Here is a 576,716-nt window from a genome sequence, read left to right on the forward strand (position 1 = left end):
ATAGTATAGGAGACACATAGAGGAGGAGAGATACAGAAGCTAGAAGAGAAGGAAGGCTCCTCCTCTAGAGACTTCATTACAGCATTAGAGAATTCATTACAGCAGTCACAAGAAACTAACACACTCCCTTTCCCAGCTTCCCTTGCAGCTAGGGCACAGGCACATGACTTGGCTCTACCAATCAGGTACACTTTCCCAGATTAAATGAGACACTAATTGTGGAGAAAATAGAAACCATACTCCTCAGTGCCTACTGGGAGTAGTGGCATCCCAGCGGCTACATGGCATTTTCAGAGATGTCAGTGGCTCCAGTTTTAGTGGCACTGGCCAGTGTCCAGAATTGTTGGCTATAAGGGAGGATATAATTGTATCTATGACAGAGGGGACAGTGGTACACCATCTTCACTTATTGAACGACTTCTGGGGCGATTTGGGAGTTACTCCTGAATGCACAAACTCCAAATTCAATTTGCCTGCTGGAAATTCTGCAAGCTACCCCATATCCTTTGGGTATATATTTTTTTCTTGAAAAAATTAGTCAACGTTGGTATCTGTTGTCTTCAGGGGCAGGTTGGAGTGACCTCCTACCAGCTCAGGAGGTGGTTTGCACCCCTTCCCAATTTATTTTTCAGTGACATCATGTTGGTCACTTAAAATCGGCCATGATGGGTGTATTTTCACCATGGAAATTGGCAACTGCTACAAATCAGGGCTTTTTTCTTTTTGAAGAGCCTTTTAATCAGTGTACCATGGATTATTTACAACTCAAAAATATCTCATTTCCAGCTGATAAGAAAGATTTTATAATCACCTTTCTACAGATGAGGAAACTAAAAGAGATGAAGTGATTGTTCAAAGTCGTAAACCTACAAGGTAATAAATCAGGGAATGGAACTTCACATACTCTAAATCAAAAATAAGACTAACGACTACTTTTAGTTTTATTTGAAAGTGAAGATTTAAAGACAGATTGCACCAAAACAAACAAACAAAACCCACACAAACTTTCACAACAGCCAGGGGCCACTGTCCGGCCTAATCCCATTCAAATCACCCAGTGTCATTTGCAGAAAATTGGCAGATCAGAGCTTCAGGATGAGGCATTTAGATGGGATTTGAAGCACAGTCTGTTTTACAGTTAAAACTCCCTTGTGCTTCCAAAGAAGAAAGAGGCAGCCTTCCGCATTTGGAAGAGAATATATCACAGCTACCATTAACAGGCTGGAGGGGGGCAGGCAGTCTCACCTTGATGCTCTAAGAGTCCAAGGCTTGCTCTGTGGGCACTGGCAGATTTACCATTAGTAGGACACGTCAAGAGCCTCTGCACCTCATCTCGGGGAGAGAGATTTATAATGCCTCCACAGCTGTTTAAGCACAGCTCCAGCTAGATCCGTCCCATGTTCTGGGCAGCGAGGCTTCCCGTATGAAGACACATTCTCTTTCCTGCCTACTCAGCCTGGTAGCCTGGACCTTGGGAATAACAGAAGGAATCCTATGGGTGTTCCTCTGCTAGAATTGCACGGCTCTGACTCCTTCCTTTCTCTGGGATATGCAGGTGCTCTCTGGCAGGAGATGCGATTTCCTAGCCACTGCCCAGAAAGCAAGCAGGTGCCCAGCACTGGCAGCACGCATCCATCCATCCTCACCCTCCCAGGAGGTGCAGGGGGCCCTGGGATGTGTCTGGGGTGGAAATATCTTGGAGGTAGAGCCTTGCACCAGCTGCAGGCATTTGAGAAGCCAGCGGGCATTTGAGAATCTCAGCTCACTCCAACTTCCACCTCCTGGGTTCCAGCAATTCCCCTGCCTTAGCCTCCCAAGTAGCTGGGATTACAGGCGTTCACCATAATGCCCAGCTAATTTTTGTATTTTTAGCAGAGACAGGGTTTCACCATGTTGGCCAGGCTGGTCTTGAGCTCCTGACCTTATGATCCACCCACCTCAGCCTTCCAAAGTGCTGGGATTACAGGCATGAGCCACCACCGCACCCGGCCGCACGTCCATGTTTCTAAATGCAGTTCTCTTTCCAGGACACCCTCCCAATGGGCAACTCAGCAACATTTTTCTTCTTCTTTTGTTTTGTTTCTGGGATTAGAAAGCCCGCCACTGTCGCCCTGTGTCTCTGAGGACCACCACAGCAGGTCCCTCAAGACACTGTGGGTGGGTCCACTCTCCCTGGAGGCCAGGCTGCCAGGGACGCTCCCTAGAGGAACACACCACCCTCTGCTTGTTGCCTACAGGCATCTCCTGGGAGCCTGGTAATCAGAAGACACTTGCATCCTTCTGTTCCCACTAAACAGGGGTCCTGTTTCATTCCCCTTGGAGTTCCTAGGATCTGGCACATACTAGGTTCTTTGTAAATATTTCAGCTTGAATAAATGTCCCGTTTCACTGTCAAGAATCATTTGGATGGTCTCAAACCGGTTCGCTCACAGATTGAATCGATTAAACCAACAGAGTCACTATTTTAAGCCTCCTACTGTGTGCCTGTATCTGATATATGCCATCCAAGAGAGTCTGTTCCAGGAAAGGAATCCCCATCCAGACTCCAAGGGAGGGTTCTTGGATCTTGTTCAAAAAAGAATTCAGGGCGAATTCATAGGGTAAAATGAAAGCAAGTTTGTTAAGAAAGTAAGAGAATAAAACAATGGCTACTCCATACACAGAGCAGCCCAAGAGTTGCTGGCTATCTGTTCTTACGGTTATTTCTTTTTTTTCCTTTTCTTTTTTTTTTTTTTTTTGAGATAGAGTCTTGCTCTGTCACCCAGGCTGGAGTGCAGTGGGACGATCTCAGCTCACTGTAATCTCTGCCTCTTAGGTTCAAGCAATTCTCCTGCCTCAGCCTCCTGAGTAGCTGGGATCACAGGCACACACCACCATGCCCTGCTAATTTTTGTATTTTCACTAGAGACAGGGTTTCACCATGTTGCCCAGGCTGGTCTTGAACTCCTGATTTCAGGTAGTCCACTTACGTGGGCCACCCAAAATGCTAGGATTACAGGCCTGACCCACCTAGCCGGGACTTATTTCTTGATTATTGCTAAACAAGGGGCGGATTATTCATGTCTCCCCTTTTCAGACCATATTAGGTAACTTCCTGGCATTACTAAGGCATTTGTAAACTGTCTTGGAGGTGGTGAGGGTGTAGCAGTGAAGAAGACCAGAGGTCACTCTCATCACCATCTTGGTTTTGGTAGGTTTGGCTTCTTTATTGCAGCCTGTTTTATCAGCAAGGTCTTGATGACCTGTTTTTTGTGCCGACCTCCTATCTCATCCTGCGACTTAGAATGCCCATCCATTAGGGAACGCAGCCCAGCAGGTCTCAGTCTTATATTACCCAGCTCCTATTCAAGATGGAGTTGCCCTGGTTCAGGTGCCTCTGACAAGGCTATTACTGTGGCCATTTTACAAACAAGGTGACTGAGGCTCAGGAAGGTGGCATTGTTCACTCACACCCGCAGAGCTAAGACAGAGCAGACGGGGGATTCAAACCCAGGTCTGCGGGATTTGGAGGTTCCCTCCAAACCCATCCTCTTTCCAGAACACCTACTCCCTTCGAACAATCATCCATGTGGGTGCTACGAACACATATCCTTAGTCCACATCTTTCACACAGTAAATCCAAAAACGTTCCATCGTCTCCTTTTTTTTCTTTTCCTTTTTGTTTTAGAGACAGAGTCTCGCTCTGTCTCCAGAGCAGTGGCACAATCTCTGCTCATGAAACCTTTGTCTCTCAGGTTCAAGCAATTCTCCCGCCTCAGCCTCCCGAGGCTGGACTACAGGTGCCCGCCACCATCCCTGGCTAATTGTTTGTTTGTTTGTTTGTTTGTTTGTTTGTTTGTTTGTTTTTGAGACTGTGTTGCTCTGTCACCCAGGCTGGAGTGAAGTGGAGCGATCTCGGCTCACTACAACCTCCACCTCCCGGGTTCAAGCGATTCTCCTGCCTCTGCCTCCCGGGTAGCTGGGACTACAGGTGTGTGCCACCACACCTGGCTAACTTTTTGTATTTTTAGTAGAGATGGGGTTTCACCATGTTAGCCAGGATGGTCTCAATTTCCTGACCTCATGATCCTCCTGCCTTGGCCTCCCAAAGTGCTGGGATTACAGGCATGAACCACCGCGCCTGGCCTAATTTTTGTGTTTTTAGTAGAGACAGGGTTTCACCATATTGGCCAGGCTGGTCTCGAATTCCTGACCTTGTGATCTGCCTGCCTCGGCCTCCCAAAGTGCTGGGATTACAGGCGTGAGCCACCGCTCCCGGCCTTGATTTCCTTTTTTTTTTTAACTTCAATACAGGGTCTTGCTATGTTGCACAGGCTGGTTTTGAACTCCTGGACTGAAAGGATCCTCCCACCTTGGCCTCCCAAGTAGCTGGGACTATAGACGTGCACCATGCACCCCTGGCCCGACGTCAAGCATTCTTGATGGTGGGTTTCTCAGAACCTCTCCAGCCCACTTCACTGAGGGTCCTCAGGAAGCCGGGGGACGGTGACCTGCTACCAGAAATCTCGTCATTGCTTTTGCAGAGTTGACATCATCCACCAGCACCACTGCCCTGGAGGGGCTGGGAGTGTATGGTAAGTTTTTTTTTTTTTTTGAGACAGAGTCTCACTCTGTCACCCAGCCCGGAGTGCAGTGGCGTGATCTTGGCTCACTGCAACCTCTGACTCTTGTTTTCAAGTGATTCTCGTGCCTCAGCCTCCCAAGTAGCTGGGACTACAGGCACGGGCCACCATGCCCAGCTAATTTTTGTATTTTCAGTAGAGTAGGGGTTTTGCCATGTTAACCAGGCTGGCCTTGAACTCCTGGTCTCAAGTGATCCTCCTGCCTTCGCCTCCCATCGTGCCCGCCTGGAGTGAGTTTTCTTAGCCCCCTCAGATCCTGGAACTCTGGAATTCTCAGGACCTCCTTTGCTAAGGAAGTGGCTTTTTCTTTTCTTTTCTTTCTTTTTTTTTTTTTTTGAGATGGAGTATCATTCTTGTTACCTAGGCTGGAGTACAATGGTGCGATCTCAGCTCACCACCACCTCTGCCTCCCGGGTTCAAGTGATTCTCCTGCCTCAGCCTCCCAAGTAGCTGGGATTACAGGCATGCACCAACACGCCCAGACAATTTCTGTATTTTTAGTAGAGACAGGGTTTCTCCATGTTGGTCTCGAACTCTCAACCTGAGGTGATTCGCCCGCCTCAGCCTCGCGAAGTGCTGGGATTACACCGTGCCCGGCCAGAAGTGTTTTTTTCATGAGTTGATGATGATATTGATGATGACGATGATGCTAATAAAGATGCTATAATTCTAGCGGTTTACTACTCCTGAGTGTGAACCTATGCTGTGCTAAACTTCCACGTCAATTTAGCTCTCGGACAATCAGCCCTATGGAGGAGGATACTATCCTCATTTTACAGATGGGGAAACTGAGGTCATGGATAAGCTGCCTCTTATTCCATGACACTCCACTACCTCCAGTCAGAGCTGACCACAGAAGGATCTTTGGAATCTATGCCTTTCGCGCCCGCCCACCGAGGACGGACAGCCTCAGCCTGCAGGGTTACAGCCTGGAGACAGCCACAAGAGACTCAATTTCCTTCTGCATAGAAACCAGCAGGATCTCCCTGTGCCATGGCCCCCAGGTAAGGGGGACCCAGCATGGAGCTGAGGTTTCTGTGACCCCTGGGGTCACCTTGGTGGGAAGGCCACAGCCTCCCTTTGACCTGTCAGCAGAATTCCTTTAAGTCACCCCAGTTTTCCTGTGTCTGAAAGGAGACTAATCACAGTGAAGCAGCTTGAAGTCCTGGTCTGAAAAGCATCATTATTACTTGCTCAAGGGTTTTGGCATCTTGGGGCTTCAAGGGGGGGAAAAAAAGAAACCCACATTGATTTCTAATGCAAATTGGGTTTGAAGAGGATCCCTGGGCTCTCAGAGTTCCCAGTCACCCACAGTGGAGGGCACACGCCAGGGGGGACTGTTGCCTTGGGCAAAAAATTTCCTCTCATCAAGACAAAACCCAGAGAGGGTCATTCCTCTTTCAGACCCCACCGCGTTGCTGCCCCTAGCATCCAGCCAAATGGGCAGCCACAGCTGGAGTCACAGTGGAATTCCCAGATCAATGGCCCAGGAGGCTTTCAGCTCCCTGCTCCTCCCAGCTCCTCATCCGTGATACACAGACATGCGCACACACACACACTCACACATGCCCCTCATTCACACACCCCAGTCTCCCAGACACACTCATACACACACAATCACACACACGACACTCATTCATTCACACATGCACACTCACTCAGACATGTCCACATACAACACTCACACTCTCCCAGACACAGACACATGACACACACAAAATCACACACATGCACAACACTCATGCGCACATGCACACATACAGACATGTGCACACAACACACACTCTCCTAGACACACTCATACAGGCACACACAGTAACACACAGGACACACATTCATACATGCACACACACTCAGAGACAAGTCCACACACAACACACACTCTCCCAGAGACACACAGACACACACACAATCACACACATGAAGTCACACATACATGACACTTGTTCAAACATGCATACATACTCATAGACATGTGCATACACACACACTCTCCCAGACACACTAATACAAACATACACAATCACACAAGCACCCCCACACACACACTCACATGCCCTCATTCAGACATGTTCACACACAGAGGCTCACACTCATTGTCACAGAGACACATTCACAAGTGTTTCCAGACATTTACACATGGACGTGTGTTCACACACACACGTCTCACAGGTACACACAACACACACACACAGACGCACACTCTCAAAACACATTCACACATTAGACTCATTCACATACATTTTTTAGTCTCTTACACTCACAGACACATGTGCATGCACAATACACACATTCATACACACGCAATTCTTAAATGTACACAAAATGCACATTTACAGACACTTACTCATACATGGACACGCACACATTCACAGACGCATGCACACATGCACACACTCACTCATTCACACAGACACACACTCATTCACACGTAGATGCATGCACTCACTCATTCACATGTAGACACATGCATGCATGCACACACCCTCTCACTCATTCACACATGGATGCACACACGCACACACACACATATACACTCACTCATTCACATGTGGACGCATGCACGCACACACTCATTCACACGTGGACGTACGCATGCATACACAGAAACACACGTGGATGCACGCACACACACTCATTCACATGGATGCACACATGCATGCACACACTCTCAGATACTCATTCACACATGGACGCATGCACACACACTCACTCATTCACACATGGACACATTCACACACACTCTCAAACACTCATTCACACGTGGACACACGCACACACACTCACTGGCCCTTCCCTGTTCATCTGAATTTCTCTCTGGCAATTTCTCTCTGGCACCGTTTCCCTTGATGTCTCCTTGGTGTCTTTCTCTCCTCCTCAGCCCTTTTCTCCAGACCTGGGGCTACTCAGCCAAGATGCAGAAATCCCTGATGTGCTTCCAGTCTCACAGAGACCGAGCAAATACTCCTCAGGTTTTGTTTTGTTTTGTTTTGTTTTGAGACAGAGTCTTGCATGTTGCTCTGTTGTCAGCTAGAGTGCAGAGGCTCGATCTCGGCTCCCTGCAACCTCTGCCTCCTGGGTTCAAGTGGGAGCCTCAGCCTCCTGAGTAGTTGGGACTACACGCACTCACCACCACGCTGCTAGTTTTTTTTGTATTTTAGGCCACTGAATTGTATGTTTTAAAATGGTTAATGTTATGTAAATTTCACCTTAATTTAAACAAAATGAAACAAAACAATACCAGTAAGCCCTGGGCTTCCCCTTCCAGCTTCCCCTGGAGACCCTGGAGATGAATACCCCCCAACACAACTCCAAACCCCAGGTTTCTCTTTCTGTTTCCATTTCCTTCCTCTGGAGCCCTCCTCCTTCCCTCCTCCCAGGTCTGGTCTGTTTCTTCTCTCGTCCTGTTACTGGCATGATAGAAAGCCCCTTAATCCAGGAATCCTTGCTGCTCTTCCCACGTGCCTCAGGCCATAGACCAGATACTGCACACTGCTGACCCTGGGGCCAAGTCTCACCCACTGACATATTTTCCTTGGCCCATACAGTGTTCTCAAGAATTTCCAAGAGTTGCCAACATTTCAAAACAGATTTCACATGGAACACACACACACACACACACACACACACACACACACACACACGACTTCCAGCTTCTCTGGGGAAATTCAGAGTCACCAATCACTCTGGGCCCTCATTCCCTCATGGCTGTAGGAACCAGGCTGCTGCGGACCCATTAGAGAAACCCTTGTCTCCAGTTTACCGCAGTCCCCACCACTCCTTAGAATCTTAGACAGCATCGGTTTTCCCTGTCTGGCCCCTATGGCTTTGGAGTTTGTCACACAGCCATAGACAAATGACTGAACCTCTTCAGGCCTCATCATCAAAATGAAGAGGATGGATCAGGTGATCTTTAAGGGTCTTTTCAGCTGACAGTCAATGACAGCTGCAAACTTGACTTTATTTATTTATTTATTTAAGCCAGGTTCTTGCTCTGTTACCTAGGCTGGAATGCAGTGGCATGATCATAGCTATGGCAACCTCAAATTCCTGGATTCAAGACATCCTCCTGCCTCCGCCACCTGAGTAGCTAGGACCACAGGCACAAGCCACTGTATCTGGCAAAAGTTTTATTTATACATTTATATATATATTTTTAGATGAAGTTTCTCTCTTGTTGCCCAAGCTGGAGTGCAATGGTGTGATCTTGGCTCACTGCAGCCTCCGTCTCCCGGGTTCAAGTGATTCTCCTGCCTCAGCCTCCCGAGTAGTTGGGATTACAAGCACGCGCCACCACACCTGGTTAATTTATTGTATTTTTTAGTAGAAACAGGGTTTCACATGTTAGCCAGGGTGGTCTTGAACTCCTGAATTCAGGTGATCCACCTGCCTCAGCCTCCCAAAGTGCTGGGATTACAGGTGTGAGTCACCACGCCTGGCTCTGGTAAAGTTTTTTCATTTTTTTACAGCCTTGATTTGGTGCCCAGGCTGCTCTCAAACTCCTGGGCTCAAGTGATCCTCCCGCCTCAGCCTCTCAAAAGTGCTGGGATTACTGGCACGAGTTACTATGTCTGGCCAAACTTGATTTTTCTATCTGCAGTGTCTCCGGGCCTGGGGGCCTATCTGATGTGAAGGGTTGGGGATGGAGAAGGAGAAATTGTTCAAAGATGCACTTGGCGCCTTGATGCCCTGCCTCTGTGAGTCTTGGCCTGCTAACAGCTTAGAGTTGTGCCTTTTCCTAGAGGGCTGTCCTCGGTCAAGTGGGAGCAGTCTCACCTGGTCTGCCTCCACCCCCAGAGCAGCCCACAGCCAATGACTGATTCACAAGGGCGTAAAGGGCCCACCCCTTACCTCAGTGAAGGAAATAATTAATAACTAACTGTGAGGCCTGGTGCAGTGACTCACGCCTGTAATCCCAGCAGTTTGGGAGGCAGAAGTGGGCGGATTGCCTGAGGTCAGGGGTTCGAGACCAGTCTGGCCAACATGGTGAAACCCCACCTCTACCAAAAATACAAAAAACTTAGCCAGGCGTGTGGCACACGCCTGTAGTCCCAGCTACTCAGGAGGCTGAGGCAGGGGAATTGCTTGAACCAGGGAGGTGAAGGTTGCAGCGAGCCGAGATCACACCACTGCACTCCAGTCTGGGTGACAGAGTGAGATTCCATCTCAAAAAAACAAAACAAAATGAAACAAAAACAAACCAACTGTGAACTGTGTATACAGAGCTCCCTGCGGGACCAGGCTGAGCCTCCTCCAGAGTCACCACCGTTAGCGACTCTCCTGCCCTGTGCTACCTCCTCTCTCCTTTCTCCTGAGAACATGTCACTCAAAAAAACACATCCCCCAATAAATGAATCCCCTCCTGTGTATGAAACATGGCTCTTGATCAATCTAGGAAGCATATGCAACAGAATTAGAGGCATGGGGCGGGTTAGATGTCTCTTACTTGAGTTCATCTTAGCCATGGCACAGAACACACCACGTGATGATGCTTCCTTCTTTTGTGGTTTCCTACAAAATCATGCTTTTCTTAAGGACAAAAACTGTGCCTCGTTTATTTCTGCATCCCCAGCACCTAGCACAGTGCCTGTCTCATCTTAAACAGCAGAAAGTGGCTTGTTGCATTGAGCTGAATGAACGTGTGTGTGTGTGTGTGTGCACGTGCACACACATTGTAGACACAAAAAGCCTCTTGGAGACTGGGCGAGGTGGCTCACACCTGTAATCCCAGCACTTGGTAGGCCAAGGCAGATCATCTGAGGTCAGGAGTTCGAGATCAGCCTGGCCGATATGGCAAAACCCCGTCTATACTTAAAATAGAAAAATTAACTGGGCGTGGTGGCACCCACCTGTAACCCCAGCTACTCAGGAGGCTGAGGCAGGAGAATCACTCGAACCCAAGAGGTAGAGGTTGCAGTGAGCTGAGATCACATCATTGTACTCCAGCCTGGGCGACAGAGTGAGACTCTGCTCAAAAAAAAAACAAAAGATGGAAAGAAGGAAAGAAAGAGAGAAAGAAAGAAAGAAGAAAGAAAGAAAGAAAAAAGAAAGAGAAAGAAAGGAAAGAAAGAAAAAGAAAGAAGCCTCTCAGAGCATATGAACTCTGGGCATTTGAGGCCTCAGTCCAGCTCCAACAGGACTGCAGAAAGGCCTCGTCGCTATAACAAAGTACCATAAACTGGGTTGCTTAAGAACAACAGAAATTTATTGCTCACAGGTCTGGAGGCTGGAATTTTGAGATCAGAGTGCCAGTATGTCCAGGTTCTGGTGGGGGCCCTCTTCCTGGATACAGATGGCTGACTTCTCATTGTATCCTCACACAGTGGACAGAGAGCGAGAGAACTCTCTGGGGTCCCTTACATAAGGGCACTATCTCCATTCATGAATAATCGGATTCCATGGCAAAGGCCTCGCCTCCTCACACCATCACTTTCATGGTTAAGATTTCAACATAAGGATTTGGGGGTGACATGAACATTCAGTCCAACAGCCTCTGCCCCACTGGAGAGGTCTTCTCTCTGTAGCATTCATGCAGAATGCCCTTGTGACCACAGCTTGCTGCCCCTGCCTCTCTCTGTTACACATGTGAGAATCCATCTCTCTCTGCATTAGTATAAATTCCTATAAATAATAATGGCAACTACTATGACCTTTACAATGAGCATCAGATTATGTGCTCTGTCCTATTCACCAATTATTTCTAACCGTGTGACAACTCTCCCTAAGAGATGGATTCACATTTGCCCAGAACACTGGGGCCCAGCAATGGGAAGCCACTTGCTCAAGGTCACACGGCCAGTGGGATGCCACGCCAGGACTCCAAACCAGATCCTTCTCTTTTTTTTTCGCTCAGTCGCCCAGGCTGGAGTGCAGTAGCATGATCTTGGCTCACTGCAACCTCCGCCTCCCAGGTTCAAGCGATTCTCCTGCCTCAGCCTCCCAAGTAGCTGGGATCACAGGTGCAAGCCACCACACCTGGCTAGTTTTTGTATTTTTAGTAGAGATGGGGTTTCACCGTGTTGGCCAGGCTGGTCTCAAACTCCTAACCTCAAGTGATCTGCTCACCTCAGCCTCCCAAAGTGCTACAGTTACAGGCATGAGTTACAGCATAGCTCATTTAATTTTACCAGTCACCAGGTAGCTCATTTTCATGTTTCCTGACTTGGCAAGAAATGAACAAAATAAATATTCTCTTACACGCTGTAGTTGCCCTCCCAAGAATTTATCCTAAGGTACCATTCCAAATGTACACAGGCCAGGTGCGGCGGCTCACACCTGTAATGCCAGCACTTTGGGAGGCCAAGGTAGAAGGATCACTTGAGGCCAGAAGTTTGAGACCCGCCTAGGCAACATAGTGAGACCCCATCTCTACAAAAATTTTAAAAATTAGCCAAGTGTGAGACTACACACCTGTAGTCTCAGCTACTCAGGAGGCCGAAGTAGGGGGATTGCTTGAGCCCAGGAGCTTGAGGCTGCAGTAAAGCATGATGGCGCCATCGCATGCCAGCCTGGGCGACAGAGTGAGACACCATCTCAAAAAAGAAGAACAAAGAAAAAGAAAAGAATGTACACAAGACTTAACCACAAGGCTCTTGACCTCTTTCACAGCAAAAAGCAAAAATTCCCTAACCGTGCAACAAAGTGATACAGGGGCTCCTATTGTTGTTCCCATTTTACCGATGGGAAGACCGTGGAAGAGAAGTTAAGCAACCTAGGAGTGGAACTCAGGAGGTCTGGCATCAGAGTTTGCAGACCGAACCTCCGCATCACATGCTTTGGGATTCTAGAAAAGCCTGAAAGGCTGAGGGTAACAGCAATGCTCTCTCAGTAGCTTGACTATGGGTAGTTTTTATTTTATTGTATTTAGAGACAGGGTCTTGCTCTGTTGACAGGCTGGAGTGCAGTGGCACAATCATAGCTCACTGCAGCCTCGACCTACCAGGTTCAAGTGATCCTCTAGGCGCAGCCTCTCAAGTAGCTGGGACCATAGGTGTGCACCACCACATCCGGCTAATTTTTTTGTTTTTTGTAGAGATGAAGTCTCCCTATATTGCCCAGTCTGGTCTCAAACCTCTGGACTCAAGCAATCCTCCCACTTCGGCCTCCCAAAATCTCAGGATCACAGGCGTGAGCCATCATGCCCAACAGGTAGTTTTTATTTTTTCCTTTTGGCCTATGCATATTCTGTATTTTCTACTGAGACCATCCATTATTAGTATACTTTGCCTGAAAAGAAAAAGAAATACCATGTATTTAAATCAGTCAATCAACCAACAACCAACCAATCAATCAGCTGCGCTATTTTTACATGTCTTCTGTTGTAAATGAGCCACCTCATGTCACAGCCAAAGTCACTGTTCCCAGTCATTGCAGCCAGAGGGACCTTGCCCTGTGGTGTCAGCCAGGACGTGCATCTCAGTCTGCTTCTGCTGACAGCGCCATGTAGGGCTTGTGAAATCAAGGCAGATTGCATAAGAGCGTCCCTGGGGACCTGGGACTGTTTATCACCCCTGAGTTATTTTTATTGACTGTAACTGAGCTCTTCTCTTTGGAAGCTTCCTGGGACTGTAGAGAATCCCAGCCTCTGCAGCGAGAGGACAATGTTGGCCAGGGCTGGGAGGCCCTTGGCCTGGGACTTTGCAGGGGCCTTTTTGCCCAGAATCAGAAAAGGGTGAGGAGGTGCAGTGGCTTACGCCTGTAATACCACCAGCACTTCGGGAGGCCAAGTGGATCACCTGGGGTCAGGAGTTCGAGACCAGCCTGGCCAACATGGTGAAACCCCTTCTCTACTGAAGAAACAAAAATTAGCTGGGCGTGGTGGTGTGCGCTTGTAATCCCAGCTACTTGGGAGACGGAGGCAGGAGAATCGCTTGAACCTGGAATGAGGAGATTGCAGTGAGCCGAGATCGTACCACTGCACTCCAGCCTGGTCAACAGAGCAAGACTCTGTCTCAAAAAAAAAAAAAAGGAAAAGAAAAAGAAAAGGGAGTCACAAAGAGATTAACCCCTGGCCTGGCATCCGGGGTGTTTGCCCCACTTGTCTGGTGGAGAACATGATGTTGATGATGATGATGATACAAATAATACAGCCAATCTCACTTAGCACATTCGTGTGGACTGTAAGAATGGCCGTGCAAACTGAAATCACACAAAACGGTCTCAATCACCAACAGGATAAAATAAGATGATTCTGTGACCTTTAACAAGCTTCTGTCAAAACACTAAAACTCTCTTACTGTCAGTCATAAATGTTTAAGGAAATGAAAAAATAGGTAAAACTAACATTTCTTTCTTTCTTTTTTTTTTTTTTGAGATGGAGTTTCGCTCTTGTTACCCAGGCTGGAGTGCAATGGTGCGATCTCGGCTCACCGCAACCTCCGCCTCCTGGGTTCAGGCAATTCTCCTGCCTCAGCCTCCTGAGTAGCTGGGATTACAGGCATGCGCCACCATGCCCAGCTAATTTTTTGTATTTTTAGTAGAGACGGGGTTTCACCATGTTGACCAGGATGGTCTCGATCTCTTGACCTCGTGATCCACCCGCCTCGGCCTCCCAAAGTGCTGGGATTACAGGCGTGAGCCACTGCGCCCGGCACATTTCTTTCTTATACTTGAATTTAGAACATCAGAAACACTGAAAATATAACTGTAGGTTGGGAGCAGTGGCTCATGCCTGTAATCCCAACACTTTGGGAGGCCAAGAAGGAAGAATCACTTGAACTCAGGAGCTTGAGACCAGCCTGAGCAGCATAGTAAAACCCTGTCTCTACAAAAAACTAGCCAGGCATGGCGGTGCATGCCTGTAGTCCCAGCCACCAAGGAGGCTGAAATGGGAAGATCATTTGAGCCCAGGAGGTTGAGGCTGCAGTGAGCTATGATCATGCCACTACATTCCAGCCTAGGCGGTGGGAGTGAGACCCTAAGAAAAAATATATGTGTGTGTTGTATTTCTGTGTGTAAAAACTATCAAAAGGCCAGGAGTGGTGGCTCATGCCTGTAATTGCAGCACTTTGGGAGGCCGAGGCGGGCGGATCACCTGAGGTTGGAAGTTTGAGACCAGCCTGACCAACATGGAGAAACCCCAACTCTACTAAAAATACAAAAATTAGCTGGGCGTGGTGGCGCATGCCTGTAATCCGAGCTACTTGTCAGGCTGAGGCAGAAGAATCGCTTGAACCTGGGAGGCAGAGGTTGCAGTGAGCCGAGATTGGACCACTGCACTCCAGCCTGGGCAACAAGAGTAAAACTCCATCTCAAAAAAAAAAAAAAAAAAAAAAAAAAGAACTATCAAGAATAGCCTGAACCATGCTTGCCAGCTTCTTGTTTAACTAATGATACAGAGGAAGCATCTTGTTCTATGTCTTGATGAATCGTCGTATTCCTTTCTAAGACTGGATCAGTTTCCAAAATTGTATCCTTTGAACTTTCCATGTTGTGAAATGTCCGCTAGAGTTCCTGCTAGCCTCAATTCCTCTAGATGGGCTTCATCCTTATCCTTACGATGACTTCTGTCATCGTAAGGAAATGACTCATCTATTTCTTCTATAACTCTGGGATGGTGAATTTTATGTGTGAACTTGGGCAGGGCCGTGGTATGCAGATCATTGGTTAAACATTATTCTGGATGTCTCCTGTGAAGGTATTTTTTGGATAAGATGAACACTTAAATTGGTAGACTCTGAGTAAAGCAGATGGTCCTCTATTATGTGGTGGGTCTTAGTCAATCAGTTAAAGGGTTGTTTTTTTTTTATTTGAGACAGAGTCTTGTTCTGTTGCCCAGGCTGGAGTGCAGTGGTGCGATCGCAGCTCACTGCAACCTCTGCATCCCAGGTTCAAGTGATTCTCCTTGAATCACTTGATTCAAGTGATTAGCTGGGAATTCGCCCAGCTAATTTTTGTATTTTTAGTAGAGACAGGGTTTCACCAGGTTGACCAGGCTGGTCTTGAACTCCTGACCTTGGTGATCCACCTGCCTCTGCCTCCCAAAGTGCTGGGATTACAGGCGTGAGCCACTGCACCTCGCAGTTGAAGGTCTTAATGGGTAAAGACTGACCTGCCCAAAGAAGAAGGAATTCTGCCTCCAGATAACCACAATAGCAATTCTTCCTTGGGTCCCCAACCTGCCAAGCTACCTTGCAGATTTTGTGAGCCAATCAGTATAGCTATCTATGGGTTTTGTTTGTTTGTTTGTTTGCTTGCTTGTTTTTTGAAACAGAGTCTCACTCTCATCCAGGCTGGAGTGCAGTGGCATGATCTCAGCTCACTACAATCTCCACCTCCCAGATTCATGCAGGTTCTCCTGCCTCAAGTTCCCAAGTAGCTGGGATTACAGGTGCCGGCCACCATGCCCGGCTAATTTTTATATTTTTAGTAGAGATAGGGTTTCAGCATGTTGGCCAGGTGGGTCTGAAACTCCTGACCTCAACTGCTCTGTCCATCTCAGCCTCCCAAAGTGCCGAGATCACAGGCGTGAGCCACCACGCCCCAGCCTGCACTTCCAACTTTGTTAGTTAATTCCTTCGTTTTACTATCCATTTATGAAAAATGTCAAGTGAGTTATTACCCAGAGAGAAGGAGGCAACACAGCTGCACACTTAGCTGTGTGTGAACTGAATAACAGACGCACTGTGACCAGACACCAGCAGGCTTTGAAAGAAGTAACATGATTGTTGCTGATCATGATACGCATCTGTTATTTACATAGTGATTTGTGGACTGACCAGCTAACAGCAAAGTTTGCACTTGATGCAATTATTCACACTTGATATACTGTGGAAAGCGAAATATGAACCACATTTTAGGGGACTTGTGTTATTTCTTAAATGTGGTAATTGAAATTCATGCACAACCATACCAGGCAAAAGCAAGGACTGCTATAATTGTAAATAATAGCTAATATCTGAGTCCCTGACTTTGCATCAGGCATACACCCAAACCCAAATCTAATTCTAATCCTAAACCTAACTTTAGGATCCACAATTTTTTTTTTGTTTGAGACAGAGTCTCACTCTGTTGGAGTGCGGTGGTGTGATCTTGGCTCACTGCAACCTCTGCCTCCCAGGTTCAAGCGATTCTCCTGCCTCAGCCTCCCAAGTAGCTGGGATCACAGGTGTGTGCCACGACACCCACCTAATTTTTGTATTTTTAGTAGAGACAGTGCTTTGCCCTGTTGACTAGGCTGGTCTCGAACTCCTGGCCTCAAGTGATCTGCTGACCTTGGCCTCCCAAAGTGCTGGGATTACAGGCATGAGCCACTGCGCCCAGTCAAGATAGACAAATATTAAGTCATCTATAAATGTCAAATGCTTAAAACCGATCACATGTGAGGCTAGAACTTCTGAGTCAGCTTCTTGCTCACTCCTGGTGACTTTGCTTTCTGGCATGGGTTACCTGCCAGGGGCTCACAGTTCAAGGATTTTATGTTTCATCTATTCTGACTTCTATATGATTTCTCAAACCCTCAAGGTTTGGAGCTTGTGGTACCTCTGCCTGCTAGTGAAGTCTCCTCCTTCCTTGATTGGAAACCCAGACTTATCACCCATTCAGAGCCTTCCAGAGCCTCAGTTTCCCCATCTATAAAATGGAGGATCAAATCTTACCTCAGAAGGATCAAATGAGGTGATAATACCTATAAAGCGCTTCATAACTGGCACGTGGTAAGTACTCAACACATGTTAACTATCATTATTACCAAGCAGACGTTTCGGTACTCACACAGAATGGGAATGGTTCACACTTCTGCTTTCCCAGTAGACTGGGAGCTACTTAAAGAAAATGAACTTTTCAATCTCTGGCCTCAGCTCCCAGTGCAGCACCTGGCACAGAGTAGGTGCTCATTAAATGCTTGTTAAATGAGTGAATTACAGCCAAGAAGAGCTCTGCTCCCAGCCTGCCCATGTTGAATGTAGCTGCAGATAATAGCCAACAACATTTATTGAGAACTTGCCTGTGCCAGGAACTAATGGTGCCAGGCTCTTTATGTGCATGATCTAGTTCACTATCCAAGCAACCCTGTAAGGTGGTTGTTATTATTATCCATGTATTTCAGTTACAGAGGGGCAAGGCTGGAATGTCAACGCAGCCTGCTGGAGCGTTCATCGGATAACCTCTGGCCAGCAGAGTCCCACGTGCCAGTGGGCAGAAGGGAGACCCGATGGGGTGAGGGAGGCAGTGTGTTTGTCCACTCTTGCATTGTTATAAAGAACTACCTGAGACTGGGTTGGCTATTTATTTATTTATTGAGTCAGAGTTTCCCTCTTGTTGCCCAGGCTGGAGTGCAATGGCACGATCTCGGCTCATTGCAACCTCCACCTCCCAGGTTCAAGCAATTCTCCTGCCTCAGCCTCCTGAGTAGCTGGGATTACAGGCGCCTGCCACCATGCCCACCTAATTTTGTATTTTTAGTAGAGACGGGGCTTCTCCATGTTGGTCAGGCTGGTTTTGAACTCTCGACCTCAGGTGATCCGCCAGCCTTGGCCTCCCAAAGTGCTGGGATTATAAGCATGAGCCACCACACCCAGTCTGGAGACTGCGTAATTTATAAAAAAAAGAGGTTTAATTGACTCACAGTTCCCGAAGTTGTACGGAAGGCAAGGCTGATGAGGCCTTGGGAAACTTACAGTCGTGGTGGAAGGGGAAGGGGAAGCAGGCACGTCTTGCATGGCCAGAGAAGGAGGAAGAGAGTGAAGGGGAAGGTGCTGCACACTTTTAAACAACCAGATCTGGTGAGAACTCACTCGTGAGAGCAGCAAGGAAGAAATCCACCCCCATGATTCAGTCATGCCCCACCAGGCCCCTCCTCCAACACTGGGGATTAAATTCAACAGATTTGCCAGGTGCGGTGGTTCACGCCTGTAATCCCAGCACTTTGGGAGGCAGAGGTGGGCAAACCACAAGGTCAGGAGATCAAGACTATCCTGGCCAATAGGATGAAACCCCATCCCTACTAAAATACAAAAAAATTAGCCAGGAGTGGTGGTGCACACCTGTAGTCCCAGCTACTTGGGAGGCTGAGGCACAGGAATCGCTTGAATCCGGGAGGCAGAGGAGGCAGTGAGCTGAGATTGTGCCATTGCACTCCAGCCTGGTGACAGAGCAAGATTCTGTCTCAAAAAAAAAAAAAAAAAAAAAAAATCGACAGATTTGGGTGGAGACACAAATCCAAACCATTTCAGACAGGGATGGGGAGCCCTTTACCAAGGGTGAGTTGTCATCTGCAGAGTGCAGCCCTGCAGTGGCTGTGGATAAACACCAGGCTTTGGCATTGCCCTTCCTTCAGAGGCTGGTTGCTGTGATACTACACCTAACCCACCCTCACCACCTCCTACTGAGGCCCTTCCTGAGTGTCTTCTCTCTGTCAAAACTTGTCCAACCCAGGTTTCATCGCTCCGGGCTCCTGCGCTCTGTTGCTGATCATGGGTGGGGCTGGGTTACTCAGCTCAGCACTTCCTGGCTCTCTCTTGACCACCCAAGTCACTGCCGAAGTCATTAATTAGGGAACCAGATGCAGCCATGGGACAGCTCTTCTGTTGCTCTATTGAGCCATTATTTAATTTCTTATCAGTCTTCAAGTTTTCACACGTGGGATGTTTTGTAAGCTCCTCTTACGCTGCCTGAAGCTACCTTCCTCCTCCCGACTCCAGGCTGAAAGCACAATAGATACTCAAGAAATTCTTGCTCAGTTTTACTGTTGTATTATCTCCTCTGAAATATCAAATACTTTTACCTCTAAAGGCAGAAGAAAGAGGAGATCCAGCCAAAGTGTGTCAGGGAGCCCAAGGCCTAGTGCCACACACACTATCGTCTCCCACCTCTCAGCACCCAGGAGACCTCAGGGAAATATCAGAGAACCAGGTTTGAAAGCCCTTGACCATTTCTTGATTGGCTGACTTGTCTGTTTCCTGTAAACCCTGAGAGCAGCTGAGATGAACAAGAAAACACCAAGAACTTGGAGTTTTCAGATTTGCTTTCTAGCCCTGCCAGTTATCTGCTTGGTCTCCCAATAAGTCCGTTAACCTCTCTGGGCCTGTGTTTCTTCCTCTGCAAAATAGGAGTCATCATAAATGCCTGCCTCATAGCATTGTTGCAATGATGAAATTAGCTGTATAAAAGCATCATGTAAAGTATAAGAAAAATGTTTATCGATCTTTCCCCTACAGTGGATTACATACAATAGGCTCTGAACAACTGTGGTTGAGTTTAAGTTGACAAATCACATTTCCCAGGGACCTCTAGGAGCAGAAGGAATAGTGGAAATCCCAGGCACAATGAAAGACCTAAGGGTGTGATATGACTCTGTGTCCCCACCCAAATCTCATGTTGAATTGTAATTCCCATGTGTTAGAGGAGGGGCCTGGTGAGAGGTGATTGGATCATGGGGGTGGACTTCCCCCTTATTGTCTTGTAATAGTGAATGAATTATCATGAGACCTGATTGTACATTAAAAGTGTACAGCACTTCCCCCTTCATTCTCTTTCTCCTGCCACCATATGAAGATATGCCTGCTTCCCCTTCGCCCTTCCCCCACGATTATAAGTTTCCTGAGGCCTCCAAGCCATGCTTCCTGTATAGCCTGCAGAACTGTGAGTCAGTTAAACCTCTTTTCTTCATAAATCACTCAGTCTCGGGTAGTTCTTTATAGCAGTGTGAGAATAGACTAATACAGGGTGAGTTTTGGGGGTAGGTGGATATTCTGTGTGCCCCTCAAATTATCTCAAGTGCATGATTACTACTCTGTTTAATATCAGTCTAGTTCTGTTTCCCAATAACTCTTTGGGTCTGGGCAGCAGTACTTCTCTAAGAAAGAAAAGAGAAACTATTGACTTCTTAGACAGCATCACCCACCTTCCTTCCCAGGCCCCCCTCCCCAAGCTTCTTCATCTGTCTGGCATGCACTGGGTAAAACCAGCTTTCTGAGGCCCCAGGAAAAGAAAATCAGGCTCCAGTGTGCACAATGTTAACTGCATAGGAGTCACCAACTTACATTTAGCTGATCTTTCCAAACATGCTTCTTGTGAAAAGTATTAACTGAGCATTTACTGTGTGTTAAGAATTTTATGTGTTCATTCATCTATAAGGCAATCCCACAAGATAAGGACCAATGCTTTTTTGTTTTTGTTTCTTGAGACAGAGTCTCGCTCTGTCACCCAGGCTGGAGTGCCGTGGTACCATCTCTGCTCACTGTGACCTCTGCCTCCCAGGTTCAAGCCATTCTCCTGCCTCAGTCTCCTGAGTAGCTGGGACTATAGGTGCCCACCACCACACCCAGCTGATTTTTGTATTTTCAGTAGAGACAGGGTTCCACAGTGTTGGCCAGGCTGGTCTCAAACTCCTGACCTCAAGTGATCCACCCACCTTGGCCTCCCAAAGCCCTGGAATTACAGGCATGACCAACCATGCCCAGCTGATGGGACCCATCGCTAACTCCATTCTACTCCATTCTACAGATAGAAAATAGGTTCAACAATGAAAGGGAACCAGGAAGGACTCAGTCAGGATCTTGGGTCAAGTCTGATGGGCTCCAATGCCCTTGTGCCACCCCTAGCCACCACCCTGCACTGTCTCTAATGCCTAAGCCTCCCTTGAGACCCAGCACACACTCATGGTGTCACTGTCATGGCCTGGAACCATGCTCTTACTTTCCAGTAAAAGGTTTTTATAAAAAGAGATAAAATGGATATTACAGCTCCAGCCTCTGACCTTGTTCCTGAGGATCTTCAAGTCTTGGTTATGGTGTATTCCAGCTGGGTTTCCCCTGATCTTATGAGGAGTATTGGGTCCCACTCATCAGTTTAGCATTCAATAAATAATGATGGGTCACCCAGGCTGTGCTGTACACTGGACAGGCACTGGGAGCACACACATGGCTCCTGCCTTCAAGAACTCAACATCAGGGAGACAGAAAAGGAAAACAGATGATGATCTTTGGAACCTAGGTCCTCTGCTGTCTCATGGGGTGAGAGACTCACTAATTATCAATTAAAGTAGACCAATAGAATTCCAAAGGTTGGCAACCTATCCTTCCCTTCTGTATTAGTTATATGTTACTGAATATATTCCCACAAGCTTCAAGGCTTAAAACAACACATACATATTATTTCACAGTTTCTGTGAATCAGGAGTTCAGGCATGGTTTATCTTGGTTCTCTGCTAAAGGTTTCTAATGAGGTTGCAATTAAGAAGCCAACTGGGGCTGTGGTCTCATCTGAAGCTTGACTGAGAAAAGATCTGCAGGTGCAGAAGGAGAGGGGCAGAGATGCCCATTAGAGTCTGGCCTTAGAGGAAACAAATAAAAGATATATATTTTTTAAACCAAGAATACAACTTCTACTCTCATTCTACTCCTTAGAGGAAGTAGGAAATTAACAGCCTAGATATAAGGACATCTTTGTGCAGTAAGGAGCTGACCACTAAGCAAATCAAGCAGAGGATTTAGTGACCATGCACAACAAAGAATACAGATTTTACATAATTAGTCCAGGAAAGTCACTAAATAAACAAACAGCAACAACAAACAACTAAAACAAAAGCCCTGGAGAGACGGGAAATGTGATTTTCAGCATTGACACATAATATTACTAAAAATGTCCAGTTTTCAATTTTAAAAATAAAACATGCAAACAATATATGAATTTAGGATCCATTCACAGGAACCTGTCTTTTAGGAGACCACAATGTTAAACTTGCTAAAGATTTTAAATCAGCTCTTTTAAATATGTTCAAAAATTAAGGGGATCTATGTCTAAAAACTAAGAAAACCATGAAAATAATGTGTCACTAAAGATATCAATAAAGAAATGGAAATTATAGAAAAGAAAGAAATAGAAATTTTGAAGTTGAAAAGTACAATAACTGGAATTTTTAAAAAACATGCTAGAGGGGTTCAACAGCAGATTTAAGCTGGCAGAAAGAATTAGCAAACTTTTAAACAGGTCAATGGAGAATATCCAGCTGGAACAACAGAAAGAAAAAAGAATAAAGAAAAGTGAACGGGACCTCAGGGATCCATCAAGAATATAAACATATGTATAAAAGGAATCCCAAAAGGAAATGAGAGGACGACAGGGACAGGAGAAATATTTGAGGAGTAGTTTTTGAAAATATGCCAGTTTTGATGGAAAAGATTAATCTCTACATCCAAGAAGCTCAATGAACTCCACATAGGATAAATTCACAGAGATCCACAGTTAGGTGTGTTATAGTTAAACTGCTGATAGCAGAAGACCAAGAAAGAATCTTGAAAGCAAAGGAAACCAACTCATCATTTTAATAGGATTAACACCAGATTTCTCATCAGAAACCATGGTATCCAAAAGCAGTGGGATTATATAGTCAAGGAGCTGAAAGAAGATGATTGTCAACCAAGAATTCTATGTTTCGTAAAGCTATACTTCCGAAATCCACAAATCAAGACACACAGAGATAAACAAAAAATAAAAGAATTTGTTTCTAGGCGACCTGCCCTGTAAGAAATATTAAAGGGGGTCCTTCAGGTGAAATGAAAGGACACTAGGCAGTAACCTGAATCTACACAAAGAAATAAAGAATACAAGTAAAGGTAACAACATCAGTAAGTATAAAATATTATTTTTTTTCATTCTTTCTGATTTAAAAGACAACTGCTTAAAGGAAAAAGCACAAACTTGTGTTGATGGACTTATAATGTGAAAGATGTAATCTTTGTGACAACCATAGCACAAAGAAAGGCATAGGGAAAAGACCTATATTGAAGCAAAGCTTCTGCATACTGTCGAAATTAAGTTGGTGTTAATCTAAACTAGGTTGTTTTGGATTAAGATGTTACTTGCAATCTGTAAGACAGCCACTAAGAAAATAAATCCAAATATATATATAGCTAAAGAAACAACAAGAGATTTAAAGTGGTACACTAGGAAATATCTATTTAATACAAAAGGAGACTATGAGGAAGATAAAGAGGTTTAAAAAAAAAGATACAGACATATAGAAAACAATTAGAAAAATTAGATACATGGCTGGACATGGTAACTCATACCTGTAATCCCAGCACTTTGGGAAGCTGAGACGAGTGAATCACTTGAGCCAAGAGTTTGAGATGAGCCTGAGCCACATGGCAAAACCCCATCCCTACAAAAAATACAAAAATTAGCCAGGTGTGGTGGTGTGCACCTGTAGTCCCAGCTACTCAGGAGGCTGAGAAGGAAAGACCACCTGAGCCCAGGAGGTAGAGAATACAGTAAGCCATGATTATGCCACTGCACTTCTGCCTGAGTGACAGAATGAGATCCTGTCTAAAAAAAGAAAGAAAGAAAGAAAGGAAAGAAGGAAGGAAGGACGGAATAAGGAAGGAAAGAAAAATAAGGAAAGAAAAAGAAGGAAAGAAGAAAGAAAGAAAGAATGAATGAAAGAAAGGAAGGAAGGAAGGAAGGAAGGAAGAAAAGAAAGAAAAGTTAGATACTTCATCAGTAATTACATTACCACCCCCTCAAATCAATGAATACACTAAATATAAGAGGATTAAACACTCTAATAAAATGCAGGAATAGGTAGGAGTATACATACACACTCTTACAACTCAATAATAAAAAGAAAAATAACCTAACTTTTTAAATGGGCAAAAAATTTGAATAGATAATTTTCCAAAGAAAATACACAAATGACCAATAAGCACATGGAAAGATGCTCCACGTCATTCACCATCAGAAAAATGAAGCTCAAAACCTCAGTAAGACACCACTTGACACCCTCTAGAAGGGCTAAAATCAGAAAGCTGGACAATGGTAAGCATTGGCAAGGATGGAAAAACATTGGAACCCTTATACATAGCTGTTGGGAAAGCAGAATGCCGCAGTTACTTAGGAAAACAGTGTAGCAGTTCCTCCAAAAATTAGACACACAGCCGAATGCAGTGGCTCACGCCTCTAATTTTAGCGGTTTGGGAGGCTGAGGCAGGCAGATTGCTTGAGCCCAGGAGTTCAAGACAATCTTGGGCCACATGGTAAAATCCTGTCTCTACAAAAAATACAAAATACTAGCCAGGTGTGGTGCTGCATGCCTGTAGTCTCAGCTACTTGGGAGGCTGATATGGGAGGATCTCCTGGGCCCTGAGAGGTCGAGGCTGCAGTAAGCCATGATTGTACCACTGCACTCCAGCCTGGGCAACAGAGCAGGACATCGTCTCAAACAAAACAAAACAAACAAACAAAAAATAGACACAGTTAACACACGACCCAGCAATGTTACTGCTAAGTATATACCCAAAAGAATTGAAACATTTGTTCATACAAAAACTAGTACATGAATGTTCTTATAAGCATTTTTCATAGTAGCCAAAAAAGTGAAAACAATCCAAATGTCCATCAATTGATGAATGATCAAAATGTGGCGTATCTATACGATGGAATGTTATTCAGTTACAAAAAGGAATAACGCACTCATACATGCTATGCCACGAATGAATCCTGAAAACATTAGGCCACATTTTAAAAATCAGGCCCCCAAAGATCGTACATTATATGATTTCATTTTTTTGTTTGTTTGTTTTTTTTGAGACAGAGTCTCACTCTGTTGCCAGGCGCCAGGCTGGTGTGCAGTGGTGTAATCTTGACTCACTGAAACCTCTACCTCCTGGGTTCAAGCAGTTCTCCTACCTCAGCCTCCAGAGTAGCTGGGACTACAGGCGCACGCCACCATGCCCAGCTAATTTTTGTATTTTAGTGGAGACGGTGTTTCACTATGTTGGCCAGGATCGTCTCGATCTCTTGACCTCATGATCCACCCACCTCGGCCTCCCAAAGTGCTGGGATTACAGGCGTGAGCCACTGTGCCCTGCTGTATGATTTCATTTATGTGCAATCTCCAGAATTTGCAGATCCAGAGTCAAAAGGTAGGTTCGTGGTTGCCAGAGACTCAGGGGAGGAGCAATTGCTAATAGATATGGGCTTTTTGGAGGAGTGATGAAAATGTTTTGGAAAATGTTTTGATGGTTGTACAACTCTGTGAAATAGCAAAAGCTACTGAATTGTATACTTTTAAAGGATGGATTTTATGATATATGAATTCTGTCACTATAAAGCTATTTATTTTTAAAAGACTAAATATAATGCTTCCATTTATAAAAACTTTTTTAAAGGACACACAAACTATAAATTATTTAAAGACACATACATATGTAGTGAAAGTATAATTACAATCATGAGAATGAAGCACCATGTTCAGCCTTGTGGTTATCTCTAAGGAGAGAAGGAAGAGAAGAAATGCATCTGTAATGCTTTATATCCTTTTTTTTTTCGAGACAGAGATCAAAGAAATAATGGAAAATGTTAACGTCTGTTAAATGTAGGTTCTGAGTAAATGAATGTGTGTATTTTTTTTATGCTTGAAATCATTAATGATTATAAGTTTTGAGGAGCAATCAACCTCTATATTCCTTAGCTTAGGTGGGTTGAAGGGTGGCCTCCAAAAGCTATGTCCACAGGGACTGTACCTGATACCCTCAGCATTTTGGGAGGCTGAGGCGAGCAGCTCACCTGAGGTCAGGAGTTCGAGACCAGCCTGGCGAACATGGTGAAACCCCATCTCTACTAAAAATACAAAAATTAGCTGGGCATGGTGGCACACACTTGTAGTCCAGCTACTCAGGAGGCTGAGGTAGGAGAATTGCTTGAATCTGGGAGGAGGAGGTTGCTGTGAACCAAGGTCACGCCACTGCACCCCAGCCTCAGTGACAGAGCAAGACTGCATCTCAAAAAAAAAAAAAAAAGTCTTTGGAAACTTTTTTTCCAATATGACCTTGAAATCATAGTTAATGATCTCAAGGTGAGATTAACTTAGACTAAGGAGGGTTCTAAATTCAATGACAAATGTCTTTTCATTCTCTTCTTTTCATTTTTTCTTTTTGACCTTTCAGATGGGGTCTTACTATATTGCCCAGGCTGGTCTCAAACTCCTAGCCTCAAGAGCTCCTCCCAACTCAGCCTCTGCGGTAGCTGGGATTACAGGGAATGGACCACTGTGCCTGGCTGGACAAATATCCTCCTAAGAGAAGAGAAGGAGTGGAGACAATTTCAGAAGGCCACATGAAGACAGACGCAGAGATGGGAGGGATGCGGTCACAAGCCAAGGAATTCCCACAGCCACCAGAAGCTGAAAGAGAGAAGGGAAGATTCTCTCCTAGAGCCTCCAGAGACTGTGGCCCTGCCAACACCTTGATCTCAGATTTCTGGCCTCCAGAATTGTGAGAGAAAAAATTTCTGTTTTTGTAAGGCCAATTGCCTCGCCGGGAGCTCGGATGCACACCCCCACCCCCTTTTTTCCTCCAAAAGCTCGGACAAGTTTGGGCATGTTTCCTTCTCCCTTTCTCGCACAGCCTGGCTTTCCCTTAAAGAACCCAGTATGCAAGCAGGGTCTTGTGATTCTAGCCAATAGCAGCTGCGTCTTTCTAGCCAATAGCAGCCGAGTAATTCTAACCAATAGCAGCCAAGTCCTGTATGCAAACAAAGGCTTGTAACCTTACCCAATAGTAGTCCTGCTCTCCCACAACCAATCGAGCTCTTTCAATCCCTATAAAACCCCACGTCTGAGAGGAGTCCATGCGACTTCTCCTGCCCCTCCTGTCGGACCGCAGAACCTCGCCTGGGAGCCTGAATAAATTATTTCACATTGGATCCTCTTGTGTTGGCCTCAGTTTCTTCTCTTTAAACTCAGCAAGAACCCAAGAACAAACCTTACAGTTTTTATCTCCAAGCTTGTGACAATTTGTGACAGCAGCCACAAGAAGCAAACACACTGCCTTTCTGCTTTTACCTATTCACCTATTTACCTATTTACCTTTTACCTATTTCCTTCTGCCAGGCACTGCCTGACCATCCCAGAAGTCCACAGCCTCCCACCCTCCTCGCTCAGCAGAATCATTTTCCCTCTGCAAGAAGAAAGCAGAGTGCCTTGGTAGCTGTATCTAGTGGAGGCAACTTCAGGGGTCCATTTTCACTTTTTTCTTTTCTTTTCTTTTCTTTTTTTTTTTTTTTTTTTGAGACAGTCTTGCTGTGTCGCTCAGGCTGGAGTGCAGTGGGGCAATCTCAGCTCACTGCAACCTCCAGGGATCAAGAGATTCTCATGCCTCAGCCTCCTGGGATTGCAGATGTGCCCCACCACACCTAGCTAATTTTTGTAGTTTTAGTAGAGAGAGGGTGTCACCATGTTGGCCAGGCTGGTCTCAAACTCCTGACCTCAAATGATCCATCTGCCTCAGCCTCCCAAAGTGCTGGGATTACAGGCACGAGCCACCACCCCGGCCCCATTTTCACAATTTTTGCTTATGGATTTAGAGATCTCATGGCCAATCCCATGAGGCCCCCCACTTAGCTCTTCTCTGGAGGCTTACTTACCTCCTGCCCCTGCCAGTGCGCTCAGCCCCCATTTGCCACCGGGCTGCTTCCTGGCCGCGTTTCCCCAGTCTCTCGCCCACCCAGACACGGGCTGCAGGGTTCTGCTTCCACCTGCCAGCAGCATGAATAATGCATTACACATAAAACAATGCACACATGCAATGAGGGAAAAAGAACATTCTCAGTACTTTTGCATATATCATCTTCACAAAATAGGTACTGTTACTATTCTTGTCTTCAGATGAGGAAACTGATGCTCAGAGAAGCTAAATACCTTGCCCAAGGTCATAGAGCTGGACGAGCTGGGCTTCGAACTGAGACCTGCTTAATTTCAGACATGCTGGATTAGAATCCAGACTCAGCCACTTGCTAACTCTGTGAAACTGAACTTGTTTCTTTAAAAAAAAAAAATGTTTTTAATGTAATCATTTTTTTTTTTTTTTTAGAGACAGGGTCTAGCTCTGTCGCACAGGCTGGATGCAGTGATGCAATCATAACTCAATGCAGCCTCGAACTCCTAGGCTCAAGGGATCCTCCTGCCTCAGCCTCCCAAGTTAGCTGGGACTAATGAACTTGTTTCTTTTTTTGAAATAGAGTTTTGCTCTGTTGCCCAGACTGGAGTGCAGTGGCTCAATCTCAGCTCACTGCAGCCTCTACCTCCTGGGTTCAAGCGATTCTCTTGCCTCAGCCTCCCTAGTATCTGGGACTACGGGCATGCACCACCACAGCCAGCTAATTTTTGTATTTTAGTAGAGACGAAGTTTCACCATGTTGACCAGGCTGGTCTCAAACTCTTGACCTGAAGTGATCCGCCCACTTCAGCCTCCCAAAGTGCTGGGATTATAGCCCACTGTGCAGAACCCTGAACCTGTTTCTTAAGCTCTCTTGACCTCCATTTCTGCATCTATGAAAGAGAAAGAATAAATGCCAGTCTCAGAAGGTTATTGTTATAAGTATTCCATGGGGTTCCTGTATAAAGCCATCGCCTGGCACATAGTAAGTGCTCAATAAATGTCTGACAGTATTGTCAATGTCAGTGCTGGTTACAGCAAATTTTCTTTCTTTTTTTTTTTTTTTTTTGAGATGAAATCTTGCTCTGTCGCCCAAGCTGGAGTGCAATGGCATGATCTCTGCTCACCACAACCTCTGCCTCCTGGGTTCAAGCAATTCTCTTGCCTCAGCCTCCAGAGTAGCTGGGATTACAGGCTCGCACCACCACACCCAGCTAATTTTTCTGTTTTTTAATTTTTGCTAGAGACGGGGTTTCACCACGTTGGCCATGCTGGTCTCAAACTCCTGACTTCGTGATCCACCCGCCTCAGCCTCCCGAAGTGCTGGGAATTACAGGTGTGAGCCACCGCACCTGGCCAGTTATAGCCAATTTTTATTCAGAGTACATCACACTCAGTTCAGCACTCCACAGGGAGAGGGGTTTGTTTGGTTGGTTAGTCTTTTAAAACAATTGCTCATTTTTATTTTATTTTGAGCCAGCATTCTCTCTCTGAGTGGACCTAGACATGCGTTCCAGGGCTGCTTCCATTTGCAGTCTAAAGTCAGGCCTGGGACTTGTGGCTGGTTTTGCCATCTGGTCTGGGGCCAAAGGGCAAATCTACAAAGTCTCTCTGTTGTGGCCAGCAAGGGAGTCCCGTCCCCACGAAGCCTGTCTTTTGCAGCAAGTTTGTTTCTTTGAAAAGTTGAAGATCTCCAGGCTCTGAAGCCTCAGTCACAGAAAAAATGCCTTCTCTGGCTTATTTGCTCAGGGTTTAAAAGGTATTTCTGGGCTTTGGCTAAGAGGAAATTTAGCTTTCGAACAAATCCTTGTGCACTGGTTTTCTGTAAACATCTAAATGTGGTGTGTGCAGCTCGGAGCCCACTCTGCCTGGCTTTTCCCGGATTTTACAGCCAGTTGGGATGATATGAAGTCAGCGTGATATTTGTAGAGTGGCATCTGTTTGACAGGCAGGTTCCTGATGTTACTGCAAGGGCTGTCCTTCCAGAACCATACTGGGGACGTGCAAGGTGAGCTGGAATGAGTTGGGAGAGAATGAAGGACTGAGTCACATGACTAAGACCTTCTTCCCATCATCATCCAGGAAGCATCCTTGTGGGCCAAGGACCTCTGAGGTAGCAGGTTCATTCAGTCACTTCCACAAATATTTACTACAGTGTGCCAGGCCCTGCACCCAAAGCAGAGGATAGTCCTTCATGAAGCTTGAGTTCTGGTGGAGGGAAGCTCTTTCCCAAAGCAACTCTAGACCAAAACATTATCACGTAAAAAAAAAAAAAAAAAAAAAAAACACTTTTTATAGCTGGCACCTGTAGTCCCAGCTACTCAGGAGGCTGAGATAGGAGGCTTACTTGAACCTGGGAGTTCAAGGCTGCAGTGAGCTAGGATTGCACCACTATACTTCTTAAAACATCTGTATGAGTGAAGGTAGCTAACTGGTATAAAAACAACCCCATCTCAGTGGGTACCCAGTAAAGGTTGAGGTCCAAGCCACAGTCCAATACAGCTCAATTGGGAGGTTGGGAAGAGCTTTGCTCCATGCAGTCACTCAGGGATCCAGGCATCCTCCATTTGATAGTTTCATTGTCCTCCAAGGTCTCAGAATCTTCCAAGGGACTTTCTGCTATGTCTGGCCAGCAGATATAGGATTACAGGATTTTGTTTTTTTAAGGCTCAGCCTTGAGGTGATCTTCATCACTTACTCCCACATTCCATTAGTCAGAGCTCAGAAATTGCCGGGGTCCATTTGTGTGTCTCAGAGCATGAAGACATAAGATTTGGTGAGCACATAGCATTATCTAGTCACAGGATCTATTGCCTGGGACCATGTGTATGCCTTAGATGGAGTGACCATGGTGCTGATGGTGAGTGTGGCTAACAAAAATGGCGTACCCACATCCTAAGTCCCAGGCTCTCTGCTCACGATGAAGACAGAGTGTCCTCTGAGCCCAGACTCCTGTCCCTCCACCTAGCTCCACTGTGCAGAATTCAGACTCCTTGGGCAACTTTCCTCGCTTTTCCAAACCTCAGTTTGCTCAGCTGGGAAACAGAGATGCTAATCACAGTACCTACGTCATAGGTGCTTTGTGTGACAAGTAAGACAGGAGAGGAGACGCAAGTTCTAAGTCCAATGCCTGCCACGCGATCAATACCTTATAAATATGGGTCATGATACAATGTTTTCAAGTCCCAACTCGGGGCTGGCTTCCCTCCGACACTCACACACTATGTAATGACTTGTGGCCAGGTCACCTTGACCTCCCTAGCTTCAATCTCTGAATCTCTAAAATAAAGTACTCATTATCCCCGCCCTGAAGAGCAGTGTTAGAATCAGACAGTAAATAAAGCAGGTAAAAGGCTCACCATGCAGCTTGACATATAATACGTGCTCAATCAGGATGAGCTATTATTATTATTATATAAACATTTTAACATATTACCTCATTTAATTCTCGCATCTACTCTCTGAGACAGAAAACAACAGGTAAGTTTGCCCACGTGTGTGTTACAGAAACGATCGCGTATTCTGGGAATGAATGAATGCAGGGAGGAATGAATGAATCACCACGATAATTTGTGTCTTCTGCGACAGTAGGTGCATAGTCTCTATTTCTCGGAGCAATGGTGATGTCTGCCAAAATAAATTAACTTTCCCACATCAGTGACTCATTTGGCAGGAATAACAGCCTTGCAAACTGAATAGAGAATGAAGAAGGAGGAAGCCTCAGGCAGGGGGAGAGAGAGGAGTTTGTAATGACTCAAGATATAAGAACCAGCTTCTTATTCATGTTCTTTCTCTCCCTAACCAAAAATGTAGGCCCTTCTATATACATACAGTTTTTGAGACAGGGGCTCGCTGTCACCCAGGCTGGAGTGCAGTGGTGCGCCATCTTGGCTCACTGTAACCTCTGCCTCCCCGGCTCAAGTGATCCTCCCACCTCATCCTCCCCAGTAGCTGGGACTACAGATGTGAGCCATGGAGCCCAGCCAGCCTGATATAAGTATTTAACCTTCTGAAGTGGAGAAGTGGAAGCTCCACACTATTTAAGTGGCTTTGGATATCAGAACCATAAAAGAAAGTTTAGAGACAGCATCATCTGACCTTTGCTGGGTGGATGGGGGTCCAGGGCTCACGCCGTGTGTGGCAGGGCCAGAGCTGCCCCAGGACACCTAACTTCCATCCAGTGCTCCTTCCTTGTCCCATTGTTTCTGGATTGATGCGGGGTCTTCTCTGACACTTACCGCCACCTGGCCGTTCTCACACTCAAGACTCCTTCCACGGCTGGGGAAGCTTCAGAACAGAGCAAAGAAAGATCAAAGACTGAGACCACAGGTCCTCACCAGGAAGAATAAAGGAGTTGGGAGGACATGGCTGAGATGGACTTAATTACCTACTTCTGGTGTGCATGAGGGTTTTATGAGCAGGCCTCCAGGAGCGTTCTGCCAGTCTCCTAGAAACCAGACAAGAGGCAGCCAGCCTGGCATGACAGAGATTGATGTTAGACATGAAAAGGAACTTCCCAACCTCTAAAATGATGATGCTCCTCCCAAAACATGGTTCGGATGGGCTTATTCTCCCACTCAAACTTTCTATAGCTCCCCATTGCCTACAAGATACAGATCATTTTAGAGTTATGGTTAATAGCATGGGCTTTAGGATTAGAGAGAGCTGAGTTGAAGTCATTGCTGGGTGACTTGGGAAACATCCTTACCTCTGCTTCCTGGGTTCAAGTGATTCTCCTGCCTCAGCCTCCCGAGTAGCTGAGAGTACAGGAATGCACCACCACGCCTGGCTAAATTTTTTGTTATTTTTAGTAGAAACGGGGTTTCTCCATGTTGGCCAGGCTTGTCTCGAACTCCTGACCTCAGGTGATCTGCCCGCCTCGGCCTCCCAAAGTGCTGGGATTACAGGTGTGAGCTACCGCACCTGGCCTCCCTTAGCATTTCCAAGCTGTTACTCTGTAAAATGGTGTCTTTGTTTGCTAGGGCTGCTATAACAAAGTACTACAAACTGAATGGCTTAAACAGCAGAAATGTGTTGTCTAATAGTTCTGGAAGCTGGAAGTATGAAATGAAGGTGATGGTAGAGTTGATTCCTTCTGAGGGCTGTGAAGAAAAGATCTGTTCTAGGCCTCTCTCTTTGGCTTGTAGATAATCATCTTCTTCCTAGATTTCTTCATGTCATCCTCCCTTCATGCATCTGTGTCCACATTTCCTCTTTTTGGCAGGACGTGGTAGCTCACAACTGTCATTCTAGCCCTCTGGGAGGCCAAGATAGGTGGATCGCTTGAGCTCAGGAGTTTGAGAACAGCCTGGGCAACACAGCAAAAATCTCATCTCTGCAAAAATTATAAAAATTATCCAGGTGTGGTAATGTATGCCTGTAGTCCTAGCTACTCGGGAGGCTGAGATGGGAGGATCGCTTGAGCCTGGGAAGTTGAGGCTGCAGTGAGCCGTAATCACGCCACCACACTCTAGCCTGGGTGACAGAACGAGACCCTGTCTCAACACACGCACACAAGCACACGCGCGCGCGCACACACACACACACACATTCTCTCTCTCTCTCTCTCTCTATCTCTCTCTCCCCCCCCCTTTTTATTCATTTATTTTTGGGATGGAGTCTCTCTTTATAGCCCAGATTGGAATGCAGTGGCATGATCTTGGCTCACTGCAACCTCTACCACCTGAATTCAAGTGATTCTCCTGCTTCAGCCTGCAGAGTAGATGGGACTATAGGCGTCTGCCACCATGTCAGGCTACTTTTTTTGTATTTTTAGTAGAGATGGGGTTTTGCCATGTTGGCCAGACTAGTCTCAAACTCCTGACTTCAAGTGATCCGCCTGTCTCGACCTCCCAAAGTGCTGGGATTACAGGCGTGAGCCACTGCACCCGGCCTATTTCCCCTTTTTATAAAGACATCGGTCATATTGGATTGGGGGTCCACCCTAATGGTCTCTTCTTAACTAATCACGTCTGCAGTTACCTTATTTCCAAAGGTCACATTCTGAGGTACTGGGAGTTAAGACTTCAGTCTATGAATTTGGAGGAGGGAAGGACAGAAGGCAACCCTTAACAAATGGGTCTGTTGTAGAATCTGTCTTCATGGATAACTGTGAAGACTGAATGAGATGATGCATGTGAACTGCTTAGTCCAGGGCTGGGGAGGTATTAAGAGTCCAGTAAATGTGACCTACGATAATCATCATGATGAGGGCAGACACTTTTGGTCATCCATCCAATACCCATGATCCCTTCTTCCAGGATAAATTCCCCTGATACTGTTCAGGACGACAGTCTGTCCAGGCCCAGCAAATGGATCATAGCTAAGTTTAAAAACAAAAACGGCAATGTCATCTCCCTTTGCCAGTAATTGGTCTAGGGATGAGCCTGTGACCTCGTTCCTGTTAATGAAATATAAAGGGATGTGTGCCAGGGAGTCTCGGAAAGATTTTCTTTCCCAAGGGAAAAAGGATTGCATGAGAATAGCTCCTCCCACCCCTGCTTCTTCTCTCATCCTGTATTTGACACTGTTATGTGGATGTGATGCCTGGTGCTGTGGCAGCTTTCTTGCAACCATGAGAACAAACATCAATACCCTGAAGTTGGCAGAGAAAAAAGGTAAAAATAGGCTATGGTCCTTAATGACATTGTGAGCCCTGACAGTATTGAAATCACATGCCCCTTGACCCTTTGTTAAATAAATAGCAAAGGTTTGCTGGGCACGGTGGCTCACGCCTATAATCCCAGCACTTTGGGCGGTCGAGGCAGGTGGATCACCTGAGGTTGGGAGTTCAAGATCAGCCTGAGCAACAGGGAGAAACTCTATCTCTACTAAATATACAAAATTAGCTGAGCATGGTGGCACATACCTATAATCCTAGCTACTCAGGAGGCTGAGGCAGGAGAATCGCTTGAACCTGAGAGGTGGAGGTTGCAATGAGCCGAGATTGTGCCGTTATACTCCAGCCTGGGCAACAAGAGCGAAACTCCATCTCAAAAAAAAAAAGATAGACAAATGAGTTAAAGATACACAAACTGGACCAGGCATAGTGGCTAATGCCTGTAATCCCAGCACTTTGGGAGGCCGAGGCAGGAGGATAGCTTCAGTCCAGGAGTTCAAGACCAGTCTGGCCAACATGGTGAAATCCCATCTCTACTGAAAATACACAAATTAGCTGGATGTGGTGGTGAGAACCTGTAATCCCAGCTACTCGGGAGGCTGAGGCAGGAGAATCTCTTGAACCTGGGAGGCAGAGGTTGCAGTGAACTGAGACTGCACCATTGCACTCCTGGGCAGCAGAGTGACTCTGTCTCAAAAAAAAAAAAAAAAAGAAGAGAAGAGAAAAGAGGAGAGGAGAGGAGGGGAGGGGCAGGGAGGAGGGGGAAGGGAGGGGAAGGGAGAGGAAGGTAGGGGAGGGGAGAGGAGGGAAGGGGGCGAGGGGAGGGGAGGAGAGAAGAGAAGAGAAGAGAGAAGAGAAGAGAGAAGAGAAGAGAAAGAAGAGAAGAGAAGAGGAGTAGCTGGGATCACAGGCACCCGCCAACATGCCCAGCTAATTTTGATATTTTTGGAAGAGATGGGATTACACCACGTTGGCCAGGCCGGTCTCGAACTCCTGCCCTCAGGTGATCTCCCATCCTCGGGCTCCCAAAGTGCTGGGATTACAGGCACGAGCCACCGTACCCGGCCAGTAAGCAATAAACTTCTGTTGTTCCTCCTAGTCCATGGTACTTTGTTACAGCAGCCCAAATGAAGGAAGACAGTCTCTTACACTGCAACTGAAGGAGTTTGCAGTCAACATCAAGATGGGGATAGGCGTTTTCTACCTGCTCTGTTTCTAAAAGGTTGCACCATTTACCCCGAATGAAAAACATTCTGCTCACCAAATTCTCATTAGCCTTGAATATGACTGGGCGTTTTTGTCGTGGTGGTGGTGGTGGGTTTTTTTTTTTTGGCCCTCTAATTCACTGGTTCAAAAACTTGTAAAAATTCTTTCTTTCAGCTGGGCGTGGTGGCTCACACCTGTAATCCCAGCACTTTGAGGGGCCAAGGCAGGCAGATCAGGAGGTCAGGAGTTTGAGACCAGCCTGGCCAACATAGTGAAACCCCATCTCTACTAAAAATACAAAAAATTAGCCAGGTATGGTGGCAGGTGCCTGTTATCCCAGGTACTCAGGAGGCTGAGGCAGGAGAGTCACTTGAACCCGGGAAGTGGAGGTTATGGTGAGCCAAGATTGCGCCATTGCACTCCAGCTCGGGAGACAGTGCAAGACTCCATCTCAAAAAAAATTTTTTTTCTTTCCTTCCTTATTCTTCTTATTTTTCTTAAGACAAGGTCTAACTCTGTCACCCAGGCTGGAATGCAGTGACATGATAACGGCTTACTGCAGCTTCAACTTCCTGGGCTCAAGTGATTCTTCTGACTCAGGCTCTCAAGTAGCTGGGACTACAGGTGTGCACCACCACACCCAATGATAAAATTATTTCTAAGTGTTGTTTTAGTTTGCACCTCTCAAGCAAAGGCTGTTGAATAATCCTCCATATCTGTTTAATAATTGCATTTCCTCTCTAACTTCTTCAACCATTTAGTATATGCTTTGCTTTTAGACCCTAACAGAACTGGAAAATTCCCAGGAGCAAGGATTGCGTCCCTCCAGGGTGCCCAGGCCAAGTTCTCTGCCCTCTTAAACACTGCACAAATGACATTTACCAACTGATGAGTTTTAGGCTGTTCTGATATTTGCTGAGCTCACAATTCACTCACAAGAGGGACTTTGAATCTACTCAAAAATACTTGTGGAACTGAAAGAAGCAACAGCTTAACGCTAGGTCCACATGGTTCAGGAAGAACCGCAGCTCAGGTGTGGGATGAATAAGGTTAATTTAACACCACACTTCAGCCTTTTGAAAAGAGTGGCTCCATTTGTGGGGGAGGTAGGGATGTTGTTTCATTCTTGGGATAAATGAAAGATTAATTTTAAAGTCTTATTTAAATAACTCTCAAAGAGGCGCTAGAGATGAAATTACTCTTAATTGGCCAACTTAGCACTAGCTCTTGAATGCTCAAGTGAGTGGAATGAGATTTCGGTCTGTTTAAAACTTCAACTTGGCATCATTTTGTCTCACTCTCCCTCCTTTCCAGGCCAGGGATTTACTCCTCTTCTATAGGAATCAACTCCGACAACCTTCTGCTTCTACCAGTCAGACACAAGACAGCATCTAGGGTGGGAGTAGGTTGGAGAGGAGTGAGCTTCTGTTTTTTTTCCTTCCTCAGCAATCGTGAAGATATATCCACACGGTAGAAATGACATGACCTGGAATCAAATTCTGGCTCTACCACTTTCTAGCCATTGACCTTGGGCAAATCACTTAGCATTCCTAAGCCTCAGTTGCTTCATCTGTTAAAAGGGCTTGTAGGCGGGGCGAGGTGACTCGCGTCTGTAATCCCAGCACTTTGAGAGGCCAAGGCGGGTGGATCACGAGGTCAGGAGATCAAGACCATCCTGGTCAACACGGTGAAACTCTGTCTCTAACCAAAATACAAAAATTAGCTGGGTGTGGTGTGTGCCTGCAGTCCCAGCCACTCAGGAAGCTGAGGCAGGAGAATTGCTTGAACCCAGGAGGCAGAGGTTGCAGTGAGCAGAGATCACACCACTGCATTCCAGCCTGGCGACAGAATGAAACTCCTTCTCAAAAAAAAGGGGAGGTGCTTATAATACCTACCACAGATGTTGTGATTAGTGGTGCTGGTCAATATTTAATAACTAGTTGTCTGGAGGAAAACCCTGGTGTATAGCATTTGCCCATTTCCGTGGTGTAAATACTCCCACCAAAGTGAATCTGAAACTCCCAAGTTAAGGTCACTGAACACAGAGTTGGAAAGACAGGCACAGGAGCAGACACCATACAGAATTTTCACCAAACAGATATAATAATCTCAAGAGCATAGGTAGTGGGAGAGCACAGTAAATTAATTAGGGAGTGAGCAATTTTTAGTGTTATTACTTTTGTCTTTCAATGTAATTTATTTAAATTACATTTCCTTTTTTTTTTTGAGACAGTCTCACTCTGTCACCCAGGCTGGAGGGCAGTGACACCATCTCACTCACTGCAACCTCTGCCTTTAAGGTTCAAGCAATTCTTCTGCCTCAGCCTGCCGAGTAGCTGGAGTTACAGACACTCACCATCACACCGAGCTAATTTTTGTATTTTTTGTAGAGACGGAGTTTCACCATGTTGGCCGGGCTGATCTCCAACTCCTTACCTCCAGTGATCTGCCCACCTCAGCCTCTCAAAGTGCTGGGATTACAGGCTGAGTCGCTGTGCCCAGCCTATACAATTTCTTTTCTTTTTTTTTTTTTTGAGACAGCATCTTGCTGTGTCAGCCAGGCTAGAGTGCAGTGGTGTGATCATGGCTCACTGCAACCCCAACCTCTCAGGTTCAAGTGATCCTCCTACCTCAGCCTCCTGAGGAGCTGGGACTACAGGAGTGTGCTACCACGCCTGGCTATTTTAAAATTTCTTTTGTAGAGACAGTGTCTCGCTATATTGCCCAGGCTGGTCTTGAACTCCTAGGCTGAAGTGATCCTCCCACCTTGACCTCCCAAAGTGCTGGGATTATAGGCATGAGCCACCACACACCACCAGTTTGTATAATTTCTTTAAAATAATAGTTGTGTCTCCCTGTTCTCAAAAATCGAATGCCTTAGGGGACATGGGAGCCACGGTTTAGTGGTAGAGGGGACGAGGTTGCAGGTAACTAAAGAGCAGTGTAGTTGATTGGGAAGTTCAGGGCCGGCAGAGTGAAGCAGAACAGACCGCTACTCACGCCCTGCTTCCCCAAATGGGTGACCTTGGTCAAGCAGCTCCCATTTCTCTGCTTCAGTGTGCTTATTCATAAAATCATCTCGGCTCGTCGGGTTAATGCCAGGTCTAAATGAGATGATGTGGGGAAAACTTTTAGCACAGAGCCTGGCATATAGTAACAGCTCAATAAATGGTAGCAGCCCTCATTAGTGATGTGATAATTGTGCTAATGGGGAAGCGTACACACTGCATCTGTATTGGGAGCCTGGCCAAGCTACGGATAAAGGTGCTGGGTTCAGGCCAAGCTCGAGGAAGCAAACCAGGGCTGCGGTTTATGCTGGAAAATCAGGTGCGTGTTGCTTTGGGCAGGTGGCAACCCAGCCCTTAAAAAAAAAAAAAAAAAGGACCACAAATAGGAACATTGGCTGCATGCCTCTCTCTCTAGGATGGGAACAAGGGACAGTAGAGCAAATTGTTGGGCTTAGAAAGTGAAAGCAGGTCAAGTGGGCCATTGTGGTGGCTCACACCTGTAATCCCAGTTTTTTGGGGGGCTGAGGTGGGTGGATCACCTGAGGTCAGGAGTTCGAGACCAACCTGACCAACATGGTGAAACCCTGTCTCTACTAAAGATTAGTGGTGCTGGTCAATATTTAATAACTAGTTGGTCGGCATGGTGGTGCATGCCTGTAATTGCAGCTACTTGGGAGGCTGAGTCAGGACAATCGCCTGAACCCAGGAGGCAGAGCCTGCAGTGAGCCAAGACTGTGCCACTGCACTCCAACCTGGACAACAGAGTGAGACTCCATCTCAAAAAATAAAATAAGACTAGGCACTATGGCTCATGCCTGTAATCCCAGCTCTTTCAGAGGCTGAGGTGGGTGGATCATCTGAGGTCAGGAGTTTGAGACCAGCCTGGCTAACATGGTGTAACCCTATCTCTACTAAAAATACAAAAATTAGACGGGCATGGTGGCACGCACCTGTATTCCCAGCTACTCAGGAGACCGAGGCATGATAATCACTTCAACTCCAGAGGAGGAGGTTGCAGTGAGCTGAGATTGGGCCACTGTACTCCAGCCTTGGCAATACAGCAAGACTCTGTCTCAAAAATGAATAAATAAAATAAAAACAGGTCAACTGCTGCAAGGAACTGTCTGCCTTCACCCATCAGCATTCGTGGAGGCCGGCGAACCACGTGCCATTGTTGGCCTGGAGAACTGTGAACTGATGTTGATGGGAGTATGAACCACTTCATGGGCAGCAGATCTGACCAGAGCTGAAGTTTAGAAAAGATCTGTTGCTTGGATAAGGAACAGATTCCGTTGCTCAACCCAACCTGCCCTTATCACCATTGACCCAGCTCAACATCCTCTCTGGTTTAGATGAAAACAAACAGAACATGAGGAGGTCGCCAGCTCAGATGGCCAGAGGTGGATCTAGAGGAGCCAGGACACTCTCTCTGGTGCTCCTCCCCTGGGAGATGTCCAGGGTGGTGCGTAAAGGAATGTGATGCCGTCACACCTGGGGAAGAGCCTAGCAAGTGAGGCTCCCTGCAGCTGTGTGTGTCCCCTGCAGCCTCATGTCTTGGCCTTGCCCTCCCAGGATGAGCCTGGAATTTTCTTAAGCAAGAAATTTCCAGTGTTGGCTAGGTGTGGTCCCAGCACTTTTGGAGGTTGAGGCAAGTGGGTCACATGAGGTCAGGAGTTCGAGACCAGCCTGGCCAGCAAGGTGAAATCCTGTCTCTACTAAAAAAATACGAAGATCCAAGATGGCTGATCACTAGCAGCTCGGGCTCCTAGCTCCCAGTGAAAGCGCAGAGAACGAGAGGACGCCACACTTTCAGACGAATATTTGTTGCTCACGGACCAGGAGATTCCCAGCAGAGGAGCCCCACGTGTTGCCAGGGCGACTCTTGTGGCTGGTGCGGCGGTTTTGCTGGTGCCTTAGCGCGCCGGTTTTTGGTGCAGAGTCCGGAGATTCCCGGGCAGAAAAGCACCATCAATCTTAACACCGGTGTTTTGGCCGGCGCAGTGGACTGCTCAGATTTCGGCGCTGGGAATCAACAAGTTCGACGTCTCCTCAGAGACCTAGTTAGAAAGTCGGTAATTACAAAGACAACAGACGGATAAATATATAATGAAGGGAAGAAATCAGCGTAAAAAGGCAGAGAATACTCAAAATCAGAATGCCTCTCCCTCTACAGGGGATCGCAATTCCTCATCAGTAACGGAACAAGGCTTAATAGATTACGAGTGTGTTCCAATAACAGAAGCAGGCTTCAAAACGTGGGTGATAAGAAACTTCTGTGAATTAAAAGAACTTGTTCTAACCCAATGCAAAGAAACTAAGAACCTTGAAAAAATGTTTGACGAAATGTTAACGAGAATGGACAATTTAGAGAGGAATATAAGTGAATTGATGGAGCTGAAAAACACAACACGAGAACTTCGCGAAGTATGCACAAGTTTAAACAGTCGAATTGATCAAGTAGAAGATAGGACATCAGAAGTCGAGAACCAGCTCAGTGAAATGAAACGAGAAGACAAGATTGGAGAAAAAAGGATGAAAAGGAATGAGCAAAGTCTCCAGGAAATATGGGACTATGTGAAAAGACCTAATTTACGTTTGATAGGTGTACCTGAATGTGATGAAGAGAATGAATCCAAGTTGGAAAATACTCTTCAGGATATCATTCAGGAAAACTTTCCCAACCTGGCAAGGCAGGGTAATATTCAACTCCAGGTAATACAGAGAACACCACAAAGATATTCTTCAAGAAGACCAACCCCAAGGCACATAATCGCCAGATTTATTAGGGTTGAAATGAAGGAGAAAATACTAAGGGCAGCCAGAGAGAAAGGTCAGGTTACCCATAAAGGGAAACCTATCAGACTTACAGCAGATCTCTCAGCAGAAACCCTACAAGCCAGAAAAGAGTGGGGACCAATATTTAACATCCTTAAAGAAAAGAACTTTCAACCCAGAATTTCCTATCCAGCCAAACTAAGCTTTATAATCGAAGGAAAATTTAAATCCTTTGCGAACAAACAAGTACTTAGAGAGTTCACCACCACCAGGCCTGCTTTACAAGAGCTTCTGAAAGAAGCACTATACATATAAAGGAACAACCAATATCAGCCTTTCCAAAAATATATCAAAAAGAAAAGAACATTAACACAACGAAAAATTTACACTAACTAATGGGCAAAACAGCCAGCTAGCATCAAATGCTAGTATTAAAGTTATATATATTCTAATTGGATAAAAAGCCAAAACCCATTGCTATGCTGCATCCAGACCATCTCACATGCAACGATACACAAAGACTCAAAACAAAGAGAAGGAGGAAGATTTATTAACCAATCAGAGAGTAAAAATAAACAAATAAAAAGCAGGAGATGCAATTCTCACCTCTGATAAAGTAGACTTTAAAGTAACAAAGAGCAAAAGAGGCAAAGAAGGACATTACATAATGGCAAAAGGATCAATGTAACAAGAAGAGCTAACGATTTTATAGATCAACGAGACAGAAAATTAACAAGGACATCCAGGACTTGAACTCAGACCTGGAACAAGTAAACTTAATAAACATTTATAGAACTCTCCACTTCAAATACATAAAACATACATTACCACCTCACACCTATTCCACAAGTGACTACATAATTGGAAGTAAATCACTCCTCAGTAATCGCATAGCATTTCATAGGTTTAAATGAAATATTGGTTGGCTGCTCGTTTGTTATTTTCTTCCCTTATTCCTTCCTGTTTACATCAAGTATAATTATTGGTATAAAAGAGGTTTTCAATACCCATTACTAAACTGCATTCTAGCCTGGGCAAGAAAGCAATACTCCCATTCTCTCTCTCTCTTTCTCTTCCTTTTTCCTCCTCTTCTTTATTCTTTTTCTTTCTTTCTTTCAAAAAAAAAAAAAAATACAAAAAATTAGCCAGGCGTGGTGGCATGTGCCTGTAGTCCCAGCTATTTAGGAGACTGAGGCAGGAGAATCTCTTGAACCCGGGAGGTGGAGGTTGCAGTGAACTGAGATCGTGCCACTGCACTGCAGCCTGGGCAACAGAGTGAGACTCTGTCTCAAAAAAAAAAAAAGAGGCTGGGCGCGGTGGCTCACGCCTATAATCCCAGCACTTTGGGAGGCTGAGATGGGTGGATCACGAGGTAAAGAGATCGAGACCATCCTGGTCAACATGGTGAAACCCCGTCTCTACTAAAAATACAAAAATTAGCTGGGCATGGTGGCGCACGCCTGTAGTCCCAGCTACTAGGGAGGCTGAGGCAGGAGAATTGCTTGAACTCAGGAGACGGAGGTTGCGGTGAGCCGAGATCGCGCCATTGCACTCCAGCCTGGGTAACAAGAGCGAAACTCTGTCTAATAAAAAAAAAAAAAAAAGAAAGAAAGAAAGAAAGAAAGAAAAGAAAAGAACGAAATTACCAGTGTTGTTAAGTCTGATACACCAAACCGGCTACTCAACTTAACTGGCCACCTTTGATCAGCTCCCAGATGCTGCCATTACTCACTTTGCAACCCACGAACTTCCTCTAAGCTGCCAAATAATAATAATAATAATGAGCTAACATTGCTGGGTGGCAGGCATTTTATGTGCATACCCTCATTTAATCCCACATCCACCTATGAGGTCATTTTTATTCTCTAATCCACATTTTATAGATGAGAAAACTGAACTCGAGTAAAAGAACAAACCCACTCATGGTCACCCAACTACTAAGCGGCTGACGTCAGGATTCGAGCCGAGGTCTGTGTGATGCTGCACCTACCAGCTGCCATTGGGTCCCAAACACCCTCTGTTCCTCTGATAAATTACCCCTGAGGTGGGGCCAGGCGAGCCAGGTGCAATTTTTAAGGAGACGCTCATTCGCAGGTTCACGCAAGTCACAACCCTGAACATCATGCACGGCCATGAGAACGAGTGCCTCCTTAAATTTTGCTCCCTAGCTGGTAGCCCCAGCCCTGCCTCTAGGTAAATACTCACCCTCCCGGAGGAACCAGAGGACCAGTATAGTAACTCACTGCCTACTGCAAGATCAGGGCAACTCCAGGACAGGAAGAATGTTCTGGTCAGCTGTGACCACAGGTCTTTTGCTTCTTTGTCTCACAACCACCCCGTGGCTCTCCAGATTGAGGAGTGAAGGAGGGGTTGGGAACAACTCCAGTGGAATTCTCAGCGACCCTCTCCCAATGTGGACTCTAAGCCTAGGAGAGGATGCCTGAGACAGTGGGTCCTATCTCCCAGACCCCACGCCACAGTTTCCTTGCCCATCTGTTTGCCGCCTTCCGAGGAAGCCAACACTTGCCTTTATTCCTTTCTTTCACCACGGTCTCCCCTGCAAAAATGCCCCTTCTCTGTGAACTCAGTAGTCCAGGGTCCAGATGCTGGAATCACACAGACCTGGGCTGGAATCCTGCCTTCCCTTCCAACCAACTGTGGCGATTTTTAGACAAAGGATTTTCCCTCACTGTGCCTCGATTTTCCTATCTGTAAAATGGAATCACTATAAGGGTTTTTCCCTCACTGTGTCTCAACTTTCCTATCTGTAAAATGGGATGCTTTGCAAGGTGTATTAGTTTCTTATGGCTACTCTAACAAATTACCACAAACTGCATGGCTGAAAACAGCAGAAATGTGTTACTCTCCCAGTTCTGGAGGCCAGAAGTCCAAAATCAAAGTGTCACTTCCAGTATCCTTCCAGCTTCTGGCAGCTCCTGGAGTTCTTTAGCCTGTGGCTGTATCACTCCAATGTCGCTAGATCCTTCTCTAGCTTTCTTTAGGACACTCACATTGGATTTAAGTTTTGCCTTGGACCAGGCATGGTGGCTCACGCCTGTAATCCCAGCACTTTGGGAGGCTGAGGCCGGAGGATTGTTCGAGACCAGGAGTTCAAGAACAGCCTGGCCAACATGGTGAAACCCCATCTCTACTAAAAATACAAAGATTCACTGGGCGTGGTGGTGCACGCCTGTAGTCCTAGCTACTCGGGAGGCTGAGGCAGGAGAATCGCTGAACCCGGAAGATGGAGGTTGCAGTGAGCCGAGATCATGCCATTGCGCTCCAGCCTAGGTGACAAAGTGAGACTCTGTCTAAAAAAAAGAAAGAAAGAAAGAAAAGGCTCACCTTAACCCAGTATGATGTCATCTTCATTCTTACCTGAATCAAAGACCCTGTTTTCAAAAAAGGTCACATTCTGAGTTTCCGTTGGACATGAACAGGAGATGCCATTCAACCCGCTGCACAGAAACGAGGCTGGCCTGTGGCCGGCGGCAGCCTTTCCCTCTGCCCTCTTCTACACCCCTCTTGGAGGCTTTTTTCCCAGGGGAAAGAGGTTGCTTCAGAGAACAGTGTACTTGGAGCAATGGCAAACTTCCAGCGCTTGTGAGCCAGTTCCCCTCCATCCAGAAGGCCCTTCCCTGGTTTCTGACTAAGTGCTAGGGAGGGAGGATGAATCGAGGCCAGATCCTCCACTCATCTGAACTATACTTTCCACGGAAATAAACTTTCCCAAGGAGGCTGGCTACCCACTGCTATTCTTAGTCCAGAGCCTGAATCGACAGCAACGTTAATCATACAGGAAAACCACTGTCACAGGCCCCTGGTGTGTGCTAAGCTGTGGCTGCACCTTTGCACACGCAGGGTCTCATCTGATGGTCACAGGTCAGTTTGCAGGTGAAGTGTCCATCAAGGAGCCCAAGGGACACGTGGCTTTCTTTCTTTTTTTTTTTTTTTTTTGAGACAGAGTCTCACTCTGTTGCCTGGGCTGGACTGCAGTGGTGCAATCTCAGCTCACTGCAGCCTCAGCCTCCAGGTTCCAGCCATTCTCCTGCCTCAGCCTCCTGAGTAGCTGGGAACTATAGGTACCCGCCACTACGCCCAGCTAATTTTTTGTACTTTTAGTAGAGACGAGGTTTCACCATGTTGGCCAGGCTGGTCTCGAACTCCTGACCTTGTGATTCGCCCACCTCAGCCTCCCAATGTGCTGGGATTATAGGCATGAGCCACTGTGCCTGGCTGGGACACATGGTTTTCAAGGGTGGCCAGTGCTTGAAGGCTACATCAGGTGCACTGCACCCCAGCACCCAGCACAGACCATCGAGGTAACACAGGCTTTGTGCCTGCCTGGCTGGGCTGGGTGCTCTTCCCACTCAATCCCACGGCTACCTTGCCCGGCTGTCATCCCTGTCTGCAAATAAAGCTCAGAGAGGCGGGAAGAAAGGAAGTCCTGACTCCAGGATCCTGCAGCTGTCTGAGCCAGAATCAAGCCCGAGGCTACCCACACCCAAAGCCTGCACTTTTCCGCTGCCCAGCCCCATCTCTGATCTCACTGTTCCCATCGTTCTGATCCTTCCCTATATGGGGGGCAGGTGCAGGGAGGAAGTATTCCCAGGAGGAGGGGGCAGGGCGGGTGGGGTTTCTCCTTCATCTGGTCTTCATTCTGCAGAGAATGAGAAAGAGACTGGCTCTGGGGGGTTTTGAAGTGTATGAATGTGTGTGACTGTGTGTGTGATCATGTGTTTATGCATATGTGACTGTGGTGAGCATGAGTGTGTTTGTATGTCTGTACGTATGAGTTCAAGAAAGTGTGTGTGTGGCTGTGTGTATGAACAAGGAGGCGTGTGGATGTGTGTGTATGGCTGTGGGTAAGTATGCGAATGTCTGTAAGTGTGTAAGCATGTGAGTGTGTAAGCTAATGTGAGTATGTGCATGTGTGAGAGAGAGAGAGAGAGTGTGTGTGTGTGGTTTTACAGGGGGGCAGGAAAGGGGCAGGGGTGGGAGCAACATTCCTTGGAGGTTGAGCCAGAGATGGTGGAGGGACCCTCTCCTCCTCCCCTCCTCCCTCCTCCCTCCTCCGTCCTCCTCCTTCTCCACCCCTCGCCCCTTCCCAGTGGATTCTATTAAGCAACCCAGGACAAATGAAAGGAGTGAAACTGGGCAGGCGCCTGGCAGGGGGGTCACAGGGGCTAAGCGGTCAGGGCACTCGTCCCTGCCTTCCCAGGTTCCTGAACGCTGAGGATTACAGCTTTGACTCTGCTGTTTAATCAGCTGGTAGCAATTTAACCATTACACCCCAGTGAGAGAATCCAAGACATTTCCTACAGGAGGGGGACGGGAAGACTAAGATGCAAGGAATGCAGAAGGGGGGGGTGTGGAGACACAAAACAGCTTTATTAAAAAGAAGAAGGAGAGAGCAAAAGGAACATGATCTGTCATTGTATCTCAGTTTGAAATAAAGTTCCCAGGGCTGGGAGGGAGAACGCAGACCACTGGAGATGCTGGGGAGAGGGGAGACATGGGGGGCTGAAATAGGGAAGGTGGGTGCGGGTTGGGTGGGGGGGAGGGGACATCGGAGGAGCCTGGATGTGGGATGTGGGAAGGAGTTTTGTCTCCTGCAATGAGGGGCGGTCCCAAGACCTAGAGAAGGCCCTGCCCATCGGAGCATCACCCGAACTGGCCCCTCGGAAACTGAAAACAGCGGAACAGTACAGCGAGGAGAGACTCACTTAGCCACCACTGGTTTATTTGAAGTGCATGGAAAATGAGATCGGTAGGGGAAGTGAGGTTCTTTATCCAATGCACTTCCAGTCTCCCAAAAATGAAAACAAACAAATAAACAAAACTTCCCCAGCCAACTTTCTTTTCTCTGGTCCCACAGTGACTTAGTGCCTGTACTTGAAGTCTCCAGCCAGCTACTGCCCTGAGCCCCCAAAGCCAAGCAAGAGCCACCTTTGGGGTGGAATGCTGAGCACCAGGAACCTCCATGGAAGGGAGCCCCGGGAGAAGCAAGGATGGAGTTTGGGGCGTGGAAAGAGTACCTGCTAGGCCGGGCGAGGTGGCTCACCCCTGTAATCCCAGCACTTTGGGAGGCTGAGGCGGGCAGATCATGAGGTCAGGAATTTGAGACCAGCCTGACCAACATGGTAAAACCCCATCTCTACTAAAAATACAAAAATTAGCTGGGCATGGTGGCATATGCCTGTAATTCCAGCTACTCAGGAGGCTGAGGCAGGAAAATCACTTGAACCCAGGAGACGGAGGTTGCAGTGAGCCAAGATCGCACCACTGCACTCCAGCCTGGGCGACAGAGCGAGACTCCGTCTCAAAAAAAAAAAAATAGTACCTGCCTTAAAGTCTGGGGTTTCAGATTTGATCCCCAGGCTGTCCTTGGTTTACTGAGAAAACTAGAACAAGTTGCTAAGCTTCTCTGAACCTCCGCTCCTCATCTTGATCTACAGGAGTTGGTACACTTTATCTGCAAAGGGCCAAACAGAGTTTCACTCTGTTGCCCAGGTTGGAGTGCAGTGGTGTGATCTTGGCTCACTGCAACCTCTGCCTCCTGGGTTCAAGTGATTCTCCTGCCTCAGCCTCCTGAGTAGCTGGGACTACAGGCACATGCCACCACGCCCTGCTAATTTTTTATCTTTGCGAGGCACTGTATAGTCTCTGAGCAACTATTCAACTTTGCTGCTGTAGTGTGGAAGTAGCCATGGATTTATATAAATGAATGCCCATGGCTGTGTCCAATAAAACTTTATTGACAAAAACAGCTGGCCCATGGGCTGTCATTTTCTTTTTCTTGGAGTTTCACTCTGTCGCCCAGGCTGGAGTGCAGTGATGTGATCTTGGCTCACTGCAACCTCTGCCTCCTGGGTTCAAGTGATTCTCGTACCTCGGCCTCCCGAGTAGCTGGGATTACAGGCACCAGCCACCATGCCAGACTAATTTTTGTATTATTAGTAGAGGCAGAGTTTCACCATGTTGGCCAGGCTTGTCTCGAACTCCTGATCTCAAGAGATCCACCCACCTCAGCCTCCCAAAGTGCTGGGATTACAGGTGTGAGCCACAGTGCCCAGTCAGAAAAAAAGCGTAATTTTCTTTCTTTTAAATTTTTTTTCCTATTTTTAAATTTTTGATTCTGAAAACACATGGTTTTTAAAAAGTGTAATTTTCTTAGCTCTAGAAATAGGAATGATGGTTTCCACCTCCCGGGGCCCACTGAGAATGAAACACAGTGGTGTGTCGAAGCACATCTCCAGGGTCCAAAACATAATGGCCCATTGCCATCCAGGGTACATGAGTGAGACAGCTGGGGCTTTTCTGACCAACAAACTTTCCACCGACTTTCTGTCATTTTCTGTCGGAGACAGGGAAGACCCAATGACTGAATCAGCAAATAAGCCATCAGCGAGAATCTAAGAGGATATCGTCTTGGACACAGAGGAGCTGGGTGACGAGGAGGTTCTCAAAGAGAGGGTATGGGGATTAAAATGAGAGAAATGACATTTCCGCTTAAGGCACAGAAAAGGCAGGAGGGCCCAGATGAGGAAGGAGACAGGCAGGTATCAATGATGGGGTGCCGCCCCATTTGCTACCGTGGGCTGGGAACAGAAAGGGACGTTCCAGACAAGATGGCTGCAGGATGTCGTGGTAAACGTTGGCGTCACCGATGTCACATGCCTGCTTGACCGCTTGCTTGTTATGTGGTCTTCAAGAAATGTCATCAAGCCAGGCGCAGTGGCTCATGGCTATAACCCCAGCATTTTGGGAGGCCAAGGTGCGCAGATCCCTTGAGGTCAGGAGTTTGAGACCAGCCTGGCCAACATGGCAAAACCCCGCCTCTACTAAAAATACAAAAATCACCCAGGCATGGTGGTGGGCTCCTGTAATCCCAGCGACTCGAGAGACTGAGGCAGGAGAATGACTTGAACCTGGAGGCGGAGGTTGCAGTGAGCTGAGATTGCACCATTGCACTCCAGCCTGGGCAGCAGTGGAGACACCATATCAAAAAACAAACAAACAAAAAGTATTCACCTCTCTGAATATCCACCTCCTCTACAAAACAGGTGTTTTCCTCTCACCTAGTCCCATGTGTCCTGTGGGAGGGATCAAATGGGAAGTAAAGGGTAATGCTTAACCCAGGGCTTGCCTGGCACACTGTAAGCTCTCTGGAAACAGAAGCTATTATTATTACGACCACTATTATTATTACTATTATTCCTCTTGTGCTCCTCTGCCTCCATTGCTGAAGGGTGTAAATGGGCTAAGGGGATTCCTTGGTGCTTAAGTCTGGAATGTCTAGGTGGTGGCCTCTGCCCTTCACTTTGCCTTGAGATGTGGACTTTGAGCACTTCGAAAGTATCTGGTCTAGGGACCAGGCAAAGTGACTCATGCCTGTAATTCCAGTATTTTGAGAGGCTGAGGCAGGAGGATCACTTGAGACCAGGAGTTCGCAACCAGCCTAGGCAACAGAGTGAGACCCTGTCTGTCTCAAAAAAATGTTTTTTTTAATTAGCTGATGCTTCAACCCAGGAGTTCGAGGCTGCACTGAACTATGATTGTGTCACTGCACTCTAGCCTGGGCAACAGAGCGAGACCCTGTCTGTAAAAAAATAAAAGGATCCAGGCCGGGCGCAGTGGCTCACGCCTGTAATCCCAGCACTTTGGGAGGCCGAGGCGGGCGGATCACGAGGTCAAGAGATGGAGACCATCCTGGCCAACATGGTGATATCCCATCTCTACTAAAATATAAAAAATTAGCCAGGCATGGTGGCATGTACCTTTAGTCCCAGCTACTTGGGAGGCTGATGCAGGTGAATCACTTGAACCTGGGAGGCGGAGGTTGCAGTGAGCCGAGATCACGCCGCTGCACTCCAACCTGGCAACAGAGCAAGACTTCATCTCAAAATAAATAAATAAATAAAGGATCCAGTCTGCCTCCTTCATTATTAGGTAGGAGAACAGGGAATGGGAATGCCTGAGAAGGGGAATGATCAGGCCAAGACCCCACAGCTGAGAGGCAGCAAAGCGCCGCCACCTCTCAACCACTCCCTAAGTGCCAGGCAGAGAACATGCGCCCCTCCCTCTGTCCCCGATGGCAGTTCTGCCAGAGATGCTTTCCCAGCCCATTTTCCAGATGAGGAAACTGAGGCTTAGAGGGGGTTGAAGTGACTCCATTGGATTCAAATGACTATGACAGTATTGGCAAAGCTTGGGCTTGAAACTAAGAGTAGGAGACTCCAAACCTCAGGCCCTTTCTTTAGTAAATTGAGACAAACACCTTCTACCTCTTTTTAAAAATTATTTTTATTTTTTATTTTTTTGAGACGGGGTTTCTCCCTGTTGGTCAGGCTGGTCTCAAACTCCCGACCTCGGGTGATCCACCGACCTTGGCCTCCCAAAGTGCTGGGATTACAGGCATGAGCCACCGCACTGGCCCTTTTTAGTATTTTTTTTAATTTTTTTTTTTTGGACACCTCCTACCTCTTAAGCGGCAGCCTAACCAAATATCAAAATCAAACCTATCATCTTGGTAGAGTGACCAACAATCCTGATTTGTCCAGAGCTGAGCGGGTTCTGAGAAGCTGGACTTTCAGGGTTAAAACTAGGCTAAAGCCCTGGGCAAACCTTGGGTTACTCTACCTCTTGGTGTTACAAACACCGGGCCCTATGCCGCCGGCCTTCCCAGACTGTCCCTCGTTCCCATCTCCACATCTGCGTCGTGCTGGGTGTGGGTAGAGCCTTCAATTGCCATTGCTGTGAATCCCCATCGATTTTCCAAAGTAAGCCTTGTGAAGTCACCTTGGGGCACAACGTACTAAAATTAAAGCATTAGTTAAAATACATAAAACATGAAACAACGAAAGCAATGGAAACAGCTGAAATAGTATAATAAAACATGTCATTACAGCAGATTAGGATGAAAAATAGTTCTTGCATTATGCCCCGAAGGTTGGCAAACTGGGGCTTCGTAAACATGTCAAGAAATGTACACACAAACGCACACGCATAGATATTTATATACGAAATCTCAGAAGCAGTGGAACCAGCTGAAACGGTAGAATTATGTGCATTTCGCAAATGAAGTATGCATTATTGCCCTGGTTTCTATAACGTGCTCAGATGTAGGTGGAGGAGGGGACAGAAATTCCAGAATCTGCAGAATGTCACAGAGCCCTGCCAGAGTTCCCTGGGAAGGTAAAGTGATCTGTGCAAGATCAGCTCCCGGACCCTCGAGCACTCGCCTATCAGAAGTCTCTGACCTTTTTCCCTCGTTTTGTGCGGCTCCCACTCAGGCCCCACGCAACATCACGTTCCTGTTGCTAACAAGTTCACAGTGTGTTTTGCCATATGGGAGGACGTAGAATTTCTTTTTTCTTTTGAGACAGCGTCTCGCTCTGTCACCCAGGCTAGAGTGCTGTGGCATGATCACAGCTCACTGCTGTGACCTCCTGGGCAGAAGCAATCCTCCCACCTCAACTTACGAGTAGGTGGGACTACAGGCGCGCACCACCACGCCCAGCTAATTTTTGTATTTTAAGTAGAGACTGGGTTTCAGCATGTTGGCCAGGCTGCTCTCAAACTCAAGCGATCTTCCCACCTTGGCTTCCCAAACTGCTGGGATTACAGGCATGAGCCAATGTGCCCAACCTAGAATTTCTTAAAGGCAACTACAAGCCAACTCTTACCCACTATTACTTCTGGCTGGGATTGCCCGACACTTGTACTTGGGGCCATGGGGAAGACGGGAATAGGTAGGGTGACCAAACATCCCACTTGCCCGGGACTGTTCCAGTCCTAGCACAGAGAGTCCTGTATTCCAGAAAACCCCCTAGTCTGGGGCCAGCTGGGATGGTTGGTCCCCTCCAAGTCCCTACCCCATGGCCCTTTGCCAACAGCGTTCAATTTCTTTCTAATTACATTTTTAAGTTAAAGGGGGACAAAGTTAGTGAAATTGCCTCAACCCACTTCTGAGTCATTCTTTCCCCCGCTGGTTGCAAAAGGAAACATTTGACTCAGATTATGAGAACTGGCAGAAAGATATGAATTGTTTGTATGTCACCAAAGCCCTTGAGCAACGGCTGTCCACCCATGATCAGCAAATTAGCAAATTGCTTCTGGGTTGATGTCCCTGGTGGGGCTTGGGGTCTGTTTTATTTAACTGACAGGCACCTGTCTCCAATAGTAGGGCCCTCAGAGTGATAAATCGCATCCATATTCACTCTTGTTCCCAAAGCTAATTGTTGGGGGTGAGGGTTGTGTTTGAAATACCTTTTTGATGTGCTAAGAGCTCCCTACGAGGTAAATAAACAGACTGTTAGGCTTAGCCAGAGGTGTCTGCAGCAGCACAATATCCTAATTCCCGGTAGTTAATGGACATTAACCTCTCCAGCTTTCCCTCTTTCAGCTCACACCCCCATCCTATAATCATTGTCATTACTTATAATAACATTTTACACTTGGAGGTCAGCTTTTCTTCCTAAGTGCTCTAGTCTTGCCTAATGAGTAGCTTTCGAATCTAAATAATGAAGCATTTGCCCTTCTCAGGTTCCCATATCTAGTGGGGAGAATGCTCTTCCCCTGACCTTTAGGTCTGAGTGTATACACATGCATGCACACACATGCATACTCAAACACACACATGCATACTCGCACACATGCACGCGCACACACATGCATGCATACTAACACATACATGCATACTCAGACATATGCATATGCTCACACACATGCATACACACACATGCATACTCATGCACGCACATACATGCATACTCACACACATGCATACTCACACATACATGCATACTCAGACACATGCATACACACACACCTGCATATGCTCACATACATGCATACTCACACACACATGCCTACTCACGCATGCATATGCTCACACACATACACACACATGCATACTCACACGCATGCATATGCTCACACACATGCATAATCACATGCACGCACATACATACTCAGACACATGCATACGCTCACATACATGCATACTCACACACACACGCATATTCACACACACATTCACACACACATGCCTACTCACACATGCATATGCTCACACACATACACACACATATGCATACTCACACATGCATAATCACATGCACACATACATACACATACATACATACTCAGACACATGCATATGCTCACACACATGCATATGCTCACACACATGCATATTCACACACACATTCACACACACATGCCTACTCACACATGGATATGCTCACACACATGCATACTCACACACACATGCATACTCACACGCACACACACATGCATACTCACGCATACATGCATATGCTCACACACCTGCATATGCTCACACACATGCATACTCTCACACACACGCATACTCACACGCGCACACACATGCATACTCACACACAAGCATACTCACACACACATACATATGCACCGACAGGCACAACCATGTATATTCACGCACATGCACACACATTCATACACACATACACACATGCACAAACACATACACATATGCACACACACACACATACCTGCTCTAAGGTATGAATGGAAACTAATAATGCATTTCTTTCTCTTCAGGACCCAAATAATTGAAATAGCTTCCTTTGTTGTTGTTTTCTTTTCTTTTCTTTTTTAGAGATAGGGTCTGGCTCTGTCACCCAGGCTGGAGTGCAGTGGCACAATCGTGGCTCGCTGCAGCCTGGAACTCCTGTGTTCAAGCAATCCTCCCACCTCCGCCTCCCAAGTAGCTGGGACTACAGGCACATGACCATGACCAGCTCTGTGTGTGTGTGTGTGTGTGTATGTGTGTGTGTGTGTGTGTGTGTGTGTGTGTTGTGGAGACAGGGGTCTCATTATGTTACCCAAGTTGGTCTCAAACTCCTGGACTCAAGCGATCCTCTCTTCTCAGCCTCCCAAGTGCTGGGATTATAAGTGTGAGCCACAGCTCCCATTGACTCTCATTTTTTGAGTGCCTAAAATCTGCTCGGTTACTGGGCTACAGGCACTCAGCCTGCATTTATTTCATTTGCACAACAAACTCTGTGATCCTAAGGGGGCAATCAGCCCATTCTACAGAGGGGGAAACTGAGGGTCTGAGAGGTGTGATAACTGTCTCAGAGTTACAAAGCATGGCTAATCAGTTACAAAGCACCCATGACTGTCACCAGAGCCCACCCCTTAGCCATCACAAAGCCAGATGACCCCAGCCGACTCAGGCCCTCTGAATGCCCTCACCGCTGTCCTTGGGCAAACCTCAGGGAGAGAAGACAGTCAAGAACTCCCTCCCAGTGGGTAGCATTTTGCAGCTACAGAGCCCTGGAGACGAGTCACTCCATTACAGAAGCAGGGAGTGTCACTGTCCCCGTTGTGCCTGGCGTGGTTCTGGGCAGTCTGGACCTGGAGCAGTTGTCTTTCGGAGAGGGTGGCCGGGCTGCCCGCACCCTAGCTATACTGGCTCAGTCTGCTTCTCCTGACCCCCCGCCCCTTTCCAGAGGTTTACAGCACTTTCTCTCTTTCCAGCCAGAAAGGGGAAGAATGTCACTCTGGCCTGTGTCACAGCTGCCACTACAGGGACAGGAGCCCGGTTTCTCCAACCCTCAGAATTCTAGACTGGCAAAGAGAGGAAGCGACAGTCCCCTTCACCTCCTTTCTGCTGGCAGCTTGAAGCTATTTGAGGTGTCGAAGTCCCCCGTTTGGTTTGGAGGCAAACGCCACTTGGCGGGGAAGGGGCCTTGTCCTCAGCAAGTGTTTCAGCAGAATGCTAGAGACCAAAATTACATGCCTTCCCCTCACAGCTTAAAAAGCAGCCTTCAAGGGGGTTTTGCCCATGTATAATTCAAGAAGCGCCGAAGCTGGAAACTGCAAACTCTGTTGGATTTCGCTTCCTCGGGAGGATCTTTGTCTCAAGCCACAGTTGTTTAAAATTGCAGTGCTGCACGCATAGAACAGAATGGCTTTGACCTCTTGTTCAGGTGACACTTGTCAGACCTGTCTCATGGAGGAGCCTGCGAGGGGACACAGAGTTAAAACCCGAGCGGCTTTGGTCTGCGTCCAAAGTTCTTTATCTCTCTTTCGCTTTGTCCTTTTCAAGAACACAGAAGCATGAAACAAACATCAACCTGCTCTGTTGGAGTCTGAGACTTGGAGGACGGCGCTCGGTGTCTCAGAGGCTCTGAGGACATCTCACCGTCTGGGTCCGGCAGCTGAAACACCTAGAGACTCTTTAAAAACCAGTCTGAGTGTGTGGTGAAGCCCCCATGAGCCCAGGTGACCACAAGGTCAGGTCACTGGGGTCTTCCTGCACACCACTGGCATCTTACAGGCCTCACAGGAACCAGCCCTGAACATAATCACAACTTCCATTACCAAGGTACACGATGGATCACTCGGGTTGGCAGCTCTTCAGATTATCTCACGTCCTGGGCTGCTGCTGTAGAGTGGGGGCCGGGAAAGGGCAGACTCCAGAATCAGACCTGGGTTCAAATATCTGCCTCGCTATTCACTGGCTGTGTGACCTTCGGCAAGTTGCCCAATGTCTCTGGGTCATTTATAAAAATGAGCTAATGGTGCCTGCCTGAGGCATTGTGAAAATTAAAGGATTATGTATATAAGTGCCTGCCTCTGGTGCAGCAGGACCGGCCTCTCCATTCGGCATAGCAGCCATGCTGCCTGTGGACATGAGCTTTGCTAGAGGCCCTGAAAATATTTTACTGCTCAAAATAAAGCAAGGTGCATACCTTGATGGTGCTGACGCAGAGGTGGATATAATTGAGTCTGGCTTACATGCATCTTTATAACCATGCAGCCATAAAACATAATTTTGAGTATTTACTTAGGGATCTGCAAAGACAAAAGCATCTCAGGACCTCAAACATCATTATGTGGCCTGGCTAATCCTTGCTTCTGCAGCAGCCGTTGGAATCCTTTTTTCCTGTTTTTTTTTTTTTTTTTTTTTTTTTGGAGACAGAATCTTGCTCTGTTGCCCAGGCTGGAGCACAGTGATACGATCTCAGCTCACTGCAACCTCCGCTTCCCAGGTTCAATTGACTCTCCTGCCTCAGCCTCCCATGTAGCTGGGATTACAGGCACATGCCACCACGCCCAGCTAATTTTTTAGTAGAGACGGGGTTTCACCATGTTGGCCAGGCTGGTCTTGAACTCCTGACCTCAGGTGATCCACTTGGCCTCCCAAAGTGCTGGGATTATAGGCGTAAGCCCCCACACCGGGCCGGGATCCCCCACACCGGGCCGGGATCCCCATTTTAGAGAAGAAGAGTGGTTCAGTGACTGTTCAGGCCGCGCTTCTGACAAGGCTGGTGCTCTTTTCATGACACGTGCTGGGTATCTGCTTTAAGTCAGAAATTGCTGATGGACAGTGAAGAACACAAGAGAAGGTAACCCAGCCCTGCCTTCGGTGGGCTCACAGGCATCCCTCCACATCCATACCCCACCTGTGCTATTGATTACTTAGTATTTTTCTTTAAGTAAACACAGTTCTTTTTTATTGAGATTAATGTAAGCCTTTTTTTTTTTCTTTTTGAGACGGAGTCTTGCGCTGTCACCCAGGCTGGAGTACAGTGGTGCGATCTCAGCTCATTGAAACCTCCACCTCTCAGGTTCAAGCAATTCTCCTGCCTCAGCCTCTGGAGTAGCTGGGATTACAGGCACCTGCCACAATGCCCAGCTTATTTTTGTATTTTTAGTAGAGATGGGGTTTCACCATGTTGGCCAGGATGGTCTCAATCTTTTGACCTCGTGATCTGCCCACCTCAGCCTCTTAAAGTGTTGGGATTACAGGTGTGAGCCACCGTGCCCAGCCTTTTTTTCCCCTTAAACAGAAGGTCTCTCTCTGTCCCCCAGGCTGGAGTGCAGAGGCACAATCATAGCTCACTTCAGCCTTGAACTCCATCTCAAGCAATCTTCCCACCTCGGCCTCTGTAGCTGGGACTACAGGTGCACACCAACAGGGCTGGCTACTTTTTTAGTTTTTGTTTGTTTGCTTGAGATGGAGTTTTGTTCTTGTTGCCCAGGCTGGAGTGCAGTGATCGCAGCTCACTGCAACCTCTGCCTCCTGGGTTCAAGTGATTCTCCTGTCTCAGCCTCCCAAGTAACTGGGATTACAGGCACTCGCCACCACGCCTAGGAAATTTTTTGTATTTTTAGTAGAGATGAGGTTTCACCATGTTGGGCAGGCTGATGGGCCTCCCAAAGTGCTGGGATTACAGGTGTGAGCCACTGCGCCTGGCCAATTTTTTCTTTTTTTTGTAGAGGTGGAGTCTTGCTGTGTCGCCTGGTCTGGTCTCAAACTCCTGACCTCAAGCAATTCTCCTGTCTTGACCTCCGAAAGCACAAAATTATAGGCGTAAGCCACTGTACCCAGCCAGAAATTAATTTTTTAAAAGAAAAATGTTATATCTTAACATTGAATTCCCTACTGGAATCACTTGTCCATAATTAAAAAAAAAAAAAACTTAATTATTAAAATAAAAAATGTTCCCAGGTGGACCACCACCTAAAATCACTTTGTATCAGGGCTGGGACTGTGCTGAGGCCACTGATCGTCAGGGTTTCAAAAGTAAAAGTTAAGGTCACGAGAGTGAGGGTCAAGGTCATGTGAGTAAAGGTCAGAGTTGAACAACTGAAAAGAAGATCTTGTCTATATTGTACATTTTGCTATCTTGTTCATCATGGGTATTTTTCATGGATCTTAATTTTTTTTTTAATATTGCATGAAATATTTTATCTCGACAGCAGAGGTGTTTTTGGGGACTGAGACAGCGCGTCCCTTGCCTCACCCTGTTGCCTGCCCTGTGCTGCAGACAGAGGACTGTGTTGTCCAGGCTCAGATCACTGACACCCTGGCCCGGCGTCTGTGTAAGTCGGACCAAGCAAATGACCAGTAAACGTGAACTGAAGTGCGGCTGGCGGGACAAGATCCGTGTGTCGGCAAATGGATTTTGAGAACTATTTTCAAGGCCGAATTAACTTCCAGGCCTGGAGGGACCATTAACTTCTGCTCTTGGACTCCCCTTAATGGACTGAACACTCGCTCCCCATCCAAGGTAAACCGTTTACCTCCGCCTCCCTCGCTAGCCGAAGGCCTGGTGTTTATAAAGCCATTTGCACTCCCCAGAGAAAGGAGAATGTCTGGTGATTGTTTCATCGTTAAATTAACTCTAGGACAACCCAGAGGCAGCACAGGGGCGACCCCGTTCCTGTCCCCCACTGACCCACGAGTGCCCACTGTTTGTAAATACCGCATAATGCCATGAGCAGGCGTGGGATCTGGTGGAGTGAGCTGGGGCTGGGGCCGGAATGCAGAATTGTACCTTGAGTCTAGAAGGTTCTCAGACCATAGAGTTCCAGACATTTCACAGGCCCCTTCCAGCAAAGCTAATTAACTTCCCACTCCCTCAGGCACCAGTAGAGCAAGTCGTAGGAATTATTGATGTGACTGAGTTTCCTAACGGCTGGTGGGTCAGGGCAGCTTTCTTGCGTGGGTCTGAGGGATCACTAGGACCTCAAAGCATATACATGCACATGAGCACAGACACATAGGCCTGGAACTCCACCATTCGATGCCATAAAGTTTTGAGGACCCCTCTGAAATGTGCACTTTAAATGCAGCTCTTGGCCGGGTGCAGGGGTTTATGCCTATAATCCCAGCATTTTGGGAGGCTGAGGCGGGGGGATCACTTGAGGTGAGGAGTTCGAGACCAGCTTGAGCAACATGGTGAAACCCTGTCTTTACTAAAAATACAAAAAATTAGCCAGGCGTGGCAGTACACGCCTGTAGTCCCAGCCACTCAGGAGGCTGAGGCAGGAGGATCACTTGAACCCCGGAGGTGGAGATTGCAGTGAGCTGGGATTGCACCACTGCACTCCAGCCTGGGCAACAGAGCAAGACTCCATCTTAAAAAAAATTTTTTAAATTGCCGAGCATGGTGGCTCATGCCTGTAATCCCAGCACTTTGGGAGGCCAAGGCGGGCAGATCATGAAGTCAGGAGATCGAGACCATCCTGGCCAATATGGTAAAACCCCGTGTCTGTTAAAAAAACAAAAATTAGCCAGGCCTCGCGGCACATGCCTAGAGTGCCAGCTACTCAGGAGACTGAGACGAGAATCGCTAGTCTCAGCTACTTGGGAGGCTGAGGCAGGAGAATCGCTTGAACCTGGGAGGCAAAGGTTATAGTGAACTGAGATCGCACTGCTGCACTCCAGCCTGGCAACAGACCAAGACTCCATCTCAAAATAAAGTAATTAATTAAAATTAAAATTTTAAAAAATGCCATTCTCCTGGAAGTAGACCCTCGAGCTTTCGTGAGTCAGTGACCTCACAGGGTTAGGATGCGTTCTCAGAAATCGGGCTTGGAACGAATGCGACGCCAAGGGGAAGACAGGAAGGCCAGGCATGAGGAATGCTCAAAAACCACACAAGGAATGTAGCAAGACTGTAGGAAGCAGTGTGCTGACACGTGCATCTATTGTTCAGCCAATATTTAAAGAGTACCTGCCATGTGCTAAATACTAGGCTAGAGTCTAGGGACCCAGTGGTGAATAAGACAGACTAGGTCCCTGCCCTCATGGAGCTCACAGTTTAATTAGGAGACAAACCATAAGCAATGAACCAACTCCTTATCTCAGTCTCTAAGGCCTCATGTGATCTGGCCTCTGGCCTTGTCTCAACTCCTGCCACCCTCCCCCAGGCCATCAAGTCCAGTCACTTGTCTTTCTTTCTGTCTTTTGAACACACAAAATTCATTTGCACCCCAGAGCCTTTGCACAGGCTGCTCCATCTGCCTGGAGCACATTTTCTCTGGATTTTCTTTCTTTCTTTTTCTTTTTTTTTTTCTTTTTTGAGACACAGTTTCATTCTCATGTCCAGGCTGGAGTGCAGTGGTGCAATCTTGGCTTGCGGCAACTCCCACCTGCCAGGTTCAAGCGATTCTCCGGCCTCTGCCACCCGAGTAGCTGGGATTACAGGCGCCTGCCACCACACCTGGCTAATTTTTTTTTTTTTTTTTTGACACAGAGTCTTGCTCTGTTGCCAGGTGCCAGCCTGGAGGTGCAGTGGCACAATCTCGACTCACTGTAACCTCCACCTCCTGGGTTCAAGCAATTCTCCTGCCTCAGCCCCCTGAGTAGCTGGGACTACAGGCGTGTGCCACCACGCCCAGCTAATTTATATATGTTTTAGTAGAGAAAGCGTTTCACCATGTTGGCCAGGATGGTCTTAATCTCTCGACCTCGTGATCTGCCCGCCTCGGCCTCCCAAAGTGTTGGGATTACAGGCGTGAGCACCGTGCCTGGCCTAATTTTTGTATTTTTTAGTAGACATGGGGTTTCACCATGTTGGCCAGGCTGGTCTGAAACTCCTGATCTCAAGTGATCAGCCCTCCTCGCCTCCTAGAGTGCTGGGATTACAGCGTGAACTATCACGCCCAGCCATTTCCCTGGATTTTCAAACAACTTTCTCCTTCTCACCTCTCAGATCTCATCAAAAACATCACCTTCTAGAGAAGCCTGTCTTGATCATCCCATCTACATTCTGCTTCCCCTTGTCACTTTCTCTCTTGTTCTCTTGTTTTATTTTCTTCTCACCACTTACCAGCATCCTAGAGAATTATTTGTTTCTGGGTTCAGTGCCTTTCTTCTCCATTTGAATGTGAGCTCCTTGAAAGTAAAGTCTTTGTCTAGATAAAACAAGCAAACACAAAGTTAATAAGTGATTGTGACTCCTGACGCAGTGAACCACTCAAAGAGCCAGAATTACACTGGTAGGTGCGGCGGGGGGAGGAGGGGTTAGGGAAGGTCTCCCCAAAGGGCGATGTTTAAACAGAGACCAGCAGGGTGAGAAGAAGTGAGCCTGGGAAGCACTTAGAGGGTGCAGAGGAAATTTCAGGCAGAGGCACAACAGAGGCAGGAGAAAGTCCTGAGATGGGCAAGCATTGGTATTGTTCAAAAAACTAAAAAGATACTCCCAGGGACAGTGAGGCCTGAGTTTGAACTTTGGCTCTGCTGCCGCCTCCCAGCAATGCGACCCTCTCACAAATGACTTCTGCTCCTGGGCCTCAGTCTCCTCCTCTATAAAGTGGGGATAAAATGTCTTCCTTAAACTATTTTATAAAAATTAAGAGAATATATAGACAGACTTTGGCTTGTAATAGGAGCTTAATAGATGTTTATTTCTCTCTCCCCTTCACAAAGTTGTCAGGAGCAACCTCAGGCTGCCAGAACTGGTCCTCCTTTTAGAGAGGACCCTTTGGGGTCAGGCGTGGTGGCTCATACCTGTAATCCCAGCACTTTGGGAGGCTGAGGTAGGCAGATCACTTGAGGTCAGGAGTTCGAGATCAGCCTAGCCAACACGGTGAAACCCCATCTCTACTAAAAATACAAAATTAGCCAGATGTGGTGGCGGGCACCTGTAGTCCCAGCTACTGGGGAGGCTGAGGCAGGAGAATCGCTTGAACCTGGAAAGTGGAGGTTGCAGTGAGCCAAGATTGTAACACCATACTCCAGCCTGGGCAACAGAGCAAGACTCCATCTCAAAAATAAAAATAAAAGAGAGAGAGAGAGAGGAGAGAGAACCCTTCAGCTGGGTGTAGTGGCTTACTCCTGTAATCCCAATATTTTGGGAGCCTGAGGTGGGAGGATCACTTGAGCCCAGGAGTTCAAGACCAGCCGGGACAACATAGTGAAACCTTGTCTCTACAAAAAATTTAAAAAATAAAAAAATTAGCTGGACTTTCACTTGCGTTTAGGAGCTTGAGACTACAGTGAGCTGCGATGGTGCCACTGTACTCCAGCCTGGGCCCTAGAGCAGGACCCTGTCTCTAAAAGACGGTGTGTCCCATCCCCAGCTCCCATGCCACTACCTCTGCCCTTCTGCTAGTATCTGAATCTCGAGTCCCCAGTTGCTCAGCTTCTCTCATTTGCACAGCCTTCCTGACCTCAGGGGACTTTGTCCCATGTCCTTTTACTCACAGCTCCAAGGGACGGTCCCACATCAGCAACCTAAGCTAGAACCAGACCCCAGAATGCCTCAATTCAAGACCGATGTTCCTTCCATTATCTCAGACCGAAGTTTTGAGCCAGTACCCTGCGATTTTTCAATGTCAAGGCTGTTCCTCACCCTTCACAGTCAACCCAGGAAGCAAGAGCACTGACCTGCCCACACTTGAGAGCCAAGACGTCACTAGCAAAGTGGTAGTTACAACCAGTTACCAAGCATAGTCAGGGAGCTAGGAGCCCTGTTAAGTCCTTTGCAGACATGGTCTGATTTTGCCTTCTTTGTAACCCCTGGATGTATTATATTCCCATTTTATAGATGAGTACATCAAAACTAAGAGGTGAAGTGGTTTGCCGTGATCACGTAATTGCTAAGACACAGAGTTTATAATCCAGGCTGGGATAATATTAAAAATCTTTAATAACCAGCACAGCATGGCCACTGGCCAATCAGAATAGATGCTAGCTGTGAACACCCAGCATGGCGTACGGATGCCTACCAGTCAAATAATGGCCCAGACAAGACTGACTCCGGTCCTTTCTGCTGCGGGTCCCCCTGGGAAAGCCACTGCACTTGCAGCACAAATGAGGAAGCTCCCTGCTGGACCTGACAGCTTGGGAGTAAACAGGAGAGCTGGCATTGGTGCCAGCATAGGCGGAATACAGCATGCAGCCAACAGGCCACCTCTACAAAGCCAGTTAGCACATCATAAAGGGGGAGGGGCGTGGGGGCAAATTCCAGGAGAATGGCCCAGAGTCCAGACTGTGGTCACGGTGTGACACACAGCACAATAGCACACACACAATTGCAGTCACATTGGTGCGATCGCACTGGTGTACCATTGATGTGGCACACCCAAGTAGATGAGCTGAAGTTGGCGTTTGGAGACCCACAGGGCCCTGAGGACACCAGGCAAGTGAGATTGGGACATCCAAGCCAAGGTTCACAGGTCTGAACCCAGTTCAAATTCCTTCCCATTATTCAGCCGCAATTCCTTGACTTCCACTTAAGTCAGTGGCCCTTCGGTCAAATTGCCTGGACTGGAGGCCCACATTCACTACTCATTTGTTGTAGTTGTTTTGTTATGTTTTCGAAACAGTCTCTCTCTGTTGCCCAGGCTGGAGTGCAGTAGTACGATCTCGGCTCACTGCAACCTCTCCCTTGCAGGTTCAAGCGATTCTTCCACCTTAGCCTCCCGAGTAGCTGAGACTACCATTGTGTGCCACCACGCCAGGCTAATTTTTGTATTTTTAGTAAAGACAGGGTTTCACCATGTTGGCCAGACTGGTCTCAAACTCCTGACCTCAAGTGATCCACCTGCTTCAGCCTCTCAAAGTGCTGTGACTATAGGCGTAAGCCACCGCTCCTGGCCACATTCTCTACTTGTTAGCTTTGAGACCTTAATCAAATTGCTTAACTTCTGTCTCAGTTTCCTTATCTATAAACTGTGAATGCAGTAGTGATTACATACCACTTTATAATATATAAAGTATTATAAAATGTATATTATAAATACTTTATAATATAAAGTAGTATATTATGCGTTATACGCCCTGCAAGCAGTATTCAATAAGTAAATAATAAACAAACACTTTTCCTATAATACCAGTCACATCAAACCATTCACTTCTTTTTTGACACTGGCACACTTTAGTCTCAGTTAGGAATTGTGCTTGACTTCTAGTAACAGGGAACTGAAATAACAGTGGTTTAAACAAGGTAAAGATTCCTTTTCTTAAAAAAGAAAAACTTAAAAAGAAAAAAACAAAAGAAACCCAGGTGGACATGTCCCCAGATCATCAATCGCCCACGTTCATTCTGTCTTTCTGTTCTGTTTCCTTAGAACATGGTTTCAACCATCAAGGTCACACAATTACTACAGCAGTTCCAGCCATCAAGTCTTCATTCCAGGCACAAAGAAGGAGGAAGAGGAAAGGGCAAAAGGGTATCTCAGCTGAGTCAGCCCCATTCTTTAAAGTGCTTTCCTGGAAACTCCACCCAACTACTTCCCACTTACTTTTTTTAAAAAAAATCTCACTCTGTCGCCCAGACTGGAGTGCACTGACGCCCTCTCGGCTCACTTCAGCCTCCACCTCCTGGGTTCAAGCAATTCTCCTGCCTCAGCCTCCCAAGTAGCTGGAATTACAGGAGCCTGCCGCCACCACGCCTGGCTGATTTTTGTATTTTTACTCAAGACGGGGTTTCACCATGTTGGCCAGGCTGCTTTAGAACTCCTGACCTCAAGTGATCTTCCTGCCTTGGCTTCCCACAGTGCTGGGATTACAGGCGTGAGCCACTGCGCCCAGCCTTCCCACTGACTGTTAATAAGAGATGGCTTGGGAACACATCTGCAAAGGAATCTCACAAATGTAGTCTTTCTTTCTTTCTTTTCTTTTTTTTTAATTTGGTCTATTGCTACTCCTAACAAAAATCTACATTGAGTCACTGAGGAAAAGGGGGTATAGATACTGGGTAGGCAACTGCAGAATTTGCCTCATTTTGTCCCTGATGTTTTGACATGTATTTTCTCCCCACTAAGTATCAGTCCCTACAGTCCCGCCTAGAAACCTCTACTTCACACGTATCCTTTCTACCCACCCTGCTTAACACAATGGCCAGATGTGGCTATCGGCACTGAAATGTGGCAAGTGTGACCGCGTAACGGAATTTTTAATTTTATTTACCTTTTTTTCTCTTTGAGATGGAGTCTTGCTCTGTCACCCAGGCTGGAGTGCAGTGGTGCAATCTCAGCTCATTGCAACCCCCGCCTCTTGGGTTCAAGTTATTCTCCTGCCTCAGCCTCCTGAGTAGCTGGGATTACAGGTGCCCGCCACCACACCTAGCTAATTTTTGCATTTTCAGTAGAGGTGGGGTTTCACCATGTTAGTCAGGCTAGTCTCAAACTCCTGACCTCATGATCCGCATGCCTCGGCCTCCCAAAGTGCTGGAATTACAGGTGTGAGCCACTGTGCCCAGCCTCTAATTTTATTTACTTTTAAATTTAAGCTAAAAAACTAATACTGCATTCAATTATTGGAAAACTTTGCTTGGAGCACCTTGGGTATGCAAATCCTACTCGAACTTTTTCAATCATAAATTTTATGAGATCTAAATACAGATCAAGTATTTTTGATAAAAGTTTAGCACCCGAATTGGGATGCTCTATGCTTACACAGAGATTTCAAAGACTATGTCCAAAAAAAAGAACGTAAAATGTCTCATTGATGATAACTTTTTTTTGGCCAGGCACGGTGGCTCATGCCTGTAATCCCAGCACTTTGGGAGGCCGAGGCGGGCTGATCACCTGAGGTCAGGAGTTTGACCAGCCAGGCTAATATGGTGAAACCCTGTTTCTACTAAAAATACAGTAAGTTAGCCAGGTGTGGTGGCAGACACCTGTAATCCAAGCTACTCGGGAGGCTGAGGCAGGAGAATCACTTGAACTCAGGTGGTAGAGGTTGCAGTAAACCAAGATTGTGCCATTGCACTCCGGCTTGGGCAACAGAGACTCTGTCTCAAAAAATAATACGATTAATACTTTTTTTTTGGCCAGACACAGTGGCTCACATCTACAATCCCAGCACTTTGAGAGGCCAAGGCAGGCAGATCACCTGAGGTCAGGAGTTCGAGACCAGCCTGGCCAACATGATGAAACCTCATCTCTACTAAAACTACAAAAATTAGCCAGACATGGTGGTGCACGCCTGTAATCCCAGCTACTGGGGAGGCTAAGGCAGGAGAATCACTTGAACTTAAGAGATGGAGGTTGCAGTGGGCCAAGATCAAGGTCACGCCACTGCACTCCAGCCTAGGCGACAGAGTGAGACTCTGTCTAAAAAAAAAAAAAAAGAAAGAAAGAAAAATGAAAAAAAAAAAACAGAAAAAATCGTTTTAATGCAAAGTGTGGTGACTCACACCTGTACCCTCAGCACTTTGGGAGGCCGACGCAGGCAGATCACTTAAGCCCCGTAGTTCGAGACCAGCCTGGGCAACATGGCAAAATCCTGTCTCTACAAAAGACACAGAAATTAGCTGAGCATGGTAACACATTCTTGTAGTCCCAGCTACTCAGGAGGCTGAGGTGGGAGGATGGCTTGTGCCCAGAAGGTCAAGGCTGCAGTGAGCTGTGATTACACCACTGCACTCCAGCCTGGGTGACGAAATGAGACCCTGTCTCAATAATAATAATAGTTTTATATTGATTACATGTTAGCATTATAACATTTGAGGCATATTGGGCAAAATAAAATATCTTATGAAATTAATTTCACCTGTTTCTTTTTAATGTGGCTACTAGAACATGTTCCATTACATATGTGGCTCTCGGTCTACGTCTATTGCACAGCCCTGCTTTCCGCTTGCTTCTGTTTTTGAGTCAGTTGTTAATATATCTATCTGCCTTTCTTCTCTACATATCGTGGCTATGTGAGAGCTGCAATTCAAGTAGGATTCCTATCTACTATTTATTGCCACTTACTATGTACTAGGCACTATGTTTTGTTTTGTTTTTGAGTTGAGGCCTAACTCTGTCACCCAGGTTGGAGTCCAGTGGCTCAATTATAGCTCATTGCAGCCTCGAACTCCCGGGCTCAAGCAGTCTCACAACCTCAGCCTCCCAAATGGCTGAGATTACAGGCATGAGCCACCCCAGCCAGCTATGCACTACGTTTTTAAATGCAACAGCATTTCACAACATAATCCCTATTGTAACAGGCAGCATGTTAAAGAATATGAGCTTTGAAGAAACACACATGGCCAGGCACAGTGGCTCACGCCTAATCCCAGCTTTTTAGGAGGCCGAGCTGGAATGATTGCTTGAGGCCAAGAGTTTGAGGCCAGCTTGGGCGACCTAGCAAGACCCCATCTCCAAAAATTTAAAAATCAAACGAGTGTAGTGGCACGCACCTGTAGTTCCAGGTACTCAGGAGGCTAAGGCAGGACAATCACTTGAACCTAGGAGTTTGAGGTTGCAGTGAGCGGAGATCACACCACTGCACTCCACCCTGGGCAACAGAGAAGACAGAAGGAGAGGAGGGGAGGGGAGGGGAGGGGAGGGGAGGGGAGGGGAGGGGAGGGGAGGGGGGAGGGGGAAGGGGGGAGGGGGAGGGGGGAGGGGGAGGGGAAGGGGGAGGGGAGGGGGGAGGAGGGAGGGGAGAGAAGAGGAGAGAAGAGGGGAGAGAAGAGGAGAGAAAAGGAGAGGGAAAAGGAAAAAGAAAAAGAAAGGAGAGGAGAGAAGAGAAAAGACAAGACACACACAGTGTTTGTATCTTAACTCCACTACCTTCGCCAGGCAATGCTCTCGGTCTGAGCCTGTATAAAACGGGTGTGTTTAGTACACCTCTCAGGCTTTGTGTGGCTGAAACAAGCATATGCAATGTCCACACTGGGCACACAGCATGGCACAAAGTATGCAACTTGCTAACTCGGGTTTCTGCCCTTGCATCCCCGTGGTGCCTAGCACAGTCCTTGGGACACGAAAGGCGTTGGATCAACGTTTGCTCCAGGAAGGAAGCTGGGGGTGGGAGGTGGGACAGGCAGAGACTGGAGCCCAGCTGGGTTTCAGAACAGGTGGGTGAGCTCACAGACGCTGCACACAGCCAGAATCTGGCCTAGAATAGAGGCTGCCTGCTCTGGCTGGATTGGAGCCCCTTCTCAGAGTGACGGGTGGCAGGTGCATGCCGTTTGCTCGGCAGGTGCTTGTGGCTGGCAGTGACAACAGAGGCCCAGAGTTGTTGGTTACAAGCCCCAGGGAAAGTTCTGAAAACCTTCCCTTCCCCTCATCCCTACATTATGCCGGAGGCCTGGAGAAGATCCCATCTAGGACTATCTAATAACCACTTTTTCTTGAGCACTTATTAGACACCAGTTACTACATCCCACCTGCAGACAACCCCCAGAGGGAGGGACTGCCTCTCTTCCCATGTTACAGATGGGAGCACTGAGGCTCAGAAAGGGATATTTGTTGCCCAGTCCTATCTGACCCCAGTCTCTTTAGGTTGCTCCCTGGGCTGTACTCCACAGTGACTCGGCTCCCCTGTCTATCACCCACATGCTGTCACATGGACTCTTTCCCTCCCCCACAACTATTAGAGAACCAGAAGAAACCACACAAGGAGGGGCCCAGGGGATGTTGGATATGCTAGTCAGAACTCTTTTACTGACTTTACAGAAACTCAGCTCGATCCAACTTATATCAAAATGCACATGTATTGGCTACATTAACAAAAATGTACAGGAGTCATGGTTTCAGGTCCAACTGGATCCAGGTGCTCAAATAAGATCATAAGAAACCAGTCTCTCTCTAGCTAGGGTGTGGCGGCTTACATCTGCAATCCCAGCACTTTGGGAGGCCAATGTGAGTGGATCACCTGAAGTCAGGAGTTTGAGACCAGCCTGGCCAACATGGTGAAACCCCATCTCTACTAAAAATATAAAAATTAGCCAGGCATGGTAGTGGGTACCTATAATCCCAGCAACCTGGGAGACTGGAGTCTGGAGAATGGCTTGAACCCTGGGAGGTGGAGGTTGTGCCACTGCACTCCAGCCTGGGTGACAAAGCAAGACACCCCCCCCCCAAAAAAAAAGGAAAGGAAAGAAAGAAAGGAGGGAGGGAGGAAAAAAGAGAGGGAGAGGGAGGGAGAGAGAAGCATGGAGGGAGGGAGAGAGAAGCATGGAGGGTGGGAGAGAGGAAGGAAGGAAGGAAGGAAGGAAGGAAGGAATTGGGAATTTTCCTATCCCCCAGCACATTGAGGGTGGGAGATTGTCAGAAGTTTACAAATCAGAGGACTTGATTCTGTCTTTGCCTTGAACCTGGCAAAGTGATGTAGGGAAAAATCAGAGCGGCCCCTCAGCCTACATATCTTGATGTCTGTGGTCAAGATCACAGCCAAGACTCACATCAGCTGAATCACAAAGCTTGGATCAGCCTGGGGCTTCCTGGAAACCACTAAGCTGAAGAGGTTCTTGAGGTCCCCACAGTTCATTTAGAATTCACAACCTGCCCCCTAAGACATTTTGTTTCTAACATAGATCTTACCTAAGGAAAGGGATAGAGCTGCCACAGAGAACAAAATGCTCTTCGGCCCTGAGTTCATCAGTTCTTGCTATACAGAAGCACCTTTTTCCCCTTCTAACACAGGAAATGCAGGAAACCAGCACCAGCTGATTTAAAAAAAAAAAAAAAAAAAAAAAAAAAAAGACACACGCACACACCCACACACACAAGCTTTTCAACTTGTCCAGAAACTTGCCCACAGCACTTCTGGCCACGCTGGGCTGGGCCATTGTGATGTCAGGCCGGCAGTCAGCCAATGAATGAATGGTTCTGACTTTCTCATCTGCATATTGCAGTCGCATTGGTTCAAATTTCAGGGCCATTTGTATTGTGGTGGTTTCTTTATGTTCAAGGTTATCCACACCGGGCAGAGGACGAACTCCACTCCTGGCCTTCCTGCCCTGCTAGATTTAAGGATTGTAGCAGGACAGTGAGTCCCTTCTGGGAAAGGGGCCTCGTGGAGGTTATGAAATCCACCAGGGCATGAAAGAAGAAAGAGCTGGCAATCCAGACGGGATGGAGGCAGGAGTTGGCTCAGTAACCCCATCTTTCCTATCCACCAGCACTCCCCTGCACTTCCCAAGTGATTTAATTATCCATTCTTTAACTCCAACTCGGTTAGCCCTGAAATTTGGGCGAGGGGAAATCAGACACAGGTTACTGGAATTACGATGAGTGATTTTATCTTGTAGACAGATAACTCATCATGTGAATTGAACATGCAAATGCGTGCAAAACAACATGCATAATTTAAGGTTCTCAAATTAACAGAGGAGAAACAATTGAGTAACCTCACTGCTTTCTCTGAAACACAGTTTTCTAAGAATATTGTAACCATTTTTTTTTTTTAGCTGTCTGCCAGAAGGGCTTTGAAAATAGAATTTAAAGCAAAAGGGTAGATGTAGCTATTAGTGGCAAGAAAAATGTAGAGAGATTGCCATATTAAAATCTAGTCAAATTTCACTTACTTGGGTATCATTGAGTTTGGATTTGGTGTAAATCACTTCAAACTTCCCTTTACTTTAATGTTGACCATAAATATGGCATTGGTGGGTATTAGAGCTCTGGTTCTCACCCCCAAGGTTTGATTAACAGAAGTCTACGCAGAAATAAAGAAATTATAACAGGTGTCCCAAATATTTCTGCCAATAGGGGACTACCGCTGAGAAACTCTGCCTTGATTTTCCCAGCCACTTTTAACTTTAAATGTTTATTTCCCCCGTGGTCTTCACAAACCACTGAAATATCTCAGCGACTGGAAAGTCCAGCATGCAAACTTGATCTCTTCGATTGCCTACCACACCCAAAAGCTGTGCAGAAAGTCCTTGTCTAGCATGTACACTGATTTGGACCAGAAACTGGAGCCACCAGCACTGTGAAGAGACATGGAGTGACCAGACTACCATGTGTGATGATTAATTTCATGTGTCTACTGGACTGAGTTAAGAGATGCCCGGATGGCTGGTAAAACATTATTTCTGGGTATGTTCGTGAGGGTATTTCCAGAAGAGATCAGCATGTGAATCAGTAGACTGAAAAAAGTTTGTCTTCACCAAAGCAGGTAAGCATTAGCTCATCCATTGAGAGCCCAAATAGAGCAAAAAGGTGGAGGAAGCGTGAATTCACGCTCTCTGCTTGAGCTGGGGCATCATCTTCTCTTGCCCTCAGACATCAGCACTCCTGGTTTTGGGGACTTAGGACTCAGACTGGGACCTATGCCATTGGTTTTCCTGGTTCTCAGGCCTCTAGGCTTGGCTGGACTGGAACTGTATCACTGGTTTTCCTGGGTCTTCAGCTTGTAGATGGCAGACTGTAGGACTTCTCAGTCTTCATAATTGTGTGAGCCAATCCCCCAAAATAAATCTCTTTCTCTATATCTACATATATCCTATTGGCTCTGTTTCTCTGGAGAACCCTGAGTAATTCAGCCTGTAATTGACCAAGGGCTCCAGACACTGGCTCTGCTATCCCAGTTCTGCAGCAATCAGCAAGCAACTGAGTACATCAGAGACACTAAGGCACCCTGTTCATGGGAGAGGAAGGGCTCCTCCGATGGTGACTTGAGCATAAGCATTCTCCAAGGGCCTTCCCAAACCTTCCTTAGACTCCACGGTAGTTCAGGACGCTCCCACCCAAATTTCTTCTTCTTTTTTTAAATTTTTTTTTAACCCATCATAAACTAGATCTCACCCAACTTCTTTCTTTCCTTTCTTCCTTCCTTTTCTCTCTTTCTCTCTCTTGTTCTCTTTCTTCTTTCCTTCCTTCCTTTCTTTCTTTCTTTCTTTCTTTCTTTCTTTCTTTCTTTCTTTCTTTCACAGTCTCACTCTGACACCTAGGCTGGAGTGCAGTGGCATGACCTCAGCTCACTGCAACTTCTACCTCCCAGGTTCAAGAAATTCTCCTGCCTCAGCGTCCCAAGTAGCTGGGATCACAGACATGTGCCATCACACCTGGCTGATTTTTGTATTTTTAGTAGAGACCAGGTTTCTCCATGTTGGCCAGGCTGGTCTCGAACTCCTAGCCTCAAGTGATCCACTCATCTCGGCCTCCCAAAGTGCTGAGATTACAGGTGTGAGCCACTGCTCCAAGCCCCCACCCAACTTCCTTTCCTCTCCACTTCACTTGGGGTCATGTGGCCCTCCTCACTTTCTCTCTCTCCCTGCTTCTCCCACAGACCTTTCTTCTAATAAATCCTTTCTGCTTTAAATTTCTTTTTAGTCTCTGCTTCTAGGAGAACCATGACTAACACAAAAGGTTTTGACAAAGAAATAAACAGCATACCATGTAACATAGAGATCACATTTTTGGACCTTTATTTATTTATTTATTTGGAGACAGAGTCTCACTCTGTTGCCCAGGCTGGAGTCCAGTGACACAATCACAACTCACTGCAGCCTCCACCTCCTGGGTTCAATCAATCCTCCCACCTCAGCCTCCCAAGTAGTTGAAACATCAGGCATGTAACACCACACCCGGCTCATTTTTGTATTTGTTGTAGAGACAGGGTTTTACCATGTTGCCAGGCTGGTCTAAAACTCCTTAGCTCAAGCAATCAGCCTTCCTTGGCCTCCCAAGGTGCTAGGATTACAGGCCTGAGCCACCGTGGCCAGCCTTGGACCTTCCTTGATTGATAAGCCCATCTCTTGCCCTGTCCAGCTTGCATTCTGAGGAAATGCCACCTCCAGAAAGCAGAGCATATGGTACGGGGAGCCCATCCAGATGGGAAGAGGAAGGAAAAGCACTTTCTTGAGGACTTTAGACATCATTTGTGTAAAATGATTATGTTTTCTTCTCCAGTAAGTCTCATCTATTCATGAAAATAGACCCCTCCACCACTTCCTGACACTGCTTCCTTTGCTATTATACTTTTGTCCAAGTAATTAAATAATTAATTGCTTAGACAATTAATTCATTTAGTAATTAAATAATTCTTTCTAAATAAATTATTCTTCTTCTTTTTTTTTTTTTTTTTTTTGAGATGGAGCCTTGCTCTGTCACCTAGGCTGGAGTGCAGTAGCACGATCTTGGCTCACTGCAATCTCCACCTCCCAGGATCAAGTGATTCTCCTGCTTCAGTCTCCCAAGTAGCTGGCATTACAGGTGCCCACCACCATACCTGGCTAATTTTGTATTTTTAGGATAGACAGGGTTTCACCATGTTGGCCAGGCTGGTCTCGAGCTCCCAACCTCAGGTGATCCGCCCACCACAGCCTCCCAAAGTGCTGGGATGGCAGGTGTGAGCCATCGCACCCGGCCCAAATAAATTCTTTAATTTTTTTTTTTTTTTTTTTTTTTTAGTATATGTACTAGCTCTGAATAAATAAATTCTGTCATTTGAGCAGAATGACAAAGTCTTTCAGATTTTCTCTTCTCCCACAGTTCAAACGGGTGAGGTCATATTTCTGGGTATATCATACCCTGAGTGTGAGTTGTGAATAGTCATGTGGGTGGAGAAGGGAACGAACCCTCATGTTGCTTCGTGTAACCTGCTTCCCTCTTGACTCTGACGCTGCCTTGCTCCAGGACTTCTGCGCTATCTGTGTCTTGATTTTTCACCTTATCTCATGGAGATGACAGCTTCCTTCTAATTTTTTCTTAGAATCAGGGAGTTCTTTGGAAGTCCTTTCCACATTATCTTGGGCAAGACTTTGCAGTCATGGCGTGTTCAGTAATTCCTCTAACTCTCCTGTGGGGTAGGAGCAGCACATTCACTTTGGAGCGATCCTTCTCCTTTTGGGTGGTGAGGCTTATTAAGGTCTTCCTTAACTGCGAAGAGTGCCTGGCGAGCCCTCCATAGTTGATTATCAGCTCCGCTCATGTGGCACTTGTGGTTGATAAAGACAGGGGAAGACTCAGGCTATCAGTGCCTCTTCCCCCACAGCCCCCCACCAACCCCTACCCCCCACCCAGAGAAGGAAGTGGGTCTGGTTTCCCAAGAGGAAACTCAGGGACAGCAATTCCCTGGGCCTTCTATTCAGAAACCATTTGGTATCTGGCATCAATTTCATCTTCCTTATTCCGTTTCTAACCTTGCCTTGCTGGGAGGTGCTGTGCTGATTCATAGAGCTCGGCTACTTCTGTTCTGGCTTTAGCTTGCTGCATTGCACTTGCTGTTTACATGTGTGTCTTTCCCATGGAGCTCAGTGTAATGACTGTTGATATTCAGGTCACCATTCAATCCCTAGTGCCCAGCACAGCGCTGGACACGCAGTCAGTATTTAATCAATGCTTGATGAATGACAGTTGCCAAGAGAGATCAGGGAAACCTGGTATTAAGGTTCTAAGCCAATTCAGCGGTATGAACATCCTGCTCTGTTTCCTGAGGCCAGATAGATAGGAGAAAGAAGACTACAAGATGCCGTGGGTAGAGGGTCCTGGATTTGGTCAATGTTAATCAAAAGCAGCTATAGGTGAGGTACCCAAAGAAATTGGCGTGAACCATCATGGAGGAGCAAAGGCAGAGCCCAGTGACATGATTGTGGGTTAGGAATTGAGGCGTGACCCATTGTCCAGGAGGGAACCATGATATCACAGCCAGTGGTGTGGAATCATAAATTGATCTGGGGGTTAATACGGGGGTGGGAGCCAAGATACCTAGAAGATAGTGGGAACAAAAGCCAAGCTAGCTACATCAAGGTGAATGGTTGAGAACAAAGACTATGAATGAGTTGAGTGTCAGTGGTCCGTTTGTACTGAATGTTGGCTGTGCAGCCGGGGTGAGACCTGCCAGCATAAAGACGCATGGCCAGGCCAGGCCCCATCAACATCTAAACATTGGAACAAGACCAGGAACCAGGCATCCTAGGCCCTGGCGCATAGGGCCAAAAATCTCCAACCAGATAGGGAGCTTGGGATCCTTTCCAGGGCAAAGTAGAGCCCATTAATCAAGGTCCAGGTGAACCTCAGACCCAACCCAAACAGAAGGTTCAGTCGGTGAAGATCCAGGTAGGTGGATGGGTCAAGGGTCAATTAACAGCAATCATTTCTAAAGAACTGAGATTCGAGACTGGGAACTGTTGTATAAAGAGGTCATCCACCCATCCATACACCCACCTGTCCACCCATCCGTCCACTCACCCATCCACGCATCCATCCACCCATCCGTCCACCCATCCATCCACCCATCCATCCACCCACCCGTCCACCCGTCCGTCCACTCACCCATCCACCCATTCATCCACTCACCCATCCACCCATCCATCCACCCATCCATCCACCCACCCGTCCACCCGTCCGTCCACTCACCCATCCACCCATTCATCCACTCACCCATCCACTCATCCATTCACCCATCCATCCAACCATTCATTCATTCTTTTATGTACTGGGCAAGTGGAGGGAGAATGCAGTATCCCTGTACCCAGGATACCCACCTGGGAACCTATTTGCTAGCATTGAGGTCCTGAAGTCTGAGCAAGGCCAGGTGTAAATCTAATTCATTGCTGGGCCTTTGAAGCCATGGACTACCATGTCGCTCTCAGAACAGTGGAAGGATAGGCCAGAAAGCCTAAGCCAAGAACAAGCTGGTAGTCAAGGTTTTTATTGGACCCAGTTTCCACAGATTGGCTAACACAGAAGCAAGACACCAGGCCCACACATACACATACACACCACCCCTGCTTCAAATATCAGTCTAGTTGACCTTCCCAATATAGACAACTCTTGACTGCCAATGTATGGATTAGCCACCTAATGATCCCAATACCTAGCAAACCTCCCCCCACCATCACTCAATCTGTGCAAATTAAGTTCTGTGTTAGTCAAAGAAGAACATAATTAGGAAGGTAAATTTGCAGAATTCAAATTACATAATGCATTCCAAAGTCAAATAGAAATTATTATGGATTAGCACAGATAGTGAGAGGGTGGAATCTGCAGGATATGCTCGTCCATGCATTCAGTCACCCGCTCAGCAAATGTTTATGCGCGGAGGGGGTGGGCAGGGGGAAGGGGCTCCAGCCCCTTGGCGTTGTAAGCCCTATCAGCTTTCTACCTTATTCTGAGCCACAAGTGGATAAAGGGAGAAGGTTGTAAAAATAAGGCCTCATGAGAAAGAATCAGAGGAATAAGACGCTGCAACGTGTTGAGGAAACAAGAGGACAGAACATGCGGTGGAGTGCAAACCCCAGCTCCAGCTGGGTGTCCGGGAGACTGAGCCCTTCTTGTCCCTGCTGGAGACCCATTCCTCTGTCCACACCATGCCCCAGCCCATCAGGTTGAATAGAGGCACGTCCTCCTCCTCCAAACTCATCTACCGTGTTGCTGGCTGAGCAAAGGGGCTCAGCACCCCTGTGTTCCAGTCCTTGCCTCACTGCAAGGACTTGGGTTCTAAGTTACTGACCTGCCTGGTAACCTGACTCTAGACCTCACATACCCATGACTTGGTGTATTGTTTGGTGCTCTTGGCTCTGAACTCTCTTGATCAACGCTGCTCAACAGTCAGGATTACATTTGACTGCCTATAACCAAAACCATTACAGCAGCTAAACACCAAAGGCTCTATCTTCTCTCTAAACAGAAATTCTGGTATTGGTTGAGTGGCCTAGTCATGTCAGAACCACCATCTCAGATTTGACCATTTGCTCATGATCACAAAGTAGCTGCCACAGCTCCAGTCATCACTTTCCCAACTCAAGGCAGGAAGAGGGTGGCAGAGACAATGTCAGCTGTAAACCCATTTGTCAAAAAAGCAGAAGCTTTCTGCATAGATCTCATTGGCCAAAACTGGGTCATGTGGCCAGACTGCTTAAATCCATCTTGGCCCAACCTCCAAGGCGGGCGCATTGCTACTCCAAGCAAAATTGCATTCTGTTAGCAAAGCCAAATGAGGGAATGAATATTGGGTTAGTAACTAACAGGACTTATACAACTGTCAAAGCAGCTAAAAGGCAGGCATCAGCTTCTTCTCCAAAGACATTAATTAATAAATCAGTGGTGCTATAGATGAAACAAATAACTTTTTTTTTTTAGGAACCGTGTAGCATCCATCTCACCTTCTTTTGCCTGTGGGTGGGGAGTAGGCAGTAGGTGGCGAGTTGGCAAGGAGAAACATACATGGCAATATCCAGCTTTTACTGCCTCCAAATGCTTTCGGTACGTTGTTTCATTTTATTCTGTGAACACCCCTGTGGAGCTGTCTTTATTATCTCCATTTTTCAGATGTAGAAACTGAAGCACAGGCTGCTTCATTGAATCCACATTCCGTGCAGCCGAGGCACAAAACCTCCACGATGTAGACATGGTGGGTTTATGAAAAAAGTTGGGAGCCCAGCAAGCCTTTTAAATTATGGTTAAGAACAAGCTTCTGGTATAACAGCACGTTCAAAACACTTCCAGGAACATCTGTGCTATTCCCTTGTACTGGGATATGACTGCCGGAGCCCCTCTCAGCATCTGGGCCACTCCCATTTATCCTGCAAGCAAGCTCAAGCTGTTCTTCCAGGAAACAACAGGAGCTGTATGTTTTGCCTGGACTGATTCATCTTTCCTGCAAGCTCCCTGCATCTTGGGCCTGGTTCCCCTTCTAAACCTTTTCTCTTTCTTTCTTTCTTCCTTCTTTCTCCCTTCCTTCCTTCCTTTCCTTCCTTCCTTCTTTCCTTCTTTCCTTCTTTCTTTCTCTCTTTCTTTTTTTCTTTCTCTTTCTTTCTTTCCGAGATGCAGTCTCACTCGGTCACCCAGGCTGGAGTGCAGTGACGTGATCTCAGCTCACTGCAACCTCTACCTCTCAGGTTCAAGCGATCCACAAGTAGCTGGGAGAACAGGTGCCCACCAGCACGTCTAGCTAATTTTTATATTTTTAGAAGAGACAGGATTTTGCCATGTTAGCCAGGCTGGTCTTGGACTCCTGACCTCAGGTGATCTGCTAATTTTTGTATTTTTAGTAGAGGCGGAGTTTCACCATGTTGGCCAAGCTGGTCTTGGACTCCTGTCCTCAGGTGATCTGCCTGCCTCAGCCTCCCAAAGTGCTGGGATTACAGGCGTGGGCTGCCATGCCCAGCCTCTCCCTCTAAATTTGATTATGCTCCCTGAGGACAGGAACCATGTTACTCTTGTTCTCTGCTTAATCCCACTGTCTAGAACAGTCCTTGGAGCTTAGTAGATGTTCAGTTACATGGTTTCAGTAAGTCTGTTTTTCTAAATTGCTTTAAAATCTCAATGCCTCCAATGCCTACAGCAGTGTCCAAATTACTTAATTGATACAGAAGCTCCCGTATCACATTATTTTATTTTATTTATTTATTTTTAGAGTCAGGCTTTGGCTTGGTCACCCAGGCTGAAGTGCAATGGCATCATCGCAGCTCACTGCAACCTCGAACTTCTGATCTCAGCTGATCCTCCGGCCTCGCCTCAGCCTCCTGAGTTGCTGGAGCCACTGCACCCAGCCCCCTCACTGTGGCATGAATGGATGAATGAGTTGATTATAAACCATTTTGGTAAGGCAAGATGATCATTGCATTTTGGGCAACAACATTTGGCCTGTAGATAGTCTGCACTCCCGGGAATTATGACATGCCTGCAAATACTTGGCATTGCTATTTAGGACACCTATTGACAGGATACTAACAGTTATTGACCAAGCACCCACCTTGGGTCAGGCACCGAGCTGGATCCTTTGCGTACTTTACCTTGTTTAATGCTCCAACAACCCTATGATCAAGGAAGACATTTTGCCTTCTGGTGATCTGACGCAACAGAGTGACGTGGAAGAACTGAGGCCCATGAAAGACTTAGACTAGAGAGGAGAGGGAGGGAAAAGAAAAACGTGTTCAAAGATGAGGGTGGGGACTGGGCATGGTGGCTCATGCCTGTGATCCCAGAGCTTTTCGAGGCCCTGGCAGAAGGATTACTGGAGACCAGGAATTCAAGATCGGCCTGGGCAACATGGTGAGACCTCATCTCTACATTTTTTTTCTTTTTGAGACAGTCCTGCTCTGTCACCCAGGATGGAGTGTAGTGGTGTGCTCTCAGCTCACTGGAACCTCCACCTCCCAGGTTCAAGTGATTCTCCTACCTCAGCCTCCCGAGTAGCTGGCACTACAGGCAACCACCACCACGCCCGGCTAATTTGTGTATTTTTAGTAGAGACGGGGTTTCACCATGTTGGCTGGGCTCGTCTCGAACTCCTGAGTTCAGGTGATCTGTCCTCATCCTCCCAAAGTGCTGGGATTACAGGCATGAGCCAAGGCGCCCGGCCTACAGTTTTTTTTTTTTTTTTTTTTTTTAATTAGCTGGGTGCAGTGATACATGCCTGTAAGTCCCAGCTATTTGGGAGGCTGAGGTGGGAGAATTGCCTGAGCCCAGGAGGTCGAGGCTGCAGTGAACTATGATTGAGCCACTGCACTCCAGCCTGGGTGACAAAACCAGGCCCTGTCTCAAAAAAAAATAAAAAATAAAAAAAAAAATAAAGTGAGCCAGGGCGAATGAGGAAAGCTGGAAGACGGGTGGTGGGGGGGTTGCTACTCCGAAGGAACAGGTGGGTGAAACAGGAGCTCTGAGGGTGGAGATTCTCAAGAACACTTCAGTGAGTGCCACCGAGGCAGAGCCCAGCTGGCTTTCATTGAGTCAGGGGCTTTCGGTCACAGATGAGGCATCTGTTGTTCAATATTTGTTTTTTTTCCCCACATGGTTAATTATTGTAGCCGGTGTCTGATAAGGCAGTGGCCCTCCTGCCCAGAGAGCCCGGGTTATCTGCAGTTTTACAGCCCTGTCACACAGTAATGAAGCATTAGGATAAACTCCTAGGTGGTGGCTGCTTGGATAGTAATTAAAAACTCTGCTGAAGAAATATGATCAAGAAGTGGGGAATATCTATGGCAGAGAGAGATCAAAGAGAGAGAGGAACAGAACTGGTGATCTGAGTTGGTTCAATGGCCCCTGTGCTTCCAGAACAGGCTGCCTGGGTGGTAGAGGGGCGCCTCTGCTCCTGGAAACATCCGCCCTGCAAAGGTCAGCTTCTGCGCATGTGCTCAGCCCACATTCCCTCCAAGCAACCCCAAGGAGTGGGTATTCACCTATCCTGCCTTGGAGAAACTGCCTCAAAGAGGCCAGCTGACTCCTGTGTAAGCTTCAATTGATTGCAAGTCAGGTTCTGTGTTAAGTATTTCCCACGGGAAATAGGGGCTATCTGTAATTTGAATTTTGTGTCATTTTCATCTATCACAAAATATCATTCTTCTTTTGATTTTTCCCTACCATTTAGAAGCTTAAAAATCATTCTTAACTAGTGGGTATAGGAAAACATGCGAGCAGTCTGGGTGTGGTGGCTCGCGCCTGTAATGCCAATTCTTTGGGAGGTGGAGGTAAAAGGATTGCTTCCAGGAGTTCAAGAACAGCCTGGGCAACATAACGAGATCCTGTCCCTATAAAAAATTTTAAAACTTAGGCCAGATATGGTGGCTCGCACCTGCAATTCCAGCACTTTTTCAGGCTGAAGTGGGAGGATGATGGACTCAGAAGTTCAAGAACAGCCTAGCAACATAGTGAGACCCCCAACTGTACAAAAATTTCTAAAAATTAGCCAAGGGTAGTGGCACATGCCTATAGTCCCAGCTACTTGGGAGGCTGAGGTGGGAGGAGTTCTGGAGCCCAGGAGGTGGAGGCTGCAATGAGCTGTGTTCTCACCACGTCGCTCCAGCCTGGGTAACAGATGCACTGCCTTTTTGTAATACATGAAAATGACACAAATTCAAATTTCTATATCCACGAATAAAGTTTTAAACAGTCTTATAGAGGTATAATCTATATACCATAAGGTTCTCTCAAAAAGATCCAATTCAATTATTTTTTAGTATATTTAAGGGAGTGCCAAAGGCTCAGTGTCAAGATAAGTAGTATTTTATTACAATTTTTTTTTTTTTGAAACGGAGGTTCGCTCTTGTTACCCAGGCTGGAGTGCAACGGCGCGATCTCGGCTCACCGCAACCTCCGCCTCCTGGGTTCAGGCAATTCTCCTGCCTCAGCCTCCTGAGTAGCTGGGATTACAGGCATGCGCCACCATGCCCAGCTAATTTTTTGTATTAGTAGAGACGGGGTTTCACCATGTTGACCAGGATGGTCTCGATCTCTTGACCTCGTGATCCACCCGCCTCAGCCTCCCAAAGTGCTGGGATTACAGGCTTGAGCCACTGCGCCCGGCCTACAATTTTTTAAAAATAAAAATTAACACCAAAAATGTATGGTGAACAAACCATCAGTGTCTTAAACAGAGAGAGGCTCAGTGACACTGCTGTGCCGAGGCATCCTGGAGACAGGGGGAGAAGGAGAAATCCATAATACTATCCTTTCTTTATTAAAAATGTTAATATTTTCTTCATCATGGATTTTCCCATTCATTCTGATTTTTTAAAAATATGCCGTTAAAATGTTTATCTTGATTGCTGAGATTTTTGGCATCACCTTAAATTTTGCACCCAAGGCGAGTTCTGGGCCTGTGTCTGACAGCCAGAGGCTGGAGGCAGTGGTATTTTAGGTGAAGACAGTGAAAAGACAGGGGAGAGCATAGCAAATTCCTAGAGCCTTGGCTTCCTTGCCAATGACAAATTTTTAAGTTTTCAGGAAAGCTTTTTTAACGCAAAAAGTAAGAGGTCACTTGAGAAAAATATAAACTATCAAATAGTAAAAAGAAAATTCACCCCAAATCCCACTACCCAGAGATAGTGACTGCAAACACGTTTGGTATTTGCCCTTCCAGACTGTCCTCTATGTCTACACACAGAAACGGATCGGTATTCAATTTATATAAATGAGAACACGCTGAGCATGCTGTTCTGTAATGTTTCTTTTCATTTGACAGTATGTCATCAGCTTCTTTCTATCTCAGTAAATGCAAACCCAAAGCATTATTTTTAATGGCTGCATAGTACTCCATCATAAGGATGCCACATTTAGAAAATAAACTCCCTACCCATGAGCATCTGGGCTGTTTCTGATAAGAAGGGATTTTAAGAATAATAACTTACTTCAGTCACTCCCAAACAACATATTTCATCTTCGCCTTCTCTTCCTGCATACACAGGATATCTTTTTAAGTGGTTGATATCATAGTAAAATTCTGTTTTACATTTCACAATATTTAATGTATGGTAAACATTTTCCTATGTTGTTCTATAATCTTTATCCAAAATTTTTTTTATTCTAGAGGTCAGCTAACTTTACATTTTTTTGTTGTTCATGTTAATATTCTTTTAAAAAAGGCTTTAAAGAAAAAACATTCTTAGCTGGCTGGCCATACAAAAACAGGCCTCTGGCAGAATTTGGCCCATGAGTTTGCTAGCCTACGTATGAGTCATTTTGACACCCTTCTTTCTATGAGGCAGTGAAGGTCTCTGTGTACACAGCTCTCCCTTCTTTTGAATCATTTCTTTTGGATAACTTCCCAGGAATGAGATTACAGAATCAATGGACAGCATCGTTTCAAATGAGCCTTGATATATATTGCTGTATTATAAAATTGTGCCACCCAGCAACTTGTGGACATACAGGTTTCTTTCAACCTCACCAGCATTTGGTAGTTAAAAAAAATGTTTTTAACTTATCAGTTTAAATTTTATGTTAATTTGGCAGGTATAAAATAATATCTTACTTTCACTGCTATCTCTGATTATTCTTAAAGTAGGGGATGTTTTCATGTGTTTGATTGCTCTTTGTTGAGAAGCAGCTGAAAAGAAGTGATCCTGAACCCCCATTTCAAAGATGAGACCCTCCTTCGGCTCTAACACGAGCTTGCATGTAACCCCGCTGCTGCATTCAAATGCCAGAGAGAAGCCCAGTGCAGCCTTATCGCTCTGTGGCAGGGAAAAAAAAAACTGGAAAGTAGGTCGAGGAATTAATCCTGCTGGTTCCAGTAATTAGAGTAGACAATGGGGTCGAAAGTTCAGACTGAGCCTGGAATGCTGCCTGAGTGTCTCTTGCAAGACCTGGACACATTGCCCCCTGCTCTCTTCCCTATCGTCGGCAGTCCCTAAGTGCATTTTCTTTTTCCCCTCTTCTACTTTAGGGAGACATTTCCGGCTTTTCCTCCTATGTGAAGTCAGATGGACCAGAGGTGGAAATGATTCCAGTGAGAAGCCTCTGCTTCTAAAGGGGAACTCTCAAAGTTCTTCTCCTGCTTGCCTTCGGCAACAGTTCCTAATCCTTAGACGTGTCCGACACAACAGGAGATGCTGCCTTTACTTCCAACGCGGGTTTGCACATCACTCTTTATTTAGCACATCAGATGCATCGAAATGATAGGGTCTAGTAAGGCTCATAGGGTGGGACTGGTAGAAGTGTAGGATTTCAAATGTAAGAAGATAAGGGTTAAACTTAATGATAGGGCCTTTCTAACCCTGTCCTAAAAAGCCTCTAACCAGGCTTTTTACATAAAGCACAGATGGCAAACTCAACTGGCTACAGAACTAGATCACTAGAATGCGACTAAGTGAAGGAGGCCATTGGGAGGACAATAGGGAGTGGTGGGGACTATGGCGAATGGAAAAGTGCATTCTTGTCCTCAAAGCATTTACCCTCAATGTTTTTTAAAGACACGGTTTCAGCCCAACAGAAAATGTTTGCAAGTCTGAACTGGGTCCCCAAGGACCCCAGCTTGTGAATTCTGGAAGAGCATCAGCCTCTTCCATCTTTTTCACAGTGTCCAACTCTTCGTTTCTATCTCTCTGCTTTCCCACCCTTTCTCAGCTTCTCTCTGCTAGATTCGTCTTCACTCCGTTGTAAGAAGAGCCAAACCTTCTGTTCTTTTTACCAAGAGGGTTGGAGTTGGTGGGCATCACTTCTCCAAATAATCATGTTATGGTCTCCACCAGATGACAGCCGTGTGCAAAATGGGGGACAGGTGGGCTCGTCTGAACATCTTGAGTTGTAAGGAATAGAGATCCAATCAGGCTCACCTGAGCAAGACAGAATTTATTTAAAAGACACAACTTTCTCAGAAACAAGGGCAAGAAATAAATAACTGAGGGGTCTCCTGAGAAACTGGGTGACTGGGATGGGAGAAGGGGGAGGCATTGCAGGGCTGTGACAGAGGCAAGATCTTAGGAGTGGAACCCAAGGGCAGGGAGGTACTAAAATGAGTCTGTTTCACAGCGTTTGGGAGCAAGTATATCATTCATTTCATATGCATGAGATTTTGACTGATTTAGGCTGAGTATCCCAGGAGTGCCCACCAGGAATACAACCTACCCCTGAAACCTACACATTTACTCACCTGTTTTCTCAACCTGCATGTAGAATTCAACTCTCCACCAAGGCACCAGAGATGAGTTGATAATGCCTCATTAATTAAGTTTAACAAGCTGTGTGGCCACCAATTAAGAAATGTGGATGGCTTTCTGCTGCCCTAGTGCTGAATGGGAATACCACATAACAAGCCTGGGGAGTCAAATGAAACCACCCCCTTGTCTCATGCCTGGCCTTGTGTTTCCAGGTTGGGTTCTGGCTGGACCCAGTTCCTGGGTTCAGGGCTGGGATGGGCAACCCCAAATAGTGAAGAGTGGAATGAGCTAGAGATGAGAGCAAGCTGAGTCCTCAGAGGGACGGATGAGCAGGGACAGCGGAGCTGAGCTGGAACAGCAAGTCCAGGGAGAAGAGAGTAGCACTAGAAACAGAAGGCCAAGCTAAAAGAGCTGAAAACAGGAAGAATCAGAACAGAGTAACGTCATGCTGACATTCTTCCTGTTTCTTAAAAATGCCAAGCACGGCCAGGTGCAATGGCTCACACCTGTACACCCAGCACTCTGGAAGGCCATGGTGGGGGAGTGCTTGAACCCAGGAGTTTGAGACCAGCTTTGGCAACATAGCAAGACTGTGTCTTTACTAAAAATAAATCATGAGCCAGGTGTGGTGGCATGTAACTGTAGTTCCAGCTACTCAGGAGACTGAGGAAGAAGGATCACTTGAGCCCAGAAGGTCAAAGCTGCAGTGAACCATGATCACGCCATTGCATTCCAGCCAAGGTGACAAAGTAACACCCTGTCTTTAAAAAAAAAAAAAAGCCAAGCACTTTCCTGGTTCAAATCTTTGAGTATGTGATTCCCTGACCTAGAATACATTTCACCTGATTATCTGCATGGCTGATTACTTTGCATGCTTGAGACCCTAGCTTTATTATCATGTTCTCAGTAAGGCCTTTAATATTGGATGCCATTTATTTTGCATGCCTAACATTCGTACTAGTTTTGGAGGTAACAGCATCATTTTCAGTGTATTGGTCAGCTTTGTTGCAGTAACAAACAACCCCAAGGTTAGTGGCTTCCAACAAGAAACATTTATTTCATGTTTGTTACATTTCAGCTGCTACATCTCCATACATCTCTCATTCTGGGACACAGGCAAAAGGAACAGCCCCTATTTAGGACAAGCTGTCCTTATGGCAGATGGAAAACAGCAGGTGACAGAACTGAATCACACAATCTCTCTTAAAGCTTCTGGTCGGACTTGGCATTGGTCATATCTGCTCACAGTTCTTTGATCAAAATAAGTTGTGACTGGGCACAGTGGCTCACGCCTGTGATCCCAGCATTTTGGGAGGCCAAGGCCAAATCTTGATCACCTGAGGTCAGGAGTTCAAGACCAGCCTGGCCAATATGGTCAAATCCCGTTTCTACTAAAAAACACAAAAATTAGCCGGGTGCAGTGGCTCATGCCTGTGATCCTAGCACTTTGGGAGGCCAAGGTGGGTGAATCACTTGAGGTCATGAGTTTGAGACCAGCTTGGCCAACATGGTGAAACCCCATCTCTACCAAAAAGTATTAAAAATCACCAGGCTTGGTGGTGTATGCCTGTAGTCCCCGCTTCTCAGGAGGCTGAAGTGGGAGAATCACTTGAACCTGGGAGGTGGAGGTTGCTGTGAGCCGAGATCACACTGCTGCACTCCAGCCTGGGTGACAGAGTGAGAACCTGTCTCAAAAAGCAAGCAAACAAACAAAAAAACCAAGTTGTGTCCAAGTCTGTCAGGGGTAAGGAAGGATATACACCCCTGGGAGGCACTGAAATTTATATGGCAATGGACAGGGATGTATAATCCCATTACAGGAAGGGGAGCAAACAGGAACAATAATATAATCGACCGCAATTACCTAAAAATATGTTTGGCTGCAAGTAACAGAAGACCACCTGATAAACAATGGCTTTAAAAAACAGGGATTTATTATGCCGGGCGCAGTGGCTCACGCCTGTATTCCAGCACTTTGGGAGGCCGAGGCTGGCAGATCACCTGAGGTCAGGAGTTCGAGACCAGCCTAACCAACATGGAGAAACCCCATCTCTACTAAAAATACAAAATTATCTGGGCTTGGTGGCAGGTGCCTGTAATCCCAGCTACTTGGGAAGCTGAGGCAGAAGAATCACTTGAACCCAGGAGGCGGAGGTTGTGGTGAGCCAAGATCATGCTGTTGCACTCCAGCCTGGGCAACAAGAGCAAAACTCCTTCTCAGAAAAAAAAAAAAAATAGTGATTTATTTTTCTTACAAGAGATCTAGCTCAGGTAATTCCAGAGTTGGTTCAACACTGCAGTATCAAAGTCTGTGTCTCTGTGAGTCTCTTGCGTTTTCTACCATGGTTACAAGAAAGCTGATTGTAAGGTTTGTTCTTGGGTTCTTGCCGAGTTTAAAAAGAAGAAACTGAGGCCAACACAAGAAGATCCAATATGAAGGAATTTATTCAGGCTCTCAGGCGAGGTTCTACGGTCCGACAGGAGGGGCTGGAGAAGTCACACAGACTCCTCTCAGACGTGGAGTTTTATAGGGAGTGAAGGAGCTCGATTGGTTGTGGGAGAGCAGGACTACTATTGGATAAGGTTACAAGCCTTTGTTTGCATACAGGACTTGGCTGCTATTGGTTAGAATTACTCGGCTGCTATTGGCTAGAAAGACTCGGCTATTATTGGCTAGAAAGACTTGGCTACTATTGGTTAGAATCACAAGACCCCACTTGCATACTGGGTTCTTTAAGGGAAAGCCAGGCTGTGCGAGAAAGGGAGAAGGAAACATGCCCGAGTATGTCCGAGCTTTCAGAAAAAAGAGGGGGTGGTGTGCATCCGAGCTCCCGGCGAGGCAACCAGCCTTACACTGATGGCTTTCATTCCAAGGTTCCTGTCCGCGTTCAGAATAAGAAGAAGCGGGAAGTGGTGGTACTGGCAACATCTATCCCTTTTATTGAAAAGCAAAGGTTTTTCCAGAACACCTTCCTCCATGCACAGCAACTTGTCTCATCTGCCAGACCTGTGCAATGCAGCCATCCTTTGCTGCAAGGGAGGCTAGCAAGGCAAAGATTTCACTTTTTCTAGTCTTGACAATGGAAGCTGGCAGAGGGAATGAGATAGAAATGCATGTTGGTTTGGCCAGCCAGTGGGGTCCACCAGAGAACCCCTATTTTCCTCCTGCATTTGACATGGCCTTGGAGCAACTGTCAATCAAGGTTTCCTGACCTTCCCTTCCCTCCAAGCCAAATGAATGAGCCCTTGACCCAAATGAATGATAGACAGAAAACAGCCAACATTGACATGTCATGTTTGTGAGACACTTAAGAGACACTCCATTCATTCTTGCTCCCTAGATCCCTGGAAATGGCCTGGTTCTGGTCCTTCCTTCACCAGATCCAGTGTTTCCATTGCTTCTGCGAGTCTCCCACATCTTTTCAGTACATTTCCAGCATCATTTTCAGTTGCTTACAATCACAGAACCGTGGCTCATACATCTTGTGCTATAGTTTGGATGTCTGTCCCCCGAAACTTCATGTTGAAATTTGATTCCAATGTTGGAGGTGGGGCCTAATGGCACAGATTAATGTACAGATTAATGCCCTCCCTGGTGGCGAGTCCTCACTCTATTAGTTCCCTTGTGAGTCTGGTACATCTCTGCTCTCTCTTTTTTCCTCTCCTGCCATACAATCTCTGCGCACACCAGTTCCCATTTATCTTCTGTTGAGTGGAAGCAGCATGAGGCCTTCATTAGAAGCAGATGACGGCACCATGCTTTTTGCACAGCCTGTGGACGCGTGCACCAAAAACACTTCTTTACAAATAACCTAGCCTCAGGTATTCCTTTATAGCAATATAAAATGGATGAAGACACCTTCCCTGACCACTGTGTTTAAATAGGGGCTCCAATACCATTCTCTACCTCAATACTGTTTGTTTTAGAAACAAAGTTTTGCTCTGTTGCTCAGGCTGGAGTGCAGTATCACGATCTTGGCTCACTGCAACCTCTGCCTCCCAGGTTCAAAGTGATTCTCACGCCTCAGCCTCCTGAGTACTTAGGATTACAGGCATGCACCACCTAGCTTGGCTAATTATTTGTACTTTTAATAGAGACAGGGTTTTGCCATGTTGTTCAGGCTGGTCTCGAACTTCTGACCTCAAATGATCCCCCACCCCTCAGCCTCCCAAAGTGCTGGGATTATAGGCATGAACCTCTGCACCCAGCCTCTACCTCCATACTTTATTTTTTTAAGCACATGAAATTTTATAATTGCTTCGTTTATTTACATAGTGTTTTTCCGATACCAGACCATAAGTTCCATGCAGACAGGGAATGCAACAGTCTTGATGACCACTGCATGCCCCAGATCTAATATTTGCCTGAATATATTTGAGTATTCATGAATATTTATTAACTGAATGAAGGACGGCTTAGGTATTTAGAGGTCAGAACTGGAATCTTAACGTTATTTATGATATCAGTTGTTTAAAGGATGCTTTACAGGTAACTTATTGTGGTCTAAAGGTGTAAGTTGGGAATGACCTTAAGAGCAGCTGGAAATGTCAAGAATATCGAGATGGGGGACCAAAGCACCCCAGAGAGTAGATTTCTGAATTTCCAGATCCCAAAACAGTGGCTCTCAAATGCTTTTGATCTTTGGCTCACTTAGGCGAGGCCAAAGACCCTGTCTTCAGTGTACACCTACCAGTCCCTGGTTTGTGACTCGTCCAGTAGGAGTTTTGCAGTATTGAAAAACATCATGCAGGAGCCAGGCTTCAAGAAGAACCCTGCGGCTGAGTTCTCGGTAATTCCCAGTAACACTCTAATTTTAGTTATGACAAGTCAATTGTAGTAACTCACTTAGTAGGTTCCTAGAAAGTGGCACTTAGTCATGCATCAAGCTGGAAATGGATGGATATATGTGTCACTTGTTCTTAAGAACCAGGGGAAGAATGTGACCTTTTGGGATCAGTTGATGGTCTGTGAAAAGGAGCTTAGACCCACTCAGTGGGCTGCAGGCCACATACCAAGAACTGCACCACTGGAACCCAAGGGCTGCAGAGGTGTTGGGGGTTGGGCTCCAGAGTCATACGGCAAGAGTCTGCATACCCAAAGTGCAGATGGAATGGCCATAGAATGAATGAACAATACCTCCCACATACAGACATATGAATAGTTTTACAGCGCTAGTGCAATTTTAAAAATTCTATAAAAGTATATACTAATTCATAGTGGCTTTTTGTTGTTATGCCTTTTCTCATAACTTATGGGAAAACACACATGTGCAGGTTGTGAGAGTTTTGAAGGTTTTGGAAAGGGCATCCTGGCCGGGTACAGTGGCTCATACCTATAATCCCAGCACTTTGGGAGGCTAAGGCAGGAAGATCGCTTTAGCTCAAGAGTTCAAGACCGGCCTGGACAACACAGTGAGACCACGTTTCTACAAAATATTAAAAAATTAGCTGGACGTGCTGGTGTGCTGTGCCTGTAGTCTCAGCTACTCAGAAGCAGAGGTGGGAGGATCACTTGAGCCCAGCAATTGGAGGCTGCAGTGAGCCATGATTATGCCATTGCACTCCAGTCTGGGCAACAGAGAAAGACCCTGTCTCTAAATAAATAAACAAATGATAAAAAAGACATCCTAGTACTAAGCATTGGGATGAAGTTGAGAACTACTGGTTTTGTGCCTCCCTCAGCTACAGAAGCCAGGGAAGGAGTTCAGTCCTTCACACACATTTGGGTTAGGACTCAGGCCTCCTCCCTGGCCCTTTGGTTTCAGAGGATTATATTCACTTCCTCATTACCAAGGCGAGCGTGCAGAGTTGAATTTGCATGAGTTAAACGCATGTCTGGTACAACCCCCATGGTAATAAGGTTTCAGTGTTATTTTTAAAGTTGCATTACAGGCCGGGAGCAGTGGCTCTCACCTGTAATCCCAGCATTCTGGGAGGCCGAGACAGGCAGATCACCTGAAGTCAGGAATTTGAGACCAGCCTGCCCAACATGAAGAAACCCCGTCTCTACTAAAAATACAAAAATTAGCTGGGCGTGGTGGCGCACACCTGTAATCCCAGCTACTCAGGAGGCTGAGGAAGGAGAATCTCTTGAACCCGGGCAGCGGATGTTGCAGTGAGTTAAGATCACGCGACTGCATTCCAACCTAGACGACAGAGAGAGATTTGGAAAAAAAAAAAGTTGCATTACAAAAAAAAAGAAAAGTCACCAGGAGTCCCTCCCTGTCCACCTCTCTGCTCGCCTTCTTTGGACTGCCTTTGTTTGCAGGCCTCCCACAGATGGCTGCTAGCAGCTCTAGGCTCACATTCTACCAGTTTAGTAACCCTACCGAGAAAAGAAAGCCTCTCTCCCCATGGTTTCCGTGAAAAAATAGCTGCCATTCATTGAGTGCTTCTTCAGAGCCAAACCCACCTCCCGGGCACGTTTCTCAATCCTCTCAATTATTACAATGGCTCTCAGATATTGTGGCTATTATTATCCCACTTTAAAGTGAGGAGACTGAGGTTACATAAACTTACCCAAGGTCACAGGGCTACTAAATGACAGAGCTAGAGCTGATGCTCTTAATTGTCACACTATACTGCCCACCGTGACCACGGGCTTGCCTGCAGTTACTCCCCAAATCTCTAGGATTGGGCAGGGCTCATATTTAACAAAAGACACTGAGTAGCAGCTCTGTTCCAGCTGCTTTATGGGTATTATCTCACTTTTATCCCCATTTCACAGGTAAGAAAACTGAGGCTCAGAGAGGTTAATTAACTTTCCCAAGCTCACAACAGACAGAAGGTAGAGAATTAGGGCCAGGGGCAGTGGCTCATGCCTGTAATCCCAGCACTTTGGGAGGCAGAGGCAGGAGGATCACTTGAGGCTAGGAGTTCGAGACCAACCTAGCCAACATGGTGAAATCCCATCTCTACTAAAAATGCAAATAATAACCTGGGCATCATAGTGGGCACCTGTAATCCCAGCTACTCAGGAGGCTGAGGCAGGAGAATTGCTTGAACCCAGGAGGCAGAGGTTGCGGTGAGCCGAGATCTTGCCATTGCACTCCAGCCTGGGCAACACAGTGAGACCCTGTGTCAAAAAAAAAAAAAAAAAAAAAAAAGACAGAAAAGGGCACATCCGGGGAAGGGAAAGAAGCCAAGGAGGAGTGTGAGCAAAGAAGCAGAGAAGGACAGTGTCACACCACGGGGAGCCTCCAGAGCTGAGGATACTACACTTCACTTCTCAATTCAGGTGGTTCAGGCAGACAGTGTCAATCCGTATTGAGGGAACCTCTCTTTTCCATTTCTTCAGGAACCTGCCTTCCCCCTGCTAGAATTACATTTTAGAATTACAATTAGAATTCCCCCAGCTAGAATCCACATTCTAGGCAAGCTCCCAAAGGAATGGGGATACTGCTACCAGAAGCGGGAGGCGCACTGGACAGAGAAAGAAGAAAGAGGTCGGCTCTGATCACATCCATCGGCTCATTCATTCAACAACAAATACGTATTGACTATCAACAGTGCGCCAAGCCTGTGCTTGACATAGAGCCATGAACTCTTGGACTCTTCCCTTCAATTTCCTCCTTTCCTCTACTGGATTCAGCTACCCCCTGCTTACCTTCAATTGTTTCCATTCTTCAAGTTTAAATTTCTGAAAGAGGCCGGGGGTGGTGGCTCCCGCCTGTAATCCCAGCACTTTGGGAGGCTGAGGCTAAGGCAGGCAGATCACTTGAGGCCAGGAATTCAAGATCAGCCCGGGTAACATGTTGAAACTCCATCTCTACAAAAAATACAAAAATTAGCCAGGCGTAGTGGTGCATGCCTGTAGTCCCAGCTACTCGAAAGGCTAAGGTGGGAAGACCAATTGAGCCCAGGAAGTTGAGGCTTCATTGAGCCCTGACCATGCGACTGCACTCTAGCCTGATTGAGAGAGCAAGACTCTGTCTCTAAAGTAAATGAATAAATAATACATTTCTGAGAGAGGTCTGATTCTCTTGTGTTTTGAGTCTGACTACATGGTAGGTCATGAGCCCAGTCCAATTAGACAGAAAACAGCTGACCGTGGCTCCTCAAAGCAGAGCACGGAAGGCAAGGTAGTTTCCATACAAAGGGAAGTTGGGCGTGATGGGCTCCATGTCAACGTAACCACCTACAGTCACAAGCAAGGGTCATTGCAGTAGATCAGCCACGTCATCATCCTTCACTGCAGCCAACGCATCACTCCCACTAGCAACAGGTTCATACCCAGAGTTACCTTGCTGCTCTCTACAGTCCTATACTCAGGACATTGATTCAGTCACAAAGGTTGGGGGAAAATGATTATAAACTCTCCTAATGCAGACGGTGATGATGGTTGGGATGCAAATTATCACTGAGCAATTTTTTTTTAACCACTGCATTTGCATTAAACCATTTGAATACTACTGAATGATTTATATGTTGAAAGGGATTTTATTCCCCATTGCAAGAGATGAGAGGCACAATTAGCTCATGATTAGTCATCTCTGAAGAAGAAGCATAATGGGACAGAGTGGGAAAGTAGAAATTCACAGGTTCACCAGGCACGGTGGCACACGCCTAGCGTCCCAGCTACTGGAGAGGCTGAGACGAGAGGATATCCTGAGATGGGAGTTCAAAGCCAACTTGGGCAATATAGTGAGACTGTCTCAAGAAAGAGAATGGAAGGAAGGGAGGGAGGGAGGGAGGGAGAGATGGAGGGACCTTAGGATTGCACATTGGGTCTGCCTTTCTTTCTTTTTTTTTTTTCCTGAGCCGGAGTCTTGCTCTCCACCTGTCTCCAGACTGCAGTGCAGTGGCGCAATCTCAGCTCACGGCAACTCTGCCTTTCTGGGTTCAAGCGACTCTCCTGCCTCAACCTCCTGAGTAGCTGGGACTACAGGCATACACTATTTGTATTTTTAATAGAGACAGTGTTTCACCATGTTGGCCAGGATGGTCTCGATCCCTTGACTTCATGATCTGCCTGCCTCAGCCTCCCAAAATGCTGGGATTACAGGCGTGAGCCACCGGGCTGAGCAGAGTCTGCCTTTCTAAAGAATAATTTGGCAATAGCTATTAAACACTAAAAATACAAAATCCTTTTGATCCAGTAATTCTAGGAATTTGTCCTAAGGACATAATCAGAGTTGTATGGGAAAATATTTCTCCAAGGTAGTTCATTGCAGCATTAATAAAATACTAAAAAAATTAGGCCAGGTGCAGTGGCTCACGCCTGTAATTCCATCACTTTGGGAGGCCGAGGCAGGTGGATCACTTGAGGTCAGGAGTTGGAGACCAGCCTGGCCAACATGGTGAAACCCCATCTCTACCAAAAAAAGCAAACATTAGCCCAGTGTGGTGGCACATGCCTGTAGTTCCAGCTACTTGGGAGGCTGAGGCACGAGAGTCGCTTGAACCTGGGAGGCAGAGGTTGCAGTGAGCCGAGACCGTTCCACTGCTCTCCAGCCTGGGCAACCAAGTGAGACTCTGTCTTAAAAAAAAAAAAAAAAAAGCTATGAAACATTATGAACAATACACCATTTCTGTAAGTTTAGTTTTGGAACTCTTTATGCAACAGGATAGAGTGGAGAAATAATGTAATGATTAAGGCCAAGGCTTTGTGCTCAGACAGAGAAGAGTTGATTTCGCTCCACTACTTACCAGTTTGAATACTGTAAGCCTCAGCTTCCCCATCTGTGATATGGGGCTACGACAGTGACTACCTAACACCTAAGGCGTGACACGTATTAAATAGATCTTCCTAACTAGAGTGGAGGGCGATGAACTGTGTGTGTGTGCGTGTGTGTGTGAGCTCACTGTGAGTGTTTTCTTGATGCATTCAATTCTTTCTAAATTGGGCAGGTATTGCTATTGTAATAGCAAATGAACAAAGTCATTAACAGAAAAAAATAAAAGGCATAATAGTTTAGAGAGGAAACCCAAGAATATTATTCAACATCAGAAATGTCATCAGGACAGAAGGAAGGTCAACTGCGTGTTAATTTGCCATGCAAATTTTGCCCTCAGAGTAGTATTTCAAATCATGTTGTGGCATTTCTGTTGCTCTTTTTCTTAAAGATTTGTTCCAAGAATGTTTTTTTAAAAAATTTTTTTCCTTAATGAAAGAAAAAAGGAAAACTCTGAAACTTCAAGCATGTGGGTGAGTGCAATTTGCAGAAAATATTTCCAAAACGTTGTAGCCAATATAGGCCATGTTTTAAACCTCAGATATCTAAGCAAATATCTAAGTGTTGCTTGTAAACCATACGAAGTTCCTCTGTTTGGTAATATCTTGCTTGCTGGAAATTATTTAGAGGGAAGGTTTCAGGGACATTCATTTGTTTTGCCTGCCCAGTCTCCTACCGCCCTCACCTCCCACTCCAGTCATCTGGCATCTGAACCTGGATATTTATCTGGGAGACTGCCTCCTTCCATCTAGAACCCTGTGATTCATTGGGGCCCACCCATGTCTTGGTTTGACTCAGTTCTGACCAATAAGACTATTACTTTGTTCTGGCCACCAGGATTGGCTCAAGGATGGGCATGTGACTCAAGCTAAGCCAATCAGAGTCAAGGAATCTTAGTGCTGGGATTTTTGCTAGAATTATTGACAAGTAGATGCTCTCTTTCCACTGGGGTGCTAGGTGATGCGTATGAGGCTGAAGCTGCCAGAAATAGCTTTAACAGCACTTAGAGAAAGTCTGCTTAAGAATGGAACAACCACAAAGGAAGAAAAGCCCTGAAATGGACACAGTCGGATTCCTGATGATCTTCTTTAAGCACAGGAATTCAGCCATGCCTGATGCTCGTGAACACTCCTCTCTGTGTAAGCCAATTTGAATTGGCTTTCTGTTGCTTACAACTGAAAAAGTCCTGACTATTATAGAATATCAGTCTGAAGTGGCAAAAACATTAATTCTATTATATGTTCCAAGAGCCAACAGTGTGTATAGTATTTCAGGTGCTAATGACTCATTCAGTGTCTCTTAAGTGGAGCTCCTCCAGGACTGGCTTCAGAGGACACCTAAGAGCCCTTTGTACTTAGCTCATTAAAGGAACTCTGGCAAAGTGGTTGTCAACTTGCTTGAAAGCAGTTGTCTTGGCCAGGCGCGGTGGCTCACGCACGTGAGCAAGCACTTTGGGAGGCCGAGGCGGGCAGATCACCTGAGGCCAGGAGTTCAAGACCGGCCTGTCCAACATGGTGAAACTCCATCTCTACAATAAATTATTTAAAAAAAAAAAAATAGCTGGCTTGTCTTCAGTAGGAAGGAGAAAAAAAATTAGCTGGGTGACGCATGCCTGTAGTCCCAACTACTCAGGAGGCTGAGGCAGGAGAATTGCTTGAACCCAGGAGGCGGAGGTTGCAGTGAGCTGAGATTGCGCCACTGCACTCCAGCCTGGGTGACAGCGCAAGACTCCATCTCAAAAAGAAAAAATAAAAATAAAAAAAGTCGTCTTGTCCTCTGCTACCTCGAATACATGATTGGGCTTTGCTAAGCATTTTTCAGCGTTAGGACAAATATAGGCCCGCATTCAACCTCTGGCCCAATTAGTAGAATTCTCACTAAAATGTTTAACCCTTTATTTGTAATCCTTTTACCCGGACATAAACAGTAAAAAACCAAAACATTGCAAAGAGGTTGTATTTTAGAGAGAATGAGAGAGACCAGCTACTATTTTGCTTCATAATGGGTACTATGGATAATGGTGAAGCTATTTATATTTCATTTTATTACCCTGTTTCCAGTCCTTTGGCTGTGTTTAAGAAGTTATAGATTGCCTCTAAATGCTGAGTTCCTGCGCAGTTCTTTTTCCTTTGTCAAAATGTTTTAAAGGATAGTCAACAATCGAAGAAGTCAATTCAAGTTGAGACGAGCCTTTATTGAATTCCCAGTGATCATAGGACAGGGCCAAACCTGGGGAAGATGAAAAGATGAGGAACCCTAATTCGAGTTTCCTGGAGATCACAGTCTGGTTGGGGAGACAGGAATGTGATTTAGTGTGGTGGGCCTCGTCTATCTGCATTCAAATCATGGTTCTGTCACTCTAGCCAGGTCCTTGGGCAAGTTCCTGAATCTCTCTGTGGCTCAGTTGCTTCACCTGTGAAATGGGAAGGATAATGACAGCACCTACCTAATAGGCATGTTCTGATGATGAAATGAGTTCATATACATGGACTTCACAGAACAATGTGTAGCACTCAAAAAAAATGTCGAAGTTGTCTTTCTTTCTTATTTTAATTTGTGTCTGGTTTTGATGTTTCCCCAACCTTGGGATAAAAAATCAGCCTGGTGATTTTTGGCGATGGTCACTGTGATGGTTAATATTAGTTATCAACTTGATTGGATTGAAGGATGCAAAGTATTGTTCCAGGATCTGACTGGGAGAGGCAGACCCACCCTCAGACTGGGTGGGCACCATCTAATCAGCTGCCAGCATGGCTAGGATAAAAGCAGGCAGAAGAACACGGAAAGAGGCTAGGCTGGCTAAGTCTTCCAGCCTCCCTGTTTCTCCCGTGCTGGATGCTCCTGCCCTTGAACATCGGACTCCAAGTTCTTCAGCTTTTGGACTTTGGACTTATACCAGTGGTTTGCCAGGAGCTCTCGGGCCTTCAACCACAGACTGAAGGCTGCACTTCTGTCTTCCCGACTTTTGAGGTTTTGGGACTCAGACTGGCTTCTTGGCTCCTCAGCTTGCAGATGGCCTATTGTGGGACCTCACCTTGTGATTGTGTGAGTCAGTAGTCCTTAATAAACTCCCCTTTAGACACACGTCTATCCCATTAGTTCTGTCCCTCTAGAGAACCCTGACGAATACAGTCACATATATCCCCAGATTCCCTCACAAATCCCAGCCACACTGGCCATCCACAGATCATCTCTCAATACAGTAAGTCCTGTCTGGCCAGTTGATCCAGGTTATTATTTGGTTGAGAACCAGATGAAGTAGTTTCCTTGTATTTGGAGGTCAAATTGTGGGAAAAATGTTAATCTTTCAGTATTGTTAAAACACTGGACTCCTACTCAGGGCAGCGAAGGGCCACATAGGAAAAGAAGCTGGTGATTCCGGAGACTGCAGCTGCCCTGCTAACCTCAGCCTGGACACGCTCCCATTCCTCAGCCCTCAGAAGCAAACTGCTTGTACCTATTACATTATTCTTGCTTTCTCTTCACAAGCATGCATGACTGAGTCCATGTACATTAAAGGCCTATCGGATGCAATTTTCTGTATTTATTTATTTTTCTTTGTTTGGAGACAGAGTCTCACTCTGTCCCCCAGGCTGGAGTGCAGTTATGCTATCTTGGCTCACTGCAACCTCCACCTCTCGAGTTCAAGCAATTCTCGTACCTCAGCCTCCCAAGTAGCTGGGATTACAAGCATGCACCACCACACCCAGCTAATTTTTTGTATTTTGGTAGAAACGGGGTTCCACGATGTTGCCCATGCTGGTCTCAAACTCCTGAGCTCAGGCAATCCACCCACCTGCCCTCCCAAAGTACTAGGATTACAGGCGTGAGCCACCACACCCAATTCTCTATATTTAATTCTGCTTAATATTAAGACAGTTTGAAAATGGTAGGCATCAGGCCACATTTGGCATCTGGGGTTCCCAACCCACTTTTACCTGGTAAAAATGTTAAAATGTATGACAGCTAGAGTTCAAAGCATGAGACTTGAGTCCAAAGCCTGCACTACAGCTTACCAGGGAGTGACCTAGAGCTGGCACTTCATCTCCTTCAGCATTAATCTCTTCCTATGAAAAACAAGATCTTGGCTGGACATAGTGGCTCATGCCTATAATCCCAGCACTTTGGGAGGCCGAGGTGGGCGTATGACGTGAGATTGGGAGTTCAAAACCAGCCTGGCCAACATGGAAAAACCCCGTCTCCACCAAAAATACAAAAATTAGCTGAGCATGGTGGCGCATGCCTGTAATCCCAGCTACTCAGGAGGCTAAGGCAGGAGAGTCGCTTGAACTTGGGGGGTGAAGGTTGCTGTGAACTGAGATCATGCCATTGCACTCAAGCCTGGGTAACAATAGTGAAACTCCATCTCAAAAAAAAAAAAGAAAGAAAAATAAAGAGGATCTTGAAAATATTCACCACTGACGGTTGCAGAGAGATGAAGATTAAGTGGCACATAATAGTCAGATTTTAAGCGCATTCACATCCAGGTGCGGCAAAATCCCAGCACTTTGGGAGGCTGAGGTGTGAGGATTCTTGAGGTCAGGAGTTCGAGACTAGCCTGGGCAACATAGCAAGACCCCCCATCTCTACAAAAAATCAATTAAAAAACAACTAGAAAGTGTGTTCATGTATTATTTACTATCTCAACAAATTTAGCATGGTACCAAGGTCTAAGTGAGTCTAAGAGACTAAGTCTACGTGTTTAAGTCAGTCTCTGGCCTCGAGAAGCACCCAGCTATGTGGAGAAGATGTGGTAACAAATGTGTAATGCCACTACAGTGTGGCAAGCATGATCACCATTATTTTAGAGAACCTGCCAATACTCCAGTCTTTTTGTAGCTTCAAATGAAATATCTGTTTTGTTTTGACAGTTAATACATGTTTGGACAGCTTCTGTTATATATTTTGGAAGAGAAACACAATTTGGGTTACATATACATTCTGAATATCCATATCCTTCCTAGCCATAATATTAGGAGGATTGACCAGTACAATTAGTCTTTTAAAAATATTTATTTATTTTTAACATTTATTTTAGGTTTAGGGGTACATGTGAGGGTTGCTGTATAGGTACATTGCATGTCATGGAGGTTGGGCATACAGATTATTTCATCACCCAGGTAATAGCATAGTACCCAAAAGGTAGTTTTCCTATCCTCTCCCTTCTCCCACCCTCCACCTACAAGTAAACCCTGGTGTCTGTTGTTCCCTTCTTTGTGTCCATGGGTGCTCAATGTTTAGCTCCTATTTATAAGTGAGAACATGCGGTATTTGGTTTTCTGTTCCTATGTTAGTTCATTTCGGATCATGGCCTCCAGCTTCATCCATGTTGCTGCAAAGGACATGATCTCATTCTTTTTCATGGCTGAGTAGTATTCTATGGTATATATGTACCACATTTTCTTTATTCAATCTACCATTGATGGGAATTTAGGTTGATTCCATGACTTTGCAATTATGAATAGTGCTGTGATGAATATATACATGCATATGTCTTTATGATAGAACAGTTTATATTCCTTTGGGTATATACCCACTAATGGGATTGCATGGTAATTCTGCTTTAATTTCTTTGAGAAATCGCCATACTACTTTCCACAATGGCTGAACTAATTTACATTCCTACCAGCAGTGTATATACAAGTGTTCTCTTTTCTCTACAACCTTGCCAGCATCTGTTACTTTTTGAGTTATTAATAATAGGCATTTTGACTGGTGTAGATGTTATCTCACTGTGGTCTGGATTTGCATTTTGCTAATGATTAGTGATGTTGAGCATTTTTCCATATGCTTTGTTGGCCAAGTATATGTCTTCTTTTGAAAAGTGTCTGTTCATGTCCTTTGCCCACTTTTTTAATGAAGCTGTTTCTTGTTTTGTTAATTTAAGCCTCTTGTAGATTCTGGATATTAGACATTTGTCAGTTTGCGTAGCTTGCAAATATCTTCTCCCATTCTGTAGGTTGTCTGTTTACTCTGGTTGATAGTTTCTTTTGCTGTGCAGAAGCTCTTTAGTTTAATTAGGTCCCATTTGTCAATTTTTGTTTTTGTTGTAATTGCTTTTGACATCTTCATCATGAAATCTTTGCCAGGGTCCATGTCCAGAATGATATTTCCTAGGTTATCTTCCAGGGTTTTTATAAGTTTGAGGCTTTACATTTAAGTCTTTAATCCATCTTGAATTGATTTTCGTATTTGGAGTAAGGAAGGGGTCCAGCTTCAATCTCTTCTGCATATAACTAGCCAGGTATTCCAGCGCCATTTATTGAACAGGGAATCCTTTCCTCATTGCTTGTTTTTGTCAAGTTTTTCAAAGATCAGACAGTTGTTAAGTATGTGGTTTTATTACTGGGCTCTCTATTCTGCCCCATTGGTCTGTTTTTGTACCAGTACCATGCTGTTTTGGTTACTGTAACCTTATAGGATAATTTGAAGTCAGGTAATGTGATGCCTCCAGCTTTGTTCTTCTTGCTTAGGATTGCCTTGCTATTTGGGCTTTTTTTTTTCTTTTGGTTCCATATGAACTTTAGAATAGTTTTCCCTAATTCTGTGAAAAATGTCATTAGTAGTTTGATAGGGAAGACCATGAGTCTGTAGGTTGCTCTGGGCGCAGTATGACCATTTTAACAATATTGATTATTCTTGAGCATGAAATATTTTTTCATTTGTTTGTGTCATCTCTGATTTCTTCAAGCAGTGTTTTATAATTTTCATTCTAGAGATCTTTTACCTCCCTGGTTAGCTGTATTCCTAAATATTTTATTCTTTTCGTGGCTATTGTGAATGGGATTGTGTTCACAATTTGGCTCTCAGCTTAGACGTTGTTGGTGTACAGAAATGCTACTGATGTTTGCACATTGATTTCGTATCCTGAAACTTTGTTCCATCAGTCTTTTTTGGTTCAGGAAAATAATTTTGAATGACTGTTCATGATTAAATCAAACAGATTTGTTTTCCACTAGCAAATAGTAGTTCATCATTACTGAGTACATGCTGTGCGTATTTTCTATTGGAAAGCAGTCCAGCTTGGCATCAAATGGGCTCCAACATTTATTAGCCTCAGGGTCTCCTCTGAAAAATGGGCAGGAATAGCACCTACCTGATAGTGTCAATGTGAGGATTCAGTAGGGTGGCTCGGCACCACAGGAAGTATTCAATAGTGGCAGCAATCACCATTGTCCTTGCAGAAGAAGCCTGGACATGAGAGAGGTTTTTTTGTTTTGCAAAGATCTTTGTGACTGCTGAAAGCTTTTCAGGAAGAGGGAGACCAGTGGTGTTCAATTTAAAAGAGAGGTTATAGCCAGGTGCGGTGGCTCACACCTATAATCCTAGCACTTTGGGAGGCTGAGTCGGGCAGATCACGTGAAATCAGGAGTTCAAGACTAGCGTGACCAACATGGCGAAAACCCATCTCTACTAAAAATACAAAAATTAGCCAGGTGTGGTGGTGTATGTCTCTAATCCCAGCAACTTGGGAGGCTCAGGCATGAGAGTTGCTTGACCCTGGGAAGCAGAGGTTGCAGTGAGCTAAGATTGTGCCATTACATCCAGCCTGGGCAACAGAGTGAGACTCCATCTCAAACACACACACACACACACACACACACACACACACACACCCCAGTAAAAGAGAGGTTAGATTCTCATGTCAGCATGTAAGGCAAAAATGAATGGGGTCAAATTACCCTTGAAAATTATCTTCCCATAAAATAGGGTATATATGATGTTGTTTCTAGAACATTCAGGTTAGAGAACCACTGAGACAGACCACAGAAGGGAGTGAAAGATATGTTTACCTACAGCTGCCTGGGCATTGCGACCATTCTGTCTCTAAAGAAGTGAGTCTCAAGTAGGCGCAATTTTTGTGCCCCGGAAGACATCTGCAATGTCTCGAGACGTTTTTGATCATCATTACTAGAGCAAGGTATACTGTTGGCATCTAGCAGGCAGAGGCCAGGGATGCTCCTGAACATCCTGCAGTGTACAGGACAGTCCCCAAGAACAAGGAATATCCAACCTGAAATGCCAGTAGTGCTAAGGTTGAAAAACTCTGCTCTACCATCAATCCACGCTTAGGAACGAGGGATGGGTAGAGTCTGCTAGGATGTTTCTGCTTGTCCCAGGGTTTAATTAGATGCCGTATAAAAGAGCCCTTAGCCTAGGGCCTGGCACACAGTAGGTGCTTAATAAACATTTGCTGGGTTTGAGGATAAAGCTTGCTTGATGGGGGCTACCATATACACTCTGTTTTTAAAATGTGGTGGAGAAGAACTCACCACCTGCTTCCTGTCTTTCCAAGCAAGCACTTTCTGTTTCACCCTCTTCGTCAGTGATCATTCTCATGGTGGCATCTTATAGGAGAGGTTCTGAAGCCAGAACCAAAATCAGGTATGATTCCACTGTATCACTAGTACCAAAACTTTCTTTCTTTTCTTTTTTTTTTTTTTAGAGAAGGATCTCACTCTGTCGTCCAGGCTGGAGTGCAGTGGTGTGATACCATGGCTCAGTGCAGTCTCAAACGCCTGAGCTCAAGACATTCTCCTGCCTTAGCCTCCCGAGTAGCTGGGACTACAGGTACATGCCCCTACACCCCATTAATTTTTTTTTTACTTTTTCTAAAGATAGGTCTTGCTTTGTTGCCCAGGCTGTTCTCCAACTCCTGGCTTCAAGTGATCCTCTCACCTTGGCTTCCCAAAGTGCTGGGATTACAGGTGTGAGCCACCAGGCCCAGCCCTAGTACAGAAACTTTCTAATTTGGATTCAAAACTAAGAACTGTTGAGTTCTCCATGGACAATCTTCTCTTGCACCACATGATTTCTGCAAAAGGAACTGTCACAAACACAAACTCTCCTTCCCTCTAACAGGATGGATCTGAAATTGGAGTTCGTGAATCCAAGGCAAGGGGGTTGGAGGGTAGTTGGCCTGCACAGCCTAGAAAACTCTCAAGGCCCACAAAAGCAAGAAAATTGCTTTTAAATGAAAGAAATATTTTCATTTCACTTCAACCCCTAATGCATCACATAACTCTAACATCATTTCTGGTCCAACTGAAATATTTGAATCCAAATAATCCTTAAGTCATTTGGACCCTGTTCAAATGTGAATTCATCTCTTTAATCATTCTTCCTCTTAGTTTTGAAATAAAGACTAATATTGAAAGTTAAGAGTCTATTTGTTAATTTTTTTAATTAAGATTTTTTAATATAGGTTTGGTCACCATTGCCTTCTTCCCCATCATTACTCTCTCATCATCGTCTGGAAGTTCCTAACCTTGTCTTTTTCTATCTTTTAAATTTCCCTTCATTTAAGTATTGTGGATAGCAGGCAGACTGAATAATGACTGATATGATTAATATTCAGACTTACTAAGTCTTATGAAAAGACCTTTTTATTCCAAGGGAAGGGATGTGATGTTTTGGCAGCATATGGTGTCACAGTGACTGAGTGAAATGTAGAGTAACCCAATAGAGGGACACAGCATGTCTTAGCCATACTTACCCTGAGAGGGAGTCACACACATAACAGTCTATTTAGATATATCCAGAGAAGGAAAGGGATTTTGGCATCTTTTTGTTTCACATCTGTCTTGGGAGCTTTTGTGAATTGAAATGCGGACTTGGTGTATCTGTATGAAATGGAGTAAGACACGTTAATGCTCAGAAGTGCAGCACCTTCTCCTTGAAATTCTCATCTACTAGAACAGCTATGATAGAAGAGAAGACTATACTGGGATCCAAAAATGGCAAATACACAGCCCATCCACCACTCTCCATGGCCCTGCTCATGGCAGACATTATTAGTCGATCACAGCACCTTTTCCCCTCCCCACATAGAGAACCCAGACTTGCCGAGTCACAATATTTGTCCCAAACCATTCAGGCAGTCACTGCCAAGTGATGTCAGGGTAGGCATGCAAAATAGAAATAATTTTTAATCTCTACTTGGTAAAGAAGGATATACTTAGAAGAGCATGGAAAGGTCATCACCACCATATTCTTTTCCAGAAACCTCTTCAGTGCTCCAAATCTCACTCAACTGCCCTGAATAATTGAGAGCTCGGCCAGCCCATTTGCCCAAAGGTTTGGAAGAGAAGAGGGAGAAGCTGGCTTTGCTTTCTACATGGCAATTTGGTTTGAAAACTTGCTTCAGAGTTACTGAGTGCGTGGAAACATACAAATTGAGTGAATTACCTTTTGCTTTATTTTGTTTTGTTTTTTTGAGATGGGGGATATCTCTCACTCTGCTGCCCAGGCTGGAGTGCAATGGCACAATCTTGGCTCACTGTACCTCCGCCTCCCAGGTTCAAATGATCTTCCCACCTAAGTCTCCCAAGTAGCTGGGATTACAGGCGCACACCACCACACCTAGCTAATTTTTGCATTTTTTGTAGGGACAGGGTTTTGCTATGTTGCCCAGGCTGGTCTCAAATTCCTGAGCTCAAGTCATCTGCTCACTTTGGCCCCGCAAAGTGCTTGGATTACCAGTGTGAGCCACCGTGCTCAGCTTGACGTTATTTTTAAATACAGCCTGAATCCATAGCTTTAAGCAAAATGCAGATTTTATTTTTATTTATTTGTAGTTTTCCTCTTGAAATCATATAAGATACACTCCCTACGTAAAATAAAACAAAAACGACTACTGTTTTTCCTCCTTGAACTTCCAGTGTTATTACTATAGGGATTTTTTTTCCCAAATAAGTCCCTAGTACCACTTTAGCCATGAGGCCTCAGTCTGAGGTGGAGCTTTAAAAACAATCTAGAACAAAAATCAATTCTACCATTTTATAATTTGCTCAGTAAGATGGGGAAAAAAGTATACGATTTTCAAGTACTTTCTACATTCTTGACTAAAAACGGCAGGTTTTTTTTCTTTTCTTTTCTTTAAGCAAATGCAAATCTCTGGGTACTTAGTGTAAGAGGATTTTAGTCATTGGAGACATTTAAAAAAAGATCTCAAGCGAGAATTTTTCTTCACATTTTTTTCGAAGGGCTATTTACCCTAGAAAATGCTACATTTAGAAAAATTGTGCCTTAGATGACAACAAGCCCACTAAGTTTTGCTGATTTGAGGTTGGCGGCGGGAGAGTGGGGTGGAGGAGGTTGGAGGCTGTGTGAAGAGAATTCTATTTACCCATGAGCCAAGCATGATTTTGGAGTTCATTTTCATTCATTTATTTTCATTTATTCATTCATTCATTCAATCAATCAACAAACACATACTGAGGGTCTGCCATATGCAGAGCGCTGTGCTAGGCAATAGAATTATAGCCCTGAACGATACACTGTCTTCAGCTTTCCAACCCCTCTCAAGCGGGTACTGCCAGAGAATGACACTCTAATGTCCCAAGACGACACTTCTCAATAGGGGACAACATTGCCCCCGGGGAACTTGGACGTCAGGAAACATTTTTTGATTGTCACAACTTGGGGATGGTGCTGCTGGCATTTAGTTGGTAGAGACCAGGGATGCTACTAAACATCCTACAATACACAGGACAGCCCCCACAATAAAAAATTTCTCCAGCCCTGGCCGGGCGAGGTGGCTCACACCTGTAATTCCAGCACTTTGGGAGGCCGAGGCGGGTGGATCACAAGGTCAGGAGTTCGAGTCCAGGTTTAGTAGAAACCCCATCTCTACTAAAAATACAAAAATTAGCTGGGCATGGCGGTGCATGCCTGTAATCCCAGCTACTCAGGAGGCTGAGGCAAAATAATCGCTTAAACCCGTGAGGTGGAGGTTGCGGTAAGCTGAGACCACACCACTGCACTCCAGCCTGGGTGAAAAAGAATTCTGCAGCCCAAATGTCAGTAGTGTAGACCCTGCCCAGGCCAGGAGACTTTGGGTGGCTGAGGCAGGATGATCGCTTGAGGCTAGAAGTTCAAGACCAGCCTGGAAAACATAGCAAGACCCCCATCTCTACCAAAAATAAAAAATTAGCCAGGCGTGGTGAGGTACACAGGTAGTCCCAGGTACTTGGGAGGTTGAGGTGGGAGGACTGCTTGAGCCAGGAGTTGGAGGCCGTTAGGGAGCTATGATCACACCACTACACTCCAGCTCCAGCCTGGGAGACAGAGTAAAAACACAACAAAAACCTACCCTAAGGCCTCTAAGGTATGTAATGAATTAACTTCTAGCTAATGGCTCTAGTTAAGCGCCATCCTTAGGTGAACCGAGACAGTAGTAACTCAATTCATTTTCAGTTAGGATTTCTTTTATCGTGGAACTCTGATTGAGACAGTAACATGGCTACTCAGCGCGTGGTCCACGGGACCGGGATCTGCTGGGAACTTGTTAGAAATGCAGAGTTGGTCTGGTGCAGTGGCTCACGCCTATAATCCCAGCACTTTGGGAGGTCAAGGCGGGTGGATCACTTGACGTCAGGAGTTTGAGACCAGGCTGGCCAACATGATGAAACCACGTCTCTACTAAAAATACAAAAAAAAAAAAAAAAAAAAAAAAAAAGCGGGCATGGTGGCAAGCACTTGTAGTCCCAGCTACTCGGGAGGCTGAGGCACAAGAATCGCTTCAGACTGGGAAGCAGAGGTTGCAGTGAGCCAAGACTATACCACTGCACTCCAGCCTGGGCAACTGATCGAGACTCTGTCTAAAAAAAAAAAAGAAGATGCTTTGTGTCTGGAGTCCAGCGAGTGAAAAGTGATGGAGCTGAGAATGGCGAGGCCAGCAGGACATGAGGGACTTTATTCTAGGAGCAAGTGAGAATGGTTCTGCCAGTCTTGATCCCCAACCCCTTATCTGGCGTGGCACAGGCAGGGGTGCCATTTGCGACCCTGGAACAGGGTGAGGCTGTTCTAAGCAGCTGAGAGAACTGGTCAGACCAGGGTTGGAATCCCATGAATGATAATTGTCCCAAGTGACCCAAGTCTGCTGTGAGACAGAGCGAGAACAATGCTGATGGGGCCACATGGCTCCCCTACCCCGCTGACTTAAGGCTACAGAGTCATTATGTCAATATATTTTTGTACAGATTTTGTAGTTTATGACACATTCTGGCAACGTTTAGATGCAATTTCAATGAGCCAGAATGTAGTACTGTAAACCCAAAACTGGATATCCCTTAAAGCTGTTAGAATCTGGCAGGAGACCTGCTCCCAATTACAAGCACAGTTTCCAACTTCACTGTTCCCATCCTCAAAGCACTGAAAACAAAATCCATTTTTAATGAGGGACTACCAAACATTTTGCATTCTATTAATGTCCCCTGTAGGCTTCCAAGCACCAGTATACCTTACACTCAAGAGTGACCCCCGCTACCCGATTACCAGGGCAAGGGATCGTCTGCAGGTTTCCCTCGCCAGCGTAAGTATGACAACCAAATGAATGGCCATTCATTCTGTTGTCATCCTCCTCGATGTCTATCAGCACGTGGATGGCCTATGGGGCTGGGTGGGGATTCAGGTTCAAAAGAAGTCATTTGCTCACACAGAAAGGATACATTCGGCCGCCTGTCTCCCTAGCATACGACTCATCTTACAAACCATCCATTATCCGATAGGCAACTGGCAAATGTGAACTTGGCCGACGTTGAAGCAGAACGATGAGATTCAAGTTAGAAGAAGTGGGAGAAAGAGAGAAAGTACAAAGAGGAAGCAGACGGTTTTCCAACCTGTAAGAACATGTTGTATTTACCAGGCCCCGGTACAAAAGCCAAACTCTGTTCCCGTTGTTTGTCTTCTGCTCGGGGCCTGGGTTATGTTTGGTGCAAATAGGACAGTGCACCCCCTCACTTCCATCTGATGATTGGCGTATTGTTTAGAGACGATGAGGGGTAATCTTGTGCTCTGGAGGAAGTTGGCAAGAAAGTTTAATTCTATAAAAAGAAACGCGCGGTCAGGATTCGGTTTCCTATTCTGAGTCAAGGCAGAGAAGAGAGTCAGAAATTCCAACCCAGAGGGTCAGGACGGGCTCCAGGACCTCCTGAATCACATCTGAAACATGTTCCCCATGCTCCTTTCTCCTCCCTGTTCTTACAACTGGCCAACTGGGATTACACAACTCGCACTAATTTTATCCCACACGCGGCTGTTTCTTATTAGGAGTCGGTACTTTTTTTTTTTTTTTACTGTGCCATGTCATCTCTCTTGAATCAGGTGAGTAATTCCACTTATTAACAGGGAGATTCTGTTCATTCTCTTGGCTGGACTCAAGAAACGTGCACTTAACTTTTTCTTAAAGCGTGAACCTTCATGTTTCTAACCCTGTCATCTGCCTTCTCTCTCCTAGTCTCGTCTTCCCCCTTCTGAGGAGCTCTGCTCCGCCACAACCAACAGAAAACTGAACATTGTAGTCAATCAACAGAACGTTTTTGGTCACCCAATACCCGACAACTGTTTCTAGAGGGTTTTGTTTTCTCCCCCACCAAACTGGTGCTTTTTTTTTTTTTTTAACTGAATTCACCAGATGTTTTGGCAGTGCATAAAACCTGGCTTTCCTGCCTTCCAAGAGGATGAAATTGGATCCAAATCACAGCACGTTGCCTCGGCTTCACCAACCAAGTGCTTAATGGTTCTTGAGAATAATGCAAAGATTGAGATCAGTTTTTCTTTAGGCGTTGGGACTATCAAATCCAGGTGTTAGCATTTTCTGGCCTTCAGCTCCTTGCTGTGTTTCTAGGGAAACCCCAGATCCATGAGTGTGAGTGGGTTTCCCTACTGTTACCTTTCTTCATCGTTTCGAGTTTGCTGGCTGTGTATCAGAAACTGCAAAACCACACCCCGAAACCCCTCTGCGGAGGGCGAAATGCAACAGTGGTACACGCACGATTCAGTCACATCTGGGGGAAGACTGCTATGCAATTCCAATTCAGTCTTTGCAATTCCAGGCCTCCCTGAGCCAGAGGGAGACGCAGGACTCCTTCATCGGCCTCCAGTCCCCTCTCCCCCATGCCCTGTTTGGCTTAGCACAAACCCGAGCGTGCCATGCCACCTCGCCAGACCTTGCCAAAATCCATGAATGGCACAGAACGCACATTAAACAGATGGAATGCAACATACATGTAAAGAAATAAGAGCTTTGCCAGGAAAGTTGGCAGCGGCTCCAGAATGCTTTAAACAGTGTGGGGAGGCGGGGTAGGGAGAGGCAGCCCAGAGTCGGCGAGGCTGCCTCCTTCTCCAGAGCTGTTTCTTTTACAGCCATGACCTGTTTTGCCAGTCAAGATAAATACAGTGTTAAATGCCCCCTTTTACTGGCTCCTGGTACCTTGGCAATGCAGTTTGAAATATGACCTGCTCTCATTGGAATAATGTCCTTTTAAGTGAGTGGAAAGGAGGTACTCCTTCTAGCCAGTAAGTAGGAAGGTGGTAGATGGCAGAGTCTGCTGAACACAGACACACTCAGGAAATAGAAGGAGCCACCGTGGAGTCAATACTGATCGTTTATAAGCCATTGCCTTTATTTTATTTATTTATTTATTTATTTATTTTGAGACGGAGTTTCTCTCTTGTTATCCAGGCTGGAGTGCAATGGCACGATCTCGGCTCACCGCAACCTCCACCTCCTGGGTTCAGGCAATTCTCCTGCCTCAACCTCCTGAGTAGCTGGGATTACAGGCACACGCCACCACGCCCAGCTAATTTTTTGTATTTTTAGTAGAGACGGGGTTTCACCATGTTGACCAGGATGGTCTCGATCTCTTGACCTCGTGATCCACCCGCCTCGGCCTCCCAAAGTGCTGGGATTACAGGCGTGAGCCACCGCGCCCAGCCCGCCACTGCCTTTAGAAAGTTCGTTGCAGACACAGAGCCATGACTTGGGAGCATGGAGCTCAATGTCAAGGCTTCTCTGTCACCTTTGGCTTCAGCAAGAAATCATTGTTGGTTCCTTGGGCAGCCCAGGCCGGCGTGGTGGCTCATGCCTGTAATCCCAGCACTTCTGGAGCCCGAGGTGGGAAGATCACGAGATCAAGGGATCGAAACCATCCTGGCCAGCATGGTGAAACCCCATCTCTACTAAAAATATAAAAATTAGCTGGGCGTGGTGGCATGCCCCTGTAGTCCTAGCTACTTGGGAGGCTGAGGTAGGAGAATTACTTGAACCTGAAAGGCGGAGGTTGCAGTGAGCCGAGATGGCACCACTGCACTCCAGCCTGGCGACAGAACAAGACCCCATCGCAAAAAAAAAAAGAAAGAAAGAAAGAAACACCAGCCCGGGATGGCTGGCTATTTCACAAGGCATCTCGGGACAGTCAGGCCTTTCCTTCAGAAGAAGGAAAAGAACAGTGCTAACCAGGTGTGGCCACAGGTTCAACCCACTCGGGTCATTTAGTTTTGCTGGTCCCCACAGCCACAGGACAGTTGGTAAACACAGCAGCTACTTGTTGCACGCATGAGAAGCTAGATGGATCTACCCAAAAGGTTTGCCATCACAGCAGACGTTCATGAAGCAGGTTCTGTATGCCAGGCACACACCAGGCATAGCTAATGAATCGTCCCCCAGCTCCCGAGGTGGGCAAAGCACTACCTCTGTTTCCCATATTAAGAACCTGAGGCTCAGAGAGGTTGAGTAACTTGTCCAAGATTTCATAGCTGTTCAAGGGGAAGCTGGAATTTGAATACAAGTCTGTCTGGTTGGCTGGGCACAGTGGCTCACGCCTACAATCCCAGCACTTTGGGAGGCAAAGTCAGGCGGAACACTTGAGATCGGGAGTTCAAGACCAGCCTGGCCGACATAGTAAAACCCCGTCTCTACTAAAAATACAAAAATTAGCTGCATGTGAGGGAGTGCACCTGTAATCCCAGCTACTCAGGAGGCTAAGCAGGAGAATCACTTGAACCTGGGAGGTGGAGGTTGCAGGGAGCTGAGATTGAGCCACTGCACTCCAGCCTGAGCAACAGAGTGAGACTGTATCTCAAAAAAAAGAGTCTGTCTACTCTTAAGGATTAGGCTGTAAGGGCTCCATGCCATCTTCCACCAAAATGCTCAAGGCACACATCTTACAGAATTATATTCTTCATCCTTAGAACTGCCCAGTATAGGCAAGTGGTTGCATTCCCCATTAAAGATGCTCTAGGATGTATCTGTTTTCTGGGGCTGCTATCACAAATTATCATGAACTAGGTGGCTTAAAACAACAGACATTTGGCCGGACACAGTGGCTCATGCCTGTTATCCCAGCACTTTGGGAGACTATGGTGGGTAGATCACAAGGTCTGGAGTTCAAGACCAGCTTGGTCAACATGGTGAAACCCTGTCTCTACTAAAAATACAAAAATTAGCTGGGCATGGTGGCACATGCCTGTAATCCCAGCTACTCGGGAGGCTGAAGCAGGAGCATTGCTTGAACCAGGACCCGGGAGGCGAAGGTTGCAGTGAGCTAAGATCACACCACTTCATTGTAGTCTGGGCTGCAGAGCAAGACTCTGTCTCAAAAAAAAAAAAAAAAAAAAAACCCAAGCCAAAAAACAACAACAACAACAAAAAAAAACACAGACATTTAATCTCTCACAGCTCTGGAGGCCGGAAGTCTAAAATCAAGGCAGCAGCATGGCCGTTCTTTCTCCGAAGGGTCTAGGAGAAGCCTTCCTTGCCTCCTCCAGCTTTGGTGATTGCTGGCTTCTTTGACTTGTGGCTGCATCACTCTCATCTCTGCCTCCGTGGCCTTCTCCTATGTGTGTCTTCCCCCCTTATAGTCCCTTATAAAGGCATCTCTATTGGATTTAAGGCTCATCTTAATCCAAGATGATCTCATCTCAAGCTCCTTAATTATTTATACCTGCAAATATCATTTTCCTTTCCTTTTCTTTTCTTTTAGAGATGGAGTCTTGATCTGTCACCCAGGCCAGTGCAGTGGTGCCATCAAGGCTCATTGCAGCCTCAACCTCCCAGGATCAAGCTATCCTCCTGCTTCAGCCTCCTGAGTAGCCAGGTCCACAGGCATGCACCACCATGCCCAGCTAACCTTTTTATTTTTTGTAGGGATGGGTTCTCCTTGTGTTCCCCAGGCTCCTGGCCTCAAGTGATCCTCCTGCCTCATCTCCCAAAGTGCTGGGATTACAGGTGTGAGCCACCATACTTGGCCTCTTTTTTCTAAATAAGCTCCCATCCCCAGCTTCTAGGAATTTGAACTTGGATCTTTTGGGAGGCCATTTTTCAGCCTACCATGCAGAAAGATGCCAGTGGCAAATGAGGTGATTCATTCAATAAGAGTCTTTCCAATTTTGCAGATCTGCAGGGATCATTATAGAATTTAAAACATTTTTCCCCCATTCCATATCCTTTTTTGAAACCAATAAGTATCATAACCAATATTTAAGAAACTCTCACCAAATCCTGCCACTAACTAAGTGTCATGTGGTCCTCACAGGTACCCTGCGACAGAGATACTGTTCTTCCTTACGGGACAGAGGAAGAAAATCAAACTATGAGGAGTTAAGGGTCTTGTCTAAGATCTCACAGCCAGGAATGGGTAAAGGTGGGATTGAACTTTCAATCTTTCAGGCTCTGGAGTCTTGAGTTTTTATGCAGAATACTAAAATGCCTTTTCTTGGAAATGTAGGACTTGGTTAAGAAGCTGTGGTTTGGAAGGAAGTGGAGGTGTGGGGTGATGGGACAATTTATACTATGTTTAGCAAAGAATTATTCTGGCACAGAATTTCCAGATAGGCTGAAAGCAGGCTTTTGATTGGGAAGGTTATCCACAAGTTGGTTCACTTGATGAAGCTGAGGACCACTCCCCACTCGGCGCTCACGTGCTCTCTTTCTCTCTCTCTCTCTATCTCTCTGTCTCTCTCTCTCTCTCTCTCTCTCTGTCTCTCTCGGCTGAAACTGAGACACCAGGAAGTTGGAGGCAAATGAGAAAAAAGCCATTTTCATTATCTCACAGATTTCAGTTCAGTAGCATCTGCCAATCATATATTCTTATCGCAGGAATATTTCATTTTTTGCTGTGCAATCATCTGATTCAAGAGACTGGGTAGATGGAGGTAAAACCAGAGATGCTTACTTGAGGATGGCTGCAAATGGCAGGTGACTTCTCCTGGCATCTGACAACCATATCCACTGATTCAGGCTCCATGGTGAACAAGATCCAATTTCTCTTATAGTCAGAGCTGCTGAGGGCTAAGTGCTTAGAGTTTCTCAGCAGCCCTGTGAAGTCAGATCAATAATGACCTGATCTGGTACTCAGGGAGGCCAAGTCATCCACTCAGAACTGGAGACCGGCAAGGGCTAGGATCCCTCCAGGTAGCCTGAGTTCAGAGTCTGAGATCTTAGTTGCTGCAATACTCTCTCTCCAAGTCCATGTCTCAAGAATTGCCACTGCTTCAATGAAAGGAAATACAGGTAAAGCAAAGAAGAAATTCACTCACTCACTCACTCACTCACTCACTCACTCACTCATTCACTCATTCATTCATTCAACTGTCCCTATAGTGTCTGCACTATGTGCCAGGAAACCCAACAGGAAAATCTCTTCATCCATGTGTGTGCCCCTGAGTCTGTGTGGGACAGGAACCTTGCCCGACTCAGGGATTATGAAGTCATGGTCCCTACCCTCCAGAGATTAAGATTGGAATATATATCAATTAATCCAGGACAGTATGGCAAATGCAGAGAGACCAAGAGAGAGACAGGATCAGCAGGGATTCCTGGAGGAGACACTTGAGTTGAGATTTGAAGGAGGAGGAAGATGTCAGCCAGAGAAGGAAGGGCTGGCCCACATTTTATTTATTTAATCTCTGGAGGGTAGGGACCATGACTTCATAATCCCTGAATCGGGCAAGGTTCCTGTTGCCCAGGACGGAATGCAGTGGCATGATCTCGGCTCACTGCAACCTCTACCTCCTGGGTTCAAGTGATCCTCCCACCTCAGCCTCTCAAGTGGCTGGGACTGCAGGCGTGCACCACCACACTCAGATAATTTTTGTGTTTTTAGTAGAGACGAGGTTTCATCATGTTGGCCAGGCTGGAACTCCTGACCTCAAGTGATCTGCCCACCTTGGCCTCCCAAAGTGCTGGGATTACAGGCATGAGCCACCGCGCCCGGCCTAGCCCACATTTTAGGTGGTAGGTTGATGTTCAGATGTTCAGCAGGCACACACCAATGTGACTGTGCCAGGTTAAACATTTAATTACCTCCACATTGACTGGCAGACAGTGAGGGCCCAGAGCCCACCAAGTGGCCCCCTCCCCACCTCCTGTCTCTTGGATCTCTGTCCACTTCCCCATGATGCCAACACTAAAGTGTTAACTTCCGGCACAGCAAGAAGCTCTGGGACTCTGCCCCATTCCTGCTCTTTAGTCCCTTCCAGTTGGTGCTGGTGCCCTACTGGGTGACATGTATTTTGATTTTTTTAATTTCTGGGCTAAGGAGCAGTTGAGTAAGATGGCACGTAGGCCTGAGACATGCTGGCGGTCACCATGGCTGGAAAACAGGAAGCCACAGACGTGCTGGAGATGAGGCTGCAAGACTCAGAATGAGCCCCTGGGGAAGGACCTTGTGTGACATACGTGAGAGAAGAGACTTTACCTTGAGGAGAACCTGGAGACACTGGGGTTTTTGTAAGCATGCTATTTTTTATTGATGTGTAATTGTACATAGTATAACGGACTCTCCTTAAGTCTACAGTTTGATGAGTTGACAGGTGTATAGCCCCATGTGGCCGTCACCCCTCCACAGCTATAGACATAGAACATTTCCGTTCCTCCAGAAACTTCGCTCTGCCCCTTCCATGTGAGATTTTAAGCAGGGGGTGGCATGGCTGGACTTTGTGTTTTCCAAGTTTGTATTTGGAAAGTTGTTTTGCCCACTTCTTGAGCCCCTCTTGCGTGCTGCACACTGTTCTGGCCGTAGAGAAGAGAGATGGGCAGATTCTGGTGGCGGAGCTCCCTTTTGGGGGAAAGGACAAAGGCAGTCAATGGTGTGCAGAACAAGCTTGATGGGCACGCACCCCGTGCCCATCAGGGGACCCCGGGCTTGGTTTAATGCTCTGCCATCACCATGTTTAAATACTTAACAGTTTTTGGATGCGGGGCTCTGTGTTTTTATTTGGTGATGGGCCTCATGAACAAAGCAACTGGGTCTGATGTTCCAAAGGAAATTAACAGGAGCTGAGAGAAAGAGAGAATATAGAGGGTCTTAAAGAGAAGACCCTCTAGGGAGGAGTGAGGAAAGAAGTCAGCCAGGTTACGAGTGAAGGTTGCAAGAAGGATTCGCTTCCCTCAAATTCTCCGTTTAGTGACAAGCATAAGATAGTGGAGACATTTCATATCTGCCGCTGTTCTTACAACTCTACCCACAGCCCCAGTAAATGTATATGGGCTCAATTAATTACAATGACTAGCACATCTGACAAGCCAAATATTAGCTCGCGAGAACTGAGTACACTTATAAGTATTAAGTACAGATACAAATAATTAACGATAAGCTCGCTGGCGTTATTATCTTCTAATTAACTATAGAAAAAAATTCAAACCTTAGTCCAGAGCAAAATGAAAACAAAAGCAAAGCAAGACCTCTGTCAGCTTCAGAAACGGAGGCGATATAAGGAACAGAGATAGGGCTCGGTGGATTTTCATCTGCGCTGATGATGAATTTCATCAGCTTCCTTTGCTGACGTCAAAGCCAAAATAAGTGCCTTGGTGCCTGTTTCTCCCTGCTGGGGCCAGATGTCCAATGGGAAGAGTTTGGCAGAAGATAAACTGGAGGTCTGATTACTAGAGGCAGGAGGAGCAAGGTTGGCATTGCCCTGGAGAAATCCATCTCTATCATCCTCAGACAGACCGTTTGTCGCTGGAATTTGGAACAAAGAGAAGTTGCGTTGAAAGGAATCCAATCGTCTCTTGGCAATTGGGTCTTCTTCCTGAAAGGAATCCTGAAGTTAGGCAGTTCAACTAAAAACCCAAAACTAAACACCTGAGCTGCTATGATATTATTGCCAGTAAATATTTCTAAATCCAGGGGTTCTAGAAACAGTTTTCCTGACTGATGTTCTTCCATATACTATTAGGCTAATACAAAAGCGATTGCAGTTTTGCCATTACTTCCAATGCGAGAAAGAAGTGTCTGTAATTATCTGAAAACCTTGGTTCTAAAGTCTCGAGTTTGGTTTAAATGATGTGGCTTTGCTGCTTTGGGCTCCCTAGTTCTCTGGATACTGCGGAAGCCCTTGTCTGCATTGTGTTAACGCCTTGTTACCTTTGGTGGCCTTTGTAACTCACTGCAAATCACATGGGAACCTTAATAGCTTCTCCCTTGCTCAGCTTCTTTTTAGCTCCTGATCAGCTCCTGCAGGGGAACACACTATCCCCACCTTGATCATAATTGTGGCTGCCATTATTCTGTATTAACTACATGCAGGCTCTGTGCTCAGAGCTCTGCCCGCGTTATCTTATTTAATCTTCCCAATAGGAAACTGTGTTGGCTGTACCTGCAAAGTGTATTCAAAACCCGACCATGTCTCACCACCTCTGCACCACCTTGCTGGTCCAAGCTCCCGTTTCTCTCACCTGGATTATTGCAGGAGGCTCCTCACTGGCCTCCCTGCTGCTGCCCTTGTCTGTCTGTGGTCTATTTTTCAACACAGCAGACTGAATGATGCATTTGAAATACAAGTCAGCTCAGGTCATAAACCTCCAAGGACTCCCCATCTGGCTCAAAGTTGAATCCAAAATTCCTCCTCTCGCCCAGGCGCACACTGGTCCAGGCACTCCGGTCTCTGCGTTTTCATAAATGGGGCCAAACAATCCTGCCTGAAAGCCTGTGTACTCCCTGTTCCTTAGCCGCAAGATACCCACGTGACTCATCCCCTCTCTTCTTCCAGGCTTTGTTCAAATGCCATCTTCTTAGCGGAGCCTGTCGTGACCATGCTATTCAAAATTCAGTCTTTAGGCCAGGCGCGATGATTCACACCCGTCACCCCAGCACTCTGGGAGGCCAAGGCAGGGGGATCACTTGAACCCCCAGGAGTTCAAGACCGGCTTGGGCAACATGGCGAAACCCCATCTCTACCATAAATAAATAGATAGCTGGGCATGGTGGCAAACACCAAGATCCCATCTCTACAATAAATAAATAAATAAATAGCTGGGTATGGTGGCACATGCCAAGACCCCATCTCTACCATAAATAAATAAATAGCTGGGTATGGTGGCACATGCCAAGACCCCATCTCTACCATAAATAAATAAATAGCTGGGCATGGTGGCACACACCAAGACCCCATCTCTAAAATAAATAAATAAATATCTGAGCATGGTGGCACACACCTGTAGTCCCAGCTACTCAGGAGGCTACAGTCAGGGGGATCCCTTGAGCCCAGCAATTCATGCAGTAAGCCATGATCGTGCTACTGCACTCCAGCCTGGGTGACGGAGCAAGGCCCTGTCTCTAAAAAATAAATAAATAAGAAAATCCAGCCTTTCCCTCAGCCCTCCTGTTCCATCTTCTCTCATGAAACGTATCACCATCTATTTTACAATTACTTACTATGTTTACTGTTGTTTTAGTAACCACTAAGAACAGCATGGCCATAGGTGTACAATAAATATTTACTGAATGAATGAGTGAATGACTGAATAAAAGAATGATCCATGAAGTATGTCCTATAATCAGTTCCACATTACAGAGGAAGAAACTGAGGGCTCATAAGCATTTACCTAACCCTTTACCTTTCCCAAGATAAGTTAGTTACTGGCAGAGCTGGGACTTCAGCACAGGTCCTATATCCAAGGTAACTTTCCTTCTATGTTTGCAGTAATTATAAGTTAAGCCCATTCTTTACCATAGGCTACTGTTCAGTAAAAGCCCCTTTCAAGACCCTGCTTACCTTGCAAGACCTGGTCTGACATTTGACCAATTCAGCATTAATGCCATTGTGTTAGGAATCATCAGAATTGTTGATTTTCCACAAGTGCAATACAGGATTTTTACATGAGAAATTCTGGATTAATCATTTAATTAATGTATTTTGTTTATTGATTTATTTTGTTTGAGACAGGGTCTCACTGTGTCATTCAGGCTGGAGTACAGTTGTGCAATCATGGCTCACTGCAGCCTCAACTTCCCAGGCTCAGGTGATCCTCCTACCTTAGCCTCCTGAGGAGCTGGGACTACAGGCATGCACCATCATGCCCAGCTAATTTTTGTACTTTTTGTAGAGAGGGGATCTTGCCACATTGCCCAGGCTGGTCTCAAACTCCTGGACTCAAGTGATCTGCCCACCTTAGTCTCCCAAAGTGCTGGGATTATAGGCATGAGACAGACAGTACACCCAGCCCTAATTAATGTATTTTGAATAACAGTTTCCCCAAATTCACATGTAATAGAAATATTTGTTGCTCTGGGACAAATAGGTGACAGAGGGAAAAAAGAGAGATATTTGGAATAGTCTAAAATTAGAAGTGGAATGTCAGCAGATATTTTTTAAGTATAGATAAAACAATTACATAGTAATTACCTTCATCTATGTACTTAACTACCTAGACTCAGGGGACATAATTGAGAAACTCAGGGGAAGTTTTTCCCACTCACTGAATGTCCTCTATGATCAGGAGACTAGGTTTCTGCAACTTTAAAGGAAAATCTTGACAAATTACACATAAAATTACCATAGGACCTCACAGTTCCACTCCTAGATATACACCCCAAAGAACTGAAAACAGGTTTTCAAACAAAAACTCTTACAGGAATGTTCATAGCAGAATTACTCATGGTAACTAAAAGATACAAATATCCAAAATGTCCAACACCTGATGAATGGATCAACAAATTGTGGTCTATCCATACAATGGAATATTATTCAGCCATAAAAAGGGGCATGGTGCGATGGCTCATGCCTGTAATCCCAACACTTTGGGAGCCCAAGGTGGGAGATCGCCTGAGATCAGGAGTTCAAGACCAGCCTGGATAACATAGTGAAAAACCCATTTCTACAAAAAATACAAAAAATTAGCCAGGCATGGTGGCAGGCACCTGTAATCCCCTGCTACTTGGGAGTCTGAGGCAGGAGAATTGCTTGAACCTTGGAGGCAGAGGTTGAAGTGAGCTGAGAACACACCACTGCACTCTAGCTTGGGCAACAAGAGCGAAACTCCATCTCAAAAAAAAAAAAAAGAGGCATGAACCACAGATACGTGCTACAACATGGATGAGGCTTGAAAACATGGTGCAGAGTGAAAGAAGCCAGACACAAAAGGCCACATGTTATATGATTTCATTTATATAAAATGTCCATGACAGGCCAAACCATTGAGGCAGAAAGCAGATTAGTGATTTTCAGTGGCTGCGGTAGGGAAAGATTGGGGAGTGACTGCTTAATGGACATAAGGTTTCTGTTTGGGGTGATGAGAATGTTCTGGAACGAGATAGTGCTGATGATTGCGCAACATTACCAATGTACTGAATACCAATAAATCATATAATTTAAAGTGGTACATTTTATGTTATGTGCATTTTCCCAGTTTTTTTTTTATTTTGAGATGGTCTCTCTTGTTGCCTTGGCTAAGAGTGCAGTGGCACAATCTCAGCTCACTGCAACCTCCGCCTCCCACGTTCAAGCGATTCTTCTTCCTCAGCCTCCTAAGTAGCTGGGACTACAGGCACACACCACCACGCCCAGCTAATTTTTTGTATTTTTAGTAGAGACAGGGTTTCACCATATTGGCCAGGCTGGTATCAAACTCCTGACCTTATGATCCTCCCGCCTCAGCCTCCCAAAGTGCTGGGATTACAGGCATGAGCCACTATGACCAGCCCCAATTTTTTACAAAAGTAAATTTTTAAATTCTGGCCTTGGCCCCAGGATGTTTTAACTTGGTTCTGATTTGGTAAGCAGGTAGCTAAGGATTAGGTCCCTTTGTGGCAATTATTAACTAGGAAGAGCTATGATGTATCAGACTAGGCTGTGTAACAGACTTGCGTGTGTGGCTGGATTATATTGCCAGTCCTGTGGAGTCAAGACCTGATCTTCCTTTTCTTCAGAAATGGTGACATATCTAGTACAATGCTATTCTGACAAGCTGAAAAGCCTATTTCTTTCTTTCTTTCTTTCTTTTTTTATTACCAAAGCCATATGCTCTGTTGTAAAACATCTAAACAACATAGAAGAGGCATCTCTCATCTTACCATTTTTATCCTTGGGTTTAACTGCCACCATCGACAACCTGGTGTATATCCTTTCAGACCTTTCTCCACTCATGTACGAAGATCTACACATAAATGTACATATCATTGTTGAAGTTTTTGTTTTTTTTTACAAAAATGAACTCATACTATATATATGAGTTGCAACTATATATACTATACATATTATATATATAGTGTGCATATATATACACACATATATGCCTGCAACTTGCTTTTTTTGAACTCAATATCATATTAGAAAAACCTTTCCACAGGAATACGTATAGATTACCTCTTTCTTCTTAATGGCTACAGAGCATGACTATATGACAATTTATTTAACCAGTCCACTCTTGTCAGATAATTATCTTGCTTCCAATTTTTCACCATTGCAAACCAGGCTGTGAGGAACACCCTGTTCATATATTCTTGCATACTGGTGGGAGTTTTCCTGTGGGAGTGATTCCTAGAAGTGAAATCGCTGGGCTGAAGTAAAATTCTTTCTTTTCTTTGACTTTTTAACAGCACATCAGTTCGGGACACAAATGTATATTGTCTCTGGCCTCAGAACAAAAAAGCTAGAACTTTGAGCTTGAGATCGGGCTTTGCTTAACTCAGCATTCACCCTGCATCCTGCAACCATAGCTATTTTCATTCATTTTATAAGCTCACTGTCTCCGGATTGACTCCAGCAGAGGGAAAAGAAATCAGGTCCTTCTGTGCCATTCTTCAAACATTTAGAGGAAATTGATTTTCCACATGGGCTGTAGCCAAGCGAGGGATGCGCCGGCACAGGAGTCCCCGTGACAGGCTATTACTACTAACACTTGCAACAATTAGGCTCAACCCAACTTGAGATATTTTATTAGCAAGTGTAATTCCTCATCAGGCTAATATTGCAAATTGCCAAAATCAGCAGCAATTCTAAAATAGGATTTCCTTCATAATCCCTTTTAAAGGGAACTTGAGGAGCCTTGAAGTGCTTGGAAAAAGAAAGCTTTTATTCTCCAAGCAAGGACAAAAGGCTGCTGGTCCAAGAAGCTGAGAGTTTGCCTTACCTTTCTGCCCTTACCTTTCTCACGTGCTTTCTCATAGCATCCAAGCGGATGCTTTCATCTGCAAATAGCAGAACTGCAGTCTCAAACTGGCTTCAATAATACAGTAATGTCATATGCCCCTTTAACCTGGAAGTCTAAAGGTGAGGTGGGTTTAGGGTTGGTTGACTCGATGTCTTAACAATGACACTGGAGATGGGGTTTTTTCCCAAAGTGATTAAGAGCACTAGTTCCAGAGCCAGTTTGATATTGAATAGCTACCCTCTTGATAGCTATGTGACTTTGAACAAATTACATAACCTCTCTGAGCCTCAGCTTTCTCATTTGTGAACAACAGGATAATAATAACACAATAACTTATAGGGTTCTTGTGAGTATGTTCAAGGCTCGCTACAGCCTTGAACTCCTGGGCTCACATGATCCTCCTGCCTCAGCCTCCAGAGTAGCTGGGACAACAGGCATGTACCACTACGCTCAGCTGATTTTTTATTTTTATATAGAGACCAGGTCTCACTATGTTGCCCAGGCTGGTCTGGTACTCTTGGGCTCAAGCAATCCTCTCGCCTTGGACTCCCAAAGTTGCTGGGATTACAGGCAAGAGCCACCACCATGCCTAGCCTGATTTTCATTTAACCATTTAAAAAAATGCAAAAATATTTCATGGGCCATGAAAACAGGCAGGGCCATCCCCCTGAACTAAAGGAAATCAGACATTTAGAATACTATCTGGCAAGTTCTAAATGCTCAATAAACATTTGTGGCTGTTATTACTACCATCATCATTATCGGCTCTCTGCACTTTCACTCTCCATGTTGGCTTCATTGCCAGTCTGGTAGCAAGACAGCTGCAGCATTTTAAGGAGTGGCATCCAGAGAAAGGAGAAAAAATATCTCGGCCAGGCGCAGCGGCTCATACCTATTATCCCAGCACTTTGAGAGGCCAAAGCGGGTGGATCACTTAAGGTCAGGAGTGCGAGACCAGCCTGGCCAATATGGTGAAACCCCGTCTCTACTAAAAATACAAAAATTAGCTGGGTATGGTGGCGCATGCTTGTAATCGCAGCCACTCGGGAGGCTGAGGCAGAAGAATCCCCTGAACCTGGGAGGCAGAGGCTGCAGTGAGCCGAGATTGTGCCACTGCCCTCCAGCCTGGGCAAAAGAGCAAGACTTCATCTCAGATAGATAGATAGATAGATAGATAGATAGATAGATAGATAGACAGACGATAGGTAGATAGATACCTATAGATATATCTTCCAGGGATACTTTATTAGGAGCCAGATATTTTCCTGTCTGACTTACATCTCCCACCAACCCAGTGACCAGAATGGGTCACATGACCTCTACCAGAACCAATCACTAACAAGGAGAGGGATTATTTTTGACCAATGAGGCCCACTCCTGGAGCTGAGGGCGGAGTCGGTTTGCCCTGAGTCCCCATTCTGAATGGAGACTGAGTGAATGCCTGACCCAAACAAGGGTTTTGTTTGGTTGGTTGGTTGGTTTTTAATTTTTAGGATCTTGCCCTACCCAGGCTGGAGTGCAGTGGTGTGATCATGGCTTACTGCAGCCTCAACTTCCTGGGCTCCATTGATCCTCCCACTTTGGCCTCCCAAAGTGCTGGGATTAAAGGCATGAACCGAAGTGTCTGGCTCTAAACAGGGTTTCTGTTAGGACAGGGGGTGGTAAGGCATGGATGCTGGAGGGGAAGCCAGCAAGCCAGCTACACCCACTCTCTCAAATCCCCAAGGATTTATTGCAAGCAGAGGACCCACTAATCCAGTTTATATATATCATCTCATAACAAGAACAAACCTTTTGAGGATTTGGGCCGGAGAACATTGGCTCTGCTGACCTTTAAGTCTTCTTAAATAACCACTGTGGTCATAACTCATTGGATTGTAGGAATTCCAAACAATTTTATAGCGCTTTTGAGTTTACTACACTCTCTCCCCATCTGATCCTTCATTTGACTTTCACTGTTCTCGGAGGCAAGGACTATCATCTTCTTTCTGCAGAGAAGATGAGACATGATTTGTCTAAGGGCACATAGTTAAGTCTTTGAACCTTGATTTCTGACCTCCAGATTCTGGGCCTTTTTCCACCCTACTTCCTGGTTGCAATGGAAGAGACAGTGGCAGCAGTTGCATCCTGGGAAGAGTTAGTGGCCGAGAAGGTAGGTGACAAGGCAACCAAACGGATTTTACAGAGAGTCAGCATAGCCTTAAAAACTGTGCTTGGGCCAGGCACAGTGGCTCACACTTGTAATTCCAGCACTTTGGAAGGTGAGGTGACCATACCACTTGAGGTCAGGAGTTTGAGATCAGCCTGGAAAACATGGTGAAACCTCATCACTACTGAAAATACAAAAATTGGCCAGGCCTGGTGGTGCACGCCTGTAATCTCAGCTAATTGGGAGGCTGAGGCACAAGAATCACTTGAACCCACCAGGCAAAGGTTGCAGTGAGCAGAGATCGCACCACTGCACTCCAGCCTGGGCAACAGAGCAAGACTCCATCTCCAAAAAATGAAAACTATTTGGCCAGGTGCAGTGGCTCACACCTGTAATACCAGCACTTTAGAAGGCCAAGGCAGGAGGAGCCCTTGAAGCCAGGAGTTAGAGGCCAGCCTAGACAACATAGTGAGACCCCTACTTCTAAAAAAAATAGGAAGGAAGCCAGGTGCGGTGGCTCACACCTGTAATCCCTGCACTTTGGCAGACTGAGGCGGGCAGATCAACCTGAGGTCAAGAGTTTGAGGCCAGCCTGGCCAACATGGCAAAACCTTGTCTCTACTAAAAATACAAAAATTAGGCTGGGCACTGTGGCTCACACCTGTAATCCCAACACTTTGGGAGGCCAAGGCAGGCAGATCACCTGAGGTCAGGAGTTTGAGACCAGCCTGGACAACATGGCAAAATCCGTCTCTACTAAAAAATTAACAGGGCATGGTGGTGAATGGCTGTAATCCCAGCTACTTGGGAGGCTGAGGCAGGGGAATCACTTGAACCCAGGAGGTGGAGGTTGCAGTGAGCCAAGATCACACCATTACACTCCAGCCTGGGTTACAGAGTGAGACTCTGTCTCAAAAAGACAAAAACAAAAACAAAAACAAAAATTAGCTGGGCATGGTGGCGCATGCCTGTAATCCCAGCTACTCGGGAGGCTGAGGCAAGAGAATCACTCGCACCCAGGAGGCAGAGGCTGCAGTAGCTGAGAGGGCGCCACTGCACTCCAGCCTGGGTGACTGAGTGAGACTCCATCTTAAAAAAAGAGAAACCACAATGCTAATGGAATTGCTTCTGTGTAGTGAGGTCGTGAGTGGTTTTTCCCCAGCTTCTTTATCTTTTTTCTCTACTTTCCATTCTTTCTATAATACTCATTTTATAATCAAAGAAAAATATATGGTCAAAGCCAGAAGGGAATTGGGTAATTTTGCAAGCTAAGGTTTCTTATTATATAGACAGATTCTGGCAATAAAGGACTAAGTGAGGCATAGCACGGCTGTTTGCAGAGGGAGGGAAGGAAAATCACATCCTGAAGGATCTTCCTTCTCTCAAGGTGGCTGTGCAGCCTCATCATAGCTGACAAGGAGCAAATAGTTGAGTCCTACAGGTATATAGTGGGAAACTCACAAGCTACGTGGCTTTGAGCAAATTAACCACTCTGATCTTCAATTTCTTCATCTGTTACATGAGGATAATAATGCTTCATAACACCTCATATTTAATTTTTAATTTTATTTAATTTGATTGATTTCAATGCCTCATAACATAGAATTTGAATTCTTTCAATTATATGACAAATTGACTAGGAGCCGAAAATACAATAGTGACCTAAGAGACAAGGTCCCTGATCTTTGACATATTTCATTCTAGTAGAGGGTTAGAGTGGGGAGTTGAGTTGCTAATTGGAGGAACAGCAAGTGCAAAGGCCCTGGAGCAGACAAAAGCTTAGGGCTTTACACCAGAGAAGAGTCTTACGTGCCTGGAGCTTGGTGAGTAGGTGGAGAATGGGAGCATTTGTAGGTAGGGTCAGGCCTTGCAGGCCTGGGCAAAGAACTTGGATTTTATTCTAAGTACAATGTGAAGTCACTTAAGGGGTTTCAGCAGCGGACTAGCATGATCTGATTTAGGGTTTATGTCTCAAAAAGGCCACTCAAGCTGCTATGCAGAGAATGGATTGTAGGAGTATGTGAGACGATCAATACGCAAAAGCACTTAACGTTGGGTCTGGCACAAAGTAAGTGTCTTAATAAGTGGTAACTGTTTTTCATTATTATCCTTATTATCCTTATGATTAGTACTACTCTTTTGTCTGCCTAGAGCTGCTTTGGGGTTCTTGGACATTTGGCTTCATATGATATTGACAAAGCATTCAGACGAACCAGTGAATTTTTCAGATTTCCTTTTCAGGTGTTTTTATGTCCTCAGAGAGGTTAAAAGCAAAAAAAAACCCAATATCTGCAGCCAAAAAGAACAGTAGACAAATTCCTGAATCTAATACAGTTTCATCCTTCAGGGGTTAGCACTGGTTATCTGACAGCTCAAAGAGGACTCTGGCTCTTGATTACGAGTTTCAATCTCTGCCTAAGTCCTGGCTGAGCACGGACCCTGTTGTGAAATCCAACATATTTGGACATATTTAAAAATACCTCCCTTCCTCTCCTACCAACTCCTCCTTCCTGCAGACTCAGATCAGAGATGACTGTCTCTGGGAAGCCTCCTGTGATCCCAGGCCACACTCCACACCACAGCTGTGATCTTCTGTGTCCTTGGGGCTTGGACAGGGCCACATAGCGTAACACTGACTACCTTCGTGAAGGTGAATTTCCTCCACTAGACTCTTTCTGAGTTCCTAGAACTAGGCTGTTCGATATGCTGGCGTTAGCCATGGGTGGCTATTTAACTGTATGTTGAAATTAGTGCAAATTACACGAAATTTCAAATTCAGTTTCTCTATCACACTAGCCACATTTCAAGTCCTCAGCAGCTACCAACAGTGGGTACCATATTGGACAGTGCAGATATGGAATATTTCTATAATTGCAGAAAGTTGCAGTGGACAGTGGTGCCCTAGGGGGCAGGAATCATGTTTTATTTATTAGTTTTGGACTAGCAAGATGCTTACCACATAGACCTGGACAGTAGGCACACCTGGGTTTAAATCCCAGCTCCTAATCTTACTAGCTGTGTGACATGTACCTACCTCACCATGTGGTCATACAACTTATATAAATTAAGACATATTGGCCGGGGTGGGGGAGGGAGGGGAAAAAAAGACATATGGAGGATTTAAAACAGAGACAAACAGGGACCAAGGGTGGAGGCTCATCCCAGCACTTTCAGAGGATTGTTTGAGCTCAGGAGTTTGAGACCAGCCTGGGCAATATAGTGAGACCTCACCTCTACAAAAAATCAGAGAAGATTAGCCAAGCATGCTGGCGTGTGCCTGTAGTCCAGAGGCTGAGGTGGGAGGATTGCTTGAGCCTGGGATGTTGAGGCTGCAATGAGCTGTGATTGCATCCCTATACTCCAGCCTGGGTGACAGAGTGAGACTCTGTATCAAAAAACAAAAATAAAACAGAGCCTAACACCTAGCAAGCAAGTGTTAGCTACTATTATTATCATCTTCATTCAAGTCACCAACACATAGTAGGGCCTGATAAATGTTTATGATTGCCTGAACAAATGAATGAAAAAACGACTGAATGAATGGCCTTTATTTTTGGCTTTAATGAAAGCAGATTATCTCTTTTGAAACCAGATATGATTGCTATTAATAGTAGCTTCTACTTATTCAGCACTTACTGTATACCACGCCCTGTGCTGACTGCTTTCTACACATTTCTCCCAACAACCCGATGAAGGAGGAAGGCGGTTCTGTTGTTAACCACCCCTTTTCACAGATGAGGAAACTGACGCTCAGAGAAATGAAGCAATTGCCCTCCCCGGGGAGAAGCCCAGAATTTGCAGCTATGCCTCTCTGACTTGGCGGAGTTACTATTGCATCTAGATTACTGGCGGCCAGGATTGCTTCTAGAAGTGATCTTGCCTTCCTGGCTCTCTCTAGTTCTTCAGTCTCCAAGGAGTGGGAGGACCGGGAGTGAATACAGGCAGCGTCTGCGATGCACTCCTTCCTCCCTGACCTTTGGGAAGGGCCTGTGGCTCCCCCATTGTGAGCACACACCTGCAAGGAGGAAGGCAGGCTGCTCAGTTTTCTTTCCTGTTCACAGAAAGACTTTTGACCCTGGTTTCTCGGATTCTTTTCTTCCCCTATCCATCCCCAGGGCGCCAGCCCCTCTCCCCGTGCCCACCCCTCTCCACCTCCCCACGCGCACCACGGAGCAATGGCGGAGCTGCAGACAAGGGCGCCTTTCTTCAAAGTGGTTCGCCTTCATCTCATAAATTCTCAGCCCCGGCTTGATTGGCTGCACGCAAGGGAGCTAGGCCCCCACTCCGCTCCTCAGATACAAAGTGAGTTGTGTGCAGTCTGCCCACGTGAGGTCAATCACAGGGGCCCGCGCCTCTCAGAAATCCCGAAGGACAAAACACCAAAGAGGCCGGTCACAGGATCAAAATTATCTATGGCAAGACAAAGGAAAGCAGATAGCTGGGAAAATCAAGACAATGAAGAGGCAATGTGAACGAGATCTCTCGCTCATTTCTAACCTGAGGACTTGAAAGATGCTTAACCCTTTCCCCCACCTAACCTTTAGCTTCCAGCCCCATAGAATCTACCCACAGACGAAGACTGAGCCCAGACCTTGAGAGAATGGTCCCAAATGCACCCATTCCTGGCGTTTCCTTTTGCCACTTTCAAGAACTTGCATTTCCCATAGAGCATGATTCCAATGTTTCCAATTTTTAGGCACTAAAATTAGTCCAACTGTGTCTTCTAATTCTGTAGACACAACCCAGCTTGTGCAAATGTCCCTCTCTTCCATTTCTGGGTGGATTTTTGCATATTACAGGCTGCCAATTTTGTCGAGTGTTCTTGGGGGAAGAGAGAAGTTTAAAATCATCTAGCTGCTTACCGTGAATCAAATACTGTGGTGCCCAAAGTTCTGGTTTAGAGAGAATGCTGCACATAGCACCATCACGAAAAAGAAAAACACAGACAAATGTCCTACATACATCACCACTGCACATGCGGTAAGAATATGAACTGTAATTTATTGAACACTTACTATAGACCTAAGTCTTTCCCAGGCTTTTCTTTATTTGGCAGAATTTTATTTGATCCTCACAGCAATCCTCCCTCTGAGGTAGATAATATTTTTATCCATTTTATAGAAAAACTCAGGCTCCTCTAAGTTAAGTCATTTGCCCAAAGACACAATGAAAAATGAATCCTACTGAGATTTGAACCCAGATCCCTCTGACTACAAAGCCTATGAATTAAGCACTGAACTTCAGTGTGTAATAAGTACTAGTTGTTATTATTATCATAAACTACATTATCTGTAAATATGCAAAGGTATAAATTCAGGCAACAAAATTGCATGTAATCTGTGATACTTTTTAAAAAAGGATAAGAAGGCCAGGCACAGTGGTTCACACCTGTAATCTCAGCACTTTGGGAGGCTGAGGTGGGCTGATCACTTGAGGTCAGGAGTTTGAGACTAGCCTGGCTGACATGGTGAAACCCTGTCTCTACCAAAAATACAAAAATTAGCTGGGCGTGTTGTCGCATGTCTGTAGTCCCATCTACTCAGGAGGCTGAGGCAGGAGAATCACTTGAACCCCGAAGGTGGAGGTTGCAGTGAGCCAAGATCACACCACTGCACTCCAGCCTGGGCAACAGTGCGAGACTCTGTCTCAATAATAATAATAATTAAGAAGGATAGGTAGATGATAGACGGATAGGAGGAAAAATATTAGAACAATTTTTGCCAAAATGTTGAGTGGTTTCTCTTGTGATTTTTTTGCTTTCCAGCTCCTTGCCGCCCCCCACTTGGTGCTTTCCTTTGCTTTCCAAGTATTCTCCATGAACCATGTATAACTTGTACCACTAGGAAAGAAATTGTGTGTGTGTGTGGGTGTGCGTATGCATGTGTGTTCACACTCAATGCATGTGTGCTTTAAAAGCAAGAGGAAGTAGAGAAAATGGCAAAACTAGGCCAAAGAAAGCTGGAATCTCAGTTATTTAAATCCTGCCCCAAATGGCAATTTGGGGGAATTCAGTCATCCCAAGCCCTGATGAATCAAAAGTCCTAAGCCATCTGCCTCCTAGACCAAGCGCAGCTGGGGGCCGGCAATGTGAGAAAACCCTTTAAACAATCCTCTAGACAGTGTGCATTTCCCTAGAGGGGGAAAACAGAGAATGACAGAGCTCACCTAAGCAAAGATACAGGTTTCCTTCCTAACAGACCGTCCCAGGCTATTGCGTTTGCTGCTCAGATTCAGGCAGCCCCAGCTTTATCAAGAAACACCAGAGCAGTCAGAGAAGGGGCAGAAAACCTTCAGCCTGGCCCCCAAGACAAACCCCTAAAAGTCTGGCAGGAGGCAGCCTCTCTGATTCCAAGCCTATATTTTTCATTTCTTGTTTTAACAGTCATAAACGCCTTCCGATGCCAAAGCAGAACATGACTTTAATCCAGATAAAATAAAATTCCTAAACCCTGAAAACTATACGGAGATTTACAGGCCAATTTTAAAAAGCAAGAGCCTCGGTCGCTTCCAAGAGCGGCACATTCCACATAGCCGGCACGGGGTACAGCCCTGTGGCCCTGCCTCCTGGGGACGAGGTCCCAGGACACACAGCTCAGCCCCGAAATCCACAATCCCTTGGCAGAGAGACAGCAAGCAAATGCTGTTGTGTGTGTGGACTCTTCTCAGATTCCCGGGCTCTGGGGTCTCTTGGCGTTCAGGAGTCCTAATATGTTCCAGCTCCCCTCTCTCTGCCTCCCCTCACCCCCAGCTGTTGCAGAAAACCACAGTCAACCTCTTCTGGCTCTAAGCAGCCAAGTTTTCTCTAAGTAAACACGGAATGTAGGAGAAGATCAGCTCTGTTCCATTCCCAGCACTGTGGGTTGGGTCGAGGCTGGCCTGGCAGCCACCCTGAGAATCTAGCTAGAGTTGGTTCATGGATAACCATGGGCTGCTGCCACTTAGAGGAGCCTCACTATGTGCTAAATGCTTTATTAACATAATCTCGTTGATTGATTTCTCAGGAGTTACTGTTAATCCCATGAGACTGGACCTTTACCTATTGGATTTCATCTTTTTGCCCCCTAGGTCCATTCATCCTTTCGTCCTCCTGCTCTGAGCCTTTGGGGCTGAGCTGTTCCAGTGGGCTCCCATGCCCTCTGGCCCCTAGTTGGGTTTATTTAAGGGGAAAAGAGGCACTGGCAGGAGATGGGTGGAAGGAAGACAATGAGTTTGGGACACTTGTCCCCCACGCTTCTCCTTTCTATGTTGCCGTGGGCTGGCTGTGCCTCTTCCAAATGCCACATCTCCTGTCCATACGGCTCCCCTTTCCAGGTGCGGCAATTGACCCTTCTAGTCCTGCCAAGTCAAGGGCTGGTAACAGCGCCTCCCTTTGCCAGCCCAGGTATTGCACTCTACCTAAATTCTGCCCACACCTGTGCAAATAATCTCTATGTTAAACTCTCAAATCCCCCAGTTGAGTGCGCCCTCTGCTTCCTTCCAGGATCCTAACCAATGCATGTGTATCGTCTCCAGGTTATAGAGGAGGAGGTGAAACTCAGATATTTTACGTCACCTGCTCAAAGTCGATTATCTGGGATTTAAACTTGAGTTGGCCTGACTCCAGAGTCCCAGCTCTTAATCTCTTAACTACTGTATAAAAAAAATAAAATAAACTACTATTCAGTGCCTACTATATGCCACATAGTTTGCTAAGCACTCTGTACCTCCCCATTTTACGGATGAGAAAACTGAGGCTCAGAAAGAGGGCTTTACCTGCCAAGTCCACAAAGTTCAAAAGGAGCAGAGTCAGGCCAAGCACAATGGCTCATGCCTATAATCCCCACACTTTGGGAGGCCGAAGTAGAAGGATCACTTGAACCCAGGAGTCTGAGACCAGTCTGGGCAACATAGCGAGACCCATCTCTATTAAAAATAAAAAAAATTAGCTGGGCATGGTGGCACACGCCTGTGGCCCCAGCTACTCAGGAGGCTGGGGTGGGAGGATCGCTTGAGTCCAGGAGGTCAAGGCTGCAGTGAGCCATGATCATGCCACTACACTCCCTCCTGGGTGACAGAGTGAGACCCTGTCTCAAAAAACAAACAAACAGAAAGGAGCAGAGCTAATACATGAACCCAGGGCTGTCTCAGCCTTTTAACCACTTCAGGCTCTCCGTTGAAGAGGGGTCAAAAACAGACCTATGCTGCAGATGGGGAATTAGTATGGGGTCGGACTCAGGTCTTATCCTTGCCCATCTCCTCAACCCTAGCAACCCTCTTATCAGGGCTGCCCTCTAAAAACACCCCTCCGCACTGTGGTGCAGAGATCCACAGTATACTCTCTGCCTCTCTCCCCAGACCCCAACACAGCTGTTTCTAAATCACTCGGCCGGGTCTCCTTTCTTCTCTCATTCACCTTAAAAGGCCACCCCATCTGTTTGTCTATCACATCTACTTTATAGCTTTATTAGGGTATAATCGACATGCAACAGTCTGCACATGTTTAAAATGTACAATTTGATAATTTTAACTTCTGTGGACCCCTGTGAAACTATCGCCACACTCAAGATCATGAATATATGATCACTCCCAAAAATGTCCTCGTGCCTCTTTGTCATCCCTCCTTCCTGTCCCAAATCCCAGTACTCTGGCAACTACTGATCTGCTTTCTTTCCAGAATTTTATGTAAACAGAAACATACAGAAGTTTATTTCATTCGTGTAATTAATTTTAGATTCATCCATGTTTTGTGTATCAACATTTCATTCATTTTTGTGAATGAGTAGTTTTGTATTGTATGGATATACCACAGTTTATTCTTTCTCCTTCCTTCCTTCTTTCCTTTTTTCCTTCCTTCCTTCCATCTTTCCTTCTTTCTTCTCCTTTCTTTATTTCCCTATCTTCATTGATCTACCTTTCACTTTTTAGAAGTAAGCCTTTTTGGAAAGATGTCCATCACGGCATCTATATTTAATAGCAAAAATAGATCTAATGGCCTACATCTCAGCCTAAAAGTAAAGGACTAAATAAAGTTTGTTTACACCCACAAAATGGAAAACTATACTGCCATCAAAAAGGATGGGATAGTTTTATATGATATCACACTACAATGAGCCAAATTGTGACCAGTCTCAACATAGTGTCACATACCAAAGAATCACTGGTCCTGAATCCACAAAGTATTGGGAAATAATTGGCATCTGAATTGAAGTCTCTTTGAGCAATCTGTATGATCCTCAAGTCTCCCTCATAATAACAGCTACTTCCTTAAATGCTTCTCCTCATTTTCTCCCAATCTCAACCTGGGCTATTATATTCTTTTCTTCAGGGATTCCTTCCTTCTTGATTCATCCACTCCTCTTCACTTTTTTTTCTTTAAATTGTAAGAGGCAGGATCTTGTTGTATGGCCCAGCCTGGAGTGCAGTGGTGCTATCATAGCTCACTGCAACATGGAAGTCCTGGGCTCGAAAGATCCTCTCACCTCAGCCTCCTGAGTAGCTAGGACCACAAGGAGGTGCCACTATGCCTAATTAAAAAAAAAAACATTGTAGCGATGAGGGTCTCGCTCTGTTGTCCAGGCTGGAGTGCAGTGGTACCATCATAGCTCACTGCAAGCTCAAACTCCTGGGCTCAAGTGATCCTCCTGCCTCAGCCTCCCAAAGAGTTGAGATTACAGGCATGAGCCACCGTCCCTAGCCTTACTCCCTTTTTGATCTACTCTGTTCTACCCCAGGTGGCTTCAGGTCTTTCCTTGTGCAAATCACAAGTCAGCGTACTCACCTCTTGGCTTCCCCATTCCTTGATGGGTCTAACAAAGGTCTAGGGATTAGGCAGGCAAAGGCAGAATCTTCTTTAGAAGAAAGAATAGGTGAAAGGCTGATTCTGGGTGCGGTGGCTCATGCCTGTAATCCCAGCATTCTGGGAGGCTGAGGCAGGTGGCTCAGAAGGTCAAGGGATCGAGACCATCCTGGCCAACATGGTGAAACCCCATCTCTACGAAAAATACAAAAATTAGCTGGGTGTGGTGGCATGCACCTGTAGTCCCAGCTACCCGGGAGGCAGAGGCAGGAGAATGGCTTGAATCTGGAGGTGGAGGTTGCAGTGAGCCAAGATCATGCCACTGTACTCTAGCCTGGTGACAGAGCCAGACTCTGTCTCAAAAAAAAGAGAAAGGCTGATAAACAGTAATATTTTCATCCCTGATATATACATATGCACACATACACACACACAGAGAGAGAGAGAGAGAGAGAGAGAAAGATGCTTATGACGCATTGTTGAGTGTAAAAACAAGTTACAACACATTCATCACATTTACAATACTTCATTTGTTTCCTTCAGAAGGTTATGAAGTCCCGAAGGACAAAGATTGTCCCCTGTAACTCCAGTGCCTGGAGCATGGTAGAGCTTTAAATATATTGTTTTTATTGCTTAATTAGATATTTCTCAACATGTTAGCAGTGCATATCACTGAATGATGGAATTATAGGTCATTTTTACTTGCTCATTAATATTCTTCAATATTGTTTGAATATTTAATGGAGAGCTTGCGTTTCTTTTTCTTTTGCTGTCTCGTTTTGTCTTATTTACTTTTTAATGTTATTTTTATAATCTGATAAAGCAAAAAGGCTTTTTAATTAAAAAAATGTGAATGGAATGGTGAGAATTTAAGGCATTTCCTTCTAGTAGGGAAGGGAGATTCGGAGACTTTTGGCACCCATTAAATTACATCCATTAAATAATACTGTGGGCAGGAAAACAAAAGTCAAGCATTACAGAATCAAACCAATTCTTCAAGTTAGCAGAACCTCTGTGTTTGCTTGGTGAGTGCAGCTGCCCCACCAACCCTTTCTCCAGCTTCCCTAACAGACTGGGATCCAGTCTGCTTCAGCTCCTCCTGTTGGTTTCCTACAGCCTCTGGACCTCAGCAGACGAGCACTAGATAGAGTCCACTGCGATCGACAGGAGGGCTGTGCCATTCTTGTTTCATAGATAACTAACGTGCCTTGCCACTGTCCTAGATTAAATGAAAAACTGAAGAAATGGAGAGAAAAATAACTCACTGACACCTGGACAGCATGTTTAAAGTTTCTTTGCTTTGAATACTTCGGTCTGCCCATCCATCCATCCATCCATCCATCATTCAACTACCCATTTATTCATCCATCCATCCATCCTCCGTCATCCATCCATCTACTCATCCTTTGTCCTCCACCCATCCATCCATCATCCATCCTCCGTCTTCCATCCATCTACCCATCCATCCATTTTCCATTGCGCATTCATCCAACCACCATCATCCATCCCTCATCACCTACTACCTATCTACTCTTCCATCCAACTGTCCATCATCTATGATCAATTTCTTTATACATATGTCCCTCCTTTTCCTTTGACAATCATCATTTACCTGGCCATTGATGCCAATGAGGCCAATGGATGTTAATGTTCTGGTATAGCCGGAAAAAGATACAGATTAATAGTAAGTATAATTCTCTGCTAAGAATCTGTTGGTAACCAGGCACCAGGCACAATGTAAAGAAATCAGAAAGTGCTAAGCTCATGGCCTGACATATACAAGTGGGAAAAAACATTCCTTTGAGTTCACTCCCTTGTTAGTGGTTGTAATTACAGATCTTTGCTACTGCTTCAATGAAACCTCATGCGTTCGTAGCAACTGGTGTGAAGGGCAGGTTAAGAGGTCTTTCTGTATTAAAGGGACTGTTTAGAATCCTTAAACAAAATGAACCTTTATTCCTTTTGAGTACAGAGGAGACCCTGACAAAGAAAGCGTTTCCCAGTAGTGGTACTTTTCTTCTGCTCTAATCAACATTTAAAACTCATGTGGATTTGGCAGGAATTTATTTGGGTTAAGAGTGAGGTGCTAAAAGCCTTACGACAATTTACTCTTTTAAAGACATGCAGCATGCCCTGCGCAATCTTCTTGACACGGTTACTCTGGTAAACTTTTCTTCACAGGTAGACTAAAGGTAAGCTGCGGCTCAGGCCAGGTTGAATTATAACAAATGCCATTATTAGCACAGTTCAAATTAATGAGATTTTCCTTTACTTTAGTTTCAAAAGAGGCTAAAAGCCACTTAGTAACTCGATACTTCTTGTGAATCTCATTACTACAACAGTTTTAAAAACACAGTTTGGTCTTTGGTTACCATAGGAAATTGAAAAGGTCCAACGACTATGTTCCATTTCGGATCCAAGTTTTATGTCCAGGAATTCATTTAAGCTTTGATGATTTTTTAATTTAAAAAATCCCCCACCAATGCTGGGAAAAAAATCTATTAACACACGGTGAACACATGAAAAGGATACTGACCAGTCAAGTCTGTATAAGCCAAAGAGGGGATAGTGACCAGTTTATTGTCTGAGTTCTATGCAAAACCAAAGATGAAAATTAAACAAAACTTTCAAACTTTATTGTGTTTCTCTCCAAGCTCCTACTGGTCACAGAGGCAAAAGTTTTTCCTTGTGTTTTATGTCTGGCAACCTCTTAAATTAAGTTGGATTTGTCCCAAGAACCAAATAACCAAATTAATTCATGAACTAGGGCCCTCCAGAATGTCTTTTCCTTTCATTTTGTTTAGTTACTTTTATAGTCCTTTCTTTCTTGGAAGTAATTTGGATTTGATTGCTTCTTCGTGAAATTCTAATGTCAAGACTGTGTCTAATTTCTGTTTTATGAAGAAATCTGGAAACTATACAAAGGAATGAATTGAGATGCAGAGTCAAATAAAATCTGTAATGTGATAACTCTATCAACTCTGCCTGGAAAGATACTGTATTTCAATTAGATCTTGAGACATGTTCTTACATAAACTGACAGCATCTGATTGACAGTGTTCATCTTCCTGGAAAACACAATTTACAAGGACAAGGTGGTGAGCTTGGTTCCGTATTCCAAAGGTACATTGGGTTCCTTGCCTCACCTAAGCCAGAATTGAAGTATGATGTAACAGACAGGCTTGCTCGTACATTAAATAAGGATTGCAACCTTATTAAAAATCCCCACCGAAAAAAAAAAGGTATTTAAAATTTAAACTAATAATAATGATACTTAGCATTTAAACAGTACTTTACATCTTCAAAGCACTCCATAAACATCGGTTCCAATTCTCCAGGCGGGCGAGTGGTCTTTGATGTGGAGAAGAGCTCCACGCACAGTGGGGGAGATAGAGCTATATCCAGAAGAACTGGGCCCAATTAGCTAATTGTAACACTTTCATTTCTTCCCCCGTTCAGTTTCATTTTTTTTCCAACTACCTTTTGTTCTCATTTAGAGCCCTCACAGGGTCACCTATGCAGGCCTGCTGGTGGTAACTAGGCTTCCATCCAAGCCCCTTGCCGCATTCTTTCCCCCAATTCACGGTGAAATAATAATAATAAAATCATAGTAACAAACCAAAGTTCAAATGTATTACGATTCGATTTCTTTTATTCTCAGAGTTTGCCTTTCCAATTTTTCGATGGAGTAAAATGTCCTTTTACTCACAAGATGAGAGGAGGTACTGTGTTTTGTAGATAGGAGATTTGATTTTATTTTGATTTTGGATTCTTTCTTTCTTTTTTTTTGAGACGGAATCTCGCTCTGTTGTCAGGGTGGACTGCAGTGGTGCGATCTCGGCTCACTGCAACCTCCACCTCTCGGTTCTAGTGATTGTCCCGTCTGAGCCTCCCACCACACCCGGCTCATTTTTTGTATTTTTGGTAGAGACGGGATTTTACCGTGTTAGCCAGGATGGTCTCGATCTCCTGACTTCGTGATCTGCCCCACTTGGCCTCCCAAAGTTCTGGGATTACAGGCATGAGCCACCACACCCGACCTTGATTTTTGATTCTTTCTTAGCAAAACAAGAAGTTGTCAATCCTATGTCAGTTTCCACAATTCTCTCAGGAGATTGGACGCCTGTAAGAAATCCGGTAACTAGAGAGGCGCTAGTCTTGCTGATTCTGAGCCCCTCAGCAGTGTGGATTTGATATTCGTCCCCATCGGTAATACTCAGTGCAAGCAAGGCTGCGGTGAAGCAGGGACTCTTCTGAAGCAGGTAACCTCCCCCACTCTTGATGGAAGTATAAATCGGTATCACCTTTTGCAAAAACCTACCAAAGTTGCAATCTTTCATGCCTTTTGACCCACAATTCTACTACTTCTGGAAGTTTGTTTTATTGAAAAACTCATGCAAGTTTGCAAATAAATATGCAAGCTCATGGATGCAGCCTTGTTTGTAGTAGAGAAAGACAGAGGAGCACCAAGGACCCACCAATAAGGGAATGGTAAAGTGAGACATACCCAACAGTGAAATAAACAATGCTGTCACTTGCAGGTTAATGACATGTATCTACTTGCCCTCACGTGGAAGAAGGTCCATGGGGCTCATTCATCCAACACACATTTCTTGTCTTTGTTTCCCTTTTTTTTTTTCCTTTGAGACAGAGTCTTGCTCTGTCCCCCAGGCTGGAGTGCAGTGGTGCGATCTCGGTTCACTGCCCAACCTCCACCTCCCGGGTTCAAATGATTCTTGTGCCTCAGCCTCCCAAGTAGCTGGGATTACAGGTATGTGCCACCATGCCTGGCTAATTTTTGAATTTTTTTTTTTTTATTAGAGATGAGGTTTCGCCCTGTTAGCCAGGCTGACCTCAGGCAATCTGCCTGTCTCGGCCTCCAAAAGTGCTGGGATTACAGAAATGAGCCACCATGCTGGACCCCCAACACACATAGTATGTGCAGGGCACTATTCTAGGTAAAAAAGATGCAATGGTGAACAAGGAGATCATGTCCTTACATTCTGGTGGGAAAGATTTCATAAGCAAATAAGCACATTTTGTTAGGCAATATATATTTCTTAGGTTAGAAAATAAAAAGCAAGAGGCATGGAAAAAACACTTTGGAAAAACAGTTTGGTACTTTCTTACAAAATATATACTTATGGCTAGGCATGGTCACTCATGCCTGTAATCCCAGCACTTTGGGAGGCCGAGGCGGGCAGATCACCTGAGGTTACGAGTTCAAGACCAGCCTAACCAACATGGAGAAACCCCATCTCTACTAAAAACACAAAATTAGCTACTCGGGAGGCTGGCTGAGGCAGGAGAATCGCTTGAACCCAGGAGGCGGAGTTTGCAGTGAGCCGAGATTGTACCACTGCACTCCAGCCTGGGCAACAAGAGCGAAACACCATCTCAAAATATGTATATATACTTACTATGTGACCCAGCAATCTCAGTTCTGGGTATTTAGCCAAGAGAAATGACAAAAAGATATTTAAAATATAAAGTAATAATAATGACACTCAGCATTTAAACAGTAAAACTAAACTAACACTAGAACTTGTATGCGGATGTTCATAGTAGCTTTATCTGTAATCATCCCAAAACTAGAAACAACCCTAATGTCCTTCAGTTGGTCAATGGATAAACAAACTATGATGCATCCATACAATGAAACATTATACAGCAATAAAAAGGAATGAACCACTGATCCATGCAACAACATGGATGGACCTCACATGCATTATGTGAAAGAAACCAGATACAAAACAGCTGCGTGCCTTATGCTTTCATTTATATCACATTATGGAAAAGAAACACTGAACATAAAATAGAGTAATCATTGCCAGGAGCTAAGGATGAGGAAAGTGATTGATTACAAAGAAGCAGGAGGGAATTTGGGGTGGGGAAGGTGTTAACAGAACGGTTCTAAACTTTGATTATGGTCATGCTTATATGACTGTAGATATTTTGTCAAAACTCATAGAACTAAACTAAAAATGTGGGTTTTACTACATGTAAATTACATCTCAATAAACCTGATTAAGGAAAAACAAGGTGCAAAAGGAATATAAAAGGTGATTCCATTTTTGCAAGTAATAATAGTAATAATACATGTTAGAATATGCTTAGGAAAAAAATCCAGATGAATATGCAGCATGCCAAATTGTTAATAGTAGCTATCTGGGTTGGGAAAAGGGGTGTTTCGTTTTCTAAATTACGTATTTCTTTGATGTTTGAATTTTTTATGGAGCATGTGTTACTTTCAAAATTAGAAAGAAAATTAGATTATTATACAAAATTTAATTCCCAGTGGTAGCCAGGTTGCTGTGGAGAGGGCACAGAACTTACTAGAGATTCTTAGACTATGATTTGACCCTAATTCTGGCTCTGGAAGCGGTTGTCTGCTCGAGGTGCTGAAGATGCAATTTGACCCCTGCAGCTCCTCAAGAAACCTAGGCAACTCCCTCCTCTGTAGTCTGCTGACCCCCAACCTCACCCCAGGCCAAGCGACAAAGTGCCACTGTCCCCTCTCAGTTGCTACCAGGAGGAACTGGCCCTCCAGCTCCCATGGAAGTGAGTTTTTCTGGACAGAGGTGGAGTGAGGCTTGGAGTTCACAGGGCTCTCATCCTCCTGCCAAGGAGAAGAGCTGCCCGTGGCCCAAGGTGATTTAACGACTCTGATGATAACAGCTTAGCATTTATTGACACTTACTTTATGCCAAGCACTGGTGGGGGCTTACCATATAGTATTGGATTATTGTGTATTCCTTCCTTCAGCAAATATTTGTTAAATGCCAACAACGTTACAGGCGTTATGGATATGGCAGTAAACAAACAGGGGGAAAACCCCCCAAGACCCTGCCCTCATGGGGTTTACATTCTAATAGATGGAGGGGAAGACAGGCAAAAATACATTAAAATAAATGTATGATATGTTAGGTGACTTTAATAGTCTCTCCATTATTTAAAATTTTTATTTTTTATTTTTGAGACAGTCTCTGTCGCCTAGGCTGGAGTGCAGTGGTGCAATCTCTGCTCACTGCAACCTCCACCTCTTGGGTTCAAGTGATTCTCCTGCCTCAGCCTCCCGAGTAGCTGGGATTGCAGGCACCTGCCACCATACCTGGCTAATTTTTGTATTTTTAGTACAGACAGCATTTTACCATGTTGGTCAGGCTGGTCTCAAACTCCTGAGCTCAAGTGATCAGTCCACCTTGGCTTTCCAAAGTGCTGGGATTATAAGTGTAAGCCACTGAACCTGGCCTTTTTAAATTTTTTTCTTTTTGAAATGGAGTTTTGCTCTTGTTTCCCAGGCTGGAGTGCAATGGCTCAATCTCAGCTTACCACAGTCTCTGCCTTCCGGGTTCAAGCAATTCTCCTGCTTCAGCCTCCTGAGTAGCTGGGATTACAGGCATGTGCCACCACGCCAGGCTAATTTTGTATTTTTAGTAGAGATGGGGTTTCTCCATGTTGGTCAGGCTGATCTTAAACGCCTGACCTCAGGTGATCTGCCCCTCTTGGCCTCCCAAAGTGCTGGGATTACAGTCGTGAGCCACTGCCCCTGGCCTAAATTTTTTTTAGTTTTTCGAGACACAGTCCCACTCTGTCACCCAGGTTGGAGTGCACTGGCGTGATCACTGCTCACTGCAGCCTCAACTGCCCAGGCGCAAGTGAGCCTCCCACTTCAGCCTCCTGAATAGCTGGCACCACCAGCATGCACCACCAAGCCTGGCTTTTTTTAATTTTAATTTTTCTGTCACATATAAAGACCCACTAACTTTTCTGTATTTTTTGTAGAGACAGGGTCTCACTATGTTGCCCAGTCTGGTCTCGAACACCTGGCATCAAGCTATCTTCCCACCTCGGCCTCCCAAATTACTAGGATTACAGGTGTGAGCCACCGTGCCCAGCCAGTCAGGTGACTCTAGACGCTAAGAGGAAACTAAACAGAGTGAGGAGTGTGAGATGGAAGAGCATAATATTTTCAGTGCAGTGGTCTAAGAGGGCTTCTGATATGGGGACATCTGACCCAACAGAAGCAAGAAAGGGAGCTGTATGAATGCCCTGGGGAAAACAGCTCTCCAAGGGCCTGGGACCTGAGGACGAGGGTGTGAAACAGCCGCAGGGCAGTCGGCATGCCTGTAGCAGCGTGTGCATGGAAGTTCGGAAAAAATGAGATCTGAAGTCCAGAGCACAAAGCCTGTTTCCACAGGACCCTGCAGGGCATGGCAAAGTGTCTGAGTGAGATGGGAGCCATGGAAGAGTTGAGAGCAGAGGAGTGACATGATTGGACTTAGGTTTGAACAGGATCCCTTTGGCTGCCATGTGGAGAAGAGAACTTAGGAGGGCTAGGGGTCTCAGAAGGAGTGAAAGCAACAAAGGGACAGTGGCTTAGGTTTGGGTGGTGGCACATGCTGGACATTTCATTTTGTCCTTCAGTTTGCCCATCTGCAAAGTGGGATCATAATAGTATCTACTTCAGGCCAGGCGCGGTGGCTCACACCTGTGATCCCAGCACTTTGGAGGCTGAGGTGGGTAGATCACCTGAAGTCAGGAATTCAAAACCAGCCTGGCCAACATGGTGAAACTCCGTCTCTACTAAAAATGCAAAAAATCAGCTGGACATGGTGGCGGGTACCTGCAATTTCAGCTAGTTGGGAGGCTGAGGCAGGAGAATTGCTTAAACCTGGGAGGTGGAGGTTGCAGTGAGCTGAGATCAGACCACTGAACTCTAGGCCAGGCGACAGAGCAAGACTTCGCCTAAAAAAAAAAAAAAAAAAAAAAGTATCTACTTCGTAGGGGTGTTGGGAGGATTCAATAAGACCATGATGCAAAGTACCTCATTCAGTACCTGGCACATGAGGAGAGCTTAGTAAACATGCCCATGCTTATTATTATTAGTGACTTTCCCATGAGGTCTGTATAATTACGCTTACATTATGGATGAGAAAACGGAGTCTCTGAATGGTGAGGCCACTTAAGAACTGGCGGCTGTTAAGTGGCCCAGCTATATTGCTGCAGGCCCCTGTAAGACATCTCAGGGGGCACACCTGGCTGGTAAAAAAAGGTGGGGAACTCGGAGCAAGGGCCAGAGAGTGTCTGAAGCACTGGAGGCAGGGGAATTCTCTAGCTTCATCTTAATACAGGAGGTCGTAGTGGTTAAGGTTCAAGTTCTGCCTTGCACTTCCAGGCTGTGTGCCCTCAGGCAAATCACTTCACCTCTCTGGACCTCAGTTATCTCATCTGTAAAACGGGGACTGAGATAGGACCTGCCTCCTAAGACAGTCAGGAAGATTAGATGCCTAGCATAAAATGAGCCTGATAAACACACTCAGAAAAGAACCCCTGGAAAAGATGGCATGATAAGGAGTATAACTGGGTGTGTCTAGGCTAGCTAGCTCTGCCAGGAGATGAGAGAAGAAAGTCTTTCTTCTGTTAGAATTTTGAGTAGTGACTGATTAGATTATAATGAACAGGCTCGTCAGAAATGTACATGCTAAGTAAATAGTGACCTCCTCATAAAACCACAAATACAGAACAATGCTAAATGTGTTTCTAGTTATTGCACGGTTAACATGAAATAAATTCTGCTCGTTGGAAAATCATTTTAGGGGTCTACTTTTTTTTGCAAGTGAGGGGAATTTTTTTGGGGGTGGGGGTAGAATAAAGAAGGGGTTTCTATGTTGAATAACCATTGTAACCATTGTGAAATGCTGGTAGCAAATCCCCATAACACAGCTCTCTAACATTTACAGAAGCTGTTGTGATTAAGTGGGAAGCAAGCTACCGAAAAATCTACAGCAAGAAGTCAGCAAAGTAAGATCAAGAGACTATAAAGTAAACAATATATAGAGAATGAAATGTAATTTATTTCCTTGGGGAAGCGATCTGTACTGACAGCAGCAACAGAGTGACTCTGTACACAAACTCCATTTCCATCCACTATTCTCTTGCAGCCAGCCCATCCGAAAATAGACAAATCGTGCACGCACTTTAAAAAACCAGTTGATGATGACTCACCAACATCCTAAGAGATTGCCAGTCCATTTTAAGAAAGGAAAACTGAGACCCAAGCAGGAAAGGTGAGCTCCTCTGCTTGCGTCACCTTTGATGAGAATTTACGACCCAAGTGACTGGAGAAACCCAACCAACCTGTCACTGGGGCAAAGGGAAGACAAAGGGATGACTTGAGTTTCACATGTGGTGTTTTGTTTTGTGTTTTATTTTTTTGAGATGGAATCTCATTCTGTCGCCTAGGCTGGAGTGCAGTGGTACGAACTCGGCTCAACAACCACTGCCTCCTGGGTTCAATGCCTCAGCAACCCCAGGTAGCTGGAATTACAGGCCTGTGCCACCATGCCTGGCTAATTTCTATATTTTTAGTAGAGACAGGGTTTCACCATGTTGGCCAGGCTGGTCTCGAACTGCTGGCCTTAAGTGATCCACTCGCCTTGGCCTCCCAAAGTGCTGGGATTACAGGCATGAGCCACTGCACCTGGGCAGGGGTGCTTTTAAAGAAAATGATCTGTTGCAGAAAGCAAGATCTGGCCCTGGGGGCAGGGACCCGGCTAGCAGGAAGCCAGTACACCTGTGCTTCTTAGGCCTGAGTACTCAAGCTGCCAGACAGTTTGGAGGAACTGAGTGTGGTCCCTGGAGGATGGTGGCCTTTGTCTAACATGCCACGACCTGGATGTGGGTACTCAAAGAGCAGTATCACCAGGGTGGAGTGGCTAGATCAGTTGCCTTCTTACCCATCCAGACCTTGCTGAAGTCCCCAATTAAGGCCACCATTAAAGAGACATTTGTCTTCCTTACAGAGTCCCTCCAGGAGCCTGGGCACTTGGACCTGGCCTGGAGCATAGAAGACAGAAAGGGTGAGATGTTCTGGCAGAGTTGGCAGCGAAGTTGGCATCTTCCCTACCAGAGTGAGACCTGGCTCAGGGCCATCTGGACAGCCCCTTTCTTTCCTCAGCCTTGAACTCACACTTGCACAGCCCTGGAGAAAAAAAGTTAGAGAATCCACACCTCATGAACTCTCTTCTCCTCTCTCCTCCTCTCCCCTCTCCCCTCCTCCCCTCTTTTTCTTTCCTTCCTTCCTTCATCCCTCCCTCCCTCTTTCCTTCCCTTCCCTTTCCCTTTCCCTTTCCCCTTTTCTTTTCTCTTTTCTTTTCTTTCTTTTCTTTGACAGTCTTGTTCCGTTACTCCAGGCTGGAGTGCCATGGCACAATCTTACTCTCTCTTCTTAAAAATGATTGTGTTCAGGCCAGGCCCAGTGGCTCATGCCCGTAATCCGAGCACTTTGGGAGGCCAAGGCGGGCGGATCATCTGATGTGGGGAGTTCGAGCCTGACAAACATGGAGAAACCCCGTCTCTACTAAATACAAAATTAACCTAGCATGGTGACACATGCCTGTAATCCCAGCTACTTGGGAGGCTGAGGCAGAAGAATCACTTGAACCTGGAGGTGGAGGTTGTAGTGAGCCCAGATTGTGCCATTGCACTCCAGCCTGGGCAACAAGAGTGAAACTCTGCTGGAACTGTTCAGGTTTCTGGTGTGTGTGTGTGTGTGTGTGTGTGTGTGTGTGTGTGTGTGTGTGTCCAGAGAAAACAGAATTTAGTTCCAGGTGACACATTTCACCACCTATGATGGCCATAGCCTGCAATACTTAGTGGAGGCCAAAAAAATTATAAATATAAAAATATAGTTCACTTTTTTTGGTCAAGCAGCAGTAGTATCATCAAAGAAAAATATCAGGGGACACTGTTCACAACTTCCTTAGTCCCTTATGATGGGCTATTTGAAAGCAATTCGTTGTGGGCTACTAGAATCAGCATTACCTGAGGCAAAAGAGGCCTTCTTAAGTGTATAAAAGGTGTAGGTAAAATGCCACTGAATCCAGTTAAATTAATCTCATTGGAACTTTTAACAACTCAAGTCATTGCTGAAATTACTTCTTTGGTGGTGTTTCTTGGAGTTCAGCCTCCTCCTTTGTTTTATGAAAAGGAGCTTTGGATGTTAATGATAAAGCTGACATGCATCGAACACTCACTATGTTTCAGGCAGGTTCCCGGTCTTTGTGTGCAGTAACTCCCTGAATGGCCCCAATAGTTCTAGGATGCTGGTATGAACATGACCTTGCTTTAGGGATGAGAAAAGCCAGGTACAGAGAGTTTAAATCACAGCCTAAGGTGGTCAGAAGAGTAATGGCAGAGCTGGGATTTGAACCAGGTCTTGTTCAACTGTAAAATGCTTGCTCTGACCCATGCCTCAAGCAGTGACCTACAGACACTGCCTCTTCAAACCAGCAATAACTGCTGTTGTTTTTACTTCATCCTCTGTACTGTCTTAGGGGAGAGGTTGGAACAATTAGGAAATCCTTAGTGGTTATGAGCAAAGCTGTTATTGCCCAAGACAGCATAGCTCGATTGGTATAAAACCATTTAAGAGGAAACTTGAAACATCTCAACTTAAAAATTGAATTATGAAAGGGAATGAAAAGTATAGGCCTACCGCGTGAAAGATGTTCGGAAAATCTTTATGAAATTATGGAATGAATTATCTTGTCCGTGCCAGGGGAGAGTGACCAAAGACCAGGTTCTGTCATCGTGCCAAGCTCCTTATTGGTCTCATTGGAACTGAACTTGGTTCTCTTTTGTCTTAAGTTGCTGACTTGAAACACAGCAAACAACTCAAGAGGAAATGTAAGTGGTTGAGCTGCCTAAGAGAAGATCAACCTCACTAGAATTTCAGGGAAAGCAAATGCAGGTCAGGCATGGTGGCTCACACCTGTAATCCCAGCACTTTATGAGGCTGAGGTGTGCGGATCACTTGAGGTCCAGAGTTTGAAACCAGCCTGGCTAATATCGCGAAATCTTGTCTCTACTAAAACTACAAAAATTAGCTGTGCATGGTGGTGCATACCTGTAATCCCAGCTAAGATTGCACCACTGCACTCCAGCTTGAGTGAGTGACAGAGCAAGACTCTGTCTCAAAAAAAAAAAAAGGAAATGTAAACAAATGATAATATTTTTTCACCTCTCAGGTTGGCAACAATTTTAAAGATTGGGAACATCCAAATGCTGGCAAAATTGTGAGGAAATATATACACTCTTCCCATATAGCTCCAGGGACTGTGATGTGTGCATTGCTGCAACCTTTGGGGAAAAGTCTTCTGGCTGTATTTATTAACAATAAAAATACACATTTATTACCAATAAAAAGCAATCCTATTTTGGGGACTTTATTTTACAGAAATAAAAGTGTCAGTACATAAGGATATATGGATAAGGCTATTTATTGCACCCTTATTTAAAGTAGGAAAACACTGGAAAATCCCTGAACGTTCAGGAATAGGGGAATAATTGATAAATTATGGCACAGGTCTTCTGTGAAATGTTACATAACTAATAAAAGAATGAGTTAGATGCAGATATATAGGTCTGGAGGTGTATTTGTGATAAACTACTAAGTGGAAAAAGCAGATTGCAAAGTAATATATGTGACACGATCCCATTTTCATAAAAAGTAAAAAAAAAAAAAATCCCTTAGAAATGTGTCTTTAAGTTGTGTTGGTTGGTATGAGTCTGGAGGAAAGAGAGTGATTATCTACAACAATGTGAGAACTTTGGTTATCTCAGCAGGGTAGAGGGAAGAGTATTCCCCTTTTCTTGGTATATTTCTATAGCTGGCATTCTGTACTTCTGTTATTTGCAATAAAATAAATCGAATAAAGTTTAGGTTATACAGGGAAAAACCCTTCATGTGATGTGACTGGGTGATGCTCTTCCTCGTACAAGAATGCACAAGTGTCTGTGAGGGTTATAAGATATTGATCATCGCCTTTGGAGTCAGGCACTGTGCTAAGAACTTTCCCTGAGCTATCACTCTGGGAGGTCAACGCACAGGAAGAAATGGGGGTCACAGGGGTTAAATGACCTGCTCAAGGCTGCACAGCTAGAGTCCAACAGAGCAGAGATTGGAAGCCAGGTGTCTCTTATTCTGAAGCGATATTCTTAACTCCTACAAAATGCTCCCACCCTGCAGCTGTGGCAGCTTCCTGTGGTCTTTCTAATAGATGGTTCCTCCTCTGGTCATATTTTTGCTTCCATTTTCTCTCTGCCATTACATTTAGTAACCGTGAAAGGGAAGTAACCTGTTGTTCTAAGACCTGAAACTTCTGTTTCCCGCTGGGCAGCAGGCAATCTCACAAATGGGGAAACTAAGTCATAAAGATGGTTGTCAGGTGTCTTCCACATAGGGAACTGGACTAAGACGTCTGTGAGCCTTGTTCTTTGCTGCTTCCTGTTAGTCAGTTGATGGTTTTTGTTTTGTTTTCTTTTAATCTTATCTCCTGAGGTTTCTCATCCACTCCCATAGCTTTCTCTATTGAGTAAGAACTTTGTGGATCTTTATCAGTAATTTCAACTGTGCAGTGTCAAAGAATTTCGTTGCTAGAAATGATCTGAAAGATCACCCGAGTTGTTGTTTTCATACATGAGGAAACTAAGGCCCAGAAAGTTTGTCCAAGATCATAGGCTGCTCCATAGTGCATTTGAGACTGGAAGTGGGTTCCCTGGGTTCCCATTCTGTACTCATGGTGTCAGCACAACCAGAAGCAGCAGTTTTGGTATTGTCTCCTTCTCTTTGGGGCCGTGACTTTGACAGCCAAGAAAATCTTCTTGGATGAGGGTGTTTTTCTTTCTTCTTTTTTGTCTTGTTTTGTCTATTTGCTCTAAGTTTACTTTTATGATGCTATTTGATTGATTACTGTGTTTTCAATTTTATTTATTGATTCGTGTTGTTTATAACTTACTGCACTGAACAGATTATATGTACATTTGATTATTTTATTTTATTTATTTATTTTTGAGACAGAGGCTCACTCCATCTCCCAGATTAGAGTTTAGAATGCAGTGGCACGATCTCGGCTCACTGCAACTTCTACTTCCTGGGTTCAAGCAATTCTCCTGCCTCAGCCTCCCAAAGAGTTGGGATTACAGGCGTGCATCACCATACCCGGCTAATTTTTGTATGTTAAGTAGAGATGGGATTTCACCATGTTGGCTGGGCTGGTCTTGAACTCCTGACCTCAAATTATCCACCCACCTTGGCCTCCCAAAGTTCTGGGATTGCAGGCGTGAACCACAGCACCTGGCCAACATTCAGTTATTTTTAAAAAAAGGAAAAAGAAAATGCAAACAGTACAGTAAAAAGTAATCCCACTCCAACTCCCAGACCCACTAGTTCCCCTCCTTAGTGGCAACTAATGTTACTACTAGTTTCTTGTTAACCTTCCAGAGGTATTTCAATGAATAATCTATTTTTGAGATTATTTCATAATAGGGCAAATAGCACTTCTTCATTTTTATTTATTTATTTATTTATTTATTTTTAGAGACAGGGTTTCACCATGTTGGCCTGGCTGGTCTCGAACTCCTGACCTCAGGTGATCTGCCCACCTCAGCCTCCCAAAGTGCTGGGATTACAGGCGTGAGCCACTGTGCCCAGCTTCCTCATTATTTTTAATGGCTGCATGGGATTAAATTATGTTGTTAACTCTTCCCCAAATGATAGACATGTAGGACGTTTTCAGTTTTTGCTCTACAAACAATGCTATAGTTCATATCCCTGCACTGCATGTCTATACACTCATACAAGTGTCTCTGTTGGATAAACTTCTAGAAGTTGAAGAGCTGGGTCAAAGGGTGTGTGTGCTATAGATTTTGATGCTAGTTGAATGAACATCCAAAGCTATGGTGTTAATTTATATTCCCACCAGCAGTGTATGAGAGTCCTACTTCTCTCCACATTTGTCTTAAGTTTTAAAATACTGTCAATAATTCTTGTGGCTTTATTTCTGCTTTTTCTTACGATGAGTGTCTTAGTTGGCTCCAGCTGCTATAACAAATTATCATAGACTGGGTGGCTTAAACAACAGATGTTTACTTGACACAGTTCTGGAGGCTGGGAAGTCCAAGATCAGGTGCTGGCCATTTCAGTTCAGGTCCTGGTAAGGACCCTCTTCTTGGTTATGTCTTCACACAGCAGAGAGAGAGGAGAAGCATGCTCTTTTGTGTCTCTTCCTATAAGGGCGCTAATCCCTTCATGAGGGCTCCATCCTTATGCTAATTACCTCCCAAGGGCCCCTTCTTCAAATATCTTTACAGTGGTGAGTAGAGTTTCAAACTTCTTATGACGTTTGGGAAGGATACAAACATTCAGCCCGTGGCAATGTGTGAGGTTGAGGATCATTTTACATACAATCAAGTGTCAATGGTGGGGATGTGTTCTGAGAAATGTAACAGGAGGTGATTTTCTCATTGTGCAAACATCATAAGTACATTTACACAAACCTAGATGAGATAGCCTACTACACACCCAGGCTATATGGTGTAGCCCATTGCTTCCAGGCTACAAACCTGTATGGCATGTTACTGTACTGAATACTGTAGGCAGTCATAATATAATGGTAAGTGTGTATCTAAACATATCCAAACTTATAAAAAGTACAGTAAAAACATGGTATTATAATCTTATAGGACCATTGTTATATATGTGGTTCACTGTTGTCTGAAATGCATTTAAAAGCTGGTCTTTCCCATTCTATAAACTGTCCAAGTCCTTCGTTAATGTTTCAATTAAGTTTTGCTCTGAAAGATTTATTATTATTATTTGATTTTTGAGAGAGGGTTTCTGTCACCCAGGCTGAAATGCAGTGGCAAGATAATGGCACACTGCAGCCTCAAATTCCTGGGCTCAAGCGATCCTCCTATCTCAGCCTCCTGGGTAGCTGGGACTATAGGTATGAACCATTGTACCTGGCCTATTATTACTATTTTTAGTTAAACCTAAACCTGCTGAAGAATGACAATTTGGTCACTAGGTGAGTAGGATAAAAACACCTTCGGCCTTGCGCGGTGGCTCACGCCTGTAATCCCAGCACTTTGGGAGGCTGAAGTGGGCGGATCACCTGAGGTCACAAGTTTGAGACCAGCCTGACCAATATGGATAAACCCCATCTCTATAAAAACAAAACAAAACAAAACAAAACAAAAAACAAACAAACGAACAAAACACACCTTCACCTCTGATGTAAATATATGGACCCTGGATATGATGGACATTATACCCTGGAATTGCTTAGGCCTAAGTAACACAGTGTATGTTGATAGAGTGTTTTTTATTTTTGTTTCCTAACACTTTTATCGACAGTATCCTTCTTCTTTTTTTTTGAATGGAGTCTCCCTCTGTGGCCTGGGTGAGAGTGTAGTGGCTCGATCTTGGCTCAAGGCAACCTCTGCCTCCTGGATTCAAGCGATTCTCCTGTCTCAGCCTCCCTAGTAGCTGGGACTACAGGCGCATGCCACTACACCCGGCTAATTTTTGTATTTTTACTAGAGACAGGGTTTTACCATGTTGGCCAGGCTGGTCTCGAACTCCTGACCTCAGGTGATCTACCTGCCTTGGTCTCCCAAAGTGCTGGCATTACAGGCATGAGCCACCTCGCCCGGCCATCCACAGTATCTTAGAAGAAATTCTCACTATTGTCCTGAGGTCAGTGGGCCAGCAATCACGATCAATTTTTGACAGATTAGGAAATGAGGCTCCGAGAGTTAAACTACGTTGATCAAAGTAATGCGATTAGAGGGATGGCAAAGCCAGCCAGAGGCATCTTTCTAAAGAGTCTCCTGAATTCATGCTGGGGCTCTGTAGTCAGATGGCCCTGGGTTTGAGCCATGCACTAACTGAGAGATTGGAGATGTCACTGCACACCTCTGAGCTTTACCTACTTACAGCCTAAGAATAATAAACAGTATCTACTTGAGGTAGTTGTTCTGCCAATTATGTGAAATAATATAGGTAAGGACATTCATCGTTAACAGTATGTTGCATGATAATACACATTACAACATGTTGTTCATGAGTTTTGCTTTGGCAGTATTTGTGGTAGTTCCAAAGCTCAGTTGAAGCGTCGAAGACTTCTTTCCTCTTATTATACACTCTCATCTTTCCCCTGCTTTCTACTGTTCCTCTATTATTTATTTATTTTTTTGAGAAGGGGCCTTTCTCTGTCACTCAGGCTGGAGTGCGGTGATGCGATCTCAGCTCACTGCAGCCTGTACCCCCAGCGCTCAAGTGATCCTCCCCACTCAGCCTCTCGAGTAGCTAGGGCTAGAGGCACATGCCACTATGTCTGGCTAATTTTTGTACCGACGGGAGTCTTGCTACATTGCTCAGGCTTGTTTTAAACCTCTGGCTAGGATTACCAGTGTGAGCCACTGTGCCAGCCATCGACTCTTCATCATTTATTCGAATCCACCTGAAACAGCTGGCTGCTGCATGTTTGGAGGCTTACTAGTGAAGACATTGTTTTCTCCTCGCCACCTTTTCGGGGATCCGTTTCTTGAGGACTGGGAGAGCCTCTCTTCATAGCAGCACTCCTCGGGACTCCCAGACCATATACACTCAGGAAATGTTGGTTATTGAATGAATGCCGCTAAGAGGGAGGGTCTGCTCCCAACACAGACTTAGCACAGCGCCTGGAAGTTATAACAGATTCTGGCACTATAGCAAGAGCTCAGGAAACATGCAATGAATGAATGAATGAGTGCACACAGTAACTAGGAGTAAGGGTTCAATAAACATTTCTGTATTAAACACACAGTGCCTGGAACACAGTGAGCGCTTACTCTATGACAGCCGTGAATATCCCTGGGCGAAGCCTGTGAAACCTAGTCCAAGAGCTTGGCTTTACTGTGCGCGGGTTCGAATCCGGACTCCTCTTTCCCAGGTGTGCGACCTAGGGCAAGTGACCTAATCCCTTTGTGCTTCAGTTTTCTCCTCTGTAAAAGGTGGACGGCGGCGCGAGCCTTCGAGGACACACTCCCCAGAGCACTCGCACCCCCTGCCTGGCCCACTGAGCGGCCGCCGCGCCACGCCAGCTGGCCTGGGCAGCGGGCACACAGGCCTGGGGACCCGCGCCCTCCGCTGTGGCCGCCCCGGGCACGCCCGGGACCCATGGTCCCGCCCCGCCACGATCCGTGCACAGCGAGGGGGCGGGGCGGCCACGCGGGGCAACCCACGGCAGCCACGGGTCGGCAGTCCACCGCCCGCCGGGGAGCCCGGCCGCCCGCACTTCTTTCTCTCTCTCTCCGTCCGCCTCCCTCCCTCTTCCCGGCCCGAGGACCCGGCCGCGCTCGGCTCAGCAGCGCCTCCCGCGAGCCGCCACCGCCGCCGCCACCACTCCGGACCCCTCCCCCGTCCGCCCCCTGCTCCCCCCGCGCGGCCGGCGCCCGTCACGTGACCCGGCGCCAGCCAATGGCGGGCCGAGCCGCGGTCGGCGGCCGCCATTGCTGTCAGAGCTAGCGAGCCCGGGGAGGGAGGAGAAGCGAGGCTGACTGGGGAGGAGGGGGGGGTGGGGGAGGAAGAGGAAGGAGGGGACGTCGCTCGGCTGCCGGGGTCGCCCGCTGGCTTCGTCCGCACCCCCCCCTTCGCGAGTTCGCGCTCCGCGGCGGCGGCGGCTCCGAGGCGGCGGCGGCGGCTCCGGGGCTCGCCTCCCCTCGCGCGCCGGCGGGGGCCGAGGGGGAGTCGGTGACTGGAGATAAACAAGGCGGCGGCAGCGGCAGCAGCGGCAGCAGCGGCGGCGGCCGAGGAGCAGGGAAGGCGGAGGCGGCGGCCGGCCCGCAGCGCCGGCCCGGGAGGCAGCGGCGGCCCTGAGAGGCGGGGAGGGCGCCGGGCCGCGCGGACAGCGCCCCCCGCCGCCGCCGCAGCCGCCGCCGCCGCCGCCGCCCGAGCAGGAAGGAGCCGCGCGGCCGCCGCGGACCCCCCCGCCGGCCCGGGCCCGCCGCCCCCGGCGCGGCGTCGCCGCGGCGCCTCCCGCCTGCCCGCCGGCCCTCGCGCCCTCCCCCGGCGGCGGCGGCGGCGGCCCGGCCGCCCCGCGCTCCCCGGCGAGGCGCCGCCGCCCGGCCCGACCTCGCCTCGGACGCCTCGCTCCGACATGCCCCGCTCTGGCGGCCGGGCTCGCGGAGGATCATGACTGCGGCAGCGAACTGGGTGGCGAACGGGGCGAGCCTGGAGGATTGTCACTCCAACCTCTTTTCGCTGGTGAGTAGCCGGGCTGCGGGGAGGGGGCTGTGCTGGGGAGGGGGGGTCCCCGACCTCCGCCGCGGACCAACTTTCTCCTCCCGCCGCCGGGACTTCGCCCCTCCCTCTCGTCTCCCCGCCGTTCGCCTCTCGCCGATTCTCCCCCTTTTGGATCGTCTCTCCCTCGCCTTGGATCCCATCCAGTGTTTATTTGGCTCTTTAAAAATCATTTGTGAGCGCGGCGCTCGGCGTGGAATTTGCATGTGGAAGTCTCAGAGCTGCGGATTCTGGGTCGCACTTCGAACGCCCACCCTGTGTTGCAATCGCACTCCCCTTCTCCTCCCCTTTCCCCCTTTTCCCCCCCTAAATGTGGAAGGCTTTGCCTTGTGCTGCCCGCGCCTCCGATCGGCAACCTCTTCCCCCCTTGTCGGATCGGGCTGCCTGCCCGCCCGCCTGCCTTTTGAATTTTTTTAAATTCCATAATGACACCTGCAATTCCGCCCGAAAACAGTTGATTGAATGCGATTGTGTCAGGAAAGGACTCTTGCACCCGAAGCTCCCGCGATTGTAAACATCGACAGCCGCCTGCCTCTCGGGGCTTACTACGCTGGAGAGCCGTAAAGCCATTGCACCGAGCCGACGGAAGGTGGAGAAAGCTTTTTCTTCTTTCTCTCCTCCTGTGTCTTTTTAAAAACTGTTTTCTCTATCCTAACAACGAATCGACACACACACAAAAAAGCAACAAGCTGGGCGGTTTGATAACATCGCTTTTATCTGCCTTCGCCTCTCGCGCGCTCTCTGATAATTGACAACTTTTCCTTCGGATTTGAATCGCCTGCCTTAATCTTGAAGCAGTTAGGGTGTCAATTGTTCTCGTGGAAGCCTGGCACCCGCCGACGGCGTCTAGATTCATCGAAATTAAAAATGTATAGGGCTCCAGCAACTCTTTCCTGGCGGTGGCAGTGACATTTGGTGGTAAATGCCATCTTTGCTTTTTATTGGGTCGTATTACCTACCTCTGAAAACATTCAAGTTGTTAAATCTGGCGTTTAGGCTAATAATTGCAGTGCGTGGTCTTTAAATATGCGCTTTGTGAATGAGTTACTGTATGTATAGCTATGTGCCCGGGAGAGTACGAATTTGTTTAAATATTGAGCAAAGATTTGTAAACAGATGTAAGGCAATTACGTTTCAAGCGTAGAATATAATTGGAAAATTGGCTGAACGGTTTATTTAATTTAGCTTTAAAAACACCCAACTTATTTTAAGTTGTGTACCCTCGTTTTTTGGGGGGGGTGGTGAGTCCCCTTTGGAGAGCATGCATTTTGGAAATTATTTTCTGTAACCCCCGCTGTAGATAGAAGCATTATTTCCCTCTTAATCCTTGTTTACACTGGATAAATAATTTAGTGTTCAAATTGTAATTAGTTACATTTAATTATGGGTGGCATAGATGCTTTTTTTCTATGAGACTAATGGAGAAATGCAAATTCTTGCCAACTTTTCAAACGTGTTATTTTATTAAATGTGTTACAGTATTTATGCAGATCAAAAAGTCAACACGTGATTTTTACCTACAAAGACCCAGTGATAGTATTATTGCTCCCACCCTAGTAAGATCAGGTAAATTTTTTTTTATGAAATATTTTAATCCAGATATTTAATCTCAAAATTCAATTATAAGTTGTAACTCTTTCTCTTAGTATTGTAATAATTTTCCCTTGATCTTTTAGTTTGTAGGAGTGAAACCTCTTTTGCCTCTTTTTCCCTCCTCAGTCTATCATTTAGTATCAGTCAGGTTCAGGGACTTTCATAGATTGGCAAACATACTGATCAAGGTGTATTTAAAATGGTTTTTGTGTGGTAACTGGTGACCACAATGACACAGGTAATTAAAATAACCAAGTACCAGAGATCTTCCAAATTATCACATATTATGCTGGCTGGTAATGGCTGTGTATATACAGATTCTGTAGACAAATGAAAGTGTATGTGTAGCCAGTCTTTAGGGTTTATCATTTGTTTTATCTTTTTTTTTTTTTTTTTTGAAGAAAAAGCTTAAGTAAGGATGATAATGGTGCAGAGATAAAATGCTTGAGATTCTTTTGGAGAAGCACATTTGTAGGAGAGGATTCTGTACTTTGATTTTGAATGACTAAAGGTTTGTGTTTTGGGTATTTCTCCCAAAACCTCTTTAAAACAACGGATTTTTGAATCTAATTTTTTAAAGTTATTTTTGAAGTAGCAACTTCGAAATAGAGAACCATTGAAGTGCTTAGTTGATATATATTTTTAAAGGAACGTGGAATATCTTCATTCTCTTGTACATGAAGTGTGGATAAGGTGCTATTAAAACAATCTGAATTAATTAAACTGCTGACTTGTACATTTTTCTGATTTCAAATTGAGATTTTTTTTTCCTTGAAAATGCTATACAGCAGCAGCAACCTGGAATATTAAAAATACATTGCCTAAACTACGTTGTATAGAATAGTTACTTCTGAAGGAGATATAATAATCCCTTGTTCAAAATAAAGCATGTTTTTATTAAGAACACTATGTGTTTAATAATAGCATGCATTTTTTCTTTTGGCCTATAGGTTTTATTTTTGAGTAGAGAAAAGTATTTATAAAGAATTTACCTAGATACTCATATTAGATTGAAATAAGAGATTAAAGTTCTGTACCATGGTAATACCCACCCAGTTTATATTACCTTGAGGTGTTCATTATGGCTTACCAAAGGTTGATTGTGCAGTCAGTCAGACACCTTAAGATTTCTGCTAGTCTTTTACTTTTTTTCTAATTTTTTTTACTGCATGGAATAATATTCCTAAATTAATTTTTCAACATCCATTCCCTTTTCCTAATGTGTGAAAAACACCATTGTGTATATATGATATGGGTCATTGTATGTGTTTCTTATTCTTGCTGCTGTGAGATTTGTAGCTACAGTGTTAAATGCATACTTGGCTGTACCTTTCTGACTCGAAACTATTTTCTTATGCTGTCCATCATGTTTCCCAGTGACTTTTATATATTCACTCAGTTAATCGTCCAGTTAAAAGTGTGTTAAATCTGCCTTTTTGAAAAGCCTTACGGTACACTCTGTGGTATGTGAACTCATTCTTGTGGGAAGACATAATTTCCAGATGTTACGCATATATTTATTTTTCTCTATTGAGTTAGTATGGAGAAAGTGATTTTCTACCCTATAACTAGATTTAAGTATGTACTCTTTGATATGAGGGAGTGATCTCTAATTCTCAGATACATGTGCTCCACTTTCATGTTTTATTGCTTAGAATCTTCCTGACTGTGGATAACTGGGTGATAATCTCAAATTCTTGTTGAATTGAGACATGCGTACACACATTAGTACATAATTCCTGTTGAAGACCGTTAATTCTATATTTGAAGCTTTTAAGGTAATCTGTTGTTGACCTAATTTATTTTTGTCTTAAGGGGTTTGTTTTTTGCAGAAAGTGAAGATAGTTGTAAATGTAGAAACTTTGAAATCTGGTTTTTATTTTTTTGAGCTAGAACAAAATGGGGTGGACTATCAAATAGAAATGAGGAAAAGGGACTTGATTTCTGTAATCTTCAAAGTGCCAAAATACTATACACAGGATATTTTTCCATCCCAATTTATTGTGATTTTATAATTTATGTTTAAAGCATCTTTTTTCCATGGTGGTTCATTTTCATTTTCTTTCTTTTAATTTTTGAGATGGAGTTTTGCTCTTACTGTTTTGCTGTTATTGCTCAGACTGGAATGCAGTGGCGTGCTCTCGGCTCACTGGTAACCTCTGTTTCCCGGGCTGATGCACTTCTCCTGCCTCAGTCTCCTGAGTATCTGGGATTACAGGCATGCGCCACTACGCCTGGCTAATTTCATATTTTTAGTCGAGACATGGTTTCTCTATGTTTGGTTAGGCTGGTCTTGAACTCTTGACCTCAGGTAATCCACCTGCCTCGGCTTCCCAAAGTGCTGGGATTACAGAAGTGAGCCACCTCACCCGGCCCTCATTTTCTTTAATGAAAATATTTACAATCTGTTAATGTATGTTTTCTGTTTAGTATTTTGTTGTTAGTAGCACATGGTGTTACAGTATTTATATATTTTTAATAGCAATAATTGCCACCCATAATAGTTGCCATATTAACCTCCAATTGCTAGTAAATATTTTTAAGTACATAATAGACAGCAATTTAAGGCATAGTATAGCAGTTTACTGGACCATTTTAAACAGCCATTTGTATGTGTGATGAGTTCATAATTTTAAAGAGACAATAATGTACCTTAGGCCTATATGCTACAAGTATTTTGCTGTCCATGTTGCTTGAAGTACTCATTGGGAAGAAGGTTGGGCCTATTTTTTCTGAGAAGAATGGGCAAAGGTTTAGGATAGTATGTGTTTATTGAGTCTATACCAGGTGTTTATATAGCTTATCATTTTCTTTTTTCTTTTTTTTTTTTTTTGAGATGGGAGTCCCACTCTGTTGCCCAGGCTGGAGTGCAGTGGTGCAGTCTCAGCTCACCGCAACCTCCTGCCCCCTTGTTCAAGCGATTCCCTTGCTTCAGACTCCTGAGCAGCTGGTATTACAGGCGCCTGCCACCATGCCCTGCTAATTTTTTTGCATTTTTAGTAGGGACGGGATTTCACCATGCTGGTCTCGAACTCCTGACCTCAGGTGATCCGCCGACCTTGGCCTCCCAAAGTGCTGGAATTACAGATGTGAGCCATGGTGCCCTGGCCTAGCTTATCATTTTCTTTGGAATGTTTTGGTTATTCATGAATATATTAGATATTTGTTTGGTGAAAAATCTATCTCTTAAGGCATTCCTTTAAATAATGTTAAGGTTTGATAGTGTATTCTGTTAATTTGTTATGGAGAAATTGATCTTTTTTGTTCACTGGCTACTTTAGCCTGGTTTTTAATTGTATTCTTCAAACACTTTCAGAGATCTCTTCCACTCTTGAGTTTAATAAAGAAGACACTCACTCACCAGTTTGTACTATGTGCTATAAATTGTGATAACTAGGCTAAGTTTGTTCTGTAATTATATTTGCCTAAAAACTTAAAATTGAGATGAGACTCTCATCTCAGTGTAAATGTGTAAATAGTAAAGAGAAACTGTTACACAAAGACAACAGAAAAACTGTTCATTTATGAAGTTAATTTAACTGTCTCTCAAAAGTTTGAATCAAAGACCACATATTTTTTGAAACCTTTGACTTATTTTTGATTGAAGAAAATAATAATAGTAATGTTCCCCTCCTTTAAGCTCATAGTAGGAGTACTGATTTGTGTGTTTTTTTTTTGAAAGTGAGTGATACATTTATTTCACAGAAGCTACCAGTATGCGAGAATAGACAAATCTTATGAGTATTAGTAATATGGTTGAATATTAGGTATTACTATTACTATTGAAGTGTGCATTGCACCGGTAGAAATGAAGAAGAAGATTTGTGCAACATTGTTGTTAGTGTCGTTTATTTCAGATGTATTGTGTGCAAATCTGTTTTACAAACTGTGTTGTGTGATGTTGGCCACCAGAATTTCTGTTTTGTCGTAACATTTCTATTTTAAATTACATTTAATGCATTTTAAAGTGAGGTAGGTAGGTAGCCTAAAAAGGTGTCTGTGGAGTATAGTAGTGCACGCATGCATGCGTGCACACACACGCACAATCACAGTTTGTTTCATAGGACTAGCTTCGAGTTTCAGAATTAGCGAATCAGTATTTGTATGTGTTCTTGGAATTTAGGACTTTTTCCTCCCACTTGAGTTATTTAACTTCTTTCTGATCTTGTTCAGATCATTTTCTTTTTTTTTCCTTTCCTTTTTTTTTTTTTAATTGAGACTGAGTCTTGCTCTGTGGCCAGGCTGGAGTGCAGTGGCACCATATCTGCTCACTGCAACCTCTGCCTCCCAAGTTGAAATGATTCTCCTGCCTCAGCCCCCTGAGTAGCTGGGACTACAGGATGTGCACCGCCACGCTCAGCTAATTTTTGTATTTTTTGATAGAAATGGGGTTTCACCATGTTGGCCAGGATGATCTTGAATCCTGACCTAGTGATCTGCCCGCCTTAGCCTCCCAAAGTGCTGGGATTACAGGAGTGAGCCACCGTGCCTGGCTGATAATTTTCTTTTATGGCATATACTTTCATTGTTTATTTGAAAGATTTAAAGGTGTTAGCTTTGTTCTGTTGGGGGAATTCACTCCATTACATAGGGGAGATGATATTTCGTTAATCTTAGTAAATATTAACATAAATGAGGAATTCTGAATTCAGACTCATTTGCATGAATGAAATATGTATGCTTGCCCAATTTTTGTTTAGTATGAAGTCACTTATGTACATCACCATTTTCTGTCTTTGCTTTGGTTAATAGAAAAACAGTTTTAAATTCTGTTAAAATGGTGTGATTGGTGTTCATTTCAGAGACAATTCCTTTACTCTATTGTTTTGTTACTGAACTTTAAGATTATCTGGCCGGAACGGTGGCTCAAGCCTGTAATACCAGCACTTGGGAGGCGAGGCGGGTGGATCACAAGGTCAGGAGATCGAGACCATCCTGGCCAACACGGTGAAAGCCTGTCTGTACTAAAAATACAGAAAATTAGCTGAGCGTGGTGGCATGCGCCTATAGTGCAACACTCCATCTCAAAAAAAAAAAAAAAAAAGATTTTCTGTAGTATAGATTTTATCCTCACAAATTGGCTATCATAATTCTCCTTTAGGAACTGTTTTTCCTGCTATAAGCATTTTTTTTTTTTTTGAGATGGAGTTTCGCTCTTGTTGCCCAGACTGGAGTGCAATGGCGTGGTTTCGGCTTACTGCAACCTCCTCCTAGGTTCAAGTGATTCTACTGTCTCAGCCTCCCAAGTAGCTGGGATTATAGATACCTGCCACCATGCCTGGCTAATTTCTGTATTTTTGATAGAGATGGGGTTTCACCATGTTGTCCAGGCTAGTCTCGAACTCCTGACCGCATGTGATCCACCCATCTTGGCCTGCCAAAGTGCTGGGATTACAGGTGTGAGCGACCACACCCGGCCTTCATTAGCGTGTTTGAGTTATCTTTCTTGGAATAGAGTTGTGTTCCTTTTTTAAGTTAGTAAGGTTTTTTTTTTTTTTTTTTAACATATTTGGATTCTAGTCTGAAAAAAAGAAGAAAAATGCCTTTTTTCATTTACCTCTTTCTAGATGGCAGGAGAGTCAGTTGTGTCCAAGGGAAAATGTTATTTCATTGGCATTTCCATACTCTGGTTTACTATATATATTTCTGAATTGTAGATGAATTGTGGTAGAATCTTATTAAAACTGTATTTCTACTACTTTGAAATAGCACAGAGCCTTGGCTGACAGCTTTCTATATTTTGAACTATTTTTCAATATAGTAAAATTCCGTTACTGTTTTTATTTTTATTTTTTGTTTTTGAGACAGTCTCCCTCCGTCACTCAGGCTGGAATACAGCAGGGTCAAGCAGTCCCCCCACCTCAGCCTCCCAAAATGTTGGGATTATAGGCATGAGCCACAGGATCCTCCTGAGTTGATTGCATCAGAATTTCATTTGTGTCCTTTTTTTTTCTTTTTTGCCTAGTTTACATTTGTAGCTTTAACTTTAAAAGTAGATGAGTGGGGGTGGGGAGGAGGGAGAGAATCAGGAAGAATAGTTAATGGATGCTGGGCTTAATACTTAGGTGATAGCCAGGCAGGGTGGCTCATGCCTGTAATCCCAGCACTTCAGGAGGCTGAGGTGGGCATATCACCTGAGGTCTGGAGTTCAAGACCACCCTGAACAACACGGAGAAACCCCGTCTCTACTAAAAATACAAAAATTAGCTGGGTGTGGTGGCATGTGCCTGTAATTCCAGCTACTCCGGAAGCTGAGGCAGAAGAATTGCTTGAACCAGGGAGTCGGAGGTTGCGGTGAGCCAAGATCGCGCCACTGCACTCCAGCCTGGTGACAAGGCGAGACTCCCTCTTAAAACAAAATAAAACAAAACAAAAAAAACAAAAAACCTTTTAAGTCTTCATTAGATCTTTTTACTGTAATAAGTCTTAATTTGTATTAGTTACTGAGCTGAATATATTTAAGATTTCATATTAAAATCAAATTTGAGTAACAGACTTGCTTCAAATAAAATATGTAATTAAACAAATTTTATGGTATTGAGTAGAAATTTCAAAAATTGGTAATCTGAAAGGATATTAAACTTAATAAATATTATTGTGATCTTTTTTTCCTTCCTTGAGGAACGAACATTGACAAATTTATGAAGAAGGTGGTTTTTTTTTTTTTTTTTTGCTGGGGAGAAGGGAAATAGGGTCTCACTGTGTTGCTCAGGCTGGTTTCAAACTCCTGGCCTCAAATGATCCTCCCTCCTTGGCCTCTCAAAGTACTGGGATTACAGATGTGAGTATGAGGAAATATTTTTGAGTATTATATATGAGGTTTCCTTATAGTTCCAGATTATTTTATTAAGTAAGGAAGATTAAATCTATCTGAACTTAATATGAGAGCTGATAAACAAGGTATTCAAAAGAGTATAATTGGTTTGACAAAACATTTTATGTTCACAATTTTAACTATTGAATTTTCATGTCCTAAAGAGAAATAAGGAAAAACATGCATATATCTAACTCTGAAACATTTGGAACTAGCTCCTAGTATTTGTGCCTAGTATATAAGCCTGGCACAATCCTGCTTATGAAGAAGTTCAAATGTTACCTCCCCTGACTCCCACAGGCAGAACTAGTTACCCTGGGTCCTGATGCGTACCTCCCTCTGTGTACCTCTGATAAGCAGATGAGCTTCTGCAGGACAGTGACCCTGTCAAAATCATCTTTGCTAGGTGCTCATTAACTATTTGTTAAGTGAATGAATTGCTGGACAACTCTCATTGACCATTTTGGTCCTGATCACAAGTATGCTGTTTTTATTTCAGCTCCTTTTGATGATTAACTCTGTGTTCTGAATATATTTTATCTAGACTGTATGTATTGTGGTCTGGTAATATTTTAGATGAAGTCTAGAAATTCATTATTAAAGACAGTTCCAACTGATCATGAGATGTGTTCTTACTCAAAGGAATAGGAATTTATTTAGTATTTAGATTTTCTGTAGCATAGTAGGCAGCCTATAGATTTTTCAGCCTTCTGGGGATTTTATTTGGGGGCTTGATCCAGAACTCCTTTACTTTCATTCTTTAAGCTGTATAGGAGGGCTTTTGTTCAATGTTCAAAAGATGATTTTCTATGAGTCCAGTAAAGTGGGAAATAAACTGGTAATTGGGAAATGTGAGTTGTATTCAACATTTTTACTAGTGACTCACCACATTAGCTTGGTCATATAATAGTTCTGTGCCTCAGTTTCTCCTGTAAACTTGGTGGAAATTTGGAGGGCAGGAGATGTGAAAAATGATTTTGAGTACCTTTTAAGGAAAGTGCTTTGGATGACTAAATACTGTTCTTTAATGGAAAGAGACCTTTAGTAAATTACAACTAAAGTTATAGAGTAGCCCAAGACAGTTAATCAGGAAGTCGGAATGGTAAAATGACTCGTTTTAAGTATAGCATTTATGTTGTGTTTGTATTTTTTTCTGGGGAGGAGAGGATTAAATTGTTCTTGTGTCTTTCCTCATAAATAAGTCAAGATTGAGAAGAAAAACTTGAAATTCATCTTTAGATGTTAACATCTTTTCATTACAACTGTATATGATTCACAGTTGCATGGTGTGCCTTTCATGCCCTGGGTGATTTTGCTGTACCAGCTCTGAGCTATAGCTGGCTGAGATTGGGAATTGAACTGTGGCTCTTATTTGGTAGTTTAAGCTATTAATTCCTTGGCAGCTCTGGAGTGCTCTTTGAACTTTAAATAGCAGTTCTATTAACATTTTGAGATTTGTCTCAGGGAATGTCAGAAATAGTACTTAATAAATATATTTTTCTTCTTAAAGACTAAATCATGTTTTAGTTTGACACGCATGTCACAACCCTTACTGTGTTTTGAACAGAGAGAACTCAGCTACTGGCTAATTTCTATTTTCTATTTAATAATGTGGCAGTATCTAAAAATATTGTTTAGCCTTGTTGAAGGAAGGAAAGCCCTCCCACAAATCTGTAGCGTTTGTGTTAGTCATGTTGGATATGAATAGTGTCTTAAATTGTATCTAGAGATTTAGAATTTTACATGTAGGTGGTCTCCTGTGTTCTAAAATATTAGAAAAAGTTAATTTGTAAGTTTGTTTTCACAAAAAATCCTCCCTTCTGTTGCTACAAATGATGGTTAGCCTATTTACCTTGTATTGTACTTAATTAGGTGTGTTATAAAACTCAAATGCTATTTATGGCAGCATTTTTATGGGAATGAACTTAAACTTAGTGTTCTTGTGTAGAGAATCAGGAGTACCTTTTCTCTGACTTCTGTCCTGACAGTCAGAGCAGACACTTCTCTGCTGCAGGCAGTGGGAGCTGTAGGTGCTCTTCTAGGCCAAGGAGAGGATTGCTATGTGAGAGAGGCTTGAAGAGAGTGTAGAGAGGTGAGGATGGCTCCCTGTGGGAAGAGCAGCAGTTTCAAAGGCAGGTTTTCCTTTCCCTGCTTGCAGGGACCCATTGCTGCTTTCTCTTTGCTAATACGATTTTATTAAATAATAATAATGCTAATAATATCATTTTACCAAAATGTTGAGGATTAGTGGCAGGTTCTGTGATGTCATCAGGAAAAGATTTTGTATTTCTTTGCCTTTTAGCACTTCCCTTCTCTTTCCTCTCCTCCTTCACTCAGCCTTGGAGACAGGCTTTCTGCTGGCTGTTCTGTTTGCTGAATGAGGAGTTCTGAGATCCAATGAGATGAAAAGGGAATTAGGGCTGAGATTGGATGGGGTAGCCAGTAAACAAATACTTAGAAATGTTAATGTTTTGTATGCTATGTTTGAGAAATTTGAGACATGTATTTTGGAATAATGTACATCAGAAATTATTAAAATCTAGCTTTTAACAAATGGGCTAGGAGTCTGATATGTGGAAAAAGATCAGCATGTACTCTTTAATTTCTGCAGAGGGAGAGTAACATGGACATAATATCTGATAATACCTTGTAGCTAGAGAAACCCAAAAGGGGGGTTTTAAAACTGGATGTTGAAGGAATGGATGGATGTGGCTTGCTAGAGAAGAAGGGAGACGGCATTCTTTGGAAGCTTAATTGACAATTCTTAGTCTTTATTCTTGAGGATCTTTATTGAGGTGGTATGTAGGAGAACACTTCTAGTTTATGGTCCTAGTTCTTGGCTTCCTTTTAAAAAATAGTACAAAGACTTATTGAAATGATGTTTTTATTAGGTGGAAAATTTGAAGTGTGGGCAGGCCAATTTAGATTAAGAAATGATGTTAAAATAAATTTTCAGTTTTCTAAAATAATTCAGTTCTGAACTTAAAAAAAAGTGCTATATTACGCAAAATGCTAATGACTAAAGTGACAAATATTTCAGAAACTGGACAGACGTGAATCTTAAATGAGCAGATGGGATATGAAACTAAAACGGGAGATAATCCAAGATGATATAGAAACTATTATGAGAAGTGAATTGAGGAAAAACAAGTGTGTTAAATGGTATTACATTTAATAATGTGTTTAAAAGCCTTTCTAGGACTGCTCTCTTACACAGACAAATTAAAATTGTTTAACTGTGTAACCCTTCATAGTTTAAATTCTGTGCTGTGAAAACAAATTAGATTTTGGTTCAGGATTATTTCACATGAAGCCTTAGACTTTTAAGTTGTTAAAGTATAGGTTATATGTGCTTTTAATAGACAATATAATTTGCTTTCTCTGACATAAAAGTAAAGAAATGAAATAATCATGATTTTCAAAGACAGTTGTGGTGAACCTTGAAGGGGAGAAGTATAAGGAGTGAAAGAGGGAGAGGTTTGCTATGTGGGCATCTTGGTAGTTCAAATAATTACATTTGACTGCTGAGGGTAGAATCTTGGATAAGTGGGTTGAGGAATGAATGAATAGCAAGATAGGCCAGTAAAGATACTTTTCAGTTCTATCTTCTGTCTATCTAGCTGTCTGTCTGTCTGTCTGTCTGTCTGTCTGTCTGTCTGTCTGTGTCTAATCTATCTAGAGATGGGGGTTGGATGGACAGTGGTGTCTTGCTGTGTTGCTGAGGCTGGAGTTGAACTTCGGACTCGAGTAGTCCTCTTGCAGCCTCTGGAGTAGGTGTGCACCATTGTGTGCAGCTTACTTTTAAGTTTGATTCAGAAAGGTGATTGTGAAGCAAGCAGGAATGGGGGAATAAAGGGGAGGGTAAGAGCCTGAAAAGTAGATTTGTGTTTGTAGACTTTGGAGCAACAGTAGTGGAAAGACAGAAGGAAAGATGGCAGATTACAAGAAAAGTTGATAAACCAAGCCTGGCTGGAGGATGGTTATCAAAAACCCAGCTGATCGTGTTAGTACTAGAAAAGATTAAGACACCTCTTAGAAATACAAGATGTGATGATCTAAGAAAGGAGTTAAGTGTGAAGGAAGTGGGAAACAATCTCAGTCTTGTAGTTTGAGTGCTTTTTGAGTTCAAGGATTAAAAATAGCGAGCTTGAACCTGAATAAACAAAATCAATTTTTAAAAATTTTAGCTAGAAATTTTCCATTTTGTTAGTTGATTGCAGCAGTCACTTTATTTTAGCAACCTTTCTTTAAAGGTTGTTTTAAAGAGTTTTACAACTTCACAAGTATAAAACTGATTTTGAACTAGACATATCAGAACTGACAAGTATCTGCTGAAATGAGAATTATTGTTCAAAGTAAGCCCCCTTCAAATGGATCAAATAATGTTGCCATTGTTTGTAATATTTTTTGGTCCTTTTCCTTTGGAATTGGTTTTAGAGAAAATCTTTTTTAAAGTTTGCCTCTTTGGTTAGAGTTAGTGTTTTCTCTCTTTGCAATTTATTATTTTAGTTCTGCTTTTTGCTCTAAACTGCTGTCTGAGAGTTAACACTTTAGTACCCTTCTGATGGGGAACTTGCTGATGATAAGTAAAAGCCCAGGGAAGAGCTCCATTTTGGGTATATTGGCATTCATATGTTGTGGATGTATGCCAGGAATTCTAGCCTTGCTTAAACCTGCCTTCTCAGGTTCTGAGTCTAGTGGTTCACTGTACTTTTTTTTTCATACAGCTTCAGTGGAGGTGGGTTTAGCAATCCACTGATTGGCAAGACAGGCTACTGGAACCAATTAAATGGTGGTGGCGTTTTTGCTTTCTGAGGATCAAGGGAAATTATCCTAGGTAGAGTAGAATTTGTGTCTATTCTATGTTGTGTCCTCTCTCTGTCTAGCAAGAGTCAGATATCAAATTGAGGCTCATTTTAGGGCCTTGGAATAAATAAAGAAGTGTATCCTGTTGATAATCTCTTAAAGTTTAAACTGAAGTTTGGTTGTTTGATATCCAGCTTTTTACCTTTGACCACTTGATGTTGCTTTATTCATTGGAGACTGCCTAGTAAGCTAGCTAGTAGCTAGCCCACACATGTTCTCTCAGCAATTTCTTCCACAGTTGGAGATTAGCACAATAGAATTTAGAATTATACTTTATGGTAGTCTGCCTGAATAGTTAGTTGGGGAGGAGGTGCGGAGGACCCTTTACCTGTAGTAGGGATGCCTCTACTAGTTGTTTAGATTACAAGTTGCAGTGGCAAGTATTATTTTCTGTTTTTCAATTTAGAAATATATTGAGATTTTTAGACATTTTCTCAGTCAGTTTTACTTTCTTTGGTCTTCAGATTACATAGATAGTTTAATTTTAATTCTTTTAGTTTTGTTTACATAGTAAAAGAAAATGGAAATCCTGTCAAAGTGTTGTGATGTAATCCTAGAGCTATAGATATTTTAGGAAAATTTAGCTACGTAATAGTTATTCTAAACAAATAAGGTACTTTAAAAATTTTCAGATTTATGTGACACCTGAGCCATTTAGCATTTAGAATTTATATCAGAGCATGAATCTTCATCTTAGCAACTAAAGAGCACAAATATTTGCCTCCTGAGATACAAGTTCTTAACTAACATTTAAGTTACTAAAAACAGAGTTTCAAAGTATGTCGCTTTACCTACAAAGTGTAATCATCTGCACAGATTGAATCAGGTTTCATGATCCCAAATAGACTACATTCATTAGTTGTCTATAAATTACTTGAGAGATATATGTATGAAAATGATATTTTGTTGCTATTTGGTGATAAGGTTGTGAAACTGAGCTTTGCAACCCAGACAGATGGTGCTATTCTTGAATCTGCAAGATCTTATAACATTTAATTAAACAGTGGAATGATTCTCATGAGAACCCATAGTTTGGTATATATAAACTAATAAACTGGCTTTAGTAAATTGCATACATTTGATTTGAAGTAGAAGAATTACCTATTCTTAGGAAACTTTTCTAATGAATGTTAAGATGAATAGCTTGTGTTAGTGGTTTATATGATAAACTCAAGGAATATTCCAGATGGAAAAACAAGTGGGACTCACTAAGGTAGGCGTTTATCTTCTAAAGTAACTTTGATTTTGTTGCCAAACTTTCTCATATGGTAGGTGTGATATGCTGTTAAGAACCCACAGAACTGACTTTAAGAATTTCCAGAAAGCTGCGAGAAATTTAGTTATGTATGTTAGCACCCAGTTTAGAAAATATCTATTGATATAGATTCCTTTTAATCTACCTTATATTTTGATTTTGGAATTGAAAATAGAAATATGTTAAATAGCCTGGTCTAATTTTAATACATTATATGGACATAACTCTAATTATTTTGTAGAAGTTTGAGTTTGGTGATAATATTGTATAATGGAGATGAATAAATTTTTTAGTTATATAAATAGTTATGTAAATAATACAATAATAGATCATATATATAACATTTGTAGACATCATTGTAAATATTCTCTTTTATTTAATTTGAGATGGAGTCTTGCTCTGTCCCCTAGGCTGGAGTCCAGTGGCATGATCTCCACTCACCACAACCTCTGCCTCCTGGGTTCAAGCGATTCTTCTGCCTCAGCCTCCAGAGTAGCTGGGATGACAGGCAGGTGCCACCACGCCTGGCTAATTTTTTTGTATTTTTAGTGGAGTTGGGGTTTCACCGTGTTTGCCAGGCTTCTCTCAAATTACTGACTACTGACCTCATGATCCACCTGTCTAGGCTTCTCAGAGTGCTAGGATTACAGGTGCGAGCCACCGCACCCGGCCTTAATACCTGTTTTTTAATAGATAGGAGATAATGTGATGATTGATGCTAGATTGAAGGATATAAAAGAGTTGGGAGTTAATTCTGTATGCACAGAGAAGTGCCTGAAGTGTTTTAAAGAGGATAATGGCATGATCCAGATTTATGTTTTAGAGAGAAAAACCCATTGGGCCCTGTGGAGTATGGATTGTCGTAGGGGAAAAACCAAAGGCAGGAAGAAAGCTCTTAGAAGAGTCTAGGTGTGAGAAATAATGCAGGGCCGGTAGGGATGGAGGGAAGGAAATGAATCGAAGTAGTACTTTGGAGGTAGAGTTGACAGGCCTTGGTGATCAATTATAAATATGCCATAGAACAGGAATCAAATGATAAACAGATGTTCTTGATTTTATGGCATTTGCATTCTTGGGTCTGCAAAACTGGGAAGAACAGTTGGCAGCATCTATGAGCTGAAGTTGTTAAGCAGGAGACTTATGCTTTGATCACAAGTGTGTATATAGGAAAGTATTCACTGAGCCTGGGTTTTTGCTGTTAAATTAAACTCTATAGAAGTCAAAGTTTTAAGCAGGTAGTAGTGAAAAGAAAGTGAAAACAAACATTAGCATTTATAATCTTCCTCTTTCCAGAAAGTTTTTCTTTTCTGTTTTTTTTTTTTTGAGACGGAGTCTCTCTCTGTTGCCCAGGCTGGAGTGCAGTGGCACAATCTCGGCTCACTGCAGCCTCAACCTCCTGGGTTCAAGCTATATTCCTGCCTCAGCCTCCTGAGTAGCTGGCACTACAGGCATCCACCACTATGCCCGGCTAATTTTTGTATTTTTGTAGAGACACGGGGTTTCCCTGTGTTTACCAGGCTGATCTTGAACTCCTGACCTCAAGTTATCCGCCCACCTTGGCCTCCAAGAGTGCTGGGATTACAGGTGTGAGCCACCACGCCTGGCCTCCAGAAAAAATTTGAGTCAGTAAGAGTAAGTTTTATAAGGGAAGGGAAGGGCAGAGAAAAAAGATGGGGAAGAAGAGAGAAGGCAAGTCTGGTAAGGTGGGTAGAATGGGACCTTTCGCAGGTTGTGGGTGGAGATGGTGGTGATTGGAGGTGTGAATCGGACTGTTTTGGCAGGGAAGATTCATGAAATTTTGGTTATCAGAAATAGGCATGGAAAAGTCCTAATAGGAAGAAAGAAAAGGTGGGCAGGGGAAGGGTAGCCTAACAGCAGTTGGCTCTATATCAGCCTTTGTTACCTACAGCCTCTATTTTTAATAGTGGTAAGCTCAGAAAGCATTTTTCCTCTGCACATCTGCTTTGGGATATTCTTTTTTATTTTTTTACATGAAGGTTTTGTTTATATTTCAAATCAGTGATATTTTTGGTAAGAGGGTGAAATAGACACTCCCCTGTTTTCCTTCATGCCTTAGTGGAAATGGCCAGATTTGGGGAACCAGTGGATAGAATAGAGGGGCCATTTGTAGAGACCACAAACCAGTATTTATTATTGGTACCTATTCCTTATTTTAATATGTTTTTTTTTTTTTTTGAAATTTCTGTTCCTATCATTTTAGTTTTTGTTTCCTTGGCACTTAGCTTTCTGAGTGTACAATTTTTTTGTTATTGAGAGTGTAATTTTTATGCCATGTTGTATTTTTGCCCCACATGTTGGAGAAGTTTTTCCTTCCTCGTTCCCTGCCTCTCTCTCCCTACTCCCTTTTCCTTTTTTTCAGCACATTCCTGACAGCCTGTGTTGAGGAGTGCAACCTCAACCATTGCACTTTCATGTGCATTATCAGTGCTCAGTTAAGCGCTAAAATGGACATACGCGCTTCAGAACCTTTTGATGTAATCTCCTTGGTGTGATGGGGACCCTTTCCAGTTGTTCTGAGTGCACTTATTGGCACGGCATGTAGTATACATTGTAGATTGGCTGTAAATTAATTCAGCTTTCCATGTGGGGAGGTTTTTCACTTGGCTACGCTGAAGGTAAAGAGTTGGCTTTCCTGCAGTTGTCATTTTTCTTTAATTTCTTTCCAAGTGAGGTAGTACTAATGAAATACAAAATATTTCCAAGAAATACAACTTCCAAGAAATGAAAACTGTAAAAAAATTTACCCATGTTCCAGCCGCTCCATTAGATCAGATTTACCCCAATTCTTCTTCTGTTCTTGTTAATGTGCACATTTTTGTACATAGATGTAATCACAGTGTAAATAGAATTCTTTACTCAGCTGTACTCACTGACATATTTCCCATGTGGTTACAATTTTCATAATTACAATTTTAGTGGAAAAGTAATTTCTTTTAAAAATTTTAATATAATTTTACATAATTAGTGTCAAATTCAAACAATATGGAATTGTCTAACATAAAAAGTGAAGGATCCCTCCCCTCACCTTCAGGAAGGTAACTTCCAGAGGTTTAATTTGTATCATTCCAGGTTTTTCTTTCTTGCTTTTGCATGTTTCAAAACTGTTTTATTAGATATTGAATAGATGAAAAGAGCATGTGTAAATCACACATAAGGTAGAATCATGAGATAGTGAACACCCATGTACCTATGTATACCCAGTTTAAGAAAAAGAACATTTCACCATTTATGGAGTCCTTCCTGTGCTCTTCCTCTCCCATTCTCTTTTCTCTTCCTTTAGAAGTAACTCTTACTTGAATTTCATGTGTATTATTATTTAATTTTTAAAGTTTCAATAACGTATTTCTTTATATGTATAGTTTTCTGTTTTTGGACTTTTAATAAATTAAATCATACATTCTTTTGCAACCTGCCTTTAATGTTATATCCCAACAATTCTACACTTGTAGTTCTCTTATATCACAGTTTATTAAAAATTACAGAGACCATACAGATGGTCTCTTTCTTTTCTGAGCCTTTTAAAAATTAACAATGTAGACCATATAATTTAGTACAAGTGCTAAGGTAGAAATCACTGGAGCATATAGAAATAATTCTCCACATTTTCCTGCAACATGCTTTTTCCATTTAACATTGTCTTAAAGTATTTTCATGTCAGTAAATTTAGATATAGTTTACTCATTTTTGTTGTATTTTTGAAGAGTTGTATCCTGTTTTATAAGATGGATGTACTATTGTTTGTTTAACCATCAACTATGAGAAATATTAAGATTCTTTCAATTGTTTTGCTGTATAGTACAGATAAGCATTAAAATTGGAAAGGTATAGCCATAAACAGTTTAAAAAGATGTTTCAGTTTACATTTCTATGGGCAGTATAATGCCCGTTATTCTGTTGCTGCCTGTAATGGAACTTACTCATTTTAACTTTTGCCTCAAACTCTCAGTATTTTAATTTTCAATTTTTGGATTTCTAGTGAGATTATGAGCATCTTTTCATATATATGGGTATCCAGATTTCTTCTGTGAGTTTATTTTTCAAGTGTTTAATCTCTAAAAAGCCTTTTGTTTTCTTTTACTTTTTTTTTGTTTTTTTCTGAGACAGAGTCTCACTTTGTCACCCAGGCTGGAGCGCAGTGGTGTGATCTTGCTTACTGCAACCTCTGCCTCCTGAGTTCAAGTGATTCTCCTACCTCAGCCTCCTGAGTAGCTGGGACTACATACACATGTCACCACGCCAGGCTGATTTTTGTACTTTTAGTAGAGATAGGGTTTCACCATGTTGGTCAGGCTGGTCTCTAACTCCTGACCTCAGGTGATCTGCTTGCATTGGCCTCCCAAAGTGCTGGGATTACAGGTGTGAGCTTAATTATGCCCGGCTGTTCTTTTTCTTTTTATAGTAAAACTTCCCACTGGGCACGATGGCTCACCCCTGTAATCCCAGCACTTTGGAAGGCCCAGGCGGGTGGATCACCTAAGGTCAGGAGTTCGAGATCAGCCTGGCCAACATGGTGAAACCCCATCTCTACTAAAGATACAACAGTTAGCTGGGGGTGGTGGCACACGCCTGTCATCCCAGCTACTTGGGAGGCTGAGGCAGGAGAATCACTCGAACCCAGGAGGCGGAGGTTGCGGTGACCTGAGATTGCATCGTTGCACTCCAGCCTGGGCAACAAGAGTGAGACTCCGTCTCAGAAAAATAAAAAAAATTCCAACCACTCACTAAAAGGAATCTGTGTTTCAAGTCAGACGTTTACATGTTCTTACCTCAGAGCTTTTGCTGTTTGGAAAGAGTGCTTACTGCAGGCCTGGCACTGCTTAACTACCAGCTACATGAATTTCCTCATGCTCACAAGGTCCTTTTGAGGTAGATTCTACTATTCTCATTTTTCAGATAAGAAAACAGAAGCAAGAAATTTAAGTAGCTTGTCCAAGGTCACACAGGAGCTGAATCTCTTGATTCAGAGCCTGAACTTTTAACCAGTAGTACATTTGTATTTTATGTTTTTCTTTCTTCTCCTGTCTAAATTCTTTTAGGACTTTAATGAAGTTCCTCCTAGCTATTCCGAACATTATTGGTCTCTTTCTTTTCTGAGCCTTTTAAAAATTAACAATGTAGACCATATAATTTAGTACAAGTGCTAAGGTAGAAATCACTGGAGCATGTAGATTTGCCTGAGATTAATGGAGTGATAATACAGTTTACATTTTTTTAAAGTTTCATCAGAGATTAATGGAGTAGTAATACAGCCTAAAGTTTCTTCCCAGAGATAGGGAAATAGATTTTTTTTTTCTCTTAGACTGTTCCAAATTGAGGAATCATTTGGAAAATGAAAAATTATAAAGATAAAGATGGTTTATTGTTTTGATTGATGACTGGGGCAAGGTTAAAAAACCTACACAACCATCTGATCTAAAAGTTAAAAATTATCACCTCGATAAAAGTCTTAGTTTTTTAAAAATAAAAGCCAGTTGTTAATAACAAATGATTTATTTTAATATCACAATCATATGCTTATTTAAAAATAGATAGCTTAAAAAGAAATCTCTTTTTCTATACAGGCAGCTTGGAGGCATGCATTTTACAACTGATTTGTTTATCAAGGGACCTGGGTTCTTTCTGTCTTGTTACTACACTGTTCTTAATTTTTGCCATTAGTAACATATAGTTAAAGATGGCTGTTCAGACTTTAGTCATCAAGGTTGCATTCTAGGTTAGAAGGAGGTGGAAATGTGGGAAGGACACACCGTCCTTTAAGGAAACCTCTGGGAAGTTCCCTACAACACTTTTGGCGATACTTTACTTCGAGGTCTTACTAGCTTCAGGGAGGCTGGGAAATGTAGTTCTTTAAGTGGGCATGTTGGGATCCATGTATCCACAGCAGTGTAAAATGTATGTTACTGCCGGGGAAGGAGCCATTCATGTTTGTGTAGACAATGCCTGCTACACAAAAGAAATTAATACACATTTCTGTTTATAGTCTGTTACCGCAGCTGGGAAACAAACCATCTTAATGCCACAAATGAACTTATTTCATAAGTTCAGTTCCCAGAAATTTCACAAGAATTCTCTTTTAGTTAAGCTTAATAAATATAAATCATTTAACCAGTGTCCTGATGTAGTTAGACATGAAAATAATTTATTTGAAAATACTGTGTATAATTTCTAAAAGATTTACACTTACCTAGAAGATGTACAAGAAGATACTTTGGTTTTATTAATTTGTTTCCTTTGAAAGATTGTTTGCATGGGTTCTTCCATTAATACATATATTTTTGATTATATTTATTGGGATATAATTTACATTCAATAAAATATACCTACTTTAAGTGTACAGTTTCAGAGTTTTGATAAATGTATACATCTGTGAAGCCACTGAAATCAAAGTAGAGACCATTTCTGTGATGCGAAAAGTTCATACATGTCCTTTTGCAGTCATGGTCTTCTCTTTGCCCCTCAACCTTCCTCCCCTCCGGTCAACTACTAATTTGCTGTTACTATAGAATCATTTTGCTCTTTCTAGACCTTTTCTTTTCTTAGAGACAAGGTCTTGCTCTTTCTCCAGGCTGGAGTGCAGTGGCTCAATCTTAGCTCACTGCAGCCTCTGCCTCCGGGGTTCAAGTGATTCTCCTGCCTCAGCCTCCTGAGTGGCTGGGACTACAGGTGTATGCCATCACACCCGGGTAATTTTTGCATTTTTAGTAGAGATGGGGTTTCACCATGTTGACCAGGATGGTCTCGATCTCTTGACCTGGTGATTTGCCCACCACAGCCTCCCAAAGTGCTGGGATTACAGGTGTGAGCCACCACGCCCAGTCCCTTTCTAGAATTTTTAATAAATGGAATCATGCAGTAAGTAGTTCTTATTTCTGGTTTCATATTATTGCTTAAGTAGGTTTTTTTTTTTTTTTTTTTGGCTAAATAGTAGTCTCTTTTTCAGATATGCCACAATTTGCTTATCCATACATTTGCTGTTGGCTGTGAAAATTAATGTACTGCTTTTTGTGTGGGGCATATTTTATTTCTGTAAATAACTAGGAGTTTCACTTTATAAAGAACTGCCAAACTTGCAAAAAATGTTTGTATCGTTTAATATCCCACCAGTTATGTAGGAGTTCTGATTGTTCTGCATTCTTGCACATGTAATACAATGAATTTTTTAAAATTTCAGCCATCCTAGTGGTGTGTAGTACAGATTCCGTATCATTTATCCAAAATGTTTGGAACCGGAAGTGTTTTGGATTTTGGATTTTTTTCAGATTTGGGTATATTTGCATTTTACCGGTCCAAAATTTGGAATGGTCTAATGAGCATTTCTTTTGAGTGTCATGTTGGCATGCAAAAAGTTTTGATTTTGGAAAATTTTGGATTTTCGAATTAGGGATGTGTAGTATGTAGTAACTGATTTCAGTTCGTAATTCTTTGATAATGAATGAAGTTTAACATTTCATGTGCATATTAAGTCATTAATATATCTTTTGGGAAATATCTCTTTACATCTTTTGCCCAATTTAAAAATTAGGTTGTTTTCTTATTAAATTGTAAGAATTCTTCGAATATCCTAGATACAAGTTTATTGGCAGATAGATGTATTACAAATATAGTCTCCTAATTTGTGGTGTGCCTTTTCATAGTCTCACCTGTATTCTTTGAAGAACAAAAGTTTTATATTTTGATTAAGTCCAGTATTACTTTTTAAAAAATAGTCTGTACTTTTCATGTCCTAAGACACCTTTGCCATCCCAAAGTAGGAAAGTTTTTCTCTTTTGATTTCTTACAGAAGTTTTACAGCATTAGTTAATTAGGTTTAGGCTTGCAATCCAGTAACTCATTTTGAGTTAATTTATATGGTGTGAGGTAAGGATTGAAGTTCTGGTTTTGTTTTGCATGTGTATAGCAAATTATTTAATCATCATTTGTTGAAGACTTTTCCTATTGAATGACCTTGGAATCTTTGTTAAAGATTAATTGAATGTATGTGCGTGCATTGTTTTTTTTTCTACTTTCTGTTCCTTTGATCTACATGTCTATTATGCTAGTACTACACTATGATGATTATTGAAATTTTATAATATGTCTTGAAATTAGTTAGGGTAAATTCTCTGACTTTGTTCTTTTAAAAAATTGTTTTGATTCTTCTGGGTGTTTTGCATTTAAATATAAGTTTTAGGATCAGCCTGTCAGTTAAATTTTTTTTTTTTTTCTGTAGGGATTGGTTTGCGATTGTATTGGATCTGTAGATCAAATTGGGGAAAATTGACATTTTAACAATTTTAAATCTTTCAGGTCATAAACATGGTCTAGCTCTTCATTTCTCTAGATATTTAATTTCTCTCAACATTGTTCTATAGTTCTTAGTATATGTATCTGGAACACATTTTTATCACATATATTCCTAAGTAGGTCATATTTTTCAATGCTGTTTTAATGGGTATTATTTTAGAGTATTGCCCTCAACCCCCTTTGGAGAGAGAGTCTCATTCTGTCACTCAGGCTGGAGTGCAGTGGTGCCATCTCAGCTGACTGCAACCTCTGCCTCTCCAGTTCAGGCAATTCCCCTGCCTCAGCCAGAAGAATCCGTAGCTGGGATTACAGGTGTGTGCCATCATCCTTGGTTAATTTCTTTGTAGTTTTAGTAGAGACAGGGTTTCACCATGTTGGCCAAGTTGGTCTTGAGACCCTGACCTCAAGTGATCTGTCCACCTTGGCTTCCCAAAGTCCTGGGATTACAGCTGTGAGCCACTGCACCTGGCCATTTGAGAGTAGTTTTTGACATGTTTACTGTAAATGCTTAATGTACATGCTTAATTAATTACATGTTTAATGTAAATTAATTTTTGGATATTGATTTTGGATAAGTTGCAGTATAGTGCAACTTGCCTAAGCTTTATTAGTTGTAGCTTTTTTGTAAATCCTTGGATTTTAAAAAATATACGTGAGTTATCTGCAAATATAGATGGATTTATACCTTTCTTTACAATTTGTATTTTACTACTTTTTCTTGCTTGATTGCATTGATCGGGACCTGCAGGGCAATATTGAATAGAAGTAGTAAGAGTGTACATCCTTGCTTTGTTCCTATTCTTAGGCAGAAAGTATTCACTCTTATCATTGTTGACATTAGCTTTGAATTTTCTGATATCCCTAAGGGGATATCAGATGCAAGTTGAGAAAGTTCTCCTTAATTCTTAGTTGTTAAAATACCATGAAAGTGGCTGGACTCACAACTGTAATCCCAGCAATTTGGGAGGTTTGGGCTGATCACTTGAAATCAGTTTGAGACCAGCCTGGCCAATGTGGTGACACCCCATCTCTACTAAAAGTACAAAAAAATTAGCCTGGTGTGGTGGCACACACCTGTAATCCCAGCTACTCAGGAGGCCGAAGTACGAGAATCTCTTGAACCTGGGAGGCAAAGGTTGCAGTGAGCGGATATTGTGCCACTGTACTCCAGCCTGGGTGACAGAGTGAGACTGTCTCGAAAAAACAAAAACCAAAACCCAAAACAACAACAACAAAAAAAAACATGAAGGTGGGTGTTGAATTTTGTTAAATGTTTTTTTCTGCATCTATTGAGATGATCATAGATTTTGTTCTTTTAATATGGTGAATTACATTGATGGGTTTCTAAATGTGCAATTAAGCTTGAATTCTATGACAAACCTTACTTTAGCTCATGGTGTATTATTATTATTATGTGTTGTTAGATTTGATTTGAGAATATTTTGTTAATGGTTTTTTCATCTGTGTTTATGAAGGATATTGGCATGTCCATTTCTTATCTCATTTGGTGTTGGTATCATGGATAATGTTGGTCTCATAAAATAGTTTGGGAAATAGTCCCTTTTTTGTTTTCTGAAAGTTTGTGCAGGACTAGTGATATTTTTTTCCTTACATGTTTAATAGAATTCACCAGGGAAGCTATATTGCCTTGGAGATTTTCTTGTGGATAGGTTTGAAACCATGAATTCCATGTCTTTAATAGATACAGAGTTGTTCAGATTTTCTGTTTCTTTGTTAATTTGGTAATTCTTACAGGGAATTTTCTTCATTTAACCTAAGTTTTATTTATTGGCACAAAAGTTATCTGTAATACTTCCCCTATCTTTTTTAGTGTTTTTAGAATGTGTGGTAATGCCTCCCCTTTTGTTCCTGATATTGGTAGTGTGTCTGTTCTTTCCCTCTTGATTAGTCTAATGAGAATTTGTTAATTTTACTAATCTTTTTAAAGAACCAGCTTTTTGTTTAGATTTTTTTTCTATATTGCCAAATTTGTTTTATATCTTATCTATTAATATTTCTTCTCTTTTCTTTATCGTTTCCTTCTATTTACTTTGGGTTTAATTTATTCTTCCTTTTATAGCTTCTGAGGGTAGAGGCTTAGACCACTGACTTTATGCCGTTCTATTATTATTATTTTTTGAGACAGAAGGTCACTCTGTCACCCAGGCCTGTGTGCAGTGGAGCAACCTTAGTGTCCCATGCTGAAGTGATCCTCTCACCTCAGCCACCTGAGTAGCCGGAACTACAGGCATGTGTCACCACACCTGGCTGAGGTTTTTGGATATGTTTTTAGTAGAGACAGAGTTTTGTCATGTTGCTCATGGTGGATTTTATGCCTTTCTAAGATAAATATTTAGAGCTACAGATATCTCCTTGAATACAATTTTATGGACTAGCATATGGTTTTTCTTGGTGAATGTTCATGTGCATTTGAAAAAAAAGTATTTTGCTGCTATTGGTAAAATGTTTTATAAATGTCAATTTGGTTATGTTGGCTGGTAGTGTTCATGTTTTCTATATCCTTATTAATTTTACGTCTACTTGTTCTGTTGCTGAGAGGAGGCCTACTGAAATCTCCAATTACAATTTTGGATTTCTGTTTTTCCTTTTCAGATTTTTTTCCTTTTTTTATTTTGAAACTCTATTATTAGGTACCTAGACATTTGATTTTTTTTTTATGTTTTCTTGAAGAATTCACATTTTTATCATTATAATTTTTTTTCATTATTCCTAGTAATAGTACTTCTCTTGGTATTAACTTTGATATTAATGTTGCCACTTCAGTTCTGTCATAATTTGCACGGTATCTTTTTTCTATCTTTTTATTTTTAACCCAAATATGTCTATATGTAAGGCACATTTTTTGTAGTTAACATGTAGTTGGGCCTTACTTTAAAAAAAAAAAAAAAGATCCATGACGAGAATCTCTGCCTTCTAATTATAATACTTAGATAATTTTTGTTTGTTTTTTATTTTTTTGTTTTTTTGAGACAGTCTCTGTTGCCAGTCTGGAGTACAGTGGCACAATCTTGGCTCACTGCAACCTCTGCCTCCTGGGTTCAAGCGATCTCCTGCCTCAGCCTCCTGAGTAGCTGGGACTACAGGCACATGCCACCACACCTGGCTAATTTTTTGTATTTTTAGTAGACACGGGATTTCACCATGTTGGCCAGGATGGTCTTGATCTCTTGACCTTGTGATCCGCCCACCTTGGCCTCCCAGAGTGCTGGGATTACAGGCATGAGCCACTGCACCTGGCCCAAGAATTTTTATTTAATGTAATTATTTTGATGTACTGGGTTTAAGTACACTATCTTGTTTTTGTTTTGTTTTTTTCTTCCCTGTTGATCCCCTCTGTTCTTAGTTCCTTTCATCCTCTGCCTTTTTTTTTTTTTTAAACCTACTTTGGATTATTTTAAGTATTTTTTATGGCTCCATTTATCATTTTATTCAATAATTGGCTTATTACATATACATCTTTGTTTTACTTTTTAGAGATTGATCAAGGGTTTATAATGTGCATCTTTAACTTACCACAGCTCAAATAATATTAAATTTCTTTATTTATAATGTAAAAACCTCCCATTTTCTCCTTCTGGCCTTTGTGCTATTGTTGTTGTATTTTTTTTTTTTCTATATCTGACCTGTAGTCTACAAAGCAGTTTTATTTTTTGCTATAAACAGTTAATAAGCCTTTAAATAAATGGAAAGATGAGAAAACAAATATTTTATATTTATTTATATATTACCTATTCCTGGTACTAGTTCTTCTTTTGTGTAGATTAGGTTTCCATCTTGTGTCATTTTCCTTGCACCTGAAGAATTAAAAAAAAAAATTATTCTGGTTACATTTATTTTAGTGCAGGTCTGTTGGCTTCTGTTCATCTAAAAATTACTGTGTTTTACCTTAATTTTTGAAGGATATTTGTCTTTGATCTAAAATTCTAGATTTGGGTATTATTTTGTTATTTTAGCATATTTTTCCATTATTTTTGGCCTGCATATTTCAGATGAGAAGTCTGTAGTTAATATCTTGTTTTTTTCTTGTGTAATGTATCTTTTTTTCTCTGCCCACTTTTAAGATTTTCCTTTTTAGCACTGGCTTTTACAAATTTTATTTTGATGTATTTCGGTGAGAGGTTTTTTTTTTTTTTTTTTTGAGATGGAGTTTTGTTCTGTCACCCATGCTGTAGTGCAGTGGTGCAGTCTCAGTTCACTGCAACCCCTAACTCCTGGATTCAAGTGATTCTTCTGCCTTAGCCTCCTGAGTAGCTGGGACTACAGGCACATGCCACCACTGAATTCTTTAGATCATAGATTTATTGATTTCATGAAATTTGGACACAGTGTGGTCCTTATTCGGAAATTATTTTTGTCCCCTTTCTCTCCCACATTCTGAGACACTAATGGCATGTATATTATATTGCTTGATATTATGCTGACTGCAGAAGTCACTTTGGCTTATTATCTTTTGTTTTATAAATTATTTGTTTTTCAGCTCAGATAGTTAATATTGTATGTTTTAAAGCCCTTACCCCCCCTTTTTTCTGGGCAGTGCTTAATCTGCTGTTAAACCCACAGTGAATTTTTCTTTTTATATTTTGCATATTGGAACTCTAGAAATTTTACTTAGTTAAAAAAATCCACTGTTTCTGTCCTTATGTTTGTGTTTTTCTTTAAATTCTTTACCATATTTATAATAGCTGTTTTAATTGGCCTGTCAGTTTCACCATTACTTTCATTTCTGGGTCTGTTTCTGTTCAGTGACTTTTCTTCTAGTCATGAGTCCCATTTTTCTACTTCTTGAATGTCTGGTATTTTTTATTGGTTGCTGGACATTGTGAATGTTGTTGAAAAGTCTGGATTTTATTTCCTTCCCTTAAAGAGTTGAATTTTGTATTGGCTGGTAGTTAAATTACTGGCACTTAATAAGATCAGCCTATTATTATTAGTGTTACTTTTTTTCTGAGGCTTGATTATTAGCATGGGTTAGAGTAGACTTTATGCTAGCACTGGTTTCCTCCTTAAGAGGTATGGTCATTTTATGGTCTCTATTCAGTGCCCAAGGTGTTTAACAATGTTTTTTTCCTCTGGCTGTTCAGAACTTGACTGCCTCCCGGCTTTAGGTGAACTCTTGGAATGATAGCTCCAAGTAGTTCTCTGCGTGACCTTTTTGAATTTTACTGTTTAAATGTGCAGCTTAGTACTTAGGAACAGTTTCAGAAGAACCACTGTCAGATCTTTGGAGCTTTTTTCTGCATAATCTTCTTTCTGTTCATATGCCTCCACAAATTCCAGCTGCCTTGACTTTTGTAGGGTGCATCTCATTTGTATACCTTCTCACAGGGATTCTAGTTCTGTATTGCCTGTTGTCTAGTGTCTGAAAACAGTAATTTTGTATATTCTGTCCAGTTTTCTGGTTGTTTGTAGTGGGAGGACAATTTGGTGCTTCTTATTTATATTTAAAATGTCACATTCGTCTGTGTATGTTATCCTAGCTCAGGAATCAGCAGATTTTTTCTTATACGACCAGCGTAATTATTTTAGGCTCTGGGCCATGTAGTCCCACTTGCAACTCTGGTTGTAGCATGAAGGCAGCCACAGACGATATGCAAATAAATGGGATACTTGAATACTGATAAAACTTCATTCACCAAAAACAAGTGGTTAGCCCCCAGGCCACAGTTTGCTAGCTGAGTTACTTGACTGAAATACAAATGATACTGGAATTATGAAAGCTTATTGTTGGATGGAATCCTTGAGACTCTTATTTCAGGTGTGAAAGGAACCCTAAAAATCACATTGTTCAGTTAGCCCTTTGGTATTTGAAGCTACTCTGTAGTGTCCTCATCTAGTACTGACCAGCTTCTCCTTGACTCCCCATATCTATGATTATGTCTCAGTCAGGGATTTATTTCTTGAGGGAGCTCTCACTGTTGCTTTAATCATCAGTTTTTCCATTTGGTTCTGTTGCTACCACTTGAGACTATGCTGAGCAAATGTAATTAATCTACATATAAGTCTTCCATATAATAGAAGACTTACTTAAGAATCATTTTAACTACATATTAAGTTCATTCAACTGTGTTATTTTTATCATATAGCTTTATTCTATTCTTGTGTGTTAATTTGCTTGAAAGGACTGAATGTGAGGCTACATAGCCTCTAGCCATATGATATGTTTAGATTTAATCACCAACCAAGTCTTTCATCTGTTTGTTTGTTGCATTTTACCTAGATTTTTCAAAGTATAGAGCTACGAGCTGAAAGCAGTACTGAATAGTGACTGATAATTTATATCTGTTGAATAGGATCAAAATTTTCTTCTTTTTTGTTTGTTTTTTTTGAGACAGAGTCTCGCACTGTCACCCAGGCTGTAGTGCAGTGGTGCAGTCTCCGCCTCCTGGGTTCAAGCAGTTCCCCTGCTTCAGCCTCTGAGTAGCTGGGACTACAGGTGTGCACTACCACACCCAGCTGTTTTTTTTTTTTGTAGTTTTGGTAGAGACGGGGTTTCATCATGTTGGCCAGGATGGTCTTGATCTCCTGACCTCGTGAGGTTGAAGATTTTCTACCTTTATTAATATAGCTTAAGATGGCAGTTACTTTTTAAATAGCTACTTCACATTGTTTAATTGTAGAAAACTTACTGTCAAATAAAACCTCTAAGCCTTTGCACTCATACTTCTGCTATAAACCAACGTTTTTTTACTTTTATACTTTTTAGTTAATATTGGTAAACTGAGCAGTGAAAAGAAAATTACACTTGAGGAAAACAGTTATGAATCAGCACATATACATGTGTGTGTGTGTGTATATATATATGTTAGAAAGCATCTTTTATATATGACCTCATTGTATGGAGGAATACCACATTGTATTTCTTGCAACATGGAAATAACTAATCAGATGGGAGGCCCAGTGTCTTGTCAACAGCCCCTCTGCACAGGGAATCCCTGGCCAGCAGCATAGCTGTGGCTAAGAAGAATTTGAGCAGAGCCAGATGGGATGGAGCATATAGCTGGAAAGATGTCTCTGTCCAGCTGGGTTTTAATAGTCTAAAATGGAGAAAAGAAAGAGTCAACAAAAACACATTATTTTAACACATGGTAAATAACCTTTTGGCTTTTGCAGCACAATTTATGGGATATTAAATTGTTCTTCAGTTTAGGAATTTGTCTAGATTAAGTCTGTAAAGTGGTATGAGTGAGTGAATTGTCAATATTAGTAGTAGCTTTACATTCTATTACCCCGTTTTGAAATTTCCTTTTTTAAAAAGCAGAGTTATACTCTTACACAATTCAATTAAAGAATCAGTTCTGTCTGGGCGCAGTGACTCATGCCTGTAATCCCAGAACTTTGGGAGGCCGAGGCAGGTGGATCACGAGGGCGGGAGTTCAAGATCAGCCTAAGATGGTGAAACCCTGTCTCTACTAAAAATACAAAAAAATTAGCCAGGTGTGGTGGCAGGCGACTGTAATCCCAGCTACTTGGGAGGCTGAGGCAGAGAATTGCTTGAACCCTGGGAGGCGAATGTTGCAGTGAGCCAAGATCACACCACTGCATTCCAACTTAGGCAACAGAGCAAGACTCCGTCTCAAAAAAAAAACAAAAAAAAAACAGTTCTATAAGATTTATAAGAACAGTATTCTGCTCCTGCTCCTATTTTACCTTCTTTAGAGGCATTCACCCTCTTTTGTTGATTATCTTCGTTCTTACTTAAATGTTTCTAAGTACTAAGCTCATAGTTACTTTTAGATTTTTCAATTCTAGATCTTCCACAGTTGAGGAGGAGGATTTAACTCATTCTTTCTGCCTCCTACAAAGCAAATGCCCCTTTTCTATACCTCTATTTTACCAAAAAAAAATTATGTAGTAATTTTGGTTAGGTCAATATTCAGTGTGTTAACATTTTCATTCGATTATGTTAACATATGGCTGACTAGCTAATAAACTGATTACTTTTCCTTTTCTGTGTAAACTTGAAGATGGTAATTATCTTTCACAAATTTTTTTCCTGCTAACTCCTTTCCTCCCTCCCTCCCTCCCTCCCCCCCTCCCCTCCCTCCCTCCCTTCCCTCCCTTCCCTCCTTCCTCCCATACCCTGCCCCTACCTCTTAATTCCTTAGCTCAGATGATCCTTCTGCTTGAGCCTTCTGAATAGCTGGGACTACATATGTGTGGCACAACGCTTCAGCTTGTCTGTCAGTCTGTATGTAGAGACAGGGTCTTGCTGTGTTGCCCAGGCTGGTCTCAAACTCCTAGGTCAAGTCATCCTTTTGCCTTGGCCTCCTGAAGTGCTGGTATTACATTAGCCACCCAGCCTGCTTACTTTTCCGTAATTTAACTCATCCCAAAGTTTTTGCCTGTTTTCTGAAACTCCTTTAAGACTCTCAGATGTATCAGGTGTTTTATTAGTTTCACCTTCCTGAAGAAGTCTTTACTGACCTGTCATAATCTGGATTGGTTGCCCTTTGCACTGGGGTATAGTTGGCAACCTGGAGTCATATTCACTGTGATTTTAGGGATTTATTTTACTTCCTCTCGTGTAAGGTCTCTTTCCTGTATCTTGTGACTTCTTTCTTGGTTTGTTCCCTCCTTTTGCTAAGTACACACCCAGCAGCTTCCTGAGAAAGGGTGCTTTTTTTTTTTGGATGTCTAAAAATGCATTTCTACTACTCATATATTTGATAGTTTAGGCTGGCATAGCCATTTAATATTTAGTTTGGAAATAATTCTTTAACATTTTGGAGTTATTGCACCTTTGCCTTCTTGCTTGTGGTATTGCTGTTGAGCAGTTAGATATCTTGATTTTGGATATGTGGCCTCTTTGTACTGTATGGAAACTTGGAGGATCTTCTCTTAGTCTGCAGTGTGCTGAAAGTTTGCAGTGATATGCCTTCTGGGGTCTCTCTTAATCCATTGTTTTGAGCACTCAGACAGCTCTTTCAGTGTAGATTCACATTCTGTTTTTCTGGGAAATTGTTATGAATTGTTTTATTGGTCATTTCCTTTTTATTTTCTGTATTTTCTCTTTCTGAAAGCTCTTGTATTTGGGTTTCAGCTTCCCGGGTTGCTCCTCTAGTTTAATCTCCCTATTTTTCATTTTTGTTTATTTGTTTCATTTTCTGGGACATTTCTTAAACTTTATCTTCTAAACATTTTACTGAGTTTTATCATCTCTGGTGTCATTATTTAAATATTTCCAAGAGCTTTTTAAAAATTCTCTCCTGAAATAGCATCCTGTTGTTTTTAAATGGTTGTGGCATTTTATTTTCTTGAGAATATTAGTTATTGGTGTTTTTAAAGTTTTCTTTGCCCAATATTGTTTTTCCTTCTAGTTGTTTTTCCATTTGTTTTTGTTTCTGTAATTCCTCAGTGGTTTCCCTCAATTATTTAGCAATTCTCGGTTGTATGTTCATGTTTAGGAATGGTGGACTAAGAATCTGCTTGGAATTTCTGAGCATGTGAGTGACATTTACTTAACTGTGCACTTCACTGATCTAGGGGGGCTGTTTAGCTGGGGAACCTCTGATCTCAGTATCTTGAGGTCTTTTCTGTGGAGCTAAGATTTCCCAGAGAAGACTTTTTCTGAGGGATGAAGGACTGGCTGCAGTTTTCTGAGTGCTTACAATGGTAGGGAGGGAGTGGTCCTTGGTCTTCCTTCTGTATATTTCACCTAATGCTGTTTTCTCTCTGGTTCAGTTTGCCTGTGTTCCCTAGTCCGGGTATCCTCTATCTTCTGTTTCCAGAGCGTACGTTTCTATTTATTTGCTGGGGTGAAGAAGGGGCAGTAGTTCAGCTCTGTGCAGTAGGGAGGGTTGGGTATCTGAGTGCCTTTTTATTTTAATTTTATTTTGAGACAGGGTCTCTCTCTGTTGTCCAGGCTGGAGTATAGTGGTGTGATCACAGCTCACTGCAGCCTCAGCCTTTTAGGCTCAAGAGTAGCTGGGACTTTAGCCTCCCTAGTAGCTGGGACTACAGGCAAGCAGTGCCATGCCTAGCTAATTTTTTATAGAGTCGAGATCCCACTATATTGCCTAGGCTGGTCTAGAACTTCTAGTCTCAAGTGATTCTCCTGCCTTTGGCCTCCCAAAGTGCTGGAATTACAGGCGTGAGCTACTGGACCCAGCTGAATGCCTTTTAAGCAGGCTTTCAACTAGTTTTCCTCATTTACTCTCCTCACTGCCTTTCAACCCTACTTCGAAAAGGACCTGTATTTAATTCCTGAGGCTGAGGGGATTCTGTGCGAATTGGGTTATATCTCTGCTTTCTTCATGTCTAGGATTCATTTTTCTCAGGTATTGTAAATCTTCTCTGAGCCTCTGCTTCTCAGCCTTCAAAATTTTGATGTTATATCCTCTCCTGTTCTACCTGCCATTGCAATTATATAATTTAAGTGAAATGAAACAAAGAAACAAATGTTTTTCTTGATGTCTTAGAGGAGTTTAGGAGAGAGCAAAAGCAGATGTATATGTTTATTTTGCTGTCTTTACCTGGAGTTGATTAGTGATGTTTTAACAGAAGTTTTCTATTATATGTGACTTTTTTCCTTCCTCTGACTTGAGAGGTGACTTAATTAATATGTTTACTGTATTCCCCTGCTCTACTGGTGTAGTAACCCTATATAGGAGGAAGTGAGGTGAGGCCGACTCGGAATTTCCTAGTGCATGCTTTTCAGCCTCAAATGATCACAGCTGCCTTTTCTACATACCATTCCAGAATCCTGCCCAGGGTTGATAGGTTAAACTAATTGGTTTGTAGTTTGAGGAATCTTTCAATAGTTTCCTCAAATGTTGACTGTCTTCTGGCAGCTTTTCTGTTCTTGGTGGCTAATAAGGGTTGTATCTCATTTACAAGTTGCCTTTACGAGTGGGATGTAATTAACCTGGGCCAGGAGGCTTGAACTCATTTACAATATCTAGGTCAATCTTATCACTTTACAGGTCCTGAATCTGAGGCACTTTGAGGTAGAGTAGATTTCCTAACATCACATAGGTAAACGGTTGAAAAAGCAGGCCTTAGAACGTAGATCTTGTAATTTCCAGCCAGTGTTCTTTTCATGATACTACACCATGGGTTCATTCTAATCAACATCTCTTGATTTTACTCTGTTCCAAGACCAATGAATGTAGTTTTAACTCTGAGGAGCCATATTACAAGTATATGCTATTGGTCACAAGGGATCTAGTTGTGATGGATTACTGCAAATAAATATCTAATTTCTTACATATTGTATGTGAAGAATAGAACGCTAGAAATCAATATAAATTTTCTTTGAATCACATTCATGTCAGTTAGGAAGTGCATTTATCCCTATTTTGTTGTAATTTATTTAATTAGAAGTGTTCTGAACTGACTGCCACTTAACTTATTTATGCCTAGTGTGTTCCATTATTGGAACGCTAAACTTGTGGGAGTTATGTATATTCTGCTGCTCAAGGTCATCGCCGGGGTCTGATTTTTCACAAAAAAATTGGCAACCTTTGGCATAAATGGATTAAGTTTAATTTTCTGAGAATCTTGACTACCTCTATACCATATGCCAGCCATTGCTGAGCAGATTTCCTTTCAGCCTCTCTTGCTATCAGAATAGTGATTTTATTGGTTTGTTGTATGTGTATTATCTAGTTTATGTAGATACCATCTTATAGTGATAATGTGTAAAAGAAGGCATATAATTATCTGAGTGTAATAAAAGTCTTTACATGGAATGATATGTGGGCACTCTTATATTAGTTTTCTTAATACGTCAGGAAGACGGAAGAAAGATTCATGAACTTTCTTAAATTAGAAAGTATGGCCATGAGCTCTAGTCATTGCTAAATTGGGTTGATGACAGTTCCTTTGTACTATTTTATAATCCTCTAGGGCTAATTTTTACCAATTGCCTATGAAGCAGCATGGCAGAATGAAAAGAATTTATACTTTAAATTCAGTTACAGCTTAAATCTAGTTATATTTGGGATCTGCCATTTGCTATCTATGTGACTTGGGAGAATTAATTCAACCTTTCTGAGTCCTGATTTCTTTAGCTGTCTGTTGTGAAGATTATAAATTATATATGAAGTCACTAGTATGGTGCTTGGTATTAGAAATAATACATGAAAACTCTGGTATGGTGCCTGGTATTAAGTAGATGCTTGGTAAATAATGATGTTGGTGGTTCTTATACAAAATGTGCATATGGATTTTCTTCCTTGTGTATTTTAATTTCATCTTTTTGGTTCTATATTTTAGAAACCATGTAGTTTAAAACTTAGATGTAATTAAGGTTGTCTTTTTGACAGTGAGAAATAGTTGTTTTGGGGATAATATTGAATCTAGAATTATTTTAAAGGTTTGCTTCAAAATTTTGAAATCATTAGGTAAAGAATTTTGTGTCTTGGAGATAAACATTAGTTAGAAAATGAGACAGTATGGCTGGGCGAGGTAGCTCACGCCTGTAATCCCAGCACTTTAGGAGGCCAAGGCAAATGGATCACCTGAGGCCAGGAGTTTGAGCCAGGTTGGCCAACATGGTGAAACCCCATCTCTACTAAAAATATAAAAATTAGCCAGGCGTGATGGTGGGCACCTGTAATCCCAGCTACTTGGTAGGCTGAGGCAGGAGAATGATTTGAACCCGGGAGGCGGAGGTAGTGAGCCGAGATTTCACCGCTACGCTCCAACCTGGTCAACACAGCAAGACTCCATCTCAAAAAAAAAGGAAAGAGGACAGTAAAACTTGAAGTTCACTTGATTTTTTAATTATAAATATAATTGTTTATGAAGACATTTTACTTTTTGTATTTTTATTTTTTGAAATGGAGTCTTGTTCTGTTGCTCAGACTGGAGTGCAGTGGTGCATTCTGGCTCACTGCAGCCTCCACCTCCTGTGTTCAAGCAGTTCTCCTGCCTCAGCCTCCCAAGTAGCTGGGACTACAGGCTCCTGCCACCATGGCTGGCTTATTTTTGTATTTTTAGTAGAGATGGGGTTTCACCATATTGGTCAGGCTGGTCTCGAACTTCTGATCTTGTGATCTGCCTGCCTCGGCCTCCCAAAGTGCCGGGATTACAGGCATGAGCCACCCGGCCAAGACATTTTACTCTTAATTGAATAAACATCCATGATGGGATTTTTGTCTTGGACAAACTATGTCAACATCATTGTCTTTTCTCTTAACAAACATTAATTCAGAATTTAAAGCTAAATCTTGAACATCCATTTTATACTTAGTTATCTCTGTTAGGCTTGATTAGTGTTTCATTCTTATATTTTCTGATGAAGACCAGTGTAATGATATTTAATTTTAGCTTTAAAGTAAAGGAACTAAATTGTTTTAAAATGGGCATTTTTAGCCCATGAGAGCATAGATGTACTGATAGGAAATTAGTGGAAGTCCTAGGATTAGGAAACCATTCTCCTGAATCTAAGCCAAATATTTTGTCTGCTCTACTGCCAGACATTACAGGTAAAAGTGTTGTAGTGAGTAAATTACTGTGCATAAATTTTTGTGGAGACTGACTCATCGGATGTTTAAGGTTCTGATATCTCATAATTTTCTAACCCTTTAAATAAGGTTAATGTCATTATTAGTGATTCATATTTATTGGTGGGTTTTTATTCCCCCCTTTCTCTTCCCTCCTCCACAAGGTCCTTAGGCACTGAACACTCTCTTTAGCTTAGGTGATAAAAGAAGTTAGTCTTCTGTTTATCTTTTTGGATTTCAGCTATTTTTATTTTTGTTTCCTTCTTTGATGTTTATTTAAAGATTGATGTTAGGATTTCTGATTAAAACATACACATTGCTTTTATTTGAAGAAACAAAGGAGCTTGGCCGGGTGCTGTGGCTCACGCCTGTAATCCCAGCACTTTGGGAGGCCAGTGTGGGTGGCTCACTTGAGGTCAGGGGTTCGAGACCAGCCTGACCAATATGGAAACCCTGTTTCTACTAAAAATATAAAAATTAGCTGAGTATGGTGGTGCCTGCCTATAGTCCCAGCTACTCGGGAGGCTCTGGCATGAGAATCTCTTGAACCCGGGAGGCGGAGGTTGCAGTGAGTGAAGATTATGCAGCTGCACTCCAGCCTGGGCAACAGGGTGAGACTCTGTCTCAAAAAAAAGGAACTTATAAGATAGAAAGGTGGACAAAGGATATGAACAGACAAAGTGAAAGAAAGTACTAATATAATGAAAATATCATTTATGGTTTTTACCATGTCACAGACAACTGTCTTAAGTGCTTCATATATATACTAACTCATTTAACTAGTGAGTTAGTACAGAGCTGGGATTCAAACCCAGGAAGGGTGGCCCCAGAGGAGCTACCTCTGATCAAAGATGTGATACTGCATACTGATTTCCTCCTAGCAGAGCAAGGACTATCTATTAATACAAGTACTTACCCTTTTATTGAATTGGTAGATATTTTAAAAGGCATGCAATTTGGGAGGTAGCTATTTTTATTGGGAAGACTGTTAATTGAACAGTAATATGGTAGCACTCGTCTTGATATATTCATATTCTTTGGTAATTCAGTATCAAGCAATCTCTTTAAAGGAAATAATCAGGAAAATAATAGTGTTCAAGGATGTTAACCAATTATAGTAATTACAATAGTGGAAATAAAACGTAAGATTTGTCCAGTTGTTATGGGATGGCTAAATTATATTTTTTCTAATGAATAGAATATTATGCAAACATTAAAAGTGGTTTTTGAAGAATAATTAGTAATATATAAAAATATAATAAGTGGAAAAAGTAAGATAAATCATACAATATGTATGGTTCCAACTTTAAAAAGTATATGTACAGAAAAAGAGGAAGGACATATACAGTAAGGTGCTAATAATTATTATAATGTGATTATGGTGTATTATTTTTAAACTTGTTACACTGGCCATGTAGTGCTTTTGTATTTAGGAGAAACAAGTAACATAGAGGGAAACCTTAAATGATGCCAGTGCCAGCTTTTTACTAAACATATTCATTAAAACTTTAGGTGTGCATATCTCAGTGTAAAAGATAAGTTACTGGATTTTAGATATTTTTAGTTTGTATTTTCTTTCTAATTTTTTTTTAAGCAAAACTTTTTATTTTGAGACAGAGTCTCTCGCTCTGTTGCTTTAGTTGGAGTGCAGTGCTGTGATCTTGGCTTAATGCAACCTCCATCTCCCTCGTTCAAGTGATTCTCCTGCCTCAGCCTCCTGAGTAGCTGGGACTACAGGCACACACCACCACGGCTGTCTAAATTTTTGTAGTTTTAGTAGAGACGGAGTTTCATTGTGTTCGTCAGGCTGGTCTCGTGATTTGCACGCCTCTGCCTTTCAAAGTCCTGGGATTACAGGCATGAGCCACTGCACCCGGCCTGAAGCAAAACCTTTTTAATTTGAGTTAAATGGAAGGTGATTTTCTTTTTCTTAAATGTGGTCATTTAGTGATTGATTGTTTTAGCACTTTTAATATGCTTCAGTTATGTTAGTAGAAGATATGGCTGTTTTCCACTGAGTGGTACTTGTTTTCTTTGAAAACAACTTGTTGACAAAAATAATTGACCTTGTCGGGAGGAGATGAATGAGTATAGGGATTCAAGCAAGGGCCACCTGGGCTGTTTGGTACAGAATTAAATTATGAATCTGTTTCACTTAAGTAGTTTATAACTACTTGAGTAAGAAATTCAGCTTTTGTTTGTGTTGAAACCTCTTTGAAGTTTAGCTCTTTAAACTTAAGATTTAAGAAATCTTGAAATATACACGTATGTAATGGAACAAAGATACAGTATCTGTTCTCTTCTGGTTGAAAGTTCTCTTGTTTTACAGTGTGTGTAAAAAATGAAAGACCACACTACATTAGGGAATTGTTGTTAGAAGCAAAGCTTTTCTGTGTATTATGTGTTAAAAAACATGAATAAATTGCTGATAACTTTGCATCAGTTTTGTTAATTGCTTCTACCTAAATAGACTTTTGGCATTCATGATGAAGCACTCATACTTCATGCTAACTGCTTCCCTGATTAAAAAAGGATTTAAACTAGCTTGTGGATGGAAAGAAATTGAAGAAATTATTTGAAAGAAATTATTTTAGTTATACAAACATTTTAAAAATCTTACTTGATTTCTAAATATAATGTATGAGTTGAATATTCAATGATAACAGAAAATAGTTTTCTGTATAGGGACTTTATGATAAATGTTTAGACAATTCAACAGGAAATAATGATTATGAGCTTGTTTTATTTTAGTATTTAATGTATGGAGTTATTTAGAAATCTTGATAGAAAATAACTTTTCTCCCACCTTAAAATTTGAGAAGGTTTTACATATATTCTTCATTGGGAGGAATCTCATGATACGAAGTTTAGTTAAATATTTATTTTAGCACAGTTGATTTTCTGTACGGAAGACTGTTTTTAGTGGTCTGTAAATAAAAAGAGAAAACGATTACAATTTTTTGTCTTTTTCCAGGCTGAACTCACGGGAATCAAATGGCGTAGGTACAATTTTGGAGGGCATGGGGACTGTGGACCCATAATTTCAGCCCCAGCCCAAGATGATCCAATTCTGTTAAGTTTCATCCGGTGTCTGCAAGCTAACCTGCTTTGTGTATGGCGTCGTGATGTCAAACCAGATTGCAAAGAGTTATGGATATTCTGGTGGGGAGACGAACCCAACCTAGTGGGTGTAATACATCATGAACTGCAGGGTAAGGTTTCTGTTTTTTTTCTTAAAAATTATTTGCATCATATTTTTTTGAACATTGGTAAATCTCAATCAGATTATTAAGACTTGTCTAAAAGAAAGATCTTAAGTGTTTCATGTATGTCTCTATCAAAAGGAACATTCTCACCCCTCCCCTCTTCCTCCCATCCCTGTTTTTTCTAACTCTCTTGTCCTTTTCCAGTTATGCTGAGAATCAGATCCTGTGAACCACTACTATTCAATGAGAGTATTATGTCTCCTGGGTGTGGTGGGGTGGAAGATCCACTGTTTTTAAATGATAGTGAATTGTGAGTAACTAACAAGATAGTGAATTGAACAGTATTGTTTTTTCCTTCGACTGTGGTTGTTATGGTTCATTGCCAGCTGAACTCTTGGGTGGAAAATTGGAGAGTGATATAGAAATTTAGTTTTGAGCCGAATTGGACAAAATTGTGAGATTACATTGAATAGTATTTTGAGGAAAGGTTAATATATAGGATCTCATCTGAATTTGGTGTAGCAAATTTTCTCTTGATTTTATTTTTGCTTTTTATGTAATTTGGTGATTCCAAGAAACATTGGCTCCAGTGTTGCCTGATTTTTAGCTTCATATTGCATCCGATATCTGGAAACTGAATTAATATAAAAGTTTCATTTTTCTAAACTGCTTTTTAATATTTACAGTTTTATAAACAGGAAATTTTATCAGTTGTCTTTGAATTTCTGGTAAAAAATTTTACCTCTCTACCTAAGTGTTTCTATTTAGTGTGCCAAGGAATTTTTTAAAGCAAGACTAATTCTAATTTTTAGTTAGGTTATAACTCTTTTTTACTTAGTCTCCTAGAGCCAACTTTATTTTGTTAATCTGTGGCTGAAAAATTTCAAATCGTGTTTGAAATGTTTTGTTACTTGATGTTTTTAGTATTTTTTAAAGGAAGGAGTAAAACTAACTTTAATGTATGTTTGAGCCTCTATTCTAAAGCTTTTACATTTGCCTAAAGGATTTCCTGCCAACTTTTGCTTGACACTTTGCTGGTTTTTCTTGGCAGCCATTTTTTATCTGTGATATCTCCTGCCACAGCAGCCAGAGGGCGGTAAACCACAATGGACTAATTGAGCTGTTTACTTTATGGTCCATTTGTCTGTTCAGCTCAAACCTTTATCCTGATATTTCTTAGGATATTTGGCTTATAAATGTAAGAACACATTCTGGGTTAGACTGCTTGCTTAGCTTGGGTAATCAGCAAAATCCCAGAACTGATGTTCATCTCAAGCCTGTTTTATGTAGTTAGCAGTTAACTCAGGTAAAATTAGTTTCTGAACATCTAGATTCTGTTTATCAGAATTTTAAAAATAAGATGTCACCTAGAAGATAATTATGTTTTTGTTTTTCAATTAAAATATGAACATATTTTTACTCTTTAAAATTTTTTTCCCCATGTAGTAGAGAGGTATTAAAGCTTTTTAAAAAAATGACTTTCTTATTTTTCTGATTGTTTCTGTCATCTTCCTTTCCCCATATTTATTAATCTCTTACATTTTAGCTTATTGGTCTGCTCTTTGTTAGTGTGATACATATCATATTGTAATGACGAGGAAACCAAACCCAGCTGCTAATTAGGCTTGTCTAGTTGATATATAGAATAAAATTATTTATGCCAACAAAGAAAATTGTCAGTGTTCTTAGAAATAGCTTTATTAAATTATTATGTAATTTCTTATGGGCTTTGTTACTGAGTTAACAAAAAGGGGTATTAAATTTTGGTATAGTTGTTTTAGATTGCATGTGTAGATTAATGTCTTAAGTATTTTTTGGTAAAGAGTTAAGCAAAGATGGAATTATTTTTAGATTTAAAAAAATTACAGAAACACTATGCTTAAATTAGAAAGTTAGGAAAACATAGAATCATCATATGAAGAGAACAAAGAAATAAAAATCCTGAAGTCTGAAAGAGTTTTGGATGTTTTATGTACAAATGAAATTGGTACCATACAGTTTTTCTAATTTTCTAATTAAATGCAATATTGTGAATACTTTCTCTTGGGAATGATTTCTTTTGAGTTTGAAAATGGTATAAGCTGTTTATATTTTGTATTCTACCAGGAAACTATTTATAGTAACAGAATAATTGTAACTTCATTGAGTGCATCTGCTCTTTTTAATCTGTTGAATTTTGAGCAAGTTTTTAGATCCATTTATATCAAGTGTCCATTTTTGTAGGTAGAAATACTTGAAAAAGGTTATATATGGTTCAACTTAATTACAGAAAATATCTAGCCTTAATTAGAAAAATGAGTGGCATAAAGACAACTTTGTTTCACATAAGGGGAAATACGATAGCAGTCATGAAAAACTGAAGGATACAAAGGGAATATTTTAATTGGTAGCCATACAGAGTGAGGGTATTTTAGAATCTCTTTCATTCTCTGATATATTTGGGTTATTTTATTTTGGGTGAAATAAATTGTAGGCTGGGCATGGTGGCTCATGCCGGTAATGCCAACACTTTGGGAGGCCGAGTCGGGGTTGGCTGATTGAGGCTAGGAGTTCGAGACCAGCCTGGCCAGCATGGTGAAACCCTGCGTTTACAAAAAGTACAAAAAAAAAAAATTAGCCAGGTGTGGTGACATGCGTCTGTAATCCCACTACTTGGGTGGCTGAGACTGGAGGATCACTTGAGCCCAGGAGTTGAAGGTTGCAGTGAGCAGAGATCATGCCACTGCACTCAGCCTGGGCAACAGAGTGAGAACCTGTCTCAAAAAATAAATAGTTAATAGCAGAATCCTGTTAGCAGGCTTTAATGTTAAGCATGACATTACCATTATTTGTAATATTTTTTTAATACAGACATTTTACTGTTTCTTAAATTGCTTTTTAGTTATGTCATTTGGCATTTCCCTTTGTCTTCATAGTATACTCCAAATAGCATACTGCTAAGAAACTTCACAGGAAGATATAATACCAAAACAACCATCTTGCATTTAAATATATAGAGTATCTCATAAAATAAAAATAATCCTACAGGGTACACACACAAGTTAGTTTTATGATATTGTCCTTTTTGTTTAATTGCTTGAAATATCTGTGAAATAGCCTGAGAAGACTATAACATATTTATAGTCTGTCCTTGTCACTTGGATAAACACTTTAAGGCTCTTGTCTGGGGAATTGTTGTTAATATGTATGATGTAGTGATTCAGAGCATGGGCTCTGGATTGCTTGGGTTTGAATGCTTGCATGGTCACTAGCTGTGTCTTCTTGGTCATTAGTTAAACTGTGCCTCAGTTTCCTTACTGTGAATTAAGTTAGAGGTTAAGAAAAATTAAAAGTACTTAGGCAGCTAAGCAGTACTTAGCAGTTAATCTGCAATTGTAGCTATTGCTACCGCTACTGTGCAAAGACCTACAGGCTGCGAATGAATTGTGGCAAGAACAGGTTGCCTGGGGCTTAGGGTAGGAGTGAAATAGTCTCTACTCTAAAAGGCTGAGTTAGGTGGGTCATAGTGTGGAGTATGCAGAAGCAAGGATAAGAAATTTGGACTTAATTTGACAGATTTTGAGGAATTAAAGGTTTCTGATCAGGAAAGGTACAATTAGGAAGATTAATTTAGTAATATACAGGATTACTATGTAGAGGGAAACCATAATATTGTGACTTTTAAAATTCTAAACTGGAATATGAACTTAAATATTCTGTTTAGTTCAGGATACAGATTTACTTAAAATACTAATGATTATATACTATAGTTCATATTAATGGTCTTTAACAGTTTTATTATACCTTTGCTGTTTTGGCTTGACTAAGATCTACATTTTAATTTAAGTTTTAGAGGTTAGTACAGTGTGCTAAATTGACTTCTAATTTACCAAACAAATACTTTTTTTTGAGATGTTGCCCAGGCTAGAGTGCAGTGGCATTATCTGGGCTCACTGCAACCTCCGCCTTCCGGTTCAAGTGATTCTCCTGCCTCAACCCTCCTGAGTAGCTTAGATTGTAGGTGTGCACTACCACGCCCGGCTAATTTTTATATTTTTAATAGAGTCGGGGTTTCACCCTGTTGGCCAGGCTGATCTCAAACTCCCCACCTCAAGAGATCTGCCCGCCTTGGTCTCCCAAAGTGCTGGGATTACAGGCATGAGCCACTGTGCCTGGTAACAAATACTTTTTAAATAAACACAATCTTATAGCCAATTCACTGCCTGTTAGTTAGTGGTGGGAGAGACATGCAATCTGGAAACCCCAAAATAGTACAAAGAGCAAGCACAGACCTCTAAGAACTGCAGATTGCTTGCCCCGAAGCTTTACAAATCTCTGGTCCAGAAGGAGAAGTGTCACATTCAGCCTAGTATGTGCTTAAGAGAGTTTGTTGAATCAATGACTGAAACCTATTTTATGAGGTTCTAATGTAGTGCAGTATTGCACTCCCACAAGATTGACTTATAATTCATTTGTGAAAATTTTTAATGATTTCATAATGCGAGAAGATTGAAACCTAGTTAAAATAAGGCATTATTATTTCTGGTTTTAATTTCCAAGAGGGTAGAAATAGCCAATTTATTTTGTATATTTTCTACCAAAAATATTTAGCACTAAATATGCACTGTCTACAATTTTAAAATTAATGTTGTCCTTTTTTTTTGATTATTATAGGCAAATATAAATTACAACAAGAATACATCTGTACAGCTCTAAAAATGATCATCCCTATAACAGTATCTGAAGTCTTGTGAATTGGCTTTATTGTCTGTACAGGGGTAGATTGGCAGTTATTACACTTTGTTGTGTATTTACAGACATAAATATTGCTTTTTCTATTTTTAAGAGTGCTGCCACCTATACCAGGAGGTGTGGGTGATTGTAAAAAACATTAGACAAAAGAGAGCCTGGAAAAATTGATCTGTTTTCTGATAGTGACTAAATTGTAAGATAATTTAAGACACTAGTACTATTATTAATTGAGCTGATTGCAAGTGGGCATTTTGTAAGGGTATGAGAAGTGCACATTTTGTGGGGTGTGGGAAGGCTGAGTTTTTTCAGTTTTATAATCTGTATGTATAGATTACAGTCTGCAATTCCAAATGTGGGACTTTGTTTAGATAACTCCAAGCAAGAACCTAACTTCGCCATTCCTTCTAGCTTTTTATTTTTAAATAAATATATTTACACACATATATGCATATGCCTCTTTTTCCATCTAAACTATTTGAAAGCAGTTTTCAGAATTCATGGACCTTTGCCCCTAAATACTTCAGCATTTAAGCCCCATGAGAATGTGAAACACTTTCTTACATAACCAGAGCACTTTTGTCATATTCAAGAAATTTAATATTGATGTGATTAACTGATCTAATATTCAGTCCATATTCAAATTTCCCAATTGCCCCAGTAGTACCTTTTATAGTTTTCTCTCTCTCTCATCCAGAATGCAATCAGGATCACACATTTTTAGATAGCTTGTTTCCTCTCACTTACAATATTTCCGAAGTTGTCTTGGGGATCAATGATATTATTGTTATTTGAAGGGAGCAGTTTAGTTGTCCTGTAAATGTTCCACATTTTGAATTTGTCTAATTGTTTCCTTACAATTAGAGTCAGAATAAATATTTTTGTCAAGAATATATTAGGTGATGTTGTGTACTTTCCATGGCATCACATCGGAAGCACGTCATGTCAGTTTGTCTCGATATTGATGGTACTGAGCTTGATCACTTGATGAAGGTAGTATCTGCCAGATTTCTCCAGTGTAAAGATATCCTTTCCTTTTGTAATTGTTAAGTAAATTTGGGGTGAAACTTTGAGAGTGCGTGAATATCTCTTTCCTCAAAAGAGCCTGATTTTGAGCCTGTTTAAACCAACTGAAAACTTCCTGAATCACCTCCTTTATAAAAGCAGTGGAGATCAGATGAAGACTGCATTCTTAAGTCACAGCCGAGTTCAAGGGGAGAAGAGAAGAAAAATATTGAAGATCTAGCAAAGGCAAATTATGATGGCAGTGTCACACTCTAAAAATGAATAGCCCTGTTGCTTAGCATACCTTAAAAGAGAAGTATTGACACTGAATTATCTACAATCATAGACAATAAAATATGTAGGAATATATTACTGTGTATCTTAGAGCCTGTGAACTTTCAATTGATTTTTGGTGATTTCTGCTTATCTTTAACTAAATGGTAAAAATAATCAGTATTGTACGTGAATTTATTATCAGTCGAAATTTAAAAATTCTTTCTGGAAAAATAATGACTCTTTTCAAATTGACAGGAATGAAATTATCTCTAGGTAAAATGTCACTCATTTTGAGAACTTCTCCCAAGAAGAAAATCTGATCTTTGACTTATTTTCACTCTGTTTTTATACCTTTTTTTTTTTCTTTAGTGGTGTTGAATTTGTGAGTCATTGAAATTAATCCCTGACTGAAGTGGAAAATAGTTTTTACAGTATTTGGATTTATTTATTTTTTAAGTATAGAATTCTGGTGATTTTGAAAACTTGATTGATACCATTCTGCAGCAGCATTGTAGATTTGAAGTATTTTATGTATCAACATTAGCTTCACAGTTAATCTTTGAGATTGGTATTACAGTGTACCTGAAAAGTAAGTTTCACTTGACTTTTTTTGTTGTTGTTGTTGAGACAGAGTCTCACTTTGTCGCCCAGGGTGGAGTGCAGTGGTGAGATCTCAGCTCATGGCAGCTTCCAATTTCCTGGTTCAGATGGTTCTCCTGCCTCAGCCTCATGAGTAGCTGGGACTATAGGTGCTAATTTTTTGTAGGTTTGTTTTTGAATTGGGCTGCATGTTAGCCAGGCTGGTCTCAAACTCCTGACCTCAAGTGATCCACCTGCCTTGGACTCCCAAGGTGCTGGAATTACAGGCGTGAGCTACTGTGCCTAGCTACTTTACCTTTCATATTTGTCATTATTTTGTAGATAATAGTGAAAATACATCTGTATTTCATGAGAAACAAGTACTTTCAGGAAAAACACATCTGGTAGTAAATGGTAGCTAGGTCTAAGTAATTTATGAAGTATACTTTTATTTTTCTTGGATCTAAATTATTCAAGTCTTGATGTAATTTCCTGATTCTTTTAATAATTTTATCACTATTCTCTTTTTCTGTTTTTTTTGAAAGAATGAGTTTGCCAAAGCTATGAAGTACGTTTTTCATTGTGTGATGATTATCTGAATGATTCTAGTGCATACTTATTAAATACTAGATTTAATATGTGATTATATACTTGAAAGAAAAAAATAACATACTTATTAAGACTTTGGTAAATAATACATTCATATTATAAAATTCTGGTAAGATCATAATCTCTATTCTTTTTTTGTGTAGAATCTAATAATCTATTCTTTCAGATGAAGAATAGAAAAAGATCTAATGAATTAGATACCATTATTAAGGTAAATATGCTTGAAATTGAGAGAACAAGCTGAAGTCTAACTTTTAAGTGTAAGTAAAATCGATGCAACTTACTGAACCATATAATTAGTTTTTTTCTATGAAAAATGAGACATGTATACTGAGATTGTGGTGAAATAGCATGTAAAGGGCTTACGTTTTAATGATATGACAATTAAACAATTGGTAAAAATATTATAATTTGCAGTTTGTTAGTAAGTATAGGTATTATGGCCTAATGTGTTGCATTGATGTGAAATCACCTACTTATATAAAGTAAACCTGAGTAAAATCCCCTTAAATGAGATATTAGAGTCATCATTGGAACAAATAGGGTTGAAAATTGTCTTAACACTAGATTACCTGTTAATTGGTATATTATATTCTTTTTTAAAATGTGAGTAATTTTTATGACTACATTGTGACTGGGTCTTTAGTCTAACATTTTTAAGCGTAGCCATGTTTGATTCCCCCCTCACCTTGAGCATATTTTATTTGAAAAGCTTGTACCTCATAGAAAACCTTAAGATAGAAGAGGTTGTTGTGGCTTGGTGCAATGGCTCATGCCTGTAATCCCAGCACTTTGGGAGGCTAGGGTCAGAGGATCTCAAGCCCAGAAGTTTGAGAACAGCTTGGACAACATAGTGAGTTCTCATCTCTATTAAAAAAATGTAAAAAAGAGATTGTACATTAAGATGGCATAGTGATACAGTTAAAGGTTTTTTTGTTTTTTTTTTTTTTTTTTTTGCTTAGTAAAATATTTTCTTAATTTTAGCTCTTGATCAGGGAGGCTGATATAAGAATATGAATGTGGAAAATTGAAGAAAAAGTTTAAATATTGGTAGAATTTAGGACCTAAATAATTCAAGAAAGAATTACGTATTAGAACATTAAAATTGAATGGAGTAGAGCTATGTATTTATAGAGAATAACACCTTTTGCCTGTAAGCAAATCACTGCTGAAATGTATAAATGGCATTAGGTTGGTGGTACTGTTTACAGTATTCTATATAGGAGATGAAATAAAAATTCCCTAAAATAAAACTAGAGTTTTCTTGGGAAGGAGGAAGTAGGGAATGGGTCTCGGTGGATCATGAATGAGTATCCTCTTCTGCAGTGGGACACTGTCTCTGCAGAAAAGAAAACCATTAGTTGGGCATGGTGGTGTTCACCTTGTAGTTTCAGCTACTTGAGAGGCTAAGGCGGGAGGATCACTTGAGCCCAAGAGTTCAAGGTTACAGTGAGCTATGATTGTGCCACTGCACTCCAGCCTGAGTGATGGAGTGAGACCCTCTCTCTAGAAAGCAAAAAAAGAAAACCTGTTGTTTAGTGTAGCCACCTTGATTAATGATCTTAGCAAGGTTCTACATGGAGAAGTTGCATCTTCTCTGTCAGCACTTGCTGCTTCCCCTTGTGCCTTTATGTAATGGAGATGGCTTCTTTCCTTAATCCTCGTGAACCAACCTCTGCTACCTCCCAGTTTTGCTTCCACACCTCTCTCAGACTTGGTAGAATTGAAGAGAGTTTGTGCCTTGTTCTGGGTTAGGCTTTGACTTAAGGGAATATTGTGGCTGGTGTGATCTTTCAGACCACTCAAACGTCCATATCAGCAATAAGCCTGTTTCACTTTCTTATCACTCATGTGTTCGCTGGAGTAGCAGTTGTAATTTCCTTCAAGTTTTTTTTTTTTTTTTGCATTCACAGCTTGGCTTCTTGGCACAAGAGCACTAGCTTTCAGCCTGTCTTGGCGTTCGACTTGACTTCTTCACTAAGCTTAATTATTTCTCGCTTTTGATACAAAGTAAGAGATAGGCAGTTCTTCCTTTTCACTTGAACATTTAGAGGCCATTGAAGGGTTATTAATTGGCCTAATTTCAATATTGTTTATTAGCAAATAGGCCTGAGGAGAATAAGAGAGATGGGGAACAGCCAGTCCTCAGGCAGTCAACACATAAAACAGTGAACAATTGGTTCAGTTTGCTGTTTTACATGGGTGTGGTTTGTGGTGCCCCTGAACAATATAATAGTAACATCAAAGGTCACTGAGCACAGATCCACCATAACAGATATTATAATAATGAAAATGTTTGAAATATTGCAAGAATTACCAAAATGTGACACAGACACAAGAATTGAGCCCATGCTTTTTGGAAACTGGCGTTGATAGGCTTGCTCAACACAGGGTTGATACACACTTTAAATCTGTAAGAAATGCAGTATCTGCAAAGCGAAATAATGTGAGGTGCAATAAAGTGAGATATTCCTGTATCTTACTGAGGTAGTTGATAAGCTAGTTTTGCATATCTGCTATCATTAGAGGTCTTTTTTTCTCCTTTACTTTTTCTTTGTATAGGTCTGTTGTCATAGCCCAAATATTGAAAAATCAGAGATACATAGCAAAAGACTGGGAAAACTATTGGTGAAGCAGGAGGCTACCATTGAGTTGTTTTATGGTCTCTGGATCTGCTTAAAGTATAGTAGACTAAACTAATGTATAGATCTCTGTGTTTAACTTCTGTGAATAATTGTTTGAAAAAGAAAAGTAATTACAGATGGTTTTCATTTGGTATTTTTTTTTTTTTTTTGAGACGGAGTTTCGCTCTTGTTACCTAGGCTGGAATGCAATGGCACGATCTCAGCTCACCGCAACCTCCGCCTCCTGGGTTCAGGCAATTCTCCTGCCTCAGCCTCCTGAGTAGCTGGGATTGCAGGCACTCACCACCGTACCCAGCTAATTTTTTGTGTTTCTAGTAGAGACGGGGTTTCACCATGTTGACCAGGATGGTCTCGATCTCTTGACCTCGTGATCCACCCGCCTCGGCCTCCCAAAGTGCTGGGATTACAGGCGTGAGCCACTGCACCCGGCTCATTTGGTATTGTTTTATGATGCTTGAGCAAATGGAAATTAAAACTTGATATGCTCAGCCATAAATATTAGTAGGGCTAAGATTTTTTTTTTTTTTTTTTTTGAGACGGGATCTCACTCTGTTGCCCAGGCTGGAGTGCAGTGGCTCTTCACAGGCGCGATCCCACTACTGATCAGCACGGGAGTTTTGACCTGCTCCGTTTCCTACCTGGGCCGGTTCACCCCTCCTTAGGCAACCTAAGGTTGCCATGTTGATGCTAAACTTAGCATGGACACCCGATCGGCATAGCGCACTACAGCCCAGAACTCCCGGGCTCAAGCGATCCTCCCACCTCAGCCTCCTGAGTAGCTGGGACTACAGGCACGTGTCACCACGCCCGGCTAGGGCTAAGATACTTCAAAAAATACCTTAATGGTAGAAATAACATAAATTTTTTTCCTCCTGAAAAATCCAGACAGTGTAGAAATCTGTTCTCTTTTTTCTTTTTTTTTCTTTTTGAGATGGAGTCTCACTCTTTCACTTAGGCTGCAGTGTGGTGGTGCCATCTCAGCTCACTGCAACCTCCGCCTCCAGAGTTCAGGCAGTCCCCCTACCTCAGCCTCCCGAGTAGCTGGGATTCTGGTACGTGCCACCACACCCACCTAATTTTTGTATTTTTAGTAAAGATGGGGTTTCACCACGTTGGCCAGGCTGGTCTTGAACTCCTGACCTCAAGCAATCTGCCTGCCTTGGCCTCCCAAAGTGCTGGGATTATATGGGAAATGTGAGCCACCGCTGCTGGCCGAAATCTCTCCTAAGTACTACAACATCATGAAATTGGATTCTGTTGCTTTAAGCATTTTGTGACTGAGCTGCTGTCCTGATGCTACCTGAAGAGATTCTCACAGAATATCATTATGGCTAGTAAGTGTTCCATAATTTTCTTTAAGCTCCATCTATGTAAATATTTTTGAACAATTTTCCACAAGTACAGGGCCACATACCTATTTCTTATAAACCCGACGCTGATAAAATGCACTCTGTATAATTGGGTCTTGTTTTGATCCTGGCACTTTCATATTAGGATTTGGCAGTGAGTTCAACAGAATAAGCATTATCCTCTTGAGGCCCATCTAGGATTGAACTAAAGGGCTTCGACAATATCCACATGATCATACAATTAGTTCTCTCTCTCTTTTTTTTGTGCTGCTGATAGTGTAACTGAATATGAGCTGGTTGCCAGGGTATTGTGGTGGAATAACACCCTGCAGTTTGTGGTTAATCATGCAGCAGAACTGGCTTGATTCAAAAAAAAAGAAGAATGAGATAAAAATTAAGTAAAGATGAAGTGGCTGTGTGTTGAAAAAGATTTTATGTATACAATGGTAAAGGGAAGGTTAGAGTGTTCATAAATCTGTCATTATTAGTCTTTTTCTCATATTTATATAATGTCGTATGCAAAATATTTTCCTTTTTAAAAATTACTTTTATTTTTGACTTTGCTAGCACTTGGGGGAGGTAAGACTTTTTGCCAGTCTTGAAGAATTACTTTCTGACACAAAAGAAAATAAGTAATTATTTGTGGAAAGACTGCTTGAATAAGGGAAGTGTGAACCTATTCAACATGAGGTCTCTTCATTTAGATTGTTTTATTTTTCACAGGTAATTTTGAACTTGTTTAAATGTAAGCTGTTTTGGTGTTTGCTATTTTTAATTTACTTTGAAATATATTTAGTTTAAAGGAGAAAAATTTAGATACTCTCAGTTAAATTTCAGGTACTATATTTTTAACTTATCTTAAAAGTAGCCTAGTAGATATTTATAATGAAAAGGGTGTCTGCCTTGGCATCCTTGGACAAATTACATACAACTCTGATTGTTTAGGGAAGAAATAACTTTTGTTGACGCTGACTCCTATTATGGAAACATTTGTCATGCCATTTATTGGTTTCATGAAGAGTATAACAAAGAGGGCCTCTTGATTTGAGTAGCAAAGGTGAGTGGGGGCAATTATCCTCATTGCTGTGGTAAAGGCTTTTTTAACTAGAACTCAGCTGGAGCCCTCAGACAGATTTAAAAGTACCCCCTCATCCCCAGTAAGCACATATCATTTTACAAAAAAAAAAAAAAAGGTTAAATGACTTGAATATAGCAATATCAGTGATTAGTCCCAATATACACAGATATCTATTTGGTTCCTAGTATGGTTCATACAATGTGCTAACCTAGCATATAGCAAAAACACTTTAATGGGATGTCCTGGGATCAGTACTGATTCAGCTCAATTGCCCACACATTTAAAATTATAGTATTATGTAATAACAATCAATGGTGTGTGAGAGGATGCTTTAAAAGCATTCTCTGAGCTTTATAAATGTAAGGTGTGCTGGGCTTGGTGGCCCACGCCTGTAATCTCAGCACTTTTGGAGGCTGAGGTGGGAGGACTGCTTGAGGCCAGAGGAGCTCAGGTATTGGAGACCTGGGCAACATGGTGAAGCCTCATCTCTACAAAAAAATAAAAAAATTAGCTGGACATGGTGGCATGTGGCTGTAGTCCCAGCTACTTGGGAAGCTGATGTGGGAGGATCAGCTGGGCTTAGGTCAAGGCTGCAGTGAGCCAAGATTGTGCCACTGCACTCCAGCCTGGGTGACAGATTGAGATCCTGTCTCAAAAACAACAACAACAACAAACCAACAACAAACCCTAAAAGGTTAGGTGTTACCATTGTTAAATGATCTTTTATATTTAGAATTACCACCATTTATTTGAGCCTGTATTATCTTGGGTTGTTACGCAGAATACAGAAATGAATCAGAAACATTTTTGCATTTCAGGAGCTGAGAAACTAGTAGAAGAGAAGGTAGTGCCTGGTACATATTTGTTGAATAAATCAATGAACAGATTTAATGACTATAATAGAAGTTTGTGTAAATATTATCAGTCTAGCAGCACTGCATGCTAGGAAGCCTTCCCGGTATCCTGTAACACATAGGAAAACATGATGACGTGATGTTGTTATACTGTTTTAAGTAAGGAGAGTATGTGGCCACATTTGAAATATTTTCTTGATGCATTGAGTTCTTTTTTAAGTGCATATTAAAAATACATTGATACGATTTTCTTCTTTTTGCAGTATCTTATTTTTTATCTTATTTTTTTGAGATGGAGTTTCGCTCTTGTCACTCAGACTTGAGTGCAAAGGTGCAGTCTTGGCTCACTGCAACTTCTGTTTCCTGAGTTCAGGTGATTCTCCTGCCTCAGCCTCTTGAGTAGCTGGGACTACAGACATGCACCACCATGTTCAGCTAATTTTGTGTTTTTGGTAAAGATGGTGTTTCACCATGTTGCCAGGCTGGTCTCAGGTGATCTCCTGACCTCAGGTGATCTGCCCACCTCAGCCTCCCAAAGTGCCGGGATTACAGGCACGAGCTACTGTGCCTGGCCTGTAGTATCTTATTTTATAGTCTCTAGTTGAATTTCTTAAATGGAAATTTAAAAAGTTTTATTTAAAATTGAATAGTATTTAGATAGCAAGTAGTTTGAGCATTTGGCCAAAATCATATTTTGTAATTGTTTCATAGAACAGAGGGCTGTGGAAGAGTACTGTCTATTGGGTTATAGTTTCTAATGATATTTGTGTGTCAGAATCCTTATAGATACATTAACTTATAAATACATCATGGGTTGAATGACATTGACTGTCTTACATACGTTATAAATTACCAGTTCAACACTAGAGTTGATATTTGCTGCATGGCAATGACAGGTAATGTTGCTTAGCTGAGGCTCTCTCTGAGAAAGTCCTGAATGTTTTACTGTAGAATCAAACTGACGTAGCTTTCATTGAGCTTTCTATCTTTCATTCTGCAATCCTCACTTAATTACTAGTTTCTTTAAGTGTCATGGCAACAGACTACATGATAAAATGAGATTGTATGATTTAGGCAAACATTTTCGATGAAATCTTTAAGTGTTAGTGTACATATTTTGTTCAGTTGTTATCAAAATAGCCTTTGGGTTACATCTCCTTTCTAAATATTTAAGATAGCAAGTTAGTACCTTGCAAATTGTGTGATTTGAAAGTGGCATTTTTCAAAGATTATTAACAAGGTTAATCTGTCTCCTCCAACGATGCTTGCAAACACACACACATACCTGGAGTTGCTTGAATTCCCTCTATTAGTTGAAATTTTGGTTTGACAACACGTGAAATGCTGCTATGTTTCCCAGAAGATGCTCAAAGAGTACTTGTTATCATTAGCCAGGAACCATCTCTCATTCTCTTTTTCTGTTTGTGACCTTAGCTCAGCTGGCATTTGGTGGCAGTATAGGTCATGGATTTTGGATTACTCCCTCTATTCACCCTCACATGTCCAAAATGGAACAGAGGCCAGGAAGAAATAAATCTATCATTCTTTTGTTATCCTTCACCTTTGGAGAGGTAGAGGTCATAGGATTAAGTGTAGAAAGTAAAAATAACGAATTGAGCATTCATACCATGCTACTTCCTGTGACACACATCATTGTAGACAAGACATTTAAATTTGCTTGTCTTTAGTCTGTACTATGGAAATTACATCTTTATTTTATGATGCAACGTGAAGGATATATGAAAAGCAGATAGATTTAACTGTTGTGTAATTGCATTTTATAGTCATATTTTTAAATGAACTCTACTGTCAAAATATTTAAATCTTCAAGATTTTAGATGCTAAATAAGGATATAATTTTACTTTTCATAGTTTTGGTCATACTTTCTACCTGTATAAAATTTGAATTGTTTTCTACCTGGCATTGTCAAATAATCTTAATTATATATAGGCATTGGATGTTTTAAAATAATGGTTTTTTATGACTGACTACTTTCTGCCTTTGGCTTTGCAAGAATGATTATAATATTTGTGCCCTTGCTTCTGATGGGGAGTTGAATAAAAAAATTATTTTTCATATTATTTTAAATAGGGATTGTGATCTAATCCCTTGAAAATTAGCTTGATGTCTCTGAATTATCAGTTGATCAGAGTTTTAAAACTTTTTATTAGTATCAGAAACAGAATAAGTAAGAGTATTTGATTAACAAAGATTATTGTTCCAAATTCATGCTGCATGATTGATAAACCTATTTCCTTTTCCACATTTGATTTTTCATTTGTAGAATAATTTTTATTTGTGCTTTTTGTGCCTAATTTTATAGTACCAATAAACTGGAAATGAATGAAGGTTCAAAAGAGTTATATATGGAAAATTGGGAACCACAAAAGGAATCAGATATTTATGGTTTAGTTCATATGTACTAGGCATTGTGGTAGGTGCTTGATGATCAATTTTGCAGTGTAAAGTAGTTTTGGATTTATTCTTTCTTTCTGAATCTTAACTTAAATGATTTACAGGGAAAAATTCAGTACTACCGATTTTTTTTTTTTTTTTTTTTTTGAGACAGTGTCTTACCCTCTTAGCCAAGCTGGAGTGCAGTGGCGCCATCACGGTTCACTGCAGCCTAGACTTCCCGGCTTAGGTGATCCTCCCACCTCAGCCTCCTGGGTAGCTGGGACTGTAGGCATGCACCACCACAAATGGTCAATTTTTGTATTTTTTTATAGAGATGGAGTTTCACTGTGGGTTTCTCAGGCTGGTCTTGAATTCCTAGGCTCATGCTATCTGCCTGCCTCAGCCTCCCAAAGTGTTGCTATTACAAGCCACCACTCCTGGCTGCTGATTTGTTTTTATACTTTCTTTTGTGTTATTAAACTCATTTTTATTTAATGTGTAGGATATAGTAGTTATCAAATAAGTGGCAGCTTTTACCATATTGAGATTGTTAATTTAACTTAGTTGAACACTAGAGGGACTGCAGAGTAATTACTGAGGTTTGAATTCAGTAGCATATTAGTTGATACTGCTTTGCTTAAAAATGCGGAACCACACATTTTTTCCCCCAACTTTGTAGTTTTCATAAGACTAAGTATTATGCCTAAAATTTTACCTGGTATCTTATTTGGTTAATTAATTCTCAGGTTAGTAGACCATATATAAAATTTAACCTCTGACAGTGTAGGTATACCAAAGCAAAAAACTTTTGTTTATGGTCCCCCTTTTATCGTTGAGACAGTGTCTTGCTATTTCCCAGGCTGGAGTGCAGTGGCACAATCTCTGCTCACTGCAACCTCCGGCTCCCGGGATCAAGCGATTCTCTTGCCTCCTAAGTAACTGGGATTACAAGCATGTACCACCATGCCTGGCAAATTTTTGTATTTTTAGTAGAGATTGGGTTTCACTGTATTGGCCAGGCTGCTCTTGAACTCCTGACCTGAAGTGATCCACCCACCTCAGCCTCCCATAGTATTGGGATTACAGGTGTGAGCCACCACGTCTGCCCTATGGCTTCTTTTAAAATCCAGTATGTGTGTTTTGATGGTCTAAGAGAAGTAGGAATCTGGAAGTTGGCTATATAAATAATAGTTTTCTCTTGGAAATCTCTTGAGTAAAAGGCAATAGGGTTTAGAAGAAATAAATATTAATTGAAATAGTAATTCAGATTATGCAGATTTTAATTTATTTCATAATTACTTGATATATGTTTTTTGAAAAGATTAGTTTATAATGGCACTAACAGCTTAAGCTAGTCTGTTACAGCTTTGATTAATAAAGGTAGTGTTACAGATAGTTTTGCTATTTCATTTAAAAATTGGCAGTTGAACTTAATTTGGTAAGAACTTCTTTAAAAATGGCTTTTGGCATTAAAAGCTTGAACACTTTCTAAATAGGACTTTAGTTCAATTTTGATGTTTTACTATCAGAATAATTTTGCTTGGAATTGCTGTATATTTTAAATTACATTTAAATTAATATGTATACAATAATGAATGCTTCTGAAAGTTAGGTTTGATGGTTAGGGATTTTACTGTCTACACTGTGGACATAAACAATGAATTAATCTTTATATTCACATCTCTTTGTAAAGAAATCTTAAAAATCACTTAGATTAATAAAATGAATGAATTGAATATAGATGTCTTTATTTTCTTCAGAAATAAATTTATTTTTGTATAATACTGATCTAGCTTTAGTTAAAATACTGGAATACTGGTGAAAATAGGCATCTGCCTTTCTTTAACAGTATGCTAGTTAGAGATTTTAATATGTGGAAAATATATACTAATAACATGATATAATTGAAATTTAGTTCTTTATGAGTATCTTCCTCCTTAGTTCACTTTGCTTGATTAGAGGTTCATAAAAGTCACTATCTAAGTTAAAAAATAAGTCCAGTTATGTACAGAAAAAGAAAATTTAAAAAGCTTATCTCTTTATTATTCACACACAGCTTCCAAATGTTTTTGAGCTGACTAGAATCATGTGTGTAATTGGCTTTTTTACCTTGACACTTTTTATTCTAACTTGTAAAAATTATGGTATAGGCCGGGCATGATGGCTCACATCCGTAATCCCAGCACTTTGAGAGGCTGAGGTGGGCAGATCACTTGAGGGTCAGGAGTTTCAGACCATCCTGGGCAACATGGTGAAATCCTGTCTCTACAAAAAATACACACACACTAAAAGATTAGCCAGGTGGGGTGACACATGCCTGTAATTCCAGTTGCTGGGTGGCTGAGGCTTGAGAATCACTTGAGACCAGGAGACAGAGGCTGCAGTGAGCTGAGATTACACCACTGCACTCTAGCCTGTAGCCTGGGCATCAGAGCAAGACCCTGTCTCAAACAAACAAACAACCCAGTACTAGAATATTTTACTGCTTGCCTTAAGTGCTTTGTTTAATGCTGATAAGCCCTTCTATTAAATTACAGATTTTGTGTTGGGTTAATTTGGGGAAGAAATTTGAAATTGGAGAGCCTTTTACAACTTCTTTATCTTTTTCTCAAAAGTTTGGTGTTAGTGTTAAAAAAAAAATTTGCTGGTGTTTTAAGTATGAAACTTTTTCCTGAAGACCGAATTTCTGGAAAATACCAAAAAGTACATAGAGCACTGAACTGAGTTTCAGAGGTAGGGTATAGGGATGTTTGATATAAAAAGCATGCCTTTGTTGTAAATGTTGGCTGGTTGACATAATTGTTGGCATTGCAGGAATCTCTGAGTGTCTGTTATTTTCAACAGAATTAAAAACTGACCTTGACTTTGTTATATTTAAAAGGAGTGGGCAGTAATTGCCATTGTGTTAAATATTAGATTTGAAGGTTATTGGATATTCTGGAGAGCTATAAAAATTCCATTTTATTAATTATCTTTTATTCTGTGTTTTGACTTTTGCAGAAAATATTATTTGAAGTAAACTTGATCATTGAATGCCTCTGGGTTAAAAAAAATTACATAGTTTTGGAAATGACTAAAGTTTAATTAGAGAAAGGCTGATTAGATAGTTATGCTATTGAATCTCTGTGTTATTGAATCTCTTACACTTGGAGGACGAGGGGAAGTGTAAAATTAAATCCAACAAGCGTGTGTTGAGTGCTAGACAACTATGTTTGTGCTGGGAAAGACGTGGTCACTAACTTCCAGGAGAATGAGGTGTGTAACTAGTTGCTCATTTTTCATTTTTTCAAAATGCATTGACTAACGCATTTTGAATTTAAGGCACCTTATTTTGGTATAATTCTGAGGATGCTTATGAGGTTTTAGTGGGTTCTTTTTACTCTTGCTATGTGTTTTTGTTTATTCAATTATCAGATATTACTGCACTTCAAATAAGGACCAGATAATGTGTTAGGTATTGGGCATTCACAGTTGAACTGTGTCACTCAGCTCTTCATCTCACAGACTTTATACTTTAATGGGACAGTTAGGTAAGTAAGCAGGAAGGTACAATCCTGCGTGATAAATGCTGTGATAGGGGAAGTACTTCTCTGTTCATGTTTTTGCCTCTTTCAAGTTTTTGTTCCTGCTGCAACATCAGCAGTTTGTTTCTCCAGTTTAAAATGTTTAGCCAATTTTTTTGACCTTTGTAAGATGTCATCATTTTGAGATGATAGATGGGCTAGACATGAACTGTTTTTGTGGGTGTGGGAGGAGGCTGATAGGATTTTACTAATCTTGTTTGAAACTAAAAGGAATGTAGTTATGGCTCAAGACAGCCAAATTTGCAGGTCTGAAATACAGTTTTTTAAAAAATGTGCTTGATCGTTTATCTCTGCCAGCTTCCCAAGATTAAGTTTTGCCATGTTGCACCCTTAATACCACCAGATAGTTGCTTATAAAAAACTTGACTTTGCTTACATCAGGCTCCTGTTTTATTCCCTCATAGGTTATTTTCTTCAGGGTGGGTGGGTGCTCAGGCACCCTCTTGGTCATGCTCATGTGTCACGCTGCCTGTCTTTTTTAGGCAAAGGGCACTGTCACAGGAGAGAGCACACATTCCAGCACAATTGAGTTGGGGGCTTCAGTTAATATTCTAGCATGGTAAAGGGAAAAACTTCCAAATTATCACCAAAGCATTAAAAATGTCAAAGTATTTAGCAGAACATTAAAGAAAAGAAAGGCAAAGTGTTAAAACTTTTTCTTTCTTGAGGACAACAGTAGATAATTTCCTTAAAGTTTTCCGTCCTTAGTAACTTTGCTGCCATATATCACTGTGGCGTATTTTATACATTGATATGGGATTTCCTTGCTAGTCAGATACATCTTTGTTGGAGATGTTCAGTGTTAAATCATATACAATAATAACATATTAGTCTTTGCTACAGTAACTATTTTTCAGACCACCAAATTTCTCTTGAGGAGCTGAATCCCCTACATTAAATAGAATGTTTGTGAATATGGAACCCAGGAAAGTGGATTTAATAGCCCACATGGCTTTATGCTTCTTACATTGATCAGTACAGTGACCTTTTACAGTTTTTCCCTGAGCAGTCAGTACATGTTTAAACTAAACTTGGTGTTCTCTGTGAGCAGCTATCACCGTGGTTTTCACTTTTTCCAACTGCTATTGGACCTTTGTATAGCTTTCTTCCAGAAGCATCGCTCTCCCCTTCCTTCTTGAGCCAAGCATTGATTCTTGGAGGTTTAGATGCTAGTAGGAGTGATGAATATCAGAAACAGGATGTACTACGCTTGTAGTAGGCACTGTAATAGATAGAGCTATAGATAAAGTCTTCTGGGAACTGGAAAGAGTAGAGGTGACCTATACATACCAGGATTAAGCAAGTCTTTTGGAGGAAGTAGCATTAAAAATAATGCTTCAGGCTGGGTGTGGTGGCTCATGCCTATAATCCCAGCACTCTGGGAAGCCAAAGCGGGAGGATCAGTGGCTCCCAAGGAGTTTGACACCAGCCTGGGTAACACAGTGAGACCCTGTCTCAAACAAACAGACAAGCAAGCAAACAGACAAATAAATGGTGAGACCCTATCTCTAAATGAATGAATGAATGAATGAATGAATGAATGAGTTTGAGACCAGCCTGGGTAACACAGTGAGACCCTGCCTCAAACAAACAAGCAAGCAAAAAAACAAATAAACAGTGAGACCCCATCTCTGAATGAATGAATGAATGAATGAATGAATGAATGCATGCATGCATGCATGCTCCAGAGAGTAAATTAGGACATGCCGGTTTTAGGGGCAGGAGAGAGGAAAGATAGCTTAGTGAAAGTGTAGTCACAAGGGCAGAGATGGCATGTACAAAGTATAGGTCATAGCTAGAATTTCAACTTGTCTGTCAAGAAGTTGTAATAAACAGAAGAGGAAGAAAAAAGTTTGAAAAGGTAATTTAAATCAGATCATGGGGGACCTTGAATACTGGGTTAATGCATTACCACCATTCATTAGACCATTAGCCCATCTCTTGAGAGTCTTGAGGAGAGAATTAGGTGAACAGTTTGGAGGATTAATCTGGGCTGCAATACGTTACATAAATTGGGGCAGAAACATTGATGGTAAGGAGAGTATTGAGAGGTGGTTGCATCATTCTTGGGAAGATGCAGTAAGGACCATTAAATTGGTGTTTTTTGTATTTTTAATCACATCTGGTGTTTTGATCCTTAAATATTGAACTTTTGTGTGAAAGGAGAGCTTTAATTTATTGGTATCAAAATGAATCAACTTCAGTGTAGGGAAAGGGGCTGGCATTAATTTTAGCTGTTAAACATACTCTTTTCTAGATACTGTGCTAGGCATTATAGATCTAAAAGTAAGGAAGTTAGGATTCCAGCACTTCAGATTTTTGTGTTTTAGCACAATAGGAGATACTGAATGGGAATCTTAGTAATTCCACATGTTCAGAGTTTATAGGATGTCTGCTATAAGAGGGGCAGGTTAAGAGGATGTTTGATGCTGGAAGGATGGATAGGAACCATATTGTGTCAGACTTCTTTGGCTTAATTCCTTAGACAATAGGATGTAATATGGTTTTGTCACTTAAGGAAACAAGGAATGTTCACTTAGAGTAAGTATTGATTGTCATTTAGACTACTTCATTTGTGGGTGAAAAAAGCACAAAGATCATATTATGTTATGCTGTATTATTGATAATAAGTAAAGCAAAAATAAGATATTTTAAACTACCAACTCCAAATAACAAACCTCTTTATTGAAACATTTACAAGGTATTAACCTACTGTTAGTTTAATTTATGCATATATAATGATACTTATTGGAATTTTAATGCAGATTTTGATAATTTGTAAATTTAAGGGTGCCTTGAACATTAGGATATATTAGTTGGTAGTAGTGATGTGAGACCAGCTTGATAGGCTTACATTCTTAAATAGGGTGGCCTGAATTTAGTTTATCAGTCCAATAAAAGTGTATGTCTGAGAGGCAACAAAAATTATTATGTTTGAGAATTTTTTTTTGCGATAAAATAGTGCAGAACTAACCAAATGCATTTGTTGGCCATATAGGTAGAAGGTTTTTAGTTACAGTATGGACTGTACTGTTTTTTGCTTCTGAGCATGTTGAGTGAAGTGATTTTGAGCCAGTCATTCTTACACCTGTCTGAATTGTTTAGAGGAGATCAAGAGAAAGAAGCTGTTATTGAAAAATTATATTTTCCTTAAATATTTCTGGTGAATAGCAGGAAATTTTGGTATTGTATATACTTCACTCAAATTTGGGATGAATATATAATTATAGTATTGAAATTGTGATTTTGTGTTTGATTAGGTTCTTGGTTTATATTTTGAAAATACTAGATTCAGCCTCATATCTTTGAAATAGATGTTCTGAAGCTTTTAAATTCTTTTCATCTAAGGGAAGAGAGAAAGTTTCTTAGAAAAGAATTCCAGTTTCACTAAATGGCTCTTGACTTCAATAACTGAGTTACTGCATAACAAGATGAGTCAGATGGTCCAAGAAGCAGTTTAGAGTTTCTGTTACCATGACTGTAACATATAGGTAGAGGAATATTCTATTTTATAGTTATTGTTTAACCCAAGTTGTTGATTAAAAAGTGAACAGTTTTAGAACTTTGTATCCAAAGTATTTATTTATATTACTGAGGAATCCTATACTTATTTACTGTGACTTTTTTGAGTGAAAGCAAAGCAAGTTTATTAGAGCAGCAGAGTACAGGAAAATGGCTGCACCATAGACAGAGCAGGGCTGCCCCGTAGGCAGAGTAGCTGTGACTTAATTTTAAAGATACTTCACAGTTTTCTCAAGGGGTGCTTGTGTGTTTGTTTGTGTTTTCAGGGAAATCTATGCAACACTGTGTTTGCTAGGTATGAACTTTAAATTCTGGGCTGATGAGCAAAGCTTTCAGAAAGCATTTCTCAGCTTTTTCTAACTGGTATCTGAATAATTCTCTGTAAGGTTTATACCTCTTGAAATAAAAGGATTCCATATTTGGTAATGATCAGTATATGTAGGTAAATTAGAAGCCTCAGATTTAGGAATTGGGGAGAATAAATTACAAAGTAGTAAAATTAAAAAAGCTTTTGCTGGGTGCGGTGGCTCATATCTGTAATCCCAGCACTTTGGGAGGCTGAAGTGAGAGTTCACCTGTGGCCAGGAGTTCGAGACCAGCCTGACCGACATAGTGAAACCCTGTCTCTACTAAAAATACAAAGTTATCTGGGCTTGGTGGCACTTGCTTATAATTTCAGCTACTTGTGAGGCTGAGGCAGGAGAATTGCTTGAATTGGGAGACGGAGGTTACAGTGAGCTGAGATTGCGCCATTGCATTCTACCCTGGGCAACAAGAGTGAAACTCCATCTCAAAAAAAAAAAAGAGCTTTTGCACTCTAGAAGAAACTTGCAAATAATTTTAGTAGTATTGTTTTTTTACTTCAAAACATATGCCCCTCTATACTTGCTTTTGTCTTTGATTTGCGAGCAGTTCAAAGGTAAAAATTCCTGGTTTGATTTTATGTACCTGGGAGATCCCTCCTTCCTTCTTGTTTTCCCTCCTCCTCTTTCTTGTACACCTTGTCTCCCCACTCCTTCCCACTCCCTTCCCCCTCCCTCCCTGTGAGAGGGAGTTGGTGGAGAAGGAAGCCTTGGTTTATTTGAAGAGTGTGGGAGATGGAGTTTAAATTGTAAAAGTTCATCAAGCCATGCAAATTCGGAGCAATAGGCTTTATGCTTCATTTGTAAGTGGCTTTTCTTCCAGCTAGACTTTTTAGATGCTAGTATTGAGACTGTAATTGACAGTAGTAGTTTTGTTTTCTTTTTAGGCTAGCTATCTGATTGCCATAGTAGCATTCAAGAAGATAGCCTGATCTAATGGGAGCATGTCAGGGAGTTGCCTTGAGCATAACTCTTCCCTTTCTGAGATTGTACTTGGATTTTTAGTTTCAGAAGAAAGGTAATAATGTATGTTGTAATTCTGTGTCATTTCTTTTGTGGTTTTATTGTCAGTAAGGACTACATATATTTAGGAATCACTTCGATTATTAAGGGTGAATCTATTTGATTTTGTTTTCTATGCAATGTGCTTTACTCAGGATGTAGGTTAAGGTTTTGTTTTGTTATCTGAGCTGCAGGAGATGAACTCTTAATACCATATTAGGTTGGAGAAGCATATTTTATTTAACTTGCTCCATATGTTCAGTATTTATGGAATAATTTTAACTATGTGAAATTGGGCTTAAAAAATCTTTCTAGTAGAAAGGGCTTGTTTATAAGAAATAATGTCATAGTATACTCAGCTGAAAATAAAATTGTGGGATTGAATTCTGTGATGCTCAGAAGATTTGTTGATTTCATGTGAATCTTTTATCTTGAGTTACTTTTATTCAAATAGGAAAATAATATCAACCCTTACCATTTATGAAAATTAACTTGTCATTATTAAATAGTTCACATTTAATCTCATGGGTTTGTTTCTAAGAGGATATTTTAAGCTAACTTAAAATTTTAATTACTAAAGTATATAGTAAGTTCTCAATGTTGTCAGTAGGTTCTTGGAAATTGACATTAAATGAAATGACATACAGCAGGTCCTTGAATAACGTCCTTTCCTTCAATGTTGTTCTATTGTAACATCGATGAGGGAAAAAAGCCTGGTTTTGTTAGATGTTATTTCACTTAACGTTGCAGTTTTCAAAAACCTATCAACAGTATTAAGTGAGGACTTACTGTAATATGATTATCTGGTGGATTTAGTTTTCTTGGAAAGTAATGTTATATATGTAGTTTAATAAATACTTCAAAAATTTTTTTCATTATTTCAACTTATTTTAGTAGTTATTCATTAAACTGCAGTACTCTGTGCCTACTCTCACATTGCTTTACAGTCTTAGTAATATGTCACAATGCTATTAGAAAGTGCTGCCCAGCAGAGACCTATCTAACAAAAGTGTTAAATGAAATGGGATCTAGCTAGGATTGAAATGATATAGGCAGGAGTATACTTAAGAAGGAGACACCTTTATAAATGTAGAGAGAGGTGTTTGGGTCTTGTGATGAGTAGTTGCTTTTATTTGTAACGAAGTTTAAGCAAAATCTTTGAACTTTCTAGGTTTATTTTTCCATCCTGTTCTTTTGTCACTTATATTTATCTTGCATATTATAAAAATTATTTCTGACTCCCAAATTCATCTGCCCTAAAGTATAAATCAGGCAGTTTCAGGCTATACCTTTTAGTATTTAGGAGCCTTGTAGGCTGATACTTAGAGATGCCCTTGAAGAAAGGTTTGTGTTGTTTGTTTTCTCTTGAGTTCATGCCTCTCTAAGGCAGAATCAGCCACCTTTCTGTCTTAAAGGTACATTTCTTTTTTTTTGTCAGCAAAACTGCCTTCAGTAATAAAATATTAGGACTTTGACTGTCAAGTTGCACTATTCAGTATGGTAGCCACTTATCACATGTGGCTATTTAAGTTAATTAAAGTTAAATAAAATGAAAAATTCAGATCCCTGGTGTCAGAACACATTTCACATGCTCAATAGCTGCATATGGCTAGAGGCTGCCCTGTTGGGCACTGCTGGTCTACGTTTCAGCGATGGTTGGAAAGGTCCGAAAGGCCATTTTGGGCACTATTTTAAGGAAGAGGCATGAAAGGTGTTCTAACAGAGGACCATTGAGCAGGAATGCAGTGGGAAGTTTTCTTCTGCTGTCTAGGGGCATAATTAGGCTGTCACAAAGTTTCACTAGATTTCTTCATAGTCCTTTCTTCCCTCTCTTTGTCTCCTTTATTCCTCTTTCATATAGTGGTGAATTTATTCATTGTGATTGGAAACTAGTTCTGTTGATTTTTGTAGGCTTTTCAAGTTGATAGCTTCAGGTGGTAAACCACGAGGGTGCTTTTCAGCATCGCCTGATGAGCTTTCATTTATAAATGCTGCTCCACTTTCATTAGCTTTATTTAGAAGTTTCTTTATTCATTATGCCAGTTTACTATTTACATTTTCCCTAAACCCAGGCAGCCTTTGTGGAGGCTTTTTTTTTTTTTTTGGGGGGCACATTTCTGCTTTTGGATTTTAGAATTCTTGATTGTTTTTGTGTAGTGTATTTGTACGATTAATGTTAGGTGCTATACAGATTATACGCATTTTCCCTGAAGGACGTGTGGTTGGATGTTAGGGCTCTCTGATACCACTACAGAAATATATGTATATGTTGGTTACTGTCTAGGGTTGCTTTTGGGCTGGTTTTTTTTTCTTTCAAATTTTAGGGAGGTGTTAAAAAGAATGCTTAGGAGGTACCATATAGGGTCCATGAAATAAGGCACTTCATCCAACAAACATTTATTAAATGCTCTCTGCTCTGAGAGGTTTGAGAGAAGTAACAGTATTATGCATACCATTTGCTTAGTGATTTTTCTGATTTAGGAATGTAATCGTGGCAACATTTCAAAGCAGTTGACTTTCCTTGAATGTAGTTGCAGACCCAGATGTATAATCCAATTTATACTCTATCCTGCAATGATTTCATGAAGATTTGGATCCTCTAAATACAGTTTAGAGAATATCTGTATATTATTGTAGTGATTAGAAATCATTTAAAGGTGCCTCTTCTAACAAACCATTAAGACTTTTTCGAATAGTCCTGCCTGCCCCCTTCCCACATGGTGTATCTCATGTCATATGTAAGTTACAATGGGAAGGGAGGGCAGCTGAATCGGTCTTGAATTGTTTTTTCTCAAATGGGCTTAGTTTGTGGCAATTGACTGCCCAAAACATTGGAAAAATTTAGGGGAGGCTAGGCACAATGGCTCGGGCCTGTAATCCCAGCACTTTGAGAGGCTAAGGTGGGCACATCACAAGGTTGAGACCAGCCTGCCCAACATGGTGAAACTCTGTTCTACTAAAAATACAAAGATTAGCTGGTAGCACACACCTATAGTCCCAGCTACTCGGGGGGCTGAGGGAGGAGAATCACTTGAACCCAGGAGGCAGAGGTTGCAGTGAGCTGAGATTGTGCCACTGCACTCCAGCCTGGCGACAGAGCGAGACTCCGTCTCCAAAAAGAAAAAGAAAAAAAAATTAAGGGAGAAATGGTTAACTTTCTTAGAATTTTTAGAAGACTATTTCAGGAGGAGGCCTAATTTTGGTTAAGCCATGGTTAAATCTTGAATCCTAACTTATTCTAGGTTAGGACCACTTGGAAGAATAGGGTAAGATAGAGTAGAGTAGAATCACTTGAAGTCCTCTGGGCTTTACCAAAGTTTGAGGATTCATTTGAGGTGGTATCGTCTTGACTGATATTTGCCTTGGGACTTCCAAGTAGTTCTGAAACAGATCTCACTGTGGTAGGAGGTTGGGCTCTAATAGTTATTTGACCACGCCCTCAGCATTTGGTAGGAAGCAATAAGGAATAATAAGGAAAATACTTAGGAAGGAAAGCATAGAAAAGGTTAGATGGGTTAGAATATATAAACTGAGTGAAGAGCCATGATTTTTGAGGCATTATTTCAGAGAAGCGTAGGTTGGTAATGGTTACTGGGGCAAGGCATCAGAAAGGGCCAGAGATTGAGAATGTGGCACAGCTGTAATAGTCATCTATTTTAAAAATCAAAGGCATGAAGGGATATATACTCTGGTACATGGTGATTTTTCTGGATATAATTTAAAAATATTTCCTCAGTGTGGCCTTAGGGTTCTCATTTAATCCAGAGTGGAACTTCTTTAAGGATGTTGAATACTGAGGTATACCTCCTTGGTTTGTAGTTTTTCCTCAGGAAGCAAACTTCAAAGCTAGCTCTGTCTGTAATATACTTGCAACATTTAAAGTCCACAGTTAATGGTACCTAAACTGTTGGCAATTTAAAAAACCATTAGGCTCTGAGCATGCCTCATAATCATTGTTGATTTTTGCGTAGGTGCATTTTATTTCATCAAAATATATTTATAAAGATGTATCAATTGGAATGCATAAATGAAGACTTGGTGGGGGGCTTTAACATTGCCATTTTTTACATCATACTTTCAGTCAGGTAATACTATTTCCTTTTTATCCTGATGCTTTATTTTTTCTTAGAGTAAGAGTCTCGCTATGTCACCCAGTCTGGTTTACAGTGGCAATTAGAGCTCACTGTGACCCCTGAAACTCTGGGGCGTGACTGATCCTCACGTCTTAGCCTCCGAAGTAGATAGGACCACAGGTGTGCACCACCATGCATGGCTAATTAAAGAAATGTTTTTTGGTAGAGGCAGGGTCTTGCTATGTTGCTCAGGCTAGTTTTGAACTCCCAGCCTCAAGCAGTGCTCCTGCCTCAGCCCCCCAAAGTGTGGGATTATAGCCACTGTGCCCAGCCTTTTTTCTTTATATAGAATATTGGATTAGTTTTGTCCTCTTTCGGCTGTGATTAGAACAGTTGAATTCATATTGAAATGAGAAGCATGATTTGAATAGCGTTTGAAGAAAGGTTCTCAGAGAGATGTATTTATATTAACTTTCTCCTATGGGGTGATAGGTAACTGTTTCTCCAGATGACCTGTGAATTTCTATTTTTGAATATTATCATGAACTCATGGATTTAAACATACTGTGTTTCAATCTATTGCAGTTGTTTTCCTTTTTTTTTTTTTTTTTGAGAGATGGAGTTTCACTCCTGTTGCTCAAGCTGGAGTGCAATGGTGCGAACTTGGCTCACTGCAACCTCCACCTCCTCGCTTCAAGTGATTCACCTGCCTCAGCCTCCTGAGTAGCTGGGATTACAGGCACGCTCCACCACACCTGGCTAATTTTTTGTATTTTTAGTAGCAACAGTGTTTTACTATGTTAGCCAGGCTGGTCTTGAACTCCTCACCTCAGGTGATCCACCCGCCATGGCATCCCAAAGTGCTGGGATTACTGTGTGATCCACCACACCTGGCTTGTTAACCTTCTTGATGTTTAAATTTTCCTATCTTTGTGTAGTGGAAACCTATTCAAAGTGACCTCTGAGTAGTTTTGACATGACTCTTAACTAGTCACTGGTACCCTCCTTGCTTTTTGGTATGACAACATGTTCCTGGCTTATCTTAAACATGTTATGCTCCAGCTCCGAAATTAGCCGTTTTGCTAAGGAATTATGGTTCCTTTAATTGGAGCATATTGGAGACCACAATTTGAACACAGAGGATTCTTGTTGCTACTTACTTAGTCATTCTTTTTCGGTCTTTTCAGTGAACAGACCCAGAAACATGTCTTTTTCCTCCCCCTTTTTTAAAAACATGAAGTACATAGTAATTCATACTGTTACACTTGGCAATTCAGGTTGAGGACTATAACGTTTTTACTTAATATCATTCTTACATCTGTCTGTATCCTCTTTTTCCCATGCCCAAATTGCTGGTTCTCAACATAATTTTTTATTTGCTTTAATCCCATGGTATAAATACAGCACTCTTAGAATAATAACACTTCATCAATATTACTAGTTCTTTGCTAACTCTTTCTTTATTGTTGTCTGTTACTGAAATACAGCAATGTATCGTTTAATAACAGGGATACCTTCTGAGAAATGCCTCTTTAGGTGATGTGTGAACAACAGAGTTTTCTTATACAAACACACACGGTATAGCCTACTATATACATCTCGGCTTTATGTAGCTCCTAGGCTACAGCATGTTACTGTACTCAATTATGTGGGCAGGAGTAACACAATGGTAAGTATTTGTTTATCTGAACATACCTAAACGTGGAAAAAGTCAGGAGTGGTGACTCACAGCTGTAATCCCAGCACTTTGGGAGGGCAAGGCAGAGGAATCATGTCAGCCCAGGATTTTGAGACCAGTCTCGGCAACATGGGGTGACCCCATCTCTACAAAAAATTATACTAAAAAAAAAACAAAAGAAAAGAAACGCTGCAGTAGGAATTCAGTTTTATTATCTTATTGGACCACCATCATCTATGTGGTCTATCTGTTGATTGAAACCTCACACGGTGTATGACTATTCGTATATTTACAGATTTTCTTTGTTCTTAGTGTATGTCTCATTATGAATGTGCCTTTACTGTCCATAAAGGTCACTCAGAATAATTCCTCTTGGTGGTTTTGTCACCAACTGGTTACACAGTGAGGTGCTTTTGTTTCATCTTATTTTTGATTTTTAGGGGATGTGTAAGAAGAATTTAATCTTTTTGTAATTATGAAGTGTGGTTCCAAAGTCAAATCTACAAAACAGGGCATAAAGAAGTCTGATGTTTTCTTATTTAACTTGGTAAACACTGAACTCTCTAGAGAATGCAGATTTATTTTAGTGTTTTATCTTCTTTCAGGATGTTTAAATACAAACAGATACTCAGTTGCAAATCAGTGCTTTGCTAACTTTGTAATGCTCTGGATCCTTAGATTCAATAAGAAGAGGGCAGGTGTTATTAAAAAAAGACAGGCTACTTGCTATCCACCGCCCCCCAGCTTGCTAATTTTGCATATTGTTACTTTTTTTTTCCCCCTGTCTGTAACTTTTTTATCCTTCTTCACTGATAGATGTTCATTCATGAAACTGATGGGTCTTAAATGTATTGGTTTAAATAATTTTACTTTGGCACGCTTGAAGAAGTATTATTCCTTCACTAGAAGGAATTAGAAGTAGTAATACTTTGGCTCTGTTAGCTTGTGCTTAAGGTTAAGGTTTTAGATGTTCCTATGGTTTGACAGCTTCTGAAATATAATAATTTCTAAGTGGATCGCCTGAGGTCAAGAGTTTGAGACCAGCCTGGCCAACATGGTGAAACTCTGTCTTTACTAAAAATACAAAAATTAGCTGGGTGTGATGGTGCATGCCTGTAATTCCAGTTACTCGAGAGGCTGAGGCAGGAGAATCGCTTGCACCCAGGAGGAGCAGATTGCATTGAGCCAAGATCACGCCACTGCACTCCAGCCTGGGCGACAGAGTGAGACTTCATTTTAATAATCATAATAATAATGCCTAAGTATCTCTATAACTGCTGAAGTTAATCCCCAAAAGTTTGGTAGGTTTTTTAGTTTTGTCCAATTTATCATTGCCACTTTATGTTTTCTTTATACAAAGGAAGCAAAAAAATAAAGTTTTTAGCTATGTAGTGTGTTGTAAATTTTGCAAAGCAGAAAATGCTGTATTTATATTAAATATATTTTAAAGGAGGATTTAATATGTGTGGTTATGATCATCCCAATAGTGAGGAAGTTTTCATTTCCTCAGAGCAGAAAGTGTTACTGCTTTCTCAAGCTCCAGGAATGGCAGAAGATAGATTTGAATGAAAGGATAAGGTAGGAAAATAATTGGAATAATTCAAATGGATTGTGGCCATTTATTTAAATATACTTGTTTTTATCATTCCGTTTGTAACCCATTTTCTTCTGAATGGGCTGGTAGCTCAGGCTTTCTCCCTCCCTCTGGCCAAAAAAACGGTAGGGAGGAAAAGGACTTAGCTCTTCTTTTTAAAAGACTTTCTTTTTCTTTTTATCTTTTAGTGGTAGAACAGTTGAGAAGGTGTTTATTGTAGAGAGTGGATGGGATGACCATTGTGCTTCTTCTATGGGGTGGGGAGGGAAGGAATCCTCTAACAGGAACTTATGTCTGCATGGTCCCAAGTAGCTGATGAGAAGAGGACTAGTTCTACTTGAGTCTCATTGAGTGTAAAAAAGCTAGGAAAAACGTTTAAAAAACATGACTTGAAAAAAATTTGTATTACAGTACCTCTTTTTGAAGTGCCATCTCATTTATCCTGTATTGCTGGAATTTATTGTTAACTGGTGTTTTGAAGTGCTTTTGCCATCAGCACTCCTAGAGCACATGGATGAGGATAAAATCTGACTTCTCTTTAATAGGCTCCATTGCTATTCACCATTTTCTGAGTTCTGGTTATGCTCTGGCAGCAATATGAAGATCAATTTGTGTGTTTCAGAAGGCAAACCATATAAGTAGTTGAGTAAGTAGGAGGCCATGTACAGTTGGAAGAAAGAGTTGATAGTGTTTTAGGTAGCCACCAGAGGAGACAGTAAAGAAGCAGTATTTGTGCTGGCTGTGATCACCACTGACGCTACACTGCTGCTTTTTCTTGGCAGCGATATTATTCTGTTTTTTAATATAAGCCATTTTATAAATTCTGAAAGGGAGCACATCTTATTCTTTGCCAATTCTGAACTCTAGCCAGACTAGCTTAAGATAGCAAACTGGGGTCTGCAGGCAAGACAAAGAAGGTTTAGGATTAAGGGCAGGAGCCAGGTCTAGGGGATACAGTGGGTCAGAACAAGATAGAGGTAGACCAAAGGAAGACACATATGGAGTGCGAGATCGAGAATGACCAGATAGCAACTAGAGGAGCTTATAGAGGGCAATGAGACTGGGTGTTATGTTAAAAGTCATGGCAGCAAACAGCAGAACGCATACTAGAAGCAAGGCAGTTGGTGAAAGGTTTATAATTTAGGAATCAGAACATCCATCTACATTGAAAAATAGGATTGTTGGGAGAATTGCCATGAAGTATCTACAACATAGGTACTGAGACAGCAGTCTTTTGCTAGCCAGGAAAGTTCTTACAAGTTCTTCCTAGGCAGTAGCTACTCCTAGCTGATAGCAGTCATGGAATGCAGCAATTCTGTTTACATCTGGCAGCTCCTGACTCGTGAGCAGCTGGTCTGAATCACTGGAGTTTTATGGTAGGTTAGGTTCTGTTAAATTTTGGTCTCTCCCAAAGTAGGCAGATTGCTAGATTGTGGTCCATAAAACCTTAATCCGTTCATGTGCAGAAACTTGGAGTTAGGTTGACTTTTGGAAGCAGATCAGTAGATACTGTGATAGGCCTACCATTGGCATTTCAAAGAAATGCATCTTGAAGCCTTCTGAAAGTCTCACTTTTGCAGATACCATTATGACATGTAATTTTCTTCCATAAGATAAAATTTTTTCTCTGGCTGGCCTATTCACCAAAACTATTTGTGTGATGGGGTTTCTTTGTTTCTTACTAAAATCATATGGTCAAGTTGTTCAATTTGTAAGTTTGAGTAATTCCTCAATGACTTCTCACCCTTGCGTTTTTCTGAGATGGAGTCTCACTCTGTCGCCCGGGCGCAATCTTAGCTCACTACAACCTCCACCTCTCAGGTTTAAGCAGTTCTCCCTGCCTCAGCCTCCTGAGTAGCTGGGATTACAGGCACCCGCCACCATACTTGGATAATTTTTGTATGTTTAGTAGAGACGGGGTTTCGACATATTGGCCAGGCTGATCTCGAACTCCTGACCTCAGGTTATCTGCCTGCCTCGGTCTCCCAAAGTGCTGGGATTATAGGCATGAGCCACCACATCCAGCTTCACCCTTGTCTTTTGGGGTAACGCTAGTCTTTCCTTAAATGTCTTTTATATCACAAAGCTGTAGCACTGGACTGTTTATTTTTATGTTCATTTCAAATTAACATATTTTAAAACAAAAGCTTCAGAAAAGTTACTGTGTTTCTAGCATCAAGTAGAGTTAATACCACCACAAAGTGATGATATTACATGTACAGAATGTTACAAGTTTAAGGCCTATTTATTTTGTAAACATTTGCAAGCCTTTTATAAGGAAAACTTGGGAAACCAAATCTTATATGGAACCCTCATACAGAAAACTGTTAACATTCCTGCCTGAAGATGGTGGGCAGACATTTGTCTCGAGGTCTCTGAGGTACTTCCAAGAAACTTGAGAGTTGAGAGGAATATGGTTTGAAGACCGCTGATTTAATTTGGTTCCCCCATTTTTGCAGATGAGGCAACTCAGACTAAAAGGTCCTATGTTGGTTTCTGTGGTAAGGAAGCATAATATAAATCTGAAAAGTTTTAGCAAAGCCTATCATCTGCTTTCCAGGTATTGAGTCTTTGTAAGAACAGGAGTGCTTTTGTAAAACTTTTTGATTTCTCTTTTATTCCTCATTTGCCAGATTTTCTTACATTTTTGAGACTTTTCTAACTCTGCATTTTCTCCCACGCCTTTTGTGAGAAGCAGTTTTCAATTTTTCTGAAGCTTTATTGAATAGGAGGACATGAGTGAATCTGTGGGGAGATGCTGACCGTGGAGAACCCCAGAGGCTGGCGGGGAAGTAGGTTAAGGGTTGGTGGATCTTAGAGAGAGAGGAGTTCCTTGAGCATCACAGCCACAGGCGATTTAAAAATGAGTAAACCAAGGCATTGGGCAATGAAGTAACTTGCTCAGTGTCATACAGCTTGTTAGTGGTGCAGTTAGAATTGCAATTCTAACTGATCTCTAATAAGGCTGTGCTTTTTCAGCTGTTTCCATTGTACTCTTTTTGCCTCTAACTGTTGTCTGGATAGCTATAATATTTGAGTAGATACAGTGTTATATTTCTCAACTTGATGACATTTCATCCTTAAATTCAAGACTTAGGTCCTATCAATTGGTGTTTTTCTTTATCTTTTTAAAAATCTTAAGCTCTGTAAAATGATTTTGCTTTGAATGAGGGGTACTTATATCTGCCAAAATCATTATTGAGCTTCTCTAGTCATTTATTTTCTTGAAATTGAAATGAAACTTTCTGAACACAGCCTTACTGAATATGGATTTCAGAGCCATAATAATGCTTCTTGCCTCTGCAGATTCTGAATTGATCTGAGTTTGGCAGTGAATTATGTATGTGTTATTTCAGGAATTTTGCACATGCCCTGCTTTAAACCACTGATTATTTCTGTAAAATGCTGTTGTGTGGATTTGGCTCATTCCATTGATGCTGAACTCATCAGATGGCTATATTGTCTTCTAGGAATGTGACTTGAATTGATGAAATGCCATAGGCAGCAACATCTGTTTTGTAAAGCTAGTTTAGTTTCCTAAAACTTTAAATTTTCAAATTTACAGCTTACAAATAGAATGAAGTATATTTCTTTAATGTCATAAAAAGATTTTCATGGACTTTTGATGATAGCTTGTTTTAACCTAATTCTTTTTATAACTTATTTTCTTACTTTATTATATTGCTCATTTTCAAGGTAAAGATATATTTGTAATGTTGGAAACTTTATAGTCTTATATGGATGACTCTTAGGTTTTTCAGGTCTTTAATCCATTTGAAGGTCTGCAGAGAGCTTTGGATGGTCTCTAGAAAAAAAAACTCCCATACACGTGCTCCTAAAACGCTGTGCAATTGTGGGAGGTAAAGCTCACGTGTACAAATCCCCTGAAGTCTGCTGTCTCCTTGATGTCCTTTGCTTCACATGTGCTACTAAATGCATTAATAATGCTGCTGATTATGCATGTGTTACTTTTCTTTATACACAGCTTATAGGTTTGTTGAATATTTAGATCACCATTTTTAAAATCAAATATTTTATGATACTGATCTACATGTATCATTTTTATTTTTCTGGGTTAATGTCTATTTTCTTTCTCTCTCATCCCTGTAATTTCTTTTTCAGTCAAGGAAATGTATCCATCTCAGGGTTTCTTCATTTATTATTACAGCCCTTACTTAGATGCATTTAATGACCAAAATTTATATGGTATTACAGTACATATGCTTACCTGATCTAATCTTGTAGAAGACTTTTCCTCTATACTTCTTCATGTAACATTTTCAAATGATATTTTCAATTTAGGATAGAGTACTTTAAAGAAAATTGAGACTTTGGTAGAGATAGATACCCATATGACGAGCCATGGGGGCTTTTTTTTTAAATTATACTAGTGGACATGTATTTTTTATATTGTGTTGGTCCAGTAGTCTTTTTACAGTCAGTTTTCTTTTACAGTCTGGAATCTTGCCTATGGTTTCAAGGGTAGCATGGGTATTTACTAAGTAATCTTGAGGATGACTGTTCTGTGTTTGTAACCTCCTCTCTCCAGATCTGATCTGTATCTATTTTAACCCAGAAGATTTGTTCACACCATCCCTCTTGTTTAAGTTATAGTGACAATAGCTATCTGTTCTACCTTGTAATTGGAATTATTACATTCTCTACCCCAAAATTTAACTTGCTGAGTAGTAGTATTTTTGTTTCATAAACTACTTTTAATCATTAAAATTCAAATTTCTTGATTAAAATGTAAGTTGAGGCACAGTGAGTCTTTGGTTTTCGAAGTGTGCTTAGTATAGACTTAGTGGCTTACTGCAGGTTTCATGTACCAGGATGCTTATTGTGTTCTTTCTCTTTCTGGGGCTATAGGCTCATTGAGGACAGTTTACATACATAATTCTTCTGTTAGCATTTTTAACATAGTCCCTCTTAAGTAATTCAACAATAGTTGAACAGTTGCTAATTGCATGAATTCAAAAAATTTCACAAATTAGACCTGACAGGAAAGGTTATTTTTCTTCACCTGTTTTTCTTGAAGTTTCAAATGATTTTGAACTACAAATGGCATTTTACTAGTAAGTGTGAAATTTATTGTGAATATAATTAATGTCTTGCAATGTGTGATAAGAAAGGTGGCTATAGTACACTAGATTGTCAACATTGTACAGAGTACAAAAGTGCTTTGGAAATGTTGAATGACTGCAAGTGTGGCCATTATTAACTTTTTTCCTGGTGTAAGAAGGAAATGTGGTAACTATAAAAAAAAGGGCAGAGGATTGGTGGCACTTTATTAAACAAATCTTACGTTACTAAGATAATTTAGTCATGTAATTTTTTTAAAAAATTGGCTATTTAAAATAGGTTTGGTTTTTTTTTTTTTTTGGAGACAGGGTCTCACTCCTGTTGCGTATGCTGGAGTGCAGTGACACCATCTCGGTTCATTGTAGCCTTGACTTTCTTGGCTCAAGCATCCTCCTACCTTGGCCACCCAAAATACTGGGATTACAGGCATGAGCCACGGCGCCTGGCCTTTTCCTCCTTTTATTTCAACCATGACAACGTATTTTGGCTGCTGATTTAACTTGTATTACCTAGAAAACGGTCTAACATTCAAAATGCTCGTATAACCTTGAACTCAAAATTTATTTTCCTGAGAAAATTTGTCCTTCTGATTGATGCTCTTTATTGTATAAAGGTATTAGTTGTAATTGATCAATGTCTTAAATGTTGGAAGTATGATGTTAGGGCAGAAAAATTTCTTTATTTCTTGAGGGATGGAGATTAGGTTTTGATACTGGGCCAAAAACTGATTTCTCCTGGTATAGATTTGAATTAAAAAAAAAAAGTGGCACTTAATAAGTATGAAGTCCTAGTCTTAAAATTTGATGACTGTTTAACCAAATGGGAACTATTTTCCTGAAAATGCTTTAGGGCAATCAGAGCTAATGCCTTTACATGCTTACTGAAAGTAAAAACTTAGGCATTTGACGGAAGTAGTTTCTAAGAGATAGAAAATGTTTAAAAGTCAGATGATAAACTTGCTTAAGCCTCAAGGGTGACACAATTTAGTATTCCTAAATAAGGACTTAGTGTTTCTTGTAGATGAGGATATTGCAGTAGGAAGCTATTTGACATAAAAATAAAGTGTGCTTGAAGTGTGCTGTATCACTTTTGTGTAAACTCTGTTCTTGATTTTCTTAAGCAGAAATGGCTGAGGTTGGATTTACAAAGTCTATTAAAATCAAAGCTTGTTTTACTGCATAGAATAAAATGTGTTTCTCTGACTGACTAGTACTGTCTAAAATAGACCAGCTCTCTCATGCAAAAGCTGATATCGGACAGAAGATGGAAGAGATAAGAGAAGAAAGTGGAACCAAAATGGGAAGGGAGTCACAGAGGTGGCCAGTATTAGATTCCTAGAGCAGAGAGAAGGAAAAAGCAAGTAAGAAGATGGTAACTTTTTCTCTAAATGGATCAGATAGTAACCTCTACTTTATAGTCCGTAATCAGTGTGCCCAGCTGTAGACATACCTACTTTAGTGGTTCCTAGGGGCAGAGAGGGTGGGAATTAGGCTTTAAAGAGAGGCAGTAGGAGACATTAACTGTGTATAATTGTATTCTGATATGCTAAGACTTAATGTCTTGGGTTCCTTACCATCTATATCTTTTTCCAAAGCTGCGGCTGTAATTCATTTCACTATTTCTCCTAAAGTGTGTCCATTCAGCATTATTATTATTTGTCAAATAGGTTTTGCATGCTTACTATGTGAAGGGCAAGTCAGAAGATCATTGACTGTAAGGGGAATTTCTTGGATCCCTTTCTTTAAGGCACTCAGTCTAGGGGAGGTGTTGGAGGCAGGATAATGGACACTATGAAAGATGTAATTATGAAACTGTAAGTTATGGCAACAATAACTGATAGGATGTGATGTTTCCCAAGTGAAACGCTGTGCTCCTTTGGTCCCATGAATGGAGTTGTCAGACAAGTCTCATTGAAGAGGCATGCCTAAACTTCTATAGGGGGTCAGAGAAGAGAAAGCAATTTATTCTGTTTGGGATTCATGAAAACATTGCAAATGTTTTTAGGTGGCACTACTGCCCCTAAAAAAGAGTTAGATTTCACCAGGAAAGAAGGAAGGAAAAGGTACTCTAAGCACAAAATGCAAGAAAGGCATGTTGTTGTTTTTTTTTTTTAAAGTATGTGATAGCCGGGCGCGGTGGCTCACGCCTGTAATCCCAGCACTTTGGGAGGCCAAGGCGGGTGGATCACGAGGTCAAGAGATCGAGACCATCCTGGTCAACATGGTGAAACCCCGTCTCTACTAAAAATACAAAAAATTATCTGGGCATGGTGGCGCGTGCCTGTAATCCCAGCTACTGAGGAGGCTGAGGCAGGAGAATTGCCTGAACCCAGGAGGCGGAGGTTGCGGTGAGCCGAGATCGCGCCATTGCACTCCAGCCTGGGTAACAAGAGTGAAACTCTGTCTCAAAAAAAAATAAAAAATAAAAAAAAATAAAATATGTGATAATATGTGTGTGGGATATGTTGAATACCCTTGGGTCACTTGAACATAGAATTTTGTGTCAGTGGGGAAGAAAAAGGTAGGTTGAGGACAGCTTGTGATATAAGATTGATGGTACAGTTCAGACCTTAAGCAGAAGAAAAAGATGAAATACTTTAAAAAGACTTTTTTTTTTTTTTACATTGTAGTCCTCTGGTATACACACACACACACACACACACACACACACACACACGTGTGCACGCGCAATAAAAATTATTGGGTTCTGGGTGTGTGAAAGGAAAGTAACAACACTTCATGTTTTGGTTATATGCCAGACGTAAACGCTACTGATGGTGTTTCTTCATGTTAATGAGTTTGTGCATTCTTAGGTGTTTTCTAAATAAGTAAGTGTTCTCCCATGTAAAAATTTCTTTTCAAAGGAAATTTTTGCTTTTACATGAATATGCTAAAAATTTTTTGGCTATAAAAGAGAGGGATTGCTGGGTGATAAATGCCAATTTAAAATGTTATACTACTTTGATTTAAAAATCATAAGTGTTGCTTTCTAATTTTCATGATTTTAGCTAGCAGTTGGTGAGTAATTGCCTTTTTTTTTGAAATGGAGTTTTGCTCTTGTTGCTCATGCTGGAGTACAGTGGTGCGATCTCGGCTTACCACAACCTCCACCTCCCGGGTTCAAGTGATTATCCTGCCTCAGCCTCCCAGTAGCTGGGATTACAAGCGTGGGCCACCATGCTCAGCTAGTTTTGTGTTTTTAGTAGACATGGGCTTTCTCTATGTTGGTCAGGCTGGTCTCGAACTCTGACCTCAGGTGATCTGCCTGCCTTGGCATCCCAAAGCTTTGGAATTACAGGCGTGAGTCATCGCCCCTGGCTGAATTCCTTTTGAAGCTGTTGGAGCTCCCATTTTTGTCCCAGAAGAATATCTTACTAATGAAAATAGAGTAGTGGTTGTGCTAAATAACTGAAGAATGGACAAAGAGATAAAGCAGAGAACAGAGTTAGAGTTTCTTATGGCAGTGGGCCAGAGGCCTACTGACATTTACAGATAACTAAAGAAAGTACGTGGTGTGTTTTTTGTGCCGTCAGATAGATGCTGATGGAACTGTGCTAGTTAAGGAGACCAACCCTTCCGCTGAGTACACAGTTGCATTTTTGCAGTTAGGCTGCAGGACTGCTGCTATATTTTCATCTACCAGAGCTCAGTATAATTTTAAGGATTATGTGGGTGGAGGTTTAGACTAAATTAAAGTGAATGTGCTGTTTATCACCAACCAAGAGTATGCTTTATCTTGAGAGAAACACACTGAACTGAAGTTCTGTCTTATATTTTGTGTTTCAGGCTTAATATGGTTACTGTTCAAACTACTATGTAGCTTTAAAAGATTCTCATTGATATGTATTTCTATTAAAATAAATTACGAAGTAGATAACTAGATATAAATACCTTCAAATTTTGAAGACATGTCTGCATAATGGTAAAATTAATGCATGTTTATTAATCTGATAGTGCCTCTAAAATACACAGAACTTTAACCAGTTGTGTGTCTTAACTAGTTCAGATAAAACCATCAGATTTTTAAGCTGTATAGACACAGCTGGACCTCCAAAAAGAGAGTTAAAATTTTATAATGTAAATGATGCAGCCTAAATTATCAACATTAGTACTTTACTATTTATTTCAAATTTGGAAATAAAGGTTAAGAGATACTTCTGACTGAATAAATTGTGTTGATGGCACTAGCTTTGCTTTTTGTTTATATATTTGGTTTTAGTTAACAAGAAGTTGTATTCTTTACTGGAAATCCTGTTACTCAATTCTGTAATCTATTCTAGTACTCCTCTACCCCAGTCACAAGTTTTATTGCCACAGTTTTGCAAAGAAAGCACTCTTATCTCATGCCTCATTTCTCTGGGTGTTAGAAACTGAATTTAGAGGACTATTAAGTTGCCACCAGAAGACTGGGCCAGTCAGACTTTTTTTGTTAATTGCACCTTATTTATTGGCCCTCTTATTTCAGTTTTCCTCTGGGAAAACACCCACAGGACCTCTGTGGTGTTCTTGGGTAGTATGTATTTTATACACAATTTGGCCCTCTAAAGTGCGGTCGACATTAAAAAATATAACTTAAAAATTAGATTAGATGAATTAAGCTAGTATTTTTTTTTTCTTGCTACTTGAAAGTTAGATTATCTATTAGCTTATAATTTTCTTTGTTACGTTGTTGATCTGGATAATAGATGATTCGGTGTAATTTTTTCTTTTCTCTTCCCATTGCCTCTTTGCTTGTTCTGAAACTGCTGTTCAGTGTATTGTGGAACTTCATTTTCTGGCCTCCATAATATATATTTTTAAAACTTAATTTGCTTCTGCAACTTTCTGGTTAAATTCTTTATTATTCTCTAGTTTATTAACTCCTTTTCAATGTTTACAGTTTGAACTTTATCCCTTAATTAGTTTTTCATTTCCATTGCTCATTTTAAAATGATTTAAAACGTACTTTAAGTTAAAATATTTTTTAGCTTTTTAATTCTTTTTCTTTTCCACCTAGCCTTGTTTCACTTCTACTTGTTTTGTGATATTTTTCCCCCTTTATAAAAGAAATTTTACACTTGAAGTGATGGCTCATGCCTATAATCCCAGCACTTTAGGAGGCTGAGGCAGATGGATCACCTGAGGTCAGGAGTTCGAGACCAGCCTGGCTGACATTTCAAAATCCCATCTCTACTAAAAACATAAAAATTAGCTGGTATGGTGGCGCACACCTGTAATCCCAGCTACTTGGGAGGCTGAGGTAGGAGAATCGCTTAAACCTACGACGTGGAGGTTGCGATGAGCTGTGATTGTGCCACTATAGCCTGGATGATAGAGCCAGACTCCATCGCAAAAAAAAGAAAAAAGAAATTTTAAGCATACTATTTTTAGGTATTTTTCAGACTTTTCTGTTTCTGTTTTGTTTGAAGGGATTTTGTATTTCGGTTGCTGTGTTTTTATTTGTTTTCTTTATGTCATGGTACAGCTTTGACTGGGAAGTACCCCCCTCCCCACAGTCCCTTCTAGTGGTTTTGCAGATATTCTAAACTGGCTCTCCGTCTTGCCCCTGCCCCCACCAAAGTCTTAGATTGGCTGCACAGGGCACTTGTCTCCCTCTGGTGGTAGATACCTGCAGTTTTGTTCCAGTTGGCTAGGCAGTGGGATAGTGTGGCTGAAACCATAGCATTCTCACTTTCCTAGGCACTGAGCTTCTGAGAAGACATACTTCCTGCAAGCCCACACAGCTTACTTGCCCCAGGCAGCTGTTTGTACCAGTTTATTTTCAGCCCAATTTCAGCCTCAGTCCCTTATCTTACGTGGGACACTTTTATTCCTGTTTCTATAGGATCTGAAACCTAGGCCTCCGTTGGTATCCTTCTGAAACCAGAGCCCAGCAGGCCTATACCTTTTGCCCCCCTCTATTATGTATTTCTGTTTCATGGTGATGCTGTTCTTTTTTAGTTAGGCATGTCTTTAAGATTTCTCCTCCTGTATTTTATCTATAGTTGCTTTGTATTTGAAACAGGATGGGTTTTCAAAGCAATTTATGATGCCATCTTGATTGGAAGTTCAAGTAAATTAAATTTCTAGCTTATTATATTTCAGTCATACTTTAACACACTTTTGATTTTTTCGACAGTCTTGTGAATCTTTTCATATTCTCTAGTACATATAAATGTTTCCCTTTATGCAGCTCAACCAAAATTTATTTAGCATTGTGGGCTTAATATTTTTGTGATGCTTTTGAATGTGGTTAAGGTGAATTTGATTAGATGGATTGAGGGTTTGTAGATGAAGCAGTCCTGAATGATTTTTACTATGATTGAGAAATATCTTGTACTTAAAAATAAGTAAGGGTTGTGAGTATAGACAGAGTTTCTTTTTTTATACCCTTCCCTTCCCTTCCCTTCTTTTGTCATTTACGTCTATGGAGATAGGAAAAATTATTATTATTTTTTTTTAAATGGTGATAGGAAAGATTCTGTTTGAGTAATCTTATTTACGTTCTGGTTATTTAAAGTTTTGTAAATTGTTGGAAGGCTAGAAAGGTGATTGGAGCTTTTTAATAATGAAATTGAACTATGTTAATGTCTTTTTGCTAATACTCTGATCAACTTTAAGCTTTGACTAGCTTCTCATTGAGTTGATTCATAAAGGTATTTCTTATGAGACTGATGTCCAGTGATCAGTTTACTTGTGAGTTGTGTTCCTCCTTTAGTCTGGAGGGAATTCTTGATTGTCACTCACTATTCCCATGATGATTTCCTTTCTCTTGAGAAGCAGATATGTGGTTTTCATTTCTTTGTGCTTTTTTTCTTTAATTTTGGGTACTTTGATTATTAGTAATTGGAAATATTAGAAATTCGTACCTTTTTTAAACAAAAAGGGAGGTATTAATATTAGGATTTTTTTTTTCTGAGAGATTTCTACTTTACGCTAATGCTTCATCTTGACTAGATTTGACAATGCATTTAGATAAACTGCTTAAGAATTTTTTTTTGAAAATACTGAAAAATAATTAGACAATTCACAGTTCAAGTTACTTCTAAAATAATAAGTTAATATATAGACCTATTCTCAGCTGATATTTGTGCTTGAGTTTAACGTTCAGTTTTTTTTTGTTTCTAAGACAAAGCATGGACAACATAGTACTTTTATTACATATCTCTCAGCCTTCTGAGTAGCTGGGATTATAGGTGCATGCTACCACACCTAGCTAATTTTTGAATTTTTAGTCGAGATGGGGTTTCATTATATTGCTCAGGCTGGTCTGGAACTCCTGACCTCAGATGATCAACCCACCTTGGCCTCCCCAGGTGCTGGGATTACAGGTGTGAGCCACTGTGGCCAGTCCCAAGGAATGATTTTCAAGGTAAGCAACAGAAACATCCCAGGATAGAAAAGTCTCATGGTTCCATTGACAAGGTCAAATTGTGTTGTTTTCATATTTTTTTTTCTTTTTTTTTTTTTTGCGACAGTCTTGCTCTGTCTCCTAGGCTGGAGTGCAGTGGTGTGATCTTGGCTTACTGCAACCTCTGCCTCCCAGGTTCAAGCGATTCTCCTGACTCAGCCTCCTGCGTAGATGGCATTACAGGCGCATGCCACCACTCCTGGCTAATTTTTATATTTTTAATAGAGACGGGGTTTCACCATTTTGGTCAGGCTGGTCTTGAACTCCTGACCTTGTGATCCACCCGCCTCGGCCTCCCAAAGTGCTGGGATTACAGGCTTGAGCCACTGCACCCAGCGTGTTTTCACATGTTTTAAAAAAGTACTTGTACATCACAATTTATACTGTAATTAAAACAAGTAAACCTTTAAAAAGCATGACATCAAAGGAGTACTTAGTTTTGATCAATTGATTTAACAGAAAGTATGAGATTGTTTGACAAGTTGCCTAAATGATAGTGTTTTGGATTGTTTCCTGAAAAAAAAAATAGGACTTGAAGCTGTTGATGTAAGGTATATGTTGTATAATAAGGAAGAATGTGTTTTAATTCAGATTTGATATAGTGAGCAATTTTTCCATATTCACAATCTCCATACTTAACAAAAATGAATCTAATTGAAAACTATTTCAAAGCAATACTAATTTATTTTCCTTTACAAATTTTGACAAAGTCAAGTTCAAGCATTATAATAATCCATTCATGATTTTAAAAACTCTCAGAAAAATAGTAGTGGAAGAACTTGATAAAGTTATATCTATAAAACCTGACAAAGAGCAGCTACAGAAATCCTGTAGCTAAGATTATTCTTTTTTTTTTTTTGAGACAGAATCTCGCTCTGTCACCCGGGGTGGAGTACAGTGCCATGATCTTGGCTCACTGCAACCTCTGCTCTAGGGTTTAAGCGATTCTCTTCCTTCAGCCTCCCGAGTAACTGGGACTGCAGGTGCACCGCACCACACCCAGCTATTTTTTGTATTTTTAGTAGAGTCAGGGTTTGACTATATTGGCCAGGCTGGTCTGAAACTCCTGACCTCAGATGATTCACCCGCCTTGGCCTCCCAAGGTGCTGGGATTACAGGTGTGAGCCAATGTACCCAGTCCCAAGGAATGATTTTCAAGGTAAGCAGCAGAAACATCCCAGGATAGGAAAGTCTCATACTTTCATTTACAAGGTCAAATTGTATTGTTTTCACTTTTTTTTTTTTTTGGCGACAGTCTTGCTTTGTCGCCCAGGCTGGAGTGCAGTGACATGGTATCAGCTCACTGCAACCTCCTCCTCCCAGGTTCAAGCGATTCTCCTTACTCAGCCTTCTGCGTAGCTGGGATTACAGGTGTGTGCCACCACTCCCGGCTAATTTTTGTATTTTTAGTAGAGACAGGGTTTCACCATTTTGGTCAGGCTGGTCTCGAACTCTTGACTGCGTGATCCACCTGCCTCGGCCTCCCAAAGTGTTGGGATTACAGGCGTGAGCCCCACTGCACCCAGCTGCTAAGATTATTCTTAATGGTGAAAAACTGAACAATTTTCTCCCAAAGATCAGAAACTGTACAAGAATGTCCACTCTTGCCAGTTTTATTCAATATAATACCAAAGTTCTAGCCAGTGCAGTAAGGTCTGAGAAAGAAATAAAAGACATACAGATCAGAAAGAAAGAAAACTGTCCCAATTTCCAGATAACGTGGAAAATCCCAAAGAATCTATTTTAACTCCTCCCCTACCACCTCCTAAAAAAACCAACTAGAGCTAATGAGTGAGTTCAGCAAGGTCACAGGGTACAACAAAATAAACACACAAAAATCAATTGAATTTCTATATACTAGCAATGACCATATGTACACCAAAATTAAAAATATAGTACCATTTATAATTGCTCAAAAAACCCCTTAGGTTTAAATGTGACAAAGCATAGGTTTAATGCTAAAAACTACGTACAGCGTTTCAGCCATTGCTATTGGAGTAGTTGAATATCCATAGTCAAAAAAGTGACTCCTGACCTGTCTCATACTTTATACAAAAATTAATTCAAAACAAATGACAGACTGAATGGAGTAAGTAAACTATAAAACTTTTGGCAAAACAAAAAAAGAAAATCTTTGGGATCTAGGATTAGAGTTCTTGGACCTAATACAATCCGTAAAAAGATAAATTGGACTTGATCAAAATTTAATGTTGTTTTTCTGCAAGAAACCCCTGTGAGAGTATGAAAAGATAGGTTGCAGAGTGGGAGAAAGTACTTGCAGGCCACATATCTGACAGAGAGTCAGTATCTTGAATATAGAGAGATTTCTCAAAGCTCAGTACTAAAAAAATAAACCTGAATAGTCCAATTAGAAAATGAGCAAAAGACATGAAGATATATGTACACATGGCATGTAAGTATGAAAATGGATGTCCAGCATCATTAGTGTTTACCAAAATGTCATTTAAAACTACAGTGAACTATCATTACACACCTGACAGAATGACTAAAATGAAAAATTAGCAACAACACCCAATGCTGGAGGGGATGTTGCTGGAGGGTCTATACAAGCGATTTGGTAGTTTCTTCAAAAACAAAACACGCCAACTACCATTGAATCTAGCAGTTGTACTCCTGGATATTTATCCCAGAGAAGTGAAAATGTATGTTTGTGCAGAAACCTACACATTAATGTTTATAGCAGCTTTATTTGTAAAAGTCCAAACTGGAAACAGCCCAGATCTCCTTCAGCAGGTGAAAGGTTAAACAAACTGTGTATCCATACAGTGTAATACTACTGGGTAACAAAAGGAACAAACTCTTGATACACAGTAACCTGGATAAATCTCCAGAAAATGATGCTCAGTGAAAAATTAAATCCCAAAGATTATGTAGTGTATGATTCCATTTATGTAACATTCTTGAAATGACAAAGATATAGCAAAATTAGTAGTTGTCAGCGTTTAGGAGGGATGGAAGTGGGAGGAAAGTTGGTGAAGCTATAAAAGGGGAACATGAGGCATCTTTGTGGTAATGGAAATGGTCTGTATCTTTACCCTATCAGTGTCAGTATGCTGGTTATGATATTGTACTCTGGTTTTGGAAGAGTTAACATTGAGAAAACTGGATTAAGGGTACACTGAATCTTTTGGTATTATTTCTGACAGTTGCATGTGAATCTGGGATTATCTCACACAAACTAAAACTTAATTGAAAATTAATGTAAGTGAATTACTTTTCCCCTTAACTAGCTAGGGACTAATTTGCTATTTTACTTAGCTTCTTGGCATTTGTATATCTTGCTGGGTATATAAAATTTGAACTGAGATCAATATCTATTTCTGTGAGTGCCTCCATCCTCTGTAGGTGGTTGAAAATTGAAGATATTTGAACAGTGTATCCTTTAATTTTGGTGTAGATTTCTTCCCCTTTACTTTTTCACATGAATACTTAAACTATTCAAAAACATGGTTTTAGAAATGTAAGATTGGTCTTGTTAGACATAATTAATTTATTCCTTTATGTTTATGATTTATCTTCAGGATTAATAGCAGCTGTGATCTGACGTGATTTTTTATAATTTGTGAATTTTGTTATGTAAAATGTAATACTGGTGAGTATGGTAGTCCTGAAAGAAACATGAACGAATCCAGTGAATGAGAAAAGTGACACTATTGTTGGCACTCTGAAATTCTGCAGGGACTTAACATTGTGGCTAAAATCCATCCTACCTTCTTGCTGTGTTCAAGAGGCTTTTCATTGATTTCTGTTGACAAGAAAAGCCTTTTTTTTTTTTTATACTTAGAAAAAGAAAAAAGGCAGTGCTCTCCAGGCCCTGTGTATTATTAAGATCTTTTAGTGGTGAGTTGCTCTTTCTCTGGGAAATTGGCTGTTAAAGTCAGAGGGAGCTCTTAATAGTTTGCGTGGTGTTTGATTAAATGGAACAGTTGGATCAGTACAGATTCCAGATTTAATGGAACAGATAGGCATTTCTATACATCCCCTATGATTAGCGTAGTTGTATCTTCTATATTATAGGCATATAATTTTAGGATATACTCTTGTGCAGTATAAAAGAACTATGCTAGAGAAAACCTGATAAATTGAACTTTTGTGGGGAAAGACTTAAAAGCATATGACTAAAATATAACTTCTCTATAAAACAATGTGTCCATCATTGTGGGGTAGTTTATAGTTCTGAGGTGATCTATTAAACCATGATACTGGAAGAAATGACAGTGATAGACACTGATATAGGAGCAGTATTTATATGTCAGGCTTTGTTCAAAGTATTTTTTATGTATGAACTTGTTTTATCATTACTATGAGGTAGGGACTTTACTGTGATTTCCTGCTGATTGACAGGAAACTGAAGCATGGAGAAGCCAAGTAATCTTTCAAACCAACGAACATGTCGTAGGAGAGGAGGGCCTCTGGCTCCATAGTCCTTGGTCTTAACCACTATTTTGTATTGACTTCCATAGAGAAAAAAGACCACATTATCACTGTAATAAAACGCAGAATTTGACTTTATAGGTATTAGGCTGGATCTGTGAGCTGCAGTTATTAAGGCAGTTTGGTGAAAACAAAAAACGGGGCAAGTATGGGTAGGAAAGTGATAGCTGCCTGAGCACAAAGCATTGGGTATTAATAAACATGCTGTGTGCGGCATAGCAGGAAGCAGCTGTTTGGAGCTGAAGGTTTGTTTGGGAGAGAAGTAGAAAAGATGGGTTTTATTAGTTACAGAAAGAATTTTAAATGGAAAAGTATGGACTTGGGAACACATTTTCTAGGTTGCTGTTGAGAAGAACAGTGGTACATTAAATATGGACTTTTAGAACTAGAGGAGTTTATAAAGGTTATTATTGGATCTGTGCTCTTTAGTGTGTCTGTGTCTACTCTGTTTTGTATTTTAGGCTTTGACCTTTTGCTCTTTTGATTGTCCAGAGACAGGGTGGTATAGTGAAACAAAAGCAGTAAACCAAGTATCACAAAGCTTGGACTTTAGTACCAGCTTTTCCACTTTGCTCACTGTCATGATGTTGTATGGGTTACTTAACCTGTTGGAATTTAATTTCCTTGGCTGTATGGTGGACTTAGTATCACATGCCTGCCTCGAGATTTCTGTGACAATTAAATATGATATTTTAAGAATATAAATAAATTATTCCTGAAAAAAAAAAAACAAAAACAGTTTGCTATGTAATAAAGCTCTTAAACAGGAATAAAAAAGCAGGTATAGAACTTGAGGTGTTTTGTCACCCTCCCTCCCCCAGTGGTGTGTGTAGGAAGACTTTGCTCCTTTCTGTAAATCTGATTAATCTCTTTAGGCTCAATCAGTTGATTATTTTCTTTCGGCAAGTGTGATTGGTTTGCAGGGTATTTAGTCAAGTAGGGGAGAGAAAACATAAAGATAAACAACTAAATAAAATGTTATGTATAAAATGTTTTATGAAATAATTATAGGTATGCTATGGTAATTCAGCAGTTATTGCTGCTGCAGGAAAATGAGAAGGCTTTAAGGAGGAGGTGATATTTCAAAATGAGGAGGTTTGAAAGAAGTGTATGATGAAATGCTGAAATGAAGAGATAGAATATTTGTTTCAGGAGAAGGAAACAATTAATAAAAGCATGGAGAAAGAAAAGCATATGATGGGCTGGGCATGGTGGCTCACACCTATAATCCCAGCACTTTTGGAGACCAACGTGAATGGATCATGAGGTCAGGAGTTCGAGATCAGCCTGACCAATGTGGAGAAACTCTGTCTGTACTAAAGATTAAAAAAAATTAGCTGGGTGTGGTGGCACCTGCCTACAATCCTCGCTACTCAGGAGGCTGAGGCAGGAGAATCACTTGAACCCGGGAGATGGAGGTTGCAGTGAGCCAAGATTGCGCCACTGCACTCCAGCCTGGGCCACAGAGTGAGACTCTTGTCTCAAAAAAAAAAAAAGCATATTTTTGTAATAAGTGTGCCTGACCAGGAATAACAGGAAATATAGATCAGTAAGGTAAAATGAGACCAGATTACTGAGGGCTTTGAGTAATATGCTAAGGAATTTTGGATTCTGCATGTTGTTAATGTCATGGTCAGCAGTCCTGTTGATTTTCATAAGGTATTACGTAATAGCAATTATAGTCTTACAAAGATCTTTTACAGTCTTGTATAATTTTGTGTTGGAAATTATACTTCAAGAATGAATTTGTTTCCTCTCTCTAGTCTGGGTGACAGAGAAAGACTCTGTTTCAAAAAAGAAAGAATGAACTTGTGTTTTAGTGATCAAGAGTCTTACTATTCATATTCTAATTAGTATGTATTTTTACAAAGAAGAAGTGGGTTTCTCCTTTGTTGGTTTCTTTTGGTTATCCAATAATATTGCTGTCTACTGACCAATTTGTAGGTGAGTAATAGTCTTTCATACCTTGATTAAATAAATCCTGATTTTTACCAGTTATAAATTTTTATCAGATTAGGCACTTCAAGAATAAAGGTGTTTGTCTGTTAAAATTTCATGGTGTACATTTTGGATATAATTTATGTGGTTTGCTGTCTGCTGCCATATGAAACAAATATTTTAGATACGTTGGATTTTCTTAGAACCTCTATGATACAGTAACACGAGAGACATGTGAATATGTTTCTAAATGTAATCTTTTGAAATCCCAACACTGGATCCTTGTGAAAAATTCCACCACCAGGCACAATACATTTCCAATAAGCATAGGTTATAAATATTTGGTAATGATTGTCAAATAAGCCATACACTATATTGAAACTTTAATAGGAATGACTTTTAGTTCTCTTGTAAAACTGAGAATGCCAGTTCAAGTGATAAATAGTTAATGGTTTTTAGATATGTGATTTAAATCAAAATAATGGCTTTTACTGATTTTTATTTTTATTTTTTTTTATTTTATTTTTTTAGTTGGGTGAATATTTGACATCAGAAAAGTAGTTCAAACCTGCAGCTTAGAAAGAGGTCTGGTATAATTGACATTTCCAGAACTGTTCACATTCCAGGCTGGATAAATGATTTATTGTTACTTTGCTGGCATTTTGAGGATTTGTCACAGAAGTTTTTCTTAAGCTATGTTTCTTTGAAGCCTTAAGTTTTTTTATTCTTATTGTTTCCTGGAAAGCCTCATTTCAGTGACAGTTTTGATTCAAAGTGAGACACTGGCTAGTTGCCACTTAGCTAAACACATCCCTTTCTTCATTGTTGCACAAACTCCACGTTTCCTGAAAGTATAGTCTCCATTTGTGTACTTTAAAAAACTTTATTTTGCATACTATATATGTTCTGTAACTGCTAGTTTACTTCTGTTTTCTTTATTTAATATTGCAATAAATGCTGCAGACTGATTGTAATTATCCTAAAAGTTTAAGGTTTAACAAAAGATTGTGGCAAATTTACCCGAGGGGCTCTGCCTTCTTCAGTGTGTTCTCTGTAGCTAATGAATAGTACGTTCGTTGAAACCCCATTTTTGTTTAATCATTTTGTTGGATTCACCACTAAAACAGTGGCACAGTGAGGTTAGATTGTAGGTGGTAATCTTTCTTAAATGAGGCTTAAGGGGAGTTGGCATGGTGGTTTGTAAACTGTGTTTTGCGCTTTGCCGGCTTCCAGTAAGTGTAATTGTTACAAACCTCAGAATTTCATCGTAACCCAGTTACCTCAAAGAGAGTCATCTATTTGTCAAGGAAGCCGCTAAATATACACATATGTATTTCTTTATCTCATTTTACACACACACACACATACACATCCCCACACCCACACACACCCACACATCCACACACACCGTTTTTTCTACACAAGAATTTATGACTCAGGGAAATAATCTGATTTTTTCTCCCTTGCCTCTAAAAATGCAGTGCTACCTAATTTTACTGAGTTCTGTAAAATTTTAAAAATAAACATATTGTGAGCATATAGAAATATTTGTCTTGGAAAAATGATGTTTCACTTTAAAGAGGGTTTTGCTTGTGATGCAAAGTTGGTTTAAAGGTCTCAGTACAAAATAAATATTTGTTTATAGATGCTAAGAATTGTCAGTTTAGGATTTTACAAGGAGATATTCAGAAATTTGAAATTTGATATTTTAAAATCAGATGTCATTCTTGGTAATACTAGTTGTTTTACTTTGATATGTTTTATAATACTATTTTCATACCTTTACTCAGTTTTATAGATTGATATTATAAATTTGCCTTTAAAGTATAGCTGATAAGTCTGATATTTGAGTATCACTGAACTGAAGAAGTTGCTCATAGGTGATGTTCCAATTGAAAACTGTATTATTTATTTGGCCACAGCATGATTTATGTAAAACTCAAGTTTTGGCCCAGATATAATCTGCAGAGTAGCTTTAACCACTGTGAATTTATTTCCCGATACTTTAGACCCAGGTAAGGAGTTGTTATAAACTGCTGTCAGTTCTGGAATCCTGTTGTTTTCAAATTTCTATCTGCTCCTTGTAAAATTTGGCTTTGGTACATTTAAATCAACTTTTCTCTAAACAGTTTTTAGTAATTTTCTTTTTAAAATTTGTAAACTCTAAGAAATACATGCAAAAATACATTCATTCTTTCCTTTGGTTAACATTCATTGCCTGTCTGCTGTGTGGTTACTAAAACAGTCTTTAACCTCAAGTAGCTTAAAATCTCAAGACGGGAGATAAACTGCATACCTTTGTGTAGTACATGAAGAGCAGCATGTTAGCAGGGTGATCAAAGTGCTCTGAAAGTGCCCTGCAGGAACTTAAGGTGGGAGGTGGGAGGGAAGACGTTGGGTGGGGGTGTCCTTGAATTGTGGCTAGGAGTTTGGGGTGGGGAGAATAAACGTGTGATATATGTTAGAGTTCATTAGTTTCCAAATTGTGTTTTTTGGGTCTCCAAGTTTATCACCTTTTCTACTTTTTCACTTGTTTTGTGTTGGGATTGATATAGTAGAGAGTGAGAAATTGGCATGTCAGAGAGAGAGAGAGAATAGAATTGCTAGAACAATGTTCTTCAGTAAGCTGTGGAAAATGGGAAAAAGTACAGAAGTAGGGGATTGGCAAAACAGCAAGGATATATCTTCTCTAGTATATGAGAAAAGCCAGAGTATGGAGTACAGAGGCTGATAGGTGGTAGATACGGAATGTGGAATTTCTCTTTCAGTGGTTTCTGTCGTTGAAAAAGGAAGGAAGGTCATCAGTTGAGAGCAAAGATAGGGAAAGAAGTATCAGAGGTTTGTGGAGAATGCCTAAGAAAATGGTTAGTCATGGAGGAGAGTGGCTGAGTGAAGGACTTAGGGAAGTGTGTTTTGATTTCTGCACAATGGCAAGAGCCCACTTGAGTTGTGGTTATTAATTAAAGTAAGACCAGTTTGAATGGGTTTGGGTTTTTTCTAACCATGTTCAGCAGCACAGGTTCAGGCATAGATGAGGTTGTGAGCTGGATTTAAATGAGAGAGGACCAAGAGAGGTGGGGGCATGTGCACAGGAGTGATTATAATGACTGGCAATAGAATTTAAAGAGGGAGAAGGCACGAGGCAGGTGGAGAATAGTGAAAGGTGGTTGGACCTGTGGAGTATAACAGACCTCACTATGGAAACAGCAGTTTGCAATATAGTTTTAGGTCTCAGCACTGGAAGTTGGAGTATGTTGAAGCAAGCAATCAAAAGAAAATTTTGTTCTGAGATTCTTGTAACGCTCTAGTTTTAAACAAAATCGTGTCATAATCTGAGGAAATACAACCTTAAGATTTCTCCCATTTTTCACTTTAAAGAAATGATTGAGATGATAGTAAAGAGTGTTGTGTATTCCTGTTTGTGTAACTTGCCACTACCAGATTCCAGTTGGCCGATACGCAAAGGAAATTTAGGTTTAGCAGTGTCCTATGTGTTCTTGAACAGAAGATTAAATGCTCGAATGGTAATAGTTTCTTTTTAAAACTTGGATTGACAACTTTTTTTTTTTTTAAAGATGATTTATAAATGGTATGTACAGGTTAAATTTTGAGGTGACTGTTTTCTGTTTAAGAAATAACAACTCATTTTCAGGTTCCTCAGAAATTTATTTCACATATAAACAGTGTAATTATATAGTAAGGAAGAACTGTTAAAACTTTGATTAGCCCTTTAGATATCTTAGAATGTATATCACTTTAAATAAAATCTGTTGAAACCACTTAATCAAGATTCTGCCTTTTTTTGTAGACAAGTGGATGGAATAGTGAGCAGTTAGAATTGCGGTACCTGTGTCCTTTAGTAGTTGAGAGGGGGAGGGATCTCGTGTAGATCTGGAGGAACTTACTGTAGATAAGAGCGTAAATACTTATCTCTGCCAGAGTTTCTTCATGTTGGCACCATAAGTTAAGTGTCCCTTACTTTAAACGCTTGGGACTAGAAGTGTTTGGGACTTTGGATTTTTTCAGGTTTTGGAATATTTGCGTATACATAATGAGAGATATCTTGGAGATGGAACTCAAGTCTAAACATGAAATTTATGTTTCATATACACCTTATACATACAACCTGAAGTCAATTTTATGCAACATTTTAAATAATTGTATGCGTGAAACAGTTTTGACTACATTTTTACTGCAGCCTGCCACAAGAGGTCAAGTGTAGACTTTTTTGCTTGTGGCATCATGTTGGCACTCAAAAAGTTTTAGGTTTTGGAGCACTTTGGATTTCAGATTTTTGTATTAGGAATGCTCAGCCAGAATTGACATTTAGGCTGGATGTTGTTTGTGTAGCTGTCTGCCCTGTGCATTGTAGGATGTTTAGCAGCATCTCTGGCCCCTGCCGTTGGATGCCAGCAGTACCAAGACAGTGCTGTCTAACCGTAGTGATTAAAGTGAAATAAATTGATTCCAACAATTTGAAATGCAGAAAGCCACAAAGTAAGTCACTTGGATTGTAGAGATAAATAAGGGAAATTCACATTTATGAGATGTGACCAGCATCTTACTGGTGTTATTTGTATGTCATTGGAATCTTTTACCATCCTTTCAGGTAGTTACTTACACTCCTTTTAATAGACATGCTCACAGGCTCAGAATATAGCGGTTGTATTTGGGCAAACAGCTACTAATTATCTAATGAGGCATTTTCCCATGGAGAATGGCCATATCCATCCATGTAGGATTGTATATAAGACTTTGCCCTTATCTCTTTGGTTCTCCTCTCTTTTCTTTTTTTCTTTCTTCTCTTCTCTTGTAACCTTTTAAAAAAAAGGTTATTCACTGATCCTACCTGAATGTCCCCATTATCTGACACCACTGTTTGACTTTGAAATGCCTTCCTAGAGTATTTATTTTTTTGGAGACAGAGTCTTGCCTCTGTTACCCAGGCTAGAGTGCAGTGGCATGGTCACAGCTCACTGCAGTCTCTGTTTCCTGGGCTCAAGTGCTCCTGCGGCCTCAGCCGCCCAAGTAGCTGGGACTACAGGTGTGCGCCACCATGCCTGACTAATTTTTTTTTGATTTTTAGTAGAGATGAGTTGTTACTATGTTGCCCAGGCTGGTCTCAAACTCTTGAGCTTAAGTGATCCTTTTGCCTTGGCCTCTGAAAATTCTGAGGTTACAGATGTGAGCCACTGTGGGTGTGTTTCCCCTGTGGAGTGATTATACCTTTATAAAAAACTTCACTTAGTGGGGACTCAGGAAATATTTGTTATTGTGTATTGAAGTTATTTCAAATGGAATTTAATCATAACTCAAATCTTGCGTGAGATAAATGTTAACATTTTTGGTGGGAAGGTGCTGGTGGTCTTGGGGGTCAAGTATATAAAGTCTATGGAGTCTTAATACTCTTTTTATTATTTTCTGGCAGAGGCCATAGCTGACATCTTTCTATGTGAATATATTTATGTGTTTTTTTTTTTTTTTTTGGAGCTAAGATCTCACTCTGTTGCTCAGACTGGAGTGCAGTGGCGTGATCATGACTTAACTGCAGTCTCGAACTCCTGGGCTCAAATGATCCTCCTGCCTCAGCCTTCTGAGACTGCAGGCTCTCATCACTGCTCCTGCCTAATTTTTAGTTTTCTGTAGAGATGAGGTCCCACTGTGCTATGTTATCCACGCTGGTCTCCAACTCCTGGGCTTAAGTGACCGCTGTGGTGGCCTGCCAAAATGTTGGGATAACAGGTGTGAACCATTGTGCTTGGCTGTGTTTTCATACATACAAGTGTTTACACTTGGATTTTACCTTATATGATAGACTGACATTCACTTAGAAAACTCTAGAAGCTAAATTTGTAATCTGTTCGGATAGGTATTAGCAGCTAGTAACAACAGCCCATAGAGTTACCCCATAGGCATCAATATTTTAACCAAAATCTGGATTGGAGAAACTTAGTCATGGTAGGACCTATCTATTAGCAAAATGGAATAGTTACATATGCTTTGACCTTAGGTTCCTTTAGCCAAACCGTTTTCGTTTTTCCCAGTTAAAAAAAAAAAGGTGGGGGAGGGTGCGGGCACTGTGGCTCATGCCTGTAATCTCAGCACTTTGGGAGACCCGAGGCGGGCTGATCACTTGAGGTCAGGAGTTTGAGACTAGGCTGACCAACATGGAGAAACCCTGTCTCTTCTAAAAATACAAAATTAGTCGGGCATGGTGGCCCATGCCTGTAATCCCGCCTACTCAGGAGGTTGAGGCAGGAGAATCACTTGAACCCGAGAGGTGGAGGTTGTGGTGAGCTGAGATTGTGTCATTGCACTCCAGCCTGGGCAACAAGAGCGAAACTCTGTCTCAAAAAACAAAAAACAACAACAACAGAAAAATGAGTTTGTAAATATTGTATCTAGTTCTCTTTAGATGTAGCTCTAGCTTTAACATAGAAAAAGGATAGTTTTAATCATTTAAATGAACCAGTGTCTCTACCTATTACTCTTTTGGGAGGTTTTACATCTTAGAATTATCATTTACTATTGGTCAATTAAAGTGAATTTCTTTTAATTTGTTCATCTTACCTATCTAAAAGAGGCCTTACATCTCATATTATGTGATGGCTTCTAATTTGAACAGTTGTGACTGGTACTTTCTCTGCTTAGTCACTAAGAAACCTTCATCTCTGTAGGTTACCGCCTTTTAAAATGTGTAGTACTATGTTAACTTTTGCCTGAAAATTTGGAGTTAAGGTTCTGAGTTTTTATTTTTATTTTCATTGATTAAAATGAGAATAAACACACAAGGTCTTGCTTTGTAACTCTGGCTGGAGTGCCGTGGCATGATCATAACTCATTGCAGCCTTGGACTCCTGGATTCAAGCAATACTCCTGCCTCAGCCTCCCAGGTAGCTGGGACTACAGTGCTACCACCCTGGGTTAATTTTTAATTTTTTGTGGAGATGTGGTGGAGGGTGGGGGAGTCTTGTTATGTTGCCCAAGCTGGTCTCAAATTCCTGGCCTCAAGCAGTCCTCTTGCCTGGGCCTCCCAAAGCTCACATTTAATATACATGTTTGCACTGGGTTATACTGGCTTTTTCATTCTTCTGTTGCCCCTTTATGGTGTAACATGAGAATATTTACCCAGTCGACCTTCTATATAGATAGTCCTTTGTCCTCCTGATTGCTTGTAAATTAAGGCAACTTATGTGATAGTATAGTGCGAAAGTGAATTTTATTAATTTGGTGAGGTGCAAATGAAAACAAAATTGGTCCAATGGATGATATTTTGTCAGTTGTTGCACAAAATTTTAGAAAATATTCATCAGTTTTACTGCATCTCATATTTCTCCGTTTTGTTACCCAGCAAATGCCTGCCTGCTCTATAAGACAGTTGAGGAAAGGAATTACAGTATGTTAAACATCTCAGATTGAAATGCTTTTACCACTGTTGTAAGGAAAGAAGAAAACAAGTGTAATAGAACTGTAAAGCAAAAATGTATAATTATTTTTCATTATAACACATTTTTATTATACTATATTTAAAGTGCTTGTTTTATTGATTTATATACTACTATCTTAAAATAAGACAGTCTTATGCCTTATTAAAATATATTAAAATACAGTAAGTCGTATCTATGTCTTTACTTTTGTCTCTGGATCACTGGGACATAATTTCTTGAATTTGTCTCTGTAGTGGTTTTATTGATACATGTGATAGTTTCATTTGAAGAAAACCTACAGTGCCATACCTGGTCAAGTTATATTTAGCCATTGAAGTTTTTATTTTAAAGTCTTAATGTCATTTTTAAAACGTGAGAGTTTTTATTGAAAATATTTTATTCTTGAACCTATCCTTTATGTCTTTTTTTCCATGAGTGATAGTTTTTTTAGGTTGATAATATAGAATCACCAATTTGGCAGACTTCTTTTTTTTTTTCCTGAGCTCTTGTAGTGTGCCATGCACTTGTATCCAAAAACGAGCAAGGTGTATTTTCTGATCTCCGTTATTTCACAGTATGTACTATCTTCTGTGACACTTCTTAGCTCCTGGACTGGAAGTAACAGTTTTTGTCTGTTGTAGAACAGAGAATAGTACTTGTTTTTTGTCTTAAATGGCTTGAAAGGGAGCATAATGCTACAATGTCGGAGTATTTACTCCTTGCAAGACACTGTGGCAGCAAGGATGGGAACTACTGTGTATTGAAGACTTTAGTTGTATCAGACAGGTTATGAGGCTATTTTCATATACATAATTTCGGTTAGTGTTCACAGTAATGCTCTGATATATGCAATTTTCTGAGTATGCTGAGATTCCAACAAATGACAGATTCAGAATCATGCAGATGCAAAGTGAAAGTGTAAGGTCACTCATTTTTAAGTGGTGAAGCTAGAACTCTAAGACTTTTTGCCTTCAAAGCTTTCCACTATGTTGTGTTGCCTGGAGGTAGATGCTTTTAGCATTCCTGATGAAGTAAGTAATGTGGAATAGAAAGAGACTTAAATTATATAAAATGTACTTGTATTTTCTGTAACCATTTACAGAAAACAAGAAGTTTCTCATTTCTAGAGAGTGAAACTTGGAAGAGGTAGTCCTTTCAGATAGTCTGGGATGTATGGCCAAAAAAATCTCTGTGGCAGTGACATTGCAGGCTACCTGGAATAATGCAATGACAGTTTGATATGGCCTTTATCAGTGTAGCTGGCTGGGGGATGAATCATAAGCTAGTGTTCTTATCTGGTTGAATTTTTTAAATCTGGAAACATGATTCTTTCGTTTTAGAAAAGAACTCTTGGGTTCTTTTTTAAGTCATTAACTAGAAGTAAGCAGTTATGTAGAATTTTAACTTATTTGAGTTGTTTGAACCAAACTGATGAGCTGCAGTTTTAGGTCACTGGCCTCTACCTGTGGTTTTGTCTTATTCAACACTTGCTGATTAGAAACAATAACAACAACAGTCTTAGACAATGAGAAAGAAGTCACATTTATAAAACCTTCATAAAGTTGATTTTAAAAGAATGAAGCTGAGAGGGACATCAAGTATTTATGGTAGACCCAAGTTTCCAAAAGATTATCATTAGGCTGTGTATGTCAGAAGCTAGGCAAAATTTAGTAGGAATAGATGTGAAGCCCTGCATTGATGTTTTAAAAAAACAGATCGGCAGATATTGAAGGGAGCAATAAGGCTTGTCAGTACTGTGAGCGGAAAAGAGCTGGACATTTTGTATGTGACTAATAAAAGCTAACATGATATTGAGGCTGTCTTATAGAAGGATTGTGCCCAGATCAGGATAATTAATAGTTTCAGTTCTCTTTGTCTTCATCAGCGATATCTGGAGTGGTGTGCTCCTTTTAGAAAGCTTTGTTTTTTTTTTGAGATGGAGTTTCGCTCTTGTTACCCAGGCTGGAGTGCAATGGTGCGATCTCGGCTCACCGCAACCTCCGCATCCTGGGTTCAGGCAATTCTTCTGTCTCAGCCTCCTGAGTAGCTGGGATTACAGGCACGCGCCACCATGCCCAGCTAATTTTTTGTATTAGTAGAGACGGGGTTTCACCATGCTGACCAGGATGGTCTCGATCTCTTGACCTCGTGATCCACCCGCCTTGGCCTCCCAAAGTGCTGGGATTACAGGCAAAAGCTTTGTTTTAAGAAGGACTTAAAAAACTGGAGCCATTATAAGAGGGAGGTGGTTGGGATGGGGCTAAATCAGAGGGTTCTGTAACTGAGGAACAAATCAGAAATTAGCCTAGAGAGGAAAGAAAGTGTTGAATTTTTGGAGACTTATAAAAGAGTTTCCACTGTAGGCAGAAACTTATTTTGTGTTATTCCATAAGAAGAAGATGTAAGTTATAGGCAAAGTATTTAACTCTGTTTAAAGATTATTAACTGTCTTCTTAGATCCATTGTCTCCCCAGGTAGGGAGCCCCTATCTTTGCAACTGAAAGAAATCTCTGTAATCAAAAAGCCATGTGGCTGCTCCAGGCATGGCTTTCCAGTGAGTTGATTTCTGTTTGCTTGATATACCCCCTTGACAAACATTAGGCCAGCGGTTTCAAAGTATGGTCTGCAACCACCAAGGGGATGGAGTTGCGGGGTGGGTCTTTTAGATTATTTCATGAGATCTCACAAGTCAAAAAAACTTTTCATATAATATGAAGATATTATTTGCCTTTTTTTACTTGGTTGACATTTGTACTGATGAAGGAAAAGTAATTTGGGATAAAACTGCTGGTGGTGCCTTATAGCACGAACCAAGGCAGTAATACCAAACAACACTGGTAGTTATATTCTTCAGGAAACAAAACCTTAAGATGTTCCTTAAGAATGTCTTTGATGAAAGAGTAAAAATTGGCCAGGTGTGGTGGCTCATGCCTATAATCTTAGCACTCTGGGAGGCAGAGGTGGGCGGATCAGTTGAGGTCAGGAGTTCGAGAAGACCATCCTGGCCAACATGGTGAAACTCCATCTATAATAAAAATACAAAATTAGCCAGGCATGGTGGCGGGCACGTGTAATCCCAGCAGCTCAGGAGGCTGAGACACAGGAATTGCTTGAACCTGGGAGGCGGAGGTTGCAGTGAGTTGAGATTGTACCACTGTACCCTAGCCTGGGTGACAAGAGTGAGACTTTCTAAAAAAAAAAAAAAGAAAAAAAAAGAAAAAAAAATTTAAAAATTTGACCCTTTAATACATGTCTTTTAAATATTCTATGAGAGAAAATGGCACGTATACATGAAACACTTCCCTTGTATCAAGGGAACACTTTCATGCGATTATTTGAGGTTTGGGTTGACCAGCTACTTTTCCACATGGAGCATCATTTGTACTTGAGAGAATGACTAATAAACTATGATTAATCAGATTTAGGGATTTGGTAGGTATTTTCTCCAAAATGAACAGGAGGTTTGTCAAGGAAAACTGACAGTATTTGTTGCTTATATAAAATTTGTGATTTCATGTAAAAATGAGAGTTTTGGGAAACTTGTATTGGCCACTGTGGGCTGATAACTTCTCAATACTTAAAGACTTTTCTGCTGAGATTATTGGTGGTATTAATAATTGTGATTCTTTTTATAGTGTTTGGTAAATTACGTGTCATCATATAGAAGCTGTGTATAACTCAGTGAACCAGTATTTTCCAAATGACCGATGCTTGATAATCAAAGTGTATGATAGACTGTTGGGTTTTAATGTAACAATATGAAAAGTTCATTGACATGATTTTTTGTTTATGAGGCATGGTCTCACTGTGCTGCCCAGGCAGGAGTGCAGTGGCGCGATCATAGCTCACTGAAGCTTCTAACTTCTGGACTCAAGCAGTTCTTCTACCTTAGCCTCCCAAGTAGCTGGGAGCACAGGTGTGTGCCACATGCCCTGGTAATTTTTTTTAAAAAAGATTTTTGTGGAGGTGGAGTCACCTTATGTTGCCCAGGCTAGTCTTGAACTTCTAGCCTTAAGTGACCCTCCTGCCTTGGCTTCCCAAAGCACTGGAATTACAAGCATATGGGCCAACACATCTGGCTTGATAGGAGTTTTAGTTTCTGTACTTCAACTAACCTTTTAGCAAAGACCATTTATTTAGTTTTGGTATAGTGTTAGAGAAGGATATCTGCAGTTAACTGAAAAGGTTATTAATGTGCACCTCCATTCTCCAACTACATACTTGTGTGATGCCAGATTTTGTTTGTATACTTCAACCAAAACAATATATTGTAATATATTGGATATAGAAGTAGATATGACAATATGATTGTCTTCCGCTAAGATAGATGTAAAAGAGATTTGCGAAAATGAAAAGAAGTGTACCTCTTCTCACTAAATTTATATATTATATTATATTTAGTTATTTTTCCAAAAATGGTTTATTTGATGATTACAGAAGTTTATTTAACAAAAAAATTAATTTGAAAATGTACATGACCTGAATTTTGCCTCATAGTAAAACAGATCACTTGGAGAGGGAAAATGGATTTTTCTGCTGAGCAGCCACTATTTATCCTCATTCTTAGGCTTCTAACATGATGATACTGTTTGCCTGTGTTACCACCATTCCAATACTGTTGTGTTGTCTACTAGTTGCCATCTCCACACATACATCACAAAATTCCTAAATGGACCAAATCCTTACAGCATTCTTTGGGCATGTCTGCCATCATTTAGTCTCAGTAACTTCCTGTCTGTAATTTTTTTTTGACTTGAGAGGGTGAGCTTTGCTTATAGTGTCTACTGTGTGGGCTCAGAGCTGTCTTGAAACAGAATTTGTGGCCTCCTTCACACTTTTGCAGTAGACCTGGTGCTTTGCTTTCCTGAAAATGTTATTTATGTTGCTGTGTAATGGGCTTATTACTGTGTTTAAATGAATTAATAAGTAGATATTAAATTTATTAGTTTTATTAGTTTTAATTTCCAATATAATAAATATTGGTAAGTAAACCCATGTGAACAAAACCTTTTTGGAGTCTTCTATAATTTTGAAGAGTTATAAAGGGATCCTAAAACCAAAGAGTTTGAGAACACTTCTTTAGACTAGAATCTCCAACTTCGTAGTTTGCCCTGGTTTGATTCAGCTCTGGGGACCTGAACCAGTTATCATACACAGAAAGAAGCTGATTTGTATCCACAATGCTTGTTAATTGACAGTGGGATGGTTATATTTTTTCACTGATTAGAATACTCATTACTTTCTAATACTTCTTTTTTATGGATACCAGAGAAACTAAGCTAGAAGTCAAAAAGTTGCTTGGTGAACATAGGATCAGAGGAATCAGCTATGTCTCTGGAAGCTTTTACTCAGGTTGTAAGAAGGCCTGTTAATGTGTCTCTGCTTTGCAGTAGGAAATGTCTGTAATATCTCTCTATCATCTAGAGTCTTTTATGTTCACCAGTTAATAGCTTCTCATCACCAAGGTTTGTACCTTTTTTTGGGTCAGAAAAATGTTTATTAAGCACAAGACACTATTAGTGGAGTTAAATAAAAGGCATGTTATTTCTATTTAATGCTCTTATTTGTTTGTTCTCATTATTTAGTTAAGTCTTTGTAACATACAGTGTTTATTTATAAATAAAAATTTTTTCTTTTTGAACCTTGAAAGGTACATTTACATGAGTCTTTGTTTTATATTTCTGGTAGTCTATAGTACACAGGATTAGATTGGTTCAGTAGGCGATGATGTTAGGATTGGCACATGGCTTAGCTGATCTATGAAAATAATGTGTTTAGGAAAACTGCATGTGGCAAATCACTATAAAGTGTTAAAATGATTTTTATGTTTGTCTTTTTAAAGCTAGCATTTTGTCTTGAATATTTCAAATGTGGTAAAAAGTGCTATCTAGAAAATGTCATTCCTTTGAATAAACATGGTTAAATAAACTTGTTTGTCGATTCATATAGATTTGTATTAAATGTAGTCCATCAATTCTAGGCACAAAAGGCAGTGTTATAGCTATTAGCATGATCAATACATGTCAAAAGGAAATGTTAGCAATTAAGCAATAATGAAAAAGTGAAGAAAATAAAAATCTAGGTGAAGAAAGACTACATTGGAGTGTCTACATGGCAGTGACAGTCTTTCTCAGGGTAGCTAAGCTTAAATGGCTACCATTTGAGAATTATAGTTAGGTCTCTCCGTAGCGCTTGTGTCCTAATGGAGCATAGTACACAGATTATGATGAATTGATTTTTTTTGACACCTCAAAGTGATCTCCACATAAATACTTATAAGTGATGGCCCTTACTGAAAGAACAAAGTATTTTTAAAGTAAAAATGTTGTGAGGAAACATTAAGCCTCCAAATCTGTAAGTCAATATAACTCTATAAAGAGGAAAAATGAATGTTACACAGTATCTACTGGCCTGTCCATTGTTACATTTTTTAAAATAGAGCATTGTATACTTAATAGGCTGGCATCAGATCTTTTGTGCCCTCATATTTTTTGATCAAACAATCGTTTAAACTGCTTGTATTTGAGAGTTCCTTTTCAGTTGTAAACATAATATTAATCTTGCCAACCATTCCATACCCTAGTATCTTTTTATTGTAACAATAAAATATATTCTTCTCTATAAAACATTTATGCTCTTTGAAAGAGTTTCTTTTCTGGCTGAGATTTCTTTTTAATCCATTTTTCTATCTCTTTATCTTTACAAACCAATCTTCTGTCTCTTTAAAGCACAGTCTGGTTTTTAAAGATTTAAGTTTTGAACACCCAATTTTGTGATATAAATTCATGGGGTCATGTATGGTGAATTTTATCTTCGTGCTTGAAGTCAAAGGATGAAAAATTTGATCTCTAAGGAGTTCTTTTCACAAATTTTTAATCTCAATAAAATAAAGAATGGTAGGACTGTGACTGAAAAATGTGATGCTAAGTTTTTCTGTTGAATAATACATTTTAATTTTTTAAATCCCTAACTTTACTCATGTATTTGACAAATATTTATTAAATGCTCAGTTTGTGCCAGCCACTGTAGTAAGCACTGGGGAGTAAAAACAAAATTGGTCTGTGCAGTCTTTGGATTTAGGTTATTGGTAGGGTTGGGGGGGCAGATATTAATAAATAAAACTGCAATGAAGACAAGTACAGTTATGAGCAGTATGGTGCTATATAGATAATATGGGGATTTGACTTAATGAGAGGCCAGAAAAGTTGTTTGTTTGTTTATTTATTTATTTATTTGAGACAGAGTCTCACTCTGTTGCCCAGGCTGGAATGCAGCATTGCGATCTTGGCTTACTGCAGCCTCTGCCTCCCAGGCTCAAGTGATTCTCATGCCTTAGCCTTTCGAGTAGCTGGGACTACATGGGCTATGCCTGGCTAATTTTTGTATTTTTAGTAAATGGGTGTGTATTAGTCAGGATTCTCTTAGAGGGACAGAACTAGTAGGATACATATCCTATTATTTATATATAAAGGGGAATTTATTAAGTGTTAACTTACACAATCACAGGGTCCCACAATAGGCTGTCTGCAAGCCGAGGCGCATGGAGAGCCAGTCTTTGAGCCCCAAAACTGAAGAACTTGGAGTCAGATGTTCGAGGGCAGGAAGCATCAGCACTGGAGAAAGGTGTGGGCTGCGAGGGTAGACCCGTCTCTCCTTTTCATGTTTTTCTGCCTGCTTTATATTTGCTGGAAGCTGTTTAGATTGTGCCCACCAGATTAAGGGTGGATCTGCCTTCCCCAGCCCACTGACTTAAATGTTAATTTCAGGCACCCAGGATTGATACTTTGTATCCCTCAATCCAATCAAGTTGACACTCAGTATTAGCTATCACAGTGGGGTTTTGCTGTGTTGCCTGGGCTGGTCTCCTCCTGGGCTCAAGTCATCCTCCTGCCTGGGCCTCCCAAGGTGTTGAGATTACAGGCACTAGCCATTACACTTGACCTGAAAAATGGTTTATCTGAGAAAGTGGCATTTGAACTGAGATCTGAAAGTAGAATATACTTGAAGTAGAGGAAGAGAGGAGCAACAATATTTTATGGCTGAAAGGACAGCAGTCATTGGTGTTAGGAGGCATGCTGTATCCCAGGAATGAAAGACAGTGTAGTTCTAGTGGAGGGAATACCTGAGAGCATGGGATCAGATGAGGCCCATTTGAGAGTAGATAGGGATAGACTAGGTATAGTCTAGCCACAAAAGGGCTTTCAGTCCTTGATAAGGATTTGAGTCTTTAATCTTAAAAAAATAAGGAGAATCCATGTTACATATTTTAAGCAGGAATTGAAGGTGGGAGCCTAAGGAAGGTGAATGGTTGGGGAATGAGACAGGAATGATGAAACTGTTAGTCTGCAATGTGCAAGGTAGCAGAAGTGCATGCCAAAAGTGGACATAGGCATTCTAGTCAGAAATCTTGTCTAGTAGTCAAAAAAAATAAAAAAGGATGGTACCTTGTTTATTGCCTTAAGCCCTTTCACAGTCTTATGCAAACTCTCAGTGGGGCCCAGATCTTTTCTTGGAGACAGAGTCTATCATGTTTTTGTGTCAGGAGTTTGAATGTCAGTTCTTCTAAAGTTTTACTGCATGCAGCACTAGTGCTGAAGATGGCTGTACTTCTTTGGATGATTAACATTGACTCGTAATCCAAAAGCAGGTACATGAAGGCTATAATATTCTTAACCATGTATTGCAGATATGCTTACTGATACGCTTTTTGAATCGAAAGACTGATTAAAAAAGCTTGCATGAGAACAAGGTGATCTTTAATTGGTTTATACTCGGCTACACGTTTTGCTCACTATTGCTATGGTAGTGAAAACTTCTGACGTGAACAAATGACTGAAAGTAAATATAACCTGAAATATTTATTAGTATAGAGTGGTTCTTGATTTGTATATTAGCTATAACCTATGTTTCAGGCTAAAGTTAATTCTATACCTAGGCTTTAAAGTCTGTTTCTTGGTGCTTTCTTTGAAACTAGCAATACTTTTCAAAGACAATGTCACATCGGTTAGCAGTTACATCGCCAATCTGTGATGTTGCGTGTGTTATTGTCAGTGGTAAATCTGTGGGCCTGTGTGTAATTGTACCGAAGCTATAGTGGAAAACTAGTGCCCTCTTCCTTGGCAACTGTGACCAAGTGTGGAAGATAATGCCTGAAGCCTTTAACTGAATAGCCATCTGTTTAAAGTGGCTGTTTTTAAATGTAGCAACTCATGTCACATGAGGCAGAAAAGGCTCCTGCAGCTGCAGCAGCCTCTGTTTCGGTTAAATAAACAAAACATGTTTCTTTTTTGTATTTTATTATTATGTTCCTAAGTCTCTTTTTTTGTTGTTGGCTTTTTTCTTTTATATTTACAGGATTTTGGTTGAGGAAGTTGAATTGTTGATAGGTGGGGTCATCTCATGAATGAATGAGTTGAGATTGTTTAAGTACATTTTTACATCTGTCTCTGACATAACAAAAGTGAAGCTTTGTGGTAAGAAACTATTCAGTTTTTTATTTGATACACACTTTCATCTGTCTTGGTGCATAGTGCTGATGGGAAAAGAATGAACTGGATATGATCAAATGCTGTGCTTAAAGAGCAGCAAGCACTGAACCCAGTCATAGCTCATGAACTCGTGAATGGACCTGTTTCTTTTTAAGTGTGTAAAAATTTCTGATAAATACTCTGATGAATTTTACATAGGTCACTTCTTACCATTGAACTTAAAATATTTCTCTTTTTCTCCTAAGAACATTTTCAGTTTTACTTCTTTTGTCCTGTGCTGCCTTCAGTGAATGAAGAAAGTTATTACTTAATTCTTTTGATATTATGGCATTGAAATATACCATTATTGTGAATTTGATTTCTTTAGTATAGGCTTAGCAATTTGAAGGTATTACTGGGAGATTGGTGTATATTAGGAAGTAGTCTTCTTTATAAATAGTTCAAAAATGCAATTTCAGCTTAATTCACCACTAAGCAGTTATTATGTATTATATGTGTACTTCTCCATTTAGAAGGACTTTACTATGAATTTTTGTAAATACCCTTTTCAGTACACTTAAACATTCTTCACCTTAAAAACAATGCAATTATTCATGAATTTTTATTATATAAAGAGATATATTTAATGTTATAGACTTCTTAGGGTTTTTTTAATTAATAAGGATGATAGTGCACTTAGCTTATTGATTGTAAATACCTGCTTCTGATGTCTTCTGTCATACCTAAACCTTTATTTTGTTTTGTTTCATAAATATATTAGGTAGTTTTGTTTGTATTTTGTAACTATTTGAGAAGAAATAGTTTAAGCAGAAGTAAACTTCAGTCTTCCCGTTGTCTCAAGCCATAAAATATTCTGAAATACTGTATTTTGCATTAAAAATTCTTGATTTAAACTCAGCATGGTGGCTTGAGTTGTAGTCTCAGCTACTCTCAACACTGAGATGGGAGGATCACTTGAGCCCAGGAGTTTGAACTTTATCTTAAAGTTGCAGTCTAGCCTAGACAATATAACTAGACCTTGTCTGTCTATTGTTTTTAAAAGTCTTGATTTAATAAGATTTTAACGACCACTTCAACTTGAATTTTTACCAGTTAAAATGTTAAGGTGTAGTAAAAGAGAAAACTAGAAAATGTGACTTGGCATAAAAGTATAACTTATGAGGAATTGTATATACAAATTGATGATCAAGATAACAGAGTGATCTTACTATATTATTTTCCGAATAGGTTTATTTGGAGATATACGAATTTTATTGTTTCTGAAATAATCTTAACAGTTACTGTCTAGTACTTACTCAGTTCTTCTCAAAGCATTGATTAAATAATTTCTAGGTTAAGTTGAGGACATGTGATAACATTAAAAAATTTAAATGCCTTTGGGCCTGAAACATTATGCCTTTATCCTCAATATGAAATCCATAGATGGAGTTTGTATAAATAGCCATGTAAGCTTACCAATCCTTAACCCTCTTGTATTAATTCACACTCACATGGATATTTCCATATCCACATTTACTCACTCTTGTGTCAAAAGACAAAATTAAAACTCATTTAGTTAGGTATATAATTGACTTTTATTCTCAGTTCATGAATTGGGGCAGCCTTCATTCTACAGAATAGAATCAGAGCTTCCACTGGGCAATGGCAGACCTTTGGGTTTTTTGAGGTGGGAATGAGGAAACAGAACAATGAGGAAAAGAAGCCGACTAGGTAACAACAGATTACTTCAGTTTACTTTTTTTGTAAGGGTTAAAGCACAAAGGACATTTTTATTCTGACTCAGGTAGGCTAGAACCTCTTGTTTTTAGAAAAAACTGGTCTGTTTTGGGGTCTGTCTGCTTTCTTAGAGCTGCAGTATGATTACAAGGCATTTAGCATGAGTGACTCCATTTTGTTTTAACACTCGAAAGGTTATTCTCATATGGGGTATTCACATGGACATAGCCAGTGTTTCTTTTTTTCCCCCCCATTACCTGAGAACTTGTTAGAAAGAGATTCCATTTCTTTTTTCTTAAAAAAAAAGGTGTGGTGAGTAAAGGGGATAGAGAGCGTATGGATAAATAGTGAAGAAGCTTGATGAGGGGAGTGGTTAGGTTAGAAACATGAGTGAATTTACTCAGGTTAAAACATCATTTTATATTCAAGCCATATATATTTGGTTTGTTAGCATAAATGTAATTTTTTCTGGGAAGTCTTTCCTGACCTCCAGGTTGAGTAAGTGGCTCCTCCTAGGTGTTTTAGTGGCACCCTTTGCTTAATCCACAGTAACTTTTGCTAGTTTGCATTATAATTGGTCGGATCTGTCTCCTACAGCTTGTGGGCTCATTTTGAGGGGAAGAGACTTGGTTCGATTCATCATTAAACCTCAAGATCTAGCATCTAGTAAATACTCAGTAAATATTTATTAAATGTAATTGCTTTATCTGATTTCTGATTGATATTTTTGGGAGCAGCAGCATTGGGGGAGGCCTTCATGTTAATCAAAGTAAAAAGAATTTGGGGGTTAGTAATGGAAGGTGCTTGGGAAGTGTATATGTGTTTCCAAACTCTTTAGATTTTCAAACTGTGCTCCCCTGAGGACTTAGCCACTTCCAGAACTGTTTTAGGAGCTTCCAGAACTGTTTAGGAGAGCGAGTTCATTGTAGGTTTAGTGATGTGATTTGAATGTGTCCCCCAAAGTTCATGTGTTAGAAACTTAATCCCTGATGCAACAGTGTTGGGAGTTGGGGCCTATTAGGTGATTAGGTCATGAGGGGTCTGCCCCTATGAATGGATTACTGTCTTTATTTGGGAGTGGGTTGGTTATAAAGGGGTGTTCGCCATCTGTTGCCCTTCTGCCCCCTGCCATGGGATGATGTAATATGAATTCCCTCATCACACGCAGGCCCCACAACCTTGTGCTTCACAGCCAGAACTATAAGAAATATGTTTCTTTTCTTCATAAATTATCCAATCTCAGATACTCTGTTTTAATAACATAAAATAAATTAAGACAGCTACTTTTGCCCATTTTTTTTTTTTTACTGGAGGCTTTACTATAGCCAGAATTCTGTTTAGAAAGTTTGCAGGCTAGGCATGGTGGCTCACGCCTTTAATCTCAGCACTTTGGGAGGCTGAGGCAGGAGGATTGCTTGAACCTAAGGGTTTGAGACCAGTCGAGGCAACATAGTGAGACCCTGTCTCTCCAAAAAAAAAAAAAAAAAAAAAAAGTTGGGTGTGGTTGTGTGTGCCTGGAGTTTCAGTACTCAGGAGGTTGAGGTAGGAGAATGTCCCATGAGTTTGAGGCTGCAGGGAGCTCTGATCATGCCACTGCACTCCAGCCTGGCAACAGGGTGGGACACTGTCTTGAAAAAAAGTTCGGATCCAGTCCAGTCTCTTCTACAGATCAGAGCCAAGGCCCAAAGGAGCTAAGTGACTTGTCCAGTTTTCATAGTAGAGGCAGATGCAGGTTTCCTGCCACGTCATGGTTCTTCTGGGGTGACTATTGCAGTGTTCTCCAGAGAGTTGGCCACTATCGTGATACATCGTGCCTCACATGAATGGTTTTGTTTGGACTAAGTTTGTTTCATTCAGTAGTGTTGAAATGTATGTTGCAAAAAAAAAAAATAGCAGTTTAAATACCTTACTGCTTAAAAATTAGTTACTATTTTTAAACCATCAGTTAATTGAATGAATAGTTATTTGGGACTTTAAATTCCTTTGTGAAAACATTTAAATATCTATTTCATCATAATGGAATTTAACCTGATATTATGTTGATGATTTGAATTATAGCAGAATTATTGGAAAACTTAGCTGTAAACATGGCATTAATTCTTATTTTTATATTAGAAAATATAGTTTATATTGTTTTGTTCCTGTGCAAATAGTGAAGTAATCTTCATGGAGAAGAAATCATAGGGTCTGTGTAACAGATTCCATATGTTTAGAAGCATGTAGTGAGTCCTTAAATGGGACAAAGAGATGAAATTTTAATGAAATGTACAGTAATCATCAGGACCACATTAGTTAGCTCTTTACTATTTTGTGCTGCTGCTTTGAAATAAAGAGCAGGATGTGGCACATTTATAATCCCTTTCTCTTGAGAATCAGTTACTGTAAAGTTGAAGATTTAATTTAAAAAACAAGAGAAGCTGTTATGGAATTAAATATGTAGATATGAGTGATATCTGTAAATAACTTTATACACAAACACAGTAACACCTTTTTCCTTCCATACATTTAAATATATCCTTTTATATCTTTTTAATATTAAATAATTTTCACAAATGTTACCTTACAAAACAGGAAATCAATAATGATACTTGAGTGCTTTTTTCTTAAAAAAATCTCTAAAATTCAATTAAAATATAAGTTGAAAGTATATAGGAATGTGAACTGTAAGAGTGATAAAAAGTGAATTATAGAAGATTTTTCTTTTAATTACTTGCTCACCTTTCTAAGTCTAATTATGTATAAAAGTAATGAGAGGAAATTGTATTTTGGTGTTATTTAGACTTTAGTAGATATAAAATAGAGTTCAAATCCATCTGCTTCTTTTTCTGTCCACTTGGTTAAAATGTATTCTGGCATTCTCTGGGCAGACAGCCAGTTCTAAAATAACCACTTCTATTGAAACAGTTTTTGTGATGTCTACATAAACTCTGAGATTGCGACCTTCATTTGTTGGACATAATAATCTCAGAGACTTTACTTTGATCCTGTAGTATTCAGTGGCACGAAATAGAGAATTCATTTATTTTAAGAGGCTTCTAAATAAATAGGATACTGTTGATCTTTAACTCTTAATGTTGTCTTTGTTTTAAAACTTAGAAAAACTCAAAGAAAATGCTTTCCTAGAAAGTAGTTGTGGTGAATTTTTTGTTTGTTGAAGTTGTTGTTGAAGGACAGTAGGATTGAATGTATTTTTCAGTTTCCCTAGAGAAATAAGATGTTAAGAACTGTTGGTTGATTGTTGACATGAGCCATTTCTTTGTAAATTTCTGGGTTTGTTACAGAATAGAAAAAATAACTAAATATAGTTGAACTGCTCACTAGCCACGTGATGTTAGTTGAGCTTTCTTTGCCTTACTATCATCTGTAGAATGGGGGATATTAATAGCACCTACTTTGTAAGGTTATAGAAATTAAGTGAGAATATATTTAAAGTGACTGACATAGTAAATTCGATTATTTTAAAATTATCAACGTCATCAAAAATGCTAGTCACATGAGCATTCATTTTGATTCCTTGTCGCCTGTTTTCCATATTTTATCCCTAGTTTTTGTCTTTCACTTCGTTGGTAGATTTATTTGCAGATACTAAATCTTTTATGAATATAGTCTCGCTGGAGCACATCATATACTCTTATTTTTCTCTTCCTTTCAGATTCTTAGAGTTAAAACCACGTATTGTTTTTGCCTCTGCAGACATACACATAAACTCCACTACTGTCACCAGCAGCAAATAGGACCATGCTGAGATTGACTCTGAATTTAAATAGTTGTTTTTCTGAAATAGGGTATTTTCTTTGAATACTAATTCTGAAGAACTGATCTTCAGCCAGAATTCTAATAATTAGTTCATTGCTGATAATGTAGAGTTCTAATGCCACAATTGTTCCATCTCCTGCTCCCTTCACCTTCCCCTTCATTTCCAGTTGAAGTCATCCTGGGTTTTGAGACAAACTCTTGCCTTGGCTTACAGTATACAGAATAGGGGATGACTGCAGTCTGTTTCCCATTTATTTTTTTCTTGAATTTCTGCTTTGACCCCAGGTTTCCTGCTTGGGTTCTGGATCCTTGCAGCTTGCATTCCTAGACTCTTCATCTACTGCTTATCTTTCAACATCCAATTTAATTGTTTTCTTTTTACTCCAGACTGTCTTCTATTCACACAATACCAGTAGCTGTGACAGTATTCTTATCCTGCCACGTCTCACTTCCATCTTACATATAATGCCTCTTTGCTCCTACTGTTCTGGTGCAAGGGACTTGTCTCACATTGACTTTATGCTCGGGCACTAAGGGCTCAGTGTTGGTAGTATATCTTTCAAAACACATTGGCATTTTCACCTTTTTCTCCAGAAGTACAGTTTGATGTTTGCAGAGAATAAAAGTTTGTCTTGTGGGAACCACAAGAGCACCATAATAATGTAATGTTTGCATTTTAAGACTAGGTATTGTGGGGGAACAATGGTGTGTATTCACCTTTGTGAGAAACAGCTTTACCATTCAACAGGTAATTTGTTCTTACAGCTTACTGTAAAACAGGTAGGTAATAGGATGGCTAGTGCTCCTGCACTCAAGGAGTTCAGTTATGTTGAGAAGAGGAGAATTAGACAAAACAGTTGCCAAAGAAAAGAGTAGTATACTCCTGATAGACTTGTGTATGGCATACAGCATAGATCCTTTAGGAGCTTAGGAAAGAGGGAGACTAACAAAGGCTGGAATGCTGAAGGATTCATGTAATTTGTTCTGTTTTTCAGATATATAGTAGGCACTGTGCTGGTGCTGGGGATACGTCTGTGAAGATAGACATGGTCCCTGTCCTCAGACAGTCTGTTTCTTGGGGGATTAAGTATATTAAGTAAATAATTACTAGTATAGTGAATATTATGAAAGGCATAGCACAGGGTGGTTAATGAAGGGAAGAACATTTAAGTATGGGAAATATGACAATAAAAACGAAAAAGGCTTTGAATTATGTTTTGGTGGCAAGTGTTGAGGCTTTGCAATCTGGATTTTTAGGATACAGCTTGACTGCTATGGTACAAGTCCTAAAATAACAGCAGCGGATACCAGTTTCTCGCTCTTTCTTTCTCTCTCTCTCGAATGTGCTCTCTCTCTCTTTCTTTTTCAATATCCTGGGAGCAAAAGCCTAGGACTATTATAGTGGTTTTGTCATGGTGTCGGGAACCTGGGCTCCTTCTGTCTAGTTGCTCTTTTATCCTCAATGTGCAGCTTCTGTCTTGTGCTCTGGCATTGGAGCCACATTGTGTGTCCACAGCACAGAAAAAGGCAAAGGGAGATAGGCCAATGGAGGGGATATTACTTTTGTTCTGCTCTGCAGTTTATGACTTAGGCATAATAGCCACCCCTACTTCAAGAGGGAGGGCTGATAAGAAATCAGCACTTGCTAGTTACATATCCTCTAATTTGAGGGAATACTTCAGATAAAATATTATTGCATTTTTTAAAGTCTGAGCTTAAATAAAATAAGGTACAGAAAATCTCTTTTGAACTTAAGCATTTTCTTTTAAAACTTTGTTTAGTAGTTTATACCTTTGATGCATTGATACTTGGGTGTAAGGAGGAGGTTAGTACTTGGAAACTTGGCCTGCAATGTGCAGCATCTTTTCCTTAACTTGCCACTGATGCTAGACTTTGACATGAACACCCCCTACCTCCCCATCAGATGTATTGAACTTCATTTTGGACTATTAAAATTCTTTTTTTAAAGAAATGGAAGACTTTACATTTATACTGTGCTTCTTTCAATTCAGTATTCTTTCATTAGTTAATTTGAAGTTAAAAATGGAATCCTAATGGATGTACTCTCGTCTTATGTATAATATATGCTTCAGTGGAAAGTTGCAAGTTATAACTTCTTTTGCTGGAGACGTTCATCATATGGTTGGAAAGATATTTATATTACTGCAAAAAAAAAAAGTGATGAACTTGAACCTTAATATATTGCTAATAATATTACAAACTTAAAAGAATTTCATGTTTTTGGAGAAATAAAAACATGGTAGTTATTTATGATAATAGCATGAAGTAAAGAAAAATAAAAGGTTTAAGGAAAACCATTCCAAAGTGAATTGTCTATAGAAACATGAAAGTAATTTTGCAGAAATTTTTCCTTTATTGAATTGAGTAAGAAAAAGAGTATAAATTTATATACATGATAATGGAAATGATATTTTCTACCCTCCAACTTACTGTTTCTAATATCAAAATACATATTGATATTATTGATATAATTATGTATCTGATCATTTTATTAAAATGGAAGAGTGAATTCTTGGAACCTAGACTCAATATATTTAGGTTTTTGTGTTTTGAAAAACAAATAATTTTTATGAATAGCAACAGCAAAGAATACTTAGTTTACTAAGCGTTTCAAGGTTTTTTTCCCCCATTAAATCTTGGTTATAGAAAAGTGTGAATTAGACACTCTTTTTTTCAAGACTTTATGGCAAAATACTACTTAAACAGTGAAATGAGCTCTAGCACTGCTCACAGTGCTGATACGCTTCGATCAAAAGGTACTATTTTAGTGTTGTAAACATTTTCATGAGAAAACGTGAAATATATATTGTGTGACCAAACTGTAGTATGTTTGCTCTATCAAGACTGTTGATCTTTCATCATTAAATTTAATTAAAAGAAATTTGGCATTTGAAAGTATTTAGAACATTAAACAGAGTATCTTTTTTTTTGAGACAGGATCTTGCTCTGTGACCCAGGCTGCAGTGTAGTGGCATGATTATGGCTCACTGCAATCTCGAACTTCTGGGCTCAAGCATTCCTCCCACTTAAGTTTCCCAAGTAGCTGGGACCATGGGTGTGCACCCCCACACCTAGCTAATATTTAAAGTTTTTGTAGAAACGGGAGTCTCTGTATGTTACCTAGGCTGGTCTTGAACTCCTGGACTCAAGTAACCTTCCTACCTTGGCCTCCCAAAATGCTGGGATTACAGGCATGAGCCCCTGTACCTGGCTGTAAGAGAATATCTTGGCTGGGTGTGGTGGCTCATGCCTGTAATCTCAACACTTAGGGAGACTGAGGCAGGCAGATCACTTGAGGTCAGGAGTTTGAGACCAGGCTGGGCAACATTGTGAAACCCTGTCTCTACTAAAAGTACAAAAATTAGCCAAGTGTAGTGGTGTGTGTTTGTAGTCCCAGCTTGGGATGCTGAGGCTGGAAAATGGCTTGAACCCGGGAGGCATAGGTTGCACTCCAGCCTGTGTGACAGGGTAAGACTTTGTCTCAATCAATCAATCAATCAATCAAATAATCAATCAATAAATAACCAACCAACCAACCAACCAAAAATATTGCTTTAAAAAGTTCAGTACTTACTTTCTGTGGTTGGATTTAATATCTAACTTTTCATAGATTTTTAAAAGTAAAAGTTAAGAATATGTGTCTTTTATGCTATGTTGGTACTTGACATTTTATTGGGTTACTAGTGGGTCTCTTAAGCACTATTGTCACACATTTTTCATTCTTAAATGATACTTAATTATCTGGAACCCTCAAAGAATGCCATTATGAACAGAGAGGTTCTTGGAGAAGGTGAGTTTGAGCTCACAACATGGAAAAAACAAATAATTTGCATGGAATTATTTCTGTAAAAAAGTAGAATTTTCCTTTTTTAAAAGTTTGCTGACTAGAAATAACTTAGTTTTTCATTGGATGGTGGGAAGCTGAATCTAGGTTTTCATTGTCAGTGCCAGTAATTGGTCTTGGTAACAACAGAGTTCCAACTCCAGGCTTATTGCAGGTGTGAATGAGGATCTGTTCAAGAGAGGTAGTGTAGTTCAGTAATTAACAGGACAGGCTTTTGGAGTTAGGTGTGGGTTAAAATCCTCTTTGTCTCCTGGGTACTTGCTGTTTGACTTTTGTTTTGGCAAACCACCACATTTCATTTTCTTCATTTGCAAAGTGGGGAATTAAGAGTCACAGTATTTCACTGAGTGTGAGGATTACATGAGTTAACACATGGAAATCACTTTGCACAGCATTTCACTCATAGAAAATTCAGTTAAGTATAAACTGTTGTTAATGTTATCATCACTATTTCTGCTGTTGGTACAAGAGCAGTGCTCCAGGCAGCTGTGATTTTTGTTGTTGTTATATCTACTATTGAGTAGTTTTCCTTTCACCAACACTGATTTGTGTTATGCATTAAGGCCATTTCTGTTTTTAATAAAGGAGTTATTTGTTATTTTTATCTGAATCTTGTCAGTTTAGGGATGAGAAGAACCTGTGAGGCCATGGTGTCAATAAGCTTTCTGTGTGCTTATGGGAAAATATATTCTCAGCACAAAGGGAGCATTAAACCAGATACACTCTTTGCATATTAAATTTAGAAAGATCTTCTGTTTGGTTTCACAGTTTCCTGCAGTAAGGGGAATGGGTTAAACTAGAAGCAAGTGTGTATATATTTGTGTCTAGTCTGTGTCTTTCAAAAGGTATCATTTACTTCCTGTGAGGAGGTACCATAGGAAATTGGCCATTATTTCTTCCAGGAGAGTGAATTTATTTATTTATTTGGAGACGGAGTCTTGCTCTGTTGCCCAGGCTGTAGTGCTGGCACAATCTCAGCTCCCTGCAACCTCTGCCTCCCAGGTTCAAGTGATCTTCCTGCCTCGCTGCCGCCAACCCCCCCACCCCCTCACCGCACCGTAGCTGGAATTACAGGCATGTGCCACCATGCCCAGCTAATATTTTTTTTTCTACCCTCCAGAGACAGAGACTCACCCTTTGCCAGGCTGGAGTGCAATGGTGCAATCTCGGCTCACTGCGACCTTTGCCTCCCAGGTTCAAGCGATTCTCCTGCCTCAGCCTCCTGGGTAGCTGGGATTATAGGTGTGGGCCACCACGCCCAGCCAATTTTTGTATTTTTAGTAGAGTCGGGGTTTCACCATGTTGGCCAGGATGGTCTCTACCTCTTGACCTGGTGATCCACCTGCCTCGGCCACCTAAAGTGCTGGGATTACAGGCATGAACCACTTCACCTGGCCTAATTTTTGTAATTTTAGTAGAGACGGGGTTTTGCCGTGTTGGCCAGGTGGTATCAAACTCCTGACCTCAGGTGATCCACCCACCTCAGCCTCCCAAAGTGCTGGGATTACAGGCGTGAGCCACTGCACCTCGCCCAGGAGAGGGAATTTAACTTGCTTTTGGCCTTTAAGGGGGCACAACACTTAACTTTAATTCTTTATTGCACATAGTTAAAACTGATTTTTGTTGTTAATGACATATATCCGGTTATTGCTATTACAGAAATTGATTGCTTCCTGTTCTCTTCTGTGCTATTATTTGTGGTGGTGGGATGGGGATTTGTGGTAGCTATCAGAATGTGCTCTCTGCTTTCTCTTGCTGATGAAGGTGGCACTCTGGCTTCCTTCTTTTGTTCCATTTTGTGGCTTTTAGCTGCTCCATAATCTCTTGGCAAATAGACTGAGAAAGGTGAGCAGTCTTTTCTTCCAGTTAAACACTCTCCTCCCCTCAGTCAGTTCTGTGTATAAAAATACGGAACTGACTGAGGGGAGGAGAGTGTTTAAGTAAGAAAATAAGGCTCTTTAATCAGGTTATTCCACCTTTCAGGAGGTATATGAATAGTAATAATAGCTAACATTTATTGTGTAGTTACATGTGATGTCATTGCCCTAATTATGTTACACACTAATTTAATTATTGGAGAATTCTGAGCCTTGTATTCCTGTCATTGTTCAGCAGATGAAGAACAAGGCTGGGAGAGGTTTAGTAACTTATCTCCTCCTCTGCTCATACATGTCCTACTTGGTGTGTGTTCTACCTGGATTCCAGGTCTCCCAGGTCTCACAGACTCAGAATTTTTTTCTGTTCTTTTTAATTTCTATTATGAAGAATGTCCAATATATGAAAATCTAGATAGAATATTATACTGAACTCCCATATACATTTCACCTATATTTAATACTAGTTAATAATATTATATAGTATTTACTTTGTCTACCTTTTCTTGACAGCTTCAAAGCAAGTCTCACAAACCATGACATATACTTCAGTATGCACCTTTAAAAAATAAGAGCATTTTCTTATTAACTACACTGCAGTACTCACGTTTCATTTAGTTATTTCTCCTAAATTTGTTTTCCATTGTTAAACAGTCCTCCTCTCCTTGGTAGCTTTTTCCCTCACACCACTGGGTTTTTGTAAAGACTGAGTAGTGTAACTCCAAATTTTTACCTCCATGCCCCTCTAGTCTTCTGATAGAGCAGGGAAGGTGGCAAGCAGAGGAGAAGTGGGTAGGAAGCTCCCCAAGGATGATATGAAATGTACCAGATTGTGGCTTGCATTCTTTGGGTGGTAGGCATATTCTTGAAGTTGAGGAAACTTTACCTGCAGACAAAATTTGCCGCTTTAATCACCTATCTCCAAGCAAAGCAGAAAACCGCAAACTATCTTATTACCTGTTCTTAGCAGGATGTGAATCATTGCTGCTGTTAAAGTTTGTTTAGAAATGGAAGCAGTAATATAATTATGCTGGAGTAAAATTATGCTGAAAATAATTTGAAACTTTGCAAAAACTACTTTTTATTCCTCTTTGATTTGGCAGGCATTTTTGGAGTATCTTTTTCACAGCCCTTTGGGGGCTTTATATGGAGATTTTATCTGCAAGGAGTTTATAATCCAGCAGGGGAGAGAGAACCTGTGTGAAACAAATATATTTTCATATAGAATAGAGCCTGCAAATACTAAAAGATGAAAAAACTTAGAAGATTATGAAGGGAGAGGGACCACTTTTCATTGAATATAATGGAAAAAGAAGAGCTTGTATTTGAGTGGTCCAAATAAGTAGGATTTGGCATTTGGGAATCTTGGACAAACCGAAGAAAATATACAGAAGTATAAACGTGAGAAAGGATAGGGAGTAGAAGTTAAGTATTGATGTATCTGAATGTCCTTGCATTTAGGAAATGTATTTCTAAAAGACCTGCTTTACCTGTCTCTGTTCTTTCACATGTTGACTTTCACCCTTAGGAATGTTAAAAATAAGGCACTCATTAGTCTGTATGGTTCCCATAGCCACTAGAGACAGACAGCGTCATTTTATTTTTGCACATTATGGTTAATTTTGATTTTCTAAAACTTGCTGTAGATTTATTCCTGCCTTTAGGTCCATTGTAATGTGACTTCTTGTTGCTCAGTTTCAGTCACTTTGTAGGATTCTTCACATCCGCATTTTTCTAAAGGCGATATGTTTGTACCATGTTTTATTCTAATATCACTGCAACAAAGGAGTTTTATTATATGCGTTTATTGTTAAATCTCTGTCCTAACCCCTTGCTAATGGAGTTTCTTCATGATACCTTTTAAAATAATTTTCTTTTTCATCGAGGAAGCAATTTGAAGGTAGGATATGAAGACACATTTTTACTTAAAGCATTTAACAGTTCTGACATTTCTATAGTAACTTAAGACATCTTTGATCTCAACCAATTATATATAAAAATTGACTTCTTCATGAAGACCTCTTATATACATTTATTTTCAATAACAGAAATTCATAACTAAATATCTCCGCTCCTCACCCCTAAGAGATTTTTCTTGCTATAACCTAGTTAAGATGAAATTTATGGGACTAGTTTATTCTCTGTAGTTTTCTTCATTTTTTTCCCCTTACTCTTCTAGTTCTCTGAAGTTTTCCCATTTTTTAACAACAAGATGTTGTGATAGACCTATAGGGGAGTGGATTGGAGTCAGAGACAAAGTTGAATGATAGCAATGGCATCTGTGCGTTGAGTCCCTACTGTGTGCCTAGTGTAGTGCTTGGTCCTTTACATACCATAGTTCTAATTCTTAGAACAACTGGTAGTAATATATGATAGATTATATTAACAAAAGAAAAAAACTTAGATTGAGAAAATTAAAAGACCTACCTAAGGCCACACACCCAGGAAGCAGCATATCTGGGTTTCTTATCTAGTCTAATCTAATTTCAAAGCTCATATCTTTCTGTAATTCTAGGTTGCTCATAAATAAAAATAAGCTTTCACTATTTTCTGGCTCAGAACTGTATAAACGGATAATAATAAGAATGAGGAAATGCCAGATGTGAGAGTGGTGTGCCTGAATTTTGTGGGAGGTCAGAGAAACAATAGATTATCTTAAGTGTTAGAGGAGCTTGTATAGGAGCACTTAGTGAAACCTAGCGACAGAGGTGGAGTAGTAGTGGAACATGAGACCAAAATGGAAGCTCAGACCTGGTTGTGGGAGGTTTAGAATGCCAGCCTGGGGCACGGAGTCTTTCCCACCTCATTGATTATAGAAGTTTGGTTTACTAAATTATGACAAGATCTAGATATTAAGAAGAGTAGAAATAACTTATTTTTTTGCCTTCTCGGATTTGCTTTCGAAGAGTTTGTTGTAATAAAATTTGAGTACGTTGACAAGCAGGCACTACTGTAAGGGAAGGTAGGCTCTGGCCTTAGGCGAACACAAGAGAACTAGACACTTGGTGGCTTGTTACATGTTGTGTGAAGTTAGTGTCCAGTGACACAGCCTGCATGGTCAGCCAGAAAAGAGATTTGGCTTAGGGCCATACTGGTATTGCAGCGATCTCAGCGTCAGCTCTGATTCCAATTAGGTCTTTACAAAGATTCTTGCATTTAGAGCCATTCATTTGACAACTAAATCTGTCCATGCGTCCATTTATTAAATGTGTATACTTGGGTCTAATTTTGTGTTTGATCCACTTCAAGGGAAATCAATTTATTTATTCATTAAAAATAGATATATTTAAAGAATGTAACTGTCAGAGGCTAAAGTGAAAGAAATATCACCTTTCTTTTTCTGTCTTCCATTTCTTCCTTAGCCCTTTAAAAATAGTCATTTTATCATGATTCATTTATTAAATATTTTGTATTGCCAGGTGAGCTCCAGGCACTATTGGGGCATATAAAAGGAACCTAATGTCCACTTACTCATATCTAGCCAAACCATTCTCAATGCCTAACTCTTATTTTCTGTGTTTTTATTCATGTTTTTTATTATGCTTAGGTCATCTGTATTCCCCATTTCTACTTAATCTCCTTGTTTACTTATTCCAAATGTTACCCACTCTTTAAGGTCTGATTTAATATTATTGGAGAATTTGGCATTTAGATGAAATGTAAAACTCTGATACAAGTACTGGATACTATTCTTTAAGTAACTTGCTTGTTAATAATCATTTGATTTTTTTTGGCCATAGCCTGAGCTGTTCTTTTTTAAAGCCAGCCCTCTTTGTCAAATGAGAATTAAAAAAGAAAAATACGGGAAGCATGCTTCACAGATGGAAGATGAGGTGAATCAATCAAACATATTATATAAACCATGCAGAATTCCTTTCAAGGGTTGTTGGGGGGGATATATTTAACAATAGGGCATGACAGCTGAGCTCTAGGCAGTTCTTTCTGATAAGCCTATAATCTAGGGGGGTATAAGACTTAACTGTATATAGCTAACTACAAGATATTACAAAATATGAGAAGTTCTAGGATATAAACATAAGAATGCCTTAAGTGAGGAAAGAGGGAAACTAGTCTACTTGGAGGATATGAGGAAAGTCTTATGAGGAAAGTTAGTCTACTTGGAGAATATGAGGAAAGACATAGTAATAAGCAGAGACGGGAGCAGGGTAGCCTCATCTAGGCACATGGTGCAGTGCATGAGCAAAGGTGTGAATACAGGATGTGATCAAAGTATCTTCAACAATGAGTTGGTAGTGGGTAGGAACAAAAATAGTACAGTTATAAGATCATTAGACTATTTTTAGGTAGTGAGTTTAAAAACATCATCAGAGCCATGCTTTTAGTAAGGTGCCTTGGGAAGTGGTGAGAAAAGTGGATCAAAGGCAATACTGAGGAACAAATCCACATGGCTAATTGAAGCCAAGTGAAAGATTTCAAAGTGTGGTTGGCAATTGGTTAGATGAACAGTATTGCATTCCTCATCTTCTTAAAGCAAAGCCTCCTTTCTCTAGGAAGTAACCTAAATTTCAGTTATTTCGCCTTTCTTTTATTCTCCTCTTTCCCAAAAATAACAAAATCAAGATAAACTACTTCTATCTATATGTAGATATAGATATATAGAGAGATAGATAAAGATATAAAACAAGCAAATAAGTTTTTAGTGTGTATTGTTGACTTGACATCACTTTTTTGGTGATTTTACCTTTAGCTGGTTACTATGTAAAACACTTCTTTGTAAAAATTTTTCAGACTTAATTTTTCTTTTTCCTTTTTGAGCCACTTGTTGTAATGCTCTCATTTTGTAGGAGAGAAGTATAATCCTATTTACAAGGTTCACCATCAACAATTATATAGTAATTTTAATATATGGCTTTGTATAGTTATACAAAAATGTATTTAATATTGGCTCTTTTTTAAAAGCAAATTGTAATTGTAGGGCAGAGGGTTGAGTTATTGGCACTCCAAGTGAGAAATTAAGGAAATACTTGAATTTTTATTAATCTTCTGAACTAATAAGTAAATGTCTGTGTGTATATGTATGTTTATATACATATCAGCCTCCCAAGGAGGTGGGATTACAGGTGCACCCCACCATGCTTGGCTGATTTTTTTGTTAAAAAGATAAAACCCATCTTTCAACAGTATATGTGAGAATTACATGTTATTATTCAGTAACATTAATATGGTAGTTTGTTAGATTTTTAAAATTATTTTTTATGATTTTTTTTATGATTGTGAAATTAACACCTGCTCACTGTATAAAAATATTTGAACAATATAAGGATGAACGTTGTAAAAAGTGTAAGTACCCAATCATTCCTCTTGTAAGGTAGAAAAATTACAGTTTGGTATATTAAAGATAGATTCTTTGAAAACCTACAAAGAAATCTTTAGCATGTCGTGCTGTCAAGATGTCTTTTGCAGAGTTGTTAATACAAGACTACCTTCTTTAGGTTGCTTATAAGTCAAAGACTGCTCTGTTGCCTGGAGGCATGTTTTATAGGTTTGGACATATTTCACCATACCTTTTACAGAGGTTATATTTGGCAAGGATAATAGTAACAGTAAAAGAGTTTTGTTTTACTTTTTGTTGCAACTGATAAAAATTACTCATGATGTAAAGAGTCTGGTAGTATAGAACTGTGTGGTTCTTTCTCTAAGTTTCAAACTGAAATTTATAGCCACACCCTGATGAATATGAAATTCTTAGATACAATATAATGTGGCCAAATTATACAAGTATAGTGAAGTCAGGTGTTATTTTTTTACTATGTGAAATGATAAATGATATCAGAGTTTTAGAACATGGTATCCCTGTCATTTGTAATAGGAAAAGCTAAGAAGCTGCTTTTTTTTTTTCTTACACAAATTTACGAAGACATATCCAAAGAAGCTGTTTTTAATAAATTTTAGCTTGACTGTTTTTTTATAGTTTTTGACATAACTTGACCACAGTGTACACTGGATTAGCCACTCTTATAAGCACAGACTTTGCATAATATTTGTTGAATATTGGTTAAATGGATATATGTTTTATCTTCTCTGAGGCAATGGGCCCAGGACTATATTTATTATTCTTATATCTCAGTAGTACCTTCTTATGCATAGTAGTGCCACCATAAATATTTGAGAAGGAATTGTTTTTGTTGTAATAGACAAATATTTGACAGTTTTTTTTTGTGTATACTAAGTCTAGGTTATTTAGAGATTTTAATTTTTTCATTTGTTTTGAGACAGAGTCTTACCCAGACTGGAGTGCAGTGGTGCGATCTTGGCTCACTGCAACCTTCACTTCCGGGATTCAAGCAATTTTTGTGCTTCAGCCTCCCAAGAAGCTGGGGTTACAGGTGTGCATCACCACGCTCGACTAATTTTTGTATTTTTTTTAGTAGAGACAGGGTTTTGTCATGTTGGCAAGACTGGTCTTAATTCTTGTCCTCAAGCAATCCCTCTGCCTTGGCCTCCCAAAGTGCTGGGTTTACAAGTGTGAGCCACCATGCTTGGCTATTTAGGGAATTTAATAGAGATTTAAAGCAGAGTTGTTCAGTCTTTTGGTTTGAAAGAAGAACTGTCTTGGGCCACATATAACATACACTTACGGTGAGGATAACTGATGAGCTTAAAAAAAAAAAGTAAAATTAATCTCGGCTGGGCGTGGTGGCTCTCGCTTGTAATCACAGCACTTTGGGAGGCAAGGCAGGCAGATCACGAGATCAGGAGTTTGAGACCATCCTGGCCAACATGGTGAAAATCTGTCTCTACAAAAAATACAAAAATTAGCTGGGCATGGTGGCGCACGCCTGTAGTCCCAGCTACTCTGGAGGCTGAGGCAGGAGAATCGCTTGAACCCAGGAGGCGCAGGTTATACTGAGCTGAGATTGTGCCCCTGCACTCTAGCCTGGTGACAGAGGAAGACTCAATCTAAAAAAAAAAAATCTTAAAATGTTTTTAGAAAGTTTACAAATTTGTGTTGGGCTGCATTCAGAGTTGTTCTGGGCCTCATGTAGGCTATGGGTTGGACAAGCTTGGTTTAAAGTCTGTTTGCTAGCAAATTTTAAAAACTTTTTGAAGGTGACAAATAGAAAAGGATTAGATTTTTCTCATTTGGTTTATTTATTGCAGAAAACCTGGAGCATACTGTTAAAGCATGTTCCTCCTCTATGTGCGGGGATTTTTTTTTTTTTTTTAAACTTCAGCAGGCTTAGACTAAAAATGTACTAGAGGCCAGGCACAGTGGCTCTCAGATCTAGTCCCAGCACATGGGGAGACCAAGGCAGGAGAATCGCTTGAGGCCAGGAGTTCAAGACCAGCCAAGGCCTTAGCAAGACTCTACAAATACTTTTTAAAAAATTAGTTGGTGTGGTGGCACGTGCCTGTAGTCCTAGCTGCTTGGAGGCTGAGGTGGGAATATCACTTGTGCCCAGGAGTTTGAGGCTGTAGTGAGCTATGATTGCACCACTGCACTCCAGCCTGGGTGACAGAGTGAGACCTTGTCTCAAAGAAAAAAGAAAAAAAGTACTTGAAGCGACTCATGAGGAACTGTATGCCATTTATTTTAACAACTGTATAAAAGCAGGAAAGCCTAGAATTTCAGTACTGGAAGGGACTTTTTAGATGAACTAGACCAAGCATCCACCTGCCCTGAACTTCGTTCCAGAACACCTGTTCTAGATTGTTCTTCAGCCTGTGATGAGGACATCTTTGAATGCACACCATATGGAGTCCTTTACTTAAGGATATATAGTGATGTGCATAGAGATTGAGTATCAGGATTCCTTGTTAAAGATTTCCATCTGCCATTTAGGACTGTTATTGGTTTGGTTGACATTGGCATTGCCTTGTCAAACAATAGAGAGTAGGTAGACATTTGGCCACCCTATTTGGTATGAGGCAGATATTAATTTGTTGTTCTGAAGATGGTATTGATAAGCCAGTTTTATTTAAATGGCCATATGAAGAAATTAGGATCATAATAGGAAATCAGGGTGCTGACGACAGAGTATGTGCCCTGAAATGCTACTTTGTTAGATGTTCAGATACATGTAATTACCTTATAAGTGGTATGGGATGAATTAAATGGAACAACCACTGGACAGAAACAGTACAGTGATGTAGTGAAGTGCAACTTGAAGCAGTATTGTAGCATAAATGTTGATTATTAGATAGCAGATACATTACTTAGATCCATTAACATACAGCAGCCAGAGAGGGGTTATTATTTCAACAAAACCCACTCACTTTTATGGAACATATTCTCTGCCAGAGACACTGCTTTAAGTACCTTTACATGTTATCTCAGTTAATCTTTAAAAATGTTTGCATAAAGTAGTGGAGTTTCAGAAAATATACTCTGAATTCATAGTAAAAACTACACTGGGTCAGCTATTAGTTGTATTAGCCTCATTGATTAACCACCAGCATGGAGAACTTATTTTGAGCTTGCTTTTGGCTGAAAGTTTTATGTTTTGGGGTATGCTGTTTCCTTAGGGAATTTTTTATGAGGAAATAGATTTGGGACAAAGATCCTCAGACCAAACTCAGTTTTGGAATTTCCAAGAGTTTCAGAAATGGGATCTGAGTTCACTATCATGATTGAACTGTTGGGAGCTGGACTCTTTGGGACAGTGAAGGACAAGAGATGGGGGAAATTTGAGTAGTAGTTGGGCACCACCTTTACTTTCTTATCCAAAATGAGGATTTAAACTTCCTTGATGATAGCTGAGTTTAATTTAGTAATGAGGAAAACCTTTTGTCAAACATTCTTTTAAATGGAATCACATGAGTTGATGGTGTGAGTACTTCATGGTGGTGAATCAAGCTGTTGGGGCAGTGGAAATAGCAGGAATTTCTCAGCTTAGTTAGAATCCTTCCTTGTGTGCTGTGTGTATGGAAGACAGAGGCAAAGGAAAAGCCAAGCAAAGATAAGCTGCCCTTGACTCTGTGTAACCACCTGGCTTCTATAAAGTTCTGTAGCATTGGCTAAATAATTGGGGATATAAAGGAGGTGAACCATTGTGTGGTCTCTTTTAGCCAATCCATAACCTGTAAGGTATGAATGGCTCTGATTTTCTGCTTACTTGGAAATAGTTTTTGTATTCATTTTACATGGTTTAGGATTTGTAACTTTTGAATATCCTGTCTGTGTATCTGAACAACCTAGTGAGGTCTCTCTCTCTCTATAGAGATATAAGTAATCTCAGTTATTCTTCCTTTCTTGCTTTGCCTTGCAGTTTGTTTGATTGTTTTCATAGTGACATGTAGCAAGTAGGATCATTGTTTGTATCGGTTAGGCCGCAAAAGTCATTTAATGCAAAATTGGATTAAAACAGTTTAGAAGAAGGGAGTCCTAGAGAATAATGAAGATGAGTCAGCTCTGAGAGGAAGTATAATCTGGTATCAGCTGCTGTGAACAAGCTGGGAACCTAGCTAATTACTTAATGTTATTCCTGTAGGAGAACAACTTTCTGGATTCCAAATCATTGACTTACAAGTGAAACTTCGGAACACACCCATTGGAAATTGGGATCTTTCTTTTTTAATTTTATTATTATTATTATTTTAATAAAGACGGGGTTTCACCATGTTGGTCAGGCTGGTCTTGAACTCCCGACCTCAGGTGATCCGCCTGCTTTCCAGAGGGCTTGGATTACAGGCATGAGCCACCACGCCTGGCCAGAAATTGGGATCTTTCTAAGTAGACTTTCAAGAAGCCACAGCATGCTAAATTTCTATGGCTCTGGTAATCATTCATTCATTCTTTGTTTTCTTGCTGTCCCTCTTCTTTTTTTTTTTTTTTGGAGACAAGGTGTTGCTGTGTTCCCTGGGCTCAAGTGATTGACTCCCGCCCTGTCTCGGCCTCCCTGAGTGCTGGGATTATAGGCATGAACCACTGTACCTAGCAGGTGTACTATATTTTGAAAATTTCTCGAGGTCTTTTAGTATCTGTATTTCTTGCTCAAATGTTTATTCTACAGTATGTAAACAGTAAAGAAAATAGACAAAATCTGGGCATTTCATAATCAGTGGTTAGCTACTGATGTAGTTCAGAATTAAGCAATCAACACCGATTATAGAGTCATTTGGCTGAGAGCAAACCTGTAATTCTTTCTCTTTCTGAAGCCAGCAGAGGCTGAGCCCACAAAGCTTGTCAGTAGATAAGATAAAACAAGACAGTCAATTTGAATTCACCTGTTTGATTAGAATATAAGGAAGAGCTTGGTTGCTTGCAGTTGTAATAATTAAGGACAGTGTAAGAACAGTTTTAAATTTTTAAGCATATAATTCCATCATATTATAATGGTCACTTGAACAAATTTGACTTAACAATGCTTTAGAATTGTGTGTAATATAAAAGTGTCACTTTATTTTTATGTACACATACATCAATTGTGCGTACTTGAACTTAGAAAATAGTAAATAAAACAAACTATTTTTTTTTTTTTTGAGACTGGGTCTCACTCAGTTGCGCAGGCCGGAGTACAGTGGTGCGATATTAGCCCACTGTAACCTCTGCCTCCCTCGTTCAAGTGATTCTCCTGCCTCAGCCTCTTGAGTAGCTGGGATTACAGGTGTGGACCACCATGCCTGCCTAATTTTTGTATTTTTAGTAGTGATGGGGTTTCACTATGTTGGCCAGGCTGGTCTCAAACTCCTGCACTCAGGTGATCCACCCACCTTGGCCTCCCAAAGTGCTGGGATTACAGGCATGAGCTACTGTGTCTGGCTTTTAATGACGTCTTTTCTCTTGGATAGGGAACAGCTGTAGAACTATTGCTATTTACTTATTTGATAAGAGAACTTACTTGTTCACAAGTATTTGAGTGTTACTGTTTACTACAGGCACTGTTGAAGGCTTTGAGAATGAAGTAGTGAAGAAAACAGACTAAAATGTTGGTGCCTGTGGATTTTTAGCTCTGGTAGAGAAGATAGTAAAGAAGTAAACACATAAAATATAAAATATACCAGATACTGATTAGTGACATGGAGAAAAATGAAGCAGTGAAGGAGGATGGTTGCTATTTTAAGTTGGGTAGTCAGAGAACGTCTGACTGGGTGGCATATGAAGTGAGACCTCAAAGAGGTATGGGGATGAATATCTGTCAGAAGAGCATTTCAGGGAGAGAGAACAGCAAATACAAAGTTCATCGGGTGGAGTGTAACTGGTCTGATGAAGGACCAATGGCTTGAGTGGTTTGAACAAGGGGAAGAGTAGTGGGAGTGAAGTTGGGGTAGGGTTTGGGGGACAATTTATTAAGGGTGCAGAAGACTAGAGTAGAACCTCTGTCTGAGTTGAGAAGCCGTTGAAGGGTACTGAGCAGACCCAGTTAGCTCATGAGTGAGCTAACTTAACCATTTTAAAGGATTCCTCTAGCTACTACATGGAGAAGATACGGGTTGGGGAGGGTCAACACAGAAGCAGAGATCCCACAGGAGGCTGTTGTCATAATCCAGATTGATGGTGGGGATGGCTTCCACCAGAATCCCTGTGGTGAGGGTGGTGAGAAGTGCTCACTTTCTAGATGTCATTTTGAAGGTAGAGCTGGCAACTGGGATGTAGACTGTCAGTTAGGATAAAGCAAAAATGTGAATACATTTATAAAAAACTGCCAACACTTTTATACTGCTCAATTATTTCATTTATAGAAATAATAAATCTGGATACAAAGGAATAATTGTATTTGCATATTTTGTTACTGTATTTTCAGTTCCTTTTGTATATTTTATATGTGAAGCTATTTGTTAAACCCTATTTCTGGGTCAGATTTCTATATATGAAGAAAACCAGTTTCAGGATTATAATACAGTGTACTGCTGCTGCCACCTAATGTTTATAGCCCTTCATTTATATAATTACAATAACTGGTTATGCATGGGTTGAATATAGAATGTTAACAGATTAATTGTGGCTTATTTGGTTGCCTTTATATTAGGTACCTTGTATGGATATTTAATATGATAACTGAATTGCCTTGCCATAAAGTTGTGGATTGAAGGTTAATGTTATTGGCATCTTGATCTCTGTGTTGAATTCAACACATATTTATTTGTCTTGCTTAGCCCTGTTGTCTTTCTGCTCTCACAATTATGTTCTAATGGGCAGGAGACAGATTAAAAAAACACACACTTTAAGCAAATAATGAAATATTAGCAGTTGAAGGAAACAAAAAGCACAACAGTCATAGCTGCCCCTTTGAACAGGGAATTTATAGTCTAACAAAGCAGATAAGCACTTAAAAATTAATTAGATTAAATGTGACGACTATCATTTCAGCCACTTTTCCTACAGAATAGGATGGACTTTAGTTAGAAACCTCCCTAGGATAACTTCATTTGTTGGTGAGACCTGATGTTAGTAATGTGATGATTTGTAAGTCAGTGCTGAACCAGTTTCTGCTCCAGAGAGGTTTAACTTTAGGGATGACTTGATTGTTGTTGAAAGTTTTGTTTTTAAACCAGTTTTAGTAATTACCTACTTTTCTGGGTCCTTTTTGTGGTTAGACTTGGAGGTGATGATTTGCTTTCTCTAACATGTTCCTTTCCAGGTAGCTGCTCTGTTTATATCTTAAAGATAGGAACATTTCATGAGAGATGAAATAATTTCTGTTTTTATCTATGTATGTGTGTATGCATACATGTACATATCTGTAAAACATCCTCATTGTCACTGCATAATGAGAGCTTTAAAATTACTGCTAGAAGAAATAGGAACAGTGGTAATGAATCCTGAAGATAGATTCAGTACTCATTCAATGTTTAATGTGTTCCAGGACACACATTTTGTGTACTGAGGATACAGCCTTGAAACAAAACAGGCAAATCTTTATCTTCATTAAGCTTACACTGTAATTGGGGATGGGGTGAGGAGACAGACAATAAATATGCATAAATAGTAAGTATGTTAGATGGTGGTAAATGCTCTGGAAGAAAATTAAGGGGAGGGCGTATGTTTTTGCTCACTGTATACAAATTTTTCTTTTTGATAATTTTGTCCTAGATGAGTTATAAAAAGAAAGTATATTCTTAAAATTGTTTTAAAGGTCCTGTCTGCCTTTGGAAACTGTATTAGTTGGCATTCATCTATTTATCCAGCAAAAATTTTTGTTTTTTTAGATGGAGTTTTGGTCTTGTCACCCAGGCTGGAGTGCAGTGGCACAATCTCAGCTCACTGCAACCTCTGCCACCTCAGTTCAAGCAACTCTCCTGCCTCAGCCTCCCAAGTAGCTGGGATTATAGGTGCACACCATCACGCCTGGCTAATTTTTGTATTTTTAGTAGAGACAGTGTTTCACCGTGTTGGCAAGGCTGGCCTCGAACTCCTGACCTCCAGTGATCTGCCTGCCTCAGTCTCCCAAAGTGCTGGCATTATAGGCATGAGGCACCATGCGTGGCCTATCCAGCAAATATTTAAAGCATTCTCAGCAAGTACATTGCTAATACCTTTTGCTAGGTACTATATTAAACAAAAAAGATAAAAGACATGTTCTCTACCCTTGAGTTTAAAATCAGATTAAGAAAATATTTTTAAAAATAATATGGTAACTGTAGGAGGGTCATTTATCCTTTTTCTTAAATGAAGGTAAGTGTAACAAAACATTTTAAAAACTTTGATGTTAGGTGACAAAACATTGCATATTCAACTGGGATCACTTGGTAGGGTTATAATACTGACCCCTGCAAGGCGGTATTTTCTTTAGAGAATGTGATATCCTTCTTTGAAAAAAAAAAAAAAAAAGAAAGAATCTGCATTATAATGTACTGTTTCCTGCTGAGTGTAATTTAGCAAACCTACCAAGTTTTCATCAACCATCTTTGAATTGGCTTGTGTTTTATCTTTTAGTTTATGTAACGGTAAGATATAGGACACTGTATAAAGTTTACTTTTTTCAAAACTTGAAATGTTGGATTTGGAATAGTTAAGATTTGAGAAGCATGCTCTGTGATGTTCTTGATTCAGGCGTTTGCTTAGCAGTGTGAGGGCCTGGCATATAAATAAAAGCTCAATGTCTCATCTACAGTCCAGTCTCTTCATGACCACTTTTGTTAAAACAAAGGTGGTAATCATTGTGGATTCAGAGGATCCAGAAATATGTTTCAGCTATGTTAGGTTTTGTGGTGTCTTTCATTCATCAAATGTGCAAATCACCCTGAATTTCAGCAGTTACTAGTCAGATACGCACTTAAGGGTGGTTTGATTTGAAATCAATCATTTTTTTTCTTTTCTTTCTTCTTAAATACTAAAGAAAACATCCTAATTCAGAGATTTTAGTTATCTCAAAATACCTTCAACTTTAGTGGCTTAGAATGATTTGTTAAGCAAAATAAAACAAAAAATGCTGCAGAATAAAGTGTTCACACCTTTGACTGTCAGTCACTAATATTTGCTTAGAATTTTCTGGTAGGTCAATATATTGCAGGTATTTTTTGAGGAATTATGACTTGACCAAGGTCAGGCGTGTGTTAATTGAGCTTCCCCAGATTTGTCCTGTGGCAACAAACAAGTCTGTGGGAAGACAGCAGCAACTTAATTTACCACCCACCTTACTGAATCATAAAAATCTAGAGCTAGATGGAACCCATAAAAAGACTGTAGCTTTGTGAGCATTCCAGCTTGGCCTGTGCTTCACTTGCAGAAAAGAACACTGAGCGAGAATTCCAGGGATCACCCAGGAGGTCTTCAGTTCTTTTACTTTCTTTACAGCTTCACTGTTAGGACCATCCTTCCCAGTCCTGTACCCCAGTCTCTGTACCTAACAACAACAAACCGTGATAAGTAAAAAGTCCTTGAAAATCATTGAAATTATAATTTTTTTCCTTCTAAGGCTAGGCTTTAAAACCTAAAGAATAGGGCTATGCTTTATAAAATTTATTTTGTAGAGTGATTAGATCATTTTAGATTTTAACAAATACAGAATTTAAATAATGGGTGTTAAAAATTTATGTCAGGCCAGGTGAGGTGGCTCATGCCTTTAATCCACTTTGGGAGGCCAAGGCGGGTAGATCACCTGAAGTCAGGAGTTCCAAGACCAGCCTGGCCAACATGATAAAACCCTTTCTCTACTAAAAATACAAAAATGAACTGGGCATGGTGGCAGGCGCCTGTAATCCCAGTTACTCGGGAGGCTGAGGCAGGAGAATCTCTTGAACCTGGGAGGTGGAGGTTGCAGTGAGCTGAGATTGCACCATTTCACTCTAGCCTGGGCAACAAGAGCGAAACTCTGTGTCAAAAACAAAATTATTTCAGTATAAAGGTATAAAAGTAACAAGCATTTATTGAGTTCTTACTGTTTTGAAGGTACAATGCTGTATTTTTTTGACAAGTTTATTTAAGTTGTCTATATTCTCAGAAATACCATAGTCTAGATGGAGGCAAGATAGCACTGGGTACAGTCTGTTTCTTACAATGTAAGAATATACTGGAAAGCTTGTTAATAGATTCCAACGTCTGTTTCCCTGGGATTTTAATGTCGTTTGGGGTACCTCATACTTTTTACTCAGCGTTCACAGCCTCTGTAATTCTGAAACCCCTTGAGTTTTCAAAAGCCCATACTTTGGTCAGAGATTTCTATTTCTAGCTTATTCATTTGTTATCTTTGTGGCCTTGAGAAAAATTACATAATTCCTGTTACTTGATTTCTGTATCTGTAAAATGGAGATTATGTTTATCTACCTCATAAGAGTATTATGGAGGTGAATTATGTGATTGGAACATCAGTTATCACTGAGTAATTGATAGCTGCTGCCATTGTTGTCCTCATCTTTATCATACCACCACCAACACTTCCGTTATCATCATATCATCATCCATCTTAGCGACAAGACGGATGCACAAAATAGCTAACAATGTCAAGCAGCCAGTGTCTGTGCCATTCCTATGCCATAGACACTATCTGGGAGTTTAGAGATGCTCAAAATTTGGTCTGCAGTGGCCTGAGATGTTCATACAGGGAAATGGTACTTGAATTAGACTTTGAAGAATGAAAAGGATTTAGCCATGTAAAGACAAAGTTGGAAGGAGAAGACTATTCCTTGAAACACAGAATTATTTCAAAATAACTTATTTTTGGCTTTTAAATTTTTACTAATGATTTACCTCAACTGTCTTCTGTTTATGTTAACATAAAATAATTGGCATGGTTCAGCTAGGATCTCAGGTGTATTCAAGAAAATCCAATGTTGATGAAAATGTGCATGTAATATGTGTTATATGTGTAATATGTTGTGAAGGTCACCAATTTATATTCACTCTTATTAATGAAAACCTTTTTTTATATTATGACTTTAGAGGTTTTTGGATACCACTGTGCTTCTAGCTCTATGATTATAAAACGGAAACGGTTTTATAGGTTAAATATAATCAAAACTGTATAACTGTTAAAAATACAGATTAAGAGCATAATGTTATATGTCACCTGATGTTTACTTGAATGCAGGTTTCTGTTCATAGCAAACATTTTGTACTGTCTTCTTAGAAACAGATTGTTTAATTTTGGCTTACCTATTCTGCTGTGAATGGTGTGATGACTCAATTCTTCCACCATTTCCTCCTGTTTGACATGCTATAAAACTTTGTAGCTCCATTTGGTGTGAATGCCCCATTCTCTTTCTTTGTCTCTCTCTCTCTCTGTCACTCACTCACTCACTAACTCACTCACTCACTCACTCACTCACTCACTCTTTTTGGTTTGTGTTCTTTTCTCATTAGCCTGTGAGTGGGAACTATACATACATATACAGGCATTGAGATTATATGATGTTACTCAGTTATGAGATCATTCTGATGAACACAAATAAGCATTAATTTTAAGCTTAAGTATTTTCTAGAGCCCAAATTTGAGAAACACTGATTATTTGCATGGTAGATATGAAGGGACCATAGCACTTAGTTCAGAGCGAGTGTTTACTAAATGAGGTGGAAAATGCCTGGCTTTTTTAACCTAGGCTTAGAGATTACGTGGTGTCACTTTCACCCTACTCCTTCTTTTAAGCAACCATAAATCCTGTTTTTCAATGGAAATAAATACAGGTCCTACCTCTCAATGGAAGAGTGTCAGAACATTTGGCGTCTTGTTTTAAAACTGTCGTATTATCTTAAGTAGCATATGAATCCTACTTTGACCTTCCATCATGTACTGTCTTCACTGCATTTAATATACGTTTGAATAATTTTGTATAAGTAAAATTATTACTCTCTGCCTCTCTCAATTAAAATGAAAGTTTTATGAAAAACTGTTCACTGCTGAATTTTCAACCCCTGCAATAATGCCTAAGATATCCATTCACTTGCTGAATGGATAAATAACATGAATTAAAATTTAGCCACATAACCAGTTTGCATCAGTGCTGAGACTATCCTAGTACCCTATTATATGTTATGAGGGTTCTCATGAAAATTCTCATATTAATATGTAATACAAATGGTAAATTCAGCATTTCATTTCACTGAATCTGTATCTTTGTTCATAATGTGTTTACTAAAATGAAATCAGGTGCATTTGAAATTTAGTTCTACTCTCAATATACTACTTCTTCCTTAATGATTTGTCATCCAACAGTAATCATCCAGATTATGTTACTGCAAAACTAGTGTGAAGTGCTGTAATGTTGTTTTTGTGAATGAATGAATCTACTCTGCCTGGGACAGTGGTTGGACTGGATGTGTATCATCTAATATCAAAACTCAGTAGCAAAAAAAAAGTAAAGTTTATTATGCCTATGGACTCTGTTGGTCAGAACTTAGGACAGGGCACAGTAGGGACCAATAGTTTTTGCTCCAAGATGTCTGAGGGCTCCGCTGGAAAGACTCCAAGACTGGAGTCTTTCCATCAGGCTGGGGCCTGATTGCCTCTGGAGGTGTTTTTATTCACATAGCTGGTGGTTGATGCTGGCTTTTGGCTGGGATGTCAGCTGAGACAGTTGGCCAGAAGAACCACATGTGGCCACTCCATGTGGACTAGGTTTCCTCACAGCAGGGTGGTTACACTCCAAAAGTGATCTTGCTGGGTCAGGATGTGGAGACTGTCGGTTTCTTACTCTCTGGACTTGGAGACTAATGTACAGTCACTTTGACCATATTTTGTTTGTTGAGGCAGTTACAAAGAGCCACCCAGATCCAGGGCATGGGATATTGATCCTGCCACTTGATAGGAAGAGTGATAATGTCACACTGTAAGAAAAGGCATGTAATATGGGATATATTGTGAACTGTCTTTGGAAAATACTGTTTGTCAGACTGGGTGAACTGTGGCCCCAGGACCTGTCTGCCTATATCTAGAGGCTTCACATTAGTTACCATGGTCCTTGAGCCCATTAAGACCAGTTTCTGAGCAGAGCCAAGAATTACAGTACCAGCCTGGTCTACTGTCATGCTAGATTTAGCTCTTCTTCAGGCACAGGCAGTTTTAGATTGTTAGGAATTCCTGTTTCTACTCTTACTTAGATTGAGCCTTTACATTAAGAGTTCTACAGGGAGAAGAAAACACAGTGTTGGAGTTCTAGGCAATGTTGACTGGCAGGGAAAATGTTACAAGATAAAGTACTATGTTTTGTGGATGCAGCTTGGAAATTTTAAAGGCAGGTCTGCTCACATATTTAAAAAAGAGGTAGAGATGTAGGAAGAAGGAGAGAACAAACTGGGGAAATTGGTTCTCATTTTGTTGAATAGTGCTATTGGCTTTTACTAGTTGGGGATAATTGTGCCCGTTCACTCATGTTCCTTCTATTGAATGATCAAGTATTCCTCTCTTTATGCCTGGTGTTATCAGTAGTAAATCAAACTAACAGTTTTCAAATATTAGTAGTTTTAAATTTTTCCTAAGAAGAGAATTGCAACTGTGCAGCAAGTGATGTTTTTTAATTCCCTCCAGTTAGTCTGTTCCCTCCCTCCCTCCCTCCCTGTCTCTCTCCTTCCCTTCCCTCTTTCCTTCACCTCGATTTGTCACCCAGGCTGGAGTTCAGTGGCGCGATCTCGGCTCACTGCAACTTCCGCCTCCTGGTTTCAAGCAATCCTCCAGTCTCAGCCTCCCGAGTAACTGGAATTACAGGTGCGCACACCACCATGCCCAGCTGTTTTTAGTAGAGACAGAGTTTCACCATGTTGGCCAGGCTGGTCTCAAACTGCTGACCTTAAGAGATCCAACCACTTTGGCCTCCCAGAGTGCTGGGATTACAGGTGTGAACCACTGCGCTGGCCTGTTTTTTCCCTTTCTTTTTACCTTGTAGCTCAGGATTAGCATATAAGTGAAATTATTTGCAAGGGAAAAAAAAAAAGCAAGCAGAAAGAGAAAAAAAAATCAAATTTCAATATGGAAATAGCATACTTAGTTTTAGTGTAGGACATTTTACTTCAAATGCTATGTTTTGGGGTATCCTAAAATGATATTTTTAAAGAGATTTTGTGCTTTAGATTTAGAGAATAGTATTACATTAGAGTTGCTGCAAAAATGACAGACTAATCCTCTGCCCAATAATTTGAGTACCTGTTGCAGGTTCCAGAGATGTGCCAGTAAAATAATGTGGTAGTATTTAATTTGGTACTGATATTTTTTCTTTTTCTTTCTTTTTTTTTTTTTTTGGAGATGTGGTCTCACTCTCCCACCCAGGTTGGAGTGCAGTGGTGTGATCTTGGCTCATGACAGCCTTCCAGGCTCAAGTGATCCTCCCATCTCAGCCTCCTGAATAGCTGAGACTACAGGCATGTGCCACCACTCCTGGCTAATTTTTTATTTTTATTTTTGGTAGAGGCGAGGTTTTGCCATGTTGTCTAGGCTGGTCTTGAACTCCTGAGCTCAAGCAATCTGTCTGTCTTGGCCTCCCAAAGTGCTGGGATTACAGGTGTGAGCCACCGTGCCCAGCCTTGTTATTGATATTTCTAAAATGTGTTTGTAATGGGATTTTGAAACACACACACACACACACACACACACACACACGCACGCACGCACGCACGCACAGCTTCTTTTTTAACCAGAACCTAAAACCTAGAGAGTTTCACCGTAGCATCTGTTAAAGTTGACAGTTGTGTATCTTGCGCCCAACATAATGCAGAGTTTATTTGATGAGGATTTGTGAGGAAAGTACCTTTAGTATCAGTTGTACACAGTGTTGCGGCAGAGCTATGAATATTTCCCTGTTTTGCAAAGAGAAGTAAGCATGCTTCTTATGCTGGTTAATGGAAGTTGCCTTTCCAATTTGCTGTACAACCTGGTGAACAGTTTGTGTGCTGAATCTTTATATAGCCTTTCCTCTGTTTAGTATTATAATATGTGCTTAGCTGGCACATACAATATGGATTATGTTTGATTATTTTGTGTATAATTTCCATAAATAAACAATCTCCTTTCCTTATCATCCCTCCCTTCCCTCCAAAATAAGCATTAGAATTGAATGAGTGGAACTTTAGACTTGTCTTCTCCAGTAGTTCTCAGTAGGAGTGATTTTTTTTTTTCTTCCCAGAGGACATTTGGCAATGGTTAGAGCCATTTTTTGGTTGTCATAACTTCCAGTTGCAAAGCCTGAAAACCAAGCCCACAATGTATACTTTTTAAATATACACATGCATTTTTGTAAGTTAACCTGCTTATAAAACTTCAATAAAACATATATTGTTCAAAGGTTTTTCACGTGTTTAAGTGAAAAAGTCACTTTGAATATAAGATATACTTGTTTCTTCCTGTTTATTTTTCTATTAGTTCTTAGCTTGCCCAGTAATTTTTTTTTAATGGTTTAGATACTTGTGGAGAGCTTATATTGTACAATAATCCACATATATTCAACACCTACAGACTGTTAGAGGACTGCATGCAGCTACTTACAGAATGCTGGTATTGCTTGCATTGTCTGTTGTAGAACTTCTGTAGTCACTAAATTATCAGTCCTCATACAGTACATCACAGGAAGTTGGCAGATACAATGATCCATCTGTTATCACACCCATCAAATGCATTGGCTCAGAGGGAAAAGGCTGCAGATTGGAGCTCAGTGTGTGAGAGAAGTGAGATTCCAAGATGCTTATCATTCTTTCCAGAAAGTCCTTTCTGGCCTTTTGACAAGCCTGACTTGCTCATTTCTAAAGCAGCCTTTCAGTTTATGATATCATTACCTTTTCATTAATATTTTTGGAAAAACTAGACAGGTTATCAGAGATACTTACTTTTCTGAGAATGAAGTTTTAGAGTATCAGCTTATCTTTCCCCCTCCTGGCGGGTGGCTGTGGGGAATTCTCGGTCAGATTGTCATAGAAAATGAGCAGTGGAAAATTGAAACTGCACAATCTGGAGAGTTTTATTTTTAAAATAGTTGTTCTTAACCTGAACCAAAGTAAAGCAAGAATAAAACATTTTTATGTTATTCCAGTGTGGCCAAGACTTTTTTTTCCTAAGTATGATCACTTTCAAAGAAGGAGAGTGTCATTTTCATAGTTAATAAAAAATGTTTAGGCAGGTTTTTTTTGTGAGTTTAAGAAACCTATTGGTTTCCTGGAAAGTCATGAATGTTTATGATATCAAGGGTCTCTTCTAGAGTCTCTGTGATCTTTTAGACAAAAGCATTGATACTGTTCTTTTGGCACTTTGAAGTTTTGGTGACTACCCTGGAGGTAAATAGGTATGTGCTGATCATTTCTCTCTCTCTCTCTCTCTCTCTCTCTCTCTCTTTCTCTTTCTCTTTTTTTTTTTTTTTTTTTTTTTTTGAGACAGAGTCTTGCTCTGTTGCCCAGGTTCAAGTGCAGTGGTGTGATCTTGGCTTACTGCAACCTCCACCTCCCAGTTTCAAGCGATTCTCCTGCCTCAGCCTTCCAAGTAGCTGGGACTACAGGCATGCCCGGCTAATTCTGGTATTTTTAGTAGAGATGCAGTTTCACCATGTTGGTCAGGCTGGTTTCAAACTCCTGACCTGGTGATCCACCCACCTTGGCTTCCCAAAGTGCTGGGATTACAGGCGTGAGCCACCGCACCCATCCTGTGCTGATCATTTCTGTCTTGTGAATAGTCTTATTTATACAGAGTTGCTTCCTTGGCAAGGCATAATGTCTGGTTTGGGTAGGCAAAAATCCACTTCCAAATTACTGTCTGTGTATTATATGTCTTTGATTTAATTTAGGGTTCACCTCCAAACGGGCAAAATGGCTGGAGAAAAAATAAACAGGACAGTGTATGACTAATTGAAAGTTAAAAAGAGCCTTGCTTTTTCCAGACTGAGGGATACAAAATGAATGTGAATAATGAATGTGAATAGTGAATAGTTGTCTAGCTGATTTAAAAGATCCATTGTATTTCAGTTTCTTCTCTCTTCACCTTCATTTTAATAACTCTTCTGAAAATGGGATTTTCAGTAATCTGTCTCGGAGTATAATATTTCGGTTATCCTCAAATAGATGAAATAAATATTTTCACTGTTTTTGGTTAAATTGAGAATTTACAATGGATGCACATATGTCTAAGTTATACTGTATGTATTTATGTATAGACAGAGTCTCACTCTGTTGCCCAGGCTGAAGTGCAGTGGCACAGTCTTGGCTCACTGCATCCTCCGCCTCCCAGGTTCATGCAATTCACCTGCCTCAGCCTCCCCAGTAGCTGGGACTCCAGGCGCATGCCATCACACCTGGCTAATTTTTGTAATTTTAGTGGAGATGGGTTTTCACCATGTTGGCCAGGCTGGTCTTGAACACCTGACCTCGTGTTCCGCCTGCCTTGGCCTCCAAAGCACCTTGATTAAAGGCATGAGCCACCATACCTGGCCTTAAGTTAAACCTTATTAAAACAATTCTGTTTTAAAAATTGGTGCAAAAGAATCAACAAAAATTTGATGTATGAATAAGCCAGAGATACTTGAGAATAATTATGTAGAAGCTGATTTTCCAGGAAGAAGAAAATATGAAATTGCTAAAACTTCCATAAAAATTCTTCTACACCATTTTTCCACTTTTTTTTTTTTTTTTTACTCTGATTCCCCTCATTTTCCAAGGGAAAATAAAAGATTCCTGGACCTTTATAGATATTGCTTATGATAAGTACTACAGGGACCCTTAGCTCGTTGTACCTAGTAGAATGGAACATGGAACACATATGTCCTATTCTTGTTTACATGCACTTACATCAACATGTAAATATGAATTTAATTTAATATCACTTCATAATTGTGTAACTTTGTTATTTTAGATATGATGACCACAACTGATAGGATGTTGTAAATTTGTAGTGATTAAGAGGGTCATCTATAATAATAGCTTATAGAGTTGATAAGTAGAATGAATTATGCATAAGAAAGTGAATCAAGAGTTAACAATGCTATTTCTAGATGTTTCTTATTGGGATAGTCGTTTTATAATTTAAAATTGCCCAATTTTAAAACATTAAACTCTTAGGAGACCCACTTCATGACAGTAACTACTTTAAATTGTGAGTTTATTGAAGTATTTTAATTTATTTTCTGTTTTTTTTTTTTCTTCAAGAATATTCTTCATTGGTCACTCTAATCTTGCTAATTATCAAGGGTTCAAGTAAGAGCTTTAAATGGTCAGTAGGAAGAAAAGCTAAGCCTTTTATAAAATTGTCTTTTCCGCTATTTTGCATAGTATAAACATACTTAGAATCATATTAGGTTGCATTTTGTTCCACTTTGAATGTTTTTCTCAGGGTCACAATGTTTTTCTCTGTGGAAGCTTCTTTGCAGTATAGTAAGCACACATGGATTGACATTGCCCTTCTTCATACAGTGCTGACATTGTTTTTGGTGGGTGAGAAGACAAAGTAGTAAATGAATAATTTCTTACAGTTGTCTGCTATAAGTGGTAGATGAGAAAGTGACTGACTGGGACAGGGCTACTTTTACATAAGAAGGTCAGGTAGGGAATGCCCCTTGGAGGAGACAGCCAGATATAGGAAGAGGAAGGGCAGGAAGAGGAAGGGCAGAGGTTTGGAGCTTACTTTGTTGGAAAAAAGAAGGTCAGTGCTGTTGAAACGGGTACACAGAGGGAGGTGAAAGAGGTAGATAGAGGTGAGATAAAGGTAGAATATTGTAGGCCATGATAAGGAGCTTATTAAATAGATTAGTAATTCCTTGAGAAGCCATTAAAATAAGATTTTAAGTGGAAGGATGCTACCATGTGACGTAAGGTTTGAAAAGATTACTTTGGCTCTCATGGAGAATGGACTTAAGGTGCCTTGAGTGAAAGCAGGGAGACTAGTTTAAAAAGCTTTGCTTCTTGATGAAGCTCGATTATAAAAGAAATGTTAGTATATCTTCTGTTCAAACAACATCTGTTTTATGTTTGCTGCATTTCTTCTTTAGGTTATTTTCTTTATTACCTGGACTGCTGAGTCATTCTGAGTGGGAAATACTGCCTTTGAATATGTGTATATTTTAGTTAGAGTATTAATCTTAAAAGTTGAGATGATGGTATATATACAGTTGAACTTTTAACCTCATATTATCTCATGTGTATTTTTTGTTTTTGAGCCGGAGTTCCAAAAAAGTTTTAAAATTGTAAATTATAACAAACAGAAGATTGCATACAAAATAAATGAATTATTATATAACAGATATATACCTCCCAAGAAATGTTACAGGCAACCAAAAATCTTTCTGATAGTTCCATCAGTATCGAAACTGTCTTTCAAAGTGGTATAGTAACATTTTATTGTTATACTTTATAATAGCTGGTATTTAAACTATAGAAGGAATAATTAATATAATCAAACACCAATTGACAAAATATTGATAGCCTGTGTTTCAAAAGATAAGTTGTAAGTTAATTATTTGGAAAATACATTTTTTTTAAACCTATGAAAAATCTATTCTGAATGGTGGATAGATTCTAAGTCCTGCCTATCAAAAGGTTACTTGCTCTGTAATGCTTAACTTTAGTGTTGGTTTTGGTCCTGGGTTTTGTAACTAGAAGGGGTAGATTGATTAGGACTTCACTTTATAAACATTTAAAATCCTCAGAATCTGTCTGGGAGGGCTTTCCCACGTTCTAGTGCAGCTGGTTAGAATTACGCAATTTGAGCTGGAAATCTCAAAAAAAGTGTAGATAACTACAAAAGAAGCAACAGAGCCAGCGAAGTGTTAGCATTGCCCAATGGCTCAGGCTTTTTGGGTTTTTGGTTTGATTTATTCTTTCAGCTTTTCCGGTAATTTGCAAATTATATACTCTTTGCAAACTCTTTGTATTTATTTATAATATCTTTTCAAGTGAACTTCTGTAGAACTTCATAAGTTATAATGGCTAAAACTACATACAACTGGATAAAACTGCAGCTGTACTGGTTGAGATTGGAGATGGAAAGGGCCAGAGGGATTTACTTCTACAGGACTCTAGTACTCCAGGGACCACAGGAAGAAACCACTGCCCCTGTGTTGTGGGAGCTGCCCAGGCCTGCACTACTTCACACTGTGCCCTATCCAAAACTGCTGTGTCACTTAACTTTTCAGTCAAAATGCCATTCTACCCAAATTTTGAAAGAACATGGAATTGAACTCATTCACACCACTGTGACTGTGTAAATAACTGATCTTCATTTCCTAAAGTACTTGCAGGTTTCATATTGACTTGTTAATGCAAAGAAATCTTGGAGTGTTGAAACACCTACATTAAGTAAAAATATTGGCAGTGTTGGTGTATTTGTCATTTGTAAATTTTTTGCTTATGAGTTGGAAACTTCTTGGATTATTAAGTTTTGAATAATGACAACTTTTTCTTGGATATGTTTTAATAAAAGTTTTGAGAAATTTTTATTGCTTTCCAATAGGTTGTTTTTGCATTCAAAAACTAATTTTGAAGACATGAGGAGAGAATTGTACATTCTGTCTTTTAAAAGTTGAGAATAATAATATTGAATTCTATTAAGAGCCAGATTAGGGCAATGGAAATTCATATGGAAACCATAGTTGTTTATGAAAGTAAAATGTTCTAATAATTAAGAATACATTTAAACTGATTTTTTTTCTTTTCCTTTCAATGTTATCCAATGAAACTTTTTTAAAAATAATAATTTTTAATGTGTGGTGACATGTTTTATATTAATGATTAATTTTGTCTTTTGCAAAAAGAAGACAAGCAGGGAAAGTATGTAGAAGTAATTTGATTAGTTTTGGGGGAGTCATGTCTTACAGTATAGAAAACCAAAAGAAGAGAGAAGGACATAGGTTGATCACTGGCAATGGAGATAGATGTTATCTTCTGTAATAAGACTCATTGATTCCAGATGATGAAAATTTTAAGCTTTTGTCATTCTAAAATTGTGTGGAACACACAGAACTTCTCAAAGTACACTATGTTAAGTGCACATTAGAGTGCAGTGGTCCATTTATAGACACACTAGAGTTAGGCTACACATTTTCTAGTTTCTAACCTGCTGTGGTAGTACAGGTCAGAAAACTCTAAAATCTTACTTTTTAAAATTGCTTAAGCATTTGCCGTATTACACAATTTGTTTGTTGTATGTACAGAACCGTTTGTATTGATTGATTGATTGATTGATTGATTGATTGATAGACTGAGATGGGATCACACTATAGTGCCCAGGCTGGCCTTGAATTTCCAGGCTCATGTGTCCTCCCGCCTCAGCAGCCTGAATAGCTGGGAATATGGGCTCCTGACACATTGCCTGGCTACATAATTATTTTTCAAAAGCTATTACAGGTTCCAAAGTTTTGTGAACCAAACCAAACTTTTTCTATTATTTGCTTATTTTTGTTTCTTTTCTGTCTTAACAAATTTTCACATGTGCAAATTGTTTCATTTTGTAGCACATTCTTAATGTAAAACTCAATAGTGTTATGGAAAGCTTTAAAAAGAGACTGTCTTTTAATTGCTTAATTATACAGAATCTGCCAACTGTGAAAAAGTATTTTTCAATATTTTGTTTTAAGTATGATCTTTCAAAATTCATGACAATTTTTTTTCCTGCGAACTACCAAACTCTCTGTAAACTACAACCCAGCAACACACATGTGTAAACCAACAAAAGATTGCATTTGTGTATGTGGAAAGGTGGTTCACTTTTTGAAATTCCTTAAGCAAATTGACTTTATATATTGTCAGTATAATGTGGCTTATGACTTTTTTTTCTGATTTAAATTAGGGCTTTTTTTTTTTTTTTTTTTTTTTTTAAATTATAGACCAAATAGGGTTTCAGCATAATTTAGGGCTTTTATAGTTACAGTTCAAACCTTCACCAGGTGCAGCAGTTGCTGGGTGTTAAGTGAAATGATAGACTGATCTAATTATTCTGTATTTTTGTTTTTAATCAAAATTACATTTTAAAACCTGTGTTACAGTAGAAAGCAGTTTTTCTTCTGTCTTGGAGTAGCATTTTATATAAAGAAAAACAAATTATTTGTAGTAAAACTGAGTAACAAAGTAAAGAGAACAAATTATTTTGTAGTAAGATAATGGAAAAAAAGGATACTACTGTTGAATTTTCTTGTCCTGTGGTGAAAGAAGTGGAAAGAAGGTAGATCAATAATAATTACAGTTTCAGTGACAAAAATATTTTGTAATTTCTGCCTGCGAAGAATTGGATTTATAGAATGAATTCCCTTAAGGGTGACTTCTGTAATATTTGACATTCTGTCAAGCTGAAATAAAAGCCAAGGTACCCATCAGGTCTCAAGGAGATGGCACTGAGTTTGGTCTGAAGAAACCTTTGTGCACCAAGTCTTTACGGTAGTCAGCTCCTCTATTTCTCTCTCTGTCTCTCTCTCTGCAGATGTTATTTTTGCTACATTTGCTATTTTAACCTGTCAGTTAAAAAATAATTACTATGTCAGTATGGCTGGCGGCTCATATAGGAAAAATATGCTGTCTCTTAATCAAAGGTGATTACAGTTTTTCCCTGTCTATAAATGTGCTTGTTGTGTAACGAGAATGCATTAGTCTCAGCCTGATGTACGAAATGAAAGGCAGTAAGAAGCAGCACCATTGTTATCACTCCAGGCGTGTCTAATGAATCGTGTTTCCATGTTCTCTCGGTCACGCCGTAGAGTGCCCTCAGCCAGGGCTAAGCCTCCTGTAAAATGCTCTTTAAGATTATTGTAGCAAGAACAGAAATGCTGGATGACTAGGGGTGGGGAGAGAATGCCAACGAGACAGCTGCATTTCAAACAGTTACAGCTGCAAGGATTACTCACAGTAATAGCAGTGACAGACAACTGTTTGAGCTTCAGTGTAAAAGGCAATTTGGGGACTTGCCCTGTCAGAATTTTAGTAGCAAGATTGTGTGTGCACGTGTGTGTGTGTGTGTGTGTGTGTGTGTGTGTGTGTGTGTGATTCAAATCAGTTTGTGTCTGAAGAATGGAAGGAAATATTTTAAATTTTTACTGCTCAATTGTGCCAATGTTGAAATCAATAGTTGACATTTTTATTAATATTGTCCTAGAGGAGGTTTTTAAAATGCTTGTAGCATTGATGAATTTAAATATATATGTTCTAACTGAATCACATGCTGCTTTTCTGTCTCAGAATTTGTCTTGTAATGATTCCTGTTTTAAAAATGTTGGTGTTCCTTGTAATTTCTGACTTATAGTCTTGTTTAATATAGTAGCCTTATTTTAAAAATTTATTTTAAAATGTAAGCTTATTAAAGTAATGCCTGTCATGAAATCTGAAAGAAGTAAAAGAGAAAATAATCATTATTCTAGCAAAGATAATTGTTAATTTTAATCCTTCTAGACCCTTGTTTATGCATTCTAGAGCATATTAAGAGCATAGTTTTAATGATTAAAAATGGTAATCATTTTTTAAAATGTTTGAAATAAGTAGCAAATGGGGACAAATTTGGTTTTGAGAAGTCAATAACAGCCACTGTGCAAGATTTTTTTTTCAATGTTTTCTGTAGCAGTTGTCTTTTGAAGGCCTTGGGCAGTTTATTTAGAAATTTAGTTTTATGGTTTCCTTCAATTTAAAGTTTGCTGGCTTTACAGGGAGTCTTGTGATCTATTGAAATGCTAACTTGGGTCCGGTCTCAACTGCTTCATTGCAGTGTAGAAACTGTCATTAAAATTCTGGTTATTCTACAATTGACAGAGAACCCATGCTGATTCCTTAGGAAGATATTATACTGTTAAAATTTTGAATTGCAATTGTGCTTCTGTTTGCCAGATATTATCAATATTTGTAATTACTTAAGTTTGCAAATAGGTTGAAATAAATGGAATGTTTTGGTATATATCTTCTACCTATGATTCTTATTTGTTTGATGAATTGACATCAGGAAGATTACAATCCATTTTCAACATAGATTTGTTAAGTGATACACTGAATGTTTTATACTCATGAGCAATTCAAGAAATCAGAACTCTAAATAGGATGAAGTTGATATAGGTAATAAGTCCATTAGTTATTAATGACTTCAAATATAGATTCTATGAGGCAACTGATGGCAGCATAAATTTATCAATCAGTGGTGTTGTAGTGTTGTAAGTCATTGGATTTTTTTATGGGTGAAGTGCTATATTTCAGAATCAGTGTAGCATTGTGCTCCTTTGTTACTTACTTTCTTTGGTAAGTCAGTTTTGAGAAGGCAGATACTTCAAAAATATTTTATTTATCTTGTTATTCCTTTGTTGCAATTAGATTAAATCGATACATATTTTCTTGTTGTAATATTTGATTAGTGTAGTTTTTAGTAAGTAGATTTAATAATTTCAGAAGTTTTTTTTTTTTTTTTTTAACACTACAGTGCATTTTATATGTTTAAGATAGAAATTGAAAACAAAGGCAGGGGGCAAATGATAAATCCTGGATTCAGAGCTGTGCTATCTTTAGCAGTTAGTTACTGAAATCTAACTGTGAAACAATGTCCTCATTTCATGTGCCTTCCTTTACTTGTATTTCTGAAGTTTTGAGCGAAATTTGATTTTCAGCAATTTTAACGGCTGAATAAGGAGTGCCATCCCTGAAAGTGCCCCTCCCCCACCTCCAGTATTTGCAGTGGCCAATGCCGTTGCTGAACTCAATGTTCTGGATAATAGGTTTCATTAGTTTTGATGCCTGAGGTAAAAAAGCAGTAGGTGGGAGTAAGAAGTGTTTTTGATGTCTAGACGTTCATTTCAGCTGTTGCTGCAATATGATACATTAAAAGGAAATATGTATCATAGCTCAGAGGAAATATGTATTCTTTGAAAGCAATTCTACTTTTAAACTGTGTAAGGCCGGGTGACCTGAATTCTAAAAGCATGAGCTTGAATTTCTTCTAGGTTTCACAATCTTTATGCTCCTCCCTACCCTATTCCATTCTCCCTCCTCCCATTTTTTTCCCCTTCAAGTAAAGTATGTCAGTTTCATTTATGGAATTGGAAGGGATATCTTTCCAAGATCTCTGCTGGGAAACACAAAATCATTGAAGTATATGCTGCTTTGATATTTTGCCATATTGACTTCATTCCCCCTGAACCTTTTATATGTGTTTTCTTTCAAATAAGCTTATTAATTCTGCAAGGAGCCATGTTTTGTCAAGTTGAAAGAGCTTATATTACAATTGGTGAGGAATTTGAAAAATTATTTGGGCACCAAGCAATAATTACTGCTATTTAAAAATTTTCCTTTATAAACACTGTCTTTTCTGTTAAAAATATTTATATAGTACTTTTGCAGTTTAAATATTTGATTATGAGGATAACTATAGTAAAAGAGGTTGAATAACAGCAATTTAAATATATTCTGATGATAGCTTTTATTATTTAAGTGAGATAACTTTCGTGCCAAAGTAGTTTTTCTTTGTAAATAAGCAGCTGTAGTAGTACTTAGTTTTAGTTTTCAATCTGGCTGTAATAGACAAAATAACAGCAGGAGAATGTTTTAATTTAGAAATTTCTTGTTTTGATTGACTGTCGCCACTCATTTATTTTACATGCATTTTCAATCTCTTGGTTCTTTCTCTTTTGAGACCAACAAAATTTTAGGAAAATTCTCCCATTATACATAATTAGACTTATAAACATAGTTTATAAAGATAATCTTATTGCTACTTTTTATTCTTAAGGTATCATAAACATTTAAGTTGAAACTGGAAAAACCAAAGGAATTAGGCTTTTTTTATTTTTTTCTTTTGGAATGGAGACAGCATGCCATGGAGAGATTGTAGGTTTCATAAAGATAGGGACTTCTTAGAGACTTTTTGGCAGCTGTTTTTCTTCTCCGTCCACCTTGAAAGGGAGAATGCATTTCATTTGTAGAAATGTAGGCTAACTGCTCTGTTCCTCTGTATGTATTTTCCCCTAAAGAAAATCTGTGTGTGTGTGTGTGTGTGTGTGAGAGAGAGAGAGAGAGAGAGAAGAATGAGAAAGAGAAATTATTTAAAAAAGCTAAAATGTAATTTTGTCTGACTTAGTCTTTGAAAAATTTACATGTAACTAGAACACATTAATTTTGGGTCCAAATTTTGGAACCAAAGGGAAATTTAACTTCAGTGTTAAGATTGCCTTTCTAGCCATTGCTGAGAATAAAAGAATGGTTAAAGAAGAGTTGTGTGAGTGGATTTGCTTAACACTAAGTGTTGTATAGTGAAAAGAGCATGGGTGTCAGGGTCAGAACATTTGGATTTGAATCCCATCTGTACCACTAATCCTTTAAGTACATGTGAGGAAATTTTAGATTGGTGCTAATTTCAGTGAAATTTTGAAATATACATAGTCAAGTCAACTCTGTGCATGTTTATGAATGTCCAAGAAGTTCTAGTCACAGCAGCTATGAAAATAAATTGCTTCCCCTTGGGGAATTAGTTAATGGATTAATATATTTTATTATTCATAACAGTAGGTTTAAAAACATTTGATCCCTTTATGCTGCTGACTATAGCTCAGTTTGACTGCAAATTCTTAAGACTTGTTAGTTATGTGACTTTGGACAAGTATATATATATGTGTGTGTGTGTGTGTGTGTGTGTTTAGGAAGAGGTCTTTCTTTCTTGCCTAGGCTGCAGTACAGTGGCATGCCATCATAGTTTACTGCATCCTCAAACTCTTTGACTTAAGTGATCCTTTTGCCTCAGCCTCCCAGGAAGCTAGGACTACAGGCCTGTGCCACCACCTCCAGCTACTTTTTTAAAAGTTTTTGTAGAGGTGGAGTCTTGCAGTCCTACCACTTGGCCTTCCAGAGTGATAGGATTACAAGTGTAAGGCACTGTGCCCAGTCTTCTTAAGATTAAGTGTTAGTTTTCTCATCTATAAAATGGAGATTAGAATAAACTGTATTCATCGGGGTCTTAGCTTCAAAATAAGAAAAGGATTTGATTAAAAGAATATTGGGTGTCCACAGAACTATTTGGCACTGAAGTAGTTCAATGAAAAAGCTACTACTAGCTACCACCAAGCACTGGATGCTGTGGTACCTCTACTGCTTTAGCACCAAAAACTTGATCTTGAAGCTTCTGTTTCTAGAGCTGTCAGAAAGATATCTCCATCGAGTTTCATTTTGTCCCTGGATTCAGAGTCAAAGGTGTGGACCAGGAGCATCTGGTAGGGGTTAGGATATATTTCCTTGTTTATACTGTAGGAGAGGATGGAAAAGAGAGAATCAGCATTTTTAGCTTCCATTAGGGGAGATCATATTTGCCCCCAACCAGGACTGTTAATGATACAGGAAATGGACAATTCCCAGTGATAAGAAGCCCAATGCTAAGTGACAAAAGTGAGTGCCAGATGTCTGTTACTCTGTCCCATAGTGGTGTGGTGAGTGGTCTCCCCACCTCCCCATTTATATGTCGTGCTTAATTCAAACCTTGGCACATAAAATAAGAACGATTGTTTTCTGGATAGAAAACCAACGTTGACTATATGTTACTTAATTGTTAATTGAAAATCTAAGACATTTTATGCCTAGTAGCTGTTCTGCAAACTATGGAAAATAGTTTTTGTCTCCCAGTGGTTTGCACATATCTATGTTAGCTTTTTGAGAGCATTCCTAGTTCCCCGCCTGGTGCTTGACACATAACACGGTAAAGAACTATTGGCTAGGCTGGGAGCGGTGGCTCAAGCCTGTAATCCCAGCACTTTGGGAGGCCGAGGCGGGTGGATCATGAGGTCAAGAGATCGAGACCATCCTGGTCAACATGGTGAAACCCCGTCTCTACTAAAAATACAAAAAATTAGCTGGGCACGGTGGCGCGTGCCTGTAATCCCAGCTACTCAGGAGGCTGAGGCAGGAGAATTGCCTGAACCCAGGAGGCGGAGGTTGCAGTGAGCCGAGATCGCGCCATTGCACTCCAGCCTGGGTAACAAGAGCGAAACTCCGTCTAAAAAAAAAAAAAAAAAAAAAAGAACTATTGGCTAGTTAATGTTGATCAAATTATCTGTTATTAGATTCCAAGCATGCCTTTGCAGATTTAACTTATTTTGAAATTTTAGAGATTTATTGAAACATGTGTTGCTCTTATATTTCTGGAAACCCTGATCATGAAGTATTAGATGAGAAAAAAAAGGATGGTCTGATTTATATTCTATTAGACAAATGTATTTGTTAGTGACAGTAAATTAAAAGGATCAGCAAATTAATGTATTCTCCTTAAATTCATAGCCTAAATTGATAGTATATATTAGTATGGTTATTGGCTTAGGATAATTTTTTATGATAAATTGATTACTCTTGAATCTTCAGTATGTAATGTTTAGTACAATATGTTAAGACATAGGAAATTTAAGTCCAAACACTCTCTACTTTTATAATTGCCTCTACTGATTTATATATAAATTTTGTTTATCAACTTATAATTTATAAATTCATATTGTTTTCTAAGTTTTAGTATACTTTACTTAGACAAGGGCTTAAGGTAGTGGGATTTGTTTTATTTTGTGAGGACCCCAGATTTATAGCCAATTGGTTAGAAGCTTTAGAGGCCTGGACTGGCTCCTGTCATCTGAAGTGGGGACAGTTCGGTTGAGGACTAAGCCCTCAACCTGTTTGAGGGCTTATATTTTATATTATTTTATATTTTGTTTTATATTAACTTAGTGCCTAAACTTTATATTAATTTATATGTTACATATTTATAGAATATAAAGGAACAGATGAGAATGACCATATAATTATTTTTCAAAATAATTTTTAGCAGTTTAAAAATAAAAATATTGACTGAGTGCATTGACTCATGCCTGTAATCCTAGCACTTTGGGAGTCGGAGGCAGAAGGATCACTTGAGCTCAGGGGTTCAAGAGTAGCCTGGACAACATGGTGAGACCCCATCTTTACAAAAATAAAAAATTAACTGGGCAGGGTGGCCTATGCCTATAATTAACTCCCAGCCAGTTGGGAGAGTGAGGTAGGAGGATTGCTGAGCCTGGGAGGTCGAGGCTGCAGTGAGCTGTGATCATGTCACTGCACTCTAGCCTGGATGACAGAGCTAGACAGTGTCTCAAAAAAAAAAAAAATTTACCTTAAGATGTTTATATTTTGTTACATTTGCATTATATACACTATTTGATATGAAGTAAAGAATGTAACTGTGGGACATTGGGCTCTTGGAAGAATTACTTCAGTCTGAATTTCCTTGCTAATTACTCAAAATTTTTTTTTTTTTTTTGCTTTTAATACTTCATGAATGGAGGTCAGTCACATAAATGCCATTTCTTTTGGATTAAAAAATGCTTTTTGTATATAAATTTAGAGTACGAGTCCTTTTGATTAAATGTTGTTCTTATTTTCAACACTAAGAAAATAAAGAGGTTAATATCAGCATATTCTTGATGGCTTAAGTCCAGAAACTTGGACCCATAGTAAAATGAGTTTTCATAAGTTAGAACAGTAAAAGATTGTGAGTAAAGTTTACCATATTTAGTAAATAATGTTTCTGCAGGTTTGCACAAATGTGTGCAGTATGTAACTACCACTATAATCAAGATATAGAGTGGGTCTGTCACCCCTCAAATTTCCTGTGTCCCTTTGGTATCAAACTATCTCACCACCTCCATACCTGGAAACCATTGAGAAGTTTACAGTACCTTAAATTTGCCTTTGCAAGAATGTCATATGAATGAATCATACAGCATATAGTCTTTTAAGTATGGCTTCTTTTTACTTTGCATAATGAGATTCATTCATATTTTTGCTTTTATCAGAAGTTCCTTTTAATTTGTGATTAGTAGCCCATTGTATAGATATTTCATTGTTTTTCCCACTGTTGAGAAACATTTGGATGGTTTCCAGTTTTTGGTGTTTACAAATACAACTTCTGTAAACATTTGCTATAGTTTTTCATGTGAACATAAATTATTTTACTTGAGTATATACCTAGGAGGATGTAAGGAAGAAACAAACTTCTTTCTCCTACTGTACTCTCACAACACAAAACACTTCTTGACCAAACATTGCAGAGGTCGGGGGTGGTGTTTCTCCTACACCAAGTAATCAATCAGGTCTGCAGGGGACGCCAGCTGGGTTTCCTCTAATTCAGTTCAATTCTGACACTGTCTACCTGGAGATAGCATCACATCTTAAAGGCTGTGGGCTTAGTCCCACAGGACTGTCCCCACTTCAGATACCAGGAGCCAATCTAGGCCTCCAAAGCTTCTGACTAATTGGCTATAAATCTGGGGTTACCACAACGCCCTCCTTGGGTTCTGTTAATTTGCTATACTGGCTCACAGATCTCGGGGGAAACTTCACTGTGTTTACTGGTTTATTACAAATGATATGGAGGACGGCTAAATGTAAGAGACACATAAGGCAAGGCATGTAGGAAGGGACAGGAGCTTCCATGCCTTATCTTGAGTATGCCACTGTGGGAAATGGGTTTATAACATCTGGAAAAATCCACACCTGGACAGTGGATTACTTAGCAAGGCTAGTTTACTTCCTGGAGGAAGGGTGCAACTGGCTGGCAGTTTTGCTAGGAGAGCACACCTGAACAAAGGAGACAGGGAGATTTATAACTTTCATAACCTGATGCAGTGGCCTTACCGCTGTGTCCAGTTTCCGTTGTCTAGACAGGACCTCACATTCTATGCTTGACCCAATTGGCTAAAAACTTGGAAATTTCCTGAATAGGTAAGGGGAAAGAAGACAAGGAAGAAGACAAGAAAGGAGAGGAAGCCAGTCAGGAGAAGGTCAGGAGGGTTTCCAAATAAGGAATGGCATGCACCAGGGTTTGGAGCTTGCCCAGTTCTGTTCAGACATGTTGGAGCGAGTCAAGGTAGCTGATTTAAGACGTAGCTGATTTAAAGAATACATATACATGGTTATATGTTTATGCTAATAGTGGATAATGACCATAGAGCAAGAGATTGTGACTCCTTCTTATAATGGAGTCTAAGATACAAACTTTGAAGAAGAACTTTCCCATCTTTCACAGCCACCCTCCAAGAACCTCCATGTGTCCAGTTATTTGGAAGCTCTCAGAACTCAGTCGTTTTGGGTTTTTATGAAAGCTTCATTCTATAATCATGTAGGCTTGATTCGTTAATCCATTGTCCATTGTCCACTGGTGATCAACTCAACCTTTAGCCCTTCTCTCTAGAGGTCAGCGTGGGTGGGGTTGGGGAATAGGGGGCTGAGACTGAAAGTTGTAACCCTCTGGTCACATGATTATTTCCCTGCTAATCAGCCCTCATCCTGAGGCTGTCTAGACCACCAGTAATTTCTTTAGCTGTTAGTGTACAAAAGACATTCTTAGCACTCTAGAGATTTCAAGGATTTTAGGAGCTATATGTCAGGAACAGGAGCTCTATGTCAGGAAAGAAGACCAAATATATATTTCACAATATTACAAAGGGATATTGCTGGGCTGTATGGTAACTGTGTTTAACTTTACAAAATATTGTCAAGGGCGACTTTTCCAAAGTGGCTGTGCTGTTTCTAATTCCCACCAGCAGTATATGACAGTTCTGGCTACTCTGTTTTATATGCTAATCGGCACATAGTGTTGTCAGTTTTTCTTTTAAGCCATTTTAATGGATAATGATATCTCATTGTGATTTTAAATTACATTTCCTTAATGACTAATGAGGTTTTGAGCACTTTTTCTTATACTTATTTACCATTCATCTAGAGTCTTATTTGGTGAACCGTCTGTTAAAATCTTTTGCCCATTTAAAAGTTTTTTTTTTTTTTGGTAGTTGAGTTTTGAGATTGAAAAAAAAAAAGTAACGTATTCTGAATAAAAGTCCTTGTCAGATGTGTGATTTGTAACTGTTTATTCCCCATCTGTGGTGTGTCTTTTCCATAGCTTAACATAACATTCCCATATTTTTTGAAGAGCTGAAGTTCTTCATTTTGATGAAACACCATTTATCAGTTTTTCTTTTATGAATCATGCTTTTGGTGTCATATCTAAGAAATCTTTGCCTACCTTAAGCTATCAAAATTTATCTCCTGTGTATTCTTAGAAATATCAGATTTAGGTTTTGCGTTCAGGTCTGTGATCTCATTTGATTTTCTTTTTCTGTATGGGTTTGAGGTTCTTTTTCTTTTTTTCCTTTACTGAATTGACTGAATTGCCTTGGCACCTTTGTTGAATTAAAACAAAAAGAATTTGTGGCTCAATTTCTGAACTCAATTCTGTTGCTGTGTGTCCTTTCTACAGTATTGTGCTGGCTTGCTTACTCTACCCTAATTCATAGTAAACCTAGAACTCAGTTGATATAAGTACTTCCATATTTTTCTTTTACCACATTGTTTTGGTGGTTCTATTTCCTTTGCCTTTTCATATAAATATATAGAATTTCTCAGCTCATCTATTTCTGTAAAACATCCTGCAGGGATTTTAATTGGAATTGAGTTGATTCTATAGATTGGTTTGAGAAGAATTGGCATCTTAACAACCATTTTTTGAGTTTATGGTCAATTTATCTTTTTTACTTCTTTTTTAGCATTGTAGTTTCAGCGTATTTTGTAATATTTATACGCAAGTATAAATGGGTTTTGGTGCTACTGTAAATGGTACTTAAAAAATTTCAGTTTCTAATTATTTATTTCTCACTATAGAAATATGATAGTTTGTGTCTATTGACCTTGTATTCAGTGATTGGATAAACTCAGTTTTAGTTCTTGTAGATTTTTTTCTGTTGGTTCTTTAGGATTTTCTAATGGACAGTCCTGTCATATGTAAATAGAGACAATTATTTCTTCCATTCCAATTTGTATGCCCGTTATTCTTTTTCCTTCCCTATTGTACCGCGTGAAACTCAGGTATAATTTGGAATAGGAGTGGTGAGATCAGACATTCTTACCTTTCAGTCTTTTGCCACCAAGTGTGATGTTAATTGTAGGTTTTGGTTAATTACTCTCAAGTTTTTTTGTTGTTGTTTGAAGAAAAAAAGTCTATCCTAGGCTCTATTTTAAAATTGTAAAATCAGGATAAAATTTTAATGGTATATTAAAATTTTGTCAGCCACGCAGCAATTGTGGTGAAGTTGACATTGCCTGTGCATGCTCATTAATTGTTTAGCGTTCCACAGTGCATGCCTGGAGAGCTATAACACCTCAGTATTTCAGTTGACAAAGTGTTTGAGAATGATTTGAGGGAGTTTGTTGTTTGTGAACTTGCCTTTGACATCCTCTGACAAGGTCAAGGTAACACCAACATTAAAACTTGCAAAATGATATCATGAGGAAAGAATTAGATGTGAATAGGAGATATTAAGACAGGTAACCTGGTTTCTTCACTAAGTCAACTGCGTATTTAAAAAAAAGGAAATGAGCTGTACTTGATCAAAGAAGACTGAAGAGATAATTGGCAGACCTTGCTTAGAATATGATTTGATGCACACTAAAGTATTTAGAAGTGGAATTTGCCATAAAGTTTTTCAAAATAAACAAAGAGAAGGGTGGTTGCAGCAAGAGACATAACGTCAATAATTTGGCTTAGGAATTTACTGGGACATGTTATTCTATTTTCTTCTCCCTTCTTTCTCTTCCCTCTCCCTCTTCCCCCTCCTTCCTCCTCCCTTTCCACCTCTCTCAGCCTCTCCCCTTCTCCTCCTCTTCTCCCCCTTTTCTCCCCATCTTCTCTCCCTCTTCTCCCCCTCTTGTTCCTTCCCTCCCTCCTGCTCTCCCTTCTCGTCTTCCTTTTTTCTTTTTTTGAGACAGGCTTTCACTCTGTCACCCAGGCTGGAGTGCAGTGGTGGCATGATCATGGCTTACCACAGTCTTGACCCTGCTGGGCTTAAGCAATGCTCCTGCCTCAGCCTCCAGAGTAGTTGGGACAACAGGTGTGTACCACCATACCTGGCTAATTTATTTTTATTTATTTATTTATTTATTTATTTATTTACTGAGATGGAGTCTTACTCTGTAGCTAGACTGGAGTGCAGTAATGGGATCTCAGCTCAATGCAATCTTCGCCTCCTGGGTTCAAGCGATTCTCCTGCCTCAGCCTCCCGAGTAGCTGGGACTACAGGCACGCGCCATCATGCCCAGCTAATTTTTCGATTTTTAGTAGAGATGCGGTTTCACCTTGTTGGCAGTGCCGGTCTTGATCTCTCGACCTTGTCATCTGCCCACCTCGGCCTTCCAAAGTGCTGCGATTACAGGCGTGAGCTACTTTTAATTTTTATTTTTTTATTTATTTTATTTTTTTATTTTTAGAAACGAGGTCAGGCTGTGTTGCCCAGGCTAGTCTTGATCTCTTGGGCTCAAGCAATCCTTATGCCTTGTCCTCCCCAGAGTTTTCGGATTACAGCTGTGAGCCACCACATTCAGCCCTCTGTTTTCAAATATATTAGAAGATTTTAATATCAGAAGTTTAAAACAATGTGCTGCATAGATGTTACCAGTGGAAGAAAATTCTGGAAATAAAAGTGGGACAGTCTTCACAAATGCTGCATCACCAGCACTCTTTATGGCACAAAAGATGGTTATGTAGGAAAATACTGTACCAGTGACTGGTTTGAAGATTGACTCAGAAGAGGTAGACTTGGCATATTGATGTAGTTTTAGAAATTTTCAACTAATTTATTTTGCTTATAGTATCTGTTTTATGTATGCATAATAATGTAATATGATGAATAGGACTCAATAAGTTTAAAGGAGCTCTCTGAATAATTGCAAAGTAAAAATTGTAAGTGATAACAATGATATTATAGTTTGTCACCTTCCCCTCCTCTCCTGGTGGTTTACAAAATAATGCTGTATCTTAAAATCAATGGTGCCTTAGTGTCAGTGAAACACATTAGGAAAGAAAAGCAAATTAATGTGAAGTGTCCTTTTTGTTGAGAAATTAGCTCTCTTTCAAATCCAAAAAAGTTCTACATGAAAGATAAATGTATGAGAAGGAGCATAGATTCATGATATTTGCAGAATATTGTTGGAAATTTTGGAATGTTTTATCTTGAGCAAAGACTATCAGTTGTTAGCAGGAATGTTTTTCTGTTTGCTGTATTTTATTTCTGTTTCTCTTGCTATAAATAACATAACTTTTTCAGACAGAGATTGCTTTGGGAAAATTTGGTAAATCAGGATTAGCCACATAGGCAAGAAGACAAAAAGTTATTTGACATAACCAAGAAAAAAAAATCCAGCTTTGTAATTTTCAAAAAGTCTAATAGATAAAAGGCCTGAATGTAGTTTTTGGAATGCTGTCTGATATGAGAATATGGGGATGTATTTTGGTCTGTCTACTGGTATGGTAAAAGCATTAAACGTGCCTTGTGGATATAATGTGTGTTTTAATTCTGTTAAATTTTTTTCCTCTGAGTGCTTTTGTCAAGATAACAAGTAAAAGAGGAGTTTTTTCTTCTAGAAATGTTGTTTTCCTCCTTCTAATTTTTTGCTATCTTTCATTGAACTAGGGTAATTTAAAAGGAAATTAACTGTCTTCTCTAGGGCATTTTGTGTCTGTTTATATTTATGAAAAGGAATTTTAGGAATGCATGGGGTATTGTTAATACTTAAGTTGAATTCTTTTGGTGTTTTAACATATTTCAATGTTATAACATATTTCAGAGGCAAACAGGATACTTCCCAAAATGTCAAACATTAACAAAATTATAAATTCAGGAAATAAATTTGATGTTTTAGGAAGATGTAATTTCCTGACAGTTTTTCTAAAATCATATCCTTTAGACCTTCAAAACATGTAAAGACATTTGTGTAAATCTGACACTTTTGGAATTTTTTTTCTCTTTTCTCTCTAAAAACATTTTAGATCTTTGCTGTTAATTTGCAACATTCTTTTTACCTTTAAATAGGACTTTAACAAAATAAGTTTTTGTGACACTGTCAAGTAGATTAATTTGAGAATTTTAAATGATTGTAAACCTTGAAGAAGCAGATTGTAAAAACATTTATGGGAGGAGTGTTATACCATGCCTCATATTTCAGACTTTAAAACCAGGACACATTACTTTTTTTTTGTACATAATTATTTCGTAACTTTGGGCAAATACTTAAAAGTACACTGTCTGGTTCAGTATGAGATTATTTAAGTCATTTAAATTAACTCATTAACTTTGCTTTAGAAAAATGTTTTAAAAGTTTCTTTTTATTTGGATGTCCTTTTTACTGGTTCTTTTTTTTCTTTTTTCTTTTTTTTTTTCAGTTGTGGAAGAAGGACTCTGGGAAAATGGCCTTTCCTATGAATGTAGGACGCTGCTCTTCAAAGCGATCCACAATCTGTTAGAAAGGTAAGAGAAGGAACAGCAGAGAGTGGTTTGCAGACAACCAAGTATTTTGCTAGATACTGAGAGTTCCTGTAATTTTCAAATCTTTTCACTTGCAGTGATTTATTGTGAGTATGAAAATTAAGTTTTATAAATCTTTTGTTTCTCTTTCTGTTAATATAATTTGAAATTTAGAGAAGTTTTTGAAAGAGTACGAAGAACTCCCATATTCCCTGCCCTTCTGCGGTGCTTTTTTTTTTTTTTTTTTTTTTTAATTTATTCCCTAAACTGTTTGTACGTTTGTAAACTGAAGATTAATTTCTTTTTTACTGTTAAGTATTTGGTGTATATTTCCTGATGACAAAGATATATTAGCACAGTATATATTACAAATTAGGAAATTTAACATTGATAGAAAGGCATAATCTAACCTGTAGTTCAACTCAGATGTCATCAGTTGTCCCAGTTATATTTATTATAGCTTAACCTCCTAAGAGTCCATCCATGGTCATATATTAACATTTAGTTTTCATGTCTCTTTAAATCCGGAACAGTTCCTTAGCCTTTCTTTTTCTTTCTTGACATTGTTATTTTTGATGAAATCAAACCTTCTTACATTTCAGTTTGAGTTAGTTTTCTCATGCTTAAATTCAGGTTATGCTTTTTATTAATAGGAATAACATAGAAGTGACGTTGTGTTTTCATCAGCCTCATATTGTCAGTGTCCCATTATTAGTGATGTTAGCATGTTCTGTCATGTGATTGAGGTAATTTTCTGTCAGGTTTCTCCACTGTAAATTAGTAAGTATTTTGTTAACTATGATCTTTGCCAATTTTGTATTTGAAATTAATAGGTAATTTGTGGCCAGATGCAATGAGATTATGTAATTACCCTGTTTCTTATCAAATTTTCATTTGTTTTAGCCTGCATTGGTAGTCCTTGCTTAAATTAGTTATTACCATTATGGCTATAATGTTAATTTTCAAATGCCGCCATTCTCTCTACTTTTATTAGTCAGCATCCTGTTGTAAGGAAGAGCTTTTTCATTTTCTCCCATTTTATTTCCTTATTTATCTTGTTATATAAATTTGGACCCATGGATTGTTATTCAATGGATTACAGTTAATTTTTACCATCATTTATGTTGATGCTTAAATTCTCCCAGATTGGTCAGAGGAAGCCCCTTTGTGATGGCTTGCTCCTGTTTCCTTCAGACGGATCTCTTCATTGTTGAAACATCTCCTTACTTTCTGGCCTAACAATAGGTTGTTTTGAGGGGAGAAGTAGATGAGAAAGAATGGGTTTATTAAGAGCTTGTATGAGAAAAACTTTTTACTTTTCTTCATGAGTCTGTATGTAGTACTTTCAGGTAATCAAAGCTGAAAGGACTTTCTAGTACTATTAAGTTTCTTATCCAAACTGTTGGCTACTGTGGTTACCACTATAATATAATCACTTAGGATACTTGAGCTACAGTTGATATGTTATTTCAGTTACCCAGAAAGACTTTTTCCACTGAAGATTTCTCTATTTCTCATTCTCAGCTTTAGTTCCTAACTGTGATTTGGCGTAGACCTAGAGTTCATCTGTTACTAAAGCGTAATATGCACGTGGCACCATTGGTTTAAGTAGGAGTTAAGTACTCTTAAGTATTCTGAATAGTTGGCATTTCTGTTTTCCACTGTAAAACAAAGCAAAGTACACAGAAACTTGATCCAAGAAAATGTGGAAAACTTAGTGTTTCTATAATCCTGTGCCAGAATAAAGCTCTTGGTATCTCTACAATAATTAATGCACCTTTAAGTACAGTTCTTTTTGTATAAAATTCTAGAGTATCTGTAACAAAGTATATTTTAAAATTGTAACTCACTGTGTGTTTTTTTTTTTAAATATCCTGATTTATTCCTTTCAGAAGAATATGAATAAATGCAAAGTTGAATTTTTTTTTTTTTAAGTTTGGTACTGGCAAGAGTAGCATGTTTCTTTGTTGGGAATTAGAAAAGCAGAAAAATTGGAAGCGGGGTAAGTGTAGGTAATTCGTTTATTTTGGGCTCATGAATTCAGAATTTGTGATCGAAATTGAAGTTTAGGTCAAATTGAACTATTTATAAGAAAATTGTCAGCCTGGGCAACATGGTGAGACCTCGCCTCTATAAAAATTTTAAAAGTTAGCTGAGCATGATGGTGTGTTCCTGTGGTCCCAGCTGCTTGGGAGGTTGAGGTGGGAGGATTGCTTGAGCCCAGGAGGTTGAGGTTGCAGTGAGTGGTATTCATATCACCACACTCTAGCCTGGGTGACAGAGCGAGACCTTGTTTGAAAAAAAAAAAAAAAGTAAATTAATTATGACATACAAAGTTTGGGATAGTTCTAAAGAACTTTGGGTTATTCCTTGGCTTTATTTCAGGGTCTGTTACTTGGGCAGTTACCCTCATCTCCCTAAGCCTTAGTTAACATACAGTAATTAAGTATAGGATACCATGTACCTTGAGCTTTTGCTAGATGATAAATATATATATCATGTGTGCCACATAATGCCTCACATACTATTAATGTCAGTAATTATTTACTTTTACCATAAATTTTATTTTATATACTTTGATTTGTATTCTTTCAAATTTCATTAAAATAGTTCCAGAATGGTCTATTTGAATCCTCCTACAGTAGGTAATTTTGAAACAAATAAAACATCTTTTCTTTTAGAAAATAATATCAAACAAACCACCTTCATACAGTTTATTGGATGACTTCAGATTCTTTTGAAAAATGGTACTAATTCTGTTGTTCTTTAAGATAATAATTTTCTCTTTTTATCAAACATAATGTAACTTTGTTGTATGAAAATTACCCTGCTCATGAGATAGCAAAGCAATTTTAAATGATTGTTGTTGGCTCCATTTATTCATTGTCAACAGAACTTGGAAGGCTAATACATGTTTGCTTATCTGTGGTGGTAAATATCATGAAAATTATACATGGCTCCTCCACCTGTTTGTTTTTTAAAGCTCAGCCATCGTTAGTGTTAGTGTGTATTTTATGTGTGGTCCACCACAATTCTTCCAGTGTGGCCCCAGGGAAAAGCCAAAATGTGGACATCTGTACAGCTGTTTGCTGTAATCTTTGAAAAATCTGTTTACAATATGGATTTATTGAGATACAGTTTACCATCTTATTCCTGGCAATTTTCTGTTATGCCTTTTGATTTCTATTTAGGTAAAATGTGGATTTTGTGAATTTCTGGTTTGAAAGCCAGAACTGAGGTTATTAAAACAGATCATCAAGGACTTTATCACTTGGAGAGTGTTTGTGTCTCCCTAGCCATTTTTCCTTAGTTTACATGTTAACAAAGCTTATACAGTGATTTATTATTTCCACTTCTTATTTTTAAAGCATAAGATAGGTTTAATTAAAAGGGAATTTTATTTACTACTTTGAGAATCTCTCACAGCTAAGCAGGAGCCATATAAATTGACCTTCTTTCCAAAAGGCTGCAATTTCTGTTGTATATAAAATAATGTTACTGAAGTGAGTTATTGAAAAATAATTTTACTGTAGAAATTAAGGAAATTTCACACAGAATAAGGTAGTTTCATTTGTGATTGCTATTGATTGGTGCTAAGGAAATCTTATACTGATGCTGTGTAGAATATTTTAAATTCTATGGTAATGCAACTTCAAATATTTTCATCTTTCACTTACTCATTTCTCCTGTAACTCTTCAGTATTTGTTGACACTACATTGTATATATCTAGCTAGGGTCATCTGTCTATTAAAAACACTAAAATTATCACTGCTGCTTACTCAAGAGCATTTTCCATAAAGATATCAGACAGAAGAATAACGTAGTTAGCTTTAGTTTTATGTTTTTTTCCCGGGGTACACATTTGTTTAAGTCCTTTTCTTCACTTCCTTCAGAGATAGGAGATATTTTGGGTCTCAGCTCTGCCCGTTAACTGTGTGACACATGCCAGTGACTTAAGCCTGCTGAGCCCCTGTTCTTTCACCAGCAACATGGTGAAGGGTTCTTTGGCTCAGCACAGTACTTTTCTCATTGTAAGAGCTCAATAAATGGTTAACTATTGTTGATGTTAGCTAGGAGAAGTATCGATATTACTTTTTCAGAGTTGCAGATAAACATTAAAAGTCACGTAGTCCATTTTCCCAGCTAATTCTGGAATCCCTTTCTGTAATATATATATATATTTTTTTTCAGACAGAGTCTCGCTCTGTCACCTGGGCTGGAGTGCAGTGGCACGATGTCGGCTTACTGCAACCTCTGCCTCCTGGTTTCAAGTGATTCTCTTGTCTTAGCCTCCCAAGTAGCTGGCATTATAGGCTCGTGCGACCACGCCTGGCTAATTTTTGTATTTTTAGTAGAGACGGAGTTTCACCATGTTGTCCGGCTGGTCTCGAACTCCTGACCTCAAGTGATCTACCCGCCTCGGCCTCCCACAATGCTAGGGTTACAGGCGTGAGCCACTGCACCTGGCCTTATAATACCTTTTTTACATTGTCTTCCATCCTCATTTTGAATGCATACTTCCTGTTAAGTGACAACAGATTCCCAAAGAGTTCTTTTTATCTTTAAAGAGTACTTAGTATTAGAAAGGCTTATGCTGAGCAAAAATCTGTCTTCCTCTAACTTTCTTTTTTAACTCTATTCTTTGGGATCATTTATAATGTAACTAATTCTGCTTCCATGTGATGGCCTTTTTGATACCTTGACCCTCTTGAATCTTTCTTTTTTTGTTTGTGGTTCTTAATATATGATACTGAATTCCTCACCTTTTCTTTCCAGCCTTCCAGATATCCACCCAGTTGGTCCTATTCTCTTCATTTTGGCCTGCTTCAAGATACAATAAGTGTTTTATGAAGTATTCAGTCAGGTTAGACTCAGTTATGCTGCAGTAACAGAAGACCTGAAAAATCCTAGTAGCTTGTACAGTAGAGGTTTATTTCATGCTCATGTTGCATGTTCACTGTGAGTCACTGATTTTAGTACTATATCCTCTTCCCTCCAGAACTCATGCTGGCAGGGCAACCCCTGGCTAAGACTTGCTGGGCCCATGCTAGAGAGCACAGAGCAGTGGTGGAGCATATGGTCGCTTATTAATGCTTTTGCTCAGAAATGCTGTATCCCATTTCTGCTCACATTTTGTTGGCCAAGACAGCACCAATCTTAAAATCTAATGCATGACAAGGTATCATCTTTCAGTAGGAAGCTACCAAAGTTACATGACCAAGCTTGATATCACTGGGACAGGAAGGGATAGTGTGTATTTATATAGTATATACATTGGGATAATATACATTTGGGAAAGGAATATATCTACCATACCTCTTAATTGAGTTATCTTCCCCTTCTGATACTGTAAACTGTCTTCCAGACAGCTGGCCAGTTATGTTACTGAAACAGTTATGTTTCTGAAACACACCAATGTATATATTTATACCTGGTTTTTAAAAATTGAGTTTTATTGGCTTCTTTTGATACATTTTTAAATTGTCAGAATTTCAGTATCTGAGTATTTAAACATTCTGAATTTTATAGTTTTAGATCTTGCAGTTAAGCTTATTTTTTCTCCCTTTTGAAAAAGTAAATGTGCTTCCTGTTTTTGTAATGATCAATTATCTTTTTTTTTTTTTTGAAAAATGCTCAGAATGATAAAATGCCATTAATGTAGTTTTTACTTACATAGAATCTCTGCTAGTCTCCCCTCTTTCTAATAATGCACCAGTTCAGATTGTTCTTCATCAGTGTTCAATTTAGGGAAATTTTGTTAGGTATTTATCATGAACTTCTCAAAGGTTACACTTTGTGTTTTAAGTTTAGATTGCCTCACACTCCTTAGGGAAAAGTACTTTGGCTGTCAATAGATGATGGCAAAAAACAAAAAAAAACCCTGCAATCATTTTTCTTCATTTGGCATTTTTAGTATTGCAGACTTAATGGCTGTTACTTTATGTTATGATAGTTGATACAAGTTTTCATAATGTACCATATCCTTTTCACCTAACTCTATCAAAATAAAGTAAAATATTGGGTGGAAAAGGTTTTAAAAAGCTAGAAAATATGTGCAATTAAAAAACTTAAAAGAGTTTTTATTATTGCTTCAGTGATTTGCACCACATGTGGGACTTTAACGAAAATCTTGCTTTTCTAGCTATGTAAAGATACTTAAAATGTCTGACCAGAGTGCTGTCAAGTTGGCATTATGTGCAGTAGTATACTTTAAATTTTCTTAACTTTTTAGAATAAAATATATAAGTTAATTTCAATGGAAAGCTTATTTGTTTTCTCTAACATGCAAATCACTGCATACAAGAGAAGATTACTTGGGCCTTTGAAGCTGTTATGCTTTACCATGTCCATACTTACTTAGGGAGACTTTAATCTGTGGGTATCTGACATTTGTAAAACATAACGACTCTTCAGAGCAGTCCACTCGTGCTGCTGTACTAATGGGTTGTCAGCATATTTACCCCATGGTAGTTTATAACACAGCTATAAAATTGCTTTTGGCCCAGAGATGCTCAGTTTGCCAAGATTCAGTGTTTAGAGTTAAGATATTTTACTTGGAAAGTACAATGAAAATAATGTGGGGAAAATTGGAATTATAATTATGATAACATTAGCATTATATTTGTTCCTATCTTTCAGTGTGTTGTGTTATTGTAATAGAGGTGATGCAATAGAGGTGATGATCTCAAAGGGCAAACGAGCAATGTCCTTGGATGTGGTGGTTAAGGGATTTCAGAGTAACATATTCACTGGAGCATGGTGGGACGTACCGTCCTAGTTGAAGAATGGTGATGTAACATTACAGTATTGAGAGTCCTTGAGTATAATGTGATAACAGGAGCAAGAAATGAGTAATCAGTAAATTCCCATTTTATTGAAATAACTGTTTATTTCTCTGAAGGAAGTAGGAGAATGGTCTTTAGACTTAAGGAACATATATTTTAATGAAAGAGACAGTACAAATATTGTAGACACAAGTGACTGAAAGCACATGTCTATTTGTAAATGTCTAGAAAGAAACATTCACCCTATGACTAATCAGTTTGTGTAGCTATTTAAATTAAAAAAAAAAAAAAAAAGATCTGGGAGCAGTGGCTTGTGCCTCTCTCTTAACCCAGCTACTCAGGAGGCTGAGTCAGGACGATTGCTTGAGGCCAGGAGTTTGAAACCAGCCTGGGCAACATAGCAAGACCCATCTCTAAATAAAAATAAATTAAAACTAACTAAATAAAAGATAATTAAAAATTAGCTGAATGTGGTGACATGTGCGTTTATAGTCCCAGCTATTTGTGGGGCCAAGACAGGAGGATGGCTTGAGCCCAGGAGTTTGAGGCTGCAGTGAGCTCTGATCTGCCACAGCACTCCAGCCTGTGCAGTAGAGTGAGACCCTGTCTCTAAATGTAAATAAATAAATAAATAAACGATTGTATTTGGTAGTTGGAGAATGAGATTAGATGCTAAGAGTTTAAAACTAGAGGAAAGTTGGGTATGGTGGCTCACACCTGTAATCCCAGCACTTTGGGAGGCCTAGGTGGGCAGATCACGAGGTCAGGAGTTGGAGACCAGTTTGACCAACATAATGAAACCCCATCTCTACTAAAAATACAAAAAATGTAGCCAGGCATGGTGGCGGGTGTCTGTAATCCCAGCTACTCGCGAGGCTGAGGCAGGAGAATCACTTGAACCTGGGAGGCAGAGGTTGCAGTGAGCTGAGATCGTGCAATTGCACTTTAGCCTGGGCAACAAGAGCGAAACTTTGTCTAAATAAATAAATAAATAAATAAATAAATAAATAATCTTCTTAAAGTAATGAAAATACAGGAATCACTTGGGAAGGGTTTCTTCAGCACCTCAATTATATGGGTTTATTTTATTTAGGAATTGGGAGCGTTGTAGTTTCCAGGAAGGAGACTTGTTTGCATTTATGTTTGATCTGGATTGGAATGATGAGGAAAAGGCTGTGCTGCTGATGAAGATATTCTAGTATGAAGTAATATAAAATTTAGCCTATGTGAGCTGCTCTATAATTCGATGATTAATAGAAGATGTAATTTTGTTGCGGTTATTGTAGCGAAATCTATGAAAACTTAGAATAAAGCAAAGCTAGTGGTGGGCTGCCTTCTATACCTCCCAACTGTCTCATCTGGGGAATGGCTTCCTAAGCTAGGCTGTGGCTACTCTGGTGACATTTGTAATCTTCCATCAGGTCTGCCTGTGGCTTTGGGATTAGAGTTTGGGGTGCCAACTTTGGAATCAGGCTGCATTTGCACTTAATTATTCAGAGCCATATGGCACGATAACAGAAACATTAGCTATATACATACACACAATCTGATTTTGTTTTCATTTTTCAGCAGCTGTTTTGTTTTTGAAATAGTGATTTTGGGGAGATAGTAGGGGTTGGGAAGAGAAATAATTTCCTACTACTATTGCTTAAAGACCATTTTATAAATCTGGCATCACAGTGATCTTGCAAGATAATATTGTGCTACTTCACAGCATTGTATCATATTTTGATAGTGAAGTTGTTTAGAAAATCTTAGTAATAATGACTGGGATTACTGAGTAGAGAACTACATAATTGGTATGTAGTCTTAGCACTATTTATGATTATATTGATTTGAAACAATTTTTGGCAGATGGAGTGTGTTTGCTCAGTTTATTTATTTGTGATGTTAAGTATAAATTTTGACCCTCGAAGGTTGATAGAGTGTTTAAAAAGGGAGAAATTAAATTTCTTATATAATTTTTATATCTTAGAATTATCTGTCATTAAGAGATTTGCAAATTATATTCTTCAAAATATAATTAAAGCATTTGGTCATCAGTGCTGCTCATACTAAACATTTTTTAGTATCTATGTGATTTCCTACATATTTAGTATCTACTATGATTTTAATCTTCAGTGGGATATGATGGGCTATAAAGAAGTGAAATATGTAGACTTTTTTCCCCCTCAAACACTGACAGTCTCATTGGTGAGAATACATACACATAAAAAAATTCAAGTAATAGTATGAGACTACCCATAAGTAGTGACTGTAAACCAGAACAATACCAGCATTACATTATGAATAGGAAAATACTCTTTGGTATATGGCGTTCATTTCTCATCTATTTATTGAGCACCTTCCAGTATAAGAGTACATTTAAGCATGTTTACATAATGGGCACTTAAATATTTGTTAAACATTATCAGTGAATAAGATAGACCCCATCTGTACTCCCTAAGAACTGATAGTTTTATGGGAGAAGAAAGCTGTAGAACTTGATCATTACAACTCAGTGGTGAAAGTGCTGATTTGTAGATGTTAGTGTACTGTGTAGGCTTAATCTGGGACAGAAAGAATGAATAGAATTTCAAACTAGAGGAGAAGGGAGAAGAAAGGGATTTCAGGCCAAAGCAGGGTTAGTAGACATTAGTGGTATTATTTGATACAGAAATTCAGAGCCGAGGATATGCTTCATAGTTTACCAACTCTATGTAATTGTGTGCAGTGTTTTGCTTTTCCACACATTTTTCTGAGGAAAGAATTTATAATGTCTTTCATTAATTTTTGCTGTTGTTTTGTTTTTGAGACAAGATCTCGCTCTATCACTCAGGCTGGGGTGCAGGGGTGCCATCCACAGCTCACTGCAGCCTTGACCTCCTGGGCTCAAGTGATCTGTCCACCTCAACTCCCTGAGTAGCTGGGACTACAAGTGTGCGTGACCATACCAAGCTAATTTTTGTATTTTTTTATAGATACAGGGTTCCACTATGTTGTCCAGGCTGGTGTCAAACTGCTGGCCTCAAGCTGTTCTTCCGCTTTGGCCCCCCTAGAGTGTTGGGATTATAGGCATGAGCTACCATGCCTGGCTCATTAATTTTTTTTTTTTTTTTTTTTTTTTTTGAGTCTTGCTCTTCACCCAGGCTGGAGTGCAGTGGTGTGATCTTGGCTCACCTTAGTCTCCACCTCCTGAGTTTAAGTGATTCTTTTGCTCCAGCCTCCCGAGTAGCTGGCATTACAGTTGCCCATAACAACACCTGGCTACTTTTTGTATTTTTGGTAGAGATGAGGTTTCACCATGTTGGACTGGCTGGTCTCAAACTCCTGACCTCAGGTGATCCACCCACCTCGGCCTCCCAAAGTACTGGGATTACAGGGGTGAGCCTCCAAGCCCAGCCAATTTTTTTTTATTATAGATCCATGACCCAAAAACGTTTGAGAACTAAGGACTGTGTGCCTCTGTATAGTCTACTGTTGAGTCAGCATATTCCAATGTATCAGTTAGGGCTTCTTTAGCAAGAGCACACCTCCTTCTCTCTCATTTCCTCCTGTAACCACATGGAAATACTTTCTGTACTGCCTAATCTTGGAGGGACTGTGTATGTATCCCCCATCTCTGTCCCAGTACCTAAAAAACTGAGTGAAAACAATTCTTTGCTGTCATGTTTTCCTTTCGTTGTGTAGGAAATCATTGATCACAGAGAAACTCATTAGCAAATGAAAAATATGTGAGTTATTTGTGACTCTCATTTGGAAACACATGGTTTCAGATTAAAGCATCGGTAGTTTCCATGGCTGTTTTGTGTACTAGTAATAACAACTTTTTGTTGATGTTGCCTAAGAAATAAGACCTGTAGTGGGAGCTCAGGGAGATATATTCACACTGAGTTAGCCTCTCAGATAGCATTTTCATCAGCCTTTTGCCTCTTGCTTTTGTCCTTGAGTGGTCTTGACTGTGTACTGCTCTTCCACCGTGCCTCCAGACCTTGTTTGTTTTTTCTGAAATGAAGTCAGCATATAGAATTCGTGACTTTTACATGATAGAAGAGCAAATAAACTTTTACATGTTGTCCACTTTAGTCACAGATACTTTATCTGCTTTTATTTCATATTATACCCTCTATAGCCTTGGATTTTTCTTTCTGCACACTGTAAATTTATGATTTATTATTGAATACATGCTTCTTTTGAATTCTGACCTTCAAGACATAATATGAGGAAATAAATAATTTTTAAAACAATATTTACTAAGTGAGGATGTGTGTTAACTGGAAGACTGTTAAGTGTTTGATATGACTCCATACCTGTTATGTGCCCTATTGCTTTTATTCTCAGCATTATCAATTTAAAAATATACCTTCAATTTTATAATGGCTTTGGGAGAATAAAGAAACATTATCAGATTAAATAGACCCATAATTTAGCAAGGGACATTTGGATTTAAGAAATAGGGAAATAATTGGGAAAATGTGACAGCCTGAGTGTTGGTATATGCTAGTTATTAAATGTCCTGGCTCTGTGATCAGATATACCTGGGCTTGTGTGCAGCTCTGCGATTTATTATCTGGATGACAGTCTCACTGTGCCTTGGCTGCTGCTTCTATAAAAATTGCCATTCTAACACCCATCTTTTATTATTATTACAAGAGTTAAACGAGGTACTGTGCCCGGTAATCAAACCAGGTAGTAGTGATGTAGTGATTCTGGTAGTAGTTACTGATAATATTATTGCAGAAACTTGGTATCAAACACTAGAGTTCTAGTGGAAATATGTTTATATGTACTCTACTAAAAAATATAATTAAAGGGCCGGGAGTGGTGGCTCATGCCTGTAATCCCAGCACTTTGGGAGGCCGAGGCGGGCAGATCACGACGTCATGAGATCGAGACCATCCTGGTCAACATGGTGAAACCCCGTCTCTACTAAAAATACAAAAAATTAGCTGGGCATGGTGGCACGTGCCTGTAATCCCAGCTACTCAGGAGGCTCAGGCAGGAGAATTGCCCGAACCCAGGAGGCGGAGGTTGCGATGAGCCGAGATCGCGCCATTGCACTCCAGCCTGGGTAACAAAGGCGAAACTCAAAAAAAAAAAAAAAAAAAAAAAAAAAAATATATATATATATATATATATATATATATATATATATAATTAAGTCTCTTAGCTAGTGAATAAATTGTAGAGATACTTTTTCAGTTTTGTTTCTTGAGTACTTTCTCCTCAGGTGGGTATGCCATATTTCCTATTCTAAATTTAATGGAGTAGCAGTCTTTACCCCTAAAAAGCATTTTTTCAAAACTTATAAGCTTAGGAAAACAGATTTGGTTACTCTGAAAATGTTTTTCTTTGTTGTGAACAATGAAGATTGCAGTAGAAGTTTATTTTCAAAGTAAAACCAGTTGAGCCCAGTGACTTTTTGGTACAGTCGTGCTCCAAATTGACTCTGCCCAAAAGGAGTTCCATTGTGGTCATCAGAAACTGTTAACATTTACTAACCCATCTAACCTGTAATGAGTTGGGTGAAGGCTTGAATTGTTTCCATCCTCCTTGATGGTATGGAAATGACAGAGGCAAAAGCCATGCAGAATTGCCTCAATATGGAATAAAGAATTGGCTATATAGCTCTTTTACTGATAAGTAGAACCTTGTACAGAAGAATTCCATTTAGTGGTCTGATATCTTTTCTTACAAAATATGTATCATTTCATTGAATACTGTTAGAGATAACTGTATTTCACCAGTTCCAAATGTGCACGTTTCCCCCTAAATTTTTGTTTTTAAAAATCAGGTATACTCCTTACAATCCGTGGCATCCACAGTCGGCCAGGTGGCAGTTAAGATATAGTTGTCATTTGCCTGCACATGAGCGAACTTAGTCATAACTCTGTATTGTTGTCACTTCAGCTGAATTGTGTGCATTATTGTTACAAGAGTTGCGTTCACTTGCCATTTAACATGTCTTCAAAAAGATGTGTTAGAATATCCTGTGATTTAACATTGAAACAACATACATAAGTGACATGTAAACAGAAGTGGGGCATAGCTTGTATATGAGTAAAGCAGATATTCATTATAGAAGACAACAATTGTAATTCCTTGTTTCTCTTAAAGCCATAACCAAGTGCTTTATGGTGCCTACGAAAAGAAAAGAAAATACCTAAGATAAACCTGTGCTGTATTTTTGCCACTGAGATCCCTGCTAAAGCATTGCCTATCACATGCCAAACAAAACAAAAGCAAAAACAAAAAAACAGCATTAAAACTTGCAGGATGGGCTGGGCGTGGTGGCTCACGCCTGTAATCCCAGCACTTTGGGAGGCTGAGGCGGGTAAATCACTTGAGGCCAGAAGTTCAAGACCAGCGTGGCCAACATGGCGAGACCCCTTCTCTACTAAAAGTACAAAAATTAGCTGAACATGGTGGTGTAGGCCCATAATCCCAGGTACCTGGGAGACTGAGACAAGATTACCACTTGAAACTGGGAGGTGGAGGCTTCAGTGAGCCGAGATCACACCACTGCCCTCCAGCCTGGGCAACAGAGCGAGACTCTGTCTCAAAAAAAAAAAAAACCAAACTTGCAAGATGTGTGTCAGCGGCTTGGAAGAATGTCTCTGAAGTTCTCTTAAGAAATGCTGTATTCCTTACTATGCAGCCATAAAAAACGATGAGTTTGTGTCCTTTGTTAGAGACATGGGTGAACCTAGAAACCGTCATTCTCAGCAAACTGACACAAGAACAGAAAACCAGACACCACATGTTTTCACTCATAGGCAGGTGATGAGCAATGAGAACACTTGGGCACAGGGAAGGGAACAACACTCACAGGGTGGGATGGAGTGGGAGGATAACACCAGGCGAAATGCCTGATGTAGGCAATGGGTTGGGTGGGGGGATGGAGACAGCAAACCACCATGGCATGTATGTACCTTTGCAACAATCCTGCAGGATGCAGGACGTGCACATGTACCCCAGAGCCCAAATACAACTTAAAAAAAAAATGCTATATTCCTAACATTCTTGATGATGCAAGAATCGAAATTATGCAGAAGTGTGATTTTATTGGAAGAAATTAGGAAGTATAGATGTTTTAGAAATACATAATCAATTTATTTTGCTTACTTTTGTTTACATTTTCTTTTTTACGTGGGCCTAAGAGTCTGTGCCCAGTGCTTAAAAATTTTAAGTGATAAAACATTTTGACAGTTTAATTGATGGTGGTTGGTGTTTTTATTTTTGGTGGTGTATCTCATCTGGTATATTGATTCAGCAACTTTAACTGATTTGTTATTGATACTGTAAAAGTAATTCTCGATGTAATTATTTTAGGTGCCTAATGGATAAGAACTTCGTTAGGATTGGGAAATGGTTTGTCCGACCCTACGAAAAGGATGAAAAGCCAGTCAACAAAAGGTGAGCTTTTAGAATGCTCTTGGCTTTTTGGTTTCTTTGGCTTTCTGGGTGGGAGAACAGCTTATTTATTTATTTTCTAGTAATATTAGTAGTTTAGATATACTCAAATCAATTCCTGGATCACAGTGTTATTAAATACTATATTATTAAATTACTCATGTTTAAACCACATATTACCGTACTATTTGGAATTGAGATAATTTGTTTTATTTTCCATTTTCCTTCCTCATCTTTCACTTTTTTTTTTTAAGACGGGGTCTCATTCTGTCACCCAGGCTGGAGTGCAGTGGCGCCAACTTGGCTCACTGCAGCCTCAACTTTCCAGGCTCAGGTGATTCTCCCACCTCAGGCTTCCAAGTAGCTGGGACCACAGGTGTGTCCCATGACACCTGGCTAATTTTTTTTATTTTCGGTAGAGACCGGATTTTGCCACACCCAGGCTGATCTCAAACTCCTGAGCTTAAGCCATCCACCCGCCTTGACACCTCCCAAAGTGCTGGGATTACAGATGCGAGCCACCGTACCTGGCCTCATCGTTAACTTTTTAAAAGTGTTATGTGGCATAAGTTTAAAAACAGTGAAGAAATGGTGACAATTTTTGTTGAATTCATTGGTCCTCTTAAAGAAGGTCAACACATCCTTGATGATTGTAAAACCAGAACTTTGAATTACTTTCCTAGACAATCCTAAACTTTTAGCCATCATATGTGTATGTTTAAATGCAGTCCTTGATACTATACAGAAATGGAATTTTAGATTAATCACACCAGAATCAGAAAATAAAACCCTCAAAATTTAAAATTTACTTTGTCTACCTCTGAATGTAGCATACGTGTAGTTGGAATCATAAGTTGATGGTGAATATTCATTACTGAATAGCATGGTATACAATTTAGATTTTGTTTTATTATCAGTGTACTTACCCTAAGTGTCCCAGGTACTGGGTGCAGATTAGAGCACTTGAAGCCTTAAATAATAGTTTTAAGATTAGGCCTTTTCTTTTGGTTGCAGAAATTTCAGCTGGAAACTCCTGCCTCATTAGGAACCTTTGCTCTCCTAACTTTCTTAGTTTCTAGCAGACTTCATTAGTAGTCTTCTCACTCAATCTGTCTGCTTTAAATCTTTAATGAAATGGTTGTGGAATCTTCTCATTAACCAAACATAATTTATGAAAATTTTCAAATCAGATAAATTAGGGACTGGAAGTTTTATTTGTAAAATCATCAGAAACTTTTTTGAAGTATTTTCCCTTTTCAGTACATTCAAAATCCTTTAAAAAGTAGTAATGTGTATGTATATATAAAAGTTTGATTCTGTTTACAGATACTTTGACTGATGAAATGGGACTTTTTTCTTAAATATATATTGATTCAGCTTACTTGTGTTTCATGGGTTTTTAGTTTCATTTATTTTTACTCTTTTTGAAACAGGGTCTCGCTTTGTTACCCAGACTGGAGTGCCAGTGGTGTGATCTCGGCTCACTGCAACCTCTGCCTCCTGGGTTCAAGCGATCCTCCCACCTCATCCTCCCAAGTAGCTGGGACTGTAGGCCCACACCACCACACCCAGCTCATTTTTGTATTTTTTGTAGAGACAGGATTTTGTGCCATGTTGGCCAGGCTGGTCTTGAAGTCCTGAGCTCAAGCAGTCTGCCCACCTTGGCCTCCCAAAGTGTCAGGATTATAGGTGTGAGCCTCTGTACCTGGGCCTTTGGTTTTTACTTTTAATCTTAACATTCTCCTTAAATTTACAGAGGGCTTAAAATTAAATTATCTGGGTGGCTTAAATTTGGCTTTTATGTTTATGACTCTGCAGAGTTAAATATGAAATGTGTTAGCCCAGTGACCTTCTTTATCATTCTGAATGCGTCTGTCCATGCCTAGCATGGATTCTTGTCACTGGTCACTGGTGAGTTAACTGAGCTAGTCATAAAATATCTTTAGATTATCAAGTACAGGATGATTTGACAGCCACTTGGGGATGACGAGGAAATGTAGAAATAAAATAGAAATTGAAGGAGTAGCAATTAGTATGATAATAGTAAAAATATATTAAAAAGTCAAATATAGTTATCAGCCTACTTTATATAGAGGTTTTATATCTTTACACTCATTTAGTCTCCAGAAATCTTCATAACTTTAGCAAGCCTGATGTAAATAATGCATGCAGTGTATTTGGGTATTTGATTTGATATAAATGGGAGGCTGCTGCTATCTGAGCACTATAATTGAATTAATTTTAGATCTTATATTCATGAATGAATATGGGACTTTGTTTTCCTACAGTGTAGAAATATAAATTATTTTGAAACAGTTATTTCAGAAGAGCTTGTTAACAATTAGAAAAAGTTTAAACCAAAGATGAATTTTAAAAGTTGGCATTTGCTTTAATAAAACTTTATTAGATGTGATGACTTTTCCTTCTTTTATTCTCTGAGTGGAAAATAGAGCCCCTTGGTAGATGTTGAAATAGGCTCTCAGTAGTCATGTCTGAGATGGACAGTTCTAAATGGGCGGTCATGCTGTGGAGGAGAGCATTTAGCATTAGAGAGAATTGGGTTTACATCTTATTCTTCCACTTGCAGGTTAGATTTTGGACGAACTGTTTAGTTTTTCTCAACTGAACTTTTATGTTACTGAGTTGAAAATCGTAATTATTGTGGCAGTTTATAATTTAGTTGAGAAAAAGTAGAAATGAATTAAATTAATTTTTCTTAAGTTTAATTGTGTCTTTTTTGGTACATTGGTACGTATCAGTTTAGTGACTAATGGAGAGGAAAACCCATTGCCCAGTGCTAAACAAATTAAATGTACATATGTACATTTCAGAAAATCTCTTATTTCTAAGTATAGTGTAATACTAGCCTATAATATCAATATATAATATATATAATTCTAGCATATAGATAGTGTATGCTAGTATTACTGGCATTACTGATTATTAGTATTACTGATTTATCATAATGCATATTTTAGATATAATTCTAATTATAGTGATGAACCAATACTGATGAATGAGTTCTACCTGTTAGAATAATAGCGTATGATTTCTTATGCTATAATTTCTTTCTCTACTCTCTTAGAATTCTTGTGCTATGATTTCATTTACTAATGGACTCTTAACAGAGTTCTTAATGTTTGATATGAGATGATGTTTAGGAGAATTCTTAAATAGATTATTTACATATTACAAATAAATGTATGTATTCGATCAGGTAGTTTCAGAAACATAGAAATTTATTCAACATAATTTGTTTCTTTATGTTGACACCTTTTGTTTTGTTATTCATATCCTTGGGAAAAGAATAAGTAGAAAAGACAACTCTGGGTTTGTCCTCAAGAGTGGTGACAACTAAAATCAAATATAAAAAATTTGTGGTTTCTAAGGTTTATCTTGAAGTTGGAAAAAAAAAAAGCTTTTGCTTTTTGTTTTAAAACAAACCAGTGAAAAATAAATTGTTTTAAAATCATTTGGAGATTATTTTAATCATACAGGTTTTCTCTATTGGGAAGGCATCTGTTTTGTAATTTAATTTCAATCCACATTTTATTACTGGAGAATTTGAAATCTATACAGTTTAGTCTTTGAATGTTATTTTTAGCAAATAGTTTATTGCCCTTAATAACAGTTTATGGCCTTTGATCTTTTCTGGTATTAGGTATACAGAAGCTAAGTTAACAAAAATAGCAACTTGCTAATTCATTTTCTGGGTTAATTTGCTGTCACTGACTCTTGGGCAAACCTACTCTTGGGTGATACTCCAGAGAGCTTCACACATTTTCAAATATTGTAATTACTTCTGTATGTGCTGATAGCACATGTGCACACACATACGCCCACACACATATACACATACACCCTGAAAGTATATTACTCTAACTATGTTTTTGTCTTTTCGCCTCTCAATTCTGGACTTTTTAAAAACTTCTTTTTTTTTTTTTTTTTAAGTTTTCTTACATTACCTAACATACATGTTTAAGAAATGTAAATACATTTTTTCTATTTAATAGCAAAACATGCATTTTATGTAATAATATATTATTAGCTCATCCCAGAAATGTTTTGATGTCGTAGAGCTGTTTTTAGCATTTTGAAACTTTCCTTTTCTCTCTTTTTCTTCTTCCTCTTCTTTATCTCCTCACAGATAACAACCTGCTACTCCATTTTCTGAATTAATTTGCTATCACTGACTCATGGGCAAACCTGCCCTGCTCTTGGGTGGTACGCCTTCTCTCCAGCCTCCTCTTTCTCCCCAGACTCTGTTATAGCCCAGTCATCTGTGTTATTTAGCTTCTAGAGATGCCCAGATAGGAAGGCAGGGAAGGGATTCCTAGTCTAGAAGGTGAGCAGACACTTAAGGGTGTGAACAGTAAAGCAAATCTCTTTCTAGTGTCTGGAAAAGTGAGATCAGTAGCTATCTATAATTTTTTTCTGTTTTCCTCATAAATTTACTTGGCACATGTGGTGTGCCTATCTGTTAACAAGGGCTTGCTGTTGGGAAGTCCATAGATGAATATTAATGGGACAATTTGGACTTACATAATCATGCATAATAGTTTCACAGATTTTTTTTGTAGCTCTATAAAATACTTAGTCATTTTCTGCCAGTCTGTCTGAGGGAGTTATAGTATTCTGCTGTTGGAATATATTTGGGGATTGTGTAAAAAGTGAGAAGAAGGATGAAGTTAGAGTCTTGGGGAACATCAACATTTGTAGAATGGGTATAGAAACAAGAATACACAAAGGAGACTGAAGAGTCAACTGGAAATGAGAACCAAGAGAGACTGGTGTTACCAGAACCATGGAATTTTAAAGTTTCAGGATTGATCATCTGTGTCTGCCATAGTGGCATATAAAACATGTACTATAAAGAGTATTAGATTTGGCAATTATGTAGTCATGGTGACCATAACATGGGCAGTTTCAATCGAGTGTTGAAATTCAGATTGCAGTCACTTGCATCATAAACAGGAGTTGAAGTAAAGATACTGAAAGTAGTGTTCTTGCCATATTTTTAACAAGTAGCTACAAAATGCAAAACTGTTGATTCCAGAAAGGGAGGAGACAAACACTTAATAAGACCTTGTGTTAAAGCTTAGTATTAGTAGTAGCTATAGTTTTAAAAAGTATCTTCCCTGTACCAGGTACTTTGCTTTGTAGTTTCATAAACAAACATAGGGGAATGTTAAGTTGAAAGACCATTTCAGCCAGAGGTGATGATAGTTAAATATGGTATTTACTTTCTAGATAACGTCTCATTTTTTAAAAAAATAACTTAAAAAGTTATGACTATTAGTTTTTATGTTTCATTTGTGCTATTAGTGGTCTAAACAGTATACATCAACATTAGTCATTGATTATTACACTTTAAAGTAAAATATATTTAAATATATGGTATCTATTTTCAATAAGGATTGAAAATATGTCATAGTGAAATATATACCTTGGTTTTTAATTTTTTTTTTTTTTTTGAGACAGAGTCTGACTCTGTCACCCAGGCTGGAGTGCAGTGGCATGATCTTAGCTCACTGCGATGTGCACCTCCCAGGTTCAAGCAATTCTCATGGCTTGGCCCCCCAAGTAGCTGGGATCACAGGCATGTGCCACAACACCTGGCTGATTTTGTATTTTTAGTAGAGATGGGATTTCACCATGTTGGCCAGGCTAGTCTCAAACTCCTGACCTCAGGTGATCCACCCACCTCGGGCTCCCAAAGTGCTGGGATTACCGTGCCTGACCTATACCTTGTTTTTTTTTTTAAGGTGCTAGAGAGGTTGAGTTAACATTTATATAAAACCTTTTCCTGATGCACTTTTTTGTGCTCTATACAAATGTTTCTTAATATCCCTATGAACTTTTTTTGGAGAGTAAGGTAGGATGATGAGAAATGAGACAGACCAATAAGAAGAAGGTCTGGGAGGTGACCAAACAAGGCTGAAAGGCAGGTGATAGGACTGTAAGGGAATTGGAGGCGATCGAGGCATGGCTGCCTATTTGAGTCATAGTGTGCTGTCACTAAATGGGATCCTTTCTTTGAAAAGTGTGATCACACTTGGTAAAATTTTCTGACTGTGGCATCTGTGTAGCAACTTGGCAGCAGAGGGGAAAGCATTATAGATTAGAATTAGATTTCAGAACATTTCTCTCTCTCTTTAGACAAGAATATTCATTTCTGAAAAGATGGTTACGAATACAGTTCAGATTGTTGCTTTTGCTTGATTTTACACATTTTTTTCTAACATTTTTTCCTCATTAATTTAAGGAAATAATTTAAAATGTTAAGAAAAAGATTATATAAATAAGTTATATTAAAATTACTCAGCTTAAGCTTGCCTTTTTTTGTAGATGAATAAAACAGCAGAAATAAAGTAGCTAACACAAAACCTAACATCTGGTTATCGTGTAATGGTGGCAGTTTGCCATTTGTAGTGAAGCTGGTAGTATTAATATTTAGAAAAAATTAAGGATTTTTTTTATGATTTTGCTTATTTCTTGTACTAGAGGAAGCTTGCCAATCAAATATTTATGAATCAGTTTTTATATACACAATTTGCATTAAATAAAGTAGGTATTTCTCCTATAAATCTTTCTAAATAATGGCAATATAAGAAATGTCATATTGTATACTGATTTTACCCCTAAGATATTGACATGAGCGATTTTTTAATTTTAGAGAAGTAGTCTTTGCTAAATGTTTGAAATCACCATCATTTTGGTATGAATTTGAAAATACAGTGTTTACTAGCATTGTGGTTCTGTTGTTATCCTTTTATGGAGTCAAAGGAAAAAATTTTGAAAATGCATAATGTATATGATGACAGTATGACTGTTGTGGAGTATTAAAGGATATTATAAAAATAAAGCTTTCAAGTATGGTTTGTAGTGATTACTAGATCTTTCTCTGAGAACTTGTCGATTAAGTGTGGCTTGCATGCTTCATTTAGGATTTTATTAATAGTTGTATAAGATTGAAGTGTAATAGCTTGATACTTATGGTTAAAGAATATCATGGAAAACTGAGTGCAAAGATAAAATACAAAATTTTTCTGGAAACCGTAGAGCTGCCTCCTTGATAGAACGTCAGGTCTGTTGTTGTAGTCTTCTACCTATGTCTCTTCCCTTGTTGTTTCTTTTGTGTTGAATCACTTTGCCCTTGTATATCCTTGTGTTAGACTACTTTTGGTGAAGTACTCTCCAATAGAAGAACATAATGTGGTGTCAGTTGTGTAGGAATTGCCCAAGCATCATCTGGCATTTCTGCTCCCCAGCAGAAGCCATTTTATCCCTCCAGAGTTGCCCCTCACAATTCTAGCATAGTCTAAACTCATTTTCTCTTTGTTCATGTTCTTTCTCTCCCACCCTATATATCTTCCCTGGCAATTCAAGTTAAATTTCATTTCTCTTCTTTGAGTTGCTCCCCTGAGGTAACATTTCTCTTCTTTTAGCATTTTACCTTTAAATTTATCAATAGTGTGTTTATACTGCTGTTCTTAATGTTGTGTGTGTTTGTGTGTTTTATTTTAGTCTTCTCTTGAATGTGTACTATAGAAGATAAGAATTTAGTTTTCTTCCTCCTTTCTCAGTTCCTACACTATTGCTAAATTCAGTCTTTAATACAGAATCATTTATTTTAGTTTCCAGTGTATATCATAATTTTACCTTTTATTCTACTCAGGATGTATAATTCCCAGCACAAAAGGTATCATAGGTTGGGTTGAACTGAATGGGACATACTTTTCCTTTGTAAATCTATTTACTGTGTGCTAGGATCAAAATGGAAAACGAGGTTTGAAAAGAGTAATCTAACATAAAACAAAAATTGAATTATGTCATTAAAATAGAAATAGTCTCTTCACCTTTCTTAACTTGAAGTTAAAAGATGATTTTTTAAACTATATTTTATAATTGGGTTAAGGTCTTTGATTCTTGTAATTATTGGTTTTGTATGGTTATTTATCTGTATTATTCATTATTGAGTGGTTTGTTCAAGTTTGAGCAGTTGGGTTGTTTATGTTGCTTATTTTGGTATGAGTATTTTTTAATAGAAAGGCTACAGTACTGTTGAACTTTGTCCCCTGTCATGGCTGGATTGTGAATTGCAATTCTTATAGTAGAAATAGCCCCAACACATTTTGAGATCTTAAATGTGCTTCATATATAAAGTAGGAATTTGCACACAGAGGACCCTAGAGGGAACATTGTTAGGCAAACATTTGAGGTATGATTATGTACTCCTGAAATTCAGTAGTATTGTTTATTTAGTGTTAACTGGTATTGAGATTGTAGCAAAATAAAGGGACATCATAGTATATATAATGGAAGACAATTGGCTAAAAGTATTTACACGTTAACTGAGATTTAAAAAAAATGACTACATATATAGGAGGTACTTTTTACTAAAATGAAATTGGGCTATTGGCTTGTAAATTTTGGGATTTGTCTTAGTGATTTAAAACATAACAGTTTCAGTGTAGCATGTCATCTCCCCACCTCTATTTCTTCTTCTTCTTCCTTTTTTTTTTTGGGCGACAGTCTTGCTCTGTCACTTAGGCTGGAGTGCAGTGGCTTAATCTTGGCTCACTGCAGCCTCCACCTCCTGGGTTCAAGCAGTTGTCCTGCTCAGCCTCCCAAGTAACTGGGATTACAAGTGCACGCCACTACACCTGGCTAAGTTTTGTATTTTAGAATTTAAGCTTTAAATCAGAAAATAGTTTACCTCTTTCAAATAACTTTTTTCTGCTAATGATTTGTTGTGTTCTTGAATGAGTAATATTTTGGGGCTTTAATTTCATGATTGAAAAGAAGTATCACACTCAACTAGAATTCTTTAGTGAAAGAAACGAGACATTATGATATCTTTTAACAACAGTATGTGAAAGTAGAAAAATTGGGATTGTATGTACTTTTATGTTTTCAACTTTGCCTGCAGCCCTCCATTTACCCATTCTCTGAAAGCATATAGTACTGACTTGAACACATGAGTTTGCTAAATTAGTAGAATGAATATATACTGTCTTGTGTTATTTCTTGATCATTTCAAGCATGTTTTGCGAGTACAAAAAGGTAAGTTACCAAAGGACACTTTAATAGTGGAAAGGCCTGCCCTTTCCCCTAACCCTTAGAAACACATGGTGCTAAAAATACTCAGTTAAAAATTGATAAAATCATTAAGTAGATTTCAAACTAGAGAATTCTTCCATTGAGGAATATTACACTGGTAGGTTTGAAGACAGCTAAATGTTTGAAGTACAAGTATGCTCTGTAGATGCTGCAGAACCAAGAGTTCTGTATTTGTGCTTTGACTTGCTATAAAACTCAAGCACTTAATGTTACACAGCTTTTTTAATTATTCTGGGTACATCATTGTGTAGCCTTCATTTGAAACATTGGCTTCCTGCATATTTAATCTCCTTTAACTAAGGAGGAATGCAGTACCACCTGTAACCCCTTTGAACAAGTCAGACATTTTCAGAAGCAGCTGAAGGTACTGAGGGACCAAGTTGTAGCTGAGGCTAGAGTGATGCCAGGTACAGGAAGGCAGAAGAACAGGAGCCAGTTGTCCTGACCCACACGATAAATACTCAGAATTCTAAATTTTTAGCTCAAGAATTATGAATTTTTGTACATGCATTGTTTTCAGGAAAGTGATGAACATACACATTATTACAAGTTTTCCTGATGGACCTGAATTTACCGACCAATAGCCTGCTCCTCTGAAAATAAATAACAGAAGTTTAAGACTTTGTTACAAATCCCATTCAAATTATGCTCTGAGTGTTCGTAATCAAACTGGTCTACTCACCATATGCTATGTTTCTGCTCCTATGCTTTTCTTTTCTAAACCCTGAGTAGGAATGAAGCTAAAGGTAATAATGATGATATCCACTTTGTTGTGCAGGTTTTTGTTTTTGTTTTTTTGTGAGACAGAGTCTTGCTCTGTCTCTCAGACTGGAGTGCAGTGATGTGATTTTGGCTCAGTGCACCATCCATCCCAGGTTCAAGTGTTCTTTATGCCTCAGCCTCCCGAGTAGCTGGGATTACAGGCATGTACCACCACGCTCAGCTAATTTTTGTATTTTTAGTAGAGACAGTTGCACCAGGTGGCCAGGCTGGTCTTGAACTCCTGGCCTCAAGTGATCCACCTGCCTTGACCTCCCAAAGTGCTGGGATTACAGATACGAGCCACCACTTCCTGGCCTGCACAAGATTAAATGAGATAATAAATGTAAATGAATGAATGAATGACTAGACAAATCTTTAAAAGCCTGTTTCATAAATTTTTCCTAGGTTCTCATAGTACCTCATTGCAGTTTTATGAATCAAAAATTAAATGGTCAAAAATTAAATGGTCCTAATTCAGGGATGAATTAATAATATGTAACTTTTTATTCTTCTTCTTCCAAATCATTTGATGTTGTTTACATATATTCACATTCTTTGTTTTATAAATCATTCATTAAAAGTGGATGGTGCAACTTCCATGCCATTCCCTCCCTTAGACCAAATATTTTCATAGGTTTGGCTTTGGTCTTATATTCATATGTAGTTGTAAAGAGGCCTTTTGACTATTAGGACTCACTACAAGTATGGAAGTCCATTTTCAGTATTTCACGCATAATACGGAGTTCTTTTTTATTTTTTCTTTATAAAATTTGAAAAATGTGGATTGCTTCATGAATTTGCATATCATTGTTGCTCAGGGGCCATGTTAATCTTCTCTATGTGGTTCCAGTTTTAGTTTATATGCTTCCGAGGCATACAAGAGGAAGTTCTAAGTAGTACTGAGCCAAGTGTCTTTAATAGTAAGATGAGAGAGCAATTCTGGATACGAAAGGAGGCAGCCTAGGTGCAAAGCAACCTGGACAGAAGTCAGTTATTAGATAAGGAAAAGCAGCAAGTTTCTTACAAACCACCAACATTTCTAGAATTTTTTTCTCATTTGGATGGACATGATTCAACACATCTAGAGATATATTTACTTGCTTTTTACTTTGCTTCCTCCTCACCTGTTCCTCATAAGTATACCCCGAAGAGTGACGGTTTTTCCCCTTTTTTTCCCTTCTTAGGCACATTTATCACTTCTGTAGCTGGAGATGAAAAGAGTGATCTAGATAAGAATGTTTGACATGCAGTAAAAAAATATAAGGAAGAATAAGTGGAAGATTGAGAGTAAAATAAGTTATCTGTATTTTTAGTTTACTAATATAGTCTGGCATTAAGAAGTAACTAGTTATATAAATATTGGCATTTATTCTTTTGTCCTTAGCCTTCTATTTAATGAATAGTACTAACATGTTTCTTTGGAGGGAATTTAATTCTGTATCACTCAGTCATTCATTTTTTAAAAACTTTCATTAATAGTACTTTTTAAAAAAGAATGTGTTCATAGATTATCCCAAACATTTAAACAAGTCTGTTTTGTATTTTTCTGATTATAAAAGGATAGGATATATTTATTATTTTTTTGAGACAGGGTCTCATTCTGCTGCCCATGCTGGAGTGCAGTGGCAGGATCACAGCTCACTGCAGCCTCAGCTTCCTGGGCTCAGATGATCCTCCCACCTCAATCACCGGAGTAGTTGGGACTACCGGCATGTCCCACCATGCCTGGCTAATTTTTGTAGTTTGTATTTTTTATAAAGACTGGGGCTTATTGTGTTTCTCAGGCTAGTCTCGAACTCCTGAACTCAAGTGCCTTGGCCTTCTAAAGTGCTTAAGCATGTGCCACTGTGCCCAGCCTGAATATATTTATTAAATATTAGAAATGTGAAAAATAACATAGACTTATAAGATAGTTGAATTATATTCTAACATATAGAACCTTTTTAATACTATATATATTCCTCCAAAGCACGTAGTAATTAGTGAAATCTTTACAATTTGGCTTTTAAAAATAGTTATTTCTAGATACACTAGAAAAGGACTTCAGCATACTAAAGTACAGTTTACAGAAAGACAAAATTAGTATCCTAATGCAAATATAAAACAAATAATTGGGGGGTGGGGAGTAGGGGAGAGATAGCATGGGGAGAAATGCCAGATACAGGTGAAGAGGAGGAAGGCAGCAAATCACGCTGCCATGTGTGTACCTATGCAACAATCTTGCATGTTTTTCACATGTACCCCCAAACCTAAAATGCAATAATAATAAATAAATAAATAAATAAATAAATGATGGCCAAACATTTTTATAACTCATTAATTAGTGAGGGAACAGGTATGATATTAAAAGCAGCTTAAGGAACATTAGACTAGTTAGGACTTTATAGGAAATTTATAAAAGAATATAAGGATAAGATTGCTACGTTAGTTTCAAAAGTGGTTAATGTCTTGAGGACTGCAGGCCATAATAGGGGCTCTTTGTTTGTCAGGACAGAAACTGTTTCTACTGGATACAAATCTACAAGTTAATATAAAACTTCACCAAATTTGTGATCTTTAAAAAATAATGAAATGTGGGTTGTACAGAGTATGTTCCCTTAAATCAGAAGTTCCTCCAACTTTATTGTTTTTATAATGTCCTTAGCGCCCTGTCATTTTTTTCTCTCTTTCATAGTATTCCTAGGGCATAGAATTACCTAACAGTTCTGGTTTCTACGTCCAAATAATAAGTATTTATGTACTGTTAACTTAGTAACTGTTTCAACAAATAATGCACATACTGCAATAAAACAATAAAATTTACTCTTAAATAGCTGCAGTTGCTTTTTAACAAGATGTGTATACCTGTTGAGCACTGTACAACTCAAACCAAAGAATCAGGCTGGAAATCACTACTCTTGTTTTCTTTCTGCGTTGACTTTACCTTGTAACACAGCCACCACTGAAAAACCAGTTTCACAAATATTTGACTTTATTGAAGGTAAGGTAGTACAATCTGATATTGAAACTGAACTTGAGCTAGTGGTTTGCATGTTCTCTGACAGATGTTGCTTTGTTTTCCTAAAAAATGTAAAATGTTCTACAGTACCCCTGTGAATTTGCTGGAGTGTTACACCTGGGGTGCTTTGGTACCTAGTTTGGGAACCTAAGGGCTAGATGGTCCTCTATGTGCCTTTCTCCCTGTATAGCATTGAAAGAACAGGCTGTCCTCCTTTCACCTTATTTGAAACTTTTGAATAAAATTTCTTAAGTATCCTGGAGAACTTCTAATTAGAATTGTCAGATTTTTCTTTTAAACTGCATGCCGGATGGTGGTAGAGTCACTGATTGTCCAAGTATAGTCTCTGCTCTGTTCATCCAAACCCTGTGAAGTATATAAATAGAAGGTCAGCCACCTGGGCCCAACTGTTCTTGTTGACTAATTGATCATGCCACTGTGATGCTCTCAAGTTATAATATAGCACAAGGGTGTCCAACCTTTTGGCTTCCCTGGGCCATATTGGAAGAAGAAGAATTGTCTTGGGCCACATATGAAACACACTAGCACTAACAATAGCTAATGAGAAAAAAAAAAAAAAAGTATCAGAAAATCCTTACAATGTTTTAAGCAAGTTTACAAAATTGTGTTGGGCTGTATTCAAAGCTGTTCTGGGCTGCACGCAGGCCAAAGTTTACAGGTTGGACAAGCTTGGCATAGCGTATTCTATAACTTTTGGATCTCAAAACACCTGTTAAGAACATTGACAACTCCAAGGTGCTTTTCTTTATGCGGATTATATTTATCAATATTTAAATATATAATACTAATTATTATTAATATTTAAATAATATTTAAATAATATTTAAATATAAAATAGTGAAACAGAGGCGCTTTAGAAGGTTGAGGCTGGTGGATAGCTTGAGCCTTGGAGTGAGACCATCCTACTTGACATGGTAAAACCCCGTCTCTAAAAAACAAACAAACAAATATTAGCAGGGCATGGTGGTATACACCTGTAGTCCCAGCTACTTGAGGGGCTAAGGCAGGAGGATCACTTGAGCCCAGGAGGTCGAGGCTGCAGTGAGCTGTGATCATGCCACTGCATTCCAGCCTGGGTGACAGAGAGAAACCCTGTTGCAAATAATAATAATAGTAATATGGAGAAAACGGCTGGGTGCTGCAGCTCATGCTCATCATCCAAGCCCTTTGGGAGGCTAAGGCAAGAGGATCCCTTGAGCCTAAGAGTTTGAGACCAACCTGAGCAATATAGTGAGACCTCCCATCTCTACAAAAGGTAAAAAAAATGTTAGCTGGGCATGGGGCATGTGCCAGTATTCCCCACTACTTGGGAGGCTGAGGTGAGAGGATTGGTTGAACTTTGGAGGTTGAGGCTACAGTGAGCTGTAATTATACCACTGCATATCAGTCTGGGTGACAGAGTGAGACCATGTCTCAAAAAAACCCACCACCACCACCATAACAAATAAAACTGAGAAAAGTTATGTCTGACTTTTAAAATAATAATAAACCCACTACATGCTAACATAAATGATTATATTTTAACTAAAATAACTGTGTTTTAAAACAAAATGTAAGAATAACAGCACTGTTTTTGCACATCTCTTTAATATCTGGCTTAAGTGAATACAGCTGTGTTGTAGTCTTTTGACATCATGAGTCATTTAGACTCTGGAAAACGTTATCGTACACTTGGAGAAAGAGTGAAAAAGATAAATAATGTCTTGATGTCATTCTGAAATAGTTTTGACCTGATGCCTGCTTGAGTGGAGTTTTATATTCTTTAAGCCTTTTTTACTCTTTATTTTTTTCTTTTTCCCTAAGATACAGATCCTGAGATTTTATATTCTTAGAAAATTATACAGTAGATGTGGTTTGTATGAATTTTACTTTTAGGCAGGGGCAGGTGAACTTTTATTGTAAAGGACGAGATGTAAGTATGTTTGGCTTTTGGGGACACATGGGCTCTGTCAAAACTAGTCAAATTTCACATTGTACTCAGAAAGCAGTCATAGATGACATGTAGGCAAATAGGCATGGGTTGTTCCAAGAAAGCTTTATTACAAGAAATGGATGGCAGAATGTAATTTGCCTTGAGGCCATAGTTTGCTGACCTCTGCTCTTAAGAGGGAAATTAGTGTTCAGACAAATTAAATATTTAGCTGAGAACCACGCATCTACGAAGTCTAGGATCCTGGATTTAAATTCAGGCCTTTCTAGGTTCATAACCACTATTTTTTTGGAGTTATTTATACTGCTTTCATTAATAAAGTTAATGATTATAAATTAGTTTTAGAAATTATTATTGATTATAAAGTGTTAAAATAATTTATCTCTTTACGGAATTGCATAGAGGCTGGCATTTAGAATTGCCCAAAAAATGATTGGATGAATGTTTAAGCCTTTATCATAATAAATCATATGCATAGCAGAACATTTTAATTCTTTTTTTTTTTGGAGACAGAGTCTTACTCTGTCACTCAGGCTGGAGTACAATGGTGTGATTGATCTCAGCTTACTGCAGACTCCGCCTCCTGAGCTGAAGCAATTCTTGTACTTCAGCCTCCTGAATAGCTGGGACTACAGGTACATGCTAGCATGCCCACCTAATGTTTTGTATTTTTAATAGAGACGGGGTTTCACTATGTTGGTCAGGGTGGTCTTGGACTCCTGACCTCAAGTGATCTGCTCGCCTCAGCCTCCCAAAGTGCTGAGATTACAGGCATGAGCCACGGCACCTGGTCAATTATTTTGTTAATTCACTGAACTATGTATACCTAAAAAATGTTTTCCTTTCAGTAGATAAGCTCTCTAATTATTTTATCCTATTTAAGTTATTTGGAATGGGAAGTACATGTATATGATACAAAATTTAGCTCCACAGAATGGGATAGGGTGAGAAAGTAAGTCTTCTGTATCCACTGCCCGGCCACCCTGTTTTTCTTCTAGTGTTAAACCCTGTTACCAGTTCATTTTCATCCTTACAGAGATTAGTCTGTGCATATGCACACAAATGTGTATGTATGTATTTCCCTTTCTTACACAGATAGTATATCCAGTGATATACATACTCTGCTCAATGTTCCATTCCTTTATTTTTACTTAACAGTTATATGACATTTGGTCCAAGTATATGCATATATGACTGTCAACTGTTTGAAAGCAAGAAGATACTTTATATTCACTCTAAATACTTGTTCTACCTTATTTACTAATTTCCAAATATATTTGTTTTGTTGTCTATATTCTGTGAGTAGCTCTTCTAACAGTAGGTTTTCGCAAAGAAAAATGATCTTGCTTTGGTCGTTAGTGGGAATGTGTAAAATGACTAAGTTCTGCCAAGGAATTTCGTATTATTATGAAGATAAGACATAAACACTTAAAGCCATTAGAGGTAAGACACTGTTATAGTTAGTATCTTGATCTGTTAAGTAGATGATAGGAAGTAAAGGTGAAAACAGGTAGATACTGATATGGGCTCTAGTGAAGAAGAGATATTTATGAAGTTAAAATGGGTTTTGACAAGTCTGTAAGGTTTGGATGGCTTGGGGTGTTATCAAGAGGAGAGAAGCAGCAGTAAGACAGACACATGTCACTGTGGTGTCTCAAGGAAAGACTGCACTGACTAGAGAGGAAAGTGCATGCTTAGCAGCCATGAAAGATATGAAGAGGTTACCCTAGAAATAGGACTCCTGAGACCCAGAGAGTAGCAGAGACACTGTTTTATGTCTATTTGTGCTCTGCCCTTTGGGCCCAAGATGTATAAAAGTTGGTGAATTACTTTCCAGAATTGGTAGTAATGACTCAAAAGTCAGGATAGTTGCTTGTTAGAATTTAAGAATTGTGTGATTCCAGGGCTACAGATAAACATGGTCTTGATATTTAAAGATTAAAAAAAAAAAAAGCTTTAAAAATTCCTCAAAAACAAGCCTTCTTTTGAGGGTTTGCTCTTGACTCCTCGCTTCTGCAGAAGGAGAATTCTGCAGAATTCATTATTATGTCCTGGGACTGTCTTTAGTGAGTGCTTTTGTAGTTTTTGTTTGTAGTTTTATATTTGTTTGTAGGAGAAGGCCTTGCTCTGTCACCCAGGCTGGAGTACAATAGTGTGATGATAGCTCACTGCAGCCTCCAACTCCTGGGCTCAAGCAGTCCTCCTGTCTTAGCCTCCTGAGTGACAGAGACTACAGATGTGTGCCACCGTTCCTGGCTTACTTTTGTATGTTTGTAGAGACAGAGTCCCACTACGTTCGGGCCAGTGTTGAATTCCTGGTCTCAAGCAGTCCTCTGGCCTCAGCCTCCCAGTGTGTTGGGATTACAAGCATGAGCCACCATGCTTAGCCCCCACTGAGTGCCTTTTGTATTATTTTATTTTATCCTCTGCAAAGGATTTTAGCACTTAAAATCTTTAGATTCCTATGGCTTATGTTAATTTTGTGAGGCTAAAGCATATCTCACACTATTGAAGTTGAGAAGCACCTGAAACGTATTATAGCATATTCTTTATGATACTCTCTGGTGCCACTATAGCTTCTCTGGATGGATTTAATCAATTGGCATCTTCTTCAAACTTTAAGGGAAGTTGCTAGCAGAAAGGAAGTCTGTTTCTTGGAGCCTGCAGGTCTAGATGTGTACTTAAAGACAAATTGAAGTGGCAGGATCAAAAGCTACAACGTGAAGAGGTTCAGTAGCACAGCTTCAAGTTGGAAGGAAAAAGAACTGTTACCTGTAAGTTAGGACTGGCATTTGTTGAGATACTATACTAGTAAATGCTTTATATAAATTATTTTCAGTGTTCACTACATACCGGGTGCTTTGTGTTATTTTCCTTGGTTTTACAGCTGAGGAAGTGGAGTCCTAGGGAATCATATTACACAGATCTAGAAGGCACTGAGAACACATTTTAAAGGAGAAAGGCAAGACATTTATGCAGACTACTTGTACAGTGCTTTATGTCTTGTTACCTCCCACGGTAGCCTTCTGAGATTAAGTGGTAGTAGTAGCAGTGATGCTCCTAATTTTAGTTAAAGGAATCGAGATACATGGGGATAAACAGCTTGTCCAAGGTAACACTGCTAAGGGTGGCGGGGGCGGGGGGGCAGGCAGCTGCTAGAACAGTCTGATTCCAAGTTTCTTGCACTTATTCTTAGCAAAGAAATAATAAATACCATGTTTCCCCCAAAAATGAAAAAAGTAAGATATAGTGGCTTAATGTTAAGTGTGAAATATTAAAGAAGAAACAAAAAAAAACAGTGATTATTTTTTAGCCTCTGGACTAGAAAGTATAATGGCAAACAATGGAAAGTGTTTGTGGAAGACCAGACACTGCAGAGCCTTCTAGACTTTGAAGAAGATTCCTAATCCTGTTTTGTTTTTTTTTTTTAAATGAACCTTGCTTGCACAATAGAGCTCCAAGCAGGATATTTAAATACATGTGGAAGAAGAAGAAAATGGTTTCCATCCTTATACATTCTCTGAATTGATAGGCACTGGTGTCTGCATACTTGCCCTAAGGGGCTAAGCTGGATCCTGCTCTGTCAAGGGCTCCCTTGTGGTAGTAACATGTCTGTGCCTTCCTCTAGAGCTGTCAAACTGAAAATTTTTAGTGTAGTCAAGTATCTCCAATCAATTTGAATCTTAGGGTTAAAAGAATAGAGAAGAAGAGTATGGAGTGGTGAGGCTTCTGTCTGCCTCTTGAAGGTTTGCCTAAATATTCAGTAATTTGCTTTGGAGGACACATACTTTTCTTTGTAACATTTAGCCAAATTTAGAGTTATGGAAGAAAAAAGATGTCATTTTTTCCCCTCCTTTATTCATTTTATCTGTTAGGTGAGATATAAGAAAAAATATTCTTTTTTTTTTTTTTTTAGACTGAGTCTCGCTTTTGTTGCCCATGCTGGAATGCAATGGCACGATCTTGGCTCACCAAAACCTCCGCCTCTTGGGTTCAGGCGATTCTCCTGCCTCAGTCTCCTGAGTAGCTGGGATTACAGGCATACCCCACCATGCCTGGATAATTTTTTTGTATTTTTAGTAGAGATGAGGTTTCTCCATGTTGGTCAGGCTGGTTTTGAACTCCCAACCTTAGGTGAGTCGTCTGCCTTGACCTTCCAAATTGCTGGGATTACAGGCATGAGCCACTGTGCCTGGCCAAAAATATTCTTTTAAAGCTTAAAAATTGAGCATATTTTAAATGCAAGGAGACTGAGTTTTTTTGGTGGTGGTGGTTGTTTTGAGACAGAGTCTTTCTCTATCACCTGGGCTGGAGTGCAGTGGCAAGATCTTGGCTCACTGCAACCTCTGCCTCCTGGGTTCAAGTGATTCTCCTTGCCTCAGCCTCATGATTAGCTGGGATTACAGCTGGGACTACAGGCTCACACTACCATGCCCACCTAATTTCTGTATTTTTAGTAGAGATGGGGTTTCGCTGTGTTGGACAGGTTGGTCTTCAACTCCTGACCTCAACGACTGCTCGCCTCGGCCTCTCAAAGTGCTGGGATTATAGGTGTGAGCCACTGCTTCCAGCCAGACTTCAAGTTTTAATGTTTAATGGTATGTTTTATTTAAGGTATGTGATTGGGGAGAAAGCTGCAATAGAGAAATACACATTAATAATAAATTGTGAGAAAGCAGCTTTGATAACCACATGACCCTGTTGTCAGTCACATAAAGCTGTAAAGAAAAATGCAATGATGCATCTTACTCTTCTCTGATAGAGGATGAATGTTAAGTTGAAAAGAGTAATTTCTTGCATTCAGATCTATCATTAGGGAGATCAGTAATTGAATTAGTATTTAGAGAAAGAAGGTATGACCCATCAGTCAGTTAGGAAACAGAAGATAATATCATCTCACAGTCCCTGCCAGAAGTATAATTTATGTGATTTAGAAGATTTCAAACATTTAATTACTGACATATGTTTGGAAAGCATTGTAATAAAATCAGCTCAGGTCAAGGGCTAAACATACATTTATTTACCTTCTTCAATAATAGATTTTGGGTCTTTAACAAGTTTATCTTTTATCTCTTCTCACCTTTTCTTTAGCAAGTTAAACATTTCCAGAACTCTGATAGTTTTTTTTTTTTTTGACTGTTAATTATTTTCATGATAGGGAAATTAATTTCCATGCTCTTTTACATTTGTTCAGTTCTGTTCTTTCAGTATTTGAATGATTGCACTGAACGCTTGAATGAGAGAATAGTAACCTAAGACCAGTTAATATAACATTGAGTCCACTGGGGTGGTGACAACAGTGTAGTTTCATTCTTGTTTTCATAAGAGAGCTAGATTGTTGGAACTCAGGTAGACTTCTCAAGCTTTCAGAGCTAGCTGGAGCCAGACTGGAAGTCTTTTCTCTCCTTTTCTAGTCCATAGAAAGAACTTTCTGCTGTATTACATTGCCTTCCGTGATTTAAGTACTTTTTTTAAAAAAATTAAGAGTTTAAAAAATTATAAGTATAATACATACTCATGAAAGAATTAGGCAGTATAAAAGACTGTAAGTTGAGAAACGGAAGTTCCATCCTTTACCTCCTGCTTCCCCTTGTCACTAGACATATTCACAAGGAATGGTCTCTAATATAGTCTTTCAGAATATTCTTACATTGTATCTATACACAAGTAATTTTACTTATCATCTACCATAACATTAAGCATAATTAAATACTTACTTTAATTTAAATTCGTAGTACCCAAGTGTGGACTTTCAAATGACTCAATGCTATTTTTTAACAAATGAACCTAATTTGTTTTGTTACTGGAGCTGGAGGGACTTGAGAGGTAAGATTGCCCATCTATAGTAAATAAGAGGTTGAATGATTTGCATAAAGCACCACAGTATTTAAATCACTAAATGGTTCCAGTGCTTAGATTTCTGTTCTTCCCACAAATCTGTACTGCCTCTCAGTTAATTTTATAAGCTTCAAAGTGAACTTTGGGCCAGGCACTGTGGCTCATGCCTGTAATCTCAGCACTTTGGGAGGCTGAGGTGGGTGGATCGCCTGAGGTCAGGAATTTGAGACCAGCCTGGCCAACATAGTGAAAACCCTGTCTCTACTAAAAATACAAAAATTAGCCAGGTGTGGTGGTGTGCGCCTCGATCCCAGCTACTCAGGAGGCTGAGGCAGGAGAATTGCTTGAACCTGGGAGGTGGAGGTTGCAGTGAGCTGAGATTGTGCCACTACACTTTAGCCTGGGTGACAGAGCGAGATACTGTCTCAAAAACACACACACACACACACACACACACACACACATACAAACCCAAAAAACCGGTGAACTGTATATTGTAAACAGGCATATTTCGTGTGTGTACTAAATAAGTCTCTTTGCAAAATTGAATTTGTGAACTAATACACAGCACATAGCAGACACTTGAATATTTGGATTGAAATTAGTCTAATTCTTTACCATTGTCCATCAAGAAAATGAGGGGTTTGGACCAGATCATTTTAAAGGACCTTTCTCACAATAAATGCCTATGAGTTTTAGTTTCATGCTGTCATAAGAAAAGCCGAGAGTCAAGCTGTTTTATCTTTAGATTCAAAAAGTAATTGTGTTCAGTGGCTGGTCCTGACTGTATTTCCCTACAAGCATGTGTCTACTTGCGTACTGCATTATTTGGTGAACTAGTGCCAGGTTTTCTATTAATCCTTTTCTGCAGTTGCTTGTTCCAGTTAAAGGAAAGTTTTACAAATGCAGAGAGTTGGGAAGTGGATCCAGGATTGTTAGGCAACTTCCAATGGGAATAGAAATCTAATCCCATGCATTTCAAATCAGATCACAACTTCTGTATCAATGAGCTAATTTATAAGCTTATAGTACTTCTTATACCAGGGTAGTATGGCTGGAAATGGGGATATGGAGCAGAAAGGGAATTTAAGTGGTGGTGTTTGTGGTGTAATAGTAGTTTGAAGGAGATAGAGCATGGATCATATAAAATAATGTTTACTGGCCCAGAATGGGTGTGAATCTGCCCATCACCTTGACACAAAATGTAATATAATTTGCTAATCCATTATGGTGCATATACATATGTAATGTTTCTGGTAACTTCCAAGGTTTTATAAAATTCCTCTAAGGACTGCTTGTTTTGTTTAATTGCTGATCACATAATATGATGAAAATATTCCTTGGGGTTTAGCACTGTACATAAAGGATCTTTAACGAGTATCTGCAGAATGAGAAGCCTGCTTGTTCTTCAAATGGCAAATAAAACAATTTGCTTAGAAAACCATTTACGCATATAATAAAAACTAGTTCTAGCTTGATTAATATTAAATCAAATAAGGTGTAGAAACTAAAAATTTTTTCCAAGTTAAATTGCCTGAGATACAAGGAGCTATTATTCAGACCAATTCTGAACACTGAATTACCACAGTATTGAAGTACTTTGTACTGATGTGATTGATTTGAGCTCACTCATGATTCAAAATGACAGTAAAAGATGTTTAAGAGGATTATTTGTAACATTAAGTGTTAGTTGTTACTAGTTCAGCACATTGAAAGGTACAGAACTAGTCTTATCTGCCCTATAAATTAGAGTAAAATAAAATAATATCAAATCAGCCTTTAGCATCAATGGTAGGACCCAGAAAGACTCTATCATACTATCAGTGTTTGCCAGTTGAACAGGGTTTGAGGGGAAGGGAGAAAGGATCAGTTTACTTGACTACTTTGTATTTTCCTTGCCTTTTATTAGCTGATGCAAGACTTAGATTTTGAGATTGGGAACAGGGGAGAAATTAATGCTAATACAGTGTATTGAAAGTGTAGATGTCTTTTGAATAGGTATTAATTTAAATAGTATTGATTCTCCCTGAAAGTTTGTGTTCATAAGAGAGCTCCATATTTAGAAGCTAAAACATGTTATGGTTGGGTGATGCCTATTGAGTGACTTGGTCTTATCTGTACTGTGGAAGAGAATGAACTTTAATTCCAAGTTTTGTCATTAACTAGTAATCAGTTTGTAACCATATGACTCATTATATAAAATTTGTTTAAGTTTTTAAGAAATTTTAGTTGAATTCAAGTCAAACATCATCTGACCGAATTTGGTTTAGGTTAAGCATAAGAAGTGGGTCAGGCATGGTGGCTCATGCCTGTAATCCCAGCACTTTGGGAGGCTGAGGTGGGTGGATCACCTGAGGTCAGGAGTTTGATACCAGCCTGACCAACATGGAGAAACCCTGTCTCCACTAAAAATAAAAAATTAGCTGAGCGTGGTGGCACATGCCTTTAATCTCAGCTGCTCAGGAGGCTGAGGCAGGCGAATCGCTTGAACCCAAGAGATGGAGGTTTTGGTGATCCGAGATCATGCCATTGCACTCCATCCTGGGTGACTACATCTAAAAAAAAAAAAAAAGAAATGGAGAAAATTATTTATTATTTTAAAACCATTTTATGTAGAGTTAAATGTTTCACCTGTTAGAAGCACATTTCTTTCTTGAAGCACCTTGTCAGTAATTATTTTGGTTCATGAAACTTCATCAATTTCCAAAATTGAAATAAATTATTTATCTGAAAATTGAATGTCTCAAACTACATTGAAAAGTAAAGCTGATATTGAACTACTGGTGGAAATGCTGTCTTCTCCGTATCCTTGTATTTTTCAGTTTTCTTCAGTGAACATTTATTACTTTATTAATTAAAATACTGATTTTTTTGGAAAAAGAAAATAGTAAATTTAATTCTCTTTGGAATTTTTATATTAAAGTACCCTTGAGTATTTTCTTTCAAAAATTAATATCATTAGTTTATATTTGAAACTGAGTGCTAAATAATTGATAAGACCTAAATATTAGGTGCTAATTATTTGTAAGATTCGTTTAACAATGTTAAGAGAAAATCTAGGCACTCATACTTGGGAAACAGTGATTTTTGAAATAGTAATTTTAATGATTTCTTCTAAATTCCTAAAGTGGTAGCCTTAATTTGTATCATTAAAGATTTCTATGCTATGTAAATTTAATCTAGATGTACTTGTGTATTTTATATGTTATCTCAATCAAGACCATCTTTAAGGGCCTCTAGGGTGTGTTATGCTTGTATATTAGGCTGGTCACTGTGTGGTTTATTACCATTCTCATTATTATGTTAGGTGCCAGGCAGTGTTTTAGATCCTATGAGAGACACCTTAGTGTGGTGCTAAAGAGCCTGAACTTTGAGGCCAGACTGCATGGATTCAAATCTTGACTTTGCTGCTTTGTACCTTAGTGAAGTAAGTTATTTAACCTTTCTGTTTTAGTTCATCTGTAAAAGAAAGATAAGTCTTGTCTCTACGTTGTAGAATTTTGGAGATGAAGTGAGTTAATATTAAAAAGTGCTTAGAAGAGTGCCTTGACCTAGTTTGTAAGTATCTGCTAATTAAATAAATACCTCATTTAATCCTCCTAACAACCTTGAGAGATAAATGATACTGTTCCCATTTTACAGATGTGAAAAGTAAAGCTCAGCGAGATTATGTGACTTGCCTAAAGATCAGATAGCTATTAATGTGGATTTGGGACTTAAAATTCTGGACTTTCAGACTCCAGAATATGTGTTGGGATTACAGTTAGTTGCCTGTCTTTATAATAGCTCCTGGACTTGGATGTGACCCCTGGCAGTTACTTAATCTATTTTAGCCTTTAATGAATCATGTCAAGAGTGAGAAGTACTTACACTTTATAAACCTTGAATGTAATTATAACCGCATTTTGGTGGTTTCATTAAAAATTTTGAAAAAGTACTTGAAAACCAGTAATACAGGTTGAGTACACTTTACCCAAAATGCTTGAGACCAGGAGTGTTTCAAATTTTGGATTGTTTGGATTTTGAAATATTTGCAAATATATAATAAGGTGTCTTGGGAATGTGACCCATGTCTAAACAAATATATCAAATACTGTATTCACAAAATATAACAAATCAACACATTCATTAGACCCTAATCTGTGCAAGTAATTGATAGCTAAAAAGTCAACATCAAAGAAGACTCAGTTTCAACCAGTCTTTACAAGAAACTTTATAAGAAAAGCATTCATCTGCCTAATACTTAAAAGAAATGCAAGGAAAACAAATGGAAGGTACAAATTAGCTTTACTAATGAAGCAAAAATAAATGAGAAAACCAAAGGGTGGTGGGGCTTAAAGATACCCACATACTTACCCATTGTTAATACATGTCAATAAATCCCGTCTTTCTGAACAGTGAAACAGGTTGGCTAGGCAGCATCTACTAGGGAAATGGACAAAAGTTAGAATTGTTCTTCATGGGAAGTGAATTCACCCAGCCAACAAGTCTTGGTTCCACGAAACATCTTTAATAGGGCTGCTCAGGATTCTTTTGGCATTATCTTCCATTTTGATTCCTGTTTCTGGTGTATAGACTCTGGTTTCATGGGCTGTTGTGGGGAGAATGTGTCCGCATTGAATGAGATAGAGGCTCTGCATTCCTTGGGGCCTAAGTTTTCCTAGACACTTAAGAGGAGGCAGTGCCTTTATCATTCTCATGGGACTTGGTAATGATGTTAATGCTTCATTTTCTTGAGTGCCTTGACTCTTGTATCCAGTTCATTCCCCAGATTACAACCAGAGTCCTCAAGTTTTGAACCTTAAATTGGGACATGCCTTTTCCCCCCACTAAATGTTTATATTTTGGAAACATACACTCTTTTAATGTGAACCACCATGAGTACATAAATGGTGATGCCAGTGGGAGTGTGTCGTTGTACACAAAAATAACAGACAAGTATTATTTCAGGTGAGAATCTTAACACTTTCAGAGAGAGTACAGACTTGAGTCCTTAAAATGTAAATTAAGAGTTCAAATTTAAAACACAGACATTCTGAAAAGCATATGTAGAAAGTCAATTCAAGTTAGTAGATAGAATTCAGATTTCTTATTTTGAGAATAGCTGTTGCCAATCCTAGGGCAATAAACAGGCAGCAGAGGTCAGAAAATAAATTTATAGGCCAGTTATTCTACTGTCCTGTTTTCCACAAGCCTTTTCAGGATTTTGCCATTCATACTGCGGGTTGTGCCCAGTGATCTTTTAGTTGATCATTTTGGAAATCCTAAGCAATATATCAGGAGTGTTTAAGAAGTGGTAGTATTTGATAAATGATAATTAGCAAAACTTAGTTTTACAGATCATATTATTAGTACTTTTGTATTTAATTGATACTTGTTTTAAAAGCATTTTTTAAGAAAACCGTCCTGTTGAAGTGAGCCTTGCTGTTGTGGAGATTCTTCTGACCTGTGTTGTTGACAGTGTGCTTTGTTGTCCCATTAGTATTGTCAGCTGTCAGATGCATCTGAGGTTGATTACATCAGACACATAGAACTTTCCAGTGCTAGATTAACGAAGAGCTCCTGCACCCTGAACTTTACGTTAGATAAAGAGGCCAGTATGTTTGCTCATTGTCGGTGCATTTCCTGTATTTATCTTTACTCAAATCTATAAGCAAAAATGGACTTTGGTCTGAGGGTTCATACTATATTTGTGTTAGTAACTGTGGTATCTAAAAGTGACTTACGTGAATTAGACTGGTTAAAGTCAAACCCTTTCACGTATCATCTTTCTATCTAACACTTCGGCTAATCTAATGTAATTAAACAGGTGAAATAAGTTGCCATGAATAATCTCTTTGTTGTCCTTTATTGAGTTTTGTGTGTTCTGAACATTTGCTACAAGCTTTATATATGCACTTACTCACAGTTCATTCTTATTTTAATCCTGTGAAGTAAGGATTGTTAATGTTCATTTTATAGACGAGAATACGGGAGTATCTGGTGCTTTTAATAGTGACTGTCATAGATAGTCATGGTACAATTCCAAGTTGGTCTCACTTTAAAATCTATGCCTTTCACTCCTATAGCAACATCACTCTAATGAATATCATTGGGAGGGGGATGCTTTATAAGAAATATTTAATTTCATGCTTTTTTGCTTGTTTTGTCAGGTTTATCACAGATCGTGATACCCAATATATAATAAATGTAATAGGGGAGATGATGCATCTACTTTTCTGTAACATTTATTGAGATTAAAATTTACCATTTAATTATTTCATCCTGTATTCTGATTAGGGATCTCCAAACTGTTGTGCAAAAGGTCTGTTAAAGTGCAGGGAAAAGAATATTAGAATCTCTATGTTTCTTACTCATTTCCTTTGAAAATTCCAATTTTGTATATGCTTTATATATATAATATAAATTTAACATTAATACTTTAAACATATATAATAACATTTTTAACATGCAAAATACATTAGTCAAATACCATACTTCACTGGTTCTAAGGTGTATTTCCCTCCCTATATTTAACATCTCAACTTCTGGTGTTTCTTACATAGAATTATCATTAGTGTTTTATTCTTTTATAATGGTTTATTAAATGACAATATGTCTGCAGTTGATATATTTCTTAGATTGAATGAAATATTATAGAGGCACATGTAGAAAATCAGAAAAATAAACATACAGATATTATCGCTGTATGGATGTGTGTATTTTTTAATTGGTAGGAGTATGTGGTAAAAACAATTTTTACAGATTTCATTTTCTCTGTTTATAATTCTTGCTGATATAAGTGCTATCAAGTGTCTTTCCCCAAGGCACAACACTGTGGACCATATTAAAATTATTGAGGAAGGTAAGTTCCTACCTGATGTTCTCCAAAGGTGTCATAGAGAGCTTTGTTGCCTTAGCACTCATTTTGATGTTATGCAGATTTCATTTGGTCTTGAACTTATTGATCGAACTCTTGGTAGCTTTGGAGTCAGACTTAATCCTCTACAACATTTTGACCCTTTTTGTCCTCTAAATTCTCTTGAATTAATATTATTAGGCCAGTGGGCATTCAAACACAGATTTATGCTGATCTTCACACCATAATGTTTTTCTGTCTTACAACTTTTTTTCATCTCTTATTGATTATTTTTGGTTGATTGTGTATCAGTATATTTCTAGCGTTGCAGGGTTCACTTTGTCCTCCATAATTATTTCCACTAGCAAAAACATTCATCATTTTCTCATCACCTTCATTTATTAAAATCTCTCTCTGTTGTGGTTATACGTTTCTTATTTGAAATGTGTTTGTTTGTTAAACTTAATAGCGTCAGTTATTTAAAGCTTCATGAAACTAAGCATGACCCTGGCCAACTACAGAAGATGAAGTAGCAGATGGTGCTTGAGTGGCTGCATGTGACCACTTTCACCTTCTGTTGGTAGCTGGTCCATAGGTTTTTTCTTTCATTCTTTCAAAATTTTGAAAGTTGAAAATTCATAAGTTAGGAGTCCTCTATATTTTGTTACAGATAAAAACTCTTATGAGATTCTGTAATTAATTGTAAAGTTCTTACATTGTTTATAATTGTCGTATTATAGGACTCTCATACTTTGAAAAATTTTACAGTATATATTAGGTTGGTGCAAAATAATTGCAGTTTTGACATTGAAAGTAGATAAAATTCTCACATAATACCTTAAAGTACCACAATAGTAAAGTTAGAGAGGTTTTCAGAAGAATATATGACATTTAACAGCCTTCTTCAGGCAAGGCTAAAGATGTGAGTCCAATTTTATTCTCTTAATCCCGTGAAAATAAATCACTCATTCTTGCTGTTTACCTATACAAAGTGTGACACAAATGCATTTTCTTTGCATAGAAAGTAAGTTGTTTTCTTCACTCATAGGCCACATTAAAGAAATACCACTGTTTATTTTTATCTTAGCATCTTCATTGAAAAATATTAATGTTTCTTTTTTTTATTTTTTATTATTTTTTTTAAGGCTAGTCAAGTGAAGTAGTGGGAGTGGAGAAGGAACAAAGAAATCTGTAACTGGTTGTGATCAATTAGTTGTAAACACCACTGCACTCGGACCAGCCGAAAAATATTAATGTTTCTTTCAGTGAAAACTATTTACCTTTTTTACTTTTGTGTGTCCAGAGTACACATGCTTTTCATCATAGCTGCCTCTCAGTCTTGCTTATTTAGAAGTAAATGGAACTCTTTGTGTGTGCACACGCACACATGTGAGTGTGAGAGAGACAGAAAGACAATCCGATTCGATAGCTTTTACAAATGCATTTACAGTCTATCACCTTTGTTCTACTTGAGCATTTACACACAGATTCTGCAGAGTTATGTAGTTGTATAGCTCCTTCTCACACATGGGAGAGCGCTCTACTTAAGCGGAAAAACTACAACTGATGTACTGTTTTCTTTACTGCATTTGTCCAGTGCTGTAGTAGAGCAGCTGTCATTGTTTTGCACAGTTCTGTTTTTCTTCCAAAACTGCCGGTGGCAATTTGTACTCATTCTTTATTACCCAAGGGTTTTACAAGCAATAAAATAATGTATCTGACTACTTAATGGCCTAATACGATTCTCTTTTCAGAGAAAGAGCAAAGTAGAAGACTTCTTTCCCTTTTCCTCTTCGCTGACCATGCAGTATTAGGCCTATTGGGACATGTTTTGTGATGTGCTGCCAGAATGCAGGTGGAGATCCTACTGTATTGGAATAATATTTTCTTCAGAATCTTGTACACTGTTTATAAATAAAGCTCAGATCTGGTCGGAAGGAATAGTAAATGGCCTACATGTAATCTTGTCTTGGAGGGAAATTTACTAATGTGATAATCTCATATTTAACATAATTTTATAAAAATTATCTGTGGATCGTATTGAAAAAATCATATGACACTGATGATGAAAGTGCAGTGCTAAAATACTTTTATTTTTGCCATCGATTTATTATACTCAGCATATATATGCGTGTGTGTGTGTTTATGTGTGTTTTATTTTTGCTATTCTCCCAGTCCTTATTTAAGTGCATACCATATATATTATTATTTTCAGACACATACACACACACCTACACGCCGCATAATGACATTTCATCCTACCATGGACCGCATATATAACAGTAGTACTGAAAGATTATAATGGAGCATATGTAGAAACCTGATGTATGGCACTTGATATTGGCATTGCAGATCAAGTGACAGAAATGATTGATACTTAGTAATGGTGCTGGGGCATTTGATTATCCCTATAAAATTTTTATTTAAATAAATGTATATCATCTAGGTTTGTCTGGGTACACTCTATGATGTCTGTACAGTGATGAAATCACCTAATGATGTTTTTCTCAAAAGATACTCTCATTGTTGCTTGACGGTATATACATATATACATGTATTTTTTTTAAAAGCCTACTTATATGCCACACATTGTGCTAGATGCTGGTGATGTAACAGTGAGCAAAATTGATGGGGCCCTTGTCCTCACACCATTTATAGTTGAGTAGTACTCTACAATGTGGAGATCGGGTACATAATGGTGTGATGAGTCTCAGTGCTGTACCAGTGTCAGATGCAAGAGCTGTAAGGAGAAGAGATGCTCTTTTGGCAGTGTAGTACTGTAGAAGGCTCAGTTGCTTTGTTGTGTGTTTAAGCAGTCTTCCTTGTCTGCCTTCACCAAAGCAGCCCACTGTTAGACATGCTGAGTATTAATGAGACCCTGGGAACTCCCTTCTCCAGCTAAGACATCAAGTAAGCTGTTGGCAAAGCTTCTTGCTTTCCCGGTCATGCTTTCTTTCCCAGGTATCTGGGGCTCGAGATTCCAGATTTTTTAGGAACGGAGAAGCTTGATTAAATTGACCTCTTTTCATAAGAAATAAGTACAGCTGGCCCTCCATATCCGTGAGTTCTGCATCCAAGGATGCAACCAACAACAGATTAAATATATTTTTCTAAAGTATGTCTCTGCATGTTCAGCTAGCTAGGTCTGAGTATGTACAGACTTTTTTCTTGTAATTATTCCCCAAATAATACCATCTACTATTTATATAGCATTTACAATGTATTCCGTATTATAAGTAATTTAGAGATGATTTAAAGTATGCGATGGGATAGGTGTAGGTCATATGCAAATACTAGACTTTTTTTTCTCTTTTGAGCTGGGGTCTCTTTCTGTGACACAGGCTGGAGTGCAGTGTCACAGTCATAGCTCACTGCAGACTCAACTCAAGGTTCAAGGGATCCTCCCATCTCAGTAGTAGCTCCTGAATAGCTGGGACTACAGGCATGTACCACCACACCTGGCTAATTTTTTTTTTTTTTTTTTTTTTTTTTTTGTAAAGATGGGGTTTTGACATGTTGCCTAGGCTGGTCTCCAACTCCTAGAGTAAAGCAGTCTGGCCACCTCAGCATCCCAAAGTGCTGGGATTATAGTCATGAGCCACTGCTCCCAGCCTAGACCATTTTATATAAGGCATTTAAGCATCTGGATTTTGGTATCTGTGGGAGGGCCGTGGAACCAATCCCCTATAGATACAATGTTTATATTTTTGTGTTAGTAATATTATAATAGTACCATAGTTAATGGTACTAAGTATTATAAAACTTTTAAATGTTTGTATTTTGATTAACATTTTTTTTTTTCCCTTGGAAGTGGTGCTGGTTAAAAAAGGCTTTTGCCTGATTATAAGTCTTAGGGCTTATAATAACCATTTATCTAGGTCAGTGATTTTGGAGTTAAATAAAACTAGATTATTAATACTTGAAGGAAACAGTGACTTAGATATCCAAACAGTGCTTTTTCTTCTCTTTTGTTTGGTTGAGACAGGCTCTTGCTCTGCTGCCCAGACTGAAGTGCAGTGGCACAATCATAGCTTACTGCAGCCTGGATCTCCTGGGCTCAAGCAGTCTTCCCACCTCAGCCACCCAAGTGGCTGGGACTACAGGCACAGGCTACCATGCCCAGCTAATTATTTTTATTTTTATTTTTATTTTTAGTGGAGATGAGGGCTCACTATGTTGCCCAGGCTGGTCTTGAACTCGTGAGTTTAAGGATTACGCCGCACTGGCCTACAACAATGCTTAATTTTTTTTTTTTGAGTCGGAGTTTCGCTCTTGTTACCCAGTCTGGAGTGCAATGGCGCAATCTTGGCTCACCGCAACCTCCGCCTCCTGGGTTCAAGCAGTTCTCCTGCCTCAGCCTCCCGAGTAGCTGGGATTACAGGCACGCGCCACCATGCCCAGCTAATTTTTGTATTTTTAGTAGAGACAGGGTTTCACCACGTTGACCAGGATGGTCTCAATCTCTTGACCTCGTGATCCACCCGCCTCGGCCTCCCAAACAATGCTTAATTTTTTTCTTCCCTCAAGCCAGTTATACATGTACTAGTTCCTATCAATACAAAAAAGTGGTGTTCTGGGCTCTCTTCTGGGCTACCTAGGGGCTAACACAGACCTTGCTCTTATGGATGAGACTGGGTGGGGAAAGAAGACAGAAATGCCCTAAATTGGATATCAAATAGCCAGCTTCTGTGCTGAGGGCCCTGGTGGGCATTGCAGAATAAGATTGTTTTAGGCTGTGTGGTGCCTCCAAGACTGATTTTCAACTTACTTTGAGGAGTAAAGTAGACAAAAAGGAGGAAGAGCCAGTATTTTGGAAAAAGGCAGCAAAGACACAAAAGCATCTCCACTTGTGTATGGGACATCTTGTACTCTACAGATTTGATTGGCATAGAGAAAGCAGCTTTCAGGCAGGGTCTGAAGACCTCTGGGATTCCATGTTGTGTGCTGGTCTGTGAGGCCATCTCAGTGAAAATAGCCTTCACTCCAACCTGGGCCACTTTGATTTTTTCCCCCATCTGTTTTAAAAATATATTGAGGCTGGGTGCGGTGGCTCACGCCTGTAATCCCAGCACTTTGGGATGCTGAGGTGGGTGGATCACAAGGTCAAGAAGTCGAGACCATACTAGACAACATGATGAAACCCCATCTCTACTAAAAATACAAAAATTAGCTGTATGTGGTGGCACATCCCTATAGTCCCAGCTACTCGGGAAGCTGAGGCAGGAGAATCGCTTGAACCAGGGAGGCCAAGGTTGCAGTGAGCCAAGATTGTGCCCCTGCACTCCAACCTGGTGACAGAGCAAGACTCTGTCTCAAAAAAATATTTTTTATATATATATATATGTGTGTGTGTGTGTATATATATACACACACACATACATACATACATACATACATACATACATATGGGAGACAGAGACATTGTATAGAATTTCCTATGAAGATAATATTATTCAATAGAAAACCAATAGAAGGAGCCAGGCACAGTGGCTCATGCCTGTAATCCGAACACTTTGGGGAGGTTGAGGTGGGCAGATTGCTTGAGCTCAGGAGTTTGAGACCAGCCTGGCCCACATGGTTGAAACTCTGTCTCTACCAAAAATACAAAATGTTAGCTGGGCTTGGTGGTGCATGTCTGTGGTCCCAGCTACTCTGGAGGCTGAGGTGGGAGGATCACTTGAGCCTGGGAAGCGGAGGTTGCAGTAAGCTGAGATTGTTCCACTGCACTCCAGCCTGAGTGACAGAGAGAAACCCCATCTAAAACAAAAACAGAAAACCCAGAAAAAAGAAAACCAATAGAAGAGAATTGATTCAAGGTATTAATGTTTGCATGTCACCGTAATACTTTATAATTTGGATTTTGGATTGAATTTTCCTTTCTAATATGTTTTTAAATTCGTTTATCTGAACTGTAAAATGTAAAATCTATTCCCAAACTCATAGTAGGTAATTTTGTATGTGCATCGATGAGTAGATGATTTTATTCTGATTTGTGGTGGAGACTGCAGTTAATTTTAGTAACTGTCATGTCCTGAGTGTTACCATTTGTTTTATCTTATTTAATGTTTATATGTCTATGAGGTAGGCATTATATTATCTTATTTTGTAGCACTGAAAACTGAACAGAGAGGTTAACTGACTTAAGGTGGCCTATAATAGGTAGGATATGAACTCAGTTTTGCCTAATTGTATAACCGTCTGACTTCACCTTTCCTAGTGCTGAGCAATCGAGAATTTATTGTATACCTTAACAATAAGAGAGAGATGTTATTTGTAATTACTCTTTATTTAAAAATAAACAAAAATGCATCTGGATTTAAATAGAACACTTGTATAATATGGAATTTAAAAGAACAGTTAATGAATGTTTAGCTTTGAAAATAAAGGAATCTCATGACTTAAAAAAGTTAAATCTTATCCTCTACCCACCCAATTGCTTTAAAATAACTTAGAGTGTTTTCAGTTAAAGATGAGAAAAGTAATCTGTAGTCTTACTAAGTTAGTTTCCTGAGACCTCATATAGAAGCCTTTAACTTAATGATCAGCTTACTTTACTGGTGTGAGCAGAGTCTCAGAGATGGAAGGAGAAGAAGGCAGGAGACAGATAATGAAAGAAGACACAAATGTGCATATGCCACCATCTTGAGCTTTCAGTTTCTCATTTTAAAGATGATGTCATGTATGTGTCATAACTTGCTTCTCATCTCCTTTCTTTCACTTCCATTTATCTGTAGTGAATTAATTTGACAAAAGTCAGAGCTCCATAAAGCAAGTATTGTGTGTGCGTATGTGTATGTACTTAAGGTAATAATTGAACCTAAAATTCCCTCCACAATACAGTCTAACAATTTTCATCTAATTTAGTCTAATAATTTTAATTGTTCCTCTGCACTCCAGCCAAGGCGACAAAAGTGAAACTCTTTCTCACACATACACAAAGAGAATTATGTAGAGGATAATTTTCTTTGGAGGGTTATTGACAGTGAAATCAAAGCTTGTTTAAGCAGGCCAGGCATGGTGGCTCAGGCCTATAATCTCAAAACTTTGGGATGCCTAGGCAGGAGGATGGCTTGAGCCCAGGAGTTCAAGACCAGCTTGGGCAACACAGTGAGACCCCATCTCTACAAAAAAATTAGCTGGGTGTGGTGGCATATTCCTGTAGTGCCAGCCACTTGGAAGGCTGAGATGGGAGGATCGCTTGAGCCTGGGAAATCAAGGCTGCAGTGAGCTGTGATTGCGTGACCCTAGCCTGGGTGACAGAGTGAGACCCTGTCTTAAAACAACAAAAAAAGAAAAATGTGTTTAAGGAGGCTTGATGTACAAATTGTAAACTTTTAGTCTGTTAAATCTATTACATATAAATCTATAAATGGAAACCATTATTTTATGTGTTTTCCATAAGGGCAATACCTTATTCCTTTATTAGTAAGTGTACATATACTTGTACCATATTATGACCACTAATTAATGTATTCATATTTTACATGTATAGTCATGAGTCAGTCTGCTGAGAAGGATGAAACACTACTTACCTTTTAGAATACTATCTGAATAGGGGTGGAGAATATGATAATATACTGAATATAGAAGTCCATAAATCATTCTCTATTATGCTCTTACTGTTTTACAGTTGGCTAGCCTATTTTGAATTTGGCTTTCCCTTGACTGCTGTTCTTTTTCTGGGAACACAGATTAAGATTAGCAACTTATCTCTGCAAGAAAGGTTTATCATTGAGTCTTTTGACAATCTTCAAAAACGTATTATGGGAGGTCATGTAAATGGTTAAGAAGATGGTAGATAAATTTATTGTTTATTTTCCATTATAGATAAAGATTACAAAATGACAGGTTTTATTGCCAGTTTATGCTATAGTGGAAGCTATTTTTTACTTCAAATCTCAACATTTAATTTTTGTATGTAGGCAGACTCATCAGTATAGTAATTATAAAGGCACCTTCAGAATATATTTGGAGAAAACAATATATTTGAGTTTTTGAAGTTGAATATTGCTTAGGTTGAAATAAACAAATGAAAGCATATTTTTTTGTGTCCTTCTTTATTATATGAAGTAGGAAATCACATGAACTGAGGAGGATGTGTACCTTAAAAGTAATGGCAAATCTTAACATCCTGATTTTCAGTCTGATGCATTTCATTTAGAGCTTGTTAAACAGTAAATAATGGTCACTTTTCAGCGTAAGTTTGCCAACAGATTTCTTTTATTTATCAGGAAGAAAATATATTCTATGTCTTTTGATTGTCCATAGTTGTATCCTTCTAGTAATTTAAAAGATTTAAAGATTTTTCTGTTACACATCTTGACAGTAAGAAGTAAATGAATTTTTGGTGATTTAATCCGTAACTAAATGATAAAGCTATCTCAGTACATAAGACATTGGATCTTAAAATTTTAAATAAATTAATATATTTTAACCACCTGAATTCTATTTGTAAATTTACTAGATAAGCTCAGTGATTTAAATTAAGACTTTATTTTGTAAGCACCAGAACTAAAAAAAAAAAAAAATCCTGTCTCGTTACTAAATTTAGGCATTTTGAATACCAAGTTTTTGAAAATCTGAGCACATTTTTTGACCTCTGAGAGTCGACTTTAGTAAGTTAAGGAAACCATCAGATTTTGCCAGATGATAAGTAAGGGTATGGAAATAGACTTTAGGGCTCTCTGTCTCCATGTGTAAACTGTTTCAGAGACCATAATAATGACCATTAGTCTAAGTTTGGGATAGATTAATATTATCAAATAGGAAATGAGTTGCAGCATCTCATAAACAAAACACTGCATCTTTATTAGCCCATTAACCTAGAAAGTTCTCTCTGGAACCTAAGTGCTGGTGACAGAACATTCTGCCATCAGTCAGTCAGAGGATACCCAACTGTGGATGTCATATGGATACTGAACTCCCTGTAATGCAGCTAATTAATTAGCTCTACCCCTGAATAAAATAACTAATATGTTAGATAGAGTTTTGTAGTTTGGTTGCTGGAAATTTGGCATCTTCACTCAGCCTTACTGTTGCTGTTTTTGTTATCCTTTTTGTACCTTTCAAATAGAATGTGCTTTTGCTGTTTCAGGAGGATTATTAATTGCAATCTCTTTGGGACTCCTGCCTGCCTCATAGGGCTTTATTTTATGGGCTTGTGTTTGAGCGACTTTGAATACTCTATTACAATTATTCCTTCAGATGTTAGCCAACTTCATTTTCTGTTAATTGGCCCTACTAGCTTTCTTCAGGGATTCTGCTTCTAGTTTAACCTTGTCTCACATGGTGATACATTTAAATCTTATGAGAGAAAGAGACCGTTTTTATTCCTTTATCAGAATGATTTAGGATCTTTACTTATATGTCAGTTTGGAGAAAATAAAATAACCAAGTATGTGTTAAGTCACTGAAGTTTATTGCATATTTCAGTAAATCTTTCGAGTTACACATATTAAAGAGGTCTGTTAAGTTTTAAGGAAAGAAATAAAGATCACAAACCAAAGCAGAATTTATCTTTTTATCTTGAGTAATTCATTCTCTCTAGGATCGTTAAGAACAATTTGAATTAGAGTCCAAGATAGTAATTTCATCCTATAATCATGCAGTCATTTAAGATTAGATAAAAATTAATTTCTTAAAGAATCCTGGAGAATATCTGATGATTATCTCATTGCTTCTTGGAAAATTAAGAGAAAACAAGTGTAGGTAGATTGTGAGTTTATAATCACCAGTAGTTGGAACTAATTCTCATACTTAATGATGTCTTAACTAAGGTCCTACAAGTGTAGATAGGCATTATGCATAAAGAAATTTTATTTATAAATTAGGCCAGGCACAGTGGTTCATGCCTGTAATCCCAGCATTTTGGGAGTCTGAGGTGGACAGATTGCTTGAGCCCATGAGTTCAGGATCAGCCTGGGCAACATGACAAAACCCTGTGCATGTAGTCCCAGCTACCTAGGAGGCTGAGTCACCTGAGCCCTGGAGGTTAAAGCTGCAGCAAGTCATGGTTGTGCCACTACACTCCAGCCTGAGTGAAAGAGTAAGACCTTGTCTCAAAAAAGAAAAAGAAAAGAAGTTTTCTTTATAAATCATTAGAAAATGCATACATACATTATTAGGACAAAGATTTACTTAGTCACTGTGGTGTACTAAAGCCAGACTGTGGTTCTGTCTTTGTGAATAGTCTGCAGGGTTGTTCTTAGTTACCTGTTTCCATGCCTTCTCTGACCCTAGGAAGCCCCTTCAAAAATTAGCTGCTTCCCTCCCACATCTAGTTCTTTTGAACTTGTGTCTCATTTTCACAATGCTGCCACTGCTACCTTATCATGATTGTTATCATTACCATCACCATCACAGCCAGTGTGTACTTGGTACTAAGTAATTTATGTATTATTGTATTTAAACTTAAGAGTAACTTAGCTTAAAATTTAGGTTGGTGTCGGTGTACTAATTGTATCACTAAGGATAAAAATCAAGTAATTTATGCAAGACCATACATTTAGTTAGTTATATAGTAAGATCTCAGATTTGGTTTGGTTCCAACACTCTTGCTTGTAATCGCTGTAGTTTGTTGCTTCCTATATCACTCAGAATGGGGCTAGTGTTGTGGTAGTCAGGGTCCTACCCTAACAGACTCATCTTTGGGCTACCAGCAGCTTACTAAACCACCCATGAAATCTTGGCTTTTAATCCTCTTCTGCTTATGTTCTGTGGTGGTCTGCTCGTGGAGCTTTTGAGCATTATCCTGGGTATTTAGTGAATCTATTAAAGTCATTAAATTAACTCATTTGCATTTTGGAGTGGTCATGGTATTTTCTCTTGTTTGTTTGTTTGTTTTTTGGAGACGGAGTTTGCTCTGTTGCCCAGGCTGGAGTGCAGTGGCACGATCTCAGCTCACTGCAACCTCCGGCTCTCGGGTTCAAGCGATTCTGGTACCTTAGCCTCCCGAGTAGCTGGGATTATAGGCACTTGCCATCATGCTGGCTAAATTCCTGACCTCAGGTGATCCACCCACCTCGGCCTCCCAAAGTGCTGGGATTACAGGAGTGAGCCATGGCGCCTGAACGGTCATGGCATTTTCTAAAGGCCTTCCCAGCTATGAAATCCATTAGTTCTGTAAGTCTTCATTGGAAAGGCCAGTTGAAAACATTTTAAAAATATTGGTCTTCATAAGAGGGATTGTGTACCATTTAAAGAACTAACTTCTCTTGTGAACATGCTTTGACTCCTCTGTATCACTGAAAGTAGGGATCGTAAGTTTACATGTTAATAACCTTTTTCTTCTGAGTGGCATCTGTTTTAGTTATCCTATTTGCAGTGGACTTTCTGAAAACCCTCATCCTATTGGAATTATTTTTCAATGTTTTTAGCTGAAATACACATGTAAGATGTTTGTACATCATAACTGTTTAGCTTTATCAACTTTTATAAGGTATATACATCCTTATTTCTAGCATTCAGATAAAGAAACAGGATATTACCAACTTTTTAAAAGCACCCCTTATGCCTCTTCCTAGTCATTCCCCCCTCACTCAAAGGGATCACTGTTGGAATACCACTATAGACTAGTTTTGCATAGTTTTAAACTTTATTTAGGTAATGTCATGTAGTTTATGGTATTTTGTATCTTACTCAAAAAATTTATGAAATTCATACATGTTATGAATAGTTGCAGTTTGTTTTTATTGTTTAATCCCTTGAATGTGAGTATACCACAATTAATTTATGTATTCTATTGGTTAACATTGATTTATTGGTGATTTGGGGCTATTATGAATAATCCTGCTAAGAACATTCTGATACATATTTTCTATTGGATATGTATACCTAGGAGTGGAATATTGAATCACAGAGTATCAGGCACATGTTCAGCTTTAATAGATACTGCCAAGCAATTTACCAAAGTGGCTGTACCAGTTTAGATTCTCACCAGCAGTATATGAAAGTTGTTGTTTGTCCTTATCAGCACGTGTAATTGTCTTTTTTTCCCCCATGAGATAGAGTCTCGCTCTGTTGCCCAGGCTGGAGTGCAGTGGTGCAGTCTCAGCTCACTGCAACCTCTACCTCCCAGGTTCAAGTGATTCTCCTGCCTCAGCCTCCTGAGTTGCTGGGATTACAGGTGCGCACCACCACACCCAACTAATTTTTGTATTTTTAGTAGAGACGAGTTTTCACCATGTGGGTCAGGTCTTGAACTCCTGACCTTGTGATCTCCTGCCTTGGCCTCCCCAAGTGCTAGGATTACAGGTGTGAGCTACAGCACCTAGCCTGAAATTGTCTTTTATTTTAATCATTCTGGTGCCCATGAGCTTTTTAATGATGATTGTGTCACTTTAACAGGATTTCAGTGGGACAGTAGGAATCATTACTGTTAAGTATCTAGTTATTAATGTTTACATGAAAACTGTTCTTTTCGATTATGCCTGAAAGTAAGGCTATTATAGACATGTACAAAAGAAAAGTACTTAACATGCTTAAGTCATACTCTTGGAGTTCTAAATAGTAGGTACTCAAAGAGTGTATACAGGTAGAGTGGTGGGAAAACTTGGCAGAGTTCTCACTAATTGTTATGTGGTTTTTATTCAGTTTTTATTCTGAATATATTTCGGTTTTAATGAAGGTATTGCCCATACTACACCAAGAGAAAGATCGTTTACGTGCGGGATGTGGTGTTTTCTGGAGTAGGGTTTGGATACTATAGAATGTGAGAAAATGCAGGAGGAAAGGAGGGTAAGACTCGTGTGTGTGTGTGTGTGTGTGTATGTGTCTGTGTGTGTGTGTGTGTGTGTGTGTGATGGTTACTTTAAATTAAGTAGTAGAACTGTTTTTCAAATGAAATCTTTGGGCAGAATCCCATTTGCGTTGATGTGGAGCAGAGTAGTGAGCACGATGGACAATGTGGCATCATTGCATAAGTCTTGGACTTCATGGCACACAATTTGTAAACAGCCTTTCTAATGTGAAAGAGAAGTAGATGTGATGAAACACTGGACTTGGAGGCCAAAGATGAGGTTTGATTATCAGCTGGACCTTTGCCTCTGTGACCCTGGGGAAGTTACTTTAACTACTTGAGCTAGTGGTATCACCTAAAATGGGGATACTAGCATACCTCTAATGGGCTTTATAGAGGTAAAAAGAGCTAAAATTAGCTGATTTAAGGTGAAAGCCTTTTGCTAATAATCATTGAACTATAACCAGTTTTTATCATGCCAGTTCAGTTAAGGATGTAAAGTTCAGTGCTTTGAGAGTGTAGGATCTTTGATTAGTCAGATCTGGATTTGAAAGTTGTGTCACCGTAGGCAAGTCACTTCAGCTCCCTCCCCTTCTTCCTTCTGCTTCAAAGTAGGGATAATAATATAATGCCTACCTCAGAGTTGTGAGAATTTGAGGATATAATATATTTAAAGCACTTAAAATAGTGCCTGGCAAAGTAAACACTCAAATATTAACTACTCTTAGTATTTCCTTTTCTAGATAGCCTTGCTTCCTAAGCGTCCAGTCTCATGTTATCTGAATTCTAAAAATCCTTCAGGCCCAACTTTAGTCCTAACTCCTACACAAAGCCTCTTAATTCACCCAGCCAGAATAATGTCTTCCTAAATTTTATAGACCTAAGCTTTTCTTCTGGTATTAATATGTACCTTCTATTATACTATTTCTAGTCGTATTTTACTTCCCAAACAGTATAAATTCCTTAAGGCTAGGGATTATGTTTTACTCATGTTTTTAACTCCCTAATCACTTGCATCTGTGCAATAATTTAGAAGTCATTGAATAAAAAGGAATTTTTACCTTTTAATAAGAAACTATAATTTGTGCTGTGGTTTTCTGGATTTCTCACATAGTGCATGACACATGGAGAAAATGTTTTCCGTAAATCTTTCAGAAAGACAGCTATTTGCATAATAAATGGAATAATGGATTATATATTTTATTTTCTAGAAAATGTCTTAGGCTTATTCAGTGCTTTTGTAAGATGTTAATGATGACACTTGCCTTACATGACTTACTGTTAATACATTGCCCATCAGTTTCACTGAAATGCATTTGACTTTCTCATTTAATCAAAATACATTAAACACTCCATTATTAATGTATGGATTATCCTTGTAAATTCTTCCTTATTAATTTTTTGTACCTGGTTAGCATCTTGTAGGAACCCAACACCCTGTTCCTGCTGCTGCTTCTCAGTCTCTGGGTCTGTCTCAGTGACTGAGTATATAAGCAGATTGTGCTATTAGCCTAAGCAAAACAAGATTGGAATGGTTAACTTGTCAAAATGGTGTAATGCAAATCAGAATCTAATGTAATTGGTGATTTTTGTTCTTAACTGGCTGACATTTAAGAGTGAGTGATGCTTTCCAATTTTTCCCCCACAAAGATCACAATGGATTTAACACCCTTTTAGGATGACACCAAGACACTTTTCTCAATGAGTTATGAGAATTAATTTTTACAGCCTAGTTCAGTAAAATATTAGAGCAATTTTTTCATTAGTTAATGCTTTTAGGTTCTATCTTCTACAGAATCAAAGAAATTCCTAAAGGCAAAATTGAGATTTTGACCTAGTGAGAGACCCACTTCCAGTAATATAGGACTCAGCAATATTCCCTCACATTCTTTGTATTTTTTAATGACGTTAATCATCCTTTTAGTCTGACCTTTCTGTTTTTCTGTCCTATGTATTAGGTCATGTCTTTGAGCTAACAAAAGATGGGTCACTCTTGGCTTTGAATTTGAATCCTCTCATCTGAATGATGCCTTTGTGTTATGCAAATCATCTAACACTAAGAAACTGTTTTTGTGCTTCTTAGCAGTATTGAATGTTCTTATGTAGTTGTGTGTGTGTGTGTGTGTGTGTGTGTGTGTTTGTAGGTAGGTGGGTTAGTACATAATAAACATTAAATTTCAAAAACAGCTGGTTGGCTACCACTGCAGTTGCTGTTAGAAATGAGGGGCAAGCTGGAATTTGATTGTGACTTTTTGGCAAGTGATTTCTTAACATACCTCTCTTTAAATGCTAGAAATTTGGCTATGTTTCATCTTATTCCTTGCCTTCCTATCAGTCAGCTTGGCTACTCAGTGGCTATCTCTGTTCAGTCCAAAATCTGAAATACTCCAAAGTTGAAACTTTTTGAGTGCCCACATGATGTCATAAGTGGAAAATTCTAAGCTTGACTTCATGAGAAGTGGCAGTCAAAACTTTGTTGCACAGACTAAATTATTTAAAATATTGTGTAAAATTACCATCAGGATTTGTGTATATAAGGTGTATATGTAATATAAATGTACATAACTGAATTTCATATTCAGACTTGGGCCCCATTCCCAGTATATCTCATTATGTGTGTGCAGATACTCCATAATCCAAAGAAATTTGAAATCTGATATTCTTCTTGTTCCAATCATTTTGAATAAGGGATACTCAGCCTGTACTTTGTTGACATTTATCATTGCTGTTTGCATATGATCTGTAGCCAGCATTTACTCCTCAGAGTGTACGTCTCGGCTAATTAGAGTTTTCAAATTATGATTTAAAAAACTGCACAGGCTATTTACTCCCCTATGGAGAGAGTAAAACTTTATTTCTAGTTTAAAATTTATCTAAATTAAATATTAATTTCTATTATTATTATTATTATTTGAGATGGAGTCTCGTACCCAGGTTGGAGTGCAGTAATGCAATCTTGGCTGACTGCAACCTCCCGTCTCCCAGGTTCAAGTAATTCTCCTGCCTCAGCCTCCCGAGTAGCTGGGATTACAGGTGCACGCCACCATACACAGCAAATTTTTTGCGTTTTTAGTAGAGACAGGGTTTCACCATACTGGCCAGGCTGCTCTTGATCTTCTGACCTTGTGATCCACCCACCTCAGCCACCCAAAGTACTGGGATTACAGACGTGAGCCACTGCTCCAGGCCTGTTCACTTCTATTGTTTTACCTTAGAAAAATGTTTTATTTAAAAGTTATACAATATTCTTTAACATTTTAATGATGTGGAAATTGATTGTGATGTATGAGAATCTATAAACAACCCATTTCCTTAGGATTTGACTTTGTAAAACTTGGGCTTCCTAATTTAGGTGTTTTTCTGTATTACACATACAGTTTTGTACAATATACATATAAAGGTATATTGTTAAATATTTGAAAAATGAGCATTTCTATTGGAAGACTGTAAATTTCTGTTTTTTTTTGGTTTGTTTTTGGTTTTGGGGGTTTTTTTTGAGATGGAGTTTTGCTCTGTTGACCAGGCTGGAGTGCAGTGGTGTGATCTGCAGCCTCCACCTCCTGGGTTTAAGCGATTCTCCTACTTCAGCCTCCTGAACAGCTGGGATTACAGGCATGTGCCACCATGCCTGGCTAATTTTTTTGTATTTTTAGTAGAGACAGGGTTTCACCGTAATGGCCAGGCTGGTGGCAAACTCCTGACCTTAGGTGATCCACCTGCCTTGGCCTCCCAAAGTGCTGGGATTACAAATGTGAGCCACTGTGCCTGGCCAAAGAATGTAAATTTCCTTATGCACTTAAATTAGAGACTCTTGATACCTATAAATGGAGCTTGTGTAACCATTTAATTAAAAAAAAGAATTACCATCTTCTAAGTAGGGTGTGCTTTTAATTCAGGGGGAGCAGTCTTTAGTTATTTTTTTTACAGCTTTTCTATTAGCCAGGCTTGGCTTCCTGCCACTGGTTATTAGAATGTCTCAGTGGTGTTCATTCTTAATTTCACATTTAGTAGATACATTTTATTTCTAGAGTTTTAGTATTGATGATACCTGCTCTGTGTGTACACAGAAAAACTGTGTTACATGCAGACACACCCAGTAAACTTTTGGTGAAAGTGTAATTCAATTTTAAGATTTTGCGTGCTTTCTCACATATTTTCTAAATGTATATACTGTCCTGATCTGCTAGGTTACCATTATTGGGAAAGCTGTGCTATATTTTGTTCCACTAAGGAGTTAATTCAACTCTCAGAGTCATAGTTTTAACTTCCATGGAGTTGCGCCCTAGAACAATCTAGTTATGAATTATAGTTTCAGGCTTTAACAGAACATTTTAACAGGCCAGTATAATGAAAAATCCTCATGTTACTGGGTTGTTAAACTGAGACTTAACACAATATTTGATACTTTCAAGCACTCTCCAGGTTTTTTGACTACATTCAAAAGAATAGATCTTACATTGCAACATGGTATGTAGATGTTTGTGTGTCTGTCATTTCTGGTTTTTTTTTTCTTTTTTTTTTGAGACGGAGTTTCACTCTTGTTACCCAGGCTGGAGTGCAATGGCGTGATCTCGGCTCACCGCAACCTCCGCCTCCTGGGTTCAGGCAATTCTTCTGCCTCAGCCTCCTGAGTAGCTGGGATTACAGGCACACGCCACCATGCCCAGCTAATTTTTTGTATGTTTAGTAGAGACGGGGTTTCACCATGTTGACCAGGATGGTCTCGATCTCTTGACCTCGTGATCCACCCACCTTGGCCTCCCAAAGTGCTGGGATTACAGGCGTGAGCCACCGCGCCTGGCCCGTGTCTGTCATTTCTTAAAATAAGTCTGAAATTTTATTTACATTTTCAATTTTACTCTATTTAAATAAGAAATATTGGTTGAAGTCCATTAAATTGATTTTGTGATTCCTGCCATTAGAAAAACTCTTAGAATTAGGCCAGGCGTGGTGGCTCAAGCCTGTAATCCCAGCACTTTGGGAGGCCGAGGCGGGTGGATCACGAGGTCAAGAGATCGAGACCATCCTGGTCAACATGGTGAAACCCCGTCTCTACTAAAAATACAAAAAATTAGCTGGGAATGGTGGTGCATGCCTGTAATCCCAGCTACTCAGGAGGCTGAGGCAGGAGAATTGCCTGAACCCAGGAGGCGGAGGTTGCGGTGAGCCGAGATCGCACCATTGCACTCCAGCCTGGGCAACGAGAGCGAAACTCCGTCTCAAAAAAAAAAAAAAAAAACTCTTAGAATTGTAGTCCTTAGGTGTTTTTATAATTAATGTTTTCTTCATTTTCTTCGACTGTAGTGGTATAGGAGGCCAAGTTTTCAGTTGGTCTGCCTTCCTAAATTGTTTGAATATTTTGGGCAAGATAAAATGTCCATGCATGTTATATTTTTAGGCTCAATACCAAAAATGTTAGAACTGTCTGGTTTGAATGTTTGTAAATCCTTAACAAAAAGTATTTCTTTAGAAGTGTAAATTGGAGGTTTTGCCAGTGATTATGAAAAGAAAGCCTTTCCATACTTTGTCTATTTTCTCCTAACTGCAAATGATTGACATATCACTTTTTTTGTTGTTGTTGTGCCAAAATTTTAAGTGCTTCATCTGGAAAAAGGGCTGGTTATAAAAGGTGGAAGAAGTATACTCAATATTTAAAAAATTACATGATATAGTTAAGAAGATCTATGCTTATTTGTTGTGGGTTTTTTTTGGCTAATAAAAATCTATAAAATTGTTTTTGAGTCATTTTAATTTCAAGCCTTTTGGCCATGGGAAATATGTTCATCCATAATGGCTTATGAACAGTTATCTCCACTTATGCTTTAACAAGACTAACTTCAAAACTGAGCCTCTTCCAAAAGAGGGCAGTCACTAATGCCTAAAAATAAAGGTGATTTCAGTTGTGTCTTTGTTTTCATCTGGAATAGAATGCCACTGAAAATAGTAACATTCTGTACATAAGAACATGTTAATACTGTAACGTGTTCCTGTCAGCATATGTCTGGTAGAAAGTGCTGGTGTCTATCTGAAAATCAGACTTTTGTTTGCTACAAAGGCAAAAGAAGCTGGTCGTTTTCATTCTGCTAAAGTGCAAATGTCTCATTATAGCATACTTCCTTTGTATTCTTGATTATGCAGGGTCTGATATTGAGACATTAGCTGTTTCCTTGAGAACAAGGTTTGAGTAGAGACAATACACAAATATTACAATGTCATTGTCTCTCCTTAGTTTTAAAATATTAAAAACATTGATTTTAAAAGTAGAAATAAATAATGGTAGTGGCTATCTGTAACTCGGGCACAGCCTCACTTTCCACTTGAAAGGTATAAGAAAAAGTAGCAAGTAAAGTATTGATAACTTATTAGTCAATTTTTCTGCGCTTAAGTCCCAACCTCAAAGAGTTTTTCTGGATATTGAAAAAAAAAAAAAAAACTTCATTCTGATTTATAGATGTTCATTTCTTGAGCATTGTCAACTGAAGAAGGTACCCATATGGTATCACAAGGTATACTTCTTGGTTTGTTTAGGTGTAAAATCTATTTTTTGGTTTCTTTTCTATTTTAACTGTCACATTCTAAGTTTCCATCTCTTCATTCTGAGCGATTGCACTAGCCTGATGTTTAGACTCCTCCCTCCTTGCCCTGTATCTTCTCACTCCTGCCTTTACTCTGGCTCTTCCTTAATGTGACCTCATATGGATTTTCAGGCTCTGATAGGTGCAGTCTGCTGGAGAGACTAGGCCTCACTCTTTTTTCTCCAGTTTTAAGTACTGATTATCCTCTGTTCCTACTCCAGGGCAGCTCATTGTAATACACAGTGTCTTCTGAAGCACTGCCCCAGTGACTCTGATTCCATTTCCGGTTCCTGGAGCGGGGACTATTACCTATTTCATTCCCCTTTGTGACTAGTGATAGGCACAGATTTATTTATTCTCTGTCAAATTTTAGTTCCCACGTTGTTCAAAGAGTAGTAAATGGATTTTTAGAAGTAACAATTAAATTTAATGTTGCTGAGCATGGTGTAATTCTACACGCAAGCTTTTCAACTTGTCTCCAAAAAAAAAAAGTAACATATATCTTTGCAGGTATAACTCTTACCTGATTTTTCCCAACACCACATTAAAACTAGCCTGAATAAAAACACATTCAACAAATGTTTTATGTTCAAGCTTCCCTTACTCTTTTTCTTAACTCCATCTAGCCTTTCCATACTATTGAAAGAGAAAACAAGAGGGAAGGCTGTACTGGAAACCTACCTCAACTTCTAAATGTCTCATATGAAATGTACAGGTTATGTGGCAGTAGAACACAGGCAAAAATTCTAGTAGTGAGTGAGGACTGGGATTTGGTTGGGAGGATTTTGCTTGAGGGTGAAGAGGGATGGGTCAGAAATCAGTAGTTAAACACCTTGGATCTGTCAGAAGACACTGGATAATTTATTTGGGGCTTGTTTCCTGACACTGTTATCAGCCTCTATTTTTATTTCCTCATTACCTTAATCTCTTTTCCTTAATTTTCTGTTTCTGATTATTAACATTATTTTAGCGGAAATTTTATTGACTATCAAGAACATTTCACTTGTAATCATGTAGCTGATGTATGCATATTGGATAAAGAAAACCTACTTTTAAATGAAAGAAGTAGTGTTTTCTGGCTCTCAACAAAAAGTTCTTAAATAAACCTGTAAAACAGCCAGCTTGACGTTTTTGTCTTTATTATTTATTTATTTATTTGAAGACAGGCTCTTTCTCTGTCACCCAGACTGGGGTGCAGTGGCAGTCGTGGCTCGCTGTTGCCTTGACCTCTTGGGTTCAAGCAATCTTCCCACCTTCCAAGTAGCTAGCCCACAAGCATGTGCTACTAGGCCTGGCTAATTTTTTAATTTTACTTTTGTAGCAATAGGATCTCGCTATGTTGCCCAGTCTCATCTCAAATGCCTGTCCTCAAGCAATTCCCCCACTTTGGTGTCCCAAAGTGCTGGGATTACAGGCATGAGCCACTGCACCTGGCCATCTTTAATTGTTTTATGTTCCTGTGAGATGCCTAACTGAATAGAGCCTATTTGGCTATCAAGTAAAGGAAGGCATTTTCTTTTTTCTTTCTTTTAAAAAATCTTTTTAATTACTTGTACACAGATAGAAATCAGAATGAAATATTACACTGATTTTGCCTGCTATTAAAATTGCATTACAAGAAATTTCCCTTATGAATTGAGTAGATATCTTTCATTATATTTGTATGTTTTACTGCATATATTGTTGAAATGTCCTGATATATGTGAAGTTGGAGTTATGCTGAATGAGTAACAAGGTAACAAAAGACAAAGCCATTAAATATCCAGCATTTCTTGTAAATGGCCATTCCTTCCATTATTTTGAGATGTGAAATTGTTTACATCCATTTGGCTTTGGATTTTTTATCATAGCATTAACATTTTCTTTTGTGATTTTTAAAAATTGTTCAGTAGATGGGTGTCTTCATATTATTTATGTTGATAAACATCTTTGTGTTTTTGTTTTTTACAGTAACAATTCGCTGATTGAGCTTTTGAAAATATAAAACTCACTCAGCACTCATCAAACAGAACTTCAATTGCACAAATACCAGAACATTCTTTTTTTGTGTGTGTGAGTGACTATAAACCAGCATACCATGTTGTGACTTAGACATGGTATGTTAAAGAGTAGATAGAAAATGATAAGACTGCATTTCAATATTGGCTTTACAAATAAGATGTTAAGCATGCTTTTATTTTTTAAGCATGTCTTTCTCCAGCGTTGGTTTTATATAGTGACTTAGAAATGTCACTTCATGCATGTAATTTTCATTGATTACCTACTGCTTTATTAGGTAGTTGGCAGTCAATAAAAGAAATACTTTATATAACACGTATTTATCTACTTAAAGTATGTCTTGTTATTGGTGATTTGAAGTGCTGGTTAAACATTTTTGTTGATTTATTTCTATTGCATTAATATTTTCCTTTTCTCTTTTTACTTGTAACTTGTCTAAAGATGGCTACTGATATGGTAGTGACTCTGAATTGGATCCTGTTTGGTAATCATAATGTTTATGATGTTATTTACTTGAAATTTGGTATCTTAATATTGGTCAAATTATATTAAATGTGAGATTTATAGCAGAGCATTTTTCACCACATATATACTATTACCAAATATGCTGTGACTCACATTTTATGTCATACCATAGTTTTCAGTACTGACTGTCCATAGATAAAAGAATTAATTACAAGTCCACAGGGGCTAGTAAAGGGAGAGCTCCTACCAAATCAGAGGCAGTTAAGAAACACCAAAGACCCTCATCCAGAAGCCTCTGCTAGCAGGAGGATGGGAGGGAATTGTTCATAGTAGCTCACATGGGAGCTAAGCATGAGAAGGGCAGTTTGTGGATGTGCTGAGGCTTTCATTTGTTGTCTCAGCCAGGGGGACGCAGAACTATGTAGGCACAGGATTGGGATGACCAGATGAAAAGCAGAGAAGAGAAAGGAAAGGAACAAAAGTATTCAAAAGGATTGTTAGGCATTTTATTATCTTGTTTTGAACATTATCCTATACTGAATCCAGAAAGAACACGTAATATTTTCCATCTTGGGATTTACTGTCTGACAGAGAAAGTCACTGAAATATAAGGGTGCATTTTACCCAAACAAATCAATATAGAAGTGAGGGGCTGCCTCTTTTCCTTGCATTTAACTCCTCAGATTTATATGTGTTTTGTGATCTGTAGGGTCCCTTACCACGCCTTTCTTTACATGTAACACTTTGCATACCATTTGACAGGTAATTACTAAGACGTAACTAGACAGAGGAGTATGAATGGATCTGTCCAAATTTACCCCTGCCACCATGAAAATGACACAAGACTAATCCTGTTGATAGTAGCTTGTTAGCTGATATGACTTCATATTCTAGGGATGAGGTGATTTTTGATGATGAGCTTTGGTTCACTTGTTTAATCTTCATTAGTGATGTTCTGTTTTATTCTGAGGCTTAAAAAAGAAACAGAAGACTTGGGTTCTTTCCAAGTGTTTCTTTGATGTGACTTTTCCGGGGATTAGTGAGGATGACACTTAATATTTTTCCACTTGATTATTTGTGGGTCATAGTTGTCTACCAGATTTTCAAAGGTTGCCTCAGTTCACAAGTGCAGAGAAATATTCCTTCGGTGAGATAATCTAGGCACGCTTTTGAATCTCACTCTTTAGATGCTGTGTGTTCTTAGGAGGTAGGATTACCACCTATAGTATGGCTTCTCTTTTCACTCTTCTTCTTACTGGTATCACAGAGCTGGTCTTAAACTTTGACCATTTGATTTCTCTGTGTTGGTGTGAAGTGAATACAGAGCTAACATTCACTTGTGCTTTCTTGCGTTTGGAATTGTTTGAACTGGCAGATCTCCTGAGTCAGCAATACATTTGGGTTATGCCAAGATACAGACCTCACTTTTTTCAATGCCGAATCTACATAGAAACTTATAATTGGTTAAATTTTTTGAAAACACTTACTTATGGAACATTCGAAAAGTGCGTATGTTGGCTTTGAAATTTCTGAAACTAAATCCTGCGTTTGTAATCCATGGGGTGGCCACTAGAATACAAAGTTGATTTATTCTTGTGGTGATTAAGATCCAGGAACAAAAAAGAGGACCTCCTTCTCTTGCTGTTGGTTAAAATAAGAGCTAGCATATAGTACAATGGGGTTATTCTTAGTCACATGAACTCTTAATGCTTTCTTGACACATTTGTTTAGAGAAAATATTCTTAAAACATGGACATCTGCTTTATATGCAGTGGTAAGAAGCTTTAGACTACACATGAATATTGCATTGAATTAACCCTATTAATTAGGCTTCTGAGTTGTTCTAGGAAAAAGACTCAGCTTTGTGGCAAGGTGCCAAACACATGCCAGTTTGAATAAAATACACGCCTTTCTATTACTTTTCTCCTTCCCCACTGTTTGAGCATCATCAAGTCAGTCTGCTTTAGGTTGGGATGGAAGAGAAGTGCGTAGGGGTATGGATTGAGCTGAGTGGCTTTATTCGTGGATATATATTTATACATAGTCAAAATAAATAGATAACATGCAGGCACACATACTATGAAAAGCCAGATGAAGCGTATACTCTTGGTTCCCAGTTTAACTTGCATGTTTTTATTAAGAAAATATGACACATGTACTGATGATGCTAACATGTTTTGGAGCATGTTCTACTTTTTGTATTAGATCTCTCTGATAATGCATTTCTTTTTCTGTTACTAAACATGATTAATGTGCCACATAGTGTTAACTATGCTCTTTCCCCAAAGACCTCAAATGGGAGGCAGCATGTAGAAGCTAAATTATTCGAAGAGGAGTCAGTGATTGATTTAAATATAAAAGGATTAATTGGTCCCTGAACCAGACTATTAAACTGTACTGTGATCTTGACTGAAAGTGGAAGAATTACAAGTGCATTGCGTAGAATAAATTAATACATTTTTCATGGCTTTAATCCTTTTTTCTGTATTGCTTATTGTGGTTTTATGTACTGCACTCTATTGTATGCTTAATTGATGCAGAAGGGATTCAGAGTGTAGTGATTAAATGGGAGAGAGGGATAGAGCCATTCTTGAAGTTTAAGGAGGCACAATTCTTCCAGGATAGCTGAATGTATCTCCACAGAATGAATATTTCTTGGAACTCTTACCAGTGATGACCCCAGGCACAGAAAGAAGTTAAATATTACTGAATAAAAAATTTAGAAGTTTGCATTTTGTAAGGGCTTTGTTCCAGATGAACAGCCCTTTATCCTTGAAAGAATTGAACCGAGACTGCAGCTCTGGAGGGTAAACAGTGTCATGGCACCATATCCAGATAAAATTTCCTTCTTTTTGTAATTATTTCTATTCAAACAATACTGATTTTTTTCATTCCACCTCATCGGCTAATACTTCAGTCAGACAGGATGCTGGTGTGTTTTAATGCTATCAGCCTCATCTGTCCTTTCCAGGGAGAATAAATGTGTATTAACTCTGTTATATTGCTGCTTTTATAAATAAAATGTAAATCATGTAAGTTCTGCTTTCAAATAGTACTCCTGGTAATAAGAAAAACAAAAGTTTGATTCAGGGGAACTGATTTAAGAATTCATGTATATGTGGCTTTACTAGCAATATAAATTTCAAGTTTTAGGATGGTATCTTCAAGATATTTCTTTTTACCTTGTCTCATTACATCTTTCCCTTATAATTTGATGTGCCTTGCCTTTCATTATTCTGTCTGCTTCTAAGTAAGCTGTCTGTATGGGATATTTGAAAATAGGCACAGCTTATCTGAGCACTGAGATACAGAATCATTAGAATCGTAGGATTGAAGGTACCATTAAAGATCATCCTGCCCCTCAATCCCCTCCAATACTCAGAGTTTCTTTCATTACACTTTCAGGGATGGCGAAGATAGTACCTTTCTTGTAAGCCTGTTTTTTCTTTGCACAACCCAGTTAGAAAGCTAGTCTTAATATTGAGTTGAAATCTGTTTTCTACAGTGTCTGCATCAGTGGTACTTGGCTTGTGTGCGTCAGCCCTCTAGTATACCATGAAGTATTGACCAGTCTGTTGCCACATTTTGATCAATGTGTAAAATTTATATTTACCACAATTGGAGGAGGGTGGGTAATTACCATTCTAACAATAATTTTAAAATACAATGCTGAGTAAAATAGGTTTCATGGCATGGTGTACTTGAGTCTAATTTGTGCACTGAAAATCGTTTTTATCTCTTTCCTGAGTTGTCTCATCTCTTGGTTAAATTTCTCCCATTTTTTTCGGTTGTCATGTTGTGTGGTTTTCAGTTATTTTAGTCACTCTCCTTTGAATATGTTTCACTTTATACAAAGTTTTTTTCAACTGTGGCATTCAGAATTCAACTGAACATTCCAAGCATGGTCTAGTAAGCATAGAGCTGGAGCAGAACAGATCTCTTAAGGCCTGTATTAGTCCATTTTCACACTGCTGTAAAGAACTACCTGAGACTCGATAATTTATAAAGAAAATAGGTTTAATTGAATCACAGTTCAGCATGACTGAGGAGGGCTCAGGAAACTTAAATCATGGTAGAAGGTGAAGGGGAAACAAGGCACATCTTCCCATTGCAAAGCAGGGGAGAAAGAGCAAAGCAGAAGAGCCACACACTTATCAAATAGTCAGATCTCCTGAGAACTTACTCTGTTATGAGAACAGCAAGGGGGATGTCCACCCTCCCAGATCCAGTCATCCCCTACCTGGCCCCTCCCTCAACACATGAGGATTATAATTCGAGATGCGATTTGGGTGGGGACACAGAGCTAAACCGTGTCTGGTCCCTTGTTTTTAATTGGTGATTTTAGCATTTTCTGTCCCAGCCTGTCTGATGTATGGAAAATGTGTTCATTAGAACACTGGCTCCCTAGGATTATATAGTTTTTAGGGAAAATGGGCTTGAAACGCACTCTCCCTTGGGGTTCTCGTTACTATCCCTCCTCCAGTACTTATTCTGTAGATTCTCTACATCTAGTTCAGTTGTTGCATCATATGAATACCTTTGCTTGATTTGCCAGTCACATGTAGTTGCCTCCTGTTATCAGTTAAAACCACCTTTCATTGTTTTTTTGTTTTTTTTGAGGACCCCTAAACATATATACACTATAGTGGAATTTTAAGCCAACTCTATATTCTGTATACTATTCCATTGTGTTTGACTATACCCTAATTTATTTCTCCATTGTAGAATGGATTGATGAAAGTTTGAGTAGTTTCCAGTTCTGATGTGAGTTTAAAATCAGGAAATAAGTCAGTCTGAGTCAATCAGTGGGAATGTGGTAGATCTGATGGAGTCGCTGGTTTTTTTTTTTTTTTTTTTTTTTTTGAGTAAGTGACCTGGCTCGTCAAAAGAAAAGCAATGACTACTGAATTTCTATGCCATTTTTATTAGCATTATGAAAGGAGAAATTTATTTTAAAGTGGACCTCTCTGAATTTCATGTAAAATAGATGGTTTGATTATTTCATTTATTGTTAGTTACTATTCAGGTTGTGATGTTAATCAGATTTTCCAGGTGTGATTACTAGTTAGAAAATCCTGTATTTATTCAAATGATAATTTGATTCAAGTTATATTTTATAACTTCACTATTTTCAGTGAATTTTCTTACTAAGTGAATTCTGACTTTTTCTTTTTTTTGAGATGGAGTCTCTATCTGTTGCCAGGCTGGAATGCAGTGGAGCAATCTTGGCTCACTGCAACCTCTGCCTCCGGGGTTCAAGCTATTCTCCTGCCTCAGCCTCCCAAGTATCTGGGACTACAGGCACGTGCCACCACACCCAGCTAATTTTTGTATTTTTAGTAGAGAAGGGGTTTTACCATGTTGCCCAGGATGGTCTTGATCTCTTCACCTCGTGATCCGCCTGCCTCGGCCTCCCAAAGTGCTGGGATTACGGGAGTGAGCCACCATGCTGGGCCCTAACTTTTTAAAAAGGAGAAAATATGAATGGATTAATTTGATTCAGCTAAATTCATTAAACTGCCATTAAAAGGTGTGTGTATGCGTGACGGTGAAGGGGAAGCTTCTGTCACTAAAATTTAAAAAAAATTAAAGGGAAAAAACACCAAATTTTCTTTTTTCTTTTTAGCTACTGTTGGCAGAAATATCACTGAGAGATAAGTGTCACATACTAGCTTACAGGAAACATTGTGGCTTTGGTTTTCTCCCATCCGCCTTAAAAGAAGCTTACAGCAATAGTGCACTGGTTGAGCTGTGTCACTTTCTGTGTATCTGCTGGCTCTCAGACTCACACCTGGGTGCTCTCACCCCATTGCCTTTAAATACCACCTATTAGGAACATCTCCCAAATGTTGGTGTCTTGCCCTGACCTCTTTCCTCAGTTCCATACTAGCTATTGTGTTTCACCGCCTTCATGGTGTCTCTGCTTGAGTGTCATGTCAGCCATGTTTCTAAAATACATATTGAACTCATGTTTTTTCTTGTTTTGTTTTGCTTTGTCTTTTGTTTTTTATCTCCACTGCTACCACCTCATACAAGCCAAGCTTTTCTCTCACCTGGGCTGCCATCATAGTCTTCTAGCTGTCATCTCTGCTTCTAGTTTTAACTCCTTCATAATGAATTGCAGCTAAAGTGATATCAAAATATAAATGAGACCGTGGTAATTTCCTTGCCTTAAATCCTCTAGGGGTTTATTAATGTGTTTATAATTATCAGATTTATGTTAGGGATAGAGGAGTTGGGATGATGCACAGTGCACATGGTTGAAAGCCACACTGTTTTGATGAAAGAAAAAGAAAACCTGCCTCTGGTATAGCTATGTGGCAAGGGAAGAGTATGGAAGATAAATATTTGCTGATAACAGCATTCTGCCAAATAAGCGTTAGCTCCAATTTTCTTTTTCTTTTTCTGGGAAATTGGGACCTCCTTTGAGTACTAGTGAATGAGACATTTTGCAACAGTGCTGAGTATGAAAGGCCCTGCTCTCTGGAAGGCTAATGCCAAATGTTGGAAGGCCTTGAAAGAAGATGCCAAGCCACAGTGAGTGCCGGTTGCTAGAAATAGTGATCTCAAAAGGTAGATTTCTTTTGTGCTGTATTTATGCTAGGCAGTGCCTTAAAAAATATAACTAGAACCATTACTGTGAATAGACACAAAAAATAATTTTATGTTATATAGTTACTATATACCAGCTTCCTTTTAATAAATATTATAGCTTTATCAGTTTCTTAGATAGAATTGGAGTGTAGGGGGAAAAATATGAACATGGGTCCTTCTCTTTTTTCCAGCCTCATCTCATTCTGGAAATATTTAAAGTAGCTTACATATAATAAATTTAATGAGGCAGGAAAAAAATAGATGAGGAAATACGGATAGAGGAAAAAACAAGGATTGATAAGTGCAATAGTAGACTGTGGGGAAATAACATTCTCTAAGAAATTATAGTATAAGGAGAGAAAAAAACATACCTAGCACCAGTACTTCTTAGCAGGTTTTCCTTTTTTTTTTTTTTTTTGCTATTTGACCACATAGGTAAAGTCCTCCTTGCTGCTGTTCACCTGATGAATGGCAGCATGTTGGAACTCCCATCTGCTTCACACTCTTTTGGCAGGTCATTTCTCCCACTGTGAGCTGGGTTTGAGAATGTAGGCAGATGTCAGAAGTCTGTCCCTTTTTTTTTTTTTTTTTTCAAGCTGGCAAGAATTCCACCATGACTGCCACTTGCTCCCCCATGGGTGTCAGAATCTGTTATAATGGTTCGATGTTTTTGTAAAACATAAACATTCATGATTTTAAGATGTATTATAAGACACATTTTGTAATTGGGGAAGGTACACCATTTCAATTTAGCAATAGGGAGCTTTGGAGACAGGCAGGGAATCAGAAGGATATGTGCAGTCTTAGCAGTATTTCCGTGTCAGTTGATCTTTGATTGTTCTAGTGATATATAATGCCTTAGTGTTTAGTGAAAAAAAAAAAGCAGTAGAAAAATTTATGTGGTTCCTCATCATCCCTTATGTCTTATAACTTGCTTGTCTCTATCTTTAAAATAACCTCCAAAACAAAGGAAAGGGTTTATACTTAAATAAATAAATTAAAGAATTCCAGGCATGTCTTAAAGTGAGCAATAAAAATACTTTGGTGGTTACAGTTTACCTAATATAAATACCACTTTAATCTGTATGTCCTGTGAGACACACACTCCCAATTGAATTTTCAAAGTGCTGTCCAGAGACTGACTAGATAATCTGGCTAGTTTAGTAACCTCAGGAGAGATTTTAGTAAGATGACTTTCATAATCCTCAAATTTTATGTGTGTTGGCTTCTGATTTTTCAAGCACGCACCACTGACTAGAACAGCTGTTATACCTATTTTGGCATCTTGAAAGTTATATTAGTTTTTATTAGCAGGGTGGGACCCCTCAGACTCTTCCAGACTTTGTATTAAGGACATATTGAGTCTTCACTGTCACTTGCTCTTAATAAGTGATGTGCCCAGGGAGGAACATTGAGTCCAGTAGGCCAGTAGAGCACCATTTTCTCATTAACACAAACTGTGCTGCTTCTCTGATACCACTACAATGCCAGGAATGGAACCCTGTGATCTGGAAGAATTTATAATATACTACCGAAGTGTCAAATTTCTTGCCAGAGAACAACTTAGATTTGAAGATAGAAGGGTAGAAAACAGCAATCATAGGGCTTGCTAATTGTGTTCTTATACAGATTATCCCGTATCTGAAATGCTTGGGACCAGAATGTTTTGGATTTCAGATTTCCTTGGATTTCGGAATGTCTGAATTTATAAAATGAGATCTCTTGGGGATGGAACCCAAGTCTAAATGTGAAATTCATTTGTTTCATCTATACCTTGTACATACAGCCTGAAGGTAATTTTATACAATATTTAAAAAATAATTTTGTGCACAAAGTTTTGACTGCATTTTGACTGCGACCTGTCACATGAGGTCACGTGTGGAGTTTTCTCCTTGTGGTATCATGTAGGTGCTCAAAAAATTTGGGAACATTTCTGATTTTTGGATTAGGGATGCTCAGTATGTATGTGTGTGTATATTTGTGTAGGTAAAGTGTTCCATGAGGCATTTTTGTGTTATAATAATGTACTTGGTAACTTTTTCTTAGAAGGGCGATTATTCATAGAACTGTAATGGTAATTTAGTAGCTATAATACAAGTACTATGCCTCATTTTAGAAAATTATGTGCAATTAACTTTCCTGGACGTTTTCATTGCCTTGTAATCAGGTTTAACTTATAATTGAAAGAGAAGATATATGAAATACTAAGAGCACCTCAGAATTTCACAAAATAATTTAATCTGCTCTCATTATGTTAATACTATAATGCCACTGTCTTTTGAAAAGGAGATAAAAGTTAAGGCCTGTCGGCTAAGAGAAAGCTCAGTATACCTGCAAGCAAAGGACTGCAACATAGTCTTTGTGAGTGCTGTCAAAGTAAACTACATTTTTAAAGACAGTAACTGATAAAGTAATATTAACAAAATATTCCCAAATAAAGATCTCTGTAGTGAAGCAAATTGCTTCTGGCAAGAGGCTTGATTAATGGCAACTTAGAAAATTTTAATATGATAAGTTCATAGCACAGAAAGCATTTAGATACAATTATCTGAATGCATTTTGCATTGTGAATCTGTTACCAAAACACTTTTACACCATGAAAAGAACAGTTTATTAATATTCATAATACATTTTGAAAGCACATGTAATAGTTGCATTCTGAAAACTCAACGTGAGAAGTAAAAATATCTTCTTAGAGGATTTAGAATATTTTAAGAGAATAAAATGATCTGGACCACTGGTCACTTCTTTTGCATTTATACAAGTCCTTTCCCAACTACCTCAGTTGTAACTCGCGCCAACCCCTTGTGTTTCTTTAGTAAATAGTCTTAAACGATGCTTCTATAAATAGCTAGACGTACTATCTTCTATTGATAATTAAACTTCTTCCAGCTTTAAAAATCTTCACTGTGTATATCAGTTGTTCTTGTTCTTCTCATGATGGAACTTCTAAAGAAAAGTAATTTAGTCTTTGGTTGTGACTAAAACTGCATTCATCTGTTTGGTTCATATTAGGTTTTGTGTGTCATGCAGTATGCTAGTTGCTGGGGATACAGAGGGCAGGGGGCAGACATGGTTTCCTGCCTCATGGATCTCACATTATGGTGAAGGAGACCATCAAAATAAATGAAATAGTAATAGTTGTAAATTATGACAAGCCCGATAAAGCAAGCAAATTGGGCAGTGGAAGCATTGGACGTATAAATAAAGTAGTGAGAGATGAGTTTGGAAGGATAGAGTGAAACCAAATTTCTTTCCCTATTAGAACATTGTTTTTGGCTGGGTGTGGTGGCTCACATCTGTAATGCCAGCACTTTGGGAGTCTGAGGTGGGTGGATCCTTCAGGACAATCCTAGGCAGCATAGTGATGAAACACAGTGTCTACCAAAAGTATAAAAATTAGCTGGGTGTGGTGGCATGTGCTTGGGATCCCAGCTACTTGAGAGGCATAGGTGGAAGGATCGCTGGATCCTGGGAAGTCAAGGCTGCAGTGAGTCGTGATCGCACTCCAGCCTGAGTGACAGAATGAGACCCTCTCTCAAAATAAGTAAACAAGTATATAGTTTTAGTTTTACTTACTGGACCTTGAGAATATAGAATTTTAGCCAATTACAAGATATATAGCTCAAGTAAAACATAATGTATAATATTTTATAAATAATAGGAAAATGTATCCTCCTACCTCTTGCCTTTCTCTGCATGAGTTGCAGGCCATTCTTTATAGAAATTGTAAAGATTGCATAGGGTGAAAACCAGTATAAGATACAGCATTATAATTATATATTGAGGGATTTTTGTTGTTTTGTTGTTGTTGTCGTTGTTGTTTTTAATGATTTAGTATTAAAGTACGAAATTTTGGCTGAGGTATCCTATCAGAATTTTTCCACCTTTGTATTTCTGCCTCTTTTAAAGTCTTTGGACTCTTGGTCTGCATGCCAGTGAATACCGTAGTTCCATGTTAATATTTTTGTTCCTTTTGAAGGTTTTTTTGTAGTTCGCTCAGGAAACTGTAAAATACCCAAGGACTCTCTGCTCTTATGTATGCATACATCCCTAAATCTAGCACAGTGTCTGGCACAAAGATAGGTGTGCTTCATAAATGTTTGTTAAGTGAGATTCTCTTCTTTTTTTCTTTTTTTGTTTTTGTTTTTGAGATAGTCTCGCTCTGTCATTCAGGCTGGACTGCAGTGGCATGATCTTGGCTCAGTGAAACCTCCACCTCCCAGGTTTAAGCAGTTCTCCTGTCTCATCCTCCTGAGTAGCTAGGATTACAGGCTACACCACTACACCAGCTAATTTTTGTTTTTGTTTTTTTTTTTCTTTTGAGACAGAGTCTCTCATTGTTGCCCAGGCTGAAGTGCAGTGGCACAATCCTGGCTCACTGCAACCTCTGCCTCCTGGGTTCATGTGATTCTCCTGCCTCAGCCTCCTGAGTACCTGGGATTACAGGTGCACACCACCACACCTGGCTAATTTTTTGTATTTTTAGTAGAGATGGGGTTTCACTATGTTGGCCAGACTGATGTGGAACTCCTGACCTCATGATCCGCCTGCCTTGGCCTCCCAAAGTGCTGGGATTACAGGTGTGAGCCACCGCGTCTGGCCTAATTTTTATATTTTTAGTAGATATGGGGTTTCACCATGTTGGCCAGCTGGTCTTGAGCTCCTGACCTCAGGTGATCCACTCACCTCAGCCTCCCAAAGTGCTGGGATTTCAGGTGTGAGCCCCTGTGCCCAGCCTGAGTTTCTCTAATAGTATGGGTACGCATGGAGAGGTGAGTACCGTTGGTAGCAGAGAAGAAAGAGATCTCTGTGGGAAAAGCTAATATGAGAAGACTCTATGGAGAAAGTGAAAGGGATGTCAGACTGCTATGCTAGTCTCCTTTCTAGCCCAAAGAATATAGGCTACCTTGGGCTACAAAGAGTCAACACTATATTTTTCTCCATAACTGTCAGGAATGTGCCTCAGGCAGGGTCACTTCAGACAAATGGTTAGAGAGATTGTCAGAAATTCTCAAGGCCACCGATGTGTATCGCCTGATATATTCCTTGCTTTACATTTGCACCTCATCACTCAGAATTCTAGGCTTTATTTATTTCTGAATCTTCTAGTAAAATGCCAGAAAATTTTAAAGGAAAGTTATAATGTATCAGAAACTCTAATGTGGCACCTGCCTATGGCAAGCACCATACTAAGTACTGGGGTCCAAAATGATAGGTAAAATGTGATTCCTGTCCTCACAAAATTTAGTAAGATGGGCTAAACATAAACTTATGAAAATTAAAGTGCTGTGATTGAGATATACACAGAGATGAATAAGAGCATTTTAGTCTTTTCTGGGGCTTTAAAGGTAATTTCATGGAAAAGATAAGTAGAGGTTAGATGAACAATAATTTGAGAAGTTTATTCTCAGCAAAACAGCAACACAAGCAAAACCATAGAAGTATGAATCAGAGCGGTACTCACAGAGAGTGTTCAGTCTTGAAGTAGTTTGACTGGGTAGTTTGACTGCTTGAGTGAAGCTAGAGAAGTCGCTCATGAAGTGATTGTATACCAGTGCTAATCCTGAGTGTTTCCTTTTTGTACTAATTGCCAGGAGGGAATAGGTTTATGTTGTGTTTAGCTATTTAGCACTTAAGTAGTAGATGGGCTTTCTCTAATACAATTTCCTTTTATGTGTATATAAAAGGAATATATGTACACATACACACACCCTCATGATTAATACTTTAAAGAGCGAAAAATATGTTATTTAAAATTCTGATGTTTAGGGAAGCTCCAAGGTGAAGTAGGAGTGAGGAGGAGCTTGTACTACTCACAAACTGACATGACCATATTTACCCGGGGTACTTTGAAACAAAATATTTTGGTCTTTTTCTTACTTTAATTCTGGAAGAAATTAGATCTTTGAAGCTTGGAATAAAGAGTTAGAAACATCTGATGAAGTATTTGGAGACATACTTGTAACACAGATGAAATATGAAAATAAGGCACTCAGTGAAAAGGGTTTATTCAACTTCCCCTATGTCATGTAATGTACTGAAGTAAGAATTTCTCTTTTTCTTTTTTTTTTTTTTTTTGAGACGGAGTTTCGCTCTTGTTACCCAGGCTAGAGTGCAATGGTGCGATCTCGGCTCACCGCAACCTCCGCCTCCCAGGTTCAAGCAATTCTCCTGCCTCAGCCTCCCGAGTAGCTGGGACTACAGGCGCGCGCCACCACGCCCAGCTAATTTTTGTATTTTTAGTAGAGACAGGGTTTCACCATGTTGACCAGGATGGTCTCGATCTCTTGACCTCGTGATCCACCGGCCTTGGCCTCCCAAAGTGCTGGGATTATAGGCGTGAGCCATCGCGCCTGGCCAAGAATTTCTTATTTTGAAAATAGTTTAATAATTTTTATAGTGGTTTCGTATATTATCAATAATGTTTATGTAGGGCACTTAAAATGATCTTGTAAACAAATTTCAGGTATAAGCCCAAGTGTTTATTAGTCATAAATATTCTAGCATTTGTTTTACTTACTTTTATTCCTCAAAATTTACACGTTGATTTAAAAAAATAAAACACCTGGCAAGTGTACAGCTATGGAACAAACCTCTATAAAGTTCCTAATATGAATGTGTTCCAGTACTTTAATTATATTCTTCAATGTGATTTTTTTTAAAAAAAGAAACCTGATCAAACTCTTAAATCACAGTCCCAAGTTGATCCCAGAAACCTTCTTTCCTACCCCATCATCTTCTCCCTCTCTTCTTCTTTACTTCCCTCTCCCTGCCACCTTTTCCTATATTCTTCTCCCTCTCTCCTCTACCATCTTTTTCTATCCCCTTCCCTCTTCTTTTGCCTTCTCCTTAACTCTCCTCCTTCCTCTCACTCTCACCCTCATCTCCCTTTGTTTCTAGTATCTATAGAAAGAACATAATACATAGAGAGCCTTACAGTTTGCAGATTGTTTTTAGGTCCACAGAGCCTCTGAGCATTTTGGTTAGTGTATCAGTGTGATGAGTGTTATTGGGGGGAAAAAAAAGGAGGAAGAGAGAGCTATGGGGGGGTGTAACTTTAAATTTTGTAGTGAAGATCAGTCTTGGTGAGGTGGTGGCATTTAAGAAAAACTTGTAAGAAGTGAAGAGAGGAGCCATTCTGAGATCTGAGAGGAAGAGAGTTCTAGGCACAGGGAACGGTAAGTTCAAATTGTGGTTATTTTGTTTGAAGAATAGTGAGCAAGCTTATTAGGCTGGAATGTAGGAAGAAAGGGGAGAGAGTAATAGTCCATTTGGTTAGAGAGGTAACTGGGACTGGGTGTTGGGGATTACTGGGCCATTGGAGGGTTGGTTTCTGAGTTTCCTGTTCTATTCCATTGGCCTCTTTGTCTTTGAGTCATTATTATCCTGTTGTAATTACCATGGTTTAATAATAAATAGTGATACTAGCAGGTTATCACTCACTTTTTTTTCTTCAAAATTGGATTCGCTATTCTTGACTGTGTTCTATATAAATGTTAGAATCAGCTTGTCAAAAACTTATTTAGAATATTGATTAGAATTACATGGGATTTTTAGGTCATTTTGGGGAAATTGTGATCTTTATGGTATTTATTATATCCGGGAATATGATTCACCTTTTAAAAATACTTTATATATTCTTTTATATTCTTCAAGCAGATTATTCTATAAATTTCTCCATAGAAACCTAAAATGTCCTTTGTTGGTTTATTTTCTGGGTACCTTATAGTTTTTATTGCTATTGCTAATGGGATATATTTTTCCCATTATATTTTCTAAGTTTTTTTGTAGGAACACAACTGTTGTTGATCTTGTATTTACCAACCTTACCTACTTTCTTGATCTCTTCTGTTAGTTCTTTTAGTCTATGTATTTGTTATTTCTTTTAGTCTACATGAGAAATCCAAGAGAATTACATCCATCTGCAAATAAAGATAGCATCACCACTTCCTTTCTAATTTTCTTTTTTTTTTTTTTTTTATTGAGACGGAGTTTCGCTCGTTACCCAGGCTGGAGTGCAATGGCGCGATCTCGGCTCACCGCAACCTCCGCCTCCTGGGTTCAGGCAATTCTCCTGCCTCAGCCTCCTCAGTAGCTGGGATTACAGGCACGCGCCACCATGCCCAGCTAATTTTTTGTGTTAATAGAGACGGGGTTTCACCATGTTGACCAGGATGGTCTCGATCTCTTGACCTCGTGATCCACCCGCCTCGGCCTCCCAAAGTGCTGGGATTACAGGCTTGAGCCACCGTGCCCGGCCTTTCTAATTTTTATACCACCTTTTTTCTTGTCTTGTCACTGCATTGACTTGCATATCTTGGGCAGTGTTGTGTAGAAAAGCAGGTATCTTTGTTTTGCTCCATTTTTTAAAAGGGATTCTTCTAAAGTTCTGACATTAAGCAACACAATTGCTTTATCTGTTTCTGTTAGTTCCTTTTGATTTTCAGAGTTCCGTAAGAATTTTAAAAATAATTATTATTGAATTTTTTTCTGAAATTAAACATACACTTCTTTTCTAGGTATTGAGATAGATTCTTTGATTTTTCTCATTCATGTGTTAATGCACTGTATTAGTTTCATATATTTGCTGATGTTAATTCTTCACATCATTTGTGAAGCAGTTTGAATAAGAGAAATGGGCTGAGCCTTGAAAATTTGCTAAAACCTTCTAAGATGGTATTGAAGTGGGTGGATGGTTTTTTTTTAGTTACTATTTTCTAATTCTTTCTATTTCATTCAGCAGCAGATATTATATAGAAAAATGAAGGAAAAGATTTTTAAAATTAAAAAAATTATTCATTTCGTATGTATCAGATTTATCAGCATAAAGATAGTATATTTACAGTGTTTTTATTGTTAAGAGCATTCCTTCTTTGTAGTTATTTCCTCCCTTTTTTTCCTGGTATTGTCTATTAGAGTACTTACCTCCCTGCACGGACATCTTTCATCCCTCCCTTAAATCAGTCACACCTAGTTTTTTTGTCATCTGTCAGTCTGCTCAAAAAAAAAAGAAGTTTTATCTTGTTAATCCTTTCTATTGCTTTTTCCTGTTTTATTAATAATGTATATTTTTGTCATTATTTTCTTTCTTCTGTTTTATTGTGTTTACTCTTTGCTTTCTTCATTTATTTTAAGACTTTCTTCTAGGCATATAAGGATATAAATTACGCTAAGTACTGTTTCTGGCAGATTCTGACATGTATTACTTTCATTGCCATTCAGTTTAAAAAATTTTTTGATTTCCATTGTGATTTCTTCTGTAACCCATGATTTATTTAGGAAGTATATGTTTAAGTTTCCAAACAAAAGGATTTCATTTTAACCTTTAAAAAACAAACAAACAAAAAAACAACTATTGATTTCTAACTAAATTGCACTGTTGTTAAAGAATATGTAGGGCTGGGCGCAGTGACTCACGTCTGTAATCCCAGCACTTTGGGAGGCCGAGGCAGGTGAATCACAAGGTCAGGAGATTGAGAACATCCTGGCCAATATGGTCAAACCCTGTCTCTACTAAAAATATAAAAATTAGCTGGTGTGGTGGCCTGTAATCTCAGCCACTTGGGAGGCTGAGGTAGGAGAATTGCTTGAACCCAGGAGGCAGAGATTGCAGTGAGCCAAGATGGCACAACTACACTTCAGTCTGGTGATAGAGTGAGACTCCATCTCCAAAAAGAAAAAGAGTATGTAGACTGACTTTGGGAGGCCTATGTGGGTGGATCACCTGAGGTTGGGAATTTGAGACCAGCCTGACCAAAATGGTGAAACCCCATATTCACTAAAAATACAAAAATTAGCTGGGCTTATGTCTTTAATTTCAGCTACTTGGGAATCTGAGGCATGAGAATCCCTTGAACCTGCGAGGTGAAGGTTGCAGTGAGCGGAATCGTGCCACCACACTCCAGCCTGGGCGGACAGATTGAGATTCCGTCTCAAAAATAAAGGGAAAAAAAAGAATAGACTGTATATCATCATTTCTTGAAAACTTATTACTTGCGTCTTGTTACACATTCAATTTTCGTAGTTCTTCCATGTTTTCATGGAAAGAGAATACGTTCTCTCTTTATGGAAAGCCATTGTATACACTAGAAAACATGTTAAAATATTTATTAATTTTGGATTTGTCAGTTTCTCCTTATTCTGATTTTTTTCTGTTTATATTTCTGAACTATATTGCATACCAATACGGCTGTGTACATACATGTTCGAGATTGATTACTTTTCTTGTTGAATTTCTCTTTTATTTATTGATGAACTTAAGTTTTAAAATATTTTATTGTTTTATTGTTATTTCTATCCCAGGTTTATTCTTTTTAGAATTCATCTGGCATATGATTTTCTACATTTTTTTTAACTTTTGGTATAATTTTACTTTGCATACCTTTTGTGCAATATGTAGATGGGTTTAATTATTTTGGCTACTCTGATAATCTTTGCCTTTTCTGTAGGCTTACTTTGTTCACATTCTGTCATTTCAACTTCATCTTACACTAGGTTTTTTTCATTTTCACAGTGATGTAGCCACATTGCCTTTTAAAAATGTCTTTAAAAATGGCAAACTCTTCAACTCCATACCTTTGAACATATAATTTTTAATTTTTGAATTGTTTTTACCACTTTCCTTTTTCTTATGATTCAAGATTTAGTTTAAATGCTTCCCTCCTTTTCTTTTAAGAGAAGCTTTTCTCTGACCAATTCCTTTTTAAAAATAGACCCCACCTCCCATTATTTTCTGTCTTAGTTCTTATTTTTCTTTCTTTCTTTTTTTTTTTTTTACAAAGGTTATCTCATTGTGTGTAGATTAGTGATGATACTAGTATTAATATCTCTATTATTTTTATTATTTTATTTATTTGTTTGTTACCTGATATTAGTTGTTAAAGGGTGAAAAAAAGGGTAATATGGTCAAGAGGAGGTATTTCAGGGTTGGGTTACCCGAAGCGAATTGAGGAAGAAATGAAGATTATTCATGATGGAAGAAAGTAAGTATAGGAGTACCTTCACAGAGAAAGAGGAATCTCTAGGGCTCTAGGGAAGGGTGAATTAAGTTTAACTGCAGACGTTTTTAAGGTGAGAAAGAGGTTAAACAAAGAATTACTTGAATCAGACCTGATTTATTGAGTAAAGAGTGGAGAATAAACAGAGTTGAGAAGTCGTGGAATACTTGTCAAGTGGCATGCCCCCAAGAGAACAGGGATGAGGCTCCGATTTTCCTTTGACCTTACCATGTTTCTGGTTCTGTGTATTCATTTTACTATCTTCTGGCCCATAACAGTAAGGGAGATAGATAGTAGATCAATGCAGGGACTGGTTTAAGTTACATTGTGTCTGATTATGTTAATGTTGAATAGGGGTGAAGGCAACATTGATCTAAGGTACAGAATCTTGGCTGTACTAAACACTATGTTAAGAACCAGTTTTTATTCTAACTGTGTTCTGAACTTGCTCTGTCACTTTGGGCACAATTTTGCCTTTCCCCCAAATCAGAAGAGGTTGACCTTAATAATCTCCAAAGTCTCTTTAAAATTTTTAATGAAAGTGTATGAAATAAATGGGGTGATTAAAGGTTCCGGTAAAGTGGATAATAAGTGACAAGAAGCAAGAACATGGTGTAGAGCTTGTAATCGATTTGCTTCCCCATCCTCATGTAACACTGCATACCCTTACATATCTGTATTTGTAGAACCCCTTTTCTTTAGTGCTCCTTCTCAAATCTGATCTCATTTTAACAATTTAAAATTTAAGTTGATAGAGATACAAATGAACGTTCCCATTTACATACGAGCCAGGTAGTAGAAAGAACATTGACTTTTAAGGCTAATTCCAGCTGTGAATTTAAAAGTGTTATTGGCACACTAACCTCTAGCCCTATTTTATAGCCCTATTTTTAGCCCTCATCTGTGAAATGAGGGAGGTTGGACTTTGTATGAAAACACCTGAATTTTACTTATAGGCAGATTTCTATATCAGTGAAATATGATAGTTGTTATGTATCCATATTTTATCAAGACATTTGATATAACCTTTTTGATTATTCTCTTTAGAGTAGAATTGGTAGAGTGACAACACACTGTTGAATTTGTAACTTGGAGTTACCTGATGAGATGACACAGGATTCTGTCCTCAGTGCAGTTTTTATTTCACCATTTTTAGCATTGCTGTGGATAAATATATTGATGGCTTGCTAATCAAATAACCAGTATGTTGGATAACAAATTCAGGGTCTCAGCAGGCTTTGATTAAGTGCCAAATATGACAAATGGAGGCCCCACGATTCCTCTAGAGCACTCCTCTGTTTGGGCCAACAAGCAGTGCTGCAGAAGGATAGGAGGCAGGGGCTTCCTCAGATTTTGCGTTCACATTGCTTTCTGTGTGACACTTGACCCCACATTTCTACAAGTATAAAAAAAATTGTGAATTATCTTTCTCCCTTAGTCATGCTGTTTCATTCCCTGAGGGAACAATATTATTAGGTGTGTTTTTATTTTTAGGGGTGTGTGTGTGTGTGTTGAGACAGAGTCTCTCTGTTACCCAGGCTAAAGTGCAGTGGCATGGTCTGGGCTTTCTGCAGGCTCAAGTGATCGTCCTACCTTAGCCCACACCCAGCTGATTTTTGTATTATTTGTAGAGATGGGGTTTTGGCCATGTTGCACGGGCTGGTCTCGAACTCCTGAGCTCAGCGATCCACCCAACTCTGCCTCCTGAAGTCCTGGGATTACAGGCATGAGCCACCTTGCCCAGCCATTATTAGGTTTTTTAAATGATCTTTTCATAAAAATGTTATGCCAATGTAAACAAATTATGTGTGGATATATTTTTCTCCCCACTTTCCCATTTTATACAACTGGGTGTATATTATTCTTACCATTTTGTACCTTGTTCCTTTTTTCGCATTACAGTCTTCATTGGAATTTTTTCCCTATCAATGTGATCATTTCCTTTTATATGGCTACAGGGTATTACTTTGTAGCTTATATACCATAGTTTAGTTAACAGGTTCTCTACTGATGGACATTTTAGTGTTGTTCAGACTTTATTACAAGCAGTTCTGTAATCTATAACTACTCAATTCCATAGTTTTATCTGTTGGATAAATTCTTAGAAGTGCTGTTGCTAGGTCACAGGGGGATTTGACTTTCTAGTGTCAGTGCTGTCCTTCCTGTCCTTGTTTTATATGATCTTAGAAAAAATTGAATTTATTAGTTGGGAAAGAATTTAGTCATTATCAAATCCAGTGATTGTCAAAGTGTAGTCTTTCAGCCAGGAGCAGCAGCAGCATCACATGGAAACTTGTTAAAAATGCAGATTTATGGGGCCCCCCCAAACCACCTGAATCAGAGCCCCAGGGGCCCAGCAGTCTGCTCTAACAGGTGCTTTTACATATATGGAAACTGATCAGAGTGATCAAATAACTTGCTAAAAATTATATAGTTACTGGTGGCTTCTGTTAACATCTCCACTATAACTGCCTATTTTTCTTGTTTTCCGTGTCTCTTTTAAAAGGACATTTTGTTTTTTAAGTTGTCAATATAAAAAAATTCTTTATTTGATTTTGGTCTTTTTTATTTTTCTTTATGCTTCTCAACTCTGTTTTTTTGGGACATAGCACATTCAAATGAATACTATTTTGTAATTTTTATAACAATTCTTTAGACTTTCTTAAACCAATCCTTGAATTAGCTCCCTCTTATTTTGCATGTACAAGTCTTTCGATGTCTGTCTTTCGATGTCTCTCCTGACATCTTTTTTTTTCTTTTCACTCCTTTCCAGTTACCATCCCGCCATTCCTCTATTTAGAATTTCCAAACTACATCCTTCTCTTAACCACATCTGTTCCTTGCCTCGTGGTTTCTCTTATTTCTTTTGTTTCTACTATTAAACTCTATTTTTTTCTTTTTCCTTTTAAGTTCTATTTTATTTTAAATTGACCCATAATAATTGTACATATTTGTGAACTACAGTGTGATGCTTTGATACCTGTATATAGTGTGTAATGATCAAATCAGGGTAATTAACAAATTTGATTTGTTAATCACCTCAAACATTTATCATTTCTCTGTGGTAAGAACATTCTCTGTTTTAGCTATTTTGAGATATACAATGCATTATTGTTAACTAGTTACCCTGCTTTACAATAGAAAACTAGAACTTATTGTTCCTAACTGTTAACTGTTGGCTAACCTCTTCCAACTCTCTCCTTCCCCTCCCCTGCCTCTGATAATCTCAGTTCTCTCTATGAGATAAGCTTTTTAAGATCCCACATGTGAGTGAGATCATGTGGTATTTGTCTTTATGTGTCTGACTTACTTCACTTAACATAATGCCCTCCAGGTTCATCCATGTTGTCTCAAATGACAGGATTTCATTCTATAACTTAATAGTATTCCACTGTGTATTATATACATTTTCTTCATTCATCCCTTGATGGACACTTAGATTGATTCCATATCTTTAACTATTGTGAATAATAATGAATAAACATGGGAGTGGGCATAACTCTTTGAAATACTGAGTTCATTTCCTTCGGATGTATCTCCAGTGACGGGATTACTGGATCATATTGTAGTTCTATTTCTAATATTTTTCTTAATTGCTGTATTAATTTACATTCCCACCAACATTGTATAAAGGTCCTCTTTTCTTCACATCCTTGTCAACACTTGTTATCTGTTATTTTTTTGATGATGTCCATTTTAATTGGAGTAAAGGGATATCTTACTGTGGTTTTGGTTTTCATTTCCCTGATGATTACTCATGTTGAACATTTTTTAAAACATATACCTGTTGGCCATTTGCATGGCCTTTTTTTTTTTTTTCTTAATAAGAACCAAGCAGTGGTGGGGGAAAAATCACACTACCTGACTTCAAAATATACTATAAAGCTATAGTGATCAAAATAGCATAATACTGACATAAAAACAGACACAGAAATCAATGGAACAGGATAGAGAGCCCAGAAATAAATTCACTCATCAACAGACACTTAAAAGAAGGTGCCGAGAGCACACACTGGAGGAAAGAATAGTCGCTTTTCAATAAATGATGCTGGGAAAACTGGATTTCTACATGTAGAGGAAAGAAACTAGACCCCTGTTTCTCACCATATACAAAACCAACTCAATTTAAAAACTTATTACAAGACCCCCAAAAGTATGAAACTACTATAAGAAACCATAGGAGAAATGCTGCTTCACATTCATTGATCTGGACAAGGATTTTAAAAATAAAACTTCAGGTAATAAGAGCAAAAATAGAAAATGGGATTACATCAAACTAAAAAGCTTCTGCACAGCAAAGGAACCGACCAACAGACTGAAAAAATAACCCATAGAATAGGAGAGAATATTTGCAAACAATATGTCTGACAGGGGATTAATACCTGGAATATCTAAGGAGCTCAAGTCAGTAGCAGAAACCAACCAGATTAAAAGCTGAGCAAAATACCTGTGTGGACATTTCTCAGATTTTTGTTCGTTCTTGTCTGAAGCATTTGTATATTCCAAATTGAAGAAATCACTGTTCATTAGCCTTTCTATGGCATTTTGTTTTTATTATTATTTGTATGTTTGTGCCTGGCTTTATTTTATTCATGTGCTTTCATATCAGTCTCTTGCTAGTGAATGTGCTCCTTGAGGGCAAGGACTGTGTTTTATTCAATGTCACTTCAAGCTCCTTGCACCATTCTTAGATAAATGTTGGTTGTATTTATTCCCATGCACAGTTGGGAGTTGGTGGAATAGAGAACATCCTCTGTGGCTACAGTCTACATTTATTTCTCCCACCAGCTTCTTACAAATAAACCAGAAACTACATGGGATAGTGGGCATGAATAGTGATAAGTCAGCTCAAACCCCCTTAGGTGAAATTTGCAGCTGAAAAATAAGCCAGTCCACAATCAGTAAAACTATATTTTGGTCCTATTTAATATGCCAGGCATAATGTTATATGTAGAAGATGATATGTTTCTAGTGTCATTTTCATAAAGGATAGCATGTTTTTACTATTACCTGTAGATGTTTATGTGCCTTTTTGCTTTTTGTGAACTTTTTAAACTTAGAAGTATGGTATCGAGGGTTTTTAAAACTTTTTTCAAAATTCTTATACAATTGTATAGTCACTATCTTGAATTTACTCTTGTCATGCTAAATACCCAAATACCAAGACTGGGTGTTTCCTATTGGTGAAATGTTATATTTTGGTGAAACAAAAAATGTTATCTAAACATATCAGTGAAAGAATATATATGTGTCATTGTGTGATAGAGTAACATTTTATTTCACTTCTTCCTTTCAAGCATTATAATTTTATACTTGAAACAAAATTTAGTATTATTTTTGAGTAGTACTCCATATGTACTTTATAATATTTTAGAGAAGTTTTGAAAAGAAGTGGCATCTTGGAGATGACTTTTAAAAAATGGTGGTTGCTTGTCTTTATTTAGTGAAAGTGATTTTATTTCATCAGGCAAATGTTCTTATAAAATATTTTGAGAAATGGAGATATGTTATGGCTAGTTTAGGGCCAAAGTTGACAATTTTGACAAAAATGTGCTGAGGGGTTGCCTTCTGATCTTGTTTGTAAGCCACTTGTTTTTGAGACAAGGATCTTGCTCTGTTGTCCACAGTAGAGTTCAGTGACGTGATCACAGTTCACTGCAACCTCGAACCCTTGAGCTCAAGCAAGCCTCCCACCTCAGCCTCCTGAGGAGCTAAGACTACAGTCATACACCACCATACCTGGCTAATTAATTTATTTATTTTTGGTGGAGATGGGGTCTTATGTTGCCCATGCTGGTTTTGAGTTCTGGCCTCAAGTTATACTTCTGCCTCAGCCTCTCAAAACATCAGAATTACAGGTGTGAGCTTTTGTACTGAGTCAGTGGGCCACTTTAAAAAATAAGTCTTTTAAGTGTTTATTCATTTATTTGACTTACTTTGAGTGCTAGACACTGAGACGATAGAAAAAATTCCAATTCTTTTTTTTTTTTTTTTCCAATATCCAATCTCACTCTGTTGCCCAGGCTGGAGTACAGTGGCACAATCTCAGCTCACTGCAACCTCCACCTTCTGGGTTCAAGCAGTTATTCTGGCTCAGCCTCCTGAGTAACTTTACAGGCACGTGCCACCACACCCAGCTAATTTTTGTATTTTTAGTAGAGACAGGGTTTCACCATGTTGGTCAGGCTGGTCTCGAAACCTTGACCTTGTGATCTGCCCATCTAGGCCTCCCAGGCATGAGCCACTGCGCCCAGCCAATTCTTTCTCTTTTCTTAGGTGTTTATAGTTGGCATAAGGGTTAAATTTTATGCAAATGAAACTGGAAACATTTTGTATAGTAACTTTAAAAAGTTCTTAATGCAGTATATCTCTATTTCCACACTTACCTGGCAGCTTAGTTTGTCAATAATGAATTAGAAGTTTCTTTTTCGCCCACAATCAATTAAAAGTCAGCCTTACTGGATGGTTGATAAAGTAGAGCTATATTTTATCTGTAGTTCCTGTTTCTAGCACCCATTTCCTACCAAAATAGAAAGTTGATTTTCTCATTCTCTCTTTTGTAGTGAGCATTTGTCCTGTGCTTTCACATTCTTTCTGCATGGAGAAAGTAATGTATGCACAAGTGTGGAGATTGCCCAGCACCAGCCAATTTATTTGATCAATGAGGAGCATATACACATGGCTCAGTCTTCACCTGCACCATTTCAAGGTAAGTACGATGTTCTGCTCTCCACCCTATCCACCAGCAAGTAGAAAACTGTCTTGCCCAATAAAGTTTTGCAGCGTGAGACGTTATCTTAAACAGACATTTTAAAGCCAAGCATAAGGGTCAGTTTTTGAAGAAAGGAGAAAAGATTAAGTCATAATAGTATATTAGTTTTTTGCTGAAGCTTATCGAATGTATAATATGGTCTTATGTGTATTCTTTTGTAAGAATAAAATGTAGAATTTTCTCAGAACAGAGGGAAATCAATAAATACTTGAAAAATATAATTCAATGAGTAATTGACCATAGTCATAAATTAAAGGTTTCCATTGTTATGTTTACTAACAAGGTTTTAGTAATGTAACGGTTAATAGAAGATTACCATTAAATTTAGTATTTGAAATTTCAACCAGAATCATAGTTCTAGAATTCCTAGTGTATAGTTTCTTCAGTGATGTTATTACCTTTGTTTTAAACTGCTTTGGTAATAAGGCATTTAGTTGTAATTTAACTAATACATTCGTATTTTCATTAATTCTCAGCTTTACCACCTAGATATCACCAATATAACTTCATGTCCTTTTGATCTGAGCTTTATAAATCTTTGTTTTGTCTTTGGAATTCAGAATGTTCTAAGAATAACAGATTTTAAATGTTATAATATTAGATTGAACCATATGGAAACAGTCTTTTTTTTGGTTCAGTCTAATATGTTATTACTAGAGATGTCTGGCTGAAATAGTCTTAGCATATCACACAATACAATTTTTAAAAACACATATTTTAACAGACTTGAGTAAAATATTTTAATTGCTATAACAGTCTGTCATGAGCATTTAGCCTCCATTTTATTTATTTTTTGTTTTCTATAAACTATTCTGATTTAATTCAATGAAAGCATCTGTTTCTTGCCCCAAAGATAATACAATTTTTTTTTTTTAGGTAAGAGAAAACATTGAATCCACATTTAGCTGTGTCCTAATTTTTAATTCCAGCTCCCCTACTGCAACACATTTTAAGCTGTGTAAAGTGGGGTGTTTAGTGTATGAACTACTAGAAAATTCAAAACCCAATTTTTTTTCTTTTCTATCAGCCACAGCCATCAGAACCAATTCTTAAACTGTACAGTGCAAATTATACAGTATTTGCAAATTATGACTTGTCAGAATTTTTAAAATACTGTTTTCTTGAGTGTAAAGTGCTGAGGACCATCTGACTTCATCCAACTTTTCATCATTCACAATAAAAGCGTTTAGTTATGGTAATAATAGTAGGAATAACTAGTCATGAGGGAAGAGAATTTCCTTTCTAATCTTCAAAATTGGGGACGATAATATTAGGAATACCAGGTCCCTGTAGACCACTTTTAATTTTTTTGATTTGTCACTAAAGGAAGTCATAAAATAGTTTTGTGGAGCATTATTCTGCTTATTTTCCATGATTGGTGTGGAGGAAGACCATACTAAGGCAGTTGCTGTCCTTAAGGATAATTATGATGAACGTAATTATCCAAATTGATGTGGGAATTTCCTGGAAGCATTTTTGCAAAAAATTACCCTTGATTAACTCTGTTAGTTGGAGTATTTTTATCCCATTTGGATCATTGAGGAACAGCAGAAAGACTCCACAATACATATGATGTCTGTAGCTATCTCTCTCGATTGATGTGACATATCATCTACCTCTTGAAAAAAATAAACAAAAGAAGACATTCCGTTGAATGACCACGTTAAAGATTAGGATTGCTGGGTACGGTGGCTCACACCTGTAATCCCAGCACTTTGGGAGGCCGAGGTGGGCAGATCATGAGGTCAGATGTTCGAGACCAGCATGGCCAGCATGGTGAAACCCCGTCTCTACCAAAAATACAAAAAAATTAGCTGGGCATGGTGGGGTATGCACCTGTAATCCCAGCTACTCAGGAGGCTGAGGCAGGATAATCGCTTCAACCCAGGAGGCGGAGGTTGCAATGAGCCGCGGACGCACCACTGCACTCCAGCCTGGGCTATAGAGTGAGACTGTCTCAAAAAAAAAATAAATAAATAAAATTAGGATTATGAAAAAGTGGCCTTTATCTCCTTAGAAAAGTGTTATTTGGAAGATTGAGGTACTCACTTCAAGGCCATGAACTGGCTGGGTAATTCACTGTGTCTCACTCAGTGAAAATGACATCAAGATCAAATACTGAAAGAAGAAAGAGGACTTTGGGTCCTTTACTTTGAGTTAAATAAAATTTTACTTAGAGTTGTTTTATCAACAGGCCTCTAAAACAGTCAAAACTGAAATGATAACTATCATGCTTCAAGCTTTTATACATTTAGACTTTCCCACTATTTGAAATTTTATTTATATGTTATTCTTTGATTACCACAGATGTTTAGGAAGTCTCAGGAACCACAAGAGTGTTCAAGTTTTAGACAGCGTTTTGAATATATATATTGAATGATTTTCTTCTGTTTTGGAAGATTCAATGTTTACATTGTACAAGCAATTATTAAACAGATGCATATATGTTTCAAAGCATAGCTGTCTGATAACATTGTACTATTCATATTTTGTTTCCTTTAAAAATTGTGGGAGGTGAGAGGCATATAAATAATACGAAATGTTAATACAAGAAACTTCAAAATACCATACTTTTGTGGCTGTGGCAGGAGGATCCCTTGAATCTAGGAGTTCAAGGCCACCCTGAGCAACATAGTGAGACCCAGCCTCTACAAAAATAATTTTAAAAAAAATTTCATTTAAATCATACTTTAAATAGGAAATAAAGAACAATGTACATTAAGTGATACTGTAACCTAAAATTACCACATATTTAGTGTTGCACTTAAGTAGGAATTATTTCTCTAATGTGTAGCATATGTTTCTCCTCCCCTCCATAGTACTGGTAAGTCCTTATGGCTTAAATGGGACGCTGACAGGCCAAGCATACAAGATGTCAGACCCAGCCACTCGCAAGTTGATCGAGGAATGGCAGTATTTCTACCCGATGGTGCTAAAAAAGAAAGAGGAATTGAAAGAGGAAGATGAGTTGGGATATGATGATGATTTCCCTGTGGCAGTTGAAGTAATTGTTGGTAAGAGAAAATATTTTGCCTGAAGAACTTTATTCTTCTTCCTCTTCCTTAATTTAAAAAGATAATAATTCAGATTCGTCAGAAATAATCTCCATAATTTTCCCGTCTTTTTAAAAAAATTCTCTTGACAAAATGATATGTGCTTAGTAGTTATCTTGCCTGAAGCACCCAAGGTCCCTGCATTCCAAATGCTATTATGATCCTGTTGGAACACATGTTTAAACAGCTATTAACTTAGGAGAGAATGAAGCTTATCACTTTTGGCAGCACTTCATGAGCATCTCATTTTCACCACTGAGCTTTGACCACTGGATTAATAAAATTGGAAGTCTTGTGTGAATTCTTTCTCAGTCCTGGTTTTCTCCTTGTTTTCTTTGCTTATAGGAGGTGTTCGGATGGTTTACCCTTCAGCATTTGTTTTGATCTCTCAGAATGACATCCCGGTTCCTCAGAGTGTTGCCAGTGCTGGAGGCCACATTACGGTTGGGCAGCAAGGACTTGGTAGTGTGAAGGACCCAAGTAACTGTGGGATGCCTCTGACCCCTCCCACCTCTCCTGAACAGGCTGTCCTAGGTGAGTAGGACCCAGGAGTGTCCTGGGTAAAAGAGAGCTCAGACAATTGTATGGTCTACCTGCCATAGAACAGGTGAGAAAACAGAAATTCCTGTTGGAAAAGATGGAGGTAGTAGAGTAACATAAGGATTTTACAAAATGGAGAAGGAAGACTGTAAACAAACAGAATTCATACACTTCAGAATTTTTAATTCTGTACATATTAGTCTTTATTGTTATTAAATGGTTTAGATTCTTGCTGGGCATGGTGGCTGACATCTGTAATCCCAACACTTTGGGAGGCCGAGATGGGTGGATCATGAGGTCAGGAGTTCGAGACTGGCCTGGCCAATATGGTGAAATCTTGTCTCTACTAAAAATACAAAATCAACTGGGTGTGGTGGTGCATGCCTCTAATCCCGGCTACTCAGGAGGCTGAGGCAGAAGAATCACTTGAACCTGGGAGGTGGAGGTTGCAGTGAGCCGAGATCATGCCACTGTCCAGCCTGGGCGACAGAGCGAGACTCTGTCTCAAAAAAAAAAAAAAAAAGTTTAGATTCTCTTAAGGTTTGCACACACACCTGCCCCTTTACATATGTGTGTGTTCACATAGACAAAATGTAGGTTGCTTTTTAAAAAAGTTTTAACAATTGAAGAATGCTAAATTAGAGAATGTCTGAAGCCTCTGCCCCAGTGGTCATTGTCAGCCAGGGACAAGCCTTGGACAACTCTTTCTCTGTTAGATATAAAGTTCAGCTAGCTTGTAGGAGCTCTGAATAAATACTTTTTCCTATCAGTAATGTGTCTGCATTAATAATAAATATTAATTATTTGGGACAGTTTTGGCAGTTGGAACTGCCTGTCTTCATGGAAAAATTTAGAAATTGTTTAAATTGGGAGCATTTTTGCCCTCTGTTGAGTAGTGTATTTCCTATATTAACTCTGTTATTGTTGTAATTGACCTCATTTTAATTAGAAATGTGGTCAGTATGGAAGGGATAGTCATCATACTTGAGCTGAAGTGAGATTCTTTATTTATAAGCATGGAATGTGGGCCAAGCTGGCAGGAACATTAGAGTAAATAAAGCCTTGGCAGCTAAACTTTGAAAAGAAACTATCAAGCATGATACAAACATAATCCTCGTGAAAATTACCATAGTAAGAAAAAATTTCAAAGTTTTTAGCACGATGCTTGCCCGATAGTGGGCATTCAATAAATGTTCATGGTTAAAGAAGCTGTTGGGGAAAAGCATAGACTTTGTGATTGAACACACCTAGCTATAAAACCTGGCTATATCTTTTACAAGGTGACTGACCTTGTTAATTCTCATACTTTTTCTGAATCTCAGTTTCCTTTTCTGATAAAAACATACTTTATTGGGTTGTTATACATATAAGGTAATATATGCAAGTGCTTTATAAACAATAAAATCATATACAAGTGGTAGCAATAATTTAAAGCAATATTCAAAACTCAAATTTTCGCAGACATTACTAAGTTATCTGGAGGAAATTACTCAGATGTTTTGTGGGAGACATAGGAGTGGACAACATGTCTCTATTAAGAGTCATGTATTTGCTGAGATGGTTAAAATAAAAAAAAAGTACATTCAAGGCCAGGCACAGTGGCTCATGCCTATAATCCCAGCATTTTGGAAGGTTGTGGCAGGTGCATCGCTTGAGCTCAGGAGTTTGAGACCATTCTGGGCAACATGGCGAAATCCCATCCCTACAAAAAATACAAAAATTAGCTGAGCATGGTGACAAATGCCTGTAGTTCCAGCTACTTGTGAATCTTAGGTGGGAGGATGACTTGAACCCAGGAGGCAGAGGCTGCAGTGAGCCAAGACAGCATCACTGCACTCAAGCATGGACGACAGAGCTAGACCCGGTTTCTAAGAAATAAAAAAAGTACTTCCAGCTTTCATTTGGTAGAGCAGAGAATTTGGATGATTCCTTGTCAAAGGGTTTGTCATCCATCAAACTATATTAAACTAAAAAAGAACTTTCACAGTCTTCTGTAGCAATCATTATAAAGAAGATACGCTAATAGAAAAATTAGAATTATCAGTATTTTGAAAAGTTTTTAATTTCATATCACAGTTTGGATTTCTAACAATTGTACTGCATTATTAAATTACCCACTTTTGTTTATTTTTTTGTTTTTTCTTTTGCTCTGTACTTAGTGAAACTTGTATTCACCTTAAAATTGCAGTCCTGCTATATACATGATACTTTGACCTCTGATCAGTTCAGAACTCTTAATAGTCATAATTCAGAATCAAGAAGATTTGATTATGGGGGATTTCAGTGTGGATTAATTAACTATGGATCTTCAAATTCCTTCCTCCTTAACTCTGTATGGTCTTGTGTTATGCCTTGGATAAGTAAATCTCCTGATGTTGCCTTATCCCTTAAACACACAAAACTGAACAGAAGCTCCTGATATCTTTGCAGTAAAATGAATTTGCCGAAATTTTCCTATCACAGGATGTTGAATTACAGATTATGAGTCTTAATGCTGCATTAGAGAAAATCTTGGTCAGCCTTGACATTCTATAGTTGAATGCCATATTTTTCTAGATATAGGACAGAATGGGGTACTTACCCTCTAAAAATCACTGAGATTCTCCTGAATTAGCAGAGGGCTTAGGAGGGCCAAATAGTTTTAGTGACATTACTCATACCTTATCTGGATTGGTATACCCACTTGCCTCTTTGTTTGATGTATAGAGGTAACTGCAAGTAACATTCAACATGTGTTTTAACAGCTTGGAGTAACAAGTTTTGTTTACTTTCATCTAAGATACCACTCAGATTTTAATTTCAGTCATTAAGTGCTACTGAAAAGCTTCAACCTAGCTTCAATCAGAAAAGTTTCTGTGGCTTGTTTCTCCCTACTCTTTCCTTTATTGGTCATAAATTGTTTCTTTATGATACCATGGACATGTGGTCTCTTTAGCTATATTGTAGGACATTTTGGGGAGAAGATCTTTGTTACCTACTTCTGTTTATTTCTTGTCTAGTTTGTCTAGAGTTTTATAATTAGTGTTTGAAAAGCAATTGTAAAATGGAAATGGATTCTTTTGCATCATGAACCAAGTTCGGAAGTTTTAAAATAAAAGGTAGCAATGAAAGTTCAAATTTCTTTTGTACAAAAGTTCAAATCTCATTTGTAATATGGTAATACTTTTATCAGAAACAAGAGAGCTTCATTTCCTTAGAATATAAGCGTTTTGGTCTTGTTGTTTAAATAGAGGTAAGCCTGACCATTCAGCTCATATTATAATCATCTTCTTGCATTGATAACAAGAATATTTAATTTGTGTTATAAGGTTATTTCTTTCTTTTTCATCTTGACTTTGGTCAAGATGTTTTTTGTCATAATTCTATTGAGAAGGAAACTCATCATATACTTACTAAGTCAAATAGATGAACGTGATTCAATCAGAATTTAATACTGGAAATTGACTTAAGTATTTTTTTATATTAGAAACAGTAAAATACTCAAAATGTAAACAGCAGCCAGTATCATCATCAATCATAATGAAATAGTTGAAAGAAATAGACTATATACATAACTATGTTTGGAAAAACTTAAGTGGAGTTACTAGAGAGAAACCAGTGAATTTTTAATCCTTTGAAATAAAATGTCAAGACAACCTCTTTCAGTGTTTTTGTACTAAGGTTTAAATACATAGTGTCAGGCGTAAGGACAAACAGTACCACACACAAACTTGAAATTTGACCTTGTTAAAAGCTTTGTGCCATTACCTTCTTTTTCCTACCCAGGGCACTGTGTGCTGATGTTGTACAGCCATTTAGCTACATGAGTATAAAGCTCCCTCTACTGTTTTCTTTTGCCTTGAAACTCATTGACTGTGTTAAAGTTTGCATCTTTAATATTGTGATGTATGAACCCTTCCTTCTAAGTTGTGTCCAATACACGTGGAATAGGAGTGCCTCTGTATGTGTGTGCCCTTATGGGTGTGTGAGTGTTGATGTGATTGATTGCTTTAGGGAGAAAACAAAGAATCTTATGGACAAAGAGCCGGGGGAAAAAAAGCCATTCTGATACAGATTTTACTCATAATTATAGATAGTGTTATTGCCAGGGGATAGGGAAAGAGCTACATGTATATTAGTTTCAACAATTAAAATACATACTTATGTTAAATATGATAGCAGTCTATGAAGTAGGAAACCTTTTCAGAAAATTCTAATATTCCAAATTGCCTTTTTTTTTTTTTCAGGCGAGAGTGGAGGTATGCAGAGTGCTGCCAGTCACCTAGGTTCCCAAGATGGGGGGATGATAACTATGCACAGTCCAAAGAGATCGGGGAAGATTCCTCCAAAACTCCACAATCATATGGTCCATCGAGTCTGGAAGGAATGCATCCTCAACAGAACCCAGTACAAGTATGTTTTCTGGATTCTATCTAGATCATAGTTTAGTTCCATCTCCTTGATTGCTACCTGAAAAATGTCAATCACATTGCACTATTATGTAACCAAATAGTGCAATGAGGTCATTGGATTGGTATTTCATCATTTTGAATTTAATAGATAAAGTTCAAAATAAAGATATTAAAATCAAGACATTTACTGTACTTGATTTGATTATCCAGGAAAATTTTCAAGTTCCTGATACTGTACAGGTTGGCATGGTGTTGACCTGATATTTTTCAGCACAACTGACTCAGAGGTTCACCATGGGTATTAGGACAGTTACCAGGAATTTGGTTTTTTTTCCTTGTATATCTCAATGTATGAATGCCTCCCAATTGTGAAGGAAAAGAACTTTCCTTGTTGATTTACTATTGTATACTGGCCTTAGTTGTAATTAATAATACATTTTTGAACTTGACTGATGACAGTTGGAGGGGTGTGTATTATCTGCTGTGCTCCTATTTGTTGATTTGAGAAACATGTTTTTTTTTCTTCTCCCACTTAACTTTCATTCCTTTCCAATCAGCCTGCCATCCTTCTTTAACATATTTTTGGAAAAAGGGGAGAATTGATTCTTAGAAAAGACTGCTGATGATTATTTTAATTGCCTAAATGATAATGACAAACAGTAGTCAATAAATGCTGTTCCAGTTATCAAGATTTATGTAAACATAATCAGCACAGTTTCATATCTGTTTTAATATGAGTAGATGTCTACTTTCTTGACTAATGAAAGTAGACAAATGAGTCTTGATTCTCTGGAACAGATGAATATGGACATTATTGTCAATAACTTCCAACAACTCTCCTCATTTAGAAGCCAATGAAGTATTTCTTAAGTGACTACTATTCAAAGTTTTTATACAGATATAAAACCTGTCCTTTGGATACAGCTTTTAGCAATTTCATAGTAAATATTTATTGGCCAGTGAATTTATTCTAGAATAGGCCATTGAAGATGTGGTAGATAAACTCTAAAATAATTGCAGTGGAAAATCATGTCACGTTCTAGAATTTAAAAGATACCTCTAGTCACTTTATAATGGTCCTTTCCTTTAGAATAATTGGTATAGATATTTTTACTTGTGTCTGCAATGCCTAGATTACTTCCAAGTAAATACTTTCTTTTTCTTTTCCTTTCATTTATCATCTTTGATTTTTAATCACTCTCAGCCTTGCACCTCCACAACTCTTAACAGGTCATAGCCCCTCTCTCAGCAGCACAGAATAGGGAGGTGAGACAACCAGGAGGGCAGCGGAGGGCAGAGAAGTGAGAGAAATTCCTGTAGAGCCACTGTTGAAATGCTTTGCAGTATCTGCTGTAGCAAAATGAGCTATCCAAAAATATTGCCCCTTATACATTTTATTGTGTAACAATAACGATCCGCTTTTTGCTACCAATTAACAGTGACATGTAGGATATACTTTTATTTTCTATTTCACATTAGAAATACTGCTCTTAAATGCTAGTAAATGTTTTACAGGATGAGTATCTTACCCAAAGTGCGTGGGACCTGAATTGTTTGGGATTTCAGATTTTTTTTAGATTTTGGAATATTTGCATATACATAATGAGATATCTTGGGATGGGACTTAAGTCTAAGCACAGAGTTCATTTATGTTTCAAGTGCACGTAGCCTGAAGGTAATTTTATATACTATGTTAAACAATTTTGTGCATGAAACAATGTTTGTATACATTGAACCATCAGAAAGCAAAGGTGTCTGTCTCAGCCACACATGTGGACAATCTGTGATTGGCATCACCATCATTCCTAACTCAGAATTTACATGCTACCAGTAAGCAATCACCTCAGCCTCTGAAATATCTGGGGCTGCAGGCAAATGCCGTGATGCCCAGCTAATTTTTGTATTTTTTTTCGTACATATGGGGTTTTGCCATGTTGCCCAGGATGGTCTCAAACTCCTGGACTCAAGTAATCTGCCCGACCTAGCCTCCCAAAATGCTGGGATTACAGGTATGAGCCACCTGTAAATAGAAACATTTGCACCCAGCCAAATAGAAACATTTTGAATCCTGCTTCCAGTACATAAAACAGGTAGTTTTATTCGTCGGTTGCTCTGAACTGTATGTCAGCAGGATAACATTACCATTGAATGAAATGTATTCAACTCTTAAACATTTTTTTCCCCAGGGCTATGGGTATTATGTTCATACATAAGTCACATTTTTAACCTTTTTAGGAGGAGCCAAATGTCAACTCCAACTCTTGAAGAAGAGCCTGCTAGCAATCCTGCTACTTGGGATTTTGTGGATCCAACCCAAAGAGTCAGCTGTTCTTGTTCTAGGTAGGTAATAAAAAAGCCAAAATAGTAGTGAGATCAAATGATGGCACATCTTGTTGACTCATCTCCTAGCCTCACAGATCAGTTTTTCCTAATTCTCCATCCTCCTTCCGTAGAGAAGAAAAAGATTAGTTGTTTTTTTACATGCAGATGATACAGTTTTATCGTCAGGACTCAGAGCTTATTAGACAGTTGACCCTGTTACCAAATTGCTGCCACAACTTTTTTGCAGTTAGCAACTTTAAAACTAAAGGCATCAGTTTGACAAGACAATTCTTAGTCCTTTAAATGACTTTATTTAACTACTCTTAATTTCAAAGTAGAAATACACATTAAAAACAGATTGGCTTGAGTCAATAGAATTTAGATTAAAGATACTTTCTGTAGATAATTTGTTTTGTTGCTAGCAGTGGTGTTTTTTGATTGAGACAGGTATTTGGTCACAACTGCTAAAAGCTAAAATTGTTGCAGTCATGATATCTTAATTATATTCCTTTTGTTCTTTGGATAAGGCCTCAGATTGCTTTTTTGTAGAACATTTTTGCATTCTTCATGGATATTCTGTTGACTTACCCCTCTTTGTTGTAGCAAAGAATCGTATTGTCATGGGTTTTTATTAGGGTTCTTAATTCTTTAAGTGGGTGTAAGTCTTATCTCCCAGCTCATTTGACAGAAGTGGTGATGATTTTTCACTTAGACTGGACTATTTTGAGTAGCCCTGCTTCTGAAATATGCCCTTTCAAATTCGATACTGTTGTGTGTTTATAAAAAGTTGAGTTGAGATAAGCGTATTTAGAAGATGGCCATTCATGTCTCTAGTTAGATCTTCTTAATGTAGCGTAAGTGACTTGGCTTCAGGCTGAGGAGGTGGTGCATATGCCCCCTGCAATATATGCAGAAGCTGCGTGTGTACACTTAGAGAAGAGCTTTGACACCTTTTCCTCTTCTCTCCTGCCCCCTGAATTGATTATTTTATCAAGCCCTGCCTTGGTAGCCTCTTGTTGAGAGATGTAAGGATAAGCCTAATGAAACTCATTATTGATTTTTCAGGGAGGATGTTTTTGAAGAAGTTGTTTCCTCATTAAAGGTTCCCTCTCTCAGCATGTGAGAGCCTCTCTCTGGTCTTAGAATAGGTGTGGTATACTGCAGCTGAATACCTACTTTTGTCTCTAGGCTGTTGTGAATTGTGTGACAAAAAGTATTTTTCTAGTAACATTAATTTATGGATAGCTCACAGCCATGTTATGGCCAGCCTTAAGCACATACATAGGATATAAATTGTAGTGTATTTAACTTTTGCCTTTTGTCTTATTTTCCCTGCTCTTTCCGTAACCCATATTTTTTCACTTAAATAAACTATTTAGTGATTCTTAGCACATTTTTATTAGCTACCTGGAATTATTTTTGTAACACATTAAGTGTAAATAAATAATGCTTTTGTTTTTGTTATCTGGAATCACTACTCTATGTCTTTGCCAAATGTTCATATCTTCAGGTCTTTTTTATAACTATATGCATACCAAGGCACCATTCCGTTGACTTTCAAACTTCTGTCCCAACCTGACTTTTATATAGTCTTGTATTTTGGGGAATGCCTTTAAGAAAAATCCTTAGGCTGGGCACGGTGTCTCATGCCTGTAATCCCAGCACTTTGGGAGGCAGAGGCAAGCAGATCACAAGGTCAGGACTTTGAAACCAGCCTGACCAACATGGTAAATCCCTATCTCTACTAACAAAAAATACAAAAATTAACTGGGCGTGGTGGCGCGTGCCTGTAATCTCAGCTACTCAGGAGTCTGAGTCAGGAAAATCGCTTGAACCCAGGAGGCGGAGGTTGTGGTAAGCCAGGACTGCACCATTGCACTCCAGCCTGGGTGACAGAGCAAGACTCCATCTCAAAAAAAGAAAAAGAAAAGGAAAAATCCTTAACTTTTGCCATGTATGCTTCCCCACATACCTGGGACCGTATTGTGGTCATTTTTATCACAACTTTCTCAGCCTGTAGAGTATCATTTATTTTTCTTCACTTTTTAGATGTAATCGGTCACTGGATTTCAAACTGACTTCCTTTGAAATGTCCATTCTAGTCCTTCTCCTTTCCTTGTTCTTTTAGTGATGATCTATTTCTACATGTTTGGGTCCTGCCTCAGGTTTCTTCCTACCACCAGTCACCCATATAGTGTGCCATCTTAGTCTGATTTCCCACTGCCTACACCAGGTTCCTTTTCTGCTGAGATGCACTGTGATTCTCTCCTACCTATTGTGCATTCCTCATTCTAACCATTTGCAATGTAGCTGAGTCATGAAAACCAGTTGAAAAACATGCTTTATGACTAGATTATCTACTTTGCAAAAAATCTTTACTTTGAGGAGAGTATCATATAGTATCTCTCAAAGAACTAGTATGGTTATGTTCTCTGAGAAAATCCAAATTAGAATGTTTTATCTAAAAGCCTTAAATTTTAGGTTCTAAAATAAGTACCTTCATAAGATATCACTGAGATAGTTTCTGATGAGACATTCACATGTTATTGTGGTACCATGCTCTTTGGGCCTAAAGAGAAGAAGTTCAGGAGTGTTTGTTTTTATTTTTTTTAGAGTAGCAAAGATTTTGGCAAGAGTGTTTTCAGATTATCTGCTGCAGGATTACCAAACCCATTATGGTACAGTCCACTCCTTCCACTATTTAATGGCCTTCGGGAGCAGGGCAGCCATCCTGCTGTCCCACTAAACCATCCCATTATGCCCCACAAATCCGTTTTACTGCTCACTAGGGCATCATTTAGTGCAATGCAGCAGTAATTTAATGCCACCCTAGTGGCCTCAGAGAGTTACTACTACACCGGCAGGAGAGCTCACATTTTTCCCTGGGAATGATTTATATATTGGGAGGTACTGACTGACCTGCAGTGTAACTTTGTTATACAGATTAAACCTTGGCATCATCTAGTGGGCTCTTACTGAGCCATTTCTCACACCCGTGCTTGCCAAGAAGTGTGTTAGGGTGTGAGCCGACTTAGTTTTTCTGCTTAGACGGTTCAGGTGCATTTGTGTATGTGTGCTGTTAACTTCTATCATTTTAACGTGTGTCTGTAAGATCCAAAGTTGTCTTTTATCCCTTCTTTCCTGAATATAGTGGCACATAAAGTTTCTAGTGTATTTATCCTATTAAATGTTTTTAGGATTGAAACTTACTGTTTTAGTTCCACACTATGAGGCAGAGTAGTTGCATAGTTATTTTATTCCCAATTTACAGCACTACAAGCCATTATAAGCCATTCTGTATTGCAGTTAGTAGACTGTTATAAAATAGAAATTGGAAACTTTGTTTTTTCTTGGCAGACGATCTCATGACTCTACTCTCATGGTTTTAAGATGCAGTATATTGAACATGTTATTTGAGGCCCTCACCAAATCTAAAAGATTTGGGTTTTTTTGAATCAGTGATTTTGTAGGGGTTAGCAATGCATTTTACATTTCTCGTTACGCCCATTTCTTACCTGCTTAACTTGTATATGATTGATTCTTCATTTTTCATTCGGATATATTGCGCTTTTTAGTTTTAAAGGTATTAAAAACTAGAGCCCTTTTATATGTATTAGTACATCTAATGTGTGCTTTAAAAGACAAAATTTTGTCAGAGAATCTCTTTTTTTAATGTTATAATGATGTAATTGTTTACTCTCGTTTTAGGCATAAGCTTTTAAAACGTTGTGCAGTAGGACCCAATCGACCTCCCACAATATCTCAACCAGGGTTCAGTGCAGGACCATCATCATCTTCATCTTTACCGCCTCCTGCTTCTTCTAAGCACAAAACAACAGAAAGACAGGAAAAAGGAGACAAGCTGCAAAAGAGACCGTTAATACCATTTCACCATAGGCCCTCTGTGGCCGAAGAATTATGCATGGAACAAGATACAACAGGACAGAAACTAGGGTTGGCAGGGATAGACTCCTCCTTAGAGGTGTCTAGCAGTAGGAAGTATGATAAGCAAATGGCCGTGCCTTCCAGAAATACAAGCAAGCAAATGAATCTGAATCCTATGGATTCACCTAATTCCCCTATATCCCCTCTGCCGCCAACACTCAGCCCTCAGCCACGAGGTCAGGAAACAGAGAGTTTGGACCCACCATCGGTCCCTGTGAATCCAGCCCTCTATGGAAATGGGCTAGAACTCCAGCAGTTGTCTACTCTGGATGACAGAACTGTCCTCGTAGGCCAAAGACTGCCTCTCATGGCAGAGGTCAGCGAGACAGCCTTATATTGTGGGATTAGGCCCTCGAACCCGGAGTCATCAGATAAGTGGTGGCATAGTTATCGTCTCCCTCCCTGTGATGATGCTGAGTTCAGGCCTCCAGAGCTCCAGGGTGAGAGATGTGATGCCAAAATGGAGGTAAACTCAGAGAGCACTGCATTGCAAAGGTAAGACAGCTCTCTGCACCACCTACCCATCCACTGGAAGGCTATGGGCTCCCTCCCCATCTTTCCCTGCTAAACTTCAGGTTCAAAATTGAAGCCGACTTTTCTTTGTCCTTGACTCTGCGTATGGAAAATCTTTAATGGTCAAATGCTTTGTTCTACATACAGCATAGCACACATGTCATTTAAACACACGGGCATATAAAGACCTCTTTGTGCCATGTTAGTACACTCAGAATATATTAATATATTTTTGGCCTACTGTTTGTTAATTAAAGAATATAGCTTTATGAGACTTTCCATATTGCTATTAGTGCCTTCTTTGTATGTTGACATTTTTGAGGAAGGCTTTGCCTGCATTCAAGTGTATGTATCATGTATCTAGTATAATATTTACAGTGCTTTTGATCAGCTCATTCTAAACACTTTACATAGATTAACTCATTTAATCTTCACCATATCATATTATTATGGTAATTTTATAACTGAGAAACTAGGGCCATGCAGTTAGTAAATGACACAGATGGAGTTTAAACCTAGGCAGTCTGTCCTGAGAACCTGTGCTCTTAAGTGAAATTCATGGACCCAGAGACAAAAACATATATTCTTGAAAAAGTATACTAAGTAACTTTTATTTAATCATGAATATAAATTATAAAAGCAAATCACCATATAGGTGAATTTTTAGTTTTTTTTTTTTTTTTACAAAAAGTAAATGCTTTGTCATAATGCCTCTTTTTTTTAAAGAAACTCATTTAACCTTGTTTATCTTGTTTCAATTGTCATTTTGTCTTTTAGACTCTTAGCACAACCTAACAAACGGTTTAAAATCTGGCAAGACAAACAGCCGCAGATGCAGCCACTCCACTTCCTTGACCCATTGCCTCTATCACAACAACCCGGAGACAGTTTGGGAGAAGTGAATGACCCATACACCTTTGAAGATGGTGACATAAAATACATCTTTACAGCCAACAAGAAATGCAAACAAGGGACGGAGAAAGATTCCCTGAAAAAGAATAAGGTACCATTTAACATAGAGAGAGTCCAGCACGTGTGGGTTTCTATCTATGTCAGTAAAACGTGTGAGAAGACTTTGGAGGCAGAACGTTTCAGATAGTCTTGCCTGATTGCTCTGTCCCCATATTCATGCTCTTGGTACTATTGTATTGAACAGCGTATTGTTCCTTTTTATGTCATGGCTCACCTTTGTTTAAAAGTCAGCCGAACATAAATGAAGCCTCATATTTTCCAGGCTATAGCTTGTACAGTGCATGTTTCCTCTCATATGCTAATTCTTGTTGGCCTATGCTCCCTGCTTATTTCTTTTAAAATATTATTCCAAAATACACAAAATGTAAAGGGAAAAATGTTGATCGTAGTATGTGTATACAATTTATCAAGCGCTTATTATCCTCACTGTGCTGAGCGCTATACCTGTGTATTCTCTGGATTCATATCAGCTCTACCCATAGACTATCAGAATTTTACTGGTTTCATTATTATTAAAATGAGTACTGGTTGTGTCTGCTGTCTTTAATTTTCAATTTTAAGACATTCTAAAATACTGGGCCATCAAAAGAGGTATTCTTGAGAATCAAAGAAGTAAGACAATTATAAGAGGCCACTGGGGAATGCTTTTTAGATTGTTTTATACAGATCTCCCTAGATCCAGAAAGCTTAATCTATACTTCATCATCTAAAATGTTGTTAAAGGCAGCTTTTAACATCAGGGCAGGTCTATAATCAAATGCCACCAGTACTCCTTAGGCATAAAAAACTGATTCACTCAGAATACCCCATAGGATTGAGGGGAAAGTGGGGAGCTCATGGTTCTGTTAAAATTCTGGAGAAAGGACCTATCTTTTATTTCCTTTGGTTGCATAGACCATGGTTTATCATACTTGTGCTCATAACAAGTTCCATTCTACCCTCTAATTCTTTGTGTTCTCCCTCATATTTCACACTTTGGGTTGGTGTTCATGTGTTTTGTTTGGCTGAATTTATTATACAGTCAGAGGATGGATTTGGTACCAAGGATGTCACTACACCAGGTCATTCCACGCCGGTGCCTGATGGGAAAAATGCCATGTCTATTTTCAGTTCTGCTACTAAAACAGGTGTGTACAATGATTATTTGCCTCACTTGGATTGTTGCTAAAATAAAATGCAAGGGAGATGCTTCTCAATATAAAATTTTATTCTTATCGTAATAACAAGAATTTAATCTCATCTTTAATATATTCTATAGTTTTTCAGTTCCTTTCAAAACTGATAAACATATTTGGAAATAATTGTTTCTAAATTTAACTAAAACCATAGGGAAAAACTCAGGCAGGTCATGTTCATTGAGATCCGTGTCTTCTCCCCACCCCTTTGCACTTGGTGGAGTTGTTTATTCTGTTTCTTTTGCTTCCTTTCCTACAGATGTCCGGCAGGATAATGCTGCTGGCAGAGCTGGCTCCAGTAGCCTTACGCAGGTAACAGATTTGGCACCTTCCCTGCATGACTTAGACAACATCTTTGATAATTCTGATGACGACGAACTTGGGGTGAGTTTGCCATAGCTACATGCACAGAAATTTCGCTACATGAAAGGACTTCATGTCGCTGTTGTAGTATTTCTTTACAGTTTGGTCTACTGAATTCGGGGGCTCTTATTTCAGGTTCTGAATGTTCTTTATAAATGTCTGTATACTGGAGTCTAGTCACACTGTATATTAAAAAAAGTTTATATACTTGGAAAAGATTGTAAAGATTATTATTGTAGTGTACCCCCCTCTAGAGTTTTGTTCATTCAAGGATCTTTTTCATTAGTGCTTCCAGTTACAAGTACTAAAATCTTTTCACATTCATTTTAGTAAAGTCTTCCAAATACCATTGGACTATTAGAAATATATTGTCCCTTAGATTTGATTTTTAAAGTAATGCCCACGTAAATTTTTATTCATCTAATAAGTCATAGGTTAGATATGAAAATATGATCTATACTTTTTAAGATCATGGCATCGTGGTAGGGAAGTAGAATTTATATACATAGAAGTTAAAGAATACAAGGCATCATGTGATTAAAATGACAAAGAGGAATAATTGTAATTATTTGGAGATCAGTTGAACTAAGAGTTAGGAAATATGTGTCCTCATCCTCCTGATCACCTCCGTACCTTTGGGCAAACACAAGTGCCTGTTTTTTCTGGGAGACCTAAGAGATGAGTAAGATAGGCTCTATTTTCAAAAAAAAAATTATTAGTTAATTTTTCTTTCATTTATTCGCTTACCTACCCCTTATTCATCCATTTTACATACATTTGTTAATCATTTGATGATTAATTGCTTTGTGGTGGTACTAAGGCTAATCATCGAGGTTAGAAATATGATTAAATTACCACCTTATACTTGAGTCACTCACAGACTTCTGGAGAAATGGCACATAAATAAAGTTATAATATACTTATTGCTGTGAGTCAGTAATAAACCTGAATCTAAAGTTGCTGGACATTCAGATACAAAGTGATGGGGAGCAGTGTTTAAGTTAAGGCTTGAAGGTTAAGTAGGAAACATTTCAAAAGCCAATTCTGACTTTAAAATAAAATGTATCTAACAGATATTATGCACCATTACTGTTGTAAGTACTTAGAAGATGAGATGATAGTGGCCTGGGAGAATGGATTTTACTTGAAATGTGGAAAGACTGGGGTCATTGAGAGGAAGCGGGGAGGGACATTAGTTTTCGTGTGGAATGAGCCTTGATTAAGCAACAAAAATGAACTAGATTGACTTTCAGGGATAAGGAACAGACCATTGGTCTGTTTTTTGATGATGGTTAGAGACTGATAGGGCTAGGAAAGTTTTAGATTTCAGACTTTACTAATATGTGTTCCTCTGAGGTCTACTGAGTATGGAACTAAACTGGCAGAAGGGCTGTTTTTTTTTTGTCTGGTATGCAGAAAGTAGGAATCCTCTAATCTTGTAACTTTTGTTGGATTGGAACACTAGAGTCTGAATTTATGCGGTGGCTACATGAAGGAAAAGGACATGACAATATGAAAAAGTCTGGTAGAAGAAACGACTCATTTCTTCATTGCTGACCCAGGCATTATAGGTCCTTTTTTGAATGTGACTATCCCCTGGAAGCCAAGTGCTGCCTGGGTTTGATTTTAAAGATCCTGAGGGTTAGGTTAGGTCCTTTGGCAGTGGTGATGGGAATCAAATATGAAAAGAAAAGGAGCCACAAGTCAAAGGAGGAGAAAGAAAGGAACAGAGCAAGCAGTGTGGAGTGGCCTGGTCTATTTACAGCCACCATCCTAGTAATTGTTGTTTCTGCTCTGGGCCACTCACCTACTTCTTTGTATAAATTATGAATTGCTATTAGGCTTAATGAAGAAATGTTTAACTTTTGGGAATTTATTTTTAGCAATATTAACATGCAAAGGAGAATTGGACATTTTCAATCAAATTTTCATTTCTCTGAGTGTTTCTGCTTTACTCTGATTTTTAGTCTGGCATTTAATCACATGAGCAGTTTACCCTAGAAGATATTGCTAATCCATCTTACCTGTAAACGGAGTTGGGAGGCTATCAGTTGTCATCTCATGTGTCTTTGAATTTAATTTTAATTTTACATTTCAATTTACACAATTTTGTGACATTGTATAAGTATAAATAAATAAAAGGCCTTCTATTTGTAAAAATTTTGTGCTTTATTTTATATTTTAATTCATCACCAGTTCATTTGATCTTAAAGATAACCTTGCCCAGTAAGGCACTTGATTTGTCTTTGAATAATAGATCAGAGAAAAATCTTCTGAATATTTCAGTAATTTTACAAAATAAGGTTATTTTTTGTGAAGATAAAACTATCAAAATAGATATAGAAGATACTTAGTTTGTGGTGATAAATGGAAAAAAAAAAAAAGATTTGGAAGTCTTGAGATCATGTCTTTTAGATGCCTGCTTCCAAATGCAAGAAAAACCAGACCAGTTGTCAATTACTACTGGAGGCACCAGCCTAATGTAATCATTGTGTCCATGAGAATTGGCTTGGGGGGGAAGAATTGCTTAAGAACTTCTAGCTCTCCTTTGATGGAACAATCTTCCCTCACAAGATCCATGAAAAAAACTCCCTCAGTTTCTTATACTTGATAAGCTGGTAACCATCTCCTTTGTTTCACTGTCTGCTGGTATTTCTAGAGGCTCACCTGGTGAATGCTTATACCAGGAGGCATCTACCAATAGGCATACACCAGGAAATACTTGATTGCTGCCCTACTTACATACACGTCACTCTGTTTTAATAATATCATCTGTTCTTAGGCTGTATCACCTGCTCTGCGCTCATCAAAAATGCCTACAGTTGGGACAGAAGACCGACCTCTTGGGAAGGATGGAAGAGCTGCTGTTCCTTATCCACCAAGTAGGTAGAGAAACTGGACTGAGCCATTGTGGCTCACTGCCTATAGCTTAGATACAATGTTCTCATACTCAGTGATGCTTCATCTTTAGCTGAAATTCCCCTTCCTTTCCTGTGAATTTAAATGTGTATAAATTGGTGTTTCTGAGATAGAGCTAATCATATAGAGCAACCATCTTAATTTGAATCCCTTTCCTTTGTTTTCCAATTAGGAATTAGCTTTTTATAGCTTAAAAACATGTTTTAGGTTTGTTTTTCTAATAGTTCTTTCCTAGTAGAATAAATGCTGCATAAGTGATTTTTCAGACTGATATACTACTATAAGACTTCGTATAAAATGTTTCAGTTTTTATCAGTGTAATTCACTCATGGATGTTGGATATTTGGTTTCAGTGGTCCTTTTCAAGATGCATACTGAAGTTTTTGTGTTTCCTTTTGAGATCAACTAGTTTTATTATATATGCTGACAAAAAGAGGGAACCTCCTTTTTTCTAGTATATTCTTTACCCTAAGAAACCACATTATTCTGCCAGAGAAAAGAAAGTCAGGGTAGCTTATGTGAATACGCTGAAGCAGAAACATAATTCCATTGCAAATCATTCTTTAATACCTTCTTATTAACTTCAACTGGTAACGAGAACAAATTAAGGGGAAAAACCACCATGTCATAGGGATGAGTCAAAAAGCTTTATGAACCTATAAATGTAGTGCTGATTTACTCAAATCTAGAAGTGGGAAGTATACAGAGATTCGATTTTGACAGCTTTTGTGGATCCATAGCTTTTTAAAATATGCAAAGCTTTCTCAAGCATGACATGGGTGAAAATGAATAATGATAGCCAGCCAGTTGCTGTAGTTTTTTTAATTAAACATTTTTCTTTTTTTATTACTCTGCACTGCAGAATTTTACAAACATGGAACTTCACAGATTAAAAGAAACAGTATTAAAATAGATACGTGGAGGTCAGATGAGTGAGTTGTTCATTTTGTTTGAATCAGTTGATCCTTTGCCCGTTTTGACATGAAGTGATACGTAGTGATGTGAAATGTTGGAATGTCTGATAACTCACCCAAGATTTTGCACTCTCAGACCTTCTGCTAGTTAGCGGCATTGCCCAGTCAAGCATGTCGTGTGCTCTGTCCTTTCTCTTATTTCTGTCCAAAAAAGAATTATTTTGAAAGGAAGCTACTCAAAATTTTATGATAAAGTACATATTATAAAAACAAATTAATTTGAAATGTAGCACAGAAATATTAATACCAGGAAAACCTGGATATGCAAGATCCAGAGGATCATTTTAATGTATACAAAGAGTATATATAAATATGTATTTGTGAGAATATATGTATTTGTGGGAGGGGGTGGGGGAATGAGGGAAAACACACAGTATATCCTCCCAAAAAGTGACAATGAAAATAGCCTGGCAAGATATTTTAATCTCAGCAATAGCTTTTTGGGCACTGAGGTGGGAAGACAGATGTATTATAAAAATTAATGTCTAGCCTGTAATCCCAGCACTTTGGGAGGCCAAGGTGGGTGGATTACTTGAGGTCAGGAGTTGGAGACCAATGTGGTGAAACCCCGTCTCTACTAAAAAATAGAAAAACTAGCCAGGCATGGTGGCGGGTACCTGTAATCCCAGCTACTCGAGAGGCCGAGGCCGGAGAATCGCTTGAACCCAGGAGGTGGAGGTTGCAGTGAGCCGAGATCACACCACTGCATTCCTCCCTGGGCAACAGAACAAGACTCCGTCTCAAAACACAAAAACAAAACAAAGTTAATGTCTAGAACACAGAACACTACTGTCCAATAGAAATACAATGTAAGCCACAAATGAGGGCCACATATGCAATTTCAAATTTTCTAGTGGCTATTTAAAAAAAATTAATTTTTATAAAATACAGTATTTTATTTATTTAACTAAGTGTCCAAAGTACCATTTTTACATGTAATTAGCATAAAATTATTGCAGTATTTCACATTCTTATAAAAATGTAATATATAATGGTTGTATACCTTTTACAATTTTTTTTTGTATGAAGCCTTTGGGATGCAGTGTATATTTTACACATGCAGCCCATCTCCATTTGGTCAAGCCCCAGTTTTGGGTGCTCAGTAGCCACATTTGGCCAGTGGATATTGTGTTGGAAAGCATAGGTTCATAATTATTCATTTGTGAATGTAATGCTGAAGACAGCAACTAACAGTGACAAATAGGTTTACTTTAATATCAAGTTTATGTTAAGGTAGTATTGTGTTATAGCAAAAACATGTTTTTATTAGGTTTTATTATTAACCACTTGTGGATTTTTGTATTTGAAAGCACATCAGTTTAAAGTATGAGTCTTTGAATAGACAAAAGGAAAGAGTTGGATTTTGGGGTTCATTTGTTTATTTTCCAAGAGTCATTACTGTTTGGAAGAGACTTGGCTAGGTGATCAGGGGTGGGGAGAACACTAAGAAGTCAGTGAAGCTGCTTTATTGGATGGCTTCCATCCTGTGCATGAGTACATGAAATGCTGGGCAGGAGCTGGTGGGTGTCTTCTGCATTCCTGCTGAAGTACAGAGGTCTTGCAGGATAGGCAGGGTAGGAGTAAGCAGAGCACTGTGGACGAGACAGCTCACCTCCAGTCCATCCTGGTGGCTCTTTCCACCCTTTGCTTTAGCCATTTTCTGGGAAGAAAACTGAACAGACAAATCATGTTTCTATTTTTGGAAGACCAAAGAGTTTCTCAAGGTCTCTTTTTGCTTTGCCTACTTGGAGCCCAGTTTCCTTTGACCATCTCAAAGTTTCTCTAGGGCCATCTTTTTCTAGAAATTCCCGTAACTTGACAGTAGTTCCATCTTTTTCCAACCCAGCTTTGGGAGAGAGAATTAATTTGTACTGACTTCATCATTTGCTGAATGTTTAGATGTACGCAGCGAAGTGCATACGTTATCTCATGTAGCATACACAAAAAATATGAAGTAGATATTTTTCCCATTTTACAGATTAGGAAATTGAAGTGAGACAGACTGAGTCTTCCTTAAGAATATCTCCTAGTAAGAATGATAAAGACCACTTTATAAAGTGACTCTCTTGTGGATAGAATATCATCTCTCCTCTTTTGTGTATTGTCTATTTACCTTTGATAAAAATTAACAGGGTGGCTGAGGCTTTGAAAACTGAGATATATGCGTGCATTCAGGAAGATTAAAGGAGTCAGCTAACCCTAAGTGGGTGGAAATGCCTTCAGTTTGTTTCGTAGAAGAAATACAAAAACAAATATAATAGAACTTTTTTTTTTTTTTTTTGGCAAAATCTTGTATCATAGGATACTTGTAAGTAAAAGAAAGGCTATGTTTAAGCTCATCCTTTTAACTTAAAGAGAATTTATATAATTTCTGTACTTCACAAAGAGCTACGTTGGCTATTAAGATTGTGTGGTATTGTGACTTTGAAGATTTTTTGAAGCAGAATTATATTTTGAAATATAACACAAATTATATTAGTTTCATAGTAGCTGTTCTTCAGCTCAGGAGGAGGAATAGGAACTAAGGGTTAAAAACGATGCATATATTTCAAGTGAAGACGAACTTTTTTTTTTGTTTTTTTGAGACAGAGCTTTGCTCTTTCACCCAGGCTGGATTGCAGTGTTGAGATATCGGCTCACTGCAACCTCAGCCTCCCCGAGTCAAGCAATTCTTGTGTCTCAGCCTCCTGCCAACATGCCCAGCCAATTTTTGTTATTTTTAATAGAGACAGGGTTTTGCCATATTGCCAGACTGGTCTCAAACTCCTGACCTCAAGTGATCTGCCTTCCTTGGCCTCCCAAAGTGCTGGGATTATAGGTGTGAGCCACCCTGCCTGACCTCCAGTGTAGACTAACTTTATACGAAAGATTCTGGCTTTGTTTTAAAGAAAATTTACTGATCTGTGGCTGCTACATTTGAAGTCCTGTTTTTCCACCTCAGGATGTATCGGTTTTGTAGCTTCTCAAATAGTTCTCTGCCAGTTTCTTGTTTGGTTTGGCTCCTGTTTCTACTTCTATAAATTTTTAAGGTGCCTTGAAGATCAGCTTGGGGTTTTTCGAGTTTTTTCTTCTTTTTTTTTTTTGTTTTTAGAAGCGGCAGGTACTATTTTGTATAACGCAATCAGATACAGATTCCTCTTACAGAAAATAAGTAGCTGTGGAGCATCGCTAATGGAAATGAGTGTTGGAAGTAACAACCCCGCTGGCCTCTTCCTCTCCTTATTTTACAAATAGCTCCACAGGCCAAGAGAGGCTGAATGATTTGGGATTATATAATTGTTTCACTTAGAAACACAGTAAAAATTATGTAATCCAGAAGTCCTCACATTTTCTTCTGCCTCCATATGCTGAGGTGGTTGAAAGCTTTCCTCTCTCCCCACAAACAGAGAAAAGCAAGCCAGCCTGTTGAGAATCATCCATCTAGTCCTCCCTTCCCTGTTAGATGAAGGAACTGAGGCCCCAAGGGAGGAAGTGACCTGACCACAGCAGAGCTATGTCCCCAGCACCTGGACTGTGTAGCCCAGCATGGTACAGTTGTTCAGTGTTAATTTCTGATTCAGAGCTAGGAGTCAGATCTTAGTCAATTCAGTGGTTATTATGGGTCTGTTTAAATGTTGAAGTTCTTGGAACGAGCAATAGGATAGGAAACAGGGACATTAAATCACTGATTTAAAAATCCGTGGCTCCAAACTTAAAAAAATTGCTGTGTAGGACACCCCCTAGTGGCCAAGTTTTGCAACTACAACTTGCTTTTCACGTAGGTCTACTTTTTAAGAATCAATCAGTGCCTCAATGAGCTACTGTTAATGATATTTTTTTACTCTAGGTGATTAAAGGAACTTAAAAAAACAGAGTTCAGAATCACTGTTCTAAGTATTTCTTAAAAGAAACTATGAACTTTCATTTTAATGTCTGTCTGGAAAAAGTATGGAACTGTTTCCCCAAAAGAGCAGCTGCTAAGTCTAGTGGATTTGTCAAACTATCTGAGTAATCTTCTGCATATGAACCACAATTCTGGCTCCAAACAATTTTTATTTTTTTGTAATATTTCATACATATCTGAAAGATAGAACTTTTAGTAGTGGTAACTATCTAATTGCTTCCATTTTCTGTTTAATTCCTCTTCCTTACCTTAGACTTTTCAGGAAATCAGTTGTTGGATGAAAAATACAAGTTATATAGACTTTGTTAATTAATGTGAAGCCAGACCATAAACCATCAAGAAGTTAGTGATAAAGACCAAGAAAAGTCCAGGTGCAGTGGCTCATGCCTGTAATCCCAGCACTTTGAGAAGCTGAGGCAGGGGGATCACCTGAGGCCAGGAGTTTGAGAACAGCCTGAACAACACGGTGAAAGCCTGTTTCTACAAAAATTCAAAAATTAACTGGGCATGGTGGCACGTTCTATAGTCCCAGTTACTTGGGAGGCTGATGGACAAGAATCGCTTGAACCTGGGAGGTGGAGGTTGCAGTGAGCCGATACTGCACTACTTGCACTCCAGCCTGGATGGTACAGTGATACTTTGTCTCAAGAAATAAAATAGAACAGGACCTAGAAAAAGATAATTCTCTGCTGATGGCTATCTTCTTAGACACTTCCATTGTTAATATTCTTTTGTGAACTGATGTGATTATTTAATTAGCACTATTTTTGGTGCCAAACGGTGTGCCTGGCTATAAACTAGGACTTTTAGAGCCCTTCATGTTAAACAAGTTTTTTAAAATTTCCTATTTTTAGCAGTTGCAGACTTGCAAAGGATGTTCCCCACTCCACCGTCTTTGGAACAGCATCCTGCATTTTCTCCCGTGATGAATTATAAAGATGGTATCAGTTCAGAGACAGTGACAGCATTAGGCATGATGGAGAGCCCTATGGTCAGTATGGTTTCAGCACAACTCACAGAATTCAAAATGGAAGTGGAAGATGGATTAGGAAGTCCCAAGCCAGAGGAAATTAAGGTAATTGTCAATACATTAACATTTCCAGGGCAGAGTGGTTTCCAAGTGGATTCGTGTACATCTGCTTTAAAATGATATTATGTATGTGCCATATATACATTAGTTCCTAAGAATCCTTTTAAGTAGAACATGAGGCACACTAGTGGGCATATGAAATGGTGTCTTTTGATTGATTTAACATTTCTGCATTAGCATTTTCTAGTGAGCAAAGAAGAATACTGAAATGCAGTTGTTTTGGTTGCTGTTTTTATGATAGCCCTGTGCCACTGTGCTGTGTCCTACATAGTTTACCCGTATTAACACTGACCCCACTTTGTTGTCATAGGACTTTTCATATGTGCACAAAGTTCCATCCTTTCAACCTTTTGTGGGATCCTCCATGTTTGCTCCACTGAAGATGTTGCCGAGCCATTGTTTGCTACCTCTGAAGATACCCGATGCCTGTCTGTTTCGGCCTTCGTGGGCAATTCCTCCTAAAATTGAACAACTGCCCATGCCCCCTGCAGCCACTTTCATTAGAGATGGCTACAAGTATGTATAGGAGTTACGTCATTTACTTGCCATATTTGATGCAATTTTTAACTTAACTAAATGTTTGTTAAAAATGATAAGAAGGGCTGGGTGTGATGGCTCATGCCTGTAATCCCAGCACTTTGGGAGGTCAAGGTGGGCGGATCACTTGAGGTCAGGAGTTTGAGACCAGTCTGGCCAACATAGTGAAAACCCATCTCTACTAAAAACACAAAAAATTAGTTGGGCGTGGCAGTGGATGCCTGTAATCCCAGCTACTTGCAAGGCTGAGGCAGGAGAATTGCTTGAACCTGGGAGGTGGAGGTTGCAGTGAGCCAAGATCACACCACTGTACTCCATCGTGGGCGACAGAGCGACTCTGTCTCAGAAAAAAAAAAAGCAAAAAAGAAGAAATGATGACAAGTAGCATATCATTTGAAACTTTCCTTTATTGGTCATTCATGTTTTTGTGTAAATTATTTTGTGCTGGAAAATGTGCATTATTTTCTAAATGAAATTTTGTACACAGATGGTCCCTAACTTAGAGTGGATTTACTCAGGACTTTTAGACTTTATGATGATGTGAAAGTGACACACATTCAGGAGCCATTGTGCTTTGAGAACCCATACAACCATTCTGTATTTTACTTTCAGGACAGCATTTGATAAATTACATGAGATACTCAGCACTTTAGTGTGTGAAACAGACTTTGAGTTCGATGATTTCCCCAACAGTAGCCCATTGTCAGTATTCTGAATATGTTGAAGCTAGGCTAGGGCTGGGTGCAGTGGCTCATGCCTGTAATCCCAGAATTTTGAGAGGTCGAGGTGGGTAGATTGCTTGAACTCAGGAGTTTGAGACCAGCCTAGGTAAATGGTGAAACCCTGTTTCTACAAAAAAATAAAAAAGTTTTAGCTGGGCATGATGGCGTATGTCTGTAGTCCCAGCTACTCAGGAGACTGAGGTAGGAGAATTGCTTGAACCCAGGAGGTGGAGGTTGCAGCTAGCCAAGATTGCCCCACTGCACTCCAGCCTGGTCGACAGAGCGAGACCCTGTCACATAAACAAAGATAGGCTAAGCTATGATGGAATCCATTTTCCCTGTGACGAATAATTTCTTAATGAATAAAATGTTTTAAATGCTATTAAAGGCCACAAATTCAGATTTCTGTTGGGGTCAGGGAAGCAACGTATAGATGAAATGGACAGGGTAAAGGCGAAAGAGTTGGTACTACTGATGCTGAGCATCATTGCGGGTGAGCGAGTGAAGTCTAGTGTAAACCATTTAAAGGGATGTTTGCTATTTAAGTGCAGGGGAGTTGTCAGGCAAGACTCGGGTAATTGTGGCCAGATCCTTCTGTTTCTGAGGGTCACTTGAAATCTGGATTTTTGTGTTTTCCTTTCTTCAAAATGTTTTCAGCTAATACATAGTTAAGCTTAAGAAACCAATTAAACAAATTTGTGGTTCAGCCTCAGCCTGTGGGCTTCAAGTTTGTGACCTTCTGTAAAATCCTGATGCAGAAGTTAATTTTAATATCCTAACAGGGCTTCCTGCTTGTTTATATAAAGTCAGTGTCAGAAAGAAAAACCGTGACAGAAAAGTACAGAAGAATCCTAGACTTAGAAAGCTATAGCTACAGTGTCATAAGACTTAAATTCCTGCTTTCTAAAAATTATATGCATGACCTTAAATGACCATTTTACCTGGGCCTTCCCTTTAAAATGAAATAATCCTGCGCTGCCTCCCACAGAGGACTTTTGCAAGGCTTCAGTGACTAATAATTGTAGAAGTACCATGGAAATAACAATGCACCAGCAATATAGAGTGTGTTGAAAAGCACCCTGAGTGCCTGGCTGCTGTGCTGCTGCTGTGCTCCGAGTGTACTCTAGCTTACTCAGCTAGATACTGGCACAACACAGCTAGAACACCTTGGTGCGTAAGGGGTTAGCTTAGCACATACAGTTGCAAATAACATAGCAGGTTTAAGAACCTGTTCAGCAGTTTAATCTCTTTCATACATACAGGTTCCCCCAAAAAGGTCACATGCAAGCTTTTGCTGTATAAGGGTTTAAAGAATTTAGGTCATTATTTAGATGTATTACATCTTTCGTTTGCCATCCCAAAGATTCTTTGTATTCTTAACTGGCACTGTTAATACAATTTCATGTGATTAAGGTTTTGTTTTTGTTTTATGAGTTTTTTTTTTTTTTTTTTTTTAAGAGGCAGGGTCTCACTCTGTCACCCAGGCTGGAATGCAGTGGTGCAATCTTAGTGTAGCCTTGACCTCCTGGGCTCAAGCATTCCTCCCACATCAGCCTCCTGAGTAGCTGGGACCACAGACCTGCACCACCACATCAGCTAATTTTTAAGAAATTTTGTTGTAGAGTCTGCATCTCCCTGTGCTGCCTGCACTGGTTCTGAACTCCTGGGCTCAAGTGCGCCTCCTGTCTTGGCCTCCTAAATTACAGGCATGAGCCACTGCACCTGGCATGAAGGTGATTTCCTGTCTGCACTGTCCAGCTTCATGTGCAGGTGTTGACTACCTGAATTGTGGCCAGTGAGACCTAGACTGAATTTCTAGTTTTACTTTAATTAATTTAAATTTAGGACATGGAGGCTAGTGTTGCCTTATTGGGCAGTATGTTTCCAGAGTGTGTGTAATCCTCCTGCTGTGGTCTCTGCCCACCATCACCCTGGACTACTCCTTTGTCATCCGCAGTACCCCTGCAGTTACTTGCTTAATGTCTGCCATACTTGCTTATGAGCCACCTTTTCTTTCTCTTTTTCACTTTTGACTATCCAGTTTCTAGCATAGGGTTGCCACTCAATTCATTTTTATTAAATGGGAAAAATTAGATAACAAGATAAACCATTCTTACTACCCAGGGAGCAGTTTAATTCTTTAGGTTTTCAGTTAGTAGTCTTAGTTCCTTTTCTGATCTGAACTGCATAATAATTTTATAGTTTTGTTGAACAGGAAAATTTGAAAGGAGTCCAATTAGAGTAAAGATCATCATTACACACTTACTATTTTGGTTTCTAAGAGAGCAGTGATTGCCAATCAAGTTTTCTGGGTCATTTTTTTTTTTTAATCTGTACTCAAAGATACCACCATGCCTCAGATTTAATATTTCTTTCCAGTGCCTGATTTGGACTTTCAGGCTGGTAGTTTAGGCATAGCTAATTAAAAATCACAAGAAAATTACTTAAAGAGACATTTGTTTATGACATTCTTTCACATTATAAGTAACTGAATACGTAGTTTATTGGAGGAAAATTAGTTTAAGTATAGTATTAATATATATAAAAGTATTAAGAATTAAAATAAAATCTCTATTCTTTTGATACCTTCTAAGTAGAAAGAATGGACTCATATGCTGATATACATACACATATAGGAAAGTAGAGTTGTCTCTTGGTATCCTTGGGGGATTGATTCCAAGACCCCCTCGGATACCAAAATCTGAACATGCTTAAGTCCCCTGTGTAAAATGGCATAGTATTTGCATGTGACTTACACAAATCCTTCTGTATACCTTAAATCCTCTCTGGGTTACTTGTAATACCTAACACAAGGTAAATGCTATATAAATCATTGTTGTGCTTTACTGTTTTTATTTGTTGGTGTTTTTTTTTTTTGTTTTTTTGATCTTTTGTGTGTGTGTGTGTGTTTTGTTTTTGTTTTTTTTCTGAGATGGAGTTTCACTCTTGTTTCCCAGGCTGGTGTACAATGGTGCGACCTGGGCTCACTGCAACCTCCACCTCCCGGGTTCAATTGATTCTCCTGCCTCAGCCTCCTAAGTAGTTGGATTACAGGCACACGCCACCATGCCTGGCTAATATTTGTATTTTTAGTAGAGACGGGGTTTCATCGTATTGGTCAGGCTGGTCTCAAACTCCTGACCTCAGGTGATCCACCCACCTCGGCTTCCGAAAATGCTGGGATTACAGGTGTAAGCCACCACACCTGGCCTATTTGCATTTTTTAATTGTTGTATTTTTAAAATTTTCCATCTGTATATGGTTGAATCCACAGATACAGAACCTGTGGATATAGAAGGCCAACTGTATATCCGTAAAATGTTGTGTGATAATGAAACAGCAGAACCTTGCAGACAGTGTTTTCTTTTCTGCTTGGCTATTCCAAAAAGAAGTCATTGTTTATGAGAAAGTAGATAACATAGCCCAGTCAGTCTTGAGCAACTAAAATCATTATACTATATGGAATGCATAACATAAGTGAAAAGTAAAAAATGAAGAAGTGCCTCCCACCCCACAGAAACCTGTGGGAAGCTGGAAACTATGATGCAGCATGTGTATGTCTGTGCAACCACCTAATTAATACTGGGGCCTCTTAGCCACATGTGTACTATTTCTATTAATTGTAATATAGTACTGGTAAATGGGCTACCCAAAATAGAATTCCCTCATGGTCAGTCATTACTATGAAAATGTAAGCCTTAAGATAGGGCTGCATTTTGAAAATTAGAAAAATGTTAAATTTTCATATGTATTTGATACTTTGATATTATATATAGATTATAGCCTCAGAGAACAAGTACACTCACAGACTTTGAATTTAAAAATGACAAAAATGTAATCGCAAATTAGATGGAAATTTCATTCTATGGTCTTCTAGCTAATTTAGCATCTGAACTGATATGTTGAAGTTCCATTTAACAGTTAAAACTTTTCAAATTACATTGACCAAACCCAATACATGTTTTCTTATAAAAATAGTAAAAGTTCCTTCAGGTGGTTAGGTTGGGGATAGCTTGTATGTGGAACCAAGTAGAAGGGAAGTGCTGTGTTGGATGACTCTTCATACCGTACTTTCTGCTTCTCTACACGCTGCACTGACCTTCGTGTCCTGCTTTTTTTTTTGTTTTGAAGAGAAAATTGTACCAGTGATAGCAGAAACAAATGATAAGAAACACACAGTACATGGCTGGGGTGATCATGTGTCTACTCGGACATCTGTGACATGCTGCCCTTCCTCACTTGGCGCCTTCTCTTTTTACAGTAACGTGCCTAGTGTTGGGAGCCTAGCAGATCCAGACTATCTTAACACACCACAGATGAACACACCCGTGACGTTGAACAGCGCCGCCCCAGCCAGCAATAGTGGGGCAGGAGTCCTCCCATCTCCAGCAACCCCTCGCTTCTCTGTCCCCACGCCACGAACCCCCAGGACCCCAAGAACTCCCAGAGGTGGGGGCACTGCCAGTGGTCAAGGGTCTGTTAAGTATGACAGCACTGATCAGGGGTCACCAGCCTCCACCCCCTCTACTACGCGGCCCCTCAACTCTGTGGAGCCTGCCACCATGCAACCAATTCCTGAAGCCCACAGTCTCTATGTTACCCTGATTCTCTCCGATTCCGTGATGAATATCTTTAAAGACAGAAACTTTGACAGCTGTTGCATCTGTGCCTGCAACATGAACATCAAAGGGGCGGATGTCGGGCTTTACATCCCCGATTCTTCCAATGAGGACCAGTATCGCTGTACCTGTGGGTTTAGTGCGATTATGAACCGCAAACTTGGCTACAATTCAGGACTCTTCCTTGAAGATGAGTTGGATATTTTTGGGAAGAATTCTGATATTGGTCAGGCTGCAGAGCGGCGCCTACTGATGTGTCAGACAACCTTCCTTCCTCAGGCAGAAGGAACCAGAAAATCCCAGGAACCACCCATAAGCCTTCTCCTCCTCCTCCAGAGTCAACACACACAACCTTTTGCTTCACTGAGTTTCCTGGACTACATTTCCTCTAACAATCGCCAAACTCTTCCCTGTGTAAGCTGGAGTTATGACCGGGTGCAAGCAGATAATAACGATTACTGGACAGAATGCTTTAATGCATTGGAGCAGGGGCGGCAGTATGTGGATAACCCCACTGGTGGAAAAGTGGACGAAGCTCTGGTGAGAAGTGCCACTGTGCACTCTTGGCCTCACAGCAATGGTAGGTGTCCCAGAACACAAATTTGCTTTGAGGAGTATCTTGGCATATCTTGGTATGATCTTAACTTAAAAGCTTTATATTTTGTTATTTGACCAAAAAAAGTTTCATGTCTTTAAGGGGGATAAAAAGAACTAAAGTGAGAGCTATGTTGATTTCATCCTAAACTTAAGGACTGGGAGAATGTTTTATATTGAAATGCCTTTGGAGAAAGTAATTGTTTTCTGAAATTTTCCTTTTATAGTAACTCATGAGTAAACAATCCATGTTGGAAATCTGTGACAGCTGAGTATCAGAGTCATCACGAGCTTACAGACTGATAATTTTGCACACTCTTGCATGTTTAAATCCACCATTCTTCCATATCAAGTTTCCAAGGAGCCTCTTCCATGAAGCCTTCTACCTATTTCCAGAGTCTTTTCTCCTTTCTCTGTTTCCCCCTCTGTTGTATCGCTTATAACAAAATCACATTTTACTTTGCATTGTGGTTACGGAGGCAAATAACTGGCTGTATTATTAAAAGCTCCAGTTGACAAACATTTTTGAAGTTGGGCTGTAAGAGTGCCAAGCAACTTGCTATTCCCTTTTCTTATTCAATCACTGCCTAAACTACAATGCGTCATGGGTGATAAAATGGTTACTGAAAGAAACAAGGCACCTGCCCTCATGGACTTCCTAATCTATTCTGGAAGTGAACATTAATTAAATAATTACACAAGTCACATATTATTACAACCCATTTTATAAGTGATAAAAGCATGGGATAGGCGGGGGCACTCTAGGCTGAAGGTCAGAGAAGACTTCGTTGAAGAAGTAGTAACATTTGCTTGGAGATCTCAGTGATGAGTGCAGATTAACTGAGGAAGGAGAATGGGGAGCAAGGCATGTGTCCCAGACAGAAGGCGCTGCAGGTAAGAAGGCCTTTGATTGTATGGAGCTTGGGCTCTTTGAAACTGAAGCAAAGTTAGAAGCCAGCAGGGACTAGATTTTTTTTTAGAGGCATGCCGGGGGTTAGGTCGTCCTGCAAGAAGCAATAAAAAGTCATTGAAAGGTTTTAGGAAGAAGCACTGACATCAGATTTGTGCAGTTAGAAAAGAAAACTTACAGTGTGCACTGGCTATAATTCTGGGTATGGATTAGAAAATGGCAGGAATGGATTTGAGGAGACCAGGAGGTTATAGAGGAAGACCTAGTCAGAAACAATAGCTTGCCTTAGGATCCTTGTGAAGAAGGTGACTTCAGTCCTAGAGTGGCTTCTGCTGTGTTTCCATGTGCCTCTGGCTGCAGTGAAGATTGGCTTTCTCTTTATGCATTCTGTATTTTGTGAAAATATTTTTACAATTAAGAGTATTTAAAGAGTTTTTAAAAGCTTATATTTAAGTTCCATTATTTCCTACTTATCATATAAACAACACATTGATATTTGCAAATAAAAGTAATATAATAAGAAATTTTTGTAACTGTCTTATGAAAATCCTTGAAAATAGATTTACATGGTTTTAAAAAGTCACACCTATCCATGTTTCCACTTTTAAACAGTTCTTCCATTAAACTTTTTTATAGAGTAACCATTTCCCTTTTTATTATTTTTGATACTACATTATCAATTATTTTCTCTAATATAGTAGAAGAATATCTTTCCTTTTGACTGCTAAGTCAGATATTTTAGAATTTACTACAGCTAATAACATCGTTGTCCTGGACTATAACTGAGGCTCAAGGTGATGGCAAGGAAAAGGAGGGTGCTAGCCCCCTTATCTTCTCTGTTTCTTCTCACTTCTCTTCCAGTGCTGGACATCAGCATGCTCTCCTCCCAGGATGTGGTTCGTATGCTGCTGTCCCTGCAGCCCTTTCTCCAAGATGCCATCCAAAAGAAGCGCACGGGCAGGACCTGGGAGAATATCCAGCATGTGCAGGGACCACTCACTTGGCAGCAGTTCCATAAAATGGCAGGACGGGGAACCTATGGTAGGGTCTTTGCCCTGTTTAAAATTTCTTCTGACGTCAGGGCTTTTCAGTGAAGAGCAGCGTTAGTTACTGTCAAGTCCTTCCTTCGCTAACAAAATGGAATATTTTTCTTCATGAGCATTAAGTTTTATAATCTGTTTTTTTAAAGTTACTTTCGGGTCAAGTTTTCCTTTCACCCTTGGCATAGTCCAGGTCAATGAGGAAGATAATCCCTACAAAGTGCGTTTCTTAGAGTCTCCTCATCTTCCCAGTCCTCATTGCATTTTCATCTGGATGGACTTCTGGGCCAATTCTGTCATTTCATCATAGTATAGTAATGCTTATCTTGAAGGAAATGAAGCAGTGCTGCCTGGAAGGTTAATTGTAACTTGTTCTAGTCAGCCCTCTGATCTTACTGAACCTTTGTAAGCAAATTCTGACTTACTTAAGAGTCCTCATCAGTGGCCATTTAATTAGATGATTTGAAAGACACTTTTAAGAATATCTTGTCAACCTGCAGTGACATTTCAGATGCCAGAATTAAGACCAGTGCACCAGGAATTTCTAAATTGTCTAGGTTGTGAGGAAAACACTAGCATCTTCCTAAACTACAATGTCGTTTTAGGTTCAGAAGAATCTCCTGAGCCGTTGCCCATCCCCACTCTGCTGGTAGGCTATGACAAGGATTTCCTCACCATCTCACCATTCTCCTTGCCATTTTGGGAGAGGCTGTTGTTGGACCCATATGGGGGCCACCGTGATGTTGCCTATATTGTGGTGTGTCCAGAAAATGAGGCCTTGCTCGAAGGAGCCAAAACTTTCTTCAGGGACTTGAGTGCTGTATACGAGGTGAGGAAGTTACTGTGAAAATCGCTTTTTATGACATGGATTTTCTGATTGTTTCTAGTGATGACTAAACTTCAAGACAAATATCTTGAAAGTAAATCTCAAAGACAATTTGCAAACAGGAGGATGAGGAAGAAAATTGAACTGACAAATTTTTCTGGAAGCAAGTTGCTTTCCCATCTTGGCTTTGTATTTAGATTTAGAAGACTTTCCCCTCCCATTCTTACCACGTCTTAAAAATCCCATCAGCTCTGTCTTCTCCATTTATGTGCTAAAAGTTGAAGAGTATTGCTCACCAGGGCAGAGTGTGGCTATGTAGAAGATGAGCTTTACAAAAAGAGCACATCTACTCTATTTATTTATTTATTCGATGGAGGGATAGGGTGAGTAGATGAGAGTTCCTGACAACAGTATAAAAATGTTTCTTTTGAAAATTTCTGAATTGAAAGGTAAGTTTAATGAATCATGTCCCTGTTGTGTTTTAACACTAAATCTTAATACTGAAACTTTGATACTGATTAAAAATATAATGCCTATAATAATGTAAAAACAGGCAGATAGTTTTACATCTTTAGAATATGAAATACTGTTGCTTTAAAAAAAATAGACTCATGTCTGTCTTTGAAGAGTAAGTGCTATGTTTCATATGCCACAGTATATATGCACCAAGTTCTTTGTATCTAATACATCTAATGTCTTTGTATTTGGCAAACTGAAATTAGTATCTGTAAAGTATTTAAAACTGTGATAGGCACATAAACATTATGAAAGTGGTTTTTAAATAAGATTCCAAACTGAATTCCAAAATATTCCAAAACAGGACATTCACGATCTATAAATGTATGAGTAAGCATGGAATGTAAATTTACATGTTGCTACAAAGAAATGAGGAAATGCTAATGTGATATAATGACATCAGTTAAGTCACTTGGATACATTCATTTCTAAACAGTGCCTGGTCGAGGGGATATGTAATACTATTAATCGTAACTAACACAGAAAACTTGTGTTAGCACTTTTAAATCCCAGCCATTCCCTTGAATGGAACCTTCAGTATAAGTTACAAAATGTAAGAAGCACTGCCAGATCTTTTTAAGAGAGTACAGATACTCTTTTAAATTTTTCTTAATGACTTCACTAGGGTTGCTCGTTCAGCAGTAATTCATACCTCCTTAAGAAGAGTATACACTAGAGGATTTTGTGGGGCTTAGTAAGTCTTCACTTTATCTACTCTAGTAAGGGATAATAATATGGGCTCTCCTGCTGGTGAACAGGTAGTTTACTCTTTGCAAGTTTATTATATTCTCTGCCATAAGCACCCATTTAGCGTCATGGAGATTAATAGCAGAATCTCCTTGTCCTATTTACTTTTTAAAAAAGTGATCAGCATACTCACTGCTTCAGTGGCCACTGCTATTGGTGATCTCCAAATGTCTTCAACAGGATAACAGATGGCCCATAAAATTTTAATGTTATATTATGGGGAAACATTATGAGTAGGGATTACTTAGGAGATTTTAGTGGACATATGTCTCAGTCAGCCACAGTAGGCAGGAATCCGCTAATTCTTTGTCCGTTGGCAATCAGGTAGTGTTCAGCAGTCTCCTCTTGTGCAGGAGGAATTGGCTTGAGTGAAGAAACATTTTTCTTTGAGAGCCTAATCCAAGTTTTGGAGAGACAGATAGCAATTTAAGGATACATTATGATTACCTGAAAGGACCAGCTTACAATGTTGGTTTGATTGCATGTGATAACCCTAAAAGAAAAAGGAAAATGCTTCCATATATATGTTAAAGATTCTCCTTTAAAACGGTAGATACTGAATGAAGGAATGACTCCTGTTATAAATAATGATCTTGTCTATGCTATCAGATGTGTAGGCTTGGGCAGCACAAGCCCATCTGCAAAGTGCTACGTGATGGGATCATGCGTGTGGGAAAAACCGTGGCACAGAAGCTGACAGATGAGCTTGTGAGTGAGTGGTTTAACCAGCCTTGGAGCGGCGAGGAGAATGACAATCATTCCAGACTCAAACTTTATGCGCAAGTTTGCCGCCATCACCTAGGTAAATGGGAATTTATTTGGCAAAGTAGAATAGGAGAAGTAAAATAGCAAATCCCTCCCATCCCTTCTTTTATAGATGCAACATTATATTTCTTTTGTCTCAAGTAATGCTGTATTTTGTGTTCTGGGTAGTTTAATACTAATTTCTATATGGACATATGTTTTTTAAAAACTATTTGAAGATGCCTAATCATGTCTAATTTACTCTGCATTTTGAAAACTTAGCAGCATGACTTGGTATTAGCTGCTTGGTTTTAACCCATATTCTGAAGAGAATCTTAGAAGCTTATAAACCTGGGAGCATAATGTACCGAGATGACTCTGGAATGTATAGCTTCTCATTTTTCAGGGCAGGCATATGGAATCAGTCTGAAAGGAGACTATCACAAGTGATTGATTTCCTCTTTTCAAACAAGCCTCTTCTGTGGAATTTATAAGTTGCTCCATGTACATCTTCCTGTTTGCAGAATACATAATTATGAGTATGGAGATAGCATTTTGGGTATTATAATCTGAGTATTGCAGCCTGAAAGCCTAATTTTTTATAAGTGACCATTCTAGATTTCTGGTTCAGTCTGACACTGCAGAATATCACTAAAGTCACCTCTTTTCATGTATTCTTTCAGCACCTTATTTAGCCACTCTGCAGCTTGATAGCAGCCTGTTGATACCACCTAAATACCAGACCCCACCAGCAGCAGCACAGGGACAAGCTACGCCTGGGAATGCTGGGCCCTTAGCTCCAAATTCAGGATCAGCAGCTCCCCCAGCTGGCAGTGCGTTTAATCCCACCTCAAATAGTAGTTCTACAAATCCTGCAGCAAGTAGTTCTGCATCTGGTTCCTCTGTGCCACCGGTCTCGTCGTCTGCCTCTGCTCCTGGTATTAGCCAGATAAGCACTACCTCTTCTTCAGGATTCAGTGGTAGTGTTGGAGGGCAGAACCCCAGCACTGGGGGCATTTCTACTGATAGAACTCAAGGGAACATAGGCTGTGGCGGAGACACTGACCCTGGGCAGAGCTCCTCTCAGCCCTCACAGGATGGACAAGAGAGGTACGTTACTCACAAATCGAGATGAGTGGCTTCAGCTCAGACCCTTTCTCTCTTCTTCTGCACCTTTTTCTCCCTTGACCTCATGATTCTCTGAATCCTATGAAGTACTCTACTTCTCTTCTTCTCAAAAGAAAGGGGCATTGGTTGATCTAAAGCTGCAGTGTTAAAAATTTCAGACTTCTTATAAATTATTAACTTATTATCAACTTAATAACATCTTTATACAACATAACCACAGAAAAGAAAGGGGAATTAATAAAGAGATCTCCCATTTTAGAGGAGTACACTGCCATTTTCCATCTACCCTTGGTGATATCTGGCATGGTTTGCCTGTATTTTGGTAAGGTGGTACATGTTATTCTTGGGTTTAATCTGTAAACATTCTTTAGGGAGCCTGTGTGCTCTAGAATTGAGCACTTTGTTTTTTTGTATTTGTGTAATTTATATTTATTTTGTGCATCTCACAAGTGACACTCTCTCCAGTGTTACAGAAAGGGAGAGAATAGGAATTCCCACGGAGCCCGACTCTGCAGACAGCCATGCCCACCCTCCAGCTGTGGTCATTTACATGGTGGACCCGTTCACGTACTCTTCAGAGGAGGACTCCACTTCTGGGAACTTTTGGCTGTTGAGCTTGATGCGCTGCTACACAGAAATGCTGGATAATTTACCTGAGCATATGAGAAATTCTTTCATTCTCCAGGTTACTGTTTGCAAATTTATTATTTACTTTTGATGTTGTTACTTTTGTTGTTATGAAAATAAATACAGGGTCATGATATTTTTTTAAAAAAAAGGAAATACAGGTTGATTATCCCCTAACTGAAATACTAGGGACCAGAGTATTTTGGATTTCTAATTTTGGAATATTTGCATATATGTAATGAGATACCTCAGCAGTGGGCCCAAGTCTAAACACAGAATTCATTTATGTTTTATATACACCTTATACACATGGTCTGAAGGTAATTTTATACAATATTTTTAGTTTGTGCTTGATACAAAGTTTTGATTAAATTTTGACTGCAACATGTCATATGATGTCTGGTATGGAATTTTCCACTTGTGGCGTTTTATTGGCATTCAAAAAGTTTTGGATTTTGGAGCATTTTGGATTTCAGATTTTTGGATTAGGGATGTTCAATCTGTACATGAAAGTATAAAAGAAAAAATAGTCATAATTCCGTCTTCTACATTCAACCACCATTACCATTTTGGTGTATTTCTAGCTTGTTTCTCTATTTTTGTTTACGCAGTTGAGATCATACTTTTAATATAACTTTTAGGTGTTTTCTACCTAATGTTATTCATGAATACATTTTCATGTTATTTAAATTCTTACAAGCAGCATTTTTAATGACTGCATATTTTCCGTAAAATTTAGCTGTTTAATTTGTCTCTCTACTTCTTCACTATTATAAATAAAGCCATAGTACATGTTTATGTATGATCTTATTTTTCACATTTCAGGTCATTTTTTAACATTGATTCTTAGATGTAGATACTGATAAATGTTTGCCAAATTCCATTCCAAAAGAGGTTACACTTATTTAATTTTCTTTCAGTGGTGAATGAGTATGCTTATTTTCACTGCACCTTTGACAACTTTACAGTGTAACTGTTTTTTTTAAAAATTCTATGTAGATGAAAAATAATGCTTTGGATGTTTGGGTTTCGTTTTAATGTCACTTTAACTGAAGCTGTCTTGTAAAATTAAGAGATCGAAATTAAAGTTATCAGACTACATTGCTGATAGTTTTCCAGTGTTTTGAAGTTTGTATCCTAAATGATTAGGTAATAATTCCAAAAACTGCCATACATATTGTGTAATTGTAAAAAGGAGAAATATAATAAAATGCGGGCTTTAAAATTTTGGGACCATAGTAATACCTATAGTAAATTGAGATCTTACCTCTAAAATGGGAACATTGTAATTTCTAAGCAACAGTATAACTTGACCAGCATAATCGTACATCTTCCGAAATTGCTGGTGATGGAGAATTTTATGTCAGTGGAAGGAATTAGGATTTAATTATATTATGTTTGGCATTTATATATTTTAACACTAAGGTTCCTTCTCCCCATTCAGGTAAGGAATTCATGCCGTTTCCTTTTTCAGCTTTATTGTAGCATGTTAGATCTCGGTTTCTAGCTTTGTTTTTTTTTTTTTCTTTGTATTTGTGTCGTTAGATTGTGCCTTGCCAGTACATGCTGCAGACAATGAAGGATGAGCAAGTTTTCTACATTCAATACTTGAAGTCCATGGCATTTTCAGTGTACTGCCAGTGCAGGCGACCACTGCCTACACAGATCCACATTAAATCCCTCACGGGATTTGGGCCTGCAGCCAGCATTGAGATGACCCTCAAGAACCCTGAGGTGGGTATTGGCAGGACAGAAACTTAAAAAATTTATACTAAAATGCAAGCTAGTAGAGTATTTTGTCTAACCCAGAGATTGGTTACTTGTTTAGTTGGTCTTCTACCTTGATATAAGAGTTGCTAGGCTTGAGTGTGGTGACTCACACCTGTAATCCTAGCACTTTGGGAGGCTGAGGTGGCAGGATTGCTTAAGCCTAGGAGTTTGAGACCATCCTGGGAAACATAGCCGGACCCCGTCTCTACCAAAAATTTTTAAAAAATTAGCCAGGTGTGCTGTGTGCCAATAGTCCTGTTTGAGAGGCTGAGGTTGGAGGATCACTTGAGCCCAGGAGTTTGAGGCAGCAATGATCACACAACCACTTCAGCCTGGAGAGCGAGACCCTGTTTCAAGGGGGAAAAAAAGAGCTGCCAGGTTTCTTTAACCCTCAGGTTAAAATAGGGGAGATACATCTCTGAACCTTTAACAGTTTTTGAGAAAAGAGGCAAACAAACTCTATTTTTTAAATTTAGAACTTGAGACAATAATACATATATCACTGAGTTTTTAATGTTTGAATTTTCTAAATTTATTTTGTTCTAAATTTTCTAAATAATTTCTAAATTTATTTTGCTAAGCTAATCTGTGTCTTACATCAGAAATCCTTTGCCTTTTCCAGCTCTGGTCTGCATCCTGAGACAGCAGTTGTATTTGTATTTACTCTGCAGGGGTCTCTGATGCACATACTTAACAGCAAGTTGGTTTCTCCTTTCCCTGCCTCAGTGCTTCTGTATATAAATCAATGCATTTTTGCTGCATCTTTCTAAACCTACTGTCTACAGATATGTGGATCTCAAGGGGAACCAAAGCTAAACATGTTTTAAACAAAAGTTTTGTTTTTCTAATTGCCTTATCTTGAAGATAGGTATACAGGGCAATGTTTAGAATGTTCAAAGCCTTCAAAAATCAGTTCCCACAGTTTTATTGCATGAAAAATATCCCATTAGTAAAAGCCAGCAAACACCTCTTCCCCATAAGAGAGCTTCTTAAAACATCAATTGGTGTTTTTAGTTGGTAATGTTGTTCTGAACAACTCTATGAAATATTTGCACTTTTATATGTAAAATGCTTGGAAGTAAAAAATGATGCAAGTAGTTAATACTATGTTTGTTGTAGCTTGGTTCAGGTCAGCTTAGTCCCAAGAGAGAAAAACTGCTCAGTCGATGACCTACATTCACTCCAGCATTATATAAAATTTCTATTTTAGGCAGTTTTAGTTTAGTTTATTCTTTGAGTTTGAATTTTTCACTTCTATGAGCAATTCATCTGTTTTCTTTATTAAATTTTTCTAGAATTTAAAAAATGTCTCTACTTGTTTTTCATTTTATTTCCAGAAATTATGAATTAATTGTTTTTCTAAAGGTTGTTATACTTAGGCAGAACACGATCAGGAGCTCGTAAGGTAAAACGAGGCTTAGATTAAAATAAATGGCAAAAAGACTTCGAGTAATATGCTTTTTCTCCATTTTGCTTGGAACAGGAAGAGAGAAATAAATTATTGTACTTTATCAAAAACAAAAGAACCAAATGTGATAAATATTTGCTGAAGTTTCTACATTTTAATCTGCATTAAGGTAATAGTTAGTTGGTCAGTGCTGCCTCTGCCTCAGTCTACAGCTGGAACATTGTGTTTTCATTCAGTAAATATAGTTCAGCATCTGCTGTGTGCCAGGTGCTGTATTAGGTGCTGAGGATGCAGGGGTGAACAAAACAGGCCCCTGCTTCATGCAGTTCTCATTCTCTGGGTGGCACAGTTTTATGCAAGTTATCACATGTGAAAGAATGTACTTTATAGTATTTATTTTGCAAGTTTTCAGATAAATCCAGTATCTTGTTTTTCATGGAATATCTTGCACAGTTTGGGAATCATATTTTATTTAGTGTTTTCAGAAGCTTACATTACATCTAAGATATTTCACATTTTGCCTTTTGTTTTGTAAAAAAACTTTAGGCAAACTTAGCTGGACTTTTTTTTTCATAACAGCTTTATTGAGATATAATTCACATATTATGAAATTCTTTTTAAAAATGGTACAGTTAAGCCTGGGCGTGGTGGCTCATGCCTGTAATCCCAGCACTTTGGGAGACAGAGGTGGGCGGGTCACTTGAGGTCAGGAGTTCGAGACCAGCCTAGCCAACGTGGTAAAATCCCATCTCCACTAAAAATACAAAAATTAGCAGGGTGGTGGCACATGCCTATAATCCCAGCTACTCAGGAGTCTGAGGCAGGAGAATCACTTGAACCCAGGACGTGGAGGTTGCAGTGAGACAAGGTCGTGACACTGCACTCTAGCCTCAGCGACAGGTCTCCCCCCAAAAAAAAAGAAAAAGGAAAAAAATATGTGCGGTTCATTGGTTTACCACAGAGCTGTATAGTCATTACTATCTAATTTTAGAGCATTTTCATCAACCCTCAAATACAGTTTCCATTAGCACACACTGCTGATTCCCCACTCCTGTCCCTTGCAACCATTGATCTACTTGTTATCTCTATGGAGTTGCCTGTTCTGGACATTTCATATAGATGGAATCATACAATATATGCTTTTTGTTTTTCTTTTTTAGACAGGGTCTCATTATATTGCTCAGGCTGGTCTTGAACTCCTGGCCTCAAGCAGTCCTCCGTTCAACTTTTTTTTTCTTTTTCTTTTAGAGACAAGGTCTCTCTTTGTCACCCAGGGTTGTGTGCAGTGGCATGATCATGGCTTTGTTGCAGCTTCAACCTCCCTGGGCTCAAGTGAGCCTCCTGCCTCAGCCACTGGAGTAGCTGGGACTACAGGCATATGCCACTGTGTCTGGCTAAATTTTTGTAATTTTTTTAGTAGAGATGGGTTTCTTTCATGTTGCCCAGGCTGGTCTTGAGCTCCTTGGCTCAAGCAATTTGCCTGTCTCGGCCTTCCAGAGTGCTGGGATTCCAGGCATAAACCACCTCGCCTGGCATATGTGATCTTTTATGTCTGGCTTCTTCCATTTAGCATACTGATTTTGAGGTTCATCTGTGTCATAACATGTATCAGTACTTCATTCTTTTTTATGGCTAAATAATATTTCATCATATAGATATACCACATTTTGTTTATTCATTACTTGAGGGATATTTAGGTTGTTTCCACTTTTTGGCACTTGTGAATAATGCTGCTATGAATATTTGTGCACAAGGTTTTTTGTGGACATAGTTCTTTCTCTTGGTAAATACCTAAGAGTGGTGTAATTTCTGGTCATGTGGTGAGCAAATTGTTAAGTGTTAGATTAGCTTTGCAACTTTGAGCAAATCATTGAATATTTCTCAGCCTGAATTTTGAATCCCTATGATGAATGAATGAATTGAGTTATATTATTTTCAAAGTCTCTTTTAGCTTTAAAACTGTTTCATTCTGTTACTACCATCACTAATGCTGTGTAGTTCAGGGCTCAGCACCTATGGCTTTGGGCCGAGTCCGGCCTGCAGCCTGTACTTGCATGGCCAGCTAGGTAAGATGATTATTACTTTTTTTTTTTTTTTTTTTTTGAGACAGGGTCTCGCTCTGTTGCCCAGGCTGGAGTGCAGTAGCATGAACATGGGTCACTGCAGCCTCGACCTTCCAGGCTCAGGCAGTGAGCCTCCCAACTAGCTGGGACTATAGGCAGGCACCATCATGCTTGGATAATTTTACATTTTTCTTTGTAGAGAGGGAGTCTCACTCTGTTGGCCAGGCTGTCTCGAACTCCTGGGCTCTAGTGATCCTCCCACTTCAGACTCTCAAAAGTGTTGGGTTTACAGACATGAGCCAACACTCTTGGCCAATGAGTACATTTTTACAAAAAGGAGAATGTGTGACGCCATAACAGTCTAAACTTTATTCTCTGTTTTTCTTTTAATAGAAGTTAACTGACCCCTGTTGTAGTTTATTGAATAGTAAGATGTATATGATAGCTGTAAAAAATATGATAATTAAAAATTTTCACAGTTAATCTAAAATATTTATATTAGATAACAGCTAATGATTTGATTTCTAAAATTACATGCGCAGACGCACATATTAAACTATATATGCACTGAAAAGTAATCATAAGTGAACTGCTTAATGAATTTTCAATAACTAAAAATACATCATTTAACAAGTGCAAGAAGCAAATGTATAACCAGCATCCAGAGCCCCTTGTGTGACCTTTCCAGTCCCTCTAAAGGTAGTCACTGTTCTGACTTCTAACAGTGTAGTTTTGCCTATTTTTGACCTTGATATAAATTGAATCATCTAGTTTATATTCTTTCACATCTAGTTGTTTTTTTTATTCATTGTTGAGATTCATCTGTTTTGTTGCATATAGTTTTTTCATTCTCATTGCTCTTTAATATTCTGATTCTGTTAACTATATCCCAATTTATTATCTCTTTTACTGCTGAGTATTTAGATTATTTTCTGTTTGGAGCTATTGTGATTAATACTGTTGTGAATAGTCTTATACCTCTTTTTTTTTGTAATCATACATGTGCATTTTGTTGGGTCAAAGGGTTTATATGTTTGTTCAGCTTCAGCAACAATGTATAAAATTCCTATTGCTCCATATTCTCACCAATATTTTTTTCTTTTTGACATTCTGGTGGTTGCATAGCATTGTCTCATTGTGGTTTCAATTTCCTGCTTGCCTAACAACTGATAAAGTTGGGCCAGTGCACTTTCTAAAATAGTAATTTCTCTTAATAAGGAAATGCTGGCTTGATTGAGTTTCCCAGTTTACGTGATTTAAACAATCATTTTGTTATGTATCATCAATACTATTTATATATCTAGTACTGGGGAGAAAGAGAGAGAGAAACAGTTTATTACCATTACTCCCTGTGGGTCTCCTCACTGTCGTTCTAGGTTTTGTTGTAATCATTAAGTTGTATGGCTTTGTACTGATACTGATTTTGGTTTTCATTTCAGCGGCCCAGCCCAATCCAGCTTTACTCCCCTCCCTTTATATTGGCCCCAATCAAAGACAAGCAGACAGAGCTGGGAGAGACGTTTGGTGAGGCAAGCCAGAAATACAATGTGCTCTTCGTGGGCTATTGTCTGTCTCACGACCAGCGCTGGCTTTTGGCTTCCTGCACTGACCTCCATGGGGAATTATTAGAGACCTGCGTTGTAAATATTGCTTTACCAAACAGGTGAGAAGGCTTGGTGTTTATGGTGCATGTAAATTGATACTATACTGTTCCTCAAATATGACTGTTTCCAGTTTTCTATATAAATGAAGTAGGTACAGCATGGATAGGTTCTTTGGCATTTCTAGTGTTTGTCTTATAAGTGATAACTCTGATTTATCTAGAGATCCTTTCCCCTTCCCCATTTCTTTCTTTCTTAGGTCACGGAGGAGTAAAGTATCTGCACGTAAAATTGGACTACAGAAGTTATGGGAATGGTGCATAGGGATTGTCCAAATGACATCTCTACCCTGGAGAGTTGTAATTGGGCGACTTGGGCGTCTTGGCCATGGGGAGCTTAAAGGTAAGAAATTTTTGAAGAAGTATTTGCAGGAAACAGAGGAAAAGGGCTGAGCTGATGTCATTAACTAAGCTAAGGGAGAACATGTTTAAATTTGTAGTAAGAATTAAGCAGATTCTGTTTTCTGATTCTTTTATATGTATAGGATGAATCAGCAGTTTTTAAACTTCTCTTTGAAAACGAAGTCATTTATCCAAATAAAATCTTAAATCTTGAACCCCAATATATAAAACAGAAAAGTAGGATTTCATTAATATAAAAATGATAGTAAATTGAAATTGTTAGCATTTATCTATATATTCAGTCAGTGAGAAGAAGTCAGTTTTAAGACCAAAATTTTGTATCAGAGTTTATAGGTGACAGTTGAAGTCATATAAGAACAACCTTCAGTTTGTTTGTTTGGTGGTTGATGATGAGTTTTGTGTTTCTTTAGGTTTCTTTGGTGGCACAATAGCAAAGAAATACTGTTTCTTACGGGACAAGTAGTTGCCAGTAGAAGCAGTCTTTATTCACATTGCCACTGTTTGATACTCTTTAGCCTGGAAGCTTAAAAGAGCAAATTTTTGAAGTTCAGTCCCCAACTACCAGTGCTTATATTCTTCATCATAAATGTAACAGTCGGTTAGGAAGCACTGAAAGTAACACAACTGACCACCAGCAGCTGCCTTGCCTGGCTCTGAGCCCAGCTCATTTACTATCTGAGTGTAGTTACTTGTACAGTTTTATGTGAGTAGTATGAATAAGCCTAGATTATTTTTAAAGCCTTATTAATTAATGACACATTTATAAGAAGTCCAATATATGCATTCAGATGAGAGAAGTTTTTTTTCTAAGGTCTGTACGAAAGAAATGCTTATATCACAAATTAGCATGGTGGCTTTCTGCATGCAAATACACTAGAGCAGAGTCAGCAAAGTTTCTTTGTAAAAGGCCAGATAGTAAATATTTTCAGCTTTGCAGGCCAGATGGTTGCTGTTGTGACTATTCAGTTCTGCCATTGTAACGTCAAAGCAGCTTTAGACAATACCTAAATGAATGTGGATGTCTGTGTTTTAATAAAACTTTATTTACAAAAACAGACGGGAGGCAGGATTTGGCTTGTGGATCACAGTTTGCTGACCCCTGCATTAGACCATGTACATTATTTCTTTATAGGAAATTGATGTCAGGTATTTGTAGAATCCCTAAAAGAAAACCACTGGTACAGATATAACTTGCACTGCAGGAGATGTCCAAGTGTAACTCACTTCCTATAGTGCAAGTTAAATCTGGTATCAGATTTTCAGATTTTAACAGCAGTTTATACAAATATCACATCATATATATTAAGTAAATGTTTTCTTTGGCATTTGCAATTTTTTTTAGCAAAAAGTTGTACTGTAGACAAATAGACCCTTTTCATTTTTTAAGAAGTATCATAATGAATCTTGTATCTAGAGCCTGGAGGTCTAATACATTAGGGGATTCGTCATTTCATTTCTGTCAGAATTTCTATCTTCCTCCCCAGTCTGCTTTTTTAGTCAATCTTATTGCTTAAAGGCTTTGAGCTATTCTTAACCCTTGGGAAAAGTCAGACTGTAATAGGAAAAAAGAGGGAGGATAAAAATACAGAGGAGTAGTGGTATTTTGGAAAATTATTAAGGCCATCTCCTTTCCTTGTATGATTTTTATAAGGGGCACATTCTTCTTCCTTATCTCTTAGTGGAAAGGAATATGTGACTGGGAGAGCCCATCAAAAGATTGAAAGAAAATGTATGTTCAGAAATAAAAATACGGGAAGAACCTAGTGTACGGGAAATCTGTTTACTAATCTACAGCTCCTTCCCTTGGGGATCCAAGGTCTGTGCCACGCAGCATCTCCATGGGACAGTGTGCGACAGGAGCCGTAGGTTTCAGAGTCATCTTTTGAATAATTTGTTTCTTATCTCCAGAGTGTTTATGATGAAATACACGCTGCCTTTTCTTTCTTACTTGGTTTGAAATAATGGAGCTCACATCTGTGATTTCCTGTAGTTTTAAAACACAACATTCTTTAGTTCCCGGCCACTTTTATTTCAGCCATTTCAGTCTGAGGTTCGTTAGGAATATGGAAACATTTGTCCATTCACTTACTCTTTAAGGGGAGAAATAGCAGCTTATTTGGGGAAGAGAAAATATGTGGCTGTAGAACAGCCTGCATTGGTGTGGCATTTCATGAGCAAGACGGGGTCTGAGAGAGGGGTGCTGCATAGGAATGGCGCATACTTCATGTGTGTAAGGGAGGTCAGAAGAGGGGACCAAGTGCTTTTCACTTCCCAGAGTAACATAATCCTCAGTTGTGCTCCAATTAGGTATAATGCTTTTGTTTGGAGGCAATAAACAAGCATTAGAAAATACATGCCAAGTTTTTAATGTGCATTATTAGTATGCATCATTCGGAGCATTTCACTCACTCATTGTGAGCTAAGAACTATTCCTCTTCATTTCTGCTGCTGCTTGCCTTTCATGGAAACAACTAACCTACAACAATAAACAAAACTGAGGTTTACCTCCACCCACCAGTGCTCTCCTCCAGAGAAACGTACTGATGGGGCAGTGAAAGAATCAGACCTTGAGAAGGAGGAGAAGGGATAGGGCAGCTAACACTGCTATCATCATGGGAAAGCATTCTTAAGTGTCTAAATCTGGTCTAGGTAGATTAGACTGGATTAGTGCTGGACTCTCAAAGGTCATTTCAGACATGACTTCAGTCTACAGAATAGCAGGCCTTTGTTCCTTTGTTAATAAAGTGTAATCGAAGTCAAGTAACATTCTCTTTATAGCGAGAAGGGGAACCTGTGTAAAGCCATAATTCCCTTTAGGGCCCAACCTTGGAAATTCAATTACCAGGCAGAACTGCTAAAAAGCTCAAATCTCCCATCAGCATGAATTTCTGAAGACTGTGTATGACTGCGATATTTGATTTCAGATTGGAGTATCCTCCTTGGAGAATGTTCACTACAGACAATCAGCAAACAGCTCAAGGATGTGTGCCGGATGTGTGGAATCTCTGCCGCAGACTCTCCTTCTATCCTTAGTGCCTGCCTGGTTGCCATGGAGCCCCAGGGGTCCTTTGTAGTGATGCCAGGTACATTTCTTCTTGTCAGTTTCATTAATTACATAACACATCAATTCAGTCCACTCAAATTTAAGTCCACAGACAAGTATAGACTCTGTCTTCATTATATCTCTATAGGAGAAGGTTTTGTTTGGGACTTAAAGATGGAAAACATTTGATCCCTCCAGGGGGAGTGGTTTGTGATTATATCATGTTTGTTGACCATAGCTTGCAAGAGAGACCAAGTTCTGAATATAATTGAGAGCTCCGAGGGTCATGGATAATGACTATTACCTGACCCTAGTTTGTTAGTATGAGAAGATCACCCTCCAGAGAACTGCTAAAGTAGACACCAGCAGGATGCATATTTGACTATCCTTTTGAAGACATGCATTTGGCAGAATCTCACAGCAGTCTTGAAGGGATATTTATATTTAGAGTGTCTCTGATATGGTTGAAGATGAAGGGTCAGACAAACAAGGATAAAGCATTCAGCACGGTACCTGGTACACAGTAAGCTTTCAATAGATACAGGTGTCATTTGTGGATGTCCAAAACATGTGGCCACAGAATTTCTTCAGAATCTGGCTGGTTTAAAACCAGCAACTAAGCTATTTTATACTTTCATAACCTATCTTTACCATCCATATATTTCTTGGATCAATGGGAGACTGTGTCCACTTACTCCTTGTAAAAGTCAATTGTATTGTGTTGTGAGAATGGGGTTACTTGTCATTAATCCAGTGAGAGACAGATGTCCTCATTAGACCGGAGGTTACCTCTGTTGCCTCTGCCACTTGGGCCATTACGAAACTTCTGTGCGCTTTTGTCCTCATCTATAAATGGGGATCATAGTTCCTGCCTTCAGATGCTGTGATGATCAAATGAGGTGACTTGAATGAAGAGTTTAGCACAAATGCTGGCATGTAGGAGGCATTCAGTAAGTGTTCTAACATATATTGGTTTTATGGTACTGTTTCTATAGGATTGTTACCATTTAGAACAGTACTTTATAAATTGTGAACACCCGGAGGAGGAAAGAAAGTAGGGGGTTTATTTTTAGAAATACTTCTTCTGTAAGTAATTAAAACATTTGGTAGACTTGATCCAATTTTATCTTAACCTTTTCAGTGTGAAATGAAACTCAGGTTATCATAGCTATGTACTCTGAGTCAGTTTCTTGGAAGATACTTAAACAATTGGGCTTAACTTGGAATGTGTATTTTATCATGGCCTTTTCATCAGACTCAAACCACTCCAGATCAGACCCTCTGAAAAAGGGGTTGTTCATTGCTACACAAAGGGGATTGATAGCATTTTTGTATTTTTTTCATTAAAGATGCTGTCACAATGGGCTCTGTTTTTGGCCGAAGTACTGCACTGAACATGCAGTCATCTCAGCTCAACACCCCGCAAGATGCTTCTTGTACACACATCTTGGTGTTCCCAACATCTTCAACCATCCAGGTGGCTCCAGCCAACTACCCCAATGAAGATGGGTTTAGCCCCAACAATGGTGAGTAGAAGACCTGTATGGATAGTGCCCACCTTTGTGCAGGACAGAGCCAGAGTATGGAGTCACTGGGCTGCTGTATGGTGTGTGTGTGTGAGATAATAAACAACCCAGGAACTATGAAGAAGGGATAGAAGGTTTGAGAATCTTTTTGGTCTGTAAGCTTTAATTTGTTTGCACAATTATCAAGATCAAATAAATACTTTCCTCTTTTGGGTAATTATCTTTCTTCTGTTTTTCATTAAAGGCAAAAAAATAATATGTGCCTGGCAGTGTTCTGTACTTGGGTGCCAGTCGTTCAATAAATATTTGATGATCTGATTTGAAATGTATGAAGTACTAAGCAATATGAAGAGAGCACTTTCCTTTAGCTAGATTCATTGGGAATCTAATTTGCTATAGAGAAACTCCTTATTTGATTATTCTTAATGGAAATTTTTGGTTTGAATGTCTGTTAAGGCATTTGTTTAAAAAAAAGATTATTTATAAACTATAAAACGCTCAGTATTATGCATCCGTTTGCATTGTTTTTGAAGAAATTGTAACAGCTACCAATGTTTACTTATGGTAAATGGAATAGAGAAAAGGATACCAAATTTTATACCTGGTATGATTACAATGGAATAGCAAATAAATGAGAAAATAAAAGAATTATAGAAAAAAATGGTCATGGTGATTGGATTTTACATGATGGATTTCACTTTTTATACTTTTCTTTACAAATTTTCTGCTGTGAGTGTACCTTACTTTTATAATGTTGAGGAGGATATCTTAATGAAAACATTGTGCCGGGTGCAGTGGCTCACACCTCTAATCCTAGCACTTTGGGAGGCCAAGGCAGGCAGACTTGAGGTCAGGAGTTAAGACTAGCCTGGCCAACATGGTGAAACCCGTCTCTGTGAAAAATACAAAAATTAGCTGGAAATTGCTTGAACCTGGGAGGCAGAGGTTGCAGTGAGCCGAGATTGTGCCATTGCACTCCATCCTGGGCAACAGAGCAAGACTCAGTTTCAAAAAAAAGAAAAGAAAAGAAAACATTGTGCTTTGATCTGCTTTTGGAATAAGTGTCCATTTTCAGGGCAAGTTCACACCTGTTAACATGCATTCATTCAGCTGCTGGTATTTTAGATGCTAATTGGATACATAGATGGAATCTACTGTGTTTTTGCATGGTGTCAACTTTAATGATTAAATTGCTGCTTTAGCTTTTTTTTTTTTTTTTTTTTTTACCATGTTTTTATGTGCCTTTGGAGGCTATATAGAGTGTAGGTTTTTATGTCATATTCTTTATTGCTTTCTGTTAATACTTTATGTAAGGAAATCACTGGAGAGAGTACAAAAGAATAATTTGTAATAGCTTGCACCCAGTAGGTCTTCACTGAATCTTACTAAGCTGCTAACAGTGTGTGTGAATAATAGCCATATGCTAACAAAACATGACATAGGTTAAGTGGGATTATTATGATATTGATATGGACTATCTTTTTAATTTCTGTGCTTTCTCCCCTCCTTCCCTCTAGATGATATGTTTGTTGACCTTCCATTCCCAGATGATATGGACAATGATATTGGCATACTAATGACTGGGAACCTCCATTCCTCTCCCAACTCCTCCCCAGTCCCCTCCCCAGGCTCTCCTTCTGGAATTGGTGTGGGCTCTCACTTCCAGCATAGTCGGGTAAGGATGATTTGGAGTACGCTGTTTAAGACAACCACAGCCTTCAGGAAGATAATCCTCTTGACAGCTGATCATCTTGTTCCTGCATGCATATTTCTTAATGGTCTGGGTCCTTGGTACAAGAGAAATAAGTGTGGGAAACTGACTATAGTTCCATTTTGAATAGAAGGCAGGAATTTGAAAGAAATGTGTTATTATTTCTGATGAATAAGTTTTATCAGACAAATAGTCCTATTACAGATGCAAGGGTTTTTATGTATTGTTTTCTTAGCAAAAAATAGTTCTAGTTGCTTGCTACTTCCCGGGGTTTTTTTGTTTTTATTTTTTGCCAAAATAGTGGCTTTTAAGAGATTAGTACAGCAGCAGTACTTATTCAATATGCAGAATAACTGTGCTGATTGAAGAACACATAGTTGGTGATGGCTTCTTCTGAAAGCCATGCTTTTTGCGTGTCCTGGCTTAGTCACTTTGCAGCCATCTTTCTAGCTGACCTGCAGGAATGGCAAAAGCCATCAGGAGATTGATTTTACAGATGTGTCCAGGTTAATGCCAGAGTATTAAGGAAAAAACCAGAGCTTACAACTGGTTTCATCTTTAAATGTCTCAGGGATATTGGAGGGGGATGAAAAGAAGATTTAAGAGTTAGAGGGATCTGCCATAGCTTGTGGTAACTTTGCCTCACAGTGAGATGATTACTACTGCATCATTGTATTATACTGTTTATTTAAAATGTTATAAGATTAAGGGTTTAAGACTTAGAAAAATAGCTACGACTGGTATCTTAGACTGAACAGGTATAAGCAACCCCGCTCACACTTATTTATTTAGACACAAAGATGGATGTAAAGTGCCTAAGTTACCATCGGTGGCACTTTTATTTCCAGCACTGACTTTATTAGACAGTGGAGAGAAAGAAGGTTTAAAGCTTAGGTTAGTCACAGAGCAGGTAAAACCAGAGGAGGGCAACAAGGACTGTTCCCATGTTATACCTGCCCTTGTTACCCTCCTCTGGAAGGAAGGGATTTTAAATGCCTTTGTTTCCTTTGCAGTTACTTACCAGTTGATGACAATTTGTTCATGGCAAATGGTGATGGGAATGAAAAACACAAATTTTACATTGTCTATTTTTAAAAAGTTAGTATTTAATTCAATGTCATGATTTAAACAGTGCTGTTCTGAAGCTAGTCAGGTGGCCTTTTTCAGTCCTGAGCACCTGCACCCACGTGACCTCCAAGAGACTTTCAGCATTTCCTTTTTCTGAACCATTAAACATTCTTTGATACCCAGTTAAGACATTACAGCAGGGAAAAGAATGCATTCAAAGTGGAAGTAGATTTTTATTTTTTAACTGACTCAGAATTGATAGAGTTTGATGCAGTAGCTGCAGATTATTTTTTCCCTCTAAACAGAAGGGTTTCTTTGTTTTGTTTTGAGACATAGTCTCACTCTGTTCTCCAAGCCAGAGTGCAGTGGTGCAATCTCCGCTCACTGCAATCTCCACCTCCTGGGTTTAAGCAAGTAGCTGGGATTATAGGCGTGCACCACCATGCCCAGCTAATTTTTGTGTTTTCAGTTGAGACAGGGTTTCACCATGTTGGCCAGGCAGGTATTGAACTCCTGACCTCAAGTGATCTGCCCGCCTTGGCCTCCCAAAGTGCTGGAATTACAGATGTGAGCCACTGCACCCAGCTTAAACAGAGACTTTTATAAACAAATGGATTACTTATTGCTTGCATGAAAGGTACATTTTCAATTGTTGAAGCTAGCTAAAAGAATTAAAGATAAGGAAAATGTCAGTGCAGCAAAACATAATGAGCTTTTTCCAGGAGTCTCTTATGAAGGGGAATGCTGCAAATGAAAACATGACTTCTCCGTGAGCAGATCTGGCACTGCTGGCAGCTCAGGAACATTTGTGCTGTGCACATACTGGTGTCATGTTGTCCTGGTCAGGCAGGTGCGCTTATGTGTCTTTGGTTGCTGGTGAGAGCACGTGAGTGTGGTAGAGCCTTCTGCTGTCAGAGATTGTAATCTTTCCATTTTAGTTGTTACATAATAATGCCATGGAATAGATCTTACATCCTGTAGAAAAGAAACCCAAGCAAATAAATCTGTACTTTCTTGACCGAGGCTGTCAGTTTTGCTGGTATCTTGTCTATGTGTGCAGCGAAGATGATGCCGGCCCTGTTTACCTTTCTCAGTCACCTGTTGTTTTCGGTGAGATGCTGCCACAAAGGGGATCATTCACTGCAGTATGCAGAGTGAACTCATGAAAGTTCATTTTTCAAGCTTTAAGATAAATGCTGATCATGGTTTTGGGATTTTTATTTTTCAGAGCCAGGGTGAGCGTCTTCTTTCTAGAGAAGCGCCAGAGGAGCTAAAGCAGCAGCCCCTGGCCCTTGGGTATTTTGTATCAACTGCCAAAGCTGAGAATCTTCCCCAGTGGTTTTGGTCGTCGTGTCCCCAGGCTCAAAACCAGTGCCCTCTCTTCTTAAAGGTTGGTTTGGTGTCATATTGGAAATTTGCAAGGAATGAGTGATTTATGCTTAAATTTAATTTTGGGTAGAAATTTCGCTCTTAGGCACCACAATCTTACTCTGTTCCTTTTTTCTCTTGTATCTACTTATGCTCTGAGGAAATTTTAATTACAGTTCTAAGTAGAGAGTAGAATTTAGGAGGACTCTAAACCATGTCACAAAGAAATGAGTCACATTAGCCCATGGAGGAGACTGTGGGGCCCAGAGGGTAAATCTAGGATGGACGCATGAGGTTCAATGTAGTGGTGTTTATCCACATCTGTATTGCATCACTATCCGTAATGGTAAGCCTGTGTTGAAGGTGTAGTAACTAGCCGTCCTCTTTCTCCCTTGCCATGGACTGTTCACGTTCTTCATTAGAGAAGAGTAAGAGTCAGCTATAAACATCACACATTTACACTTGCTCCTTCCTATATATTTCTTGGAACCTTTTAATCCCAATTTTAAGTGTTAAAAACAAAAGATCCCTTACTTGCAGTTTGTGGTAAACAACAACAACAACACCTAGAATGAAATCCATTTCTTGCCCACAGACTGACAAAAATATAAAGATTTGGCAGCATACTGTGTTGGCACAGATACGGGGAGAGGACCCTGGTGTTGGTGGGATTGCTGAATGATGCAGCCCTACACATTTTCCTTTTAGGGCAGCAATCCCACCTCTAAGGAATAGTCCAAAAGTTCTTTGCCAAAACAGAAAGTGACATATGTGAAAGACTAGAGAGAACCTAAATGTCCATCAGTAAGGGCCTGATTGAATCAACTATGGTGCATCCAGACAGTGAAATATTAATCATCTATAACAAAATGGGGAATATTTCTATATAATCATTCTGTGGAGTAGAGGTTGCCATGGAGTAATCTACAGGATACACATATTCACACACATATACACATACACACATAGCTGCTTATCTTTTCAAAAAGAAATTATGGGAATTAAACCAAAAACTTAAGAGTGAAGCAATGTTCTTTTCCTAATGACTTTAACATACTATTATAAAACCACAGAAGGTATCTAAAAATGCATATATTTTTTATTTTGAATTAGAATTATCAGTATGGGCACAGATTTATTTCTTCTCTCTAAAAAAGTATACACATTTTTTTAGCTCTGTCTGCTGAAAAAGCTTAGCAGCAATAAATACCTCTGTTGCCACAATTGTGATTCCTACATACCGTTGTCACTTAAAGGAACTATGGTTCTTTGAAGAGATGACTAATTCCAGGTATGAAGCAGGAAGTAATCACAATGAACCTGGGGCATCTTGTCATACCTAAAAGCAAGAAAGTTACCAAAGATGATTACGGTCATATCAGGGCCTCAGGAGCCATCTTAAAGGGCAGTCTTATTGGCCAGGGATGGGATGGGACAATGTGATCATTAGAAAGAGTGATGACAGTAACAGACTGAAACAAATCCTTGGAAAACAAACAAAAATCAGTCATCATTTGTAACTGCTAGAGCGTCAACTCAACCTGAAAATAAAAGAATAAAGAGAAGCATTTATGTATTGCCTCTCCTTTACGTATATTACTATTTAGTCATTTAATAAAGTAAACTATACCAAAATCATTAGGGGAAAAGTTGATGAGGAACTTTACGGTAGGTGTAGTGTGCTGGTACCGCCTGAACCCAGTGTTGAATCCTGTTACTTCAAGTGGGACAGTAGACAGTACGTGCCTTTAATCATTTGTCACGTATAGATCATGTTGGCTCATGATTTTAGTAAACCAAATATAAAAAGACATTTTTTGAGATAACAAGGGAGCTTTATCTTCCTCATTATCCTACAGATTAGGTGATAATATTAAGGAATCATTGTTAATTTGTATTGTGTATGATAATTACTCTTATGTTTAAAGGTCCTTATGTGAGATATCTGCTGACTTTTTTATAAGCAAAATGATACAATATTTTATTTTTGTTTGTTTTGTTTTTCTGAGACAGAGGCTTACTCTCTTGCCCAGGCTAGAGTGCAGTGGTGCAATCACAGGCCACTGCATCCTCATCCTCCCAGGCTCAAGCAATCTTCTGGCTTCAGCCTTCTAAGTAGCTGGGACTACAGGCACACACCACCATGCCCAGCTAATTTTTTTTTAATGTTTTGTAGAGATGCTAATATTTGGGTTTGGTTTAAAATAATTCAGAAAATGAAAATAGAAAAGTGGTGAATATTGATAATTGTTGCATCTTGGTGATACCAGTTCATGGGACCTTATTATATATTATTTTTGTGTGTGCTAGACTATTTCCATTGAAGAAACAAAATATTAGTTGACAAAATATAGGCTCAAAAAGTTTGCTTTTTTTCCCCCAACTCTAGAATAAGAAGTTATTTGGGATTACCTTGGGGGTTACTGAGCTCCTTCAAAGTTTTAGACACGTAGAAACCCTGACTTCTGGCAGACATGGCCTCCCTCACTTCTGCACCGTGATTGTCTAGACCAGAGAGGTAACTCTCTTTGTTTTTTCACCAGGCTTCGCTGCATCACCACATTTCAGTAGCACAGACAGATGAACTTCTGCCTGCCAGGAATTCTCAGCGGGTTCCACACCCTCTTGACTCCAAAACTACGTCTGATGTTTTAAGGTAGATACCAACCTAGGCAACATAGCAGTGCAATTGGAAACAATATTCCTTTACTCTTATCTTTCCAAGGTGTTTTAATTTAAGTGTGGTATTCACAGAAAAGTTGCTGGTGTTTGTGCAGTGAAACAGTGTCTGATCAGTCGGTGAGACCTGCAGCCCCCATAGATACATGGGACAGGCCGTGGATCACATTTGATTCCGTTAGGCGGTGATAGGCAAGTACAGCTGCCTTTGCTTCCTGTTCAGAGAAGGCGCTTCATGGAGGTGAAAAGAGGTCAGATTTAGGGATAATTAGAAGACAGTGTCTGGAACTTTTAAAGCATCTCGCAATTGAAAATGTTTTTTATCCTTCCTGAAGTAGAGTATGTGATTTAAAAAAAAAAAAAAAATGGACTAGAACATAAATTACACAGTTGGGAAATGCATCCCAGAAGTGTTTATTAATTCTCTTGAAGTTTGGCAAGCCACAGACATTCTTCATATACCTTGAGAAAATATGCAAGCCTTTTCTAATGTTTTCTAACTCTTAAATGATTAGGAAATCATAGGAAACTATACATTATAGATTAATGTATAATTATGGCTAAAAATCAAGAACCTGATCAACATGAATTTGGCTTCCAGGCCCTCTAGAGTAGGGACCCCGAAACCTCAGTCTATACCTTGTTAGGAACCAGGCCTCACAGTGTGTGGTAAGCAGAGGTGAGCTAGCACGACAGCCTGTGCTCCGCCTCCTTTCAATCAGCAGCAGCATTAGATTCTCATAGGGGCACGAACCCTGTTGTGAACTGCACATGCGAGGGATCTAGGTTGTGCGCTCCTTGTGAGACTCTAATGCCTGATGATCTAAGGTGAAGTTTCATTCTGAAACCATCTCCCACCACATGGAAAAATTGTCTTCCACAAAACTGGTCCCTGGTACCAAAAAAGGCTGGATGGAGACTCCTGCCCTAGAGGAACAGTGTCCAATAGAAATACAATGTGAACCTCAGATCTGATTGAAGTTTTTTTTTTGAGACAGAGTTTCGCTCTGTTGCCTCACTCCAGGCTGGAGTACAGTGGTGCAATCTCGGCTTACTGCAACCTCTGCCTCCCGGGTTCAAGCAATCTGCCTTAGCCTCCCGAGTAGCTGGGACTACAGGTGTGCGCCGGCATGCCCAGCTAATTTTTGTGTTTTTTTTAGTAGAGACAGGGTTTCACCATTTTTGCCAGGATGGTCTCAATCTCTTGACCTCGTGATCTGCCCTACTAGTAACATTAAAATAGTAAAAAGAAACTTATTGAAGTTAATTTTAGTAATGTATTTTATTTAACTCAATATATTCAAAATGTTATTTCAACATGTAACAATATAAAAATATTCATGAATTGCGCCACTGCACTCCAGCCTGGCGATAGAGCAAGACTCCGTCTCAAAAAAAAAAAAAAAATTCATGAAATATTTTACATGCTTTCTTGTTTTCTTTTATTTTTATTTTTATTTCTTTGAGATAGAGTCTTGCTGTATCACCCAGGCTGGAGTGCAGTGGCAGGATCTCACTGCAACTTTAGCCTACGGGTTTAAGTGATTCTCCTGCCTCAGCCTCTCGAGTAACTGGGACTATAGGCATGCACCACCACGCCTAATTTTTGTATTTTTGATAGAGATGGATGTGGTATCACCATGTTGCTCACCTGGTCTTGGGCTTCTGACCTCAGGTGATCCACTCACCTCAGCCTCCCAAAGTTGCTGGGATTACTGGCGTGAGCCACTGCACCCAGCCCTTTTTCATGCTTGAAAAATACCAAGTGTTTGAGCTCCTGTTCCTCCTTTTACTTGCAGTCCGTGCAAGTTCTGACTGGCCTCATTGACAGAGCTCAGTGGCCACATGTGGCTGGTGGCTACTGTACTAGATAATCCAGGTCTAGAAGGAAGGAGGAACATGAGAGAAAGGACAAGGGAAGGAGCCTGGAGCCTGGGGCAAGTTAGAGGATGCCTTTGAGACCTCCTTCCTGCTAAGATCTGGAGTGTGCTAGAATCTGAGAACCAGTTTTCCCTCTTGAGGCTCATGCCCCGGTCTGTGTGTTCTCTTTGGCAGGTTTGTTTTGGAGCAGTACAATGCCCTGTCCTGGCTCACGTGCAATCCGGCCACCCAGGACCGTACTTCCTGCCTTCCCGTCCACTTTGTGGTGCTCACTCAGTTGTACAATGCCATCATGAATATACTTTAATGGGAAAAGCACTTGTTCTCTCTGGCTCAGTTCCTTCTCCCTGCAACCTCAGTCCAAGGAAACTGCTACACTCTGCAAATACCCCACATCCTTTTCTTCAGACCACTCTCCACAGTCCTGCACTGTGATTCCTTCTCAGCAGGCACATGTCAATTCTGCAGTGTTCATTACCAGAGTGACTCCTTGACACTTCTCTCATGGACCTGGAAACTTCCATAAGTGGTGACTTTCAGCCAGTGCGATGGTGTGTGTAGCCCCCAACCACTGGTCCACAGGAAGTGGTGGTTGTTCATGGCTTTTCAGCAGGAAACAGAAGAGACAGTGTCCTTTTGCACAAGAGTCTGTGTTTTCAGCCTCTGTATACAACTGAGGGCAGTCTAGCCCTTTGGATGAAATCCTATAGTTACTGGTGTATGGCCTGTGGGTTACCTGAACTCCATAATCTGGGACTTTTTAAAAATAAGAACCAGCTCAAGTACATGGTTTCGTACTGGGGCTTCTGTCTCCCTAGTGCTCCCATCCAGATTGGCATGAGTGCTCTGGTTGACTTCAAACCTGTGTGTCAGTGCAGAAGGTCTGGAGACAGCTTCATTTTGATTATTTATTTTAATTTGTTTTGTTATATGGTTTTCGTGACTTTTTATGTTTTTAATTCACAAGGACCAGGTACAGTAGCTGAAACCCAATTCAGATCCACCATAGGATTCTTTGACTACATACCTCTGTCCTAGAAGCCGGAAAAGGAGTAAAATCACATTGGGGAGATCATGCCTAAAAGTAATATATTCAAAACCACCCAGCAGTAGGTTTTGTTAACAACAAACTGGGTTTTAAAAGTTCTGCCATGTTAAGTGGCCAGCATTTCATGAAGGATAACATTTTTATACAGAAGGCAGTCAAGCTCAGCTCAGAGCCATGGAGGCAAGTACCTTAATTAGTTTTATATAGTCACAACGGAAATATATTTTCTAGTGAATTCTTATCGAAAGCCAGGTCTCTCCTCTCATTAGATCAAAAGGGACTTTTGTCCTTTTGTACATATAACATATGTACATAAAACAATCGGAAGTGTTTGCTCATGAAATCAGTTATAAATATGGTGAATTTTTTCTGGACCATAGGAATATTATTTCAAAGAAATATTACAACTTAACCGTTAAATTAGTACTTGAAGTTGAGCCTTTGTGGTGGGACTTTTTAAAAAAATGCCTTTTTAAAGCATTAATGGCTAATTGAAGTATTTTATGACTCCTCATTCCTGGCCCAGAGGGTTGTCTTTGAAACCCTGTTTCTAACCCTTGTGTTGTGTGTTTCTGTGTGAGGGCAGTGGGCGTGTACTGGCCTCCCGGGAGCCACTGTGACCAGGCCTTTGAGCTCTTGTCATCTGTGGAGAGAATCATGCAAATTTTAAAAGTTCTTCCAAGAGACTTCCATGTCCTGGTTATTAACAAAAAAGGAAAAATGTAATAATTGATATGATTTTGTAAAAGTATTTTTCTTGAAATAATCTAAAGTTTAAAACATTATATTAAAAAAAAAAAAGTTGTGTGGTGGGAATGTGAAAGCAGAGAAATAACTTGTAAATGGATAATTTTGTTCTCTGTACCACCAGTTGAAGGGGGGGTTGACTTTCGCAATGTATAGGATAAAAAAATCTGATATATCAAACCATTTGTATCTAATGTGTACAGTGTAAAATTGACTTTAAAAATATTGCAGTGCTATTTTTTCTTAATCAGAAAGGAAAATTCTCAAGGCCTTTTGAAGAGCATAAGATGATGAAGATTGTAAACTTGTATAAAACTATCTTGGTGAGAAGACAAATTGTAAAGTAGATATTTGTAATCTTTTACCACTTTGGGGTTGCTTTTTTCCCGGAATTCATCAGAACTTTGAATTTTTTTTTAAATGGGCTGTTTTTAATGCAGGGGCTTTTCTTCCCTAGAAATCCAATTCTAAGCAGAAAAAGAAAAAAAAAAAAAACACAAAAAATAAAAAATCCCTACAAAAAACTTAAAAAAAAATGGCAGCAAAGGGTAGTTTTCATCTGGTGTCTTTTATTTAAGTTTTTTAAGTTAAGAAAAGCTGGTGACATATTTATACGTTTTTGTGCAAAAATAAATGAATGGCAATAGATTTTAAAAAATCTTATTATGTACTTCTGTGTGAAAAAGTCTGTATATTTCCCTTAAATATGCATTATTTTACTTGTGAGTTTTTTACTGAATTAATCTGAAATGTACAAGCCCTGGATTTGCTACAGAGTGAGAAGTTATTTTATTTTTTTTTATTTTTAATTTTGGAAATTCTGCAGAAATCAGAACTCTTACCATGGTTTGAACAAAAAAGGGGAAGTGGGGAGGGGAGAAGGGTGGGATCGTCCAGCATGCTTGTATGTATATTTCAGAACCTTTTTTAAATGTAAAAGCTGTACATTTCTGGGAAGTTCTGAATTTCTTTTGTTTCCTTTTTTCCTTCAAGCATTTTGCAGTGAGCTTCTTTTATATATAGCAAACAATTTGAAAGAATACAAAAATATGTGAAGTTCATTTAAAAAAATAACTACAGTATAGCGCTGGTACAGTACACTAAAAGACTTTGATAAAAAGAAACAATACTAAAAGGCCTCCATTTTAAATGTCATTCATATATACCTTGTGGATGAGAGCTATATACTTTTACACACTTTTTTAGAGGAATAAATTATTGAATTACTGAAACTTTGAGTGGCTTTTTTCCCTTCCCATCTTGCCTTTGCATAAAATTATCTATACCTGTTCAAGAGGTGTGTGCATATGGACTGAATAGCCCTAGACCAATAGCTAGACTCTACCTTCCAGTCAGTGAAACGGATGTAGAATTTTACTGCCCTGATCACCCCCAGCAGCTGTTTGGAAATGGTATTCTCATACTCCAGGTCACAAGTACATTTCTCGATCAGTTTTTAGATGCTGACACACACAACACTGAATCAACTGTTGTGAGTTGATGAGATCTAACGGTGTCTCTCAGCTGTAAGATTGTGGTCAATCCTAGCACAAATGACAAATCTATATTTATATTCCACCACCTTTCTCTTCACAGTCTCAGCCAGTTTCTTTTAGATGTCTCTTAGAAATGACAGATACATCTCTCTCTGCTGTCTTCCTGATTCACAGGCTGCTGACGGGAGTCTGGCATCTGATACACCACACACAAGTCCCTGTTGGCTGCACACCATCTACCATGCTGTTCCCTTCTTGGGTCCATCAGCTAGGAAAGGCCGCATGTTCTAGCAGGAGTTGCGAGGGTATGTTTCGCATACTGGCTTTGCAAAATCTCTCATTAAAAATGGTTAAACCACAGGACTTGGCAAAGCTTACAATAATAAAAATTTGAATAATTGGAAAGGCCTTGCTTTTAATCTCCCCTCATCATTTTAGAAATATACGTTGTTCTGAAGCTAACATTATCAGAATCCAGAAGTAAAGCTATTGAGACAACTCAGCCTCTGTTATTTCATCTGCAAATTGCATGAGAAATGCTTTGCAAATTAAAAGGCTTGTATCCATGTTACAGGTGCACTGTTGAAGAAAGGCTGAGAAAAGTGAGGCCAACTTTTTGTTAAAAGATAATAGTGATCCCATCCAGTTACTGCCTTAGAGTCTCACTCCGTTGCCAGACTGAAGTGCAGTGGCCAATCTTGGCTCACTGCAACCTCTGCCTCCAGGTTCGAGCCATTCTCCTGCGTCAGCCTCCCTTGTAACTGGGATTACAGGCACACCCCACCATGCCCAGCTAATTTTTGTATTTTTAGTAGAGACGGGGTTTCACCATGTTGGCCAAGATGGTCTCGATCTCTTGACCTAGTGATCCACCCGTCTCTGCCTCCCAAAGCGCTGGGATTGCATGTGTGAGCCACTGCGTCCAGCCATATATAACTTTTATATAGTCTTGGCATCAACTAAATAATCAGAACTAGGTGGCACTTTTACAAGCATTCTGTAGCTTCAGTGCTTAGCCCATACATTGGGTGGTACTATATTCAACAATTAGTGTTTGCTTTATTTTTGGTGGGAATGTCATTTTCATAACTGCCCCTATCTGTACTAATTCAGCAATCGCAGCTAAATCTCTTTGAGGTAGGAAAAATTAATTGTTGAATGCATTTAAATATCTTGCAAGTTAGATGTAGATAAGCCATCAGCCTTCGGCAGTTTGCATCATGCAGATTCTGCTCTTCACACCAGTTCATTCCCTCCAATCATGGGATTATGTAGTTTTATGTTTTTTCTATTCAGGGGGTCATGGGGTAAGGTATCTGTTACCAACTGGGCATCAAAGAACCACTAAAAATCTTTATAGAAGTGCAGTTCATCAATAAGTTTTTAAAAGCAAACTTCTCATAAGACCTACTGCAGAAGCATAAGCCACATATTGAAAACAGTCTTTGCCACTTGCCATTTACAGTCAAGCCAGTATAGAAAGGAAGTCGAGCTTTAGAATTCACCGTACGCCCAAATCCTATCAAGATGCAATTTTCACTTATTACCATGTTATCTTGGTGTTAAATGATTCTCTTGTTTATATTTCTGTGACAAAAAGGTCACTTTAACAGTAATTATTTCATGTCATTAATGCCTAATGATAAACCACTAGAAAATTCTGTTGTGCCAGGTAATTATGGGGTTGTAACGTTTGCCCTGGGCATCCTGTTCTGCCTGGAACCAGATTTACCAATTTTCCTCCACTTTGCTTAGAATTCCCAGGTCAAGTTTAAAAAAGATTTTTTGACACTTACTGCTTTTGATTAGAACGCTAAATCATGAAACAGGTAAGAAATACAAGTTGATGAGGAAGAAAGTTTAATGACCAGGAAAAAGGTTGGACATAACCAAAGTATGGATTTTTCTCTGTAAAGGTTATTTCTTCAATGAATGTAAGTTCCCAGGTGATGGGAAGACCCCAAGGCAGACACTCCCATTAGTCCCACTTTTTTTTTTTCTTTCAAACAAGCAGGCAAGTGAGGAAACCACATTCACTTTTAATAATCTGCTACCACGGCACTTGTCTGGGCTGTTACCATATGAGTCAGACCGCATCTGTCCTGGAGTGTGCTTGAAATTCACCCAGTGCGCACAGCAGGCAGACATGTTGAAATTGGCAGCAACTCTGAGCATTTCTCTGGCTCTTGCTGCATATTGTATACCTATTTTGCCTTGCTGTTGAGTGAAGCATGTTTCAATCCACCTGTTTTACAAGACCAGACAATATTCAGTAAAGTTGGCCACCCCAGAGCTTAGAACAGAAGCTCACAAGGAAATATTTGTTGTGGGAATGTCAGTTTACATAATGTAGCATGTAAAATAGTAATTGTCTTACTTAATTTGTGCTACAACATTTTCCAGTAAGCATTTTCACATAAGCTCCTCTAAATCTTAGTTTGTTCACTTAGAGGTCTTGACGTTGTCTTATTAATTTATATACATTATTTACATACAGAGTTTATTGTCTGCTTTCTTTGAATTACGTGATTTCTTTTTAATTGTTGAAGAGACAGTGTTTCTGTAGTTATAATACACCAATATTTTGTATTGTTGCTATTTCTTGTATTACTGCAAAGCTTAGGAGGTTCTCTCTCGTAGCAGGTCTGGGGTCAAGATCACGTTTGCTTCACAGGGTGAACCAGTGAACTTCCCGTCATTTTCTGCAAATCCCAGAGTTTATCTGTCACGACACCAACTTTATATTGGGCTGAGACTGTACTGAAGTTAGGCACTCAGGAAACGTTTGCCAAACACTGATACTGTTGAAACAGTAGAATTAGTTGTACCTCAAAAATCTGAAATAATTTACCAGTGAATTCATCAGATCCTGATGCATTTGGGGGAAGCAGTTTACAAAACAGGATTTTTTTTTCTTTGTTGGGTTGATTTGGGTTTTCCATTTCTTTTGTCAGTTTTGTTAATTTAGATTTTTACAGGGGAAAAAACTGAGGTTTTCAAACGTATTACTATGCAGTGGTGCAGAATACTCCCTTAATTTTGAAGCTTTTTGGTGATGTATGCTCTTCTCCATTTCTAACAAAATTAATGCTTTTATTTCCCCTTGAATGATTTTTCTAGCAATTTGCTTTTTTGTTTGTTTTTGTTTGATTTCTCCAAAGACTAAGCTCATGGACTTAACAGTTCTGCTGTTTCTATCCTGGCTTTGTCTTCTCTTCTTTTTCCTAGTTTCCTTGAGAGTTATGCTTCATTTTCCTTGAATTTTAATTGCCTGCTTAGTTAATTTACTTTCACTTTTGATGATATAGGCATTCTAGCCTGGGGGCTTCTGAATGTGTCGGCCCTCCTCAAATTATGTACAGGATTCTTTATGTATGTGCATTTTTCTAGGGAGAAGGTCTTTGTATCAGATTCTCAGAGATGTCAAACACTAAAAGGGATAAAATTGCTTTTATCGTTTGAGATGTCAAAAGCTAAAAGCGCTAAAATCTGGCACTAGATTTAAGTTGACTACATCCTACAAGTCTTGACGATTAATGTTTTCATTTTCATTTTTACACTCTTGGTTCTTTATTTCTTTTTTGATACTTTTTTGTTAAGGAAAGTTCTCTTAAATTCTCTCACACTGTAATATTCTCTTAAACTACAACATAATCTAGCAGTAAGCAGTTTTTGTGAACATTCTCTGAAATCTTCAAAACATGGTGTGTCCTATTTCATGGGCAGTGTTACCCAATAGAAATACAACGTGAACCATATGTGTAATTTTATATTTTCTAGAAGTCACATTTGAAAAGTAAAAATAAACAGGTGAAATTAATTTTAATATTACTTAACCAAATATATCCAAACTCCTATTCCATTTCAACCTAAAATCAATATAAAAATTGTTGGTGAACTATGTGGCATTCTTATTTTCGCAAAGTCTTTGAAATCTGTATTTAGTTAACATTTACAGCCCATCTACATTTGGATGCTAAATTTTCAATGGTTAAAGAAAAATGTAGCTCTACCAAAAAAATGGGATTTAGCAGAAAAAAATACACTGCTATAGTTTTTAAATTAAATTTAAATTAATTAGGCTTACATAAAATGAAAAGATGAGTTTCTCAGTCACACTCACCATATTTGAAAGTTATTAACAGCCACATGGGGCTAGTGGTGATCCTATGGGCCAGTGGAGCTGGGGTGTAAGATTTGGTAGCAATTAATTCTGTCTTGAGTATGTTTTTTAGGTTTTTTATACCCCATTTGGACCTCAAGCTCTGTCACAGGCAGACAGTAGGAGTGAAAATTTCCCACTCCAAGTTTGGTCTTCTTTGTACGTCCTTACTGGTGCATAAAGGTTTAATGGTGTGTATCTATTATATAATTTATCTCTGTATAATGACCCTTTTATTCTGCATAAAATTTTTTGCTTTAAATTATCCTTTGATACAAATACCACCCCTCTTCAGAAATCCAGTGTTACATCTTCGGCCCACCATTTCTTTTCAACCGTTGTCATTTTGTGTTAGGTGTACCTGGTACAAGCTGTTGTATTTTATTTCTTGATAGAATACTCTTTTTATTTGAATAGGGTAATTTTTACCTTTGCGTTTCCTGTTCCGTGTTACACGTTGACTTGTCAGCCAATTTTTATAAATACACATGCAGGTTTATTTGCTTCCTTTAACTCTTCGGTTTTGCCTTTTTTGTGTATGGACTTTGCCGTTTGCCTTTATTTTTTAACATGTTTTGGAAAGAAACCTCCATGGCCTGATTCCGTTAGTGATGACTTTTACCCAGTCCACAGACGTCCACCTTGCTCTTCTTATTCAGTAGTTCCCATTCTAATAGATCAGCACCTTGGATCCACCCATTCCAGTCCCGTTCTCATTCTGTCAGGATTTAATGGCTGTGGACTCAGGCTCTGTGGGGTTCATTTCCTAGGCCACAGGGAAAACACCTGCTAGTCAGACCCAAATTATTTCATCCTTTTCCTTGGTCACTGCCCTCCAGTTTTAGCAACTCCCTTAGTTAGGCTTCTCCCCCAGCAAATGTGGAAGTGAGGGTTACACAGGACTGTCTTCCCATTTTGCACCCCCAGCTGCTGTTACACATACACGAACATGTTTGCAGAAGGAACTTGATGATTCTGCTAACAGGTTATGTGCCTCTAAGGTGCCAGGCCCCAAGCTAGGGGATAGACGCATGAACCCACCCCCAACCCCCCACCCCCACACTCTAGTCTTATCTCTTTTTGTTTTTTTTGAGATGGAGTTTTCTTTGTCACCCAGACTGGAGTGCAGTGACACGATCTTGGCTCACTGCAACCTCCGCCTCCCAGGTGCAAGCAATTCTCCTGCCGCAGCCTCCTGAGTAACTGGGACTACAGGATGGAGTTTCTCCATATTGGTCAGGCTGGTCTCAAACTCCCAAGCTCAGGTGATCCACCTGCCTCGACCTCCCAAAGTGCTGGAATTATAGGCGTGAGCCACTGCGCCTGGCCTCTAGTCCTATCTTTAAGGTGGAAATCAGTCTAGGAGGTCAGCATCTATGATACAGGGGACTGTCCTCTAGGGAGCTATGTGAGCAGTGGGCGAGATGTGAGCCCTCCGAGTCCTCTGGGATGTTCCCAGCAGCCTGTTGCTATCATAGGACACACATGCCTCCCACGTCTAATCTGTCACTGTAACCAAGCCATTTCGGCCACTGTCTTGCTGACACGTTTAATTCCTCACCCGTTGCTTATTCTGCACCTCTCTTGGCATAGTCTCAATCCTTGATCTCCGGGAGCTGCTTAGTGTTCAGAGTCCCAGGCTTGCCCAGATCCTGATGCAGTTGGTGGACGCAAGGCCCACAGATCTGCATAAATGCCCTCCCTCCCCAGGTGACTTGGATCCGGGAACCGGTGGCCCACACTTTGAGAAACATCTGTCCGAGTCAGCTTAACTTGTGCTAGGGCAGTGTGGATAGGCAGGCAGGTGGAAAAACAGATGGGACATCCGGTTGCCATCACTGTCTCAAAATTCAGCATGGCCCTTCTACACTTTGCATAGACAATCTCAGCCCTTCGCCGTGATTCGGTGTCTCCATCTGCCTACAAAAAGCCCAGGGTCATTCCAGACATAGCCCTGAACCTGTTCCTTCAAACTCTTCTTTCCCCTCCTGCTCATCAACCCTGAAATCTGTGTCACTTTGAACATCTGTTTCTCTTCTGCCCTCATCCCCATGTCTTGTCATTCTCGGATTCTCCATTCTAAGAGTCATCAGGTCTTCTCTGGAACCAGGCATGGGGGAACCACGAGAGATAAGGGCAGGCATCATCCCTGGCCTTGGGCAGCACGTAGTCTAGTGAGAGTGGGCGCAGCCTGGTGGGGGAGCTGGGATAGTGTGAGGGCAGAGTGCTTACACCCTGGGAAAAGCTTTCTGGAAAAGTGATATTTTCAGAAGCTTCCCAGAGTCCATGGGAGGCAGCTGTCAGAGGTGGTAGTGGGGTGTGTTCCAGGTGAAGGGTACAGCGTGTGCAGAACTGGAGGCCACAGCAGCCCCCTGCAGGTCAGCCAGACGTGTCTGAGGGAAATGAGGACCCACAAAGGCATTTTAAGCAAGTTAATGATCAGATTGACCCTTTAGAAGAGCTATGGCTGGGTGTGGTGGTTCACACCTATAATTTGAGCACTTTGGGAGGCCAAGGTGGTGGCTCACTTTGAGTGAAACCTTGTCTCTACCCAAAAATACAAAAGTTAGCAGGATGTGGTGTCGAGCACCTGTAATCCCAGCTACTCGGCTGAGGCACAAGAGTCGCTTGAACCCAGGAGGCGGCGGTCGCACCACTGCCCTCCAACCTGGGCAACAGAGTGAGATCCTGTCTCAAACAACATCAACAACTATTATGGCTATCGGAAGGGGGTACAAATGGAGGCTAGAATATTAGTGGGCCACACCTGGTGTGGGCAGTGAGGAGGAAGACAGGGCTATTGAAAAACAATCAACAGAAAGTGGTTATTGACCAAATAGGTGTGGGGTTTCAGAAGCGGGTCGCAGGTGCAGAAGGTTTCTGGCCCCAGCAGATGGACAGCTGTTCTCCAAATGGCTATGGGAACAAGGAAGCCACTGGTGACCTTGCTGAGAATGATTTCAGTGGGGAGGACAGGGACAGAGACCAGGAACAAAGCGGAGAGAAAGCAGGAAGCCAGAGCAGGACATGGGGGTTCCAGGGGGCTGGTTGGTTTGCTTTTTTATTTGCTGGGGCCTGGAGCACACGTCAGTCCCAGAGCAGGGAAGGACATGAGTGACAGATGGAAGGACCCAAGGAGGAGAGACCTGGAAGCTTGGTGGAGAGTGAGCCTTGGTCGATGGTTTTGTTCCTTTCCTTGTGAAGAAGGAGGCTAAGCGTGTTAAATGGAAGTAAGTGGTGGGTAGGTCTCAGGATGTGCTAAGTAGCCTTGGTGCAGATCAGGGATGAGAAGAGAACAATGAACAGGCCTGAGACTATGAATTCACATTGGCACCCACCTCTCTGCACAGCTGTGAGCTTTTCCTTCTGATAAGTTTGGCTGTGTCCCCACCCAAATCTCATCACAATTGTAGTTCCCATAATCCCCACCTGTCGCTGGAGGGACCAGATGGAGATCATTGAAGCATGGGGGCAGTTTCCACCATCCTGTTCTCATGATAGTGAGTTATTTCTCACGAGATCTGATGGTTTTATAAGGGGCTTCCCCCTTTGCTGGGCACTCATTCCCTCACATGCCGCCCTGTGAAGAGGTGCCTTCCACCACGACTGTAAGTTTCCTGAGGCCTCCCCAGCCACGTGGAACTGTGAGTCAATTAAACCTCTTTCCTTTATAAAGTACCCATTCTCAGGTGTGTCTTCATAGCAGTGTGAGAACAGATTAATACACCTTCCCTGCCCCAGGATGGGGATGGAGAGCACAGTTCTCAGTCCTGCCGTTTCCTCCACACCAGTATGAGGACACAGAATTAGACACCACGAGTGAGAGCCCTGATTCTACAGCTAGGAATAGACCTCTTCTGGGCCTCTCCCTGTAGCTCAGAACAGTGTGTCAAGGTAGCCCTCAGGCTTAGTTCCAAGAGAGTAGATCTCATATCTTCGAGGAGGATGGAGGGAGGATCTTGCAGAGCATAAGGCCTGTAGCCAGGGAAGGTGGGAGATGGCACAGGGGAAAGAGCAGAGACCAATTTACCTGCTTCCAACTCCGGGCTAAACCCTGTCCTTACGGAGTGCCCTTTGTTCAGAATGTTCTTCAGACACCATTTAGAAACCAAGATGCGGGGTGGGGAACTGGTTTACAGCGCCAAGCACGCTCACTGCCTGCCAGATCGTCCCAGGTGGGCGTGGATTTGGGTTCTGTCCCGGGCCTTAAAGATCCAGGACCCAAACGATTCTTGTAGGTTTCCAGTTGCCCCAGGCAGAAACATTGAAGGCATTTAGATCACAATTCCTCCATCTCCAAGCCCTGCCAATGCCACCTCCTGTGTCCCCCCAGCTTCATCCCCTCACCTCTTACCCAGACCTCACAGTGACCCCTCTCACGCCCTCCTGTCTGCAGCCTGTCTCTTTCAATCCAGTCTCCAAGCTATTAGTGGTGTTAGTGAAGTCCAGCTTCCTAGGCACGGAACCCAGTGAGGTTCACCATGACCTAGTCTTCAGCAGCCTTCTTAGGCTGGTCTCCCAAGGCAACAGAGCATGGGACAGGGGCAGAACTAGGTCCAGCACCCTTTGACTTCCACTCAAGTTTCAGTTACTGAGAGGAGCAACAGAAATCAACAGGAGAGAGCTCCTCTCACAGGAGCCTTGGAAACCCTTAAGTCTTGCAGTCCTTGTTTCTACTTCATTGACTAAAATTCCACCTTGCATACGGCTCACACCTAGAAAGCCCACTCTGCTTGAGGAACTTCTCACCTCAGTCTCAGTGCTGATAAAGCCTGAAATCTCTGGTCTTTGCTGCCTCTGTGGAGCCGTCTCTAGCTTTGGGCTGGCCCCTCTGTCCCTCCTGGGACTCCCAGAGTAGCTGATGACCCATCAGGGCACCGACACCACTGTGTTATCAGTGGACTCTCCCCCATCGCCCCTGCCTGCCTGGCACAGAGGAGACGTTCCACAAACCGAATGGTCGGGTGGAATAGCTGCATGCCCTGAGCCCTGGAGAGACGAGTTACTTCCTACCATTGTATCTGGTCATTTTTCTGGAGCCTTCTGCACTTCAAAGATACCTGTTTTCTCTAAGTTTTCTCCCTAACATTTCAAAAATCCGTGGTTTAGAGCCTGGATGTGCATCAATGTCCTGGCTCTCCGTGGCCTCTCTCTGTGTCTCTTGCCTCTTCTGTAACATGCAACACTCAGGCACTGCCTTCACCTACTGCAGAGAGGGAAATGCCGTGATCCCTGCGTGGATGGGACAGCATCTGCAGGCAGTAGACACTCAACAAATGTCCGTTCTTGTTTTTTCCAAGAAGAGTCATGAAAGGCTCACTTTACCCCTTTTCATATTTGGCAAATAGGCGTTTGAAACATACGTGAAATGGAATGCTCGATTTTTCCCTCTATGTCTGCATCACCCTCTGCAGTCCTCTCTTCTTCGAGAGGTTGGGTTCCAACCGAAAGCCTGGGGGAGTCTCTGAACTGATTTGTCAGTCTGCATCTGATCCATTTGTTCCAATCTTGTGAGCCCCACCTTCAAAATGAACCTAGAATCTGAATTTCTTTGTACCATGTCCGCAGCTGTCACTGTCCTGGAGCCAGTGCTCTGTCACCTGGCTGCAGCAGGCAGCTTCTCGCCACCCACAGCCTGTGCAGACCATTCTCCAGCCAGCATCTGCTCACTGGTCTCAAACCAAGGATGGAGCCACTCTGTTCTTCCTCTACGCAGAATCCTCCTGAGGGTGGGAATAAAAAACAAGCAGCAGCCCTCAAGGCCTGGCATATCTGGCCCCCTTTGCCTGTTTTTGTGCCACATGAAAGCTACATTGGCATCCCCGAGTTTGCCAAACATGCTCCCACCTCTGGGCCTTTGCACGTCCTGTCCCCTTCACCAGAATGTCTCCCTCCGCCCCCTCCTCCGGGCTTGCATTCCCTGTCACTTGCTCTCTAAGGCCTGCTGTGAACGGTGCTCACTGTGTGAAAAGCACAGGCGCCCCCTCCCATGCTGCCAGCCCCTCCCCAATGGAACACACTGTGTGCCTTAGTGACTTCTTTCTCTCTCCTCCTAGAATGCAAGCATCCGTAGGTCATTGCTAGAGATTTGAGTGCCTGTTGCTCACTGCTGTATCCCAGGTGCCTGGCATGTGGCAGGCTCTGAAATAGTAGCTGTTAAATTCATGAATGAATTAGGTTGGGGGCAGGGGCTACCCTCCATTACTCAGATCCCTACTCCAGAGGCATCTCCATAGAGAGCTGGTCCCTGACCCACTGTCTCCCAGCCCCTAGCCCCCAGCCGCCTCAGCCCTTAGCGCTCTGTCACTTGGCTGCCTCACTCAATGCAGACACACCTGCTTGGTCTGTTTGTGTGCTGTCTCTACTAGAACGGAGGTTCCAGAAGAGCAGGGGCTGTATTCCCAGCCTACAGACCAGGGAATTGGGAAAAAGGCCTGCAATTTAAAAAAACGTTTTATTTTGAAATAATTTTGCACTTACAGAAAAGTTGCAAAAGCAGCAGAGCTTCCTGTATACCCTTCCCCCATCCACCCTGGGTGTCAACATCTCGCATCATCACAGGACAGGACAAGCATCAGAACTAAGAGATGGGTGTTGGTGCATCACCGTGAGCCCAACCTCAGCTTTTGTTCAGATTGCACGTTTTCCCACAAGGTCCTTTTCCTGATCCAGGGTCCAGTCCGGGACCCCACATGGCTTCACTCATCACACCTCCTTCGTCTCCTCTGATCTGCGACCGTTCCTCCATCTTTCCTTGTTGTTTCATGACCTTGACACTGCTCAGTTATTTTGTCCTCAACTTGGGTTAGTCTGATATGTTCTAGTGTTGAAATTGTGGCTATGTATCCTGGGACTAGAACCCCATGGAAGTGATGCGTCCTTTTCAATGCCTGGCGTTGATAGGGTTCGAGATGTCACTGTGTCCAGTTACAAGTGACGTTAACATTGAACCCTTGGTTAAGGCTGTGTCATCTGGGGTTCTTCACCGAAAAATTATTTCCCCCCGCAAGTATTTTGGAATGAATGCATTCTCAAAAATAACGGCAGAAGCTCAGATACATATTTGTTATGTCCTAGATTTTCCACCAGGGGACGCTGTTCATGACAAATCTTAATGGGCAAAAGTGAATTTGAAAGCAAGGCCCTGGGGAGCAGCTCTGGGGGGCTGGTCTGAGTCCCCTCTCCTAGGGAGCCCTCGTTTGGGTGAACAGTCCCAGAGGACAGACTTGCGGCTGGGCATGGGGCCAGGTGTAGGGGTGGCTGAGAAGAGCAATCTGGCTTGGCAAATTTACAGTGCATAGAAGATTGAGCTAAGAGGCTGGCAGCTGCCGGGGGATGTGTGTGCATGCATGCATGTGCGTGCATGTGTGTGTGTGTGAAGAGAAGGTTTAATGTTGTTGCATTCAATACCTGGGCAGCTGATTCGCATAGAAGAAACCAAGGCAAATATCCTTCCTGTGGTGCCTCCCTGACCCTGTAAACCTCACAGACGTCTTGGAAAAGGCCCGTGGGTCCAGGCAGAAAGGGACCTGCGTGTGAAATGCTCCTGGTAGCCTCAGAGTTTGTCGACTTGGACCAGACCCAGGGCAGTGGAGATATCACTTCTACTTCATTAAGTTTTAACCCAATAGGATGCTTTAGAAATTATTAGACTGCAAAAGGGCATGAGGGAACTCTGTAGAGTGAGGGGAACGTCTCTATTTTAGTTGGAGGTGTTACATTTGTCAAAGCACAGGGAATTCTCCATTTAAAATGGGTGCATTTAAAGAATAATTTAGTTGGTGGGAGTGAAAATCAGTGCAATCATTGTGGAAGACAGTGTGGCGATTCCTCAAGGACCTAGAAATAGAAATACCATTTGACCCAGCAATCCCATTACTGAGTATATACCCAAAGAATTAGAAATTATTCTATTATAAAGACACATGCACACATATGTTCATTGCAGCACTGTTTACAATAGCTTAGACCTGGAACCAACCCAAATGTCCATCAACAATAGATTGGATAAAGAAAATGTGGCACATATACACCATGGAATAGTACACAGCCATAAAAAATTATGAGTTCGTGTCCTTCAGAGGGACGTGGATGAATCTGGAAACCATCATTCTCAGCAAACTGACACAAGAACAGAAAATCAAACACCACATGGTATCACTCATAGGCGGGTGTTGAACAGTGAGAACACATGGACACAGAGAGAGAAGCATCACACACTGCGGTCAGTTGTGGGGGGGACTAGGGAGGGACAGCGGGGGGTGGGGAGGGTGCAGAGGGATAATGTGGGGAGAAATACCAGATATAGGTGATGAGGGGAGGAAGGCAGCAAACCACCTTGCCATGTATGTACCTATGCAACAACCCTGAATGGTCTGCACGTGTACCCCAGAACCTAAAGTACAATAAATAATAATAATAATTTAGTTGAAGTAAAAATACACATAATGTGTAATTTACCATCTTAGCCACTTTTAAATGTAAAACCCAGTAGGGTTAGATTGATTCACAGTTAGGTTAGCGTCACAGTGCTGTGCAATCAATCTCCAGAATGTTTTCATCTCGCAAAGCAAACCCTGTGCCCATCGAACATGAGCTCCCCGTGTCCTTCTCCCCCAGCCCCTGGCGCCACCATTCTTTCTGTCTCTGTGGTCTTGACTCCTCCAGGTGCCTCCTGTGAGTGGAGTCACACAGCATTTGCCCGTTCGTGACCGGCTTATTTCACTTGGCGTAGTGTCTTCGAGGTTTACCTCTATTGTAGCAGGAGCCAGAATTCCCCTCCTTTTCCAGGCGAATCACACTCCGTTGCGTGTATACACCGCAGTTTGTTGGTCCCTTCAGGCATCAGTGGACACTGGGTTACCTCCACCTTTTGGGAATTGTTACTAATGCTAAAATGAACATGGCCATACACATTTGGGAACTGTTAGATCATAGAATAATTCTGTTTTTAATTTTTTGAGGAAGTGCCATGCTGTTTTATACAGTGGCGGCACCAAAATGGTACATTTTTTAAAGAATATAATTCATACCTCAATAAACCTGATTTTAAAACAAGCACATTTGATAACTCCTGTGGCATTGCTGGGGAAGGTGTCTTTTCTTCCTTCCCAGTTTATGAGGGCAGGGCTTTTAAATATTCTTCCTAGGTCCCTGTGGCTTTAGACTCATTGGTGGCTCGAATTTTGTCCCCTGAAACCGACAGGAAGATTAGTAAACGTTTGTTAATGGCTCCCAGGCCTGCAGGCCCCCAAACAAAAGCAAACATCCCTGTCCTGGGCCAGCCCCACATATCTGTCCCTCTCTACCTCCTGACTTGTGGCCATTTTCTGAATTGGGCGTCTTGGTTGGATGTGGCTTTAGAGACAGCTGGCAGTGAAACCCTGGCATGCTGGCTTCCTGGTCCCCTTCCATCCCGGGCAGGAAGACAATGATTTACAAGAGCAGTGCTGGCCTTCCTGAGGATTTGACTCAAGGAAAGGCCTCCAGGGGCCTGAGCCATCCTGAGATTTTAGATCGAGTTGCTGGAGAGATATTCTTCCTTTCTTTTCTTCTGTATCAGTCTGTTCTCATACTGCTAATAAAGACATATCCAAGACTGTTGATTTATAAAGTGAAGAAGCTTAGTGAACTCACAGTTCCATGCGACTGGGGAGGCCTCACAATCATGGCGGAAAGCAAAGGAGGAGCAAAGTCACGTCTTACATGGCGGCAGGCAAGAGCGTGCAGGTGTGAACTCCGCTTTATAAAACCTTCAGATCTTGTGAGAGTTACTCACTAGCACAAGAACAGCACGGGAAAGACCTGTCCCCATGATTCAGTTACCTCCCACCGGGTTCCACCTATGACGTGGGAATTATGGGAGTTGCAATTCAAGAGGAGATTTGGGTGGGGACACAGCCAAACCCTATCACCAAGTAGAGAAGCCTCCACGTCCCTTCAAGTCCTGGGCATAGAAGCCTGACAGGTCACTTGTTCCAGGGCCGGGGGTGAAACTGAGCAAACAGGAACATTTCTCTGGTGAGGCCTCTGTAGCTTGTGAAGGCTTCTGAGCTGAAGCCAGATCAACTCTTTCCTTATTTGTATTCCTGACCTTTCCGTCTGTCTGTGGATGTCCACAATGTTGGGAAAACACCAACACCGTCCACTGAGCACGAGACCCGACATCATCCCTGTGCTTTTGAAAATTACTAACATAGTTTCTGAAGGGCAAAAATGTCCTCTAAACGTAGGGCAGAGTTTACAAATGGGTGACCCTGGGTCCTAATATGGTCTTTGCCCCTGCAGGATGGATTTGACTACCTGGTGTTTTTTAAAAGTTTGAATCAGTAGCCAACATTTCAAAATAGGATAAATCACTTTTTTTATTCTAAAAAAAAAAGCAGATTTCTATCTTCTCTTGAGCGATCACTTACATCTAGGAGCAAGGTCTGTATTTCCATGTGGAGTGACTGATGAGTCTGGAGCCGTGTAGAAGCCCCCACCCCATCCATTTTTAGTTAGTTAGGACATAGACTGGCCAGTTTGCTGTAATCCTTACCGTGCCCTAATGCGTTGCACTGACTTTTGTTTATTCATTCATGTCCCTGGCCCGGCCCCCGTAGGTGTGAGTTTGTGAACCCTAACAGAGAGCTACAGATCTGTTTCCCATATTTTGAGGAGCTCAAAGAACCTTTTGGGAACTGGGGTCAGCAAACTACAGCCTGAGGGCCAAACCCAACCTGCCACCTGTTTTTGTGAATAAAGATTTTTTTTTCATTTTGTTTATTATTTGTTTTTGAATAAAGTTTTATTGGAACACCACCATGCCCACTGGTTTGGGTATTGTCTATGGTTGCTTTTTTTTTTTTTTTTTGCCACAATGTGTGCAGTGCAAAGCCTGCAGGATTTACTGTCTGGCCCATTGCAGAAAAACTTTGCTGACCTCTGATCTCGTCCAACTGTACAATCATTTTTGTTGTTGATGTGTGAACTGAGACCCAGAGAGGAAAGGAAGGAGCCAAGGTGATTGTCAGTGGCCAAGTCAGTGGCTGGACTTTGAATCCAGTGCTCTTCCTATGAACCCCATGTGAGGGTTTCAATGTCCCCTTTACACTCCTATCTCCCACATCATGAAGCCACCCTGAGACCCTGAAGGAACAGGCACCCCCAGCTCTCATCTGGCAGGTATTTCTGATTCTGTCAACTGCTCCATCACGAGAAGTCCTCAAACCCCCTTCCCTGCGTCTTCCCTGCGTCCTCCCAGCCCACGAGCCGATGGGGCCGGAGTGCCTGGCTCCTATCACCACTGACAATCGGCTCTCTGCACCCGGCCAAGGCTGGAGTTTGTCTATAAGCCTTGACATCATTAACACCCCATCAATCCTATTGCTTGAGCAGTCGGGAAGCCCTCCATCTGGAATTCAGCCCTGGCAAGGATCAAAGTCCGGCCATCTGGAGCCCTGGGTTGGGGAAGAGGAGGAGGGCTGGCTCAGCTCTGTGCCCCCCGGGCTTGGCAAGGGGCCTTGTGGACAGAGTGGGGGTCTCAGGGCCTGGGGAGGCTGGGCGGTTGGGTGCCAGTCCCCCTCTGCTGTGCTGTCACTTTGGACAAGAGCTTCACCTCTCTGAGCCTCAGTTTCCACATGTGTGAAATGGGTTGACAATCCCCATCTCTCAGGGAGGGCTCGGCGGGTTTGTAAAGCCCTTAAGAGTTGTAAAGTTGGATAAAATGATGTGCTGCTGGGGCTTTGCTTTAAAATGTGCACAGAGGACATAAGCGGGTGCAGGGGATTGAGGGAGAGTGCAGCTCCACAGAGGCGCAGGGTGGGAGACCTGCCCTCAAATCCGGGCTAAGGTCCCGGGGGCTTCTTATCCTTTCTCTACTTCTGGGCGTGCTTGAAATTTTCCGTGATAAAGAGTTAAATTGGAGGTCGGGCACAGTGGCTTATGCCTGTAATCATTACAGCATTTTGCGGGGTCGAGATGAGCAGATCACTTGAGGTCAGGAGTTTGAGACCAGCCTGGCCAACGTGGTGAAATCCCATCTCTACTAAAAATACAAAAATTAGCTGGGCGTGGTGGTGCACACCTGTAGTTCCAACTACTTGGGAGGCTGAGGCGGGAGGATCACTTGAACCTGGGAGGTGCAGGTTGTAGTGAGCCAAGATTGCACCACTGAATTCCAGCCTGGGCGATAGAGGGAGACTCCGTCTCAGGAAAAAAAAAAAAGTTAAATTGGGAGAAGCTACAAAATTCTGTAGAAACGTATGAGCAGTTTGTCAGTGTTGGAAGGCGTCAGTGAGTCCTGAGGATAAACACAATACTTCACGCCGCTGGTGCTCTCTGACGCCTGTGCTTAGCCTGGGGAGGACAGAGTGGAACCGGCCACAGGGGGTGTGTGTGTGTGTGTGTGTGTGTGTGTGTGTGTGTGTGTGTGTGTAGCGGCGGGGGAGGGGCGCAGGTGTTTGCGGGTAAAGATGTCTTTTTTTTTTTTTTTTTTTAAAGAGACAGGGTCTCGCTATGTTGCCCAGGCTAGAGTGCAGTGGCTATTCGCAGGCGCGATCCCACTACTGATCAGCAGTCTTTCTTGAGAACCTCTTATGTGCTAGACCTGAAATAAGAGTGTTCCCCTTATCCAAAGTGATCTTCCTCCCTCTCCCCTCCTTCTAGCAGCCACTGACTGTAGCCCTGGTCTTACTGCCTTTCATCTTGTCCTCACCGACTGTCCCTGTGAGGTCAGAGGCAGAGGGGTTGACTCGAGAGCCTTGGCCACTTTCCCTGGATCAGATCGTCCAAGGCTACATTTCAGAAACCACGGTTCTGACCGCTGTGGTGCCTGTCACACCCACACCTCCTCAGCAGGCCCAGGCTCACATTTCACTTGGACTTCTCTGTCTTGCCACCCCTTCCTGTCCCTTGCTGTGGGTGGTATAAGGTTGCCAGATTTATTAATAGTGAATAAAAATACAGGATGTCCAGTTAAATTTAAATTTCGGGATAACAATCAATTTTTTTATATAAGCATTTACCATGCCAGATACAGGACAGACTGATAGTAAAAAAGCATTCATCGTTCATCTGAAATTCAAGTTTAGCTAGGTATCTTGCATCTAGTAACCCTATCCTGGTGTTACCTATTATTCATTCATTCATTCATTTGAACACCTTCTACATACCCAGCACTTGTTGGGGATTCAAAGATGACTACAGATGCTCCTTGACTTACTATGGGGTTATGGAACAAGGAGCCCCTTGTAAGCTGAAAACATTGTTATGTAAAAAGTGCATTTAGTACACTCAGCCTACTGAGCATCACGGCTTAGCCTAGTTTGCCTTAAATGTGCTCAAGACACTTACATTACCCTGCGGTTGGGCAAAACCATCTAACACAAAGCCTCTTTCATAATATGGTGTTGAATATCTCGTGGAATTTATTTTTATCTATTTGTTGAGCTGAAATTAATATTTGTTGCTTTATTTTTGATACAGGGACTCGCTCTGTCACCCCGGCTGTAGTGTAGTGCTGCTAGCCCAGCTCACTGCAGCCTCGACCTCCTGGGCTCAAGCGATCCTCCCACCTCGGCCTCCCGAGTAGTTGGGCTACAGGCACACACCACTCAGCCTGGCTAATTTTTGTATTTTTTGTAGAGACAGGGTTGCCACATTGCCCAGGCTGGTCTCCGACTCCTGGGCTCAGGCGATCCGCCCACCTCAGCCTCCTAAAGAACTACGATTACAAGTGTGAGCCACTATATCTGGTCTCGTGGAATTTATTGAATACCGTACTGGAAATCAAAAACAGAATGGTAGTATGGACACTTGAAGTAGTTTCTACTGAACATGTATTGCTTTTTCACCATTGTAGAGTTGAAAAATTGAAAGTTGAACCATCGCAAGTCTGGGTCCATCTGTGTAGTTTAATTCCTGCCTCTAAGGATCTTCCCAGACTGTCCAGGAAGCCAATCATTGCCAAAAGGTGTTATAAATAGAAATCTACGCAGAGTGCATCAGGAGCACAAAATAAACGTAGCCCAGGAATGAGGACACCACGGGAGGAGACAGGGCTGGATATGGTGGCATTGATGACGCTCATGACTGTGGCTGATTGGGTGTGTAGCATTTCCCAGCCCATTTTCCGTGGTTACTACCAGGAGGCTGGCTTGAGGTTAACTGGGGATTTCCTGAAATCCAACCTCCTCCAGCTTCTTCGTCCCTTGCAGAAAGCAGTATTTAGCAGTACTTATCCAGCGCCACCATGTCCAGGGCACTGGGGCTGCAGAGGAGGTCCCTGTCCTCACAGTACGTGTGATCTTTAGGGGGATTCATAATGATCAGGCATAGAGTTAAATGAAGGTATCATTTCAGACAAGTGCTATAAAGAAAATGGAACAAGGTTCTGTAGTAACAGGTGTCTAGGGCCAGTGAGGAGGGTTAGGTTCTGGGTGATGGGTGAGTGACAACCAATCAACAACACCTGTGCTGCGTCCCCTGTTCTCTCTGTTGTAATCACTTTGTGTACAACAACTCGCTTAATCCTCACATCAGCCCAAAGAGGCTGGTGCCATTGTTATCCCCGTTTGACAGATAAAGAAACTGAGGCACAAATAAGTGACATGATTTGCCCTCTGAATCTCAGTTTCCCCATCTTCAAAAGGGAAGCTCATTAGTCTTCTGTGGGATGAAAACAGTTTGTAAATTATGAAGATGTTTACACATGCACAGTTTGCACATCTGCGTTTTTGGTGCCTAGAAGCACCCGCCACATTTTACCTTCCCTTACAATTAGTGAGCAATTGGGATCCTCAGCGTCCCTGTTAAATAAATGGTCTTCTCCTTTATTGGACTGTGAACTCCTCAGAGTTGAAATCCACACCTTGCATGATCCATTCCTGTCTCACCATGCCTGGAGCAGTCTCTGGCACATAGCTGCAGTTCAGCGCCTACTTTTTCCTTTCTCAGTTCTCAAGCGTGAAGAGTTTCCTTCCAAAGGAGGTATCTTTGGGTACTTGTCAATGTGTCTTTACTATTGGGCATCTTCACCTTCACGTCCTGTTCAACTAACAGGGCTAACTGAAGGCCAGACTCATTCGGTACTAAGCCCGGGCACTCGTGCCTCCACTCCCCGTTCTGCCAGACCTGTTCATAAGCTCAGGGCTGGGCAGTGCTGGCCAGGCATCTGGGCATCTCCAGTAGTGACTTGGCTTTTTGTCAGGCCACTCTGTGAACTACCAAATCAAAAGCTGCTGCTTAAAAAATACCTAAAAATTTTGGATCACATGTAAAACCCACCCTTTTAGATGAGAATCTCCGCTTACTGTGTGTCATAACCTTTTTGGCAGTCTATGGAAACCTAGGGATCCCTTCTCAGAATCATGTTCTTAAATGTTTTAAATACAATTATGAGGGAAACAACTGTATTTCACCATCATGTAAATTTATTTTAATTTTTTTTGAGATGGGGGTCGCAGTATGTTGTCCAAGCTGGGCTCCCACTCTTGGGCTCAACAGGTTGTCCTGCCTAAGTCTCCCAAGTAGCTGAGACTACAAGCATTTTAAGTATTTTTAAAAAATTGGATAGAGTAATATATAAACTTTTTCCTTACATTAAGACTTTTAAAAAGTTGATGTAACTGTGCATATTTTTGGGCCACGTGATATTTTGATACATGTATACAATGTGTAGTCATCAAATCAGGGTAATCAAGGTCTCCAAAACCTCAAGCATCTGTCTTTTCTTTGTGCTGGGCACACTACAATTATTCTCTTTGGGTACCTGTCAATGTGTCTTTACTATTGGGCATCTTCACCTTCACGTCCTGTTCAACTAACAGGGCTAACTGAAGGCCAGACTCATTCGGTACTAAGCCCGGGCACTCGTGCCTCCACTCCCCGTTCTGCCAGGCCTGTTCATGAGCTCAGGGCTAGTTATTTTGAATTACATAATAAATTATTGTTAACCATAATTTCTCTACTGTGCTATGGAATATAAACTTTTAAATTAATACATAAAACAAGATTTAGCAGCAGACAATAACAACCATAACTTTGAACCAAAAAAAAAAGTGATGAAATATTCAGAATACTGCATAAAGAGACCAAGAGACAGAAAATTTAAAAAAAAGGTTAAGCAGCCTTGATGATAGATTGAGAAAATCTGACAGGCAAGTAATAGAAATTTTAGCAGGAGAGAGCAGAGAAAATTGAACAGAGGCATTATCCTAAAAGCTTTTTTTTTTTTTTTTGAGAAGGAGTCTCACTCTGTTTCTCAGGCTGGAGTGCAGGGGTGTGATCTCAGTTCACTGTGCCTTCTGCCTCTTGGGTTCAAGGGGTTCTCCTACCTCAGCCTCCTGAGTAGTTGGGATTGCAGGTGCATGCTACCACGCCCAGCATTTTTTTTTTTTTTTTTTTTTTTGTATTTTTAGTAGAGATGGGATTTCACCATGTTGGTCAGGCTGGTCTCAAACTCCTGACCTCGTGATCCACCTACCTCAGCCTCCCAAAGTGCTGGGATTACAGGCATGAGCCACCATGCCCAGCCAAGCATTTTCTTATAATTAATGAAAGATATGAATCCTTAAATCCAAGATGTACAATAATATCCTAGCAGGATAAGTAAAAATAAACACATGTTGTAATACAACTGCAGAACATAAAGGCCAAAGAAAAATATTGTAATCAATTGAAAAAATCTTATTCAAAAAGTCCTGACACTAAACTTCTCACCAGCAATGACAGAAGATAAAAGTAATTATCTTGAAAGTGCTGAGAAAACAACAATTGACCACCCAGAATTCTATACCCAGTGAAACTATCACTCAAGAATGAGGGTTGAAATAGTCATTTTAAAATAAACAAAAGGTAAACTTTTTATCATCAACTGACATGCTAAAATAGCTGTCAATGCATGTACTTGGGGAAAAGGAAATCAAATCCAGAGGGAATCTGTGAAATATAGAAGAAATGGTGAAGAAAAAAAAAAAAACTGGCAAGTATGTGGGTAAATCCAAATGCTCTACTTGTACAAAACAAGAGCAATGAGTGTTTTTGAGGACATAAAACCATGTGGAAATACATATTGCTACAAGATAATCTGAATAAAAATATTCTAAATTTTCTTACTGCCAGAAAGGAAGGCATAAACATTGATTAACTCAATTATCCAGAATTAGACTGAAGTCAAGGGGATATATTAAAAATTTAAGTGTATCTGAACAGTGTTTGAGGGAAAAGAAAATATTTTAAAAAATAAAAATAAAAAAGTTTAAAAGTCACTAAAATCATAAGACCAGAATATACAGTTTCTCACCCCACGGAAAGGTAAAAGAGGATATAAAGAAAACTCAGTCAATCTAGTAGAAAGTAGAAAAGGGGAAGAAAATGACGCACAGAAAAAGAATGATAAATGATATAAAAAATAAGACTCTAGAAATAGATTCCAATATATCAGTAGTCACCATAGACCTAAATATATCAATAATATCAACAAGAAGCATTCTCTTGTGGGATTAAAAGCAAAAATAAAAACAGCAACCAGCTGTACATTGTTTATAAAAGAAACAGCTAAACAGTAAAGACTCAGAAAGAGTAGAAGTACAGAGACAGAAAAATATAAGCCAGGCAAATACTGAGAACAAGCTTGTATGACCAAATTGCTGTCAGGCAGAAAAGACTTTAAGGCAAATAGCACTGTCAGAAATAAAGAGACTTACACCATAATGTTAAAAGATTTAATTAACAGGGAGCTAGAATAATTTTAAACTTGCATGCACTCATCATACCCCAAATCCACAATTAGAGTGGAAGATTTTAACATGCTTCTCCCAGTAATGGAGAGCTGAAACAGACAAAAGGTAAATAAGAACATGGATGATGAGAGCAACACAATTAACAACCTAGATCTAATGGACATGCACAGAACCCCATAATTAGAGACTGTGTATCCTTTTCAAGCATTTATAAAAATTAATCACATAATGAACAAGACCAAAAAGCAAGGCTCAGTAGTCACAAAAGCATTGATGCCAGGAGGAAGAGGGAAGAGCAGGGAATCCTGGAACAAGGACAGAAAAATAGGAGCCAGGCAAATACTGTGCTTTTACCCAGGCAAATATTTTGGGTAGTGTCCACCCAAAATAGGTCCCTCTCCCAACTTACAACTCCAAGTAATTTGTCTCTCCTGGACTGAAACAGCTGCTCAGAGCTGGAATCCAGTGGTTTGTGAACAAGTATGTGAACAAGTCCTGGGGTCATCTGGGATCCATCAGACAGACATGTTTGTGGCTTTCTCTCCTACTATCAAGCAGCAGCTAGAAAAGAGAGTCACATCCTGGGGGCAGGATCAAGACAGCTTTGCATCCTTGGAGCCTCAGTGAGGCTGAGAGATTCCTGCCTAACAGGAAAGCCCCACAACCCACCTTGAGCCCCTGTGCTTTAACACAGGGGCCTTATCTTCCCTGGCCTTATCTAAGGAAGCCCAACGGCATGGGCAGAGTTCTCAGAACCCACAATTAATGCAACAGAACAGGGGTTGCCAAATATGACCCGTGGGCCACATCCAGCTTACCACCTGTTTTGTGTGTGTTTGTTTTTTAAAGATTCTATTTTTTAAGAGCACTTTCAGATTTACAGCAAAATTGAGAGGAAAACATAGAGGTTTCTTACATGCCCCCCACCCCACATGCACAGCCTCCCCCATGATCAACATCCTGCCCCAGAGTGGAACATTGGTTACAGTTGATGAACCTGCAGTGACACATCGTTTTCATCAGAGTCCATAGCTTACATTAGGGTTCATGCTTGGTGTTGTACGTTCTGTGGGTTTGGGACTGATACGGTTAGGCTTTATGTTTCCACCCAAATCTCATCTTTAATTATAAGCCCCATAATCTCCACTGAGAGACCTGTCAAGGGAGAGACCAGGTGGGGGTAATTGAATCATGAGGGCAGTTTCCCCCGTGCTGTTCTCGTGAGCGATTTTTCATGAGATCTGATGGTTTACAAGGGGCTCTTCCCCCTTCACTCAGCACTTCTTCCTGCCACCTTGTGAAGAAGGTGCCTTGCTTCCCCTTTGCCTTCTGCTATGATCGTAAGTTTTCTGAGGCTTCCCCAGCCATGCTGAACTGTGAGTCAATTAAACCTCTTTCCTTTGTAAATTATCCAGTCCCTGGCAGTTCTTTATAGCAGTATGAAAACAGACTAATACAGGAACTAATACATAATGATATGTATCCATAACTGTGGCATCATACAGAGTAGTTTCACTGCTCTAAACATTTTCTTTCCTACCCTTAATCCCTGGTGACTACTGATCGTTTTGCTGTTTCCATAATTCTTCTTTTCCGTAATGTTACATAGTTGGAATCGCATAGCATGTAAACTCTTGAAATTGGCTTTTTTTTTTTTTTTTTTTTTTTTTTTTTGCTTAGTAATAGGCATTTAATACATGGTGCATTTCTTTTTAACACTGAATAATATTAAATTGTCTGGTAGATCACAGTTTATTTATTCTTGTATCTACTGAAGGTCATCAAGCCTGTTTCTATGTTTTGGCAATTACAAATAAAGTTGCTATAAACATCCATGTGCAGCTGCTATGAACATAAAGAGGTTTTCAACTTTTTTTGTAAGTTCCAGGTAATGTGATTACTGGATGGTATTGTAAGAGTAGTTTTATAAGAAACCACCAAAGTATCTTTCAAAATGACTGCACTATTTTGCATTCCCATCGGCAGTGAATGAGAGTTCCTGTTGCTCCACCTTCTCACCAGCATTTGATGTTGTCAGTGTTCTGGATTTGGGCCATTCTAATAGGTGTGTAGTGGTTTCATTGTTTCGATTTGAATTTCCCTGATGGCATAGATGAGGGACATCTTTTCATGTGCTTATTTTCTTTCTGTATATCTTCTTTGGTGAGGTGTCCGTTAAGGTTTTTGGTCTGTTTTTAAATTAGCTTGTTTGTTTTCTTATTATAGAGTTTTAAGAGTTCTTTACACATTTTGATAACAGTTTTTTTACAGATGTGTCTTCGGCAAACATGTTCTCCTAGTCTCTGCTTGTCTTCTCATTCTCTTGACAGTGTTTTCCACAGAGCAGAAGCTTTTAATTTTAATGAAGTCCAGCTTATCTGTTACTTCTTTCATAGATTGTGCCTGTGGTGTTATAGCCACAAAGTCAGCTCTGTACCCAAGGTCACCTAGGTGTTCTCCTATGTTATCTCCTACAAATTGTATAGTGTCACATTGTGTATATAGGCATATGATACACTTTGAATTAATTTTGCAAAGGCTGTAAGATCTATGTCTAAATTCCTTTTTTTGCATGTGGATGTCTAGGACTGTTTGTGGAAAAGACAATCTTTCCTCCATTCTATTGCCTTTCACAGCAAAACTGAAAGAAAAATTTGCTCCTTTACCAAAGATCATTTGATTATAGTTGGGTGGATCTACTTCTTGGAACCTCTCCCATCACTTATTTTTACAAATTAAGTTTTATTGGAACACAGCCACTTGTCATCACTTATAAATTGCCCATGGCTGCTTTCTCACTCCAATGGTGGAGTTGAGTCATTGTGACAGAGACCAGATAACCTGCAAGCTTAATCTGGCTCTTTGCTGACCCCTGAAATAAAGCATCTGGGAGACAGAAGAACATATGAATAAAAAATATGGCTGGGCGTGGGGGCTCACGCTTGTAATCACAGCACTTTGGAAGGCTGAGGTGGGTGGATCACTTGATGTCAGGAGTTTGAGACCAGCCTGGCCAATGTGATAAAACCCAGACTCTACTAAAAATACAAAAATTAGCACAGCATGGTGGCATATGTCTGTAATCTCAGCTACGCAGGAGGCTGAGGCAGGAGGATCACTTGAATGTGGGAGGCAGAGTCTGCAGTGAGCTGAGATCGTGCCACTCACTGTACTCCAGACTGGGTGATGAGCAGAACTCCATCTCAAAAAAAAAAAAAAAAAAAAAAAAAAGTCCACCTAAGGAGGAATGAAAATAGTTCCAAAAAAAAAAAAAAAAGACTTCTAAGTTAATAAAACCATTTTGGAAAATAGTTTTTAAGCATCTTCTAAAATCGAATATGGCAGCTTACAAAAAGAATACACAAATTCCTCCAATCTCTGTTCTATGATTTGCAAAGTGATTTCTCTAGCTCTTCCCATCAAGAAGCGGCGTTCACTTCTCCACTTTTGAATCAGAGCCAGGATTGGGTCCCATGTGAAATTCAGTGACGTGACATAGCGAGCATTCCAAGGCCAGGCATCAAGGAGTTTTGTAGTTTCCTTTCTCAATCTCTTGCTGCCCTGAGACAACCATGTGAAAAACTCCACGCTAGACTTCTGAAGAGACCACATGAAAGAGGATCAAAGTTTCCCAGCCAAAGATCCCATAGTTCTTTGGATCTTCCCAGAATGCTGACCCAAAGAACTGTGAGCAATTGTTGTTGTTTTAGCCTATTATGTTTCAGGGTGGTTTGTTAACATGGAAAAAATGAACTGAAATATTGAACAAGTGCATTTCAACTCCTAGAGATATAAGAAATGACACTCATGTGCCAAGAGACGTGTTAAGCATGTTCACAGCACTATTATTTACAATAGCTCCCACTGGAAATGCTCATCAACAGTAAACTGTGGTGCAGTTAAGGAGTGGAAAGTTATCTAGCTCTGAATATAAATAAACTATAGCTAGATTCATCAACCTGGCCAACTATTAAAAATGATATTTAGCAAAAGTAGTAGGTCACTGAGGACTGTATAAAATATGATTCTATTTATACAAAGTTTAAAATTACGAAAAACATAATAAATTATAAAGAGAAGCAAGGGAATAATTAACATAAAAATCTGAGTAATCACTATATGGGTTGAACTGTGTTCTTTCAAAAAAAAGAACTAACCTTCAGTAACTGTGAATAGGCCGTAAATGTAAAAATCTAGGCAAAAGAAACAAGTTGTTAATACTGATGTAAATTTAATTTAATATTGGGTTGTGGTAGTCAGCTTCTAAGATGACTGCAACGTCTTTTGCCTTCTGGTGTTTATACTCTTGTCCAGCTCCCTCTCACATTGTACCAGGGTTGGTCTATGGGAGCAATAGAATGTGGTAGAAGCAATAGTGTGTCATGTCTGAGATGAGGTTATAAAACCCATTGTAGCTTCTTGGCTGCTCTCTTGCTAGTCACTCTTTTTTTTAGATTACTTGCTCAACCATGTGGTGAGCAGCTGATAGAGAAGTCCATGTGATGAGGCCACAGGAGGGTGCCATCTTAGAGCAGATTCTCCAGCCCCATCCAGCCTTCAGATGAAACTGTAGCCCTAGCTGATACCTTGACTACAACCTCACAAGTGATCCTGAGCCAGAACCACTAAGCTATGCCAATTCTGGATTCTAGACCCACAGAAGCTATGTGATAAATGGTCAAAGGAGATCCCATTGATACTTTTATATTTGAGAGGAGACCTGAAGGAAGAGGAGTGAGCCATGTTAATATCTGGAACTAGAGTGTTTAGGCTGAGACTGCAACATGGGCACATGGTGGTTATGCCCAAGGAACTCCAGACAGAACGTTGTGGCTGAAGGAGGGAGGTAGGTAACATGACTGCAGGATGGCAGGGATGAGGCGTTAGGTCCTTGGAGCATTTGGGCTTATTTGGAAGGGAGTGCCAAAAGGATGTGTTGATGATTGAATGTGGAATACAAGAGGCAGAAGTCAAGGATAATGCCAAGGTTTATAGCCTCGATAACTGACAAAATGGAGTAGCCGCTTACTGAGATGGGGATGAAGGGAAGATCAGATTGGGGTAAGAAAGGAACAGCTAGAGTTAAAGTTAGGTTTTGGTCCTGTGAAGCTTGAGGTGCTCATTGGACATTCAAGTGGAGATGCCATGTTGACAGTTGAATGCATGAGTCTGGATTTGGGGTAGAGATCTAGGCTGGAGATCCACTTTTAGGAGCTGGCAGTATATTGATACCATTTGAAGTCAAACTGCAGGGTGGTCACACAGAGAGGGAGTGCAGACAGAGAAGAGAGGAGGCAAGGCTTCCTTGCTGGAGGACACGTGGAAGTTGAAGAATGAAGAGGAAAGTTCCAAGGAAAGAAGAATTATAGGCTTAACATCACTTAGAACGCTGATGGAAAAATCCAAAATAACGTATTTACCCAGAGAATCCAGAATGGTGTTAAAAATAAATGTGTCATCATCAACTGAGTATCACAAGGATGATGCAACATTGGAATAATTTACAAATGTAATTTATTTTATCAATATGAATAGAGGCACTGGCTGGGCACAGTGGCTCATGCCTGTAATCCCAGCACTTTGGGAGTCTGAGGCAAGAGAATCACTGGAGCCCAGGAGTTCAAGACCAGCCGGACAACGTGAGGAGACCCTGTCTTTACAAATAATTTTATTAAAAAATTAAGCAATAGGTGCACAATGACAATTTGTAAGATTCAACATGTATTTATGATTAAAACATCACCCTCTTAGCCAGCTAGAATGAGATGAGAGCCTCTTTAATCTGGTAAAGAACATCTACCTTGATATTTATAGCACACAATATTAACACTAATAACAGCATCAATGATAATAATTGTTCTAACTACATGTCATATATTATTTAATTTTCTTTTTCTTTTTTTTTTTGAGATGGAGTCTCACTCTGTGGCCCTGGCTGGAGGGCAGTGGTGCAATCTCAGCTCACTGCCACCTCCACTTCCTGGGTTCAAGTGATTCTTCTGCCTCACCCTCCTGAGTAGATGGGATTACAGGCACCCACCAGCATGTCTAGCTAATTTTTTTTTATTTTTAGTAGAGACAGGGTTCAAGACCATGTAGGCCAGGCTGGTCTTGAACTCCTGACCTCAGGCAATTCACCTGCCTCAGCCTCCCAAAGTGCTGGGATTACAGGTGTAAGCCACCGTGCCTGGCCTAGTTTTTGAAACAACCTTTCAAAAGGTGCTATCATAATCCTTCTTTATAGATGGGACAACTGAGTCACAGCGGGGTTATGTAATTTAGCAAAATGTTAAAAACAAACCCTTTGAAGTCACATGTAAAATCAGGTGTCTCTATTCAACATTGTATTGGTGGTTTTAGTCAGAGCCACTTCAGAGGAACAAGGATTTGAGAAGAAGAAAAGAATATTTCTCATATTTTTAAATTTACATAGAAATTCCAAAGGAATATATGCAAAAATTATTAGAATAAAAGAGTTCAGTAATTTTGTTGCTTACAAAATTTATATTACAAAAACATAGTCTGTACACTAGCAACAAATGACAAGAAAACACAATGAAAGGTACTTAAAATAGCAATGAAAAATTGATAGCAATGTAAGAAGACCTAAAAATATGCAGAGATAGAGCATGTGACAGATATTGTCCTCACCAATATTCCATATATTCTGTGCCATTTCCCAGGCTCCATTGCAGCTTGGTTGGGGCCATATGACTGGTTCTGGCCAATGGATTGCAAGTAGGAGGGATGGGTTTCACATCCATTGTCCTCTCTTCCCCAGCCAGAGCACCTTGAAAGCCATGTGTTCAAGCTGTAAACTGTAAGATGGAGCAGAGCCAACTGATGCACATTGGTCATTGTGAGAGCAAGAAACAAATGTGTTAAGCCATTGACATATCAGGGTCTGCCTGTTATGATCCTTCTAATACCAAGAAGTCTTTTTTTTTTTTTTTTTTTTTTTGTGGAGATGGAGTCTCACACTGTTGCCCAGTTTGGAGTGCAATGGTGGATCTCAGCTCCCTGTAACCTCCACCTCCTGGGTTCAATTGATTCTTCTGCCTCAGCCTTCCAAGTAGTTGGGACTACAGGTGCACACCACCGTGCCTAATTTTTGTATTTTTTGTAGAGATAGGGTTTCACCGTGTTGACCAGGCTGAGCTTGAACTCCTGACCTCAAGTGATCCACCTGCCTCAGCCTCCCAAAGTGCTGAGATTACAGGCATGAGCCACTGCACCTGGCCACCATGACAAGATAAAGTCTTGACACCATGACAAGATAAAGTCTTCCCAATTATTTTATAATTAAGTACACCTCCAGTAAACATTGCAGCAGAGTGACAGTGTGTGAAACATATCAGTCTGATTCCAAAATTTCTTTGGAAGATTGGTGTCAAGATTAGTCAAGACAAAGTTTGAAAAGGAAGTCTAAAAAGGGAAGGACTCATCCTACCAGGATACAGAACTTATGATAACACTCTCATTATTGAGACAATATGGCACTGGTGCAGGGACAGACAAATAGATCAGTGACACAGAACCCAGAGCCCGACACATAGAATGCCTGTTTTACGACAACAGTGTCACAAATCAGTGGGAAAGCAAAACTGAGTCCAGACAGTCCCACAGCCAGGCAGGTACACAAAATTAGTGCTGGGAAACTGGTTGTCCATATGTAAAAAAAAGATAAAATGTCATCTTTGCAGTAGCCTGAGAGGAGTAAGAGCTATATATGAAAGGCATAACCTTAAAATTGTTAAAGAAAACAGATTTTATTTTTTTAATTTTTAATATTTTTATCATTATTTACTTGATTTAATTAAGTAATAGTTTTTCATAAAATTAACTTATTTTCTCTATCATTTATACACCAATACAAACATAACAATTTCTTTTTTTAAAAATGTATTTATTATACTTTAAGTTCTGGGGTACATGTGCAGATCGTGCACAGGGTTGTTACGTAGGTATACACGTGCCGTGGTGGTTTGCTGCATCCATCGCCCCATCATCTACATTAGGTATTTCTCCTAATGCTATCCCTCCCCAATACCCCACCCCCTGCTATCCCTCCCCTAGCCCCTCACCCTCTAGGCCCTGGTGTGTGGCGCTCCCCTCCCTGTGTCCATGTGTTCTCATTGTTCAACACCCACTTATGAGTGAGAACATGTGGTGTTTGGTTTTCTGTTCTTGTATCAGTTCAAGAGAGGGTCTCTCTCTGCCACCCAGGCTGGAGTGCAGTCATGTGATCACAGCTCACTGCAGCCTTAACCTCCCAGGCCCAAGCCAGCCTCACACCTCAACCTCTCAAGCAGCTGGGGCTACAAGTGTGCATCACCAAGCTTAGCTAATTTTTGTAGTTTTTGTAGAGATGGGGATCTCACTATGTTAACTAGGCTGGTCTCAAACTCTTGGTCTCAAGCGATCTGCCTGCCTCAGCCTCTCAAAGTGCTGGGATTACAAGCAGGAGCTACCACATCTGGCCAGAATATTTTTTATGATGTTGGAATGAGACTCCTTAAAAAAAGAACATAAGAAGTCAACCCCATACATCTGAGACTCATAATTAAAAACTTCTATAGAAAAAAGTTTCCATCCATTGTGAAAAGATCAGCTACAGAGAAAATATTTGCAGCACACAGAAAAGACTAACAATTAGTCTCTGGAATATACAAAGATCTAAAAATCAGCAGGAAAAAAAGACAAAATAGCCCAGTAGAAAAATAGGCAAAAGTCATAAATAACCAATTCAGGGGAAGAAGTCCGATCTGCCAATCAACATGAAAACATGTGCAATACATTAAGGAAAGTCATATGAAAACAATGAGATATCATTTCACTCTCACCCTATTGGCAAAAATTAACCAAAAATCTAACTATCCTCAAGAGTTGGCCTGGATGTGGGCAAAGAGTATGTTTTAGAATAGTGGGAGTATACGTTGGTTCAGTCTCTTTAAAGGATAATTTTGCAGTATTCAATTGCCTTGAAGCTGGGTCATAGGAGATGTGCAGTAATTCCACTTTTTGGGTTCTTGTCTAAGAAACTTTTGCAAAGACATGAAAAGGATGCTCACTGCAGCATGTCAGTCCTAGTGAACAACCCAACTGCCTTTGGCAGGGGAATGGTTAAACAAACTGTGGATTATTCATAACAGAAAAAAACCCTGTTGAATGGTGTGTCAGGGTTCTTTAGAGAGACACCATCACGAGGTATGGACTAGAGCTGTGGACATTGACATTTTAAAAAGCATGGAGCTAAGTGAGGACAGATTGCAATAGAAAATGTGCATTTCAATAACAAGTTTTTGGGTAAAATTGCAGAGCATGCAAAACAATGGTACATATAGTTTCTGGATGAGGCAAAATATAAAAACATGCATGGGAATGATAGACAGCAGTGTCAGGAGTGTGCTTATCGCTGGGAAAGAGGGTAAGTTAGAGCTTGAAAAAATCAGGCAATGTTCAGCCTGTTGCAATTGCATATTTAATTCCAATTATATGTCTATGTACACATGTATATGTACAATTATATGTATATACATGCATAGATATAACATATGCATATATACATATAACATGTGTATATACACACATACATATATGTGTATATGTATGTATGTATATATGTGTATATGTATGTATGTGTTTATATATGTATGTGTGTATAATTACCCATGTAGCTCTTAGGTCATGTGTATATATATGTGTGTGTGTGTGTGTGTGTGTGTGTGTATTAGAGACAGGATTTCACTCTGTCATCCAGAGTGCAGTAGTACCATCATAGCTCACTGCAGCCTTGAACTTCTGGGCTTAGGTGATTCTCCTGCCTTGGTCTCACCTCCTGAAGCTACACCTGGCTGGGGGCTGGGGGTGCGCTGAACATCCCATGGGGCACTGGCTTCCTCTCTCTTTTGGGGAGAGTTCTGGCTCCAGAATGAAATTTTCAGCCCCTTCATGCCTTGTGGCATGTCATCTGCATGCCTCAGCTTTTCTTTAGAGCTTTCCAGATAGATTTTTCAATCCACATTCTCTGATCTCTCTCTGTCTCCTTTTCTCTGGGTCTCTCTTTTCTCCCTCTCATCCTATTCCTTCTTCTCTGTCTTGCTGTCTCCTCTGTATTTCTTCCTCCTCCTCCTCTTCTTTCTCTCTCTCTTGCCTCCTTCTCCTTCTTCTTTTTCTTCCTCTTCTTCCTCATCTTCTTCTTCCTCTTCTACACACACACACATGCACCATTCTCTTCCAAAATCAACCCTGAGTTGCCACCTCAGCTTGGGGAAGAGCTTCCATGAACGCCCCTGCCTGGAGAAGCCCCGAGTCCCTTCCTCCTCCCTGTGACCTCCTGTGCATCCTCAGCTACCCAGTGGAGGACCCTCAGAGCTAGTGATTGGGGCCAGAGTGCAGCAGCATGTCCTGGCGATGGAATTGGCAAGAGATGTTTGAAGGGAGGCCAGTGCTGTGCAGGTGGCCAGGCTGGGGAGGTGACCACCAGTGGCCTGCTGTGTCTGCCTGGTGCCTCTGTCTACCTTTTCCCCAAATGACATCAGAGGGAAGGAAGGAAGCCCTCTGCCAAGCCCTAATGCATCTGATGTTTGCCTCATCTCAAGTGCAGGGCAAGTGGCGCTGTTTATTTTTCAAAAGGGGTAGGTGGAAGGTGGAAGGTGAGAAGGTGAGGAGGAGGGGAGGAGAGGAAGAGAAGGGACAGAAGAGGAGAAGGAGGAGGGGGTGGGGAGAAAGGAGACAGAGGAGAGGAGAAGAGGGGAAACAAGAAGGAGAATGAGGGAGAGGAAGAGGGTGAGAGGGGTAACTGAGAGGGAGGAGTAGAGAAGGAGGGAAGAAAGATGGCGGGGCAGGGGTCAGGAGAGAGTAGGACAGGCTGAAATGTTCTTTTGAGAAGCCCCCTCTCCAAGGACCATCCCTACTTGCCTTATATTGGTAGTGAGAGTGAAATAAGTAAATAAAAATTTAAAGATGATGGGAATAGCAAATATCAGGGGAAGCTACTACCCCTTGGGCTGTGATAGAGCCCCCACCACAGGGCTGACATCCACACCTTATTAGGACAGGTATGGCCATGGTTTAGCACATGCCAGAAAGGTGCTGTGATGCCATCCGTGCTGTTGAAACTTGCTGGAAATCCACCCCCAGGGTGCTGGGGAAAAGTGCTATTGGGAGGTGTCTTACTGGAGGCACTCTGCCACAAAACTGCTGAAACGTGGGTGGGTGAAGAGGATTGCTGGGGGAGGCTGCTGGATGCAACCTGCTGCCATGCACTGCAGGAGCCAGGGCTGGGGAATCCTGAGCTGCAGGAACCGGGCTCTAGGGGAGGCTTAGAGAAGCCTGGTGAGCGAAGCATCGGCTGCAGAAAGCAAAACTCTTTCATCCCGCAATGTCTCTCCAGCGCCATCTATTGGCAAGCTTAATATTGTACCTTCTGGAAAAAGGAAAACTACTTAAAGGGCCCAGATTCCTCTTTACAGAGAAGGCAAAAAAGGATAAACTTGGAACCAAGAGGCAACACATCAATAATGTTCCTTCCTTTGACTACTCAGCTTTCATATGCACTCCACTACACACATTTTTATTTTATAGACAACAATAAAATGACTTTATATTTCTACATAACAAGATAGAGCTATGCTTCCTACTAGTTCACGCATTTTTTTCTCAAAAATGAGGAGCTACGCAGTTGCAGGAGTCTTTGTATCTGTCACTGAGTATATAAATCATTCCTGAAATGTACTCCCAGTCTCACTGATATCCTGTCTAGCCTAAAGGCTAAATTGTAAAATTAACTTCTAAACATGTATCTGTAAAATAAAAATGAGAAGAAAGAAAAAGAAGGAAATGGTTAATGTATACAAACAAACAAAGGAATACCACAAACAAGTAGAAAATGTGCAACACTACATGTTCATTTCTGTAATCATGGCCGTGAGGTTGTAATTGATATCTATGACATCTTCCTCCCACTACTCATCTGGATTTACTTCACTCTCAGTCAGAACGTCGACTGGCTGGGGTTCTTTAGTTGGTGGAGTAGCCAAAACCTTTATTTCTGAAGGATCTGAGTTCTTAAGCTCCTGACATGTTCTGGTTGCTGCAGGTTCCCCTAAACCTTTACTATTTGTCATAGAAGTACTAAGAGACATCCAGAGAATTCCCTAGTTCCAGACATAGCCCTCCTTACTTCTCCTGTGTTGAAGCGACTTGTATTAATCTGCTCTCACATTACTAGAAAGAATTATCTGAGACTGGGTAATTTATAATGAAAAAAGGTTTAACTCACAGTTCTTCAGGCTGTACAAGAAGCATGGCTAGGGAGGCCTCGGGAAACTTACAATCATGGTGGAAAGTGAAGAGGAAGGAGGTACAGGTTACATGGTCAGAGAAGGAGAAAGAATGAAGGGGGAGTTGCTACACATTTTTAAACAAGTGCTAACGGTACAGTGCTAAACTATTAGAAACCACGCCCCTGATCCAATCACCTCCCGCCAGGCTCCACCTCCAACATTGAGGGTTACAATTCAGCAAGAGATTTGGGTGGAGACGCGTAGGCAAACCGTACCACAACCTGATTTCCCCTTGGTAATCAGCATCAATCACTCTAGCCAGTAAATTAACTCCTCTCACTTTTTTCATGTCGGTTCAGTGGCATAAAGAGTCTGAAATGTCCAGGTTATAGGCTCATCTTCAATCCACTAGAACCACTATTGTGTCACTGTGTTGGCTGGATCATAGACCCAAGTCGTAGGGCAGCTTCTGCTGCAGCATAAACTTATTGAGGAGCCTTTTCTGGTTCCATCTCTACTCAAAACTAGCAGCCTTATGGGTAACTCTTTCGATAGGTCAAAGTTGCACACTCAGATGCATAACATGCTGCCTCTAGGATCTAGAAAGGCTTGCCAATCATCATGTCTCTTGTTTGGTTTTAGGTGGTGTGAAATGCAGCAACTTGTCTTTCACCTTGGAGGAGAAATCTTGACATTCTTCATAGCACTGGGCCCCAGGCACTTCACTGAGGAGGTGTGCTCCTGAATTTCTGTGGGATTTATTTTCCACCCTCTCATCTGCATATCTTACTAGGGCATCTAAATACCTTGCTACTCTGCTGGTGCTCAGCAGATCCAATCCATGTAATATTTTCAGTGCAGTGAGCCAAGAGTTCAATACCTCTGTGGACTATATTCCAGCAGAAAATAGCATAACTGGCATTGCTCTGAGGCAAAACTGTGAAGGTACACTGTTGGGCTTGTCAGAAACAAGCAGATTGGGGGACCATCCTTCAAGAACCACTGGTGCATTGGAACAAGCAGTGGCCAGAAAGATTCAAGGTATTTGGGTTCTAGTCTGTGGCTCTCCCTCTATGTCAGTATCTGGTTTGGGCCAAACCATGTCACTTCTGAGTCTCAGTTCCTCCTTCTATTAAATGTAAATGTTTTAGTCAATATTTTATCCATTTGCAAATACTTCTTTGCTAGACATGGGGAATTCAGCGATGAACAAGAAACATACAGCCTATTTCCTTAATGTATAAACTTCGTGTAGCACAAGAGACTCAATTTAGCTTAGACAGACTAGAAGTTTTAAAATATTAGCAAGTCATGTGGACTTTATGTGTTAAAAACAGTGTGGATTCCTGTGCAAAGAATAAAGTATGCAAAATACTTATGATAAAACATTTGAGACATACTAAAAGTTCGGACAACAACACAATGATTATTCGTGTGTCTCAGCTTAAGAGATAAGATACACAGTTAAAAAGATGTACTTAAAATGGACTTTCAGGTCTTATTCTCTTCATTCATTCCTCCCTGCCTCTGAAGGTAGCCATTGCACTGTATCATTTTAATATCTATTTTTATATTTTTATTACAAATTCTGCATCTGTAAGATTTATACATTAGTTGCAGTCATTTATACTTCATGTGCATAAAGTAGATACAGCTTGCTGCAACTTGATTTCTGCACACAGGACTAAGCTTCTGAGATCTCCTGGGTACGTATGGCTTTGGTTCATTTACAGTTCCATGCACATTTGCCTATTTCAAAACAACACAATATAGTTGTTCATTCTCCTGTTGATTATTTATGTTGCTTCTAGATTTCAAGAGGATTGCAAACAGTGTAGCAAGGTGAAACTCTCTTCTACCTAACTTCTCTAGAAGTTTCTCCTAGAGTATCTAAGAGTGGAATTGCTAAATCACAGAATGCTTACTTTCAATTTACAGAGTTGAGTTTTAATGATACTCATAAGTCAAATGGCCATAAGAATGAAATGTGTAGCGTTTTGTTTACAAGCTTTGCTAATTAAAGTGGATCAGAAATAGTCATAAAGATGACATGATGAAGATTTCAAGATTAAGATTAAGACTGGCATGAAAATGTTGTAGAAGGTATAATTCAAAACTCTCAGCATTTTATGTTGATTGTTCTTTGGGTCACAGTAAATGCCCATGTATAAATATCCATCTAGGGTGACCAACTGTCCCAGTTTGCTTATAACTTAAGGATCTCCTGGGACACGGGACATTCAGTGCTAAAATCAGGAGAGTCCCAGGTTACCATTTCTCTAGTTAATACCATCTGTTCTCTTTGCTTTTTGGTGTGGTACATGACTGTTCATGGAAAAAAAAACCCCACATTCTTATAGAATGAAGATGAGACAATCATTCTGAGATATAAGGAAGGAATAAGCAATGTAAAAGTTAGGTGAAAAAAAAAATCAGTGACTTCAACTAAAGTACCATTTCCAGACACATGGGTCGTGGAAAATTGCCTGGGTAACTTGTTAAAAACATTTATAGGCTCCTCTGGAATTTTCCTCATTGAACAGAGGTTCTCAATCTTCAGAGGGCATCAGAATCACCTGGAGGGAAGTTAAAACACAGGGAAGGATCTGTAATTCCCACGTGTTGAGAGAGGGAAGTGATTGGATCATGGGGGCGGGTCCCCCATGGTGTTCTCGTGAGAGTGAGTGAGTTCTCATGAGAGCTGATGGTTTTAAAGTGTGGCACTTCCTCATTCTCACACTCTCTTCTGCTGCCTTGCGAGGAAGGTGCCTGCTTTCTCTTCCACCATGATTGTAAGTTTCCTGAGGCTTCCCCAGCCATGTGAAACTGTGAGTCAATTAAACCTTTCTTTTATAAATTACCCAGTGTTGGATACTTCTCTAGCATTGCAAAAATGGATTAATACACAAATCCTTTCAGGATGAATCCTACAGCTTACTCTGCCGCCTCAAAATTGTAAGTCACCTCCATTTCCTCAGTGTATCACAGCACGTTGAGATAATTTGTTGAAACATCAACCTGCCCCTTGCTGTTCATGGGTGGCCTTTATCTTTGTAAGAGCCCCAAAGTGCAATGCTGGAACAGGGTTTGTGCTTAATGAGCTTTCTTTGGTTTAATCAATCAGTGACTTGGGAGCTGGTTCAGGGCAAGTTCCAGCTGATGCAGATGATGTAGAGGATGCTGGCTGGCCATGTGAGCTCCATCAGCCTGCCTGGGTGGGTGTGTTTTGAGAATCCTCTTGCAAAAGTTCCATCTGAGAACTGGGGTGAACCCCTATCACCAAGACAAGTCCTCTGAGCTTAACTTGCCATGGATAGCCTGGCATCTCTGTAGAGCTTGGTATTCTGACTCAATCCATCTCTCTTAATGTTTTTCCTTGTACAAAACTGGAGCTCAGTGGGGATAGGGATTGTGTCACTCCTCTGGCATGCTTTCACCAGCTCAAATATCTCCTCTACTAGCCTCTACTTGTCTCAAATTTCCACTCTTATAGACTCATTCCTTTGTGTTTGTCTTGGGAGGGTTGGGATGCGGAGGTTCGTAAGAACTCGTGAGATAGGAAGCCTTCTCCAATCTTCCTGGTCTGGTTAGATATACTCACCTGTTTAGGAGCACCTCAAGGAATATGTCTCATTGCCATTGTGCATTTTATACTTAGCACAGTCCTTGGCACATAAAAGCTGCTCAAGAAAAGTTTGTTGAATGAATAAATGACTCTCAGACACCCAGAGCAGATGTGGGTGGAGACAATCCCTCAGTCTATAAAACAGGGCAGGTCCCTTTCCTTCCAGGTCTGTTCCAGCATAACATGGAAGGAAGGTCTCACCTAGTCTCTGCAAACTTCATACCATACCCCACTCTGTTCAAGCTTCCTGGCAAATTGCGCTTCCTCCAAGTCGCCGGGCTCCTTCCTATCCCAAGGCCTTTGCAGAGGCTGTTTCTGATGCTTGGATTAGTTCCGCTCCCATGGAGAGTTTCTTAGCTTCCTTTAAGTTGGCTGGGATCTCCCCAGCTAAAATTTTTCTGTCTGAAAAAAGAATGACGCAACTTGCATCTTTCTCTTTGCTTAACTTCTCTGCCTGAAAGTCCCAGACACCTGGCGCGGTACCTGCAGGGCGCATAGTAGGGGCTGAGAAATGAATGGGCTGAACGGAAGCAGGTGGTGGGAGCGGAGGGTGCGTCCTTCCAGGACGGCCAGCAGGTGTCGCCACAGACCGGGAAGAGGAGACGCAGCGCGGCTCACCTGGCGGCGGCTCCACCTGGAGGCTGCTGCGCTCCGTCCGCCCAGCCCGGCGCGAAGCCGAGAGCCCCGGCGCTGGTGTCACCCGGGCGATTGGGAAAGCAGTGCCCGGAGCCGCGGGCAGCGGAACTGAAAGGCGGGCGGCGGGCGTGGGCCGTCAGCAGCGCCAGGTGAGGCCGGGACTGCGCTGAGTCAGGGCCCCCGGGCCGCGGGCTGGGGCGGGGACAGCCTCGCGCTGGGGCCTCTCCTCGTGTGCTTGGTCTCCACAAACCTCCCGAGATGCTTTCCCGTGGGCCTGGGGTCACGGCGGCCTTCACTCATCAAGCCGGGTATGCCCGGCCTTTGCTATTGCAGCCTCGCAGCCGCTCGCTGAGGTCGATGCTTTGCTTTTCTCCGTTTTACAGACGCATCGAGAGAGGATCAGAGAGGGGAAGTCACTTGCTCAGGGTCACACAGCACCCAGTTAGCAAGTAGTAGAGTGGGGATTTGAACCCGGGTTGGCCTCCAGAGGCTGAGCTCTTATCCTGGGTGTCCTCTTGTTTGACCTCAAAGTTCTGACCTCCGGCAATTCACACCCTATTTTTACTGTAATTTCGATTTCTCTTTTCCCTCCCTCCCTCCCTCTCTCCCTACCTCCCTCCCTTGTTTCTTTTTTAAAACATTGTAGTAAAATACACATGGCATAAATATTCCCATTTTCACCATCTCATCTGCTTGTTTGAGATGGAGTCTTGCTCTGTTCCCCAGGCTGGAGGGCAATGGTGGCCCTCAGCTCACTGCAACCTCTGCCTCCCGGTTTCCACCAATTCTCCTGCCTCAGCCTCCAGAGTAGCTAAGACTACAGATGCCCACTGCCACACCCAGCTAATTTTTGTCTTTTTTGGTAGAGATGAGGTTTCACCATGTTGGCCAGGTTGGTCTCGAACTCCTGACCTCAAGTGATCCACCGGCTTCGTCCTCTCAAAATGCCGGGGTTACAGGTGTGAGTGACTGTGCCCGGCCCCATTTTCACCATCTGAAAGCATACAGTTGGGCACATTCAGTGTTGTGCAGCCATCACCACTCTTTAGTTTCCCGACGTTTCACTGCCCCCAAGAGGAAACCGCGCACCCCATTCTCCTCCCAGCCTCTGGCAACTGCTAATCTGCTTCCTGTCTCCATGGATTTGCCTATTCTGGATATTTAATTTAATTTTTGGCTCAGTACCCGAATCCCCAGACCAGTGTCCCAAACTTTGCTCCACCTTTGGAATCACCTGGAGACCCTTAAAAAAAAAAAAAAAAAGGGCCGGGCATGTGGAAGCACCTGTAGTCCCAGCTGCTGTGAGGTGGGAGGATCGCTTGAATCCGGGAGGTGGAGGCTGCAGTGAACTGTGATTGCGCTGGTGCACTCCAGCCTGGGCGACAGAGTAAGACGTTGTCTCGTATGAAACAAAACATGCTATGCTTGGCTTCCACCTGTAGACATTCTGATTTCATTGGCCTGTGATTGGACCAGGACATCAAGGCTTTTAGAAGGTCCCTAGGGATTTCTAATGCACAGCAGCATCTGGAGACCCTTGTAGCCTGGCAGCTCAGAGCCTAGGCATCCCTTTTCCAGGTGGGTAAGCCCGAGGCCTGGGGTGGGGAGAGGACTTGCCCAGAGTCACACAGAATGTTTGTGGCTGAACTAAGATTGCCACAAAGTGTTTTTATTGGTTTACTTTTTATTAATACTGTTTTTGATGGACAAATCATAATTGTATACATTTGCAGGGAACACGGTATTCCTGTACCCTGCTGGCGCCCTCTTCCCCTCTTCCTGCCTCTCTAAGTCTTTAACCTCTTTGTGCCCATTCGTTTCTTCCTCTGTAAACTGAGGGTCTTAATGGTTCCTACTGGTAGGTTTGTTGTGCTGATCAACCAAGATTATGCCTGGGAAGTGCTTAGCACAGTGCTCCGGTTACAGCAAGGGATATTCATGAATTGTTTTGCTTGGGGTGGGCAGGGGTAGAAGTGAATGGATGCTTGAAAGACCATGAGCTCATGAGGACAAGGCCTGGGATTTACATCCTTTTGTTTGCTGTTGTTTAATGCCTGCAATAGCTCAAGGAAGCTTTTCAAGAAATCAAGGCTCTGTGAGGACATAGGATTTGTTCAAAGTCTCTTGAGTGGATTTGGACCCAGGCATATGCAGCTGGAGCTGTGTCTCAACCTGGAGCAGAGGATGTAGCCAAGCCAGGCATGCAGTCAGCGCCTCCCTAACCAGAGGGGAGGCTCCTTCCTTCTCAAGGGAAACTTCCCTGGGGTGGATACCTGAGTTGCATCTTGAAGGATGAGCAGGACTCCCATACTCGGGGAAGGGAAGAGAAGTTTTCACGGGAGAAAGGAAGGAAGGGTAGGCTTGGGCAAATGCATGGAGGCGAGATAGTGTGTGGCTTCTTTGAGGACTGGGGATTATAACTAGAAACCAGAACAGCTGGTCCCAATGTACGGGTTACTTCTAAGAGTTACTGATTAGAAAGTTGGCACCAGGGACTGAACTGCGTCCACCCCCAGTTCGTAGGTTGAGTATGTTGGAGCCTACCTTCAATATGGCTGCCTTTAGAGATGGCGCTTTTGGGAGGCGATTAGGGTTAGATGAGCTCATGAGAATCGGAGGTTTTAGGAACAGGAAGAGATCTCTCTCTCTGTTCACGCACTGAGAAGAGGCCACAGGAAGATGACTGTCTGCAAGCCAGGAAGAGAGCCCTCACTGGAGACTGACCCTGTGGACACCTTGATCGTGGACTTCCAGCCTCTGGAACTGTGAGAAAATAAATAAATGTCTGTAGTTTAAGTCAGCTGGTCTACGGTACTTTCTTAATGGCTGCCTGAGTAGACTTAGTTAGGCAGGTGACTTCTGTCTTGTGATGCCCAGGCTTCTGAAGGCACTGCCTAGGTGAATGTTAATTTTATTGGCTCCTTTTAAAGGCAAAGCCCATCCAACAGCAGCACAGCTGCTCAGATGAAGCTGGCGGCCTCTCTGGAGAATGGAGGTGAGCAGGACAGCTGTTAATTCTGGGGGACTGATTTCCCTCAGTAAGAATTTATTACTGCAAAGGCACAGACCTTGCCTTTGCAGTATTCATAATCTGGTGGAGGGGCATGAAAATGATTTCCCATGTCAATGTCGTATGTGATGCCACTTAGCAAGCACCTGCCCTGGGCAATGGTGCTGTGTGCTTTGCACATCTCTATCTCATTGAATCCTCCTGGCAGCCTCACAGGTAGAGGGTTCAGAGGACTCGTGGGACTTGCTCAAGATTCTGCTGCTAGTAAGTGACTGAGATGCTGGAACCTCATTCTGGGGTTTTTGGACTCCAATGTTCACTTTTTTTTTTTTTTTTTTTTTTTTTTAGGTTATCTTGTTCTGCCTTCATATCATATAGGCAGGAAGTGGGATTCCAAAGAGAAAATTTGCCTGCATTCTGGGCAGTAGAAAGAAATGTCTGGGAGAAGGAAATGGGTGAATAGATGAGTATTTCTTTAATTGCAGTGAGAGCTAACATGGATTCGGTACCAGCGAGGCCCATGCTAAGATGTCACATGTCCTATTTAGCCCTTACGTGCCCTTTGACACAGTTGCTAGTATCAGCCCCACTTTACAGATAAAAAGACGGAGGCCCACAGGGTTAAATAGCCTGCCAAGGCCACAGGCTTACTGTGGAGGAACCCAAGTCTTTCTGGCTTCAGTCTGAAGTATTTTCACCTTCTCACGTCGTGGTGTGTTGCTGAGCTAGTTCTCTAGGGGGACAGACCCAAAACAAACGACTCTGATGTTTGTGTATGTGGATTTCCATGGTTATAATACTCCCACCATGGCTGACTTCAGGATACCAACAGTTCAATAAGCAATTCACAAAACTCCTATTTCACCATCTGCCCCAGCCCACTCTAAGATCACCTTTCAGGTGTGAGGGCAGTCCAGGCAGGCTGGTTATTACGATTGCAAGACGACCCTACTCATCTGCAAGGGGCCTATAGTCCTGGTAGCTTACTGGGTTTGTGGGCATTTCTTTTTTCTTTTTTGAGATGGAGTCTCACTCTGTCGCCCAGGCTGGAGTGCAGTGGTGCAATCTTGACTCACTGCCACTTCTGTCTACTGGGTCTAAGTGATTCTCCTGCTTCAGCCTCCAGAGTAGCTGGGATCACAGGCACATACCACCACGCCTGATTCGTTTTTTGTGTGCATATTTGTAGTAGAGACGGGGTTTCACCATGTTGGCCAGGCTGGTCGCAAACTCCTGACCTCAGGTGATTGGCCCAGCTTGGCCTCCCAAAGTGCTGGGATTACAGGCGTGGGCCACCATGCCCAGCTCTGGGCATTTCTCTTAGGAGTGCTATCTCATAAGTTCCCCCTCTGAGACTTGATGGCCCTCATCTGTGAGATGGGTCTGGCCATCCCTTGCCCTTCCTTGCCTGGAGCCCCTCGCTTTGCAGCTAAGGTCAGGCTGGGCACCACAGGATCCAGCAGGTGAATTTGTTCCCCATGTGGATCACTGTGGAAAAATAGGCTGGCTGATTGGAGCTGTCTCTCTGCTCTTCCCATCCCCTCTACCGTCAAAAGCTTTCACAGTGATTAGTTCCTCTTATGAAGGGATCCTGTTACAGTTCTACCAGGAAGGCCGCTCCAAATCTCCAACCTGAGATAAGAAGCCTGCTTCTTTTAATCTCCCAGCTTAGAGGCTACATTTTAATATGTAAGAAATGGTTTCCAGGCTTGGGGTGGGATAGGAGGAGAGGTAGTCAGAGCCTGGCTGAATTGGATTTTGAATGCATAAATTTATTAAAAGACCCTTGCCAGCTGCGCGTGGTGGCTCACATCTGTAATCCCAACAGTTTGGGACGTCAAGTCGGGCAAATCACTTGAGGCCAGAAGTTCGAGACCAGCCTAGCCAACATGGCAAGACTCTGTCTCTACTAAAAATACAAAAAAAAAAAAAAAAAAAAAAAAAAGGCACCAGATGCAGTGGCCATGCCTGCAATCCCAGCTACTCAGGAGGCTGAGGCAGGAGGATTTCTTGAGCCTGAGACATGAAAGTTGCAGTGAGCTGAGATGGTACCACTGCACTCCTGCCTGGTGACAGAGTGAGACTGTCTCAAACAAAATGAAACAAAAGAAAACACCCTTCCTGCTCCTCGAAGCCGTGGGCCCGATGTCCCTCAGTTATTTTAGGGTGAATTTCACTTGTGGTTGGACCAGGGGGCCCTGATGAAGGGTCTGTGTTTCTGGAGAAACCCAGATAGATGTGGGGCTGTCTGCAGCACCAAGTTCAAAGACTGGCCAGTGCCCACTCCCTTCCTAACCCCAAAAACAAGGACAGTTTCAGGCCTGAGTCTTGGCTGTCTCCCTCAGCTGCCATACCCCTGGCAGGACCCAGTGGGGGTACACATGGGAGGCGAGAAGCAGCAGTGAGTGAGCACCCACCAAGTGGATGCCAGGTTCCCAGTGAGGAAGGCTGGTCGTCTGGCTGAGCTGGGCTTGACCCTGGCCTTTGCTCCTTAAGTGCTGTGTTTTCTTGGGTAAGTCATTTAACTGCCATGAGCTTCTGTTTTCTCCTTTATCAAGTGGGTGATGCAGTATCTACTTCACATAGCTGTTTTGGGACCTTAATAGCCCTTGAAAGTGGCAGGTGGTAGGTTAGAGATTAGTCTGGCTTTGTGGGGTTTTTTTTGTTTTGTTTTGAGACAGTCTCACTCTGTCGCCAGGCTGGAGTGCAATGGCGCCATCTTGGCTCACTGCAACCTCCACCTCCCGGGTTCAAGCAATTCTCCTGCCTCAGCCTCCCGAGTAGCTGGGACTACAGGTGCACGCCACCACGCCCAGCTAATTTTTGTATTTTTAGTAGAGATGAGGTTTCACCATGTTGGCCAGGATGGTCTCCATCTCTTGACCAAGTGATCTGCCTGCGTCAGCCTCCCAAAGTGCTGGGATCACAGGCGTGAGCCACTGCGCCCGGCCTTAAGAGATTAATCTAGGAAATATGTCTTTATTGTAACACTTGCTGGCTGGAAACTGTAGGCACTGTTTTGTTCTGGCCCCACAGGGTGAGGGCAGGGGAGGTAACCAGAGATTTACAAGTTTGGTTCCTGAATTCTTACAGCTTTTCCCAGCATAGTTAAGACTCAGTGAAAGATCAGTGAGAGTGTTAATTCCAGTGGTTCCCACATTTGTCAGGGAAAGTGGATTTTCAGACAATGATTTGATGAAACTCTTTGGCCAGAGTAAATTGGATGGGATTTCCCTCAAGCTATACTACCTAAGGGTCCCCCACAAACAACACTTTTCTCTTGACAATTACATGCAACGTAATACTGCAGAATAAAAGTCAATTATTTTTTGCATTTTAAAAAAAGAAAAATGTAACTGTCCACTTTGTTTCTTATCCAGTGTAAAGCTGCCACCTCTTCTCTGTGAGGAAGCGTATCTTTTACTCTGATGTGGTGTCTGTCCTTCTTTCTTTCCCTCTGGGGATTGGCCAGTGCCCTCTCTTATGAAATGATGGTGAATGATGGTTTTATGTTTTTGAAATGTATTTTTGAATAGGCAAGACATGTAGGTGGGTAAAAGGATTCAAAGAGGGTAACAGTTAAAAGTGAGTCTCCCTCCCTCCCTGTCTGGCTCCCTAGTCATCAGTAGCACTCCCTAAAGGAGGAGAATAGCTATTGCTCTTCTTTTTTTTTTTTCTCTTTTGAGATGGAGTCTCACTCCATCACCCAGGCTGGAGTGCAATGGCGTGATCTCGGCTCACTGCAACCTCCACCTCTCAGGTTCAAGCAATTCTCCTGCCTCAGTCCCCCGAGTAGCTGGGATTACAGGCACCCGCCATCAGGCTCAGCTAATTTTTGTATTTTTGTAGAGACGGGGTTTCACCATGTTGGCCAGCTGATCTTGAACTCCTGACCTCAGGTGATCCACCCGCCTGAGCCTCCCAAAGTGCTGGGATACAGGTGTGAGCCGCCGCGCCCGGCCAGCTGTTGCTATTTCCTTGCAAATGTTCCCTGACCTCGTCTAGCCCTTGCATGCACTCTCATGAGAAGGGGTCTGGCTGTATCAACCCAACAGGGCAGAGCTTTGTTCCTGGTGCAAGGGGGACATCTTAGATGCTAGTCACATTTTATTTTACTTGTATTTATTTATTTATTTTTGTTACCATAGGTTTTGTAGAAATAGGTGGTGTTTGGTTATATGAGTAAGTTCTTTAGCGGTGATTTGGGAGATTTTGGTGCACCCATCACCCAAGCAGCATACATTGCACCCAATTTGTACTCATTTATCCCTCACTCCCTTCCCACTTTTTCGTCCTGAGTCCCCAAAGTCCATTGTGTCATTGTTTTTATTTATTTATTTGTTCGTTTTTTGATATGGAGTCTCACTCTGTCACCCAGGCTGGAGTGCAGTGGTGCCATCTCAGCCCACTACAACGTCCGCCTCCTGAGTTCAAGCAATTCTCATGTCTTACCCTCTCAACTATCTGGGATTATAGGCACGCACCACCATGCCAGGCTAATTTTTGTAGTTTAGTAGAGACAGGGTTTCATTATGTTGGCCAGGCTGGTCTCAAGCTTCTGACCTCAGTGATCCACCTGCCTTGGCCTCCCAAAGTGCGGGGATTATAGATGTGAGCCACAGCACCCGGCCCCATTGTATCATTCTTTTTTTTTTTTTTTGAAATGGAGTCTCGCTCTGTCACCTAGGAGTGCAGTAGTGCAATCTTGGCTCACTGTAACCTCTGCCTCCTGGGTTCAAGCAGTTCTCCTGCCTCAGCCTCTCAAGTAGCTGGGATTACAGGCATGTACCACCACACCTGGCTAATTTTGTATTTTTAGTAGAGGTGGGGTTTCACCATGTTGGCCAGGCTAGTCTCGAACTCCTGACCTCAGATGATCTGCTTGCCTCGGTCTCCCAAAGTGCTGGGATTACAGGCGTGAGCCACCGTACCCAGCCCATTGTATCATTCTTATGCCTTTGCATCCTCATAGCTTATGAGTGAGAACATACAATGTCTGGTTTCCATTCCTAAGTCACTTCACTTAGAATAATAGTCTCCAATTCTATCCAGGTTGCTGTGAATGCTGTTAATTCATTGCGTTTTGTGGTTGAGTAGTATTCCATCATATGTGTATCTACATGCATATATGTATGATACGTCTATCACAGTTTCTTTATCCACTTGTTGATTGGTGAGCATTTGGGCTAGTTCCACATTTTTGCAATAAGCAGCATCTACTTTGCAATAACATGATTGCTTCTGTCTTTGATGCCATCTCCGTGGTCTTATACCCACATTCTCTCTCTGGTATCCTTAGGTCATTTTTTTGTCAGCAGGCTGGTTACTGTTCATAGTGTACTCTGTGGCTGTAGAACCACCTGGCTCTCAGAATCAGATTTCTGAATGGAGACTTGCTGATATCGTGGCTTGTTAAGGATGGTAGACACATAGCAACCCAGGCTCCGCTCTTCCTGCACCCATCCAGACAGCACTAATCAATCACCAGACACTTTCCTGTGAGATCAGACAGGGCCTCAGAATCCCACTCAGCATAGCAGTCCAAGGTGTGGGCAAGGGAGGTGAAACCCATTTGATGGCACTGCTACAATACTTTAGTACAATGGTTCCCAGACTTTGGTACCCTATACACCAGACTAATTTTAATAAAATTAGAGGGTCTAGTTGTCAACTTTTTGTTTTGAAAGAAACTAAAAAATAAATCCCTGCCATGTAGAAATAATCATCTGCTCATTTTTTAAAAAACACATTTTTAACACCAAATTTGGAGAGACATTTTCAGAATATAGGATAGAGAACATGTTTAGCTTTACTTAAAAACAATTTTTTATTTTGACTGGGCATGGTGGCCCCTGCCTGTAATCCCAGTACTTTGGGAGGCCAAGGTGGGTGGATTGCTTGAGCCCAGGAGTTCTAGATGAGTCTGGGAAACATGGTGAAACCACTTATCTACAAAAAATACAAAAATTAGCTGGGCATGGTGGCACGTGTCTGTACTCCAGCTATTTAAAAGGCTGAGGTGGGAGAATTGCTTGAGCCCGGGAGGTAGAGGCTGCAGTGAATGGTGCATTTCAACCACTGCACTCCAGCTTGAGCCAAGGATCAAGACCCTGTTTCAAAACAACAAAACCAAAAATCAAATTTCTTTCCCTCATTGTTCCCATTGTGCTCTGGACACATAAAAATCTTCATTGTGAAATGACAGCAGCTGGTGGACCATAGTGGGCAAAGCAGCGATAGGGGGTGATATGTAGCGTGTCCATCTTCCTCCCTCTACAAATCGCTTTCCAGCTTAAAGGTTTGTAAAGACTCGTTTGTATGGACTCGTAAGTAATTCTATGAAGAGTCAACATCATTACCTTGGTGAATTGAAAACATACATATCTCAGATCCTACTGGAAGCTCACTAAAAATGACAGTAAAATAAACCTTTAAGAGCACAAATCTATAAGTTCAAAGGAAATAGAAGACATTAGATTTAACAGAGTGTGACTTTCATCTTGGGTGGCCTTTCTGTCTATCCTCCTCTCTCTGTCTTTTTGTGTACAGTTATTTAAAAATAAGTGACATGTAGTAACTGTTTATATCCATGGGGTACATAGTGATGTTTCAATACATACAATGTATAGTGAACAGATCAGGTACTTAGCATATCCATCATCTCAAACATGTATCATTTCTTTGTGTTGGGAACATTCAATATTCCCTTGAGCTATTTGAAACTATTTCAGATGTTATTGCTAACTATAGTCATCCTACAGTGCTATATTCTCTGCTTTCCTATTTCCTTGCTGCACTGTTGTGAGATGCCCTAAAAGAGTAACCCTGGTGGGGAGAAACTGAAGTTCTGAATCAGGTAGCTCATGAGGAACTGAATCCTGCTAACAGCCATGTGTGTGAGGTTGGAAGTGGTTTCTTCCCGTAGTGATCTTTGAAATGAGACTGCATCCCAGCGGATGTGCTAGATTACAGCCTGTGAGAGACCAGGAGTCAGAGGACTTGGATAAGCTGTGTCTGGTTTCCTGACTTATAGAAACCACGAGTTACAGTCAAGCAACTATAAAATAGAAGATGTTTAAGCCATCAGGTTTTGGGGAAATTTGTTGTGTAGCAGAGATAATTGACGAAGGAGGGGTGGATAAAAAAACCAACCATGAGTAAACAGATTTATACTCTTAACTTTTCAGAGAAGCTCAAAATTTGGAGATACCAGATACTGCTGAGTTTGCTAATGAGAGATGGGCTAAAAATAGATGAAAAGTTACGTAAGGGGAGCTGGACTCTCAGATCCCCTCTTCAACCCTGCAAATGCAGGGACTGCTTTCCCTTCACTTTAGCTAAAATGTGGAGGATTGTATATTGAGGATGGGAGAGAGACATGGAACTGACAACAGGAAGATCCACTGAAAATTTACATGGTGAACAGCAAGGCCCCTGTTCACTTCCCTCACTTAGCCTCCAACCAGTAGCCAGAGGTCTTCTCTGGGAAGACTGAGCATCCCAGCTAAAACACCCACAGAAAATGCTTTTTGGGTGTCCTTCGAGCAAGAAGCTAGCTTGTCACCTTATTGTCTTCCCACAAAGCCCACAAGTTGAAAGCTCCACCCAAACAAACTGAACCTTCAATCAGTTTTTAGTGCCTCATTTAAAAAATGACATGCAGAGGTCAAATCTAACAAATCAGAAGAAAAGTGGAACTCAAAGGACACATAGACATTTCAGAAGGTAGAAAAACATTTCTATAAACATCATAATATTTTAAAAATCATGAAACAAGAACTGGATGCCATAAAAGAAGCACTCAGAATAATTAAGTGCTCTCAAAAATACATATATCAATACATCAAGAAAAAAACACTCAATAGAGGAATTGGAAGAGAAAGTTGAAAAAACGTCCTAGAAGTAGAAGTTAAATATGAAGGGATAAAAAAAAAAGTGAAACAACATTAATTAATCCAGGCAGTTCAACATCTGATTAATAGTTCAGAAGTCATTATATAAAAAAGGTACTTGCACATCCATGTTTATAGCAGCACAATTTGCGATTGCAAAAATGTGAAACCAACCCAAACACCCATCAATCAATGAGTGGATAAAGAAGCTGTGGTATATATATATACAATGGAATACTACTCAGTCATAAACAAGAATGAATGAATGGCATTCACAGCAACTTAGATGGAATTGGAGACTATTAATTTAAGTGAAGTAACTCAGGAATGGAAAACCAAACATGTTCTCACTTGTAAGTGGGAGCTAAGCTATGAGGATGTAAAGGTGTAAGAATGACACAATGGACTTTGGGAAATCAGGGGAAAGGGTGGGAGGGGGTGAGGGATAAAGATGACAAATAGGGCTTAGTGTATAGTGCTCAGGTGATGCATGCAGAATTGCCAGAATCACTAAAGAACTTATGTAACCAAATACCACCTGTTTTCCTAAAACCTATGGAAATAAAAAATTAAAAAAAAAATCCAGCAAGAAAAAACAAAAAAAAAAAAAAAAAGGAGAGTTGGAAGTTAGCAAACAAATAATACAAGGAAATTAGAAACATTAATGTTGACTTTAAATGGTCTATCTAGTACCTAGCACAATGAATGACAAAAGACCCACATCTAGGCATGTCATCAAGAAATTTTAGAAGTCTGTGTTTTAACAAGTTTTTCCAGCAATCTGTTTTAACATGTCTTCCAGGTGATTCTGCCACATGCTTTAGCTTGAGAACCGTTGGTCAAAGCCAAGTTAGACCTGCCAGAAAGCAACCTTAATAGATGCACCTTTCACCCCACTTTCTTAAATTCTAGGGCTTTCTCTTTCCATCATGGGTTCCTTTCATGCCCTCTACCACCTTCATCATAACACTTATCACAATGCACGATAATGGCTTTCTTCCCTCTACCTCTCACTCGATTAGGTTCCTTGTTGACTCACCATGGCATCTGCAGTCTAATAACTTTAGTATCTAGCAGGAGTGACCTAGAGAATATGACTGTGACTCTGAAATATTATAATGCCTCTCCAAATGTGGTCAAATATTCAGGATCATATTAGGAGATCTAATTTTGATTTCAATCAAGTTATTTTAATGAATATTCAAAAATATAGTCAGCCTATCATATTAGGATTTTAAGAATAGTCTTTTTTTCTTGGTAAATTTTAAGTGTTACGTGAAAGCAAATTACTATGTAGATATACAGCGATTTGCAAGTTTGTAAAAAATCCTGATGGTTGTATGTGGTCTACTGACATTTAGAAAACATTGCTATGAAGGACATTGGTCCTGTCCAGCCTTCCTGATGTCTTTAATGACTCTACACTGCTGGCTGCCATTATGTCTTCAGTAGATGCCCATGAAATCTTCAAGTAGTGCATGCTTTATTTTCAGGACCATTCCTAGTCATTACTGACACCCTTCGAAGTCCAAGACCCCAATGCCTCCATCATCACAGGATTCTCCTTCTCGCCCACCTCCCCACATCCCTGAATATGACTCCCTCTCCCACATCTTTTTGCCCCTCCACTATGCCCTTTGGGGCTTATGATCCATGATCTGCACACTTCTCCAAATCCTAAATATCTTCTCTGGAACATCTCCTCAAATTCTTGCTCCAAATGAAAACTGGCTGTTCCCTGAGGATACCTTTTCCCTACAGCCTCTGTATCAAAGCTGTGGTTTCCTCCCAACTACCCAGCACTCAGCACCTGGAGATAAGGTAGGTGTCCTTTGTGTTCCCCGTGAATACTTGGAAATCCTCTTTACTCCATCCTCCTTCAAAATCCCCAGCTAAGAGGATGCTTTGAGCCCAGGAGTTTGAGGCTACTGTGAACTATGTTTGTACCACTGCACTCCAGCCTGGGCGACAGAGCGAGACCTCATCTCTAAAAGAAAAAAAAAACTAACTAATTTAAAGAGTTTTTCAATAGACTCCTGCCTGGGTTAACATCTAGTTCTCTGGCTCCCTTTCCACCATTATTTTTAATATTATGCTCAGTGATTTCAGCAATGACATTGACAAACCACCCAATACCCTAACGTCTCAGTTCCTAGAACTTCCTGGCTCTAATGATGGCTGTATTGCTGCACCTCAACTATGCAGATGTTTTGCTAAAACTCAGAACTTGACTTCAATGCAACCTCCTCAGAGAGACCCTTTTTGAACTCTCCAGCGACTCCCTGCAAGCTACTTTTGACAGTATCACCATATTTCATCTTATTCCTAGCACTGATTAGTACCCAAAAGTATCTCATTTAACTGTTAACTTGCATGTCTGTTATCTTAGATCTAGTTCCCTGAAAACAGAGCCTCACATGGGAATGTCATTCAAGTGATTTATTAATGTGGTTCTTTCAGGGTGGGGGGCCAGTGACAGAGACAGGATAAGACAGGGAAAAAAGCCAAACAAGAACAAGAATACAGTCTCAGGGATAAGCTAATAGACCAATGGAACAGAATCCAGAATCCAGAAATGGATTCACACACATAAAACTCTCAACAAATGCCCCAACGCCATTGGAAAAGGAAAGCCTTTCCCACCAGTGGCACAAAAAATATTTGAAAAAAAATTTGCCACACCTACCTTGCATTACACACAAAATCTAATTTGAGAAGGGCTATATGCCTAAATATGAAAGCTAAATCACAAAAATTCTAGAAGAAAACATTGGAGACTAAGCCACCTTGGAGATAGGCAAAAGATTTCTTAAGAAAGACAAAATTCACTGACCAAAGAAAAAGAAGAAAAAAAAAAAGGTGAACTGCGCTTCATCAAAATTAAAAACTCTTTTTCATTAAAGGACTCCAATAGGAAAATGAAAAGATAAGGCACAGTCTAGGAGAAAATACTCTTAACATATGCATCTGCAATGGAATTGTATCAAAAATATATTTTAAAACACACACAAATTGATAAGATAATGAAATGGGCAAAAGACTTGAAGGAGACACTTTAGAAGAAAAGATACAGGAATGGCCCATAAGCGCATAGAAAAGCATTCAACATTGTTAACCATTAGGGAAATGCAAATTAAAATTGTGTTGAGATATCATTTCACATTCATAGGTAAAATTCAAAATCTGACAACACCAAGTGTTGACGAGGATGCAGAACAACTCGAACTCTCACATTGTTGGTGTAAAATGGTACATCCACTTTGGAAAACTGAACATTTCTTATGTTATATATCCACCTTATGACCTAGTCATTCTACTTACCTACCCAGGAGAAATAAAAGCACATATGCACAAGAATCATGTGCAAGAATTTTGAGAGAATAATGGGTATAAATTGGAAAAACCTGAATTTTCATCAACAGAAGTTAGGACAGCTGGGCACGATAGTGCATGCCTGTCATCCCAGCCGTTTGGAAGGCTGAGGTGAGAAGATGGCTTGAGCACAAAGGTTTGAGACCAGCCTGGGCAACATGGTGAAACCCCTGTCTCTACAAAAAAAAAAAAAAAAAAAAAGTAGCTGGATGTGGTGGTGTGTGCCTATGGTTCCAGCTACTTGGAAGGCTGAGGCAGGAGGATTGCTTGAGCACTGGACGTCAAGGCTGCAGTGAACTGTGATCATACTACTGCACTCCAGCCTGGGTGACAGAGCAGGATCCTGTCTCAGAAAAATAAATTGTTGTATATTCATACAGTTGAATACTACTTAGCAATAGAAGATGACTTGCTTCCAGCAGTAAAATATGTATGGTAAATTAAAAGATGAATTACTAATATACTTGTATATATTAATCTCAAGGACATTACATTGGTTAAAAGAACATATAGGAGAAAATGTTCACATTGCATGATTCCATATGCATGGAGTTCAAGAATAGATGAAATGAATCTATATTGATTAAAAATCAGAAAAAAAAGGTTATGAAAAAGGTTGGGATGAACTGGAAATGGGCAGGAGACAGGGATAGAAATATTTTTGATGGGGTGCTGTTACACTGGAAGATATTTGTCAAAACTCATGGAATTTTATATTTCATATCAGTGTATTTTATTGTATGCCAATTTTATGTCCATTTAAGTAATACAAAGTATCAAAAAAAAAAGTAATAGGAGACAACTTCAGTCTGATCCCACAGGGAGCTCCAAAACATAAATTGTGCCATGGAGCTGGTTCCCTTTGAGGCAAGGGGGCTGGGCTTTTGTACTCCATGCCATTGATTTAGTCTCCCAGAAGGGTGGGGTAGCTTAGCTTTCTGGAGGAGGTGTGTCTGATTTGACTGAGTGTGACAGCTGTGTGTTATCAGCCAACAGCAGTGCAGATGGGGGACGAGGGCACCTTCCAGTAAGGAGGGTCTGTGTGGGGCCCTGCCTGCATCTGCTGCAGTCCACCCATTTGCTTCTCACTTAAGTTCACTTTCTCCATGTGTGGTTTCCCCAGGATTCTGGTTGGTCACAATTGTGGAAGGGACTTACATAAGAAGGGCATGGACTAGATACCCTACTGCTGCGCTTAGCCTGGGGTCATCACTCACACTCATCGTCTCCCTCCTCCGACACTCATTCTAGACTCCCCTCTCCCTTTGCTGGTCTAAGTGGCTGACCTAGTGGGGTGACCCAGACCCTCATCTGAGAGGGGTCTGAGCCCTGGTTACATGTCCTGATCAGGCTGCATTGCCCATTTTCAGTTACTCCTAGGCATGAGAGTAGCAAGAGGTGCCCAGTGAACCCGCTGAGCACATCCATGGACCTCCCTGGCTCCATGATGTGGCTGCAGCCTGGCTTTTTCACGATGATCAGGCTCAATTGCCTTCACCAGCATAGTGATTACTTTTTTTTTTTTTTTTTTTTTTGCCTTCTGGCCAACTGGCATGGGGGGCCAGCCACCATTTGAGTACAGTGGGATTATTACTTTGTCCTATGGAGAAGCCTCTTCTCTCTCAGTACTAGGGCTGCTAGACCTACAGAACTCCAGATTGCAGGGATGGAACGCACAAATCCCCAAGTGAGTCCCTGCAGAGCCGTGTAGACAGGACACTTCTATGCCTGTCTTCCCACCATTAAAATGTCAGGTTGTTGAGGTCAGCTATGGTCTGTCTTGGTCACCACTGTATCTTCAATGCCAAGAATGGTGCCCAGAATACATAAGCACAAATAATTATCAATGTCCAGAGACTAGCTTGATGCTTTGTAGAATGTGTTTAAAGAATATCCTACAATACTAGTATTCTATAAGACAGTCCATGTATTTTGTGATTACAATGTTATACATGTTCATCATAAATAATTTAAAATACAGAAAAAGTGGAAGAAAATAAAAATCACAGCTGGGTGTGGTGGCTCACGCCTGTAATCCCAGCACTTTGGGAGGCCAAGGCGGGCGGATCACAAGGTCAGGAGTTTGGGACTAGCCTGACCAACATGGTGAAACTCTGCCTCTACTAAAACATCAAAAATTAGCCGGGCCTGATGGTACATGCCTGTAATCCCAGCTACTCAGGAGACTGAGGCAGAAGAATTACTTGAACCCAGGAGGCAAACGTTGCAGTGAGCTGAGATAGTGCCACTGCACTCCAGCCTGGACAGAGCGAGACTCCGTCTCAAAAAAAAAATCACCTAGAGATAACTCATGTTAACCGCGACTATAACATGAACTTAAGTCTACACTGGTGGCGTCAAGCATATCCCTGGAGCACTACAGTTTCAGAGAAGATCCTCCAGGAGTTCTCTTGAGAGGAAAGGGGAGAGTGTATCACTCCCACACTCCATAACAGGAGTCCTGTTACTAGTTTTATTTAAATTTTGTTTGAAAGAAAGAGTTTGCAAAAAAAAAAAAAAAATTGAAAACCACCAGTCTACACTGTGGAGCTGACAGTTCTCATTCAGCTGATGTCCCATTTCAGATCACCATCAATAAACAGAGCAGACGGTCTGGGATCCACTATCATGTGTGGCAGTTGCTGGCATGTGACCAGCCCTTGCTGTGGACTCCCTTTCCCTTAAGAACACCGCGGAATTATGTGATAGACAAAAGGAGATTTTAACTGCAAAAAAACAGATGTGGCTGACTGGAAGAGACCAGCAGTGGTTGAAAACGGAACTATGAATGAGTCATGTTCAATCATCTCAGACAAGCATAAAAGTATATAAAAGATTAGTGAAGAAGAGGATTTATACCAGGCTCGGCACTGTCTGGGAACATGATTTAGATTAAAAGAAGGGGAAAAAAATCCATTTCTAAGCCACCTGGGGCACCATCATCAGTGGGCTTTTAGGTTTTGGATTTCAGTATCTGTCACTGTAAATGCTTAGGCTATTTTTATTTTTGGAAGACCACTTGGATGTCTAATAGAACAACTAGACCTGGACAAGACTTTATGTGGTTCTGATTCAGATGCTATGTCAAGGAGATGTGACAATTCAATACCCACCTGGTTTCCAGACTGCATCTGTGTCTGAGACAGCACATTCATTCCATATCCCTTTGATTTGGTGCTCAGATCAAAATACGTGTGCCGGAGTTTACTGTTTTAACTGGGAAAACAAAGCTGGGAGAGATGCTGAGGCAGTAGAATGAAGGGCTGGTGGACTTGCCTGGTGTCTTTGTTTATATGGAAATGCTATTTGTTGATTTGAAGTCTCTGAGTAATTGCTGCTGCTCTTGGCTTCCTTTGCTTGTAGTGAACATGGCTGACTTCATACCTAGCAGCCTGGTTACCACACAGCTTGACTTGGTGAAGGAGGAAAACGAAAGTACTGCATCCTTACCAACATTTGGTATTATCTTTTTAATTTAAGCCCTTCTGGTGGGTAGGAAGTAGTGGAATTTGGTTTGAAGTGATATTTTCCTGGTAACTAATGATGCTGAGCATTCTTTTCCAGTGTTGACTGGCTGTTTAGAGAAATCCTTTTGCCACATGCCTGTTGACCCCAATGTTCGTTAAAGTAGAAATGGGATACCATGGTTCATCATAGAATATTATACAGCGATGAAAAATGAAACCAAATACAATCACTTGCGGTGACATGAATACATTTCATACAACACACATACACACATTTTGTATGTATTTTGAGGGAGAGAAATAAGCTCAAAAAATATGTGCTGTATAGACATTATGGTCAAATGTATAAAATTCCAAAACCAGCCAAACGAAATAAGGGTGTTAAAATTCAGGAGAGACAAAAGGTTATCTTTGGTTGGAGGTGGAATGATGGAGTGCTTGGGGGTTGCAGTTGATGTGCTCTTTCTTGACCTGGGTGTTTGCTTTGTAATAATTTACTGATCTGTATCTGTGTGACTTGTACATTTTTTCTGTGTATGTGTTATACTTTACAATTTAAAAAGGGGGGCAGAGAGAGAGAGAGACCCAAAATTGTAGCCAGGGAGAGACACCCCAGGGAGTGGGCCAGGCTGGGTGCAGCTGGGGATTTACCTTATCACTGTCTTCTCTGGCCATCTCACTGTCTGCCCACTGATGTTTTGGGGACGTAGTTCACATTTTTTTCTCTCATGTTGTCCTAGGCTGAGTTCTCCAGGAAGCAGACAGACTCTGGGACAGAGTTCAGGTTGCAGGGTATTTATTGTGGAGTGCCATGGGGATCTATGCCAGTGGAAGGTCAGAGAAAGAAGCAGCAGGAATAAGCAGATGGAGAAGTCAAGTTGTGATGAGGGTTCAATGACAGCCTCTGCCCAGTGACCCCATAGGGATCTCTGGAGCTGCAGTGGCTCCTTTGGGGTTGTCCATGCTGGGCTGGGAGGGCCAGGCCTTTATACTCCTACATACATCGGTCACTGGATGTGGGCCATCCTGTATTAAGAATGCCTTTTCTGAGATTCAGATTCTTCAGGTAACGGAGGCTAATAAAGAAAAAAGACAAAACAAAACAAAGAACGCCTTTTCATTCTCATGTTTTGATATCTGGAACCTTGATGACTCTGGAGAGACTGCCTCTCCTAAAGCCAGCCAACTCCTCGAGAGAGTAAATGAATGGACTTCAATGCACCTTTCACATGCAAACCAAGCAGCCCAAAGCCCACAGGCCCAACCACCTCCTTTACTGGCTCTCACACTATGGGCCCCTATCCAACGACCCTAATCACTGCAGGGCCAGGTACCAGAAACTAGGAATAGTGCTCCACCCCAGAACCTATTGAAGTCATTCAAACGAGCCGATCCCGAGCCTGCTTACCCTGCCTCACCTGTTTCTTCCTTCAGAAACAGCAATGAAAGATCTTGCCTACTTTTTCACCCATCCCTTTGCCTCCTGAACATCCCTGGTGCTGCCCCCTGTGGCCACTTCATGGCATGACAAACTCCCACCACTGGATCTGTGAGTAACAAACTATCTTTTTAATACTCTACGGCCTCCTATCTGTTGACTTTGCCATACCTGAGTGATAATGAGAATAATAAAGCCTACATTTAAAAACACGACTTAAGGGAGAGCATCAGGATAAATAGCTAATATGTGCAGGGCTTAATACCTAGGTAATGGGTTGATAGATGTAGCAAACCACTGTGGCACACATTTACCTATGTAACAAACCTGCACGTTCTGCACATGTATCTCAGAACTTAAAATTTTAAAAAGATAAAAACGCACCCTGAGAAAGGATATGACTTTCTACACCTTGAGCCATCCCTGGAGAGCTGACAGCTGGAGACTGTCTGCTGACAAGGCATTCCTTGATGGGGGCGTGGCCTGTGTCCACCACAGAGTCTTTACCTTAAGGTCTAAATACCCCTTCATTGCAGGGCTGGGATAGGGAGAGGTGAATGAGGCCATCTAAAATTTCGCTCCTTACATGCTTAACTTGCCTCGTCCTGATCTCAGTCCTGCTTCCTTCTCTTTGCTCAGCAGCTAGGGTGATCCTGTGTCTCTCCTCTGTTCAAAACCCTCCCCTCGCTCCCTTCTCACTCCTCATAGAAGCCAGAGACTTTCCTGTGCCCTCCAGGGTTCTACAGGATCTGGCCTCCATGCTCTGTCTGTCGTTATCTCCTGCTGCTGCCCACTTGCTTCAGCCGCACTGGCCTTCTCTGTTCCTCCACAGGCATGTCCTACCCCAGAACACTTGCGCTACCTTCAGCCTCTGCCTGCAGTGCTCTTCCCCCAGGTCTGCCCGTGGCTCACTCCTTCATGTCCTTCTGTTCCAGTCTTTGCTTGACTGCCTCTCTAAAATTCCAGTGCTTCCCCCACCCCTGACACTTCCTATCCTCCTTCCCTGCTTTATATTTCTCCGTGTAATAATCCTGTGCATTTGACTTAATATTTTCTCGAAAACTGTTCTCCCCACTTGATTGTAAGTTCCAGGAGGTGGAGTGGGGAAGGGAAGGATTTTTGTCTATTTCATTCATTGCTGTGTCCCCACAACCCAAAACAGGGTCAAGGGCATAGTCTAAAAAATTATCCACTGGATGACTGCAAAGGCACACGTTTTGCACGAGGTGCTCAGGTTCGCTCCTCTGCAGCTGCCTTGGACCGACTCTGGTTTGACTGACACCCAGGACGTGCAGTTTAAATAAAGATGCATTTTAATTTTGCCATCTCTGCCCATTCATATTCCTCTTTCATGTCTCTCTTCCCCCCTCTTTCATATCCATTTTCTTTCTTTCTCCCATTCCTTCCCGCTTTTTGGTACTTGATGGAATCACATTAAACTAATAAACCTTTCATTACTTGATTGTACCCGTAATTACGCACACTGATAGCTGGGTTTGTTTTGATTTTCTGTGGACTTGGGTCCCGATGCTTTTGAACACTTGTTTTTATTCCCCAGGTGCCACTTGACCCCCCTGCCCCTATTTTAAAAAGGATGAAAAGCCTAGAAAAACATCAGAAATATCCTTTTATTTTTCTTGCAATTTATTTGGAAGGTTTTGTTTTGATTTTCCTCTTAGAAGCAGTGGGTGTTAAAAAAGAATCACGTGTTGCTAAACTGACCACCAGGTTCTAGATTCTGAGATGAGAAGGAGATAAAGTTTCCATTTATTGGGAGGCTCTGAAATAATTTACGTTAAAGGGTAAGTTTGGTGTAATCTCCTGAGCTGCCACTGAGGCTGTGGAAGGTTGAATTAAACTAGGACCTTTCAACCTGGCCACTATTGACATTGGGCTAAAGAATTTCTTTAAAAAAAAAATTGGGGGAGACAAGGTCTCTGTGACCCAGGCTAGAGTGCAGCAGTGGTGTGACAATGACACACTGCAGCCTCTACCTCCTGGGCTCAAGCAGTTCTCCTGGCTTGGCCTCCCAAATAGCTGGCGTCACAGGAATGAGCCACTGTGCCAAGTGGGGCTGAATGATGCTTGCCGTGGGAGCTGTCCTGTACATTGTAGGATGTTTAGCAGCATCTCTGGCCTCCATTTTCTAGATGCCAATAGCACTGCTCCTCATTTGGGATAATCAGGAATGTCCCCTGGGGCACAGTCATCCCTGGGTGAGAGCCACTGGATTAGATAAAAATCTGTGTGAGAGTGTTCATAGCAGCATTATTTATCATAGCTAAAAGGTGAGCATAACCCAAATGCCTGCCAGTTGATGGATGGGTCAACAAAGCCTTGTGTATCCATGCGGTGATATTCAGCCATAAAAATAAATGAAGTTGTGACACATGCTACAATATGGATCAACCTTGAAAATATTATGCTAAATGCAAGCAGCCAGATGAGACAGGCCACATATCATAGATTGTATTTATATGAAATGTCCAGAACAGGTCAATATATAGAGACAGAAAGCAGAATGGTGGTTGCCAGGGGCTGGGGGGTGGAGCAGAGGGGTGAAAAGTTCTGGAGCTAGACAGTAGTGATGCACTTCATGCCATTGAAATATACACTTTAAAAGAGTTAAAATGGAAATTTTTATGTGTTTTACAATCAAAAAACCCCACAACTCATGTGAGTTGCTTTTGCTGGTACGTACGATAGCCATCCTCACACATCAAGACTCGCAAAGGTAAAAAATATTTGGTCCTTTCTCTCTCCCTGTAGGGGAAGACATCTTCCATCCCCCGCATTTTCCTTTCCTCTGCGCCAGGGATAAGAATCACTAATCTGTATGAATCAGATTCCTGTATATTGATGGGAGAGGTCATTCTTGGACGTGGATATTTAAAGGGAATTATTTCAATCAGCTTTTGTTATAACAGGATCATGGCTTAAACAATAATTTATTTGCTCACAATTTTGTGATTTGCATAGGACTCAGCAGAGAACATTCGTTTCTGTTCTGTGTGGCATTGTCGGGGCCACTCCTGTAGCTGCATCCATCTGGAGGTGTGGCTGGGGCTGGGATGTCCAGGGCAGCTTTCCTCATACATCTAATAGTTGGTTCTGGCTCTCAGCGGGGGCATCAGTTCTTCATGTGGCCCCTCTTCCTCCAGTAGTCTAGACCAGCTTCCTCACAGCATGGCGCCTGGGTTTCCATGAAAGTGGGAGCTGAAAATTTCTTAGTACCCAGATTCTGGAATTTACTCAATGCTATTTCCGCCACTTTCTATTAGTCAAAGCAAGTCACAAGGCAAGCCCAGATTCAGGCAGTGGGGTTATAGACTCTGTGTCTTGACAGAAGGAGCTACAAAAGATTGCAGCCGTGATCAATCTTCCACGGGGATTAGGACATCAGTGGGTATGGTGTTTTTAGAAGAACCCAAACCCTGTGGCCAGGGGAGGCAGCTTAGACTTGGCTCTTAGAATTATTTCTTTTCCTTTCTCTTCACACAGCCCCATACTCCTTTCCTTGGGGGAAACAAAGAATTCTCTGTTTTCTGCTTTTCTTTGGCTCAACAAATATTTCTGGAGAACCAGCTTATGTAAGTCACTATTCTAAGATGTAACAGTGAGCAGGCCGGTTAGGGTCCCAGGCTTCAGAGCTTCTGTTTTAGCAGGAAGAGTCAAACCATTGACAGGTAAGCAAAAGATTTCCCAAAATGAAAGATTCAGACAGTGATAAAAGCTCTGCTGGAAATGGAACCAGCCATGAGGGGAGCTTGAGGCAAGTGGCCCTGGATAGAAGAAGAAGGTGAGAGGGAGAGTGTGAAGGGGTTAGATTAGGTGTCGGAGGAAAAGTTTGGATTTGGGCCTATAAGTTGCCTAGGATTGGTTAAAATGCAGATTCTAATTCAGAGGGTCTGGGGGAGGCCTGGGCCTCTGCATTTCCAACAAATCCGGGTGATAGTGATACATTGGTCCCTGGACCTCATTTTCAGTAGCAAGAGTCTAGATCAGGGGTCAGCAAACCACTGCTCCTGGGGTCAATCTATCCTGCCACCTGTTTTTGCAAATAAAGTTTTATTGGAACAATGGCGTGTCCATTCATTTATGAATTGTCTTTGGCTACTCAACAGCAGAGTTGAGTAGCTGCCACGGACGCTGCATGACCCACAGATCTGGAAAATGGGTACTATCTGGCCCTTCACAGAAAACAGTTTGCCAATCCATGGTCTAGATTACGAGGGTCTTAAAAGAGTTTGAATGTTTTGTAAATGTGATGGGAAATCACTGGAAGGCGTGAAGCAGGGGGTGACGTGGTCTAAATGAGGTTTAAGATGACCTCCCTGGAAGCTTCATAGAAAATGAATGCAGGGGACTGAAGGGAAAGGAAGGAGGCCACGTACAAGCAGAGATTCTCCAGGAAACGAAGCCCAGCCACGGTGCCTTTATAGTGAATTCCACCCAAACCCCATCTGTTTTATGTTTACCTCTCTTCTTCTCTAGAACATTCTACTTTTTAAGTTATGAAAACTTGAATAATTAGCTCATTCTAATTATAATTTCCATGAATCTATAATTTATTATATAATAATTTCCATGAATTGTATGCGATCTTATTTTTTTTGATATAGAGTCTTATTCTGTTACCCAGGTGGGAGTGCAGTGGCTCAATCTTAGCTCACTGCAGCCTCAACTTCCTGGGCTCAAGTGAACCTCTCACCTCCGCCTCCCAAGTAGCTGGAACCACAGATGTGCACCACCATGCCTGGATAATTTTTATTTTTATTTTGTAGAGATAGCCTCTTCCTATGTAGCTCAGGCTGGTCTCAAACTTATGGCTTCAAGCAATCCTCCTGTCTCGTACTCCCAAAGTGCTGAGATTACAGGTGTGAGCCACAATGCCTGACCTTTTATTTTTGTTTCAAGGATGATATATTTGTTAAATCTAAAAACAGAAAATAAAGCATTAGTTAACAACCTTAGAGAAAGTTCAGGAAAAAGAACCAGGGGTGCAGTTAGAAGACTGTTGGGATGATCCAAATGAGGGAAGTGATGTGGGGTTGGCCCAGGGTGGCAGCCCTGGAGGGGAGGGGCGGATGAGTCCGTGCCTCCATAGCCATGATTCTGGAACTTGGGTATAAGGAGTGAAACAAGTAGAAAAGGCTTTGAGTCTGCTTTTTGGTTTAAGGCTATTGTAACCAAAGGTTCTTTCGAGGTGGCCCAGCTCTGTTAACTTGAATTGTGCGTAGAAGGAGTCTATGACCATCTTCCACATGTCCATCTCATGCATACATTCCCTCAGGGACCTCATGTGGTCTGGGACAGGATGCCAATATTCCTGAACCCTCTGGCCATAATATCATCCGGTCATATTACATTGTTAGTGTTATTATTTTAAAAATTATTTTTTAATTGACAAAGATTGTATATATTTATGGTTTACAACACGATGTTTTGCAGTGTAGAATGGCTAAATTGAGCAAATTAACATATGCATTACCCCACATACTTATCATTATTTTGTGCTGTGAACACTTAATCTGCTCTCTTAGTGATTTTCAGTAATATGATACATTGTTATTAACTGCAGTCATCATGTTGTGCAGTAATAGACGTCTTGAACTTATTCCTCCTAACTGAAATTTTGTACACTTTGAATGACATTGAGAGATGTTATTATGTTATTACTAGTAGTACATTAATAACCACATTAGTTGAATCATTAGTGTTATGTTACATTGGTAATTACATACGTAACCCTTATTTGCAACATATCTCCTAAGAATTTTTCGGTCATCTTCTGATGAATGCCATGACTTAGATAATGAAATGTCCTGGCTAAACCAGCAAATAAGGTGATGACAGCTGGATTCAGAAGGTGGCACCATTATTTCTATTCTCATGGTGCTAGAAGATTCTTTTTTTTTTTTTGAGACAGAGTCTTTCTCTGTCACCCAGGCTAGAGTGCAGCAGTGCGATCATGGCTCACTGCAGCCTCAACTTTAACCTCAACCTCCTGGGCTCAGGTGCTCTTCCCACCTCAGCCTCCTGAGTAGCTGGGACTACAGGCATGTGCCACCATGTCCTGCTAATTTTCAATATTTTTGTAGAGATGAGATCTCACTATGTTGCTAGAGTTGGTCTTGAACGCTTGGGCTCAAGTGATGTTCCCGCCTTAGCCTTCCAAAGTGCTGGGATTACAGGTGTGAGCCATCGTGACTGACCCTAGAAGATTCTTTAAGAGACTCTATACTGTCCTTAGGGGATTTTAGAAATCCTCTAAGGTTAACCTTCTTTCCTTCCTTAAGAAAGGAGATGCATGCATTATCAGTAGGAGGGAATTGAGACAAGCAGCTTTTGAAGGGCATGATGGACATTTGTCAGAAATGACTGCGCAACTGAACGACTTTCCTTCTGTGGGAAAAGTGTGTCAAATCATGAAAGTTCTGGAAAAGGGTCTTTGAGATGATCATCTTCCAATTCCCTCAGGTAGACTGCCAAGGAGACTGGGGTCTCAAGAGGGGACAGGAGCTGCCCAAGGACATACAGGGAGTCAGCTGCAGAGCCTGGATGGGAGCTTAGGTTTCTTCTGACTTCTCAGCCAGGACACTGTCCCAAGGCCTGACGATGCTGAATGGCTTTCTCCACAGGGAAGACTGCACACTGGTGCCCTTTAGATATGCTTCGTGGGCATGGTGGTTTTGCTTTGTTTTATTTTGACGCTGCTCATTGAATTAGTTGCCTTCATTTAAAAAGGGGAAGATTCTACCTAGGAATCTGGACTTTTGGGGTTCTCTTGGAAAACTGGAGGAGCTAACTGGTTCTCAAATCTGCAGGGCTACAAGTGAGTGGAGCTGAGCAGTGTCTTTAGATGGAACCTAGTTCCCTTTATTTATTTATTTTTTGAGATGGAGTCTCGCTGTGTCGCCCAGGCTGGAGTGCAGTGGTGTGATCTCGGCTCACTGCAACCTCCGCCTCCCAAGTCCAAGCAATTCTCCTGCCTCAGCCTCTTGAGTAGCTGGGATTACAGGTGCCTGCCACCATGCTTGGCTAATTTTTTTGTATTTTTAGTAGAGACGAGGTTTTGCCCTGTTGGCCAGGCTGGTCTTAAACACATGACATCATATGATCCGCCCACCTCAGCCTCCAAAAATGCTGGGATTACAGTTGTAAGCCACCATGCCAGGTCGGAACCTAGTCCCTTTTAGATGGGACCTGAGGTTTTCAGTAGCCACGGGCACACCCAGCCCTTTCTCTAAGAATCTTTGCATATAGGGCCTGGGATGTCTGCATTTTAATAAGCACCCCCTGTTGCTCATAGGTGCAGCAAACCACCATGGCACACGTTTACCTATGTAACAAACCTGCACATCCTGCACATGTACCCCGGAACCTAAAATTAAAAAAGCTCCCTCATGACCCTGGCTCTCTCTACAGTTGAGGACCACTGTCCTACCCCCTCACATGCTTGTTAGTTTCCTCACTGTCATTGATCTATAAGCCCCATCCTAGATAGAGCTTCAGTGTCTGGCAGATACACGCTGAAATTCTCATGCCACCACTTGCTACTGGGGTGACCTTGGTTAGTTTTTCCTTTCGAGACTCACTGTCTCTGTCTGTGAAATGGGGACATGCATGTGCTGGCTGTTCTCTCTGTGCCCCTCCCTGTTCCCCATCACATCTCTCCACCCTTCTCACCCTGCTCTGTGCATTGGGAAGCTGACCTGCATGGACTTGATCACCAGGTTTCCTCAGCCTCTGGCTTGCTTTTGGGATTGGCCGATGGACTCACTGGTGAGATGAGAGAGCAGGAGAGAAGACTGGAATCGTCTATTTCCATAGCTCCTTCCTGCCCCATGTGGTTTTAGGTCATGCTGTGTTCCTCTCTGACCTCAGCTCCTGTTGGGTGGTTCCTCTCCCATGGTCCAAGAACAATATTCTCCTTCCTTTGGCCAAGAGCGGTAACAGCTCCCCACTACTGCTGGACCTCAGGAATTTAAATAGCTCTTCGTGGTTCCTTTAGCCCTGTCCAAATCTGTGTTTATTAAATTCTCCTCAATTAAACCCTTTGAGTGTGTCAACAGTCTCCTGCTGGGATCCTGAATTATACAACAACATCCTAGAGGCTTTAGAGAGGTCAGATACATGGCCTGGCATGTAGTGAATGCCCAATACACTTATAGCCATTGCCTTCATTGTTACTTACAATATTCTTTTCATTACTGTTATCCCAGTATAACTAGAATTATAGACTCTTGCAGTTGGAAAGACCCGTGGAAATAATTTCCTATCTGATGTTAGAAGAATAGCACCTGGCTTGTGTTTGTTGAGTGAATAAATGAATTTCTTCAATTGGGGATGTCTCTGCTTTCACACATCCTGTTATGGTCAAGGTAGCTTCCTGTGTTACTGGATGGCTTTGTTAATTCTACCAGGAAGCTCAGCAAACATAGGGCAGCTTATAGAAGGCTTTGCTGTTCTTGGGATGTCCCCCCGCACCGCCCCACCCCAAGGCAAGAGACATAGGATTAAGACCTGTGAATCAAAGACAAACACTCATCAAAATAATCAACCCTCCCAGGAGCCTTGCACAGCCCAGGAGGAAGATGCAGATTCTTAACTCAGTCCGTAACCAGAATCCTGACAGTCCTCCAAATGGAAAAGCGTCTGGAGTTTAGGGTACTCCTAATATCCCGATTATCCTTTTGTTACCCTGATTTACAAACATAACTTCACAGGAGACACTGATGAGCAAAACGACTTGGGTAACAAAATGACCTGGCAAACCCAGCAATGAAGGTGAGGAAGACTGGATAGAGACGGATGTGTTATTTCTCAAGGAACTAGAAGATAATTTAAGATGTTCTATACTGTCCTTAAAGATGTTTACTGAAAACTTTTTCACTGTTTTCGTGAGATCTCTGCTGCAGATGCTAAGCCTAGAGGGGAAGATAAATAAATAGACACATGCATCAGAGACAACGTTGCTGGCTCCTCTGCCAGCTCCTGTGGCCCCAGGTGCAAGGGTACAGCCCATCATCCTGCCTTTGGACCGCAATCAATGGAGCAGGCAGGAAATGAGAGGAAATTAATTTCCCCCCTCTTCTTTTTCCCTTCCCTGCCATCTCTCCTGTTTTTACACAAGGGCCTTTTAAAATGTTGGTTACTCTCTGATTACAGCGCAATACAGGTTCACAAGAGCCTCTTCTTGACTAAACTCTCTCTGCCCTTAACCAGAATGATTGGCCGGTTGCCTTGGTAATTGTTCTCATTCGCCGTGTAGAAGCCACAATTATGAAGGTTTTCTGGGTACTGATCCTCTTAGTGCCTTTTTCTTAGAAGTTCACGACAAGATGGGACAAAAGAGACCTAATAGATTTATTGCTCTGGCTCCTTGGAGTACTCAGGAGCTCATGACATACAGACATGAGCTGTGAGTGCCATTTAAATTGGTTGGCTTTGCCTGGAGAGAAAGCTTTATGCTCAAGAGAGTGGCTGAAGTTCTATTAGTTAGAGGGCCAGGGACAGAGAATAAACCCGCAGGCCCGGCTTCTCTACCTTGGCTCCTAATGGAAACCCTATATGGGCCAGGCCAGGTGGCATCTGGGGCTGAGAGCCAGGGCACTTTGTTTTTCACTGATAATCGAAGGAAATGGACATGTAACTGCTCTCTCGAAACTCCAGCATGATTCAAGTTCCAGGCAGGAGAACTCCGTGGGTTGTTGAAAAACCCAAGCTGGAAATGCTCTGCGCAGAGATGGCTCTTCACCCTCTAAAGAGAAACAGGACTCCATTAGCTGCGGGTAATTGCATAGAAGAAAAAAGGGGAAGATGGCGATTATGATGATGTTGATGATCATCACAATAATCATATAATTTATCTGTAAAGGGTACAAGATGTTCACATTCATGAACTTTGCTCGTTCTCACAAAAGCCTGGGGGTTGCTAGCCCTTTTTTTACAGATGAGGAAATTGAGGCACAGGAATGTAGGACAATGTGTTGAGGGTGGAAGGTGGCAGAGCTGATATTGAAACACACCCGTGCACACACACACAGACACACATGCACACGCACACACACACCTTTCTACCCCATAGCACCTTCTTTCTCTAAAATAAAATCCACGTTAAGTTGTGGTAGGGATAAAGTTTCAAAGAGATCTTCGAGCTGTAGTTTGAAGACTGCCTACGTAGTTGTTCCAAGAGCTGAAATGCCTTCATTAAAAGGGCTTTGAATCTTGCCGTGTCTCCAACTGGAACAGAAAATTCCCTGGTAGGGGTTGTGTCCGTGGCTTTTTCATCCAGAAGACCAACCTTGTTTGGTAGGTAGTAGCTGCGTTGAGAAGGATTCTGAGGCTCTGTCTGGATTTACTCAGAAAGGATGCCGTATTCTTTAGTAACGCCGGCCGCTGTGGAGCAATGGCAGTCACGCGTTGGACTCCTCTGAAGGTTTCTCAGCTGATTCCCTACTTGAGATTAGTTCACCAGATTGCTTTTCTGTTATTATCTTTAGCTATTATTTTTGATTTTCAACTATTATTTGAGAACCCAGAACTACAATACAAGGCAGCTTGCAAATTCATGCCACAATTTGCAAGTCTTTTTATATATAATTTTGTTATATACAATATAGATGTTTTTCCATGTATTTCTTAAGAATAGAGATAGCCTCTAATGTAAGCGCATCATTGTCAACCCAGAGAACTTAGCATGGATGCAATACTTTCATCTCCTCTACCATCTGTAGTCCAGCTTTGCAAATGGACCCAACACTGTTCTCAGCATGCCTCCAGGATCCAGTCCAATATCAGGTATTGCATTTAGCTGTCATGTCTTTTTAGATTCCTTTATGACATGAGCAAATTTGACATTCCCACAATTTTGAAGTGTCCTGGCAGAGAGGCTTAAAATATCCATTTATTTATTTGATATTTTTGGGGGCTATGTGTACTGTGCTAGAGGCTGGGCCTTACCAAGATAGCTTTGGCAATTCTTGCCCTAAGATAACATCAGGGCAATGAAAGCTAACATTTGTTGAGTACTCGTTATGTGCCAACCACTGTAGCAAACACTTTACATATATTATCTCATTTAATTCTACAGTCCTACAAAGTATAGGCAGTATGGTCGTTCTCACTTACAGATGGGGAAACAGGTTCAGAGATGTTAAGTAGCTTGCCTAAGATCACACAGGCTGTATGTAAAGTCAAGATTTGGTTTCAGGCAGCCAGGCTCTAGAAATCACACTTCCAACCACTGTATTATTCTATCTTGGGGAAATATTAATAAATTGAACAGCATGTTAGAGATTGGGTGAACAGCATATAAATGAGTCATTCATTGATTCACTAATCTGTTGATTAATTAATGGATTTATTCATTTATTTGTTGTTTCATTAACTGATTCACTGATTAATTCAGTTATTAATTGATGCATACATGCATCCATCCATCCATCCATCCATTTGTCCATCCATCCATTTATTCATGCCTCTTGTGGGCAAGACACTGTCTTGGGTGCTGGGATATAATGGTAAAATAAGACAGATGTAGTCTCTGACTTTGTGAAGCTTATTGTTCCATGGGGGAAGACAAGCAATAAATAAAGTATAATTAGTGTTATGAGAGTAACAGTATAGGGAGTAGGAAAATCTAACCTCATCCAGAGGGCCAGGCAAGGCCCCCTTGACAAAGTGCCATTTAAAGGCTGGGTGGGAGGTAGATTAAGGAGGGAGGAATTGCTTCTGTTTAGGAGAAAGCAAAGAGAGCTTCCTGGAGGAGGCTGCAGATGAGCTGAGGTTTAAAGTGTAGAGGAAGTGTTAAGATTCAGAGGTGAGTGAAGGGTTTCCAAAGTGGAAGCAAACGTAGGGAACTTGCAGGAACGCATCATAGGAAGTTCCAACCATCTAGTCATTTCTCCCAGCTGCATAGAGTTTACTAGTTGTTATCCATGTCTTAGGGACTTTTCACAGAGAGACTGTGGACTAATCAGTGCCAGTAAAATACATGGAACATCCAAATCTTTTGTTTTCATGATTTGGCCCCTTAAATGGGTACCCATGCACCTCTTGAGTTCAGAGATAATTAATCCTAAAATCTTATTGCACAAAAGATGTATTGCGTGTCTCCTAGGTGCCAGTGGTTATTCTAGCTGCTTGGGTTACAGTAATGAACAAAACAACCCCTCATGGGGCTTGTATTCTACAAATGTAATTTGTAATTTTAATTGTAAATGTATTTGGAATTTACACGTAAAGGGCATTTTAGGAGTTGAAGTTCCCTTTGGTTTGAGTACAGTTGTCTAGATGAAGTGGTAAAATCTTCCCACTTGGCATGCAGGAGACCTGGAATAAATCCCTGCTCTAAGCCTTAGTTTCCTCACTTGTCAAAGGAATGGGCCCACTTAGACCTTTAAGGCTTTCTCAGACCTGAAAATCTTGGATCCTATGAACCAGAGGAGCAGACGCACACCAGGAACCGCAGGCGTCTGTGTCTGGGCGAACCTGGACTTTTACTGCTTTTGTTCCCTGTTTTCACGAGGGGCTCCGGGGGGCCCTTCCTGACAGTTCACCCTTCCAAGGCTAATCAGAATTCTCTCTGTCTGCTTTGGTTTTCTGCACTTTGACTTGCATCATAAATTATTCTTTCTCTAAATGGCAGGCGTAGGTAAGTTACCAAAAGGTCATTCAGAACCCCGATCAATCCCAGCTGCTTTAATTACTTTAGTGCTGTTTGGACTTTCGTGTGTGTGTTGCTGTATCAATCCAGAGAAGGAGCTCAAGAACTGTTTTCTTCAAAGGTGGTTGAATTTCTTTTAAGGAAAGTTAATTGTGTTGGCTTCTGTGCATGTTGGGAGAACACCCCTCTGAGCAGACCTTAGTAGAGATATTAGTAAAAGACGATAATGTATTTGCAAAGGCATCATTGGTGTTTGACAGGCATATGCAAATTCTAGAGACTAAATAAAGAATGAAACCAATGCAAAACTAACATTAAAATCATCTAAAAAGCATCTATTGTTAAAGTAGTTCAGGTTTTCTTTTCTCCTGTCACAAGGCTTTGTCTCAAAGTTGCCAAGGAGATTCTGGATGTGGTATTTCATCTTTAGTAAGGATTTAGAGGCAAAACTACACGTGATGAATACAATTCAGCTTTGGCTCAATTTGTTTCTGTGTTGGATGTCTCTGGGCTGCCTTGTGGGTGCAGAGAAAAACATTCCTACAGCCAGTGTCTTCGACTAAAGGCTCAAGTCTTAAGAGGCTTTGGGAAAGGCTGGCCTTATGGTACTGTTTTTTTTTGTTGTTGTTGTTGTTGTTGTTGTTATTTATTATTATTTTTCTGTTGGTGAAGAAGGAATTCTCTCCCTTACTCTGTTGATTAATCCCTTCCCTATGATAGATTGTGTAATAACAAAACAATAATTTATCATCACAGTATAGCAAACATAATTCAAGCTAACTTTAAAGCACTTTGCATTTCTTGTCTCATTTAGTTCTCACAAATATTATTATCCCTATGTTAGATATGAGAAATTGAGGGACAGAAAGGTTACATCATATGCCCAAGGTCACCCAGCTTACAAGGGGTGGAGCCATTTGTCTTATTCTATTAAGGCTGCTATAACGAAATACTATAAATGGAGTGGCTTATAAAGAAGACATTTATTTCTCACGGTTCTGGAGGCTGGGAAGTCCAAGATCAAGCACCAGCAGATTTAGTGCCTGCTCCCTGGTTCATGGCTGCCACCTGTTGTGTTCTCATGGTGGAAGGGCCAAGGCAGCTTTTTGGGGCCTCTTTTACAAAGGCACTAATCTCATTTGTGAGGCTTCCACCCTCATGACCTAATCACCGTCCAAAGGCCTCACCTCCTAATGCTATCACTTTAGGGGTTAGGATTTCAACACATGAATTTTGGGGGGACAAAAACATTCAGACCATAGCATCATGGTTGAAATTTCCTCAGTCTGGACCAGACATGAGTAATTGCTAACTTTTATCATGGTTTGCTGAGTTCCAGAAATGGTGCTGAGCTCTTTGATTTAATAGTCCTCACAGCAGCACTGTGAAGCTGGTGCCATTATGTTTCTGAATTGACACATAAGGAGACTGAGGCTCAGAGACATGAGGTGACTTACGAAAGTACACACAGCTGGGGTTTCACCACCCTTCCATCTGAATCCAGATCAGGGATTGGCAAACCTATGGCCCAGGGGCCAAATCTGGCCTACTGTCTGTTTTTATAAATAAAGTTTTATTGGAACACAGCTGTGCCCATTTATCTGTGCATTATCTATGACTGCTTTTTGCCACAGTGACAGAGTTGAATGGTTGCCACAGAGACTGCTGGCCTGAATTGACTAAGATATTTGCTATTTGGTTCTTTACAGAAAAGATTGCCAACCCCCGCCCCAGACCTAGTGGTTTCAGCTACTTCCATCTCCTGCTGTCTGATGCACACTGATTTCTAGGTCTGGTGGGTTTCAATGTGCTCCTCCAATATTGGAGCACAGCCCCATCCTACCCAGCAGTGAAAAGGGGCTCTCCTATGAATCCCTGCCCCTTCTGGGTGGATGCAGTGGTTTTGAGGGCTCTAACTGATCACAGAGTGTACATATTTGAAAGTGTGAGATGAGCCTCATGTGGTGGCTCATGCTTGTAGTTGCAGCTACTTAAGAGGATGAAGCAGGAGGATCCCTTGAGATCAGGAGTTTGAGACCAGCCTGGACAAGATAGCAAGAACCCATTCATAAAAAAAATGAATGCATAAAAAATAGCCATCATGGTGGTGTACACCTGAGTAGTCCCAGCTACTCAGGAGCCTGACGCCAGAGGAGCGCTTGAGCCCAGAAGTTTGAATTTATAGTGAGCTATGATCACGCCACTGCATGCCAGCCCAGGTGACAGAGAAAAATCCTACCTCTTAGGATAGAAAAAAAAAAGTGTGAGATAAATATGGCTTACTTATAATACTAGAAGAGCAGGAACCCTTGGAATTGCCCTGAAAACAGATGTTTGTAAAAGTATCAGGGTCCTAGGCCCCATCTTGGGATCTGCTGAATCAGAATTCCTAGGGGTGTGTCCTGGGAACCTGAATTTTGACAAACTCCCTGGGCAGTATTGGTGGCCCCCAGCATCTGTGATGTAGCTGTCCCCAGTCCCGAGGTGGGCCCAGGCCCTGTGAATCACAAATGGAGTCAGCCTCCTCTGATGGATGGTCGGGTTGAGCCCTGGTTAACCCACTAACGGTCATCTCTGCAGTTCCCAGAACCTTAGCTCCAATCTCTCTGCTGCTTTTGCCTTGTATTCCAATCCCACATTTTATTCCATGGCCATTTCCAGTTCTCTAAACTCCTTGCCTCCCAGATGTGCCCTCCCACAAACACCCAAAAGGAATTCTGCACAAAGAAGGGCCAGAGGTTTTCTTGTTTCCACCAAGACACTAGTGATAGGTAATTTATTTTTAGGATTTATTGTCTGTCAGGATCAGAGCTAACTTAGTTACAGGCAGTTCTCTCATTTACCTTCCCCCAACATCCTGTATCCTGACAAAGTATCTTCTATCAGCTCCATTGTACAGGTGGGGAAATTGAGGCTCTGAGCAATGAGTGCCTTGCCCCAGGACACACAGCTGTGCAGGGCAGAACTGGACTTAACTCAGTGATTCTTATGGCTTTGCTTTCAACCAGTGCCCTGTGTTACCTCCAAGGTGGAAGAAGAGCTAGTGGGCAGGTCCATCTTTGACACTGGTAAGACTCCGGGCAAGGGAACTCAGGGAGGTCCACATACTAAATGTCTAAAATTTAAACGTTATAATGCAAACTAACAAGTTGTTAAAAAATATATGTCCTGGGCTCCAATGTGTACATAAGCATCTCAAAATGACAAAATACATTTTTTTCTATGTAATAATATGGTTTCCATATAACTGAAGTTTAAGAAAATATCAAAGATGACTGAATTTAATTTTTATTATGCAAGACTTGGTGTTCAGTTAATAGGCCAATGATATTTGCATAAGCAATAAACTCAAGGCATATATATTTCACAAACTGCTGTCTATTCATCATGCAACATCTATTTTCTTGTTCTCATGTCAGCACAATGGTGAACTATATGATTATAATCAATATTTTTGAATAATTTGTGATCTAGCAATGATAATGCCAAACTGGAAAAATCTGTCTTTAGGGACAGTACTTGTTGGGTAGTTTCTTTCTGAAATCAATTTTTGTTTGTTTTTCCCTTTTTATTTCTTTTATTAGATGTATAAATTATATATTCAAAGAGCGCACATTGTAAATGTAAGATTTTAGTTTGTTGTGACAAATGCATATACTCACGGACTTGCTACCTCAACTAACATATCTATAGTTTAAAACAATTTCAATTTGGAGAAACTTTGTTCTGTTGAGGCACTAGTTGCTGGGATTGCCAATGAACTTTAAAAATAATTCTCATATTTGGAAATAGACCATGGATTTAAAAAGTCATGTTTAAACTTTATGATGGAGTCACATTTGATACATTATTAACATTGCCAAACATGTTATGGATTTATTTTAGTCTGTCTCTCCCTGATCCCTCCTCCAGTAGAATGTGAGCTCCAGGATGAAGTCTTTCTCTGTTCTGTTTACACGGTATGCTCAATCTCTAGAATGGTGCTGGCACTAAGTACATATTCACTAAGTATTTGCTGAATGAATAAACATAACTTGGTCTCAAAAGTGTTAAGTGTTATGTGATTCTGCCTAATCTCAAACAGGACACTTTTGTTTTATGAAAGTATTTATAAACAAAGTTTAATCTGCCATTAGATGAGATGATACACATCAAGTTAGATCATGAAGCTTATCTGCATCTCAGAAGGCAGATGTGCACCTGTATTCAGTCTTGTTCAAAGACGAGGACATTGGATTTGCAGGTGCCTTTCAGCTGGTGGCCGGCCTATACTGCCATGTTGGAGGGGGCCTTAATGCCACAGGTCTCTTGAGCTGAAAAGTGGGTGCATCCTTTTTGATGTGTCAGTAGTAGAAGACTGTGCTGAAGAAGTGGGAAATGTCAGCCAGTGTGGTAGACTGGCTACATAAGATGACCCCATTGATCCCCAACCCTGCTCTGCATGCTTTTGTGAAATCCCTGCTCTTGAGTTTAGGCAGGACCTGGGACTTGCTTCTAACCAGTGGAATATGGAAAAGGAGATGGGATGTTACCTCCATGATTACATTATATAAGCTCGGAACTGCTGTCTTGCTAGCAAACTCTCTCTTTTTTGCTGGCTTTGATAAAGCTAGTTGCCACGTTGGGAATGCCCATGTGACAAGAAACTGAGGGTGGCTTCTGGCTACCAGCCAGTTTGAACTGAGGCTCACAGTCTAATATCCCAAAGGCAATAAATTCTGTCAACAACATAAGTGAGCTTGGAAGTGTAATCTTCTCCAGTGAGCTTTCAGATGAGATCTTAACCCTGGTCAGTGTCTTGATTTCAGGCTTGTGAGAGATCTAAGAGAGAGAACCCAGGCAAATGATGCCTGATTCCTAATGCACTGAAACTGTGAGATAAAACATGTGTTGTTTAAGGTTCTAAGTTCACAGTGACATTTTAATGTAGTAATAGATAACTAACACAGCCCAGGAGAAGGAAAATCTCATAGTAAGATTTGATTTGTATTGACTTACACCATACAGTTTCCTGACACTACTTTATGAAGTCTGTTTAACAACTCTACAATAAGGCACAACTCTACAGTAAAATGTGATTCTGTCTACATTTTACAAATGAATAAACCAAGGCTCATAATTTAAGGATCACATCATTGGAAGGTGGCAGAACTGGGATTTGAACCTAGCTGTGTATGACTCAAAAATTCTACCATATTCAAATCTCCCCTAACATATGTTTCATCTAGTTCCAGAAAGGCAGAGACCAATGTCTTTTCTTAGAGACTCACTTTACTGAGAATATTATGATGCCATTTAAATTCTGATTTTTGATATGATAATTACTTTATTTTTTGTTTTCTTAGGTCTCTTTCTGCTATTACAACTCATTTATAAATATATTCTATTTATTTTTAATTGACAAAAACTATATGTGTTCTATAATATGATGCTTTGAAATACGTATACACTGTGAAATGGCTAAATCAAGCTAATTAATGTATGCATTACTTCACATACTTATCACTTTTTTGTGCTGAGAATGCTTAAAATCTTACAATCTACCTTTACCAGTTTTCAAGCATACAATACATTGTTAATAACTACAGTAGATATAAACTATGAAATTCTTTTTTATTATCATTTTAAAAAATTATGTTTGGTTCTGGGGTTTGTTACGTAGGTATACGTGTGCCTTGGTGGTGTGCTGTACCCATCAACCCATCATCTACATTAGGTATTTCTCCTAATGCTGTCCCTCCCCTTTCCCTCCACCCCTTGACAGGCCCCAGTGTGTGATGTTCCCCTTCCCTGTGCCCATATGTTCTCATTGTTCGACTCCCACATGAGTGAGAACATGTGGTGTTTGGTTTTCTGTTCCATTGTTAGTTTGCTGAGAATGATGGTTTCCAGCTTCAACACCATGGAATACTATGCAGCCATAAAATATGAAATTCTCGAAAGGTATTTATTTCCCTCAGTTTTATGGTGCCCTTGCTTTGTTGATACTTTAAGCACTATGTTTTTAGACATTGGTATTTGCCAGTGTCTATTACAATGCCTAGCACATAGCTGGCAATTAACACACACTTGTTGCGTGAGTACGCGGAGGAACTGTGTCTTCAGGACAGATTCAGGTTGCTGCTACCTATACAAGATTATATTATACACAATAGGCCCAGATTGTTTTATAGTGAGAGGTGAGTCTATTTTGGGTACCAGGTCCAAACTTAGCCTTGAGGAACCCCTTCATGGCATGTAGGATTCCTCAGATTGGTAAGTCCAAAGATGGCCTGGAATTTGCACGTGAGCTCTGGAGGGGTAGACTCTGTTCTTTAAAACTGGGTGCTTCCTGAAGTCTATTGTTCTCAATCAGGTTTTATTAATTTGAATTGCCTTAGGAGACAGAAGACCATGACTCTGGGGTTATGGGCCAATGCAAGCTTTGACTAGGTTCAGTGCACACTGTCACCTGGAGGGCTCCTAATCCACTTTGTTGGATGGCGATTGGGAATCTTTTTCTCAGCACTGTGATTAGCTGGCCTGAGTTTTCATCTTGGTTCCTCCCTTACCAGTTGGGTGATTTGAGCAACTCATGTGCCCCTCTATAAGGACATCTCCCTCCAGGGACATTGTGAGGACCAGGGGATATGAAGTACATAGGAGCACATTACCAATGACAATGCGTGTAACTGGCCATTGTATACAAGTTATCACCTGTATAACTACTCTGTTTCTTGCATTTCTCTCTGTCCCCAGTTTCTTTTCTGTCCTTATTCATCTGCCCCTCACTCCTGGATGTCTCAAAAGCCCTTCGAGCTCACCATGTATAAACTAATGGCTCTAACTCCCTCCTGTGTCCATAAACATGCCCCCCTTAAAATAAAAGTCACCATCTTTATTAAGGATGCCGGCACTTACTTGGTCACCCAGAAACCCCAGAGTTGTCCACACCCTTCCCTTGCCCCCTACCTTCCATAACATAGTTGACATCCAGACATTCCAAATTCTACAAGCTGAAATGTTCCTACCCTTTCTTTTATATTTTGCTGTGGCAGCAGCCCTAATGGAATCTGTAGCCAGCTCCTGGGTACTATGCTTCTATTAGTCCTCCTTACCTTTACCTATTTCTTCATCTTCCTTTAGAGCCTAGAGTAATCTTCCTCAAATCAAGCTGTGTCAGATCACGCTTCTGCTTAAGCATCTCAACAGCTTCTCTCTTGCCCTCTAGAGTTTGGTTTCCTTAGCCAGGCTACACAGTTCTTCAGACTTAGATCCAAATCAGACTTCTTTTTTTTTCTTTTTGGTTTTATAAGGGGAAACCCCTTTTGCTTGGTCCTTATTCTCTCTCTCTCCCTCTTTTAAATATATTTTATTGCGTTTTAGGTTTTGGGGTACATGTGAAGAACATGCAGGATTGTTGCACGGGTACATACATGGCAATGTGGTTTGCTGCCTTCTTCCCCGTCACCTATATCTTGCATTTCTCCCCATGTTATCCCTCCCTAACTCCCCACCCCCTGCTGTCCCTCCCCTGTTTAATAAATGGTGTTGGGAAAACAGGCTAGCCATGTGCAGAAAAAAGAAACTGGACCCCTTCCTGACACCTTACACTAAAATTAACTCCAGATAGATTAAAGACTTAAACATAAGACCTAACACCATAAAAATCCTAGAAGAAAATCTAGGCAAAACCATTCAGGACATAGGCATAGGGAAGGTCTTCATGACTAAAACACCAAAAGCATTGGCAACAAAAGCCAAAATAGACAAATGGGACCTAATTAAACTCCAGAGCTTCTGCACAGCCAGAGAAACAATCATTAGAGTGAACTGGCAAATCAGACTTCTTATCGTCTCTTTCTCTGTCTCCTCTTCTCTCCCCTTCTCTCTCTTTTCAAACTGTGGTATAATTTACACTTCATAAAATGTACAGATTCTATAAGTTCGACTTTATGAGTTTTGACAAATTTACAGCCCCATGGATATGGAACATTTCCATGACTCTGAAGTATCGTCACCTCCTTTCTAGTCAACCACTGCCCAGCAGAGGAAACCACTGTTTTTGGTTGCTATCGCCATCACTTGGTTTTTTTTTTCTTTTGTTTTTTTGAGATGGAGTCTTGCTCTGTTGCCCAGGCTAGAGTACAGTGACACGATCTCGGCTCACTGCAACCTCCGCCTCCCAGGTTCAAGCAATTCTCCTGCCTCAGGCTCCTGAGTAGCTGGGATTACAGGTGTGTGCCACCACACCCAGCTAATTTTTGTATTTTTAGTACAGATGAGGTTTCACCATGTTGGCCAGGCTGGTTTCAAACTCCTGACCTCAGGTGATCCACTTGTCTTGGCTTCCCAAGGTGGTGGGATTACAGGTGTGAGCCAGCACGCCCGGCTTTCCATCACGTAGTTGTGTCTTGTCTAGAATTCCGTTTAAAAGGAATCATATGTGTCTACAGATGCATCATGCTTCATAGCTCTCTCCTCATGTATTGCTGTTCTCTCTGTTAGAATATTTTCCCTTCTTCATTAAGCAAATGCCACCTACTTATCCTTTGAAACTCAGCTCATAGAACATCTCGATGGTCTTTGTCCAAATCACTGAAACTGTTGTTTGCTTGCTCCCCCGTGAAAGCATATTTGCATTGTATTAAATTACCTATGTATGTCTGTCTCTTTGAGGAGCTGTTTAGGTCCTGAAAGGAAGGCAGGGTCTCGTTCACCTGGAGCATTCTGCTTAACGCTCTGGTTGAACACTTGTTAAATGAATGTTACTCTAAAGAGAAAGTATAGGTTAGGAGTTATGAGTTCGGATTCTGGAGTCGGGCTGTCTCTGTTTCAAAATCGTATCCCTGCCTTTTTCTAGTTGTGTGATTTTGGCAATTGACTCAACCTCTTGGAGCCCTGGAACTTACCCATGAGGCTCCTGTGAAAATTGAACAATGTACATAAAATGCCTAGGACAGAGCTTGACACATAGTCAGCACTGAGTAAAATGTGGACACTACGATTGCTGCTGTTGTTATTTGAAAAGGCAGTGTTCTGGAAACCAGGAACACCCCCAGCAATCTAAGGCCATATTTGGGCAGGACACTTTCCATGTATGTCTATAGAACAAGGAGAGTTTTATTTTTCTGAGATGCTAGCCAACAAGTCTCTCTTTGTGTTTTCTACCAGCTTCAAAACCTTCAGGTGGTGAGTCATCCATCCATCCTCTAAGTCCAACACAATGTAATCCCAGTCTGACTGGTTCAGCCTGTCGGGGCACTCTTTCTTCTGAACGGCGCTGGAAAAAACAAACAACAAATAAAAATATCCTTTCCCTCAAATCTGGGCTTTACCAAGCTCACTGCCCCAACACCTTTATAACTCCCCAGTGCTGGGTAACAGCTATTTCTTCCCACCAAAGAGGATTAGGCCAACCTGGATTCAGAGAGACCTGGGTTCAAATCCCAGATCCATCCATTTAACTAGCTGGATAACTTTGGGTGAATAATTTAATCTCTCTGAGCCTCACCCATTACATGAGGACAAACGTAGGTACCTCTTAGGACTGTTGTATTAAATAAGGATAAATGTTGAGTGTCTAGTAGGAATGTCTGCTGCATGAAAGTGAGCTAAATGGTCTCTGCTTGTTTAAGTCATTACTATCCTATTTGGTTGGAATAAGAGATCATTCTTGTGGATTGTGGTGGTTTCCAGACTATACATGATTCCTTTTCTTATTGGCTCAGTTTCCCCGAAGCAGAAGTTTTTCCAAGAAAGTTTCCCCAGGCAGTCTTGGTTTTCCCAAGGTCAATGTGATTTCAGGCAAGGCTTCCAGTTGAAGGCAGGATTATTAGCCACCTTGGGCTGGAGAGAAAGGACATTTCCTAGAGAGGCTTGCCTCTAACTACCGGGTCACATGCTTTTCCAGGACAAAGTGCATTGTTGGTGCATATAGAAAACCGCCCTTATCCCTGGACGCTCTGTTGGTCTGAATCCCAGCTGATCTGACTTCCTGGGCTCCTGATTCTTGACCTTTTAAATGCCCTGGAGCCAGTCTGTCTGCTGCTAGTGTCCAAAGCTCCACTAATGGGTAAATAAGGCATTCTGCTATAGGAGGGAATTGGCTGATTCACATCAGAGAAGACTTAATCAGCCTCTGTGTGCGTGTCTGCTCCAAAGCATGCTGATCATCCTGAAGTTACAAGGGGGTAATTAGTTCCTGCCTCAAGGATAGATGGAGCTGGAGAAAGATGCAGATTTTTTTGTGTGTGAAGATGTGAGAAAATTGCGTAGGTGGAATGTCCGGATTTCAGGATACCAGCTGTCTCGAACTCACCTGCCTGTTTTAAAAACCACAAAGCAGCAGTTTGTAGCCATTAGAAGAGCAGGCAGTGACTAGCATTTTTTGCATTACTTGGGGAAAACGTCTTCCTGCCTCAGTGATTAGATCCTCCTAGAAAGTCGTCACCTGGATCCTTCCTCATTTTGCATAGTGTCTATAGCAGCCTGCTGTGTCCAGCAGGGGCCCAATAAATGCTTGCTGGATCTGAATACACATGTGGAGCCAGTTAGGTTACAAATGTTAGGCTTGGAGAAGGGCGTTCAGACATAAAGATATCAAAATAGAGGCCAGCTCAGTTTGTTTCACTGTCTCTATCAAAGATCTTTAATGCCTTCCAAGGTCAGGGGCCAATTTTCCTTTTCACCTTTCTCCTACTATATCCACCGTGCATGCAAAGCTGCATCAACCTGGATGATAAAAACTCATTAGTTGTGGGTTAGAATCCTATGAATCCAGCTCTCAGACTCCTAAGCTGAAGCTTAGAACTCACTCCCAACCTGGAAGAATGATAACACATTTCAGAAGTAGATCAAGTTGCTGGAGTCTAGTGGGAGGGGAGATCCATAGGACAGAGCAGTTAAGAACCTGTGCTTGGAAGTCTGGACAACCTGAGTTCCATTTCTGCTGCTTTTTTTTTTTTTAGACCGAGTCTTGCTCTGTCACCCAGGCTGGAGTGCAGTGACACAATCTCGGCTCGCTGCAATCACCGCCTCCCGGATTCAAGCGATTCTCGTGCTTCAGCCTCTCGAGTAGCTTGGATTACCAGCAGTTGCCAACATGCCGGGCTAATTTTTATATTTTTTAGTAGAGACGGGGTTTCATCATGTTGGCCAGGCTGCTCTTGAACTCCCAACCTCAGGTGATCTGCCCATCTCTGCCTCCCAAAGTGCCAGGATTACAAGTGTGAACCACTGCTCTAGGCGCAGTTTCTGCTTTGATCACTTAGTGTTCTCTGAACCTCATTATCATCATCTGGAAAATGAGGATAATATTACCTTCCCCATAGGGTTGCTGGGTGGATGAGTTGGTTACGTACGTTAAATACCTTGCCAAGTATCTGTCACAAAGTATATACTAAAAAAGCCATTGCTATGATTGTATTATTTTTATTTCTGTTGTCATTAATCATTATTATTAACAATATATGATGATTATTAATTTTCCTAGGATAATGACTGTAAGGGAACAAACCACAGGACCCTTCTCTGCTGTGAGGCTCCTCCAGGTCAGTCACTGGATAAAACCAGGCTGCATAGGCACCAGAAGCAGAGGCCAGAAAGAGGGTGCTGACATGAATGGGGCAGAGAGCCTGTTGCTGGGGCTTAGTCTAATTATACCTGGCAGCTCATTGCCCCCCTACTAGTGCCAGCCCCCAGGAGGACAGATCACATTTCTGTCTTCTGAGTAAGCTGTGTTGTGTCATCTTCAGAGTCCTGAAGTGTTCTTCCCACCCCCAACTTGTCTCCATCTGCTGCCTTTTGGCAGCTGGGTGAGCTCTCAGTTGTGTAAGGGGAGGTAGTGGGGAAGATATTTGAGAGATTATGGCTGTGGGTGGATTTGGTAAAGGGGAGGAAGATGCTGAGCTCTGAAAACAATCTCTAGATTGGAAATAGAAGGATCAGGGGTGTTCAGCTGTTTGTGGGTCACTTTGACCTCCCAGGTCAGGTCACACATGTGCTTCTCCTGGCTGCTCATGGCAGCAGAAATTGGATACTGGACACACTCCCACCCCCATCCCTGGGTTCCAGGCAGAGCTCCATTCCTGTTCACTTGATCCCTTCCAACACATGTGCGTCCCTTCTCTCTCTGTCTCTCTCACCCCCAGGTATGGAATCTCGTACATGTAACGCTCTAAATCTGGAGACAACATCACTCACCTGCTGAAAACCCTTTCATACTTTGGTCTTGCTGCTGGGCTCCTGCCTGCATTTTATTTCCATGATCTACGAAGCCCTGGGTGACCTGGCCGCAGTCTTCCCATCCAGGCTCATCTCTTACCACTTCTGCCTCAAACGCTGCACTCCGGCCAGAAGAGCTATTTAAAGCGACTTTAAGCCCCATTCTCTCTTGCCCGCAGGACTTTAACCCTCCTCATTTGACCTCTTCTCCTCTCTTCCTTCCCATCCCGTGTAGGCCCCCCTTTTTCCAGGAGGTGTTCCTGGGTCCCTTTGCTGTGAGTCCCCACAGCTCTCTCAGGGCTCTCTCTGTCCTGTGACTCTGCCATTGCCCGTCTACTTGTCTGTGTGCCCCACGCCACTCTGTGATGTGGAAGGGCAGGGGCTTTGTGGGGCTTGTTCACCGGGACTGGTATGTTGTAGGTGCTCAGCGCATATTGCTTTTATGCTCTCGGGCAAGCCCTTGTACTTTTACTTGCCGAGCATTTGCCATTGCCAGAACGATCACTATATTACTACTATTGGTCACAAAGTTGAGAACAGGTGGGGCATGAAAGTTTCAGGTTTTGGGGTCCTCAAGCAGCCAGCATCACCCAGCTGATTCCAAAAATGAGCAGAGTGCCTTCCAGTTTCCCCTCCAGATCCCTGTCCACCTTTTTCCAGCCAGCTGACCTCTGTCTCTTCACAGACCCGTCCCTGAGCCCCCTGGCTTCCTGGTGGCCTTGGCAGGAGGGTGGGGGTCAGGCATGTAACCCCCAGCTCCCTTGGTGTGGGGGCTGCTGTGGGTTGCTGTGTCCCTCAGCTTAAGGTCAGAGCTCCTGGTAAGCAGCTTTTCGGTAGGCAGCCTCCTCCGGAGGGAACTGCTCCCTGCCCTTGCCCCTCAGGCCTTTGGGATGGTAACAGTTCACGCTGGCACCAGCTCTGTGGTGCCTCACTATCCTCTGTTTTCCACACACTTTCCCCACAGCTCTGTCAACAGTGCCTCCTTGACATTATCCAGTTTGAGTCTGTTATCTGCTTCCAGCTGGATGCTGACCTGATCGAACTTTGACACACTTAGAGGGTCTGTTGGGCCCCAGCCGATAGATCTGTCAGGAGATAATTATCTTTGTTATTATTTATAATAATATTCCTTGTGCCAGTTTCTGTGCTAATCGTTTCATATATATGATTGCTCTCCCTTTGTACAATTCTATAAAGTGGTTGTTTTTTCATTTCTTAATGTGAGAATGGGACTTAGAATAGCATTTATTGAATGAGTGCAGTGGGGCAGGAGCAGGGCTAACCACTTTATAAACTGTCGCTCCCTTATTTTCCACGACAACCCTGGGAGGTGGTATTGAGCCCATTTTACACATGAGTAAATTAAGGCCCCTCAAAGTAACCTTATCTTCCCCAAGGCCACCCATAGAGTAAGCAGTGGAGGTGGGAATTCAAATCCGTCTTGGTCTGACTCAATGCCTGAGTTCTTAACCACTAGAATATCAGACCTCACTTCAGGATGACCTCCACGGAGATAGAGGCTGGCTCTGCCACATGCATCAACATGCTTGGCATGAGAGAAGCAACCTGTTGACAGGGAGACTCATGCATCCAGGTTGCCCTGGACATAGGACCGTGCACTCTCTCTGTTCCTTCACTTCCCTTTCCTTCTCCCACCTCCAGGCCCAGGAACTGGGTCCAGCTGCTTCCAGCATGAACTTCCTATTGCAGGGATGGTCTACATGTCATCTTCCAGATGCAGGCACTCATCCTCCTTGGCTGGCAGCTGGGAGGTCACAGGTGGTGACGCAGGGCAGGCAAGCCCCAAAACTGGGGCTTAGCTCAGGAGAGTTCTTGGCTTCACCCAGGAAAGAATTCAAGGATGAGCTGGTGGTGTTAGCCTTTTATTGAAGCGGTGGTGTATGGCAGCAGCAGAGGCCCTGCTCCTTGCAGAGGAGGGGTATCCCACAGGCAGTGTGCCCAGAGTGGCAGCTCAGGGGCAGTTCTGCAGTCATGTTTATGCCCATTTTTAATTATATGCAAATTAAGGGGCAGATTATGCAGAAATTTCTAGAAAAACAGTGGTAACTTCTGGATTGTCAAGTCAGTTACTGCAGGGAAAGGGGCAGTAACTTCTGAGTGTTGCCATGGCAATGGTAAACTGACTTGGCACACTGGTGGGCATGTCTGAGGCAAGAGAGCTTCCACCCTGTCCCTGTTTTAGCTAGTCCTCAGTTTGGTTCATTGTCTGAGCCCTGCCTCCAGAGTTGAGTCTTGCCTCCTACCTCAGTGGGACTTTGCCAGTTCCCAAGGCAGTTGGATGACAGTGTCACCCCAGCATGGAGGCTGGGTTACAGCAGCCCTGGGGACAGTTACCTGCCCTGAGTTCCTGTAAGCCTTGATGTTTGTGATGCCATGGAACCTCACCAACCTCCAACTACAAGGAGTGTGATTTTGCAAGGGTGCCAGCTGCTACCCTGACACTCATGGCTTTTTGTTGCCAGGCCTGGCCTCCCACTGTTTGCTCCAAGCCAATGACTGAGTGAGGAGGGATGCGAAGGGGCCCGTTCCTGGGAGACACGGGACTCCTCCAGCAGTGACTTTGCTCTGGGACTCCCCAAGGGCCTTGGAGATCTATCCTCGGACTGCACAGCAGTCTTGGAGGCCTCTGTCCAACCTCCCCTTGCTCTCCCCTTCACTCAAGTTTGGACGTGCATCTATCTCGGTCTGACGGCTCTGCCAGCCGCCTCTTCCAGCTCCCTTCTCATTTTCTCTCACACGGGCACTTCCCTCTGTACAATCCTTGTACGTGTGATCCTGCTGGGCACCCGTTTCTCAGAGGACCTGGGCTAACACACAGACTAACACAGAGTCCCAGGAACACTGGGGCTTTCAGGACTCCTGGGAGACTGCAGCAGTGAGGCTGGGAGCCAGAGGAACAGGCATGGGACTCTTATGGGAAGCTTGGGTCTTTCCAAGTTCCTTCTCACTACTTTTATAGAGATATGAGTTCCCTCCAGATTTCTCCCCATGGCAGGAGTGGCTTGAAAGGGTATTGCCAAGCTACCCAAGTTTTCTTTGCAGAAGGGAGATGGCATGATGTTGAATATTGGCGCTGCCATCTGCTGGTTAATACAACCTGTCTGACATTGGAGTTCCTCATCTGTCAAGTGAAATAAGGATCTCTCCCTCCTCATAGGGCTACCAGGAACACTGAGTAAGAGCAAGGGTTTGGTGTGCTGTGCATATTGGTGCAAACAGGAAGCTCCAAACACACGGTGACAACTTGGAGCTCTGACTCCTTTGCTCACCTTCCTGAAACATCTGTAGATTTCACAGTTATTTTTTTTTCCTCCTGAAGTTAATAAGGGCTTGGCTGGATGGCAAAAGCTTCTGGAATTCCTGGAACTCTTCCAACCCCCCTGAAATGCAGTCACAGGGTTGAGAGTGCTTGGGTTCAAATGCTCATTCTGCAGCTGCTTCTTTGAGGAATGCTAAGCAAGTTACATATTATCTCTGTGTCTCAGTTTATTTATCTGTAAAGTGGGGGGTTATGTATATAATATTTAACTCATAAGGTTGTGGGAGTATCTAAGAGGCAGTGAATACAAAGGGCTTAGCCCAGTGCCTGGCATAGTGAGGGCTCAGTAAGGAACAGTAGGTTCTAGAATTCTTACTGCTGGTATTGTCATTGCTATTCATTACCCTCTGAGCTTGATGGAGCTCTGATTTCCTGAGCAGGACTACCTGAGTCTGTGGACCCCGAGAGCGGAATGTGTGGGTTGCCATCTTGGCTAATCTGGGGCAAGTTTGCCCACGTTCAGCTCAATCTCCCAATCAGTCTCTGCTTTCATCTTCTTAGCTGATAAACAGGGTGAACCATGCCTTGCTCCAGTCTTCTCATTTGAGGGCTTTGTTCTTTGCCTTACCCTTTTTATCTGTAAAATGGGAATACCTGCTCATTTCAGGCACTGAAGGATGCCCGTTCATCAGTGAGAAGCTCTGAAAAAATTCCTAAGTAATGTGGGGTCAGGCACAGGTAGAGCTAGAGAAAATGGATCAGCCCTTTACAAATATAAAGTGCTAAATAATAAATGGCTTTTATCCATTTGCTTAAATAACTCCTCTTATTGACATGGCTTAATGAGTCCCTTGATCCCCAAATGATTCAAGATGCACGTCCTCAATTTCATTTCTTGAAAAATTTCTTCATGGTTCAAAACAAGCAAAAGTCTTTGGGTCTAATATTGAGAAGTTATACCTGACTACTATTCGTTTTAAGAGATATAGGAGTTGTTTTATCTTTTTTATAATTTTGAACTGAAGCTCTCATTACTCTGATTTTTGTTGGCTCTTAACTGTTAACCGAGGTGTTTCCTGATTTGTATAGAAAGAAAAAAAAATAGGTTTTCCAGTCTCTTTCACCCCTGAAATCTCAAAGCCCCTATGAAGACTGATCAGTTGACATGGCTGGATTCAGACTTCCCAGGCCAAGAGGACTTGAAGAAATGACCAAATGAATCTCAGGAACCCTGAGTTTGAATAATAGTTATCGGTTATTGCACTCTTGCTGTGTGCCAGGCATGGTGCCAACTGCTGCCCATGAATCATTTCACCTAATTTCACCCACCAGCCTGTGAGGTAGGCACAGCGACCTCCCAATTGTCTGCACATGTGAGAAACAGATGTAGGGAGTTTGCATGACTTTGGCTTTCGCAGAAGGAGTAACACACGTCCATACCAACTTCCTCCACTTACCAATTCTGTGACCTCAGGTAGGCAAATTTCTATCCCAGATCATCCTCTCTTTAAAATGGGACTAGGTAACCTCAAACTGTTGTTATGGTGATTAAACAGCTGAGTGTGATGTTTAATACGTGATCCGTGCTTAGTATAAATACTTCTTTTTATTACTGTTCAAGTCCACTGGGCTTGGGCGTGGTGGCATGTCGGGAAGTTGACCCAGACCTGCTTCTGAAGCTTGTGCTCCTAATCATTTTCCTGATCCTATCCAGCTTCAATTAGGCTCTTCTGCCTCACAGCACCCTGTTAAGTTTCATAGCACTTAGCAGAATACAAGTTTATAGCATTGTGTTTGTCTACATGATTCTTTATCTGCCTTGCTAAACTGTTGGCTCTATGAGAGTAGGGAGCATGTCTGCTTTTCAGTACATATCCACTGACTGGAAAAATTATGCCAAGTTTCTCTCACATCTCACTGTAGGTTCTATGAATTGGGAAAAATATCTTTTCCCATCAGAGTAACCCAGTGAGACTTACTCATGCCAATTGGATGAGAAGCTTGGAAACTGACTGCTCACCTGTAGGAATTATTTCAGAACATCTCTACAGATAGCGCCTTCGCCGCTTTCACTTTCACAAGTCTTAAAAATGTATCCTGGGATCAGGCAACACATAAAAGCTTTATCAGTTTCCCTGCAAGAAATTACTAGTGTCACATTGTTATTATCTTTGCCTCAAGTTCTTTTCTTTTTTTCTTTGATTACTTTTTTTGATCACTAAAGTTGTACAGATGTCGGGATTGAAGAGTGGGGCAGACTGTTCATTGCCTGCCTTAGATCCTTTGCCCTTTCCCCTTCATAAGGGGATCCAGGTTTTGTTCAGAGCAGCACTGAGCCCAGACCCAGGCTATGGATTATAATTGGTCAAAGTTCTGTTCTCTAATTTCCCAGCTTTCCTTGCATCTGAGATGGTATATGACCCAGCTCTGTCCAAAAGGTCTGTTGTGAAATAGTCTGGGGAAAAGAAATTATTGTCTTGGTAAAAGGGACAGATGCACCACTTTCCCCTTTCATTTTTTTCCTGTCTTGAATTTGTATGTGCTGGCTGGAGCTGCAGCAGCTGTTTTGTCAAAATATTGGTCAAGATGTGGCTGAGCTGCTGAACTGGAACATGCAGCTGACCATCTCTGGAATTCTTGTTATGTAAGAAAGGACTGTGTATTAAATTAAGGCACATAGTGAGGCATTCTTATTACTTGGAGCTGAGTGTATTACTAATGGGTAAAATGATGTTTTTAGAGATTTCCCTCAAAGGCAAAATAAAATCCCAATATTTACAGTTTTATTTTTTCTGACCCTATCCCCTTAATCCTCAAAGACTTTAAGACCTTCTATTCTGTGCCAGAATAAAAATTTCTGCACCCATTTAAAAGATGATAATGCAGAGGAGTGAGGAGCAGGGATTTGCTATTCAAAATTTCAAAGTGGAGCCAAGAGCCTTGAAGTACACACTATGGCTTCCATTCAGAGAACACACGCTGTCTCTCATTGGCTTAACACACCATTCATATTCCTTAGGAGGCTGAAAGGGCCATATTGATGCTGCCAGAACCTCAGACAGTGGTTCCAGGGAGTCTAGAGAGTTGAAACCCAGCACTTAAGGCTCCCATGTTGTTCTTCTGGCTTGGAAATTTATGCCACAGCTTTGAAATTCTGGAATTTGTTGAGCAGTGATTTGTGACTGCACGTTAAGAGGTGCTTATGCAGTAATGTTGCCTGCGTCTTTAGGAAGGTGGAGGATACTGCTCTGAGCCTTCCAAACTGCTAATCTTCTGGATATTATCTGTGTCCACACAGCCATCAATGCTCAAGCAGGGACATTAGGCTGATGGAGAATATCATTAAGGGCGAGAAAGTAGGAAGGAAGACTTACCAGGAAATGTCAGGATATTTTCTCCCCCAAAGGAAACCACCAAAGTCATCAATTCCAAATGTTAACACAGTGAAGCTTTCTCTAACAAAGAGGCTGACTTACGTTCAGCCTTTCAAGCCTGACTCCTTCATGAATTTCCTGCATGTTTTCACTCTGTCAAAACCCATTTGAACTTGATTTTGTTAGCTAAAAATATCTACGTCCAAAATGCAATCCCATCATCATAAGACACTTTCTTTTCAGATTTGTGATTTCTCTTTGTTTGTTTGTGTTTTTTTTAAAGGCTTTATTTGCTTTTTATTTCCATGAAGAAGATTCTTACAATGCTCTTTCCCCAAGCACATTTGGCCACACCACTTCTCTTTTGTGCTGCTTCCAGACGTTTCCTTTCCTTTATAGTCATGAAAAAACGTAATAGCTAACTCTTATATAGTCTTTGCCATATGCCAGGCGCTGTTGTAATTGATTTATAGGTATTAACTCATATAATTCTCACAACACCCTAAGGGGTAAGTACTATTATTTGTCCTTATTTTACAGAATAGGAAACTGCAGCACAGAAAGGTTGACTAGCTGACCCAAGGGCACACAGCAAGTAGCCAGGCCAAGATTCCAACCCAGCAATCTGGCTGCAGCTGATTATGATAATACTGACAGTAAAATAACTGGCGTTTTCCAGTGCTTAATCTATATCAGCCTCTGCAAAGTCTTATACACACATTACTTCCGTTAATCACCCCATAACCTTATGAGATATTAATGATTATGGTCACCATTTTTAGAGCTGAGGAACTCGAAGCTGTGTGACTTTGCTGGCCTGGTCGTTCAGTTCGTAAGATGCAGACACTTTCAATGCCCATTATGCCCTCTCTCCTATACCCTGGCTTCTTTGCTTGGCTTATTCCTGATCATCGCCCTCTGTCTGGAGGCCTTTCATGGCACCCCCTCCGCAGACTGATTTCGATGCCCCAGCTCTCATATCCTGCAGTTATCAATTTTCTTTCCTGTCTCACTCGTCAGATCATGAGCTCCTTATACAATGTATGCTCACAGTAAAACAAGTATTAGAAACACCAGAAGGTATAAAAATAAAAGTAAAAACTGCCTCCACATCTCTGGTACCATTTAGGCATCTCTCCCCATTATCTATGTCTAAATGTATGTCAATATCTATATTGATATAGACAGGTAACAAGTTTTATGGTACCTATATTTTATCAATATCTGCATCTATCAGTATCAATATAAAATGAAACTTGTTACCTGTATTTTATCATATAGGTATCATGTAGGTAACTTTATCAGGTTTTAACATAAAACTTGTTACCTATAGTGATATTGATAGATATAGTTATTGACAAAATATAGGTAACATAAAACTTGTTACCTATAAAAACTTGTTACCTTTCTATACCAATCAATATCTATCAATGTAGATATTGATAAAATATATGTAACATAAAACTTAACATAAGTGTACAATTCAGTGGCATTAAATACAGTTTTGATATTATGTAACTATCACCGCTATCCATCTCCAGAACGTTTTCATTTCATCCCATACAGAAGCCCTGTAACTCCCTCTTCCACTCCTCCCCGTCCCTGGTAACCTATTTTTCTGTCTTCAAATGTCTATTCTGGGTACTTTGTATAAACGGAATCATACAGTATGTGTCCTTTTGTGACTGGCTTTTTTCATTTAGCATGATGTCTTCATGGTTCATCCATGTTGTTGCATGTATCAAAATTTTTTATTTATGGCTGAATTACGTCCCAGTGTCTGAACATATGACCACATTTTGTTTATCTGTTCGTCCACCGACGAACATTTGGGTTGCTTCCACCTTTTGGCTATTGTGAATAATTCTGCAATGAACTCTGATGTACAAGCATCTGTTTGAGTCCCTGCTTTCAATTCTTTGGGGTTTATACCTGGGAATGGAATTGCTGGGTCACATGGTAACTTTAGGTTTAGGGTTTAGCATTTTTTTTTTTTTTTTTGAGATGGAGTTTCGCTATTGTCGCCCAGGCTGGAGTGTAATGACACAATCTCAGCTCACTGCAACCTCCGCCTCCTGGGTTCAAGTAATTCTCCAGCCTTAGACTCCTGAGTAGCTGGCATTACAAGCACCTGCCACTCTGCCTGGCTAATTTTTGTATTTTTAGTAGAGACAGGGTTTCACCATGTTGGCCAGGCTGGTCTCAAACTCTTGACCTCTGGTGATCCTCCTGCCTCAGTCTGCCAAAATGCTGGGATTACAGGTGTGAGCCACTGCCCGCTGCCAGGTTTAGCTTTTCGAGGAACCACCACTGTTTTCCGCTGCACCAGCGGTACCATTTTACATTCCCACCAGCAATGCAAAGGATGATAGTTTCTCCACACTCTCACCAACGCTTGTCATTATCGACCTTTTTGAAGACAGCCACCCTGATGGGTGTGCAGTGGCATCCCACCTTGGCTTTGATTTGCATTCCCTAATGACTGAAGGTGTCGAGTGTCCTTTCATGCGCTTCTGCTATTGCAATGGAAGATAAGCGTAAAAAAGTAGAAGTGTCTATTCAATCCCTCTGTTTCTATTTAAAAAAATATTTTAAAAATCAAAGCCTAATTTGAATACAGCAAAGCTACCCTTTTTAGTGAACAGTTCTGTGACGAAAGCATGCTGTCTGGTAGACAATCTGGGTTAGTTTCCCTCAGTTGCTGTTCCTCGTCTCTTCCAGCTTCTGATGGCTTCAGGCTTTCCCCAGTGTGTGGCCACATCAGGCCAATCTGCATGTTCGTGTTCACAGGGCCTCCTTTCCTGTGTGTGTCAACGCCCCCCTCCTTTCTTTGCAAGCACACTCTCATTGGGTTTAGGATCATCCTCAATCCAGAGAATAATCTCATCTTCATCCTTGCCTTAATTACTCTTGCAAAGACCAATAGTCCCAACCAGGTCATATTCACAGACACTAGAGGGTAGGACTCGGATATATTTTTGTGGGAAACACATTAACCCACTAAATAGCTTCACAGTCAAAATATAGAATAATTTTATCACCATCCCCCCATTCCATATCAATCAAATTATATCAATGTAGATATTGAAAAAATATATGTAACGTATTGGGTGTAATGGGAAATGCCCTCCTTCTTTTGCCATGTATTTTGGTTAGAGTCACATTCATGCCAACCTCTTCTACCTGTTTCTCTGCATACAGAGAAAAGTAGAGACAGAAAAAAGGTATTAACTAATAGGATCACCCTCCAGGGAACCATTGTCATTCATTCATTCACTCACTCATTCATTCTTTCATTCATTTCTCTTTCAATGAAAAAAAAGTCAAAATGAAGCCATATCTATCAATGTATCCATATCAATCAAATTCTATCAGTGTAGATATTTATAAAATATATGCAACGTAAAAATTACCATTTTAAGTGTGCAATTCAGTGGCATTAAGTACGTTTTTGGTGTTATGTAACCATCACCACTTACTGTTTTATAACCTGCCTCATCCGTGTAATGATGGATTACATGCACTTTTTACATGCCAATAAATTCAGATCAAAGTGCTCCATCATCATTTAAAATAAATGGATATTTTAGATGTGAGTTTCTTAAAAGGCCAGCACCTATTACACTAGAGTCTTACCTTCAAGGCCTAGCCTATACCCAGCCTGTAGTAGGTGCCTGATAAATGTTTATTGAGTAAACAAATGAAGGAATGACTCTGGTGAGATGCAGTGATGCTGCCTGTGCCCACAGCAGGCCTGAGCTCTTAGAGTTTCCAAGGCTTTTGCCCTTTTTAGGTGTGATTTGCATTATCCAGTCCCCCATCTTTCCAAGATAGGTTTCTCTCCTTGCCTTCTCTGAAAACCTCCAGCAACTTTGAAGCGACTGCCTGGAGGGTCAGAGGTTTGTTTCTCCTGACTTGGGACTCTCCTGCTAAGGGTTTTCATTTCAGAGGGGGCTAAGCCAACTCTCTCCAGGTTTTATAAGCTGATAGAACAGGGCTGTCAAATGCTTTTTATGGGAGAAGAAACAGGAAGATGGTTTGTTTTGCAGACAGCGGGTTATTGGGTAATTACATTTTTATGGAGCTGCCGTGGGACAAGTCACGGCCCTGCTGTCTCCTTTGATGCTAAAAGGCAGACAGCCCCATAAAGATCAGAACAAGGGAAGGTGAAAGGGGTCAGGGACAGAGCTGCCCCTTGGGGGTCAGCTTCTGCCTGGAAGCATTCCCCCTGCACCCCTCCTACCAGGTGCCCCTTTGGGAAGTGCCCTCCTTCTTTTGCCATGTGTTTTGGTTAGAGTCACATTCATGCCAACTTCTTCTACCTGTTTCTCTGCATACAGAGAAAAGGAGAGACAGAAAAAAAGTATTAACTAATAGGACCACCCTCGAGGAAGCCATCGTCATTCATTCATTCACTCTTTTACTTTCCCATTTACTCATGCAGTCACTATCAGTTACTCATTCACTCATCCATTCAGTAACTCACTCATTCACTCACTTATTCATTTGCTCATTCATTCACTTGCTCATTTATTCGTCCCTCATTCATGCATGCATTCAAGTGTTTGGACACTGAACTAGGAGACTGAAGTATACTGATGTATTTTTCCCAAAGGTCCATTTGTTCATTAATTCAACACATCTTCATTGAGGGACTACGATGTGTCATATATTGTGGCTATAGTGTTGGGTACGACTGAAGTAATGGGGAAGAGATGCAATAAACCATCACACCAAGTGTGCAGTGCCAGCCGTGGTAAGCACTGGGCAATACATAATTTGAGGGAGGTGGTGTGTATGCAAGAACCCATAGGTAGCAGCTCAGCTGGTTGCTTAAGAGCGATCAGAGAAGGCATCCCTGGTTGAGCTGAAATCTAAAAGATGGAGAAGAAGTTTCCCAGGACAAGGGATGCAAGCGATGGTGGAGGTGGTGGAGAGTATGGTAGGGAGAGAGCATTCCAGGCAAAGAGAGAAAATCCTGCACAGCCTCCATGGAAGGAGAAAGTATGAAGCTTTCAAGAAAGGGGAGCAGTGGTGCCCTAGACAGTCTAGGATGGAGGATGCTCCATCCTAGATGCTTCACCCAGGGCTGTGATCAGGAAATCCCTGTTCAGATCTTCTCATGGCTCCATTTCAAAGATCATCTCCCTTAGCAGAAATAAGACGTGTTGCTAGGCTGTTGTCTCAGCTCCAGCCCAAAACTCATGGGCACAAGTTGGGGGGAAGCCAGTGTGGTGGCCTGAAGAAGTTTTCTTTATTCTTCATCTTTCTTTCTGTCCTGGAAGGTTCTAGAAAGCTGTACACTGCTCTTCCTTTTCCTGGGAGGTTTGGAATGAGGCGAAGGGCTGAGGATTACTGGTCCCATCTGGAGACAAGTGTTTCAAATCAAGCTCCCCTCTTTTAAAGATGGCTGCCCTCCTCAGGGAGGCTCTGTTCCTCCACCCACACTCCCTGTGCTGATTTCCTGCTGTAGAGACAAGTACCTTAATAAATGATTATTTATTTTATTGGGCAGCCCCTTCCGTGCATGTTCAGTTTCCTGGTGTGACCTCCAGTCAGATTCCCAAGGTGTCTTTCTTAAAGGGGCCAAGGAGATGCAGCCTTTTCTAGTTTTTATTCTTTTTATTGCTGTGAGCTGTGAGTTCTGCACAAAGGAGCTTTCCCCAGGGGAATTTTCTTCCCTCCCAAAGTCTTGCCCTCATTCAGTTAGATATCAGCCTTTCAAAAACCCCCCAAAGCTGCTAGTTGGGACTGAGGGGCCCCCAGCCCTGGCTACCTGTATACGTATCCTTGGGGCTGCAGATGAAGGCAGCAAAGACTCCAGAAAGGATGAGGGATCAAACACAGCAGGGGTTGAGGAAGTATTGGAGGAGTCAGCCCAAAGCGTTTTGACTGGGATTCTAAGGAATCCACGTGTCCAAGGTGTCTTGGTGATAAGCAGAGCCCATGTCCCCTCACCTGGGTGGCAGCATCAGGTCAAAGGATCTCTGTGTGGGTCCCTGCTTGGATCATGCTCTGACCCCACTGCCATGCCTTTGCTTATGCTGTGCTCATTGCCTGTAGTGACCCTCTCTCCTGCCTTTTGGGAGACTTAACATTTACAAAGGGCCAGCAAGGTGCTGGGCACTGTTCCAAGTCTTGGGAATGCAGTGATGCACAAAACAGCCCATTCCTGCTCTCATTAAGCTTGCATTTAAGAGCAGGGCAGATGCACAAGAAATGAATACACAGATAAACATGATGTGTGGTCTGTTGAGCGGCTGTAAGTGCTGATGAGAAAGAAATCCAGCAGGACAAGGAGGGTGATGGGGACAGTGGTCAGGGAAGGGTGGCTTGAGAGGTGACAGAGGAGCCAGAGAGCTTGTTCCTAAGAGAGGGAACAAAGTGTCCTAAGTCCTGGAGGCAGGGCTGAGCTCTGTGTGTCTCCAGGCAGCTAAGAAGCCAGCTGGTGGAGAAGGAGTGAGCCAAAGGCTGAGAACAGAAAGTTGCTGGAAAACCAGGCCATGTGAAGTTTCATGGGCCATTCACAGTGAGGAGTTTGGATTTTATTGCAAAGCAGATGGGAGCCAATGAAAAGGTTTGAACTGAAGAGTGACAGGATCTGACTTCCATTACAAAGGAATTGCTAGTTGTCGTCATTGATACATATTCATTCATCTCATCTTCAGCATTTTAGGACGCAGTGCTTTTGTTTGTTTCCATTTTATAGATGCCAAACTTGAGGCACAGAAAGCCTAAGTAACTCGCTCAGGGTTCCACACAGCGAGTGAGGGGCAGAGCCAGGATTCCGTCCGAGTCCTCTAGTGGTTGGGCACCATCATCTCCAGGAAGCCTCCTCTTTGCGTTCCAAAATTGCATGGGGAGCCCTTATGAACTTTACCTTCCTGAGCCTGAGTTTTCTGTAAAATGGATATGATAGCAACCACTCTTGCCTTACTTAATACACAGTGCTGTTGGCAAAACCAAATGAGATAAGCTGCAAAATAAATGACTATGTACCATTAATTACATTGTTATAAAAACCAGCTCGGGTTTATCAAGCATCTGTGGTGAGAAAATTCCTGCTTATTGGGTCTCATTTAATCACCAAACCACTCTGTGCTGTAGGTGGTATTGTGATTCAGAGAGCCTGGCACAGAGACAATGGTCAAGAAACTTGGAGTGAATTAATAGCGACTGTCTCATTGGATTTTTCTCTTTTTGTCCTACTGAGGCTTCTGGAGTTCTCTTGTTCTAGGTTCCTCATGTCTAATGAATAGAATTATAATATCTACTTCCTAAAGAGGTTGTGAGGATGTCCTGTAGACCAAGTTCCTTCCTAGGAAGCAATTAATCATTACCTTTGTTTTTCTTTCAGATATATTTTATGCAAATAATACATGCAAAGAATTTACATAGCACTAAATATTTTTGAAGCAAATGATATACAGTACTGTTTTACTCTTTTTACTTAACAATGTGTCTTGGAGATAATTTCATTATAATACATATAGACAACACTGTTCTTTTTTAACAGCTAAGTAGTATTCCATTGCATGGCTGTTTTATAATGTTGTCTTTTGCTACTAACCAGTGCTGCAATGAATATAATTGTATGTATGCCTCCTGGCACACATATGAGGATATTGGTTGGGTAAATATCCTAAAGGGAAATTGCTGGGTCTAATTATACATAAATTTAAATTTTTGACAGACATTGCCAAATTGCAAGTTACAGAGATTGTAGAAATTCACACTCTTCACCAGGAGTGAGTAAGAGTGCTTCTTTGTCCAGAAACTTGATAACATAGTGTATTATTAAACTTAAAAAAAAAAATTCATACTGTGGGACCTTGATATACATACTGTTTTTTTGGTATGATTTTTTGGGCTTAACATTAAATTGCAAAAAAATGTTCAGTTTCAATGAATATTTTTCAAAAAATAAATTTTAATAGTTATTAAATATTCCATTGTATAGATGTGCCGTAGTTTATTTGATTAGCTTTCTGTGGTCAGACGGTATTTTTAAAACTAAAATGTTTGATAAATTTGACTGTTAAAACTAAGAATATTATTATCAACAGTCTCATAAAAAGGTGAAAGTCATTACGAGCTAGAAGAAAATATTCACAACAGCAGCTAACGAGGGAGAGTATGATGAGCCATATGTAAAGAGTTTTCTAGAAATAAATAAGCAAAGATCAATAACCTAACAGAAAAATGGGCAAACGACATGAACAGATATTTCAAAGGTAGAAACATACATGACTACTAATAAATGTATAAGGAGATGTGGAACATCATTATAATGAGGCAAAGCAAGACCAGAATCAGATATTATTTTGCACTAATTTGTTTGGTAAAAATTAAAAAAAGATCTGACAAACAAGGGGTGTGGAGTTGCAGAGGGAATGCAAATTGGTGCATCCATTTTGGAAAAACAATTTAATGTTATATACTCAATTTGAAAATGTATAATCTTGTGACCTAGTAATTTTTCTTCTGAATAACCTAAAAGGCCAACAAGCATATGAAAAAATGCTCAACATTACTTATCATCAGAGAAAGAAAATTAAAATCACAATGAGACATCATCTTACAGCAGTCCAAATTGCTATTATTAAATTATTATTATTGAGACAGGGTCTCGCTCTGTTACCCAGGCTGGAGTACAGTGGTGTGATCACAGCTCAGTGCAGCCTCGACACCTTGGGCTCAAGTGATCCTCTCACTTCAGCCTCCTGAGTAGCTAGGACTACATCTGTCAGCCATATGCCCTGATAATTTTTTTAATTTTTTTTTTTTTTTTTGAGACGGAGTTTCGCTCTTGTTACTCAGGCTGGAGTGCAATGGCGCGATCTCAGCTCACTGCAACCTCTGCCTCCTGGGTTCAGGCAATTCTCCTGCCTCAGCCTCCTGAGTAGCTGGGATTACAGGCACGCGCCACCGTGCCCAGCTAATTTTTTGTATTTTTAGTAAAGACGGGGTTTCGCCTTGTTGACCAGGATGGTCTCGATCTCTTGACCTCGTGATCCACCCGCCTCGGCCTCCCAAAGTGCTGGGATTACAGGCGTGAGCCACCGCGCCCGGCCAATTTTTTTTAATTTTTAGTAGGGACGAGGTCTTTCTTTGTTGCCTAGGCTGGTCTCAAACTCCTGGGCTCAAGTGATCTTCCCACCTCAGCCACACAAAGTGCTGAGATTATAGGCTTGAGACACTGCACCTGGTCCTGAATAGCTATTAACAAAAAGTCACCAAATAATAGATGCTGGGGAGGATGCATAGAAAAGGGAATGCTTTATACACCATTGATGGGAATGTAAATTAGTACAAATTCTATGGAAAACAGTATGGAGATTTCTTAAAGCACTAAAAATCAAACTATCATTTGATTGGCAATCCCAATACTGGTTATCTACCCAAAGGAAAAGAAATCATTATATAAAAAGGCATATGTCCTGTGAGGTTTATTGCAGCACTATTCACAATAGTAAAGATATGGAATCAGCACTTTGGGAGGCCGAGGCGGGCGGATTACGAGGTCAAGAGATCGAGACCATCCTGGTAAACATGGTGAAACCCCGTCTCTAGTAAACATACAAAAAATTAGCTGGGCATGGTGGCGCGTGCCTGTAATCCCAGCTACTCAGGAGGCTGAGGCAGGAGAATTGCCTGAACCCAGGAGGCGGAGGTTGCGGTGAGCCGAGATCGCGCCATTGCACTCCAGCCTGAGTAACAAGAGCGAAACTCCATCTCAAAAAAAAAAAAAAAAGATATGGAATCAATCAAAGTGTTCATCCACGGCTGATTGGATAAAGAAAATGTGGTATATACATATATACACACTATGAAATACTATTCAGGTATAAAAAGATGAAATTATGTTTTTTGCAGCAATATGGATGGAGCTATAGGCCATTAAGTGATATAACTCAGAAACAGAAAGTTAAATACTGTATGTTCTCAACTATAAATGGAAACTGAATAGTGTGCACATGTGGACATAGAGCATAGAATAGTAGACACCAGAGATTTGGAAGCGGGGGAAGGGGAGTGGGGTATGTGAAATTACTTAAGGGGTACAATGTACCTTATTCTGGTGATGGTTACACTGAAAGCTCAGACTTAACTCAAGGCAATATATCCAGTAACAAAACTGCACTTGTACCCTTTGAATTGATACAATTTCCCCCCAATGCCATGTTTTCTAATAGCAGTTGAAAACAAACCAAGTAACAGAATGTGGATGAAAAAGTGTGGTGTTTTCCAATAATGGAATGTAACATAGCAGTAAAAAAAAAAAAACGGTGTTTTAAATTCCTTGAGACATCCCCAAAATGCTTTCCACAGTGGCCGAACGAATTTACATTCCCATCAGCAGTGTATAAGCGTTCCCTTTTCTCCACAACCTTGCCAGCATCTGTTATTTTTTTGACATTTTAAAAATGGCCATTCTGACTGATGTGAGATGATATCTCATTGTTCTGATTTCTATTTCTCAGCAATCCTACAATTGGGCATATACTCAGAGGAATATAAATCTTTCTACCATAAAGACATGCACATGTATGTTCATCACAGCACTATTCACAATGACAAAGACACAGAATCAATCTAAATGACTGTCAGTGGTAGACTGGATTAAAAAAATGTACATGTACACTATGGAATACTATGCAGCCGTAGAAAGGAATGATATTATGTCCTTTGCAGGAACATGGATGGAGCTGGAAACCATGATCCTAAGCAAACTGACAGAGGAACAGAAAACCAAATACTGCATGTTCTCACTTATAAGTGGGAGCTAACCTTTGAGTATATATGCACACAAAGAAGGAAACAGACCCCAAGGCCTACGTGAGGGTGAAGGGAGAGGACCAAAAAACTGCCTATCGGGCACTAGGCTTATTACCTGGGTGACAAAATAATATGTACACAAAACCCTTGTGACACATAATTTACCTATATAACAAACTTGCACATGTACCCCTGAACCTAAAATTAAAAAAAAAAAAAAAAAAGTGAATCAGAAAAATAATAATAAAAAAAAAACAGCAAAAAATAAAACCAAAACAAAGGGTGGAAAAGGCAACGATATGGCAAACTTTGATACAGCTGACAGTGTTTGCACTGCCCTGCCTCCAGCCCTCATGCATACATCTTCAGTGCCCACCAGCCTGAGTGCACTTGGCCATCTCCATTGTAGGGTGGAAGCCCCAGGGAACTGGCATTCCTTGGGAAGAGTTTTCAATCTTTGACTGACAGGTGTTGGTAAACCTCAGCTGTCTCACTGCCTGGGTGAGATAACTCTGAAGTATGTTTATATACACCCTGGCCTTCCCCAGAGAGATTAAGCTCTGGTTGCCCTCAGTGGTGGTTTGATAAGGCACTAAAAAAAAATCATTTCAATAGTTTTTGGAGTAAGGTGGTGTTTTAGTTACATGGGTAAGTTCTTCAGTGGTGACTTCTGAGATTTTAGTGTACCTGTCACCTGAGCAGTGTACCACCCTTCTCCAAACCTCCCACCACCGTGTCCCCAAAGTCCATCATATAATTCTTTTTTAAAATTATTATTATACTTTAAGTTCTGGGGTACATGTGCAGATCTTGCAGGATTGTTACATAGGTATACACATGCCATGGTGGTTTGCTGCATCCATCCCCTTGTCACCTACATTAGGTATTACTCCTAATGTTATTACTCCCCAATCTCCCTACCCCTGCTGTCCCTCTCTAGTCCCCCACCCCCAACAGACCCCAGTGTGTGATGTTCCCCTCCCTGTGTCCTTGAGTTCTCACTGTTCAACACCCACTTATGAGTGAAAACATGTGGTGTTTAGTTTTCTGTTCTTGTGTCAGTTTGCTGAGAATGACGGTTTCCAGCTTCATTCATGTCCCTGCAAAGGACATGAACTCATCCTTTTTTATGGCTGCATAGTATTCTGTGGTATATATGTGCCACATTTTCTTTATCCAGTCTATTCTTGATGGGCATTTGGGTTGGTTCCAAGTCTTTGCTATTGTAAACAGTGCCGCAATGAACATACGTGTGCATGTCTTATAATAGAACGATTTATAATTCTTTGGGAATATACCCAGTAATGGGATTGCTGGATCAAATGGAATTTCTATTTCTAGATCCTTCAGGAATCGCCACAGTCTTCCACAGTGGTTGAATTAATTTACACTCCCATCAACAGTGTAAGAGTGTTCCTGTTTCTCCACATCCTCTCCAGCATCTGTTATCTCCAGATTTTTTAAATGATCGCCATTCTAACTGGCATGAGATGTTATCTCAATGTGGTTTTGATTTACATTTCTCTAATGACCAGTGATGTTAAGCATTTTTTCATTTAGAAGACCCCATCGTCTAAGCCCCAAATCTCAAGGTGATAAGCAACCATTATGTAATTCTTATGCCTTTGAACTTGTATAAAAAGAGATGAAACACACAACACAAATTAACCATTTAAAAAGGAATAATTCAGTGGCAATGTGGTGCAACCACCCCTTCTTTCTAGTTCTAAAACATTTTCATCATCCTAAAAGGAAGCCCATGTTCATGAAGCTGTTGCTTCTCCTATGCTGTGCTTTTATTGACTGTCTTTCCTTCTGTGTCTGATTTCTCTACCTCCATCCCAAACAATTTGCACTTGAATCCTTATCCTCAGTCAGCTTTTGGGAGAACCCAAATGAAGGGGCTTGGGAATGTCAGACTAGGTTAGAGGAAAAAAAATTCCAAGAAGTTACACGCAAGTTGCTAATCTTGTTTTAAGTTAAAAACTAAGATAAAAACATACTTTTAGTAATACCAGATGCGAAAAGACAGTGTAAAATGCGACTACAATGATGGCAATATTTTCCATCAACAGAAATTAGTCTAGGGAGTTTTGATATTAGGGTATGAGTGAAAAGAAAAATTGCTGCAAGCAAGGCATTGATGACCGTGAGATTCAGGAAGGTGGCTACACGAGGTAAGAGGAGTAGGAGGATGGGCTTGGGAGACCACAGGTTGGATGTGAGTTGTTGACAGGGTCCTAGGTTTTGTTGTTGATGGTGAGTTTCTATAAGCTAATGATATTCTTTAAAAAATGACTAATAAAATTATTAAATAAAAGCATAGATCAGCGATAAGAATGTGTCATACCGAGAGAGATCCAAGATGGCTGATGATTAGCAGCTCGGGCACGTACCTCCCAGTGAAAGCGCAAAGAACGAGAGGACGCCACACTTTCAGACGAATATTAGTTGCTCACGGACCACGAGATTCCCAGTGGAGGAGCTCCACGGGTCGCCAGGGCGACTCTTGTGGCCGGCGTGGCGGTTTTGCTGGTGCCTTAGCACGCCAGTTCTTGGTGCAGAGTCCGGATATTCCCGGGCAGAAAAGCACCATCAATCTTAACACCGCTCTTTTGGCCGGCTCAGTGGATTGCTCAGATTTCGGCGCAGGGAATCAACAAGTTGGACGTCAGAGACCCAGTTAGAAAGTCGGTAATTATAAAGACGACAGACGGACAAATATATAATGAAGGGAAGAAACCAGCGTAAAAAGGTAGAGAATACTCAAAATCAGAATGCCTCTCCCTCTACAGGGGATTGCAATTCCTCATCAGTAACGGAACAAGGCTTAATAGATTACACCGGTATTCCAATAACAGAAGCAGGTTTTCAAACGTGGGTGATAAGAAACTTCTGTGAATTAAAAGAACTTATTCTAACCCAATGCAAAGAAACTAAGAACCTTGAAAAAAGGTTTAACGAAATGTTAATGAGAATGGACAATTTAGAGAAGAATATAAGTGAATTGATGGAGCTGAAAAACACAACACGAGAACTTCGCGAAGCATGCACAAGTTTAAACAGTCGAATTGATCAAGCGGAAGGAAGGATATCAGAAGTCGAGGACCAGCTCAGTGAAATGAAACGAGAAGACAAAAATGCAGAAAAAAGGATGAAAAGGAATGAGCAAAGTCTCCAGGAAATATGGGACTATGTGAAAAGACCTAATTTACGTTTGATAGGTGTACCTGAATGTGATGAAGAGAATGAATCCAAGTTGGAAAATACTCTTCAGGATATCATTCAGGAAAATTTTCCCAACCTGGCAAGGCAGGGTAATATTCAACTCCAGGTAATACAGAGAACACCACAAAGATATTCTTCAAGAAGACCAACCCCAAGGCACATAATTGCCAGATTTATTAGGGTTGAAATGAAGGAGAAAATACTAAGGGCAGCTAGAGAGAAAGTTCAGGTTACCCATAAAGGGAAACCTATCAGACTTACAGCAGATCTCTCAGCAGAAACCCTACAAGCCAGAAAAGAGTGGGGACCAATATTTAACATCCTTAAAGAAAAGAACTTTCAACCCAGAATTTCCTATCCAGCCAAACTAAGCTTTATGTGCGAAGGAAAAATTAAATCTTTTGCGAACAAACAAGTACTTAGAGAGTTCACCACCACCAGGCCTGCTTTACAAGAGCTTCTGAAAGAAGCACTATACATATAAAGGAACAACCAATATCAGCCTTTCCAAAAATATATCAAAAAGCAAAGAACTTTAACACAATAAAAAATTCACATCAACTAATGGGCAAAACAGCCAGCTAGCATCAAACGCTGGTATTAAACTTACATATATTTTAATTGGATAAAAAGCCAAAACCCATCGGTATGCTGCATCCGGGCCCATCTTACATGAAACAATACACAAAGACTCAGAGAGAAGGAGGAAGATTTACCAATTGAACAGAGAGTAAAAATAAACTAATAAACAAAAAGCAGCAGATGCAATTCTCACCTCTGATAAAGTAGACTTTAAAGCAACAAAGATCAAAAGAGGTGAAGAATGACATTACATAATGGCAAAAGGATCAATGCAACAAGAAGAGCTAACGATTCTATAGATCAACGAGATAGAAAATTAACAAGGATATTCAGAACTTGAACTCAGACCCGGAACAAGTAAACTTAATAAATATTTATAGTACTCTCCACTTCAAATACACAAAACATACATTACCACCTCACACCTATTCCAAAGGTGACTATATAATTGGAAGTAAATCACTCCTCAGTAATCGCATAGCATTTCATAGGTTTAAATTAAATATTGGTTGGCTGTTTGTTTGTTATCTTCTTCCCTTACTCCTTCCTGATTACATCATTAAGTATAATTATCAGTATAAAAGAGGTTTTCAATACCCATTACTAAATTGCATTCTAGCCTGGGCAAGAAAGCAATACTCCCATTCTCTCTCCCTCTTTCTTTTCCTTCTCCCTCCTCCCCATTCTCTCTCTCTCTTTCTCTTCCTTTTTTCTCCTTCCTATTCTCTCTCTCTCTCTTTCTCTAAAAAAAAAAAAAAAAAAAAAAAAGAATGTGTCATACCAAATGATATAATGACCCCAATTCTGTGCAAACAAGCAAAACTGACATCAGTGGAATTCAAATTAAGAGAGGACAGTATTTAAATTTACCAAGTTACATGTGTTAAGCTGAAGAAAGAGTTTTAAAAAGTGCATTTTATGTCGCCTTTACTTGGGAAGGGATTTAATACACTTCCTTTATCTTCCCTAGAAGATCATTCAAAAGGTCATAACCTAAATGCCCATTAACAGGGGAAAGTTGTATTAATAAGCACTGCTCTTCATGGTCTATGATGCAGTCATTGAAAAGATCAGAATAGATAGATGTGTCAATATACAAAGATGTCCACGCTTCATTGTTAAGTTAAAGAAGCAAGGTGAAGATATGCTTTATATGATCCTATCTTTGAAGACATTTTTTTTGGCCATATAAAATGTGATATGTAATTTATTGTATATGTATGTGAGTAACCATCTATGTATGTACATGAACATACATAATTATATATTTCCCTGAATAGAAAAAAGTGGGAAACAACTTACCCAGTATTGTTAACAATGTTTTTCTATGTGATAGAATTATGAAAAGTTTCTTTTCTTTTTTTTTTTTTTGAGACAGAGTCTCAGGCTGGAGTACAGTGGTGGGATCTCAGCTCATTGCAAACTCTGCCTCCTGGGTTCAAGTGATTCTCCTGCCTCAGCCTCCTAAGTAGCCGGGACTACAGGTGCATGCCACCACACCCAGGTAATGTTTTTGTATTTTTAGTAGAGAGAGGATTTTGCCATGTTGGCCAGGCTGGTCTTGAACTCTTGACCTCAGGTGATCCACCCACCTCAGCCTCCCAAAGTGCTGAGATTACAGGTGTGAGCCACTGCACCTGGCTGAAAAGTTTCTGTTTTCTCAATTATACATATCTATATGGTTAAATATTTTTAGTTAGAAAATTCAATAAAATGAAGAATAAAAAAATTATATATTAAATATATGTAGTTCTGTAATTTCTTTTACTTACATAGTTATCGTGTTGTTATTGTTACTTTGTATAGCTACTCTGCTAGAGTTTGCAAAGTACATCTTCAACTAATCTCTCCCTCATCCATTAGTGTGGGTAAATCCACACTGTCTTTTAAATCATGTTGCTTTCATTTCACAGAGCCATATTTTATCACCATGGCTTTTCCTCCCCATTTTGAAAGCTCTTTGGAAATCATTTTTTTCCCTTCCTGCTTGCTACTTTTTCCACTCTCCTGGCCAAGTCTATGTCCTGTGGTCTGAAGTTGCTCACTCTGTTTTTTTGTGAGGACCAGTTACTATGAAATATGATGTTCATCTGTGACATAGATAAATGTTAACATCATTGCTGGCCACTCTGTAATTTGATGACAGAGTTCTGGGAGATTTTGTAAGGTGAGAAACCTTCTGCCTCTGACATTTGAAAACCCAGAGATGTAAGCAATTTTAGAAAATTGAAAACATGGGCTGGGCGCCGTGGCTCATGCCTGTAATCCCAGCACTTTGGGAGGCTGAGGCAGGCAGATCACCTGAGGTCAGGAGTTCGAGACCAGCCTGACCAACATGGAGAAACCCTGTCTCTACTAAAAATGCAAAAATTAGCCAGGCATGGTGGCAGGTGCTTGTAATCCCAGCTACTCTGGAGGCTGAGGCAGGAGAATTGCTTGAACCCGGGAGGCAGAGGTTGCAGTGAGCGGAACTCATGCCACTGCACTCCAGCCTGAGTGATGAGAACGAGACTCTGTCTCAAACAACAACAACAACAAAACAAAAACTCCCACAAAAAACTGAAAACACAAATGGCAACAACAAAAGAAAACAAAACTAAGTTTATTCCTTTGGTCAAGTAGTTATTCTTCTTCATTTTGTCTGGGCCGGAAAGATTTCTTCCTCACACGTCCCTTGGCAAACTGTTATCCCTTCTGACCTAATTTGGAGACTAGGTCTTCTCCAGTGGTTGAAATAGTGAGGAAATGAGATGCAACTGTATTTTGTTTCAGTTTTGAATGTACTCGAGTACCTGTCTTCCAGTAAGCCACGAATTTTGGGCATCTTATAGAAAGCCTGGGAGCCCTTAGTGCTGAAAAAATTGAGTTACAGACAGAATGTGCCTTTAGAACTCCTGGTTAGAGAATGCTGGGAATATAAGTTTCTTGCTTTGGTTTGAAAATTATTTTTTGTCTAAACCATGCAAATGTTTCTTTTCAAAAACTTTTCTCATTCTTTATTATTTTTTGCTTATAAATGGGAAAAAAGGACTTTATTTTTCTGCATAAAGAATAAAAGGAATGTGTATCTTTCTTTGAAAATTTCTCCTAGTCTAAAATTTTTTGATACCCTGTGAATTGTAACAAGAGGATTAATTAGAGGAAGCTATGAATTCTCAGTCTACTTAGTGTCCATAAGTGTGCCTCATCCTGCAAGGTAATTTTTACAATGTGGACACTCATGATACCACCTATGACATAGTCTTGCCAAAAATAAATTGACCCTGAATCGATTAAGTCTCTAATTCCAACTGCAACTTACAGAAACTACGGAGGACAGAGGAACATGTAAAAATAGCACCAGGGGGATGCATTAGCAAATTCCGACTATCTTTGGTGGTCAGAATAATGATTCTTCAAAGATGTTCATGTCCTAATCCCTATAATCTGTGAATATATTAGGTTATGTGGCAAGGGAGAATGAAGGTTGCAGGTGCAATTAAGATTGCTAATCAGTTCGCCTTAAGAAGGGTGAGATTTCTCTTGGATTCTCTAGATAAGCTCAGCAGAGTCACAAGGATGCTTGTAGATGAAAGAGGGAGGTAGTAGCGTCAATATCAGAGTGATATCATGTGAGAAAGACTCAACTGCATTGCTGACTTTGAAGGTGGAGGAAGGGGGCCACGAATTAAGTGGCCTCTAGAAGTTGGAAAAGCAAGAAAATGGATTCTCCTCTGTAGCCTCCAGAAAAGAACACTGCCCTGCTGACATCTTGATTTTAGCCCCTTGACATCTGTGTCAAATTTCTGCTCTCCGGAGCTGTAAGATAATTCATTTGCTGCTTAAGTGACTAAGCTTGTGGTCACTTGTTGCAGCAAATATAGGAAACTAAAATATTACCTGTTTATTTCAACAAGAAAATGCACATCTAAAATGGATATTGGGGCTGATGCTGCCAGTGCCTCCATAATGGGTACTGGAGGTCAGCTACACACAGCTTTTGCACACACCAAGGCTTCCTGTGTCTCTGCCCGAGGGTCTTCTGACTGCTGAACTGTGCTGGCTCTGTCCTCGGTGCAGGTGGGAAGTGCTGAGAATTCATGCCCCAGGAGCAACTTTATACCAAGGCAGGATGGGAGTTGGTAAATAGAGGCTCTGATTCCCATTCTGGGCAGTGTCTCTGAGGTCCTATGTGTCTCCGAGGATTATACACCATCCGCTCCAAGTGGCTACTGTTTCTTAAGGTGCACTTTATTGGCTCATATTCCTTCTCTCTGGGTCTTTCTCTACTTCCTTACCATGTTTCCTGGGACTGCTTCCAAAATCAACTGTTTGCACCTGAATTCTTGTCTGCAGATATGCTTTTGGCAGAGCTCAAATTAAGACAGAGGGAAGCTATGGTTTTATAGAGACTTAAGAGACACATCAGTCTGTGACAATCTTTAGACCTTATTTGGATACTCATTTGGATACTTATTTGGATACAAATAAACAAAATACCTGAAAAGCATTAATGACATCGATAACTAGAAATCTGAATGCTGGACCATCTCTTAGTATTTGATAATATTAAGAGATGATTGTAGGCCAGGCATGGTGGTTCATACCCATAATTCTAACACTTTGGGAGGCTGAGGTGAGTGGATCACTTGAGGTCAGGAGTTCAAGACCAGCCTGGCAAACATGGTGAAACCTCATCCCTACTAAAAATACAAAAATTAGTTGGGCATGGTGGTGGGCACCTATAATTCCAGCTAATAAGGAGGCTGAGGCAGGAGGATTACTTATCCTGAGAGATGGAGGTTGCAGTAAGTTGAGATCACACCACTGCACTCCAGCCTGGGTGAGACTCTGTCTCAATAATAATAATAATAATAATAATAAAGAGAGAGATGATGCATCCCACTGCTGCCACCAATAAAAGAGGTGACTGTCAAATTTCGGAGTAGGATAATGCTACTGTGGTTATGTTAAAACAAATAGTCTTTACCTTTCAGAGATACATTCTGAAATATTCATAAATATATTGATAATTGATACAATGTTTGGGATTTGCTTCAAAATAATACAGGAATTGAAGGAAGAGAGAGTGTAGATGAAAGAATAGCCATGAGCTGATAATTTTTGAAACTGGGAGATGAGTAGAAGAGGTTCATGACACTATTTGTCATCTAGATAGATAGATAGATAGATAGATAGATAGATAGATAGATAGATAGACAGACATTTCCACAGTCAAAAGTGTAGAAATGCCCACTTATCTAACACATTGCATTTGAATTAGGTTGTGGTATACCATTGAGCAAGAGTAGTTTGGACTGCTCTTTGGACTTTGGGGTGGACTTTGGGGTCAGACCAACTGGTATTCAAGTCTGACCCTAGTTTATCTTGGATGGTCAGTTGTGTGGGGTGTTGGGACAAGCCAGGGCACTAGAAACTGGGGGATGGAGGAGATTCTCTGGGAAGGAGACAATTCCAAACAAAGGATGCTTCATGACTAAAGATATGGAAGTGAAAACAGACAGGAAGAACAAAGCCGCAGGCTGGGAGATTGATTTTGAGCCTACAAGGCTACATTACTCTAAGCTCTCCAGAGAACTAGAAACAATTGTGTGTGTGTGTGTGTGTGTGTGTGTGTGTGTATCCATCCAGAGAGAGAGAGAGAGAGAGAGAGAGAGAGAGAGAGAGAGAGAGAGAGAGACTGACTCATATTTATTTTAAGAAATTGGCTTATGCAATTATGGAGGATGGCAAGCTGAAAATCTGCAAGGTAGTCAGGCAGGCTAGGGGCTCAGAGAAGAGTTGATGCTGCAGCTTGAGACTGAATGCAGTCTGGAGGCAGATTTCCCTCTTCCTCTGGAAACCTCAGTCTTTTATTATCTCTTAAGTCCTTCAACTGATTGGACAAGACCCACCCACATTATAGAGGGCAATCTGCTTTATGGTAAGTCTACTGATTTAAATGTTAATCTCATCCAAGAAAATACCTTTGCAGCAACATCTGGTCTGGTATTTGACCAAATATCTGGGTACTGCAGCTTAGCCAATTTGACATATAAAATTAACAGTCCCCAGGGGCCATTGTAGTACTCCAGAGAAGATGTGATAAGAGTTTAAACCAGGACATTGGCAGTGACATTTAAGAAGAGGGGCTAGTGGTGGCTCACATCTATAATCCCAGCACTTTGGGAGACCAAGATGGGTGGATCACCTGAGGTCAGGAGTCTGAGACCAGCTTGGCCAACATGGTGAAACCCTGTCTCTACTAAATATACAAAAATTAGCCAGATGTGGTAGTGCACGCCTGTAATCCCATCTATTTGGGAGGCTGAGGCATGAAAATCGCTTGAACTCAGGAGGTGGAGGTTGCAGTGAGCTCAGATTGCACCTCTGCACTCCAGCTTGGGTGACAGAGTGAGAGTCCAACTAAAAAAAAAGGCGAGGAGGATAGATGTGAGTGCTTTTGAGGTGCTAGAGTTCACAGCACTGGGTGTGGGTAAATTGTAGACCAAGTTTCTAGCATGGATGCTGGGGCAACATTTAGCAAGATGAGAAGAAAGAGGAGTCTAGGTCGTTCCCAGGTGATTACTGATCAGCTATTGTGTTCCAGGCATGGAGCTGGATCTTTGGATATCAGAGTGAGTAAGATTGGCACGGTGCCTGCTCCCTGGAGCATGTGATCCTGCAGGATAGCCAGACATTGAACAACCGCTTATCACTGAGCTGAGGGCTATGGCCAGAACGAATGCTGGGGGCGAAGGTATCATTGACAAAATGAACCAGATCGAGAGGCTCAGGAATATCTCTCCCCAGGAAGTGACTTGTAAGCTGAGCTTAGAAGGATAAGCAGGAGTTTGGCCATGAGGAGAGGAACAGCATTCCAATGAGAGGGAACAACAGCGAGCAAAAGTTCAGAGGCTGGAAAGAACAGAGAGAACTGAGAGCTCTTATTTTGTATAGAAACTTTGCTTTTAGAACAAATAATTCTTCTTCTTCTTCTTTTTCCGTTGTGTGTAAATGGCTTGTTCCTATATTGATCTGACTAATCTTCAGGTTATTAAGAAAAGTTACCTTGTAAGGTTGAAATTAAGCATCTTCTAGGACTTTACTAACAGACTGACAAGCTTACATACCAGTAACTGAACCTTAAGTGCATGTAGAGATAATTGATTGAGAGGGCCGAGCAAGGTTCTAGTCCCCACGCTGCTGTTTCCTGGTTGTGTATGTGTTTTTTTTTTTGGGGGGGGGGTATGTAGTCCTGCTCTGTAACCCAGGCTGGAGTGCAGTGGTGTGATCCTGGCTCACTGCAACCTCTGCTTCCTAGTTTCAAGTGATTCTCTTGCCTTAGCCTCCCAAGTAGTTGGGATTACAGGCACCCACCACTGTCCCTGGCTAATATTTGTATTTTTAGTAGAGATGGGGTTTTGCCATGTTGGCCAGGCTGGTCTTGAACTCCTGACCTCAAGTGATCCACCTGCCTTGGCCTCCCAAAGTGCTGGGATTACAGGTGTGAGCCACCGCACCTGGCCTGTGTGTTCTTGAACAAGTTACTTAGCCTCTCTAGACTCTGATTTTTTTGTATTAGAAAAATTTGGGTATAAGACAAGATCATTTCTAGTTCTAGGATTTTTATGATTCTATGGTTAGGGTGATGTGTAATAGGAAAAAAACATGTAATGTCCTCAGGTAATTCCTCCATGTTTCTGTATTTGTTAAACATCAGCTCCAGGCAGACTCTGTTCCAGGTGCTGGAGATTTAATGGGGAATAAGAGAGAGGGGCAAGATTCTGTCTTAAAGGAACTAATTGAGCCAGAGGTAAGAGCCAGACAAGTGGCAGCAGATGCACAAACAAGACTATTGCAGATTGTGATAAAGGCTGTAAAGATAACAAACAGGATGATGTGAGAAGACCGTGTGTGTGTGTGTGTGTGTGTGCACGTGTGTGTGTGTGTGGTGGAGGGTATCAGATAGGGCCAGTCTGAGAAGTGGCATGGAGCAGAGACGGAGTGATCACAGAGACTTAGCCATCCAAAGAGCTGGGAGAATGCCAGGTGGAAGGAATGGCAAGTGCAAAGGCCCTGAGGCAGCATCTAGTTAGCCTGCTGGAGAACAGGAAAGGGGCACATTGTATCAACAAGAATGAATGAAGAGGAACATGACTGGAGGTGAAGACCAAAAAGTAGTAGCCATTGCCACACATAGCATGCTTTGTAGCCTCAGTGAGTTGGAATTCATATTTTAGTTATTATTAAAAAAATTTTCTCCTCAGCTCATACATACACACACAGACACACAGACACACACACACACACGTATTTTTTTGAAACAGGGTCTCACTCTGTTTCCCAGGTTGAAGTACAGTGGAGTGATACCATTCACTGCAGCCTTGACCTCCCAGGGCCAAGAAATCCTCCCACCTCAGCCCCCCAAATAGCTGAGACTACCATGGCCAACGAATTTTTTATGTTTTTTGTAGAGATAGGGTTTTGCCATGATGCCCAGGATAGTCTCAAACTCCTGGGCTCAGGTGATCTGCCCGCCTCAGCTCCCTAAATTGCTGGGATTACAGGCACGAGCCACTGCACCTGGCCAAAAGTTGGATTTTCTTACCAAAAATGAGAATGCACTTAACTGGTACCTCAGTCAATGGTGGCATTTAATTGAAATGAACTCATACTAGTTCCCCCTGCCAAAAGATCCTCTTTCAGTGCTCCCCATCTTGGTAAATAAGCTATCTAATATTTTACAAACACGTGTGTGCCAGGCCCTGTTCTAGGTGCTGAGAATCCAGGGGCAAACAAAGCCAGTGCTCCCTGCTCTAATGGATACGTAGGACAATGAGGGAGACAGGCAATAAGTAAGTGAACCAGTGAAGAGGTGATATGCTTCACGGAGATGAGAGTTAAGGAGAAAGATAAAGTAGGATTAGGATGTGGACATTTTTGAAGGGTGGTTCTTCTGCCTGTCATGCCCATTTGCGAGGATCGGCATTGCTGATTTATAGTGGGAGGCCAGGGAAAGTGTCTTGGATAAAGAGACGCTTGAGGCCTTGTAGGAAGAAGGGAGTGAGGCATGAGGATATCTGGGGAGACGGTTCCAGGGAGTGGGAGTAGCCAGTGCAAAGGCCCCGAGGCATCACTTGGGGAGGAAAAGTAGGAGGGAAAACAGGGGGAGATGAAGCTAGAGAGTTTATGGAGGGCCTTGTATGTCATGGTAGAACTTGGGTTTTGATTCTGAGAAAGATGGGGACGAATGGAAGATTGAGCAGAGGACGAATGGGATCTCGGGTTCCATGGGATGCCTCTGGCTTTGGGTGGAGAACAGATGGTGGAGGGACCAGGCTGGACCCCAGGAGGCCATGCAGGAGGCCATGCGATAGTGCAGGGAGAGGTGGCTTTGACGGGGCAGGTGGGTGATACACCTGCCACTGTCCGTCTTAGTCACCTGGGTTGCTGTAACGTGTCACCACAAACTGGGTGGCTTAAAACAATAGGAATTTACTTTCTCACCATTTTGGAGGCTGGATGTCTAAAAGGAAGGGGTTGGCAGGG

At 40.5% G+C, this 576,716-nt stretch overlaps 1 protein-coding gene and 2 non-coding genes across 4 annotated transcripts; 2 read left to right on the forward strand and 1 right to left on the reverse strand.

Annotated features, from left to right (window-relative positions):
• Positions 1-153,151: 153,151 nt before the first annotated feature.
• MED13L (mediator complex subunit 13L) lies at positions 153,152-462,556 on the forward strand. 2 transcript variants are annotated; one of them, XM_012469006.3, is made up of 31 exons: positions 153,152-153,228; positions 192,540-192,777; positions 312,566-312,650; positions 326,745-326,828; positions 400,267-400,412; positions 403,295-403,489; positions 403,874-404,062; positions 408,295-408,460; positions 410,695-410,799; positions 414,490-415,221; positions 416,017-416,242; positions 417,233-417,338; positions 417,646-417,770; positions 420,532-420,631; positions 426,380-426,600; positions 426,926-427,131; positions 432,136-433,073; positions 434,859-435,038; positions 435,643-435,866; positions 437,736-437,928; positions 438,554-438,980; positions 439,464-439,683; positions 441,171-441,359; positions 446,306-446,529; positions 446,727-446,869; positions 449,814-449,972; positions 451,282-451,458; positions 452,976-453,133; positions 455,466-455,627; positions 458,149-458,261; positions 460,340-462,556. In XM_012469006.3, exons 1-31 carry the CDS (start codon positions 153,157-153,159, stop codon positions 460,470-460,472), a joined length of 6,636 nt encoding a protein of 2,211 aa, XP_012324429.1. In that variant the 5' UTR covers positions 153,152-153,156; the 3' UTR covers positions 460,473-462,556. The 2 variants fall into 2 exon arrangements, with proteins under 2 accessions (XP_012324429.1, XP_012324430.2); XM_012469007.3 differs by having other exon boundaries at positions 426,383-426,600.
• Positions 337,484-337,586, reverse strand: LOC135276310 (U6 spliceosomal RNA). Its single transcript, XR_010343878.1, has one exon. It is a non-coding gene; the product is annotated as a U6 spliceosomal RNA (small nuclear RNA).
• Positions 462,557-565,419: 102,863 nt separating the features above from the next.
• Positions 565,420-565,489, forward strand: LOC135276266 (small nucleolar RNA SNORD56). The gene has a single exon (XR_010343842.1). It is a non-coding gene; the product is annotated as a small nucleolar RNA SNORD56 (small nucleolar RNA).
• Positions 565,490-576,716: the final 11,227 nt, after the last annotated feature.

Source organism: Aotus nancymaae, unplaced genomic scaffold (genome assembly GCF_030222135.1).
Source record: "Aotus nancymaae isolate 86718 unplaced genomic scaffold, 86718_ANA_hifiasm-v0.15.2.pri h1tg000021l, whole genome shotgun sequence".
Classification (NCBI taxonomy): domain Eukaryota; kingdom Metazoa; phylum Chordata; class Mammalia; order Primates; family Aotidae; genus Aotus; species Aotus nancymaae.

What these genes read in the sequence shown, in the direction of transcription:
- MED13L (XM_012469006.3), top strand. Translation starts at nt 153,157, where the DNA reads ATGACTGCGGCAGCGAACTGGGTGGCGAACGGGGCGAGCCTGGAGGAT. An exon ending in GGCAGTTGAAGTAATTGTTG is followed by an intron (nt 403,490 to 403,873) that starts GTAAGAGAAAAT and finishes CTTTGCTTATAG; the next exon opens with GAGGTGTTCGGATGGTTTAC. An exon ending in TGGGTTTAGCCCCAACAATG is followed by an intron (nt 451,459 to 452,975) that starts GTGAGTAGAAGA and finishes CCTTCCCTCTAG; the next exon opens with ATGATATGTTTGTTGACCTT.